This window comes from Corvus moneduloides, chromosome 20, assembly GCF_009650955.1.
Source record: "Corvus moneduloides isolate bCorMon1 chromosome 20, bCorMon1.pri, whole genome shotgun sequence".
NCBI classification, from domain to species: Eukaryota; Metazoa; Chordata; class Aves; order Passeriformes; family Corvidae; genus Corvus; species Corvus moneduloides.
In genome coordinates this window covers 5,095,474-5,649,362 of record NC_045495.1, presented here as the reverse complement: position 1 = coordinate 5,649,362, position 553,889 = coordinate 5,095,474, and the positions used below count along the sequence as shown (strand labels likewise).

The 553,889-nt window shown below is 48.9% G+C and overlaps 25 protein-coding genes, 6 long non-coding RNA genes and 5 other non-coding genes across 71 annotated transcripts; 22 read left to right on the top strand and 14 right to left on the bottom strand.

Moving 5' to 3' along the window:
- Positions 1 to 79,872: 79,872 nt before the first annotated feature.
- Positions 79,873 to 90,263, top strand: LOC116454116. 4 transcript variants are annotated; one of them, XM_032130302.1, is made up of 3 exons: positions 79,873 to 80,535; positions 81,000 to 81,077; positions 88,631 to 89,925. In XM_032130302.1, exons 1-3 carry the CDS (start codon positions 80,356 to 80,358, stop codon positions 88,997 to 88,999), a joined length of 627 nt encoding a protein of 208 aa, XP_031986193.1. In that variant the 5' UTR covers positions 79,873 to 80,355; the 3' UTR covers positions 89,000 to 89,925. The 4 variants fall into 4 exon arrangements, 3 of the variants coding, with proteins under 3 accessions (XP_031986193.1, XP_031986195.1, XP_031986196.1); XM_032130304.1 differs by lacking the exon at positions 88,631 to 89,925 and adding an exon at positions 83,773 to 84,151 and having other exon boundaries at positions 79,986 to 80,535; XR_004244010.1 differs by lacking the exon at positions 88,631 to 89,925 and adding an exon at positions 81,714 to 83,001 and having other exon boundaries at positions 80,012 to 80,535.
- A 24,991-nt stretch (positions 90,264 to 115,254) lies between these two features.
- Positions 115,255 to 138,818, bottom strand: TMEM132E (transmembrane protein 132E). 2 transcript variants are annotated; one of them, XM_032130247.1, is made up of 9 exons: positions 138,689 to 138,818; positions 126,913 to 127,813; positions 125,938 to 126,078; positions 122,626 to 122,818; positions 122,197 to 122,340; positions 118,484 to 118,689; positions 117,633 to 117,912; positions 117,362 to 117,553; positions 115,255 to 116,906 (listed from the first exon to the last, which is right to left on the bottom strand). In XM_032130247.1, the coding sequence occupies exons 1-9, from the start codon at positions 138,759 to 138,761 to the stop codon at positions 115,878 to 115,880; spliced, it is 3,159 nt and encodes a 1,052-aa protein (XP_031986138.1). In that variant the 5' UTR covers positions 138,762 to 138,818; the 3' UTR covers positions 115,255 to 115,877. The 2 variants fall into 2 exon arrangements, with proteins under 2 accessions (XP_031986138.1, XP_031986139.1); XM_032130248.1 differs by having other exon boundaries at positions 116,024 to 116,874.
- Positions 138,819 to 158,411: 19,593 nt separating this feature from the next.
- Positions 158,412 to 159,415, top strand: LOC116454122 (C-C motif chemokine 4-like). Its single transcript, XM_032130312.1, has 3 exons — positions 158,412 to 158,579; positions 158,761 to 158,875; positions 159,007 to 159,415. Exons 1-3 carry the CDS (start codon positions 158,507 to 158,509, stop codon positions 159,110 to 159,112), a joined length of 294 nt encoding a protein of 97 aa, XP_031986203.1. The 5' UTR covers positions 158,412 to 158,506; the 3' UTR covers positions 159,113 to 159,415.
- Positions 159,416 to 159,517: 102 nt separating this feature from the next.
- LOC116454123 (C-C motif chemokine 5-like) lies at positions 159,518 to 161,348 on the top strand. Its single transcript, XM_032130313.1, has 3 exons — positions 159,518 to 160,308; positions 160,649 to 160,766; positions 161,115 to 161,348. The coding sequence occupies exons 1-3, from the start codon at positions 160,239 to 160,241 to the stop codon at positions 161,212 to 161,214; spliced, it is 288 nt and encodes a 95-aa protein (XP_031986204.1). The 5' UTR covers positions 159,518 to 160,238; the 3' UTR covers positions 161,215 to 161,348.
- Positions 161,349 to 166,139: 4,791 nt separating this feature from the next.
- LOC116453925 (C-C motif chemokine 5-like) lies at positions 166,140 to 167,097 on the top strand. The gene is made up of 3 exons (XM_032129907.1): positions 166,140 to 166,289; positions 166,525 to 166,633; positions 166,783 to 167,097. Exons 1-3 carry the CDS (start codon positions 166,217 to 166,219, stop codon positions 166,874 to 166,876), a joined length of 276 nt encoding a protein of 91 aa, XP_031985798.1. The 5' UTR covers positions 166,140 to 166,216; the 3' UTR covers positions 166,877 to 167,097.
- A 5,547-nt stretch (positions 167,098 to 172,644) lies between these two features.
- On the bottom strand, positions 172,645 to 194,695 carry LOC116454007 (merlin-like). Of its 4 annotated transcripts, XM_032130082.1 has the most exons (20): positions 194,570 to 194,695; positions 194,004 to 194,053; positions 189,832 to 190,077; positions 188,560 to 188,677; positions 186,821 to 186,946; positions 186,325 to 186,447; positions 183,811 to 183,894; positions 183,076 to 183,144; positions 182,760 to 182,842; positions 182,032 to 182,107; positions 181,481 to 181,618; positions 179,747 to 179,821; positions 179,283 to 179,396; positions 178,754 to 178,876; positions 178,013 to 178,230; positions 177,067 to 177,169; positions 176,278 to 176,405; positions 175,592 to 175,742; positions 174,701 to 174,910; positions 172,645 to 173,728 (listed from the first exon to the last, which is right to left on the bottom strand). In XM_032130082.1, exons 3-20 carry the CDS (start codon positions 189,837 to 189,839, stop codon positions 173,693 to 173,695), a joined length of 1,983 nt encoding a protein of 660 aa, XP_031985973.1. In that variant the 5' UTR covers positions 189,840 to 190,077; positions 194,004 to 194,053; positions 194,570 to 194,695; the 3' UTR covers positions 172,645 to 173,692. The 4 variants fall into 4 exon arrangements, with proteins under 4 accessions (XP_031985973.1, XP_031985972.1, XP_031985974.1 ...); XM_032130081.1 differs by lacking the exons at positions 194,004 to 194,053; positions 194,570 to 194,695 and adding an exon at positions 192,948 to 193,384; XM_032130083.1 differs by lacking the exons at positions 194,004 to 194,053; positions 194,570 to 194,695 and adding an exon at positions 192,948 to 193,384 and having other exon boundaries at positions 189,832 to 190,034.
- Positions 194,696 to 194,856: 161 nt separating this feature from the next.
- Positions 194,857 to 198,108, top strand: MRPS17 (mitochondrial ribosomal protein S17). Of its 3 annotated transcripts, XM_032130355.1 has the most exons (4): positions 194,984 to 195,088; positions 195,725 to 195,865; positions 196,223 to 196,369; positions 197,372 to 198,108. In XM_032130355.1, the coding sequence occupies exons 3-4, from the start codon at positions 196,247 to 196,249 to the stop codon at positions 197,660 to 197,662; spliced, it is 414 nt and encodes a 137-aa protein (XP_031986246.1). In that variant the 5' UTR covers positions 194,984 to 195,088; positions 195,725 to 195,865; positions 196,223 to 196,246; the 3' UTR covers positions 197,663 to 198,108. The 3 variants fall into 3 exon arrangements, with proteins under 3 accessions (XP_031986245.1, XP_031986247.1, XP_031986246.1); XM_032130354.1 differs by lacking the exons at positions 194,984 to 195,088; positions 195,725 to 195,865 and adding an exon at positions 194,857 to 194,948; XM_032130356.1 differs by lacking the exon at positions 195,725 to 195,865 and having other exon boundaries at positions 194,982 to 195,088.
- Positions 198,109 to 200,318: 2,210 nt separating this feature from the next.
- NIPSNAP2 (nipsnap homolog 2) lies at positions 200,319 to 213,785 on the top strand. Its single transcript, XM_032130352.1, has 10 exons — positions 200,319 to 200,468; positions 203,992 to 204,131; positions 204,214 to 204,259; positions 206,967 to 207,061; positions 208,908 to 208,978; positions 209,316 to 209,456; positions 209,858 to 209,889; positions 210,995 to 211,089; positions 211,848 to 211,931; positions 212,636 to 213,785. The coding sequence occupies exons 1-10, from the start codon at positions 200,383 to 200,385 to the stop codon at positions 212,698 to 212,700; spliced, it is 855 nt and encodes a 284-aa protein (XP_031986243.1). The 5' UTR covers positions 200,319 to 200,382; the 3' UTR covers positions 212,701 to 213,785.
- On the bottom strand, positions 204,392 to 211,848 carry LOC116454148. The gene is made up of 3 exons (XR_004244019.1): positions 211,656 to 211,848; positions 206,783 to 206,849; positions 204,392 to 204,620 (listed from the first exon to the last, which is right to left on the bottom strand). It is a non-coding gene; the product is annotated as an uncharacterized LOC116454148 (long non-coding RNA).
- Positions 213,786 to 217,571: 3,786 nt separating the features above from the next.
- On the bottom strand, positions 217,572 to 222,147 carry PSPH (phosphoserine phosphatase). The gene is made up of 5 exons (XM_032130353.1): positions 221,819 to 222,147; positions 221,010 to 221,144; positions 219,353 to 219,498; positions 218,488 to 218,636; positions 217,572 to 217,752 (listed from the first exon to the last, which is right to left on the bottom strand). The coding sequence occupies exons 1-5, from the start codon at positions 222,037 to 222,039 to the stop codon at positions 217,642 to 217,644; spliced, it is 762 nt and encodes a 253-aa protein (XP_031986244.1). The 5' UTR covers positions 222,040 to 222,147; the 3' UTR covers positions 217,572 to 217,641.
- An 8,236-nt stretch (positions 222,148 to 230,383) lies between these two features.
- Positions 230,384 to 236,570, top strand: LOC116453865 (T-complex protein 1 subunit zeta). The gene is made up of 14 exons (XM_032129798.1): positions 230,384 to 230,583; positions 230,863 to 230,926; positions 231,526 to 231,660; positions 232,231 to 232,404; positions 232,543 to 232,646; positions 233,270 to 233,380; positions 233,847 to 234,006; positions 234,256 to 234,338; positions 234,671 to 234,767; positions 234,960 to 235,107; positions 235,372 to 235,505; positions 235,622 to 235,724; positions 236,008 to 236,080; positions 236,229 to 236,570. The coding sequence occupies exons 1-14, from the start codon at positions 230,450 to 230,452 to the stop codon at positions 236,299 to 236,301; spliced, it is 1,593 nt and encodes a 530-aa protein (XP_031985689.1). The 5' UTR covers positions 230,384 to 230,449; the 3' UTR covers positions 236,302 to 236,570.
- On the top strand, positions 231,983 to 232,114 carry LOC116454172. Its single transcript, XR_004244027.1, has one exon. It is a non-coding gene; the product is annotated as a small nucleolar RNA SNORA22 (small nucleolar RNA).
- On the top strand, positions 233,002 to 233,140 carry LOC116454171. Its single transcript, XR_004244026.1, has one exon. It is a non-coding gene; the product is annotated as a small nucleolar RNA SNORA15 (small nucleolar RNA).
- A 639-nt stretch (positions 236,571 to 237,209) lies between the features above and the next one.
- SUMF2 (sulfatase modifying factor 2) lies at positions 237,210 to 241,360 on the top strand. Of its 2 annotated transcripts, XM_032129802.1 has the most exons (9): positions 237,210 to 237,317; positions 237,527 to 237,683; positions 238,360 to 238,474; positions 238,941 to 238,985; positions 239,187 to 239,337; positions 239,640 to 239,695; positions 240,077 to 240,161; positions 240,624 to 240,783; positions 241,161 to 241,360. In XM_032129802.1, the coding sequence occupies exons 1-9, from the start codon at positions 237,260 to 237,262 to the stop codon at positions 241,264 to 241,266; spliced, it is 933 nt and encodes a 310-aa protein (XP_031985693.1). In that variant the 5' UTR covers positions 237,210 to 237,259; the 3' UTR covers positions 241,267 to 241,360. The 2 variants fall into 2 exon arrangements, with proteins under 2 accessions (XP_031985693.1, XP_031985694.1); XM_032129803.1 differs by lacking the exon at positions 238,360 to 238,474 and having other exon boundaries at positions 237,244 to 237,683.
- Positions 241,361 to 242,112: 752 nt separating this feature from the next.
- On the bottom strand, positions 242,113 to 248,733 carry PHKG1 (phosphorylase kinase catalytic subunit gamma 1). 3 transcript variants are annotated; one of them, XM_032129799.1, is made up of 10 exons: positions 248,626 to 248,733; positions 246,743 to 246,876; positions 246,285 to 246,460; positions 245,952 to 246,006; positions 245,259 to 245,324; positions 244,921 to 245,084; positions 244,293 to 244,383; positions 243,384 to 243,537; positions 243,171 to 243,296; positions 242,113 to 242,420 (listed from the first exon to the last, which is right to left on the bottom strand). In XM_032129799.1, exons 2-10 carry the CDS (start codon positions 246,823 to 246,825, stop codon positions 242,169 to 242,171), a joined length of 1,167 nt encoding a protein of 388 aa, XP_031985690.1. In that variant the 5' UTR covers positions 246,826 to 246,876; positions 248,626 to 248,733; the 3' UTR covers positions 242,113 to 242,168. The 3 variants fall into 3 exon arrangements, with proteins under 3 accessions (XP_031985690.1, XP_031985692.1, XP_031985691.1); XM_032129801.1 differs by having other exon boundaries at positions 243,171 to 243,221; XM_032129800.1 differs by having other exon boundaries at positions 242,114 to 242,420; positions 243,171 to 243,312.
- A 1,229-nt stretch (positions 248,734 to 249,962) lies between these two features.
- On the bottom strand, positions 249,963 to 252,526 carry CHCHD2 (coiled-coil-helix-coiled-coil-helix domain containing 2). Its single transcript, XM_032129804.1, has 4 exons — positions 252,320 to 252,526; positions 251,495 to 251,741; positions 250,751 to 250,901; positions 249,963 to 250,288 (listed from the first exon to the last, which is right to left on the bottom strand). Exons 1-4 carry the CDS (start codon positions 252,367 to 252,369, stop codon positions 250,278 to 250,280), a joined length of 459 nt encoding a protein of 152 aa, XP_031985695.1. The 5' UTR covers positions 252,370 to 252,526; the 3' UTR covers positions 249,963 to 250,277.
- LOC116453870 lies at positions 250,901 to 251,625 on the top strand. The gene is made up of 2 exons (XR_004243952.1): positions 250,901 to 251,276; positions 251,408 to 251,625. It is a non-coding gene; the product is annotated as an uncharacterized LOC116453870 (long non-coding RNA).
- On the top strand, positions 251,739 to 252,295 carry LOC116453871. Its single transcript, XR_004243953.1, has 2 exons — positions 251,739 to 251,971; positions 252,125 to 252,295. It is a non-coding gene; the product is annotated as an uncharacterized LOC116453871 (long non-coding RNA).
- A 3,115-nt stretch (positions 252,527 to 255,641) lies between the features above and the next one.
- VKORC1L1 (vitamin K epoxide reductase complex subunit 1 like 1) lies at positions 255,642 to 268,802 on the top strand. Its single transcript, XM_032129736.1, has 3 exons — positions 255,642 to 255,876; positions 265,756 to 265,865; positions 266,532 to 268,802. Exons 1-3 carry the CDS (start codon positions 255,683 to 255,685, stop codon positions 266,756 to 266,758), a joined length of 531 nt encoding a protein of 176 aa, XP_031985627.1. The 5' UTR covers positions 255,642 to 255,682; the 3' UTR covers positions 266,759 to 268,802.
- Positions 268,803 to 272,762: 3,960 nt separating this feature from the next.
- GUSB (glucuronidase beta) lies at positions 272,763 to 283,160 on the bottom strand. Its single transcript, XM_032129734.1, has 12 exons — positions 282,901 to 283,160; positions 281,122 to 281,310; positions 280,541 to 280,722; positions 279,953 to 280,095; positions 279,623 to 279,810; positions 278,748 to 278,900; positions 278,002 to 278,180; positions 277,478 to 277,624; positions 276,382 to 276,466; positions 274,741 to 274,917; positions 274,107 to 274,242; positions 272,763 to 272,979 (listed from the first exon to the last, which is right to left on the bottom strand). The coding sequence occupies exons 1-12, from the start codon at positions 283,126 to 283,128 to the stop codon at positions 272,822 to 272,824; spliced, it is 1,965 nt and encodes a 654-aa protein (XP_031985625.1). The 5' UTR covers positions 283,129 to 283,160; the 3' UTR covers positions 272,763 to 272,821.
- A 955-nt stretch (positions 283,161 to 284,115) lies between these two features.
- On the top strand, positions 284,116 to 298,190 carry LOC116454031. Of its 3 annotated transcripts, XR_004243995.1 has the most exons (6): positions 284,116 to 284,362; positions 285,359 to 285,561; positions 288,119 to 288,214; positions 288,549 to 288,733; positions 292,937 to 293,105; positions 296,978 to 298,190. It is a non-coding gene; the product is annotated as an uncharacterized LOC116454031 (long non-coding RNA). The 3 variants fall into 3 exon arrangements; XR_004243996.1 differs by lacking the exons at positions 292,937 to 293,105; positions 296,978 to 298,190 and adding an exon at positions 288,956 to 289,307; XR_004243997.1 differs by lacking the exons at positions 292,937 to 293,105; positions 296,978 to 298,190 and having other exon boundaries at positions 288,607 to 288,697.
- LOC116454026 (argininosuccinate lyase) lies at positions 285,013 to 291,399 on the bottom strand. Its single transcript, XM_032130119.1, has 16 exons — positions 291,385 to 291,399; positions 289,872 to 290,066; positions 289,678 to 289,761; positions 289,315 to 289,371; positions 288,648 to 288,745; positions 288,398 to 288,475; positions 288,075 to 288,152; positions 287,631 to 287,683; positions 287,346 to 287,408; positions 287,065 to 287,179; positions 286,339 to 286,423; positions 286,104 to 286,163; positions 285,885 to 285,968; positions 285,547 to 285,627; positions 285,345 to 285,451; positions 285,013 to 285,253 (listed from the first exon to the last, which is right to left on the bottom strand). Exons 1-16 carry the CDS (start codon positions 291,397 to 291,399, stop codon positions 285,103 to 285,105), a joined length of 1,404 nt encoding a protein of 467 aa, XP_031986010.1. The 3' UTR covers positions 285,013 to 285,102.
- Positions 293,627 to 301,443, bottom strand: LOC116454027 (argininosuccinate lyase). Its single transcript, XM_032130120.1, has 17 exons — positions 301,357 to 301,443; positions 301,069 to 301,131; positions 299,576 to 299,770; positions 298,889 to 298,972; positions 298,526 to 298,582; positions 298,184 to 298,281; positions 297,457 to 297,534; positions 297,141 to 297,218; positions 296,945 to 296,997; positions 296,551 to 296,613; positions 296,270 to 296,384; positions 295,562 to 295,646; positions 295,325 to 295,384; positions 294,976 to 295,059; positions 294,705 to 294,785; positions 294,249 to 294,355; positions 293,627 to 293,867 (listed from the first exon to the last, which is right to left on the bottom strand). The coding sequence occupies exons 2-17, from the start codon at positions 301,078 to 301,080 to the stop codon at positions 293,717 to 293,719; spliced, it is 1,401 nt and encodes a 466-aa protein (XP_031986011.1). The 5' UTR covers positions 301,081 to 301,131; positions 301,357 to 301,443; the 3' UTR covers positions 293,627 to 293,716.
- A 4,147-nt stretch (positions 301,444 to 305,590) lies between these two features.
- TRNAG-GCC lies at positions 305,591 to 305,661 on the top strand. Its single transcript has one exon. It is a non-coding gene; the product is annotated as a tRNA-Gly (tRNA).
- CRCP (CGRP receptor component) lies at positions 305,641 to 328,459 on the top strand. Its single transcript, XM_032130126.1, has 6 exons — positions 305,641 to 305,858; positions 308,466 to 308,502; positions 310,109 to 310,207; positions 312,380 to 312,474; positions 320,231 to 320,288; positions 327,352 to 328,459. Exons 1-6 carry the CDS (start codon positions 305,851 to 305,853, stop codon positions 327,493 to 327,495), a joined length of 441 nt encoding a protein of 146 aa, XP_031986017.1. The 5' UTR covers positions 305,641 to 305,850; the 3' UTR covers positions 327,496 to 328,459.
- A 335-nt stretch (positions 328,460 to 328,794) lies between these two features.
- TPST1 (tyrosylprotein sulfotransferase 1) lies at positions 328,795 to 362,565 on the top strand. 5 transcript variants are annotated; one of them, XR_004243993.1, is made up of 7 exons: positions 328,795 to 331,642; positions 346,222 to 347,164; positions 352,050 to 352,248; positions 359,099 to 359,149; positions 360,002 to 360,077; positions 360,969 to 361,016; positions 362,026 to 362,565. XR_004243993.1 is itself a non-coding variant. In XM_032130123.1 (6 exons), the coding sequence occupies exons 2-5, from the start codon at positions 346,317 to 346,319 to the stop codon at positions 360,984 to 360,986; spliced, it is 1,116 nt and encodes a 371-aa protein (XP_031986014.1). In that variant the 5' UTR covers positions 339,965 to 340,182; positions 346,222 to 346,316; the 3' UTR covers positions 360,987 to 361,016; positions 362,029 to 362,565. The 5 variants fall into 5 exon arrangements, 2 of the variants coding, with proteins under 2 accessions (XP_031986014.1, XP_031986013.1); XR_004243994.1 differs by lacking the exon at positions 328,795 to 331,642 and adding an exon at positions 339,965 to 340,182 and having other exon boundaries at positions 360,002 to 360,075; positions 362,029 to 362,565; XR_004243992.1 differs by lacking the exon at positions 328,795 to 331,642 and adding an exon at positions 339,965 to 340,182.
- An 829-nt stretch (positions 362,566 to 363,394) lies between these two features.
- KCTD7 (potassium channel tetramerization domain containing 7) lies at positions 363,395 to 377,676 on the top strand. Of its 2 annotated transcripts, none has more exons than XM_032130124.1 (6): positions 363,395 to 363,638; positions 365,311 to 365,420; positions 367,529 to 367,721; positions 368,384 to 368,553; positions 369,545 to 369,723; positions 371,222 to 377,676. In XM_032130124.1, the coding sequence occupies exons 3-6, from the start codon at positions 367,578 to 367,580 to the stop codon at positions 371,596 to 371,598; spliced, it is 870 nt and encodes a 289-aa protein (XP_031986015.1). In that variant the 5' UTR covers positions 363,395 to 363,638; positions 365,311 to 365,420; positions 367,529 to 367,577; the 3' UTR covers positions 371,599 to 377,676. The 2 variants fall into 2 exon arrangements, with proteins under 2 accessions (XP_031986015.1, XP_031986016.1); XM_032130125.1 differs by having other exon boundaries at positions 363,397 to 363,515.
- Positions 377,677 to 378,559: 883 nt separating this feature from the next.
- RABGEF1 (RAB guanine nucleotide exchange factor 1) lies at positions 378,560 to 399,452 on the top strand. 6 transcript variants are annotated; one of them, XM_032129727.1, is made up of 11 exons: positions 378,600 to 378,656; positions 387,477 to 387,662; positions 389,133 to 389,299; positions 390,312 to 390,431; positions 392,436 to 392,456; positions 393,034 to 393,203; positions 394,780 to 394,861; positions 395,237 to 395,369; positions 395,779 to 395,870; positions 396,180 to 396,436; positions 397,379 to 399,452. In XM_032129727.1, the coding sequence occupies exons 2-11, from the start codon at positions 387,484 to 387,486 to the stop codon at positions 397,775 to 397,777; spliced, it is 1,620 nt and encodes a 539-aa protein (XP_031985618.1). In that variant the 5' UTR covers positions 378,600 to 378,656; positions 387,477 to 387,483; the 3' UTR covers positions 397,778 to 399,452. The 6 variants fall into 6 exon arrangements, with proteins under 6 accessions (XP_031985617.1, XP_031985618.1, XP_031985619.1 ...); XM_032129723.1 differs by having other exon boundaries at positions 378,622 to 378,656; positions 393,037 to 393,203; XM_032129725.1 differs by lacking the exon at positions 390,312 to 390,431 and having other exon boundaries at positions 378,622 to 378,656; positions 393,037 to 393,203.
- A 1,090-nt stretch (positions 399,453 to 400,542) lies between these two features.
- Positions 400,543 to 416,678, top strand: TMEM248 (transmembrane protein 248). 2 transcript variants are annotated; one of them, XM_032129729.1, is made up of 7 exons: positions 400,543 to 400,743; positions 409,016 to 409,190; positions 409,734 to 410,019; positions 411,479 to 411,629; positions 412,287 to 412,470; positions 412,879 to 413,022; positions 413,895 to 416,678. In XM_032129729.1, the coding sequence occupies exons 2-7, from the start codon at positions 409,032 to 409,034 to the stop codon at positions 413,913 to 413,915; spliced, it is 945 nt and encodes a 314-aa protein (XP_031985620.1). In that variant the 5' UTR covers positions 400,543 to 400,743; positions 409,016 to 409,031; the 3' UTR covers positions 413,916 to 416,678. The 2 variants fall into 2 exon arrangements, with proteins under 2 accessions (XP_031985620.1, XP_031985621.1); XM_032129730.1 differs by lacking the exon at positions 400,543 to 400,743 and adding an exon at positions 407,254 to 407,374.
- Positions 416,679 to 434,090: 17,412 nt separating this feature from the next.
- LRRC75A (leucine rich repeat containing 75A) lies at positions 434,091 to 498,769 on the top strand. The gene is made up of 4 exons (XM_032129596.1): positions 434,091 to 434,900; positions 457,064 to 457,192; positions 481,469 to 481,581; positions 497,755 to 498,769. Exons 1-4 carry the CDS (start codon positions 434,637 to 434,639, stop codon positions 498,338 to 498,340), a joined length of 1,092 nt encoding a protein of 363 aa, XP_031985487.1. The 5' UTR covers positions 434,091 to 434,636; the 3' UTR covers positions 498,341 to 498,769.
- Positions 481,576 to 511,207, bottom strand: LOC116453789. Of its 10 annotated transcripts, none has more exons than XR_004243934.1 (10): positions 511,122 to 511,207; positions 510,789 to 510,868; positions 510,186 to 510,209; positions 509,651 to 509,722; positions 509,370 to 509,485; positions 508,896 to 508,997; positions 506,525 to 506,653; positions 504,664 to 504,786; positions 494,859 to 495,016; positions 492,614 to 493,603 (listed from the first exon to the last, which is right to left on the bottom strand). It is a non-coding gene; the product is annotated as an uncharacterized LOC116453789 (long non-coding RNA). The 10 variants fall into 10 exon arrangements; XR_004243933.1 differs by having other exon boundaries at positions 504,664 to 504,756; XR_004243932.1 differs by lacking the exons at positions 492,614 to 493,603; positions 504,664 to 504,786 and adding an exon at positions 481,576 to 487,207.
- On the bottom strand, positions 509,069 to 509,142 carry LOC116454173. Its single transcript, XR_004244028.1, has one exon. It is a non-coding gene; the product is annotated as a small nucleolar RNA SNORD65 (small nucleolar RNA).
- LOC116454169 lies at positions 509,838 to 509,911 on the bottom strand. The gene has a single exon (XR_004244024.1). It is a non-coding gene; the product is annotated as a small nucleolar RNA SNORD49 (small nucleolar RNA).
- Positions 511,208 to 511,490: 283 nt separating the features above from the next.
- On the bottom strand, positions 511,491 to 528,969 carry NCBP3 (nuclear cap binding subunit 3). The gene is made up of 13 exons (XM_032129595.1): positions 528,784 to 528,969; positions 527,139 to 527,204; positions 526,305 to 526,410; positions 525,319 to 525,444; positions 523,221 to 523,349; positions 520,911 to 520,984; positions 519,927 to 520,035; positions 519,097 to 519,196; positions 518,695 to 518,801; positions 517,379 to 517,664; positions 516,444 to 516,601; positions 515,155 to 515,319; positions 511,491 to 514,653 (listed from the first exon to the last, which is right to left on the bottom strand). Exons 1-13 carry the CDS (start codon positions 528,934 to 528,936, stop codon positions 514,418 to 514,420), a joined length of 1,815 nt encoding a protein of 604 aa, XP_031985486.1. The 5' UTR covers positions 528,937 to 528,969; the 3' UTR covers positions 511,491 to 514,417.
- A 2,982-nt stretch (positions 528,970 to 531,951) lies between these two features.
- On the bottom strand, positions 531,952 to 534,017 carry LOC116454016. Its single transcript, XR_004243988.1, has 3 exons — positions 533,854 to 534,017; positions 532,185 to 532,310; positions 531,952 to 532,072 (listed from the first exon to the last, which is right to left on the bottom strand). It is a non-coding gene; the product is annotated as an uncharacterized LOC116454016 (long non-coding RNA).
- A 100-nt stretch (positions 534,018 to 534,117) lies between these two features.
- On the top strand, positions 534,118 to 551,180 carry CRK (CRK proto-oncogene, adaptor protein). 2 transcript variants are annotated; one of them, XM_032129794.1, is made up of 3 exons: positions 534,118 to 534,447; positions 541,704 to 542,069; positions 547,875 to 551,180. In XM_032129794.1, exons 1-3 carry the CDS (start codon positions 534,204 to 534,206, stop codon positions 547,880 to 547,882), a joined length of 618 nt encoding a protein of 205 aa, XP_031985685.1. In that variant the 5' UTR covers positions 534,118 to 534,203; the 3' UTR covers positions 547,883 to 551,180. The 2 variants fall into 2 exon arrangements, with proteins under 2 accessions (XP_031985685.1, XP_031985684.1); XM_032129793.1 differs by having other exon boundaries at positions 534,124 to 534,447; positions 541,704 to 542,239.
- The last annotated feature ends 2,709 nt before the right edge of the window (positions 551,181 to 553,889 follow it).

Genomic DNA, 553,889 nt, shown 5'->3' with positions numbered 1-553,889 from the left:
GTGATTTGGGAAGTCTGTACCCCTCAAGTACCTCAGCCAGTGGGGAAAGAGAAATTAGGATAAAAAAGAGGCTGTGTCCTCCAACAACTTGAGAGACCCCAGGGGAAATGCCCCATGGCCTCTCCCTTTATTCAAATAAAGTTACAGGACTCCTCTGTCTCCTTTTTGGACAAAACCCTCTGGTGTTTGTGGATTAATTCTCCTGACATCCATGGAGGCACAGGGGGTCGAGGGAGAAGTCTGGCTGTCCCTGGTGCTCCGTGCCCAGCCTGTCCCTGTGCCCAGGCTACGCTGCCCCCGTTGCCCTCTCAGGTACAAAGCACAAACCCTTCTCCGTGAAGAGGCTTTACGAGCCCATTTCTTAGATAACAGCACTTGCCTTAACCTCTCTCCTGGCTCTTTTTGTTCTGTTATGTTGCTGTTAATTCCGGGGATATTTCTTCATCTCCTGACAGTCCAAATGCTGCAGCCAAGGTAATAAACAGCACATTAGTTGTGCTTTGTTAGAGGGAACGAGGCTTTCTTGATAAAGAGTCGCCGGGGCCGACAAGAGGAGTTGCTCTCCCGGGCAACATCTTCATCGTGTTCAGCTCCGAGTCATTTCCTCCCGCTCCAGAGCCTCCCTAACTCTGGGTGAATCCGGGATAGCCCCGTTCCCACCCGGCTGTGCAGGGGAAGAGCAGACCAGCGCTGTAGGACAGGTCACTGGGTCTGTGAAAAGAGGAGCAGGACATGGAGGAGGAAGAAGCAGAGGAGAATTTGGGTGCCCTGCGTTGCCCCAGCGAAAGCTGGGATGGCCAAACCGAGCAGAGTTGGTTCTCAGCGTGCTCAGAGGTGATGCCAGAGGCTCCACCCGTCCAATCAAGGGCTCAGCAGTGATTTGCCAACAGCCCTCAGGTCACTTTTCCATGAATGTCCCCAGGACAGTCTCCAAGGGGGCACAGGAAGTTCAGTTCCCGCTTTGATTCCTTTGACTAAAGGAAAAGGCTCCTTTAGCCAGGTCCCAAAAAGGAGCAGTTGGGTCTGTGCTGAGCTGAGACATCTCCCTGCACTCACAAACCCTCACCCAGTGAGTGCCCCCACGCTGGGGTGGGGACAGTGGGGCCCGGGGGGACAGTGGGGCATTAAGGCTTGTCTGACCAGTGGGAGAGGAAAACCTTGAAGCTCATGTTTGAGTCTTGCACAAATGCTGGGCAGACAGGGCAGCCAGGTAGGATGGCAGCTCCTCACTGTGCCCTCAGAGGCAGAAAGCGTGTGGGTGTTGCAAAAAAATACCCACATGGCATAATCCTGCTGGAGTCACCACAAGCCAGGTGCCTGCCCCCAGGCTGAGATTCATTTCCTGGCCCTTCCCAAACACCCAAACCTCCTTCCCGAGCATCCCTGCTGTCTCCCAGCCTCATTCTGCCTGCCAGCAGTGAGTGAGTGAATGCTGGAAGGGGGATGATGGAGCGTGCCTGGCACACGGGAAGGGAGAGGAGGCTGCTCCTTCATTCGGCCTCTCCATTCCCACTTGTGTTTGGATGTGTGGCAAATCTCTTCCCAAAGGGGCCTAATGTAGCAGAACCCTGGAAATACTTCCAGGCTGCCCCAGATGGCATTACCCCACCAGCTAATTAAAGTGGGGCCGTCCCAAAGCGATGAGCTTGCTGGGAGGCTGCGGGTCTGAAGGAGATTGATGTAGCATTGCTTATCAATTTTCAATCTCAACACAGCCAGATATTTACCAGGCTGCAGAGAACAAACACTTGTAATATTTAAAAGGGGAAGACTTTAATGAAATCCATTGCAGATCACCAATTTCTGTTCCCCTGGGCTCCTTCCTTTCCTCTTCTTTCAGTCATTTTTCTTTTTTTCAGCCTTATTTTAATTTTTTTTTTTTTTTAGCATACAATAGTCAATGAGGGAAGGAGAGTTTCATTTTAAATGCCGGTTCCCTTCATCTCCCCCCCACCTCCTCTTTCCCTTCCGAAAGGTTTATGCATTTATTTGGATAAAAGGTTTTAAACAATAAAGAACTGTCTGCAGTAATTTGTGAAGATAATAGATTATCCCGGGAGGAGGCCTAGGTTGAAAAATTTCCTACTGCAGAATTCAGTCCTTGTCATTTAGTTATTTTATTAGGAAAGGCAAAGAAGGAGGGCAGGAGAGTCAGAGGGAGAAGAACACAATTGCTGGGCTGAATTATTTGCCGGAGTAAATCCTCCCATTTTTATGAGCAGCACCCGAATCTGGGCTTTTCTCACACTCGCTCCCGGGTCAGGGCCACGCAATCAGCACCGAGGGCTGCCAGGTGATTTTCCCAAAGTCACCTCGATGGGAACTAGCTGCTGGCTCCAGCCCTGGGAAGGCAATTGGATACGGTCCGGGATGAAAACCACTGCCCAGCTTTCTCCAAGGAGAGACCTCGAGACAAATTGCCTGATCTCCAGAGCAGCCCCTGGCACGGGATGCTCCAGCTCAGACCCGCCAGGAGCTCCGGGCTGGTCCCGAGTCCCTGGCACGGGATGCTCCAGCTCAGACCCGCCAGGAGCTCCGGGCTGGTCCTGAGCCCCTGGCACGGGATGCTCCAGCTCAGACCCGTCAGGAGCTCCGGGCTGGTCCCGAGTCCCTGGCACGGGATGCTCCAGCTCAGACCCGTCAGGAGCTCCGGGCTGGTCCCGAGCCCCTGGCACGGGATGCTCCAGCTCAGACCCGCCAGGAGCTCCGGGCTGGTCCTGAGCCCCTGGCACGGGATGCTCCAGCTCAGACCCGCCAGGAGCTCCGGGCTGGTCCTGAGCCTGCCGTTTAAAGCTCAGCTTTAGATTACAGGTCTGGTCTTAAAGTGCTCATTAGCACGGCGGGAAGAGCGATTGTAATGAACCCGGGCTGCCTAAATCGCTAATCAATAGCGAGAGGCTTTGGCTGATTCTCCTCGGCCGCGGCTCCGGAGCAGCTCCAGCCCCTTCCCCGCCGCGTTAATAAACACACGCTGCTCCTGTCTGGGCCAGCGCCTCAGACTGACTAATCACCTCCAAACAACTTGTAAATGCATGGTTAATGAGAACTGCATGAATAATTGCTTTTTCATTTTCCTGCCTAACCAGGAAAAAAAAAAACCCAGAACGAGATTTCTTTCTCGGAGCAGCCCAAAATAGAAAGTTTCCTGTGTTTTTTTTCCTTGCTGTAAAGGAGTTCGTGTGTGTTAGCCCTCTCCACCTTCTCAAAGCCTTTGAGATGAAATGGAAGAGCCAATATAATCCAAAATAAACCAGATTCCTGTTTGTTTTAAGCTCATTTTGCTCTCTTTCGAAAATATTTTAAAAATTAGGTTGAGGCAAATGTAATCTTCGAGTGGTGTTTTGAATGGAAACGGTTTTAATTTTCCCATTCTGAGAATAAAAGATCTCTTTGAAACCCGATGTGAAAATCTCCTGGCTTAGAGGAAGGAGAAGAAAAAAAAAAAAAAAGCCTTTTCTATCATTTATTAAAGATGTCTGAAAGAATCTCAGATCGCTGCATTCTTCAAACACTGCTGTCACTCCTCCTGCAGCTCTGGCACTGGGAAGATGATGGGGTTGGGAGGTGGGCTGACCCTGGCTGGGCCCAGAGCCGCTCTTTCCTTGCCCTCCTCAGCTGGAGAGGAGAGAAAATACAAGGAAAACCTTGTGGATCGAGATAAGGGTAAGCTGGAAGCTTCTGGCAGCCCCTCCTGTGTCTCCCCTCTGCCAAACCTTGCCACCCAAACGCAGCGCAGATTGTGAGCCACAGACCTCCAAGGATATGATACCTGTGGCCAGTTTGACATTTCCAGGGGCTTTCTGGGTTTCTCAGGCTGGTTGCTGTCCCCTTCCAGAGACAGTTCCACCTCTGGAGCCTGTGAAGCAGCACGGGCTGAATGCAAATAGGATCTGGATCAGTTTATTTGCACTCGCTCAAACTTCTGCGAGGGTGTCTCATTCCTTTTTAATGGTAAATTTGGGGCTGGCTTTTAAAACCAATCCCTAATTGAGTGAAAGAAATTCAAGAAGCTACAAATACCCTAAACCAGCCTAGTTTGCAGCAGCCTGTAAGCCTGTTTTGCATTAAATCAGGTTTTCTCTGTAAATGAGACCTTCACTATAATTGCTCTGAAGCTGCTTATTCTGATTTCTTCACCTCTTTGGCTTTGGTAATTTGTCTTCAGCAAAACACTGAGGACAGACAGACCGCAGGGGAAGGCAGGGGACACTCAGTAGGACAAGCCTTGCTGGCACAAGCTGTTCCTCCCCTCCTCCCACCTGCCCAGCTCCTCACCTGTGGGAATTCTGAGCCCAGCCCAGCATCTCCCCAGTGCCCAGGTCCAGGGGCTGGCTCTTGGAATGGGGTTTTGGGGACTCGTGTGGGGTGGCTGGGAGCCTGGTGACTTCAGTGTCTGCAGCACCATCCACGGTGGGGTGATGGCAAATGGGTGAGGCTGGGAAAGTGGGGTTGGAAAACGAGTTCTTTTAATTCCAGCAGATGGCAAAGTCCTGCCCCAGACTCACCTTGGGGCTGGGTTCTCACAGCTCTGCACCCCCAGCAGCCCTGGGCATCTCTCAGGCCCATTCCAGCCCTTGTTCTGTATGTACTGAATGCATTCCCCAAGCACAGGCTGTGAACCCGGCTCTGTGCCCCCAAAACACCTGGGCATGGCACATCTGGGCAGCCAAATCCCCATCTTGCTGCCACCCCACCCCAAAGGCAGAGCTCTGCCGGGACACAGGATGTGCCCTCTCACACCCTGCAGCCCTGGCAGCCACGGGGAGAGACCAGACAGCTGCAGGAATTCCCTGGTGCAAGGATCAGAAGGAGAGCAAATGCTGGAGACAGAGAAATCCATGTGCTAAACACGACCAGACATCAGCAGGGATGGCGCTTCCATGACCAGCCTGGGGTTCTGTGTCCAGATTTGAGGTGACACCTGTGGTTCCACCTGTTTGTGCCCCTGCAGAGCCACCCAGGAGATCCAGTCCCTAAGAATCCTGGGGGGACTGGGGGGATTGCAATCCCAAAAATTCCAGGGGGGTAAACCCTTCTGGAGGCAGCTCAAGAAATAAGCAACACCCAGCACAGAGTAGCGAGCACAGCTGGGCTCTCCCAAGGAGTTCAGAGCTAATTCCACCTCTGCACTGAAGGCTTTCGATGACTGTAAATGAATTTGAACGATGGGGATTTTCTTTCCATGCTTCATTGCATATGCTCCTCACATTAAGATGCTAATTAAGAATCCATCAGCCCAAGCTGGGAATGATGTGGATGCTCAGCAAAGTGGAGCTGTGACAGTGGCTTTGGGGCTGCTCAGTGGGACCTTTTATTGAGTCTGAGAAATTATTTGTTTCCACAAGACTGCTCCGTACAGGTCCCACGGGGAGTTGAGATTTGCTGTGGCTCTCATGTCTCGGTTTGATCCCACTGGGATGTCTGAGGGATGCTTGGGCAGCCTGGGCTCTGTGTGTGAGGAAAAGAGGGGTCTTTTTAGGGCACAGAGAACAAATCCCTCAAGGGCCAATGGATATAAACTCACCATCACTGAGCAAACTGTCCCCAGCAAAGTTTGTGGGATATTCTGGGTAACAGCACCATTTTCTGCTTCTCTGGTGTGTTTTCCACATTTAGACACAGCTGCTCTGGGCAGGTGGTGCTGTTGTGGTGTTTTCAGGTGGTTCAAAGCAAGGCCTTAAATCATTCTGCTGGGTTTTGTTTGCGTTTGGTTCCAAGGATGCTTCCCAGGTGCTGACACATCCTGTTTGTGAGGAGGGTTTGGCACTGGGATGGCAGGGCTCTCCAGGTGGGGAATTCCCCCCCTCTAATCCACCAGACCCTGCCAGGATATCTCAACAGCAGTGGTTGAGAAATCACTTCTAAAACCTGGGCTGAGCCAAAGTCTGTGACTGCTTCTTAAAAGTCAAGGGGCGGGCAAGAGAGAAGAAAAGGTTTATAAATCATGAAACCTATTAATCTAATCCTAGAACAAATTTACCAATTCTAAAATGGATTTTCAGAGACGAAGGGAAAAAATGGATTTTGCAAATCTGAACAATTAGTCCTTCTTGAAGAGCTTCTTGCTTCCCAGAGCAGCTTTGTGCTCGGGACAGTTTGGGGAGAGATTGTTCCTGGCTGCCTGTGGCCTCTCATTATGAGAGGGATTGCCAATCCTAATTCTGGGGCTGGAGGTCTGCTCAGTCCTCCAAGAACTGTCAGCAGTGTGAGGAAATGAATTCTTACCTTTAACCACTTGACAGCTGCTCGGCTTTCTTAAGAAAATACCTGCAGCTGCAGATGATTTTTGAAACAGTGGTGACATGGCTGAGATCTCAGATTTGATCCTAGGAATCCCCAAACCTCAGGAAAACACCAGGAGAAAACACCTCCCTCCCCAGTTCCATCTGAATTTTGAGTAGTTAGAGTTACAGCTCCTCTTCACTCCTGGCTAAGAGAAAAGCTTTGGTGCTGGTGTGGTCACTTCAGAGCAGTTCCTTGAAGGTTTTCACAACACCATCACTCTTTTTGTGCCATCCATCCAAAAACTAGAAGAGCAGGGCCCGAGGAGTGAGGAGCTCGTTTTGCAGTGGAGTCTCTTGGCTTATTAAGCTCAGCCAAACAGGAGATGAGTGGGCACAGGATCACTCCCTCCGTGTACATCACACCACGGGGGGAGAAGGACGCGGACGCTTACAGAGAAAACCGGCATGGGGGGAAAGCAGGCAGGGATCCATTTCAGATGGCAGTTTAGAGAAGGTTCTGCTGGCAGGGGATGGGAGGTGCCTGTCGTGGCTCGTGATGGCCCATGACAGAGATGCAATATCAGTTCTGGGCTCCTGAGCAACGAGTGGCACCATGCGGTGCCAGAGGCGGCGGATGCGGATGGAGGCAAAGGCGGGACGCAATCTCAGCTGCTGCTGGGAGCTTGTTTATCTCGGTGCTGATGGAATATCCAGGGCCCAGTTGGTGGGGGAATTATGCAGAGGCTGTCCTTGTGTATGACAAATCGAAAGGGACGCGAGAAATTAGGGAAGGGAAACGTTTATTTTCTGCCTTTCGAATGCGTGTCGTACCCAGTTGAGAACAAAATTAATTCATTCATTAAAGGCACTCGCCGTGGCAGATGAAGTGGCAGAGCCAGGCTGGGGGTGGCTGCTGCCTCACCGGGGGAGGCTGAGGGCACTGATGGCACAGCAGGGACCAGAGCAGGCCCTGGTGCTGGGACAGCCGGGGATGGAAGCTCAGCCAGGAGCTGCTCCCAGCCCAGGAATCCCAAGGGGAAATTTTGTCTCAGTCAAGTTTACACAGAGGTTTTTGCTGCCTTTGCTGCACAACTGCTAGTGGTGTCTCAGATATTTGGCTCCTGGGATGGCTGCTGAAGCTCCCACTTTTTCCTTTCCTGTTTTCAGTCTTGGAGAGAGACGGTGCTGGATGCTCCTGGGGGTTATTCCCTCTTCAAGGGAGGCTCTCCTCGTGCCAGCACAGCAAAGAGAACCTTCCCAGGGCTTTAGGGACAGCAGAGGTGCAAACTGGAATTCTGCCAGCTCCCCAGGCTCAGAACAGGCCCCATCCCACCAGGAGAGCAGGGCGGGCACCGTGCCCTGCACAGCCCCTCTTCCTTCAGAGATCCCTGGTGCTCCGCAGCCCTGGTGCCTTCCGCACATCCCTCCCTGCACAGGCGGGTCCCACATCCCTGGCCAAGCCCCCAGAGCTGTGATCATGGAGCCATGCAAGCTGAGGAGTGGATGCTGACACCCTCCTGGTTTTCCCAGCTCTCTGGAGGAGGTGACGGGGATTTAGGGGTGCCCAGCTGGGGTGTGACACATCTTGCGGTCCTTTGGGAAGTCACGAATTGTGCAGAGGCCCGGAAACCAGGGTCTCAAATGTCATTCAAAGGCCAGCTACAACCTCACCTGACTGGAGCCAATGTCCCAGCCCCCTTGGCAGCTGGATCCACACCAGAGCAGGAGTGAAGCTGAGTGCCACCGGCAGATCCTCTCCCTCTGTCTGGCACTCCCTGTGTCCTTCTGGAGTGGGCAGGGTGGTGGTGCCTCCCCTGGGAGCGAGGCCAGGGCAGCACACTGGGCAGGGCCAGCTCTCTGTGGGACACAAATGTTCCCAAGTCCACCCCCAGAGCTGGGGACTGCTCTGGAGCCCCCAGGCCCAGCACTCCAGCAGCACAGCCTCGGGGTTAGGGGCATGCAGCACAGCTCCCAGGCAGCCAGAAACACCCGCTCCTGGCTGGATGACAGCTCCATGGAGCCAAGCAGGGCAGCAGAGGAGCTGGAGCTGCACAATGCAGGGAAAAGAGCATTTTGAAGAGATCGCAGCTTCCCCCGAGAGAAGCCTCTTGCGGGTCAGAAGTTCACGGCTACAAAAGACGGCCCGGTTCGCGCCGTGCTTCTGGATTCCTCTCACACAGCGAGGGCTGTGAATGATGTCTTCTGTCAGCCCCAGCTGGCAAGGAGATTCTGCCTCATCCTGGCAGACAATGACCTGGCTGAAGTTATTCATGACTTCATCAGCCCTTGGCCAGACTGCAGCCCTGCCTGAGCTGTGCCCCAGCCAGCCCCACACTGTGCCAGCGCCGAGCCTGAGCTGCTCCTGCCCTTCAGGTGTCCAGATGCACACAGGGTATCCCAGATCCACGTCCTGTATGGTGCCATGAGGGGACAGCCCCTGTGCTGGATGGGAGCTGGGCCAAGGACTGAAAAGAAAGGGTTTGTAATCACTGAGAGCAGCGTGGAGGTTCTGGTTGTGAAGCCGATCTTGAGTTTTCCCGTAAGGAGAGTCCAGGACCCACGTGTGGATGCACAAAACCTTTCTCCTCTGTGTTGTAGCCACTGCAGCCAGCCAGGACCTCCAGGACCTTCACTCCAATCCTGCTGCCACTGCTCTTTTGCGAGCCTCCCTGCTCTGCCCCCAGACATTCATCACTGCCAGCAGGCAGGGAGGTGGGAGCAGAAAGCAGGGAACGGAGCTCTCCTGCTCAGCACCACTTGTTTATTCATCGCAGCCTCTCCCTCAGCTCCACAGGACTTTTCATCTTGGAGGCAGGAGAGTCCTTGCACACTCCAGCCTCCAAAGGATCCTCAGGCACACTGGGAAGAAGCCACCTCTGGCTGTTTTGTTCCCAGCTCTGAATGTGTGCTCGGAGAGAGAGAGAATGTGTGATCTGAGATGAGAAGGGAGCTGTGATTCTCCCGCTCCTCCTTCGGCGCTCTCCACACAATGTGCAAGGGAAAAACAATTTGTGCAGAAGAAACAGGAGCAAGGAGCTCCGTGGTGCTTGCGGGAACAAAGCACACGGGGGAAAAAGGCTTTCGAGGAAGTGTCAAGTTGGGAAGAGTGGGAAGAGGGGGCAGAGCTGATAATGCAGAACTGGAGACTGCAGAAGGGAGACGGGCCCAGCTGGGAGGGCAGTTCAGGATCTGTGTTTAATCCCGTGGCTGCAGGATATTCCTTGAGCAAGGAGAGGGAAGCGTGAATGGGATGACAGCTGGGAGCAGAGAGGATTTCTCCTCTCACAGGGCAGGCTGGCACTGCTGAGGGTGGCACATGCAACTCCTTGGGTGCCAAGGGACAGCAAAAGGGGCAGCAAAAGGGGCAGTTTCCTTTCCTGCCTTGAAGGAAACCGCTCTGATCAGGGCCCTGCTGCTGCCACACGAGCAGCCATCACATTTTGGGGGACAAAAGCGGAGCCACACTTCCTTTTGTTCTCCATCGAGGTCCAGGAGCAAGGCAGGGCACACACGGGTCCCTGGGGAGGGGACAGGAGTGTCCCCTGCTGTGACTGACACCTGACCGCGCCTTATTGAGTAGCCATCGATCAGCTGGCCCTGCCCACGGTAATGAGAATGGGCTCGATGCTAATTAGTCCATTTGCATCCGGAGCTGGATGCCTGTGCGTGTGAGGTGGTGCCGAGGAGGCTCACTTGGGCTGAGAAATGGAGCTTTAATTCGGCCTCTGCATTCCCCTGCACTCCTTGGCCATCTCAGCATCACCCCCAGAGCTTCCCCTGGCCCCAGCTTCCTTGGTTAGAGGAGAAGTGAAGGCCTGGAAAAGGACAAAGATTTGAACTCCCAGATTTTGCCTCGTTTGTAGCCCAGATTTGGTGCCTTATCTCCAAGCAGTGTTTCCTGGTCCTGCAAGCAGAGAGCCCCCAGCCGTGTCTGGAGGAACACAAACAAAATCTGTGCACCTTGGCCACCGGGATTTCCATTCAGTGCTTCTCCTTCTCTGTCCCCACCCACAGTTTGGTTCAGATGCTCGCAGGGGAAGCAGCCCTTCTCCCTGCCATCCTGCAGGGATGCCTGGCCCACTCTGAGACTCTGGGATGACCTTCCTTGGGTGAGTTCTGCCTTTCTGCAGTCGTGGTGCTCACACGTGGCCCAAAGAGCTCCTCTGAGCTCCCCGCAATGGCTCTCTGTTATCAGCAGCTTCTATCTGCAAAGCAATTGATAACAACAAATAATTAAAAATGCATTTCTCTTTCAGCAGCCTCTGGGTGCTCTCTGTAGCAAAAGCAAGAGCTCGTCAGTGTGGAGGCCCATTGAAAAACGTGCTTTTCTCAGCTGTGAAGTGTTGCTCCCGAACCCTTTTATATCCTGGTCTGTGTCCATCTCATCTGTGGCTGTTCCTCAGGTCAGAGCTGCATCTTCTCTGGTTCTGCACTGTGGGATGCCAAATGCAGGCAGTTTGTTGTTATTTTTCCATGCTGTTTGCTTGCTTGCTTGATTTCGGAGCTGAAATGACATGCGGAGGGGATGGAAGAGCTCTGCTGCTGCTCTTAAATAATTCCCTGTGTAGATGGGCTTCTCCTGGAATGGGAATGGGCTTGCCTGGTTTAGCTAAATCCACTTCCAGCTCCAACCTGCTGCTTTGCCTGGAGCCAGAATGTTTGTGAAGGGAGGTACCGCAGGACAGCTCACACGGGAGCTCCATCCCAAAATTCCGGCCTCCATCTCTGCAGTGTTTGTGGTCAGAGCTGACCAGGGGCATCTGGGGAGCAGCCCCAGAACATCTCAGAGGACACTGACCCCAGTCTCTGTCCTCCTGCCACCCTCCAGCATTCCTGTGGCAGTTTAGGGCATTTATTGATTAGCTTTTAGAACAAAATAATGCCGTTTGCAGAGGCGGATGTGCTGTGCCGGGGGTGACAACATCTCCCACGCTGTCTCCCCACACCAGGCAGACCCTATTGACCTAAACACGGAGCCACCACCTTCCGGAATGTCCCTGCTCCTCCCCCGCATCCCGTTTCCCACCCTGGTGCTGCCAGGGATGTCACTGCTGGCCGTGCCACCAGCACCGTGGTGCCCACGGGGCTCCGAGCGCTCCCTCCGCAGAGGAGTCCCCAAAGGGGCCGGGGGACAGCACGGCCACGTCCCCTGGCCCAGCCCGGGGTGCAGTCCCCGTCTGCAGGATGCTGGGAGCCACTGGGTGTCAGTAGCATCCCACTTCCCGGCCGCTCGTGGAGCCGGGAGCCTGAGTTTTCCCTCATGGAGAGCAGCTCCATCCCTCGGGAGAGCAGCTCCCGCCCGGAGAGGCAGCTCCTGGCAGGGCAGCGTGGTACCGGCCCTGTCACTGGAGCTGCTGGTTGTTGGCTGGGTTTTCCCAGCCCGTGGAGCTCCAGGGAGGGATGGCACCGCTGCAGGAGCTGCAGCTGAGCAGTGGGATACCCCGTGGAGCCCCAAATTCTTGCCAAGGATTGAGTGGATTGAGTGCTTGTCCTGCCTGCTTTGGCCCAGGTGGCTCCTTCTCACAAGCGCTCCCAGAACGTGGGATTTTCTCCAAGCCACCTCTCTTCCTCCAGCCCTGGCTCGGCCCTGAGCCTGTCCCTGCACTGTCTGTGTCACCCCTGCCACCCCATGCCCTCCTCACCCGCTGCTCAGCCCGAAGGTGAGCACCCGTGAGGTGCTGCTGGCTGCCGATTTTCTGATCGTGTCATGGTTTTTTCCCCATCCTTTAAAAGTTACCAAAATGAAGATTTTTGCAGGGACGTATCACCTGCGGGGTGACATTTCTGGCTCAAACCAGACGGAATGCAAGGTCCTGTGCCCCAGGACAGCCAGTGAATCCACAATCCCAGCACCCATGAAGAGCGTGGAGCTGCCAGCCCACCCTCATTCGCAGTCCGGATCTGACCCCCTGCCTTCTGCTGTGTGCAAACCTGACTGAAGAGCTGCTCCTGTTGCAGGTAGAGTCCTTCAGTTCCTCCTGGTGAAGATTTCCACCTGCTGTTAATAATTCACCTTCCCTGGGCTGAAGTGAGGCTGTCTCCAAACCTGCAGCTCTGTCTTTCATCACCAAGATCAGATCTGCTCGTTCCTGTTCTCACTGTCTCCCCACACAGCCCCATGACTCTTGTGTCCTCCTGCATCCACCAGGCTGTCCAGGGATGAGGGATCCCTCTCCTGGGTGCACAAAATGCTTGGAGTTCATAAAACAGAGTGGGAAATGTCTGAGGTTTCCAAAATAATGCTGGTCCCTGCTCCTGGCCAAGTTCCTGGGTGCAGATTGTGCAGCCTGTGGGGTTTCTTGACTCATCTGGTCATGGATGGTGGGATTTCCCCCAGACCATTCCCTCCCTGGGATGCATTTCCTTCATCACAGCTGCACAGGCTGTACTCACCCAAAGTCAGGAGGGCAAGTGGAGTTCAAACCCAGCCCTCCACCCACTCACAGAGAGCAAGGAACCCCCATCTCCTGCTCCTGTCAGCAGGTCCCTGCTTTTCCCAGAGCTCCTCGGGATGGAAATGCCCATTTCTACACCCACTGCTTCCCAGTAATTGCTGTGTAATGCAGTTTCCAGGGCCATTATTCCTTGGCTGGCGATCCCGGCCGGGCACTCAGCTGGAGGAGTTAATGGAGCAATGGGGGCTGTGGTGTGAGGGGGACAAGCCCCATCAATCCTTTTCTGTGTCCACAGGCCCGGATTAAAGGGTATGGTGTTAACTCACTGCTGAGGAGAAGGGAAGGGCTAAAAGCCCTGCTTGGTGGAGCTGGGCTGTGGCACTCAGGCTGTTCTCCTGCAGCCAAATCCTCTTCACCAAACCAGAGCTGTTTGTGCCTCTCCATGCTGGGAGGAAAAGAGCTCAGTGAGAAGCTGGGATGGCAGAGGAGGAAGAGTCTGACTCGGCCCTCGTGATGCCATGAAGATTTTTGCCTTTTCTTTTAGACCCCTGTTATACCTTTTTACAACTTCTGTATTCCCAGTGCTTTTTGCCTACATTCTTGGCCTTGTTTGTCAAGCTCGGAGACTCAACATTTTGGAAGCTTCGTAAGTAGGGATCAGTGTGCCCCAGAGCCCAAGGTCCTCTCCAGAACACATTCTGTAAACCAAGATAGAACCATCCAGGGGAAGGTTCCTTGGGGAGGGGGGCTCACTCAAGCCTCTCATTGGGGAGTCTTTGATAGATCTGCTAATTAGTAACACCTATAATGATATACCAGATCTTTGGGGGCAGACTGGGCGGGGTGCATCTCAATGCATTTGACCTGGACGTGTGCACCTAAGGATCCTTAAAATAAATACCAAGGTAAAATCCCTTTTCCCCTTCTAACTGTGTCTGACCCTTGATTTTAAAACCAGGAAAAGGCATCATGAGCAGCTCCATCGGCAGAGCTGGGACCCATCGGCTGTGGGGGATTAACTCCCCCTGGCAGATGAGTGCCCTGCTGTGTGCCAGGGTGGAGGGAGGAAAGGCAGAGATGTGCATTGTGTGAGGGGACACTGCTGATACTGCCCTGCACGGGGCAGGCAGAGGGTGATGCCAAACCCCGGGCACACACGGAGTGATCCCAAGCTCCCGTCCCATCCGTGCCCTCCCTGATGCCTTGGGTTTTAACTCTCATATTGTTCAAATCCTGTACTGCCTGGTGTGTAACTCTGAAGTTTCGTGTGGCCCCGTTAGTTACTGCTCTCTCAGGCTGGTCAGACATAACAAACCCTCTCTAGGTTTGCTCTCCAAGGATACCTCGATTGTCTCAGGCCCCAAAATGTGTAAACTAAAGCCTTGAGAGGAGGGGCAAACTCGGGGTAATTACATCATTAACTGAAGTTATAACTGGAGAATTAACCCTGATATGCAAATGGACCAAACCTATAAAAGTGTGAAGAACCCATGACCCAGGGTCCATCTTGGGTGGAGGCTTTGGACTGCCCAGGGTGTACCTTTGAAGGCCCTTCAAATATTCTCTTTTATTCTCTTATTCTTGTTTAGTCTCTGTTTTTAGGTGGCCACCCCAAGGCATCGTCCCTCCCTTTGCTGTGTGCAGTAACAAAGCCTGGGCTGGTGGATTTGTGCCCTGCAAAGCCCAGAGGGACAAACACAAACCCTCGGGTGACCTGCCAGGCCCCAACAGCCCCAGAGTGCAGAGCAGAGCTCCCACCTCATTCAACACCAGGCAGCAATTGAGGCTTTCCCCACCCAGATGAGGAGAGATTTGCCTTCACTTAGGCTTGATTGCTGACTGTCTGCTGCAGTTATCAGCAAGGAGAGCTGGCAGCCCACCGGAGGGACACGGCTTTTGCAGCTGCAGGGCTGGATTTAGGATGGACACGGCTGAGCTGCAGCACCTCCAAGTGCTGGAGGCTGCGGGGTCAGGCAGCTCCCAGCCTGGTGCTGACACCCACACGTGGTTTCACCCTTCTTGCCCCTATCCCTCCTCATCTGGACATGAGTAATGCATTTTGCTGCTGCTCCAGGAGAACCTGGGATTGCCTGGAGCCTGGCAAATGCAATGCCCTGGCCTGCTGGGAGCTCACATCCCTGCCTGTCCCTGCCTTCCTGCCTGCCAGGGCAGTGGGGAGGAAGGAAGTGGGAGGGGAGGAACCAGCACAGTGATTTGGGTCAGAGAAAACCTTTTGCTCTTTCTCCTCAGAGACTTTCCCCTTCCCCAGGATGACAGAATTCCACACAAGTATTTTCATATTTGGGTTTATTTCGCAGCAGCAGAGTGGCTTTAAGTTTAGATAGGAATGAAACCTTCCAGTTCTGGCCAAGGGCTCATGGATCTGTGGCCTGGAGGCAATTTGGCAGCTGCTGAGACTGCACAGGGTCAGTTCCTGTGCTGAACTTGGAGTGATCTCTGTTCAGAGATGCAGAGCCGTGGTTTGATGCCCTCACCCCACACCAGCCTGGTGGAGAACAGCACAGGGCACAAGCTGTTGCTGAAGAAAGAGCTCCCTGCATCCCTCAGCTCCTCCTTTCTGGGCTTTGTACTTCCCTTTTCTGTTTGCTTCACTTAAGCAGCTCCATCAACCAGACCTGTAAACTCTTGGTGGGCTTCTTTTTTTCCTCCTGGCCCAGAATGTTTCAAACTTCATTGTTTTTCTGGAAATAACTACTTATTTTTCTGTGCTGTTGCTTTCTGCTTCCATCTCTTCCCTGTTCAAGTCAGCAGTCCCCCTTCTTGTGAATCTGGTTTCCCCTGAGACATGGCTGATTTTTGATCCCCTTTTCCACACTGTCTCCTGGCAGCTCGATAGTTTTCCAGCCTTTCTTTTCCTCCTTCCCAGCCCTTCACATTTCTTTTCAGTGGCACCTCTGGGTGAGGTGCTGCCTCCCTTAGCCCACCCTTATCTTGGCACAGAGATTGGGAACAAGGGAATTTTCATCCAGGAGTCCTCTGGGATGGAGGGATGGAGTCCCAGGCTCTCAAGGAGGATGTGCCCTCCTGGAATTAAATCCCTGGGTGGTGGAGCTGCCCCCTTGAGCCCTTTTTAAGTGTTTGCTTTCCCTTTTTCTTGTCCCTCCCTTGATTTTTATTTGTGGACCTCGTTTCTCCGATTAACCCCAGGGCCAGTGCAGCTCCTAAGAAAGATGCTCTCACTTCATTAAGAGATAATGGAAGCTGTCAGAGGTTTGAAGGATTGCACTCGTGATGGGAGCAGGAGGGGGAAGAAATATATTCACAGCAAAGTTACATTTTCATGTAAATTGTTTAAAGATTTAAATGGTTTCTATTAGGAAGGGTCACCGGGGCTGTGCAGAGGCCTAAATTAGTCCTTCTGTGCAGAACTAGAATATTGTCCATAAATGAAAAGGAATAAAGAAAGCCGTTAATTTTTTTTTTCTCATTTCAGCTCACATTTTTTCTCCCTCTGCCTTTCCAGCAGCTTTCCCCTGATTTTCTCTCGTTCTTGGCTCTTCCTGTTCTCATCTTCAGGCTGCACTCAGCAATTCTGCTGTGACCTGGTCCTGCCTAGAGCCGAGTTCTGCCCGGGCAGTCTCTGCTCCGTCTGGCGGTCCCCAAACACCTCCTCACAGACGCAAACGCGCTGCTTTGGGTTTCCAGGCACACAGCTGCCCCACGGGGAGCGGGAGGCCCGGGTGATCAGTTAATTCGTTAATGACTATCCCAAGTGGCTTGTTGGTTCGCGTGCTGACATGTTAGGTGGAGTCACCGCTCCGTTCCTTCGCTCCGGGCTGGTTGGTAATTCATCCACAAACACATCTTCATATAAATAATCACAAGACAGCAATTTGCTCGGGTACTCACAGCTGAGCATGTTTCTGCACACACCGGCGCCTGGCTAAATGTGATGGCACCCGTGAGGATAGGCCTCTCCTCCCCGTTTGGATCCTGCCTGCTTCCAAAGGGATGCTGCTGCATGGGGAGAAGGGGATTTGCCTTCCCCTGGGAGCGCTGGCTCTTAGCAATGGGCATTTGTGTGATCTCTGCTGCCTTTGCACACATGTGGGGCTGAGGTTTGGCCTCGAAACGCTCCTTCAGAGGTGGCTTCACCTGCAAACACGTGAGGCAGAAATCTGAAGGTGCCTTCCCTCAGCAGTGCCCCCGTGCTCTGTTTATTCCTGAAATTTGGTATCTCTCTGTTCCTGGCTCTCTGCGTGCTCTGGAGCAGTGATGGAAGGGTTAAACCACCTGCTCCTCGCTGCATTCCCACCAGGGCCACAGGCCAGAGGAATGAAAGAGCTTTTGGGCAATCAGTGATTTAATTTCCAAGGAGCTGGACAGACTTTTCCCCTCGGAGGGCAGGAGCAGAGCACCGAGGCAGGGAGAGGTGTGTGCCGTGTCCTACAGCAATCCCTGGGAGGGCACCCTGATCTCCAGGCTGGAAAACCTCCTCAACTCCCCAGCACGCTGCTTTCAGCAGAGTTCAGCCCTCTGGCTCATCCCTCCCATGCAGAGCAGCAGAGATCAAACTCATCCCTCGGCTCTGGAGGCTCAGCTCCAATTACGGGAGGTGAGGCGCTGATTGCTCTTCACACACGTGCAGGAGACCTCTGGAGGTGGGAGGTCTTTGGGGAATAGCAGGAGGGAGAGGGGTTTGCATACAGAGCACTGGCAAGGCAGCAAAAGCAGAGGCTAAAAAGCTGTGCCTGAGAGGAGGGAGCTCTCTCCGTGCTGGCTTCTGAAGGATTTTGGCAGAGGCAAAGCTAGGCCAGCCTGCTGGTGGAGTAACAGGTCTCCAGTTTGGATCTTGGGAAAGAAAGAAAGAAAGGGATGCCTTTTGCAGTTTGCAAGAGCTCAGTTGCAGGCCTGCCTTTCAGGAAGAGGAAATCCAGAATCCTGAGCCAATTTCAAGCTGGTCGTAGAGCACAGAGCGAGGCACACCCCAAATATCCACCTCAAATGACAGCATCACCCTCAAAAAGGCAGCTTGCAGCTGCTGTTTCTGCGGTAGAGAGACTGCTCAGGATCTGCTGGTCATCAACCTGAAACTCCCCTCAGTGAGACGAAACATCCTCCCCTTCCAGAACAGATCTGGCTTCTCGCTCAGTCCCCCCTCCCCTGCTCCTCTGAACTGCAGGGTGTCCCACCGAGTTGCTCTTTTCGTGGTGAAGGATCCTCTAATTCCAGCTGAAGGATGTCCTTGGGCTTTTTATCTCCATCCCTTCGACTGCCAGCCTCAAATAACTCTTTTCCCCGTTTCCCCAGCGTTCCTCTCTCAGCTCTCTGTTCAGGCAGCAGCTCCATCCCTTCCCTTTCCTCTCCCCCTTTGGCCAAACCCTTGCAGGTCCTCAAGGAAGGATCTTCACCCCACCATTGTCCCAGCTGTTCTGGTTCCAGTCAATCTCTGGTGAGCGTGGTTGGTCCAGGACCCCAGCCACAGCTTTTCTCTAAAGGGATCATTTCCTCTGACACCGTGTGCTCTGGAATTTGCCTTTTCCAGAGCCACATTACAGCAGGGATTTATGGGAGGCAGGTTCATCTCTGCCTTTCCCTTCCCTGCTTCCAACCTCTGAGCTCCCACCTCCAAGCAGAAGCTCCTTTCACAGGAGATTCTCTGCAACTGCTGCTCCTCAAGGTCACCCAATTTCTTCCACAGGAGGAATAGATTCCCTTCAGCTTTGGGGAATCAGCAAACTTCCTAAACCCAATCTGTCTCTCCGTGCCAAATCCATCAGCAGAGATGCCAAGGAGAGGAGTCCCTGGGCCGTTGTTTGAGGGGCTCCACTTGTTCTGGTGGAATCCATCTCCTGCACTGCAGAGCCCACATGGATTCGCTGTCCCAGGTTTTCATGCCTGGAAGGGCCGGTCCCCTTTTCCCAGAATGGTGCCAGTCAGTGCCACTGGGCTTGCTCTGATGTCCTCACGGGTGAGTTCAAGGCCTACCAGAGAAACCTCATGTCCACCCCAGGAGCAGCAGCTCTGAGTTCCTGCCACCAACTCTCCCAAGATGGTTTTTGCTCCTGGGGTTCTCAGGGGAGGAAATTTTGGTAGTTCCTTCAGGCCCTATCTCATTTTTGGCTTGTCACTGCAGAGTGTGGCCTTGTCGCCACTGGGGGATGTGTTTGAGCAGCACGTGACCCATCCTCCAGAAAAGCTTATTATTTTAGACTCTGTTCCATGCTCTCCTCCAAAAGTGGCTGGAAATGGAAGCAAACTCCTGAGGTCAGAAGAAAGGCTCTTGAGCTGTCACGATTACTCTGCCCCATTCCCCCGAGCGTGGGAGCTGTGTTTGGTAAACTTCTGGCATATGGTCCCACTCCCTGTTTGTTGCATGCAGGAAAAGTCCTTGTTGCCACCCTGGTGCTAATTTATCCCAAATAACCCCAGCCACTGACCTGCTTTAATTCCTCCTTCCATCTCACTGAAATGCCATCAGCTCCTGATCACCGGCCTCACATTTATTTTCTAGGTCAACCTCTTCCGTAATGTCTTCACATTCTCTGGAATCCTACTAAAATAGCCTTGTGTCGTCCTGGATCAGTAACCATTTGGAGACAAAGTCTGTTTATTATCGTGCTCAGGGATAAGTGGTGCCTGCAATAAGCAACATTTGCTCTGCAATCTGTGCCTCAAAAATGAAAGCCTCCATGATGACTCAGTCCCAGTCTGACTGGGGAGATCTAAACTCAGGCTCCAGCACGACCTACAAACTCCTTGCAGAGCTCTTTCCCCAGACAACTTTTATGTTCACCAGCCTCACTCATCCTTTTCCTTTGGTCTGTCCTTGCCAGAGTCTGATTCCAATAATCTGATCCCACTCCCTTTGTGTGGAGGCAGGAATGGTGATTATGGGATCTCTCCAGGTCCCTCTCAGAACTCTCCTGAGATTTGTCAGCCCTAATTTGTCAGCATTCAACACCCAAACCTAACCAGGGGGGAATTTGCTCTCTGAAAACAGCTCAGCATCCTCAAACCTTTCTCATGGGTCAGGCCTTGATGGGCCTGTAGCATTGCAGGAGCAGCCTCTGACAATCACTCAGACCTCCCTCAGAACTCCCTCCAGCCTGGGCTGGCACCTGCAATCAGTTCCTGTGGGATTCTGTCCCTGTTACTGTCCCAAAGTAAAGCACAATCAACAGCTTTTAGCTGAAATTCTTCTTTTTTCTTCTGTTTTTCCTTGCACACCCCACAGCCTTCTGCTCTTTGGTCCCAAATAAGCAGCAGGCTCAGCATTTCTTCCTCACTGATGCCTGCCTGTTCCCAAGGTTCTGCAGGACTGCTTTTCCCCCCCATCTGGTTCTCCTCCTGTTTTCTGGTTGTCCCATTTTCCCTGAGCACCATCCCACCCCTCTTTGGCTTCAAACCACTGCACTCTCCACTGTCTCTGCCTCTTTTCTGCTGAGCTGCTTTCACACTCCCATTCAGCAAATCCTGCCAGGCTGGGGCTGGGATCTTTGGATGCAAACACTTCCTTCCAGGAACACATCTAAGAGCGACACAGACACCAAGCCCCCGGAATCCTGTTTATTCCTAATTGCTTTGGAGGGCATTTCTTCTCATTGTCACCATTTTTCCAGACTTAAGTAGTGGAAAACCTCCCAGATTCCCTCCCAGGTGAGAGATCTCCTGTTTGCTTTCTCCTCCCTTTCACGTTTTTTATTTCCCCACTTGCACTCAGTGCTTTTTCCAACACATTTTCCTCCAGCTCAGCAGCTGGAGAGGATGCTCGGGGAAGGGGCTGTGGGTGGCATCCAGAGTGTGGAGGAGGAAGTTTTCCTTTATTCCTGGCCTGCTGGGGGGGCTGAGTGACAGGGATGGAGCTGGATGGACCCGCTGATTTGACTGGCGATGTGCCACAGCACCCGAGAGCGGCAGGGACATCCCAAATAGCCAACACCACCCCATTCCTTCCTCCCGATCCCCCACCCCTCAGCTGCCAGCACCTCCAAGCTCACAGCACGTCTCCACTGACCCCTGTGTCACGGAAGGACACCATCAATATTATATTTTTTGCAGACATTATCTCAGAGTCAGTTCATGCCTTGTTGCAGGTCGGGCACATGGCCGCCTGCGTGATCCTCCAGCCTTTCGCGTTCTCCAGCACCGCCGGAGCGCCAGGAAACTTCTTCAGCTCCTCCACGGCCTCTCCGCAGAGCTGGCGGAACACCGGCAGCCTTTTCTTGGAGTAGGGAGAGCCTCTCACACCCATGGCTTCCATCTCCACGCGCGTGGAGAAGGTGGGGAAGGCGGGGAGGTGCTGAGGAAGAGAGGAATCGCAGTCTTCATCGGTGCTGAGGTAGTGCTGGGCTGTAGGGCGGCAGGACGCGGGGCCTTGGGGGATGTTGCTGGCCCCATCCAGGGGGAGGGAAGCAGGGATGTTCCTGCAGCTCTCCAGGAAGATGTAGCGGATGTCCCTGGAGGTGTGGTAGGGTGTGCATTCCGGCAAGGACAGGCTCCGGGCTTGGCACTGGAAAGCTGATGCCGACATCGGTGCTGGTCTTGTGTGGGGATAAATCACACCGTTAGCAGGGGTGGGGTTAAATATCTGGGCAGGAACTCCCAAAGAAACCCCACGGGTTCTACCCCTGCAGGAAAAAGATCACATTTCCACAATCTTCTCTCCCCCTCCTTTCTCTAAACTGACCGAGTAGTCTCCAGAACAGGAACACAACTCCATCATGAACTTTCACAGCAAAACCAGGAGATATCCACCAAAATCAAGGCTTTGCTGTGTCTATGGAGAAGGGGCCTGAATCCCAAGCTCCAGTTCATAGCTGAGTACAGCTGCCAGCAGCCTGGGTGTGGGAGGGTGCTGTCAGAGGCAGACAGGTTGTCTCCAGCCTCCCTGGAGCTCCCAAGAGGAATGAGTAACCATGGAATGGATTTAGGATTTAGGATCTGAGACCCTGTGCGCTCCCAGCCAGCCTTCTGTGTTCTTCCATCACGACCCACTGAATATTTCAGCTCTTTCCCAGGTTTTGTACATTTGTGAAATGCAGATTCTTGGGAGGGGGGGGGGAAAATCCCAGCCTACTCCGTGCTTTGATACCCGGCTGGAACCTCCAGAGTTGACAAAGAGAGAAGGCGACCAACCCGGTTCATGGATAATTCATCTCATGCATAACTCATGCCCACACGTTTCATGGATAATTTAGGATAAGGGCTTGCAGGATCAGGATCTCACATGGAAGTGAAGGGTCTCTCCTGAACAAAGCTGATGGGACACAGAGTTTCTGCCGGTGGCAGCGTGCCAGTGGCTGGGAGAGCGGGAATGGTGTGGTTCCTTGGATGCTGGCATCTCCCAACCTGGCCAGACTCAAAATGTGTTTGGCAGAGTGTCCTGTCTCTGAGAATGGCCAAAATCTGCTCAGTCAGAGCAGGTTCAAGCATCCCAACTCCACCAGGAGGTGTCAAAATCCTGGGGCTTGCCCAGAAATCCACAAAAAGCACCGTCCCCTGCAGCTGTGGCAGAGGGATGGTGCTGCCAGGGGGCTGGGCCTTCTCCCAGCAGGTTGAGGCAGCAGCTGGGATGTCCCCTCAGATGGGTTCAGGACCATCCAGTGGCTGCTCAGGACTGTTGGACTGGGGGACACCGGTGCCTTGTGCCACCCCAGCGCTCTGGGACAGGGCAGTGGTCTCAGCTCCCACAGGGTCTGGCTGCTGGAACCCACCCAAGTCACCCAACGTGCTCACGTTGGTGCCTGCCTCCATCCCTTTTCCTGCAGCTCTGGCTGGTGTCTCTAACCAGGAGCAGGATGTAATTAAGCATTTCTCTCCTCATTCATTATTCCAGCTCTTTTCTTCTCTCCCAAGCACGGTCCAGAATGGGGTGGTCGATATTTTCTCGTGTGAGAGCAGCAGAATTTCATGCGGAGAAGGAAGAAATTCGTGCTCTTAGACTCGGCCACGCCACGGGAAGTTGTTTAAAGCAGCAGCAGAGAAAGCACACGATACCCAACTGGAGCCCAAACCCTGAGATTCACAGGAGGTCAGATCCTAAAGCTCAACTTCCAGGCATCAAACATTTAAAGAGACCAGTGGAAGGCTGAATTATTCAAATCACCCGACGTGAAATGTTTCCCTGCGAGGAGAGGAGCGCTCTCCTTCCCCGGTTCATTGTCTCTGTGGGGTGTCAGAAGTGCTAAGGCTCATCCTGCCTTCCCCACCCCCCTGAGATCCTTGGAACAAGTGAAGCACTCCCAGCTGCCAAGAAACATTGAATATTTATGAATTCCCTTAATCACAGAGGCAGGGACCATTCCAACCAGCCGAGTTTGGCGATGGTTTGGCCTTGCCTCCTGGAGAGGACCAGGACTTGCTCCCACAGGTCTTTGTCACCACCCTGGAGCTTCTCTGCGGTGGCCAGGGCAGGTGGCAAAGCCCAGCAGCAGCTCCAGGGATAGGGATATTTCATTCCTGCTCCTGCACTGCCTTCTGGGGTAAAAAATACAAATTGATTTGCTTTGGGAGCAGACAAGCAGCAAGTCCTGGGGGTCGTTATCCCGTTATTTCCCTGCACGTGGTGTTTGTTTCAACCTCCACAAGAAGAGCGAGCCCAACACAGACACCAAACCAGTGATTTTGCCCTCTATTTCTTCTTTTTTCCCATTTCTTCTTTTCCCTTTCCCCAGCTTACAGTAACAGAGGGAACTGGGGGAATTAATCGTGAGGAAAGGACTTGTTCTTTGGTCAAAATGAAATCCAAGTGGGAAGAGCAAGGGGTTCACTTTTATCTTCTTGTGTTCCAGCATGCACAGAAATACATTTTTTAATTCCTCATAAGCATCTGGTATGAAAGGAAAAGTTCTTGGGGGTTTTTAATTTTGGTTTTTTGGGGGTTTTTTTGGGGGGTTGTATTATTTTTTTGTTCAAGATACTTATTACCTTCTTTTAACTGACTCTATCATGGAATGTTCAGAGACTCTGGCTGAGAAGGGTTCTGAAACTGGGTGTCTTTAACACACTTCAACGTCTTTAACTTGTATAATCCATTTGTGGGTGCTCACAGCCTTCCCCAGGTAAGGGATTTGTCAAAGGCAACTTACTTCCAGTTGAGTTCACTGAGCAAACATCCGGCTTTTAAACAGATTTCCAGGGAGGAAACAAGGTGAGAAGCTGCTGCTGTGGCGGAAAGCTTGGGCTGGGAGTAAACCCAAGGTCTTCAAAGTCCCCAATTTTTTTAAGAAAAGCTGCAGCGAGGGTGGTTCCAGCCTGGAAAACTCTCCACAAGGAATGTGTGTGCAGAAACCAGGATGACTTGCATGAGTCAGCTCTCTCCCTGCTCCCACTCCCGGGGCCATATGGTTTGCTGGAGACTTCTCTGCTCTCGGCTCTGCCCTCCCTGGAGCCAGCAGGAGTGGGGAAGCTGCTCAAATATTTATTAAAAAAAACAATGTTCTTACAAGACTCACCGAAATCCTGGATACTTCTCTGTTGGGTCCTGACAGGCAATTAATGTCTTCAGAACACTTCCACAAGGAGCTGGATGGTATCCACCCTGGCTTTGGGGATTCTGGCAGGGGGTGTGCACTGATGTTGGAGCGTTCCGTTGTCACGCCGGCGGAATTCTGGGCTCGTGTCACAAAGGAGCAAGGCCTGACGTCGCATGGCACCAGTGCCAGGCTTTGTCTCTGCTGGGATCTTGGGCATGGCCAGCATGGGAGGGATCTGAGGAGCAGAGATATCCTGGGATTTCCCAGCAGCGGGCTGGAGGTGTCACTGTCCCTGATTAAGGAGTGGCAGGTCCCTCGGAGAGCAGTTGTCCCATGGGATGCTGTGGTCTCGTCACACCGAAGCGGTCACAGCTGCTGCCCACACGTGTCACAGTCCCCTCCACCCCACAGCCACCCCCAAGGGGACACCTGGGCACTGGTGACACCATCGATGTGCCCACACACCGCTGTGGGATCCTCGCAGAGGTGGGATCTGGGGACATTTTGGCCACTCCCTTCATTTCGAAGTTCCCCTGAGCAGAGGTTGCTTGTCCTGGGATAACTCAAAGATCCTTCCACATGTTGTGCTGGTGCTGCTCCCAGGCTGAGTGACAAAACCCTGGTCCCTCCTGCCAGCACAGAGCTCCAGGACTCTCTTGGCTTGGGAAGGTACAGCAGAGCCTGGAGCGCTTCCGAAGGGCTCCGGCTCCCTGTCCTGAAACATTCCCTGCAGCTGCTGAACAGCTTGCTGCATTAAAAGCCATGAATGAAGCGGAGTCGGGGTTGTAAGGAAATAGGTTGTGGAATTTTTAGCACTCTGGGAATCGGGAGCAACGCTGCTTTGTAAATTAGATCTGTTAAATACTTAGTGATATCAAAATTTCATGCGGTGCTTTCCTTCAAAGACATCCAAGCTGGCTCTACTCATCAAGCACTTCTCCCTTAGACTGACCTGGCCTTCCAGAATCGCTTGAGAGGTCCTGTTTGATCCCAAGTTAATTCCTAATGAGATTTCCTACTTCCCCAAGGCTCTCTGCTGATGTATCCAGGCCGGACCAGAGCCTTTTATGCAGGCACTTCTCAGCTTTGAAGATGTTTTTTCCAGTGCCAAGAATGGGCAGAATAGTCCTGGTGCTTGGGAAGCACAAGCCTGGATGGGAGGGAGATGGCTCCTTCCTGCAGTGGGTGATTCCCGCTGTGCCATGGATTTTAGTGATGAGGAGGAGGAGGCTGGGATGGCCCCACTGAGTTTTGGCTGTGTGAGGGTGGTGGTTGCAGCCCTCCAGCTGTGCCTGGCAGGCATTCCCCAAACAACAGCGGGAAACGGGAACGGTGCAATCAGCACGTCCCTGTCACACACAAACCGATGATCCCAGGAATGGGAGCGTTCCTGGGGTTTGCTGGGATTATCAGCTCATCCCAGGGCTGCCTGGAGCTGCAGAGCTCCTGTGGTGCAGCACGGATCACCCCAGCCCTGGAAAACTCAGCTGCTGGGGGATGGAGCCTTGGGAAGTGTTTAGAATGCACAGCAGATTTATGGAACACCAGCCCAGATTCCAGATTGGAGACTCGCTTTCGGCATCTCTCCAAACTGGGAATGGGTGAGTGGAGAGAGAGACCCTCCCACCTGGAGCTCCCCACGCCCAGAGCTGGCAAACAGAGCCCTTCTCCCGCAGCCACATCCCTCAGCGAGGTTCTCTGATCCCCCGAGTGCATCCCTTGGGTTTATCCCTGCTGCGCATTGGGACATCGGGTCAGGCGCTGGCAAGAGGCTGCCAGAGATAACACACACCCTGTCATGGTAACAAGATCATCAGAAGGGAAACTGGAGAGATAATAAACCAGGCAGGAAAGCTGCAGAGTAAGAAACAAAAGAGGAGCAGAGAAGAAGTGACAATGTTATCTTTGTTTAACGCTCCTGTGAGTCACCATTCGTTATTTAAGATACTCATCTGCCAGCTCCCAGCCCCGTCAAATTAAGAGATCCAACGGGTGCTGGGGTTGGGTTTTTTCATTGCCAAACAAGTTGCTGTGGTCCGAAGGGAGAGGGGTTTCCATGAGCCATGGATGCATTGTGGAAGCCAGGAGGAGGCGGTGCCCCATAGGAGCACACACGGGATTTCTCCTGGGCCTGATTGTTTCCCTGGTGGTTGTGACTCTGATGCCATGAAGATTTTTGCCTTTTCTTTTAGACCCCTGTTATACCTTTTTACAACTTCTGTATTCCCAGTGCTTTTTGCCTACATTCTTGGACTTGTTTGTCAAGCTCGGAGACTCAACATTTTGGAAGCTTCGTAAGTAGGGATCAGTGTGCCCCAGAGCCCAAGGTCCTCTCCAGAACACATTCTGTAAACCAAGATAGAACCATCCAGGGGAAGATTCCTTGGGGAGGGGGGCTCACTCAAGCCTCTCATTGGGGAATCTTTGATAGATCTGCTAATTAGTAAAACCTATAATGTTATACCCAATGTTGGGGGGAGAGGGGAGGGACAGAGATAGACTCGGTGGGGTGCATTTCGATGCATTTGACCTGGACGTGTGCACTAAGGATCCTTAAAATAAATACCAAGGTAAAATCCCTTTTCCCCTTCTAACTGTGTTTGACTCTTGATTTTAAGACCAGGAAAAGGCATCAACACAAGGACAGGGAGGATAAGGACAGCGTTAGGGATCAGGGCAGCAGCAACAGCCCCTTCCCTCAGCTGCAATCCAGACAAGGATTCCTGCACGGACAAGGCACAGGGCTGGGAGCATCCTGGGCATTCTGCCCTTTGGAAAGAGGGGGACAGCAGCTCAGATGTGCTGCAGCTCCCCAAGGAGAGCAGGAGTAGGTCTGTTATAGGGTAACCCGGGAGAGATGGTGCTGCGGGAACCCAGGGGGTGACCAAGATGTTGTCACAGAGAGCATCAAACCCGACCCGCAGCCCCTCACACCCCTCAGAGCCATCCTTTGTGCTGTCTCAGTTCTCCTGCACTCCCAGACAGATCTCCAAGCCAAGTGGAGGCAGCCAGGTGTGCAGGACCATGCGTGCACCCCGTGTGAGTGTTCAGAGAGGCCTCCTCCCTCTGCCTTTTGCTCCTGCCAATTAACCCGGGATCCAGGAGAGCAGCAAGAATACTAATTTAACATACGGCCTCAAAATAGTTCAGACAGCGTTTCCCTCAGGGCTTTGCAGGGAGAGAGGAGGCACCTGGCAGGGAGAAGCGGTGAAGAGGGAGGAAAGAAAGGAGTCAAGAGTGGCCAGCTTGCCTTGGTTCATGTCTGTGGCAGAGGAGGGGTAAAAAAGGGTGACAGGAGGGGCAGAGAGGTCTGGCTGGGTGAGTTTTCCCCTTGCAGAGGGACAGCACTTGGAGCAGCATCTCCCTCCTGGGGAACCAGAGGGCTGCAAACCGGCGAGGCGTGGGATTAAATAAATTAATGAGCTGAGGAAGGTGGATAGGAACAGTCATCTGGCCGGTTAAAAAACCCCAACCCACGAGAACTGAGGATTTATGGCAGGGGTCAAAGGCTCCCTGTCCTTTCTGGATCCAGGCTGAAAGCTCCACAGGGTCCCTCATTCCTGAGCGGCCGCACATCCATGGCCAGCGTGAAGGAGCAGGACACAAATGATTCCAACCAAATAATTAGCAGCTCAGCAGCCAGGAGGGCTGCACACACAGATAGCGTTGCAAAAAACGCGAAACAGCAGCTTTAGCATTGTCAGGGGCTTCTGCTGGAGCCAAAACAGAGCAGGGGAAGATCTGAAGCATCAGAAGTATCCATAAAACCCAGTTGCCAGTGGCTGATTTGGGCCCTGTGGAACTCCTGCTGGATAATCTGCTGGATGGGCCCATTTTGGCACGAGCCGTTCCAGCAGGAGCTTCCTCACCCTGATGAAGGAGGCTCAAATGCAGCCCTGTCCCCGCAGCAGCCTGGGCTGCCGGTGGGCTGAGCAGCTTCCTCGGGCAGACACCGAGCTCGAGATGTGCCCCCAAACAACGAAGCCTCAAGTGGTACCTCCTTCTTGGCTGGAAAAAGCCGTGACAGCAGAAGCAGCCCTCCAGCAGGAGGATTTCAGCACGGCCAGGACAGACCGCGCTGCTGTCCCCGCTGTGGGCTTGGAGCGGTGCCTGTGCCCGCTTGGCATTGACAGGGCCTTCCTGCTCTGCCCCGCGGCCCCCCCAGCCCATCCCACACAGGCTGCCAAACATCTGCTCAGCCCTAATGACTCTGCTCGGCCCTAATGAGTCCGTCAGGGCCACACTGGAGGCGGTGACCTCGGGCTGGAAGGCACCGGAGCCCATCGCCAATCTGCCAGCCCAGCTGTCACCCTCGGGCACAGCCAGGCCACCAAAGCCTTCCTGCCACCTCGCAGCTGCAAACACCTCCAAGAGGAGCCAACAGCTCCCTGGGGGTTGTCTTTGGAGAAGGTTTGGGAGACCTTACTTGGCAAAGCCCCAGCCTTGCGCGCGGTGGAGAGAACCAGACATAAAAATCGTGCTGCCCCCTCCTTTTATTTTATGTGTTCGTTTTATTTGGGGTGTTTATTTTCGAGGAGATTACCAGTAAATTTCATGTCAATGCAGTTAATCCCCATAGATATTTACTGAGGGCAATTAGCATGTGTTTCTATTGAATATACACAATGGAGAGGTGGCTATACAGTTTATACAGTATAATTAGATATATACACACACATAAATAGATGCATAACTCTGTCTGCAGCGTGTGTTGGTGAGGAAGGACCAGGGTAATGTGCCATGACAATATTTATCTCACACCATATTTATACCCTGAGAGCTGGAGAAGCACAGAGGGGCTCCAGGGAAACAGCCACGAGCAGAGCAGGAGATGGGGGCAGTGCCGGGGGGGTTTTGGGGGGAGAAAAGGGGTTTGGAACCTGGGGAGTCAGAGACTGAGTCCGTTAGAGGGTCCAGAGAAGAGGGAAGCAGCTGCTGGTCCAGGAGCTGCCCTGGAGCAAGGGGCATGGCAGGTGGTTTGGGTGCGTTTCCCCACTTTGCTCGTGGTGGTTCTGTGCATTTTGGTGTGGTGGATAAATTCCCGTTGCCGTGGTGGATAAATTCCTGTTGGATATCCTGTAAATCCCGAGTGTGAGCAGGCACAGAGTCGAGGAACCCTCCTGCCCTTTGCCTGCAACACCAGCCCTGTGCAATGAGCAGGAAAACCTGGTTCCCCTCAGCACAGCCCAGGCCCAGTCTGGGCCCAGGTGTGGGAGCAGATGTTGGAGGGAAAGGCAATCTCTGAAAGGCAGAAGCTGCCAATCTCCCTTGGCTTTTTCTCCGGTATTCCTTCCCGGGGTGGAACCCTGCCTTGTTCCAGCTGGAGTCTTGGTGCTTGGGGAAGTGTGGTGGGGAAGGGGTTGGATGATTTTCTCTCCCAGCCTGGCAGCTGCCCTCTGTTTGAAGGTCCACCAGGCTCTCTGCAGAGCAGAGAGGCTGAGGGAGAGTCGGCATTCCATGGTCCTGCAGCTCTCAGGTCCTCTGGAAGCACAGGACAGCAGCTGAGGGGGCAGCTGGGTTAGAGAGCTGAGGAGAATTTCCTTCATTTCCTTGAGAAGTGCCATGAGATCTGGAGTCAGCACCTCTAGACCTCATCCCACCAGGAGGAGAAGGCACTTTGGAGATGGTTTGAGACAGATTTTTAAATCCAGACAGATCTGACCCCCGTGGAAATTTTCATGCCCTTACCCCAGCTTTGGAGCAGGTGCGAGTGTTTGACCAACGTGCCCAAAAGGCCATCCCTTACCTGGGCACGGCCAAGCCTGGCACTCTGCCAGCTCACAGAAGCCTGCAGCATTTGCTAAATATGCAAATTATAGTTTATCACTAGCAGGAATAAAATCTAACACTGTCATTTCCCCTGTTCAGTCTCTCCTGCAGTCGTTCCCACTCCTGCTGGAGCTGCTCAGCTGAGCAATGGGAGCCGCTCATGCGTGAGCCTCCAACTCCATCATCCCAAACCCCTGGGAGGGCAAAGCGCCTCCTTCCCTCTGCATCCCAAACCTGTGGCCCATCCCAGAGTCAGCCCCGAGGGCCAACCCTTTCTTTGCTTTCCAAACAAAGTCAATTTATTCCTTTTTGTCCTCCTTCCACCTGTTCCTTCTGGGCTGCCACCAGCCCGGTTTTCATCACGCAGAGCTCTCGCTGTGGGTTGCACAGGCAGTGTTAAAATCCTGCCTGCAGCTACTTGTGGTGTGAAGCTGCCTCCAGAAGACTCCCAGAGTCCTCAACATTCCTCTTTCCCTGTGAGCTTCTCCAGCTTTGTCCCAAATATAAAAGACTGGCTGAATCCTGGGATCAGGTTTCTCCTGCCTCTCCTCAGCTCCATGTCCTGCTCCTCCAGGGCAAAGCGAGCCTGACACTGGTGGAATGAAACCTCCTCCTCCTCCTCCTCCCTTCAAATTCTGCTCAGGGAATTTGATTCCCAGCCACTGTTTATGGCTATTGATCCCTGCACTCCTCGCTGGGGTGGGAAGTGACCTGTAACCAGAGCAGCACTGGTGGGTTTATCAATCTCCTTAAGATAATTAGCAACACAGGAAGCTGGAGAAGGGAATGAATGGTGTGAGTGAGAAGAGTTTGTTCACCAGCCAGTGGGGAAAGCCAGAGCCAGGCAGGGCAGCCCCAGATTTCATCATGCTCAGCCTGGAGGAGCTGGCTTTGGGCACTCAGTCAGGATTTGGGAATATCTATCCTGGACTCTTATCCCGTCAGGAACAGATCCCAGCTCCTGCCTTACAGAGGTCTCCTTGCCTTGGAGAAGCAATGGGAGCCCAGCCTGGGGATGAAAGGGTTGGATAAGAATCTTCATGACCATTAATGGATCCAAACCACAATCAATCCCCTTTTCCAGGCAGATCCCATCCCTGCAGCCCAAACCAGCCCCTCTCCCAGTGCCCTGCCAAGGAAAGCACTGCTCAGCACACTCAGAAGCATCCCCAGAGGGATAATTATCATTTTGGCCTCTCTCCCATTGAAATGTCGCCTGCAATTAACTCCCACCCAGGAGGCAGATGGAGCGCGGCCCTTCCTGGGAGCAGGGCTGGCTTCACGACTGGCTGGGATCAGCCAGGAGCGAGTGCCTGGTTCGGTTCCACGGATCTCCCCCGATTCGTGGTTCAATTGCTGTGAGCAAACTCAGCCATCTGAGGGTGATTGAGCGACCCAGCGCTGCCAGAACCAACCCCGAGCCCCCATTAGCAGGCTGGGGGCAGCGGGTTATCCGCTGGCGTGCTCAAAGCCCTCGTGGTGCCCCTGCATGAACACATTTCGAGGGTGCAGGAGGTGGCTGGCAACGGAGAGTTAAAAATGAGAATTAAACCCACATCTCCTCGAGGCTGGGACAGGGCCTTACCCCCAAATAATCACTTTGCTGCTCCTCGCTGACCTCTCTGTGATGCAAATAGCTTTGCGGTGGAAGGGCTAATTCATTCTCCCAGCTCCAAACGAGCGTTGCTGCGAGGAAGTGTTCTGGGCGCGAATCCTTTGCGCAGCAAATAGCAGCATTAACGGGTTCATTTTCTCCCAGCAATGCTATCAAAACCTCTTTAAGCGGCTTCCAGCGCACGGCACAGGCGCAGCAGCCTGCAGAAGGGGTGGGAGATGGGAGTGCAGGCAGACCTCCCGCCTGAGCCTGCAAAGGCAGCTGAGAACATCCAGCCCCACGGCTGGGAGAGTCCCTGTCCCCTCCTGAGGTGCCCCTGTCCGAGGATGGCTCCACTTCTGAGCAGATATTTGGGAAGTTTCTGCTTTTCTGGAGATGGACACGCAGCGTCGGGAATGGGGTGGTTTGCCCGGACAGAACAGCTCCATGTCCTCCTCCCACGGCTGATTTTGGGATTGCTGGGCATTGTGGTTTGCCTGCACTCAGTCGTCACCTGCTGCTAATTGGTGTGGCTAATTGGTGTGGTCCCAGCTCTAAACATCACATCCCACCTCGGTGTCTCCAAGCTCTGGATGGAGGCTGGGTGTAAATCTTTATCTCCTGCACTTTTCCCGGAAAATGAAGGAATAAGTAGTTGAATCCCTGAAATTGCCAAAAACCAGGAAGGAAACACAAGCTGCTGATCCCTTGTTTATCCAGCGAGCAAAGCACAGGTACAGCTACAGGTGCTGTCACTCAGGTGTGGCCATGGTGCTCCAGCTCAGGTGGGTTTAGGAATTGTGTGATAGACTCGATTTGGGGCTAATTCCAGCTGCTTTTGACACATCATCCCAGGGACTCCATGACTTTTGTTCAAGGCCAAGCTCCTGAGCATCAGAGAAACACAGAATGTTTGGGACGGATGGGATCTTTAAAGGGGCTCAAGTCCATCCCTGCAGCACTGAGCAGGGACATCTTCACCCAAATCAGGTCACTCAGAGCCACATCCAAGGTGGCCTTGAATGTTTTCAGGAATGGAGATCCACCACCTCTCTGGGCAGCCTCATTTAAAAAAATGCCTTCCTTAGATCTAATCTCAATCTTCCCTGGTTAGTTTGAAGCCGTTCCCCCTTGGAATGGTGTATCCCACTAGAGGATGGCACGTTTGGGGTTTGAGGCGTGGAGGTGCTGCTCTGGCAGGGTTTGCAGCAGGAGGGGAGACAGGGCTGAGCAGCCTCTCCCCCTGGAGCAGTGATAGCGCCGGGCTGTGGATTCCCAGAGCCCAGGGATGTGCGGAAAGCAGCAGCCGGCTCTGAGCAGACGCTCTCCAAGGGTCAGCAGCGCTGCTCCCTTCGCGGGAAAGCCCACACGCCTTCCCCATGACAACCTGTTACACGCTCCAAGGAAAACAGCATTGCTCTTTTTCTTTATTAGCTACTGGGTTGCCTCTTGCGTTCAGCAGAGCGGCTGCTTCTGCCTCCTCAAATCCGAATCATCGGGGTGATGGGAGGCAGTCCTTCCATGGGAATTCATGTGCCGGCAAATCCTGGGGAGAGCTGGCTGAGTTTCCTGGGCATTGCTGGGCAAGAGCGGCAGTGGGGAGAATGGAAAAGCTGGGAGCAGATAAATCCTTTGCTCCGATTTCATATCCCAGTGATGCGACCCTGGAGGGACCTGGCAAGGAAACAGGAGCTGCAATTCTGTGGGAAGAAGGGTGAAAGGAGGATTACGGAGAATTACAGCACAAAGATTTGGAAGAGGAGTTGGATGGAGATGTCCCTCTGTCCTCCACAGCGACCACGTGGCACGAGGAGCTGCTCCAAGGCAGGGACTGGAGCTCCAGCACCATCCCGGTGCTTCCCATGGCACAGCCAGTGCCCAAATCCATCCCGGTGCTTCCCATGGCACAGCCAGTGCCCAAATCCATCCCGGTGCTTCCTGTGGCACAGCCAGTGCCTGAATCCATCCCGGTGCTTCCTGTGGCACAGCCAGTGCCTGAATCCATCCCGGTGCTCTCCATGGCACAGCCAGTGCCTGAATCCATCCCGGTGCTTCCTGTGGCACAGCCAGTGCCTGAATCCATCCCGGTGCTTTCCATGGCACAGCCAGTGCCCAAATCCATCCCAGTGCTCTCCATGGCACAGCCAGTGCCTGAATCCATCCCGGTACTTCCTGTGGCACAGCCAGTGCCCGAATCCATCCCGGTGCTCTCCATGGCACAGCCAGTGCCTGAATCCATCCCGGTACTTCCTGTGGCACAGCCAGTGCCTGAATCCATCCCGGTACTTCCTGTGGCACAGCCAGTGCCTGAATCCATCCCGGTGCTTCCTGTGGCACAGCCAGTGCCCGAATCCATCCCGGTGCTTCCCATGGCACAGCCAGTGCCTGAATCCATCCCGGTGCTTCCTGTGGCACAGCCAGTGCCTGAATCCATCCCGGTGCTCTCCATGGCACAGCCAGTGCCTGAATCCATCCCGGTGCTTCCTGTGGCACAGCCAGTGCCTGAATCCATCCCGGTGCTCTCCATGGCACAGCCAGTGCCTGAATCCATCCCAGTACTTCCTGTGGCACAGCCAGTGCCCAAATCCATCCCAGTGCTTCCTGTGGCACAGCCAGTGCCTGAATCCATCCCGGTGCTCTCCATGGCACAGCCAGTGCCTGAATCCATCCCGGTGCTTCCTGTGGCACAGCCAGTGCCTGAATCCATCCCGGTGCTTCCTGTGGCACAGCCAGTGCCCAAATCCATCCCGGTGCTTCCCATGGCACAGCCAGTGCCCAAATCCATCCCAGTGCTCTCCATGGCACAGCCAGTGCCCAAATCCATCCCGGTGCTTCCTGTGGCACAGCCAGTGCCTGAATCCATCCCGGTGCTTCCTGTGGCACAGCCAGTGCCTGAATCCATCCCGGTGCTTCCCATGGCACAGCCAGTGCCCAAATCCATCCCGGTGCTTCCTGTGGCACAGCCAGTGCCTGAATCCATCCCGGTGCTTCCTGTGGCACAGCCAGTGCCTGAATCCATCCCGGTGCTCTCCATGGCACAGCCAGTGCCTGAATCCATCCCGGTGCTTCCTGTGGCACAGCCAGTGCCCAAATCCATCCCGGTACTTCCTGTGGCACAGCCAGTGCCCGAATCCATCCCGGTGCTTTCCATGGCACAGCCAGTGCCCAAATCCATCCCAGTGCTCTCCATGGCACAGCCAGTGCCTGAATCCATCCCGGTACTTCCTGTGGCACAGCCAGTGCCTGAATCCATCCCGGTGCTCTCCATGGCACAGCCAGTGCCTGAATCCATCCCGGTACTTCCTGTGGCACAGCCAGTGCCTGAATCCATCCCGGTACTTCCTGTGGCACAGCCAGTGCCCAAATCCATCCCGGTGCTCTCCATGGCACAGCCAGTGCCTGAATCCATCCCAGTACTTCCTGTGGCACAGCCAGTGCCCAAATCCATCCCGGTGCTTCCTGTGGCACAGCCAGTGCCTGAATCCATCCCGGTGCTCTCCATGGCACAGCCAGTGCCCGAATCCATCCCGGTGCTTCCCATGGCACAGCCAGTGCCCAAATCCATCCCGGTGCTCTCCATGGCACAGCCAGTGCCCAAATCCATCCCGGTGCTTCCCATGGCACAGCCAGTGCCCAAATCCATCCCAGTGCTCTCCATGGCACAGCCAGTGCCCAAATCCATCCCGGTGCTTCCTGTGGCACAGCCAGTGCCTGAATCCATCCCGGTGCTTCCCATGGCACAGCCAGTGCCCAAATCCATCCCGGTGCTTCCTGTGGCACAGCCAGTGCCCGAATCCATCCCAGTGCTCTCCATGGCACAGCCAGTGCCTGAATCCATCCCGGTACTTCCTGTGGCACAGCCAGTGCCTGAATCCATCCCGGTGCTCTCCATGGCACAGCCAGTGCCTGAATCCATCCCGGTACTTCCTGTGGCACAGCCAGTGCCTGAATCCATCCCGGTGCTTCCTGTGGCACAGCCAGTGCCTGAATCCATCCCGGTACTTCCTGTGGCACAGCCAGTGCCCAAATCCATCCCGGTGCTTCCTGTGGCACAGCCAGTGCCTGAATCCATCCCGGTGCTCTCCATGGCACAGCCACTGCCCAAATCCATCCCGGTACTTCCTGTGGCACAGCCAGTGCCCAAATCCATCCCAGTGCTCTCCATGGCACAGCCAGTGCCCAAATCCATCCCAGTGCTTCCCGTGGCACAGCCAGTGCCTGAATCCAGCCAGCCCTGAACCCCTGGCTCCAGGGAACATTTAACTGCCCCTTATCTCAGGGACAGCCTGACCCCAGAGCATCCCAAGGAAGGGCTCAACTCACACCCCAGGCTCCATTCCTGGATCCATCACGCACCCCCTCAGCACCTCGGGCAAACTGCTGAGGCTCTCGAAGCACAGCAGCGTTAACAGGCCTGGCCTACTTTGCAGGGATGTTTTGAAGACAAATTTGTGTTTCCCTGGGGAAAAGGGACTCATGGAAAACCTGTTCAGCAACTGAAACAGGGCTCGGGCTCCCCGTTTGTAAATGATGTGCTAAGGAGCCATCTCCAGGGAGAAACTTGCTTTTTCTTCCTCTTTTTTTTCTTTTTTCCCTTTTTTTTTTTTTTTTCTCCCATGGAAGAAAAAAAAAAAAAACCCAAACCCCATCAGTATCAAATTCCTGGCTATCAAATCAAAAGATCTTCAGTAACCTCGTCAGCTATTAAAGTCAAATAACACTCGTAATGAGCGCTGCCGTTTCACTCATCTCAGAAGATAAAATAAAAAAAGCCAGGCCAATTTCTTTGTGCTCGCCAGCAGATAAGAGCCTGACCCAGATTGGCAGAGCTCAGCTGCCTCCACAGCTCTGATTTTTCTTGGGGGGAAGCTCAGTTCTGGCTGTGGGACCCCCCAGCCCCGAGGTTTCAAACCTGGTGGAGGCTGCCCAGGTGTGATGGCCAGCGCCAGCTTTGCTCTCCTGCTTTTGCTGCTTCCTGCACACAAAATCAGTTGAAAGACTAAAGAAAAGGGAAAAAAGAAACCCCTGCTCCATGCTGTGAGCGCTGATCCCTTGGGGATTGCAGCCTGAGGTGGAGAGAAGCAGCAATTAATGCTTTGGAGGGGACGAGGTTTGTGCTGTCCCTGCGATGCCTTTGCATTAATTGTATTTAAAAGTACTTTCTGCCAAGCCTGACACTTCAGAAGCATAAAAAGCTCCTTTTGTCACTCTTTCCCCCCTTCTTTTTGGCATCCCTGGGAACGGGCAGGAGAGATGGAATTGGCTAAAATAATGCGCTCTGATTGAGTAATGAATAAAGATTAATGAATTTTTGCGACCGTCAATGATTCTATGGTAATTGCTTTAATAATATAAAATTATTTTCTGCTCCAAACTATGATTAATGATACCAGTGGAGCATTTGAATCATGGGCCTTGTTGGGGGTTTTTTTGGTGAGTTCACTGATTAAATAACTAATACAATAGTTTACTCTTATTTTTTCTACGGGCAACAATCACCCACTAATTAGTTGGGGCACCAGGGTTGAGCGAACCTGTTGTTTCAGGTATCAAAACTCTCCCTCATCTCTTGACTCCTCACCAACACAATTTAAAGGAGCAACAGCTTCTTTCCCACTTCTTTTTTTTTTAATTTTCCACATCAGGAACATGTACATTAATTATATTTTTGGGGTAATGGGTTGTTGGTGGGATGAGAAACGGGGGACAGGTGCAGGGACTTCATTTTAGGGCCAGATGGAGACAGCGTGAGCAGGGTCCTGTCCCAAAGCCGAGGGGGGAAGAAGAATAAAAAAGCATTTTTCACCCCATTTTGGGGTGAAACCATCCTATTTTGTAAATGTTTCATATTCACTAGACCTTCCCGGACAAGAGGGTCTCATTTGCACCCCGAAATCTCCGCACCTCTGAACTCTTTTCTCCTCTTTGGCACCAGAGATAAATCAGCCTGGCCTCCCCGCCTCCGCGGGGTGTTAATGAAGCATTTAATCATTCGCTGTTTCTCTTGCTCTGCCTCCTTTTTATTTCGGTTTGCAGGAATCAGAGAAACATTGGAGCGTGGCAAAAGGCAGCTATTGAATGTCTGCATGTTATTTGCCCCCGTGATGGGGAATTAATTGCCTTTTGATTAATGAGCCCTTCAGAGCTGGGCCTGAGCCGGGACTGAGGGGAAGGAGGAGAGAGAAGGGGAAGGGAATCAGCTGCTCTGCTCCAACCTTGGTGTTTTCTGCGCTGCCAAGAAGGGGTTAAAGAGCCACAGGCTGGATTTGGAACCATGGTGGGAAGGCAGGGAAGGCAGAGGGAGAAATCTTAGTCCTGGCATGTGTCAGAGGAGACAGAGAGGGAGAGAGAAATTGAAGCAGCAGTTTAATTCTGTGAGTGCTTTCCCGCCCCTTGAATGGAGAAGGGGAAAATTATTTAATTAAAAATATATTTACTTTTAATGCAAGCATCAATATTTCCATCCGTGCTGATTGTGGAGAGGGGCTGTGTGTTTGCATCTTTAAACACGTGGGAGCTCTGCCTCTCGCTGACTCCTGCTCCGGCAACAGCCTGTGAGCACACTTGGATCCTGAGCACAACCTCCCAAATCCCTGAGCACACCCAGATCCTGAGCACACCCGGATCCTGAGCACACCCGGATCCTGAGCACAACCTCCCAAATCCCTGAGCACACCCGGATCCCTGAGCACACCCGGATCCTGAGCACAACCTCCCAAATCCCTGAGCACACCCAGATCCTGAGCACACCCGGATCCTGAGCACAACCTCCCAAATCCCTGAGCACACCCGGATCCCTGAGCACACCCGGATCCTGAGCACAACCTCCCAAATCCCTGAGCACACCCAGATCCTGAGCACACCCAGATCCTGAGCACACCCAGATCCTGAGCACACCCAGATCCCTGTGCACACCCACCCAGCTCCCCCTGACTTCCCAGCTTTGGGGCTTGGGTACTTTTTGGCAATTCCCAAAAAGGATTCCCATTAACATCCCACCCTCTGGACCCAGCTCTGGCACCTCTGGATTTCAGGTTCCCCATGGGTGTTCTGCTGTCATGACCTTGCTGGGTTTCTTTTATGGCACCAACCAACCCTGGGGGCCCAGTGCACCCCAAAATCCATCCCTGCTGTGCTGGGGTGTTTGGGTGCTGCTGACTGAAGGTGCTCCAGGTGCAAGGCTGGACCAGCAGGAGCATCCCCTAAACACAGGAGCTGCCCCTGCTGCTGTTCCCTGAACAATTTAGACAGTGGAAAATGGCAGGATTCAGGGATTCAACAACAACCCACCAAGAGTTGTACAGCAAAGCTTCTGCAGCCCTTGGGATCTGTATTCATTCCCAGTGTCCAAGCACTTCCCAGCTCCCCATTTGCTCTCTTCTTCCTACCCTACACGGATGGATTTAAAGGATTTCTCCACAATAGCCTCTAAATCCCCTGGCTGGGCGCTGGGAGTGGTGGCACACTCTGATGAGGCTCTGCTGGCGGGGCTGACCACACGAGGACAGAGGCTTTATGTGAAATACGACTTCAGAAAGGGGAAACAAAAAAGTTTGGCTTGTGCAGGAAACAAATTGCCTTTGTCTGCGTGACCTTGCAGCTCAGCCACCAGCCCAGCAGGAACGGCAGTTCCTGCTCTGATCTCATCCCTCTTCCCCTCTCCAAAGAACTCCTGTCTCCCAGGACTGGCAGCATCATTCCTTATTTCCAAGGCCTGCGCTGTGTTGGTTGGGTCGGTCTGATTTTGCTGTTTATTTGCTGATTTCCAATATTTGCGAGCCCTACTTCCCTCAGCGTTGCTCTGCTGATTCCCAGCCCCATCCTCGCCTTCCCAAGGCTCTCAGGGATGTGGATCTGGGTGGGAATCACAGCTCCTGGCGATGCCAGGAGTTCCCAACTCCCGTCCAGCAGCTCTGCCTCTCCTCGCGGATGCAGCTCACGGCTCCCTTTCCGCTTTCATATTTCAAGTGGAAAATTTGGTGAAAACAAAAAATTAGCAGGACATTCTTAGCGCAGCAGCAACAAGCAGTACAATCTATTAGCAACAGCCCTTTTTTTGGGGGGGTTTATGCTCGGCACATGTTGCCAGCAGAGCTACTGAGGGATGGAGCCGTCACTGGGAGCTGAGAGCCCCTGAATCTCCCTTCTCCTGGCAGCTCCCTCCTCTCAGCCCACCGGACTGGTCCCATCACTCCACATCTCCCTGAAGGAAAAGGTCGCTCCGGAGCCTCCGGTGAGATGCAAAAGCAATTTGCTGATTTTCCTGAAAATGCAGTGGAAATGATATTAATCCCTGGCTCCACAGGAAAGATCAAAAGAGCCAGGGAGGCAGTGTTGGACATGGAATGGAAATCGTGCTCTGCAGAGAGGAGAAAGGGAGTTGGAAACTTCCTGGTGGAAGCAGCCGGGTGTTTAAATCAACCCCGGTGGCAGCCAAAGTTGCCTTTGCTGGACCCAACCCACCGAGCAGAAGTGAGGACGGAGTGATGCCTTAGGTTTTAACTTTTATATTTTTCAAACCCTGCACTGCCCGGTGTGTAACTCTGAAGTTCCTTGTGGCCTGTTCACTTCTGCTCTCTCGTGCTGGGTAGACATAACAAAGCCTCTCCAGGCTTTGTCTTCAAGGACACCCAGACTGTCCTAGGCCCAAAAAGTATAAACCAAAAGCCTTCCAGACAGGGGCAAGCTGAGGGGAAATGACATCATTAACTGAAGCTTTAATTGGAGAATTAACCCTGCTATGCAAATGAACCAAACCTATAAAAGTGTGAAGAACCCGTGACCCAGGGTCCATCTTGGGATCCGTCTTGGCAGTGGCCTCTGGCCCCCAGGGGTACCTTTGGAGGCCCTTTGAATAAATCCCTGCCTTTATTCCCTTACTCCTGTCCAGTCTCTGTTTTTAGGTGGCCTCTTAAGGCACCAAGAGAGCCCCAGAGGGTTCCTGTATTTCACTCCCTGTCCAGAGCAGGCTCTTCCTGAGCTGTTTTTGAGACAACACAGCAACCCTTTGCCTTTTATTGCCACAGTCTGTTCCACTTCTCATCCAATCCATCCCTGGATCTTTTTCCCAGCCCGTTGAGGCCCATCTGGTGTTTGTGTCGAGCTGTGCTCTGGCCCTGCCTGAATTTCACCAGCTTTGTAGGGTATCTCAGGCCCTTTCTCCCGTTTCCCACCACTGGCTCTCAGCTCCGATTTTGGGTTTGTGTCCTCCCAAGTGCCACTGGCCTTTGCTGGGCTGAGCCCTCTGTAGATCCAATAAACATCTCCTCTCTTCCATCACTGGGGAGGTTAATTGGAATATTGAATCCCGGCAGATGAAGAGAGACTCCTGCTAGACACAGCCCTCCTCTCCGGCAGGGAGCCATTGATAATCCCTCTCTGGGAATGGCCAAATTGCCAGATAAAGCTGTGCTGAGGAGATTGTCATGGGGGGACAGCCTGGAGAGCGTCCCTGAAGTAAAGACAGATGACATCTCCCACGTCCTCCCCCAGCACTGTCCCTGCCACCCTGTCACTGCGGGAAATCAGACTGGTTTGACCCCATTTGGTCTTTACAAATTCATGCTGGCTGGGCCTGATTTTCCTCTGTTCCTCCCTGTGCTCGCCTTGTTTCAGGCAAACTCCTGCTCCTCCCTGCCCTCTCCCAAAGGCAGGTGTTGCCTCTGTCCTTTTCCATGCTTTTTTTGCACAGTTATCCTTTCAAATATCACTGTGTTGGCTCCAAAATTGTGCTCAGAGGCTCCCGACGTGCTGGGAAACACCTGTGCATGCTCCAAACTCCCCTGTTCCTTCCCAGCCTGCTCCTCCTCCGTGTTAATCGTGTCGGACACCAACTCATGGCTGATCTGTTTAGTAAAGACTAAACTGAAAGAGGCTTTAGCCATCTCAGCATCATCTGGCACAGCCTTCCCTCTTCAGCCATGCTGACATTTCCAAATGGGATTTTGATTTTTTTCTTTTTTTTTTTTGCAAATTCAAACTGACTTCTTCAGCTGTTTCAAAATGCAAATCAATTTCTGCTTTAGAAAAAAAAAAATGCAAGTGTTTCAATAGTATGACTGCAATTGTTGGAGTAAAATGCTTTGAAAGAGCAAAATGTTTCTTGCTACTCGCGATCAGTTTTCTTTGGAATGATTATTAATGGTAGGGCCAAAATTTGAGGGGTTTTTGAGAGGGGAAAAGACTCAACCCCCCCCAGATTTTTGTCATTTTGTTTCCCAGTGATCAGGAGCACCACGCTCGCCCTGCCAGGTTGTTGGCTCGACCAGAGCTGCAGCTATTTCCCTGCAAGATTTCCCTGGGCCAGGAAACTCTGGATTCGCAGGCAACTCCATCTGCATCGCCAGCAGTCCGTGCCACCAGCCTGAATCCACAGCAGGCAGAATTGGACGGGTATTGAGCAGAGATGTGTCTTGTCCCACGCACAGCGGCTGAGAGCTGGCTTTAAAAGCAAATGGGATGGGGGAAACTAAGGGAATTCAATAGGGAATGCTCTTTGGGGCTCTTTCCAGCCAGCACAGATCGTTAGGAAGAGCTCTGGCTGCCCAGAGACCTCTGGCATGAAACAGAAATGTTGAAATCAGACCTTTCTGCTTGGTTCAAGCGGAAATCAGAGGCATCATGTGCGTTGCTGTGTGAACTCACTCACCTGTTTCAGCTCTGATCCCGTGATCCCACCAGGAGATCATCCCAGGAAACCTCTGCTCCGGGTCAAACCTTCTCCCGCCTTCCAGTGGGAATTGATTTGCGGCCCAGCTCCTTTAATGCAAACATTGTCCTTTGAGTGAAGCAGCTCTGCCTTGCCTGTGCCCGGGTGATGGATGGAGCAGGAGCCTGGTTGCTGCTGCGGCTGTCTCCACAGCAGCTGCTGCTTCAGCGGGGAGAGGGATGGTGGTGATCTGGGTAAACAGCTTTCCCTAAAAAAAGGGATCATTTCCAAAAAGCAGCCATCAACTTTCGAAAATCAACACCCAAGTGCTTTTAGAGGATCGGGGATATTCAGTGGGAAACGGAGTCAGGGGGTTCCTGAGAACTAAATGGTGACTTTTTGTCCAGAAGGTAAAGTTTCCATCTTTTTCACTTTAATTTCAGCTGAGCAGCCATTTGGAATAGAAAAAAAGGAATTGTTTCAGAGGATGAATCTCCCAGCAGTGCAGCCTAGGACATTCAGGGTCCGGGATCAATTCCTGCATCCACCACTGGTGATCGATGGATGACTCCGAGCCGGTCCTTTGCTCCCTGTCCACATCCCCCCCTCTGTAAAGCGGGAAAAGGGAACTCACCCCATGCAGGGGAAAGGTGTCGGAAGTGTCTGCGGGGCTGTCTGAGCAGCACTCAGGGACACAAAGAGGCGGGGATGAGGATTTTTGTGCCGAAGAGGTGAGGGATGAAGGTGGGGCAGGGTGAAGGTGGAGCAGGGTGAAGGGGGAGCAGGGTGAAGGTGGAGAAAGATGAAGGTGGGGCAGGGTGAAGGTGGAGAAAGGTGAAGATGGAGCAGGGTAAGATGGAGAAAGATGAAGATGGAGCAGGAAAGCCCCAGTGCCGCTCAGGGCGGGGGATGGGAAGTGCAGGGACCATCCAGCGGGGGAAAGACCTGGATGTCCTGGCCTCTAACTGGTTTTGCTGGACTCCCCTTTCACTGGGTGGTTTTGGGGCCAGGTGAAGGTGGAGCTCTGCACGTTCCCGACCCTTTGGCTGTCACTGTGCCCCCCCAGCTCTGCCGTCCCCACAGCAAGGTCCCAGCACGGTCCCAGGGCGCCCCACACCCCTGCCCACTGTGCTGGGGTGCCCGGGGAGGGAAGAGCACGGCCAGGACGCGCTTGGCCTCGCCAGCCGTGGCACAGCCGCTTCCCAGGGGCACCGAGAGCGCTGAGTCTGCTCTGGAGGGTCCTTAAATCACCAATTAACGCTGTTACCCTCCGCGTGACACGGGAACAGCCTCTCCTGAGCCCGCCTGGAGGCTCAGGGGGTGGAGGAGATGGCTCAGCAGTTTGCTTCTCTGTCTCGCATCTCTCCCGTCCCCGCTTTCCCACCATCCCCGCAGCCCGCGATCCGCCCCGTTATCCTACACACGTCCCGTGGTTTGGGATGCAGATCCCATTGATCGGCAGGGGCTGCAGGGACTGCGGGTCATTTGCATTCCCCCGTCCCTTCCCATTTCTCCTGCGGAGCCCCGGCTGGGTGAAGTTTGGAGCAGAGAAGGAGCTCTGGTTGCTATGGCTACCGGCACTGCCTTCCTCCCGAGGAGGAGGAGGAGGAGACCGCAGGACTTCAGGGCAAAGCCGTTCTCCACAAACTTCTCCACCCCCGAAACTCAGCCAGGGGCTCTGGGGCACCCTTGGGAAGCCCCAGCCTCTCCCTGCAGGCAAACAGGACCTGGGGATGGGCAGCAGCTCCATAAAACCCCTGCCTGTCCCATCTCGGACCGGCCACTTGGTCCTGAGGCCACTTGTGTCCTCGTGGAGGAGAAGGACACCGGGGACAGGCAGGATTTTTGTTGGATCCCTTCCTTTCCAGGGGCTCGCTGGACTGATGGATTCCCAGGGCGGTTGTTCAACCTATCGAAGGGCTTTAAACACCCAAATCTTGGGGAATCATCCTTTTTTTCAAACATTTTTTCCTGCTGCATCCCCTAAATCAGTCCAAAGGGCTGCAGGGACCCCCTGCACCCCAAACCCCGGGGTTCCATCCCCCGTGATGAGGGAGCAGACAGAGGAGGTCCCACAAACACGGATCCCTTTGTTCCCAGGTCGCTCGGGATTGTCTGTAATTATTTCCAGGGATGCACGCCGCGGCAATTGTTGATTATTTGAGGCTCCTGTGGGAATGTTTCCCTGGGAAAAAAAAAAAAAGCAAAGAGCCTGCACGTAGCCTGGATGAGAAATTCCGATCTGGAACAGGATCAAGAAAGGAATAAATAGGTGAATAAATGAAATAAATAAAAGGTTGGGGGGGGGAGGAGTGAGGTGGCCTTGCCGTGTCAAGATAACTGTACCTTGTCCCCCTGCTCTGCAAACTCTGCCGAGCAGATTTATTAGTTTTAATTAACAGGAGGGGGAGGAAAAAAATGGAGCTGGGAATACATCCAAATTTCAACTCACAAAATCACTGCTCCTTCCTCAAGATTGAGAGAGAAAGAGGGTGAATGACCAGAATAATAATCAGGAAAGAGATCTGGGTGCCAAGGAAGCCACTTCTCTGCCCGGGCTCTGTGCTGGCTCCTGGGGTGAGCAGGAACTTGTTCAGAGCAGGATGGGAAGTCCCGGCAGGGTCAGAGTTCAGGGCTGGGCCTGTGTAAAATCCGGATAAAAGTTCTTATCCACATTTTTCCTTTGGTGGAAAACCGGGGCTGGGTTTAAGGCTGTGTCTGTAAGTACCGTTATTCACAGAAAATGGGATTTTTTTATCATTATAACCCCTCATCCCTGAGGATGAGTGGTTTGGGGACAGCCAGTTGCTGATGTGCCCTCAGTGGCCACAGGGACATGTCCCCACACCGCCCTGGGCACCGTGGGATAGGATTTTTGTGCCCAAACCACATCCAGCTGCTGCCTGTGGGGTGCACTCTGGGCTGCTGGAAGGAAGGTGTTTAACTTAAGGTATTTGCTTATTCCCAGTAGCAGAAGAGAGCTAAAAAAAAATAATAAAAACTCAATTTCCAGTCCACAAAACATTGACAATCCAAACCATCTGAAAGAAAACCAGCGCTGCCTTTTATTTATTAGCGTGTTTTTCCTGCTGGCATCCAGTCGACATTTGCTGCCAAGGATTTATAAGGATGAAATGCATTTTTTTTCCCTGTTGAAATGGCCTGGGAGGGAGCCCCTGGTCTGGGAGCATCTCCCTCCTCCTGCACAGTCCTCACCCCAGGACCAGCAGGAGTGCAGCCTCGTTAGTCCAGCTCATTAGCCTTGATTAATAACCGAGAGCTGAGGTGTTGCTGGGCTTCTCCTGCAGCCGGAGCTGTCCCACAGCACAGGAGGTGCTGGCTCAGGGAATTTGCCTCTGGTTTGATGTGGAAATTCCCTTTATGGCTCTGCACCATCAGCTGGTCCCTCTGAGGAGGCCAAACATCTTCATGAGGCCCTGGGAAGGCCCTGAGTTCTTCAGGACAGAGAAGGAAAATGGGCTTTGCTTTTCCTCCCATGTTCCCTTTCAGATTTTCCTGTGTCCCATTGAAACCATTCGAGAGGAGCTGGAAAGGCTCTGGCTGCAGCACCTCCAGGACCCAGGGGGGAACTTGGAGCCCTTGATCCCATTCCTGCCCTTTCCAGATGTTCCACGAGGAAACACAACCTCGCTCTCCAGGAAACAGCAGCTCCAGCGTTTTATCTTTGACTTCCACCACTCCAACAAGTCCCTCAGGAAAAGCACCAGAGAGTTTTATTAAAAATAAAAACTCCTCGTGGAGAGGACAAGCACTTTGTCTTCCAGAATTACCAGGAGCTGCCGGAGACAGCGGGGAGAGTTCAGAAAAGGCTCTCGGGGAAGAGCAGGACATAAATAAAGAGAAATAATAACAGCTGGGCCCAGCACAGGGGTGGGGGCACAGGGCCCTGAGGCCACAGCCAGGTTTGCGGTGAAAACACTGGGAACAGCAACATTCCCTGTGGGAAAACACAGCTCCAGGGTCCCACAGGAGGAAAAATCCAACTGAATACCCAGCAGAGAGCTGAGTTCTGGCCCTGGGATGGAGATCAATCCCCTGCTTCATCCTCATTTTGTGGAGTTTTCGAGGCTGGCCTGGCAGAGGCCCAGGGTGACTCCACGGATGAGACAAGGAGGGCACTTTGGATGAGGCAGGAGCAAAGGGTCACTTATGCTCCAATCCATTGTTGATTTGGAGGCCAGAAAGGTGCAAACTCCAATCTCCCACCAGATGGGAAATTTGAAGAAGTTTTGCACATTTGAAATTAATTTGTATCCGATAAAAGCCGAACCTCTGCCACCTTCCGCCTCCTCTGCTGTCAGAAATCCAAATATCGCCGATTCTGCGCCGCGATTTTGGAGAACCAAACCACCTGCAGGATCTCAGCCCATCTGTGCTTGAGATGTGCCCAGGTATGGCCAGGTTTGCTGGTGGAAAGGTGACAAAGAGGCACGGAGAAAGTGTGATTTTTACAGCCTCAATTCCCCAGGGAAGCGATCCAACAGGAGAGGTCAGATCCTGGCTCCCAAGGCATATGTTCCGATTACTTCATCAGCGCTCTGGTTGAAACATTTCCATGGCTGCTGCTGGCAGAAAATTGGTCCCTTTTTTTTGTTAAAAAAAAAAACAAACCTCAATTTATGTTGGGTTTTTTCCCCACTCGAGAAATGTTGACATTGTGTTAAAAAAAAAAAAAAACACAGCCAAAAAAAAAAAAAAAAAAAAAAAAAAAAAACCCCCAAAAAAAAACCCCCAGAAAAAAGCCAAGCAAAAAATCCAGGCCAAGCCCAAATGTTGAACAAATAGAGACATTTTCACTTTGGAAGCAAAAATCAAAACAGATCTGTTGAAAACAGAAATCATTTCATCCCAACAGCACCACTTACAACCCGGTCTCCCATCAATTGCTAATTCCACGCCAGGCCACTGGCATGGAAAATGAGGAGCTCTGGAGCAAACCTCAAAGGAGCAGCCAAACCTGGCTTTGGGCTCCTTCCACACATGGCACTGGGGTTTATCCCACCTAATTTCCTGCTAATTTCGGAGCAGTGATTAATCGACTGCACAAATGATGATCTTCAGAATCGAGGATGTGTCACACTGAGCCTGATGTTGGTGTCTGTCACAGGAGGAGCAAGATTCCCAGATTTTGGCTCATCTCAGCTCCATGAGGCTCTTCCCCTTTTTTTTTGGTGCATTTTCCAAGCAGGGTTTTGGGGGGAAACAGGCAAAGGATGGAAATCCCAGGATCTCCCCAGCTCCAAATCCTCGGAGCCAGGCGGGAAGAGAGCTGGAATGTTTACACATAAACATCCTGGCACAGAGCCACCTCCACAAGGGGGAAAAAAACCACATCCAAACAGAAAGAACATGAAAAATTAATAAGGGTTTTAGACTATTACATTTTCCAGGACTTGCTGGACCGTGGTTCTCAATTCTCAATCAATCACGTTTCAATTGGGCTGATTAATTTTCCGGAATGCTTTGTTGGCCGCCTCAGACGTGCTCGAGTTGCTGGGGAGACACGCCAAGGCCTGGAATTAGGGGATTCATGAGGGGGATCCAGCGCTGGAATTGGGGGATTAATGAGGAGGGTCCCAGGGCTGGAATTGGGGGATTCAGGGTGGGGATCCAGAGCTGGAATTGGGGGATTCATGAGGGAGGTCCCAGGGCTGGAATTGGGGGATTCATGAGGGGGTCCCAAGGCTGGAATTGAGGAGGGTCCCAGGGCTGGAATTGGGGGATTCATGAGGGGGATCTCAGGGCTGGAATTGGGGGACTCATGAGGGGGGTCCCAGGGCTGGAATTGGCGGATTCCTGACGGGGATCCAAGGGCTGGAATCAGGTGATTCATGAGGGAGGACACAAGGCCCAGCTGGGGTACTCATGAGGAGGGTGCCAGGGCTGGAATTGGGGGACTCATGAGGGGGATCCCAGGGCTGGAACTGGGGGACTCATGAGGGGGTTCCAGGGCTGGAATTGGGGGACTCATGGGGGAATCCAGGACTGGAATTGGGGGATTCATGAGGGGGTCCCAGGGCTGGAATTGGGGGACTTATGACGGGGTTCCAGGGCTGGAACTGGGGGACTCATGAGGGGGGACCCAGAGCTGGAATTGAGAAGGGTCCCAGATCTGGAATTGTAAGGATTCATGAGGGGTGGCCCAGGTTTGGAGCAGGATGGGGACACCTGGATGCATCCCGAGGAGCAGCAACACTGCCGGGGCGGGCTCAGCTCCTCCCGTGCTGCTCCATGCCATGCTATGCCACACTATGCCATGCCCTGCCCTGCCATGCCATGCTCTCCTCCTTCTCCTTGGCCTGGTTGCCCTGGCCTGGCCGATGGCCCGGGGTTAAGGAGAGCACTTTATTGTGCCTAACGAGGCGCTGTGCCCAGCCAGCCAGATCAGCCAGCTCAGCCCTGGATTGTCTTTCCCTTTTTATTGCCCAGCGGGAGGAGCACGGGGAAGGTCTTTATGTGATTGTAGAGAAAGACAAAATGCCTTAATAGCAGCCGGCGCTGCCTCTCCGGGACCCAGGGGACACTGCAGCAGCCCGTAATAATCATCGTAAATAAAAGGGGATGGCTCTGGTGTGCGGCATGGGCCGTTAAAACAAGCCCTAGGGTGGAAGGGATGTCTTAAAAACAAGCTGGAGAGGATGTTTCTCTCCTCATTGCCCCTCTAATTCTCCTTCCCCGCATGGCGGAGCAGGGGAAGGCTGGCACAGCTCAGCTCTCGATTAGCCTGAACAGCACTTAGAGATTTTCTATTGTATATATTTTTATATATATTTCATATATTAAAATAGTAGTAATATTTATAACAATGATATTATATTAATACTAATATACAAATATATTAATATCTGTATTATATATTAATATAACGAATATATTTATTATATAATTATATGAATAGGTATATTTATATTTTATATATTATAGATTACATATTATTATACGTTAATATATCAAATATATTCATTATATAAATACGTAAAAATATATTTTATATATAGATTATATATTATTGTATATTAATATAGCCAATATATTTATTATATAAAAATAGATATTTATATATTTATATATTTTTATATACTGTATATTATATATTATTATAGATTAATGACATATCTATTTATTATCTAAATAGATATTTATATATTTAATATATATTGTAGATTATATATTATTATGTATTATCTGTGCTTCTCTGCTCCCGCAGCCTTAGGGAGGAGACTCCCACACCCTTAGGCTCAGGCCTGACTTTCTGACCTAGCAAAACTGAGTCAAGGCTGTGCTTAATCTTCCCAGCCCTCACTCACTGAACACAACCCAAATTTCTTTCCCCATCCCCTTACCACAACTCTTTTTCCAGCTTGGTTTTCCCTCTCCCAGTGTCCTGGGGCTCTGGAGGTCTCCCTGTGTTGGGTGGGAGGAGAAATCCAGAATTCCAGCCTGGAGATGCAGAGGAAAAGGTATAAATCAACCTTCACAAGAGAGAAAAGGAGAGGTAAATGGGAAGGAACAGGGATTTTACTAACAGGGGATGCAGCCACGTCTCTCCCAGGCTCCCTGCCTGGAATATTTAATTCAAAACCAAGATTTTGCCGAGCTTTAGCAGCCCTGGGAGCAACCCGGGATGTGGCATCGGAGCAGAGCTCCTGGGGAGAGCCCCACGGGACAGAAGGGCCTCCATCCACCAGAATGAACTCCCAGGAGAGAGAGGATGGCTGAGACAACATTTCAGGGAGCCTGGGATGAGTCTGGTGTGGGCTGAAACCTCCTTCTTTAATGGCTCAGAGCATGTTGGGGACACAGGAGGTCTCGGGAGGGAAGGGACCTTGAAAGACTCCAGCACAGAGGATGCACGAACTCCTTTTCCTTTTCTATAATACATGCTCATCTCTCTCAGGGTGCTTTTCATGGCTTTGCAAGCAACAGATTGGCAGCTAAAACTGTTTCTCTCTCTCTCTCTCTCTGCTTTAGTTTCTTTCCCCCTCTGCAAATGTTTGGCAGAAAGGAGAACCTGCAATAAAAAAATGGAAAAAAAACCCAGAAAAACAACAACAACAAAAAAAAAACCAACAAAAAAAAGGGAGTTGATTAAAAGCCCTGAGCTCTAGCTGAGAAAATGTTTTGAAGCAACTGTAACTACCTTTATTTTCCACATAATTCTTGCGTGGGGTTGCATTCACACCCTTCCCAGTTCCATCTGTAATTCCAGGAAGGAGCCGCTGGCACTCGGAGGGAAGGGTTTGTCTTGCCACATGCAGGGAACCGCTGCCCCGCGCCCACCTCCAGCCCTCAGGGCTGGGAGATCTCCCAGGAGCGACTGGGAAGAGCTCATGGAGGAGGTTGGGACACAGGGAAGCGATTTGGGGTGCTCCACGTCCATTGGCCCGAGGCTGAGGCGTTCCTGCCTCTGTGCAGGGGCTGCTGAGAGGGGCTTGGGGAGAGCTGGCCCCATCCCACCATCCTGAGGGGATTCTCCATCCCTCATCCTGCTGCCTGCCCGATTTCCCTTTGCCTCTGTGCTCCATCCCAGCCTCCCCCTCCGCTTAAATTCAGCCCCTTTTACTCCCCTGCATCTCTCAGGGCATCACCCTGCCCAGAACTTCATCCAGTTCTGGCGTTATCCCCCTTATCCCACATCTGCAGCACAAAGGGAGCTCAGTCTGGGTGTCCCCACCCAGGAACTCGGGGTAATTCCCCAAACAGGAGCAAACTGGAGCTGCTCAGCTGCTGCCTGAGGGGCTGACGGGGATTTTGGTGTGCAGGTGACGTTCAGATGTGAGCAAACACATCTCCCCTGGGAGGAGGCTCCTCCCCAGCCCTGCTGCTCGACGAGAGTTCATCGAGCAATTAAAATCCTGAGCAATAAAAGCGCTTTGCTTCCTCCTGCAGCCTCTCCTGCTGAGTCCTCGCCCTCCCCTGCGAGGAACATTTTGACTTTGGAAGCACAGACTGGTCGGGAAAGCTTTAATGAGAGCTGGAGGCTGCCCGGAGCTGAGCCCTTCCCTTTTCCTGCTCTTGAGGGGGGTTTTGTGACCAAATCTCTAAATACAGCCCAGATCACCCACCAGGAATTGCATTTAGGATCTGCTTTGGTCTCAGCCCGTGTGGAGGGTGAGGAAAGGCAGGAGAGGGTTGTCGATGATTTTAGGGTAAATCAGGGGCTTTTCCAGTGCTCCTAAACAGCTCCCTGGAAGAATGAAGTGAGGAGGAGTTGGGTCTCAACTCCCTCCGCAAGAAGGATGTGTCGATGAACAGAAGGAAAGATGGATGTAAAGGAAGAAAAGGAAGAAAAAGGGAAGGAAGCAGTTAAATAAGATATGGATTCAGGAAGGCGTCAGTGGGATGAGTGAGGAGCTCAGGGCGCCAAAGGCCCTTTCCCCTCCCGGTTCCCCTCTGGATCAGTGGGGTGAGTTGTGTGTTCCCAGCTCCCAAACCCAGCTCCCGACCCCTGGCCCGGGCCTCGGGGGGAGGTGACAGCCCCAGGAGCTGGGGAGCGGACTCAGGTGATCATCCAAAGCACATCCTGTGTATGGGAACACCCTGCTGCCACCCCTAGCCTGGGAATCCCCTGGCCACTGCCCAGGATCCCGGGAAGCCACAGCCGAGGAGCTACTCCGGGGCTTTGGCACCTTCTCCCTGCTCCTGGCCAAACCCTCCATGCCCAGGCAAGGCACGGGAATAACACAGAGCAGCTGCTGCTCCTGCTGCTGCCGAACCTCCACAGCAGCACCTGAGGGAGCAGGTGGCATCCTCAGCTCGTTGTCCCTGGCCGGGTTGTCCCTGTCACCAATCATTCCAGGGCCACGTGCCAAGGAAGTGGCGGGCACGGGGAAGGGGAGGTTGAATTCCACCCGATGTAGGAACGAAGTGTACAAACACCTTGCAGAGCCCTGGCTGCTCCCTGTGCCCCTGCCCGTGGGATTTGGTGGCACAGGACAGCCACCAGCTGGGAAACAGGATGAGATTGATCCTGGGAACATCTGGCACTGAGCAGGACAAGCAGCTCCAGGTGAGCCCGGAGCCCTGGAGCTGCCATGGATGTGCCAGGGCTGGCACGCAGGCCTGGCTTTCCCTCTCCTGCAGCATCTGCCTGTTTCCAGTGTTAAACCCAACAGGAATTCCCAGTTTTGGGGCAGCACAAAAGGCTCCTTGCCGTGATCCACACGGGATGGTGCTGTTCCAAATGGCCCCCTGGAGTTCCAGCTCTGGCTGAGGACAGGGGTTGTGCCAAAGCCCCAAATCCATCCCGTGTGGTCACACCCAGCCCTGCCGTCACATCCAAACTGCCTCTGGCTTTCCTTCTCTTGGAGCTGAATTTTTTCAGGATGCAGCAAGTTGTGGGGAAGGGGAGAGAGTCCAGGAGCAGCCTCCTGCTCTGCTCCACCTGATGGGAACCAAACCATGCAGCAGCAATCCTTTGGGATATATTTATGGATATTTCTCCCCAGCAGAGCAGCCAGGGGCCAGCAGTGACTTGGTGGCTCAGCAGTCGCATCCAGAGCCGGAAGCTCATTCCCAAGATGTCCTGGTAGAGCAGTGGCATTGTCACAGCCAGGGCAAGCTGTGGCTGCTGTGCCACCAGCCCTGTGCCAGCACAGCCATGCCAGCCTGGCCAGGGAATGCTGGGCTGCTCCATGCCTGGATTCTTCCACACTCCCCATCCTACTCATCAGTGCCCTGCCACCCCCGCCACCCCTGCCTATGCAGGGAACACTTTATTTGGGAGGTCTCTCCTGTCTGGGGGCTCTGCTTTTCTCCCCTGCGAGGTTCCCTGGAAATTCACTCCATGTCCTGCAGGTAAACGGAATCATTTTAGCACCACGGGAGCTCACGTGCTCTGCCTTGGTTCCAGAGATGGGCCCTGGCTGTGCCAAGGGAGTGGGAAAAGCACTCCCAGCCATGGGAAATGATCTCCTGCTCCTGGACAGCCACTCCAGGGCCCACTGCCCATCCTGTGGGCACTGCCAAGGATGCAAAGTACCCACCCTTGGGCTGGGCCTGTCCCCATCCTGCAGGAAGAGGGGCAGAAATGGGCAGAAGATCCCTGAGCTATCCCTCAGGGGGCTGAGTTATCCCAAAGAAATGCAGCTGTGAATCCTCATGTCCCTAGAAACCCAACCTCCTTCCTCCTGCACTGCTCGGATCCTCCCTCCCTCCCTCAGTCCTGGCCCTGTTGCTGTTGGAGGTGCTGTGCTGCAGGAGAGGGCACTGCCCTGGCCATTCCTTAGGGAAAACAGAGGGAAAAGGAACACTTTGACCCCAAACTCAGCCCTGTATCCTTGGCTTTCCAGGGACTGCTCCTTGAAATACACTCAAGGTGTATCCAGGGATGGAGCAGGCTCAGGATGACCCCTGTGTGCTGCTGGAGGCCTGGGATGCTGCTGCTCCCATTCCAGAGTCCCCAGGGACACCTCACAGCTCCAAGGGGAGCTGGGAGCCCTTGGAACAGCGCTGGAGCCACAGAGGCTCAAGGCAGAGGCACGGCAGGCTTTGGGAAAGAGGCTTTTATCAGATCCAGTGGTTCCTGCTGAGGGATCAGAGCGATGCATGAAGGACCTGTGGGTCAGGGCAGAGACATTCCCGGCCTGGGAATGGGATCCACCGAGGGAAATGTGGTTCCCACTCCTCTGCGGTGCTCCAGGGTGCAGCAAAAGCAGCTTCCATTGCAGTTCTGAGTCAAATGTTTTGACTCAGGGAAGAGTTTTTGCAGCTTTCTTTTCCTCTTAATGTGTTTTGAATATTTTTTCCCCTTATCCTTTCCGTAGAAAGCAGAAATTTTTTGTAAAACACTTTCTTTGTTAAAATCTGCAATTTCCAATCCAAAAAACACCTTGGTTTTCCCCCTCTTTTTTTTTCCTGGGGTACAGCTGGAGTTTTTGATGAGGAAATGGCACTGATGCTCATCCCAGCAGAATTCCCGGGTGTTTTCCAAGCCCAGACCCACATGCTGGATGAGCCCCATTTTCCCACAGCTGCAGGTTAATGGGATTTTTCACACTCACTCCCACATCCAGAGGATTCCCTGCATTCCCCAGGAGCTGGGAAATCCCACCAGACCCCTGTGGGTCCCAGCATCCGTGGGGTTAAGCCTGCTCTTAATCCCCCGACCCAAATATCTTCTCTTTTATCAGGTGTGACCCAAAATCCATGGGATCAGCGGAGGAGGAGGCTCATGGAATGGGGTCGGGGTGCAGGGGAGAGCCCCCAGCAGCAGCCACTGGAAAGGGCAGAGCCCAACCTCATGGAGAGCGAGGAGGCTCCAAATCCTAAAATAAATCCTATTAGAGCAAGGAAAAAAAAGCTCAAATAGGATTTATTTTAGGATTTGCATCTGGAGATGCCTCCCCCTCCTCTCTGGTGGAGAGCCAGCGCTGAGGAGAGGTTTTGATGCTGAAGTTCAGCTCTGTGTACCCCCAGGGCTGTTGTAGGAAGGGATCCTGGGCTGCCTGGGCATGAGGGATGCTTTGGGGTGAGGGTGCAGATGGGGCATTGCAGGTCCCGCAGCAGCAGGAGCCTTCCCGCTGGAATCAGCTGGAATGAGCTCATTCCCAGAGCAGAAGGATTGGCAGGAGCACTGAGAGCATGGCTGGAAATGAAAAACAAACAGAGGAGAGCCAAGAATCCTTTATTTGGAGAACATTTTGCAGGTTCTGTTTCGGATCTGGTTTCAGCCTAGCACTTGTGGATTGTATTTGCACTGGGAATCAGATAAATGGGACACCTGCTCCAGTTCATCCTTCCCTCCCTCTTCCTCCCCCACCCCAAAACTCCTTTCTTGCCGGAATTTGCCAGGAGAGATTGGGAAAGAGGGAGAGATGTAGGATGATGTGATTCATGATTCTCTGAGGGGAAAAGAAACCGTTTACCCACGATGCGGAGCGCTTCTGATTGGGAAGAACTTTGAATCCCGTGCTCAAGCCAGGAGCAAAATAGCGGGATAACAAACCCAGGGAAGCTCATGTCCGTCCTGTTTGTCACCGCTGGCCCGGGGGGCTTTGCACTGCTATTAGAACAAGATAGAGGATGAGGAAATGGGAGGGAAGATGAGTAGATATCCAAACAGGATTCCCAATCCTACAGCAAACAGGGCCAGGATGGAGGGAGGATCCAAGGAGTGCAGAAGGAAGGAGGTTGGGTTTATAGGGACATGAGGATTCCTTGCTCGCTGCTGTGTTATTCTTCTTTTCAGCATGTTTTATCCAGGGAAATCCCGTTCTCTGCTGCCTGTGCAGAGCTGGGGATGCACTTCCAGCCGGGAAAGCTTTTTCTAAAGGTTTGGGAAGCAGGGCTTGGCTGGGGGGATTCAGATCAGGAAAAGTTTTGCGCTGAGCAAAGATCCCAAGCCCTGCCCTGCAGGGACAGCCCCAGTGGATTTATTCCACTCCTCCCATCACTATTAAACCCAGCCATGCAAAACTGGGGATAATTTTCCCCCGTCTTTCCACACGGATTTTTAATATCCCAGGAAACAAACCAGCAATTTGCCATTTCCTCCCAATAATCTGCGAGGAAATGAGCAGGGAAAATATTGTCCCAATCGTGTTAATTGGGCGTTAATGAGCCATTGCCCTGCTCTGGGAATTGTCTGCTCGTGTCTCCCCATCTTCCTCCTCCTCCTCCTCCTCCCAACCCCCCTGATCCCAGAGCATCGAGGACTCGGGATGAACGTGGAAGAGCAGGGAGGGAATGGTGCGCACAGAATGAGCTGTTTGCTTTCCCCTGACTGTTGCTATTAATAAAACATCGCATTAAATCAGGGCTGGAAGGATATAATTGGGATCATCCATCACATTTCCAGAGGAGAAGAGCTCCCGGTCGGCAGCCGCTGCCACCCCGGTGCTGAGCGGGGACAGGGGACAGCCCGGTGTCCCCATGGCTGGGATCCATCCCCTCCCCAAAATCGGCACCATTTTTGTCCCTCTTCTGCCTTTCTTTTCCACGGGGAAAGGCAGGAACTGGGGAAAGACGGGAATTCCAGGTGGGGACCACGTGGCCGGGCCAGAGTCTGCTGGGATTTGGGATTGAGGATTTGGGATTTGGGATGTCCCGTCCCTGAAGTTGAGCAGGACTTTGAGCAGCCTCAAAGGTGGCCCTGCCCTGGCCAAGAAGGTCTCCGAGGTTCTTCAGAACTGTTCTGGTCCATGATTTGGGGGGTTGAGGGCGATCTTTGTCCGTGGCCAGCTCCTCCTCCCTCCCCATGGAGACAGAAACTCCTCCATCCCTTTGTTGGCAAAGAAACACCCCTGGGATTCACTCCAACAAATTCCCTCGCAGCAGGGAGCAGGGCAATTGGAATTTCAGCCACTTTTCAGGGCTGCTGGAAGCGTTCTGGGAAGAGCTGACCCAACAACTGGAGATTTATTTCTCCTGATCCCAGTGATTTGTGTTGGGCTAATTCGCCTCTTCCTTGGCAGCAAACAACTCCTCCCCGTGTTCCCAGAGGGGCGCACGGATGGATTGGAGCTGCTGGGCTGGCAGGGAGGGAATTCCCTCTGCCCCAAATTCCCACCTTGGCTCTACATTGCCAATCCTGCCAGGGGCTGCAGAACCCCTGCCTCTCCCCGAATCTCCAGCCCTGGATCAGCCCTTAGTCTGAGCTCTGTTAAATCCCTGTGCTGGCAGCTCCTGACTGCCATGTCCGGACTAAATTTCCAGGTGGGACTTTGTCTGGTCCTGTTTCTCTGAAATTTAATAAATCCTTTCATATTTCTGAGCGTATTTGTCACTTTAACTTACAGCTCGATGTCTCTGAGACATCAAACAGGTCAAATCCCTTTGGTCTGGCGCTGCACAGGATTTTTCTCCTGGAACTCTTTCCTGAATCCTCAGATTTTCTTCATGTCTCCAAGATTGGCTGGACCAAACGATGCCCCAGCGAGGCAATTCATTAGGAATGTCCTTTATTGTGGAAGTAAAACCCCCAGTGATCATTTCCCCGTATTTATGCTTTATTTTCCCATTCCTCGGGCTGCTAAAACAGCAAATAAATGGGGCCATACCCATTTATCAGGCTGATAACAAGCACTAATGACCCTACAATAAAAACAGAAGGAGAACTGGAGAGGCAGAGATTAAGAAAAATAAGATAAATGCACGTGGGCTCATATTTTTAAAGCATCTCCCTAATTTCAGAGCACTGGGACATGATCACAGCTGGAAATATGGCCATCCATCAAATCCCTGTCACAGGGAGAGGCTGCCGCTCCTTTCGGCGATGAGGAGCTGAAGGAAAAGCCGGGTTTCCGTACGGAACTGAGCAATCCAAGAGGACGATATTCCATTAACGGCACGGATGGATCATAATAAAAGTCCCTTCTGACACGTCAATATTCTCGCTCCGTGCCAGGAGACAAATCCCAGATGGAAAAGGCCTTTCCATGGGGCAGCACCGGGATCCGGGGCTCTCAGGGGTTGGGGTTCAGCTCCCGGCTCTCCCTTGGGATATTTCAGCCTGAGCTCTGCCCCACTTCAGCTTCCAGGTCCAAACTGCATTTTCCTGGCCTGCTTGCCAGTGGTTTTGGGGGATGCAGGAGGAGCAGGGCATGGAGCAGGACTGTCCCCATCCCGTCCCGCTGTTGGGGACCTGCCCGGCGGCCGCTTCCCGCTGTCGTTTCCCCGAAGCAGCGCGTCGGCCGCTGCTGCCGCTGGACTCTTTGGTTATCTGAGCGCCAAGGATTCATTCCTGGCACTGCATCCCCCGCCTTCGCCTGGTTTGTGCGGGAATTCCCTGATCCACGCGCTGGGAGCTGCTGGGTTCGGGGTGTCTCAGCACTGACCCCACAGCTGCACCACCCCAGCAAAGCCCTGACCCCACAAACCCTGCCCAGAGCTCCAGATCCAGCCCAGCATCCCGATCCCGCTCCAGGCAGCAGGAATCAGCCAGGGAAGGAGGAACTGGGCTCTTCCTGCAGCTCCAGCGGCTCCCTGGTATCCCTGCCCACCCCACAATCAGTTTGGAGAACCCCAGCCTGAGCTGGGACTTCCAGGGAGAGGAGGAGATGATTTTCTGGGCTTCCTGTCCAGTATTGGGCAAAATCCGGCATTTTCGAGAGATGGGAATTTTATTTTATTTTATTTTATTCTATTTTTTTCTTTAATTTAATTTAATTTAATTTTAAAATTTTTCTTTAATTTTCTTTAATTTTCTTTAATTTCATTTTATTTTATTTTATTTTTAATTTTATTTTTTATTTTATTTTAAATTAAATTTAATTTATTTTTTAAATTTTACTTTTAATTTAATTTAATTTAATTTTAGTTTATTTTATTTTTTAAATTTTTACTTTATTTTTAAATTTTATCTTTTATTTTATTTTCTTTCTTTTCTCTTATTTTATTTTATTTTAAAATAAAATTTTATTTTATTTTTAAATTTTATTTTATTTTTAAATTTTATTTTATCTATTTTATTTCACTTCATTTATTTTATTTTATTTTGTTTTGTTTTGTTCTATCTTTATTTTATTTTATTTTATTTTTACTTTATTTTATTTTATTTTTAATTTTTTGGATGAATTGGAGGTTTGAAAATTTGGGGAATAGGAGCCAAGGGGGAATGACAAATCATGGTGTGGAGCTGATCCTGCTGCTCTGAGTTTTCAGCTCACTCCATGAATCCAACCCTAAACTGCATCTCGAGGCCTCTCCAAAGAGAAAAGCACCAATTTGCTTCCAGCTGAATGGGACTGAAGGGCTTTCCCCTCTCCCTTTAATTAAAAGGGATTCCCATTAAATGGGAAATGAAGCCAGATAGAGCAGCTCTCCCACGGAGAGCAAGAAAAAATAAAGGAATCCTTCCCAAAAGCTGGAACCAGACAGGAAATATTCATTTGGGGGAACATTTTGGTGAAGAGAATGGGGCTGTTCTCGTTTCCAGCCAGACCGAGCAGACAGAGGGAAAAGCCAAGAGGAGAAGCAAACGCTCCGGTGGATTTTCTGGGGTGAGTGAAGGTCCTGGGAGACCAGGAGGGCGCTGATGTCCTCTCCTAAATCCCTGTGGCCTCCTGGACTGGCCGGGGATTCCGAGAGGGTCCCAAGCTGTGCTGACCCTGCCTCTGTGGGGCACAAAGGACAGCGACAGTTTGGGTGCCCTCATTGTCACTTGCAGGGGAGAGACGCTCCAAAGCAGGAAGGAATTTGCAGGATGGGATGTGGGATGTGGGATGGAATTTGGGATTTGCTCAGGGCCTTGCCAGGGCTCTGCCACCCGTGGAGCAGCGAGCAGGGATCTCCTCCAACAAAACCCCGAGCTCATCCAGCCTCCCAACCTTTCTCCTCTTGGAAAAGTCACCCCGCAGCTGAAGTCAGAGCCCTGCTGGGGGCCAGCAGGGTCACACTGCAGCGTCCTGGGTCTCCTCTCCCGAAGATTCCCTGGGAATCTCCCTGTGATGGTTCCATCCCATCCCAAATACTTTTCTCTCCCATCTTTATTTCCATCCATCCAACGCTCTCAGGTGCTCTGTGCTGTCCCCACACCCAGACCTGGCCATGGCTGGGGGACTTCTGGGGCTGGGAGGGTGACAGCAGAGGGTGACAGAAACATCCTGTTGGAAACTGTTCAATAATCTGGGTTTGGGGTCTGTGGAAGGGGTTTTTCTCGTGGTGTTTTCAACCCCAAACCCAGCACAGCCCTGCCCCAGCACCACCAGCACCAAGCACAGGCTCCTTCCCAGTGCTCACACCACGGCCCTTCTCCGTTTCCCAGGAAAGCTGCCTGGAGCGTTTCTGGATCCCAGCACTTCTGGATCCCAGCACTTCTGGATCCCAGCACTTCTGGATCTCCACTTCCAGCAAGTTTCTCCTCCTGGAGGAAGGACCAGCTCAGAGGGACGCTGCCAGTTCAGGTCACTCCGTGTCTGGGTGCAGCTGCCTCTTCCTGAGCTCAGCCACTTCCCAGCACGGATGTCACCCTGCCCCGAGAAACCGTGGCTCCCAGAAGTGATGAGGCAAATTAACTCCGCTCAAGGCAAGCCCAGAGTGAGGAGATGACTCCTGAGCCAGGATTTTCTTCCTGCTGAAACAACAGGAGCACCGCTGGATGCCTCCCTATCCTTGGGATCACTCTCCAGGCTTCTGCTCCTGGCTGCTGTCCTGGGAAGGACAATGGATTGGGGTGACCCAACACAGCCCTTCCCTCACCCAGGCACTCCCTGCACTTCCCACAACGCTGAGAATTCCCTGGGTCCAGATTTCACCCTTCCTGACCTGAGCTCTTCCCAGATTTCCCTCTGTGTTTTCCGAAATGGAAACACAAATGATCTGGAGCATATTAATGCAGCCCCCAGAGTTTATGGAAGAAATTTGGAGGGAAAGAGTCCTTAAAAACACAGAGCTGAAGGAAAAAGGACATGGAATGCGGTCCGGGAGGTGCCAGGCTCGTCTCTGGATGAGGGAAATGCCAGAGACTTCTCCTCTCCACGCTCCAGTGAGGAATCTGCTCCAGTGCCTGGTGGGAAACCCTTAATGAGGACAGGGATTAATGGCAGAGTGGAAAGCGCACGAGGAGCTCACTAAAGAGGAGCTGCCAGCTCGGAGAGCTGCCCACGGGGTGTCTGGCTGGCAGGAGATCCATCCCAGGGACAGCCCAGTAATTTGGGCCCTGACCCCGGCTCCAGTGTTGGAAATGCAGGAGTGACAGCACAGCCAAGCACATCCCAGGGGAGAAGGGAGGGAAAATCGGCTGAATTCCTGGTAGGATGTGCCTGCTACGCTCCTGGGCTTCTCCTGAGGGTAAATCTGAACAGGAAAGGGGCAGGAAAGGTGTGTGCTGCTGCTGTAGGGAGTGGGGCACCCGTCTGATGAGCCAATGGATTCCTTGGGAAAAGGAGGTGAGGAATACGTCAGGGAAGGAGAAGAGCTCGTCAGTGCAGAGGAAAACTCAGCACAAATTAGGCAGGAATACAGTTAAACTCAGCTTTAGGAGCTGTGGAGGAGGTTTAGGAGTTAAGGAGGAAACCGATGCAGTTTTAAGCCAGAGTAGGAGATGAAGGGGTTGTCTCCAACAGCAGGGACCTGGATTGATCCATGGGATTGTTTCCAAGAGCTGGATGGATCTGAGCCCCTGGGGGAGTCTCAGGAGGCACCGAGCTGTTCTGCAGCTCAGGTTTGTGCTGGAGCTCCAGTGGCAGCTCTCTGGTCACTTGTCCTGGTGCCCAGCGGGGTCTCTCAGTCACCTCCCAGACCTGGAGCGGGGAACACATCCTGCTCCCAGCCAGAGTCCCCAGAAACACATCAGGATCAGGGACCTGAATAAAACACCTCCATTTTCCATTTTCTGAGGGGTTTGGTCGTGGCTGAGCCCAGCCTCTGAGAGCTGTCACCTCTGGGACACTCCCAACTCCGCGGACAGCGGGAAACACGGAGCAGATCACGGCTGAGGGACACCATCAAGGGAAGGAAGCAAAGCCAGGAGAGGGAGAAGGCTCCTGTCTCCCCCCCCCAAACTCCTCCTGCTCTGTTCACCCGGGTTTCTGTTCCTGCTGAGGAATTCCTCCTCGTGCTCCCATGCTCTGCCTTTCCAGGGAAAACAAACCTCCACATCCCGCCGGCTGCTCGGAGCTGTGCTAAACACAAACAGGGGAAGGTGGGAGCTGGGCTTGGGAGGCGAGGATTTGCTGAGGTGGGTGGGCAGAGGATGGCCCTGGAGCTGAGCTCCTGTGCAAACAGGAGCCCGATGGGCTGGGAGAAATACATGGAATGAGGGCTCCGTCTTGGATTTCGTCCCCGTGGACACCCAGAGCTGGGAAAAGCTGGGAGGGCAGCAGGGATTTCACAGGGAAACAGGGATTTTTCTGTGTGGGGAGAGGTGCCTCTGCTGTTTCCTCCACCCCAGGGATTTCACAGGGAAACAGGGATTGTTCTGGGAATGGGCAGGTGCCTCTGCCAGTTTCCTCCTCCCTTCGAGGGAGCTGTGATCCCTCAAAGCACTCTCCAGACCCTCCTGGTGTCTCTCCTGGCCAGGACTGACAGGAGCTGGAGTAAGGCTCCTGCACACGTGGAGCACAGGGATTGGGAAGGGTGGGCTCACACTGGGAGACCCCTCAGCAAGGGATGAGGGAGAGGAAACAGAAGGGAAGGATGGGGGCACTCCCAGCCTCCCACTCGGCTTTGGGTCCCCTCTCCCACATCTGGGAGAGGAACCACCCTTGGTTTCCATCCTGCTGCCTCTCTCCAGGTCTCACAGGCCGTGGGAATTCCCACCAGGGTCTGCCCCACCCTGCCGTGGGCAGGAACAGGTCTGGGGCTGTGGGAGCTGCTTCCGAGAGAGTTTGGGGCAGCTGTGCACGTCCTAAACCATCACGGCACCCTGAGAAGCTGTGAGGCAGTGCTGAGGTGAGGAATGCTCTGCCAGCTGCTGTTGTCATCCTGGGAAAGCCCAAATGTGTTAGGGCAGCCAAAAAAAGCCTTTTTCACCCAGGTGAGCAGCCCCGAGGCACGAGGGAGCAGAACAGGGGAGGTGCAGGTCCAGCAGTGGATCCGAACCTGGAGTTTGTTTAACCTGACCCCCACGGAATCCTCCAGATCCGCCCCTCTTCCCCCACAGCAGCAGGTCCAGACCCTCTCCTCCCCTGCTGCCTCCTGGATCATCTCCCGAACCCTCCAAACGCCATCCCTGGCCTCCAGCACATCCCAGCCCCAAGGAACAGCCTCCCCCAGCGTTTCCAGCAGCTCTTCCCACAGGCAGGACATTGCAGCAGCAGATACCCCACAGCAGCCCCCCACAGAAATCCCATGGACAAAATTATCCCCGAGCTGCCCCAAATCCTTCCAGGAAAGTTGCAAAACCCAAACAAAGCCCACAAAAACTTCACCAGTCTTTCCCACCCTGAAGGCCAGCAGCAGATTCACACTACCCAGGACCTCCCTGGGCCACTGCCCAGGCTTTTAAACTCGCCAAAATCTATTTTTACTTCACCAACAGCTCTTCTCCAACATCAGTGTCCAAAAAAACAACATTTGGAGGATGAGATGAGGTCTGGATTTATCCAAGCAAGAGGTCCCAGTGCTAAGTTTGCTGGTGGGTCAGTCTCGGGGACGCTGGTGAGCCTCGTGGTCATCCTCGTGGTGGTGATGGTGGTCACATTTGGAGCCACTCAACAGCTCCAAATCCTTGCCCCAGCCCCAGAGTCAGGAGTGGTTTCCGTGGCTGATCACAGCATTCCGCCTCGATCCCGTTTTCCAGCTCCTGAGGGTGTCACTCAGCGTTTGCCACATCCTCTAGCACGGAAATTCTGAGAGGAGCCAGCCCGGGGCTGGAGCTGCAGCCAGGACTGAGCTGGGCTTGCTTGGTCTCATCCTCAATCCCTTCAAAAAGCAGAACTTCAGCTGCCTGCGAAGTGGGGGCTGCCGGGAGCGAGGGGGATTGATCCTGGTGGGAGCAGGATCGCCGGCCCCATCCATCACTCTGCTGGGATAGGAGGGATGTAGGCACAGAGCAACCTTCGGAGGGGAGGCCAGCACAGGCCTTGAGGGCATCTGAGGGGGGTCCCACCGCTGGTGGCCACAGGTGGGTCCCCACAGCCGCCTTTGAAGTTGCCCCACTTAATTTGAAGTGCCAAGCTTTCGCTAAGAGTTGGGATTTTAACCCAAATTGAACCCCGGGCTGGGGAGCTCTGCTGGGCTGCTCTTCTGTTTGATCCGTGCTGTTTGTCTCCATGGATGTGTCCCTCAGGAAAGCCTGAGGTGGGGGAGGACCCCGGTGGCCCCTCAGCCTCCCCTCTCCATGGGCTGCACGAGCTCTCTCCAGAAGCTTCTCCGGGAGCTCAGCTTTCCTGGGAAGGTCCAGCTCGGGCTGAGCCAGTTCTCGATGTGCTTTTGTTTTCATCCCTGTAGGTTTGGCTCGAGCCCTGAAGAGATGTGGGGGGTTTTTGCCTTTTTTTTTGCCTATTTTTTTTTTCCTTTTTTTGCCATTTTTTTGCCTTTTTTTTTTTTGGTTTCTCTCCAGGACGCTGCCTCCCATCCCCCTGCATTTGCTGGAGCTTTTGTAACCATGAGAAATGAGGAGATAAGACCACTCCTGGATGACCACGAGGCTCACCAGCGTCCCCGAGACTGACCCACCAGCAAACTTAGCACTGGGACCTCTTGCTTGGATAAATCCAGACCTCATCTCATCCTCCAAATGTTGTTTTTTTGGACACTGATGTTGGAGAAGAGCTGTTGGTGAAGTAAAAATAGATTTTGGCGAGTTTAAAAGCCTGGGCAGCGGCCCAGGGAGGTCCTGGGTGGTGTGAATCTGCTGCTGGCCTTCAGGGTGGGAAAGACTGGTGAAGTTTTTGTGGGCTTTGTTTGGGTTTTGCAACTTTCCTGAAAGGATTTGGGGCAGCTCGGGGATAATTTTGTCCATGGGGTTTCTGTGGGGGGCTGCTGTGGGGTATCTGCTGCTGCAATGTCCTGCCTGTGGGAAGAGCTGCTGGAAACGCTGGGGGAGGCTGTTCTTTGGGGCTGGGATGTGCTGGAGGCCAGGGATGGCGTTTGGAGGGTTCGGGAGATGATCCAGGAGGCAGCAGGGGAGGAGAGGGTCTGGACCTGCTGCTGTGGGGGAAGAGGGGCGGATCTGGAGGATTCCGTGGGGGTCAGGTTAAACAAACTCCAGGTTCGGATCCGCTGCAGCTCTGGGGGGTGGTGGAGCGTTCTGGGTGGTTCTGGAGCCTGAGATCTGCTCTCCCAGGCTCTCCCAGGCTCTCCCAGGCTCTCCCAGGCTCGGGCTGGATCTGCTCTCCCTGCAGGACCGTGGGACAGTGGAAGGGCTCAGCTGCAGCGCAGACAGGGCAGCCACAACATCACCTCCAGTCTGATCTGAGGATTCAATGCCGAGGGCAGAGCTCAGCCCTGCAGCTCCTTCTGAACCCTGAAACCACCCCAGGGCGGGGGCAAAGTCAGGCTCAGCCCCCACAGAGCGCCCAGAACCGCGGGGGAGAGCAGAGCTCTCAGCTTTTCCCGTGCCGGCTGCTGTCCCAGCGTGGCCAGGGGCTGCAGAGCCGCTCGCTGCCTTCTCTGGGGTCTTTGCCTGCAGGAAAACCCTAAAAGTGATTGGAGATCCGAGCCACTTTATGCAGACGGCAATTTGCATAATCATCATGCAAATTGAGATGGATAACCAGCTCTAACCAGGCTCGAGCTGCTTTCAAGTGCCTCTTTCTCAGCTGCTGCTTCAATCACTTAAAGGACAGGAAAAAAAAACCACCCCAGAAGTTCCAACTTCTCTTGGTTAGGCACAGTCAGTGGGGCCAGGGAGGGACAGGAGCAGACAAGTGCAGTGCCCGAGCGGCCTGGAGGGGTCACTGGTGGCTTTCCCATCCAGGAGACCCCAAAGGGACTGTCCAGGAGCCCCAGTGCGTGCTCTGCTCCATCCCAGGGTTCCTGAGACCTTTGGGGCGCCTCCGGGTCTCCACCTGCCAGGACTTGGTGGGATTGCGGGGACAGAGGACACGATGGGATGTTCAGGTGGTTTGTTGGGAGCTAAGCTGCTCCTCTTGCACCTGAGGGGCCGACAATTCTGCCTGCTGCTCGACAAGGTATCCGACATTAAATGAAACTGCGTGGGGCAAAATGAAACGGGAAAATGAAACAGAAATCTTGCTCTTGTTGTTCCTCCCGTCCTGGATGTGGAAGGATCATTCCTGGAGGATCCCATCCCTCTTGTGAGGGAGCTGGACCAGGATCTGTTCATCCGCTGGCAGCACGGGCACATTTCCAGCCTCTCTCTCGGTGCTGCCAGCACAGCGATGGTTCAGTGCCTGCGCCGGCAGCTCCTTCCCGGGAGCCGGGAGCTGTTGATCCATGGCTGGCCCTGGCTGCTGGAGTGCTGTGATCCCACATCCACCCCACATCCATCCACATCCACCCCACATCCACCCCACATCCATCCACATCCACGTCACATCCACCCCACATTCACCCCACATCCATATGCATCCATCTGCATCCACCCCACATCCGCCCCACATCCACCCCACATCCATCCACATCCATCCACATCCACCCCACATCCACCCTGCATCCGCCCCACATCCACCCCACATCCACCCCACATCCACCCCACATCCACCCCACATCCACCTACATCCACCCCACATCCACCCCACATCCACCCCACACCCAGCCCACATCCATCCTCATCCATCCACATCCACCCCACATCCATCCACATCCACCCCACATCCACCCCACATCCAGCCCACATCCATCCTCATCCATCCACATCCACCCCACATCCACCCCACATCCACCCCACATCCATCCTCATCCATCCCGGGATGCTGTTACTCCCGCCACGCTTCCCTTCCCCACATCCCAGTGCCTGGCCCACATCCCTCGCCATTCCCGTTCCATTCCCTCCTGGCCCATCCCGGCTCCCTGCCTGGGATGTCCCGCTGGGGCTGTGGCTGCTCCCCAGCCCTCTGGAGCATCAGCCCTTGGAAAGAAGCTTGGAAAAGCTTCTCCTTTTGCTGTCCGAAAGGAAATTCCCGGTCGTGGTGCTCGCAGGGCAGCTCCTGTGAGCTCTGCCCGGTCTGGGCTCCTGCTTGGGTGGGTGTTGGTGATGCTCAGATCCTGCACCTCCACCCCAAACCTCAGCTCTTCTTCCTCTTCAGCCCCTGCGGGCCCTTGGGCAGCTCCTGAGGAAGCCGCTCCTCTTATCTCTGCTGATTAAGGGATATCACTGGATGTCCTCGGGGAAAACAGATTAGGGAGAGCATGGGGTGACCCAGATAAGGATTTTTATCAACAGAGAGGCGTCTGGACAGGAGGGGTGACATGAAGATGTCACCTCATTAGTGACAACTGCCCTGGGTGTGTTTCAGCATCTCCCCACCCTGCTGGCACAGCGGCTCTGGCTCCTGCCAAATCCCTGACCCCATGGCAGGGAAATGGGGTCCATGAAGGGCTGTGGGGTCGCCTGGAGCTGCGGTGGTGCAGGAATTGTCCCGTGGCCCTCAGGCTGTGGGATTTCTTGGACAAGAGCACAGAGCTGAGCAGAGTGGAGAGGGGAATTTCGGTTTAAATGAGGGTGGAGGTAAAGCAGGGCCTGTAATTCCCCGTCTGGCCAAGAGCAGAAGTGGTTGGATGTTAAAAGGCTGGACGAAAACCCCTCCTGTGGCACCAGGAGGTAAAACCCTGGGGGTGTGAGGGGCACGCACGCACCTGCAGGAGCACGGGATCCAAAGTGGCACAGAATGGGTAAAATCCAGCTGAGACGCTCGAGGGTTTAACGGCGAGCAGGAGAAATCGCTGAGCCATCTGTCTGTGAGCTCCAGGGAGATGACTCAGGGTAGGAAAAAGGGGCGGCTTTGGGAACACTTTGTGTCTTGAGGAACAAGCCGGCCCCGGAGAGAACGGAGCTAAGGGATGACTTCATCGCGCAGCCCAAACCTCATCCCCGCTGCGAGAGGAACAGCAAAAAGAAATTAACAGAAAGAAAACTCCCGATTTCCTCAAGCAGGAGCAAATCGAATTCGATCCCGGCCCTTTCCTGTTGCTGCTGCCAGCATGGCAGGACGCGGCAGTGAGCAGCGATGCTCCAAGTGTGCTGAAACTGGGCTTTTTTTACTTATTTTTCCATAGTGCACGGGTGTTGGGAGGAGGGAGAAAAGAGAGAAATAAATGGATTGGGCAAGGCCTAAACAAAAGGAATGTGTTCCCTAAAAACACAGGTAGCAGCAGTTGGGAGAAATCAGAAGAACCTAATGGACTGTGAGTGAGCAGAAGGGTCAGAGGCAATAAGAAAGCACTTAGAGGGAGCAGGGGATTTATTTCCGTGTCAGAAACAGCTCCATCGTTAGAGCCAGGTGGAGAAATTGTGAAACGGCGGAGTGGGAAAGGTGGGGGTGCTCCGCAGATATTCCAAATCCAGCGGGAAACAAAGGAGGCAGGAGGTGGTGCAACCCCGCTGCTCCCAGCGCAGGAGCGGCTGGAGGACATCCAGGCATTGTCAGCAGCTCGGAGCCCTGAAACAGTTCCCCAAATCCTTCTCCAAGCTTCTTCCAGCCGGATCTTTAAAAACTGGGAGATTCCCTGCGGGGCTGGAGGGATCCCAGCATCATCGCAGCTCGCGGGGAAGTAATTGGGTCACCCTGAGGCAAAGGGTGGGAAAATCCATTCGGGATTTAAGTAGTGAAGGAGCCGGCTCTGGGAACACCGCCGTGAGTCCGTGAGGAGTGGATTGGGTGGATTTAGGGTTTCCCCGAGACTTTTGGCCTGGCCTCATGTGGCCTCTTGTTTCCTTCAGGGGGGGAATTAAAAGGGTCCTGATTTGCTGGAGGGGTCCCTGGTGCGCTAACAGAGGGATCCGTGAGTGTTTGTTCCCACGGATCTCCCATGGATTCTTCCCGTGGTTCAGGGCCGCTTCATAACTCGCTGAGGGACAATCGGGATGAGCTGCAAACCCTGGTGAGAGGAGGAAAACCCAGCAGGGCCGTCCCCGGTGGCAGCAGTGCGGGGAAATGATCCCACTGTTCCATCAGGGCCGCACAGAAGGGGTTCCAGGTTGGCGGGAAGCAGGAAAATCCAGGATTTTTTTACAGGTACATGCACAGGGTAAAGGATCAGCCTTTAAAACAGTGACTCTGAGTCAGCAGGGATCTCTATCCCGGGGCATCCTCCAGCAAGGGGAGGATCTCGGGTGTCCCAAGTGATGCCTTTCCCAATGATCCGTGCGATCATTATCCCTAAAATCCATTGTTAGTGTGGGAATGGTCATATCCAGCAGCTCAAGGAGCTGTTAAAGGATCTGCGAGGTCAGGCCTGGCTCGAGGTGTGAAAAGCGGGAGCTGAGCTGTGTAAATGCGGGATTTAGGGCAGTTTTGGGGCGGTTTCGCAGGAAGCTGGGGACAGCTCCAGCAGCATCCCGCAGCTCACTTCGGAGAACGCTTTCTCCCGGAGGGTGGAGTGATGGAAAGGAGCTGTTCCCCCCTGGATCACCCATCCCTGATCCCAGCCGGGATCTGCTGGGGCTGGCTGGGGTGGGTACATGCATTATTCTTTTTTAAGCTGAAAGGAACAAAATAACACTCGGAGCTCCTTGCTCCCACACTGGAATCACAACCAGCCGTGAATAATTTATTTTCAAATAATTAATTATTCAGCCTATTTCTTCATTAGCTGGAGAACCTGAGCGTAATCAGCTGCTTACCTCCGCAAAAAAACCCCGACTTTTTCTGACGCAAATAAATAAAATATGAGCAGATTTTCACCCCCCAAAAAACCCCAAACAACCCAACCACCGGTGACCCTTTAGAGCAGGGTCCCTGAGGATCTTCCTGGGTGTTCCTGCGCTGCTGTTTATCCACAGAGGTGGAATTGGAGCAAGGTTTCCCAGCGTTCCCCTGGAGGGAATCCCTAAAAATCTGGTCTGGGATGGCTGGGGTGGGGTTGGCAGGTCTCTGGGGGATCTGGTGGAACTTTCCCAGCCTGGAGTCCAGAGCCACCACCTCTCCCAAGGAACAGGAGGGATGCTGCCTTCTCATCTCCTGAAAATACTGTTCTTTTGTGCTTGTGGATCCTTTCAAAATGTGTCCTTGGAGGTGAGGCTTGCCCTGTGCTGTGGGCTGTGGATCCAGCCCTGCTGGGATCCTGATCCTGCATTCCCAGAGGTGCAGGCAGAGATGAACACCAGGAAAGCTGTCCCTGTCCCTCAGCTGGCATTCCTGATCCCGCCAGGGCTTAGCAGGGTGGGTTTGGGGGGGAAAACTGGGCCTTTCCTTGTCTTGTCCTGCTTCATTCCTGTGGCAGTGGAAGGGAATCTCCAGGGTAAAGCTCCAGTTTTCCATGCAGCTGCTTGGTTGTGCAGGTGGTGACACCCTGGGCAGGGCCTCCTGGAATGGGTCTGGGGGCTTTTCCTGCCCTGCTGTGTCTTCTGCAGCCATCTCAGCCCTGTCTGGTCATGTTTTAGTTGAAGGGATGGTAATTTCTCCTCCACACCACCCTGAATGTCCCTGCTGGAGTCTGGGAACTCTGGGCACTCCGGGTTCTGTTATCCTTGGCCATGCTCCTGCTTTGCTCCTCCATTCCATGTCCCTCCAGGCTCTGGGATCAATCCTTGTCTCCCCTTTGTTCTGCTGCCTCCCACAGCTGGAGGAGGGTTGGCTGAGCAATAAATCCCAATTGCTTGGAGCATCCATCTGCCTTCCCCCTCCTCCAGTTGCTCCAAGAGCTCCTTCCCAACGCCTGTGTGTGATCCCCTTGCAGCTTTCAGGATCAGACCTGGCAGAGAAGGAGCTGGAGATGTCAGGGATGCTTCCCTGGGGCTGTGATCTCTGATTTCACATCTGTGAGCACATCCAGGGTGAGCTCCAGCCCCTGGAGGGCTCAGACAGGGCCAGGCAGCTGGATGTGCTTTGTGCTCCTGTGGGAGAAGGAGCTCGGGGCAGGGCCAGAGCTGGGACCAGCTTGGCAGCTGTCTGGACAACAATTCCTCCTCTTCACAGAGGGTTTGGAATGCTCAGCATTCCATGAGCTCCATGGCAGCCCCGGGCTGGCCCAGCAGAGCAGCTGCAGGAATCATCCCAGGCACTGGGATTTGTGGATTTGCGGCTTCTGAGGTCACAGTGGCAGCTGCAGCTCAGTGCAGGAAGTCCTGGGATGGCCTCTGGATCCTCCGCACCTGCTGGGTCCCCGTGTGGAATCCAGAATGGCTTCGGTTGGAAAGGACCCTAAAGCTCATGGAAATCCCCCCCTGCCATGGGCAGGGACACCTTCCACTGTCCCAGGCTGCTCCAAGCCCTGTCCAACCTGGCCTTGGACACTTCCAGGGATGGGGCAGCCACAGCTGCTCTGGGCACCCTGTTCCCTCAGAATTCCAGCCCACTCCAGTGATGCTGAGACTCCCCAGCCCTATTTTGGTTGCAATCCCTGTCCCAAACCTCCCAGCCCTGCTTCCCTCTCCCCCTGCACGTGATGCCAGCTCCTCTTCTCCTCCCCAACACTTCCTGCGTGCGATGCAGCTCTGCTCGAGCTGGCTCTGTCAGCTCCACGCTTTCCTGCCTTTCTGCTGAGCTCAGTTGGAGCTGTGCAGGCTTTATCCCACTCCTTTTTTATTGATTCCCATTCTTCTGCCTTGTACCAGAGCCAGGAGTGCCCGGGAGCCGGTGCTGCTCGGCTCTGCAGCTGCGTGCTCTGTACACCCCGTACCTTCCTGCGTGCTCACGCTATGTTTTCCATGCCCTAAATGTTCTTTTGGGAGATATTCCCGGCTGTCCCCTACCTCTGATGCCCACACCAATCCCACTCCTCTCCCAGAGGCTGCAGGTGGTTTTTCTGTGCCCATGTCTGATCCTCTGGCCGTATCTTTGTTTTTATCGCCCACTTTGGCAGGTTGTAATAACTGCTTTTATCTGTTCTCCTGGCAATCTGGGATGTTCTGGATCTTCAGGCAGCTTTTGCAAATGCTGCCTTCTCTTCCCTCAGTGATGTCCCTGCCTGGAATTCCGGCTGCTGGAGATTAGGCTGTGTGGATATGCATCTCAAAATTGCCTGCCTTATCAGGTTTGGTGGCTTTGCTTGCTGCTTGGCTCTTCCTGGGCTCTTCCATGGGAAACATCGCAGTTCCTGCTGCACCTGAGGACCTGGGGAGTAGGGCAGTGCTTTTGGGATGAGGGAAGGAAGAGCCAGAGGTGGGGAATGCTGGAGCCGATCCCATTGGAGCTGTCTGCAATGCAAACAGATCCTGAAGCAGCAGCGGGGTGGCTTAGGGGGATGTTGGGGTCGTTATTTGGCCCCACTGATGCAGCCACATCCTCATTGCCCATGGGAGGAGCCACTCCCAGGGCTGGGGAGGGATCAGGGCTGCTCCAGGATGGATGGGGCATCCCTGGAGAGATGGAAGCACCAGTGGAAGCACCTCATCCCATCCCATGGATCCCATCTCATCCCATCCCATCCCATCCCATCCCATCCCATCCCATGGATCCCATCCCATGGATCCCATCCCATCCCATCCCATCCCATCCCATCCTGTGGATCCCATCCTGTGGATCCCATCCCATGGATCCCATCCCATGGATCCCATCCCATCCCGTCCCATCCACCCCATCCCATCCCATCCCATCCCGTCCCATCCCATCCTGTGGATCCCATCCCATCCCATGGATCCCATCCTGTGGATCCCATCCCATCCCATCCTGTGGATCCCATCCCATCCCATCCCATGGATCCCATCCCATGGATCCCATCCCATGGATCCCCTCCCATCCCATGGATCCCATCCCATCCCATGGATCCCATCCCATGGATCCCATCCCATGGATCCCCTCCCATCCCATCCCATCCCATGGATCCCATCCCATCCCATCCCATCCCATCCCATCCCATCCTGTGGATCCCATCCTGTGGATCCCATCTCATCCCATCCCATCCCATCCCATCCCATCCCATCCCATCCCATCCCATGGATCCCATTCCAGGGATCCCATCCCATCCCATCCCATGGATCCCATCCCATCCCGCCCCATCCCAGGGCTGGCACTGCTCTCCGATGTCCCCTTCCCTCCCTCCAGCCCTTCACACCTCTTCAGGGTGCCCGTACCAGGGAAATCCAGAGGGTTTTTGCACTGCCAAGGAGCATCCCAGACCTTTCTCCTCCCAGCTGGCTGGAATTCCCATGGCATTCAAAGCCCTAAACGGGTTTGGTCTTGTGCTGTGCCTGAGGCACATCAAGGGAATTTTATTTTAACAACCAAATAAAAGGGGGATCCCGACATGGTGCCAGTGGTCCTCTGGTGCTGCTGTGGCCATGGCGTGGTTCCCACCTGGAGATGCCCTGAGGGGATCTTTGGAAGTTTTCCCTCTTTCCTCCCTCACTGTCAGCACCTCCCTGTCCCTCTGTCCCTCCAGCTCCTCTCCAGGTGGACAGGAAGAGCTGACCCCACAGCCAAAAGGGGACGAGGCAAATCCCCTTCCTCTGGGGCCATCTCCCCTCGCTAAGCCCTTGTGAGGTTGTTTGCCCACTTCCAGTGCTGGAATCTGCTGTGAGATGGGATTGATGGGTTCGTGCCGCGTGTTCAAACACAGCCTCCGCGTGTGCCGTGCTCCAGACCAGCAGTGCTTTGTCTCGACGTAATAAAAATAATCGCGGCCAGAAATGCTCTCCCTCGTGCCTGCTCCTCACCGCACCAGGGAATTGCTGACTCCTCTCTCCCGTTTCCCTGCTCCTTTTAAATCTCTTACCTCCACAGGCAGCCTCACCCTGGTTGAAATCCATAAAAAACCAGTGCTGGGGTGTGCCCCAAGTTATCCTTTCATGCTTTCCATGCTGGTGAGAGATCTGGGCTTGGATTGGAGCCCAGCACCGGCTTTTGGGGGGAAATCGAGGCTGGAGGCAGAGGTGGGATGGGGTTAGAAGAGGGCAGATCTCAGCTCTAGCCAAAACCCCCTTTTGGCATCTCCAGGACCACCCTGCCCCACCCATCTCAGCAGCTTCCCACTCCCTCATCCTCACTCAGCCCCTTCTGTCTCTGCTTCTCCTCCTCTCTGCCACTTGCAGCTCCTGGATGGGATTTTGGGACCTGCCAGGTTCCTGGGAGGGGACACCGAGGCTGTGCGGGGTCTGTTCCATGGGACACATCACCCCGCTCGTTCTGTGAGCCACAGAGGTTCTGAGGCTCTGCTTGACATCCATCACCAGCTTTTTGCTTCAGTTCCTTTTCTGCGAGGCTTAGCCCTGACTTGATGCAATTTGTTCAAAACTTGGTGCCCTCCATGACCTCCCATCCCAGGGCTCCTCTCTTCCAGCCTGTGCGGGGTCCCAGATTCTTCCCAACACCTTCCCTCTGCTGGCTGCTCAGCCCGTTACCTCACAAGCTCCTCCTCGGGAGTTTTATTTTTAGTTTCTCTCCTCCTGCTCGGTATTTCTCGCAGCTCCGACACCCTTTCACTTGGCACCGTTCCAGGTATCCTGCACATTTGTGTCCTTGACCCCTCTCCAGCTGAATTCACTAAAAATTCCTTTTGTTTCTCTCTGTCCACTCTGCTTGAAATCAAGATCCACAGCTGCAGCCGTGTTCTTTTTTGTTCCTTCCTCCAATCACGTGTGGATTTAGGTCGAAGTCTTCCATTCAGGGCTCTCCTCTGCGATCAGCCCTTCCATAGTATCTCCATTTCTCGCCAAAATAATCTAAATAATCATTGTTCCAGGTGAAATTCAACCTGCTGGCCCTCACATCCAGCTGCTCTGGGGCTCCAAGGCTTTTTCCAGACTCCCTGTGGACCAGAGCCACTGAATTGGTTTCCGAAGGGCCGATAATTGAAAGATTGGGTTTGCTGCACGATGAGGTCACAGCTTGGTCTCCACATTCCCAGTGGTTCCTACAAGGAGGATTTTCCCACCCTGGGTGTTCAAAGCACTTTTTCCTTCCTCTCACCGCTTTGGGTTTGCACTTTTTTGGAGAAGTCCCAGAGCGCCCCAGAGCAGCCAGCAGGGCCGGTCCTGGGGCCTTGCCCTGAGCTGAGCTGCCCCAAACAGAAGGGTTGGGGTTGGAAGGGACCCTAAAGCTCATCTTGTTCCACCTTCCCCTGGATCCCACAGCGCTGTCCATCCCTGCCTGATGGTACCAGAGCTGAGCCTGCCCTTGGGGAGGGAGGAAATGTTCATTCCTCACCTTCCAGGGCTGTTCCTCTCCACGAGCTGGAGGTGGGCAGGAGATCCTGGAATTTGCTGGAGCTCTTTAATCCCACAGAGGTGCTGGAGGTGGCCAGGCTGGACTCTGCACGTGGAGGACTCTGCACTCTGCTGACTCTGAGGACACTCAGTGATCTCCTGACATTGATTTTCTCTCCCCCCCCGCCTGAGGAAGCGCTGGGATAATGGAATGCACATCTCAGGGAACTCATGAGGGGGCTACCCAGATCAATTTCGCCTCCTGGGTCACTCTGACACACCAGAGAAGTGGCCAAAAGAGCACAGCCGAGCTGGGAAAGTTGTCAAGAAGACCAGGAAGGAAATCTCCTCATGCCCAGCTTTTGGGCCCTTTGGAGACAAAGCGGAATTTCCAGCAGCTCTGGGCAAAATTTAATTTTCCGGTTGGCTCTTCTTGCAGCTCACCTGGCTGCTCTTTCCCCCCTTGCTGCTCCGTGTCCAAGACACCCACACCCTCATCCAGCTGCCATCCCAGCTCCTTGGAGGATCAGACAAGCATCCCACTATCCCACTATTCCAGCTGGGACCGAGCCCCCAGAGCCTCCAGAGCTGGGGTGGGATGTGACAGAGGTGGCGGGTGAAAAGGAGGGGCTTGGAAATCAAGGCAAATAGGAGCTGACTGCCCAATAATTGTGGACAACCAGGCTCTTCAGCAGGGCCATAAATCAATGGCAAATGGAGCCATGCTGCGTGGTGCTTATTGATTTCTCTCCTTTTTATTATTTTTTGTTGGTTCTTCTTTCCCCTGTTTGCTGCCTGCCGGGGTGGAAAGGCTCCGGAGGCAGATCTGGGGAGTTTCTCCCTGCCTGGCTGCTCGCCCACCTTCCCTCTCCTCTCCATCCTGGCTGCTGGGAGAGAGGGCAGCACTCCCAGCACCCAACCATGGAGCCTGGTGCTGGATCTGGGCTTGGATTGGAGCCCAGCACCGGCTTTTGGGGGGAAATCGAGGCTGGAGGCAGAGGTGGGATGGGGTTAGAAGAGGGCAGATCTCAGCTCTGGCCAAAACCCCCTTTTGGCATCTCCAGGACCACCCTGCCCCACCCATCTCAGCAGCTTCCCACTCCCTCATCCTCACTCAGCCCCTTCTGTCCCTGCTTCTCCTCCTCTCTGCCACTTGCAGCTCCTGGATGGGATTTTGGGACCTGCCAGGTTCCTGGGAGGGGACACCGAGGCTGTGCGGGGTCTGTTCCATGGGACACCCTCCACCCTGCAGCCCCATGAGCAACAATAACGCTGCTAAAGGAAATTCAGCCACAGAAGCGAGCAAACCCACGGGGGTTTGGCTGGACCAGAGCTAAAAAATAGGATTTTTCTCCTTGCTTAAGCTTTTTTAAAGCTCTTTCCTCCACCTCCTGTGCTCTGGGGATGCTCCAGGGAAAATCTCTGTGCAGGGTTTTGGATAACGAGGGCTCCATGCCCCGGGTTCGGCTGGGCCCTGCCGTGGCACTGAGGGCATTGCTGTCCTGCTGAAGGCTCTGTTATCTACGTGGGATGCTCCTTTAGGAACGCCTTCCTTTCTGGCATGAAAAGCTCTGTTGTTAGAGCTGGGCTGGGCTGTAGGGTCGGGGGTTTTGTTTTTTCCCCTTTTTCTTTTGTTCAGGGCTGCACAGAGCACTTATGGATTCGTAAAGCAGTAATTTACTGAACAAGCCTTTGGAGAAGGGAAGGAATGAAAGCTGTCAGATAAATGACGGAAGCGTTCGGGATCCGACTGCTGGCAGGAGCTCGGCGGCTCCAGGGGCTCTCGTGGAGGAGCAGGAGCCTCACAAAGCCACACGGAAATGGGGTTGAGGCTGCCAAAATCAAACCAGGAGGCGCCTCCTTGGAGCAGGAATGCTGGGAAGAGGTGGGGGATTTGTTGTCCCTGGAGGGGCTTTGAGGGCGTTTTTGGTTGCCTGGAAATTCCATTTTTTTGGAAATTCCAGCCTGCCCAAAGAGCCCCGTGGCCGTGGACATCGAGGACATCCTCAGTGAGAGGGAACCAAAAAAACAGAGGATCCCCGGGGTTTTCCTTCTGCTGTGTGAAGGGAGACGCCAGTTTTTGGGATTGGGTAGGAATCTGGGTGGATGAGGCTTCTTCTCCACAGCTGTTGGTCAACACCGAGCCCCTCTTACATCTCCAGGTGCCTCCGGTGCTGGGAATGAGGGAGGTTTGGTCCAGCGGTTCCTGGAGAACCCTCTGGAAAACTCTTCCAGGGAAATGTGTCCCCAGCTCCACATGGAAGCTGTTTTGGGGTTAAAAACCCCGTCTGGGTGAATCCTGGCAGAGGGGAGGCGTGAGCCGCGCACCTGAGCAGCATCACCAAATGAATTAATGAACGGGTGAATGGAAATTGTGGCAGCTTTAAAACGAAAGCCGGAGTTTCCAAAAGTGCTTCTAACAGCATCTTATTCCTGCAGCAGTGGAACTGTCAGCAAGGGCTTCATTCATGAGCACCAGAACAAAATGAAGACCCTGTAAATTTGAAGTCCAATTTAATTTCTCACGGAAAGAGCCTTTCTTTCATCTCTCTCTCCCCCTTTGCTCTCTCTCCCTGCCCAGGGAAGGAGGATTTCCATCACTTCGAGCTGCTCTGGGCCTCCTGCAAATGGGATTTTCTCAGCCTGGTGGGCCGGGGAGTGGCCCTGAGAAAGGCCAGCATTGCTTTGGGGAGTTCAGGATGCAAATCCACCAGGCTCTGCTGGAATGGAGGGGACACACACCTTGTGTCACACATCCCAGGTTGTCATGAGTTCATGGCAGGGACCTGAGTGCTCAAATCCTCACCTTCTGCCCACGCCAGAGCCGTCAGTAAGGCCCCAAAACACTTTCTAGGGGCTGTTGGTCACAGCTGAGTTAAACCCCCCAGGTCTGGGGCCCTGTCGCTGGAAGGTCACAGCTTGAGGGTGAGGACCCCAGGGAAGGCAGGTCCTAGCAGGGAGATGGAGGTGGCCACATGTGGAGCTGGGGCTCCTGGGGGCCCCCACCCTGGGGGACTGTGCCTATAAACCAGCCCCTGGGTCCCCTGCCCCTCTGCCACCTCCTGCCCCTCACTTTGTCACCGAGGTCAGGGAGCAGTGGCACAGTCCTGCTGCCACCCAGGTGGCTGCACACGAGCTCGGGGCGTGTGTGTGTGAATGCGCCTCTTCCAGAGCCGCAGAAACCCAGCAACAGCATCCTCCTGCCCTAAAACGTGAGGCAGAGAAATGGGGGAAGGGGCCTGATGCAGCTGGAGAAGCTGAAACCCGTGGTCTCCATGGAGTCCTTGTTTATACTCCTCTCATTTCCCTGGCTTCACTCTTCTCCTTTTTTTTTTTTTTCCCCTATTTTATTTTTGACTTTTTGGGTTTTTGGGGGGTTTTTTGGTGATTTTTTCTGTTTTGTTTTGGGTTTTTTGGGGTTTTTTATTTGGCTTTTTTGTGGGGTTTTTGTTGTTGTTGTTTGGTTTTGGGGTTTTTTTCCTGAAAGGGAGTATTTTTAGCACAGAGGGAAGCAAGCAGTGCTGCTTCTCTGGGTGTTGGATGCTCAGGAGCAGATGGTGCACGAGCTGCTCACGCTGTGCCCCCCGGAAAAACCCCTCTGCCTGGAGTCCCCCCACTGTCCTGGGCTCTCCATCCTCCTCATCCTCCTCAACCCAGACCTTCCCTGGCTCCCCAGCCCCGTCCTGGACTCCTGGGACAGCTCTCAGGAAGGAGAGGTGGATGACGAGACCTTGTGCAGGTGGGTCAGGTGCTACAGGAGGGGCAAAGGGTGGCACTGGTGTGCAGTGGTTGTGTCCCCACCTTCCCCTGGCTCGTTATGCCCTCTCCCTGCACTCAGGAATTTCATGGGATGTGTTCACACCGGGGCACCCCGCCAATCACCTCAAAAACTCCTCACTCGCTCCCCAAAATCCTGGCAGTGAAGGGAATCCCTCCAGGGCAGCATGCCCAGCTCAGCTCCTCCTACATTTAATTAGAGACCCCACATTCCTTTCTCCTGCACGGAGTGACTCGAAGGGAGATCCCGGAGTTCATCTGGACCATGGAATTGCCAGCTCCTGCAACCTGCGGGGTAATTAACGAGAGACTCGTAATTAGCAGCAATGATTGGAGCATTGCCCATGGAGCCCCGGCAATTCCCGGCCACCACACCTGGGTGTGGACATCGTGTCGTGGAGGGGACAGCTCTGCAGGGCTGGTGGGGCAGCCTAGTGAGAGCTCCCACCTGCTTTTTTCCAGCCCTCTGCATGGAAAAGTGGGAAAAAGGAGGAAAAGGAGGAAAAGGAGGAAAAGGAAGAAGAGGAGGAAAAGGAAGAAGAGGAGGAAAAGGAGGAAGAGGAGGAAAAGGTGGTGTTGAGGGATTGCACCTTCGGGTTGCATTTGCCGGGATCTGCCCAGCCCAGCCGAAACATTCCCTTCCTCCTCCAGCTCTTCCACCCCGCGAGTCAAATATTCCGTGGAATATTTAAATGCAATTAATTCACGTAATTTCAGCTTTTATACTCCAGTAAAATATTCATTTTCAGATAGCAGTGAAGGTTGAGACTACGTTCATCAAGAATTTAGGGGGAAAAAAAAAGGATAAAGGCTGGAATAAAGCATTTCCTCCCCTGTTCGACTCTGGGTGTTGGAGACGTGAAAGGAGAGGATTTGCCACAGGGGAGGGAGGACCCTTGGGAAGCACCTGGGAATTCCCAGTGCCAGGAGAGGATGGGAACTCACTGGAGAGCTCCTTTTCCTTTGGCATGGCCAGCTGGTGGGCAGGGGGAGCCAGAACCAACGCAGCTCTTACAAAATAAAACAAGCTTCAAACAACACCCCTTGCAAACGGCCTCGAGGAGAGATTCCTCATATTCCAGGAGCCCCAGGCTGGGAATTCCTCCAGCTGGATTTTGGGGTCCTTCTGGAGGAAGCAGAGCTGTTCCAGTGGCAGAAGTTCCTCCTGTTCCCCAAGAGTCTGGGTCGGCTCGTGGAAGAGGGGTTTGGTCTCGTTCCCACCCAGCAGAGCCAGGGATGTCTGAGCCCAGGTTTCTCCCACTTCCCAGGGGCTGGATGCAGTCTGGGATACGGGATGTCCAGGAAAAGGCCACCCTGGATCTCTGCTGCCTCACCTGGGACACGCCACTGCTTCTCTTCCCCACCTCCAGCATGCCCAGTGCCACACTGGGACTTTACTGGGAGCGCCTGGCCCGTGGTCAATGCATCTCTCAGGGGCTGGACTGACCCATAGCCCTGTCCTGGAGCTGCCTTGGTGACCAGTCCCAGCTTGGACACTGCTGTGGGTGAGCTGGGGACGAGGGCCACCCTCTGTCCCCGGTGACAGAGTGCTCAGCCGGAAGATTTCCGCGGAGCAGCATTCTCCAAGCTGCCTCACAACCCAAAAATCACCCGGTGGAGAGTGGTGGAGAGGGAAGAGTGACAATTCCAACCCTTAGGGAGATCTCTGGGGTGAACCTGGGACGATGAATTCCTCCAAGATGGGCTTAATGGATTGTTGGGGATTTGGGGTTGTGGAGTAGGATCAAATCCGAGTGTTCGAGTTGTTCTAATTACAGCCAGGCTCCTTTGAAGGAGCAGAGAGGCCTCAGCCATCAATAACATCGCTGGAGGAGAAAATTGAAGGGCTATGTGCCCAATTAAATAACCCGCGGGGCTGGAATTGAGAATCAATGTGCCATGAACGATGAGGGATGGGCTGCTGGCGCCCAGCGCTCCATCCACCTCCACAGCCTCGCATCCCTGCAAGGACAGGACGGGAATTCTGCCGCTCTCACTGTCCAGCCTTGGCGGGAGAAGGGCTCGGCGTTGTCCTGTGGGCTGGGACACTCTGGATCTGCAGAGCCCTGGGCTGCTCAGGTGGGACACGGGCACAGGCGGAGCGGGGGTGGATCCGTGTTCCCGGGGTGCACCCAGGAGCTGCCTGTGGGTGCTGAACTCCTGGTGGTTTCCTGCATAAAACTCCCGGTGGTTTTCTGGATAGCTCCCTTTCTAGGGAGGCCCGGAGAAGTGGAAGGGAATTTGCTGACTGTTGGAAAGGCTGGGCTGGGCTGGGCTGGGCTGGGCTGGGATGGGATGGGATGGGATGGGGTGGGATGGGATGGGCTGGGATGGGATGGGATGGGATGGGATGGGATGGGATGGGATGGGATAGGATGGGATGGGATGGCTGCTGAGGACACGGGGCTGCAGCTGGAGAATATCAGATTTGCTATAAAAAGGTGGGGAACAGGAACAGGGTTTTGGGGAAGAGCTGTGGCTCTGGTTTGCCCTCCTTGAGGAAAACCAAGGCGTGATCCCTGGTGTCTGTGTGGCTTTTTCAGGACCAAGAGCAGAGCGGGCCCTCTGTCTCCCTGGATGTGTTTTTCCATCATCTGGGCATTTTCCAGCTGGGATTCAGGGTAAGAAACCCCTGCTCTCTGTTTCTCCTTCCTCCTCCTCCTCCTCCCACCTTCCCCAAGGCGAGCCCCACCGTGGCACGGGGGGCACAGAGCTGAGCCCACGCCGTGCTGGGGCAGCGGGAGCGGGGCACGGCCAAATGCTGCTCTGCCACTTTAATTTTTTATAAAGGAGAAATTAATTTTGTCTTTGCCTAAGTACCTGTCACGTTCAATTACTGAGGCTGATGGTGAAAATGACAAAGCAGCCAGGTCATTAGGCAAATTTTAATTAGACACTCAGCTGCCCTTTACTAATCAGATGCTACAGCTCTTTCCCGGTGTTCCCACTCTCCATCCATGGGGTCTTTCCAAGCCAACCCAAGGATGTTGCTCCTCTTCTCACAGGCTTCCCACATTGTGGTGGAGCTTGGGATGGGATGAGGGAGGCAGGGCAGGGTGGTCAGTGGGATGGTGGCCAATGGCTCAGTGTCCAGGTGGAGGTGGGTGACAATCTGGGGCTCTGGGCTGGGACCAGTGGTGCGGGATGTCCTCGCCAGTGTCACAGACTGGGATTGAGGGGACCCCCAATGAATTTGGAGGTGGCACCAGGCTGATCAGAGTGTTCCACACACCTCAGGGGTGGCATGCCATCCACAGGCACCTGGACAAGCCCAAAAAGACTTGGACGAGCCCAGAAATGGTTCCTCATGAGGCTCTGCAAGGCCAAGAGAGGAGAAATCCAGGAGCAACCTCTCCCTTGCCCAGCACACGGCCTTGGCCAGGGAGAGGAGGGAAAAAACGGATGGAGGAGGAGGAGAAGACCAGGGTCTTTCTTCCTCCCCTGGCTGGTGACAGGATCCAATCTCCTCACGGTGTCCCCAAGCCTCTGTGCCCAGCAGGGACTCGCTTTTCTGTGGGTGATCCCACCAGGAATCCATCCATGGAGCTGCCGGTCGCGGTCACTCCTCCCATGCCACAGAACCCACAAATGCCGTCCTGAGCTGCTCCTGTTCCTTTTCCCTGTCCATGGGATGCGGCTGGAGCAAGGCAGGGATGCAGGAAAGGAGTGTGCGCCTGGATCCTGCTTTTTATGGGAAGCCTGTGGTCCAGCCTGAGGATTTTCTGTGGCGCCTCTGCCACGCCGATTTTATGATTCCCAACACTTCTGCATCCCCACGGATCCCCACACCACTCAGGAATCCCCAGCAGGAGCAGCTTTATTGACAGGAAAGGCTTTTTTTCTCATCACAAAAAACTTCCTGCAGGAAAAGCGCTGTTTTCAATCAAATCCCGCTCGGGAGGGCGAAGAGAAGGGAAAATTCTGTCACGGAGCTTTTTGGCTGAGTGAAAACATCCCTATTTCCACACATCCGGAAGGGAAAGCTTCAATTTTGCACCTCGAAACGATTTTCACGCTGACATTTCTTTTATTCCACATAATCAGCCAGCTCTAAATATTAGAGTTTCGCCGCCAGAAGGAAACATTTTGAGCGGCGTTTCTCCGCCTTCCCCACCTTCCCTTCTCCTTGCTTTCCCTCCCTTCAGGTGTTTGGAGAGAGCCGAGTTTTTCTCCCAGACACTAAAATTTCCGCTGCCTCTTTCCCTGAGGGGAATTTTCAGCCTCTTTACTGACCCCAAAAAAAAGCCACAAACCCTCATCTCTTCCCCCCCTAATTTTTCCCACCTCTGCACGCCTCACAGCTGGAATTTCTCCCTGCTTGAATGTTCATCCCAAAACTCCGGGTGGTTTCGACCAGCAACCAGGCGAGAGGAGATTTAGAAAGAAGATTATGTGAAGAAGTAGTGGCCCTTTTTTTTTGCCCCTTTTTCTCCTCATCTCGTGCAAATTACCCTATTATTCTGCTCCCTTAGGATGCCTGAGTGTCCTTATTTCTTCTTTTGAGCTAAAGTCACCCATGCATTAAATTAGTTCTCTGCCTAGAAATAGCTTTGATTACTTTCTGCAAGCCGCAGCTCATGGGAGGCTCCCGGAGAGTTTGAAAAATCAAAACGGGGCAAAAAAAATTTAAAAAGGGAAAAGGAGAGGGGAAAAAATGGAGCAGGGGCAGCCTCTTGGAGCTCACTGAGGAGGGATTTGCCTTGACAAGAGGGGTCTGTCCCCGTGCCAGCGCTCATGGAATGGCTGGGGCTGGATTTGGGGCTCTGTGAAGTCCTGGCCGTCGTCCCTCCCGCAGCTCTGGGTGAATAATGGGGGTTTGGGGTTTTTCCTTGCGGTTTGCCTTGAATTTTGCCTCAGATTTCTGTTTTTTCCGTGCGATTGCTCTGCTGGAAGGGGAAGAAGGGAGACCTTGGTGGGACACCCCATGCCAGGGCTGAGCGTGGGACAACCAAAAGTTCTGCCAGAGCCTGGGAAGAGCCTGAATCCCTCAGGATCCCCGATTTTCTTCCCTACAACCAGCCTGGCCCCAGTGCCAGGCTCCCGAGGTGCAGAAAGGAACAGATTTGGGTAATAAACATCCATTCTCCCTAAGTTTTTGCTGCAGGAGCCGGCACAAATCCCACCATGGGAAGGCTGCAGGAGCCCAAAACTCCCTCCCAGCTTCCCAAATTCCTCCCCTCCTCCTGCGGCACCTCCGAGCCCGCTCCCTCCTTGCTGGGGCAGTCAAACTCCTCATCCCTGCTCCACCCACAAACCTCACACCCTTCCTTATCTCCCTTCCCCCCCTCCTTATCTCCCTCCCACCCCTCCTTTCAGCCCGGCACCAGCAGGAAAGGTGACGCTGGGCATCCCCGGAGCCTCCAGCACAATTCCTGCGGCTCTCACCCACTCCAGGCTCCCCGCTGGACATCGGGATCATGCCAGACCTTCCCTCCCCGCTGGAACTCTGCCCTCCCATTAACCGTGGCTTTTCTCCCTTCCTGGGAATCTTTTCCAAGGAGGGAGCCGGGGCCGAGCCCATCTGCTGAGAGGGGCAGTGAATGTGGGATAATGGCCTCAGAAACGTCCTGAGCCTCTCTGCAGCCTTGGCATTGCCGTGGCTTTGGGATGGGGGTTATTTTGATGCCATGAAGATTTTTGCCTTTTCTTTTATACCCCTGTTATACCTTTTTACAACTCTGTATTCCTAGGACTTTTTGCCTACATTCTTGGACTTGTTTGTCAAGCTGAGAGACTCAACATTTTAGAAGCTTCATAGCTGGGGATCAGTGTGCCCCAGAGCCCAAGGTCCTCTCCAGAACACATTCTGTAAACCAAGATAGAACCATCCAGGGGAAGGTTCCTTGGGGAGGGGGGCTCACTTGAGCCTCTCATTGGGAAATCTTTGATAGATCTGCTAATTAGTAACACCTATAATGATATACCCAATGTTGCGGAAGAGGGGGAGACACAGAGATAGACTCAGTGGGGTGCATTTCGATGCATTTGACGTCCGTGTGCACCTAAGGATCCTTAAAATAAATACCAAGGTAAAATCCCTTTTCCCCTTCTAACTGTGTATGACTCTTGATTTTAAGACCAGGAAAAGGCATCGATTTCCCCTCTTAATTCCCTGCCTGGCTGTTCCCAGCTGTTCCCAGGAGCTGTTCTCTGCTCACTCAGTGCCAATGATCCCTCCTTTCCCACCGTGTTTTGCTGCATCCTTCCCAGAGCATCATTCCTCTCCTTCCCGCCCGCTTTTCTTCCTGTTGGCTCCTCCAAAATCCCTCTCACCGGGTGCTGGAAGCAATTGGAGGAGCACCAGCAGACCCCCAGGGAATCTGTGGCTCCCACCCTCTCCCAAGGCATTCCCTGCATCCCAGTGATGCTCCTGCTCCTCCTCTCTGGGGTCAAACCAGTTCTCCCAGTAGCTGGAGCGGTCCTGCCAGTCCCACGTGCAGCTGCTGGAGGAATCATTTGTGATTTGGATCATCCAAGGGATCAATTCCTGTTCTGGAGAGTCCCGTCCCTGCTCCCGCTATGGCAAATGGAGCAAGGGATGATTTGGCAGTGCCTGAAGCTGGGAAAAGTGTCCCCAGCCAGCAGTGGGGACAAGGCAGTGGTCCAGGCAGGGGCTGTGCTCTCCCTCCACTTCCAGGAGGGAGATAATCCCACTTCCTTGGGCAGTGGGATGAGCCTCTCTGAAATCTTCCAGCTGTTTGGATGGGAGCAGCTTTTTCTCTTTTTCTGAGGCCTTTTCCATGGGCTCTGTGGGAGAAAAGCCACGTCTGGAGGGGGTTTTGCACCATCCAAACCTGCTTTTCCATGGGAATTCTCACTCCAAGCATCCCTCCCAGAGTTAAAGCTCCCCAGCTCACTTTTCCTGAGGCACAGAGGAGCTCCTGGCCGTGGATGGGGAGGTGGGAGGGTGAGATCTCCAAACTGGGAAACACCAGCACGGAAAACTCCCCCAAAGCTTTCCCAGCTCCTTCCCAGTTGCTGGAGGAGAGATAAAAATGCTCCAGGAAAATCCCGTCCGTGCTGGGAGAGACGGAACGAGGCCCCGCACGTCGCTGCAGCTTCCCTCCTCTCTTCCTTTAATTAAACAGCAAATGTCTCCCTCCAAAGTCATTAATTACTAATGACACAATTAGAGCTGGTGAAGAGGGGAAGGAGGGATGCGACGGAAAAGAAAAAAGGAAAGAGACAAAACAAACTCAACACCCCAAAAAAACCCATCAGCGATCGGAGATGTCTGGAGCTTGAGAGGACTCAAGGAAATAATTGCTAGATTTGAGGTTAATTCTCATCCCTGCTGGGCCCACACAGGATGGGATGGAAGCCACCTTCCCAGTGCTTCCCAGAGCAAGGAGAGGATCCCGTGGGATCTGATTTTCCTGCTTGGAGCAGATCCCCAGGAGTGTCAGGGTCCTTTTCCTGCGCTGTGTCCACTTGGAAGCCTGGATTTAGCTCCACAATCCCAATATTTGCCCTCCCTTGCCATCTCGCACAGCCTCACCCCTGCTTTTCTCTCCCCAGCCATCCCATATTCCCAGACAAGGAAGCAGCTGCTCCCTCCTGCCCCGTCCCGGGCTCTCTGCTGGTTCCAGGGATGGAGCAGAGCCGAGGACAAGCAGGGACAACCCAAGTTTGAAGCTCCTTGGCTTCCAAAGGCCGGCTCCAATCACTTGAGGACTTTCTGAGAAACACATTTAGGGTGTGGGAAGGAGGGAGGCCAGCAGAGCTTGGTATTCCTGCCAGCTTTAGCTCCGGAATCTCACACTGGAATGGGTTTGGGAGCAGAGGGAGTGGCAGGAGGTGAGGCTGGATCAGGCAAAAAGAGCAAATCCCAGCCTCTGTTTTGGGGGTGAAAAGCAATCCCTGAGCTGGAGGTGGGATGGGGGCAGCCCTGGGGGTGGCAGAGGAACCCTGTGCGGGATCCTGAGGTTTTCCACCTGCTTTTCCATGCTGGACATTCCATTGTGTCCCTGGAAGGGAGGAGGACCACGGCTGTGCCTGTCCTCCGGGGCCCACAGGGGACAGCGGGGTTTCTGTAGGTCCTGCTTTAAATTCCCTGGCACTGATGATTTAATCCTAAAGGCGAGGCTTTTCCACAGGGATGGATCCCACCCACAGGTGAGGTTTTTCCAGAGGTTTTTCCAGACACAAGGCCTCTGTCTCACCCCCTCTCCCACCCCAAAACTTGCCAGCCCTGAGGTCAGAAAGGAGGAAAGTCCATCCTTGCTGTTCCTGCCCTTGAGGCCACCAAACCCTGCTGGGCACCGTGCTCCTCCCGTCAGGAGGCTGCCAAGTTCTTGCTCCGGGATGCAGAATTCCCAGGGCAAATCCAAGCCCTTTTCCCTGCGCCACGGCACCCTCAGGAAGCAAAATCTGCTCAGCATCAGTCGTGGAGGTCCCAGCAAACATCTCTGTTGCCACTCATCTCCTGGAACATCCTCTCACATCAATTCCCACCGACTTTTTGTCCTGGATGCTTAAGGGATGTGCGGAAAAAAAAAGCAAGGAGAGGCGAAAAATGGGAAGGAAAATCCAAGGTTTTTTGACTGTTCAGTCCCCCCCCCCCCCAGAGGTGGGGAGGGAGAAAAGCTTCTAATCCATGGTTTTGTCTTGGAGCAATTATGTGCAAATGAGTTAATCACAGGGTCACAGGAGCCAGAGCCGTTAATTAATCCCCAGCAGGAGCTGAGAAAATGAATTCTGTCCTGCAGTAAACAAATGTCAGGAACGCTTCGAGGAAACAGCTCCTGCTGGACGATCCCACAGATCCCCGGGATGCCTGGTTTGCCCCACCAGGACCGCAGAGCAGCCCTTTGCTGGACACCAGGAGCGGCTTTCCTGGAGAATCCCTGCGTTTGGGAAAGGGGGAGCGGGGGAATGAGCGCAAATCCAGATGTCCGGGCACCCCTGGAAAGGTGGGAGGCAAAGGGTGCTGCTCCCTCCTGGTGTTCCCAGTGTTTGGAGCAGGGATAGGGCACCGGACGGGCACCATGTGGAGTGCCAGGGGGTGTCTCTTCACCAGACTCTTGGGGTGGTACCTGGAAATGCAGCCCCGATTCACCCCAGCGAAATCCCAAAAACCCCACAGAGGCTCGGGGATGGCTCTGGGGAGCAGCAGGATGGAAAAATCCTTGGACCACGGGGAGACGAGGGGGAAATCAGGTGAACGTGGTGCCCACCCTGCACTGAGCCGCAATCTCCGGCTGGGAAAAGGGGGAAAGGTTGGGATATCTGGAAAGGGAGGCCGGGCAGCTCCCTGCTGTAAAGCAGAGAGAGAAAAATGAGCCTTTTGTGGTGTCCTCACCCATTTCCACACATCAAACTTCCCAAAAGCGAAGCCAAATGAAGTCCTCTTATCGGTGCTTTGCCACTTAAGGCTCTCCCAGGCAGATTTAGGATGAATTAGGGCTTTTTTTAACCACAAAGAGGAGCAAAGTGAAATTTCTCACTCCAGCAGCCCCTGCAGCCTTAACCCTTGGAGGGGAGAGCGGGGTCAAGGCTGGGCCAAGGTCCCGCCTGGTGCCAGCTTTGCTTTGGAAGGTGCTGCTTCCCATGGAGATTCTGGGACAGGTTTGGGATTGGCTCCGGAGCACCCTGATATTCCCTTTATTGTGGTGAGTGATGCGGTTTTTGGGAGCGTGAGGAGTGCTCCGAAGTCCCACCTCAGCCCCAGCAGTGGCAAAATGCCACTGCAGCTCCTTAGGAAGGGGAATTGGCCACTTGACAGGAATGGTGGCCACATGACAGGGATGGTGGCCACTTAATGGGGAGTGTTGTGCCCATCCTGAGAGCCCCAGCCCGTGCCCAGAGACCTCTGTCAATGCCTGGAGGGGTGAGCTTGGGATCCACAGTAGATCCAGGTCTTGTCCTCCTTCCCACCCAAGCTGGATTTGGAACACAGCAGGAGGAGCTTTGGAGTTATGGAGGCAAAATCCCTGAGGAACTCAAGCTCAGAACCTCTCTCAGCTGGAAAATGGGAATGACAGAGCCTGGAAGTGCTGGGTGATGCCCTGATCACAGAGGATTATTTGCAGCCCAGGGGCACACAGGATTCACCTGATGTGCGTTCACAGGGGCCCAATCGTCCCCCCAAACGCTCCTCCACCCATCAGAGAACCTCCAATTAACCACTTGACTTAATTGCTCTCCACCCCTCCCGATTTTTCTGCTGTTCCAGGAACGCTGCTGCTTTCCAAAGCCTTTTTTCCGTGTGTGTGTTCAGCAGGGAGCAGCCGATGGAGGCTTTGTGGCTAAAATTATTCCTGGGCATGGATGGCTGTGGCTTTCGGAGCCTCCAGGAACGGAGCCACCATCTGCTCGTGCTTCTCAAGGAGACACATCCTCACCACACACCCACGCACGGCTCTGCTCCTCCTGGGCGGCCACAGAGGGCTGGGAAATGGTTCCAGAGGGGGAAAAGCTGCTCCGGAGGGGACCCCACCACTTGGGAAGCTGCCAGGAGGATAAGGGGTCTCCAAAGGATGCTCCAGCTGCTGCGGGTCCAACCTGGCCAAGGATGGTGGACCCTGCTCTGGAGGAGCTTTGAGGAGGGGTGGTTGAGTCCCTGGGGTTGGCGCAGCCCCATCCCTTCTCCAGCCCCATCCCTTCTCCAGCCCCATCCCTTCTCCACCACCATTCCTCCTCACCAGGCAGTCCTGTGAGCCTCGGGAATGTGCTCCTAACCGTGTTCCAAAAAACCCCCTCTGTATCCCCAAAATTCCAGGCTGGCAGAACTTCCAGTGCTGGAGATGCTGCACATCCCCATGCTTGGGAATAAAGCTGGGCTTTTTTAGGACTTGGCAATGCTTTTCCCTATCCTCAGCTGCTCCAGGACTGGCCCAGGACGGGAACAGGTCATTCCAGGGGGGCTTCCTACACCTCCTTCCCAAAATTCATGGGGCTGCTGTGGGCACAGCACTTTGGGCTTTTCAGTTGGGAACTTCCAGAGTCAGCCACCATCCAGAGCTTTGGGAGTGATGCTTTTGGTTGCTCTGTGGTGGTTCCTCTCTGCCCTACCCTGGACACTGCTCCCACTGGGACCCACCACCAGGAATTCCCCATCTCCCAGAAGGAGAAGCCACCGAGAAGTTCATCCACTTGGAGACCAACCTTCTGCAGGCTGCCCCAGGCTCTGTGGGGAATCGGCACCCGGGATATGGAGACCCAAAAAAGCTTGGGAATGACTCAGCCAGTGGCCACCAACCCCCACGAAGCCTCCCAGGCCTCACTGCCGGTGTGGAGCTGATCATGGGGGTGAAGATCTGGAGCCAAACCCAACCCTGGCAGGTTCACCTCCAAGAGGGGCAGCCCTGGTGCCCTTCCCGAGTCCTGCTTGGGATAAGGAGCAGCTCCAGGTGCTCCCCTTCCCTGTGGCACTCTGGAAATCGCCGTGCCCTGGGCTGGCTCTGCCACACAAGCTCTGGTGGCTCGTGGGAAGTTTGCCGTGAGATGATCCCGGGGTTTTCTGGTGGTCTCCCCCACGCTCTCCAGCACACTCCAGTTCCCAGCACTGGCTGCAGAGAGAATTTTCCGAATCGGTGAGGAATCAGCTCCTTTCTGATTCCTTTTCAGGGCCTGCCAGGATGAGAGGAAAAATCCAAATTTCCTAAAGCTCCAGCTGGGTCTGAGAGAGCCTCCTCAACCCTTCTCTGCAGTCTGGTAGCACCGACTCCACTCTCTTATTCCCTCTGATTTTTGAGAGCTCCTGGACCATCCTGCTGAATTCTGAAGCTGTCCAGGCCTCTTTTCTACAAAAATAAAAAAATAATCTTTTTTTTTAATAAAAAGAACACTTTCTTCCCAAGGCCAAAGCCAACTCTTTGTGTCCTTTTCACACCAGGCAAGTGGAGCTCACTTTGGAAGAAAACCACCCCAAAGGCAGGAGCCATCCCAAATCCCCCCATCCCGGCCTTCCTCCACTGCAGCAAAGCAAATTAAAAAGGGATTTTCGAGCCCTTGTTCACAGTGGGTTTGGATTCAGGGGGAAGGAGGTGACACCTTCATCCAGAGTCCTTTCCAGCATCATTCCCACCCGGAGGGCACGAGATATCCCCCACCCCGAGATCAGACGTGGCAAGCTGCCCCCAAAAAGCTCCGTTTTCTCCTGGTAAAAACCAACTCCAAGAGCAAATTTTAATGCAAAACCAGGATCCTTTCCCCCCCTCCCCAGCTGCAGCCACAAAATTGTGGTTTATTGGTGAGTTTAGAGAGGATTTTTGGGGAAAAGATGTGCTCGGAGACCTTTGCTTGCCTCCCGCTTCCAGCCCTGGTTTTTCTGACTTTGGAAAAGAAAAAATCCGGTCTTTGTGAAAGCCTCACGTCGCTGCTGCTGTGGGAGAATCCAGCTTGCTGTTGTTGTTGTTGTTGTTGTTGTTGTTGTTGTTGTTTTGCCCTGGGATGGATTCCTTGGACTCAGTGTGGCCCTGGGAAATGAGGGGTGGAGGATGGAAAACCGAGCCAACATCCCACTAAATCCCTCCAGTGCAGCTCGGACCTTCTGGGGGGCAGCAATCCTTCAAAGTGGGGCTGGAGCTGCCTTCCCGAGAGCTGCTGCTCCAAGGAAATGGGGTGAAACTCCTGGATTGTGCAAATTAAGGGCGCAATCAGGTGCCGCAGTCGTAATTAGTGCAGCCCACAGCGACTCAAGCCACGGCTGCTCCTTCCATGGATATTTTGTTCGTTTTCCCCCAAATTCCTGGGATCGCTGGTGGATCCAGCTCCCAGATCCCAGTTCCCTCAGAGCCACAGCTCCCAGTAAAGCTCTCAGCTGCTCCCAGTCCCCCAGGCTGGGGACACGGCGCTGCAGGGGACAATCCCCACCCAGCAGTGACCCTTTCCCCATGGATCAGCAGCACATTCCCTCTCCCCTTCTCCGCCCTGCCTGGTGCTGAGCCATCAGAGCCATTTCTCTGCACTTCCTTTGCAGACCTGGAAGGCAAAAGGAAGGACGAGCCACAGCTGCACATCCCAAATGTCTGAGGGAAAAGGGCTGGAAGCTCGGAGCTGTGAGGAGAGAGAAGCAGGGAAAGAACTGAGCGAATTATGAGGAGCAAAAGGAGGATCTGCGGGAGCTGATGGATCAAGAATTGCTCACCAACTCTCCAACATCTCCTGTGTGCCACAGGACTGCGGGAAATGTGGTTTTATTGCCCATACCTCTGGCATAGCCAGCTTTTCTTGGGAAAAAAATCCCTTTTTCGCAGCTCAGAGAAAACAGGAGGCCCGCATTGCTCTGACCTCCTGCTTTACCCCCATCTCCATTGTTATTCCTGTTTTTCCTCCTGAAAATCATCATTTTTCCACCAAGCTCTTTGGACAGGGAGATGGAACATCCGAGGCCCATTTACAACATCGCTCCTGACAGTGCTGACACCGGAGCTCCGTGTTTGGGAAGCTTTGGGAAGCTTTGGGAAGCTTTCCTGACCTAAAAGCCTCTTCCACTCGGATAACCCCTCTCAACACACACCACTTCCCTCAGTCTCTCACACTTCCAAGGCACTTCCAGCAAGTGAATAATCAAACTTTTTTCCCTGGGATGAGGCCGGGCACCTTTTTCCTTGGACAAAACCATGAACTGCCTGATCCTCTCTGCATGGGAAGGGCAGCACAGAGCTGAGTTCTCCAGCTGCGGCTGTTCAAGGCCACTCAAGGGAGTTGGACAGGCAGGATTTTGATTTTTGGCTCTGTAATCCCTGGAGTTTTCCCTCCAAGTTGCTCCAAATATCCAGGAGCTCCAAATATCCAAAAATTCCCAGCAGCCAGCCCTCTCTCTGGCCCAGGTTTAAGCAGGAAGCACTTTTGGCTCCTGTGGATGTCAAACCTTCAGCTCAGTATCTCCAAGTGATGCTAAAACAGGATAAAAACCCTCCCAGGCCAATCCTACTCTTGTGGCCCCTCAATTCCAACGTTTTACTTGCAGAGTCCCTTAATTTTTTGCTTTTTTAGCCAAATTTGGTGCTGTTCAACTCGAAGATGAAGTTTTCAGCTCCTGGAGCAGTGGCATTTGGTGCCAGACACCCATCTGACTGCATGGCTCGGGGCCAGCGGCTCCCTGCCTCACCAGGATGCCGAGGAATTTCACCCCCGGATGCCGGCTCCGGATCCTGTTTGCTTCCCAAAGCCCTGCAGAGCGCAGGGACTGGTGCTGGCATCGAGCTGGAACGGGACAGCACCCCCAGAAGTTGTTCTGGGAGATGAAAAGGGTTGGATTTGGGGTTTTTTTCTCTTTGCATTTTTGGAGCTGCAGATGGGCCCAGCTCAGAGAAGGGATGGACTCAGCTCCGTGCCAGGACTAACCCAAGCCCAGAACTTCCAGACAATCCAGGAAGCTTCCCACTCTATTTCTGGAGCTGATCCAACCCAGACTCACTTTCCTGGGTCACCGTTCAGATCTTCCCATGTCCTAATCCTGCACCCTCACGTGGTGCCCAGGTGATCCCTTCCCACGTGCAGATCGCTGAATCCCTGCGAGCCGGATCCAGGGGGAAATCAGCACATTCCTGGCCAAAAAAACCCCCACCAATCTCATCAATCCTTGCAGGAATGAGCCCAAATCCACCTCCCTGATGGATTTTCTGGGCTGCCCAGCAGCAGCCTGGAGGCTGAACTCAGAGTTCTCCTCTGCTTCCCTCCCGCACCCATCCCTGGGGAGCGACTTTGCTTTTCCCACCTTGGAACGGGACTGGCTTGGAGCAGCCTCTTGCAGGAGTCTGGGGCAAAGGAGTGAACCCACTGCAGGGCAGAAGGTGGGTGAAGGTCCCAGGGTGCCCGTCAGGAGTTTTTCCCCCTTTTCTTGCCCTAAAACCCAGGCTGGAACATTCCAGGGTTTATCAGAGATCCCGGCGATCTCCTCCGGCTTTTTGGGGCTGAGCAGGTGGGTGGGACTGGAGCAGATGCTCTGGAATTTGGGATATTTCAGTCTCATCCCAGTGGCCTGGAAAGCCCTGCAGGAGCCCTTTCCCTGGTTCATTGCCCCGCTGACACCTCCTGTCCGCACTCCTCGGGGAGGAGATCGGAGCCTGCGGCTGGAGAGCGCCAGCTCCCCTCTGAGCAGGGATTCATTTTCCCCAAACGAAGGGTGGTTTCTGCTTTCCCAAACCCAGCCCAGATCCAGGAATATACCATAATTCAGAGGAAAACCAAAACCTGTTGTTTAAATCGCTGAATTCACGAGGAAAAATTGATCTTTTAAGTCCCAGGCTGGGCTTAGCCTCACCTGTGCCCTCCCAGGGGATGGGCTGGGGCAGGATCGGGGGTGTTTGGGATTTTGGGGGAATTTTGGCTGCAGGGTGGTGGCGACTCCATTTGGCACTGCAGCAGCAGGGACCTATTTCCGTCCTCCTTCTGGCGCTGGGAGGGTCCGGGCTTTTTTCGGGGCTGCGGGTGCCGCTCGGCTCCCGTTTCCCATGGAGAGGGAGCTGCCAACCGCATGACTCAGGGAGCTCCAAGGAAAAGCAGGATGTGAACACGAGGAGGGCTGCTGGCTCCCACCTCCTGTCTCTCCCGCTGCCAGAGTTCATACAGCTGTTTCCTCCGGCTCGAAACTGCCTGCTAAAAATACTTTGGAAAACTCGAGGATGTTTCATTCCAAATCGCCTCATTCCGAGCTTTTTCCAGGCTTTTCCCCCGCCCCCTCCTCCACTCTTAGTTACTTTTCCCCTGTGCAAAGATGCTGCCCAGGTGCCTCCTGGTACCGAGCTTGGGATGGGTCATGAGCAGGAGCAAGAGGAGGAGGAGGAGGACAGGGATGAGCTGAGCCCGGCTGACTCAGAGCTGGGAATGCGACCCCTGGGAACGGCCGGATTTACACCAGCCCGGGACTGTTCTTGGTCCAGCAGGGAAATATTCCTGCTCTGCCACTCCTCACCTCCTCCCTGCTGGCTGCGGCACAGGAGCCATCCTGCTCTCCAGCCTGGAGCTGCCCCAGAGGGAAGATTCGCCCAGGGCAGCTGGGACATCCCAAATCATCCCTAAACCCCAGATCCTGGGAGCTGAGGAGAGGAGATTTGGGAGCAACAGGATGCTCCCATGCTCCATTTATCCTTTTTGCTGCTGGGCACAGTCGGATTTTGGGGAAAGGCTGGATTTGGGGCTGTCCTGGGAGGGCAGTTTTGCTTTGCCAGCCCATGCAGAGCGGCAGGAAATAGAAGTGGGAATGTGGTGGCTTTTTCTCCACATCGTCCCTGGGGGGTTGGATTCGGCAGACACTGCCCCGTGTGATCCTGTCCATCAATTCTCCTGGGATCCCAAATCATCTCCTGCTCCCAGCCTGAAAGGAGAGAGTCCAGCTGCTGTAATGCCGGAAAAACCAGGAAAATCCACTCTGCCTGGCGTTTTACTCCCGTTTTTTCCCCCCAAAACCATCCTCGGGCAGGGTGCAGCCTCAATCCCTGCCCCTCAGAGCAGCCCCATCATGGCATTGGAATTCTCCCCGGATGCCGAGATCCAGGTGCTCCCGGAGTTTCTCCGCAATCCCCCTCGGGGACGCCGATCCCCAGCTGAGCAGGGAATTACAGCGAGCGGCCTTTCCTTTCAGACACTCAATTTTATCTCCCTCTTCCTTAATTTAATTCCATCCTTCCTCCCTTCCACCCCCCGGGGGAAGCGATAGCACATCACGATATCCGGGGAGAATTCTGTCTTTAATTTGGCTCCGCCATCAAAAGGAGAAGAAGAAGAAGAAGAGGCCACAATTTGTCTGATGGGGTCTTTGATATCCTCTCATTCCGCGCTTCCATTCCCGTGCTGGCAGCACCTTTAGGAGGATGCAGCTCTGTCCCAGTCCCTCCCAGTCGCTCCCAGCCCCTCCACCAGTTAATCCCTTAACGCTCTCCCGCCACGCTCCCGTTTCCTCAGCGTTTCTCTTCCCCCCCTCCCGGAGCTATTTTTACGAGGCCTTTGTTACTTCCTAATTGTCCAAACCACTTTTCCACATTTCTCCTGATAAAGGCAGATTTCTAAAAGCAGTTCAGCGTCTCAGCCATTTCAGCCTCATCATCTGCCTCATCCCTTTTATTGTTTAGCAAATGCCCTACTTTTGCTGGAGCGTTTTTATTCCCCCCCCCTACCCCCAAGAGAGGGTTGATTCCACTCCCCTTTCCCCCTCTTTTTTAACAGCTTTTTCCACCTCTTAAATAATTCCACTTACACCGATTCCTCCTGCGTTTGTTTCCCTGTTTCATTCCTCTGCTGGGCCAGCCTCCACGGGCTCTGCCTCTCTCCCAGCGCTGAGACTTGGGTTTATTTATTTTATTCCCTTTTCCTCAGAAAAATCTTTTGGCTTTTGGGGAGGGTTTCAGTGCATTTATCAAAGGAGGGGAAGAGCTGGTGGAGGGTTCCATCCACCCATGGGGATGTGCTGGTGGATGGTTGGCATCTTGGTGGCCAAACTGAGCGGGTTATTGATGTTTTTGAATTCCCCAGCCTTTTCTCGGCCAAAAAAATTCACCCATCAACATTTCCCCAGTGCTCGCAGTTATTGGAGGAAAATCCCACCAGGCCCTTGGTCCCTCACCCCAGTAAAGAGGGAATTTGGTCCCTCAACGGAGTTTTTGGAGCTGCCTGGGGACCACTCAAGGAAATTCTTTCCTCTCGGGGGGAAGGAAAAGTGAGAGGAGACAAAACAACAAAAGGTTTTGTTTCCAAATATTGGATTAAGGGATGTGAAGGCAAACACAGCCTTTCCCTCCAGCTGAGGCAGGGCAGGAAAAAAATCCCTCTGGGAGAGGATCCTGAATCCCACCCTGGATGGTTTGCTCTGAACTCGACAGAATCAGGAGCTTTTTGCTGTTGAAGACAATTTTCTTAACGAGGGCAACAAAAGATGTCAAGAAGATTCAAGCTTGGGTTTGAAACAAACCTTTCTACGGAGCCTCCCGAGGATCCAAACTGGTGTTTCCTCGGCTCACAGTGACACCATTCCATGGGATTCTAGGGGGAACAAGTGACATTTTAAGATGAAAGGGATGTACAGCACATCCCTGTGGCTGCCCAGAGCTGAGTGGGAACGGCAGGACAAGCACGGAGACGGTGTCTGTGCCCGGGAAAATTGGGGCAGCACATCCTGAGGGGCCTTGGTGGAGGGTGGGAATGGAGGGAAGGATCCTGCCAGGGAGGATCCATGGATTCCATGGGTCTGGTGAAGCTCCTGCTTCCTTTCATGAGTGTGGGACAGGGAGGGTGAGGATGGAGGGAAGGATCCAGCCAGGGAGGATCCATGGATTCCACAGGTCTGGCTGCAGCTCCTGCTTCCTCTCATGAGTGTAGGACGGGGAGGGTGAGGATGGAGGGAAGGATCTGGCCAGGGAGGATCCATGGATTCCACAGGTCTGGCTGCACCTCCCATGAGTGTGGGACAAGGAAGGTGATGGTGGAAGGAAGGATCCAACCAGGGGGGATCCATGGGTTCCTTGGATCTGGTGAAGCTCCTGCTTCCTGCTGTGAGTGTGGGACAGGGAAGGTGAGGATGGAAGGAAGGATCCAGCCAGCTCGGATCCATGAATTCCTCGAGTCTGGCTGCAGCTCCTTCTTCCTCTTGTGCTACTGGAGAAGGTGACATGGCTGCCAAGCGAAGAGAAAGGGAACTTTCCATCCTGGAGGCAAACCAAGCCCTTCCAAGTGCACAAGCATGAAGTAGACACCGGAGAATCCACACGGGAGCGGAGTCTCAAATAGGGAACACCTCCCTGTGCCAGGATTGTCCCACAAACCCCAGAGACCCCGCAGCCAGCTGTGGTTTTCCTGCTGGTGCTGGATAACGCTCAAGGAATCTCCCCAGGGACTGCTCCTGATTGCCTGGGGCCATTCCCAGAACGGCCCTTCCCTCAGCAGGGCTGTTAATTGTTTAATTGTCCCTCTCCTCCGGCAGGCTGCGGATCCTCACCGAGCCTGGTACAAGATAATTCTCCTCTGATTCCCATCCTTGCTGTCAAATCCAGCCCCGATTGCTTCCTGAAGTCCAAAACGAGGAGGGCAGACGCTCCGGCTGTCTCAGGCACAGGAAAGGAGATTCCTCAGGTTTTCCCCAGGAATCCAGGCTTGCAGAAACCAAAATATTCCTTTTTGTTTTTTCTTTTCTCTGGAGCTCAGCACATCCATCCTGGCACTGCTCTCCAGCCCTCAGCACAATCCAGGGGTCCCTCGCTCCAGGAATCTTGGAGCACTCCTGGAAAGCTGTCCCAGCAGGAGGCCACAAGGGATGACCTGTCCTGGAGCCTCAGGAGCGAACCCAGCCCAGTGAGCACCACAGTGGGAGAAATCCCTCTGCCCTGGGGTTTCACCCTGGGAATTTACACGGGGTCCAGCTACAGGATAATTCCTTTTTAATTCCCTCTGTGGGGTGCAGAGCTTGGTGCTTCCAAGGATTGGGAGCACCCCAGGAACCAGTTAAAGGGGTGTCTCCGTCCTTTCCTTGGGATGCACCAGCACCCGTGCTCATGGGCAGTTTGGCACTTGCCCTCTGCAGGGAAAAACAGGAAAATAAAAATGTCTTTAAAAGGTGGAGTGGTGTCCGTCCTTTGTCACCCTTGCAGGTGTGTGAGTGCCAGGGAAAGCAGGAGCCAGCTGGGGCTGGATCCTGGGATCCGGATCCATCACGGCTCTGCAACAAACTAGAATAGAAATTTAAAGGTTTTCTCTCCCTTCTTCGTGTGCCCGGTGCCTTTTTTAGGATTCATGGGAGGAAGGGAGAGCGCAGGGGTGTGGGCAGGATAAAGCACTGGCTGGAGACGGGGGGGGGGGGGGGGGGGGGGACGGAATTCCAGGTGGGAATAACTCCCGGCAGCAAAGGCAGGGGGAGTGACACAGGAACAGGGCCCTGTGCTGGATGGGGACATCCGGGCTCGGAGCAAAGCACGGCTCGGGAGCTGGAATGTAGAAGGTGGGAAGAGGAAACAGGGATCCAGCAGGGGATGAGGGCTGGGAGCAGGGGACAGGGGCAGCTGAGCCAGTGTCACCTTGGCCAGGCTGTGCTGCGGACAAGGACACGGCCTGGGGAGTCCTGCGGGTACCGGGCACTCCGTGGGAATGTGAAGGATCAGGATTGACCTCTCCTGCCTGGGAGGACGATTTTTAGGGGCTGCTCTGCCCCTGTGACAAAGAGGCTGCAAGGAAAACTCTCCCTGGGTGCTCGGGGACTTTTCCTTCCTCAGCCCGTCGTTGCTGGCTGGGCTGCAAGGTGGGATTTGAGCGAGGGGAGAAGGGATCTGGCCAGGATGAAGGTGCTGAGCTCCCCTCTGCTGCCTGAGGATCCAGCCCTGAGCACAACATGCAATTCCCGGAACTCCAGGAGGAAAATCTGGGAGAATCCCTCCCTTTCCCAGCACTTCACAGCTCACAGAAGTTGTTGGTGCCGCTTCCCCCGACACAGGAAGGCAAAAAAGGAGCCCTGGTGGGAAGGAAGCCGGGAAGGGAAGGAAGGAAATGAAATCATCCTCCTCCACAAGGCAGCAGAATTCCCGAACCAGCCAGGATCCAGCTCAAAAATCTTCCCAGAGCGTTTGGGGGGGTTGGTATCGGGGTGTGACACCCCTGCTGGGATGTGTGACGCTGCTGAGTGCTGGCTGTGCCACAAACCCATGGACAGGCACCTCTCTTCCCTTTCACATTCCAAGGAGCTGGAAATTCTGGGAATGCTGGGAATGCTGGGAATGGGACTGCCAAGGCACAGCTCAGAGCTCCGAGCAGATGTTGCTCCTCCCGCTCCACCAGCGCTCGTCTGCTTCCCAGATGTCCCTGGCTAATGAGCAGCTCCTTCCCCTAATTCCAGAGGTCATCCCGGGTCTGAGGGGTTTAAAAATATCCATGGATTGTGCAGCTCAGCACAGTCCAAGTGTTTTGATGTGCATTGGGAAGTTCCAGGCTGGTGGCTGACCAGGAGGTGGATTTGGGGTGCATTTTAAACTCCTTTTTAAACCTGGAATGAAGCCGAAGTGTTGATCACGATACATCCCACATTTTTCCTCCAGCAAACTCCATGGATGCTGCAGCCACGGGATTCACCCATCCTGGTGGAGGTGGGCTGGGAGATCCCAAATCATCCCATCCAGGAGGTGGGCTGGGAGATCCCAAATCATCCCATCCAGGAGGTGGATGGAGAGATCCCAAACCATCCCATGCATGATCCCAGAGTGGGATTGCCACCATCCCACCCCACCTGGATGGACATTCCTGGCCTCTTTTCCTGCTCCCCATAAGAGCCCTGCAGTGGTTTTGAGCGAGCTCAAGGGAATTCCCATGGGATGGGAGCCGGGGGGATTTGGGAGCACGGCACCTTCATTTCCTGAGTCCTGGTGGGGTTTCCAGGCTGTGCCCCACCCCGAGTGGAGACAGTGTTGCAGCAGGGTTATCCTGACAGGAAAAGCCTCCTGCTTCCCAAATCCGGAGTTTCCCTGCTCAGTTGCCAAAGCTTGGCCATCATCCCAACATCTCCGGGTGCTGACACCCTGCTTGTCCTTCTCCTTGCACCACAAGAGGTGGTGATGAGAGGTCCTGTGGGGTCTTCATCCCCCTCCTCTGCACACCCCTGGGCAGGGAATGCCCCACTCCTGTCCCTTGGGATGCCCAGGGCCACCTCGGGGGCTGTGCCCAGCTCTCCATGCAGAGACCCGGGCTAACTCTGTCCCTGCCCCATCTCCCCTGGCAAAGGGGGAAAACACCTCTGTTCACCCCTCCTGGACGTGAATTTTGCTGTCACTGCTGCTCCAGAGGATGAAGGCAACTCCTGCCACCAGCTGGGTCATCCTCGAGCTCCAAAACAACCCGACCCGAGCACGTGGGCAGCAAAAGCCATTTCCCCACTGCCTCAACCCCAAAGGAAGAGCAGCCATGGCCCCCACGCAGCAGCACCTCGTGGGACACGCGGGTGGGACAGGGATGGGGTCACACGGCTGTCCCCAGGCTCAGCCCCACAGCACTGAGCAGAGCTGTGCTGCCCTAATTAGAAACCCCCAAATTAATCAGTGCAGTGCAGCTCTGAGGAGAGCCTGTGTTGTTCTGCACTGACCTGAAAGGATTTGTCAGCGGTCACCGCCGCCGTGCGGGGGGACGGTGTCTGCTCCCATTCCAGATTTCCCTTCTGGTCTGGGCTTGGGTTCCCTGGATTTTCTTTTTTTCCCTGAAGAAAAAGGGGGTATGTTTGTGTTTCTCCTTCGGCAGCAGGAAATTTCCGAAGGAACAGCTGTTTTCAATCAAAGTCTGTCCCCTCTGAACGGGCCAGTGAGGTATGGGGTGATTTTCCCTGTTTCTTTTTGAACTTCTTTGGGATGAGACTCAGGAAAAGTGGAAATGGGGTGTAGGGTCAGCACCCACAGCTCTGTGCCGGGACAGATGGGAGGGGACAAACTGCGGTGTGAGAACTGCCCGGCAGCCAGACCTGCCTTGTGACAGATCCAGGGAAGTGGCCTCGGGGCCTTCTTCCCTCCACTTCAGCCTGAAGCCGTGACAGCTCAGGCTGTGCTAAGAGTTCGTCACCCCAAACAGGGCAGGGAGGCTCTTCACAGGCTCAGCTGAGGCTCCGTCCTGGGTTCTGATGGGGACACTGGGAGCACAGGCGGTGATCGGTGTGTTCTCCCCAGTGACAAGAGGAAATGGCCTCGAGTTGCTCCGGGGGAGGTGTGGGTTGGATATCAGGGGAATCAATGCCTTGGCTGAAAGGGTTGTCAAGCTCTGGCAAAGCTGCCCAGAGCAGTGGTGGAGTCCCCATCCCTGCAGGGATCTGAAAGCAGCGTGGATGTGGCACTTGGGGACACGTCAGTGGTGGCCTTGGCGGTGCTAACGTTGAACTCGATGACTTTGGAGGGCTTTTCCAACCTAAATGACCCCATAATTCCATGCCCACGGTGCCAATGCTCCCACGGGGAAAAGCACCGCAACCCATCCCCGTTTCTGCATCCTGCCCTCCTCCAGACTCACCCCACAATCCCTCAGTCCATCCCTCACTCCCTGGGAACGGGGATGGTGAGCAGGGCAGGGATCAACCCCGAACAGAGGTGGGAGCTCAGCTGGAGCCTGGGGTTGCCCCCTTCCTGCCCCGCTGTCACTGTCACAGCTGAAAGGCAGCAAAAAAGGAGGGATTTACTTTGGGATGGCCATGGAAAATTCAGCCAAGGGTGAGGAGGCACTTTTTGGGAATGTGAGAGCTGCTGAGCATCGTTTCCTTGCTCAGACCGGCACAAAAGCAGCTCAGGGATGTTAACACAGTCTGGGGCGTCACACCTGAGCCCAGGTTTGCTCCGTCCCAGAGCGATGCTCATGCTCTCGAGGGCAGAGCCGCAGCTTCTCCTTCTCCTCCCTGGGCTCCCACCCTCGGGGAAGGTTCCGGCAGCAGAGAGGCAGCAGCAGCTCGAGGCTGGTGTTTGAAGAACGAGTTCGATCGGCGCTCTGCGATTTGGGGAATTGCAGGAGGGAGGCGGCGGCAGCTCGGGATATTGGGGGTAAAATAACATCAATAACGGAGAGAGCGAGGAGGGAACGAGCCAGGGCTGCCCGTCAGTTCGCTGATTTAGGATTCACTTTGAAAACCCCTTCCCCTTCAGGGGAAACACGTGCGTGCCCCGCCGGCATCCTCCCCCGCCCTCCGTGCGCTCCCGGCAGGAGGAGTTCGGGAAGGGGAGGATTGCGGGAGGAAAGCGGAGTTTTGCGGGGCCTAATCCCTTCGGGAGAGGGGCAATTCCCACTGGATAAATGGAATGTGGGTGGCTCCGGGCTTTGCCCTCGGGGTGTGGTCAGGCTTTGGTCAGCGGGGAGCGGGAGAGGCTCGCCCTCAGCGCGGGGATCCAGGCGCGTCCCTCTGGGAAGAGCTTCAAAGGCTCTCCCGCCTCAAACACCTTCCCTTGCTCATAGCCTCTGCTTTGCGCTGTCGTTTTTCAAGCACCGCCTAATCGCGCTAATTAGCACATTCTGGGATAATTCTTGCTGGCTTCCATCAAACCGAAGTCAGCTTTTATCAGCGCTTTGCCGTGGCTGCGGTGTTTGTTCGGGTCCAGCATGACCTCGGGCGTTATCCCACCCTGCTGCCAGGGCCGGGCGCTCCTTCCCCGGCCACTTTCCTCTCCGCAGAGGTGACACCACGGGGTGATGCGGTTTGGAATTGCCCTTTCCAGCCAAAATTGATCGTTCTGCCCTTTGATCCCGCTCTTTTCCTGCCTCCCCTTTCCTTGCGCCAGCAGGAGCCACAAGGGCCGCTGGGGATGGGTCAGGACAGGCACACAGGTGGCTTTTTCTCCCCAAAACCCATCTCTTGGAGCTCACACACCCTCCTGCTCCATCCTCATAGAGGCTGGGGGAGAAGGAGGCTCTCAGGTGCCTCAGACATGGAATGGGAGGCTGCATCCCCCTCCCTCCCCTCCCACCGGGGAGAAGCGGATGTTGAATCCCAGATTCCGGCAGCTGGGGAGCTGAGAAGGTTCGGGGGTTACCACTCGAATCGCTCCAAACTTTGGCCCTCGTGTTTGGGGTTCAAACCCCCCTGCCCCATCCCCTCCCACCGGCACGAGCAGGAAACTCAACAGAAAAGGCTGAAGGATGTTTTTGGCACAGTCACTGATATTTCCCGGGGGAAATTCCTGCTGGAGAGCCAAACCAGCCCTCCCTCCTCTCCCCGCAGTCCCCTCGCTGCCGCCGGCGATGGCCGTGATCGATTCCCGGTGTCACGCCGGGGCAGGTCAGGGCCCCGCGCCCCCAGCGCCGGCCGGGCTGCGGGGAAAAGTCACCCGCATCAGCGTCACGGTCATTAATCTTAATTAGAGGTGCCAGGGCGGCTCGGAGCCCATCAACCCCGGCTCGTCTCGGCTGTCAAACCCAGCTCCCGCCGGGCTGAGCCCCTCCGTGCCCAGGGAAGGAGCGGGGAGAAGGCGGAAAGGGTGGAAATTTAGGGAGAGGAGGAGAGCGGACACCTGGGGTTTTTTAAGAGCACAGATGTTGCAGCGTGCCCTTGCTGTCACCCTCTGCCTCCCCATCCCAATGTCCCCCATCCCCTTTCACAGCCCCCAAAAGGACCCCAAGGCAGCAGCACCACACCAGGATTAACCCGATCCCGAATTCCTTTTTTCCCAGCAATTATGAAAAGCTCCGAGATTTTGCCTCTGCCTGACACAGTCCCCCATCTCTGCACTCCCAAAATATTCCGGGGGGTGCTTCCCAGCTGTCTGGTCATTTAGAAGGGCAAAAAAAATGCTCCGATTCCAGCGGCTGCTCAGTGCGGGAGAGCTCGCTGCTGCATTAGCTGGATCAGCTTGGAAAACGTATCCTTCAATCGGTTTAAACCCTTAGGCTTGATGTAATTTCACTGCTGCCTTCTCTCTGAGGTGCTTTTACGGCTGCTATCTCTGAGTATTTACAGCAAAGTGAGGAGAGACTCGGCTCCGTTTGTCCCCGCCACGGGTGGCAGCTCCAGGGCTGGCACAAGAGGTTTTTCCAGGGATTCTGGCACGGGTAAGGTGCATTTTTCAGCACCAGCGAAACCTCCAGCCTGGGCAGGAGCTGGTCCTTAAATCCTCCCATCCCAGGTTTTTCCTCCTGGGAGCTGAATTTACTGCGGGTGCAGCACCTCGCGGGGGTGCTCCCTGATTTTTGCCACCCCTTCTATTCAGGTTTTCAGGAGGAAAAGCTTCCCTGAGGATGAGGAAAGCTGCAAAATCAGGTGTGTTTGCCCACGCTGAGAATTCACGCCTCGAACCGAGCTCGGGTTTAAATCAGGCGCAGGACTAGAGTTGGGCGTGCGCTTAATCCCAGCTCTGCCAGACAAAAGGGCCCTGCCTAAAGTTCAGCACGAGCTTAAATTTAAAGCGCTGGGCGAGGTGGAGCCAAGCCCGCCGAGCCCAGCCCCGCAGCGAGCTCTTGGAACGGAGCTAATTGCGCATTGTGTGCGGCAGGCGGGCCCTCGCCTCCAAAACTACCACAATTAATTCTTGGGAAGGTTCCGCGGCAGCTGCGCCATCGACACCAGCGGCGCTTCCAGCTGCATTCGCACGGGGCCGTGGGGTTTTGCTCGCTGGATATAAAAAGGGGTTTATTAGAGCGGCCCTGGGCTGTGTTTTGGGTACCTGGGGTGAGTCTGAGTGGGACCCACAGCTCAAAATGCACAGGGGAGCAGAGAAGGGAGAATAGGAATGATGGGAGCACTCCCTGTGGCCTGCACCCTGAAAATGGGGAGATTTCCGCATCATTTGTGCTTCCCTGGATCTTTCCCGACATCCAGGGCATCCCTGCTGTCCCTGCTGCTGGCGGGAGCGTCATCATCCCTCTCCTCCACCACTGCTGGGCTGCTCAGGGTGGCACTTCTGGTGCTGCCTCACATCCCAGTGCTGCAGGGTCACCCGGGGATGCTCGGGCAAGAGGGATGTGGCAGAGCCAAAGTGTCACTACAGCCAAAGTTGTGACTCCTGGGGACGTCCATCCCCATTGAACCCCGTGAAACTGCTGGTCCCAGATCTGAGGGCCTTCAACTCCATCCGTCTTCTCTTCCCAAACCCATCCCAAACCCATCCTAAACCCACCCTGTGCCCATGCAAAACCCTGTAAATGTTTTTTATCCCCTATTTTCTCTCCCACCCTGCAGCTAACTGGAGCTAATTCACCCACACGGCCCCAGAACTACCAGGACCTTCTCCAAAACCCGCTCTTGGGCTTGGTTGCAGCCAATTGTCCCTTCCAGACGTTTTCAAGCATCCTGGATGGCTGGAAATGCTCCAGGTTTGGGTGGCAGTGACAGGAAATGACCACAGCTACAGAAAACTTGTCCTGGGATTTTGCAGCTGCCCTTTCCTCCCATCCGTGGAAGGCACCACGAGGGACACCCACTGCACTGCTCTGTTTTCTGGGACAAAGTCCATTTGTCCATCCCTCCGTCCATCCCTCCGTCCATTGCATCTCAATTTAGCCATGAGCCACGGCCGTTTGCTGCCTGGACCACACAGACGAAGGGAAAGTTGTTAATGCGGCAAATGAAATTCATTAATCAAGGGATAGAGAAAACGCTGAAGGGAAGGGCTCTCGTTCATCCACTCCCTGACACCTCTAATGGGGCTTTCGTTTGCCTGCGTCTTCATCTCGCAGATGCAGAAATTCCAGGATGGAGCTGAGTTGGAAATTCCAGCAGGAGGAAGCCCAAAATCGCCGTCCCCACGCCTCTTTGCATCCTGCAGGCTGGGGAGGTTGCTAAGTGACAGTGTTTCTGCTCTCACTGCCAGAACCTGGGTGCTTAAAAGCCAGAAAATGGCGATTTAAGGACACGATAACTCCTGGGCTTTGGGAGGCTCGTTATTCCACGAGGAATGGGTGGAATTCCATGCGGGAATCTGGAGGGGATGGCCGGGAATTTGGCCTTGGCCACACCTGGCCTGCAAAGAGATTGTTGCCAGTCAGCGGTGGAAAAATCCAGTTCATTTCCAAATTCTGACCCTCAGGACACTCCTTGGGTCTTCCCCGTGCTGGCAAATCCAGAACAAATCCCAGCAAAGGGATCCAAACCCCTCACCCTGCTCCTAGACCACAACACTCAAACCCTTTCCCAGCCTTCCAGAGACGTGGAACGGAGCCAGGGATGCAGCGCGCCCAGGGATCCGCGGGCATCCCTGCCAGGGTTTCAGCCCAGTTTGAGCCTAAGGGACGCCGTGCCTCAGTTTCCCGGCCCTGGGTAGGGTGCCACACGTGCCACACCCTCATGCCCAGCCCCGTGGGTCGTGTCCCAGGTGCGATGCTGAGGAGCTGATCCCAATTTTACTGGCTGTGACGCAGGACCGAGCAGAGCCTGCTGCACCCTTTAGGGATTCCCGAGGGGATGGGGCAGATCCCGAGGCTCCGGAGCCCATGCCAGCCCAGCCCTTCCCCTCTCCCCTGCCAGGCAGCTCCGTTTAGTTTTTTCACCCCACTGCTGTTGTGCAATTCTGTTTAAAACCATTGATCGGAGCAATTGCCGCTGTTATCTCGCTGTGGGCCACACGCTGCTGGCTGTGAGGGGGTGAAAAGGGGGAAAGGAGAGGAAAAAGAAGGAAGAGAAAAGGCTGGAGCTCCCCACAGCCAGCCTGGATCCATCCCTCACCCCATTCCACATCTCTGGGAGGCTGGGAGGGGGTTTGAGTGCTGCGGTGTGGGAGCAGGGAGAGGGGTTTGGATCCCTTTGTTGAGGGTTATCCTGGATTTAGCAGCACAAAGAGCACGAGCTTGGGCTGGCACCCAGGGCAGGCATGGCCTCTGCAGGGCCTGCAGATCCAAGGAGTGTCCTGAGGGTCAGAATTGGGGAATAAATTGGGTTTTTCCACCCCTGGTTGGACACGAACACAATCAGAGCCGTAGGATCCTGTGTAACACAGCCCCTGCACCAGTGCTGGGAGTTCTTTTTCAGCGTGGGCTTCAAAAGTTTCTCCTCTCCCTGCTCAGGTTTGAGGCCTCAGATGCCACCTTTGCCTCCTGTGTCTTCTGCCATTTTCTTGGAAAAACCCCTTTTTTGGTGGGGAGGGGGGAGAGGGGAGAGGAGAAGGAAATCCCAACGTGATTCCAGGGAAATCTCTGCATCGGCGAGCTCAGAAACAGAAAGTGAGAAACAAAACCTTCCCCAGCTCCGTGGGGCAACAAACAATTGACAGGAGCTCTGAGGGGGGGAGAAAACATCCCAGCCCTGTGGTTCTCAGCAATAAATTTCCAGTACTTTCCTAGCCAGCCTGGAAAAGAGCTCAGGTCTTCAGAGCGCCCCAAAAAGCACAATAAGGGTGGATTTTAGGGGTACCTGTGTCTTTTTAACCATTAGTTCTGAATTAAATCATGAGAGCCCAGGGAAGCTGTCCCAGAGAGGCTTTGCCTCCGTGGTGATGGATGGAGAACTCTCTCCTGGCTGTAATCTCCAAGACAAACCCTAAACTCAAAATCTGGTCATGGAGAGAGTGAGAGAGAGAGGGAGAAGGAGAAGGAGAAGGAGAAGGAGAAGGAGAAGGAGAAGGAGAAGGAGAAGGAGAAGAAGGAGGAGGAGAAGGAGAAGGAGAAGGAGAAGGAGAAGGAGAAGGAGAAGGAGAAGGAGAAGAAGGAGGAGGAGAAGGAGAAGGAGAAGGAGAAGGAGAAGGAAAAGGAGAGGGAGAGGGAGAGGGAGAGGGAGAGGGAGGACCTGGCAAATGCGAGCACTGCGGGGATTTGAAAACAAATCGTGAGCATTCTTCGAGCGGAGAGAAAATAAACCATAAAGCAGCTACCTGAGAGCTTTAAAAACTCCCTCACAAAGGGATCCAGCTGCTTTCCAGAGGGTTTGGGAGCTGCTTTTTAGGGGCAGCGATGTGCAAGGGGTCGCTGTGCCCTGCTGGCATTCCCAGTGTGCAGAGGCGAAGCGATGCTCTTTGGCGGTGGGGAAACACCTCAGAAATGAGGGGGTTTTTTTTGGTGAAATGGCACTGAATTTGTTGCTGCTGCTCCCAGAAATCCCTGGATTGTGTTTCTCCTTCCTCCAATGGTTTTTGCTGGAATGGACATGACCCTCAGTGCGTTTCCTGTGTTCTCACCCTCACCAGCATGCCCGGTTTGTGGGGGTGCCACACACAGCACCTGGAACCAGCAAAACCCACCCAAGCACCCCAAAGAAACCCCTCAGCAACAAAAAAAGCTTCCAAGTTGTAAAGATCCCCAAATTCCCAGTTTTTCTGTGGGGAAGAGGAAGATTTTCACACTATGAGCCGGAGCAGGAGGCTCTTCCACAGAGCAGGACCCTGAGTTGCCTCTCCCTGAGACCAAATCCTTAAAGCTGCCCCCAAGAGGGATCATTTCTGTGCTGGAGGGCTCATCCTGCCTCTGGACATGCTGGATTCCATGCTTTTGCAGCACCCAGCTGTTTTTCTAGAGGCATTTCGGCATCTCCAGCTGTTGGCAGAGCAGGGCCAAGGCCGTTCCTGCCAGAGACCTCCCCAAACTCAGTATCTCCTTCCCAGCTATGCCAACAACAGATTTATTTGGGCTTTTTCTCCTTCCTGGTTCTGGAGTTGTTCAGAGAAAATAAAAAAAATCCCTTTCCAGAGCCATCATCTGTGCTGTGTCTCTGTTCCAGTCAAAATCGAAAGGGCTCGGGTTGATTTCCAGCTTTTTAAGGCAAAAGAAGAAATAAATGCAATCAAAGGACGTGTCGGGGGGAAGAAACTTCAGATCAAAGCATTGGGGCGGCTCGCTGTGAGCCAAGGCAATGTGTCAAGAGGAAATATTTTTATTTCTGAATGTGAGATTTTTTTCCTGCCCTTTTTCTTCTGGAGTTTTCAGCCACAAACCGTCAGGGATAAATCCAAGGGGCTTGGAGCGATCCTGGGATGGTGGAAGGGGGTGAAGGTGTCTGGGAGGGGTGGACTGAGAGGATTTTTGAAGTCCTTTTCCAACCCAAACCATTCCATGGTCCCTGTGGGCATCTGTGGTGGGGAAAGGGAGCTTGGGAGGGTGCAGGGATTCCCCCATGGAGCTGCCTCTGGCTCCAGAGGGACTGGGATGAATCTGGAGGGATTAGGATCACCAAGATGGGGGGTTAAAGGGGTGGAGAAGAGGCAAAACCCTTTTGTTGCCATTAGAGAATCAAAGATGGGACTTGGAGATGCTCATGGACTTCTCCCAGCTCTTGTCACCTCTCTCCAGCTCCCTAGGAGCCTCCAGCTCCATAAATCCCAGGCTGGGTTACACCGATCCCAAGTTTTCCTCACTCCACTGCTGATACAACTCAGAGAATGCTCCCCTTTCCCTAAGCAGCCCCAGAGCCATCCGAGCAGCAGGTATTCCTCGTTATTTTCCCACTGCTAAAACCGGGGATTTCAGCACCTCCACATCCTCCTGCAGCCCCAAACCAGGCCGCTGTTTATCAATCTGCTCGGTGGGGTCCTGGCAGATAAAATGCATTTCACTGCAAGGATGCAAAGGGATGGGCTCCCAGGAAGCAGCGGGACCATTCCCATGGCATTGATCGGGGCAGAGCTGCTGCTGGCTCAGCACTTTGGACCCCTGGATTTCATCAGTGGAGTGCTCAGCCCTCGGCTAATTGGATTTGCCATCGTTAGGGTGATCTATGGCTCCTCCAAGAATTCTGGGCATGGGCCTGGCTGGGATTTCAGCAGGGACAGCGAGCCAGGAGGGCCTGGAGCTGCAAGGTCGGGCGGGAAAAGGCATCATGAGGTGTTGGGACATCAAATATTGGGATATTTCTCCCTGGGGATGGCAGGGACAGAGCTGGAGCTGGGTGAAAATCTGGGCTGAGGGAAGATTTTGTTTTTAACTGAAACGGCGCCTTGCAAAGGGCAGAACGAGACCCTGCAAACCCAGGGTCAGGGAGGGTGTGAAAACCAGCTGGAATTAATTACTGAGCAGTGAATCCCTGCTGCATTAATTAGGATGCATCCCAAACCGCAGCCCTGAGCCTGCCACAGGCTAAGGACGTATCAGTGGCGAGGTAAACTGAGGCACGGGTGGGTGAGGCTTTGTCACAGGGCCACCCGGGGGGGGCACCTTGTCCCTGTCATGCTGGATCATGGCAGAGATGCTGTTTCCATCCCCAGTTTGGTATTTAAGCCGTTTTTATCTCAGTCTGGAAAAGAAAAAAATCTGGGAAAACAAAAATCTGGAAAAATCTGAGTTTTTTCCTCCATACTGTGGAGCAGCTCCTTCGATTTCCAATGAAGGCAAAAAGAGAGCTGCAACAACAACAACCAAAGAAGCTGTGCACCCACTGATTCACAAGGAATGAAGATCCACGACTTTTTTCTGGGCCAAAAGGCTTTTGCTTTCCCTCGGCTGGCACAAAAAAAAAAGACCCAGTTTTGGAGCCAAGCATGAGGAGAGCCCAGGAGCTCAGCTGTGCCTCAAAATTCAGATATTCAGGAGGTGTTTCATCCCACGGGAAGGAGGAAAAGCTCCAGAACCCAGAGCCTGGCTTTCCATCATGTCCAAGAGGAGCCCTTTGCCGGGAGGAGCCCGGCAGACGGATAATTGGGAGCCGTGTCAGGCGGGTCAGACGAGCTGCTCTTCCCTGACCTTTAAATCCAGCAACTCACAAAATTGGGGCTTTTCTGCAGCCAGGCCACCGGGACGGCATCTGCTGCCTGCCCTGCCCGGCTGCGCCGTGGAGCCGGGAGTGGCTGGATTTATCCCAACCATCCCAGCCATCCCTCTGGGTGCGAGCGCTCCGCGGCCGCTCCAGAGCGGGGACAGGGAATCCTTGCACCCAGGGACAGCTGGGTCACCCCTCGCGTCAGTGCCGGGATGATGCGGGATGAACTCCGGGAAATGATTCCCGGCCGTGCTGAGTCGGGGAAATGGAAACGAGTCCGGTCCTTTACGGGAAGCCGGGGGAGCTCATTGAAAATGCAGGATCTGCCTCTCCCGGAGCCATCCTGATGATGGTCCTTTCCTGAAACGCTGGGATGAAAGCCCAGAGCAGGTTTGGGGCAGCAGCTTCTGTCCCAAATTGGAGAATTCCTAAATGATTTGGGTTGGAAGGGACCTTAAAGTTAATTTAATTCCAATGATATCAGCAGGGACGTCTTGCCCCGGACCAAAGAAATCCAGAAAGGCCCTAAAATTCCTGCCAAGCCAAGGGGGAGTCCTGGAGAGCAGCAAAAGCTCCCAGCAAGCCTTGAAAAACATTCCGGAGGGGCTCCAGTCCTGCCGTCCTTGCAAAGTGCTGGGGGATGCCTAGAAAACGGAGCGGGATTCACAGCAGGATCCCGGTGCTCCTGGGGGATTTGGGGACCTGCAGCCGGGGTATTTAGGCAGCACAGAAGGATCCTCAGCTGGGAGGAGGGGAACAGCTTCCTAGAGCAGAGGAGGAGCCCCAAAATTTCGTATCTGATGGGTTTTCCTATTGCCGGTCCCTGGAGCCTCTCGGGAAGCCGGCGCTGAGCTCCAGCTGGTGTGGAGACAGGAGCATCCCATCCCTCCGCTCTCCCTGGGGAGGGATCCTCGCTGAGCCAGGCAGGAAAAGCAGCCGCGAGCCCGCAGAAATAACGGCGCAATTAGCAAAGTAATTAAACCGCGGCTGCCGCGCAAATCCCGCCCCGGGACAGAGCCCGATCCTGCTTTCATTAAACTTGCCCCGGCCAGTCGGGGATGGCTGCGGAGAGGCTCCGCTTATCCCGGGACATGGATCCCCGCGCTGCCGGGAATATCCCTCCATCCGCCGGGATGTGGGACAGCTCCGGGAGCAGCTCCGGGTGCCCTCCAGGTTTTGGGGTCGCTGTTCCTGGACAAGTCCCACCCTGGGGACACGGCTGGGAGTGGCTGGGGCATCCCAAGGGGGAGGCATCGGGGAAAAAGGGACAAACCCCAGGAAAATGGGAACTCTCTGAAGGCTCTGGTGGGGTCCGATGGTGTCTGCTCCTCTTCTCTCCCACCACTGCCAGTTTCTGTTTTTCCCCATAGGAATGATCCAGTTGGGACGTAATAATTAAATTAATAATTAAAACCTCACTCAACCCTGCGTGAGGTCCCAGGGCTGAGAGAAAACCCAAGGCACGAGGAAACGATGATGGAGGAAAAGGGCGGAGAATAATCCCTATTTTTCACTCTCCTTTGATCCCTGCTCCCTCTGTTTCATGGAGCCATGGACGCCCTCTGAGGTTTGTGGGGGTTTTTAGGAGTTTAAAGGAATTTTAAGGCACGGCCGGGGGCACCGAGCATCCCTTTGGGGACATCAGGGGACCGGTCCCCAGCTCTGCCTCCCTCCCCCTCACAGGGGTGGCTCCTGCAGCCTCACCAGGCCGAATTAAAATGCAAATATGTCCCTGCCTGCTGGGGACAGATAGGGAACCTCTAAACAGGGAAAAGGCAGCGGGAACAAGCACAGGGAGCGCCGAGGGGACCTGGGAGAGAGCGGCTTTTTCCATTATTTCCCCTTTTTTCCTCCTTTCCGTGGCACTCAGCTGTTTGGCTGGGGATTATTTAACGGGATCTGAAGCAGTCGAGGGGTTTGGGGTAGCACAGGTGGGTTTGGGGTTTGTCCCCGTGGGTGCCACCAGCCCGCAGCTGCGGCTTCCATCTCCCAATCTCCAACAGCTCTCTGGGGCCTTTTTAAAAATTATTATTATTATGTCCCAACTGGATCATTCCCATGGGAAAGAAAATGAAAAATAAACAGGCAGTGGTAGGAGTGGAGACACCATCAGGGCCTTCAGAGAGTTCCCATTTTCCTGGGGCTTGTCCCTGGGCGTTCTGCATTTGCTGACGGACTTCCAGGGCATGGGGAGCCTGGAAAAATTGGTGGGGAGCTGCTTTCCTGGTGTTCCTAATTCCCAGAGGGATTGTTTGAGGGCTGGGATGGTGGGTGGGACTCAGGGGTGTGGATTTAGGGGTGTCTGGAAGTGTACCCCTGCCCCTGAGCAAAGCCTTTATATATTATACAGCCTTTATATATATATATATTTATAGTATTTATATATATATTTATATTATATATATAAAAATAAATATATATTTATTTATTTATATATATAAAATATATCTACATATAGAAAATATATATAAAAATATAAAATATAAATATAAAAAATATATAGATATATTAATATATAAAAATATATAAATATAAAATATAAATATATATAATAGAAATTTATATAAAATATAAAGTATAAATATATATTTTTTATGTAAAATGTATACTATTTTTGGTTTTTTATTTTTATTTTTTAATTTATATAAATCTATATATTTCTATTTTTTATAGATTTCTATTTTTATAGATTTCTATTTTTATATATTTATATATATTATATTTTTTATATATTTATATGTTATATATTTCTATTTTATATATATTTATATAAAATATAAACATATAGAAATAAATAGATGTATATAAATTTTAAAATAAAAATATAAAAATATAAAAATAAATCTATCTATATATAAATAAATATACATAAAAATAAATATACACACACACACACATTATGGATGCATATATATGTATAAATTCTAAATACATCCATATGGATGAAGGATAAATATCCACGTCTAAAGGCACCAATAAATTGATGGAGCTACAGAGAAAGCTTTGCTCTCTTCATCCTGGTCCCTCACCCAGGAATTACTGGAATCAGGGATCCTGGGATGCTGGGAATTGCCTGGAGGAGGTGCCGGGGGGTGCAGGACACGGACTGGGGGCACACGGCCCTGAGAGCATCCTCAGCCCCTACAGACACCGTGGGTGCCGCCTTCCCAAGGGTTCCTGCGTGCTGGATCCATCAGCTGGGACGGGAGCTGACGGGCTGGAAAACCGCTGCTGCTGCTTGGTGTCAGACCTCGGGCTTGGCTACGGCTGGGCCAGCAGCCAGAAGGAGTGGGAAAACCTGGCAGTGGGCACAGCCCGTGCCAAGCCTGCCCGAGCTCCCTGTGGATCCGTCCCTGTCGTCCCCATCTTGCACCTCCGCAGCCCCAGGACGCGCTCATGGACCGGAGTCAGGCGCTGCCAGCTCTTATTACACTTAGAAAATTTTATTCCACCCTTTTCTGACCTTTCCCCACTTCTTTTTCTTCCCTTTTCAATCCCCCCCCTCCCGCCCCCCACGAATATTCATTTATGTTAATTTGAGCGAGGAGTTCCAGGCAGGGGAGGCAGCTGAGTTAATTTTCCTGCTCAGAGCCACTATCAGCTCCGTGGCTGGTTCAGATAAGGGGGCAGAGTAAAAACCAACCCCCTGCATGCCCTGCCTGCCCCCCGAGCACATCTCAAACCTGCATTCATATATTTATGGATATATATGGATATAGGAAACCAGCACGGAGCTCTCAGGTAAATTTTAAGGCCACCCAGGGGAGAAACTTTCCCAGCCCCAAAACTGAGCAACTCCTTAAAGAGGCTGTTGAGACACCACCCACCACCCCGAACCACGGCTCTCCTGCCAGGGAAACTGAGGCACAGGTGTGGCTACGGCATCACCTGCTCTCTGACCACCAGACTGCCCAACAGAGGAGGATTTTGGAGGGGGAACCCTCAAATCCACAGCTTTGACCCCAAAATGCTCGGTCAAAGCTGAGCCAGCCCCCAGCCGACCCCACAGCCACCAGGGCTCAACCCCAAACCCCCTGGGAGCCGCCACCCAGGGCACCACAGCAGAGACAGGGCCGTGACAGTGCTGCCATTTTGCTTTTTGTTCCATTTTTTTCCTTTTCTGGTCTTTTATTTCAGAAAAAAATTGAAAAAAAAAAATAAAACGAAAAAAAGAAAAAAAAAAAAAAAAGACACAGTGGTGGGTAACTTTTGATCCAGAAATAATCCGCTGCCAGCCTCCACCGGGTGATGCCAGGGTGTCCCTGTCCCCACATGCTCAGTGCCCGTGGGGACAAGTGCACAGCCCAGGGTCCCCAGCCTGCCAGCCCTGGTACCCCGGTGTCCCCTCCAGGCCGAGGGTGCTCTGCACCGGGCTGGGAGATGGCGTGGCCCTGGACTGGGGGGTCCCCTGGGTGAGCCAGGGGGGGCTGGGAGGTGCCACCAGCACGGGGAGGCCGGGAGGCATCGGGTTACGGCAGTCAGAAGGCACCACACAGGCTGAGCCTGGCCCCGGGCATCCCTGCTGGGCTGGCACTGGGGGAGCTGGGCTGGCACTGGGACACACAGGCCAGGTCCCATCGAGGGTGTCCCCGTGGCTCTGGGAAGCCCCTGCACCGCGTTGCCATCCCAGAGCCACATTCCAACACTGGGAGGGGGCAGAAACCCATGGCTGGCCCTGGAGGCCCCAGTGGGGCTGTGGGGCGGGGGGGCCGAGCACTGGCCCCATGGCTGGGACAGAGGGACAGGCAGGGTGGGCAGCAAACGTGCTGGTCACCCCCAAAGTGCCCCAGGCAGCCAGGGACTGGGGCTGATCACCCCCAAAGTGCTCCAGGTAGCCAGGGAGTGAGTGGGGCACACCGGGAATTTGGGGCTGGGTCACAGCAGGCGATGGGGACAGCAGTGCTCCGGGCCCGTGGCCATGGTGTCCCCAACTCTTGCCTCGCCCAGCATCACCCAGTGTGGGCCAACGTCCCAAAAGCCATCGGGGTGACCCAGCACTCACCTCCAAAACTGTGCAGCTGAGCGCAGCAAAGGCTGGGGGAGGCCCTCGGGAAGCCCTCGCCCACCACCTCCCTGCTGGGCTCCGGGGAGAAATGGGATCTCTCCCCTCTCCCAGCCCCTTCCCGGCAGCACCCACAGCCTCCTCTTGCCCGGCCACACGCACGCCCCGAGCTGGGACCCCGTCCCCTCACTGGGGGGCCACGCGTGTGCTGCTGCCTCCCCTGGGAAAACCAGTGGGGAAAGGGCGAGAACAGAAAAGAGGTGTCCCCGGGGGTGCCTTTGGACGGGGTGAGGACGTGAGATGTGCGGAACAAGGAGCCGGACGCGGGTGTCCGGCCCCGGAGAAGCGTGGTGGCGTGGCGTGGCACGGCGTGGCGTGGCGTGGCACAGCGTGGCAGCCCCTCCCTCCCGCCCCGTCCCTGCTGCCCCTGCGTTAAGCGATCTCTTTGATCCTGCAGATGTAGTTGTGAAGCTCCTCGGGGTCCTGCAGCCCCATGTCCTGGCACACCCACTCCAAGTCCTCCTCATCGGCGATGGGGATGGAGTTGTAGGCCAGCTCGTCCGAGGGCATGGTGGCGAAGGTGGTGAATTTCACCCGCTTCCGTTTGGAGGTGGGTGAGTTGAGCGGGTCCTCGCTCTGATCCCGCGTGGAGCCCCCCGAGGAGCCGTCCCCGCGCCCGTGCACCTGGCTCTGCACGCTGGTCTGCGAGCTCCCGCTGCTGTGGTGGTCCCCGTGGCAGCAAGTCTGCACGTTTTCCAGCGGGTTCCCCGGGCTCTCGGGCTGTGGGGAGAGGTCATTGTGAGCCCGCAAGGGCTGCCCGTTGCCCAGGAAGACCCAGTGGTGGGAATGGTCCATGTTGGTCTGGCCTTCCGGCGGGATGCGCTTGTGCCGGTACTTCAGCACAAAGACGATGCAGTTGATGAGGAAGACCAAGATGGCCAGACAGAAGACGCCCAGCAGGGCGTACATCCCGATCTCCAGGTCCGTCAGCCCCCGTGTCACCTGCACGAAGCCAGTGGGGATGGTGGGGAAGTCCTCGGTGGGGTGAGACGCGCTGGACATCCGGCTGTCCTCGCTCGGGTCCGCTTTCCTGTCCACCTCTGCCCGCAGGGTGGTGCTTGCCCCCGCCTCGCCCAGCCCCGGCCTGCTGGGCACGTGGTCGTAGTCGTAGGTGGGGTCCTCCTCGGACCCGAAATGGACGCGCACGGTGGCCAAGGCCGTGAAGAGGACGCTCTTGCGCTTGGTCTTCTGGCAGCTCTCGCAGATGACCAGCTCCGCCCGCAGCAGCTCCCCTGCGCCCTCGCTCTCCGCCACCACCAAGGGGAACGCCCGGTCCTGGGTCACCGACACCACCTTCTCGTCCAGGCTGCTCACCACCAGGTTGTAGTCCTTGGGGTCGTAGAGGGACAGGGGCGCCGTGGTGCCGTCGCTGTAGGAAATCCACAGGCTCAGCAGCGCTTCCTGCGGGACCAACACAGGCACCGGTTGCCCAGCAGGAGGCCAGTCCCACCTGCACCCCTTTGTCCATCCTCCCGTCCACCTCTCCATCCTTCTCTCCATCCAATTCACCCTTTATCCCTCCATTATCCGTCTTGTTCCAACCATTCCCTGATTTTTCTCCTTAGCCTACTCTTCCCTCCACGTTCCCCATGCTTGCCCAGGCTCATCCCAAATCCCAGATGTGGCTACCAAAGCTGGGCCAGGAGCTGCATAGGATTCCATCCCTCCCCCTCCATCCCCATGGTTGTCCCCAGGCTTGGATCACAGGTCTCTGTGAAGGTTTCTGGGGTGTTTTGGGGTCACCAGGGTGTCATGAGGACACCGGGTGCTGTGAGGGCCAGAGTGTGGGCAGGATTTGGGAGGAGGGGGTTGCACCCCAAAATCCCCCCCAAGCCTGGATGCCCCCCCGGCCTCACCTGCTTGAAGAAGCTCAGGGTTTGCTGCACGGATGTGCGGGCGATGATGGTGTGGCTGTTGCCAGGGCTGGGATGGAGGGACAGCGAGAGGCTGGAGACCACCTGGGCCTTCAGGTCCGTGATGCTGACCTTCTCCTCTGCCACCGTCACCAGCGTCTCACCCAGCACCGCCTCCACCAGCGGGGACACCACCTGCAGGGGTCGAGGTGCCTGTCACCGCCTGCCACCCCCAGCCAGGCTGCCAGAGGTGGGGAAAGGTGGCCAGGGGTACCTTGAAGAGGGTCGTGCCCGGCTCCCGCCCGGCCAGCGTGGAGCTGTCCACCATGTGGGCCACCCGCGGGTCGTCCACGCGCATGAAGTCGCTGACCAGGTCGGTGACCTCCACCAGCCAGTCGGGCCCCAGCATGGTGACCACCTGGCCCGTGCCCTCGGCCGCCGTGGTGTGGAACTGGGTGAAGACCTGCAGCGTGGAGTGCTGGTACTGCAGGGCACAGCCCCGGCTCTGCTTCCGCTCCTCCTCGTCCTCCTCGTGCTCGCTGTCCCGCACCGACCTGCGGGATGGATGGATGGACGGATGGATGGATGGGACAGTGGGTGGGCAGTGCTGCCAAGCTCGCCATGCCACGGCTCTTCAGCTCCCTCAGGAAAGGTGGCCAAGCAGGAAAAAATGTGATGTCACCAAAAAATGGTGGCTCCTGGGCCAGGAGGGGCTGTCCAGGAGGGTTCACGGGATTTAGCAGGATGTGGTAATGGCAGGGTCACCAGCAGCTCTGCCCACTAAACTGCTGAGAGGACAAGGTATCTCTGCTTGGGATGGACACCTGGAGGTCTCTAGACAACAAAAAAGGCACTTTGGAGCTTGGCTGTTCCCAGTTTCATCCAGGGAACTTTTGATGACTGCCAAGGAGGGATGTTCTCCACCAACCTCCCTGTGAAACTTTTCTCCTTCCCCATAACCTGTGTCCATGACCTCTCACCTTTCCACCGAGGACCCCTGAGATGCCTTTGTCTCCACCACCTTTAAAACCTCCTCATGAAGTCACTGAGCAAGGCAATCAACCCATGACCACCACCTCCACCTCGCCTTCTCTGGGCTGGCCAGCACGGCTCCGCAGCACCCACCTCCTGTCCGGCAGGATGGGCACCCTCCAGCCCTTGACTTGGCTCAGCCGGGCGTCCGAGAGCTCGATGTGCAGGGGTAGTTTGGGCACCCACACCGTCATCTCCAGCGGGGCCGACAGGTGCTCGTAGTTGAAGGTGACCCGGGCGCTCATGGAGCCCCGCGACTCCTTCCCGCTGACGAAGACGTAGTCGCAGCTGCTGGAAACCTGTGGGACAAGAGAGGATGGGAATGGTCCTGTAGACACAGCAGAGATCCCAGCAGGAGGCTGGATGTGCTGGAGGAGCAGAACTTCACCCGGCATGAATCCAGTTCATGCCTCACCTGGAGCAGGGATGCTCCCTCCTCCTGGAGATCCTGCTCAGAGGGAGATCCACACCCCGTGTCCACCATGCAAAGTGTCCCCTGACCCTGGTCCTCCTGAGGCACAGATCTGTGTCCACCACGCAAAGTGTCCCCTGACCCAGCTCCTCCTGCCAGCCCTCACTCTCTCCCACCTCCACCAAGAACCTCCACCAAGAACCTCCACGTGGCGCCTCAGTTCCCCTTTGGCCTCCACACTGGATTGTCCCTGAGCTAGAGGCACCCATGGGTGCTTCACAGAGGTTGCAAATTGCTCAACCTGGAAATTCGCCCCAAAATCCCCTCCAGAGGGCACATGCAGCAAGCACAGCCCCACCACGTGCCCATACCCACCAGTGCCTTGTCCCTGTCCCTCCTGCTCACCCCAGAGCGAGATTCCTGTGGTCTGACTGAACCCTCCTGTTCCTCTTCTCCCTCCTCCCCTTTTAATTCCCACTTACGCAAACGCCATCAGCGAAATCCGCTATAAAACAAATCCATCCTGCAGGGGGTCACTCATTAAGGAGCCAATTAAGGAGCTCAGGGGACACCAGGGCGGCATCTCCCAGGGTTTGAGCTCGGGTCACCAGTCAACAGCTCCTTCCCAGCTGGGGTGGCAGAAGACAACCAGAAAGGGACTCCAACCTCTCACCTGCAGCAGCCCTGTGGCCCAACCCTGATCTCCTGTCAGGGACTGCATCTGATTTGTTGGATGTTGGAGAAGAGAAGAACTCGTTTGCTCAGCCAGCAGCACTGAGCAGCTCACCAGTGCAGAAGAGCTGATTTCCAGCATCAGAGAATCCCTGGATTCTCTGATGGCTGATAAAGGGTTGAGGCCAGGCTGCAGGAGGCTGGCAGCATCCCTGTCTCTCTGCCAACCTATTCCTTGAGCACCTGTGGGCAACCAGATGCAGGAATTTTGCATTTCTGAGCCCACAGCAGGGTTTGACTTCTGCAACAGCTCCAGGAGCCCTCTGCAAAGGTGTTGGTGGTCCCCTGGGGCTGGTGGAGGAGTCAGAGCCCAGGATGTCTCCTTGGGATGTCCCTGCTCCCTGAGCACTGGAGGGAAGGGCGACGCAGGAGGGTTTGTTCCTCATCTTCCCATCAGAGGTACCAGCTCAGCAAGTCTGACAAGACAATCTCATCTGTGGCGAGGCAGCGCCTGAATAAAGATGAGCTCCCGGGTGAATCCTGCAGCCGAGGATCTCTGGATATTGTGCCATTTATCACAATAAACACGATGGGCTCTGCCGGTGTTACCTTGGCTAATAAACCCCCCGGCACCTCCCTCTGGGCACCACTTGCTTTGCAGCCAGGGAGGGGGGCTGAAACTATGACAACAAAAAATCCCTGCACGCCAGGCCTGTCCCGAAGATGGAGTGACTGCAGATTAGCTCGGAAATGAAGCTTGTGCGAGGAAACTTCCCGGATTTACGGCGAGGTGTCAGGAAGAGAGAGGCTGAGGGCTGCCTGGGCTCCCAGCCAAGGCACCGCTGCCTCTGCTGCTGTGGCCAGGAGTTCCTTGCTTGGCACGGGGATAAGTGTGGGATCGAGGGGGACACACGTTCTCCAAGGCCCCCGGGAGTGGGAAGAGCCACCATGGTGCTGGCGGTGGCTGTGGGTGAGCAGGGTTCCTGAGGATCAATCCCACTGAGCTCCTGGGGGGTTCTCCAGGGGATGTGCAGTGTGGGGTTCTCAGAAAGGTCACACACAGGTGAGATCGAGCATCTCCCACTGAGCGCCGCTGGCAGCAGAGGTGGCCCTTCCACTCCCTGCGTGTCCCTCGACAACCCCCAAAGTCACCACGTTTTAAAAATAGCGGGTGGTTTCTACACTCCCCTGAGTGATGATGTCCTCCTGGACACCTTTGTCAACCTGTGCCACCACAGAAGGGGACGAGGATGACAACTCCCACTCATACTCTCCCACCACATCCTTCAGAGCCATGTCCACACCAATCCCAGGACAAATTCCACATTACACAAGAGAGCAACCACCGGGGAGCCACACCAGAGCAGGGAGAGGCAGCTCGCCAGCCCGCCCTCACGTTAAATTATTTACAGTAACAGATAGCACATCCCACTCCGTAAGCTGTGATTTATGGAGCAGGTTTAGAGCTCTGACACCGCAATCATCCTCCCCGATCTCAGCAGGTAACTGAGAGGCTCCCTCGGAAATGAAGCTCCAACACAAACACCAAATAACTCAGCGAGAAATTGTGCAGGGCTCCGAGCGGGATGAGAGCCGGGGCCGGAGGGCTGCTCCCTGCATTATTCATCCCAGCTCCTGGGCATGTGCCTGCTCCCCCCAGGCCTGGGGACAGAGTGTAAATAGATTTATGAGCAGAAAGGCAGCACATTAAACAGTTTAAGTGTCTTGGAGTCCATCCTGAAGTGTATTATTGCTCCAGTGTTTTATCACGCTGGGGAGGACTGGGCTCCATAAATTAGAGCCGGTGTTGTAAATCCCATGGATCTGAGTTTCAGTCGAGAGCTTGGGTGAGCACTTTGCGGCACTGGATGTCCCCCATGGTGCGTGACACGGCCCCGTGGACAGCAAACCCCAGCAGGGACAGGGATCTGCCATCACCCCTGTGGCAAAGGGGAGAGGGGCTACAGCCCCCCAGAGAATCCAGACCCCTTCCCTGCCTCTGCCCGACCCAGCGGGATCATGGAAAGGGAGAGCTGGCTGGGTGCACGCAGGGAGAGGGGTGGGAGGTGTTCGGGAGAAGGGAATGATGTCTGGGGGCGGATGGATGGATGGAAATGGTGGCAGAGTGACATGGGCAGGTGGGCAGATGGATTTATTCAGGGATGGAGAAATCTATATGGATGAACAGGGCTGGTGATGGAAAAGTTGGAGGGTTTGAGTACCAGGGGCTGCCTCAGTGGCTGGGGCAGGGAGCCTTTGGCATTGGCCCCTTCAGCACCTCTCCCATCTGGATCTTCCCCCTCAGCTCCTCTTTCCCCTCCATCATTCCCAGCTTCCATCTCACCAGTCCCCAGCCCAGCAGCTGATCCAGTCGGGACAGAAATGTCACTCCAAGGCCGAGTGTGGGCACTGATGGGGCCATGCAGCTCAGCCCATGAGGTGACATTTCCCCTTATCAGCACCAGGTGTTGTGATAACCTGCAGTTACTGCTGCTGCCTGCTGCCAGTGTTGGAGCATCCCGTGGCCTCTCTGGGGACAGTGACAAAGTGTCTTGTCCTTCTCCTGGCAGACCCCAGGGAGAAGCTTGCATGGACTGGAGCCACCAAGGGGATGATGCTTGGTTTGGGTGGGGTTGTGAGCCACATCAGCTCGGACCCACATCGGGGTCAGGAGAACCCCAGCCCCTTGTGAGGGTCACAGAAGTCCCCTCCCCACACCCACCTTGATGATGTCCTCGTTGTTGGACTTGCACTCCACCATGGCTGAGACATCCACGATGACGCCGCTCAGCTCGATGGCAATGACTTTCACGGGAATGGCCACTGTGCGCCCCGTCAGGATGGCCGTGTTGATGATCTCTGTGTCCTGGGGGTGGCACAGAAAGGGCACCATCATGTAAGAGGGCAGCTTGTCCCATCTGGGGCAGGGAAGGACCTGGGTGTGGGTGGGATGGATGGATGGATGGATGATGGATCGATGGATGGATGGATGGATGGATGCAGAGATGGATGGGTGGATGGATGGAGAGATGGATGATGGATGATGGATGGATGATGGATGGATGGAGAGGTGCTATAGGGCAGGTGGGCAATCCCTCAGGGGTCCCAACCCCTCCGAGCAGGTAACACCTGAGGGCATGAACTTGCTCACCATGGCCAGGGGCACAATGGCCCTGATGTCCCTCTGGATGACTGTCAGCTCCGTGACCACCTTCTCCAGGTCTGGCGGGGGGTTGCGGCCGCGGTAGTCGATGTGCCACATGATGCGGCGTGTCACTGACTGGCTCGTGAAGTTCTCCATCTCGAAATCCAGCTGCATGATCTCCGACGAGGAGTCCCCATCCCTGGGCAGGGGGACAGCAGGAGGGGACACGGTGAGGTGGCTGTCCCAGGTCCCACAGACACACCAGGATAAGCACCAGGCCGTCCACAGACTCCCCAGCAGGTGCCCTTGGTGTCCCCAGGCACAAGGGGGACTGTGCAGTGGGTGCCACCCAAACCCAGCAGCCCGGACCCCCACCACCGCCAGGGGCTGCTCCGATGGGATCCTGCAGATTCCCATGGCAATCTCCCCAGTGGGAGAGAGAAATGTTTTTCACCGCCTCTGCCAGCAGGACAAGAACACCTCATCAGCTCTGCCAGGGCTGCTGGGTGACATCACAGGGTGAGCGTGTGGCCATGGCCTCGGGGGACAGTGGGTGGCTGCAGGTGCTGCAGGCCTTGTCTCCCTGACTGTCTTCCCAACTGCATGGATGGATTTATTGCTCCTGTCTGGACACTCATGTCCCACAGGTCAGATCCCACATGTCCCACACCCAGATCGCAGATGTCCCATAGATCAGATCCCAAATGTCCCACAGGTCAGATCCTATGTGTCCCATAGATCAGATCCCATGTGTCCCACAGGTCAGATCCGAAATGTCCCACATGTCAGATCCCAGAGCACTCAGGAATGACAAATAAATGTCAACACAGCAGCCCAGCCCAAGCTGTTGATTTTAAAGCCCCTTCCAAGGGGATCCCATGGGGAAACTGAGGCACAAGAGAAAGAGGTCCAAGCCCAGGCAGGAGCTGGGACAGAGCTGGGATTTGGGGCCGGGCCGTCCCCCAGGCTGTGAGGAAGGAGGGGCAGGGGACAGGGGAGGTGGACAGAGCCAGCAGGGGAGAACAGCCCCGGAACCGTCAGCTCAGCAAACACACCCAAATTAATGCCAGGGCTGGGGACAGCAGGACAGGGAGTGACCTCTGGGATGTCCCCGGGGCTGGACAGGGTGTAGAGGATGCCAAACCCAGGATATGGTGCCAGGCTGAGGGGACAAGTTGGTGACCGTCTGCATCACGGCTTGGACACAACCTTACAGCAGCACCACCAATTACTCGCATGCCCCATCCCTACAACCAAATCTCCCCGGATCTGATCCTGCCCTCACAGCTCTGCCCACCAGCAAATCCTTGGAGAAGCTCAGGGTTCAACCCTGCCCCGAGCCGGACTTCACTGCTCCAAAAAACTGAACACCCCTGGCAGAAACCCCAGAGCCCCCCCAAACCACAGCACTGCTAAAAGCCCCCGCAGAGCCAGCGGGGCGGGGAGGGAAAGTGGAATTGCAGTGGAAGGGAAGCCAGGACTGGCTCCGCTTTCATCTCGGTGCAGCAGCAATTGAGAAGGTCCCATCGATCTGGGGTACAGGACACAGCCAGGTTTCTCTCTGATCAATATCTAATGAGTGAGAGGGAGCAGGGAGAGAGGAGAGCGAGAAGCTGGAGCTGCTCCAGACCACGGCAAGCCCCGATCCCTGATCCCTGCTCCCCGATCCCACAGCAGCTGTGATGGGCTTAGCAGTGGAGCTGATCCACAAGGGCTGGTGGGGTCTTGCTGTGCCCCCAAGGCAGGTTTGGGGGTTCAAGGCAGTTCACCAAAGGCCACGGGGTGTGAAAAGCAGATTTGGCTGCTCTCCCAGTGCCAGGAGTACCCAACCCAGCTGGGAAGGGGCAGGTCCAAAGGCAAAGCAGAGCCAGGGGTGCTGTGGCAAAGGGACTTCTCGCCGTGGGGTGCCCCGAGGTGTCCCAGGAGCGCTGCCAGGCCCAGCCGCCACCCTCTGCCCTGCCCCAGCACCGTCTGCTCTGAACAGAGGCAACAGCCAGGCTGCTCACATGGGGGGAACCACTCAGGATGCAGCTTCTGGGGTGCAAAACACCCCAAAATGGCCCTTCTGACCCCAACGCTCAGGGCTCTCAGCCCCTCCCTGCACAGCCAGCGCTGCCAAAAGCCCCCAGAGCCCCAGCACAGCAACTCCTCTGTTTGCACAGCCCCGAGGGCAGCACGGCGCGGAGTCATTCATCCTCTCCGTTCCGTTAATATTTGATGGAGTTGTTTGTCTAAAAGGTGATTGTAATCGCTTTAAATTCCTCCCCCGTCTCTAACCTTTGCAGGCTGATTGGAAGCAGCGCTGGCAGCGGCAGAGGGGGAAGGGGGAGAGGATCCGGCTGCTGCCAGCTCTGCTCTCCTGGGCTGCGGGGTGGGCGTGCAGGGGACAGGGGGCTGGTGGCCCTGGGGACACGCCAGGATCAGCCAGGCTGCGGCTTTGGACGCTGTGGGTGCATTTGCAGGGTGGGGGTGAAGGAAAATCCGCCCTCCTGGTAAGAAAAGGGTTCTGCAGAGCTTTGGGGGTCACACCAGAGCAGGCAGAGCTGAGGATCTCCTTTTTCCAGGAGTCTGGCCCCAGCTTCGCTCAGTTTTGGGGTGGGGGGACAGAGGTGTGGGGAGATTTCCATCGCAGAGGGCAGGAATGACCACATCGAGGGGCTTTAACCCAGCTCCTGGAGACACTCGTGTCCCTTTTCCCAGTGACAGAAATGTCACTCTTGTGTTCCAGCACTTCAGAACCTTTCCTGCTGCTGGTTTTGACCCCGTGCCCATCCCAGCCCTCGCCTGCCATGTCCTGCCAGTCTCACATCTCCCCTTCTTCAGGCTGAGCACCCTCTGGGGTCTCAGCTTGGCTTTGTGGGTCTTTTCTCCTGCAGATCGTTCTCATTTCCATCTCCAGGGCTCTCCTCAATGGACCTGAGCCTTTCCCAGAGCCCCAGGAATGTGTGAGCAGGGTAGAACTGCCCAGCTCAGGTGCTGGCATGGATCCTGCTCCCCATCCAATGCTCATCCATCATTTTAGGGTTCAGGTGGGACCTTGCCTTGCTCCGCTGCCTTCCCGGAGGAGACACCAGGATGGACAGCAAAGAGCTGCTGCCTCTCACGGGGCAGAAATTCAATTTCTTAATTAAAAAATTAAAATTCCTCCACCCCAGACTACGGAATCCTCCATGGCTTCACAATTCACCTTAAAACCCTCCATTTCCCCTGCCAGCAGCCACGTGGCACCGCAGCCCCCCAGGGCAGGGGGTAAAGGGAGAACTGCTCCAGGCCAAATCCCAGCAACTTCCCTGGCATTCCCAGAGGTGCAGCCCTTACCTGGGCCCGGCCCCGTCTGCCCTGGACACGTCCACGGTGGCCGTGGAGTGTTTGCCACCCGTCAGCAGCTCCGAGCTCACCAGCCACTGCCCGCTCCTGGACTTGGTGCTCAGCAGGTTCACCCCTTTCTTGGCCTTCACCCTGTGGAGAGCGACAGTCAGGGATGGAGCCTCCCCCTGCGGCAGCCCTGGATCCCCTTGGATCCCCTGCCGTGGCACGGGAGGAGTTTTACCCCTGATCCCTTCAGGCTGTGGGAAGCATCATCCAGGCTGGCAGCAGCAGCCCGCTCCACCTGCTCTTTTTCACGGCATTTTGTCTCTCCAATGACCCCTCCAGCAGGATTTTGACCTCCCAGCCCCAGTGCTGACCCAAGTGAGACTGGGCACCCCTGGGGCACAGGACACAAGAGCCTGGAGCACCACATCCCCCATCGTGGGGGCTCCCTGCTGCTCCAGAGGCCACAGGGACGTTTGTGAGTGCCCTTTGAAGAGATGTGGCCAGCCCTTGTGTCCCCATCTTTAGGGACACGCAGCGATGGGGGTCCCCCCTGCTCACCGGCCCACACTGGGGTGCCCAGCACCTCCTGCCCACCGCCCCATTCGGCTCCCGCGTGGCAGGAGGAGGGGACATGGGGCACAGCAGCCCCATGGCCATGCCACACCTTGTCCCCAGAGTGGCTGGCAATAAACCCAGAGCTGCCGGCAGAATCCCAGTGCGACTGGGAACACTGGGAGAGGACAGGCAGCAGCGCTAGTGCAGAGATGTCCTGCATGGACAGCCCTCCCCTTTTCTCCAGGAAGCTCCCACTGCAAAACCGCATTCCAGATATTCCTCCAGCCCTGCTTCCAGATCTGCTCCAGCCTCCAGCAGACCCCACAAACACCACTCCCTCCCAAGCCACGCCCCCATGCCCACAGCTGCCTTTTCCCAACCATCCCCTGGAGAAGGGAAGCGGGAACATCCCCAGGCCCTCACCTGAGGGTGAAGTGCTCCACCGTGGAGTTGGACATCAGGTAGAGGAGGATGCTCAGCACCTCTCCAGGCTTCAGGGGCTTGTCGGGCAGGCGGATGAAGACGTTGCCGTCCAGGTGATGCTCCTGCAGGGCGGGCGCGGGCGGGGGCTGCAGGAGGCTGACGCTGCCGATGCGCAGCAGCGGGTGCTGCGTGGGACCCTCGGTGCGCGCCCCGCCGGCCCCGCGGCGAGCACCCGCGTCCCCAAGGCACTGTCCGGCACCGTCGGGTGCGTGCAGGGTGTAGTACAGCTCGGCCTGCTGGCTCTCCCCCGGCACCACCTCCAGGCTCTCGGGGCTCTTCCTCCTGCCCAGCGGCACGGCCGAGGGGCCGAACCAGGCGTGGGGCAGCTCGGCCTGCACCAGGCACATGGCCAGGCTGCCCCGCAGCCGGCACGAGCTCTTGAGCTCGCGGGCGTCGCGGAAGGCGTGGAGCCGCACGCAGGGCAGCCGGTCAGTCACGTCGAAGTCGTCCCAGTCCCGGCCGGCCACGTAGAAGAGCACTTGGACCACGGGCTGGCTGGCCACCAGCCGCGGCTGGACGATGAAGGCGCGCACCTTCCAGTTGACGGTGAGGCGGTCGGGCACCTCCAGGGTGCTGGAGGGCTGCAGGTGCTCCTTGGGCAGCACCAGCCCCGTGCTGAAGGGCCCCAGGGTGACGTTGAGGACAGGCAGCTCCTTGGTCTGGAAGACGACGAAGGGCTCGGAGCGCTGCAGAGGGGTGCTGCCGTTGCCCGCCGGGCTGGCTCCCAGCTCCTTGAGGAAGAAGGCCAGGCGGGTGTTGGACAGGCGGTAGCTGACGGGCAGCAGGATGGCACCAGGGGGCTCGGCGGGCTCGGGGCTGGGGGCTGGGCTCTTGGCGTGGGCTGAAAAGGGGGTGCAGAGTGGGGGTTAGCGTGGGGCATCCCCCTCTGGAACAGCTCCCGAGCAAGGAACACAGATCCAGGCCGGAGTGGCACAAGGAGGAGCTGAAGCTTCAGCCCCCAGACCTCTCAGAAGGGCAGCAAGAGCCTGGCTGGGTTTGTGTCCCACAAACCAAAAATGCGGGAGACCCCGGGACCCCGAGCAGGATTGTGCCTCCTGACGGGTGGCACCAACCTCACCCAACACCCTCGGCGTGGCACGGGGTGTCCAGGGTGTGTTGAAGCCACACCCAGCCTCATATTGTCCCTGGGGAGCCCGAAGCTCTGGTCACCCACCCCAGCACTGCCTGAACCAGCAAAGACCCTTTAACAGGAACAGGGATAACTGGCTTTATCCCAGCTTCATCCCAGCTTCATCCCAGCTTCATCCCAGCTTCCCAAGACACGGATGCTGACTTTCTCCATGGGCTCGTTACCGGAAGTTGGATCCAGGCTGACTTTTGGCTGGCAGATCCCACCACGTATTTATCATCATCAAGCCTTTCCTTCTGCATTCAGCCCCCAGATCACCCAGGGAAGGTGGCTAAAGCAGCCCCCAGACCCGCTCTGTCCCCACAGACTGCCTTAAGGGTGGTGTCACAGCCGGTCTGTCACCCGTCACCCACCCCGGGGTGCCACCCGCATTGTGCGTGTCCCCAAAGCTGGCCCAGACCAAATTTTTCCAGACCTGGTGGAGAGGTGACGTGGATGATGTTGGTGGCACCCTGTGCAAACCCCAGCAGCGCCCAGGGCCCTCTGGAAATCCCACTTTGTCCTTCATTTTGATCACTTTTGCCTTAAAAAAAATTACTCCAGGACTGAGCAGAGCAGGGAGCCCCAACCAGTCGAGGGGCAGAGCTGCCCGAGCCCCTTGGAGGGATCCCGTTATCCCACTGCAAGCGAAGAGAAAACCCACGGAAATCTTCCTGGGAAAGGCGGCCGGCGCGGAGCCGGCGCCCGGCACGGGCTGTGCTGGCAGCTGCGGGATCCTGGAAGACATCTCAAGGTCTTTCCCTTCTCCAGCGGCTGCCAGGAATTCCCGGGAGGGCTGGATCCCGCCCGCTCCCCTCGGCTCCCCGCATCCGCCGTTCCCGGCGCTGATTGCAGCCGCTCCCAAGCGGCTCCCGAGCAGCGGAGTCCAAATTACGGGTGTCAGACGGCGAGGAAAGGTGTGGATGTGCCGGCTCCGCTCCCGGGAATGACTCAGCCCCCTTCCCCACGGGGGCTTTGGAGCGTGCCAGGACCCGGAGGCTTTTTCCAGCCGGGAAAGTGGCCCCAGACACTTTCGCCGGGGTTCAAGGGACGCAGGAACCCCCGGGCGAGCCTGGAAGTCTCTGCTGCGGGGCACAGGGGAGTTAAGCAGCTTAGAGGGCTCATTAAAGGATTAGCGCTGGGGACGGGACAGGCAGAATCCCCATCCCGAGATGGGAGCTGTCCAGGAGCCAGGTAGAGAATTCCCCGGGGCTGTGGGAATGCTGGGCCCAGCTCCAGCCCCTGCCACCCCATCCAGCTTGTCCTGCTTGTTTTCCCATCTCCCAGAGAGCCAGGAGCTGCAGGAGAGGTGCCAAACCCTGGAAAGCACCCATGGGTGCCCCTCTGCTCGGCAGTACCAGCGCTGAGGGGCTTTCTGCTCCTGCGACTCGTGGAAGTTGTTTTCTGTTGGGAAAGGTGAAGGTTGGCATGCTCCTGCCATGCCCGACAAGTGGAAAAGGGGAACTTTTTCCAAGGCGTGAGATTATTTGAGGAAAAGGATCCAGCAGCTGGAGCGACACGAGCTGGGCTGTTTGGGTGAAGGTCAGGGGAAGGGGCTTTGCTCAACTTAAAACATCATCAGGCTTTATCCCTTCAAAATCTCCGGGGTTCGGAGCAGGATCAGGACATTTCACAGGGAAAACCCACCCCAAAGCCACCCAACTCAATGCCCAGCACAGCCCCGAGCAAAACCCATCCTGGAGGAGGTGCAAAATGCCCGGTGTCACCCTCGAGCGGGGGACAGGAGAAGCTCAGTGCCACCCCAGCGAGCACCCAGGGCCGGGCTGGCACGCACTGGGAGGGCTGAGGCAGCTGGGTTTGGGTGCAGTTTGGCCCCTTCAGCGCCCAGCTCCTTCCTCCTCCCGTGGGGATTCTCTGATGGGTAATGAGGGTTGTGCGCTGCAGGAAAGCCCCTCTCAGACTCGGTTTGGTGCTGCAGTGGGGACACCCAGGGTGGCCCTGTCGCCGAGCCGAGCTGCGGGGAGAGCCAGGGCCAGGCTGGGCTGGAGATTAATGGGATGGCCGTGATGAGTTGAGTGCCGGCGGATTGGCGGCACACAGGGAAGCGATTTCCTTCGCAGACAAAATGCATTTAAATGATGCTCTAATCTGTAGCCGGGAGGGGACGGGAGCGGCGCCGCCCTTGCCTGGCCGGGAACTAATCCTGCTAGGAGAGGGTCCAACCCAGCCACATCCAGCCTGGAGTGCGGGGAATCACAGCCACGGGGGCAGGAGGGAAGGAGAAGGGAGGTGGGAGGTGCGTGGAGCTGGGGATGCAGGTGCTGGGTGGGGAAAAGGGATAAATAAAGTGTCAGGGAGAGTAAAGGATGGATGGATGGATGGATGGATGGATGGATGGATGGATGGATGGATGGATGTCAAAAATGGCTGGACAGCAGGAGAATAGCTTCAGGATGAGGGAGGAGAGGGGATGGGAGGGAAGGGAAGGGAAGGGAAGGGAAGGGAAGGGAAGGGAAGGGAAGGGAAGGGAAGGGAAGGGAAGGGAAGGGAAGGGAAGGGAAGGGAAGGGAAGGGAAGGGAAGGGAAGGGAAGGGAAGGGAAGGGAAGGGAAGGGAAGGGAAGGGAAGGGAAGGGAAGGGAAGGGAAGGGAAGGGAAGGGAAGGGAAGGGAAGGGAAGGGAAGGCCCAACAGCTCAAGAGATGGAAGGAAGGTGCCCCGAAGAAAACCGTGAGGATGGACAGACACAGCTCAGGACACTCCAGTCCCCACGCCGCTGTCCCCAGTTCCTGCCCTGGTTTCTTGTCACCCCCGGGAGAGGGGGTGGCCTCATGTCCCGCTCTGGCCAGGTTTGGGGGGCCAGAAGGGTTAAGCCCTGCCGGCTGGCTCTGCTCCGCAGCGCTGCTGCCGCTGTGGTTAACGGGATTTGCAGCACCTGACCTGCGTTCCGGATTCATCAGGCCGGCACTGAGGGGCCCATATGGCCCTTCCACCCCGGCAGCCAAAACACAGCTCCCCGTGCCTGGCCAGATCCCACCGGCCTGGGGGCTTCCCAAACCCCCCGGGCTGAGGATCCAGCCCAGCCCTACAGCGGGACCCCCGTGTGTCCCCTCGGGGGGACCGGCAGCGCTGACAGGGAGATGTAAACACACAAGTGGTGACCCCTTTGTGCAGCCCCACATCTGCCCCGCCAGATGTGCCCCACGCCGGCCGCAGACACGGGGCCAGATGGGCCGAGCTGCTCTGGAGGGCACGTGGGGACGGGGGCAGCGCCCTCCAGCCCTGCCTTAAACCCCAGACCGGGGCCAAGGGGTCTCACTCTCTGCTGGAAAAAACAGCACCGAAAGTCCCTGAACAACCCTCCTCAGCCCTGCTGTGGGGTTTAGGTCACCATCATCATCATCATCATCATCATCCGTGCTCCTGGTTCAGGGGGTGCTGGGCTCGGACAGGCTGCTGGACACATGGGAAAGGAGGCTGCTGGACAGCCTGGATTGAGGCACCAGCTCCATCACCTTCCCCTCTTGCCCTGAATCCCCAGGAAATGGGGCACAGGCGGAGCCTTTCCACCCTGCTCCCACCACCCCTGCTCCCACCTGTTATCCCGAGGTTTGAGACCCTCCTCCTCCTCCTCTTCCCCTGATCCAGAACCAATGGCAGAGCTGAGCTCCAGCTTAGCCCAGCCCCAGCTGTCGGCCATGGGGATCACTTCAGGCTCGCTCCAGGGGGGATCTTTATCCCAGCTTATCCCGTGGGACACAGCGGGGGCTCCGGGGCTATATCCCCACTTATGGGGGGAAGAACACACGGGGAAAGCTCTGGAGAGCAGGGATGGGAGGTTTGGGGTCAGCCCAGGAGGGTTAAAACCTCTCTGGGTGTTCATGGATGGCACTGGGGGCTCGCTGGATCAGTGGATTGAGCGCTGCTCCAAGGAATGTGGGACACCAGCCACTGCTCTCCCAGCCAAGCTTCCCTGGGGATCCCACCTTGGAGCAAGGCAGGACAGTTGTCCCTAAAGCCGTGACTTGAGCTGCCATGGGGATAAACCCGCCCCAAATACCTGGGGAAGGATTCGGGGGTGTCACCATCCCTCCCAGAGGGCCCCACCCTGGCTCCCAGCCCAGCTCGGGGCTCCTGGGGAGGGGTTTTGGTGCACACCAGTCCCCAGGACCACCAGTGATCTCTTATTCCCAGATCCAGTCCCGTTCCAGGGTGATGATCCTACTCCTGAATAGGGTGTCCCAGAGGAGTCAGTGGGGTGATGGATCCCCCCCCAAAATCCCGAGAAGCAGGAGCCCCCGAGGAGGATGTCCAGCCTGGCTATTCCCTGCTGGACACCAGCATGGATCTCTGACTTCTCTTTGCTTCCACCCCATTCCCCTGAGCATCCTGCACATCCCAGGCTGAGCCCCAAAATCTGCTGGGTCAGGCTTTGCCACCCCATCTGTCAGGACCGAGCACAAAGGGGAAACAGGGGTGGCAGGGGCCCCAAATACCGGGGATGCGCCACATCTGGAGCTTCTAGAGATGCCCCCCACCTGCAGCTCCCACAGCTGGATGTTCCCACAGCTGGAGGTGGCCCCAGCTCCCAGGGAAGGGTCAGGCTCGGACATCTGCCCACCTGTCCTGGGAATCCTTTCCCTCGTCATCCCACAGCACCAATCCCTGCCACCCTACACTCCCACCCCAGTGGGGCCAGCACCTCCAAACACCCTAAAAACCAACAAAAAGGGAGAAAAGAAACCTCCAGGCCTCGCCCTAAAACTCAGCCAGCCCCAACACGTGCTCCTCTCCACTCCACGCTCCCAGGGGGGGAGGAAAATAAAAGCCAGGAATTAAATACAAACGAAGAACAGAAAATACAGGGAGACCCCTCATGGAAACCTCCAGAATGTTCCCTGCAGCCAGAGCCATGGGAATTGCTTTTGGTGACACAAATGACAACAAGCTCCCCCTTCCCTGTGATGCATCTGGAGCCTCCATCTCCAGTCCCAGCTAATTGGAAGTCAATTAAGTGAATAATTGTTACAAACGTGGAATCACCTTCCCCTGGCAGGGAGAGCGTGGGATGCAGGGATGCTCCCGGATCTGGCCATGGCCAGGGTGGGGATGAGCTGGGAATTCCCATGGCACCGAGGTTCAGCTGGTCCAGGCTTCCCAAAGATCAGCCTGGGGTGGGAATTGAGCAGGAGCTGGCCGGGATATGGAGTCTGGGATTGGATTCCTGGGAGCAGCAGGAGTGGATTCTTTGGTGTCTAACTTGTTTCTTGAAGATCCCTGAGATTTCTCCCTCTCCCAAAAAGTCCAGCCTGGCTTCTCCAGGATCGGGAGCAATAAAATCCAACAAGGCTGGTGGGACACATCCCGGGATTTTTTTTTTTAGCACCGAGGAAAAGGGAACTGCCGGAGCACTGCTGAGGGCTGTGCTTCCCCCAGGAAATTAATAAGAGGGAATAAACAAAACAGGGAAAAATAAATTAAAAAAAAAAAAAAAAGGCAGGGACCTAAAGGAATAAATAAATATGGCCTAAATGGGATGTGCCATGCAGAGGCACAGCCTGCCATAAATTCCTGGAGCCAGCAAGGCTTTTACACAGCAGCTACTTTGGAGCAATTTCCACAAATCACAGCGAGGGATAGGCCGGGGGACAGGGAGGAGAAGACCTTTCCAGAGGAGGGAGAAAAACGAAGGAATTAATTAAAAAGGGGGATAAAAAAAAAACCACGGGAGAAGTGGCTGATTGTGAATGGCCGGAAAGCAACGGGAGGGGAGAGAATTTGGGATAAACAGGGCAGCCCCCAAAATGTTCCCTGGTGGGTGCTGGGCTGGGGGAGCTCCACGCTGGGAGCAGCCCAGGTGGGCACAGGTGGATCCCCCAAAAACCCACGCTGGGGAGCCAGAACTGGGAATTGGGGATGGCAAATCCCGAGGGAGAAGCCCCCAGCACCCCGGTGTGGGGACGGCGGCAATGCAGGGACACCCCCAAAGCCACATGTCCTGCTCGGATCACCCCATCCCCTCGCCATCCCTTCCCACCACGGCCAGGAGCAGGAATACGCTCCCAGCACCCTCTGAACACCGAATTTGCCCCCCAGGCTGCCCTCCCAGCAGCTCCAGGCTGTGCCCAGCGACACCTCCCGCACTGATTCGATGCCAATTAATTCATTCCCCTCCTGCGATGTGGGGCTGGATTCGATTCCAGAGGCACCCAAGGAGCCACAGGGAAAGCCAGCCCTGGGTTTAAAGCCCCAGCATCAGCCTCAGAGCTCCAAAAGCAGGGCTGGGAAGTGGTAGCAGCTCCAACAGGGCTGGAATTTGTCCCCTTCCTTTGCTGATCCCACAGCCGCACCGAGCTGGCAGCAGCAGCAGGGAGGGATTGCATTTCCAACCTGATTTATCTTCCAGAGGAGAAACACAGCTTTTCCTTGAAGGAAAATAAATGGAAAATGAATGAATTCTCAAGTTTTGCCAGTTCTGGGGCGAACCCAGACTCCTGCAGGGGACAGGAGGTGACAAAGCCACCCCGGCAGCATCCGCTTGGGCTTTTAGGGAAAATCCAGGCTGGCAAATATTATCCAGGTGGTGGAAAATGCTTGCCAGAAGGTGACAGTGGCTCCACCAGAAGATTGAATTGGCCTTGCTGGTGGTGTCCTCCCCAAGGCCAGGGCAGAGGTGAGGGAGGACGAGGGACATGGGCCGGGCCAGGAGCAGCTCAAGGAAAGGAAGGGAGAGCCACACCCTGAGGAACAACCCCTGCATGCCAACCCTGGGGTGCCTGTGGCACAGGTGACAGCCCAGAAATCCCCCAGCCCAGCTGGGCCACCACCAAAGGTGGCTGGAGGACCCTGGACCTCCCAATTTCCCCGCTGGGTGAGCCCCAGCCTCATTTTCCCTGGGAAACAGGCAGCAGGACCTGCCTCACTCCACCCCCCTGAACCATTTCTCCCTCTGCCACAGCAACTTCCAGAGCAGACCCCGTCCCCACAGCCACCGCTGGGGTCCCCAACCCCATCCCAGCGTGTCCCACCCCACCGCCTCCCTCCCTGCCCGCCCGGGGGGCTGCTCGTTAGCAGAGCCGTGTATTTAATAACAAAAGATCCTGATTAGATTAGCAGCAGCGACCTTTTCCAGACGGACGGGACGCTCCCGCGGCGGCAGTGACAGGCGCCACGCGGGAGGGGACACCCGGCAGCTCCCAGTCCCCCCACACACCCAACACTGTTGTGGGCAGGCAGTGCAGGAGCCAAAAATAATCAGGCTGTGCTGTCCAAGCAGCCCTTCCCTCGGCCGTCATCCCCCAGGATGGTGCCACATCCCGCTGGTTCCCTCCGTAAGATGGGATGGAGCCGGGATGAGCCGGTGGAATGCTCTGCAGGCATCTTCAGCTGGGCTGGTTTTGCCTTTTTTTCCCCCTCTTTTCTAGGATGCAGGCGAGCTGGGAGAGGGACCTTTACGATTTAAATCGTGGCACTTCAAAAACAAAATTCCCGAGGAAATAGCCAGGGTTCCAAAAATTCCTGAGCAATCCCCAGCCAGGGGGCTGCTGCCACTTCATTCCCTGCCTCAGTTTCCCCGCGGCGTGCTCGCCCAAAAGGATGAGGACCAAAGCCCGTGGCTGCTGCTCCCCAAAATCATCGCGCAGAGGATCTCCCTCATCCTCTTCCCTCCCCTCAAAAGCACCAAGAGGGCAAAAAGGGGTAGAAGAAAAGATGATTTCTCAGTGGGGTGGAACTTCACACCCCTAAATTGGGCTGGGATTTAAGGTATTGGGGTTTGGGGGAGGTGGAGCGAGCCTTGGGGTCACGCAAGGACACTCCAGAGCCAAAATCCATTGGAATATCCCCTTTTCCGTGGCACCAAAGGTAAAACTGGTGCCAGGCCGGGTCCTCTCCCCTCAATTGCCTGCCACGGATCCTATTGCCCCTTCCCTGCTCCTGGGAATGCTCAGCTGCCCTGCGCCCATCCCAATAACCGCGGTGGCGGCTGTCAAACCAGCAAACGGCGGGGTTGTGTTCCCGGCGAGCATTCCCAGTGTTCCATGAGCGAAGCCGGGTGTCGGTTCCCAGCTCCCAGCGAGTTATGGCACATCTCCACCTGCTGGTCTGAAAACCCCGGAGCCGGGAGACGCTGAGCCCAGACGGGCTTGGGGTTTGGGGTTGGGCTGTGTCCCCCCCACTGGGTTTGGGGTGTCCGGGCCGGAGACCCCACAGGGATGAAGCCGTGGATCATCATCCTTCATCCCCAGCCCCATTTTCCTGGCGTGTGGTGGAAGGCAGGACTGGGAAACACACAGCAAGCCCCGTTCCCTCCAGCAGTGGGATGGGCTGTGAGATCCGGCGCAGCACACCCCAAACCTGCCCGGAGTGCAGGGCCAGGATAACCACCCCAACCCCAGCAGCTCTGGAGCACTGCAGAGCCTCCAGGCTCCTCTGGGAGCGGGGAAACTGAGGCACGCCGCAGGCACGGGGTTCGGTGCGGAGCTGAGGGAAGATGCAGAGTCCGAGTTCAGCCCTACAGACAGCACAAATCATCCCATAAACCCATAAATCCTGACACATCCCTACACAACCACGCCGGGCAGACACCACCAGCGTCCCCCCATTACACCGCGGCCTCCACGTGTCCATCTGTCCATCCTTGGGGCCACCCTGGGGCCATCCCAGCCCGGGAGATGCCAAAATAAAAACCCCCTTTTTGGGCAGCAGCTGATGTGGGGCCTCGGCCAAGCAGCTCCCGGGGAGTGCAGCGGGAGCCAGGCTGGCACAGAGGGCTGCTCCTAAATAAAAAAAACCCCAACAAAACAAGGAAAAAGGGGGAAAGGAATGAAATCTTCCAAGCAGGAGAGCAGCACACGGCTTCACCACGGGCTGACCCTGCTGAAAGCCCCAACAGTTTGTAGGGAACGCTGGAGAATCGGGAGCTCTCCTGTGGGTTTTTTTTTCCCAGCTCCCCCTTTTATTTGTCCACCAAAGGCCAGCGAAGGGCAGCTGTGCATCCTGAAAGGAGCTGGCCAACTCCTGGCAGAGGTTTCCCTTTTCCCTGGGCACCGGCAGCACGGCGAGCCCTGGCACAGGCCACCCTCGCCCACCTCACACCGGCAGCGCTGCTGCAGCGACCCCCACAAGCCCCACAGGGAGCCCCACAACCGTTGTATCCCCCAAAATCTAAACCCCACTGCATTTGTGGGGTCCCAGCAGCAATGGGGGCTCAGAAACCCCCTCCTGGGGGTTTCTGAGTCCCCATTGCTGCTGGGACCCCCCTTCCCCCCAAGGAGGGGATGGGGAGCAGCACATCTCCCACGGGGATGCTTCCCGCAGCCGACCCAGACAGTTGGATCTTATCCAGGGAATTCGGGCAGCAGGAGCTCCCTGCTTGCCTCCAAGCTGGCCAGACTGCTGAGCTGATGGTCCCAAAGAGCTCTGCCAGCCAACCCTGCCCGTGAAGGAGCCCAAAAAACCCCTCAGTGTCACGGTACAGGGGTCCACCTGCCAGCCCTAAGGGTTCGACGGGAAGTTGCAGCTCCACAGCCCGGAGCATCCTTGCTCCTCCACTGGGCTCCGAATTTCCAGGCTGGAAAACCCCTTCAATGCTCTCAATATCCCCTCTCCTCCTTATTTCACCACTCCCCAAGCTCCTCCAAGACCCTGGAGTGCTGCAGATGCTGAGAGAGCCCCCAAAGCGCCTCGGCCATGGGCTGTTGGGGTGACATAGAGCCAGGCACGCTCCAGGGATCCCCTCCGGCTCCAGGAGGCATCACTGGAACCGGGCAGTGTCCCCAGGACACCCCGAGGCCGAGGCCAGAGCCAGGTGGCCACCCCCAGACTGCAAACAGCCCCCGCTTTCTGCTCGGCCCGGCTGGGGAAAGCGGCTTCGGTAGGGGCTTGGTTTTAAATGGGAAACACCCACAAAAATCCTTCGTGGGAACAGCCTGGCACCCCTCAGGGTGCGTGACCCCTCTCTGGCCTGGCTGGCCAATGAGAGCCCCCAGCAGCAGGTGCTGGCATCCCCAGGGCTGGCACCGGGGAGGCCGGGATGGCACCGCAGCCCGATCGGGATGCGACTCAGGGCAAAGGGGGGGGTGCAGGCCCCCCAAACCGCGCGGAGGGGGGGGATCAGAAGGAGGGAGAGGGATGGCAGGGGCTGCACCCCCACCCCAAAACGCTGCCACCCGCGCAGAGCTTGCCCAGCAACTCGGCGCAGCCCGGGAAAGTGTCTGGGTGCGGGTCTGGGGATCAGCGAGTGGATAATAGCGGATCAACCCCTGATCCTGCCGCTAAAGCAGCTCTGCATTAAGGAGACAAGAGTCGGGGGGGGGGCCGGGGGACACCCCCTCGTTCCTTGTGTCCCCCTGCCACCCTGCTGGCAGCCCAGGCTCAGCCCAGCCCGCCGCCAGCGCTCGCAAGCACAAGCTGTCATTTTATTAAGCCAGGAATAAACTCTAATCTTCACCCATTTCGCTTTGGGGAGGGGGGGCACGGAGAGAGCCAGGGAGGGGGGCGCAGAGGGGCAGGGGGTGCCCCTGGAGGGGGAGGAAGATGGTGCAAAGCCCGGTATTGAAGACAGAGATGTAATATAGAGATATATTTATAAATATTTATATCCCCCCCCCCCCCCTTGCCAGCACTTACCGGGGAGCAGCAGGGAGCAGAGGCAGCAGAGCAGCGCGGCCGGTCCGGGCAGCATCTTCTCCGGAGAGGCCATTGCAAGGTGGGGGAACAGCCAGAAAAAACGGGGTGGGGGGGTGGGATGGGGGGGGCGGGAAAAAAACCCGAAAAAAAAAGAAATAATAATAAAAAAAAATAATAAAAAAAAAATAATAACAACAAAAGGAATCCAAACCAAGCACCGGAAAAAAAAACCCCGCAGAAATCCCCCTAAATCCAACCACGTGCGAGCCCGGAGCAGCAGCCAACGGCGGAATTTGGGGAGGGGGGGGGGGAACCGGCTCAGGTTAGGGGGGGCTCGGCTTTGCCCCCCCCAGCTCAGCGAGCACAGCACCCCATCTCCGGTCCCCCGCCCCTCCCCACCCCGCACCCCAAAGCTGCCGCAACCTCCCCCCCAACCAGTGCCTGCAGGGCGGCCGGGGGAGCGCCCAGCCGGCGGGGGCGGGTCCCCCTCCTCTTCCTCCTCCTCCTCTTCCTCCTCGGGAGCCGCGAGCGGGGGGAGCAGAGCACGTGGAACCCCCTCCCGGAGGCGAAAAAAGCCCCGATGTGCCGATGGAGGATGATGCTGCAGGGTGCGGGTCTCCAGCCCCCCCCCCCCCCTTCCCTGCACGAGAAGAGAAATCAGAATTCCAAGAGCTCTTCTATCAAAGGGGGGGAAAAAAAAATTGGGGGGGCGGGGGAGGGGGGGGAGCCAAAAAAAAAAAATCTGAATTAACGCGCTGCCCCCGAGGAAAAAGACAAACAGGGGGGGAAAAAAAAAAAGAAGAAGAAGAAAACAAGAACGTAACAAAAAAACCACAACCCGGAGCCGGGTGAATAATTAATCCCAGGCAGATGCGATCAATCGGCGGCAGGAGCGGCTCGGCGGTGGAGTCCCCGCATCCGAAGGCAAACTTTGGGGGGGGGGACACCCCGGGGCTCAGCGCTGGCAGCGGGGGGACCCCGCCAGGAGCGTTGCAAGGAGGGGGGGTCCCCGCCTCCTCCGCGTTAAAGAGGGGGTGCCCTCCCTTGGATGAGCAGCGGGGATGCCGGAGGCTCGGGCAGGTGCGGGGGGCTCTGCCGAGGGCCCCCCCCCGCCTGTGCCGGGCCGGGCTGGGCGCTCCGGTGCCCGCTCGCCCGGCCCGAGCCGCATCGGGCTCCGCTGGGTGCCAGCGAGAGGAGGGCGGCAGGGGGAGGCGCCTTCCTCCTCCTCCTCCTCCTCCTCCTTCTCCTCCTCCTCCTTCTCCTCGCAGCCCCCACCTCCCGCTTCCCGAGCCCCCCAGCGAATTCCCCAAACACCCCCGGGTGCGGCGGGGGGGGCCCGGCCTTGCCCTGCCCTGGGGCGATGCAAAGGGGTCGTGAAAATTGGGGGGGTTAAGACCCTTCCTGGGCAAGGGGAAGCGCGGAGAGGAGCAGCCGGGTTTGGTCACTCCTCGCCACCCTGAGGGTGCCTGTGCCACCCGGGGGCATCGGCCTTGTCACCCCCTCCCTGCAGGGCCCCACACAGGCTGGGGGTGTTGGGGATCCAAGGGGATCAGTCACCCCTTCCCTGCTCCCCTACACACTCCACACATCCCGGGATCATCTCCTGCAGGGCCCGGAGATGCTTCCAGCATGGCTAGGGAGGGATTCCCTTATCCCGGCTTGCTGGAGCCATGGGAGAGTTGGGATTTTGGGGAGCAGCACTCCTGGGAATGCCACCCTCCCCTCAGCTCCCCTTGTGCGAGCTTTTGGGGACCGAGACCCCATTCCCAGCCATTCCCTACATTCCCACCTGGGTTTTCCTGCCCACGCCAACCCCGCGGGTGCCTTCCCTCTCCCTGCTCCGCTCCCGTCCATTCCCGCATCTCCTTTCCCCAGGAAAGCTCGGCCAGCACGCTCCTCCCGGCAGCCTCATTGGCAGTGGAAGTGCGGGAGACATCTCCATTAACGCCCAAATAATTCACGGCAATTAATGGGATTGACCTTGATCGGCGACAGGAGCTGGAGCTGCCCCCAGGAAGAGGCAGCCCCACAGCGCCCAGGAGGAGGATGGATGTCCCCGAGGATCCCCAGCACCTCTGGGTGCTGCTGGGAGGGCTTGGAAACAACGCCGGGAATGGCGGGACCGGGGTGAGGAAGAGGAGGGAGATGGGATGTGCCCCAAACACCTGGAATTCTGCAGGAATGGCTGAGTGCTGTTTTGGAGCGGCCCCGCCACCTCCCAGGCGCTCGCTGCTTGTTTCCATAAAAACCCCATGATTTATAAGGCAATCTCCCAAATGCTTCAGGAGGGGAGGGCTGATCCCGGGCTGAATCCCCAGGGATGGCACGGCATTAGATGGAGCGAGGCAGTGCCCAGCCCGTGATTTCCCCCTCCCCAGATGGGGCAGAGCCTCAATTTCCCCACCCCAGAACCATCCCTGGCACCGGGAAACTGCGGGATGAAGGCACGGCCACGCCCCATCCTTCCCCGTCTTGGGATCCTTTTCCCGGTGATGGATGAGGGCTTTTAGAGAGGGATGTTTGGGTGCCATCCCTCCTGAGCTCCTGGCAGGTTCTTGGCACCGCTGCCGGGAGATTTTTCAGCTGTTCCAGAAAGGAGCATTTTTACCCCAGCTGGGTTTTATTTACGACTCCGCGGAGGGGGCTGGGGTGGGCCGGAGCCTGGGTTGTGATCTCTCATTCCCGAGTGAGGATCCAAGCCAGGGCGAGAGGCCGGAGATAATTCCCGTTATTCTGGCAGGAATTGAGGCAGGGAAAGGCAAAACGTGGCCTCAGCACAGGGACCCACCTGAGCAACTCCTGCTCTTCTGCGCTGGATGGATTTCCCAAGGAGTTATCCCAAAAAAAACACTGAGGGATGTCCAAGCAGGATGGGGTCTGACTTCCCAAATCCCACTGGGCATCTCGGGGATGGCAGCTCTGTCCCACTCACCCCATCGGCTTTAATCCCAAAACACCACATCCACCCCATCGGCTTCAATCCCAAAACGCCACATCCACCCCATCGGCTTCAATACCAAAACGCCACATCCACCCCATCGGCTTCAATCCCAAAACGCCACATCCCCCCCATCGGCTTCAATCCCAAAACACCACATCCACCCCATCGGCTTCAATACCAAAACGCCACATCCACCCCATCGGCTTCAATCCCAAAACGCCACATCCACCCCATCGGCTTCAATCCCAAAACGCCACATCCACCCCATCGGCTTCAATCCCAAAACGCCACATCCACCCCATCGGCTTCAATCCCAAAACGCCACATCCACCCCATCGGCTTCAATACCAAAACGCCACATCCACCCCATCAGCATCAATCCCAAAACGCCACATCCCCCCCATCGGCTTCAATCCCAAAACGCCACATCCACCCCATCGGCTTCAATCCCAAAACGCCACATCCACCCCATCGGCTTCAATCCCAAAACACCACATCCACCCCAGCGGCCTCAATCCCAAAACACCACATCCACCCCATCAGCATCAATCCCAAAACGCCACATCCACCCCAGCGGCTTCAATCCCAAAACGCCACATCCACCCCATCGGCTTCAATCCCAAAACACCACATCCACCCCATCGGCTTCAATCCCAAAACACCACATCCACCCCATCGGCTTCAATCCCAAAACACCACGTCCACCCCATCGGCTTCAATCCCAAAACGCCACATCCACCCCATCGGCTTCAATCCCAAAACGCCACATCCACCCCATCGGCTTCAATCCCAAAACGCCACATCCACCCCAGCGGCCTCAATCCCAAAACACCACATCCACCCCATCGCACCAGGCCCTGTGCAGAGCAGGATTTTATGGCCTCTGGGCATTTCCCACGTGGATAAATCCCGGTTTTGGGAGCCAATCCCACAGATCCAGCGCCAGGTCGGGCAGAGAGCATCGCGGCCTCTCCCGGTAATCCCTGGCCGGCGTTTCACCTGCCGCTGATCCCGGGGCAGCACTGATCGCTGGGATAACAGGGCGCTAATCACCCGATCCAGCCCTAATCCCTGTGGGAGCCGCTCTGGAGGTGGCGCGGCCGCCCAGGGCCGGGGATGGCTCCGAGAGGGAGCCGCTTTCCTTTTTCCTGGGGAAACTGAGGCACGGCGGAGCTTTCTCCAGCTCCGCTGTCTCCAAGGTTTGCTGGGATGATCAGATGGATCCATGAAGAGCAGGGAGAGCTCCTGGTGTGCAGACCCCTCCTCTGGACTCATTAAACACCAAACCCCGTTTTTGGAGGGCTTTACCAAAAAGCCGAGATTTTTGCACCTGGAATTGTTGTTTTTCAACCCCAGGGCCCTCCAAAGAAGACAAATCCCCTGCAAACCAGAAAGAATTCATCCAAACCAGCCAGCAGAGTGAAAGCCTCACTCCAAGCATCCCATTTTCCCATCATTTCCCAATAAAGCAGGCAGGGAAGTTCCTTGCTGGTGGCTGGAGCATCCCACAGCTCATCCTGGCTGGGAGCTGAGTGCCTGATCCTGGAACGTGATTAAAAATATCTCTCAATTCCCTCCCTCGCAGAGCAGTGCCCGAAATCCATTTGTATCCTCTGCTTTTTCCCTCTATAGTTCTGATAATGACGGAAATAGAGGAATCCCGTAATTGCCATAAATTCATTTTATGTGCTTATTTCTTGAAAAAAAAAAAAAAAAGCCTTTTATTGGAATTAATTTTCCAGCTGCATTCACGGTTCGTTATGTGGATCCACAGCTCGGTCCCTGCTCCCAAAGTCCACCCCAAGGTTCTCCTTCCTCCCAGAAAAAATTGCAAAACCACCCCCCGCCCCCAGCGAATCCTGCCTGACTTTTGGGTGCCCCGAAGAGTGCGAAGGCACATTAGGTACGGAATGCAATATTTATAATATTTAAATGAATATTTTAATAGCCCCATAAAAGGAGCGGAAGGGAGAAGCGAAGCAGTGGCGCCAAAGCCGCTCCTTCCTGCGAGATAAAAACGTTTCATTTCGGTTTTACTGTTCGGATCCGTCCCTGCCTCGGCTTTTACGCGCTGCTAAAATATTCATTTCGGGTCTTAACGTGGAAATTTAATGTTTTAGCGGATTTAACAAGTCAATATTATCAAAACTGGGGGGTTGGGGGCGTCAGAAGGGAACATCTCAACAGAGCAGCAGTGATATTATTTCCCCTTTTCTTCCAAAAATTGTTATCCCGTGGGGAAATTTCTCCATTTCTGCTTTTATTTCTATTTTTGAGGGGGGGAAATGCCAAGGGTGGGTTCCCCGATGTTTAAATCGCTGTGTCCCGTGTTTTGTGTGCATCCAGAATTCCCTGATGGAAACGGAGCATCCCAACATCCTGGAAATCCAGGGAACTGATGAACACCGGGGATTCAAAGCACCTAATTACTGCAGCTCGTTAGGAGGGTTGGTTATCTTGGCAGCCAGAGAGGCCAACAAGAGAGTTCCTTTCCTTGGCTTGCTGTTTGTTTTGGGGCATTTTAAAAAATGTGGATGTTTGGAGTTGGATTTAAGCTCTGGATGAGTTCAAAAGCAGCTCCTCTGAAATCAGGGCCGGGCTGGCCGTGGGCATTTGGGGTTGGGAGCAGTGGGGTGAGGAGCAGCACCTCATTTTATCCTCATTTTGGAGGGGCTGAGGGGGGATTCGCAGCACCTAAATCAGGCTCTTGAAGAGAGCAAGGCACAGCAGATGCTGATAAAACCCAAAAGCAGCAGGTCCTGCCTTAAACAAAGCCCGTTTTGCCCCCTGACCCCGGGGTTTTTCATGAGGGCTGGATCCCAAATATAAAAATATATAAAAATGGAAGAATCCCTTCTTTTTTCCAGCCCTGCTCCACAGCCTGTGAGGGTTGGGAGCTTGCAGGGGGACAGGAGGGCACTTGGAGGTGTCCCCAGCTGTCCCCACTCCCCTTCCCACTCCATTCCCATGTGGGAACACAGAGAGGGAAAAGCACTTTAGGAGGAGCAAGAGCAGCCCCCATTTGCTCTGGTTTCCCGGTTGTCCCCTCACTTGGCTTTTCCAAGCAGATTTTCCAGAGGTTTTTGGGATCAGGGGCCCTTAATGGTGCTGTGGGGACGAGGTCACCACTGGGCACAGCCCTGGTGGCCCCCCAGGACACCAAAGAGCTCCTGGCCAGTCCCACTCACTCCAGTGAGAGCTCTGAGCCACTTTCTGCACCCCTCTCCAACTCCCCGGCTGGGATTGCTCTGGGCTTGAGCAGATTCCAGGGAATTCTGGGCAATGGAGAGGCCGAGCTGGAGATTTGCAGGGAGAGGGGAAGGGCACAGGGATGTCCTGGGTGGCCTCAAGTCAGGCAAGGCGTGCTCAGGGGTTTGCTGCAACCTCAGCATCCTGGGATCCCTTCCCAGGGAAGGGCTGGGCATCTCCAGGATGGATTCACCTGGGAATTGCATCCAAACTTCTGTTTGGCTGCTGGGATGCTCAGCCCTGTGCTCACTGCATCCCAATCCATCCATCCATCCATCCCAATCCATCCCAATCCATCCCTCTTCCCCCTCCTCTCCTGTCCCCTCTCTCCCCATGGCCACTGTCACCTTTCCAGCTGGGAACCCCCATTCCAGGGGTTCCAGAGCCCCTTTTCCCCCTTCCCTGGCACCTCCTGGCTGGGGCTGAGTCCACCCCCGAGGGCCTCCTTTTCCCCTTCCCTGGGCCTGTCCCAACAGTGCTTTTCCATCTGGGACAGAGCCAGCTGAGCATCCCACAGCCCGATGTGGTTTTGGGGTGCCTTGGGATCAGTTTGCTCCTGGCCACGGGCCGGTGGCAGCTCTGGGTTGCCACCACCACCCTACAGGAGTGTCACCTACAGGACACCCCCTGGGCACTCTGCTGCACCCCAAACCCACCCGAGCGCCCCCAAAACCCCAAACCCCAACAGCAGCAGCAGCAGAGTTGTTCCCATTCTCCCTCCGTGCATCTTCCCATGGGATTTTAACACTGAACCATGGGATTTTAACAGGCTTCCCGAGGGAATCTCCCTCCAGGGCTGGCAGAGCGAGCAAGGAGGGATCAAACCCGTCCCAAATTCCCTCCGGAGGCTCTGCCCACCCCGGCAGGCGGAAGCCTCCCCTGCCCACCAGCCCCGAGAGGCGAAACCCGAGCCTGGCCTTTATCCCGGAGCTCGGAGCTCCATCCCAGCGCCTTCCCGGCTGCCGTGTCCAGCGGGATAACAATGGAGCAGCTGCTGAATCAGCTGGGTCAGCCTAAAGGGCATCCCACTAATGGCCAGGGGGTCCCGGGGCTGCGGGATCCCAGCTGGAGCAGGATCCAGTAAAACCCTTCCCTTGCTGCCATTAGCAGCTCCCAGCTGGGATTTGGGATGCTCCCATCCCTCCTCGAGGGGCGGAACCCCCCTGGAAAGGCCATTTAGGACCATGAATTTTTCAGGAGCTCGTTTAGCATCTTCCCAGCTGGTCCTGGGCCGAGCGGATTAACCCCTTCGGGGTGGGCATGGAGGAGGCAGACCCCGAGTGGGAGCGGGGCTCGCTGAGATCTGGGGGTGGAAAAGGCGGAATTAGGAGCAGGGGATGGGTTTGGTTCCCTGTTTTCCTCTCCAGGACCGACAGCCACGGGGCAGGAGCCGGCAGGGAACCTCTGGAGCAGCAGGAATTTGGTCTCACCCGAAATATCTCTGAAGCGAGCAGGAGAACCACGCATGGGGCAGCCGGGAGGGAAATGCTGCCGGGAAATCCATGGAAAAGGTTTTGCCTGCATCTCCCAGCACCTGCTCGGAGCCTTTGGGATCAGAGGCAATACCGGATCCGACGGGAAGGAGCCGCCAGCAGGACTGGGAGGCGTCGGGGAAAATTGCATTTGAAGCACAGCCAGGGCTGGAGTCTGGGATAATCCCAGCAGCGGGGCCAGCGGAGCCTCCTGCGACAGCATCTCCCAGCTCGAGAGGCGGCAGCCGCTTAAAAAGAAATGAAATTAAATAAAATAATTAAAAAATAATAAATTAAGGTAATATAAAATAAAAATAAAATAATAAAAAATTAAAAATATAAATATAAAATTAAATTTAATATAAATTAAACTAAATTAAAATGAAATTAAACCAAAATAAAATAAAAATAAAATGAAATTAAAAGGAAATGAAGTTAAAATGAAATTAAATTAAAAGGAAATGACATTAAAATAAAATTAAAATAAAATTAAATTTAAATTAACATTAGATGTAAACAAAATAAAATAAAAATTAAAATGAAATGAAATAAAAATAAAAATAAAATAAATTAGAATTTAAAAAATAAATAAAAATGAAATAAGATAAAAATAAAATAAAATAATAAAAAATAATAAATTAATGTAAGGTAAGATAAAATAAAATAAAAATAAAATCAAAAAATAAAAAATAAAATAAAATAATAAAAAAAATAAAATAAAATAAAATAAAATAAAAGCCCCTAGAAAGTCCACACGAGGAAAGGGTGGGGAATGGCTGGGAGAGAGGGAGGATTCTCCAGTGGGATAACAGCTGGGCTGTTTTGGGGGAAGAATCGGGATTTTCTGGAAAACTCTGCCATTTAAGGTTTCCAGCAATGACTCCCCTCAGAGCTCAGATGTTTTTTTCAATAAAATTCCATTTCCCTTGAGGGTGTCTGGCCAAAGATAACTCAGGGTTTGGCTACAGGTGGGCACAGCTCAGTTAAAGCCCCCAAAAGCTGTGGGAGCACCTGGCAGGGAATTCTGCTATTAATGAAATTTCCATATTTAATGTGGGGGTTTTTTTGGGGGGGAAGGTCCCAACTCACACCTTTGACCCCACACCCAGGTGTCCCCTCCTGTCCCCTGCTCCATCTGGGTTCTTTCCATCCCAGTGGGATCCAACCCAGCACAGCGAGACCAAAATCCCACAAATTCAAAGTTAAACTCCCTGGAACTGACCAAAATCCCACCAATTCCAAGTCAAACTCCCTGGAACTGACCAAAATCCCACCAATTCCAAGTCAAACTCCCTGGAACTGACCAAAATCCCACCAATTCCAAGTCAAACTCCCTGGAACTGACCAAAATCCCACCAATTCCAAGCCAAAACCCCTGGAATTGATTAAAATCCCACAAATTCAAAGTCAAACCCCTGGAATTGACCAAAATCCCACCATTTCAAAGTCAAACACCCTGGAATTGACCAAAATCCCACCAATTCCAAGCCAAAACCCCTGGAATTGATTAAAATCCCACCAATTCCAAGCCAAACCCACTGGAATTGACCAAAATCCCACCAATTCCAAGCCAAAACCCCTGGAATTGACCAAAATCCCACCAATTCCAAGCCAAAACCCCTGGAATTGACCAAAATCCCACCAATTCCAAGCCAAAACCCCTGGAATTGATTAAAATCCCACCATTTCAAAGTCAAACACCCTGGAATTGACCAAAATCCCACCAATTCCAAGCCAAACCCCCTGGAATTGACCAAAATCCCACCAATTCCAAGCCAAAACCCCTGGAATTGACCAAAATCCCACCAATTCCAAGCCAAAACCCCTGGAATTGATTAAAATCCCACCATTTCAAAGTCAAACACCCTGGAATTGACCAAAATCCCACCAATTCCAAGCCAAACCCCCTGGAATTGACCAAAATCCCACCAATTCCAAGCCAAACCCCCTGGAATTGACCAAAATCCCACCAATTCCAAGCCAAAACCCCTGGAATTGATTAAAATCCCACAAATTCAAAGTCAAACACCCTGGAACTGACCAAAATCCCACAAATTCAAGATGAACCCCCTGGAATTGATCAAAATCCCACCCTGGAAATGGCCAAAACATTGGGGAAAAGGATCAGAAAATCCAGGAGAGGGAGTCAGGGGTGGCAGCTCCTCGTGGCTGCAGCTGGATCCTGGCTCTGGCTTTGGGCAAGGACAGGAAAGAAAATCTCCCGCTGGGACTGCGGGGTCAGATGCTTGGATCACCCAAATGGGGTTATTTTCCTGCTTTTTGGCCAAAGCTGCCGGAGTTTGACCTTGAAGCCGTGTCGGGTTCCCTCCTGCCAACCCCAAACTTCCAGGTTTTCAGCAAAATAAAACCAGGAGCTGGCTGAGCGCTGTTCTTCTCCAAAACGGGATCCCAAGGCAGCTTGGCTGGCACTCCAAACATCCCAAATCCCCTCCGGGTGCCAGGCGGGCTTGAGGGGGGGAATTTGGGGGGCACCCAGCAGCAGTGGGAAGTCAGGGAAGCAAACAACCCCTTCCCATCCCCGCTGCTCCCCCAAATCTCCCAATTAATGCTCCTAATTCCCTGTTTGTGGTGCTGATGGGATCAGGGATCCCTCTGGAGGCTCCTTGCCCCATCAGGGAGCCACGGCCCGAGCCTGACTCCGACACGGCGGCATCACATGAAGGATATTGAATTATTTCCCTGCCTTTTTCTGGGAATTGCTGGTTAAAGCTCTCGGGCAGTGCTCATTCCCTGCTCCTAATCTCATTCCCGCACCATTTACCCCGGGAGCAGAGCAGGAGGCAGCCTCAGCTTCCCAGGATGCAGAGAAATGGGGGATCACGTCACTGATCGGAGGGAATAATCAATATTCACCAGTGGGATCGCATTGATTATAACATTATAATATATATATATGACATTTTAATATATATATAACATTATAATATATATATAACATTATTATATATATATATAACATTATAATATAATATAACATTAATATTATATCAATATTTACCAGGGGAGCAGGGCAATTCCAAAAAATGGGTCCTGGCACTCCAAAATCCCTCACAAGGGAGGAAAAGGGAAGGGAAAAGCAGAAATTGGGGTTTCTTGGGAGGGGAGGGGAGGATTAATCACATGAATAAAAACTTAAAATCATTCCCCAGTTACCCAGCTAAGCTGCCAAACACCCGGGAGTCTCCCGGGAATGTTGTCCCCATCCCCAGGGTTTCTGGGCCCTAAAACCACAGCTGGGCCCCGAACTCGATGGAACGTGGTCCTCAGGAAATAAGGAGAGAGGAAATCCGACAGCTCGGGTTTCACGCTGGCAGAGGGAGAGGCTTTGTCCTGCAACCCCTTCCCCGCTTCCAAGTCGCCTTCAGGGATGCTGGAAACGCCCTGAAATCCAAGCAGCCCCCACCAAAATCCTTCCTTTCCGCCCTCAAAGTTTCATGAAGAACAACCCAAACCGCTTTGATTCGGGCCCAAGACAGAAGCGTCGCTTTTTTCAAACCTATAAACGAAATAAAAACCCCCAAAAAGCCGTGGGGGTGGAAATTCCCGTCAGCTTTGAGGCAGAAAAAGGAGGAAGCAGCATCAGGGATGGACGTGGTGCCGCGCAGGCAGACGGGGGAGAGCTCTGCATGAGAAATCCTCTTCACCTCATTTCTATTTTGCTGCATTTTGATTCTTTTTCGGCTGGAAAGTTTAAAAAAAAAAACAAACCACCCTCTTTTTAACACATTCCCAGAGGGCTGCAGCTCCCTGCCGGAAACGGGGAGGGTGCTGACACCCACTCCACCACTCCTCCCGTCCTCACCTCCTTATTTTGGGGTTTTTTTTGGTGTTACTGATATGATTTCTCTTTTTTTTTTTCCCCCCCCCGGCTCATTTCAAGCCGGAGCTCCCCAGACTCTCGCTGACATCTGTTAAAATCCCCGAAACCTGAGCCTGAAGGGGCTGCGAGGCTGTGAAACCTCGGCTGCTGCTATTTTTGGGCCGTGCCAGGATCAGGAAGGGTTTTTCCCCACCTCGCTGGCGATCCAGGGCATCATCCCAGTGTGTTTTCTGCTGGATTTGTTTTCCAGGCTCCAAACCACGACCCAGGGAAGCCGGAGAAGCTGCTGGAAGGGGCCGAAACCCAAATTGTCCCCAAAAACGGGGACAGAGGGGACCAGCAGTGACGCAGACACCGGGAAAGACAAAGCATCCCGCACATCCCGCCGTGCCCAGCCCGCCTTCCACGCTTTCCTCCTCATGCTGCTAATTCCAAACAAGGAAAACTCCATGTGGAGAAAAGAGAAAAACTGGTAATTTAATTTTTTAAATTTTTAAATTTTTTTTTAACATTTTTTTAAATTTTTCCCCCTTTTTTTTCTTCGGTGCGTATCGAGCGCGCCGCGTTCTCGCCGCCCGAGCCCAGCCCGCGTTTTACCCTACTAATGACTTTTTACACTCCAGGTAAAATCGGAACAAGACGGGAAAGCTTTCGAGAGCTCGTTCTGACAAATTCCTCGCTGTAATTACTGGAGCAGAAAGAACTCATCAGCAGAACACGCCGCTGCTCGGGGCGATAAAAGTCTCGAGTGGTGGGGAATGGCCCAGATCTGGGAGCCGCAGCACCAAGCAGGTCCCCAACCCCAGCCTGGCTCCCCCTCCCAGAACCAGGAGAGATTTTATACCCGAGTGATGCCGAGAAATCCCCGCCCTGCCGGGGCTGAGCTGCGTTTTACGGTTAAAGGGGTTTGGGGCTGGTTTGATTCACTGTTTTGCTGGCGAGGTGAAAGGTGGGGGTCCCCCAGGCTTGTTCCCACTGCTCGCCCAGGTCTGGTTCTGCCCTGGATGCTGTGGTGGGGGAAAAAATCCATTTACATCAGAATCAGAATCAGAATCATCAAAATCAGAATCAGAATCAAAATCAGAATCAGAATCAAAATCAGAATCAGACTCAGAATCATCAAAATCAGAATCAGAATCAGAATCATCAAAATCTAAATCTAAATCAGAATCAAAATCTAAATCAGAATCCATTTACATCAGAATCAGAATCAGAATCAGAATCATCAAAATCAAAATCAAATCCATCAAAAGCCAGAGGGGGAAATAAACCCCAGCATCCGGTGCAGTGGTTTGAGCAGCCAGCAGCAGGTCTGAAAAATCCCCTTTTTGGCTGCATCCACAGCTCAGGAGATGCTGGAGAAGCAGGTCAGGAGGAGAAGGCCACCGGGGTGTCCCCAGATGCCAGAGGAGGTGGCACCATGGCTCAGCAGCTGGCGGGCACTGGGACAGTGCAGGCGTCCCCAGGACCATCCCAACCCCACATTCTCATCCCCAGACACCCTCATGGCTGCACCCACGGAATGTTTCTCTCCCACAGTGAGATGGGAAGGGGGTTGGGAAAGGTTTTTGAGGGATTTTGAGGGAGCTGCAGAGGAGTTGTGCCGTTCCTGTCCCTCATCCCTCATGTCCCGCCTGCTCCTGGCCCCAGCACAGGGAAAACCCATCCGGGCTCAGCTTTCACTGCCCTCTCCAGTCCCCTCCAGCCAAGGCATCTCCCGAAGAGAGAAATCCCTTAAAAAGATGGGACAGGGAGGGCTCTAAACCCTCGGACCCCCAGCTCTACCCCCAGCCCAGGCATCCCTGGGTGAGCAATGAAGGAGAGGAGAAATCCCTCCATCCTCGAGGTGTTCCAGGACGAGTTTCCATCCTCGATCCTCCACCCCGGGATGAGCTCCCAGCACAGGGGGCTGGGGGCTGCAGAGATGTCCCCCCGCCACAGAGGACACGAGGACACACAGCCCAGGAGGCCCCACAGCGGCACACGGAGTGTCCATCCCCTCCCCTGCCGCCACCCCCCGGCCACCGCTGTCACCTAAAAGGATCGGTCATTAGGGATTGATGGTGGATTAGACACTCGGCCCCATGTGGCTGAAACACCGCGGGCGAAGCATTAGCGGGGAGCTCAGCGGGGGAGGGACAGGCTGGGGGCAGCTGTGGGGACAGCTGGGGACAGGCAGGCACCTCCCTGCCCCGCCGGCTGTGGCCCAGAGCCGCAGGGGCTCCCAGCCACCGGGGCAGGAGGGGGATGTCAAAGCCAAAAAGGGACAAACGTGGACCTGGATGGATCAAGAGCAGGATGGATCCAGCATGGATCTAGAGCAGGATGGACCCAGGAGGGACCTGGATGGATCCAGAGCAGGATGGACCCAGGATGGACCTGGATGGATCTAGAGCAGGATGGACCCAGGATGGACCTGGATGGATCCAGAGCAGGATGGACCCAGGATGGACCTGGATGGATCAAGAGCAGGATGGATCCTGGATGGATCTAGAGCAGGATGGACCCAGGATGGACCTGGATGGATCCAGAGCAGGATGGACCCAGGATGGATCCTGGATGGATCCAGAGCAGGATGGACCCAGGATGGACCTGGATGGATCCAGAGCAGGATAGATCCAGCAGGGACCTGGATGGATCCAAAGCAGGATAGATCCAGCAGGGACCTGGATGGATCCAAAGCAGGATAGATCCAGCAGGGACCTGGATGGATCCAGAGCAGGATGGATCCATGGATGTGGATGGATCCAGAGCAAAGGGAAAAGTCACCCCCAGGCCCCCCCACTGAGCTCAGCCCCACAGAGCAGCCCAGGCTGAGCACTTCCAGCAGCCCCACGATCCCACAAAACTTTCCCTGCCCCTCGGAAAAGCCTGAGCCTGGATCCTGACCCACCCTCTGCACTAGCCAGCTCCCTTTGCTGCCCTCGGTGGCCGGTTCAGTGAAACGTGGGCAACGCCGTGGTGATGATGAGCAAAGATGCTTTTTTTGGAGCACCCTGAATCTCCGAAAACACTTTCAGCTGAAGTTTCCTTGGATGGCTGGTTTGGATTTGCAACACCCAGCTCGTGCCAGAGCTCTCTCTGCCCTCTTGAGCGGAGCTTGGAAAACAAAACCTTCCCTTTTTGGGGGTTCCTTCCCTTCCTTTGGGGTGCCTCCACCCCGATTCGGGCACTGAGTGTGGCTCCAGGTCCCCCACCAGCACCGCGGGCCCCCAGCACCCAGAGAGGAGCTGGAGCAAACACAGAGAACGGATCCCTCTGCTCTTAATCTCCCTCTATCTGCTAATTAAATATTGATGGGAGTTAAATATTCATAGAACATTTGGCTCGGGGTTTTTATCTGTCTTCAGGCCGACGTGGGGTCTTTGATGTGTTATTTTCCTGGTCACCCAAGAACCCAGAAGCCTCCAGACTTGTCAACATTCTTTTGAGGTTTGGGGCTTTTTTCCCCCTCTTTGCCACGTGTTGCTGGGAGAGAGTTTGGGTTCTTTCATCCCTTCTGTATCTGCTTTCCTCCTGGATCTCTCCCTGGATGATTCCCGGAGTCCTGGAGGTGTCTGGGAGCCTCGTGGTGCCTCCAAAAAGGGAGGTTGGGCATCACCCGCTGCTCTCGGTGCATCTCCATCAGCGCGGAGAAGCCCCGGTGGGTCCCTGCGGGCACAGGGGGCACGTCCGGACCCCGGGGTGCTGCACCCCGCTTTGGGGACCCCCAAGGAGCACCGTGGCCAGGCCAGGGCCGGGCGGTGGAACAGCGCCGAGAGCCGTTCCTGGGGCAGCACTGACATCTTGTGCCAAACGCAGGGAAAACAGCACCCAAGGATTGTTGGGATGCGGGGACTCCTCCGCTGCTGCTACGCCCCGAACCCTGCTCGTGCCCCCGCCTGGGCTGGCACCGCACTCAGCTCGTGGTTTGGCTGCTGCCGGGAGCCCTGAGCAAGCCCTGGGGTCCCAAAAATGACAAGGGGAGCCAGCCCTCGGCCCAGCCCTGCACAGCTGGTGCTCATCCCCATCATCACCCCCATCATCATCCCCATCTTCATCCCCATCTTCATCCCCATCTTCATCCCCTTCATCATCCCCATCATCATCCCCATCATCATCATTCCCATCATCATCCCCATCTTCATCCCCTTCATCATCCCCATCTTCATTCCCTTCATCATTCCCAGCTCCATCCTCATCATCTTCCCCATCTTCACCCCCATCATCTCCCCCCCAAATCCCCTTTGAGGTGTCCCATCCAGTGCTTCCCACCTGGAATTTTTCCTGCAGGAGGACGGTCCTCCCCACAGCCAGCCCAGGAAATATCTGTAAAAGGATTTTAGGGGAATTCCCAAAATGGAATTCCCAAAATGGGGGCAATCCCAGTCCGCACCGGGGCTGCTGCACCACCCATCCCACCTGCCCGGAGTGATTCCAGGGGAGGGATTCTCCAGGAAAACATCCCGGGCTGGGCCTGGAGGAAATGAATTCATCTCCCCTGGGGTGTCTTTTCCTCCCTGGTCAGGCGGTGGCACAAAATACGTGTGACAAATGTCACCGAGGCCACAAAGGCAGATCGGAGCTGCTGATAGCTGGGAAAACACCACGGCCAGCTCAGGGAGGGGGATTCAGGTAGGGTGCAACAGAATTCCCCAAATCCTGGTGATGCTGATCCGCGTTATCCATCAGCACCTCCCTGCACCGCATGGGCGCTGTCCAGCCTTGGATCTGGAGCCTGGAGAAAATCCAGAGACCCAGCAAGTCCCCAGTGTGGAGGGGTTTTTTTTGGATTAGTTTTGACCCCAGCTCCTGGGTTTTAGGATAGAGGATTTCAGGAGCATCTTGCTTGCCCTTTTGGGATTTATCCTTTTTTTGTTTTTTTTTTTTTTCCTAATTTTGTGCCTTTCAGGTTGCTGGGAAATCATGAGGCTGCAGGAATCAGGATGCAGATCAGGAATCGGGGCGCAGATCAGGAATTGGGGTGCAGATCAAGAGTCAGAGGAGGCTTTGGGTTTATTTGAGTTCTAAACTCGGGGTTTTCAAAGGCCAGGCTTGGGAAGAGCTCGCTCAGCTCGAGCAGCCCAGCCCTGATCGCAATCTCAGGCAGAGGAGTCTGGTGTGAAATCAGCGTTGGAGCCGGGGCCGTCCCCGTGCGGGGGCAGCCAGGATGCCGGGGGCCAAAGGACACGGGAAATGAGTCAGGGAGCGCTCGGAGAAATGTCGAGGAAGGGGGAGAGTTCAGCTCGGGACAGCTGAGAGAGGATGAAATGCCCAGGGACAACGGGACAGCCACAAAACACCTGCCCTCAGGAGATGGGGACAGCGCTGGTCATCCCAAATGGGAGCTTTTCACCGCTGGCATCAGCTCTCTGAGCTCCCCACCACTGCTTTGGGCTCAAAGCCCTTCCCTTTGGGGCTGCTCGCCCTTTGGGAAATGGGGACACAGCTCCAAAATCAAGAGAGGAGCCCAAACTCGCGGAGATCTACACCAAAGCCACACAATGCCAGGTTTTTCATGCTGTTCCCACTTCCCACAGGTGGGAACATCGCTCCCAGCCTCTCCCTGAACCTGAATTTGTTGGGGGAGGGTGACATGGGCTGGTCCAAGTTTTTTCCAGCGGCTCCTGTGGCATGCCCAGCATTCCTCCCAGAGGATGGACATGTCCGAAATTGGATTTAGCCGTGATTTTCCTGGTGAAATCTCCTCTGGAGAAAGACGGCAGCGCTCATTCCATCTTATTTCCATAGGAGGAGGAGTCTCGGGGCAGCTGGGTGCCCTCAGGGGCTGCACACTCCACTTAGGGGAGCACTTTTGGGGATGAGATGCAGGCACCCACTGGGTTTTATAGCCTTGGACAGAAAAAAAACCCCAAACCACCTCCACTGCTTTTTGGAGCAGAATCCAGTTGGGCTCTGGAGGGACGTGGGTGGCGGAGGGGACACTCTGAGCCACCTTATTTTGGGGACAGGAGGGGGTGACCCATCCTGATAGAAATCATCTCTGCAGCAGCAGGGGAAGTCCTGGGTGGCTGGGGCTGGACAAGGAGCTTGAAAAAGGAAACGACACGAAGGGGGTGTGAATTCAGTGGTTACCTCAGCGTCAGCCTCGGCGAGGCGGTGGAAAAGCTGATCCCGAGGAAAAAAAAAAAAGCTCAGCCCGAAAAGGGAGAAAAAGAAATTAAGAAGATAAATAAAAGAAATTAAATAAAAGAAATTAAATAAAAGGAGGACGAGGAGAATAAATCAAACAAATCCTTGCTAGAAACAGCCCTGCCCTGGCAAAGCTGCTTCGCTCCCCGGGCGTGACTTCGGCTGCAGCCGCCCCCGGGGGTATCGATCGGCTGGGAGGGAAATGCCGCAGCATCGATAAAGCATCAGCTGGAAAAGCAGCTGTGCCCCGGGGGCGAGCGGCATTCCCGGTGTGTCCCGGTGTGTCCCGGTGTGTCCCGCACAGACCAGGCTGGGGCTGGTTGGGAGCGCGGAGGGGGATTCAGCACCAGCACTCCCAGGAATGCTCCGCTTTCCTCAGCAGCGTCCACCGGGATACTCCAATCCCACCCAGAAGTGGGAGGTTTGGAGCGCCTGCAAATGTTTTGGAGGGGGCAATGAAAGCTCAGCCCCCCGGTGGGGTCCCAAATTTTGCCACCTCCCCCTGTGCAGGAGCGGGGTCTGTCCCGTTTGTCCAAGCCTGGAGCCAGAGCTGGGAGTGCAGGCACGGAGCCCCCCCCGTGAAACAAGGCAAAAAAGGAGGAAAAAGGTGTTTTCCTGCCTAGATCATCTGTGGGATCAGAGGATTTGTGGGGCCACCCCAGAGCAGAGACTCTGCCCATGTCTTGTGCCCTTCCCTGCCCCAAACACGATGGGTTGATGAGCTGGGAATGTCATTGCCATTCTTTGCCTGCCGCATCCCAGAATTTTACCTTGGAGTCTTTAAAAGGGCTTTTCCCAGCCCGACAAACCCTGTTTTGTTTTCCTCGTGTTTCGTTCTCTTCCAGGGAATATTTTCTACCCTCAGAGGGCCGTGTTTGCCCCGGCTGCGCCAGGAGCGTTGTGGTGCGTGGGGGTAGGAAGAGGGATGAGGGAAAAGATGGATCCGGTCAGGGAAAGGCGAGCCAGGCAGCTGAGCCAGAGCAGAGCCGGAGTCATCCTCTCTCCTCCGCTCCCTGAGGAGGGATTAACCGGGAATTTGGGTGATGACAGAACGTGGCAGACAAACACAGACCCCCTCCTCATTATCCCCGGGGCATCAGCCGTCACCTCACTGTCATCCCGCACGCTCATCCCAAAGCAAATTTGGGCTGATTTCTGGGAAATGGCTTTGAAGAAGAGCGAGTGGAGGCTGTCCCCATTCGTGGCAGGGCAGGTGCCTTTCCCGGAACAGCATCCCCGTGGCAGGGCTGTGCCCGAAATGCCCCAGGGTGCCCTCGGCATTCCCAGCCCCGTGGTGGGATGAGATTCCAGCACAGCCTCTGCCTCTCCCCGCTGCTTCCCACCACCCGCCAGCTGCCGGCAGCTGGGAAGCGCCCTGGGATTTGCAGGGGCTGGGGGGAGAGGGGGATTTTGGACAGCTGCAGCCAGGCAGAACCCTCGAGGGAAGCCCCTCGCTGGCCTCTGCCTTTCCCAGCCCAGCCCGGCCAAGAACACGAGCTGCTGCTTTGGCACCGAGCGCGGGGAAGTGCAGCCACCTGCTCGTCCTCCCCCCGGCCCCAAACACCCCCAAACACCCCCAAAGGCAGCGCAGAGGAGTTTAAGTGCCTGATGCAGAAGATGTTGCTCTGTGTTTTGGGGTTTTTCTCTATGGTTTGATTTTCTTTATGGTTTTTTTTTTTTTTTTTTGGGGGGGGGGGGGAAAGGGGTTTTTGGCTGGTGGTCCCCAGGATACAAAACTGCAGGGTCGGGGAGGGGGGGGGGGACATGGAGCATGGGAGACCCTGCAGAATGCTGTGCCTGTCCCTTGTCCCATCCAAAGGACATCCCCAAACCCTCTCACCCACCCTGGGGCTCCTTCCACGTGGCCTGGACACAGCCTGCCCAGGCAATCAGGGTGCAGAGCCAAACTTTGGGAACAGCCTGTCCATCAGCCCTAACGCTGGAAGCCGGAGCTCAGGAAAAAATCCCAAGCCCATCGGTGCCAGAAGCACAGCCTGGGAGCACATTTTTTTCTTTCCCAGGGCTGGGAAGGGGATGAGGTGATGAGTATCACTTACCCTCTGTGCTTTGGGACGTGGCAGGGGACCAGGCCCTCCCCCTGGCCCTGCGGGAAGCTCCCCCATAAAAGCAGCCGGGACAGCCTGGCCCCGGCACAGGCGGCTCTGCCACTGCCACAGCCCAGCATGAGGACAGCGCCCAGGGTGGTCTGTGCCCTCCTCATCCTCTCCATGCTGTGCTGGCACAGCCTGGCTCAGAGTAAGCACTGTCCCAGCCCCAGGGGCTGGGGGACGGGGACAAAACCCAGGGCTGCGGGGTCGGGTTCGCTTCATCCACAGCACGCAGGGGGGTCCCCCCAAAGAGCTGCCATTGCCATGGCAGGAGGGCTGAGGAGGGAGTGGGGGTGTCCAGGCTAAGCCAGGCTTGTGCTGTCCCCCAGGAGCTCCAGCCATGCCGGACAAGTGCTGCTTCAACTTCCAGATGAGAAGGATCAAGAGGGACAACGTGGTGGCCTGTTACCCCACCAGCCCCGAGTGCCCGCACCAGGCTGTGATGTGAGTACCCCAAATCCACCCCTGCGTCCTGCCAGGCCCCTTGCCTTGCTTTGGGTCCAACCCTGATTCCCTGAGCCCCTCAGAAACTCAGTGTTGGGGTCCCCACTGATCCCAGCTTCTCTGTGTCCCAGCTTCAGGGTGAGGAACGGGAAGGAGATCTGCACCCAGGCCAGCAGGCCGTGGGTCAAGAGGTACCAGCAGAGCTTCCAAGTCAGCTCCTTCTCCATCCCCAGCTAGCGGGGTGGCCGGGGACAGCGGGGACTCCTCCCCATGGGGGACACCGCCGAGGCAACCCCTTTGCATGGGGGACACTGCTGGATGGAGCAGCTCACAAGGAACATCCTCCCCCTCACAATGACCTTCACCACCTCCCTGAAGGCGCCAAGGGCCTCTCCCAACCCCTCATCCCACCAGGATGGAGTGTCCAGACTCTCTGTGGCCCACAGAGAGGCTGCAGCAGCCGGGGGGTGCAGGGGGAGCAGCCCCACAGCTGTTATTTGTAGACACTGAGCAGAATAAAAGGTGATTCCCACATGCAAACATCTGTCTGTGCGAGTCTCTCGGGAGTGGGCACATCCTGCTGTCGGCTTTCCTGCCCACCTGCTGGGATCAGCAAGGAGCCAGGAAGAGCTGGAGCCTCAGCCAGGTCTCTGTGAGGACATCCAGGGGTGAACGGGGCCAAACCATGTCCATGAGGGCTTTGGGGAAGCACCAGAAGGACAACACTCCCGGCAGGAGGGGCCTTCCTGTGCTCCTCACCCCCCATCCTAATTAACGGCCCAAATTCTATCAGAGGGCGATCTCGGGGATGCCTGAGACAGCCCAAAACCCCAGGGTGCCACCAGGAAATGTGATGGGCGCTGTGACAGCAGCAGAGCCACCACAATGAGCAGCCAGCAATGGGTGATGGAGAAACACCCAGGGATGAGCCCGGCCACCACCCAGCCACCCCACCCCAGAGCAAAACGGCGAGAAGAGGCCTCGCAGCCAATGGCAAAGGGGTGATTCTTGCACAGAAACTCGCACAGGACTTTGGTAAGTGTGAGCATCATCCTGTGTGGTTTGCTGGTGGCCACAACCCAACCCAAAATAGACTCAGCCCCAGCATCACTAGTGCTCCCACACTTTCCAGCAGCCCTCGGGTGTCACAGTGGCCAAAGGGGCTGTGAGGAGGAATTTCCCTTCACCACTTGCCCTTCATGGAGAGATCCCAGCGGTTCTTTCCACGGGGAAGGCCCGGAGCTGTCATGGAAAGCCTGGCAGGAGTTATATATTACCCAGGGGTGCGGGCAGGAGGGCAGCGAGCTCTTGGTGGCTGGAGCAGAGTCAGAGCTGCTGGTGCTGACAGAGCCTCAGGTGGGACATGAAGATCTCCTTGGCCCTGCTTGTCCTGCTGCTGGCAGCTGCCTGGGCTGGGAGGCCAGGGATGTCCTGTAAGTATCAACACGGAGATTTTCCTCTCTGAGCTGTCCCAGCTCCTCCTCTGATGGGATTTGGGGCTGGGGAGGACAGTTCAGCTCCTGATGGGGTTGTGGGGTGTCACCAGCTGCCCCAGCATGGGGCTGTCTTGGATTTGTTGAAAATGAGCAAAAATAGGGTTGGGTTCAGCCCTAGAAAAGCCCAGCTGGGGAGATCTACGGGCAGGGAAACGGGGGGCTCCTACCCCGGGGCAGAACATCCCCACCAGGGCTGCAAGATGTGGGATCAGGGAGCAGGAGCAGCACCCCTCGTGCCAGGAGTGGGAGAGCACTACATCCTCTCTCCTGCTCTCAGTCCGCAGCTCCAAAGTCATGTGCTGCCGCAAGGAAAAGTTCTCCCGTGGGAGGATCCCTGAGGACAAAATCCTGGAATACCACTACACGTCTCCCACCTGCACCCACAAAGCTGTTCTGTGAGTAACCTCAGTCCCACCCAGCCTTCCTCCCTGCCACCCCACTCCTCACCTCGCTCACCCAGCTTCCCTGCAGCTGCTCTGCTTTTGGGGAGTCCCCCAAACCCCTTGGGAAGGGAGCTGAGGGTGGGGCTGCCCTAACCTGGCTCTTCACACTCACCTGCTTAACCCAAACAGCCCCAACCCCCCCCTGTTTCTGCTGTCAGTGGGGAAATGGGGAGGAAGCCAAAACTGCAGAGGTGGCCAAGAGTCAGCACTTCCAGGAAAAGAGGGGGGCAGGATGCTGCAGGAATCCCTGGTGGGATGCTCCACTCCCAGGCTGACTCTGGATATTCTTTCCCCCCAAAGCGTGACGATGCCGAGGGGGATGGTCTGTGTGGACCCAGAGGAGAAATGGTTCCAGAAGTACCTGAGGAAGCAGAAGAAGCCAAACAGCACCTCCAAGTGAAGCTGCCTTCCCCAAAAGCTCTATTTATTTGTACCCCATAATTCTCTGTGCCTTCTTGTGTCACTCATTAATTTATGGAGCTGGCTCCGTCCCCTCCCTTGTGGACTCAATAAACCCTCTCGTGCTGACCTGCAGCTGCAGTGAGATGTCAATCCTGGGGGAGAAAACGGGTCACATCCAGGCTCAGCATTCCCAGGAACAGCCCAGGAGCCCCTGGCAGGACAGGGAAACCCAAAGGGCTCAGCTGCCCTCCAAGGTGGAGCAGCCCCCGCCCAGCTGTGGGGTTGAGGATGCCCTGGGCAGCTGCCCATGGGATGGGGATGGAGCTGAGGCTCCCTTTGGGGGTGTTTGAGGGTGTTTAGGGGTTGGACTGGCTCTGTCCCTGGGGAACACCACTGGTGACAGCCCCAGCCTGGTGTCCCTCTGTTCCCCACCACTCCCTGGGCCCGGGTTTGTCACCCAAACAGGGCACCCATCCAAGCCACGGGCAGCCAGTTTCTCCCGAGAAATGCTGAATTATCCACTTCCCTGTTTGTTTGTGACTCACTTGAATCATCTTTTTGATGAGCTGGGACTCTTTTTTGACGGCCTCACTCCTACAGATACCTTTATTCACACTGCCAGACTTGCTGCCATTTATCTGCTCCCATTTAGGGCATTTTTTGTACAAATCGATGACCTTGGGCCAATTGATCTGCCACGATCCCCACAGGATTCTTCAGCAGCTGGAATTGGTCTGGAATTGGAAAGAATGGTCTTGCCTAGAGCTGTGTGACTGCAATTCTCAGCCAAAATGAGAGTTAACAAGACTTTTCTTGTTGCTCTTTGGTGCTGGAAATCCAAGGATCCAGCAGAATATTGGGATGTGTGAAGGACAGGGCAGGAACTGGTTCTCCAAATCATAGAAGCATTAAAGAAAAGACCTTTAAGGTCAAGTCCACCCATTAACCCAGCACCAAATTGTGTCCCCAGGTGACACATCTTGGGATGGGATCTCACTCCAAATGCCACGTTCACCCCGAGCACTGTGACTCAGAGCCGGAGCCCACACAGAGGTGCAGGATGATGACAGCAGGGCACGACCTGGAGAGGGAAGATTGCCAAGAGTGGGGCTGAGGGCCACCAGCTCAGTGTCCCTGTGGCTTTGGCAGTGCTGCATGGCAGGAGGGTGGCTGCAGTGCCAAATCACTGCCCTTTTCCCGGGCATAATCCCCCACTAATCCCTTTGGGATTTACTGGAATGCCAGGTGTGCTGCAGCCTCCTGCCTGGGAGAGGTTGGTCTTTTCCTGGCCATTCTTCCTCTCAGTCTGGCACAAAACTCACTCTGTCTTTGATGCAGGACCACAGGAAACCTGTCCTGGGTTGTGGGCCTTCCCTCAGGATCCTCGGAGAGGGAAAGAACATTTGGGAACTGGAATTACAAACCCATCTCCGCTTTGAAGGCAGAATTACTGCCATAAAGCCACACACACGAGGGTCAGAGGCAGCTCATGAGGCTGTGCCTTCTTCAGAACCTCGAGCCACGGGACCCCTTTGCATAATTTTTATCAATGAGTGTCACTTCCCAGAGGGAGGTTGCATAACCCCAGTGGTTTTCTCTGCACTTGCACGGGATCAAAGTGCTGCCAGTGCCTTTCATTTCTTCCTGCTGTGGGCTCCTGTTTTGGGGAAGGCAGAGGTTGCTGTGATCCCTTTGGTGCTGCAAAATGTGGGGTCCCTCTCCTCAAGAGGTGCCCAGAGCATCCCCCTGCCTCACGGGCAGCAGTTGGACTTGATGATCCTCGTGGATGCCTTGCAACTCAGAATATTCTGTGATTCTCCTCTTATTTATTTTTGGGAATGTGCAGCCCTAAAGGGCAGGTTTCTCACCCCAGGACTGAGCAAATTTGGGGTCTGCTCTAGCCCCACACTGTCTCAGCTGCTCCCCCTCAGTCAGGGTTGGTCCCTCTGCACAGCCCCAGAGGGTGAGGGGGGTTTTAGACTTAATTCCATCCTTTTCTTTGGGTTTCTCATGCAAGGCAGTGCCACAATCATCAGATTATGCAAGACCAGGGCCACATTTGCTCAGCAGCGGAACCTCTCCCAGTCCATGTGAGTCTGTCCTGGTGGTGAGGTGGCCACAGCCTGGCTCAGGAGGAATTTATGGGAACCTTTGGGGCCTTTTTGTTTGACTGCACCTGCCCCACCTCCCTCTTCCTTCCTCATTTGTTCCCTTTTCCCTTTTCTCTCCTTGGTGCACGAAATTTTGATGGTGTTGAGAACTTGCCTGTAACCAGACAAGCTAAAAACAAGTGGCAGCTTTGGCTCTTTACTCCCCTCCCTAACAAAAATGGGCTTTTTCTCTCTTTAGTTCTTCAAATTTGCATTTGTAAAGCCGAAGTTTCTCTTTCCCTGCCTTTCCTCCTCCCCAAATTCGTGTTTGTCTGCTGGATCCAAACATCATCTGCTCACAGACGAGGCCTTCCACGGCAGGAGAAATAAAACCACCCAGCCATTTCTTTACTCTCACTTTAGATCAGTTCCCTGTATCTAATTCCTCAAACAGAATTAAACACAAACTCCCTGCCTTTGTGCTTTTGTGCAATTCACCGTAATACCCTCGATTCCAGTTATAATGGAAAATATTTCATCAGCATCCAGTAAGAAGTCCCATCCGGTCCTCGGCTGAATGGAGAACCGAAAGCTTGGCCAGTCACTTCTGCAGCAAAGAGGAAATGGTTTTGCCTTTTCCACCAGAAAGCATCTATTAATTGTGAGATTCTCTGGGCTTCCTGCCGGATGATAAGTCACCCTCTGTCATCCTCTGGAAACTGCAGTTCTCACAGTGCCCCGATCTCAGTTTCCAAGGTTTTCTGGCTGTGGGATGTTCCCCACCACTCTCCTGGCATTTGTTGTCCCCCCGTGCTGCTCTCTTGTCCATCCTCCCCTTCTCCCTCTGTTTGAGCTCCCACCAAGGCAATAGCACCCAAGTCCAGCTCATCTCTGGCTCAGGGCTGTCCTCTCCATAAAAAAACCCATCCCAGGGTTTGGATAGCTCAGGATCTTGTTCCTGTGGTTGAGCCAGACAGCAATTCCTGGTTTCCTTCACCCTAACAGCCTGTCTGTCCGCACTCCCACTTCTCCCCCATGCACAGAGCAAAGCTGGCCCTGGTAAGGGCAGGAGAGGTGCCAGAATTCCAGGGGTGGCTGGAGGGCAGAGGTGTGGGAATGTCTCTGTGGGACATGTGGGGTTTACAGGCAGAGAGGTTCATGAAAGCACAAAAAACTTCTGCTGGCTCATCCTGAACTTGGGATTCCCCTGCACAAAGGGGGTGCTTTGAGTTTTAGAGAAACCTCTGAGTGCCTCTGCAATGAGCAGAGCAGAAAACCAGAATAAACTCGTGCTGATCTGCATTCCCCCGAGGAGCCAAGTCCCTTCCTTCTGCCTTTGTGTTCCCAGGGACATGGCACAAGCAGCAGGTGAATTCTCCAAGCCTTTCTGATGGAGAGCCTGGCTATCGTTAAATCCAAAGGACTCATTGATTCCTTTGCAGCCCCGTGCACAGAGTGGCTGGAACAGAAATAGCTGAAAATTGGGAGTTGGAGAAAGAGCTGGAACAGCTGGACCTGTTCCTTCACCACCCCAAGACCAGCTTAGCACTGCCCAGCTCCTCCTGACCAACTCCAGGAGATGATTTGCAGCCATTCCCACCTCAGAGAATGGCAGGACCTGGTGGCTGGGGAAGGTTTGCTGGCCAAGAGGCAGCTGCTGTGAGCGGGGAAGGGAGCAAAGGCACTGCCATGGCTCAGCACTTTGGGCAGTTGGACTTTTCCCTCGAATCAGTCAGGAATTAGTCATGCCCGAGGCAGGGTCAGCAGGAAGGCCAGGGGAAGCTGGGGGTTTGCATGGTGACTGCAAACCCTCTGTGGCAGCATCAGGGAAAGGCTGGAAAAAGAAAAAAAAAAAAGGAGTGTGGAGTGATTTTGGCAGCTCACTCTGTCTGGGTGTGCAGCAGAGGGGGGTGTTTGGGAATTACCCTCTAGCATTGCAAATGCTGCCCTTTTTCACTCACTCTCCATTTTCCTGGAGGTTTCATCTGCAGTGAGCTGATCGCAGTGGGCACCAGCAGGATCCTCTCCTCTCTCTGGCTTCTGCCCTTAATGCTGTCCCTGACAGAGGGAGCTTTGCTTTTTGGGGCTAAATCAGGAGAGATTAAATTGGATTAAATGACCCTGCTTGGGAAGAAGTGGGCAAGCAGTTAATTGCAACAATTTGAGCGTTGAGAGGCTGCAGCCAAAACTGAAAGCCTTAAAGAGGTATAAACTCAGCCAGGGACAGGGAAGGTAGCAGGGCAGGCTGCAGGCCTGGATCAGAGCACAGACCCCGTGTCTCTGCAACCTTTCCAGTGAGGAAATTGATCTTTTGACCACATCACAGCAAAAAGGGACAAATGTGAGCCCCATGGTGACTTCCAGCTCAACACAACCCTGTCCCTTCACGATCTCTGCTGTCCAAGCAGGAGTTGGGGTTACCAGTGCAGAGGAATGTGTGTGCAGTGGTTCCTCGCTCCGGATCCCTGTGGTGGAGCAGGGTGAAGAAGTGGCATTTGTGGCAAACCCGGGGAGAAGTTGGGATCTGACTCCTGGCAGTGGTGTCCTGCCAGCAGCAGCGGCTGGGGGTGTCCATGCCAGGGCACCTGAGCTGGGCTATTCCACCCCCAGAGCTGCTCCAGAGCCCTGCCATGGTTTGGGACCACCAGGCACCCAAAGAGCACCCTGAAAGCTGCAGCCTCGTGGCCGGCGCTTCCCCTTCTGCGGTTTCCTCGCCTTCTCCAGCTCAGCGAAACTGGGTGATCCTGACACAATTTCCCTGGTATGATGCCATCACTTTCTTTCCTTGAAGCCCTGCACCCGCCCTCCGAGGAGGATAAAAGGGGAGCACGGCCCCAGGGGCCACAGAGTCCTGCAGCCTCCCCAGCTCCAGCTCCAGCTTCGCTCGCAGAGCCCTCAGCCCACAGCACCATGAAAGTCCTGGCAGCCACCCTGGCCACTCTGCTCCTCCTGGCCACCTGCTCTCCATCTGAGGGCCACCTCGGTGAGTCCAGCATCACTGCATCCTCCCTGGGAGCTGCCAGAGAGTCCCAGCTCTGGCAGGGCGGCGCTGGTGGCTGTGGGGAGGGTTGGGGGCTCTGTATGCAGGTTTGGAGCTGGGGGGCTCCTGGAGGGGGTTCTGCCAGGGATGGTGGCACGAGATGGCAAATCCCTGGTGGGGGGCAGAGGCTGTGCTGCAGCTGAGGCGTCACCAGGGCCGTGTGTCTGTCCCCTCACAGATGGTGTCCCCAGCACCTGCTGCTTCAAATACCATAGAACGCCCATCCCTCGGCGCCTCGTCAGCTCCGTCTTCATCACCAGCAGCTCCTGCACCAAGCCAGGCGTGATGTGAGTACCCAGCACTGCCAGCGCTCGGGGCAGTGCCCAGGGGTGCCAGGGGGCACTTGGGGACGTTCATGGGACACTCGAGGTGCTGCTGGTGGGACTCAGATGCCACTGCCTCAGCCCAGCACCTAAGGCAGGTTTTGTTCCGGCAGTGTGGTCACCAAGAAGGAGAAGATGCTGTGTGCAGATCCACAGGCACCATGGGTGAAGGAGCTCCAGAAGCACTTCCAGAGCCTGGAAAACTGAGCCTTCCCTGCTGACATCCACAATCCCACCCCTGCATGGCTTCCAGCCTCGGGCACACCAGAGAGGATTTGACATCCCCTTCTTCGACGGGGAAAATTATTTTATTTAACTTATTTAAGTTAAACTAAATATTCTTTTTCTAAGCACAAAAATTATTTAAACTGTGTCAGAATAATAAACTGAAATAAAGTTCATTTCAATCACATCAATGTGTCTGGTCATGAAGAGTCAGCTTTGATGTCTCCTTGCACCAAGGTGGGAGAAGAGACCCACAGGGACCCCCTTGCCCTCCCTTCACCCTGGGTTTGCTGTTCCCCAGCCTGGGTCCAGCTCTGGTGCCACCCAGCCTGTCCCCACAGGTAACACCAGTGGTGGCTTTTGTTTAGGGAATGTCCTGGAAGCACCATGGTGCCACAGGAGAGTCAGGGCATGATGTTCCATGGGATGGAATATCCTTTGCCCATCTGGGATCAGACTCTGCCCCCCCACAGCAGCTCCTCAAGTCCTTGATGAAGGAAAACAACACATCAGAACAATTAAAACATCAGCGTATTATCAACATTATTCTCATGCTGGATTCATCAGCAAATATCTAAAAAATGATAATAAAATTGAGCAGCAGGTCCTTCCCCAGCTCCATTGCCCCACACCACTGGTGACACCACCAGCCAGGACATGGGCAGCTCCATCCCCAGACACAAGACATGAGGACACTGCGCCCCAACCCAAATTTCTGTGCCACCCAACTCTTCGTTAACAGGCACATTGCTAAAGTGGAAACTGTTTGGGTTTGAACATCCTGACATATTTTAAATACCACACCTCATAGCTGCCTCTTGTAAGCTCAGAGATATTTGTGGTGAAGGAAATGCAGTGGATCTCACTCATCTGGGCTTCAGGAAGGCACTTGAATTAAGGCCAAAGAGTAAATTTTGAGCAAAGGCAGAGAAGATGTGACCAGCATATGAAAAGTGAATTTGGTCAAGAGCTGCCTGAAAGGGGCACGGTAATTGCTTCAGCTGTAAGGGGCTGTGTCACACTGAGAGGGGGTTACCCACACAGTTCCTTGGGTTTCTGCCTCAAAAAATATCCTGCTTGACATTTGCATTAATGACCTTGGCACACAAAGCAGGGGAAGGCAGAGGAAATGTGCTGATGAGGCAAAACGAGATGGGATCATCAATCTGGAGCAGGCCAGGAAATCACACAAAAGGATTCTACTGACCTTGAGGGATGGAGAAAGGATCCGAGGCAGCGGTACAGAGTAGGATCCCGCTGGTGGGGACTGGGATAACAGGAATAGCCACTCCAGTCTGGGATCCTGTGAGCTGGGAATGTCTGGGGCAGGGAAAGACCCATGGCACACATCACAAGGCTGATGTTAAACAGCATGAAAAGGGTTCGATGCAAAAAGCTTGGGTTGAAAAATGAGGGACTGATCCATGTGAAGGCATCAGAGGTTGGAAGGAGGTGCAGGGGGCACTGCTGGTGTGAGGACAGGCTGGAAACTGCCTGGGAATACCAACAAAGGGGAAATCAGCTTTCCACAGGGGAGCTGTGAGGATCTCATGCAGGTTTCTGACCCAAGATAAAAACCAAGCACTGCTCCCACAGACACCAGTCCTACCAGCAAATTCCACGAGCCATCCAGACTGGAGCTGAGATTTCCTTCCCAGTGTGAACTGGCTTGTCTTTACAAGGGTCACGTAGGCCTGTGAGAGCCCTGTTTTCCAAGGTGTCCCTAAAAGCAGCGCTGCTGTGGAATCCAGCACTCTCCAAGGCTGTCCAGCCACCAGCAGCCTGCTCTCATTCCCAGGAAAAGCACCAGATTCACTCGTTCCCCTGGAGGTGGTTTTGGTGGTTGTGGGGTTTTGGTGTGAGCTGCCTCACTCTGAAACCAGCTCAGCTCAAGCCTTCAGTCTGGAACCAGGGAATAACAGCACTTCTGCCCAATTTCCTCCAGAATATCTTTTTTGGGCACTCCCATCTCTACCAGCCCCTCTTCCTGGGCCCTGAAGGAGCAGAGCTGAGTCTGGTTGTGCATGCCCCATTTCCTAAGCTGACCTCTTGCTGTTTCAGCTCCCCAGGGCTGAATTAATTTTGTAATTCCAACCTTTTACTCTCCACCTTCCCCGTGTGTGCCCATCCCAGCAGGAATGTGCCACTATCCCTGCAGTACTCAAGCACATCAAATCACCTCTGGGATCATCAGGGGTTTCTATTTCTTTATTTCCCTCCTTTCGGTTTCTTCCACATCCTCATCTTTGATTAAGTCCCTCAGAGCTTCCTGGGCCACCTCACTGCTGAGCTGAAAGGTTTTTATAGCACTACTTTAAATTTTCAGGCTCTGTCTATGGACTTCCTCTTTCTCTGGAATTTCTCTTTCGAATTCACTGGGACAAGACTAATTCTGGGGTCTGCTTGGATCCCTTTCCTGTTCAACCACAGGATGTGGCACTGACTCACGTTGTAGGGAGAATTACATAATGGTCCCTCACTTCTGTCCCCCCCAGTCTGTGAATCCCGGCACCCACAGCATCCCTCCACTCCCAAATCCCAGCCAAAGCTGTCTCTCTGGACCCTCTCTCCTGCTTTTCTCCTGATTTTTCCTCCTGTGAACTCCCCAGCATGGGAGGCCCCAGCAGGACACGCTGTCAAACCTTTGCTTTGCTTTTAGGACCAAGCCAGGAGTAATGACAACCATCAACCCTTTCCCATCCTTTTAAGAGCCAGTTTTTTTCCCCTGCTGGGTGTAATTCAGCATGACAAAGCCTCCTCCTCTCAGGAGAGGCATCACTCCTGATTCAGAGTGCTTTTTGGTGTGAAAGCTGCTTTTTACCCTGGGCTAAACTCCTCAGTGCAGCCCCAGGGTGGGCTCTCCTGTGTGCCCAGGGCCTCTCCAAAGAGCTGACCCTGCTACCCCCCAAAAACGTCTTGCAGGAAGGTGGGAAAGAGTGCAGACAGTGCAGAGAACCAGAAGTAACAAAATATAACCAGGTTTTGCATCCGAGCCTGGCTTTTGCCCATCGAGCTGAGTGAAGAAACAGTGACTTTGCAACCAAGGGCTCACAACAGCTGTCCCCACACCAGGACTGTGCCCCCATCACCAGGAGCAGCAGGCTGGGAGCTCAGGTGACAATGACAAATTACAGGTGCCAGGCTAGAGCTCCATGCACACTCCTGAGGTTGTGCCACAAGTGCCAGGGATGCTCTGGGAGGGACACAGGCTCCAGCAAACACCTTGGGCACAAGAGGCAGCAGACCTTGGGGACAAGCAGAGGAAAAACACAGACACGGGGATGTCTGCAAGGAGGAAGAGGAAGGAGTTTGCTCTGTGTGTGATTCTGCAAGATGTGAACTCATCCTGCTGCTGGTAAATGGGCTCCAGAGCAGCAGCACGGGCAGGACAAGATCTGGATGACTCAGGGGTCAGCCACATGTGTGGTGGTGCCCAAATTCCAGGGTCAGGTCAACCCTGGATCATGCAGGAGAGGTGAAAATGAACGGGGTTTTGAGAGATAGGTCCCAGCAGATGATGTGCTGTCTCCAAGGATTGAAGAGCATTTGCTGCCCCTTCCATGGCTCAGGAGCATCCTGAGGAGCTTCCCATCTACACAGTTCCCCATCCAAGGGTTTCATGAGGGAAGGGAGAGGCCCTTGGGGTTAGAGCAAGTGGTTTTTCAGAGAAAAGGAGAAAACAGGGCTTCGGAGAGTCAACTTCCACTCACTGAAATCTAGGAACAGATTTCCCCTCTCTCTCCTGGTGATCTCCCAGCACACTTTTCCTCACTGCTGCAGGATTCTTTCTCCCATGTTTTTGCTGTTTGAGATCAGAACATCATCTCCTTTCCAGCAGGAAAACAAAGGATGAAATTGTGCGGTGACCCCTGCGGACCGTTCTCAGGCCTCTCTCACCCTGTTTGCACTGCACACCACGATTCTTCCACGCTCTGCAAATTTAACAAATCCGTGCTTGTTTCGAGCAGCATTAATAAAAATATCACATAGCACCAGAGCTGTGGGGTCCCACATGCTCCTGGCAGCCAGGGGTGAAATGCACCCAGGCCATTTCCACAGGCTGACAATGCCAATGAGGTGTCAGAAGCATTAGGGGATTTTTTTGCCATTTGGGGAGCTGGCTCATCCCCACGGGACTGAGCTGCTCATGCAATAATCACTTCCCAGAGCACACTGCTCGCAGATTTTGAATCCCTGTCAAAAATGATGTCAGGTTAAACTCCAGGAAAAGAAAAGGAGCGAGTCCCTGCTAGTGTGGGAACACAGGACTTGGCAGAGATTCCCAAGGAGGGTTTCCCAGCCAGGTCTTCCCGGGCTGTTGCAGAGCAGCATTGCAGCACCATCTGCTGCCTGCTGCTCCCCAGCTCCTCAGCACGCAGGCAGCTGATAAATACCTCACTCCTCAGGGCGACAAATCCTGCAGTCACTGATTAGACAATGGATCTGTCTTCTCTTCTGGGGAGGAACCAGGGCTCAGGCTCCTCAGGCTTTCCTCAGCTGAAGGGCAGTCTCAGATGCTGAGGTCAGTACCGCAGGTGAGTGTGAGCAGCAGAAGCACCAACTCACAAAGTTTGATTGCTGCAAATATTTACTCAGGGTTTAAGCAAATTAACACTTCTCTTTGCAGTGGCCTCCCAGCAGGGGCACAGCACATCTGACTCCATGTGTGGCTGTGCATTTCTCGAGTTGATCCCAGCTCCTCCTGCCCCATCTGAAAGGCTCACAGGAGATTCCAGCTCCTCTTGCCCCATCTCAATGGTTCACAGGAGATCCCAGATCCTCCTGCTCCATCTAGAAGATTCACAGCAGATCCCAGCTCCTCTTTCCCCACCTCAGTGGTTCACAGCAGATCTCACCTCCTTTTTCCCCCATCTAAAAGGCTCACAGGAGATTCCAGCTCCTCCTGCCCCATCTCAAAGGTTCAAACACCCACCCCAGGCTGCAGGATCGTGGTGCTGCACAGGAACAATGCACAGCCAGGACACAGCAGGCTGAGAACAGCTTGTAAAGGCTGTTTTTCTGTATTTGAGCTGGCAGGAGTGTGATCTTGTCCTTTTCTTCACTGGAATTTACAGGACTAAGTCCAAAGACATGAACCAATGGTGCACATGGAGCAGTTGTCCTCCTCTGGGCCCTACTCCATGGTGCAGCTCAGACACAAGAGCAGAAGGAAGCCCCAGCACGTGTGAAGGATGAGGGCACAATCTCAGTTAGCTGTGGCAAGACACATGCCAAGAAAAAAGAGGGAACAGGAAAAGAAGAACCAGGGGAATCCCAGTATTTCTCCTCACCCTCAAATCCGAGAATGCTATATTCAAAGTTGTGCTGGAGCATTTTCCAGCTAATACAGGAGCTGGTTCACTGTCCCAAGTCCTGGCCAATGCTCCCTCTCCAGCCTTGACCATGACAGCAGCTGCCTCATCATTCTGGCATCTCCAACAGCTTCTCCCTCTCAGACACCAGGCTTCTGCAGACAGCTCAGAAATTGTGTGTAACAGCCAATATTCTGCAAACATCTCGTGCCAGATTGAGCTGGGAGACAATTAACACAGCCCAACCCATCCAGCCAAGTGCTCCCAGGGCTGGGAGCACAGTCAGGGCAGCCCTGCAGAGCACTGCTGTCCCTCTCCACAGGCAGCTGCCATCCCACTCTGTGCTCAGCCTGCTGCACATGTGTACAGAGGAGATTTGGGTGTTTGTTCTCCAAACCTGCCTTGTTAATGCTGGAGGAATATTGACACAGCATTCCCTTCAAAGCAAATGGAAATTGAAGCTTTCTATTGAACCTATTTTTTTTAAACTTAGCTTTTAGAACAAGATATTTAACAACATTACCATTCATTTCTACATCACATGTCTCAAGTTCAGCTGGGTTCCTGCTTTAGCTGCAGCTGAATGTTGTCTGCTTCCCCAGAAGTCCTCAGAGTGAAGATTTAGGGAGAAGCAGACACTTAAACACATACAAACCAGGGAAATGCAAGTGGGTTTTACTAATGAGGCAGGCACTTTGCTGCATGCACCTCTCCACCAGAAACAAGTCCCACTTTAGCAGGCACCAACAGCATCTTTTGTCTTTGTCTAATGTGGGAGCTGTGTTGCACAGAAGTGGGAAGCCAGTTAATGTATGCAAAGTTTGCTGGAGCAGAAAGTGCTTGATCTAGTCAGGGACTTGAAGAACAGAAGCTTTGCATTCCAAACAAAGGATTCCCCCAGGAATGGGAGGTATTTGAAGATGTCCACTTCTGCATCTGGAATTAAAAAGCTGAGATTTCTCACAGAGAAATGCAAATCAATTAAGTGAACCAAGAAATGTTTGGGGAGGAGAAGGAAAATATTTGGCAGGCAAACACTAAAACGTCGAGCAGCTCTGTGGGAGTCATGTCCCAGGGACTGGACCAAAAACATAATTAGTCTGTTGTGGAGATAAACACCAAGCTTATGTTCTGTTTTCTCATCCCAAACACCTCCTGGGCACTTGCTGCCTCATATCCTTCCTCCAGCAGCAGAGCTGTGAGTGTGTGAAACACCTGGGAGAGGAAGGGTTAGCAAAGCGTGAAGAGTTCCTTCCAAAGTGCACAAGTAGTAAACAACATTTCCTCTGGGTTTGCACTGCTCCCAGACACACCGGGGACCACTTGTGGCATTCCCAGCTGATGTCACCGGCCTGGGAGCTGGATGGCAGCTCTGGATCCACAGTGCCTTGTCTCTCACACCTGGCAGCAGCCAGAGCTGCTCACGTGTCCCCACAGAGGTAAAAAAGCCACCAGTCCCACCAGGCTGGCAAGGAAAGGAGGGGCTTCAAATGTAGATCACATCTGAGTCATGCTGCTGAACCTGCAGGCAAATCAAAGAGGGAGAATTAGTGCTGGCTTAAAGTAACTCCCTTTGCTCTGGGTCTTCCTTTGCCTCCAACTCTGGAGCCTTTTGCAAGATGCTCTGCAAGAGCTTTTTCTTCTTTCTTTAAACAAATTCTTCGCCTCAGCCCTGAGTTTAGTCTTAAAAGTTGCTTCTGTAACTTGCCTCAGAAAGAGCTGATCCCTCAGCTGTTGCTGCACTCAGCTGTGTCCTTTAGTTCTAAGCACCCAAACCCTGAAGGAGGTGTTGGATGTTATATTCTGGAGCTTTTAATTGATCCTACCCCCCCTCCTCCTGTTTTGTTCAGATAAACCACAGTAAATCCATCAGGCTTTCTTCATTCCCAACACCTTGCCCAATTAGCATTGCCACAGACAGCTGATTTCCTTCCCACTGTTCCAGACCACATTTCCTCACAGCTCTTCCTGATTTCTCCAGTCCAGTGACATTTCAAAGCAGGTTGTTCTTTCCTGACACCCAGCTCGTTGCTCTTCAGGCCTCTTTGACAGGGAGCACATGGAAGAGAACTGAACTGTTGGGAGCCTGGGTATTTATTGGTCTCTTCCTGCCTGCCTTTTAAAACCACAAGACAGGCACAGTATGTTTTAAGCTCTCTGTACCTGGGAGCACATTTCTCATTTCCAAGTCTGGCTGGTACAAATAAAATTTAACGCAGATCCTCCTACTGTGTACAGACATCTCTGCTTCATTTACCCAGGCTTACAGCTTTGCACTCCAGCTTAGATCAGAAGTGAGAAAAAAACAGGCAGCCTCGAGTTATAAACATTCCCAAATGATGTGCCAGCACCAGGGGCTCCAAAATCCTGCAAAAGCCTTGTCATCTGTGAGGCTGGGACAGAGCAGGACAAACCAGGTCCCTACAGGCAGCCACCATCTCTGAACTCTAAACTTTTAGTCAACATTTAGTAATTTACTCACAAATCTGATTACCTTTATCATCTGTTTTCTGGCTCCCGTGCCCACACTGTTGGCAGCCAAGGAATTTCCTTGGGAAGATGACTTTTCCACTGGCACCGTGTGTTGAATTTTGTTGGTACAGGGCCAGCTGCTTGCAGTGTTTAACAAGTAAGCAGGGAAAGGTCTTGGAAGATTTACATCCAACGAATCCCCAGTTTCAAAGGTTTTCATCCAAGATGGGGCCTTTAAAAGAAAAGAGCACATGGAAATTGAATGCCCTCTCTGTAGCAACACTCAGCAAGCCAAAAAGAACATCAGATGAGTAGTCAGAAAATAAAGGCCATCTTTCCTCATCATTTCTCAAGCCTCCCCCTTCTGTCTCTAAAATCCATTGACTCAGAGCCATTTTTGCTGCATGAGCAACAACCTGCAGACAAAGCCAGCCCTACTCTTGCCCTGCTTCGGGAAGAAGTTGAAGAATTTATCTAAAACAAGCAACTTATGACAAAAATCTGGGTCTAGTTCCTCATTTCCTTCAAAAAAAAAAAAATACACCAAGGCTTTTATGACTTTCAGCAGCCACAAAGCACATGAATGAGAATGTGATGCAAACTGTAAGAAACCACATTTAAACGAGTCAGTCACAACATTTTCGTTTGCTCCAAGACCTTAAACCCCTGATTGTGATTTCATAATCATAAAATGATTCTTTTTTTGCTTATGGGCCTGCTATTCAGCCCAGGAAAAAGGCCTTAAGATTTTGTTTTGACATGAATTTTCCTCCTCTGCATTCATGCTTCTAATGTTTTATCATCAAGGGTAGTGAAGGCTTGGACTGAAATACAGCAGCTCCCTCTGGCACACCCACACTGTTCCATTTTAGGGTTCATGCTGCAGAAAGGGGCAGGGATTTAGGGTACTTACAGCTCCTAAGGAGCGATCCAAGGAGCCCAGGACTTCATTCCAGTGACAGTAAAGCCCACCCTGTTTTTCCTCCAGTTTCAGAGCATGAATTTCAGACTTCAGTTCTTTCAGTCGATCTTCGAATTTCCTGCTCTTTTCTAAGTAGTCCAGCCTGGGTCCACGCATCAGAGACAAAAAGCTTAGAGTGGCACAATTTAACTCCACAACAGGTGTTTGTGGAAGGAGGAGAGTTGGTTTTCGTTTCATTTTATGTTTTATAGGTAGAATGAATTCTGCCAGTGCCAGCCTGGCTCCCCTGACCCAGTGACAAGGGGGTTCACGTCTTTCTTTTTAATTCCTAACTTTTTACCAAGCATTTCCTTCCAGACTAAGGGATGCCCGATGGATTGGCTCCCAGCAATTCCACACTTTAGCACTAGAGGGAAACTTCTGTCCTCTCACACGCTGTTAGTTCAGCAAAGTGCTTTGTCCCTCCCCAAGACAGAAGGTTCTGGATTTATCACGGCTTGATGCCACCAAAAAAACCTTTCCTCTGTGTGAACAGCCAGTCTGACACAGAATCACCCACACCAGCTCAGTAAAAGGCCTCCAGCCACATGCATATCCCAAGTTAATAAAAGATGAACTGTGATTCCCAAAGATTTCAATTCCTCTCTCCTTCATTTGCACCCCAAGCATACTGATACCTCTCTCTCTCTATCTCAAAGGAGAGTCTCTTGAGGTCAATGTCCTTCAAATCCAGCTTTATGGATCCTTTGTCAAAGTTGGCATCTCTGCTGTCACCTGGAGAGTACTGGGGGTACTTGGCCATGTGCTGGAAGAGGCAACACAGCACTGTCAGTCACATCTGAGGGACTGACCCGGGGTTTATCTCCCCAGCTCTGCAAGAATGCCATGCTGAGCCATTTTCTGAGACACACAGATGCTCCTGCAGCCCTTCCCCTGCACCCAGCTGGAATCCACAACCCACAGATCCAAGAGCAGAGATTTATCCTGGCTGCAGCGTTTCTATTTCAGCAGAGAATAGAAATCCATCCTCAGCAGGGCTGGAGCAGAGGAGGGAGTTGGGGCACAGAACTTCAGCAGTGCTTTCGTGCTGGGGACAACTTCACTCCTTTGCCTGAAGGCACTCAAGGATGTGCCAGGATGACAGAGCTGGCTCAGCACAACCAGCTCCACAAAAAAACTGCCTGGCTGCAATGCCCCCACGAGTTAGTCAAGACCAAAGTTAAAACAAGAACTGGTGATGGACTTAGGGAGCAGAGGCTGTCTTGCCTTCATGCCTTTCTTATCATCCTGAGCAAACACAACTCCCATCCTCACTACACTGTTTTTACACACCAGTTTGTCCCACAGGTCTTTGTCCCCAGCTGGATGCAGCCGTGCCACTACTCAGCTTGCTGGGGGCTACAGAAATGTCATCAACACCTGACTATCCCTGAAGATGGAGTGGTTCCCAGTGGAGCAGAACTTACAGGATAATTAAGCCTGGTTATGTCTAAGAGCTTCTGCTTCGCTTTGCGTTCGGCCTCTCGGGCTTCGTGCAGGTCTTGTTTCAGGTGCTCTGCTTCCTTGGCTCTGGAAAATAAACATCCTGAGGGGAACGGCTGATGGTTTCCAACCAGCACATGGATTTCAGAGCTCACTAACTTCCAGAGAACAAGTCCACTACTGTGCTGTCTTTACACCAAGACACTCGTGGAAGGATGCTCACATGGAGAGCTCACAGGACACAGCAGGGCAGAGACACCCCTGCACAAAGTGGCTGAATTAATGTGATTTTCCTACTCCTAACTTCCATGGGCTCAGTTACAACCTGCTGATACAGACTGTGTCTCCAGACCATCAGAGATCCTCCCTGAGGTGGGGAGAGGCTGCTCTTTATTTTGGCAAGTTTTTGGCAGTATCCTAAAACAAGTAGAAGGATTTTTTAATAATAGGGTTAAAAATCCTCTGTCAACACCGGCCTGCTCTGCATCTTCAGGGAACATGCAAACATTCCGAGTGGCTTATATTTCACATGAATTTACCTGGTTTTACACTGCTGGAAGATCTGAAAGGGAAAAAAGAGGCCATTCACTTGGTACTAACGAATGAAAACAGCTTCATATCTCACAGGGGATAAAGACTGGTAAATTCAGTTAGGTAGCCAGTGCTCATTTGATAACACTAAATAGAAAATGCCTCTGCATTCTGGATCTTTCTTGCTAAACATCTCCACAGCTTTGCATCCGATCCTCTGTAAACCTGACCTGCAATACAACAACAGCTTCCAGGTGGAACAAACAAAGCACAAGGAGGCCTCGTCACTCTGAAGTGTCACTTCAGGAGCAGTTCCCCCCTGCTGGGCTCGGCTCTGAGGAAAGCAGCACTCTCTGCAGCCCAGCTGAGAGCACGCAGTGCCAGGGAAGCAAACCCCACCTCCTGTCAGACTCCTTCACCAGCTTCACCGCGATCAGCTCCGTCTCCCGCATCTTCTGCTCCATCAGCCGCTTCTCCTCCTTGCTTTTCAGAGCTGTGATCTCCAGCCTCTGGCGCTCCTGCTCAGCTTCTGCAGCGTTCTGGGCCAGCAGTTTGGCCTCTTCTTCTGCAATCTGAGCCTTCTCAGCCAGCAGCTCTGCTGCTTCCTGGGATCGGAGCTGAAGAGAAAGAATTTTTCTTAGTTCCTTGTTTAGAGCCAGCAAAATCCCCCCTGCAGGCAGGCAAGCAGGCAGAAGACATCTTTTACCAAGAGATCAAGTGATAAAATATTGTTTCTTAAATAAAAACCAGACACAATTTCAGGGTCTAATGCTCCTCCTCTGCTCCAGAATTTCCTGTGTCTCACCTCTATAAAGCAAGGAGAAAAATTTTAGAGCTGGACAAAGTTGAAGCCAGCCCCTTTCTCCCCATTTCAGCTCCAAGGTTGCTTCCTTTCCCCTGCTCTTTGCCTGAAGAGAGCCCTGTGAGCCAAATCCAGGGAGAGAATGGTTCACAGATTATGGCAGATCAGGGTTTTCCCGGGTATTCCTGGGAAAATGGGAAATGCCTTTTCCACCAGTGATTGGAAACTCTCCAGCCTTGCCTGAGCTACAATGTCTGGTTGTCTCCTGGTGTCAAAAAAGCATCCTACTTCCAAACCAAGAAAGCCCATCAAGCACAAGAATATTCAGCCTAACTCACCAGGGCCTCGTTGGCCTGCCTGGCTTCATCTTCCAGCTGGAAGAGGCGCCTTTCCAGCTCTTCTTTGGCTCTCTCAGCTTCTTCTCGGAGCTGCTTCTCCCTGGCCAGCCTCTGGTTCTCCATCTGGAAGTAGGATGAGCAAGAGTTTGTGGGGTTGCAGCAGAATCTCACCTGGGCCTGAGTGAAATGCATCAAATGAAGAAGGGGCTGCTCTCCAGCTGGGATGGTCACCACAGATGCTGGAGCTGCCTGAACTTTGCAGCATGGACCTCCTCAGGCAGGCACTCCTGGTTATTTCAGACTGCTGGGAGAGCCCTTGGATTGATCTGTTGTGTGGCCCAAATCTTTGGGATCACCTCTCCACACAAACACCTCTGATATCCTCAGATGCCTCAGAGCTGTTCCCACATCCAATCCTGCCGCACTTCCTCACCTCCCACACCCATATTGATGGAATACAGGGGCAGCAAGGGCACCAACTGGAATAATAATCAGTGTTTTCAACAACACAGGAGCAGGAAGAATCTACCTTTTTCCTAGCTTTTTCTTCCCTGGCTTGTGCTTTCATTTGCTGGATCTCTATGGAGTCCACTTTTCTCCTCCTCATAAATAGGTCGTGGTTTCCAATGCACAGCTGGAAAATCTGGAGAGGAAAGGCAAAGCAGATGTGATTTTGATGGACTTGTGCCCCTGCCAGAGGGGCAAAGAGGCCCACACTGGCCTCAGAGGACAACTCTGACTTCAGCACAAGTACTGGCAGCTGCTTCCCTTCCAAGCAAATCAGCACCCAGGGCAGGCACACAACAGTTTAGGTAAGTTTGTAACAGGACGAGAGATTCCTTCTGTCCCTCATCTCCCTCTGATCCCATTTTCCTGAATTACACAGGCAACACATCTAGGCTGAGATGTCAAGATCATGATTTTGTTTACAAACAATATTTCTCAGTCAGTATCACCAGGTTCAGCTTCACAGAAGGAAAGCAGGGCACTTACCAGTTTATTCACTTTGAGCTGAGAGGAAAAGAACTTGAAGACTTCTGCTTTTTTGTCAAGGGGTTTAATAGTTAACTACACAGGCAAAAGAAAAAAAAAGAAAGGAAGCACAGTGAGGAGGAAAATAAGTTGAAACTATTAAAACCAATGCAAACTTTAGCCCATCTCCACGTCTCTCTGGGGAAGCAGTGATTCATGCCACAAAGAGGGGGACAGTGATATAAAACTGTTTTTCTCCATAGAATCAGCCTGTGTGGGAGGATAAACCCCCAGGCCCACCCCAGTGCCAGTCTGGGTGGTTTTCCTGATGCCACCTGTGCACTGCACGCTGTCCCCAGAGCGCTGGAACAAGCACTGGTTATCAGGAGAACAGGACACATCAGCAATCCCAAGGAGCAGGCATAGCCCTAAAGTCAGGGAAATGTCAAACACCTCTCAGGACAGCAACCATTGCAGGGATAAATAAATGGATCAAGGGCCTAAGGGCTTGCTCTTCAGAGCAGCAGGTAAAAGTCCTGGAGACTTCCTCACTTTTTCCTTTTTCAGTCCACTTCCCAAGCTGTTCCCAGAGGCCAGGAAGGGTCTTCCTGCTCCACTCCCCACTTTGTGCTCTGTTTGGCTGCAGAACAAAATATGGCCCCCTTTTTTTTTTTTTTCTTTTTAATAATTTAAGACCCTGTTTTCTGTGCCTCAGGGGTTCCTTGGTACTCAATTCCTCTAATCCCTTTGCAAGGTAATTCCTATATGATTCCAGGGCATCTGGATCACCAGGATCATGATGTCCTATAGCTTCTTTCACCCTATACGTAATGCCTGGCTGCCTTTTGAGGAGCCAGGCTGTGCTGTGGCACTGAATAAAGTGAAGTTTAAACACAGGGCTGCCCAATTTCCCCACAACAGGGAGTTAAAGCAGTTTATTCCCACATCTCAGGGGAAGTTTGATGTTATCAGGTACCAAAAATGTTTTGGAGGCAGCAAATCCTGTAGGTTTGCCTTACTGAATGGGCATGAATCTAAAATCTCACCTTCATGTTTTCCAAAAAGCCCACAGAAAATGGAACAGGCTGTGCTGCCCTTTGGCTGAAAAATCCCAGGGATTCCAGTACCAATGGAGTTTTCCTGGGTTTGATTTTTCTGCTTAGAGCCTTCCATGCAGCCCGTGATTTGCACTGAGAGTAAGTTTTCCCTGCTCCTTCACTTTCCAGAAGCAAAAGCTGGGCTTCCCAGTGAAATTGCAGCGGTGGGGTGGTGCTGAGGAGTGAAATCATGTCCCAGCAAACTGGCAGAGCTGAGGCAGAAAACCATTAATATCTCCCTGCATGTGTCCTCTTGCCACTGGGCTCCAAGCCTCAGCTACAAGGACGGCTCCTGCATGTGCAAACAGCATTAAGGTTTTATGGATTGTGGAATTCCTGCTGGGATAACTGAGGAAGCCAGGCACGGTGGCATTCATAATATCTGTCTTTTTCAGAGATCAACACACTTGTTTTGCAAAGGCCAAGCAGCAGGGAAGGAGCCAGAATGGAGTCAGAGCTCAGAGCAGCCTCGGGGAACCAAGGTTTCGAGCTCATCTGCAAGGCAGGGCTGTTATTTTTAGTTTTGTAACAAAGCTCCCCAGGATTTCCCCCTTCTCCCCCAAAATTATTTCAACAGAGGAAGCTTTCAGCCTGTTCCAAGAATCCCAGTCCACACCCATGCCCACGTAAAAAGAATAATACATCAAAGCCAGCATACCTCTTTCTCACTACAGGAAATGTTTCTGATAGAGCTCCACTCAAAGGACTTACTTGGAGAGAACCTGTTATTAATGCTGTAGATATGAATACCTTTGGCATCAACTCCAAGCAGGAGATCTGTGTGGTTTTTATTTTGCTAAAAAACAAGAGAGATCAGTAAATGGCATTTTTTTGGTGACATTAAACAACCACAGACAAGAAGTCCATATTTTAATATATTGATATTTACCTGTATTTTAGGAATTTGGTGTTTATATAAAATACTATGAATGCTGTCGCTGTTACTAATAAATTCAGTCCTCTAGGTTGTTTATAGCACCTCAAACTATTTCTCCTTCCTATTCCAAGGAAGCTGTCAAGTTGTAAAAATATTAATCTTAATTGTTTGATTCACCTGCTCATTTAGAGGGCAAGAAAACCAAGTCAGAACAAAACCAGCAGCAGGGAAAAGCAGGAGTCAGGAGTCCCAGTTCCAAACTCCCTGGAGGATTTTAAAAGGACAGCACCATCATCTGCAGCAACTGCAAACTGCTAAAATAAGGCACTTACAGCAATTGGGAAATAATTGACACCATACATTTCCAAGTCTTGGGCAATTTTCAGGTAGTTCATCTCAGCTTCATCCCTGGAGAATAAAGCCATGATTATGAAACTCCTTTCCAGCCTTTCTCTCCTGGCTGACTCTCCATTTCCCACTTAGAAAAGAACAGGTAATCTGGTCCTTTGTACAAACTTACTTTAATTTTGTCATCTTGCTCTCAATAATAGAAAAAAGGATAATAAAAACAGCATCTGGACAGAATAAAGGCAGTAAAGTCGCACCTATTTGAAAAGATGACTCATGGATAGCGTAATCTTCTTTAAAATGCATGAAAAGTCTCATCCTTGTGTTAGTTTTGCCACTCCATGTCTTGGAAACCCAACCTCCCATTGTTTTCCATGAATATATCTCCTTCAGGAAACAGAGTTCATTGAGAAATGAGTCTTGAACAGAGCTTTTGGCCAAGGCCAAAGAAGGGCGAGAATCTCTCCGCCCACTTTTCTCCTCCCTTCAAGGTAAATCAGTACATCTTTAAGAAAATATTCAATAAAAATAATGCTAAGAAGCCTCTAGAACAGAGAGAAATGGAACCCAAATATTAGGAAAAGCTGCCTCTGGGTGCTAACACATCCTATTTATTGCTTAATTGCATTTCCAGATAGGCTGAATCACACTGAAGACAACAAATCCCATAAAGAAACGTCTGGGATTTCTAAGAAATGCAAAGGTTTCCTACCTGGCAATCCCCCTGTGCTCAGCATACCAAGCAGTGATCTTCTCTTCCCACATCTCTGCTGTCAGCTGGTACTGCCTGAGAACCTGCAGGGGGGAAAGGAAGGAGGTTGAGTCCCTTTGAAGATCCAAATCCAAGTGCTGCCTCTCCCAAGCAAAGCGAATGCTCAGAGGTGCAGTTCACATCTTGGTCATTTTGCAGAGTTTTTAATGCTCTGGTTAATCCCCAGCAATATCTGCACTGCAAAGGGGAGATTCAAAGATTCTGCACTGCAAAGAGCAGATTCAGAGATTTGGATTTGTATAAAATTAAGACTCACCCTTTTGGGTAACAGCTCGTCATGGGCTAGAAAGCCTGGCTCATGGAAATTTGGGTCATAGTCACCATACTGTCCCAAAAAAGAAAAGTTATATCAGTTTGTTAGAGGCAGAATGCTGAGGGAGTTGTTCCTTGCAAATTTTGACGCGAAAACTTGAGGCAGATTTTATTTTGGTTTTGTTTTGGAAGGAACTTCCAGCCCTTGTGCCATGCAGGTGGCTCCAACACAGCCACTGAGTCACTTAGACTTCAATCCTAACCTGGAAACTGAAGGAATCTCCCAGGAATTCACCCTCTGGACTAGAGGAATGTCAGCTTTTGAGAAGTTGTGTTCACCTCCTGCCATTGTGTAAGCTGGGCTCTTGGTGGCAAGAAGGGAACAGAGCTCTAAGAGACACTAAAAAACTTCGTGTCCTCCCATTCTGAGCTCTGTTTTGAGCACCTCCTGCATCCACGATCATTTTTTAAGACAACACGAAATCATTCTAGCCTGGACAAAGATTATACTAAAATGTTAGGCCCAAATAAATCCCCTAAATTGCAGAAGCACAGTATAGAAAAAAAATCCTTGTAGTAGCATTTGATGCTTCTTTTTCTAGCTGTGCCTTTACATCCCAGGATGATCAACTTCTTTAACAGCAAATTTTAACCCTGCTGTGTTTACACACCACCAGGTAGATGTGTTGGTTAAACCAGAAAAAAAGTCAATGAAAAAAGAGACTTTCTATGCACAAACCTTGGCCTGAACAGCATAAGAAGCCAGTAAAACTGTAGCTTCTGGTGAGCAATAGATCTCCTCATCCAGGATTTGTTTCTTAACCTAAACCAACAGAAAAAGGGAGCAAGTGAAAGAAGCTCAAAGTCAGGATTTCTGTCAGGCTTGAAATGAAAGCAGACATGCCCAGACTATAACTTGGCACCAAATATCACCTTTATGAGTTAATAACAGCAACAAGAAATTGGCATTCAGGAACACAGGAAGCCTTTAGTTAGCATTGCATTTAATGAGACCAAAAATGCCAGTCAGCTCTCTCCACACAGTTACATAAGGAGCCCTACGAAAGAATATCTTATAAAACATCAGTTTTATTGTCTGCGCTTCATTTCTTTTAACAATCCTCCTTTTTTTCTGCCTGCTGTGTATCACATCAGACATCAAATTTTAGGTTGGAAGGGAGCTCTGGAGGTCAGGCTCAACCAGAGCACACTCAGGGTTGTGCAGCTGCTTGGTGCTGCCATATTAAAAACCCTAAGAGGTGTTCTCCAGCTTTCCAAAATGAGAGAATAAAGGAGAGCCCCAAAAGAGAAGCTGAATAATAGAGCACTTAATTTCTTCAGTTGCAATGGTCTAAGCACAATCACACAATGGGAAAGAGTCTTTCAACATTCGTCTCATTTTAATAACCTGTGGTGCTACCAAGACCAGAGGTGTAATGGTTTGGAATGTGTTGTATGATTTTAAATCAGTTGTGCAATTTCTGTTTGAAAACCTAAAGAGGGAAGGGGAAATCAATCTTCCCAAATCCTCCTCTCAGGTGGATTTAGCCCAGGAACAAACACAAGACAACAAAATTTTGCATAGCTCACAGTCTTAAACATTTCCAAAGAGAAAAAATGACTTGAGCAAGCACAAGTTCTGTTTACAAACACACCTCTGTAGGTGCTGGGAACTGAAATGAACCACCAAGAAAGTTTTTTCTTTTAAATTTAGTCCCTGGTGAGCACAATCTCTGAACCTGAGTTCCAGCGCAGGGAACATTCTTTCTAGGCTGTTAAAATGGAAAGAATGAAAAGATTTTTCTTCCAATTTGGAAAGTTCCAGCTTTCATTCTCCACGGTGTAAATCATGCTCCAGAATTCAGAACAATGTGGATAAATCCCCTTTAAGTGTCTAGGCTGTTTTGGGGTTTTTTTCCTAATCAGTTTTTACAAGGACTTTTTGTTAAACTTCATGAAGAAGCAATAAATGACCTCATCTTTCAGCAGACAATATTTAGCTTTAGTAATTGACATTTATTCAGGCATTTTGGAAAAAGCTGTTATGCCACATTAATTTGCAAAGTTCTGAAGAGTCAGGAGAGCTGAAATCTTCAAGCATCCAGATGTCTGTACATGTTTTTCCTATTAGCATCCAGGTGTGAGCTGAAGTTCTTAACAGTCGGGAAACTTTGCAAGTTCCAATTTGTTTCAGCCTTGTTTTCCTACGTTGGAATGAGAAGTATTTGCTAATTGCCTGTCTGCTAGTTAAGGCAGGTTCAAGCAGAAAAGAAAAAGAAGTGGAAAAATCAGGATTAAAAGAGTAGGAAAAGAGTTCTGCTGCTCTCATTCCTTTCCAAAATTAGCTGAAGAAATAAACTGCCAAAGTGGTTAAAGGTTCTGGATGAAGTTCTGGTGGGTTTCTTAACCATTTCCCCATTATTTCATTAGCACACCCTCCTCAGGGCACAGGGGAATTTACTGGGTTCATTTCCAGCTGCAGACTGAATTTCTCTCATACACCCCAGCTACCTGCACAGACACATCCTGCTGGAATAAAGCAACACTCCAGAGGCTGAAACTTTCAGAGGGACTCCACAACAACTCAGCAGAGAAGCTGGATGTCCCAGACATTGGAAGTGACCATCCCAAATTCAGTGCTTGTATCCTTTGCTGCAGCTATGGGGCTTTTCCTGCTTGATCCATCTTTTTTTTTTGATAAGGCTCTAAGAATTTGCTCCTTCATCCACTTTTTGATGGAGCTCAAATGGTGTTTGCTGCTCTGCTCCTTTTAAACCTTGCCAGGTGAACAAACCTGGATTTCAGAATGCCTGTCAAATTCCAGGATCTTTTACCCCTACAATCCAAAATGAAGGTTTAGGGAGTCCTTGTTTTCTAGAGGTTTTGCCCTCCAGCACAAGATCTCCCCAAAAGCCTCACAGTTCTTCCAACAGTTCTAGCTTTGCATGAAATTTTTATTTTTTTTAACACACATTAAGGAGCAAAACAAGTCTGGAATATCCAGATTTGGAATCATCAGCCAAACTGCTGGGTGTTGTCACAAAAACCTGCAGAAGATGGAACATTCCAGCTTACCTGGACACAAACCCACAGCAGGCAGGAGAGATGTTTGTATTTCATAAAAGTAATATCTGTAAAGTTCTTGATAAGCTGAAGCAAGCAAAATTATCCTGAGCTGCCAACAAGATCAAAGACAATGCAAAAGGACTGGGGGAAATACAGAAGGAATTCATGGTTAAAAACTGTTCCTGACCTGAAGGAAGAATAAATGCTGGGTAATTTCCTGTAAAAGTTCCTCTTCTACCTTCTCTGGATAGAATTTAGCCAAAAAATGAAAGCTAATGGGATCTTCTTTGGGGATTTCTTGATCTAAAACCTGTTTAGAGATAAAATCAGCAGCAAAAAGGATACATGAGTGTCTCAAGATAATATTCCCGAGGAAAAGCAGAAAGCAGCAAATAATCCCCTTAAAGTAGCCTTCCCATATTTTAGAGGGAAGGATAATTCTGAGCTTTAATCTATAAGCAATTAGTGGTGATTAGTGTGGGATGTTCCAGGTCAAATGGGCTAGAAGCAATCAGAGCAAAGAATCCAATTTTAGCCTTAAAAAAAAAGCTATCATGTAAAATTCTGAGTTGTCATGGAACACACCCCTTTAGCTCCTGTGCTCCAGAAAGTCAATACTTACAGAAATAAATAATTGCCACACAATAGAAGTAAATAATTGCCACACATTTTGTTCCCTGTACCTTTTTGTCCATCTTTAACCAGGTGCACATTCCTTTAATCGTGTACTGCAAGCCAAAGAACCAAGTCTCCCTTAAACCAAGGGCTCGGCACACCAGGTCAAACAAATCCTTTCCCTTCCACTTCATCTAAAAGAGAGAAAAATCAAGAAAAACATGGCTGTCCTAAATGAATTTGCTCCATTTTAGCCCTTTCTCCTATGAAATCTTATTTCACTTTTAGGTTTTTAATGAAATAGTCTAAGAGTTGCTGTGTTCCACCTCCTCTCCTTCTCCAGACACATCCAGAGAGCAGCTGGAGTCATTTAATCACCAAGCAATTGAGGAGCACTGGGAATGAGGATTGTACTATTGATTTCCTGGGATGTGGCTTTATAATAAGTCTTTATTAATATTTGTCCAAAATTTTGACTCAATAGTTTATACAAATTGGAGAGACTGAGAGGAAAGCCTTGGGAAATCAAATCAGGACACGGGGTAGGAATGCTGAACAATGAGAGCAGATCCACCTTTCACACCCCTCAGGTATTTCTGTGGCACCAGGCCAAGCCTTTATCCTACTCTGATTTAAACGAGTCTTCTTAAATGTTTTCATTTCAACTCAGCAGCCAGAGAGAGCAAACTTTGATTAAAGGTCCCAAATTCACACACATCTGATGCTTTTTTTCACCAAAGAGGCTGCTCATCTCTTTCTTCTATTTGACCACATTTTAGAACGATGATTTTATCTAATTGCTAAAACTAAAAACTGAATGGCAAAAAAACCAAAAATAAAGTGAACTTTTAGGCAGTATTTGAGTGGAAAGCTGGAAATCATCCCAGCAAAAGAGCAGTGTCTGGGGAGAAAGGAGAGGTAGCAAAGGAAGGAATACATGATTTGTTAACAAGGACTCTGACCTCCAAATCGAATTTTCCAAATCCTTTATTTTCACAACTCTGCCTGCAAGTACTCCAGAGCAGTAAGTCACACAAGACTAAACTATTCTGTTTCTGCAGGACCTAATAAATGACATTAAATGTCTCACTAAAATTGCCAGTCCCATTGGAACTGAGTTTTCTAACTCCTCAGAATAACTGTGTCTTGCTGTGCTTTTGCTGGATGATTAGGAATTAATTAATCAGGGACAGTTCTGTCCCTTCAATTGTGCAGCCCAATTTATTTAGCAATTGATCATTTATTTTTCTCCAGCCATGATTTCCCTAATCATTTTATCAGATAGCCATAATTAATGGAAGAACTGTCAGCTTTTTCATCAACCCTTTTTTTCTCTTCTGCCCAGAGATCCTAACACACATTGCAGTTAAAGAACTGGAGTTTATAAATGGCAAATTTAAACAGAATGTCCCAGATCAACAAAAGCACCAGTTTATAAATTATTTTAAAAGCAACATTTTAGCACCAGCTCTGACCAGTTTATCCAATCTGGAAGTGTCTTAAAGAGTTGTGGCAGTTCCAAAAAAAAGAATTTCATGGAGAAGTAGGAATGCTTACAAACAATTGGAATGCTTATGAAGAAAGCAGGTTTAGTGTTAATTTAGCTATGCCAGCCAAATGGATTTCATGCAAACAGCTTTAAATTCTGAACAGAGCTAAGAATGCACCTGAGATGAAATAATTCATTCTTTATAAAAATAACAGATCAGTTTGAAGACTCTCCACGAGCTGATAACCTGATTTTTCCTAATTTCTTGCTAATACAAAGGTCAGTCCCCAAGTCCCCAGAATTTGCTGACACTCTCACCTCACAGCTGAACTCCATCTCAGCATCCACTGTTATAATTTTAACTTTAAAAGTCTTTGGTTGTTTCTTCTTCAGGCCTCGGATGGACATATTTTTCAGTTGATGAGGGCAGCCACACCTGAAATCACACATTGAGGGATGGAAATTCGGCAGCATTTTCTTGGTTAGATTCCAAAGTAGGATGAGTCCAAACATGCAGAATAAAGTCACCTTTAGAGATGCATTTTTTGTGTCTAAGACAATAAGGACGTTGAAAGAAAAACCTTGAAAATGAGCTTGCTTCTTAAAATAAGTTGCTCAGAAAATGTTATTGCTGTCTTTTCTCAGGTTTTGGCTATCACAAACTAAATTCTCTTTCTCAAGGGTCTCTGCAGCATCTCCACACAGTAGAACAGCAGAAAGTGCAGCTAAATTTTATGATGTCAAATCCAACACAATCCTTTTCCACCAGTTATGGCTCCTTCAGCAACTGAACTATTGGATTTCTTTATAACATGAGATCTTAACTCCCTGAAATTATACAAAAGCCAAGGAATATATGCAGTGAAATTAAGCTGAATTTACCACATTCTCTTGTGCTACTCATTCACGATGACAAAAGTTATTTAGAACAGAAATTTTCCCAGTGAAGTTTTTCTGAAATGAGTTTAATTTTGCAGAAGCCAACAGAAAATTCCTTCAGAAATCTTCTCTTCTAAATGTAATCACCTGCACACCATCCACAAAATTGAGGAGATGCTGCTTCCACAAGGGCTTTGTGGAAAGCAAATATTGAAAGCTGGGGTTAAATGATGGTGTGGATCTGCTCCAGGCAGTTCTCAGGCATTTCTTTCTGAGCACAGGAAATCAGCCCGTAAAGGTTTTTGCTTCTTTTTACTTTATAAAATTAACAGGTCAAACTTGTATAATGCAGTGAGTAACTGTGAACTATACAGGGCAAGAGCTGAGGCATTCCTGGTTTCCTACAACCTAAGACTATTTACAGTGTGGCAGAATTCCAATCTGTCCTTGAGGAATTCCAAAGTAAAGCTCGAGTTTAAACTGAAAATTTCCATTTGCCTGCACCTTCCAGGATTTTATAAAGTATCTTGCTCCCTTTTTTTGCTTCTGCTGAGCTCTAAATTGGCTTGGGAATGTATTGATTTTCCACTTACTTTGTTTGTGCCCCCCACCCACAGATTCTGAGCAGTTAAATAGGAGGTGAAATAGATAGGGAAGTTTTTCTTTTCAGATTATAGGGAAGCTGAGGCAGGGAAGAGATAAAATAGTTACCAAATCATAGAGATATCAGAGGCACAGTTGAGAACAAGTCATTGAGGCAACTCAGAGTAGGGAAAACAAGCTCAGGAGGAAATTCATCCTTCTGATACCACTGGGACCAGTTGGGGAGGCCTCTCCCTCCAGTTGGCTCTGGTGAATCTTCTGCTGAAGTGTTTTTTGGGTTTGGGGCACCACTTCTGGAGCTGGGAAGGCAACTGGAGAGAGTCAAAAGGAGAGGTCCAAGGGCTAGAAAATCATCTGCGGTAAGATGAAAGCACTGGTTAGGACAGAGAAAGGCCGAGTGGTGACACATTGTAATGGCTGCTCTTCGTGACAAGGAATAGTGGGCTTAATTAAGCTGCAGGCAGGATGCAGACGGAGGGAAATTCAAGAATAATCAGGATGTTCTGGTGCTGGAAAAGCACAGGGTGGCATTTCTCTTTCTGAACTTCCCCACAAAACAATGTGACTGCATATCCTCGAGACTGGAGGGGCCTAAACCCTCAAAGGACTCCTCCCAAGCTGGTCCCTTCTGCCAGTGCCCACCACCAGCCCAGGAGAGGCCACACCACCAAAAACCAGTGAAATCCAAGGAACAGCATATCCAGAGCCCAAATCCCATCACCCCCAGGGCGCCCCTTTCTCCTCAGGGATTATTTTTTAAAGGAGTGAAAACCAGATCTGTCACAAACTTTCCTCTCAAGTTTAGGCAGCTCAGTGCACCCAACTGAGCAGAGCTCAGGTCCTTTCTGCTTAGCACAGCAAAGTGTTTTCAATTAATGAAAAAGGGAATATTGAAAACCCCCAAAATGACCACAGCAATACTGACAGGGAGAGCATCATGTGAGGGCATCCAAACCAGCAGTGATTACCCCAGACATTTTTTGATCTCTAGTCTGCAAGCTGCAAAATTAAATTTTAACCTGTTGCATTCCAAAGCTCTTCTCCACCTGGCTTTCTTCCCAACTGTAAATAACTGTACCATTAGACACACCATTTATAGCCTGAGAATTACAGGTTTCTATACAATCCTGGAAATAGTTTTATTCGTTTCTAGAAGAAACATCAATGGCTGAAAACTAAGGAGAAAAAAAACTTCATAATTCATTTTTAATATGTAACCTGAAACAGCCAATTGAGTTAAACAGGAACTTGGAGTTAGGGCCAGTACAGAACATTCTCAGAGTTTCATATGGAAAATTCTGAACAGATAAAATTGAGCAGCTAGAGAAAAATGTACTAATTATCTCAAAATATGAGAAAAATGCCAGAGCTTTTCATTTGGACTTTGAAGTTATTTCTTTTTTCTTATATAACCAGGTTGAAATGACAATATAATTTGTTCAACATTTCCAATAGCATATTTTTTTTGTTCTTTCCAGAACTTTTATTCCATGGAAAAGCACATTCTGACTCACAGTGAAAAGACATTTTTGAATATCAAATTTTCCCCAGAAAAGTAAACTGCATTTTAATCAATAGCACTGGTAAAGAAATTGGAAAGGGTTTTCACACTGAATAGCTGAAATGAATGTCAGATCCCAACAACAGAAGCAAAAGCACTTAGCAGACGAGATTTTAGAAAAAGAACTCTTTCAAATAAGAGAAATCTTGCTGAAAAAAAAAAAAAAAACCAATCTGGGTTTGCCATCTCTTGTATAAATGCAAAAGCAATCCCTGCTAACAACAGCGTTTAACTGGGAATCAAGTGCTCCAAGGCAGAGTTCCTGACACCCAGCTCCAGTGATTTATTCCTGCAGGGATCCAGAAGCAGCAGAATGTGAACCCTACCAAAGAACTCATGAATGCAAAAGAGGGCACGGTGATCAAAGATTCCTGCCCAGCCAGAACCTGGGAACAGAGAGTTCAGGAGCTGGGAACAAGCGCAGGGAGATGATAAAAGCTTGGTGTGGTGAGGGGAACAGAAAGGCAGCGATGGGGAATAAAATGTGAAGGAACAAAACAGCCCCAACTCTCTTTTCACACCCAGGATGAAAGGAGGGACATCCAGCAGCTCTGGATTAGAGTGTTCTCCCTCGTGGACAATGAGAAACCAGGAGCAAAGCGTGGGGATGCAGTAGAAACCGGGAACGGGGAAGAGCAGGAAGAACTGGCCAGGTGACTCTGGCAGCAGCGATGCTTATCTGTGTCACAGCAGCGGGTGGGCAGCGTGTTACAGCACAGCTCTGCCCTTTGATCCACGCGGGGAGTACGCCACGCATCAGATCCCACTCACTCACAGCATCCACCGGCAACCAGAGAGAAAAATGTGAAAGCAGCATCACCGCACGCACACAAAGCTCAGTAAATCCACCAGAATTCAGCACCTTGTAGACAAATATCTCCAGGAACAAGCTGCCCAAGAGTGAGGGTGCAATTTATTCCCAGCTTAGCATTTCCAAGGTGGATGGATGGGGTTTTGCAGGGTATAAAAACTTCCCTTCACGCGGCACTGGCTCTCAGTGACACCTGGGTGGGAGCTGTCACCATCCATCACACTTGGGGCAGCCACACTGGGGTGAAAAATCATCTGTTTTCACACTCACACAGAAACCAGCAGCACTTCTTAAGCTGAGAACTTAGGTGCAGACAGGCAAAGAACTAATAGCAATTGAGACCCCTTTCTAACACCCCCAATATGAATCTGCCCCACAGCAGCAAAGTCTTGACAGGAGCTGGAAATAGAAAACCTTTGGGAGAGCAGTGAGGATTCAAGAGACAAGGCTTGGGAATTACTTTTAAGAGCCACCAACAGAAGATGCTTGGAGCATCCACTGCAAAAGCACATTAACATAGACACTACCACAATATGAAAGACTGTCATCGCTGAAATATTTACTGCAACTCGGAGTGGCAAATTCCCCTGACTCATTATGTTTCTCCCAGTTCCTGAATTTCCATACTCCAGCTCAGGAATTAATGCAAGCAATCTGAATGCAGACGACACAGGCGAGCGTCGTGGGCTTTGAACAGTTGTTGACTCACACTCCTGTCTGTGCTCCCTGCCCGAGGAACAATTTAAGCAAAGAATTCACTGTTTTAAAATGGGTCAGCAAGATAAAGGATTTTCTCTACCCCTCACTCTGAAAAGAAGTTATCTAAAGTCACCAGTTGGAATCAAGACTTACCTCACAGATCCTTTTTTTGAATGACGATAAGAAGAAAAATAAAAAATCCCTTTTCATCCAAAAACTCCGTATTTTCCCCACAGACATCAATATCCAGCCCTCACAAGTTCTGCCACTGAGAATAAAATCCAAGAACAACTTTTCTACTTGATCCCCCTTCCCTTTGTTTCCATGAACTGCAGCATGTTAGCGCCCTCTGAAAAATCAAAGGATTGCTTTCCCAGGTGATAGGAACGGCTCTTAACCATTTCCTGCCTGCACCAGGGCTCCTCCCAACTTCTCTGCTCTGTAACTCACGTAACCAGGCACTAAGATAAGAGAAGTCCACGAGTTTTGGCTTGGATATTCGTAAGGATTGATAATGAACTTCCAAATAACTCCTTGGATGTGTATCTGATCAAACTATTTCAACAGTGTCTCCTGTTCTCCACGTATCAGCCACCTGAAGAAGGGAAACTGCCCAGAGTTGTGCTGTTAATTAAATATGATTCCCTACCTGTCCTCTTCCTGTGGTGAGAGATGATGAGACACTAACACCAAAGAGAGAACAAGCCTCAAAAATGGGCAGCAGCCAAAATACCAGCAGAAAGTGATTAAGTGAGCACATTTAAATAAAAAAAAAAAAAAAAAGGATGGCCTCAGTCTCCAGTCACGGGGAAAAACCAGGAGCACCTTACCTCAAAGCCAAATAATTTTGCCAATATTTAGTTTGTAAGTGGTCTGGGAGTTTTTTGCTAAACCTCCATTTTATAGACAGATTTACAGAAACTGAGTATCTGCCAGGTTATGGAGAGCAAGGACAACAGGCCAGCTCTCACTCCGTATCTCCTCTAACTATTCCAGATTTACACAGAAAACCTTCAAGAGTTGTTTCACATCCATCACTTAACAGCAGGGGGAAGAGCACAACACTTGTTGCTGTGCAGAAACCTCAGTGCCACACGAAGAGGCTGCACTGAGAGTCACCTCCAAAATTCCACGTAATTCAGCACTTACACCCTGCATTTGTTCAGAAGAGGAGGCTCAGAGAGGAACCTCATCACTCCCCACAATTACCCGAAAGCAGGCTGTGGTGAGAGGACAAGAGAAAGTCTTTTCTGCTGTGCCTGTAGGGAGAGGACAAGAAAAAAATAGCCTTAAACTGAGATGGGAGATTCAGATTAGATATAAGAAAAAATGTTTTCACTGTTTGGGTGGTCAGGCACAGGAGTAAGTTGGCCAGGGAGATGGTGGGGTCACCACCCCGGAGGTGTTCAAGAGCATCTGGGTCTGGTGCTGGGTGATGTGGCTGAGGGGTCGCAGTGGCAGTGCCGGGTGCACAGCTGGACTTAACATTCCAAGAATCACAGAATATCCTGAGTGGAAAGAGACCCCCTCAGGATTATAGAGTCCAACTCCTGACAGCGCACACAACACTCCAAGAATCCCACCATGTGCCTGAGTACTTGAGCTCTGCCAGATTTGGTGTTATGACCACTGCCCCAAAGAGCTTATTCCAGCACTTAACCGCTCTGGGTGAAAAAATTTTTTCCTGATTTCCTTATATCCAATATAAACCTCCCCTGGCTCAGCTCCAGCCATTCCTCGAGCCTTGTCACACACGACACAGAAGAGATCGGTACCTGCCCCTCCTCTTTCCCTCATGAGGATGTTGCAGACCCTCAGTCTCTTCCAGGCTGAACAAATCAAGTTACTTCAGCCACTCATCTTAAGATTTCCCCTACAGGCCCTTCGCCATCCTTAAAAGACCTTTAAGGAGACCTTAGAGCGCTCTTCCCACTTTAAGGATGCTTTATCCCCACCACCCACACCCATTTTACCCGCGCTGCCTCTGAGGGGGCGGCCGCCGCCTGCGCCTTTAAATACCCCGGGAAGCCCCGCCCCCGCCCCCGGCCCCGCCCCCGGCCCCGCCCCTTCCCGCGCGCGGCGCTTCCGTGCTCGGCGCCGCCTGTTCCGGGCCCGTCCCTTTAAGGCCCCCGAGGCGCGGTGGCGGCAGCGGTGGTGAGAGGGACTGGGGCTCCTTGGGGCTGGGGGCTTGGCCGTGAGGGTTTCCCCGTGCTGGGGCTGCGCCCTGGGTGCTGCATGAAGCGCCCGGCTGAACCCCGCCGCCTGCGCGGCCCTGCTGGCGCGGAGGCTCCGGGGTAGGGCCTGACGTGGAGCGCTGTGGGGAGCTGCGGTGGTGGGGGGGGGGGGCTGAGGGCTCCCTCTCTGCTTTAATTTTCTTTTTTTATCCGTGTCTGCTAGTAGCCGCTGGTGCTCGGTGGGTGTTGCCTGTGCTGCACGCGCCTGTCTGTGTGGGGTGTTTAGCCCTGGGGTACAGGAGGTTTCCCCACACTGACCTCTTCCAGCCCTGAGCGCCCACAGCTGAGTCAGGGGTGGGAAAAACAGCCCCTGAGTATTTGCTGAAGCGTTTCATCCAATGGCTGTGTCCCTGTATCCCTAAACTCTTCTTTTGATGTGTTGCAACATCAAAGCAAGTCTGTCAAATTGGGTAGATGGAGAATTCACAGGTGTTGGTAGTGCTTAACAATATATCAGAGTGGGAGAGAAAATGGTCGTTAATCTCTTATCAGTCTTAATATTGATTCAAGTTTTCTATTGATTTTGCCCCTGATTCTTGCAAGAGTGGTGCAGAAAGCTGTCCCTAATTAAACCAAATAAGGTGATGGGATATAATTACTTGCAGGGAAGGACTCAAAAGCAAATAGATGTACTATAGATCAGACAGCTCTTTGATGTGTCATTTATGGCTTGAGAAGCTCATTACCTTTTTTTAGGTTTCATCAGCTCAGCTGATAATGAGAGGCACAGAAGCAAATGACTTTGAACAAAAGCTGCAGGCTGCTCCCTTGTTTGGGAGCACTCTGGTCATACACGGACCTGATGAACAGGTTTCCAGCCAAAACAGCTGCTGGAGCGTGAGTTAAATGAGTAATTTCCATAGCTACACTTTTCTCTATTGTGTTTGTGGCAGTTGGGGTGATTCAAAGGAGTTTTGTGGGATAAATCTCATCCTCATGCTGTTGTGTCCGGTTTTACTGCTGTGCTGAGGTAACTTTTACTGATAGCAAGGACATGGTGACATCCCTTCTATATTGTCAAACAAGGCTGAGGTAGTGCAGTAAATGGAGTTTTGAACTGTTCTTCCCCATTTTTCCAACAAAATGACCTAATGCAGCTCTTAGTCTAAAATAAGGAAAACTTTGGTATTGATCAGAAAGCCCTTATATTTTTTTGCTCTGTTACAATAACACATCTGCTTTTCTTGCTGCCAGGCACTGCATGACCATAACTAAACAATGTCTGTCCCACGTGGAGCTGTCCATGCAAAATGGATAGTAGGGAAAGTAATTGGGACCAAAATGCAGAAAACTGCCAAAGTGAGAGTGACAAGGCTTGTGCTGGATCCCTACTTGCTAAAGGTAACACCAGTTAACAACTTGTCTTGCATGGTGGGTTTTGTATTGTGTGGAGAAATGTTCTGCTCATTCGACTCTTAGAAGTTTTGATGAGTCCTTACAAGTCAAACTCCTTAAGGAACTTAAGGTTTTAGCTGTGGGGATGACTGCAAAGGATGAAAAGCAGTGAGTCGTGAGGACTTACAAATTACCTACTAAATGTATTTCTTTGAAGTGCCTTGTTAATGCACTTCATTTGATCTTTTTGAGAAGGTAAGTTTTTGTTGTTTCACACTTAGATTTAACTTTTCATGTTGATGTGGAGCATGCTTTGGAGCCTTGAATGTGTATAAGTCACTTGTATGACAAATTTTACAGCTGTTTTTTTCTGTATGCATAATTGTAATGTTACTGTGATCTTGGATTTATTCCTTGTCAATGCACTTCAAACGGGAAGGTTAAAAATTGTATTTTCTCCATTTTAAATAGGGAAACAGTGGTACATGGAGTTAGAATAAGTTGCCTTTGGTGACCAGAACGTTAAGGATAGAGTCAGGATGTGGAGCCCCTTTCAATATTTTATCCGGTAGAAGAATCTTTATTTATTTCTTAACCTAATATATTTCTTAAAGGATTCTGAATTCTGCTGTTCCAACAAGAAAAAAAAAATACTGACTTTTTCTATGAAAGAAAATTATTTCAGCAAGAAAACCCTCACATAAAAAACTTCAAAATACAGATTTCAGAGCTTTTTCTTCCCCATCTCCTTTCCTGTGGGCTCAGTTGGCAAAACTATCCTGACAAGAGATTGGGAAGGGCAGTGCTGTGCTTTCTGTGGAGAGCCTGTAGAGTGCACAGTTGCATTTCTCTTCATGATCCCAACTGAATCTCACTTTAAAAGATACATGAGACTTGACTTAGTGAAATTTATTTATTTATTTGATACTAACTATATATTTACCCATTGAAATATAATGCCAAGGTTTCTCTTTTTTTTTTTTTTTTTTCTTTTTGTTCCTTTTACAGTTCTTTAACAAAAGAAAAACCTATTTTGCCCATGACCCACTGCAGCAGTGTGTTGTTGGAGACATTGTTCTTCTGAAAGCTCTGCCCGAGCGAAGGAGCAAACACGTGAAACACGAACTGGCTGAAATTGTGTTCAAGGTTGGCAATGTCATAGATCCAATCACAGGAAAGCCCTGTGCAGGAACCAGATTCCTGGAAAACCTGTCAGATTCAGAAAATCTGACAGAGGCAGATACTACCTATCTAAGTGAGAAACTTCAGGAACTTAAAGTTTGTTCAACAGACAAATAGCAGGGGAAATACTTTAAGCAGAGGGCTTCCAGCTTTTGTCTCTCTCTGCCAGGGATGTTTGAGGCCCTGCTGTGACATGTTAAATGTTTCAGTGAAATCTGTAGTCAAAATAAATAGTAAATGTAGTTGCTTATGCAAAGAGATGTTGCAGAGTGATGGGCACCTGGAGCTTTGAATGAAAACACAGAGAAAAATGCAAGTTTAGTGTTGCCACTTCATTTTGTTGCCTGTAGTTTGGCCCAGTGACAGTTCCCAAAGCCAGCTGCCCTCCTGGAATGACTCCTCTGTGTTAAGACAAGACTACAACTGTGTGATGTTTAATTTTGGTGGGAGGGTCATTACATTATTTGGTTGTTCTGTATTTCAGGCAGTCCTTTGTGGTTTGTAGGGTTACTGGAGATGATGCTATTAAAGCTTTTGAAAGGAAGTGTAGAATTTTAAAAGCAGCTGCATGCTTGTGTCCTTATTTCCTCTTGCAGGAACCTCCTGACTTCCAAACTCTCTAACAAAACACAGCCCTTTGCCTTTATAGTGACAGAAAGGTGAGAATCAAAGCTTTGGGCAGCTTAGTGTGGTTGGCTTTGTAACCTGTCCAAAGGCAGGATTTAATTCTGGGAGAGCTCAATCTCTTTGAGCTGCCAGCAACACAGGGGAGCTGATGAGCGTACAAAGCCAAAAAGTAAAAGCAAAGGTGATTAGATTTAGTCTCATCAGAAAAGCTACTTAAAATAACACATTTTGGGGAGATGGAGGTGCTGCTTTGCTGCATGCTTTAATGTGGAGCTGAAGTTCAGAGCAGCTAATGATGAAAGATGACTTTATCCTGGTCCAGCTCTGGGGATCTCATGTCCTCTCTTCCAGGACATAAAGCAAGCTGAGAGCCTGCAGCTGTTGCAGCAGCCTCATGTTCCTGACTTTAGATCTAAAAGGGCATCTGCCTCAAAATTTAGCAGTGTGGGAGGGGGGAGTAGGATATGAGAGCTGTGAGAAATCCTTTCCAAAGTGTCTGCTGGGCTTTAAGATCAGAAGCAAAACAAGGTGTGTCAGACCTAAAATACCTTCCTTTAAGCAACTTGAGCTGTCTTGCACTGGTAGCTTCCAGTTGTGTTCTCTGCTGTTGTCAGAGTATTAAAGATCATTTGCCCTTTAACTTCCTGCACAAAATCAGTTCTGGCTGCCTAAAAAGCCTGACTGAACTCAGCAAATTATTTGGGACAGCAGGAATGAGAAACTTAAAATTCCTTCAGTGCTTCAAAGCAAAAAACGCTGCTCTTTGAATGCCAGTATTCACGTGGGGTGTCAAGAAGCCTTCACTGTGTATAAAATAATGTGGGCATGGGCTCTGAGTTTGAGGAAGTGCCTTAAGTATGTGGCTGTAGGGTTTTTCTTGTTTGTGGCAGGGGTTTAGGTTTATATAAATTCCTCAGATCAAAGCAAAGGGAAGGAAAAACCTGAGCTCGGACTCCTCCCCAGGTGAATGTAAAACGTGAAACTTCATCCAAGCAAAGATTGGGAGAATTTGGGTGTGGGGTAGAATTTGGCCCTGGGCTGTAGGAAATGCACTGAAGTTGTATCCAAGCAGAACTTGACCCTCAATATATGGGATATGAGTGGTCTAGTAACTAGATAAATGTAAGAAATAGAAAAGGTTTCCTATTTGCTTAATAGGTTGCGTCTACATCTAATTAGGAAAGTAAATATTTTCTTGTATTTCTTGTGATTTCCTTTGAGTAGCAGTGAAAATGCCATATTTTTTTTCCTCTAAGATTGAGTCATCACAGAAGGTTATCATTTTTCCAGTGTAGGCTCTGGGAGGGTTGCTGAAGAATTTGCCATGCTGTCAGATCGAAATGTGACTAAAAACAAATTACACATCAGACTGTGCTATTTAATAGAGTGATGGCAATTGTAGATTGTACTTTTCTGATGTTAAAGCACATCATATGTGTTATCTTTGGGATTAGTCTCAGAGAGTGCTGATAGAAAAATCCTAAAATGGGAAGGGAAAGTTTATAGGGCCAAGATAGAATCATTATAGGTGTTAATGTGAAATGATAAGGATTAGTCATTGACTGCTTTCTGTGTTTATTGGCTTGTTGCTTTTAGAACTACCCTTTAATTATTACCCTAATTATCACTTTATCCTTAATTTGAAGTTATTTAAGGATTCAATGCCAGCACACACCTCCTCCTCAGCCAAAATACCTCTGAGTATAGCGGAGCGGTGTGAGGAAAACCCTTCAGCTGCCAGCGAGTGAAAAATGTACTCAGAGAACAACAAACCAGGGCTGGGGGTCCCCTAAATCCAACTGTGTCCCCCAGAACCAGGGCTGGGATCCCCAAAACCGGGGCTGGGATTCCCCTAAATCTGACCAGAGGCCTCCAAACTGGGGCTGGAATCCCTCAAAACCGGGGCTTGGGGGGATCCCCCTAAATCCAAGTGTGTCCCTCCCCAAAACTATGGCTGGGGTCCCCCCAAATGCAGCTGGGTCCCCAAAACCGGGGCTGGGGCCCCCCTTTGTCTGAGTAGCGGTCCCCAAAGCGGTCTGGGTCCCCCTAAACCTGGCTTGGTCCCCCAAAGCCGGGGCCGGGGGTCTCCCCTCAGCTGAGGGGCCCTGAAGGGGTCCCGGGGCCGCCTCAGCCGCGCATGCGCAGGCGGCGCTGCCCGCCAGGGGGCGTGGCCGCAGCCCCCGGCCCAGGAGGGAGGCGGCGGGAGCAAGATGGCGGCGCGAGTGCTGCTGCGGCGGAGCCTGGCGGGAGCGCCCGCCGTGCCGCGCCTGCCGCCCGGCGCCGGGCTGGCCCTCAGGTGAGCCCTGAGGGGGCGAGGCGGGCGGGACGGGGCCGCCGGGGGAGGCTGCCCGCGGAGCCGGCGCCGCCCGAGCCACCCGGCGCCCCGCCGCGCAGAGCGTCCCCTTCCCAGGCTGGAAATGGCGCCCCGCTGGCGGGGCAGCGGCCGGGCCTGGGGCGGGGAGTGCGAGGCGGCGGGGTGTCCCTCAAGGTCACGGGCCGCAAGGCCGGCCCCTTCCTTCCCGAGTCCGAGTCCGCCCCTGGGTGGGAGGATGGCCGCGCCGCTGACCTGCCAGGACGAACCGGCCGCCGGGCTCAGGGGGCAGCGACACCTCATCCCCGCACGCACCCCCCGCCCCTGCATGGACACCCCGGCATGTAACAGGGCACCCCACAGCCACGGCTTTCGGGGTGCCCAGCCGCCCTGCTCACATGTATTCCTGGGATTTAAGTACCTGGATGCTCCGCACCGCGCTATCCCTCCAGGATCAGGGCGTGCAACAGCTCTCTATCCCAACTCCTCCAAGCAACAGGGTGCACAGCCCAAAAATCCATGTTTCCTCAGGGTCGGGGTGCGTGACTGCACACCCCGGCATCTTCCTGCCTTCACCATGCACAGCCACACATAGAAACCCCCTTGGGAGTCAGGGCTGGTGTATCTGTGCTTCCCATGGGAGCTGGGATGTGCACGCACCCCTGTCCTGGTGCCAGGGCACAGAGAGAGGCACATCCATCAAGTTTTGGGGTGTAGAGATTTGCATTTCTGTGTGAACGGCTGCCCGAGGTGCAGACACACACACAGCTCCTGGGGTACCTTCCAGCTGTAGGAAGCTGGCACAGGGTGCTGGAAACACAGGAATTCCCAAGCTGGGATGGATTTACACGGTTTTTCCTCCCTTTCTTTGAAACGGGGAAAGCTGCTGCCTCAAGCCTCAGAATAGGCAAGACTAAAAGCATCCCTGCAAGCAGCTGTTCAAGGATGATGTTGAGAGGTGCATGTTTTGGGGTTATTTTAGTTTCAAATAAACTTTGTTCAGGCCACAGATCAAACACTGTCAAACGATAGACAAGTTGTTTTTCTTTCTCTTCCAGGCAGACATGGGTTATTAAAAAATCTAAATACTTCACCTGGTGTCTCCTACCCAGTTTATATTTTGTGCTAAAGTAGGAGCTAAGTGAAAAGAAGTATTTTCCCTGACATTTTTAATCTAATCTAAGCAAGCTATTCAGTGTTAGCCTTTTGCATTCACAGCCCAACCTTTGTAGCAAGAAAGCAAAGCTCACAGTTAATATTTGCAGGATGAGAACTTGCTACCAAAGACAAGTTGATGCTCACAGCTGTTTAAAGACATGAATTGGCTCCCTGCTCCTCCAGAGCTAATTTTGGGTACACACTGCCCACAAAATTGAACCAGTCATCAGTTCAGGGCTTCTTGGTTTGTGGGAGTCTGGGATGACAGTGGTATTTTAGGATATGGATTAAAAACCAGGCCCTTGCATCTCAGTTTGGGTGCAGTGAACATCTGCTTTAATAAACTTAGCCTGTTACCTTTATTGTAAGTGAGGTGAATATTTAGTTGTGATTTGTTAGTCAGTGCTCATGAGGAGCTTTCCAGCTGCTGGGGAAAAGATTTTCCATAACTGTGTAAAGTATTACTCCTGTCACTGTTTTGAAAATTAGCCATACCTCCACTTTTAGGTGCAGTTTAACATTCAAGTCATGAGATTCTCCTAATAGCAAAGAAATTTGCTTTTCAGAGTTGTCCCTGTAGCTCCAGCTTATTCCCGCTGCTGCTGAAGTTCACAAAAATGATGATTAGGAAATTAATCATGATTATTTCTCTCTTTCATCTTCAAAGTTTGCTGCAAACAATGATCCTTGAAGAGTAGTTTTCTAAATACTGCTTTGCTAACTTTGTTTAATAAAGGGCAGGGGATGGTGAGAGTTTACAGGTCTGAGTATTGCAGGGCTGGGGTTGAGTTCTGCCTCCTGGAGCCCAGTGAGGGTTTAATTTGAGGGAACTTTTTAAAACAAAACTTGGATTTCTGAGGTGGGGTTTAGCCCTGTGCTCTGAGCTCGGAGAAAGCTCCGCTCCAGGCCATTCCAGCAGCAGCCTTATCATGGAATGCCCTTCAAATGCCTGCACTCAGGAATAGCTGCTTGGCTTCCAGCACAGCCACATGTTTGTGTGTGTGCTCAGGGCCAGGGAGGGCACCATTTTCAATAAACTCACCAGTATTTACAAATTATTTCTTCATGCTTAAGGTCATCTCAGCTGCAGTTGTTGTTTCTCTGCTGTGAAGTACTTTCCCGCTCCTCCATCCTGCTCCCATGGGCAGAACCAGGTCATTATGTTCTTTTCAGACTAAAAGGTGGATTGTTGTAAAAAACTGCTTTTGTGTAATACAGGTGTGTCCAGTGGGATATTTTTCTCCAATGAAATTGAGATTTTCTTTCCCTGTTTTTTTTTTTTTTTCCCCTGAAAGAAAGCTTTAGGCTGGAGATCCAGCTGTCTTCTGCATCTCCAAGTCAGTAATTAAGGGTGAAAAGTTGACATCTGAGGCAGGAAAAGGCTGAAATTTCCAGCTTACAAGTAAATATATGTGGTATAAATACCACATTTGATACTTTAGAATTTCACTAGAAGCTTGTGACAGAATTAATTTTCTTCACAGTGGCTACTATGGGGCTGTCAAAAAAAGGCAAATTGAAGGAAGTGATCTTAGGAGAAAGAAGCAAAAACATTTGAGCTTGTCAGACATTGTAGAGAATCAGTTAAATGCATCAGATTCCCTGTCCTGGTCATCTGGAAAAGAAGAATAATTCTTTTAACACATCACTTAAAAAAAAAATCACAGTTATCACTTGGTTTGTGTGCTCTGATGTAAAGGGAGCTGGTATTATTTGGAAAGTGTACTTGGAGAAGCTGAATAAAGATGAGATAAGAAAAGACAATGAAATTCGTGTGTTTCGAGGCAAGGGAAACGTGGATGTTGTACAAAGAGCCTGGATCTGTGTCCCTACATGATGCAGTTGCCAGAATCTGGAATTGAAATATTTCTTGGCTGGTTGTTTCCTACCACTCATCTTTTTTCCCAAATTAGTCTTTCATGCTGTTTTTCCTCTTGAAAGACATTTCATTTTTCTGCACAGGAACACAGGGTAGTTCCTTTCCCTTTTACACTGTATGCAGTTTTCCTTCTGCACGGTTTTCTTTCCTCTTTTTCACTCCTGACTGTTCACACAAGGGCAGACCCAGCCCTGGGCAAAGACAATGGGCTAAAAAGAGGATAAATAGGCAGCAAAAGTATCCATTGCACAGGGAATAACCATGGATAATGTGTGGTTAACTGTATCTAGTGAAATGATAAATCTCCCTGGGGAATGAGCCCCTTTTGCCTTGCTGGGAAAAGACTCAGTGGGAAGTTTTAGCAATATGTAACTGTATGTTGTGATACTATAATTTGCATTAAACTCATGGCTGCCTTCCCTGCCTGGTGGGAATTCCAGAGGCTCAGTGCCCTGTCCTTGTTCCCTGCAGGGGGCTGGGCTCCTCGGCCCACAGAGCCCGTGAGGAGAGCTGGTTAAAATCCCTCTTCGTGCGCAAAGTCGATCCCAGGAAAGACGCCCACTCCAACCTCCTGGCCAAAAGAGAGACCAGCAGTCTGTACAAACTCCAGTGTGAGTGATGGCTTTGTGCTCAGCAGCACCATTCCTCCCCTCTGTCCCTGCCTGTCTCACGTCCCTGTTGTTGTTGTTGCAGTTCACAATGTCAAACCTGAATGTCTAGAGGCCTACAACAAGCTCTGGTAAGTGTGTGAGTTCTCTTTTCACCTTTTAGGCATGTTGAGTTGATGTGTAAATTGGCAAATACCGTAATTGTGTAGAGGGGAGGTGACAAAATTCTGCTTTTTTAGGATTTGGTATTAAATAGATGCTAATGAAAGAGCAAAAAAATCCTCTACTCAGTTCGCCCCACTTTCCTCTTGGAGGTGTCATTTTCTAAGCTGCAGTTGAGGAGGATTCCTGTTGTGAGAGCTTTGGGATATTTATTGGAACAGCTTTCCCCCTTCCCTTAGTGGTCTTAAAGTTGCTGATGCATGCAGGGAAAGGTGGAATGTTGGCATTCCCTCTGGAGCTGCCAGGTTGAGGATGGGTTTTGTCTCTGCACTGAAAGGAAAGAGAGATCACTGGTAAATAAAACTACACCAGTGTTAAACTCAAGTAGAACTTTGAGATGTTAAAAACCCAGGGGGTGATTTCCTCTCAGCTTTTTTATGTCCCTTTCACAACTCCTGTTGCTGAGCTGCTCCTAAGGAGTTACACAAACCCTTGGATATGGTCTCTGCTTTGGGGTGATTCCCTCCAATGAGAGCAGCACTGTGACAGCTTTCCCAAAAAGTTCCAGCTTTAGAACATGTAGGAGTTAATCCCATTTGAAATGGACTGCTTTAAGGGTGAAAGTGCAGAAATGCTACTCCTTTTCTGCCTGCACAATCCCCCCTCTGGAGCCCTGGAAGAGCTGTGTGGTTAAATTTGGGGATGGAGTGAGCCTCGCACCCAGCAGTGCTTTTCTCACTGACAGTGCCCAACTTGCCAGTGAAATAAAACATTCTCAGGATAACGACAACCAGCTTTGAAGTGTGAGCACAGCAGCTGGGCTGGAGGGAGGGGAAGAAGTCCCAGCTCCCAGTTCATGTCCTCAGCTGTTACTGGGTGGCTGCACAGCTCATCTGTCACCTTTGTGCCTTCTTGTGTTGGGCTGGATAACCCAGTTTTCCCTGCTGTACAAGCATAAAAAGCCACTAGAATAACATTCAATCAAGGTATTTTTAGCTTTTTTGTTGTTTAAAAAATAGATACACAGTAAAGGACAATTAGCATTCAGCCAGCTTGCTGTTTAAAAGCTGAATATAAACATGTCCAATTACTCAAGGCAGGGAACCACTTCTGTGCAGTATTTCATGAGCTGCCTAAACATTGAGTGAGAGCAGAGATTTCTATTTTCAAGGAAAGAGACAAACAGCAAAGAAAGAAACTGCTGACAGCAGTCAGATGAAATATGTGTGGTTGGATTGATTCTTTCCAAAGCAAATTGAAGTATTTCAGGGAAGGAGACAACTTGAGTAAAGTAATAAACAAAATTAAGCCTCTCTGAACATTCCTCCTGCCTCTTCCTAAATAAAAAACAAAAAAAAGAACAGGTTAATTCTATATCAAATCAGAATGAGGATTAGTCATTAGTTATTAATAAATAATGTAATGAAGACAATTACAAGAGTATTTCAGAAATTACTGTGGTTAAGGAGCCCTTCTGAAGAATTAGGGACAGGTGTTTTTAAAAAGGTGTTCTGTGGGCATTTTTTCTCTTAATTTGCAACAATATATGGTAGAATTATGCTATAATCTACCATTCCTCTTCAAAGCTGCCTTTCCAGGACCTCATTCTGCTCTGCAGAAATGAACTGATGGTGAAACATCCTTGAGAATGTCCTTGGAGAGTCATTTATCATATTATTTACACTGGCTAGTGAGAAAACGTCGAGGTACAAATTGGTAATGAGATTTGCTCAAGGTTGTGTGGAAAGTCAGTGGCAGAATCGAGAGGAAAACTCATCTCTAATGACTCCCAACCCCAGCCCAGCCTACTTTTTATTACTTGATACTGTGCAGAGACTCGTTGCCTGTGAGCCAAACTGAGGAAGAAGGATAATTACTCAGGGAAAAACAGAAAAGGCAGAGTTCAACCAGACTAATTGACTTATTCATCAAGGCACAGTGCAGGGAAAGCTGTCTTGGCCAAGTCAGCAATCAGCAAAACCTAATTTCCTCCTGCTAATGTGGGCCACTTGTAAAGTTGGAAAGAGTGTTAGAAATCCTGGGAGCAGTCAGCCAGAAATCGTGTGTTGGAGGTATTTTTAAGGCAGTTTCACTGTTGGTTAGTGGGTAAGTTGCCTCAAAGTAAGAGTGCTTTTTGAAATTAAAAAGCAATACTCTGAGGTACAGCCATTATTTCATTTATCACATTATTTTTATTCATTCAGCTCAGCAAGTGTAACTGGTTTAGAAGACTGTGCTTTCTTATTTCTGTGCATTCTCCCCCCCGTGAGGGGAGCTTTTCCTCAAGCAAAGAAAAGCTTTTCCTCAAGCAAAGAAAAGCTTTTCCTCAAGCAAATCACCCCTTTAAGCTGAATTTTCTGTGAGATATCCTGATATTTGTTTTCCTGATATGCTGGATAACCTTTTAGATAGACATAATTATTTAGATAAACCTAATTTCCTTCATCCAAAGAATCCTTTGTTAAAGATTCTAAGAAAATGGTAACACTCACCTTAATTCTCCACGAGGGTGTAGCCACCTTCCTCCTGTGTAGCAGAATTTGATATTTCAGCTTTCTCCTGTGCAAAATAAATCTTGTGAATGTTCCTAGCATGATGCTGTGTTATTCATATATCGACTGTGGCCTCCCTTCATGAAGGCAATGCAACCCAGTGTCTGTGTTCCTTGTTTTCAAGTCAAGAGGTGCTGCCAAAGATTCATGAAGAAAAACACTACCCTTGTGCTCTGGTGGGGACTTGGAACACGTGGTACGGAGAGCAAGATCAGGCTGGTAGGAGATAGAAGTACAACCCAATGTAAACCCATGTGCTTGGCAGGTTTCTTCTTTTAAATCATCTCTGTTGACACTCAAAGCCTGTTGGCAGTGTGTCCACTGAGGGGGTGTGTGCATCACTTCTCAGCTGTTTGTCTTGCTTTTGTCGTGCTGGGTTGGACAGCAAAGTGTTCATTCCTTCAATTTTGTCTCATTTTTAATATATTTTCTTGTTTTCCAGGTGGTGATGGTTGTTAAAATTAACAGGTTTTGGGGAAATGCTTGTAAAATATAGTCCTGTGGGCACAGTTCCTGAATATTTTAGGGTAACTCTTGCAAAGCCAGAGTTTATCCCTCCTTGGGCAGTATAAAAGCTTTGCTCAGGCTTTCAGACTGTAATTGCTGTATGGTAATGAAATGCAAATCATTCCAACCCATCTGCATTGTAAACTTAACATTAAACTTTACTGGGGGAAAGTAAAAATACTTCTGTTTATGTTCATACGAGGATACTGCCTAACTATGAAAACAAACTGGAACTAGGCATGACTGAAGAGCTGCTACAGAGGTAACTCCAAAGAGTCCAATGTAGAGAGAAAACCTGGAAAACACCCTGGGAATTGGAAGGAATGGGAAGCCACAGATCCAAATCCATAGAGGTTCTGTTACAGTTGTGCCAGGATCGGTGCTGTTGCTTCCTACTTAAAAAATAAACTCCTGCACACATTAATTCTCCTTGCACTGCCAGCATATTGCAATATTGACACTGAACAAATGCAGAGAATTAACAGCAGATAAACCAAACAGTGTCTGAGAGCCAACCCTGCAAGCTGAAGGGGAATTGGGGAACGAGGACAATTGAAATGGGAATTCCTTAGGCGAGTCTCAGTGGCTGCTTTTGTAACAGATGAACACAGGCTGGATCTGTCACTGCATCCCCAGCCTGCCTTGGAAGTGTTCTTGCAGCACTGGAATAAAGCAGATTATGGGGTTTGACTTGTTCAGTGCTGGGTTAATATCAGATGGCTCCATCAAATCTGCGCTGGGGCTGAGGCAGCAGAAGCAGGAGGATAAATCTGCTCTCACGGGGAAGTGCCTCCCATCAGCCTTGTTTGCTCTCTTGGAAAAGGCACAGAGCTGCTTAAGAGGGGAGAAAATAGTTTTTTATGATTCTGTGAAGTGAAATTATTGCCTTGCTACACTAAATGCTTGTAAATACATCTTTCTGTGATTTATTAAAGGGGTTGGTTCTGATTTTTTACAGAGGGAATGCTTTGTAAAAAATTTAGATACAAACATAAATACATGTCCTGAAGTTGTTTTTGTGGGGGAAATCCTGGCTAATGTTCAGTTATCTTCTGCTTTTATTAATGTTGAGCTCACAAATAACATTTGCATCGTTTTTCATGTCCTACAGAAAGTGTCTTGCTTTTGTGCTGGAGTAATTTACTGAACTGAAAATCTGCCCCTCCACTGCTCTTAGATGAAATTGGTATAAAGCACGTTTTTGGAACTAAGTCATCCTCTTCAACTGAACCTTAATTTCAATAACAGTCATGTCAAGTCATCACATCTTACTAGCATGGCAACAAAAAGTCCTTTCAGAAATTTCCCTGTTACCCTCAGAGTAAATTGCAAAATTTTCCAAGAGAACCCCTTTCAAAAAGCAGATGATGCCATTATCCTTAAATTATCCCAATGTGTAGTGCTTTCATGAATGAAAATCTTGTTTTCAAACCTGCTGCCTGGTTTCTGTTTTTGTATAATTCTGTAATGTGAAGAGCATTTTATAGCGTGATTTTTCCAGAAGATTTACCACTGGTCTGGGACATCCCTCGAAAAAGTTTAATTTTCTCTGTTTCAGTTCATTTGTGGAGATATGAGGGAGGTTACCCAGCTCTCAATGAGGTCATGAGCAAACTTCGTCAAAATAAGGTAAAAACCACTGATTTTCTTACTCAGGAGAGAGCAAAGAACAGGCAGAGCAAAAAAAAAATGCAGATTTAGATATTAAAGTGTCTCATCCCTTCCTGTACAAGCCCAGAAACCTCTTTGAGAAAGGATTTATTGTCACATTCAGGTTTAATTCCTGAACACGTCACGTGTAAATCCTTGGAATTCTCAGATTCACCAAGGAGAATCCAGATTCCTTTAAGGATTTCACTGTCCCACAAGCCTGATAGCATTAAAAAACCAAAAATCCAAGCCACCATATGGTGTCCTGCTGTTTGTTGTTGAAGAATTTGACCCAATTCCCACATTATTTTTTTAGGAATTCATAGAATTCCGTAAGGAAAGGGGTAACATGCTCCTCTCCCGTAAGAACCAGCTGCTGCTGGAGTTCAGCTTCTGGAATGAACCTGTTCCCAGAGATGGCCCTAATATTTATGAACTGAGATCTTATCAACTCAGAGTAAGTTTAAATTTTATTTCTTCTATTATTTTTGAAGCTCTGTGCTGTCCTAAAACCTTCTAAGGGTGTTTATGGCCAACTGAGCTTGTGTGAAAAATCTGCTTCTTATCAAAGCTGATTTCTGAGTCAGTGCTGCTCTCAAAGTGTGGGGTCTGAAGTGAAGGCAGGCTCCAGCAAGATCCTGATGTCTGCAGGGCTGAAACCCTGTGGTTGCTTTGAGGGATGCTTCAGAGATGACTAAGAGGTGGTAAACAGAACAATTAGAGATTATTTTTATATTCTTACCACTCAAAAGGAAGGCACTGTGTTAATGCAGAGTGGTTTCCATACAGAATCGGTGTGAAAATTGTATTTTGGGGGTTTTTTAACTGCAGTTTTAACAGTGTCTGTTGTTCTTGCAGCCTGGAACAATGATTGAGTGGGGCAATTACTGGTAAGTGTTGCCTTCAGCCCTGGTGTGCTCCAGGTTGAGAGGTGCAGGTGTAGAAAAAGCACCAAAGCCACCAAATCCCCCAGTTCAGGGGCTGCTGCTGCACTTGCACCACTGGTCAGACAGTCCTGTGACCCTTTGAGGAAAGGAAAAGGAATTTTGTGCACAAACAACGCTCTGGTTTGGTTTTGCTTCCCAGAACTGTTTTAGTTTGCTGCAAAAACCATGGATTTTCAGCAGAAAGCTGCTTGGAAAGGGTAGCAGTTCCTCTGGGAGACTTGGGTCATCTTTCACAAGACCACTTTTAGCTTAAATCTTGGCTCTTCAGGCTTTTAAAGTCAAGTTGCTGCTTGAAAAGCTGCTGAGCAGCACATTTGTTATTTTAATATATAGGTTAGAAGTATTTGAGACAGTTTTCTATTGATTATATGCTTCTGATTTTGTCTTATTTTTAACCTTATTTCAATTTACACTCACTGTGCCTGCAATTCTGCTGGTTGATAGTTAAACAATTTGGAGCATTTTCAATTATTTGGACAAAGGTGAGGACTTAGATTTTCAGATTTGTCATTGATATAATTTTTTCAATTACAATCATTTGAACAAATCGAATTTAGAATTTTTTTATAAAATAGGCACATCTCTACTGGTAAGAAATCTGTTTTATAAGATCCAACAAGAGAAATATTTATCTTATTTATGCAAAGATCCACATGAATAAAAAGTCAGAATCTGTAGAAAATTAATGTGGCAAAGCTGATATGACTAAAACTTGAGGATTTAGTTATAAAACCTGCTATGAAAAGGCCACTTGACACTGTTCCAGCAATTTTCTTGATCCTGAATCTGGTTGAAAAATGATTCATGCCAAGTTTAGTGTAAATGTAGCCTCCAATTTTAATGCATGCCTAACAAGACAAGAGGTAAATCTTAATTACTTAGCGCTGAAAACAAGGGTGCTGCAGATTTTTTTCTTACCTTTAATTGCTGAAGTGTGCAGCAAATGCAATTTAACATTCCAGCCTCCCTTCCACTCTGTTTCCCTTCCAGTTTTCCCTGATTTCCTCCCCAGACCTGCAGGTTCTGATGTCTCTTTGCTCCTCTGCAGGGCTCGTGCAATTCGCTTCCGACAGGACAGTAATGAAGCAGTTGGGGGATTTTTCTCCCAGATTGGACAGCTCTACATGGTCCATCACCTTTGGGGTAAATTCCTGTTCTTTTCTGCTTTTTTCCTGCTTTTTTCTTTCACTGCTTCAGCCCAGGAGGAAACATTTTTACACAAGGCAAAGGGAGCGTCTTACAAATTGGGTTTTAATATTTTTTTTTCTTTTCCTAATTTGTTGATTTTTTAATTTGTTGATTTTTTAAAAAATTTTTGTGTAGGCAAATTTATTCTTCACCAAACAAGAAATAAACATTTCATATTTTCTTCTGTTTCTGCCACAGTTTCTCCTGTCCCCTTCTGTTTGCTCTCAGTCCCACAGCCCTGACCCTGCCATCCCAATTCATGCTGAAATCAGGTTTTTACAGTTCCATTTCAAGCCTCACATTTACCACAGCTGCAGAAAGGAAAGTCAGAAAAGTCAGGCATTTATTTCCATACCTGCCTGGAGGTGTTCTGGCTTTCTGTGTGCATTCATGTTTATAAACACCTTAGGATTGTTTCAGCTTGAAAAATGATAATTTGTTAGAAATCACTCCGTTTTTTCTAAATATCCCAGCAATTCAGAATATTATGTACAGCTGTACCCCTGCTCTTATTATCTTACCTGTGTCCAGGAATTCTATCTCTTCCCCAGCTCCTTCTGTTTGTCCTGCTCTGGGAGCTTTTCCTTCTGGCAGAGAACTCCTGCCTTTCTTCTTCCCGCTGTTCCCAGCCTCCTGATTCCTCCTTGGAATGCTTTTACGGGATCTGTTCCTGTTCAGAAGGAAAAGGAGTCACTTTGTGCTTGTTTTCCCAGCTTACAAAGACCTGCAAACCAGGGAAGATATAAGGAATGCAGCGTGGCATAAACCGGGCTGGGATGAACTGGTCTATTACACAGGTAACCCATTAACTCCTCTGGAATGCTGGGGGCAGACTTTGGGCTGTGCCATCCTCTCTGCTCCTCAGCACATCCCACTGGGAGAAAAAGTTCTTTATCTCAGGGGGAATCGTGTTTGTGTGTCAGTTTTAATTCTGTGAAGGCACAGAGGGACATTGCACTGAGCTGTAAAGTGAATTTTGCAGCTGGTTGTAGTTGGAGAAGTTGCCCAAGTGCTAAGAAGTTGCTGCATTAATATTAGATTTTTATACCAGCGCTTCTGTGGAAGAACAGATTTATGTAAATGCTTGTCCAAAGATTTAGGGAGCCAAGAGTGAAATTTACCTTTATATTAAATGATTATTTCGAATATTTCATTAAATACAGGAGCCTTGTTAAATGCATTGCTGGGAAAAGGGAATTTAGACTTTGGAACTAAAAGCCAGGAGATGTTTGAGATCAAAGAAAACTGTCATAACAAAACTCCCAGAAGTGTGCCAAGAATGTCAGCTTTGGGTTCCACGGGGCACATTTCAAAGGAAGTTACACCAGAAAAATGTAGGATCACTTCCATTTTGGTTAAAAGAATGGAAATATTTGTCTTTAAACGAGCAGAGAGATGATATTAAAGTCATTTATTCCCAAAACTACCGTGCTACAGGGATGATTACTGAACGTGCTGAACTCTGTCAGTGAAATAAAACCCTCTCTCCATTTTTTTTCAGTGCCCCTTATTCAGGAGATGGAGTCCAGAATCATGATACCCTTGAAGATTTCTCCACTTCAGTAAAGTCACTGATTTTCTTGTGCCTACATAGATAAAGTGACAAGTATTTGTCTTAATTTATGGTATACACTGTATATCATAGTCTGAAATATAAAAGTACTGTATTGAGCTTATAAAAGAGACCTCTTTTCTTCAGAACCCAGAACCCATGACCTTCTGCTCTGAGGGGGGGGGGAAAAACAATACAAGACTGTGATTAAAAGGTTGGTGAATTGAAAACAACTCCAGATCTGTGGGACAGCTCCCCAGGTAATGTGTGGCTTGCAGGATTTCAAATCTCCTGCCACACAGGCACTGCCCAGAGCTCAGTAACAGCATTGCTGTGAGGCATTTAATGACTGCAGCTTTGAAAAACAAACAAAAAAATGGGAGTGAAATGAGAAGCTCTGGAGAAAAGAGAATTTCATTTCAAATTACGAAACGAGAAGCTCTGGGGTTGCTGTGAAATAACCCCTGGCTGGTGGAGCAGGCCTGAAATCAGCAAGTCTCTGTCTCCAGTCATTAATTGGGGATAATCCTGTGTGGCAGGAGATGGGTTATGGCCAGAAAGGGGCATTTGTAGGATTTCTGAGCACACATTTGCTTGGTACCTCCCCCTGGAATTAATCCCACGCAGGGTGACCCACGCTTTCCCCACAGACACTGCCAAGACGTGGTTGGCTGAACACCCTGCAGGGAATCGATTCACTCCAAAGCATTTCCCTCCCCAAACAGCTCTGAAATCTGGGAAAAGGGGTTGAATTTAATAAGCAGTGCTGATTCAGACTTGGAGGAGGGGGTGGCACTCCCTGTGGCTGGGTTGGTGTGTGAAGCTGGCGCATGTGGGGTCAGTGGGATTGGCATTTCCGTGTACCATGGTGTCCAGTTCTGTTTTGGTTTCACTTCTAGACTAGAATGTATCCACACTTTTTGGTGTCTGCAACGATGTGAACATCCTGTAAGTGACAGTAATATTCTCTCTCTCTCTCGTGGCTCCAAGAATCAGTGTAACATACTGAATGTACAAATCAGTTCTGAATGTCCAGTTTGTACATTTCAAGAAGTTTTCAGGAAGAACATATCAGTCAATAAAATCCTTTTAATTTTCACTTTTTGCTGGCACCTCCTATGTATTGCACCACCTGTGTTTTCTCTCCTCTTGCAATGTTTAGTATGGAAAATTTAGAATATTTCAGCAATATCTCTGGTTCAGGGACAGCATTTCCCATGTTCTGCTCTCCTTCTCCAAAGGGAATTTACAATCTTTCCATCGCATCCCATTTTGCTGAGTGTTCCAGAGGTCCTGAGTGCTGTGGTGATAAATAACAAAACACTTTTCCTTCTCATTTTTCTCCACAAATTATGCTGCATTTTTCAGGTGTGGTTTCTGCTTTCATGAAATACACCGCACTCGTGCCTCCCCTCGAATTTCCTCTTGAACAAAGTCAATAGTTGATCTGGTTCTTGTCTGGGTTTATATTTTCCTCCTGTTGTCAAGTGATGATGGGATTTTACTGAGTCAAATTCTGTGCTGTATCAGCTTAAAGTTGCTCAGTGAGCCAAGGAAATCATTTGAGCTGATCCTTCTCACAAATGAGCCCTGAGCAGTGAGATCACCTGGGGCTGCCATTTTTCCAGACTTTTGGGGCTACTTTTCAGCTCCAGAAGGAAAAAAGAGATGTCAATATCAGCTTCCAGTCCTTGTTACCTCTCCCAGCATCCTCCCAGATTTCTTTTCCCTGGAGAATTGTCCTTGCAACTTACACCCAGCGATCTCAGCCAGAGGCAAACACCAAAAAGCATTTTTGGAGCTGCAGGATTTTGTGTGTTCTGATGCAATCCATGGTTTTTACCTTCACCAGAAATTACATTCTGCCTGGCACGGCTCTTGCTGTTCAAGGGCCACAAAGTTTTGTGGGAGACATCACAGAGTTGCAGGTCCCTCACCCACTCCCAGGCTCTGAACTCCCCCTGGAGCTGCCCTGATGTGTTCTGGATGTGCCTCCCCTCATTTTGAGCTTCCTGCTTGTGCTCTGGCTGCCTTCAGGGTTAATTCCTGGTATTTTACCTGCAGATTAAATAGTTCCTGTTATTTTCCTTACAGATAGCAATGTAAACTCAAATGGAAATGGGTAATGCCAAGCTTTCCTTGCTTCCCTTTGCCTGAGCTTGGTTTTGCCTGGTTCTGTGAACACTGTTGGGATTTTCCCTCTTAATTCCATGGCTGAGTCTAAGTTTTCCTTGGACAAGCAATCCCTCAGCATTTCTTACAGCAGAACTGCTGGAGTTCAGAACTGAAGGGTTGAAAAGTGGGGGACAAGGCCTGGAAGGGTCTCTGGCAACTCTCAACTCTTGTCCCACTGCAACAACACAATTAAAACTTGGGTTTAGTTGTCCTGGAGAAGGCTGCAAACTGTCCCTCATGCAAATCTATAGTTTAAAGCAATTCTGCCTCATTGAATAACCACATTAAGAGGCTTTATATGAAGGCAGGTGGTCAGGAGACCCACCTGGAGACCAGCTCCTCCCTGTGTGACCTGTGCTGCTCCCCAGACTTTGCCCTGCTGGGCTGGGATGTGTCCAGGCAAATCTGTAACACTGAAACTTTCCTCACCCTGCTTTATTCCCTGCTGGGTTTTTTCCACTATTTCACAGACAAAACAGCTGAGCCTCTCACTGAGCTCAGCAATCCTCCTGCTACCTCTTGGGCTAGAGGTCAGCCTTAGTATTTGCCCAGTGGAAGGGGAGGGGGGGATTTTTTTCTAAGCCAGTCTGACCTAAAGAGCTGTTGTGAAATCCCTGGCACGGCCCCACAGTTTCCATAGTGCCCCGACTGGCAGAAGCTCCTGCTGTGAATGTTAACATCCCTTCCAGAGCTCCTGGCTGGGGCACTGGGGGAATTTCAGAGCCCTGAGCCGTGTCCCAGTGCCTGGAGCTCCAGCTGATCAGCTCCATGTCAGATTTATTTCCTTTGTGGCCTTTGAATTCCATAAAAAACAGCAAACAAACTCCTTCACTTCCTAACTGGGGGATTGCACAGAGATATGGTGGGAGCAGAAGGACTTCAGACTTGCCCTGCTCATGCAGCCTTGCCTGAACAAAAGCAGGATTGTCCAGGAGCTGCCCTGGGAGCTGGCTGGGACTTTTCTCAGGAAGAATTTCAAAGAGCCCATCTTTAACACTCCCAGAAGTTCTGGGGAGTGCTGCCAGCCATTGTCTGCCTTGGCTTTTGTGGGGTTTGCCAAACTCTGACAGATCCTCTGTGGCTCTTGCATGTCTGCCTTGCTCCAAAAAGCATCACAAGTTTGGTTCTGGATTTGTTTTCTGGTTCTGGATTTGTTTTCTTTTAACCCTTCTTCTCTACTATTAAATGCTGTTGTAACTGCAAGCCAAAACCTTTTGAGAGCATCACTGAGAGCTGCACCCCTCATTCTGGGCTGTGTTAACTCTTCTTTCCCCCATATCCTCCCCAACGATGTCACAGAATGAACAAATCCAGTATTTGCTTTAATTGTTGGTGATGCTTTAACAATAGGGCAGCAGCTGTCTCGTGGCGCCTTGATGTAATCATAATAAATTAAGCAAATTCAGTGCTAATTGTGAAAAGCAGTGATTATTATGAGACAATGTGACATTTGGGAAGGTAAGGGCATCACTTGTTTCTGTTCCACCCAGAAATATGTGGTGGGGTTAAAGAGAATTGCCAGACTTCAGTTTATGGAAAAATACTGGGACTCTTTGTAAGCACTTAGAAGATAAAAACCTCTGCAGAGATTTTTTTTCCAGCACAAATCATGTCACGTTTACCCATCTTTCTCCTGTGTGTTGTGGGGATGGAAGGAAGTGGAAGGTGGGGTGTATTTTAACACTGGTAAAGATTTTCACATCCTCACAGGTGAGATTCTCACAAGTCAGGAAAATGAAAGTCCCACAATGTGAAAAACACACTCAGGAGAGTTGTCAGCATTTACCAGGTGTGTTCTCTTGGATCAGACACTAAAGAGACTCCGTAAGAAACCAGGACCCATCGGCAGGAGCTCAGAGGAATTCTCAGAACAGGTCAGGCTTAACTCTAGCAGAGTTTAAGGGTGGTTAATCCACGTTGGAGGCAGAGGAAGGGACTGAAGTTTCCCAGAATTTCCTTGACAGGTTGATGAATTCACTCCCTTCCATTTACAGCTGATGGGGGTGGGTTGGTAAATAAACAAAACAGTTCCACAAACAGTGGGACCACTTCACAAAATCACCAGTTTGGAGTTTGGTTGGAATGTTTTAATGAAGGATGGGAACCACTCTGTCCCTCACCTGAAGATGTTTCTTGGACAGGGATGAACGTTGGATCTGTCTCAGATTTCCATGCAACTCCTGTCCCAGACAGGTTGAGCAACTGAGGCAGCTCAGGTTCTCTGTAGCCATAATTTAATGAAATCAGAGATATTTAGTGATGTTTTCCACCTGTTCACTGATTAACCTGCTCCTGAGATTCTGTGCAGTGAAAGGTACTTGCCAATCTGTTCAGCTTTTAGCCTGAATTATTTGTTGTTATTATTATTATTATTATTATTATTATTATTTAGGTAAAGTTTTTGTTTGTGGCCCTGTTCTTTTTTTGCCACCCAAAATAAGTAAAGGCATTACAGATGAAACAACAGATGTGCAATATTGACCAGGAGATAATCCATTAAGGTATTCTTAATTTATTATTTTCTATGTCTGGACTTCACTTGGAAGTAAATAATCAATTTCCTTCTTCCACCATGGCAAAGCTGTATAAAAAAATCTTAACCATTTTCATTACAACATATTTGAGTAGAACGGCGCCATTTGCCACACGAGCCAGAGTGGAAGGTGCCCAACTGCCAGAATCATCAAAAACTCCAGCCCACAAGTTTGCAAACAAATAAATGTTTAATGGCATTGAATAATGGATTTACAGGTGTTAAATAGATTATTTTACACGAGGATTTATCGCTCTTCCAGTTCCTTTAGCAATTCGTCGAAGTGGGTGATGTACCACTTTGCTTTCTCCTTTACTTGCTTTCTGACTACATTGCCTCCAAATCCAATGAAGCAATCCTGGAGAAACACAAGGAATGGCCACATTGATTAGTGCAGGCCCATGGAGCTTCTCAGTAATTAAAAGTTTGCTTTTAAGATTGGATTTTAAAATCACGGCATTCCTCCCTGCCCTGTTTTCCTTTGCACGTTCACTTTTCAGATTTATTGACCATTAATTCTGCAGCACTTTGGTTACTGGAGTTTTTCTCAGTTCCTTATAGCTTCCAGATTGTTCAGAGGTGAGATTTTACTGAGAATCTGATGCAAATGTGATGCAATACCATCCAAGAGCAAGTAAACATTGGATCATGCACGAGCATCCCACAATTACCCCTCTGCTGTTTATCTTACCTCTGTTTACCTCATCTGAGAGATACCAAAAGCAAACATTAACCCTGTCCTCAATCATTAACCAGAGCAATCATCATTTCTACATCTCACCAAACCCCCTGCAGTGAAAGTGCAGGGTTTAAAATTTCCACTGCCAGCTTTTTTTTTTTTTTTTGCCTTTTTTTTTTTTTTTTTGCCTTGAGGTGGAAAGCATTCAACAAATCCTGAGCTGCTTTGGGGTATTTGGGGGACTTTTGTGTGGGGAAAGGAGCTGAAGGGGAAGATGGAATTAAAATCTCTCCCCTGGAACATCTATAAAAGTTGTCTTTCTGTTATTTTTTTTAATTAAAGAATCCAAACCTCACTCTTGTTTTTCCCCAAAGGATTTGCTCAGAAGGAATTCAGGATTTCTGCAATACTCACTCCAGGGGGGCAGGCTTCCATGTCTGTAGCTCCATCTCCAATCATAACCACTTTCTTGAAATGGAACTGTTCTTTCAGATGACTGATAACCTTTCCTTTCCCCCCTGATTCAGCTGTTGGTTGTGTTTCATCAAATCCTGCATATTCTCCTAGAAAACAATGGAAGGACAAGCTGGAAATACAGATATTTTCTTGGAAATGAAGAAATATCTCTGCCTGTGGTCTTCACTTCATTGCATGCAGTCCTGTAAACCTCACAGTAGCAGCATCCCAAATAAATAATTCCAAGGTAAGTTTAAGACTGGGATTTCACCCAAGTCTTCAGTGGAGGGATTTTCAAAGAAAAATAGAGACATTTTCAGAGAAAAACAGAAACCTGTCAGGGCAGTGGTACAGATCCATTCCCAGCCACTCTGGTGTGAACATCCCAAAAGCAGTATCCAGGATGATGCAGACACAGTGTAGGGAGCCCTGAGTAAGGAACAACCTCACTAACTACAGCTCTGCTTGGGCACTCCAGCTTAAAATCCAGAGCAGCTCTGCTACAAAAAGCCACTGAAAGGGAGGTTTGTGAGAGCAGCTCAGTGTAAGGAACTCTTTTAACTTGAAGGAGCAGGAGAAAATGAAACTCTGCTCTCAGCAGCTGTAACAAGTTTTACCTTTGGCACAACAATTAAAAAGTAACTGCAGCTCTATTTTTTACATTGAAAATTACCTGAGCTGCTTTTTCGTAAGGTTTTGTAATTTTCCTGCTTGCAATTAGCTGCATTAATAACAGCACAGTGCCTGCTACCCAATATCTGACAGTGGGAACCAAAAAAGTGCCATTAATTAGCAGAGAAAGGAGATTTGAGGGGACTCTCACCGTTGAAGTAGAACTTGAGCCTGTTGGCAAAGACGTTTGCTGTGGGAATGTTCAGCTGCAAGGCCACGTGTTCCACAATGCTCTGAAACCCCCCAGAGACCAAGAACACCTGAACCCCTCGTTGGTGGAGTCTGCTCACCAGCTCCCTGAGAAGAGAGAGCACAAAGGTCAAATAAATCCTTCCTAAACCAGGCTTTGTGCTAGTCCAGCTTAGTTTGGGTGTGTGCTGCTTTCCAGCTCCATCCATCTCTGCTGCCCAAAGCTTTTCCTTCTTTCCCTCTGTTTGTGCACACACCTGGCTGCAAAGAACTGGACAAAGCCATCATTTAATTCCTCAAAAACAAGCACTCCCTAAAAATGTTTTCTTTCCACTTTCACATTAGTTCCCTTGAACAAGCGAGAGCAGATCCAGTTCAGACTTTTTTTCTGAAGTAAAACAACAGCAAGAAAATGAATCTGGAATGCAGCAAAAAGCAGGGAATGTGAGATAAAGCCACTGCTCCAAAATGCAAAAAGTTGGCTGAAAAGTGCAAAGTGCAAATGTTTTCTAGCTCAGGGCTGGTTCACCAGATGCTGGACATCGATGCCATCTTTAGAAGAGGGCACCAGCTACAGAAAAGGAATCAAAAAGAGAAGTTTGTGGCCCCAGTTCATGTCAGCAGGACTTGAAGGCAGTGAAAAGTTTGGGGGATTTGGCTCTGGAGGCAGGACGATCAGCCTGCAGCAAGGGGAGCAAGGAAGTGGTAGCAGCAAGAGCAGAAACACTAAAGACTGACAAGCAAAGCAGAGGCTCAAAGCAGGACACACAGAAAAGGAGGAAGAAAGGGAAGGCCTGAAAAGGAGGAAGAAAAGGGAAGGACTGAAAAGGAGGAAGAAAAGGGAAGGACTGAAAAGGAAAATCACATGATCCTGAACAAGGAAACAATGTTCTCTTTGTCATTACCTCTTGCTCTGTCTTCTACAGAAAAAAGACAAAATACAAGCACAGTATCATCTTCAATTCCTGTTATATACTAAAAATATTTTAGACTTGAAGCTATGGTCAGATTTTGTAGTAAAGAAATTATTTTCAATTGTTGGAAACAATTTGAATAGGGGGAAAAAAATCCCCAGAGCTTTTCAGTTTAAATAGTTAATGGTCATTCCAAACCTCAGGATGAATGAATACATGTATTTATGTGTGTTTGCTTAATACAAGAGGTTTTTAGTGTTTTTAGAGAGTTCAGAATGAGTAGCTCTGAGCAAAGGATGCCCTAAACTGAGCCAGGAGTGTGATTGCACTGAGGGGAGTCAGAGAGAGGTAAAACAGCTGCAGACTAGACCAAATTTAAGGAGGTATTAAATCTCCTCCCAGTCCCATCACCCCTGCAAAACCAGTGATTGAACAGATTCTTTCCCATGCCCATTTAATCCTCAAGCCAGGATCTGAGCTTGCCAGCCAAGGTGCCAGGTGATATCTAAGACTTTTCTTTTTCCATGGGTTGTTAACCACTTGCCATTAAGTCAGGCTCCTGATCCAAGCTTGGTACACATCCAGCATGGAGATGGAGCAGGAAACCAGCTCTGTGATCTTACAGCATCACTGATGACACAGAATTTGGTTTATTTATTCTATCTGCTTCCTGAATACTTAAAAAAAAAAAAATTAAATTCTTACCTTATTCCTGGAGTTAGCTGAGGTGGGTTGTCAGATATTAATTTCTGCACTTGTTCATAGGAGGGCCGGATGAGACCTAATCGTGCTGTTAGAGCTGCCTTGAATGTCACAGTGCCACCCATGGCTCTGCGGGTCCTGAGGGGACAGCCAAAACACCAAATCAGTGACACTTCACAAGCTGAGGCTTCTCCCAGCAACAGAGCAATAACAAAGAATGACAAGGAACCAGGTAAGAGAGCAGAGGTTGGAGATTATACTCAGCTAAAAGATTGGTGGCATCCACTGGAAGGAGATCTCCATGGATGGGAGAACCAGGGAGGCAAAGGAAAATGGCTCCATTCTTTCTGGGATGCCATACTGGGACCATATTCCTGAGCTGCAGCTCAGGTGCCCTTCTCTGAATTTAACAGAGCTTTTGCTACAAGCTTCAACTTGTGCTGTTTCCCAGCCTCAGCCTCAGAGATGGGTTGGGAGAGCTGTCCCCTCTCCTCCATCTCATGGTAAGGTTTGCTGGTCCATAACAGTGTTTGGTAGTGCTTAGCCGAGTTTAATGATGAGGGCTGCTCTCAGTCTATCAAAACTATCACTGGAGAATTTATGCCAGTACAGTTTTGTTGGGTGGCCTCACAATTCCCAAACAAGTTACTTCATCACGCATCAACTCCACTTATTACCCCAACCCCTTTTTCAACTGCAGTAACCTACGATTGAATCAAATGACCGGGAATGATAAATTCATTATCACAGATTAATCTTATCCGTGGCTATTTTTGCCTGCCCCTGTCCGAGCTCCCCCCAGCCATACGTACATCTCTGCCACGGCATCCCCGACCCCACAGAACTTGGCGAGCTCATCGATGCCCTCCTCCCTGATGACGGTGCTGTCCACGTCGAAGCACACGGCATCGGCGCTGCGGAAGATCTCCTTCAGCTCCATGAGGGATGCCATCCTTTTGGTAGCCTTCTTACTGTGAGGAGACAAGATGAAGTCTTTCTCTGAGTGGGAGTAGTGCACTGTTTCCTGAGCCATTGGTGCTGCTGCTCTGATGCGTGCGAGAAGGGACGAGCACAGCCTGGTCGCCAGCTTTTATCCCAGGGGGAATGGCGGTGGAGGTCTGGCTCAGCTGCTGATTTGCTCCCAGCTGTTGCTGCCTACTGATGGTCACCCTGTGCTCCAGGTGGGCCGTGGAGGCCTGGGCAGCTGCTGATTTGCTCCCTGCTGCCTCAGCCCATTGATGTTCATGGGTTCAAGGTTGTAATCCTTGGCATTGGCTGAGGCACCGGGCTGCCAAGTGCTGTGTGGGATTGCAGGGTTCTGTTTCATCTCAGGTGGGTCTTGATTTCTCATCTGTCCCAGGCTGGGCTGTCACAATGGTTGCTGCAGGACACCCAGGCCCTAAGGACTGATTGCAAACTATCCTAAACCTATCAATGAGTGGTTGTCCCTAAAGCATAAAGGGTTAGATCCTCTCCTACATCCTCATTAATAAAAGATCAGGCTATTAGCATTGGGGATTAGCCTTTCATAAAATCCATCAAACCCTTGGCCTTTGAGAACTTCACTCAACCCATCAAGACATCACATTTTCCGTAACAGTCCCTCTCAAAAGTTTATTTTCTTCCCTTTTAGATCTGTCCACTTCAATATGTTGAGCACTTGAGGAGTTAAGTATCTTCTTATTCACCCCTACTCACCTTGTGCTTCATCCTCTCATAGGGGAACTAATTCAGTGTGGATTTTACTATTTACTAATCTACATTTAGACACAAACAACAGCTTCATTTTTATCTCACTTCCCAGATTTTTCTAAAAGTTTTTGTTTCTTCTAATCTCTCAGACATCTCTCAGAACATGTCCTGTATGATTGATCTGGGTTTCAGGTTCTTTTTCTGGGATGGGGGAAAAACACCATCAAACAGCACATTCTTAAGAATTATGGATGTCTTTATATCCTTTCATTTTTTGTTTTCCTCTTACTAATGGTCAAAGCAGGAACAAGAACCTTTGGGTTCTGTCCCAGGATGTGGTGAATATTGGGATACAAAAGGCTTTATGAGAAATTACCATCAGCACTACAAACGTAGAACACACACCTCTCTCATCTGCTCTTGTGCGTGGAATAAAAGACAATGCTCCAGAAAGGTGGAAATCTGTCTAAACAAAACCACCCAGCCTGAGTGGTGAAACCTGTTGTGATAGCCAGGAGCTGTGTCTGTAGGAGAGATTCTGTCTGACAAACAGGGAGATGTGAATGAGCAAGGAACAGAGACACAAAGCGACGTGAAAGGTACAGGCAGCCATCAGACAGGACTTTTTTGTGGGGGCTTTTCTGCTACCCTTGAGGGGAGTGTGTGGCAATAGAGGAGCTATCCCAGAAAAGGGCTTTTACAGAGCACCTCTGGACTGCAGTTTGGCAGAACTCTGCCACCGGTGCATGGACACACCATTAAACTCCAGTCTAGCCTTAGGATCACGACTAAAGGATTATTTGCTGCAGGCCATGTGGGGTTTTATTTTTTTCTACAAAGACTGCACTGGACATGTAAGAAAAATAGTCATAAGCCATCAGCACAGCACATAAAAGAAAAGTGGCCATGGACATCAAAACTTCCCTGTGCCAGAGCCCAGTTCTGAGGTAAGGCTTGGTGGACCGAGGCCAGTCCTGAGGTAAGGCTTGGCAGTGGCTGGGCAGGTGACACATGAATTCCACGTTTGCTTTAGCCTTGACTTGCCATGGACTGCAGAGGGCTGTGTTTGTGTTTGCAGTGAAATATCCTGGTTTTCCAAGCAGCAGGGCTGTGATTCCAGGGCAGGCATCCCTGGGGCGTGACATTGGCGTCATGGTGTTCCAGCACCGAGCCCTTCTTATGCAAAGCCATCGTTGCCTCACCTGGGGCTGCACTGCAACACTGCCACACCATGAGGCAATGTCACCATGTGGGGACACTGCTCTGTGACGTGATTGCTCGGTGACAACCTGGAATTTAGGTCTGGATACAGGTCTTTAATCTCTCCCAGAGAAACGTTATCGCTCCAAACGCGCGTTGGGAGCAGGAATGATGAAATGTTAACATTTCCTTCTCTCTGATATCCACACTTCCCATGCTCCTTTCCTGCTGGATGGTCCTAACAATGATGACATGAAAGCTGTGGGGGACTTTGCACTCTGATGGACAAATAAAGAAGTTAGAGGAAGAATTATTGTGGAGTCATAGTTGGAATTAACCCAGTCCTCTCCTTATTCTGCGCAATAACTCTTTGAAAATAGCGTCAGGTTGTGGCTTATGTTGTCTAAAAATGACAGGTTGGAAGGGAAGAATTGCAGAAATCATCAGTAGCTCATCAGAGCAAAAAAGAATTGAATTTGTGTAAAACCCTTCTATGGACAAATCTCAGCTGCAGTCAGGGAAGAGCAGTTTTTTATTCCAGAGTGGTCCAGGCCTGTGCAGTTGGCAGAGATTAATTACTCCAAAATACAGGGCATCTGATTACTTAAAAGTGTAAATGATTTAATGAGATGGGAAGAAAAAAGAAATTCCCACAAATAATGGGTTCTGTCTCCATAGGAAAAACACTGATAGGGAATCTCTGATCTTGCTGCCACCGAATTTCAGGTAGGTAATCAATTCCTACCCTGTTATTTGCATGCTGGAAAAGCATCCAAGCAGCAAACATTTCAACAGGTCTGATAATAAAATATCATGGGGAAAAGCTGGAAAGAAGAATATGGGGAAGAGAAGAACAATGGGCAAGGAAGTGGCTGAAGAAGATAAAGAGTGACAGAGAGAGGTAGGGTGAAACTTGAGATAAAGATGGAGAAAAAAGGAAATCACAAGGGAAAAGTGGAATTCCCATGAGATCTCCTTGCCTCCAGACTATGAAGTATTTCATTAGGCTGTTCTGAAAAAAAAAAAATAAAGACGATATTTTCACAAGAAATAATTCTCTTTCATAATAGACAGGGTGGAGTCACAGCAGCAAACACGGGAATTATGTAAGAGCACATGGGAAAGGAAAACAACTGAAACCCTCTCTGCTGTCCCTTCAAAGAAGGGCACTTGCCTCACAGAAAAACTGAACCATCCTCTGTAGCCACATGTAATGCAAATGGAAGCAGTAAGTGGTGCTCAGAACTGCAGGTGTTCTGGGGCTGCAAGGTTTTGATGAGATCTCAAACCCCTCATTGTGACTAGACCTCCCTCGTTGTCATATTTCAGCTTTCAGAAGTGCTGCCACGCTGCTACTTTGCATGATGTTCACATTAATTGCTGTTAAAAATGAAGATTAAGTGCATCTTAATGAAGTATTACCCAGCACTCAGGAATACCCTTGTTTGCAAACAATTTCTGATTCACTTCCCCATTTAACATTGTATTGAACACTAACAGAAGTTCAACCACATTAAACTGTTTCTGTTGCCTTGAAGGGAAACTGCTGCTCAGAGCAAAGGATTTGGAGAAAATAGTTCTTGAAACTTTTTTCAGGACCTTTTCCTCCTACAGCTTCTAAGAACATTCCCAGGAGTGTTTCCATGGTATGAGTTTAAACAAACCACTTAATCCTCATTGTTTCTAGCCCTGTGTCTGTGAAATGGGAATAATACAGTGCCACAGCTTTTCTGTGCTGAGCTTTCATCCTCAGAATTAGCAATATTTTGAAAGCTTTAGAGGAAAGCTGATACATTTAAGCAGATTAGTTATATTTAAGCAAATTGTGTTTGTGTTTTATATAAGTTTTAGAAGTTCAACCCATCCACCCATAGCTTTTTGTGGTTTGCAGGGTGAGAATAGGAAGATTCAGTCCTTAATCTCCTGGCTTTTCTTCCTTTTTTTAGGTTTTTCGTCAACCTCCTGGGTTTTCTATTTCATTTCTGGTTTTTCTTTAGCCTTCTGTCCAGTTTGTAAAGGCAGAGGCACAAAGCTGTCTGCAAGTCAAGAGATGAACTGCTTGCAGCTCCACACGATTATCTGCACAGCAGTGCCTCACAGTGAACTCATTTAAGCACCTCGTGAAAAGCAGGTGAAAAGGAGCAGAAGGAACCTGTTGGATGTTGACATCCACCTCCCAACTCTCCAATCTCCTCTCGCCTGTCCTGCCAAAATGCTGCTGCTCCCCCCGTGCCCGATTGCATCATTCATTCACGTTGCTGTTATAAAACAGGTACCACACTGGTGCCGGGCAGCACAGGCACAAGTTCCTCCTTATTTTCTGTGCTGGAAAAAACCCACGGTGTTATGGATCTGCGAGCCGAACGCCAACCCCTTCCGACCTGCGAGAAAAGCACGATCCCGGTGACTTACAGAACTGAACTGGCCGTGGCTGCTGCTGCCGCTGGGAACCTCTTGGCTGCGCCAGACAGGGAGGGATCAGCTGAGCCCTTCAGTCACACAAACCCCACACACGGGCTGCGCTGGACGAGAGCCGCATTTTGCCGCTCAGCCCCTGATAAAGCGCTGAGTAAGCCAGCCCGGGGGGTTTGTTTGAGGTGGTTGGACACATGGAGCAGAGCAGGGCAGCTGTTCGCTGCCAGGGAAGGCAGCAGAGGTGTGACCGCCCCACGTCAGGGGAGGAGCCGGCGGCCCGGCTCGGGGCGCTCCGGGCTGCGCGGGGAGCAGCGGGCGCGGGGAGCTCGCCCACCCCGCCGTGGGCACGGGGAACGCGGGGCCGAGCACGGGGATGAGCCCGGGGAAAGCTCCGGCAGGCAGCAGTCGGGAGTTTGTCCTCTCAGAAATCAGAGGCGAGGCAGGGACGCTGTTTTCGGGAGAGAAGGGAGGGTCTGTGAGTTGAGATTGCAATATCGCCTGTTGGCTCAAGCTGTTAATGCATCCCTGAGCAAAGTTACACAGGCAAATCACATCCAAAGCCGGCAAAAGCTCGGAAGCAAAGGGAAAACGGCGTGGGAAAAGGCTCTGTGTTGTTTCCCCAAAAGCAGTGTTGTCAAAAGCTATGGAAAAATTGCCAAACCTGCCCGTGCTTGTGTTTTGGCATCCCACGGAAGAGCTTCCCTCGCACACTGCTGTGGGTTAGAAAATGGAAGAGTGCCAGCCCAGAAGTTGTTTGGTTCAAGGTCAAGAAAACCTGATTTAGCTGATTTAGCTACTTCTGTTCACTTGTGCCAGGAGTCCTGTGACTGCTGCCCGTCTGTTCTGCATCGCTGGATGCTCCAGTCACATTCTGTGCATGACCTCTTTTGCCATCCTGGCAGTGTCACCCCTCAAAATTCCATTTATTAATTAAAACTGATCACCTTTTGTGCCCCTCCTCCCTTTATGTTTTTTCAGAATTTCTTAGTACACGACCAAATGTTCACAGGATCATCTCTCAGTAACTTCTTGAGTCAGGAAAAGATGGGACCAAGTCCCTCTGCTGCCAAACTGGTGCCAGGGATCAGCAGCCTGGTGCTGTTTGTCAGCTTTATCGTGGCAGGACAGGATGTTGGTTAAAGCAGATTTAGAAATCATTTCTGTGAATAAGGTTAAAGGAAAACCCATCTTGATAAAGATGAAAGAAAATGGCTTTTACTGAGAATCTCAGAGGGGTTTTTGCCAAGATAAGCAGTGCCTGGCTTGACTAAGAGAATTGCTGCTGAATATTTCATGAAGGATATTGCCTTTATTTGGCTTAGTTTAATGGACATGTTGGCTTTAATTTAGTTAAATATTTTGATTCTAACCTGGTGTAATCCATTGAATTCATAGGGCAATTTAAATCTGGTAAGGATTCGCCCTTTATTTTTATTACACATAAAAAACAAATACACAGAACAATTCAACAGCTAAGACTGAAAAAGGAAGAAAAGCTTGTCTTGATGGCTGAAAAATGCTGCAAAACGGGAATTTAATGGGAAGATGCTCGTGAGAAATGTTCCTACAGCACAAAATAACTATCCTGAGGAATGTGAGCCAGCAAAGAAACACAGAGAGCTCTGCCTGGGGGCTGTAAGAGGATGCTCAGCAGTGAAAATACAAACTTGTTGATGCAAACGCAGCGCCCAACTCTTGTACGTCACTACAGAACCTCTCCATTTGTACAAAAAAAAAAAAAAAAAAAGCAGAGACCACCTGCATGGGAGATTAGGATGTCTTTGAAAACAGCTTTTCCCTTATTTTTTTGTTTCCCTCCTAAAAAAAAAATCTAAAATTCAGACTAAATTTCCCCTGTATTTTCCTGCAGCAATAATTCCCCTCACAAACCCAAACCTGAACCACATCGCTGCCAGCCCCACACAACACAGGTGTTTGAGGATGGATAATTCCTGCCTTTCCATAGGCATCATCAAGGGAAACATAAAATATAACAAGCCTGCTGGTATGGGTTTGACAAGGCTGCCCTCTACTGAGAACAACCCTGAGAGGAACAGGCAAAAAAACAACAAATCAGAGAATCAAGAGCAACCAAATATTTGTTTGTGAGCTGGGAGTTACAGAATCCAGGGCAGAGCTGGGGATCCAGATGTTTTAACTGGACATTGCCTCTCAGATATTTGCACTGCAACCTCTAGGCCCAGGTTGGGTGTTTTGTTTTGTTATGGTTTCAGCATCCCAACAAAGTGAAGACAACATTTTAACAGAGTTCCAGAGCCAATATTGAAAGGCCAAGTGTGATTCCCTGCATTTCGCAATGTTTAGTATTTATTCCTAATGACTGCAATAACAAAGGAGAAAGCCCAGCCACTCCACTGGAGTCAGCATCAAAATACTTCACAAGACACTGCTCAGCTAAACAAAAGGGCTCCAAACTTGGGTTGTTATGGCCAAACACCAACTCCATCTAAAAGTTTAAAAACCAGAATCCCAAGGATAGCAGCAGCTGTCCCTTCCAGGGACAGGGAGTCCTCTTCTCATGCGCAGCGTGGCATTTTGCCCAGGAACATGAGATCCTCACCCAAAGCAGGTGCCACAGCCTGCAGCCAAACCCAGCCAGGCTGCCCTGACACCTGACACTGACTTTTTCCAGCAAGCTCCCCCAAAACTCCTGTGCAGCAAAACTGGACCCAACAGCAGGCTCAGACTTTACTCCCGGAGGTGGTGTGGAAACATGTCCAGCTCATTGCATTGCTGAAGCAATCCAGGGCTGCATCCAGAGCTCCCTGCTACAAAAAGCGGGATGGAGAGGGAGAGATTTTAAAAAATTCACAGGTTTGAGTTGGAAAGGAACTTAAAGATCATCTTGTTCCAGCCCCCTGCCATGGGGGGCACCTTCCACTATCCCAGGTTGCTCCAAGCCCCGTCCAACCTGACCTTGGACACTTTCGGCTTCTCTGGGCATCCTCATGCCTGGCGAGCGAGTGCTGAAGTCTTTGTCTTCCCTGGAAGGGTCTCTGCCTTCCCTGTACCAAATACTGACAAAATCCTGGCCTCAGTGCCAGCTGTCCCTGTGGTCAGCACCCTCTGGAGCAGCTGGGCTGCAGAACCCCAGGAACTGCCTGGGGATTATTCTGGGGCTGGGCCCCTTCCTCATGCAATACTTGAAAGAAGAAGAGGGTTGTGTCACACCGGGTGTTGCCATGTGCTCCAATGGGTGTTTGAGGGTACAAGCCCAGATGGAGCAATTTGGGATTCAAACCTGGTGCAATCAGTGCCCACAGGGATGTGAGGGACCATGGCAGGAGCTTCTTCTCAAGCTCCTCTCCAGGGAAACTCACTTGTTCTCTGTCTCAGAGTCCAAAGACACAAATATTCCAGTGTCTCCAAGAGTGAGCCCTGACAGGCCACACGTTTCAGCACCCATCAAGCTTGCCTTGACAATATTTCTGGTTTTATTCCACAGGGAAACCTCTGCGCAGCCTTGGGAGGGATCATCCCCATCCTTAGAACCCCTGGGAGGGATTTAGTCCAGGAAAGCCCCAGGCAGAGGGTGTGCACTGGGGGCTATGGAGGCCCCAGTGTCCACACATCAGCTTGTATGTTATAAGAAGACGAGTTTTGATTAACCTCAACCCCGAATTTAACCAAGAACCATTGATTATTAATCCAGTCCACTTAACTATTAATTCTATCGGTCTAATGTGAAATCACCGGGTTTAATTATTATTCTCGCGGTTCTGCGAAGCTGCTGGGGGTGTCCATGACACGAGAGAGCGGGTTAAGCACCCATCACCCCTGGCCGTTCAGGGACCTCCGCACCCGCGCCGCGCTCCCCTCACAGCCCGCTCTGGGACGGGCGCCGCGCACACGCCTTAGCGGCGGGGCGGGGGCGGGACTAGGCGGAGGGACAGGCGCTGCAGCCAATGGGAACGCGGCTGGGCGCCGGTGAGCCAATGAGAAGACAAGGCGCCTCAGCGGCTGGAGCATCCCGGTGAGTGACAGGCATAGTAGCCAATAGAAATGAGGCACCGCGCCGGAGGGCCAATGGGCGGGCCCGGAGCGTTCTAGAAGGGGCGGGCGGGAGGCGGGGCCGCAGTGCCCCCGCTCGGCGCGGCCCAGAGCGGAGCGCAGTCATGGCGGTCAAGGCGCTCAACCCCAAGGCCGAGGTGGCCCGTGCCCAGGCCGCGCTGGCCGTCAACATCAGCGCGGCCCGCGGGCTGCAGGACGTGCTAAGGACCAATCTGGGGCCTAAAGGCACCATGAAGATGTGAGGGAGCCCCCGCGCCTCTCGCCGCGGGTGGGGTTGGGAGGGGAGCACGGCCTGAGGGGCGGCGGGGGGTGCCGGGACATGCGGAGGGAACAAAGGCGGAGGCGTCAGGGGTGAGTGGGTGAGGGATGGAGGGGTGGGGAGGGAGGGGTCCGGGCCCGCGGCCGCGCACGTGTTTTGGGGCCGGGGATGGATGGGTGGATGGATGAATGGGCAAGGAGCGGGCCCCACACGTGTGTTGGGCCGGGGCGCTGCTCACCCGCCCGGTGCCGCCCGCAGGCTCGTGTCGGGGTCCGGAGACATCAAGCTGACCAAAGATGGCAACGTGCTGCTGCAGGAAATGGTGAGCTGGGGCTGATCCTCGCAGGGGGGATTTAGGGAGGGACGAGCGCCTTCGAGTGAGGGAGGATCGCGTCCCCCCACTGCGCCACCTTTATCCATTGAAAGCAAAATGTCTCTTGGGAGGAGGATAAAGAAGTAAGCGCAGCTTAAGGCAATACTGTAAAGAAAATAATGGTAAAAATATAAATGGCACCATAAAATGAGTAAAATAACCATCCAGAGGAGTAGCAAACCAGCTAGGGTATGTACAGCACTGATCATGCAGAGATAAATAAATTCACTCCAGACACAATGGATTTAGTGCCAGCCTGGTTGTGATGGTGCATCCCTTCTCTGTCAAGCTCACAGTGAGCTGAAGACTGGTTTGGCTTTGAGCGCTCAATATTTTTGTGTATAGATGCATAATCTGAGGGGAAAACTGTCATATGGATTAATTCAATCACTTTACTGTCAGAGTGATTGTTGGTTTTTGTTCAAACCTGTTGAATTGCCATAAACCATTAAAACATCACCTCCAGTTTTTTCTTAGCTGATCTCGGATTTTTGTTTGCTGTACACTGCAGTGAAACTTAACTGCTCAGCTTCTTATTTTTTGTCTAGCAAATCCAACACCCCACGGCCTCCTTGATAGCAAAAGTAGCAACAGCACAGGATGACATCACTGGAGATGGCACCACCTCAAATGTCCTCATCATTGGAGAGCTCCTAAAGCAGGCAGATCTTTACATTTCTGAGGTGTGTATGCAGTGTTCTTTTGTAGGTGTGCAAGTTAAAAGCTTCACTGAGACCCTTCAGCTTTTGTTTGTTTGTTTGTTTGTTTAATGTTTAGTAGGAGTGAAACATACATATATTGTTCTGCTTAAAATGAGAAGATGTAAAAAGGGGGAAAAGCTGGAGGAGAGGACTTAAAACTTGTTCAAAATCAACCCCACTTATTGTGGCTACTGTAGCTTTCAAGGTTTTGTGTGATAGCTGCTCTTACTTTGTTTTGTGTGAGTCAAAACACTTCTTGTGTGTTAAAAAGGAGCTCCTCCCTGAGGGCAGGTGCACATTGATACTGCACAGCGAACACCCAAGTGTGCTTTGTAGTTCCCTTGGTTTCAGTTCTGTGCTAAATTAATCTGTACTTTTCCTCTGCATTGGAAGGATTTGCATTCCTTTTATATGTATTCAGAAGGACAGAACACCTTGCCTGTGTAGCACATTCCCTGTGCTTTGCCATTACGTGGAATCTTGCAACCATGGGTGTGGAAAAAGGACTATTTTGTCTCCCACTGTCCAATAATTTCTCTTTCCTTGCCTTAGGGTTTGCACCCTAGAATAGTTGCAGAAGGGTTTGAGATTGCCAAGGAAAAAGCACTTGAGGTTTTGGAGCAGGTCAAAGTGTCCAAGGAGATGGACAGGGAGACCCTCATAGATGTTGCCAGGACATCCCTCCGGACTAAAGTCCATGCTGAGCTTGCTGACATCCTGACAGAGGTGAGTGTCCCTGTCACCTCTGCCTCTTTGTGTGAAGAGATCCAGCTTTTAAAGTGCTGGGATGATGATTTGAAGCGTGAAAGATGTGAACTTGCACTAATGGTCATTTTGGGACATTTCCCCTCCCCTGTGTTGCAGGCTGTGGTAGATTCTGTTCTGACAGTCAGAAAACCAGGTGAGCCCGTTGACCTGTACATGGTGGAAATCATGGAGATGAAGCACAAATCAGAAACAGACACAACGTAAGTCAGGAGGATCCTTGAGCTGAGGTTTGAGCAGCCTGGGGAGTTCTGGTTTCTCTTTAGGGTATCCTAAAGCTGCCACTGGAGGAGTTGCTGAAAAGAAAGGCAGAAATACAGATTTCAGCCTTAAATATCTTGGCAGAAGTTGCTCAGTCACTGAACTTGATTCCTTGATGAAATTATTGAATAGCAAAAAGCAACACTGGCCTAACAATGTTGGAGAAATGCTCTTTTTTCTTAGTGTCTGGGGCTTGATGATGCTTTAGGTTGGCATCTGTTAAATACAAAGCAGCATTTACTAAATGGAAACTGAATTGTGGATTGGATATTCTATAGGCTTTCCATTTCCCTCAGTGCATGGGTGAATTCTGCACTAGCTTTCCTCAGTAGCTGATGCAGTCAGACACCATGCCAGAGCAAATTCCTTTTTTTCCACTGTGCCTGGTGTGCTTTTTTTATGGGAATGGGCATGCCCTTGGAAGGGGAATACATAATCCTTGTTCACTGCCAGCACAGGCAGTGCCCAGGCAGTTTGACCAGGTCCATTCTTTGACCAGCCTGCACTCCATGAAATTATATATTTACATACATTCATTGACACAAAAATGGTTTTAATCTCACAGGCTGATCAGAGGGCTGGTTCTGGATCATGGAGCTCGCCACCCTGACATGAAGAAAAGAGTGGAAGATGCTTTTGTTCTTACCTGCAATGTGTCTCTGGAGTATGAGAAAACGTGAGTACACAGCAAATGCTCATGTCCTAAGGATTTTTATTTGAGTTGTGCTTAAATACCAACCAAAAGGTCTGTGAAGGTGAAAGGTGAAGCTCCTTCTGCAGCCCTCTTGGGAAAGGCGATGGGTGAAAAAATGGCTCTGAGAGGCAGAGCTTCACAGTGGTTTTTATTTTGTTGTGTGATCACAGAAAGGCTGAAAATCCCTGTTTTCTTGGGCATAATTTTATATTCTACAACAAACACATAAATACACTTCAGAGTCCTCTCAGTTTCAAGTGTCTGCCTTATTTTTTGAAGTGGAAAAGCTCTGAACTAGAGAGCAGCAACAGCAGTGTGGGTTGGGGGGACTGGTTTGTTTTGGGTTGGTTTCTTTAGAATGTTGCTGAAAGGCTCATTCCTTAAGTTTATTTCTACAGCAGAGAGGAAGTTTTCTCACTGCTTTTTTGTGGGTTTTTTCCCCCTTCAGAGAGGTGAGCTCTGGATTCTTCTACAAAAGTGCTGAAGAGAGGGAGAAGTTGGTGAAAGCAGAAAGAAAGTTCATTGAAGACAGAGTCAACAAAATCATAGAGTTGAAAAGAAAAGTCTGTGGTGACTCAGACAAAGGATTTGTTGTGATCAACCAGAAGGTGAGACGAAGAGAATAACTAAAATTCAATTTGGAAACTAATTTCCTTGGCAAACCAAGTGCTGTGTGACTCACCTGGTACAGTTATCGAGACAGAATTAGCTAAATTTAGGCTGGTATTTCTGAATGTAATGTACAGTTCCTACTTGAGATCTTCTTTAAGCCTCGAGGAAGAACTTATTGGTGTCACACTGAGAGAAGGTGTTTTTAGCTTTGTCCTTATGCTGATGGTCACTTTCTTTGTTTCCAGGGAATTGACCCATTTTCCTTGGATGCACTTGCCAAAGAAGGAATTGTAGCTTTGAGGAGAGCTAAAAGGAGGAACATGGAAAGGTCAGTTTTGGGGAGAGGAGAGGGTACAATAACTGAGACAGTGAGTCAAGCCTGGCTTAAATCCACCTTTGAGGGCTTGGACTAAGAATTCCACTTCAGTCTGGGCAGCTCTTCCTGGTGTAACTCAGGGCATTTTGAGCTCTCAGGATGCTTTCAATGCAGACACCTACAGAGGAGACTTAATCCTACCAGCTTATTTTTTAAAGAGCTCTTCCATGAACAAAACCAAACTGTTCCAAGCCTGGGATCTGCATGCTGAAATACTGCACTTATTGTCAGTGACTTTGGGTTTTATTGAACATAAAACTGAGCTTGTACCTGTTCTCTGTCAGATTGACCCTGGCCTGTGGTGGCACTGCCATGAATTCTGTGGAGGATCTCACTCCTGACTGCCTGGGACACGCAGGGCTTGTCTATGAGTACACCCTGGTGAGTGACCAAGTGTTTGGAGAGAGTGAATTTAAAAGAGTATTGAATTAAAACCTCATGGAAATAAAGTTCTGCTGCTTTTCCTAAGTGCTGTCAGTGCAAAACCGAGCCTGGAAGCATCCAGTTTATTGATTTGTGTCCACATTGCTGAAGCAAGTGGCTGACAGGTGAACATAACCCTGTTTTCCACAGGGAGAGGAGAAATACACCTTCATTGAGAAGTGTGAGAACCCCCGCTCCGTGACCCTGCTCATCAGGGGCCCCAACAAGCACACGCTCACCCAGATCAAGGATGCAGTGAGGGATGGGCTGCGGGCTGTGAAAAATGCCATCGAGGATGGTGAGTCCCCTCCCTGTTAATCATGTTAAGGACCTGTAGAAATCATCCCAAAATTAGGGAATTATCTATCAGCTTCCTTGGTTCCTGCTCCAATCCAAGCCCAAGCTGAATGTGAAGTGATTTTACAGTTCTGCAACCCTGTGTTTGCAAGTGGTTGATACCTGTGTAAGTACTCACCTGTTGAAGTGTAAGATGTGGAGGGAAGAGATCAAACTGCACTAAAAATGAGCTGTTTGAACTGAAATAGGTGCTTTTCCTTTGCAGGATGTGTGGTGCCAGGAGCAGGGGCACTGGAGGTGGCAGTAGCCAATGCTCTTGTGAAACACAAACCCAGCGTGAAAGGAAGAGCCCAGCTCGGAGTTCAGGCTTTTGCTGATGCTCTGCTCATCATTCCTAAGGTATAAGGAGTTCCTGGGTGATGAAGTGGCTTTAAAGCACACACAGACTCACTGCTTTTTCTGCTGGAGAGCTCTGTAATTAGCAAAATGAAGCCAATCTCTCTGTTCTGCGTCAGGTGCTTGCTCAGAACTCGGGATATGATCCCCAGGAGACGCTGGTGAAGGTCCAGGCTGAACACGTGGAGTCGGGGCAGCTCACTGGGGTTGATCTCAACACTGGTAAGGACTCCCTCAGCCACAGGGTGATGCTCCAGGTAGAACCTGGCTCAGCTCTGTGAAGAACAAAGTGCTCTGAATGCAGAAAGTTTGACCTTTATTCACAAAAAGCTGCCCAGAAGCCTTGGCAGTCAGGCTGTTGTAGTTCAGTGCATTGTGGTTTGGGGTTTTTAGAGGATAAAGCACATGGTAACACTGTTGGATACAGTGGCTGATGTCAGATGTCAGCCAGCAGAAAGTCTCTGTGTGAGCTGGTTATTTAAAGGCTAATTCACTTGTGTTGCAGGGGAGCCAATGGTGGCTGCAGCAGCTGGAATCTGGGATAATTACAATGTCAAAAAGCAGCTGCTTCATTCATGGTAAGGCTGAGAGTATTTCACTTCAAACATTACTCTGTGTGTATTTAAGTGATGTAAAACTGGGGATACCACGTACAAGAAGATATCTTGAAACACGAAAATGAAGCTGAGTTTGGCAATTGTAACAATATTTCTTTCCTGTTTCTAGCACGGTGATTGCCAGCAACATTCTCTTGGTGGATGAAATCATGCGAGCTGGGATGTCCTCTCTGAAAGGCTGAGCTGGAGCTGCTCTTGGGCCAGAGGCAGCTCCAGCAGTGCCCTGTGGAATTTCTCCAAGGAATCCACCCCAGGGCGCTGACCTTGGCTGTGGTGGATGTCCCAGCACCAGAAGTCGCTCTGCCATGAGGGGCAGCCCCTTTGGTAACACGGCCACTCAAAATCTTAGCAACTCAATCAAAGATTTGGCTCTAAAAAGGAGTTACTTATTTTTATTTCACTGAACTGTGTGGCTTTCCATTTTTACCCAATAAACTGTTCTGTTCTGTGCTTTGGGTGTCTGTTCTTTAACCTTCACCCCCTCCTGAACATTCTGCAGTGGGGGGCTGCATTCCTGCTCTTGGGCATTTTGTGAAACCACTGCTCAAAAGTCTGCTGTGGGAACAGGGTGGCATCAGGCCTAGAATCTGTTCAGTAAATAAACTTTTAAAAGATGGATTAAGGCAGTAAATTAATAGTTTTGTTCTTGTGGATAAAACTGAGTTCACTGACTGCAGAATGGTTTGAAGTGGGTTGAAGGACCCGTTCAAGATTGTCACCCTTGTCTTGAGGACTTTTAAGATGGATTTTTAACAGTGGTGTTTCTGCATTGAAGTATTCATGGACAACGAGTGCCAGAGCAGGTCTAGACCCAGCTTTCAGTGGGTTTATGGGAGGGGAACAGGCACCTGCCAACTGGAATGATTTTCCTAATCCCAGCGGTGCTTTGTGTTAAAAGGAGTCTCCTTCGTCTGTCACACGCGACTGTGGAATGACCATAAACGAAACCTTAAAAAAACCCCACAAACACCAAAAAAAGCCCCCGTTGTGGGGAAGGGTTGGTGCCAGGCAGTTTTCACCCCCGTGTGCAGCCGGGGTGTGACAGAAATCCGCTTTCCCTGCAGCGCGGATGTCCCGGAAGCGCTTCCCGAGCCCGCAGCACCTCCGGGTCGGGCCCCGCGGTTCCTCCGCGGCTCCGGGATGGGGACGGCGGCGGGGCTGCTCCTGCTGTGCTGCGGGGTGCTGGGGGCTCAGCGCGGTGAGAGCCCCCAAAATCCCCGCGGTATCCCCCTGCACCGAGCATCCTGATCATCCCTTCCCAGGGAACCCGCTCCCTTCCCGAAAATGGGACTTTAGATGCTTTGACCAGTCGCTGTCACCCCCTCCAGCACACGCAGGGACATCCCGGCAGTAGCTGCGCCTCACTCGTGTAAAAATGAAACTTGTACTGAATCTCTCCCTTTTTAGCGCTCGGAGAGGATGGGAGCATGGTGCAGCTGCCCGGAGGGACGTTCCAGATGGGATCCAGCTCCCTGGAGAGGAGGAGCGAGGAGGGGCCCGTCAGGGAGGTGACAGTGAAGCCGTTTGCTCTCGACAAACACCCGGTCACCAACAGGGATTTCAGGTGAGCCCGCGGTGCCTCGGGTGGCTGTGGGGAGGCGGCAGGGGTAGGTGTGGGTGCCAGGTGTTCCTGGGCTCTGAAAGCCAATGCTTGGGTGCTTATTAGAGAAAAAAACCGTGTCTGTCAATAGTAAATCATCCCTACAGGTGCAAGCTGAGCCATCTTAGCAGTGTAGCTTGCAAGTATCCTTCATTTTATTTCCTTTTTTCTTCTTCTCTTTTTCATCTCCTCCTCCTTTTTCTTTTTCTCCTCCTCTTCCCCTCCTCCTCTCTTCTTCTTCTCTTTTTCTTCTCCTCCTCCTTTCCCTCTCCTCTCCCTATTTTTTGCCTCTCTTCTTCCACTTTTCTTCCTCTCTTCTTCCACTTTCTTCCTCTCTTCTCCTCTTCCACTAACAGCAGCCACAGGTTTTATTGACTTTTAAAGCGTTTTTTTAATCTCTGCAATTATGGAAGATGTGAGTGCAGGCTGAGTTTAGATGCACAGGTAACATAAAAATATCAAATCTTTGCAAAGATGCACACTGGACTGTTTTATCTGTTAAATCTAAATCAAACCATCTGGAGCTGGGGGGGTCTGTAAGTTTTGTGCCTTTTGCCTTGCTCTGAACTTGTTGCACGTGCAGATTTGTGGGGCAAAGAGTTGAAGAACTCTTACCCAGAGCATGTTGTATTTATACCAGGGAGTTTGTTAGAGAAAAGAAATACAAAACAGAAGCAGAAGCATTTGGCTGGAGCTTTGTCTTTGAGGATTTCGTATCTGAAGAGCTGAAAAAAAAAGTCACCCAAAAACTGGAGGTAAATCAGAATCCTGTGATGAGTTTGGTATTGCTTTTCCACTGAGGAGCAGCTGCCTCTTTGCAGAGCCTGGCTGTTCTCAGAGGTTTTTCTCTAGTCTGGGGTTGTTTTGCTTTTGAACCTCAGCAGGATTGAGCTGGGGTTGATTCATGTGCTCCTCTGTGAGCACTGTCAGCCCCTGGTTTGTCAGTCTGGACTCCGAGGAGCTGGGAGGAAGTAAAATGTCTTTCAAAGTACTTCAGTAATCCAACTTTAAAATAGAAAAACTGAACAGCATGAGCCTCTTGATCTATTTTCACTTCTAAAAGCAGATGCCTCTGCTCTGTGGGAAAGCACCATCCAAATGTCTGTGATAACCCAGCTCAAGCTGCAGCATTTCCCAGACTAACACACCCTGCTGTGGGACGGTGTCACCAGGCCAGGTGTCACCAGCTCACCTTTAATCTGGTGTCATTTCTTTCCCCAGTCAGCCCCATGGTGGCTGCCCATCGAGAAGGCTTTTTGGAGACAGGTGAGTAAATCCTGATGTGGTAAAATCCTGGTGTGGTGACTCCTCCCCATGCTGGGAGCTTGTGTGTGTGGCGTGTGCTGAATCTTAATGACCAGAAATGGGTGAAAAAACATCTTCCATCCCCTCATCTCTTTTACCCCTTATTCCCTTTGTAAGGAAAATTTTATCAAATTAATTCAAATCTGCTTAAATCCCTCCCAGCCCTCAGGCCCTGGCTCCAGCATAAAAGACAGGCTGGATTACCCAGTGCTGCACGTGAGCTGGAACGATGCTCAGGCCTTCTGTGCCTGGAAAGGGAAGAGGCTCCCGTCGGAGGAGGAGTGGGAATTTGCTGCCAGGGGAGGACTGGAGCGTATGTACCACAAGCCCTGAGCTTTTCCCAAACCAGGCATGGAGTGGTGTTAGTTCCACCAGATCCAAACTTCCATCCAGGCTTTCAGAGGTTAATTTAGGGGGGTTTGAACCACCTGTTTTGGCCTGAGAATATAATAATATTAATAATTAATAAACCTAATTATAATAAAATAAATATGATAATAAAATATATAATTATAATAAAATAAATCTCAAGCTGAGCAGAAAAGGACAATCATAAAAGCCTGGTTACAGATTGGAGTGACCCAGAGCTGACAGGTGTCTTTTCCTCCCTGGCAGAAAGGATGTATCCTTGGGGAAACAAGTTCCAGCCAAACCGTACAAACCTGTGGCAGGTAAGATCCTAAAAATCATCCCATCCACACTGGGCTCTCCTCAGCGTGGGGTTTCACTCAGCCACTGAGTGAGGGTGCCCTGGGAAACGCTGTGGGTACTGAAGCTGAGCTCCTGGTGGGTTGTAAAAATACCTTCAGAGGGAGCAGGCTCAGCCCATCTTCCCTGGGAAAGCAGGATTTTACTGCTTCTAAAAATTCATGCATAAATTTGTTTGAAAAGGGAACTTGGGACAACTTCAAGTAGTTGATCTCTCTTGACCAGCATCAATTTACACCAGAGAGTTATTTGCCTAATTTTAGTGCAGCACAGCCCTGTGAGGAGCCGGACTGGGTGTTGCTTGTGGGGTGGTTCTTTGCTGTGAGTGATCTCTGTTCCCCCAGGGTGACTTCCCTCGGGGCGACACGGCTGAGGACGGCTACCACGGCGTCTCCCCGGTGACAGCCTTCCCTGCCCAGAACAGCTACGGTACAGCAGCACCCTCCTCCTGCCTTGGGGATGGCATCTGCTTCCTAAAGTAACGTTAATTATCAAATCCTGGAGCTGGGGCAGAGTTTCAGATGTGTGGGATTGTGTCAGCATTTGGGTAGAGTGAGCCCAGGAGAAGCATTGATGGTTGGTGCTGGAGTTGGCTGAGGTGCAGCTGCTGCACTTCAGGGACCAAAACACCTCCTTTTAATTACAACTCAGCTGTTTTGCAACTCAGTGGGATGTAACAAAAATCCCAGGGACTTTGTTTGGCTGCTATGCCCTCATGCACATGCAAAATGATGAGACACACTGAAGTTTGAAACACAGTGAGGAATTTCCTCAGCCTCACCATTAAACCACGCTCTTGAACAATGCTTTGAATGCTGTGGCCCCTCCCATGCACCAAATCGGCAGCCTTTGCAAACCTGCTCTCCTAATTCTGACACAAAACCATCTCAGGGCTCTATGACCTGCTGGGAAACACCTGGGAATGGACGGCGTCGGAATTCCCAGCTCCGGGACGGGCATCCAGGGCTCAGAACATGCAGGTGCTGAGAGGGGCCTCGTGGATTGACACTGCAGATGGCTCTGCAAACCACAGAGCTCGTGTCACCACCAGGTAGGTCTGGCCAAAGCCCAGATGTCGCTGCACAAGGATTTTCTCTGGGTTGGTTTTATTTTAAAAGATATTTGTTTGTTCCTACACAACTTTTTTGAGAAGCAGTTGGCAGAGCACACTACAAATATGGCTAAAAACTCCTCTGCTGTAAATCCATTCCTAATTGCTTCTCAAATCATGTGTGTTTTACAGCAGATATCTATAATTATATGCTTTTCTCTAAGTTATTCAGGGGAAGTGGAAGATGTTTCTAGGCTGTTCTACCAGGTCACATTAGGGTTGTAAGCAACACATTAGGGTTGCGAGGGTTGTAATGTATTGGGGATATGTGTTAACTAGGAAAGATCCCTAATTTTGGGTCTCTTTTTCCCTGTGAGGATGGGGAACACACCAGACTCAGCCTCTGACAACCTCAGCTTCCGCTGCGCTGCCAACGTCCCGCCCGTCACAGCCTGGAAAAGCCACACCAAACCCGAGCTCTGAGGGCTCACTGTGAACACCTGAGGCATTTTCTCCTGTGGAGATGAACAGTAACCCCCAGCTGTCACTTCCATTAAACCCTGATTGTTTTTAAAATTCACAATAACTTTGAACCTTTTCAGTGCTGGGATGTCTGGGTGGGACCAGCGACTGGGTTGGCAGGAAGTGAGGTTTGTCTCCTTTTGGTGTGGGAGATATTCCAGCTCTCCTTTTGTTGTCCATGTAAAGTAAGCAGAGGTGTGCATGTGTGGGACTGGGCCAGAGCTGCTCTGATCTCCAGCCCCAGTGAAGGGACACCCACAGGCCCCCATGACCACCAGTGCAGGGCTGCTAGGGGGGAGATTATGAGGGCACATCCCTGGAAGGGGGATTCATAATCAATCCCCATTCCCTCAGGAAGTTCCAGCTTCGTAGCACCTGCTGAGCCTTCCCAGAAGTAAAACAAAGCACCTTCACTGGCCTTTGAGCAGTGACAAAATGATGTGTGTGACAGATGACACAAACCAGTGCCCCACCTCTCCCAGGACTTAAAACCAGCACAAACTCTCTGTGCACGAGCTCTGCACCAAACCTGATGGGATCAGGAGCCCTGAGGACAAGGGTGGGCAAGGACACTGCTCAGGGCACTCATGTCCACCTCTGACTGTCCCAAAACAGGCACTGGAGGTGCCTGAGGGCTGAGCCTTCCCCGTCGGGAGCTGCAGCTGGTTATGGCTCTGTTAAAAGGTGGCTTCTCCAAACCCATTCTTCCAGTGGGACATACCCCAGGAGCAAATTATTTGCTGGGTTTGCATTTGCACCAGTCCTGAGCCCGGTGAAAGAAAATTTAAAAACCCCAGAAATCACCAGTTTGTTTTCAAAGATTTTACTCGCCTACTGTGAGCCAGGGGCTGGGGTAGTGGTGATCAGAACAGCCCCTCATCGGCTGCCAGGGTGAGCAGGATGGCCTTGCAGGTGTTCTCAAAGAGGGCAGCTCTGTTCTGGGCCTCCCCCTTCTTCACCCAGTGGCGGTAGGTGCGGAAGGCACAGGCGTCGATGAGCTTGCGGACGGGCTTGAGGGCGTAGGGGTCCCTGACCACCAGCTCCCTGGTCACTGACTTCACCAGCCGGTACTGGTAGTAGATCCTCACCGAGGCCAGGACTGTCAGGCAGATCACCTGTGGCACAGGGAACAGCCTGGCATTCAGGGGGATTCCCACAACGGGGCCGGAGCACCCCCAGCACATCCCCACTGCCCCACTCCCATGTGGGGGAGTCAGGCAGGAGCTCAGTGCCCGGCACAGTTTAGTTCCTGTGGGGCTGGCAAAGGGCAGGGGTTCATGCCAGGGAATCACAGAATCAAAGCATGGTTTGGGTTAGAAGGGAACTTAAAGCCCATTTTACTCCACCCCCTGCCATGGGCAGGGACGCCTTCCCCTATCCCAGGTTGCTCCAAGCCCCATCCAACCTGGCCTTGAATACTTCCAGGAATGGGGCAGCCACAACTTCTCTGGGCACCCTGTGCCAGGGCCTCTCCACCCTCACAGCCAAGAATTTCTTCCCAATATCCCATCTAACCCTGCCCTCTGGCACTGTGAAGCTGTTCCCCCTTGCCCTGTCACTCCATCCCTTGTCCAAAGTCCCTCTCCAGCTGTCTTGGAGCCTCTTTAGGCACTGGAAGGGGCTCTGAGGTCTCCCTGGAGCCTTCTCTTCTCCAGGCTAAACACTCCAGCTCTTTGAATGTTTTTTTTGGAGGTGAGAGGCAGTTTCTCCCTTCTCCCTTAAATCCTTCCTGTGAGCCTGCACCCAGGCTGCCACACCCTCCCAAACCCCAGCCCCATCAGCCTTGCCCAGCTCCCAGTTTCTCCCAGCTCAGCTGGAAAACCCATCCCACTGCTGGTTCCTGAAGCTCCCAGCCTCATCCCCACCTTGAATTTCCGGAAGGGGCTGAAGTGCCGGACCTCCTCCACGTCGTACTGCTGGAAGAAGGGGTGTGCCAGCGCCTGGCCCGCCGTGTACCGCTGCCGCGGATCCACCACCAGGAACCGCGAGATCTGCACAGGCCACCGGCTCAATTTGGGGTATCCCAGGGATCTGCAACACCCCCTCCACTCCCAAGTTTTCCCAACCCAAGCACCTACCAGGTCCTTGACGGTGTCAGAGCGGTCGTCCCACTCTGGGGAGCCGAACTGGTAATCGCCGTTCATGATCATGCGCAGCATCAGCATCTGCTTGCGGTGCCAGAAGGGCGGCGAGCCGGCCAGCAGGGTGTACATGATCACCCCGGTGCTCCACCTGTGGGCAGCCCACACAGACCCTCCAGCACCCCTGCGCCAGCCCAGGGGCACCCAGCTGCATCTGCACCCCAGGGGTGGCCACACCTGCCTTTGCACCCCTGGAAAACCAGCAGAGAACTGTCCTGCATGTGCCTGGGGACAGGGGCTGAGCTCGCTGCTGGAGGGGGGGATTGAGCTGAACTGGTGGGGAGTTGCTCCCTGGATGCTGTAGGAGGATGCCTTGAGATGGAGTATTTGACCCTTGCAGAGTTTTTTTAGGGAAGGGAGTGGGGCTTGGTGATGGCAGCCAGGCTGGATGCCCTAGGGCATAATTCAGGCCATGCAGGTGCCAGGTGTCCTGGCTCAAACTGAAAAGGGGATGTAATGCCCCAGTGTGTTTTGAGTGGTCGGTCACAGCTCTGACCACTGCAGACCCCTGAGCCTGAAGCCACCAGAGGTGGTGGCAAAAGCCCTGCAGAGCTCTGGTGGGCTGCCCTGAGCTGGCTGCTCTCTCAGGGGCTGCACAAGGTGTGTTTAAAAGCCCCACGTCTCGGAGCCCAGCCCAAGCTGACTTCTATAAACAGAAAGTGTTGCCTTCCCTCCCACAATGGGGCAAAGTGGGGAGATGGGCTTGTCCCCAGGCTGCTTCTCCCCCTGCTCTGTGCCAGAGCCCCCTGGTGACCCTGACAGCCCCTCACAGCCACCAGTGAGGGGTATCCACCAAGCTTTTGGTGCATCATTTCATTCTTTCCAAACACTCAGCTTCTCACTCACATATCGACCTCCTTCCCGTAGCCTTGGTGCTCATCATCCATGGAGCACTGCAGGATCTCAGGGGCCAGGTAGCCAGGAGTGCCACAGATCTCTGTGGGGACAGGGACACAGGGCAGAGCATCCCCTGAGCCATGCAGGTGCCATCCCTACCCGCCCCCAGGTGGGATCTTTGCAGGGATGGTGTCACAGGGAGGAATTGCAACTTGTGTGCATCTCAGTGGTGACTTTGGTGAATTATAGTGGCTAAAAAGTGAGTAAAGAAAATTATATGGATGCTTGTGGGAGGGGATATCTGTTGTTGGATGTGTGGCTCTTTGCATGTAGGAGTTGGGGGAAATAATGCTGGGCTGTAAGTGGATGGGGTAATGGGGATCAACTGGAGGAAAAAAGAAGTGGAATGACTAGGATGGTTTTCCTAAAGAGCAGCAGCTTTTTCATGGCAAGGAGAGAGGAGGCTGTGTGCAGGCAGAACTTGTCTGTGAGGACAGCAAAATCAGCCAAACAGCACTGATTTGTACCCACAGGTAAGACAGGGAGAGAGTGGGGCTGGAAGAACTCGCCAGGGGCACTGCAACAGTGGGGTGACCAGGGGCCAGCCCAGCATCCCCCCACCTCGCCAGCCCCCTACCTTTGAGCTTCTCATTCTCGTGCAGCTGGCAGGAGAAGCCAAAATCTGTCAGCTTGATGTTCATGTCATCATCCAGCAGGATGTTCTCTGGCTTCAGGTCCCGATGGACAATGTTGATGGAGTGCAGGTACTGGATCACTTCCAGCAGCGCTCGCATGATCTTCCTGAGGATGGGGGACAGCTCATTCCCTCTCCCAAATATCCACTGGCACCACAGTCCCAGGGATGGGGACAGGGACAGTGCTCTCAGCCCTGAGCATAGGGACACAGCCCAGGGTGTCTCAAACACACGCTCTGCTCTTGCAAGGTGATCTTCACTCCTCTGCATCCGGCCTTACCTGGTTTCTTTCTCGCTCAAGGTGACTTTCTCAGTGAGGTAGTCAAAGAGCTCCCCTCTCTTCATCCTGCACGAGGGAGGGGAAACAGTGAGGCAGAGGCTGAGCTGAAACAGCAAACCAGCTCTGAGTCCCTGGGGAGGATCACCCAGCGGTCTGTGCCCCTTAAAGGCCCAAAATAACTTTCAGAAAAAGGGGTAAAAATGCCTTTATATATTTCAGTAAAGTATCAGGCAGGAGGAGAAAAGGCTGTGCCTGGAGAGGGCAAGTTTTGGATAGAAACACAGAATTGTTAAGGTTGGAAAAGATCTTTAAGATCAGCAAGTCCAACCATCAAAGATGGGGCAGGGATGGGGGTCAGCCAGTGCCATCCCACTGCTCTGACATCCATTGCACTGCCCTGGCATTAGGAATTGTGGCTTTGCAGACAGCCTGGTCCCACTGAGCATATAAATAACCCTCAGGGATGCATGACAGCTCCCACCAAAGGTTATAGGGAAACCCGAGCAGCACTGAGCCGCTGACAGAGGGGAAACAGTGCTGGCAGCAGGACTGCAATGAGCTTGCAGTAGTTGAGGCTTGATTCTACCTTAAGAACTAGTTGTCCCCCCACTTTGCCATTTTTGGGCCATAAAAAGCTGGGACCAATCTGCAGAGAGGGAGTGGGCCCGGAGTGCTGAGCCAGCTGGTACTTACAGGTCAAACACCAAGAAGAAGAAGGTGCTGGATTCATAGCTGTCCTTCAGCTGGACTGGAATAAAGCACAGGGGATGTGAGCACAGCAATGGACCAAAAACCACTGATTAAACTGCTAATTGAGTTAATGAGGAGTTGATCTTCACTAGTGTTGTGGTTGGGAGACAACATGGGGGGCACTGCTGGGGTGCGTGTGGAGGGAGAGCAAACAACGCTCTGAACAGGTGCCCTACATCACCCAGGGATTTCACCCCAAAAACCCTTCCTGGGGACACCCTGAGGAACAAACTGGGCAGAAACTCCCCTTGACTGGATGCTCAGGGCCTGACTTACTGACGTTGGGGTGGCCCGAGACCTTGCGGAGGATGTCGATCTCCTTGGTGGTGGCTTCCCGCAGCTCCTGCACCTCCTTGGGGGAGATGTTCCCTGCCGTGATGTCGATGATCTTCACGGCGTATTCCTGCCTCGTGGTTTTGTGGATGCACCGCCGGACCACGCTGCTCACCCCCCTGCCAGGGACAACAGGGAGAAAAGGGGGGTTCCATCCCTGCCTGCCCAGCCACCGGCACCTGGGCAGCCTGGGATTTTCATGCACGAGCGGGTCTCGCTCTGTCACCCTGTCTCGGTGGGACAGAAGGTTTTGAGCTGATGGAAAGTGCTGTTCCATGCTATTTTTAGCCCCATGCTGCTGTGGGCCCTGTTTGTATCAGATTCCCAGGGAACACTGTTCCTATCTGGCACTGGAGGACGTGGAACCAAAACAAGCTGCTTGCCAAAAATAAAAGCTTTACCTGCCCAAAATCTCCTTCGGCTCATATTTTTCATAAAACTCCTTGGATGAGTTCCAGTCTGGTAGATCTTCTTCCTTGGTCATCTCTGGCTCCTGTCAGGCAGCACCCTGGGCTTGTCTGAAGGCAGAAAGGAGCTGCAAGGAAAAAAGAGTGAGGATGAGCTCTCACTGCTCCCAGGGCTGGGATACTTGATCCCTTACAGAAGAAAGAACATTGAGGAGGAAGGAGGAGGATGATCCTGGACCAAAAACCAAAGTGGGTATTTTGCTGCTTGGAAAAGCCATGCTCTGTCCTTGGCACGCTGTGGAGATCCCACTGGGAACAGGAGAAATCCCACTGGATTTCCCCATAGCCTCACTGTCCCCAGGGGCAGAACCAGCCTGGCTGGGGCCAAGGCTTTGGGGAAAAAATGCTGCAGCACCTCAAAACCTCATCCCTTCCCTGCACCCAGCTCACAGCAGCAGCCTCCAGAAACACCACCCCACACCAACACCACCTCGAGGGCTAGAACCTGCCTTTTTTTTTTCTTTTTTTTTTCCTTGTTATTTTTAACATGACAAAGTTGTCTTTGGCTGAGAATAAGGAGGGGAAAATCGTGTTTCAAGGGAATGGAAAGGGACTGAAGAGGAAAAAGAGGTGGTGAGGGTCAGTGAAGCAGCAAGAGGGGCTGGGTGGGTCAGGGTGCAGGTGGGGACAGAGGGACTGGGAACAGTGAGAGCTGAGCCAGCATGAGGACAGCAGCTGAAAGAGCTCCCTCAGCCACTCCTGTGCAGCTGCCAGCAGCCTCCACAACTCCTGAAAGGCTCTCATCCCATTTCTTTATCCTATTTCAGGCTTGGGGGGGGGGGGGGGGGGTTTATACACAGCTTGGTTTGTGCCCATACACAGAGTCCAAGCACTTAGGGTGGAAAGCAGCTCTTACAAGCCCACGCAGCAAAATTGTCCCTTTGGAGTGACAGTTTGTTGCTGAAGGAAGGAACAGAGGTGGCCAGGAGATCCCCGGTTCTGTGGGCTTTCCTTTGCCCTCCTCTCAGTAACTCTGCCAGGGCACTGGCAGCTCTAAGTACACTTAAATCTCATTAGCAATGTGTATCTGTCCTGACCTGGCTTTAAGGACCAATGCGGTGTTTTGGCTGCTGCTGCCAGGGATGTTTAACACGGGCTGGAGCGTTTCTAAACAGCCATGAGTTTGCTTTAATTTACAAAATTTTAGCTGCTGGAAATACTGTGAGTAATGCCAAACCAAGCCGAAATAAACGAGAGGCAGGATCAGGAAGTGGGGAAAATAAAGTATCTTTGAGATGGGGGGGTAACGAAAACCTTTGATTATTTTTGAAGCTGAAAATCCAGGTCCTGGGGGTTGGTGTTGTGGGGAAGGGCTGGAGACTGGGGAGCATCCACGGAGCACTGCCGGGAGAAGCCTGGAATCTGCGTGCTGCCTTCTCCCGGCAGGGAAGAGCCCGGGAGTTTGTTTAAAACACCCTGAATTATATAAGCAGCCGGTGCAGGGCTCTAAGGGGATACCCTGGGTTTATTATCAGTGTGCAAGGGGGGCACAGAGCGTCGTGAGGGGATTTTCTGCCTTGAGGAACGCTGAGGGAGAGGCGCTGGGCATCGCCCCCCGCCCGCAGCTGCCAAGCGGGGGGATCTTTGAGGAGGACGAAGGGTATTCCAATATCCATTGGGATAAACCCACAAAGCTCAAGCAAAAGTCAGCTTTTAGGCCGGCAGGGGAATGCGGCCCCTCTGCCTCTGCCCCGGGGTGCTCCTGCCCCGACCCTCCCGCCGCTGACCCGGAGACAAAGAACGCTGAGCACGGGAGTTTTCCGGGGCAGGACCCCCCCCCCTCACACACCCTCCCCTCACCGCCGCCGGCTCCTCACCTCGCTGAGGGCAGCGCCGGGCTGGGCCCAGGCCTGGTGCCGGGAGCCGCCGGGAGCCGCCGGGAGCCGCCGGGAGCCGCCGGGAGCCGCCGGGAGCCGCCGGGAGCCGCCGGGAGCCGAGTGCTCAGGGCCGGCCGCCGCCGCCCGGCCCCGCAGAAAGCGCAGCGCGAGTTGGCAGCGGCGGGCGCCGGGCGGGCATGGCCGGGCAAGGGGCAAGGGGGGGCCGGGGGCCGCCCCGGAGCTGCGGGACTTCCCCGGTTTAACCCTTCCGCCGCCGAGCCCCGGCGCGGCCCCGGGCCCTCCTCCCCGGGGTGTCGCTGTGGGGCCGCCCGGAGCTGCGGCCGCCCGCCCGGCCGGGGCTGCCCCCGAGCACGGGACGGCTCGGCGGGGATGGGCCGCGGGACGGGCTGGGAGCAGAGAATCGTGGAATCGGGAAAGGTGGGAGAGAGCTTTAAGAGCAGCCGGTCCTAGCCACTGCCACCACTGAGCCGCTCGGTCATCACCCAGCGCCAGGTCCGGACGCCTCTTGGACACCTCCAGGGATGGTGACTCCACAACTTCTCCGGGAAACCTGTTCCAGTGCCTGACCATCCAAACAGTGAATTCGTTTTTTCTAGTATCTAACCGAATCTTAAGGCCATTTCCTCTTGTCCCAGATTGGCCCAAACCCCGCACTGGTTTTATTTCAGTTTCACCAGGACGTTGAAACACCGCAGAAATGAGACGGGAGTTTCATCAGCAGAAGCGAAGCTGCTCATGTCACCAGGACAGGCAGTTCTGCCCTCATCCCCCCTGTGTGAGGTGACTCTTCTCCATTTTGAACACTGATCTAATACTTTCATTTCTAGGAACTGCAGGCACGAGATGAAGGGCTTTAGGAACAGGCAGAACATCCAACAGCAGAACAGCACTTCAGGAAAAACAGGTCAAGCTAGGAAAGCATTTTTAACAGGAATTGCGCTTTTCAGAGCAGGGTTATTCCCCACCACACTTCCTGGTGGGGGCACAGCTTATCCAGGCTTTTCCAGTGATGTCCAGGAGGGTGTTTACTCTATCAGCCCCAAGGATTTCAGCAAGGCACGATGTGGCTGCTCCCTCCGATGGAAAAAGGAGGGTTTGCACTTTGCATCAGTAAATACTTTTTAAATAGTGATTATTATTTTCATGTAGCAGCAGTGGCTTTGTCACCTGCCTGAGCCAGGAAGGAGGGAAAGGCCACAGGACCATCCTCTCAGGGTTCAGCCCCATCACAGGATGAAAGAGCTGCAAAACACCCTGCCAAAATCAATTCTCACCTCCTCACCCTTTAAGCTCAACTCCAGCACTCAACTAAAGCAAGGGACTTCTAGAGAGAGAAGTTTATTTATAGACCACATTACACACATTCAACACAACAATCAGCAAAATCAGTTAAACCCTCGTTCGCTCATTCTGCTTTATTATTCACTCTTCCATTTTGTGCTAAATTAAATTGCGGCTGTGAAGTTGTATCACATCAGAGGCAGCTATGGCAGAAGTCAAGCCACAGGGATGAGAGTGTGAATATATGGACTAACAAGATACCAGACAGCTTTAAATTTTATTACTGAAGCTTTTTGTTTTCATTCGTAGGTCAGTTCTTGCAAGATGATCTTCAGCAGCCTCAAGCAGGCTTAGGCCAAACCTGAAAGGAAAGGAGTTCTCAGTAAGTTCTGGATCCTTGAATGGAAAGGTGGTTTTCCTTGCCATAAGACAGATTTGTCAGGGTGTTCCCCCCTTCCCTCATACATTTTCTGGGATATGCTGAGCTGCAGACATCAGCACTGGTGCACAGCCACCTCCTTCCTTCCAGGACAGGATGGTTCTGTTGTCCTTAGAGCTCTGCTAATTCCCCAAATGTGCTGCTGCCACTTTTCCAGTCATCTTCAATCCATGCACCAGCACAAAAGCATCAGGAGTTCACCCTCTCTCCACCCCATCACCTCCAGCATGAAGCCCAACAGAACAGCAGCTGCTTTACCTGACTTCAGAGCACCTTCACCACTCCCCACCCTTCACCAGATGGATCAAAACCCCAGGACATCATTCCATGACAATTTTACCAATTATCCCATGTAACAGTTGCCTGTCAGCACTGTGTACTTACCATTGGCAACCCTGCACTGCTTGAGCACCTCACTGAAGCCCTCGCACAGCTTGAGGTCAGTCTGGTTCTGAGCACACTCCAGGAATTGTTTAATCTCGTACTGGCAAGGAGCATACTGCTGCTGCTGGGCAGCCTGAGCAGCCTGGGGCTCCTGAAAAACCAAACAGCTCTGTAAGGACCCTTCCAATGAAGCCAAACCACCCCCACACTGCTTGCCGAGATGTCTTTCCTGCATTTTAGTCAAAATCTTCATGATTTTTAAATGACAAACAAGTAAAGGGCTGAAAAAGTAACTTTCCAGGAGTGGAATGCCACATTCCGAGCAGTTTTTGAAGTTACAAACACTTGAGTGTTTTGATACACTCAGGTAACTCTGAGTGTATCAAAGGTCTCACCAACCTCAGACCTGGAACATGGAAGTCTTGCCTGAATCAGAGGAATAGTACAGTAGAAAATAACACTGATATCCTGCCACCAGCACGCATCACTCTTGAATCCCTCTGAACTCTTTTTAAGATTACTCATGGTGAGTTACCTTGGAGATTCAGTCTGTAGCTACAGACTATATATGGTTTTATTTTTATATATATATATATATAGTCTATAGACTATATAAAGACTTTAAGTACCCCAGCTATGATTCATGTGGTGTTTAAGGCTCTAGCAACTCCCTCAGCCCACGTGGAACTGATCTTCCAAATCAACTGTGCCCATCAGTCGGTGTCCAGCTGTGCTTCCCCTCACCTGGTAAGTGATATCAGGCCTGGCAGCTTCGGAGCTGCCCCCTCCACTAAATCCTCCGGTGATGGCGTGCCCGATGGTGTGTCCCACGGCCGAGCCCACGGCCACCCCGGCAGCAGTGGTGGCCATCTGGGCCATCAGTCCCGGCTGCCTCGGCGCTGGGGCCGCCACGGCAGAAGGCGGAGCCGCTGCGGGGACAGAGGCCCGAGGAGCCGGCGATGGAGACGCGGCTCTCATCGGGGGTGCCCGGCTGCAATGACACAAAGAAAAACCTCACTTCATCATCATCATCATTGTCAATCCAAACCACGCCGGGCAGGAGCCACGTGGCTGCAGGGCCAGGAGTTCACCGTTCCAGCACAGAAGGTCCCGAGCTGGGAGGGACACACAGGGACCGCCAGTGCAACTCGTGGCCCCAAGGATCACGCTGGGATTACACACACCCCTGCTACACTCTGAATGCATGAACTCCGTGTTCTGGTGAGCGGCTTATGCAAGACAGGGTCAGGATTACACGCTTCTTTCCGCCTGTTTTAAAGCCTGGCCATTCCCCAGCTCGCATAGGGCTGTACTATTTGGGGAAAAATAAAATACGACCCAAAAGCGGTTGATTAACAAGGCGTTGATGTCCAGGCCCTGCAGCCGAGCAGCCACACTTCCGTCCCCCCCCAGCCGTCCAACTAACCCAAAGCCACCTCAGTTCAAACCAGCCGGGCACTGCCACCACCCCAGTGCGTCACCCGCCCGCACAATGGCGGCCAGGCCACCGCGGCCTGCGCGGGGGCGAGAGGAAGGAGAGGAAAGCAAGGGGGCTCCGGCGGCCCTCACCTGGCGGGGGGCGCCACGCGGGACGTGCGGCTGCGGCTGCCCCTGGGCATGGCGGCGGGGAGCGGAGCGGCGCAGAGGGGAGCGGGAGGAATCAGCGAGCGGCGCGGACAGAAGCGGAGGAAGCGCCGAGAGGCACGGCCCGACCCGACACCCGCCCGCCGCCTCTGAAGGTCACCGCGCGCTGCGTCACTTCCGGGACGCCGCGCGCGGGGCGGGGCTTGTGCGGAGGCCCCGCCCCCTCCGCCCGCCTGAGGCGCCGCGGTGTGAATAAATAAACACAATAAATAAACTGTAAATAAATAAACACCTACAATAAATAAACTGTAAATAAATAAGCACCTACAATAAATAAACTGTAAGTAAATAAGCACCTAAACTGCGGTTAAGCCCGCGCCTGGGGAACCATCGGTCACAATAAATAGCGATCAACCTGCGTCTGCGGCACCTTCAGCCACAATAAACCCCTAAATTGGGATAAATACGCACGTGCAGGGTTCTCGGTCGCAATAAACACTTAAATCGCGATAAACCGACTCCTTGTAGGATCCTCAGTCACAATAAACACCCAAATCGCGATAGACCCCAGTCTGTGTGGGACTTTTAGTCAAAATAAACACCTAAATCGCAATGAAAGTGTTCCAGCCTTCAGAGAAATGTTCTCTGTGGAGAAGGAGCCTCCAGAAGGCCTTCGGAATTGAGCCTTTCAGCGGAGTTTCACATTTTAGATTTCAGTCTGGGGCAGAGAGGGCTGAGGGGGGATCCCATCAGTCCATAGAAATATCTCCAAGGGGTGCCAGAGGACCATCCCAGATTCTTTTTGGTGATGCCCAGCAACAGGACGAGGAGTAATGGCCGTAAACTAAAACACGACAAGTTTCACCTCAACATGAGAAAGAACTTTACGTTGAGGAGAAAGAGCTCTGGAACCTGCAGTATCCCTCTCTGGAGACCTTCCAAACCCACCTGGATGTGTTCCTGTGCCACCTGCTCCAGGTGACCCTGCCTTGGATGATCTCCAGAAGTCCCTTCCAACCCCAACCATTCTGTGATTCTGCGATTTTCACCCCAAAAAAGAAGCAAGGGTCCCTCCTGCCCCCTCATCCCCACCCAGGGGCTGAGTCTCCTTGCTTTAGAGACACGGTCTACTTGGAGAAATGAATTTTTTAATGAATTTATTAACTCTTGTATTAATCAAGCTGTTTCTATACACAGCAGCAATAATATGGGATACCACAGTCAACAGTTGGGATAATTCATGACAAAAAAATTGCTTGTTCACAGTTTCTTCACTTACAAAGGAGGTGAAAGACCAGGCATTTCAACATCTTTTACATCAGGGGATGTAACTGTTGTGAAAGAAGTGCTAATATTGTGAGTTTATAGAGCAGAAGTACAGCTCAGAAAAGCAGTTGCTGATGTGAGAGTTATTAGGAGAGAAATATAAATGATAAATCACGTTCAGAACAGGGACATCTGCATCAGCTCACACTGCTGGTCTTGCTGCAGGAGCTCGTCTCTCAGAGCTTCTTCTCCCTGGTTCTTGGCCTCTCTCCATCTTGGCCGCTCCCCCGGTTTGGGTTTGGGGTTTTTGCGAAGCTTTATGAGTGGAGCACTCCAGACAGGCAGTAATTCACTGCAGAGCTGGCACCTTCTCCCCTGCGGTTGGCCCGGAATGCCCACAGATGGCTCCGGAGTTTGGCAGGGCAGAGCTCAGCCCCGCTCCTCCACCGCTGCTGCTTCCAGGGACACACATCGCACGTGTCCATTCGCTTTATCAAAAAGAAAAGCTGTGACTAAACCTCATCTTATTTAAGGGCCGGGCTATAAATGTGTGGGAGAGAGTGCTTTCTTTTCCTCGTGCTTTAGTACATCTGTTATTTCTTTTTTGGTCACCCTCTTCCATCTCGGTCATCTCCGCTCCTTTCCCATTGTCCCTTGTTCCCACTGAAAGCAAATCACGGCATAGAAAGCAGGAGTTATAATTTCGCTTTTCTAGAGTTCAAGCAACTCGTTTCTTAATGAGTGCTTTTCTCAATGCTTTTTAATTAATAGTTTTCAATTTTCCCTTTTCTCTTTTTTCTTTTTTTTTTTTTTCTTTTGCTGGCAGAGGGATTCTTGACGCTTGAAGTCATTTTGCCGCCGCGTCCCTCTTGGATTTGTTTTGTTTTGCAGAACAATGAGGGCAGGATGGCACTGCCGGCGGGATGAATGCTGCCATTGTGCTTTGTTCTCCTGCTTTCCTTGGGAAGACTCCAGAGCTCCCTTTTGTACCGGCTCACCCTCGCATCTGCTGATGCCCACAACGCACAAGGATTTTGGGAAGGGCAAGAGAACGAGTAGCCGGTGGCCATCCCGAAAATCAGCAATAACGGTGGTTGTGGTGATGTTTACAGCGAACAAAGATTGTTTTTTTTCCAGCTGCCATGACTTTTGTGTGGGTACACCACAGGGATTAAGTGATTCTTTAAGCACCAGGCAGGTGTCGATGCTTCTTCTGTGAAAGAGAGAAGATCCAGCCCTGATTTTGGGTTGTGTCCATTTTTATTGTGACCCAGAGTGACGGAATGCGATCTCAAATCTGGGAAACAAGCAATGAAATCCCATTGCTCAAGTGCAAGGCGTAATCTCCCGAGCCCTGGGGGAATCCATCAGCAGCTGTTCCCGAGCCAAGTGGAGCACCAGGCTGTGGTGTGCGCTAGGAAAAACAAACTTCTGATACGCGTCTTGTATCGTTTATCCAAATTGCACACCCCAGGAAATCTCGTGCTGGACTTTGGGGAGTGTAACAGGCCCTCTGCACACCAGATGGGCTCTCTGTGTCTGCAGGATGCGGGAGTTCGGCTCATTCTGTCCAAAAATCACGGAAAAACACCTGGAGAACGGGGCTGAGGCTCACATCACCTTAGCTCCGGTGAAGTGACACATCATCCCCGAGGCTCAGGTCAGCCGCTAAGATTCTTTTTTTTTTTTTTTTTCGCATTTTCCGGAACTGCCCAGTTTCTCCCGCGTCCCAGATCTGAGGGGAAAAAAAACGTGAGGAAAAGCCCATTTTCCGGCTGGAATCAGGCGGGGCGGGGGCGTGAGGGGACTCTGCCGGGCCTCCCGGCGGCCGCCAGGGGGCGCTACGCCACGCCCCTCCCCCGCCCAGGCCTGACGTGACGTTGTCGCGAGGCGCCACGTCCGGCGCGAGCGGCCGGGGGGGCGGGGCCACGGCGGGGGGGAGGGGGCTGCGGCGCGCCCGCCCGCCCGGCCAATGAGGGGCGCGCGCGCGTGCGCGGCGGGCCAATGAGGGGAGCGTGCGCGTGCGCGGGGCGGGCCGGCGCTGGGCGCGCGTCGCGGGCTGAGGCGGAGGGACGGGGCAAGATGGCGGCGCCCGTCCTGCTGCGGGTGTCGGTGCCGCGCTGGGAGCGGGTGGCGCGGTCCGCCGTGTGCGCCGCCGGCATCCTGCTCTCCCTGTACGCCTGCCACCTGGAGCGCGAAAAGGGCCGCGACAGCCACTACCAGGCCCTGTGCGACCTCAGCGAGCGGGTGCGCTGCTCCGCCGCCATCACCTCCAGGTGAGGCGCGGGTGGGAGCCGCCGCCGCCCCCGCGGGGGGAAGGGGCTGAGGGCTGCGGGAGTGGTGGGGACGGGAGCCGGAGCGCTGCCTCCGGTTCTCGGGGTGCTGGGGGCCCGGGGCGGTGCTCGAAGGGGCTGCGGGCCGGGCGGGGGCACGGAGGGGTCGGGGCAGTCTGGGGCGGGGGTCAGCGCTCCCGGTTTGGGGCAGCCCCATCGCTGCAGGGCCGCTGTGGGAGCGGGGTTTTTCGGGATCACTGCGGGCTGGAGGGTGAGGCACCCGCAATTGCTGTGTTGTAATCAATGGTAATTAGGTGGAGTGACAGGCGTTTTAGTGGTAAAGGCTCCTTAGAGTGAAGTGCTGTCGCTGTGAGAAGTGGTTATGGATAACATAAACAAGTCCAGTTGCAGGTGGTGTGCTTTGTTAGTTTTAATTGCAGTATTTGTATTGCATTTTCACTGGGATGTCTCCTGGCAGCACAGGAGATGCTTTTGTGATACAGAGGAAGTGCTTCATTCAAGGGAGGCTTGGATGCCTCTGCAGCAAAAGCCCAGTCCAAATCCTGACTTACTTTGCAGACATCCAGCCAGTTTAGCAGTTGTTTTCTAAAGGCCAAGGGCTCTTATTTCTGTTAGGAGAGTCAGTGTATAAATTTGGTTATTGAGCAAGTCTATGTATTGAATGCTTTCTTTTTTTTTTTTAAGGAGAATTTTGTTATTATCATGTTAGTGTCTTCAGCTGAATGAGTACTTGAGATTTACTTTTTCCCCCTCTCACTGCAACCTGTGCAAAAGCTGTAACAGTTTTTATAGAGGTACTTGCTGTATCATCATAACAAGGCAGTTTGAGAGAATGTTCCCATACTCTGGCTGTAAAATTGTTGAGGCAAAACATCCAGGGAACTCTTATTCTTAAAACCTCTTCTGTGCTGATAGAAGTGGGATTATGTGACAGAGATCTGTATCTCTGGCCACCTGATATTGTGATTGAGTGAAGGCTTTAACTCTGCTTTTCTGTCTGTCTCAGGTCATCTTTAGTTTGTGAAGGTGCTTGTTCATATCTCTGGTTGGGGAGTGTCCTGAAATGCAAAGTTTGGATCTAACTAGGGAGGAGACTTCAATAAACTCACCAGATAAATTAAAATGATATAAATTAAATTGTGCTTAGACTATTGAGATTAAACCACGTGAGTCTTATGAGTAATTTAACTTTGATTACACATACAGGGGTAAAAAGAGAATAACAGAGATTTAAGTATTGAGTAGCCTGGTTTTGTATAGAATTGGTCCTCCAACAGCTTTTTGATGTTGCACAGATGCTGCTGTTGTGACAGGGAACTTGATGTCACAGTTTCGACCTGTGTTTACTGAAGGCTGGGGAGAAGGAAATCACCTAAAGATATAATTGGAATTATTTCTAATTATGGAATCATGCTCAGTAATTGCAGCATTCATTAGCAATGCTGCAGCTGACACGTTGAGTAAGACCTGGAAATCCTTTACTGTAGGAATTCTATATGATAATGTGAAGAGTTAGGGATAAAATGCACTAAAATCTCCCAGCAGTTGCTAGGAGAATCATGCCTGGAGTGAAGCATTGCAAATGCCAGGAGAGCTCGTGATCATTGGAGCAGGTGGTAAAAGGAGTTTGTGGAAAAGGAACGTGCAAGTTCTGTTCAGTGAAGCCATATTTGGAGAAGAATTTGCTTTCCAGGCTGTGCAGGACACAGAGGGGGAGTTTTGCTTTAAAAGTAAGGCCGGAGGGCAAGGCATTGAACTTGGAAATAAATTAATCTTATTTTCCATGTTGCCACAGCTCCCCATCCATCATTCTCTCTCACTTTCTCCAAGTGAATGTTCTTTGTTCCCACATCTCCAAAGTTTCTCAGGAACTTGATTTCTGAAAGGAACTTTTAACCACACTTTAGATTCCACTGGGGTAGTAGAGTTTCAATCTTGTGTTCCAGCTTTTTCAGATTTAACTTTCACTTTTCTTTGCTCATTAAGCTGTCACACTGACAATCAGAAATTAATTGATTAGCTAATTATTACAGTTAACTCTGCAGAGTTAACTGGGTGAGAAACTTCTGTTTCTACCTTGGCTTTTAGATGGTTCATTGGATTGTGTGACTTTTTATTTAAGCTGGATTTGCTGATGGAATTGGAATGTTACAATCTTCACATCTTGAGTTTTGACTCCAAGAGTGGGCTGAACTTTAAAAAGCACTTAATGCTGGTAGGATTAATTTTAAATGCATAGAATAATTAGAATAAATCCATTTATTCCTTCCTGAGCTGACTTTCTGGTATTTTGGGTGGAGTTTTTTTCACCAGCTGTTGGTATTTCCAAGTCTTGCTTTTAAGCCAGATCTGGGATTGGCACAAAAAGAAGAACAGAAATGTAAAGACTGCCAGCATGCAGAGGGAGGAGCACAGAAAATCTCCTATCAGAGCCTGACTCATGCAGAAGATTATGTTGGAGAGATACCTTCCCAGTATCCCTTACCCAAAACATGAATGGTCAGCATATTTCAAGTTTTTATCAAGGAGAAAGTTCATGAAATAGTTTAAAAATAAAAACTGTTAAGGAGTGGCTAATAAGGGCAGGTGTTAGGGCAATACCTAACATTTCCTTTGGCAGTGGCTGCATTTATTTGAAATTAATTGCTGTCTTATATTTGAGAATAATTAAGTGGCAAGAATGGCTTTATTTATAATGAAACAGACTAATAGCAGTTCCTGAAAAATATTTTTGGTCTTGCTGTAGTTTCACAGAGGGAATTAAAGTAATAAAACACATTTCAAGTCATACAGGTCATGCTACAGCTTGAAATAAAATGTGACCTTTAAGTAGTAATGCAGAGACCCAGAGCCTTTGGCTTTGGTCTTTTGCATGCTCTGAGAGCTTTTGGGGTCTTCTAGTACATTTCTGCTTTCTGTCTTGGTGAATTGGAGGTTCCTGCAGGGCAAATTAGTGGTTTTGAAGGAGGTTTTGTAGCCTGGCATGCATTAATTGATGCTGTACCCACTGTGACAGAGCCTCAAGACAGCAGCACAGACGAGCAAAGGGCACGTGTCGTGTATATCTGTAGCAATATTTGCAGCTGCGTCAGTGAAGAGGTTTGGCAATAGTCAATATTGATCTTTAGCTGATTGTTGAAGTAGTTCTAGAGTCAAAATAGCATTTTGAGAATCTGGATGGAATTGATATTTTAGGAATTCCCTGTTGTGAACTTTATGCTCATGGGCAAGGTCTTGGATTGGTGTCTTGTGTTTGAGGCACTCTGAAAAGTTCTGAAGAAGTCTGATGTGACAGAATGGTTTGGGTTGGAAGGGACCTTCAAGTTCATCTTGTTCCAGCTCCCGTGCCATGGGCAGGGACACCTTCCTAAAGACCAAGCTGCCTGTCCACCTTGTGTTTTCTAGTGGATGCACCAAAATACTCACCTGGTAGTTCCTGAAAATGCCTGTTACATTTGGTGTGTGTTGTGGGCAGGTCTGAAAGGGTGGCCTGTGACAGGTGTAGCATTATTGTGTGGTTCTGCTCACATTCAGAAATCACTTTAAACAGTGAATTTACACCTCTCGTGTTCTGTTTGCTTGCTTTGCCGTCAGAGCTGTGGAGATTGTGCTGGTGTAGAGCTCATTCCTCTGCAGAGTGAGTGTGAATTGCTCTAAGTACTGCGGGTAAAACTGCCCCGTGCTGGTTTTTCACAGAGCACACCTTGCTAGAACTGTTCTGGTGCATCTTTATCAAGTTGACAAGAACAACCCCATTGTCCAAGGAAATGGCACATGGAGAAAACTTCCCAGACCTCCCTAACCTGATGTTTAACCAGGTTCCCACTGAGCTCTGTTGTGGAGCAGTTCTGTAAACTTGTCTGTCAAGTTTGCTTAATTCCAGGTGAAGAACACTATGTAGCAGTTATCATTTATATTAATAATAATAAATTCCTGATATCCCAGGATTTTTTTTATTGCTGTACCTGCAGATAAATATTCAGATATGTTTGAGGTTTTCAGCTGCCAGTGTTAGTGACTGATACAAGGTGTTAGGAGGTGTAACAGGGCTTCTTCAGTGATTCCGGATTCACTGGGTTTGCTGTCTGAGGGAAGCTTGGAAGATCTCTGGTTTGGAATTGGGCAGGGAGAAATTGGAGGAGACAAATTCAGCGCCACAGGGGAAGGGAGGGAGACCCACAGTCACTCCTCTGCTGAAGGGAAACCCTGCCCTGGGAACCAAGGTTCTCTGTCCCTTGTCCCCAGCTGGGCTGGCACTGTGCAAACAGGAGCCAGGACTGGCACAGCATGGGGAGGCAGGGAGCAGAGGCTTAGGGTGTGGGCAGGGAGGATTCAGAGCTTATTCCATGTGCAGCAGAGGGAAGGTGTTTCAGGAATGCTGGTAGAAACCAGCTTTGAGTTTTAAAGTTGCTCTTAAAGCGGCAGAAGCTGATAACTCAAGTGGGTTTTTTTTCCCCATCTTTCTAGTAGAAATTGGATGATTTAATACTGGTACAACCCTTAGTGACTGAGGCACATCTTTTACAATACACAGCAGTGCCCTTGCTATGGGAATCTTATTTTCCATCCTTACAGTGCTCACACAAACATGTTTATTTTTGCTTTTCATATATATATAATTTCCAGCTTGTCTGGAATTTTTAATAGGGCTAAGAATTCTTTTGCCTGGTGCAAAGTAAATTTAACAAAGTGCCTTTAATTCAAACTTGGGCTTCCTTTATGGTAGCTTAATAGAAAAGATTATGTAGAAGGAATCAGTGCTGTTGGCTTGTAGCTTGAATAGCCAGTGCCTCTGTAAATGCTGCTATGAAATAATTATCCACTGTCTGCTTAAGATTTTGCTGATCTAGACACAGATTTTTCACAGACTGTTTCTGAAGTAGAGCTGGAGGATATATAGAACAAAATCTCATTTGGTTATGCTAAATACTGCTGATAGATTTCAACGTGAAATTAAGTGTATCAACATTTTGGAGCACTCCTGGCAGATTTACAAATGGCAATTTTTAATCTTCTTTCTTGTGGCTTCTAATTGAAGGCTTTTACTTCATTTATTAAAACTGTTTGAATGGCCTTGAAACCATCAATTAGGTTTAATCCAAAATCCTCTATTGAAGCTGGAAAGAAGTTGCAACCAAAGTTTCTTAACATGCTCCAGACCCTTTGACCTTTATATGAGCTTTTCACTGAAAGCAGGGTGTGAGCTCTGCTCCCCTCTGAGAACTTTCACTCTGGTCCAGAACTTATCTCAGGAGTCCAGTGGTGCTTAAGGAAATGTGCACATCACTTGTCAAGTGAAGCCTTTTTTTTCTTTTTAGAAAATCAGATTTATTGTTTCCTTGGGGTTACAAAGTGGTAAGGGGTTCTTGCTGTTGATAACAAAATAATGCTCATGGGATGATAAATAATCCTGAAATGAGAGGCTTTTAGTAACCTCCTGCTACCCAAAAAAACCCCTTAACTTGAGTTCTTTTCTTGCAGTTTTCTGAGTACAGAATTTTTAAAATTGTTTGCCCTTTTCATTGCACCAAACCCAACACCTGAGAGAGAGAATTGTGTTGGCAAAGCTGCTGCTGCACAAATGCAGAGATGTTGGATCAGACATGCCTTGGAATAATCTGGTTCCCTGAAGGATTTGATTGAATTTTCTAACATTCCTTAAGGACACTGGAATGTGACCTGGGAATTGTGTGCTTTGTTCAAGGCATCTGCTGCTGGGCCTGCCCTCATCCAGTACAGTTCTTTCCATGTTCAAATGAATTTCCAGGTGTTAGTTCAGTTCTGGGCATAAAAACTAAGGGGGTTACCAGGTGAAATTGAGGGGATGTGGTTCTGGTCATCACCAGGGGTGGTTGTTGAGGTCAAAAGTGCTCACAAAGCATCTGGTCCATCCTGGAAGGCTTCAGGAGTGGCTGCCAAGTGTTGGTGCAGGTGAAACCCCAGTTCAGAAGTTTAAGCTGATCCTTAGTGGGAGGCCAAGGAAAGCATCTCGGGGAATGATGTCTATGGCAAAACTGTTTAAAACATCTGCAGGTAACTGTCAGAGCTGGGGCTTGGCTACAAAACACTCCAGCATTTCTTACCGGGACTGCATGGGACACTAATCCAGCTCCTGGCTAAATAGACACTTTTTGTTTTGTTTGTTTGACTTGGTGTGTTTGGCAGGCTTGGAATTCTGCTGCTTTTTGAGCCAATGCTGATAACTCATAGCTTTTAACTTGTTAAACTGGAAGGTTGTTTGCTTGTCTTCTAAAATACCTGAGATGCTGGGGGACTAAATGAGGTTCTTGGGTTCCCTTTTAGTATTTTCTCTGCTAAATTATGCTAAAATGTTTCAAGTGTGTCCCCTAATATGCTGCTCTGGAACACAGAGGATGTTCATAATTGTGCAAAAGAGTTTTAAATTATTTAAAAGTGCAAGATTTTATTGAAGGTCTGTCACTTGTGGATTACAGTGACCTCAGTTCTTTTATTCTTCCTGTTAAGAAGTAGCAATTGCACACAAATACTGCTTTAAACTTCTAAAAATGCAACAGTGCTGAGCTTTGAGAAGTACCTCAAACCAAAAGGGGCATTGTTTAGAGGGTGGATAATAACTTAAAATAAGATAGTGCACATTGGACTGAAAGTCACTGTAGTGCTCCATTTTAGATGTTGGGAAAGTAGATGAAACACTTTATTTCTTGAATCATTATTTAACTTTTTAAAGAACATTCAGAGTTGTACATGCAGATAGGGAGGGAAATTAAGTTACAAAGATGTCTTAAAGGTCTGTTCCTTGTAGTTAGTTCAGATTGCTTTTTATTTTTTAATAGGAGTGAAACTTGGGTGTGGTGAAAGTGGGTTTGGCTCGTATGTTTGTCAGAGTGCTCTGAGTCACCTCGAGTGACTTCGACCTGGATCTCAGCGCGGAACTCCTGATCCTCAGGGATGGGAGCCACCAGTCAGTACCGGGAAAAACTTGGTGAAATTGGGCTGTGCTTTTATCTTGCTGTGCAAGCAGCTCTGTAATTACTGCAGGTCGTTTTGTTTAGCATTCTGTATCCAAAAAAAAATTGATGCGAGTTAATAACACTTCTTGTAAATTAGGTTTTTTTGTAAAAGGCAGATTACATGAAAGACTTCTGTGTTTATTTTTTGAAGCTTATCGTGCTGTTGGGACTTTATTCTTGCTATTTGTTTGCCATATTATTTTAGACTTTCAAAGTTCTCATAAATCAGGCAATTCACACCTGAGTTGGGTGTGAAAAGGAACATTATCTACTCACTGTTTATCCTTCCTCCACTTGCAAAAGTTCCTGGTTCATTGTGGGTTTTACAACCTTAATAAAATTAGGACACGATTTAGACTTTTCAGTAGGGAAATGAGATGGGAAAGGGAGTATACAAAGTAAATATATCAAGTTTAAATACTTTGCTTTTCAGTTTGATGCAGAACACTTGCTCCCACTCCAAACCTTATAAGGCTGGGGAAAAGTGCTCCATGTTAAACCCCAAGCTGCTTAGCTGTCTCCAAGTGTGTGGAATAAGATGTGAGATTAGACCTGGACTGCATGGGCTGAAATTTAATACTTGATGTCCTCAAAGCTGCTACAAGGCCAACAAGACACTTAATGAACTCTTGCATGTGGAAAAAGCTTTCCCTGTGCTCTGACCTTGCAGCTCTGCACAGATCACTCCGGGACTCTGACTCTCAGGAAGGGCTGGAACTCATTATCCTTCCACCAGCAACATTTTATTCTCTTGCAGAATAACTGCAGGGTCAGCTTCTGTAAAAGGAAATTTCTGATATTTTAAGCTCGAGTTTGCTCTCAGACACCACAGGATGTGCTGAGCATCAGAGGTGAGAGCACTCACACAGGGGAGGGATTCAGCATCCCGCAGTTATTTGGAGTTAGGATGATGCTGAACCTTTGCACAGTTTGGGTTGTGCAGGAAAGCCTGAGTGTGTTCAAATCACTTTAATGTCACCCTGCAAAGAATTCTCACTTGGAGACCAGAACAAGAAACTGAACCTGTGGATGGCAAGCTGAAGCATCTGTAAATGTAGTAATACAGAAAAATAAATATAGACTATTAAATGTAAAAATGATAATTCCTTTAATATATCTGTGTGGCTCTTTAATTTGGCCTTTGCAAATTGGACAGCACAAGACAATTGTTGCATGTGCTGTGACCATCTTATCAAACGAAGGCTAAAAAATTAACAGTTCTCACTTAAAATCCAGATAGCATTCAAGGTGTGGGAGGAAAATTTGTCATAACTGAGATTCTTTGTAATTCTTTGTAATCCCATAGCCTCAGAGATGTCCTGGGATGAGAGCAGGGAGCCAGGCAGTTCTGCACTGCTCTTCCCTGCAACTCCATGTCTGGCAGCTCTGGGATGCTGAGACTCTGTCCCTCGGAAAAGCACTGTCTGTGCTGCCTTGAAGCTTAATTTTGTCACAGAAGTTCCACTTTTAAAAGATTTGAGACCAAACTAGCTGAAAGTATGTTTAATTTTTGACTGTTTATACAGTAAATCTGCTTTCTAGGAATTGGGACCTGCTGGGTTTCTTGGGGAGAAGAGCACAAGAGTATTAATAGTGAATTCAGACTTAGTCTGCAATTAAAATTATGAGTTTAAATGCGTTTAGCACAGATGGCTGTGAGACTAGAAAGTATTTTGGAGATGATATTAAATTGTCCTTATTGCAGTACCTCTTTCTGTGAGAAGACTGCTTGTGATGTGGTGGTGGCAGGTCCCAGGTGTAGTGAGTTACATCAGCAACCTTCCTGCCACGTGCAGGGACAAACCTGAGCAGTATCTTGGTCCAGCAGGGCCACTGCCTCTAGGACAAGAAACTTCCTGAAAACTGCATTTTCCTTGGAGTTTTCTGCTGCAGCAGAATGAGGAATGGCACCTTTTTTACCTTGCTCAGTTAACCTGGTTAATGTGAAGCAATTGTGTGGTGCTTGGCTTGGTGCTCCAAAAATCTGCTGGCAGATATTCCAATGTGCTCTTGTGAGTTAAATTACCTGTTAATTGGAGTAGTAAAATAACTTCATCTTTTCAAGTAACACTAATAAATAGGGTCGTCACTTTGCTTTTACAAATAATGGCATGATCTGCCTTGGGGCATCGAATTAATGGTTTCTGGCACAAATACATTTGCTAATTTAATCTTTCATCCTCCGTCCTGCAGCAGCAGTTTTGTAGGGCTTGTGCTGCTTTCTGCCTTATCACTAGAAAGTTGAAAGTCACTTTGTGGTGGATTCAGGTGTTGGTTCAAAGTGTCACAGTGTGCAAGAGCTCCAACAAACGAGGGCTGGGGATCTTGTGATGGTGCCATCCTCAGCTTGTGTGCTTGACAGATTTGGGTTCCTCCTGACCTGTTAGACTGAGGAGCAGCTGAGATACAAATTTATGTCCTGATTCTCCTGCTCTGATCCAGCGAGGTGAGCTCTGGCAGAGCTGGAACAAATCCTTACCACTTGTACCATCTTCCCTTGGCTTTGTAGTGACCTTGTGTCCAATTTACTGTGATGCAGAGAGCTGCTAAAGCTGTCAGTGGGGGAAGGAGGTGTTGATTTGACAAAACAGCTCCAAACTACAGCCCTGGGAAGCAGAGGTGCTGTTCAGTGAAATTGCAGCTGTGTGAACTCGGTAGTTCTTGGTGCGTCAAACAGCTTTATTCAGCAAGGTGTGGGATAAAGCTGTGCCCAGTGCTCCCCCTGTTGCAAGCTGCTTGGTTTTCCAGAATTCCACACAGCTCATGGCAGGATGCGTGTCCTTTGCTTTTCCCAGCAGCTCTGAACTGAAAATCTTGAGTAAAACAATAGGTGCCCAAATAAGAGTTAATGAGTTTCCCTGTTTTACAGATGGGGTCGAGGATTCGGTCTCTTGGGTTCCATCTTTGGAAAGGACAGTGCAATAAATCAGTCAAACAGTGTTTTTGGCCTCGTGTTTTATATACTACAAATGCTACTTGGTAAGTATTCTTTCACTTCAGAGCCTAAAGTATAAAGCAGGGCTGTGGTGATGAAGGAGGAGAGCAATATGCATTGCACAATCTGCAAGAAAGCAGATAAATGCTTCCAATTTTATATCTTGGGGTTTTTTAGCACCACTCTAATGATACATGAGTCCAAAGGGCTTAAAAACCCAACTGATATCAAGAGTAATTGCATTTTCTCCTGATATGCTATTAATAATACCAGTGTGAAGACAGTTTCTGTGCTGGTATTTTCACTCCAGTATATTTGGCATTGGATTGCATGGTGGAAAAGAGAGGGAATAAAAATGGAATGAGCAGGTTTTGCAGGAGTAATGGAGAGAGCAGGCAAAAAAGTGCATGAAATGTAATGTATATCTATTTATTGGTAACTCTCTGGTTTGCTATAAAGTTGTTAATCTCGACAGAAATAACTTGACCAATAATTTTCCTATAACTCAGGAATATGAGGATGGTTCATACTACACACACTCCTTATCACAGGGCTGTCAGACAGAGCTTTAGATGCTCCCCTCCAAATATCCACTTCTCAACTGTGGTGTTTTAAACAGAGTTCTGTGTAACTGTTGCTGAGTGGCTGAGTTTGAATTCAGTTTTGCTCTGTGTGGAGAGGCATGAGTAACTTTCTCTCTCTTGTTGCAGGTATGACAGCAAGTGCAGTAGCAGCTCTAATCCTCATGACATCCTCCATAGTGTCTGTAGTAGGGTCACTGTACTTGGCATACATTCTGTACTTCGTGCTGAAGGAATTTTGCATTGTCTGCGTGCTCACATATTTGCTGAACTTCATTCTCTTTATCATCAACTACAAACGACTAGTTTATTTGAACGAGGCCTGGAAGAGGCAACTCCAACCCAAACAGGAATAACCCCTGTTGGAACTTTTGACTGACAGTCTGAAGACCCAACTTCCATTAAGTTTATTTTGCAGTAATTTTTTTATTCTCCATATCAGACACTTCCACCTCCCCCCCACCCCCCCCCGAGAATCATAACGGAAATTTTGAATTATAAATTTCAAGGGGCCCCCAGATAATTTCTCTGTGCTAATCTTCAGTTTAAATGTGGTTATGAAAGAAAGCTCTATAACAATCAAAGACAAGCTTTAACTTTACTTTGAAGGAGTTTTAGCCACAGCAAAACCTAGACTCTCTCTCTCTCTCTCTTCCCCTTCCACTTGTGAAGTGGGTAACACTTGCTATAAAATATCCTGTATATAAATTCAGGTATAACAAGATGTGATCATGAAATGAAATACTCTAGACTAGCATCACCATATTTAATGTTGCCATGTTTACAGTATGTGTATTTTTTTTTTCTTTTTTTCTTTTTTTTCTTTTTTCTTTTTTTTTAGCTGATGGACTTAGATTTGACTAGGACTTATGCTGTAAATAAAATTAGAACTCTTGGTTTCATCCCTGGAGAACTCACTGTCCCATGGGTTTGGTTAGGAGCTGTCAGAGGGTTCAGCTCGGAGTCGACTGACACGAGGGAAGAAGTGACCTCTAAAGAACATGGAGTTGCTGCTCTCACTGTTGTGCTTTCACAAGAATGATGCTTGGGGTTGGTTCCATTTTTTCTTGGTTTTTTTTTTCCTTTTTTTTTTTTTTTTTTTTTTTTTTTTTTTTTTGTCTCCAGTAACAAAAATGGAATTAAAGCTGAAACCTGAAGTATGTTGATTAAACGACAACCTCATTAATTTCTGTACAGAACGAAAATAGCTTCATGTGGTCAATGAAAAGCTGATTTGCAGGTTGGGGGTTGGTGTATTAAGTGTTCTTTGAAAGGACTCCATTTCCATGCAGAGCTGTTTCATTTTAAGCTGTGGTCAGCCAGCCAGTGTTACTAATGTTTGATGTTCTATGAATGCTGCAGTAATTGCAATTTGCAGTGGAAACCACTGAGTGAGCAGGATAACCAAGCAGTGCACTGAAAAAGCAGTTCCTTAATTGATCTTGGTCAGGATCTTTGGTTTGTGCTATATTGGGAAATGAACTTTAGGCCTGACACACACACATAAGATCTCTTGGAAGGGCAACCTGTTTAATGGGATAAGTAAGTCAATGTGCTCCTGAAAATGAAATGTGATATAGTGCTATCATTGCTCTTTCTAAGAACTAATTGGGGGGGGAAAAAATTAAATTGCAGATTTAAACAAAAGGAACAAAATTGTACATGTTGTTTCTGCACTCAGTATTCTAAGGCTGAATGTTAAAAGTGCCTTCTGTCTTCAAATCTTAAACCAAATACTTTGTGTTGAACTTGGCAGGCAGAAGTGTCCTTGCTTTAAAAATGAACAAACAAAATTCCCAGCAAACTTGCTGGGGATAGAAGAGTATTAAGAGATCTGGTTTTAGTTTTTAGACTGAGGAGTGGTAGCAGTATTGTTTTCAGTTTAATTTAAAAGGTCGATGTGATTTGGAAAATGAAATACTTGTGTTTCAGACTGTGTGACACTGAGATGTGTGGGTTCAGCTACTTTCTGTAATTGGTGCTGTGCTGCTTCTTGCCCTTGTCAGTTCGAAATATGAAGAATTCCAACTGCATACCCATTTATTTAAAGAACTAATTTAACTACTTTTAGCATTTTCTTTCTCAAACATGAATGTCAGAGAGACACTTCCATTGTAAGTGGATTTTAAACACTAAGGAGAAACTCGACTGTGAAACGAGCAGTGTTTCTGTTGAGCAAAGCGAGTTTTGAGATTGAATTCACAAAAACAATATTTCAATTACTACTGAAGCAATTCTCTGGTTTGTACCAAGGATGTAGGTGGAAACTGCTTTTCTGTATAGAGTTCTGTGGTATGAGTAACATCTGTTGCATGTAACACTAAATGATTTGTCCCTCGTCTGACAGTTTTAGCCAACAATTCATTAAATGAGTTTTGTATTGACGAGAGTATAGTTAAAGCTTGTCTTGCTGTTTAGTTCTGTCTCTCAAATGCCTTCTGCTTTGATATCAAGGGGAATGAATGATGTTGAATTGGTCCCTCGAGGCTTGGCTTTGTTCTCTCCCAAGCCTTGAGGCAGTATCAGTGTTTAATGTGTTGTATAGATTTTATTTTGATGCATTCCTGTGATCTACACTAAAGGCATCTTTTTTTTCATCTGAGGAAGAGGTGAACATGTGCTGCCTGAAAGTTGCTCCTATCTCAGAGCAAGCAGCCATGGAGACAAGTCTAATCCGTGAGTACTTGGTCCAATTTTTGGGAAAAAAAGAGGAAAAAAAGCCCCATCAGCTGAAAGTATTGGTGTTGACTTAACTTCACTGTGTTTTGTGCTTGTTTGTGTGGGCATAGTCTGTTCATTCAGTTTTAGTAAAAATGTTTAGGGCCAGATTTTCAGCAGTGGTGTCTGCAGTCCTTGTTTGTGTGCACGTAGGGATCAAATGGAGCTGGAGCTCGGGCTCTGGGAGAATTTGCAGCTACACTTGTGCACGAACTTGCAAATCTGATCCTTAATTGCAAACTCTCTTGTCTCGTGTGCTTTCCTTGCAGTTACTTTTTACTGGAAGTGATTTGCTAGAAATGGCCCTGATTTCTTCTATTTCTCTCTTGTGCTTCAGAAATGCAGTTGGCCTGAATAAAGGGCAGAATAATCTTAGCAGGAGAAATTTGGACCTTTCTGCTTCCAGTTCTTTGGACTCTTTCCTTGTTGCTCTCAATGATAGAAACAGCATCTTTCTTCCAGTAAAATGGGTTGTGATGTAAATCAGGAGTGCAGCTGTGCCCCCCTGCCTACCCCAGCCAAAACGTGGTGGCAAATGTGTGCTTGATCCTGGTTTCACCCTTACAAATCCAAAGGCAAATCCTAAAAATTCTCAAGGATGCAGGAGTTTGGGTAAAGGCAGGTAAATGGTACTTGGGCTGGCAGTGGACAGGGGGGTGTTACAGAGATCCTCCTTGTGGTTTCAACACTCACTAGAATGGAGGGGATAAAATTCACAGTATCCAAACAGTGGTTCTGAATTTGGGCTCTTCCTGCCCCTCTTTGGCTCTCTCAGAATCCCAGAATTCCTTTGGGATCACAGAATATTCTGAGTTGAAAGTTCCATGGCGAGGGGCAGATTGGAAAGGCAAAAAAACCCTCATCCCAAAACCTGCTTAGGAATTAAACATTCCTGAAATCCTCTTACTGTAAGGTACTTGCTACTCTTTAAGGCCAACAAAGCATTTGAGTCTCATGGAGGAAATGAATATTCTTGGAAGTTTCTTCCTGTAAAACATTAGTGACACTGAGGCCAATGAAACATTCCTGACCACCTTCGAGATCTGAAGTGACAACAAATCTCTGGTGAGGAGGTTTCTCAATGCTGTAGTTTGCTTTTATCTGCTGCTGTACAGAGTCTCTCAGTTGTTCCAGGAGGTTGGTGAGGTGCTTCAGGCAGCACTCTGCTCCTAATTTATGTGGGCTAAAGTCAGAGATTGGCTGGCTTTGGTTCTGCCAATGTTGTTTAAACTGGTCTAGAAAAGATGAAGTATTCTGTTACCATACAACTGTATTAAGCATGGCCTAAGTATTAGGTGTTTGTTCTGTATAGTATGTTCCATCAACTATTTATTCCCAGTGCTTTAAACTCCAAACACCCATTTAAAATGCAGTCATTGGGCAGATGCTCCTTTTCTCAATACAGGCTGAGAGATTCTCTATTGGAGGTTTAGGATACAATTTTGCTAACAGGTAAAAAAAACATGTAAATATGTACGAATTCTATTTGTTGCACATAACTTTTTTGGTATAAAAAACAAAACAAAACAACAAAAATAAATGTAGGAATTACCTGTGGATGTCTTGCTGCAATCATTCTTATGCTGCATTCATGCAGTCCAAACATAAGAGCTTGAATGAACCCAACCAGAGGCCTTTTTGGACTCAGTCTGAGCCTTAGAAACTGTTTTTAATGTCAGTACTGTAATTCTGTTTCTAGAAATCGTACTAAGTCGTGTGGTTTTTTTCCCCAAGACATTGTGTGTGCTTAGCAGTAGAACAGTTAAAGCACTTGATCCCCCCCAGATCCCAGTTTTCCCAGTAGAATTCCTGCAGCTTTGTGTCTGGCTGAGCGTTGTGTGTAAAGGCTGAGCAGCATTGACTTGAGGCTTTCACTGTTTACAGTTCTTTAAGCAAAAAAGATCCCCCAGCATTGTGATTTTTATCACTTTCTGCTTTATTGGGTCTGTGGGGCCACTCAAAGCCAGTCCCACAGACCACAAAATACCTGGGAACTGCTGGATGTGTCCCTGGATTTGGGGAGGGAGCTGCTGTGCAGGGTTCGTTTGTGATTGCACTGAGCTGTTGAGAACAAGCAGGAATTAACCCTCCAATGTGTGCTCAGATTTTGGGGGGCTGAGCTGAGCCCTGGTTTGTAAGGAGTGAACAATGTCAAATCCTCATCTGCGTTTTGGTCAGGTCTGTTGAAATTGGGGAAGAAAATGAGTTTTTAAAGGATGATGTCTAGAGATGGAGAAGTTGAAATGACTTTCAAACACTGCTAGTGGGCTTAAAGATGGTAATTGTTTACACCATGGTGTGTTTGAACAAGTGTCTTTTTACTGTGCATAGAGTTTTATATTCTGGGGGTTTAGTTCTAGAGAAAATCTAGGCCTAGCACGGTGTGAGGAATGCTGTAGTGTGTTCTTTCTTTTCCCTTCAAAAGACAAGAAAAATTGTTGTGGAGTCTGCAGTGAACATCTGTATCCTTATTCTGCTGGGGCAGGGTGGAAGGTGGTGTTGGTTCCTTGGTCTACCACCTCTAAAGGGAACAGAATTTGGCCACCACACAACAGAAAAGCAAATATTTTCTTTATATGGTCAGATTTTGGTCACTTCCCTGAGACACTCACACCAGAGCCAGCTGCACAACAGGGAGTCATGGCAACAGTTTCACCCAGAATCTGTGAATTCCAGTAATCAAACTCCATGATTTTAACTTGCCAAATGCATTGGGCAGCCTCTGATTTTGTTGCTCTGCTCCTCGAGATGGCTGCTTTTGGGACATCACTGGCAAGTTTGCAGACTAAATATTCTGAGTTTTTCTATGTGGTGGTGTGATCCCTGACAGTCTAAAGCCTGTTTTTTAGCCTGGCCTGAGGCTGGTGTGCAGCCCTAAAGGGACATCACTGAAGCAGCACCTGAATCTACACCTGGCCCTACCCCAGAGGGCTTCAGGCCACTCTCTGAAAGGTTCAGAGCAGAATTTCCCTCTGGGCTGCTCTTCCTGTGGTGACATTTAATATGAAGGAAGCCCTTCCACGCTGGAAGGGCTCTGACAGTGGCACTGTTAGGCACAGTTCATGTCTAATAGTGGCAGTTTTGGTACTGTAAAATAAATAGATTTAAAGCTGAGTTGATGTAGTCCCTCCCTCTCTAACATATCCCACCTTGCTGCTAGAATAGGAATTCCAAACTGTGTGTTGGAGTATGTTGGGTGGTTCATGCCCTTCCTGCCTGCTGGGAATGCTCAGGATTTCTCACACACCCATCCTGTCAGGCCAGAGCAGCTGCACAAACTGTGCTCCTCTGCAATCCTGTGCACAGTTTGCTGTGATCTCAGTAGTGTTAACTGTTAGGGGAGTTTAACTGGAAAACCTCATCTGCATTAGTGGGATGTGATGTTCATTTAGAGTAACTTAGATTTTTAAGTTCAGTATTGATTTGTATCATGTAATATTTGTAATTTTTTTGCCATAAACAGATACCTCAGTCAGGATCTCTTAACTTCAGCTCCTTGAAAGTGAGTATTTGTTTTCCTACCTGGAAACAGGAAGCCTACAGACGTGGCTGAGCAGAGGGAACAAAAGTTTCTGATCTGCTTTGCATCACAGTAACTTCTTCAGGTGGACTAGAAATCGCATTGGACTTGCAAGACTTGAGTCAGGCATAAAACTTATTTAAACAGAAATTTAATAACAAGTTCAACATAATCCTTGTTTTCATTTTAGAAAGAGGGAATGTGATGTTATTACAGGAGGAAGACAGCTTGATTCATTTGCAATCTTCCAGTATCTGTCTCTAAGAACAAATGCAGCTGCTTTGGGCTGGCGTTGGCGGGTGAAGATTCCTTTCTTGTTCCCCAAAACTCGTGTGGTCCCTGCAGAGAGGTTATAAAATAAAGCAAATACATAAAATGAGCTCTTTCAGGCCCTGCTCTGTTACAATGTAGGTACTAAATCAGGCCAGGTGGGAGAGACCTATGCACTTTCTTTCCACACAGTCAGGTACAACAGGGAGCCTTGGCAGGATTCATGGATGTGACAGAGCAATCCAGCTGCAATTCCTTGTATTTACAGCTGGTGAGCTGTGACACTTAACTGGGGTGTGCCCATTGATCAGTACTGTATCTACAACAGATTGGCTCCACCTTCAGATTGGATGGAGGAAATGGTGATGACTATTTACTGTCCTTTGTCGTGTCTAGATCCTTTTCCTGCCTGTTTTAATTTTCATAGGAGAGTAGAAAAAAGGATTGAAACAAGTAGAGAGACTGGAACTGCATCTGTGTGTAACCTTGTCTACATTTTCTCAGTCCTGTTTGAAGCTGATGCTGCTTTTCTGACCACTGCCATCACTGAGCTTTCTAATACCTGTCCTGGTGCTCTGCAGAGTATTTTAGTGGTGTTGCTTCCTAACACTGCTCACCACCCCAACTCACTGCAGGTGGCACAAACAGAACAGGTTCCTTCCCAGATCTGAGTTGGGATTGTTGAATTTCTGTGTGACTGCACTGTAAATTAAGGAATTTCCCTTCCCTTGTGACTGCACTTAGCTATTAATAATGGGTGGAGTGTCATGGTAAGACAGCTGTGTGCCGGTGTGGCATCTGCTCCTCTACCAAGTTAATTTAGGTTATTTAAGGTGCTCTGTTCCCAGGGCAGTTGTAGGTGACACAAGAAGCAAGTGAGATGTCCCTAACCACTGACTGAAGCTCTGAATTGAGGGTGGCAATCTGGGTCTCTCACAAGCTTCCCATGTGCATTGTCTCATGTTCCTGGGAGCATCTCTGAGGTGGGACAGGCAGGAGAAAAGGATGAACTCAGTACAGACAGGACCTTCTCTCTTGGCTCTGGTCATGCTGGATTTTGTGACAAAACCAGCTGTGCTCTGTCCTGGTAAACAGAGGGCCTTTTATCCTACCCTCCAGCACAATATTTGTGTGGCATAAACCACTAAACTCCCAGGGAGGATGGAGAGTTGTGTAGAATATAAATAAAAGCTTACCTTGACTGGTCATGAAATCAGCAAAATTCCAGATGAGCTCCCCAATCACGTACTCCTTCCTCTTCTTGTCAAACACTGCGTGGTACTCCCTGAGCATGGCCTTCTGGTACTCCTCAGTGAACATCAGGGGGGGATCCTACAGCCAGGGACAACAGGATGAGGGGACAGTTAATCCCAGCAAAGGCATTCCCACTTACTGAGAAACTATTCCTGAAGAGAAACTCTCTGGTTGTTTGGTCTTCTGATTGCTGCTGCATTAACAGTGGCTGTTGTGACAATTAGCAAACACAAAATTCCAGGTATTCCCAGGGGGAATTCCTGTGGTGGCCTTTGCCACAAAGGGACAGGAGTGCCACCCCCTCCTGCACGGGACAGCACCACAAACATCCATTCTCCAGGGTTTGCTTTCATTGAAGCATCTCCTACCACTGCCAAAGGACAGATTTTGGAGTCCTCTTTAGGTAGACAAAGCTCACTGATTTTGGTGGAGCAGGGTCACAATCCTGGAGCCTTTTGGACACTCCCAGCTGAAGCATCTCACAACAAAGCCAGGCCCAGTGGTGCCACCCTCTCTCAGTTAAATTTTGTTGCCCTCTAAGAGCTTTTTCCATCTGGGGAACACCACAACACTCACGCTATGAAGTCCAGGCACTGAGTCTGCTCCATATTCACTCTGGATAATGGGTTTTTGGTAGGTTTTATACCAGTTCTCAAACTGGGCTGTGAGTTGGAGTGGAATCACTTCCAGGTGGCCTGGGTCGTGATACCAGGAGAAGTAGCTGTTCACACAAATCACATCCACGTAGGGAGCCTGCAGGACACAAGGTGAGAGTGTTTTGGCATAGACTTCAACCTTCTCTTGCAAACTTAAGTCCTCCTTTGGGTTCATTTAATGGAATCCAGATTTATTACACGTAGAATGAAGTGTTTCCCCCATCACTCAGACCCTCCAAACATCATATCTTCCCCAGAAAAAAAAAAGCAGGATAAATTTAATAAGCTAACAACATTAAGTTGGCATTTTCCTTACAGATTAGAAGTCACAGCAAAGAGTTAGACAAGATCAACACATTTCATTCTCAGGTTTGTTAGAAGTTTTTTTGTTTCCAAGATGTCTCTGGCTTGCTGGTACATTTAGATGTACTTTTTTTTTTTTTTTTTAAGTATTGGAATGTGATTATCAAGTGAGTGGTCAAATATTTTGACTAGCAACTAAATTTTGTGCATCAATGGTGCAATACTAAGACTAAAGCATTCTGCAAGTTATTTGCCATTTCTACCACATGGACAGTGTGATAAAAGGGCACAAAGCCCCCTCAAGATAAAGTGATGTTGTATGTAACTTGTTCAATGTTCTCTTAACATGTTTTGTAATAAAAAGAAAAAAAAAAAGTTCTAATATCACATCAGTGTATGAGACATCTGTTCTTTGGGTTGGTTTGCCTGTGCTGCTCGAGTTGGGCAGAGTGGGAATGGGGTATCCAAAAGCAGATTCCTGCTGGGCTCCTTCAAATTTAAGGCCATCAGAGGTTTTGGGGGAGGAAAAACCTCAAGAGTTGCAGCCATTCCTGCTAATTAGAGGACAGTTTAGAAGAAATCCAAAGTATAACCTGGAGCAGGGATGTGTGGTAGCACCAACTCACCTCCTAGAAGTGATTATTGTACAGTAGTGCCCAGGATCTACCCTGGAAACAAATACAGGTGTTAAAAATCCTTGGTCCAGGCTATGAAAGGCCCAGAAATCCAAGGAAAGTGCCTTTTGGTTATTTAGACAGCTCTAAGGCTTTTAATTATGGAGCTGGAGGAGCTTTTAGATTATTGGACACAAACAGACATCTGCCAAAGAAGATCTACAGCAGTTTAAGGCAGGAATTAAAGCAAAGCTTCCTTCCTTTAGACTTCCACAAGGGTTGTGAGCATTTTAAAGAGGTTTAAGCTTTGGCTTAATTGCAAGTGAAAATTCTGAGCATTAGTAAACACAATCAATGGCATAACAAAGCATGGCAATATTAATGGAATCCAGGGGCATAATCCTGCACACAAAGAATTGTTCTCTCTTACAGACCCTTTTTGTTTTTTCAGCTGGACTACAACTACAGGATAAGGTGATTTTTACTAGAAACAAAAATGTAACTTTTCTTTTGTCTTTTCCTGCTAAATATCTCCATTAAATTTAGGGAGGTGCAGGGAAAGGAATATAAAACAAGTGACAAGAGGAGGAAATTTAATGTATGAGTTTTAAAAAAGAAAAAGCTAGAAAATAAAGCAAACTTACACCATGATCAAGAGCGTAATTAGCATCTGTCACAAAGGTGACTGGTCTGGAGGGGTCGAGAGCTTTAGTGTGAGCTATCACTGTCCTGTTTGCAAACAGTAAAGCAAGAGTTCAACAACAGCATGGAGAAGCACAGCCCCCTCTCCCCAGGCTCTCTATCCTTCCACCCCCCCAGACAGAGCTGATTTTGATTTAGCAGACAGTGTTTGAATTAAAGAGAGTATCTGTCACCAAGTGGTTGCTATGCCACCTGATAAAAGAGCAGAGTGGAAGCACACCAAGCACAGGCACATCCGTTTGTTGGTGGTGCCAGCAGCTTAGACGTTGAAGGGACAGCTGAGTTTGAGGACAAAACTGTGAAAGGGACAATAGGAAGTTTCTGAACAACTCCTGGGATGCATTCCTGAGGCCCTGTGGCACAGCAGGCAGAGGATGGATGGTTTTGAGGAAGCCCTGAGTGAGAGAGATGGGACAGAATGGGAGAGTCAAGCTCTTGACATTACAGGAGGGTGCTGGAACATTCTGAAGAATGAAACTTCACAGTTGTCAATGCACCTACAGCTCCCAGGGACAGCCTGCTGCCCGTTACAGAGCTGCCTCTGGGCTATCCAAAGCTTAAATCTCTTGAGAAACAAAACCAAGGGGTCTGCAGGGACTCAAAGCAGTAGCTTTGAAGTGAGGAGCCACAGAACAAATAAGCAGCTTTAACTGCAGAACCTTGTCTTCAGAATGAAAGGCCAGTTATTTTACAGCTTTGCTGTGATTCTCAAAGGATTCAGCACTCATCTTCCAGTGGTAACAAGGAATATCCTGTTCCCACCAGGTCTGATTTTGCTTAGCTCAAGAAGAGCTGCTCAAACCAAGTGGACTCCTGGTGATTTTGTGGAGTCTTAGTGTTCAAAACCAACAGGTCTGAGACAGTTGAGCAGTTCTGAGCATCAGTTCGACACATGCAGGAGTTACATTTCAGTTTGCATCTGCAGGTACAGTGCCAGGGTTCCCAAAAAATGCCTTCCCCCCCTTTATTACTTCTCTGTGCCATCCCAAAGGAAGAAGAGGAATCATGTGCCACGAGATGACGAGCAGATGCCCTTACTTGAAATAGTGAGCAGCTGGGGGCAGCTCCGACGCCGGCTCATTGGCCACTGACCACATCACCACTGAGGGCCTGTTCTTATCCCTGCGGATCAGCTCCTCCATCACAGCCAGGTGATGCTGCAGGGACTTGTTCCCAAAGCTCTCACTGGAAGACAGAAGGAGGTGAGGGTGTAAAATCCATCCCATCTGCCTTGCCCTGTGCAAACTCAGCCTCTGGGCAGAGCAGAGCCTTGATGCTGAAGATGGCTTCTGCCCTATTTCCCCAAAGTTTGCTGCACAGTTCAGGGCTGTGGTTTGGGCTCGTTAATGGAGCCATGTGGCAAAATGCCCTCTGGTTGCCCAACATCACAAGGCACTGGTGGCGCAACTGGGAGATTTCCAAACAGAGCAAAGTACTCTCATTATCGGGACAACGGGTGGGACACTCTGGGGACAAAAGTGTAAAAAGGGTAATGGGACACTTGGAAACAGCTCAGAGAGGAGCAGATGAGCGAGGGGCAGGGTGTGCTGGGCAGTTCTTACAGCAGTTTGATGCCCACCCCCGGGCTCTCGTCGATGACCACGATGCCGTAGGCGTCGCACAGGTCCATGATCTCCTCGGCGTAGGGGTAGTGGCTGGTGCGGAATGAGTTGGCCCCCAGCCAGCGCAGCAAGTTGAAGTCCTTTACAATCAGGGGCCAGTCAAGGCCTTTGCCACGGATCTGGGGGGAGAGAGGAATCACCCTTTGTGAACACGGCTTCCCTGCTTGATCCAGCCCCAGCCCCAGCCCCGGAGCTGCCTGAGGCCGGTGCTGCCCAGGGTGGGGAACCCAACAGCCACTGTCACAGTCAGAGGGGTTTGGGTTGGAGGGGACCTTAAAGCTCATCTCATTCCACCCCCTGGCATGGGCAAGGACACCTTCCACTGTCCCAGGTTGCTCCAAGCCCCGTCCAACCTGGCCTTGGACACTTCCAGGGATGGGGCAGCCACAGCTTCTTTGGGTGACCTGTGCCAGGGCCACCCCACCCTCACAGCAGACTGACTGTCAGCATGTCTGGCTGGAAGCTGTGGCTGGGAGATGCTTCAGTGTCTCCACCAGCACACCCATGTACCCTGAGGGATGTCAGGACCATGGCAGCACTGGGCATGGTGTCCCCTTAGTGCTTAGCCTGGGAGGAGAGTGTGAGGAACAACCCCTTGGAGAGGGGAGGGGAGGCAGCGCAGGTGCCACCTCAGCAGTGTGAGCTGAGGTGTCACTGGGTGTCCCTGCCATGGGTGCCACACTTACATCTGCATCCTCGTGCTTGTTGACCCCATGGAAGTAGAAGGGCCTGCCATTGATGAGGAACTGGGTGCTGGTGACGTGGACGGTGCGGATGCCGACCGGGAGCGTGTACACGTCCTCCAGCAGTGCCTCACCCACTTGTGCCTGCATCTTCACCTGCATGTCCAGGGAGGAATGGAAGGGATCCTCATGAGGATGCCCAGTGCTCCCTCCCCTATCTGTGAGGGAGATTTTGGCCCCACATCCCCTTCCTAGCCCTGCCTCAGCGCACAGCCTGTCCCTCATTGCTGCTGCTCGGCAGGGAGACAGGTATGACTAAACAAAAAATAGAAATCCAAGCTGTGGAAGTTGAAGGATAAAGAATGGGCCCCTGCATGACCCTTTTGGCACTTGCTCATCCCAGGAGTTTCAGTGTCTTTTCCCCATGGCATCACCACAGACCATTTCTGTGCCCTGCACCTTGATGCCAGGCAATGACTGACATGTCACCTGCCCCCAGGTGTGAACCTGAGCCCCTGGAAACTCCGAGCAGCTCATCCTCCCTGATTCCTGCACCTGAACATCGTTACTGATCCTTAACTCTCAAAGAATCTCCCAGGCTCCAGCTGTTGAACTCATCATCTCCTCAGAGGGGATGGACTGGACAGTGTGAAGGGCCAGCACCTCAGAGCACACTCCAGGAATGCCCTTCTCTCTGCCAGACCCTTCAGTTCAGCAGCCAGGAAGCTGCCAAAGCTTGATTTGATTACTGCCTAATTAGCGGTGCCACTCTGGTCACACGCACAGGACCCGTGAGAGGAGAGGACAGAGGATGGGCCATATGGCAGTGCCTTAACCCTATTAAACACACACCCACAGAGGAGGAAATGGCACTTTACCTCTAAGGAGTACAGGTATCCAGGGTTCTCGTGCATCAGGTAGGGCCACCAGAGGTTTGGGTTGAGGACTTTGAGCTCTCCCACTGGGCCATCACCTGTAGCAACCACTTTCCCCTCTTGGTCACGCAAACTCAGCGACAAGGAATTGGCTGTGCTGCCAACCACTGACACCTGATACTGCACCATGGCTGGCTCAGAGGAAACCAAAGACAATCAGGCTCAAGAAGAAGCCACTAGAAAACAAACTCAATCAAACTTGTGCAGGATTTTTCCCCCCTTGTCACCTCCATCTGGAGTCTGAGGGAGCTGCTGTAATTGCTCTGGACCTACCAACACTGTCTGATGAAGTGGTTGTCACAGTGATATCATCTATGTAGGCAGCAGGAGTGGTGTAAAGCACAACTGGGCGGTGGATTCCGGCATAATTAAAGAAATCAAACCTGATGTTCTGCACAAAATAGTTCTTGGGGTACCTGAGTGAGTGAGACAGGAGAAATGGCTGCATTACACTTCATTGCACAGCTGAAGGCAGCATGTGGATGCTGGCAGTGCAAAATAATCATGTAAAATAGTCTTTACAACAGGCTGGATCTGTATCTCAGCTGCTACACTGAAGGGTTCTGCAGCTGACAAACATCTGATGCCCCAAGATTTTGATCCTTCAGGAGAGCTGGTGCTTGCAGCTTCCAGCTGAATCCAAGTTCCTCAAACCTGCCCTTCATTCAACTTGACAGATCATCCAACCTGAGCTCCCTGTGCACAGAACAGATGCAATTCCTCACCACACCAAAGCTTAAACTCCTCGTTGCTCTTTTCACCATAAAGTCAACCCCATGAAGAGTTTTATGAACCAGCAGCTGAATAAACTCCTCTCCCACCCCTGGGATCAGCCCAGCAGTAAAACACCCAGCAGCTCACCTTGTTTTGTCAGTCATGTACTGGATGGAGCCTGGGGGCAGCGTGTGGGGGGTCAGGGTGTTGTTGAGAGCGACAGTGATGCGGCAGAGGGTTCCTGGGCTGCCCTGCACCACGCTGCTGATGTCAGCCTCAAAGGGCAGGTGCCCCCCTTCGTGCTCCACCACCTGCACCCCATTCACCCACTGCAAGGAAAGACCCCAAAAAATGGTTTATTGGGATTTGTGGCAAGCAGAGCACAGAGAAGGGAAGCCCAGTTACAAGGAACATCCGGGCTCTTGATCCTCGAAGGGTCTTTGAGGGATCTCCCTTTGCTGGGAGCTAGGTCTGGCTCACATAAAGTGTCACAGAGGGACACAGTTTGGGGCAGATCCATTAATCGGGAAATGTTCAGTTACTAATCCCGAAATTGCAGGATCAGAGAAGAGAAATTGGAATTCATTCTTGCTGGGGGAAAACAGGTTAAGAAAACAGCAAAGAGCTGCAAAATCGAGGCAGGGACGCATTTGCTGAACAAACCATAAAACTGACTTTAGTCCAGCCTAATTTTGGAAGCACGGGGCCAATCCCCCCCAGGCACCTACCACGATGGAGTAGTAATGGGCACTTCCAAAGCGCAGCACCACCCTGGGGGCGGGATCGCCCTGCAGCCAGCGCAGGGGGAGCAGCACCTCCTTCTCGTACCACACCCAGCCGATGTAATTCTCCAGGCTGGGGTCCTGGGTGATGTCGTTGAAGCTGGCAGGCACTGGCATGTCAATCACAGGGCCGCTCTGGCAGGAGTTGCATGGAAAAGGAAGGAACAGAGCGTTTAAAAAGAAGATTTTTACTGCTGGAGGTGTCCCCTTCCAGTGACAGCTTTACAATCCCTTTGCCAAGGGGAAATACGTGGGAAAAGCTGTTTAAAAACTGGTGGCATCTCCCAGAGCTCCTATACAAGCCCTAATTAGCACCAGGCACAGGAACCTGCCTGCTCCTACAGGAGGGAGCTGCTCCTTTCTTTTCCTCTCCTGCTGTGCAATGAAATGCTTTCATTAACGGCTCTGGCATCATGGAATCAGAGAAGTGAGGGGGAAAAAACCCAAGCCCAGGTTGTTGTTTCAGCCTGGGGCTTCCCAAAGCTGGGAATTTTCTCCTGAGCAATGTGGGGTTTGTGGTGCTGTTTGCTAAGAGCTGTAGTAAAAGGGTAGCAACAGTAGTGGATATTTTGGGCAGGAATGGGTATTTTAGGGTATTTTTCTCCCTGTGGAGACTGTTTAGGATGAGTTCAGCCTTTCTCAACATCTGAAAGCAAGAAATTCCTTGGGATTACAACAGAATCCATTCAGTTGCTTATTCCAATATAAAGATTAGAGGGAGGTAGTGTCACAGGACATTGAATATTGAGGAATCCAGATGCTGTTGCCAAACAGAGCTGTTCATTTTCAGCACTTTCTGCACTCGGGATGTTGCACAAAGGAGTTCTGCAGCTTCTCCTTTCCTGAGGAAGCCTCAGGAAACAGAATGAGGAAGGTCTGGGCACCCAGGGTGGGCATCATGTGCATGGCTGACTCAGCACTGGCACTGCAGAGAGCTCAGTGCCCTCGTCACAAGATCCTAGTGGGGAAATCCTTGGATTGGGAAAAGGATTTTCTAGTATCTGATGCAGGACAACCCTTGCCTAGGCTGGCCAGGAGCTGGGTCCCCTTCAGGGAGATTCTCTGAGGTCTAAAGCAGGTTGAGCACACTCATCTAAGTTTCCCTTTGGTATTTCAGGATTTCTCTCCTCTGGCAAAACTTCCAGCAGCACAGTGACCTTCAGCTCTTCTCTCCTTCCACAGTTCAGCAACAAAATCGGCCAAAAGGCTAAAAATAGAAATAATGAACGACTTATCCATTTTATGCATAAAATTCATAACTCTTTTCTCTCAGGTAACGTAGCTAATTTCCACGCAGCTCTCAGTCACACCAAAACTTTTCAGCCAGCACTCTGAAACTTTGGAATAAACAGTTCCCAGTGCCTTTTCCAGGCACGTTTTTGCTGATTCTGTGCTGCTGGAAGCTCCCCGCTGTGCAAGGCTCCGGCAGCACCTGGAGGTGAATGGGGTTCACTCAAACGCTGTCTGCCTTTGGAGCAGCACCGGGGGGATCATCAGGAGCTGCTAATTAGGAACTGCCTCAAGAATAACCTGGGCACAGCCATCACCATGGGGCAAAGGGCAGCGGCCCCGCCAGCCCGGTGGGGAAGGGAGGCAGGGACAGAGGAAGGGAGGGAGAGAGGAAGAAAGGAGCGGTGCCCCCGCAGCGGGCCGGAGCCCGGTTCGGAGGGGGAAAAGCGCACCCTGCGCCCGGCGATGGGCAGCGCCCGCCCCGCTCCCCGCTACCTGCCGGAGCGGCCGCCGGTACCAGCGCTGCGCGAAGCCGGCGTCCCTGCCCGGAGACAGATCGGCGCGGAAGCTCCAGAGGCCGCCGAGCTCCCTGCGCTCGCGGGAGGGGGTGTCCCGGGGCTGCAGCATCCCGGCGGGACCCGCCGCCAGCCCCGGGAGGAACAGCAGCGGCAGCAGCAGCGGGCACAGCCCGGCCCCGCGGCCCCCACACGCCGCCACCGCCATCTTGGCTGTGGGCAGGGCCCGCTGAGGGCGGGGAGGGGCCGGGGCCGCGGCTGAGGGGCGGGACCGGAGCTGAGGGGCGGGACCGGAGCTGAGGGGCGGGACCGGGGCTGAGGGGCGGGACCGGAGCTGAGGGGCGGGACCGGGGCTGAGGGGCGGGACCGGGGCTGAGGGGCGGGACCGGAGCTGAGGGACGGGACCGGAGCTGAGGGGCGGGACCGGAGCTGAGGAGGGGGAACCGGGGCTGAGGGGCGGGACCGGAGCTGAGGAGGGGGACCGGAGCTGAGGGGCGGGACCGGAGCTGAGGGACGGGACCGGAGCTGAGGAGGGGGAACCGGGGCTGAGGGGCGGGACCGGAGCTGAGGGGCGGGACCGGAGCTGAGGGGCGGGACCGGAGCTGAGGGACGGGACCGGAGCTGAGGAGGGGGAACCGGGGCTGAGGGGCGGGACCGGAGCTGAGGGGCGGGACCGGAGCTGAGGGGCGGGACCGGAGCTGAGGAGGGGGAACCGGGGCTGAGGGACGGGACCGGAGCGAGGGGCGGGACCGGAGCTGAGGAGGGGGAACGGAGCTGAGGAGCGGGACCGGAGCTGAGGGGCGGGACCGGAGCTGAGGAGCGGGACCGGAGCTGAGGGGCGGGACCGGAGCTGAGGAGGGGGAACCGGGGCTGAGGGACGGAACCGGAGCTGAGGGGCGGGACCGGAGCTGAGGGACGGGACCGGAGCTGAGGAGGGGGAACCGGGGCTGAGGGGCGGGACCGGAGCTGAGGGGCGGGACCGGAGCTGAGGGGCGGGACCGGAGCTGAGGAGGGGGAACCGGGGCTGAGGGACGGGACCGGAGCGAGGGGCGGGACCGGAGCTGAGGAGGGGGAACGGAGCTGAGGAGCGGGACCGGAGCTGAGGGGCGGGACCGGAGCTGAGGAGCGGGACCGGAGCTGAGGGGCGGGACCGGAGCTGAGGAGGGGGAACCGGGGCTGAGGGACGGAACCGGAGCTGAGGGGCGGGACCGGAGCTGAGGAGCGGGACCGGAGCTGAGGAGCGGGGTCAGAGGTAGAGCCCGATCCCGGTGCAGGTCCCGATCCCTGTCACGGTCCCGGTCCCCGTCCTGCCCGGGCGGGATGAGCTGCCGCAGAGGGTGTCAGGGATCAGGTTCTGTCCCACGGTCACCTCCGGACAAAGCTACGATTGTCCTGCCGTAAAGGCGCCTCCACGAGTCAGGAGGACTGGTGAATTTACTCAGGTGGCGAGTGATTTCTCCTTTCGTTTTTCCTTTCCTTTCCTTTTCCCTTTCCTTTTCCCTTTCCCTTTCCCTTTCCTTTTCCCTTCTCTCTCCTCTCCTCTCCTCTCCACTCCTCTCTCCTCCGTATTTATTACTTAGGGGTTTTAATATATTTATTGCCTACTTTTACTTATTTCTCATTTACTGACTTGCTTGTTTACATATTTATTTATTTATTTATTTTGTCAATCAATCACAGAATCATTTAGGTTGTAAAAGACCTACGAGGTCACCGAGTCCAACCTGTGACCCAATGCCACTCTTATCACCCAGACCAGGGCACTGAGTGCCACATCCACTCTTCCCTTAAACACGTCCAGGGACAGTGATTCCACCTCCCTGCACAGCCTGTTCTGATGTTTATCGCCTTTTCTGTGGGGGAATTCCTCCTGATGTCCAACCTAAACCTCCCCTGGCACAGCTTATTATTATTGCTTACTTAATTCTGGTTATTTATTTGTTGCCTGCTTACTTACTTCTATTTATTTTCAGAGTCACTCTTTGAAGTGTGAGGGTAAAAAGTTACTGGAAATGGCAAAAAGGTGGCCAAGTGCCTTCTTGGAGATAGGAAGGAGGATGAGCTGTTGAAGTATCAAGACACAAGAGAGGAATTTCAGTGAACTACAGACACCCCAGTGTTTATTAACTCCAGACCAGTGGCACAGGCACAACGCTGCAGGCACGGGATCTCTCCCCACACTCTAAGCCTGTTCCTTGAGCCTCTTGAGCAGCTCCCGCAGCTGCTCGATCTGGGCGGACACGCTGCTCTTGGCGGTGCCGCCCGCGGCCGTGTACTGCTCCACGCTGCTCACCACGCTGAACACCTGCGCCACGTCGCTGCCAAACAGGGGGCTGGGGGCACAGGGAGGGCTGTCAGGGGGCTCTGGGCTGCTGCAGAGGGTTTTGGGACACTTTGGGGAGCTGAAGTAACAGAGATACAAACCTGATGTTCTGCAGGTCCTCCAGGCTGAGGTGGTTGATGGTGATGCCTTTGGTCTCAGACAGCTGGATGGCTTTGCCAGAGGCCACGTGGGCTTGTCTGAAGGGAATCTGCAGTGGGAAGGGGACAGAGCAGAGGGGACTCAGCTCAGTTCCTCCTCTGCATCCAAAGAAATCCCAGCTCCAGGTCTCCCTCTGGCACTTACTCCCTTCCGAACCAGGTAAAGAGCCAGGTCAGTAGCCAACATCTCCGGGCTCAGCGCCCTCTCCATGTTCTCCTTGTTGATCTGCAGGAGGAGGATCCCAGGGACATGTTACCATCAGCTCCTCCTTGGGGCATGTTAGTGCTCAGAGTGAGGGGAATTCATCTGGAGCTCTAAAAGGATGCTCTGAGCAGCTGACAGAGGGGACCAAAATGAGCAATGTGGGTGAGGCACTGAAGTGATTTTATTTGGGAACAGTCTGGAGCTCTGCTCCCTGAGTTACTCACAGAATGTGCACCACAATCATGTTCAATACTGAGAGGATGAAGAAAAAGCCTTACCTGGAGGGTGGAAATCACTCCAGTGGCAACCTGGAGCACAGCATTCAGGGTGTCTACGACATCAAAGACGGCCTCCTTGTCCTCCTGTGTTGGAACAGCGATGGAAATGGCTCTGAGTCAAGCTGGTACAGCACAAAAACCCACCAGGCTCAGCAGCCCAGCTCTCCTGACTCTTGCAGCCAGCAGGAGAGATGGTGTGGAAAGGAACAAAGGCTTTACCTGCAGGTCCTTGTTGTAGGTGCTTGGGAGTCCTTTGAGGACCATGAGCATTGCAGCCAGCTGCAGAGGGGAACAGGAGAGGCAGGGAGTGAGGAACAGAGCAAAGCACCGCCCCAGCACAGGCTCAGAGCACACAGCTCTTTACAAAAAAAAAAAAAAAAGGCAAGAAAAAGGAGGATTCTCCAGCCCCAATATGAGCAATTTTCCCTCCCTCTTCCTCCTTTTTGGGGCTCACCCGTCCGAACACTCGGCCAGCTTTGCTGCGGATCAGCTCCAGACTGTCAGGATTCTTCTTCTGAGGCATCAGGCTGCTGCCAGTGCTGGATGGGAGATGAGTGGAGTGCACTGGTAAGCAAAACTCCCATCCATACACACAAATCATCACTGACCCAGCCCTCCAAAAGCAACACGTAGGTCCCCCTTCATCATAGTCCTGTTTCAGGTGTACGAAATCAGTGAACTGCTGAGTTTCTCTTTGCTTTTGCAACTTGTCTGGAGCTGCCACACAGTCCCACCCCTCAAAGAGAGAGCTAAAAGGAGGCTCTCCCTCCAAGCCCCTCCAGGGTGGTATCAGCAGGCCAGACTAAGCATTGATGTGACTTCACGGAGGGAGGGCTGTGGTTGTGCCACCCTGCAGACAAGGAGTCTGTTGGGATTGCAATCCCAGCCAGGCAAGGAAGGGCTTTGGCAGCATTCCCAGCACAGCAGGAAGTTCTCTCTGCCAGCAGTTGCTGGACAGGAGTTGCTGATGAATGCAAATGTGGTTAAGTTACCAGAATGACAAATAAATGAGCATTTCTGAGGAATATTCACCCTGAGGATGAATAGGCACCTGAGGGTGCCTTTGTGCAAAGCTCTTGATGCTGGGTCAGCCTCATGCACAGAGAGACCCCAACCACTGCCTCACCCTCCCAGGGTGGGAGAGCAGAGGAGAATCCCCCAGCAGAGACCAAAAACCTACCTGTAGGCATCAGAGAGGGTCAGGAAGCCAAACTCGCTGGTGCTGTAGATGATGAGATCCTCGGCCATCTTGCTGAGGTGGATCATCAGCAGGGTGGCAACTGAGAGGAATTCCACTGCACGGAAGGCAGGAAATGAGATGGGGGAAAAGGTGCTTGGAAAACTCAGAGAGCCCTGACTGGGCCTTTGCTCCTAGTGCTGGATTTCAGCCCCTTGTTAAGTTAACTGGAAAGGTGTCAGGAGCTGCTTCCCACAGTGCTGGGAAGATTTGCCTGTGCTTACCCACAAAGTCCCTCTCGCTGACGGCATCCATGCTGTTCAGGCTGATGGAAGCAAATTCCAGCTCTGCAAGGAAGGGGATGGACACAGGAGGTCACACTGGCCCTGACAGGAGCCTGAATGCACCAGGCTGCCTCAGTGCAAGTGACTTTTTATATTCATTACCCTCCACCCCCTTGTTAAAGTGCTGCAACACATCCAAAATAACATCAGGACAATGTGCTGATGCGTCCCAGAGGCCCAGATATTTTGAGTATTCCTGTTCCTCAACACCAGGATAACATTTACCACTGCAGAGCAGCTCTCTGTCGATTCCCAGGGGGTTCCCAGCCAGAGCTCCACTGCCAGGGAAGAAAGAACCAGAAGTCACCCATGATATCCAAACTGCTATCCAACCAAAGCTGAGCTCTAGTGGTGACACCTCTCTGAAGATTTCCCTCCCCCAGTTCACTTTGGTGTCACAGTGTGCTCTGAGGCTCATCAAATTCTGAACTCTGGAGTAAACCAGAATTTCTCTTCAAGGAGGAAGGTTTGCTTGATGGAAGCCTTGTAATCCTTGATTTCCAAGGGATAGAACAATATATTTATGGTGAGAACCTTTGGACAGGGAAGCTGGGCTGCAGTGTCTATGGAATAGAAACCCCAGTGTTTCAGGGGATGGACAGATCTGCCTCTTGGCCTTATCTCAGAGCAAAATGAGGACTGAGGATCACAATAAAAAATAAATTTTACCTTCCCAAAGGCAAGACATTGATCCTCCTCTTCACCTCTCCCAGGCGCTCGGAATCCCGGGTCAGAGCAACAGCATGGCTGGGGAAGGACAGGAGAGATGAAACTGGGAGATGAAGCTGGACAATGTCGCACCTCAGGAGGTGAGAATGGCCAAAGGATGGAGAACGGGGAGTTGCCCAATCCATGCTTAGATTCCCAGCTGGTCAGAGCCACACAGGGAATTCCTGTTCCAGTTTGTGAGGTTCCCTCTGGTTTGTCACCACTCCTGGCTGTCCCCTCAGCAGAGCAGGGCCCCGAGGGTGGAAAGGGTGGGAAGTGCTCACCTGAGCAAGAACTGGCTCCATCGGATGGGCTGAGCTTTCTGCAGGTGGGTGTAGCCAGGCAGGATCACATCGATTTCTCTGGGAGGGAAGGGAGGGAGAGGTGAGCAGCAGGGACAGGAGGGCAGAGACAGGTCTGTAACTCCCTGCACAGGAGACCCTGCTGCTGCACTGTCAAAGGACAAGCCTAAAAATCTCCTGCTCCCAAAAAGGCCAAAGTTATGGAAAACAGGGACTGTGGAAAAGGACTCACGTGGCAGCGCGTTCCACCAGCGTCTCAGTGAGCCGCAGGAGGTGCGTGGAGATGACGGAGAGGGAATTCTTCATGAACAGCTTCAGGTCAGTCACAACCTGTGGGAGATTGGCCACAGCCAGGCCAAGCACAATGGGACAGATTTAGTGACCAAATAATGCTCAGCAGAACTCCCTGGCACTGTTATCCCCTCCTAGTTCTGGGTGATGGGAAGGGAAATCCTCCTCATATGGAATGCATCCCTGGTCACTGATTTGTGAAAGCTGCTGTTGCTTTCCACAGACAAAACCAAAATCCATTTTTTTCAGTGGACTTCTCAGGTATTGTCAAGTTTGAAGCAGAAAATTCCCAACCAACAAAAGTTGATCATCCTGAGGAGGACTGATCCTGAATGATGTGTGGCTCCCAGCGAGCAGAATCAGTGGTTCTGGAGCTTTTCAGAGACGTCAGTGGAATTTTGTGGCCTTTTACCACCAGGAAGCAGCCCTGCACATCCCACTCCCCTGGATGGATGAGCCACTGCAGCATCATTAATTTAAAGCCATCATTAATTTAAAGGGAATACAGGCTAGAGTGTGCCAGGCCATGAGAAGGATTGCATAAAAATATTCAATTAAAGAACTGAGGAGGAGGAATACAGAGGAAGAAATAAAGGTTCTGTCTGTACCTGATCATTCCTGCTTCTGCCAGTGTGCAACTTCCCAGCTACGTCTCCAATCAGCTCCTGAGGACAAGAGCAGGATTGCTGTCACGATCTCTGTGCTCTAAGCAGGACAATCCACATGAGCAGATCTCCCTGCCTGGGAGGGACTCAGCTCCAGGATCCAGGGAGTAGCCATGGGATGTGTTCTGGGGAGGGCAGGTTTGGGTTCTGGGCTTGTACAGTGCCACAAAAAGGGGCTTGGGGACCCTTGGCTGTGCCCCAGGGGGTTCAGTGCCACGAGCTCTAAAGGAATTTCACAGAGGGACAGAGGCACAAGCCCTCAATGTCAGGCAGAGGATCAGGACCAAGAGGTTAGAGGAGCCAAACCTTTAGTCTGCGCTCGTTGGCAGTGTGGATATCCTCATCAGTTTGTTTCAGCACAAACACTCCTTTGGACCATTCCTCAGAGATCTGCAAACACCAGAAGAACCAGTCAGCCACGATGGTGATTAAATCCAAGGAGGCTGCTCTCAGGTCAGGAGAGAATCATTCACCTGACAGTTTGAAAAGGAAAGAAATACCTTTTCCAGGCCACTCAGGATCTTCTCCAGCTCAGTTTTAGACAGGATCCCAGACTTCTCCAAGGCTTTGGCATAAGCCATGCTCCCCTGGATGTCGACTTCAGACAGTCTCTGGTCATAGCTAATGGAAGCATTGAGCATCTCCATGATTGGATCTGTGCTTCCACTGAATCTTCCACCCCAAAGTTTATTCCCCTGAGAGAGAAAACAGTGAATTAAAGTGGCCTAATAACTTCAGATAAATCCTATGCAGGATATAACATCCAGTGATGCATTTATGGGGGCCAGCACAGAAACAAAAGTGGGGTTTTCCCACCCAAACCAGGATTCCTGTGGTGACCTCACCCCCTGGAATGTGTCACCCATTTCAGTGGGTGACCAAAGGCTTGTGCAGGGCTCCAGCTGTGCCCCACAGCAGGGCGTGTGTCGTGTGGGAGCTTCTCCAGCAGTGACTCAGAGCCTGGGTGGCCTCACCTGAGCTGTGTCACCTGCTCAGGAGCTTTTTGCTTGCCCAGGTAAGACAACCCCTGAAGTTTTAATTCTGCCAGACTTACACTGAAACCCAAGATTTCAAAAGCAACTCTCCAGTGCTACCAGGCACAGAAAGGAATTGGAGGACTCCTGAAGGAAGGGACAAAATAGAGCAGCACTGCAGAGTGGATAATAATTACTAATCTACTTTTTAAACACCCCAACAAGTTTCTTCTCATGCTGGTCACTATAACTACCATGGACAGCAAGAGCTGGCAGGACAGCTGGAAGCTGATCTGTGCCAGGGCTTTACCAGTCAGACAAAACACTGTTGAGTAACCTTAAAGATGTTTTCCCTGGTGACTGTCTCCATGTCCCTGAGCCTGAAAGGACAACAGGAGAGTGCCTGCAGAGATAAGGGTGCAGCCATGTGTGGAAGGCAGCTTTGTTAGAAAGCTGAAGGAAGGCAGAGAGAGGAATCAGAATCTAAAAAGAAGTGTTAGAGCTCCTCAGCACTCATTTGGTGCCCCCAGGAGCAAAATTAATGCTAAATTAAAGGCTATTCCAGAGGCTCAGCACTTGAGTGGGGAACAGGAATATCCAGGTACAACTTCAGTACTTAAAGCTTTCCATCAAAGCAAGAAGTGTGTCAGCAAAAACACTGCAAATACACATTTACAATCGGGAAATCAAAGCTGCAAGATTAATTTTAGGATGCTCCAGGACTGTTTGGAGCAGTGGCTTCCAGCCTGGGAGTGATGGGCACTGCCTGGAACGTGGAGCACCGACTTGGAAAGCAGAAAGTGAGACTCGCCAGGATGCCTGGTCACGTCTCGGCAGGGAAGGAAACTGAAAACGCAGCTTTTGTGCCGAGCAGTGTTTACACAAGCTGCTGGGAGGTGCCTGTGCCTGAGCCCGAGTCCCAGGCACGGGGCATCGGCCTTTCCCAGGGAGCCAGAGGCAAGAACGCGGAGGCTCCGAGACAGCTCCGCTCGGCTGAGCACCCCCGGACATCCCCCGGGGAAGCAAAGTCCGCGCTCACCTCGGCTGCTGCCATCGCGGCCGCTGCCGGCTCCGTGTGCGCAGCGGGGCCACCGGCGGGGCAGCTCTAGTCCCGGTCCCGATCCCGGTCACAGTCCCGGTCCCGATCCCAATTCCAGCTCCGGTCTCGATCCCCGCTCCACTCCCGGTGCCGGTCCCAGCTCCGGTTCCGATCCCAGCTGTGTTCCGATCCTGATCCCAGCTCCAATCCCTATCCCAGCTCCGGTCCCGATTCCAGCTCCAAACCCGGTCCCAATTCCAGCTCCAATCGCTGTCCCGATCTCAGCTCCAATCCCTATCCCAGCTCCGCTGCCGATCCGAGCTCCAGTCCCGGTCCTGATTCCAGCTCCGATCCCGGTGCCGATCCCGGCCCGCTCCCGGCGCACCCCGGCCGCGCTCCCGCAGCTCGTCCCGCCCGCCGGGGCGGGGAGTGCCCGGCCCGGCCCCGCTCCCGGTCCTGCTGTGCAGTGGCACGGCTTGTCCCTGCGCTTTACAGGACGCTCAGGAGTGGCATCCCCGTTTTCTTGTCCCCTTCGGGGTTTTCTGTCCTTTAACCAGCCCCGTTGTCATAATTCAGGCAGGAAGGAGCCTAATCCAGGTCCTTGGGATTGCACGGCTGTGCATGGGGATGCTCCAGGACGCTGCCAGTGACATCCAGCTGCCTCTGGCTGCCCCGCAAGGTCCTTTTGCAGCTGGATTTCCAGGGTAGTGCCTTCAGTATCCATCCGGAGCAAGGCTCAGACTCTGTAGGTAGCCAACAATTAATTCACCGCTTCTCAAACATTTCCAATTATGATTATTTCTTTTTCAGGCTTTCAGGTTTGAGGATGCACAGAGCATCACCCTATCTACCCTGAGAAAACCTCTTTGAACCGTTTTGTTGCCAGATTCCTTCCTCTTCTGAAGTCCCTCACTTTTAATGCTTTTTTTTTCACGTTCATCCTTTATGGATGTCCATACTCCAGGCTTTGACAGGAGGTTTCTGAGGGTTTGGAAGAATGGTGAGCACTAGATTTACATCCAGAGAGACCCAGCTGATAATCAGCCTGAGTGAATTCCTGGCTCAGGTGCCTTCCTGTGGCCTGTAATGAGCTGGGGTTTGAGACCAAAACCTAAATCCCAACGAGTCAGAGAAGGGTGATGGTGAAAGTCTGGAGACACCATGGACCACACTCTGAAATGTCTGTGGAGCTCCAGACACCTCCACGGGCCCCTCTAATCTCAATTATTTCACAATTCTAAGAAAAGGGGTGGATGGGTGGAAAGTACCAGTGACTGTAAACTACTTATTTAAGTAAGAGACTAAAATGTGGTAATCTGCTACTTCCCTTTTCCTTTCATTTTGGCCACGTGTCACCCAGCACTAGCCGTGAGGGACAATGCCAGACATTTGCTGCTGGGAGCAAGAAAAAATCTGTTCAGCTGAGGCTCTGAAGGGAGAGGAAGATACAAATAGGAAAAATAAGGGGAGTGGCACAGATCAGGAAAGTTTATGGGAGAAAAAACAACTGTGAGGTGGAGATGAGGAAATTTCTGTTCTTCTGACTCTGCAGGTGTTGACTGTTGGTGTTACCTGTGGCTTTCCTGTTCCTTTAGCCTGGCAGCTGAGTGTGCGTAAGTGATTTCCTGGCTACAGGTGACCAGTCTGGAGAGCGAGACATGAGCCAAAACAGGAACACAGCAGGAAGGAAAGGAGCAAACACAAAGGAGGTTTGTGGAAAGGTAACTGAAATGTGCTGTTTAAATGCCAGGAAAACGGATTTGGTTTAGGGCCAGAATAAGGAGAGACTGAGAGCAGTGAGAAGTGTTGAAAAAAGGGAATTTTGCTGTTGCTGATCCTTCTTCCACGTGTTAAAAGCACAAATGCTCCAGAGGTGCAAGAACTCTGTGTCTCCTGGGGTACTTTGGCTGGAGATTTAGCTGCTGGCAGTGTGTCCTGTCTGTGCTGCAGCCCTTGCCCTAAACTTGGTAAGGCAACACCTTTGTTACTTCTACTCCCTGTGTGTGTTCCAGACCTGCAGCTCTGAGTCAACAACGTGCTGCTGCCTCAGCACGGGGAGAAGGGGCTGAGCAAAACTCCAGCTTCACAAGGCTGGGCTGGAAAAGGAGCTTTGCTGAGTGAAAAGGGACAATCCCAGTCTGCCAGCCTCCCCTCCAAGAGACACATACCCAGAAGGAAGGAAGAGCCCACATTCTGAGCTCAGCCCAACCGTGCCCCAAAGAATCAAGACACAAGAGAGGAATTTCAGTGAACTACAGACACCCCAGTGTTTATTAACTCCAGACCAGTGGCACAGGCACAACGCTGCAGGCACGGGATCTCTCCCCACACTCTAAGCCTGTTCCTTGAGCCTCTTGAGCAGCTCCCGCAGCTGCTCGATCTGGGCGGACACGCTGCTCTTGGCGGTGCCGCCCGCGGCCGTGTACTGCTCCACGCTGCTCACCACGCTGAACACCTGCGCCACGTCGCTGCCAAACAGGGGGCTGGGGGCACAGGGAGGGCTGTCAGGGGGCTCTGGGCTGTTCCATATGCCCAGTGTCTGTGGAGAGGCTGAGGGAGTGAGGACAGGGCATCCTCCTGCCCTTCTGCTGACAGTCCAAGGGGACTCCAAGGAACTTCAGAGCCAACCCCCTCTGGGGGCTTCCTGCTTAGGGCAGGAGTGTCTCCCAGCCCCTCCCAATAACTCTTGCCCATGCACTGATGGAGTGGAATGGAGCTGATATTGTCCCCCTCCAGTGTTTTCAGCCCCAGGAGGAGCAGCCCTTGATATTCAGGACAGGAGGATTTTGAGGCACTTTTGGGAAGGCTGCTCAGGGAGGCTGCTCCCTGCCTGTGCAGGGAAGTGAAATAACAGAGATCCAAACCTGATGCTCTTCAGGTCCTCCAGGCTGAGATTGTTGATGGTGATGCCTTTGGTCTCGGCGAGGTGGACGGCCTTGCCAGCAGCGATGTGGGCTTGTCTGAAGGGCATCTGCCGGGGGAAGCAGAGGTGGCAGTCAGTGACCAGGCAGCTGGGCTGCTTTTCCATTAGAAAAATGGATGTGCTGCGTTTTTTGGCTGGCCTGTTTTCCCTTTAGGGCAATGCAAGCTGAATCTGGGGTTGCTTGGGTGGATTTAGGAATAAATTATGATCAAGTAATTTGGGGGTAAATTACTATGAAGTCCCTTGAGATGCATGTAAAGGATGTGTTTTCAGCTTTCGTGGTTGTTGACTGCTCATCACCCTGGGACAGAACAGAGGGGCCTCATCCCAGCTCCTCACTGAGCAGCTCCTCTGTATCCAAAGAAATCCCAGCTCCAGCTCTCCCTCTGGTACTTACTCCTTTATGAACCAAGTAGAGAGCCAGGTCAGATGACAGGATCTCAGGGCTCAGTGCCTTCTCCATGTTCTCCTTGTTGATCTGCAGAAAGGACAGACAGAGGGAGATGTTATCTATAATCAGCTCTTCCTTGGAGCACTTCAGCTCTAAGAGGGACCAAAATGAGCAGTGTGGGTGAGGTACTGAAGAGTTTTCACTTTAGAACCAGCCTGGAGCTCTGTCCCCCGTGTTACTCACAGAATGTGCTCCATGTTCCATAGTGAATCCTTACCTGGAGGGTGGAAATCACTCCAGTGGCAACCTGGAGCACAGCATTCAGGGTGTCTACAACATCAAAGACGGCCTCCTTGTCCTCCTGTGTTGGAACAGCGATGGAAATGGCTCTGAGCCAGCCTGGTGCAGCACAAGAGGCTCAGCAGCCCAGGCAGCAGAGCAGGGATGTGATCCCAGAGGCTCCTGCCATGGCATTCAGGGTGTCTCCTGCAGCATCCCCTGCCTCAGCCCCTTTCCCAGCACCCAGCCAGGGGCTGTGCAGAGAAATGGAGTGGTGGGACAGCTCAAGAGTAGGAGACAGCTGTGTCTGCTCAGAGAGATGGTGTGGAAAGGAACAAAGGCTTTACCTGCAGGTCCTTGTTGTAGGTGCTCGGGAGTCCTTTGAGGACCATGAGCATTGCAGCCAGCTGCAGAGGGGAACAGGAGAGGCAGGGAGTGAGGAACAGAGCAAAGCACAGCCTCAGGGCAGGTCCAGAACCCACACTGGGCACAGCTCTTTAGGAAAGAAAAGGCAAGAAAAAGGAGGATTCTCCAGCCCCAATATGAGCAATTTTCCCTCCCTCTTCCTCCTTTTTGGGGCTCACCCGTCCGAACACTCGGCCGGCTTTGCTGCGGATCAGCTCCAGACTGTCAGGATTCTTCTTCTGAGGCATCACACTACTGCCAGAGCTGAAGGGAAAGTGTGTGGAGTGCAATGGTGAGCAAGACCCTCTGGCTGAAATCCCTGATCCAGCCCTCCAAAATAAACCTCTAAATCCCCTTTCCTTGTACTCCTGTTTAGGGTGTAGGAAATCTATGAATGAAGTGTGCCAAGATTCTCGTATTTCCCACAGCAAAGCCTTTGCTTTTGCAACTTGTCTAAAGCTGCCACACAGTCCCACCCCTCAAAGAGAGAGTTAAAAGGAGGCTCTCCCTCCAAGCCCCTCCAGGGTGGTATCAGCAGGCCAGACTAAGCATTGATGTGACTTCACGGAGGGAGGGCTGTGGTTGTGCCACCCTGCAGACAAGGAGTCTGTTGGGATTGCAATCCCAGCCAGGCAAGGAAGGGCTTTGGCAGCATTCCCAGCACAGCAGGAAGTTCTCTCTGCCAGCAGTTGCTGAACACAGACCTGGTTGACTTATGGGAATCAGGAATAAGTGAGCATTTCTGAGGAATATTCACCCTGAGGGTGCCTTTGTGCCAAGGTCTTGATGCTGGGTCAGCCTCATGCACAGAGAGACCCCAACCACTGCCTCACCCTCCCAGGGTGGGAGAGCAGAGGAGAATCCCCCAGCAGAGACCAAAAACCTACCAGTAGGTATCAGAGAGGGTCAGGAAGCCAAACTCGCTGGTGCTGTAGATGATGAGATCCTCGGCCATCTTGCTGAGGTGGATCATCAGCAGGGTGGCAACTGAGAGGAATTCCACTGCACGGAAGGCAGGAAATGAGGAGGGGGAAAAGGTGCTTGGAAAACTCAGAGAGCCCTGACTGGGCCTTTGCTCCTAGTGCTGGATTTCAGCCCCTTGTTAAGTTAACTGGAAAGGTGTCAGGAGCTGCTTCCCACAGTGCTGGGAAGATTTGCCTGTGCTTACCCACAAAGTCCCTCTCGCTGACGGCATCCATGCTGTTCAGGCTGATGGAAGCAAATTCCAGCTCTGCAAGGAAGGGGATGGACACAGGAGGTCACACCGGCCCTGACAGGAGCCTGAATGCACCAGGCTGCCCCAGAGGAGGTGACTGAGAGCCCTTGAGCAGTCCCAGGAACACAAACATGTTTAGTGGGGTTTTTCTTATGAACCCAGACAGCCAGAGTGCAGCAGGTGTGGCTCTTCCTCCTCCCACCTCACAGGCACTGCCTGTCTCTCTGCAGCAAAAATCCTGGAAAATTAAAGGCTCTGGCTCCAGGATGGGGTATTATGGTGCCATTCCCTCCCTCCCAGGTGTGACAGGTACTCCCATGCCCCTCAGTCCCAGGATAACATTTACCACTGCGCAGCATCTCTCTATCGATTTCCACAGGGTTTCCAGCCAGAGCTCCACTGCCAGGGAAGAAAGAAACAGAAATCATGCAATAAGCCTTTCCTGTCCATCCAAAGCTGAGCTCTGGGAAGCAGGGAAGGCACCCCTGAAGACTTTGCAGAGCAAAGCAAGGCCCAGTGATCACCAAAAGGGTAGATCTTACCTTCCCAAAGGCAAGACATTGATCCTCTTCTTTATCTCTCCCAGGCGTTCAGAATCCCGGGTCAGAGCAACAGCATGGCTGGGGAAGGACAACAGGGAGAAAGCCATGAAATTAGGGAATGTCTCTTTTTTTTTTTTCCAATCCCTGTGCTGCCATGCCTGGAGCCTGGGATCTACCCTTAAACATGAGGTTGGAGTGGAAGGGACACAGGGAATTCCTGTTCCAGTTTGTGAGGTTCCCTCTGGTTTGTCACCACCCCTGGCTGCCCCCTCAGCAGAGCAGGGCCCCGAGGGTGGAGAGGGTGGGAGGTGCTCACCTGAGCAAGAACTGGCTCCATCGGATGGGCTGAGCTTTCTGCAGGTGGGTGTAGCCAGGCAGGATCACATCGATTTCTCTGGGAGGGAAGGGAGGGAGAGGTGAGCAGCAGGGACAGGAGGGCAGGGACAGGAACACACCAGGGCTCCTGGCAGGGTCACAAACTGAGCGTTTTCAGCCTATGAGATGCTGAAGGAAGGGTCGACCTCTTCTTCTCCCTGTCATCTTTCAAGCCAAGCACACTGGGTTTAGCTATTCCAGTGTGGTGAATCTGCCCTGGGCTGCCTGGAAAATTGCCTGGAGCAGCAATCCCTCTGTGGCAGGCAAGGATTCCCCAGTCCACCACAGGTTTGGAGTGCCAGGAGCAGAGCTAAACAGGGAGGTAACACAGCTGAGCTTTTTCTCAGCCAAAAAAACCTGAAACGTGTTCCCCACTCCTTCAGATGGGTTTGGTGCCTTCTAAAACCTTGTGTGGACCTCCCACCTCAACTCCTTTGCCAGGGATGAAGGAAGGTTTCTCTGAGGGATGAGGAGAGTTTCTGTGAAGTGAATTCTGGAGAAAAAGGGGCTGTTGTGCTCCCTGGGCTACCCCAAACTGCCTGGCTGTAACTCCCTGCACAGGAGACCTTGCTGCTGCCCAGTGGGGTCAGACAAAGGACAAACCCAGGAGTCTCCTGCCCCAAAAAGGCCAAAGTTATGGAAAACAGGGACTGTGGAAAAGGACTCACATGGCAGCGCGTTCCACCAGCGTCTTAATGAGCTGCAGGAGGTGCGTGGAGATGATGGAAAGGGAATTCTTCATGAACAGCTTCAGGTCAGTCACAACCTGTGGGAGATTGGCCACAGTCAGGCCACACAGAATGTGACAAATGCAGTGACTGCAAGGTAAACCCCTCCTTGTCCTGTGTGATGGGAAGGGAAATCATCTTCTCATCATTTGGTTGTATTTATGTGGCAATGTCACCATTTCTTGCCCTCCAGGAAGAGTTCCAGAGGCCACTCTGGTCTGAGGTCTCCTGAAGTGAAGTGGGGGAGGAATACAGAGGAAGAAAAAAAGGTTCTGTCTGTACCTGATCATTCCTGCTTCTGCCAGTGTGCAACTTCCCAGCTACGTCTCCAATCAGCTCCTGAGGACAAGAGCAGGATTGCTGTCACGATCTCTGTGCTCTAAGCAGGACAATCCACATGAGCAGATCTCCCTGCCTGGGAGGGACTCAGCTCCAGGATCCAGGGAGTAGCCATGGGATGTGTTCTGGGGAGGGCAGGTTTGGGTTCTGGGCTTGTACAGTGCCACAAAAAGGGGCTTGGGGACCCTTGGCTGTGCCCCAGGGGGTTCAGTGCCACGAGCTCTAAAGGAATTTCACAGAGGGACAGAGGCACAAGCCCTCAGTGTCAGGCAGAGGATCAGGACCAAGAGGTTAGAGGAGCCAAACCTTTAGTCTGCGCTCGTTGGCAGTGTGGATATCCTCATCAGTCTGGATCACACCAAAGACTCCTTTGGACCATTCCTCAGAGATCTGCAAACACCAGAAACACCAGTCAGCCACCACAGCTACCCTGCTGTGTGGGGGCTGTGAGTGCCCCCAGCAAATCCCAGCTCCTGCCATTCCCACAAGTGTTAAGTCTCTGGCATTCAGGCTGCTTGTGTATCCTGGTATTCCATATTGTTGCTGGGATTCATCTCTCTATCCATGATAATCCTGCAGTGTTATGGAGGATTTAAGCATTGCAAGGAAAAAATTGAGCCTAAATGTCAGTGATTTCTTCAGCATCATCCACAAAGGTTTTCCTATAAAACATTGCACAGACCCACTGTTGTCCAGGGTGGGTGAGCAACAACAATGGATAATTCATAAAAGCCCTTCTCTGCTGACTCTTCTTCCCCCCCTACACCTGCTATGCATTGTCTCCCACCAAGCTGGGCAGCCAGACTCAAAATTCCACGTGCCAGCAGGAAAAGGATGTTCTTACTTCCCACTGAAATGATTCCTAATGACTGCTCAGTCTGAAGAGGATGGGACACAAGGACATTTAAAGATGCTTTTTAAAACAGCAAGATGCTGTCAGGTAAGGAAAGATTCATTCCAGCACATATGGGAGATTGTGAAGGGAAGAAATACCTTTTCCAGGCCACTCAGGATCTTCTCCAGCTCAGTTTTAGACAAGATTCCAGCCTTCTCCAAGGCTTTGGCATAAGCCATGCTCCCCTGGATGTCGACTTCAGACAGTCTCTGATCAACAGTAATGGAAGCGCTGAGCATCTCCATGATTGGATCTGTGCTCCCCACAAACCTTCCTGCCATCATTTTGTCCCCCTGCAAGTAAAGAAGGTAAGAGACACAGATTTATGGATATATCCCCTAAAAATCAGTTTGTGTCCATCTCCATCCTTATCAAACTAAAACTGAGGACAACCTCAGGAATGGTTTTACTCAGTCTATACCAGCAAAACCCTGGACTTTAGGGCATGTCACTGTCACTAGAATTTAGCCCTTGAGGTTACAGGTCTGGCTTGGGGATCCTCCAAGATATCTGACTCCTGCAGGACTCTCTGAAAATGAATATCAGGGCACGTGGTGCATGATCAGCATGGAACTCTCTTTTAAGGCAGTTGCTGATCTCTGACCCTTTGATGGACTCCTGACAAAAAAAAAAAAAAAAAAAAAAAAGGTAAAGGAGTCAGGGATATAGTGAGAGCTGGTTGAAATATTAAATAATCCCACTCTTTTAGGGAGACTAGAAGAAAACGTTCCTCTGACAAAGAGCTGTGGGCCAGCACAAGCCACATGCTCTAAACCACTCCTGCGACTATAAAGTGTCTGCAGTTACCGTTTGAAGCAGCTCCAGATTCCATGTTCTCGCAAGCTTTGGTGTAAAATTAGGATAAAACCGGCAAAGGCGCAGGTTGCAGAAAGAGAGGCCTGGGTGCCTTTTCGTGTTACAAATGTTCCCGTGAGATGAAAAGGAAAGAGAAAACCCCAAAACACCCCCAGAAGGGCTCGACAAGTACGCGGCGCCGGGCGGCCGGCGGAGCTACCATGGACAGCGGGCAGGGACCGGGACATCAGCAGCCCTTTTCCCAAAGGATTGGCGGAGGGAAGAGCAGGAGGGAGCCTGCGGAGGCAGGATGCAGGCTCGGGGTGCGGGAGCTCTGCGTTTGAAGCGGGTTTGTCCGCAGGAGATGCCGCGGGGAGGGGGGGAAATAGGGGAAAACCCCAAAGTTTTGCAGCTCCTCGCTGGGCACCCCGTGATGGGCAGAGGGGACAGGGAATGAATGGTGCTGCTGGGATGGGGAAGAGGTGTCCAGGTACGTTTTTGCTGCCAGGATCCGAGGTGGGACGGTTGATTATTGCAGCAAAGTTGTTCGCTATCCCCTTCTCCATTTAAAACCCGGGAAAACCAATCCCAGAATCATTAAAGTTGGAAAAGACCTCCAAGATCAGCGAGTCCAACACTGCCAGGAGCACCCCTAACCCACATCCCTACGGACCACACGGACACCTTTCCTGAACCCTTCCAGGGATGCTGATCCCACCACGTCCCTGCACAACCCGTTCCAAACAGAGCAGAGCAGGACCCGGAGCAGCACCCCACCAGCAAAGCTCCCCCTCACCTCGGCTGCCATTTCAGACGACGTTTTGCTCGTTTGTGCAGCGATCCTGGCACCTGGTGCAACCTGCGGGACAGCGCGGAGATGCTCAGCTGCGCCGGTGCCCGCTCCCTGCCCCATTCCCTGGGCGCTCCCGGTGCCCGGTGCGCTCCCAGTTCCCCGGGCGCCGCTCCCGATGCGCTCCCAGTGCGCTCCCAGTTCCCCGGGCGCCGCTCCCGATGCGCTCCCAGTGCGCTCCCGGTTCCCCGGGCGCCGCTCCCGATGCGCTCCCGGTTCCCCGGCGCCGCTCACCTGCTCCGCACGCAGCCCCGGCCGCTCTGTGGCTCGCTGCTCCCCGGCCCCGCTGCCCCGCTTTTACAGCCCTCGGCTCGGGGCTGGCGGCTCGTCCCGCCCCGCCGGGGCGGGGTGTGCCCGGGGCCGGCCCCGCTCGGGTCCCCCCCGTATCCCCCTTGTCGCTTCTCAGCCCTGCGCTGCGGCTCGGGGCCAGGGGGTGCTTTGGAGAGGAGGAGGCTTAGGAGGGATGCTCGAGTATTGCTTCTTACCTGGCGTAGCTCCTGCGCTGTGGGCAGGTCAGGAATATCCTTGGAATGCTCCCCTGGGAATATCGCTGGGTTGAAGGAGTCGCATCGCTCTGTGTCACACCCCTCTAATGAGCAAGCTTTAATATAAATATAACTGATACGCTGCTCTGTCCCCATTGCCACCCCAATAAACACAAAAAATAGATGGGAGCTTCTTGTTCTTTCCCATCTCTGCATGGGTGAGACTTTTCATCCCACCTGTAAGGATGCTACAGCCCCAGATTTGGGGGTTCCCTGCTGTCCCAAGGTTGTGGGGGCACCTGAGAGCCTCAGGCAGTGGCTGTGGGGCTTGAAGTTATACTTATGGCAATAACGTGTATCTTAAACTCATCACACCCTAAATATCTTGGAATTAAGTAACTGATTTAAAGCACAAGAGAGCTTTTAGAGCAGCGAAGCTGTGGCTCAGCACGGATTTCTCATTAACTCCTCAGACAGAGTATTTTCTGCAGCCCCTCTACAGAAAGCTGAATATTTGCTGCTTTCTCTTACCAAGTGAGCTCCTGCAGTGTAATATTTTTCCATCTGCATTGTCCAAACCTCTCACAGAGCTCAGGAAACATATTCCAACTTTCTCATCCACGTTTCTGTTGGATTTTCCTCCCTTTAACTGACCCTCTCGTTCTTTTCTGCTGTTCTCTCAGTTCTACAACTCATCCCCTTCCCCTTTTTCCACTAGGACACCGAAACAGCACTCGATCCTTTTGCAGTCCTGTTCCTTCCTACTGTGAAATCCCTCATTTTTACCACTTTTCTTGTCTTCTTCACCTTTTCAAAGCGTCCTTGTCCTTACTTGGGGCTTTGACAGGAGATTGCCAACGTGTTGTGAAAACATTAAGCACTGAATTTATAACTGGAGTGAATCTTATAGATAAGATTTTGCTAACCCATGTCTGATATTACATGTGACAGGGGATATTAAACCCACATGGGACCTGTCAGCAGTGCCACTGTGTATTTAGCAAACTTCACAGGGATTAATTGGCTTGGAGTGCACTGCTCAGCTCCTGCCCTAGTTTGTATCTAGGAAATGATGAATTCTCTCTTTATTTTTAGACCAAGCAGTCAATAACCATCTTTATAATAAGCAATGTAGAATGTAGACTAATATTTTTATAATAAAACTGGAAGTGAAACTAAATGCAAGCAGAATTCCTCAACTTAAACATTGAAGAAAGAAGATTTCATAAAGATGCTTGGAGCTGGAGAGTTGAACTTTTTTGAGGGGAAAGCAGTGAAATAGCAATGCAAAATATACTTTTTAATGCAAACTGAAGTGCATTCTCATTGCTATCTTCTCCATTTGTTCTGGTTTGGATGTCTCTCCACTGCCCATCATCTCCTTTCAGTATTTTATCTGAAATAGAAAGATTAACCTCAAAATTCTTACCCCACAGTTAAAACTGAGGAAATTCTGAGGCAAAAGCCTCCCACTTATTTTCCTTTCTGGCAGAGAGAATGGCAAATCATTCCTACATTAATACTCCCAGCTACACCCTTTTCGAGGTGACAATGAGTACTAGAGAGTAAATTGCCAATTCTGCAGTACAGAGAAGTTTAATTAAATATATTTTAATGTTCTCAAAGAATCTGAACTTTATTTGTACTTTTGTAATCCATCAGAGTCCTTCTCTACGATTTCATTTTTTTGCTGGAAGGGTGCAATGCTGAGGGAGTGCAGCACCGAAGGAGCTTTGGTGGCTCTGGAAGTTCACTTTTCACAATAGGACTGCGAAGGAAAAGGATGGCAGAAACTGCTACAGTGCACCTTCTTTTAAAAACATCCTTTTTTTTAGCTGTCTTTTTGCTTTGGAGAAAGAAAACAGCTCCGTGGGCTGAACGTGCCGGGCAAACGCACCGTCAGCTCGGTTGATGCAGAACCGTGCTGACATTTTTTGTTCAAAAAACCCCCCAACTTTGTTTTTAATGAATTTTTGAATGTAAAAGGCAAAAAAAAAAAAAAAAGAAAGAAAGAAAAGAAAAGAAATAGACACCATAGGGTGCTGAGCGAAATGCTGAACACAGTAAACATCTTTCATGACAAAGAACACAAATACCCCGCAGATCTGCTGTCAATAGCAAGTCCTAGGCCCCCTGCTTTCAATAGTTAATACCGAGGCCCCTCTCTCCCCAAGCCTTAGTGGTAACAATCACAAGCCAATGCTTAAAATGTTGACATGCTAAGCACATTTGGAAAAACCCATGTCTGCATTCCCTATGGATGGTGTAGCATAACTGTCTAACACCTAAAGAGCAGCAGTTAAAGCTGAAGTGACCTCCTCACCTCACCTCCTGCCCAGCTGGTTCTCTCTTGATATTCCCTCTCTGCCTTGCATGATGTCAGTGGACGTGGAGCTGACCCATATTTGTATTTACAGCCTTACCAGGCTTCCTGTCTCCACTGGGAAATGTTTAGGAGGAGTATCTCTATTAGGAAAAAAAGCTGTTGAAAGAGGTGTCTGTGTTATGTTCATTCATCCCCAGCTGTGTCTTCATTGTGGATTGGAAAAAGCAGCATTGATTGGAAAAACGCATCAGGAAAGTGAAATTTTGGGGAAAGGGTGAAAATAATTATAATAATTTGCTGCTGGGGGAGAGGTACAAAGAGATATAAAGGAGAAATAAAATTATTGTGCTGAAGGTTCTGAACCCTTATCTGAAGAGAATGATGAGAGGCAGACAAGGGTTAGCAGATTTCTGTAACAAAACTCTAAAATTTGGTTGTCTGGAAATACCCTGTTTTCCCATGAAAACCGACATCCTTTCCCTTCTTTCAGGCAGTATCATGTGCAGGGTTTGGGATATGGCAGAGCAGTCACAGAGCTTTTGCTGTGCCAGTTTTGGCCAACTTACAAGGCCAGTTAATCCTGACATGAAAAAGGGCAGCATCCATTGCATCCTGTGCACTGAGTCACACCAGCTGCTCTCAGTCTGCCTTTGAAGACCTCTCTCCTGGCTTTTTTTTATTCCACAGGACTCCACAATAAATGATTCTGAAGTATAAATGAAATCCTATCTTTACTACAATCCGTGTGTGATGGGGTACACGTGTCCACTGAAACTTTTTTAGGGGTTTTCAAATTAAAAGGGCTGAAAAGCTTTTGCAGTTGGCTTTTAAAATTTGCCCAGCACTTTTATATCTGGTGGTGAAAGCTCCTGGAAAACTGGGGGCTGCTCCTTGCCCACTGCCCTGGCACTGAAGACTGTTCCTAAAGCATTGAAGTTTGCTTATGTTACTCTGAATTGATTTAGGATTTGCAACACCCCAAGGAGAAGAAAAGGCTTAAAAGTGGGAGTGGAATTTTGTCTGGTTTGATTCTGGAGAAAAAAGTGGCTGGTGAGGTTTGTGCTGGAATTGCAAGGCAGAGGTTGGGGGGTACAAGTGACCCATTCAGTTCCCTAAATCCCTAAAAGGCTCTTAAATCCCTGCTGCAAGCAAGCAAATATATCTGTATGACACTCCTTAGGGAGTCAGTGGTGTTGTATTTGCATACAAAAATTTCCCCAATAAATTATGTCAAAATTAAGGAATTAATGCTTCCCTGGCCAGATAATTTTCCTTGCTGTTGCCACTAGGATTTTCAGCTGTTTGCACTCTTTGAAGTGTCACTGGTTTTACTGAGGATGAAAAGGGCTCTTGGTAAATTTAATAGCACATGGTTTAGCTGGGAAAGAGTCACGGTGACGGCTGGAAAAGACACAGACGAGTTTGATGGATCCATATTCGAGCGCTTTGAAAGACTGTTGGAGCATTACACAAGTACCTCAGCCTCGCAGTACTCCGCACAAGGTTAAAGATTTGATTTGAAAGAACTTCCGCGATACTGTTTTGCCTTTGTCACACTTAACAGGGGCTAATTGCCAATCTGTCAGACAAAAATTGATACCATTTTCTGTCTAATATACACACAAAGAGAGCCACGGGAAAAACCTTCACATCGCCGGCATTGGTGGTTCAGTGGTAGAATTCTCGCCTGCCACGCGGGAGGCCCGGGTTCGATTCCCGGCCAATGCAGCTGATACTTTTCCTTTTTTTTTCTCAGTTCCTTATTTCTCCTTCCTTTTCCGCTTCCGTTCCGGCCGCCAAATCCTCCTTCAGCTCCACCGGGTCTCGCCCCGCTGTTCCTCCGCCGTGTCCCGCTGGGCTGCGGGTGCCCGGGGGTAGCGGGAGGATCCTCGGGGAGGCCGCGCCGGGGAGGACAAGATGGAGGTGTAAGGAAGGGCCTGAGGGGGGAACGCAGGGCACGGGCGGGCCTCGGAGCCACCCTGCGTGGGCACAGCGGGCCTGCAGGGCCGGGGGTGCATCTCTGTGGGGTTTGTGTGGGGTATATCTCCATGAGGCGTGGGGGTACATCTATATGGGCCTGGGGTTTGTATAGGTATATCTATGTGTGGTGTGAGGGGGGACACATCCATGTGGGCCTGTGCGTGAGGGGTGTGAGGGTGCAATAAATCCATGAGGGGTTCATTGCCCCCAGCAGTGAGTTCAGGCATTCTGGTCAGTATCTGAGGGGTTTATTTTCTTTAAAACTCCAGCTGAAGCAGCTGTTGGGGCGAAAGGCGGCGTGGCTCGGCATGAATCCTGCTCTCATCCCCTCCTGTCCCCTCCTGCTCCCTCTGCCCTGGGAGAGGCAAAATGGGAATTTTTCTTTTCGGGGAGAGTTATTCCCGTGAGCTCTGTGCAGGAGCTGGAAATGCTGGAGAAGGAAAAACCTGAGGGGTTTGTGCCAGCGATTGCAAACACAGTAAGAGAGTCGGAATTTTGGCTGGTCGATATTTTAGAGCTGTTACACCAGGCAGCGGTTTGTGCTTTCCTACCACGTGTTTCAGGCACAAAATTATAGGATTTGACCTGTTTTGAAGCGTTAAAATCTCACGAGTTCTGTGGAGCTGGTTAAATTTCTAATTTTCATTTAATTTTCATTTATCTAATGAATGGGGCACTCATGAGCTGTATCCTCCAAAGTCACGGAGCTCCTGCAGCCATGTAACCCAGGGATGCTTTGTTATCATTAAATCTTCTCTACTATAAGATCTTCTCATATTAATTTATTAGCTCTAAAAAGTATTCATACTTTTGGCATTACCATGATTTTTTTTTTTTTCCTTTCTGGTGAAGTCTTACTCTCATAAAAATTAAGTGAACTGTATAGCGGACTGCTTAAAATATACATTACAATTCATTGTTCAGAATTTCTTGTTTCCTGACTGTAAAATTGGTAGCTGTGAGTCAGGACCGAAGGAAATTTTATTTCTACTGATACACAGAACTCCTTTAAACACAGGACTGCTTGAACATACCTTACAGTACCTTGCTGTGGATTCCTTTGAATCACTACTGCAAAAGTTTATCAGTTTATAGTTTTGGTATTTCAGCACAACAGAATTGTTGAAGATTTGAGACTGACTCATTGGCAGGAGTGAAAAAAAAAAGGTATTTTTCTGAATGGCAAAGCGGTTTGGAATGAAAAAAGGAAAGCAGTTGTCTTAAATAATTTCATTCTTACCCTCAGCTTGATTCCGCAGCCTCATTTGCATGGCGATGTATTTATTCCATACGAGCCTTTCAGCCGAACAATTCCATATGTAATTCTCCCTATAGAATGTCTTTGATCCGTGGGGATTTCTGTAGGGCCCGGCTGAATGCAAACATTCTGAAGACTTGCATTTACCTAACAACAAAAGCTATATATGGTTTGTAAAACATGAATGAAAAACTAATGCGTGCCTGAGCTCACTTGCTGAAGTTTCACTCGGGTCAGCGAAATGGAAGTTGAAGTTCATCTCAGCGTATTTTAGAAGGTCCCTTTTCATTTAAAAACAATGATAGAACCTGTGGAAGTTTGTGGATGCATTTACCATTTGAAAGTGATGAACGTGACAGTTCTATTCAGACGATTCACGGTGCTTAACAACACATTGTACCTTTTTTGTTCTTTTTTTTCTTTTTCCTAAGCTGCTGCACAGACCTGAGAAAGGCCTTTTTTTTCCTTTTGTATGGAAACTTTCTGTTGTTGTGGCTACTGACTGCTCAGCAGAATGTGTTGTTCAGGGAATATAGGATGTTCTGTGGCAGTTTTTCTCCCTGTTTTTACTTTAAATATATAAATTTACAATATCCAGGAGGAATAAAGTCATGATGTGCTTGGATCTGCAGTCACCCTGCCAGCCTTGGATAAGGATTCTTGCTTAATTGCGACTGAGAAAGTGAAAAATGAGAAACTCAGCCTTGCCCTTCTAATACAGGAATAGGCACAAGATGGAAAGAATAAATACAGAGAAAATGCAATAAATTGGGGTTTTTTTACTCAGTACAACACATATGAATTAAAGCCCTGTTTGTGTCTATACACACACATATGTCCATGGTACTAAAATACGGTGTGCTCTTGACTAACAAAGAAAATAGTGTGTATAATCTGAATTATTTCCCATCAGTCTTTATTTGAATAAAATCAGAGGCTTTTTTTCTAAGGAAGAAGCAAAGCAATTTGGTTTGAGTGTGTGAAATTGGGTGAGTGAGTAAAATAGGGTGGCTGAGTGGAAGGAGTGTGTTGTACAAGTGTCTTATGATTTATGGGGCAAACTGTAAATATTTATGTCATAATTCAATATTTATGTCATAATTCTACTGACAGTATGGAAAAAAATATTTTCCAGATATGGCAATTGTAGAGTCACTAAAATAAGATGCCTTGGCGCTTTTACTTATTTTTTTTAAAAAAACTCTGTGTTCTTTTAGTGTCTGTGACTCAGCAAAGAAAAACTTCAAACTGTTTCATTTGGGACATAATTAACTCTTTTCATTTTTCCTTTTAGAAAAGATGCAAATGCTGCATTGCTGAGTAACTTTGAGGTAAGTTTGTCTTCATTCTGGTTTTAAAGCAGCAATTAAAAGCTGTCATCAGTCCCTTGTATAATCTTTGGAAGCTGAAAACTGGCAGTGGCAATCAGCAAAACCTGCAGGGGATTTACTCCTCCTTGCATTTGGTTGGTTTTCAAGGAAAAAAAAAAAAAAGCTTTTTAAAGAAGATTTGGAAATGGTTTTGCTAGTAATGGGTACTGTGTTCCTGTATTGTGAGATTATTCCAAAGCAGGTGTTTTTCTCTCTCATTTTAAGGGAGGAAATGTTGTTTTAACTTGAGCCAGGTAATGGAAATATTTTGCTTTGCTGATTAATGTAATTTTTGGAGCAATTTTAATAACTCACATGGTTTTGTCTGTGTTATTGTATTGCTGAAGCTGGTTTTTATTGCAGCTGTTTCATTCTATTCTGCAATAAACCTCGAGGTGTTTTATCCTGAGCTGCATCTGTCTGCAAACAGCAGAGCAGGCGTCTGGTGGCTGTTAAATGGGCTTTAATGAGGACTTGGAGAGAACTCTCTTAAATTTCCTCTAAGATATAGATGATATCATGTCAGCCAAACTGGTGTTCAGTGCCTGGCTGTTAAAAACGTGTGAAAAACGTAGCAAATACGGCTTTTCAGAGCACTGATTCCCTCAAACTACTGATACCTTTCCGTTTACTCCACTTCCCTGTTGCAATTTCACTGGCAAAGTCAATATTCTGTAAATCAAGGGAATGCTTTGCCCAGAGAGTTCTTTCCCTGCAGTTCTTGTGGGAGCTTGGAGTTGTCTTTTTGTGTTTGTTGTCCAAGCTCACGGCCTGAGTTTGGGATTTCAGCACTGGCAGGTGTTCCTTTCTCATAGGAAGTGCAGTGTGAAGCAATTGCAGGATCTGCAGCTGATTGTAGTCGTATTTCTCACTGTCTCGAAATGTTTGGTTTCTTATTTCTCTGCACTTGTCAGTTTATAATTCCCTTGGGGCTGGATCTTGAGTGCAGCCAGGTAAACGTGAGGGGATTAACAGTGAGAAGTGCTCTGTTGCTTTGCTCTGGGTTTTGACTCTGGATATACTGCAAAGCCTGAAGCAAAACATCTGAAAAAGTTTCATTCATCTGTGTAAAACAGTCACACTTTTAAAAAAACATTTTACATCCTTATTCATCATTCTGGGACCAAAACATTTTTCATTTCAGTTGCTGGTCCATCCACCAAAACAGACACACATTTTTTGTTGGTTGGCTGATAGGATTTTTCCTGTTCTTTTTTGTTTTTTTTCATTTTTAATTGTATATAAAATATACAATTTTATATAATTATAATAATTATAATAATTATATAAAAATTGATGTTTTATTATATTTTATGTATAAATTTTATATTCTATATTTTATACTATGTTGTATATAACATTGTATATTATATAGTATAAAATCTAAATTATAAATATTTTATATTTATATAAAATATAAATATATAATATATATAATATATAACTTTTTATATATTTATTTTCTAGAAAATATAAAATGTTTATTTTTTATTTTCATTTTCCTGTTGTCATATTTTTAGGTTAAATACTCTCAGATGCTCTAAACCACTTTATTTTTTCTCTTTAGGTGTACCAGTTACTTACTGATCTCAAGCAGCAGCGTAAAGAGAGTGGCAAAACCAAGCAGAGCTCTGGGCAGCAGAATCTGAACACAATCATGTATGAGGTGAGTAGCACTGGGAAAGTCCTTTTACCCATTAGCTCAAGCTGCAATAATTCACATCCTCAGGGTTGTATATTTAATAATTTCGAATCAAATTTCCCCCAAATTTCAAATGTTTTATCTGCCACTTTTCTGTGCTCACTTTGTTGAAGTTGTAGGGTAACTGTGCTGTCAGGGAAGAGTTAGCTGCTGTTATTAAAACCTATAAAAGAGTTTCAAATCCCCTGGTTTGCAACTGTTTGGTTTTGTTGGGATTTTTTCAATTCTAAATATTCCATCCTTTTAAGGCACAGGGCAGAACTCGCTGTCATCTGGTGAATTTATGGTATCACCTGATCTGATAATTAAGCTGATGATTTCAAAGCTGAGGCACAGATCACATGGTATTTTTTTATTAACAGAATTAATAATCCTGTCAATAGAAACAAATTAATTCCCAGCTAAAACAGATCATTTAAATTTTTTTTTTGATCCGAAGAAACGCAAAACCACGCATACAAATAACATCACTTGGATGCCAGGTTGGTAATAAACATCTCATCCCTTGCTAGGAAGGAATTCTACAATTCTGTAATACAAATACCAACATTTAAAATATCCCAAATTAGCAACTTCCCAGAGCCTTGCAGTGAGACCCATTGTGTGTGTGCTGGAGAATTGCGTGAGCAGCACCATGACTGACAGGCAGCTGAAAGCACTTTGCCTTTGCTTGCATGAGTAATTCTGTTGAGCACTGAAACTACTCATGTGGATAAGATCTGGCCTAGGCTTTGGTTTTGTTTTAGTTCTGGTTTTGTTTGAAAAAGGTACAGAGTTGTAATTCCTAAGCCTTGCATTCAACAAAATAGGGGCTTACCAAAAATCTGAATTAAATCTTCATGGAGACTGACAGTCTCTTCCTGTACCTCTGGAAAAGGGGCTGAGGAAGATCCTGTAAGTAAAATTTATCAGGATGTACCTGAAATCTTTAATTGCTTTGTTATTCTATGTGTTAAATACCTATAGGAGGCTTGGGTGTGCAGCTGGTGTAAACTCTGGGTGTATTTTCTATGTTTGACTGAAAGAAAAGCAGAATTTCATCTTGCAGGATTGTCTCTGTATTTCTTCACAAGCTCCCTGCAGACTTGGATCTGTTGGCACTGAAGTAACTCCAAAGGAGCTTTGTTCTTCTGTATATTTGGCATTTTCATCGATTTGAAATTGCCAAGAAAAGATGAACCTGGAAGAGAAATTACTCCTGTGAAATAATTATATTACATGACAATATAATAATTTCATTTCAGTCATTGCTGGTGAATGACAACTTCATTTTATCTGAAAAGGTCAGGCAGGGCTTATAGAAAGTAATAATAAATTATAATTATTTACAGCTCTTCATTTTGGGGTTTTATTCAAGCAACAATAAATACTCAGGAAGATTTTAAGCCACTTCCAGTGAAAAGTCAGCTGTGAACTGGAATTTTTGTGCATTTTTTCAATCAACAGATTGATTTTTTTACTCAGGTCAGATTACATTGTGTCATGTAATTCCATTATCCACCTGCTCAATGTTGTTATTTTAAAGAAAGCAAATAAATGGAACATCTGCTGTCAAAGGCAGTTGAGGTTGGTGGGTGTTACATTTAAAAAGTGGATCAAAGTTTAATTGTCTCAAGTCAGATAAACATTTTTTAATAGCACAATATCCTTGCAGATTTCATAACAAGCCAATCTGCTTCTATGAACTTTAAATTGCCAAAAATACAGGTAAAGGATAAAAACAACCATAGATTAGAGAACTTAAAGAGAGATTTCTGGGCTGGCAGTGAGAATATCCCTGGCACTGAGCACATGAAAAGTTGGCAGAAGGGAATGTGGGTTTCAGGATGAATTGTGTTCAACTTTCCTGTGTGCTTTTAAAAGACAAAAGCCAAACAAGGAGCAAAACAAGGAAGCAAATGTCTGTCACAAACAGCAAGAGGATGTTTTTAGCAGACAAACCTAAAACCCACTCCTTCCCTGTCCTCTTCAACTTGCAATTTTGGGCTTTGAACAGCTCAAATAAAGTTGATTTCCAAACCTGAATTGATTTTCCAATTTTTCTCAATGCTTAGGAGACTTTTCCCAGTACTTGTTCCATACACAACTGGTAAAACAAGTGTGAAATAATACATATTTCCTTTCTGTCCCTTGCAGACACTGAAGTACATTTCAAAAACACCCTGCAGGTACCAGAGTCCTGAGACTGTCAGAGAGTTCCTGGTAGCAATGAAAGACCATAAATTAACCAAGTAAGTGGAGCTGTGCCTTTGAACAGAAGTAAAAACTCAATTAATGCTGAAAAACTGATCCCTGTGGACAGTGTGATCATCTGATTAATGGATTTTAGGTATTTTCTGGCATTATTTAAATGCTTAGCCAAACATCTTTTCCTTTGCTCATGGATGAGTACTTCCATCTTTTCTTTATGTTCTGTTTGTCCAGGATCTCTGAGATCTACATTTCAATTATTTAAATATTGTATCAACCAACCTTCCCTCCTCCCCCAGCAGTTTCTAATGAAGCTGAACATCCACTTCTTATTTTAGGAAGTTCTGCCTGGAAAAGAAAATATTTCCTTTGCAATTACAAGATTCCAAGGGCTTCTTTCCTCTTTGGCAGTGGTGTGAGTGCCTGTTCTTGAAGCACATAATCCTCTTGAAGCTCTGCAGAGTGGGTCTGAAGCCTGATAGAAACAGAAATGGAATCAGCTGGCCGCTTGTTTGGATAGCTCTCATCACTCCTCTGGCTTTTAAAGCAGAAAAAACCCAATATTTAGCTGCTTCTAAATGACTCCTCCTTCACTTCAAAGGAGGAGTTTATGCTGGAGAGACAACTGAGAGTGGTTTTATTCCCTGCTGGGAGGACTCCCAAGGAGTTCATCCTCTAGGAAAGAGGCTTTTCATTCATTTGGCTCTGGCACAAAATGCACAGTGAGAGCATCTGGAGTGCTGCAGGGCAAGTTTTTACCCTGTGCAGAGCAGAGAAAGCAGATTGTCAGCTCTTTGTTAGACTTTCAGTGCCCCCTCTCTACAGACAGTCACATCCAGCACAGCTCTGGTGCTGCTGGCATTGCACACACAGGGATGCTGCTCCTTGGGAATTTTGTCCTGGCTGTTGGAATTGTGCTTGGAGTACTTTCTTTGCCAGGTCAGTTAAGTCAGTGTTTAATCCTCCTGTAGCTCATTTTATACAGCAGGATACTCGTTTCTGTAGTGGGCAAAGTATCCTAATTATTTTCTGGAGGTATTGGAGCATGGAGAAAAGAAAATTCTCTGCAATAAAAATACTAGAGGTGTAAGGAGGTGGTAATATGGCACTGAAAGTGTCTTAAAATTGGCAGCAAACTATTTCTTGAGTAGTAGTGAGCATCCTTCCCTTCTGACAATGTAAACCAGCCCTTTTTGAAGAGAAGTAAGCAGTTTAGGAGGAACCAGCGGAAGGATGTAGCACAGCAAAAAGGCAGAGTAGGATTTTTCAGAGGAGAGGGAACTGAATGAGGTAGGTGTAAAACTCACATTAAAAATCAAAGGGTTTATTTTTGTTTAAAGCTCATTTCTAAACTTCTTTCAGGTAGAATTTGACCAGGACCTGAGGGTTAATTCTTAGTGTTACCACTTGAGGTACCTTGACTGCAACTGCTCCCCTGGATGGGATCTCCAAGAGTGAAATACTAAAAAATTTCAGTCATAACAGAGAAACTTCCAGCTACAAATTCTCTGTCTCCCACAGTGCTGAGCACTTTTGTAGAAGATCTACCCAAATATTCACCTTTCCACACCTGCTTGTTCAGGGAGCTGCAAAGGTTGGAATAGTTATAAGCTTTTAAATTAGCTTTTTGACTGCTTAATTTTTTATGGGTGCTCTGAGGTGCCTTTGGGTTTAGGTATCATCCTGTCTGTCCTTTTCCTGAGGCACTGAAGCAAGGGAATTATTCCCAAATCATTTCTTGTGCATAGCAGGATGAGAGTGAAGAGCCAGCCCCTGCTGTAGGTGACAAGTGTACTCTACTTATGACCTGGCAGAATTCAGATTTGTTCTGTGAGCATCCTGTACAACTTCTACTCTGTTAATCTCGCATCTGGTAAAGAACTTCCCAACTCTGCCACGTGCTTTGCAAAATAAAACCTACAATTGTTTCGTGTGATCCAGGCACTTCTTTTTCCTGATCTTTTCCATGCAGCCCCTTGAAGCCAGAAGTGCCAGGGCCCATCTGGCAGCCCCTTCACCCAAAACCAGAGAGCACGTGGGGTGCAATTACTCTTTAAAGCACTTCATGTTAAACCACTTAAAACAGTGATGCCTCCAAGGCAATTTGGAACTACCCTTGGGTTCCTAAGCAAGGTCATTTCAACACTGCTGCTCTTGTTAAATAAATGAGACACTAAAGGCTTTGATGGTTTCCATTCTGTGGGATGGAGGTGGTGTTTAGGGATTTCATTCCAGCTATCTGCCAGAGAGCTTTCTTCCCTTTGAGAGGAAGGATCTGCAGTGTTTGCTTTTCCAGGACCTTGCTTGCATGATCCCTGTAATGACCTTTCCTCCCACTAAGAGTAATGAACTCCAGTCTCTCTTTGCTGCTTCCTTTCTGGGTAAGGCACCCCAAACCGTGCTCTCTGAGCTGGTCAGACACTGTCTCTGCAGGTAGCTGATTAGATTTAAGATGTATTTGTGTTAATTGGGGTCTGTCCTCAGACAAAGCAATCTGGTTAAAGGGTCAGAAACGCCCCATCACCCCCTGCTGTTTCCCTGCCCTTTAAATTCCTTGTCATGAGTCCACCTCTAGTCAGAGGGGAAACAAATTAAGCAGCGTGTTGGTGTTCTTAATTAGGCTCAGCCTATTTCCTACGACGGGGGCTTTGGAGATCAGAAGGATTTGCAGCTCCGCCTGTGGGCTGTGACATTCCCTGCTCAGCCTGTGATTGCTGCCCTCAGCACTAGGTTGTGCTCGTGGATGGGAGAATCCCCAGCTGGGAAGAGAGAGCAGCCAGGGAAACAGCGGGAATTGAGGCACAGCAGAGCTTTGAATCAAGGGAATTCTTATTTTTCCTTCCACAACCCTGCAGGATGTCAGGCTGCAAATGGTGTCCCTGCTCCAGTGAGAGGACTGATAATAAAATGCTGGGAAATCCTGCAGTTCCTGGAAAATCACCTCAAATCCTTCTGTTCTCACTGATATTTGCCACTCAAAATAACAGGTTAACAGAGCAGCATCCATTTAGTGATGGATTTGTCTCATTAGTGTTCCAGACAAAAAAAAAAAAAGCTTCCTAAAAAGCAGATTTCAAAAATAAACACCAATGTGTGCAAACAAATCTTCCAGAGTCATTTCAGAGAGCTGCCTGCTAAATGGAGCAAATTCAAAGCCATCTAAACAGATATTTCACTGATACAATTAAGGTGTGGTAAAAGAGCTTTTCCCATAACTTTTCATCATTATTTTGGTAAAATTGAAACTGTAGAACTGAGAAATTTTTAGAGCTAAAGCTCTGAACCCACATAATGAATTTTATTATTACCTTGTTGAGGCCTCAAGCTTTGGCTAAAGCTCCAGTTCAGTGAGCCATGTTGTACTTGGAAATAGAGTTTGCCACTAGCAGCTAATTTTCCAGTTTTAGTGCCTGGAATGGCTTCATATTTTGTAAGATATAGTGAATTGCATTGCATGAAAAGAACATTTATTAAGCTGGAGCTCTGTAATTATGGTTAAGTAAAAAAAATAAAATACTTGTTCTCCTTCCTGTTACTGATAGCCTATCTTGGATCTAATTTTGGAATGACTAAATTTCCAATCACTGCATATTATTATAAATTTTTAAAAACTGGACAAGAACATTGCCCTTTTTGTCTTGAAATCAACACAGTCGAGGAAGTGTTGAGCTGAAAATCTTCAGTGCTTTTAGAAAGTATTTTCCCTCATGACTGCCAAGAACTACAGCAGATACAAACCTCTGCAATATGAAAGGCTGAAGGATTTGCTTTGTAATTTTTGTCTCCTCCAGAGCTTTCAAAATGAATATTCGACAGCAAGTCAGGATGGTGCTCATTGAACAACAGCATCATTTAAGAGATTTTAAAAAGATTATTCCAGCTTTTCCAGTGGGAATCCCTGTGGAGAATCACAGCACCCACTGTGATTTCCCACTTTGGGAAAATCCTCCCTCAGCCAGACCCCGTGCTCAGGATTCAGACATCAAACACGAGTTGCCATGGTTGATTCAGGACTATGGGATTTATATTTCCAGCAGGAATAAAACCCCTGCTTATGTGTCCAGCTGTTACTTCATGGTTTTCCTAGCAACTCTCAAACACCCATTCCTGAGGATAAATTTGCCTCTGCACAGATGTTTGAAGGGTTTTTTTAGCTCTCAGTGCTGGATCTTGGCACTGTTCTCTCCTTACCCAGACCTCTTGCTGGAAAAACACTCTGGGAGTTCAGTAGATTAAAAAATGGGCAATACCAACACACCTATGAGATTTTGGTTAAAATATAAACTGCCAAAATTTGCTCAGTGATAATAGAAAATAGTGCATTTTGTCTGAATTTCCACAAGAGCATGGAACTATTTGTGTTATTTTTAAGAATGGATGTATCAATGTAGGAATGTGCTGTCTGTTCTGTCTGCTCTGGTGTGATCTTGAACACAACCCACTGGTGGTTTTTGTCTTGCGGATCTGTTCTTTAGGATTTTTAGGATGTAACTCAACATCTTCACCTCCTCCAACACTTTCCCCTCGTACAGACCTCAGACTCATTTTCCTCCCCTGTAACAGCACACATTTTTGTCCCCAGGAGCCTGAGCTTTGTGTGTGTCCCCAAACGTATCCAGAGTGTTTTTCCCTCCGCTGGAAAAGCTGCTCTTGGCTCCAGCTGAGTCTCAGAGCTGCAGGATGTGGGCTGCAGGCTCAGCCCCACAGCATTAATTACCATTTTGGGATTTCTCACCAGGCAGGTCCTGTACAAGTCTGCAGCACGGACCATTAACTCTGATTAGTGGAATCTTGTTTTTATGTGAGAAAATTGCTTTCAACTGTCACTCATCTTTTGGATGGATTCTTCTCTTGAATGAGCAGCTTTCGTGTTCCAAACTGTTACCAAAATTCAGGCAGAGCAGGGAAAATTCAGATGCTGAAGTTTGGGGGCAATGAAGCTGAAAATGTTCTTCACCTTCAGTTTGGATGAATGGGACAGTTCCCCTTTTTATTTAACAAGCATCAGTGTGCCATGCATGCTGTAGAAAGTGTCAAGATGAATTCATGGGAGCTGGAAAAAGTTAATTTTACTTTTTAGATTTAATGGAGCATGAACTAAATTCAGGCTTATGTGTGTGCCCATGCCAAACACTGCAGTCAGGGCTGATCCTAATGCATGGTTGCCTTGCTTAAAGCTAATCTCTGATGAAATTGTGGTTATTCAGGTTTTAATTTGTGTATGTGCTGTCAGGAAATTCCAGGTACACAGAGAGCTTGGTCCTAGCAGTCCATTTTTGGGATCAGACACAGAGAGCCTGGTCCTAGCTATTAATTTTTGGGATCACTATTAAAAAGGTGCAGTGGGTACAGAGCTCCAACTCAAACCACTACCTTCTGCTGAGGGCTGAGCAATGCAGTTTGCTATTAAATGAAATTTAGAGACATTTTGTGAGTGTTTGTTTCAAGGGGATGCATTGCTTACCTCATAATTCCATATTAACATCTCTAAAGATCGTTATGTTGGAGTGTTAATTAGTGCTCGCACTGCACAAGCAGCTCTAGATGAAATATGGCATTTATGCAGCTTCTGGGGATTTTCTTTTTGCACCCTGCTGCTTGTTCTTTTGTGATGTTCTGCATCATTTTCCAGTAGGGAGCTTTGCTGATCAAAACCAGGCATGAAATCCTTCAGCTGACACGTTTGAACATGTTAATCACTTGTAAGTTGTCTCTCATTCTTCTGTACACATTTTTAAAAACTTCAAATACCCTGAAATGATGTTTTTAGGATCTGTTTGGCCTGATGTAAAATTTCTGTCTATTCCCTAATGAGTTAGAGTGATGTTAATGGCTTATAAGCAAAAAGTCTTGGAGAGGTGACCTTTTTTTTACTGTGCCCTCTATTTCTTCAGGAAACAGGAGCAGTTTCACTAATTGATTGTTTTAGTCACAGTGTGTAATTGTTGATAATTTACTTCTGCTTGCTGCTGGGCCAGTAATCTTCCTGTGATAAACACAGCTCTACCTGCTTTAAAATAGCTCTGGATAAATCAGGTTTGCATTCTTTAGCTCAGCAACAAAATGGCTTTGCTGTTTGATCCTCTTTATTTGGCTCTGGAGTTTTGCTGGCAGGGAATTTCAAGGATATTACTTTGAAAAGAAGAAGATGAGGAAATTTATTTAGTAAAAGTCAAATTTGCTTTATCTGGAGGAGCAGTGGAGCTGTAGGGTTGGGATGTGTCTGCTACAAAAGAGAAGAAGGAGTTGTTTGAGAAGGCTCTGATCTCAGAAGTGGCAGTGCAAGAGAAATTTGGGTAAAATATGAATTCATCACACAGTCTGGCTTTGTAAGAAGGGCTGGGCGAAGAGGAGGAGGGAGGTTTTTACAAGGAGGATCCTCAGAGAAGCTGTTTGAGAGCTCTGGAAAATGAGGCACCAATACTTGCTTGGCCAGGGAGCAAAGCAAAGAACACTGAAAGTAGCATTGCTGTGCCTCCAGCAGGCACCAAAGCAGGGAATTTCCCAGCTCTGGAGGAGAAACCATTAAATCTGTCACACATCCAGCTGAATTGGCCAGATTTTTGTACAGTAAAGAGATAATTTAATATTCTTTACTCAGCTTGCATGGCAGTGCTGCCTTTAGCTTCACTTTGACACGAGTGAGTTTTCTGTGTTATTGATTCCTTAAATCACCTGCTTTCCACGTAAAGGATTTGAATGCTCATCTCCTGTCATTGTTGAGGTTATTTTCCTGTTTTTTATGACAATGGGAGATGGCAGCAGTTAGAAACACCTCATCTTTCTGCCAGTAAAGCAGCCAGCAGTGCTCTGAGTTCAGAGCTCAATCCAGCCGTGCTCTCCAGAGCCTCATGTTGTAAACAGCAAATAGATCCGAGTGATTAACTTGGGAAAACAGAGGAGGTGTGTTCCCTGCTTCCCTTCACCAGTGGAAACATATTTTGGCTCTCCAAAAGCAGAGAAATCGAATAATAAATAAACAAATAGGAGCATTTCTTGGAGCTTTCTGTTAGGAATTGTTAGTATCTCACAAATGCTGTGTTGAAAATTGACAAGCTTTTCTTCTGAAGCTGAAAGTCACGATTAAAATGGACATTTTAGCTGGACCATCCAGCAGGCAGCGGCAGAGGCCATTTGAAATGAAATTATATCTCTGAGGTATCTCCAGACGCACAGAAATCGTTGGTTGTAAACATGGAGTGATCTGTGTTCTCTTAAAAGCTGTGAGGTTGCCTTTTTAAACAACCCCCAGGGGAAAACCCATCAGAATCAGCTTAAATACACTTTAAAGATGCCCTATAAACAGTAATAAATTCCAAGCTTTGATTTTGCACGTTGCAGTTCCCTGCTGTAGCTTTGTATTTGCAGTGGGCTAAAAGGATGAACAAGTGGCTGCCATTGGATGGGGTTGTAACTCCTTAGGTATGAAAATTGTTCTTGTGGCTGTGTGTTCATAGCAGAAGTTTTTGATCTCTCCTAAGTTGTTCAACATTTCTGCACAGCATTAACAAAGCAGCAGTTAATTAATGCTTGCACAGTAACGATCTAAGAGTCTCTGCTTGCCACCTTGGGCTGGAGGTGGCAACAGCAGCGTGGCTAAACACAGGAAAGTACCCAGAATATTAAAATATGCAAATCATGGCCATTGAGCCACACTGCAAACCCAGTCAGGGTTATTCCTGGCGGTGACATTTCATCCCTAAGTTATCAGGAATGTGTTTGCATCACTCCAGGCATTTGAGGGGATCCTCAAACCACTCACTAATGTGGATTGTCTTACCCTGTGCTTTTACCCAGGGCAGAAAAGCTGCAGCTGCTGAACCACAGGCCTGTGACTGCAGTGGAAATCCAGCTGGTGAGTAACAATGCCTGGGCCTGTTCAAAGCTTAACTGGAAGCAGCTTTAACCTTGGAGATCAATTGAATAATTGCTTTCTCATGGCCAGTGATTGAATGTATCCCTTTATGCACATTTTACATCCACGGTTTCAAATCCATTCAGTTTCCTGTCAGAGCCCTCCTCAGAGTCCTCTCAGACACATTCTCCCCCTCTGATTGCTTCAGTGTCACATTTAGTGTCACATTTAAACTGCTGTCAAATTTAAATTGCTTCAGTGTCACATTTAAACTGCCCAAAGCAGTCATTAAAGGTGATTTATTAAAGTATTGCAAATAAGAATGTATTTAATCTTTTTGCTGCTGCAGCTCTGTGATGGAATACTTCATTTTTTGACATTTTCCCCGATTGTTGTGATGGCAGGGTTACATGAAAGTCAAAAATTCTAAAAAGAAGTGAGCAGTGATGCAGAATGAAAAATGGCTATAAAGAGACTTTTTGATGGAAAGTAGCCATTGTCAATCTAAGAATAATTCAGTTATAAAGAGGGATTGTCACTACATAGAAATAGGTGCTTACATTCTCTCAAATATCTCCTCAGGAATACAAACCCCTGTGGTAATAAAGAGATTGTTATAATCAGGATATTATTTCAAGAAAGATCTCTTGCATTAAGAACATCTGGTTGCAATCTTCCCCTGAAGTCAAGCTGAGGAGGAACAGGATCATATTTGGCTGCAAAAAAAGGGAAGGATTAAAGAGGGACCAGTAGGACAATTTTTCTTCTGTCACCCAGGAGCAGAGATTAAAATGCTGAAGGCATCTCAGAAGAATGATTCCAGCTGAGGAATTAATGCTGTGTTTTGTGGCTGAGGAGATCAATGTCCATCAGCAGCCCAAGCAGGAGCTTTAAGGCTTTAAGTTAGAAGCCATGATTTGGAGCCTGTCTCACACCTTTGTTAGCTTTATGTGCTCAGACAGATTTATTTTATTGCCATCTGCAGGGTTTTCTTCCCTTCTTTAAATGCAATCATCTCTTGGGCTCTCAGGTGACTGCATGGCTTTGTCTTGTCTCTTCCCTCCTGTCCTACCTGGTTCATTGTTACCCTACCTACCCATAAAATATTGAAAATAGTTTGCTCCCATGTCATGTTTGAAGAAAATTGAGAATTTGGGGCCTTTCTATCAGGTGTCTGTAGAGTGTCATACTTTAGATATTCCAAGTTCTATAGCATCAAAGTTAAATAAAACTAATTGCTGAATCTTAGAGAACACAGACACAAGATTTGAGTTCAGTGTCAATTCATTATTGATCCAAACCCTTCTCTGATGATCTAAAACAACTTGTGAAAAATGTAATATTTGTACCTTGGGGGCTTAGCCTGAATTTGTATCTTCATGGAAATACTGGGGATGCAGCTGCTCCTGTTCCACTGTGATTCCCCTGTAATTCCCAGGGCAAGTTTCCCCCAGATCAGTATCCAGTGGTGTGAGTTGCCTGGATTGTTAACACTGGGTCAGATGAACCCTCCCCAAAATCGCAGCACATCTGAAAGTGCTTCCATCAAAGCCTTTGGAGCTCAGGGGCTGCTGGGGAACTGCAGGTTGGTGTTGTTACTGAAATCCAGAGCCTGGGAGAAGCAAGGTAATAATTCTGCTGTTCAATTGCTGGCTTGGATCCTTCTTTTGATGAGGACAGAGGTTGTAGCAATCACTGAACACACAAAATCTGCCTTCTCTGGGTATAAAATAACACAGAGGTCACCCACACACATTTCCTGCAGGAGAGTCCATTCCCTGCAGCTGATGGATGAGACACAACCTGCTGAGAAGTGAATTTTGGCTCTAAAATGGCCTTGATTCTCTTCTCACTGAACTTGCCCCTGCCTCTCCAAAGCTTTGAGTGGCTGCTGGACCTGAATCAGAAATAAATGATGGGGGAAACTTCTGAGCAGTTTCTGGAATGGGGCACATCAATCTTCTTTTTCAGAAAGCTTTAAACAAAATGCCAGACGAGTCAAAGCTGTCTCTCACTTGCTCAGTTTTGATGTCTCAAACTTTAACTCAGTGCAGCCTGACCACAGAATGGAGTCTGATTTACCTGACAGGCTCATGGGAGAGGATAATTATAATTATTGCTGCTTTTTGCCTTTCCAGCTTTTTAGTTTTTTTACTCTGCCTCTACTAAAATTCTGTATTTTTTTTTATTCCCTATTTTTAGCTGTATGCAAACAATAAATCCATTTTGATAACGTTATTTTGCAGCTAAAAAAGCAAATTTCTGTTGTGATCTTTTGATATCAAGGTCTTTTGTAAGCCTTAATGCATAAATTGCTGCCATTGTCCATCTTTGTCTTTTCCAGCCTCTGTGCCAGGATTTATTTTCCAACAACAATAGCAACAAAAGGAGCATGAAATTCAAATTCCTACCCCACAGGGTAAATCACTGTACACATTGCAGCTATCTTGACCTCCTGTTTTAATCTTTAACGTATGTTGGGCCTGGCTCAGTGATTCCCAAAAGGAGGAAATAAAAAGTGAGGGATTTTCATGTCTCCATGAGAGTGGTTCAGCTTTACTTGATGCTGGTGGGCTTTAAGATGAAGCATCATCTTTTTTAAGGAACAAATTACTCCACGTTTTTCTCTCTGAGTGGAAAAGCAGATTTGAATTTTGTGCTTTTTAAAGCTGTATTTCCACCTTGGAGAGTTTCATTCCTGTGTGCATAACCAGGCTGGCACGTTGGCTTTTATTGGAAAATAATAACGGGAAGTATTTTGGAAAACAGAAGATCTTAAGAGGCTTTAAACATTTTATTTTCTCAACAATGTATTTTGCCTTCCCCTTGGTTAATTATCTCTGAGGGACATGAATCCAATCATTCAGTCTTTTATTTCTTTTTTTTTAATGTGCTTTTTTCCTATTAGTGTGGTGGGGCTGAGCAATTTCAAATCACTGCTTAAAAGAGGAAATAACAGTGATTTTCTTACCAAACATCTCCCTCTTACACTGGAGTTAAATTATGTGCTTGATTGCTTTGGAGATGATCAGAGCCCCCATTTCCTTTATTACTGATTATTTTTAAATGGAATTCTTAGCTTATTATTCAAATAAACAACAGCTTTTAACCCACAGGTTCTTCTGTGATGCTGAGGTTTGTTCCCCACCAAATATTGAGAGAATTTCTCAATTCTTTCAGGACTTTTGGGGGTTCTTCAATGCGGCTTTATTTATTCTTCATTCTTTATTTATTGTTCTGTCTCTGGAGACTAAACCAAATAAACATTAGCATGAAAGCAGCACAGAGAGGAGGATGAGGTCTCTTAAATTCTGCTTTTATTTGGGTAAGCACTAAAGACACGGTATGGCTTGAATTAAGGATGTTTGTCCTTGTTTCACTGGGTAAAAAAAGGAATTTAGACAATCCTGAGTGTCTGTGGGGACAGATTTGGTGCTCACATTTGTCCATGGCACTACGAACATAGAATTGCACCTCAATTTATGAATAACCACTTTGATCCCCAGGATTATCTTCACAGGCTGGCTGTTAATTTCTGAAAATTAAATTTGAGCTGCGGGGGGAACATGCTGCTTTTAGTTTGAGCTGGGAGAATTTGATGCCAATTAATTGATAAAGTTTTGCTGATTCTTTCTTTGATTAGATATAGAGCATTGTGGCAACGAAATGGGAGCATTTATGAATCTGTTGCAATGGAAATGGAGTAACAAACTGCTCTAATTTGGGTGAAATACAAATGATTAGAGAGGCCTGAGCTGAGGGAATTATCCTGCCCACATTTCACAGATAACACACACTCTTTGTGTTTATGAAGGACACTGATGTGCTGCAGCAATTTTTCCTAAACCCCTGGAGTTATTTTGGGATAGCACAGCCTTGAATGCTGAAAAGCAGCCGTGACTTGGGAATTATTTAGGACATCAGGGGGCTTTTAATGCATAAATGATATTTCTGTCACACTGCCCTCACCCAAATCTCCAGATACTGAGGGCCAGCAGCACTTTGCTCAGAAATACCCCAAACTTTTCACATGGCACCATCTGTGAGGGGAAATTATTCCCATTTGGGCTGTGTGGCACTGCCAGCATCAACATCTGAGCTCATCCACTCCGCTCAAATATTTGCATTTTTGTTTTCTTTACTATAAACTTTGCATTCCTGGCTGCTTATGGGCTGAGTCTGGCTCTTGAGCAGTTTCAGCCGAGTGCAAGGCTTTTTGCTGGAGATTTTCTCCAAGATTGGTGAAATTGCTGCTGGAAAAGGAGGTACTTGGAATACAATTGGGGGGGTTTTGCCTCGTAGGCTTCTTCTTGCACCTCCTTTCTCTTCTCAGCACCATATTTCTTAGTGCTATCAGCATCAGAAGTATTTTGTCTCACAGTTATAAATCAGGAGGCTGTGAGAACAGCTGTTGAATGTAGAATGAGCCTCTGAGTGACCTGCTCTTCCCCCCGAGATCTGTTTTCTTTTAGGACAGTTTCATTTGCCTCTTTATCTGCATGCTGTCTGTGCCTCATTCTTGAATTTTCCCTTTTGGCTCGTTGCTTTGCTGCTTCCTCACTGCTTATGTTTTCATAAATCAGGCTCAGGCTGGTTTTCACTTCCTGGAAGAGTGAAAAAAATTGATTTTCACAGTTTGTGCTTTTGATCCTTTAAAATCTTGAATAACATCACAACAAAATAAGGCTGAAGCATCAACTTGACTAAGAAGCTGTCTGTCCATCCTGCTAAATGTTGATTTGTGTCTGTTGGTGTGTGAGCTGCTGGAGAGGCACCAAGACGTGGATTTGCTGGAGCGGTTGAAGGAATTCCCATGTCCCTCTGGATCTGTCAGCAGAAGGGAATTTGGAGCTCCACCCCCTCCTCAGTGCAGGCATCTCCCTTTAAAGACGCTTTTCACAACGTTTTAATGAGACAGCACTTACAGCACCAGAGTATCTGAAACACCAGAGATGATTTCCTTTCATCAGCTTTGTGCTCAAGTGGAATTTCTGGGGCTGCCAGAGCAACCCCCGGAGCTGCAGTGTCTGTCCCTGCAGTTTGTCAGCCTCGTGCTCTGCCAGAAAAATTGACATCAGTGAGGTTGTTCATACTGGGAGTTGGGGCATTACTCATTGGGAGTCACTGGGGAGCAGCGAAGAAAACAGGGATTAGACTTGTTCTGCCTTAAATTCAGAAGTTGCTAAGAGCTGGTGCTGATCTAGAACTCCCTGGTTTTTATTTGCCAGCACCTAAGGGAGAAGGTGGAGGGGAAAAAAGGGAGAGGAGATACAGATATAGATAAAATGGGAAGAGGGTTGGACTTTATGTCATGCCATAAATCAAATCTAAACAAGGCCAAGTGCCATTTTTCTGAGGGATGGTAACAAATGTGGTTCAGTCATCCTACCTGGAGGCATATTCCCTGTCCAAAGCACCTGGGTTGGTTCTTTGTACAGCTCCTGCTCCTACAGCACCCACCCCACCTTTAAAACCCAGTATAACAAGAATGAATAACCTCATAATCCAGTCTGAAAGCCAGGCTGATAATCCTCTCTGAAATTTAATAGCAAAGGTCATCTGGAGAGGAGTGATTTGTCAGCAGCGATGGCACCAAGGAGTGGGTGGAACAGATTTTATCATGGAATCACACAATCCCAAAATAGTTTGGGCTGGGAGAGACCTGAAAGAACATTTAGTTCCATCCCCCCTGCCAGGGACAGGGACGACTTCCACACTTCGTGGTGTGATGCTGATGCTCCAAGGTGTGCTGAGATGATTCCCTGTGGGAATTGCCTGGCAGGAGTCAGCTGCCAGCCCTGCAGGGGTTCTTCCACCCAGGGCAGGAGGATTTTGACTGTGTTTGAGCACAGGGTGTGCAGAGGAGCAGCTGCTGGGAACCAGAGCCAGGGCTGCTGTTCAAGCCAGTATCCTACAGTAGTTGTTGAGCTAACAGTGCTTGGAAAGCCACTCCACAGGGAACTTCATCCTTTGATGGGAATAGTCCCCAGAAAGTCGTTTGCAAATGGAAATTCACTGTCTGCCTTTTGCCGAGGAGTGGATTCTCTCTGTGTGTGCTTCCACGCCAGGATCTGTGGATGACTCTGATGAAAGATGATCAGATTGTGCAAAGAGGGCTCAGAGGACTCCAATGAAAAACAGAAATTAACTGAATGTCCCACTCTGCTTTTCAGAAGGCAAGAGGCATCTGAAGAGCTGGCAATTCACAGCTAGAGCTGATTAAACCTGCACTGACTTGGAACCAGCATTAATATAAATCACTGCTCTTCAAAGGCCATTTTCAAGGACTTGGTATAAAAAAAGAAAACTCCAACCCCACAATCCTAATTGGTTTCATTTCTGTTTGAAGAGTTCTTCTGACTTGCTTTTCCAGTCCTCTGACAAGCTTTTTTTCCTTTTAACAGCTGCCTATAAATTAGGGCAGTTGTTTCACTGGTAGCAGTGATGTAAAAGTTGCCACAGCTCCACAGTGGGAGTACATCCCTAATTAATCTTCTGGAATCATGGAGCTGATTCATGACAGTGTTTTTTGTTTTGTTCAGAGCTTTTAAATGTCTTTATATCCTGGAATCTCCCAATCCAAGCAGATTCGAGTGGAGTACAGCTGCTGTAGGATGAGGTGGTTTCTTTTATGAGCTGATTATTTCCAGTGTAGGTGCTGGATGAGATGCCAAGATTCCGGGAACCTCTCTCAGGGTATCCCATGAAAACACAGAAACTTGGGGAAAGAAGGTCTGGAAGGCGGGGCTGCATCTGAGCTGTAGGAAAAGCCAGGCTCAGGACATGGTTGAGAGAGGCTTTAGGATAAGGCAGGCTGTTCCCAGTGTGATGTTTTCCTTGCTGTAAAGAAAGCAGGATCTCATTACAGAGTGCCAATTGTCGTGGTTAACAATGGAGTTCTTTCTTTTTTTCAAAATACTGCAAGAGCTCTGCTTTGTAAAATGCTTTTGTGATGAGCTCAGGCTGTGTCTTGACAAAGTCTTCCCCACTGAGTTGAGTCCTTCTCTCTGAGGGAGCAAGTGTGGATTTAATGATGCCAATGGGGGTTGTTTTTGACCTGCAGATGGTGGAAGAAAGCGAGGAGAGGCTGACAGAGGAGCAGATCGAGTCACTCCTCCAGACAGTCACCAGCATCCTGCCAGGGGATCCAGAGGAACAGCAGAGAGACTCAGCAATGGCAACAGAAGACAAAGGTGACCAGGCATAGGAGGCACCTGGCAGCAGTTTCAGAAGAGAACCAGCTGATACCAGTCTGGGTTTGATACCTGTTCAATCCTGTGTTGGACATAACTGTAAAATATATTCAAATTTTTATGACTTGGAGGTGATGAGGGAACCAACTGTTCACAAGCAAGCAGGGAAAAAAGGACATTATTGTTTGGGTGTTTTGTCATAAACAGGGGTGACAGTGCCAGAGTTTGCAGTGGAGCAGCCTGAGGAGTGCTGGGGCTCAGCATCTTTTGGGATTTTTCCATTTCCCATGGAAGGACAGCTGGACATTTGAATAGGCAGTGTTTGAATCAGCATAGCAGTGCTGCAGTGGGAATTCCTTTCAGAAGCTTTGCAATTGCCCAAGTGCCTTCCAGAGCAGGAGCTGCCATGCAAAGCAAATTTTTGGGGCCCTTTGCAGAGCTGAGCACAGGCAGGGATGTACAGGAGCTGCTTAGGGTCTGGCCAGGCACTCCCAAATCGTGGCATCCTGGAATTGAGAGGATCTGAGGGAGGGCAATTTAAGGATGTCTGACAGTCCCTCCTCAAGAAAAGAAATCCAGATCACCCAGCAAATTGCACTGAATTCAGAGGGGTTGAAGCTGTGAAATCAAAGCTCAGCAGAATATTGAGGTGTCTCTTTTCCCTCTGAACATTTATTCCAATATTTACACACAGACAAGGCACTCCTGTGATGGAGGAATAAATGAGCCAACACTGAGCCCCTAATCTGGTTTGGAAAAACAAGAGTCAGTCCTGGATGAAGCAGAATTTCCTGAGCTTTTTTGTCTGATTAAGGATTTCAGGATCAAGTATTTCATGTTGAAAGCCTTGGTGATTATAATAAATCATTTGTGTGTGAGTATCCACACACAGTCAGCCACTGGTTTCTGTTGTGGCTGCAGACCATTCTTTTATAATTATGATGATGTACTGGAAATAGAAATAAAATTTTAAGTACATCCTGGGAGTTTCGTGACTTACAGGCAAGATGAAGTCAGAATATCTGACTTTTCCCTCCCTCCTCAGCTCTGTCATGGGTTTATTTTATGTTTTTATGCAAAGAGTTTATGCTTTCTGAGCTTTAGTTGTGTGGTGTATGAAAGGGACTGATAAATTCCAGTGTCTGGGGGATTTGTCACACTCATTTTCATGGTGTTTAAGCTTCTTTGATGCGTGGAAAGAAAACTATTGGAAAAATATATTTAAAGATCATTTATCTTACATTAAATGCCTTCCAAGGCTGGAGACTAAAAGTACATTTAGACTGGGTTTGTTTAGTGTTGGAGGGGGAAGTCCTTGATGGTTTTGTGATACATCAATATATATATTTTTCTCTGTGAATGGGAAAGGAAACAAGAGAGATCAGTGGATCATAGCATGGAAAGACATGCAATTAATTTGAAAATTAGCATTTTTATTCACAGCAGCCACTGATGTTGTTTGCCAGGCTGCAGCCTTGGGCTGCAAGTGTTTCCATTTTGATCTGCCCTTTCCTGAAATGAAGTTATTGAAATTTGTTCTGAGCATATAAAAAGCAGATGGAACCAGACTGTAAATATCTGTAGCCAACAAGAACAACTCAACAGCGCCCTGAAGTTGGATGTTCCATCTTGGGAATTGGTTTGTTGCTGGGATGGATTTTTGCCAGCATCTCTGTTGTTGTGGGGGTATTGTGGATGCAAGAACTCCCTCACTTGCTGGATTGAACCTTTTTATCAGTATCAGTTCCAGATGTTAACAGCTGTTAGCCCTGTGCAACGGCATGGATGGCTTGTAAACAATAATTCCCCTAAAAATCCAATGCTGAACAACATTTTGACAACAATTTGAAAGGCTCTGGGCTTGTGGCATGTGCACCACATCAAGAAATGAATTGTAAACCTGCTGCCTGTAAATTCAGGTGAGGATTTGCTCTGAGGACAGGTTTGAGTTGTGTTGTTTGATCTTTTCTATGTCAGAACCCCCAGATCAGAAATGATTTATGGAGTGCAAATATCACCTTGCCGATGTGACACCATTTCCCAGGGTCCTGAGTATCATACCGACGATCTGCCAGTCTCCCAGGGCTGCTTTTTGTATCCTTAATTAACAATTAACAGGAGATTAACAGGAGATGGACCCTCCTAATTATTCTTGTGGAACAGAGAAGGTGGCACCGAGTGGCTCTTTGGGTGCAAGAAAGGTAAATGTGTGCTCTGAGAAGAAACTGAATATTTAAGAAGTGGATATTACTTTTAATTTTCTCATTCCTTATCTCTCCCTCATTTTTTTTCTCTGTTGTCTGTGTTTGGCTCTGCTTTTGTGCTGAGAAAGGGGAAGGAGCTGCCAGAATTCCTGATCTGATGCTTCAAAACACCTGGACTTTCTCTTCCCATAAATCCAAATTTTTTGAGTTTAGCAGACCCTGCTGGGGGAGTTTTATTAGAAGAAGCTTTGTTTTATGGGAGGAGAAGGAGCTGCTGCTCCTACCTGGCTGTGCTCTGGTGCTGGGCAAGGGGCATGGAACCAGATAACACAGGGAATTTTGGGGAAGATCCAGGAGCAGCTTTGGTGGAGCTCAGGGCTGTGTGTGAGCCTGTGCCCACCACTGAGTGCAGAATGGGATGAGCAGGGAGCAAAATTAATGAGGTTTGTGTTTGTGTGGGTGTTCCTTAGCTAAAGGTGAGCAGGCTGAGGGAGGAAAAGCAAACGCACAGAATTTAGAGCTTTGGGGTCTTTTTAGAAGCAGATTGTCTTCAAACAGCACCGAAGTTAGACGTGGAAATTGCTCACACCATTCACTGGGCACCTGGTATCCCTTATCCCATGGGAAAAGTGGGATAGCACTCACCTTCCTGGCGTTTATTCCCCATCCCAGGCAGCTCCACACCAGCCTCACCAGCTGCAGTGTTAAATTTCCATCCCCTCTATGATTTGCTGGTTTTTTAATACTCTTCAAACCCATCTGCATTTTCCCTTTTGTGCTGTTCCTGGATTTCCTTACACAAAGCCCTGGCTCGGGGGTGCAGCAGCCGGGAGGGAGGGAAAAGGAAGGACTGGAAACACCCACACAAAACCTGATGGGATCCAGCTCTTCCTCCCAGCAGGTTTGCTCCTTCATCACCCAGAAACCTCCCCAAAAGCTGCTGCTTCCCACTGCCCACGCTGGGGATGGAAATGGGCTAATCCAGGCCAATTTAAACATTGTCCCTTTTCCTCTGCAGCACCCTGGCCCCAGGCGTGGCCTCAGCAGGAATTTGCCTCTTTCCCATCCCCGTGGGCTGCTCCAAGTGGGACAGGACCCCTTGGCCTGTGTCACCACCTCAGGTGAGACCCCAGCAGCTGAAGCCACGGTGGCTTAAGCCACTGGAAGTGGCCCCAAATCCTCCTCATGCTCCCAAAAGCTGCTGGAGGGTGTCCATGTGTAACCCATCCCTGTTTGCTGGGATTGTCACCCTTGGAAACCACCAGGTTTGGTGGGATGAGATGGAATGTGCAGGTTTTCACCCCAAAACCTGTGACTGACTCTCCAAATGCTGCTTCTTCAGCATTCAACCTCCAAAGGCTGCTTCTTCCTCTTTGGGTTTTGAGCTTTTCCCAGCCTTTTCCACTGCTCTGGAGCTGAAATCTTCCCTCCAGTGCCAGCTGAGCTGGTTGGAGCAGGCCAGGAGCAGAGGCTCCAAGGAAAACCATAATATTTTGGGAGCAGTGGTGAGGCAGGGAGAGTCGGAAGGAGCCTTTTGAAAAAAATTCGAAGGTTTTTTTTTTTGCCAGGGCCTCAGCAGAGCCCAGGAGTTAATCATTCAAATATGCTTATGTGTAACTAATCTCTGCAGGACAATGAGCTGAGGAATTATTTAATGCAATTGAAATGGAGCAGAGTGGTTGCTATAAAAAGGGTGTCCCGAGCCAATGGGAGCCAGCAGGATCCTATAAAAGCGGGTGGGGAAGAAAAAGCAGCTGGTGGGAAGAGATCACCAAAGTCCCCATGCGTGTCCTGAGCTGCCTCTGCTTGGGCAGAGATCCTCCTGAGCTGCTGGAAATCAGGCTGAGCCCTTCTCCAAGCACTGCTGATCCCTGTGGGGTCAGTGCATGCCGTGGCAAGGGCGGCATCTGCCCGGAATTGCCTGGTGGAGCCTAAAACGATGAAATCCAGCAGAGCTGTGAGTTGGGGTCGGATTTTGGGGGGACTGGGGTGCTCTTCCAGGAGCTGGGTGGGATTCATGGAAGTGGAAGCCCACGTGGGGCTGCATTTTGGGAGCTGTGAGGGTGTTCAGCAACGTTATCCCGTGGGGTTTCCATGGAGCAGGCGCTGCTGCTGGGGCCTTGCAGTGGGAGTAGAAAGGTGGGGAAAGGGATGGCGATGGATTTTAGTGGATTTAGGGATTATATCAGCTGAGCTGACCCCAATGACTATCTCAGGTCCTGTCCTTGGCTCCCAGCCTTCTCCCCAGCAGGTTTTGGCTTTATCCCTGATGTTTGGAGCCTCACAGGATCCATGTTCCGGGTGCTCAGCACTGGCCATGGTTGGGAGGAGAAAATTCCTCCAGGAGCTTTCTGCCAGCCTTCAAATCCCCCAAAGAGGTGTTAAGTGCAGCTATTTCCAGCTCCAGGGCACAGACATTTATTCCTGCCCTGATGCCACTGCCAATCCTTAGAAAAGCAGGAAATCCCAACATCTCCTGGCATCACATTCCCCCTGGTACTCTTTTTTTCTCCAGGCTTTCAGTTTAATAATATTTTCTCTGTCTCTTTTTGTGACTTTTCTGCCTTTTGTCTCATTTGAAGCCACAAACAGATGATTTGCACCAACTCCCCCATGAAATCAGCTTTCAGCCCCCTTTTTTTTCCTCCTTGCATATCAGCAGATGGGTGTGAGGAGTTTTGGATGGGATCATCCCTGCCTCGGCCAGCTGCTCTCCCATCCACAAAACGACGAGCACAGCCTGTTTCCTGTTAAGTCCTGCTGGTTGCATTGGTTTACATTGTTTGTCTCGTGTTTTACAGCTTCCAGGCTGATGTTGCATTAAAGCTGGCTGGAGTCGAGGCAAGAAATCAGATGCAGGCACTGGCAGGGTTCCCCAAATGCATTCGTGAGGGTTGATCCCACACTCACATTTCCTTACTCACTGCAGGAGCTGGGTCCTGGCCGAGGTTCCAAAAGGTGCTTTTGGGACAATTTGGGAGTTTTAATTGCAGGGCAGGGGGTGGAGGGGCTGTGCCTGCTCCTCCTCCAGCCACAGTTTGGTGGCTCCTGAGTTTTTCTCTTGACCCCTGAGCTTTGTTTTCAGTTTCTCTTCTTTCGTGTCCTGTTGAGGAAGGGAGTGAGGGAGGCTGAGTGGGCCCCAACCACAGGCTGGGGCAGAAATTTCTATTTTTATTTTTATATCCGTATCTATTTTTATGTGTGTGAGTGCTTATAGAATAGGATATAGAATCATGGAATAGATCAAGTTTAAAGGGGTCCCTAAGGATCATCAAGTCCTATTCCCTGCTCCTCACCCCCACCTAAAGCTAAACCATGTCACTAAGAGCATCAGCCACATGCTCCTTGAACTCTGAGGAGCTCCCTTCCCCGAGGAGCCTCTTCCAGAGCATTTTATCTGGATATTATGGATATGAAAATGTATTTTAGGCAAAGCAGGATGAGTCTCTCACGTCCTTGCACAGATAAAGAGGACAGGGCTGATTTGGGGTGGCACGCCCAGATCCCCCGTGGTTTGGTGGTGTTGTCCTTGCTGGATGCATCCACAAAAAAAACCCCCAAAACACTAAATCCAACTGATTTCCATCCATCCCAGGTTAGCCAGAGGCAGCCTGAAGGGCAAGGCAGGGATTTGTGCCCAAAGGAACCAAAACTAGTTGGAATCCAAAGCTCTGATCTAAGGGCAAAAGCTCCTTGCTGGCTACAGGAGTGCAGAAAGGTTTTTATGTGCCTTTATGAGCATCAGCAGTTGTTGGCTGGGGAGTTCTGCCCTTTCTGGGCCAATTCTGGCAGGGAAAGTCTGATTTTCTTCCTTAGGAAAACAAGAAATTGAATATTCCTGTAAAGACTGAATGCAAGGGAATGGGCAGAATTTAATAACGGGGGATTCAGCAACCAAATCCAGCAGGTTCCCATGGGAATAGGTCAAAGGGAATGAACTGTAAATATCTGCTTGTGTGGGGATATTTGGAAATGCTGGAGAAGGTGTTAGAACTGGGATGGGCTGAGCAATTCCTGATTTTGCCATTTCTGTGCTTTTTCCCTCCTCTGGAGAATTGCTGCTCTCGTGTTTTGATTTAAAAGTGCTCTTTCAGGAGGGTAAATTCATTATTTACCTCTGCTGGGGCAATTTTGGGTTTCTTAAGGAAAAAAAGGGATTTCTTTCTTTGCATAAAGGGGCAGAGCTTCAACAGATTATTTCTTTGGTGCATTTTATCCTTCTCTGTGGTGCTTTTTTAATTTGACATCTGTTTTTTGGTTGAGGGAGACGTTATCCAGTGGTTGGGGATGGGGAGGAAAGAGGTCTGGATTTGTATTTTATCTTCAATGAATTAATACGAATTACTTAGAGGTTTTTGTTGGTTTGGTTTTTTTTGGGTTTTTTTTTTTTTTTTTTTTGGGAGTGAAGGTTTCTCCCCTTGAATCTCACCATTCCCAAACTGAGGTGCTTCCTGAGGTTTCAGTGAGGGTGAGGGCTGTCCCTCCCTGGAGCAAACCCAGCAGCAGCTCAGGGGAAGCATTAAATGCTCGGGTCATGTTCCAAAAGGCCACAAAGGGAATTTTCCCCCCAAATTTTCCCCCAAAAGGGAAAATAAATGATCAGTGGAATCCAAACAAGAGCTCTGGAAAAGGCACCACTCTCCAGCTTCTCCCAGATTTTGGCCTGGGGGCTTCACCCCTTTCACTCGAAACCTGAAGGTACCAACTTGGGAATTACAAAAATGCATCCAAACCAGAGTTTTCCAAGCAGCATCCTGGGCTGAGCTGTTCATCCACTGCAAACTGGGAAAACCCTGCCAGGATGGGGTCTTGGATCCACCAAATGAGCCTGTCCCCAAAAGCTGTGGGATTTTGTTATTTTTTTAGGGAATCACAGCACCCTCCTCATCTGCCCCCAAACTCCAGTGCCTGAACTGAGGCTTTGTGACAGGTCCCTGGCAGCCCCTGTGGAGGGAGAATTTGAGTTTAATTCAGTTCCTTGTAGCTGGCAAATCGAGCTCAGCCCTGCAGGAGGCACGGATTGATGAAAATCCATCTGGAACAAGGAACCACAGTGGAGATAGGATTGAAATTCTGCCTTGTCTCATCTTTAATTGTGCGAATTTTAACTCCCCTCAGAAGAACCTCACAGAAAAGGGCTGCACCACCCCATCAGCAGCATTGATGGTCTCCCTTCAGAGCTTTGATCCTGTGTCTTTGGCAGTGGGGGTTTTTTATTTTATTTTTTAGGTGCTGGGAGTTGTGAGGTGCTGTCACTTCCTTGTGCCGTTTTCCAGGCACAGGCGAGATCATTCCTTGGTGATCTCTTTATAAACGAGCTCATGGATGTTTACCTCATTAAGAGGCCAATGTGCTAAAGCTTTACAAACTCAGGCCTTGATCCTGCCAATCACTGGGAATTTTCAGCCATTTTAACCTCAAGAAATAAGAAATAAGACAAGAAATAAGAAGTATCTTATCCCTCTTCTCTTAAAGGTCAGCCGAGAGCATCGCTCACCACTCAAAGCCTTCAGCAGGAGACTTCATAAAAACTCCAGCTTAGCCAGTCTCTCTGATACTGATCTGGGGCTTTTTTAGGTTGGTTTTTTTTTCAGGAAAACGTAAAGAAGGGGAAGGAATTAGGCAATGGGCTGTTCTGGGATGTCCCCGTGCTGGAGATGAGCTCCGCTCCTGCACACGTCCTCGTGCCACATCAGCAGCTGTCTGCAAGCCAAGGACATGGGGAGATGCCTATGGCTGGAAAAACAGCTCCTTCTGTGTTTTTTGGACTGCCAACCAGCTGGAAAAACCCAGCGATCTGCACCTCCAGGGGCTCCTGCAGCTGGGGGGAAAAGTCCTCCTGTGAAATAAATCCGTGTGATGCCTAAAACACCTCGCCTGCAAGAGCAGGGCTGCGTGGAGATGTTCCTACTCCCATAATTATTTCTCCAGACATGTGGCAAGGTCAATTCTCAGCTGTTCCATCTACAAAACCAGCAGGGATCAGGCAGAGGTGGGGAATACGGAGCTGTTTATCAGAAAATGGTGCTTTTTGGGGTCGGAGTAAAAATCACCTTGATCCTCTCTGAGCCGCAAGCAGGCAAAGGTCAGGTTGTAAAAATAAAGTCCATGTTCTCCTGACTTGGATAACCTCAGTTGAAATCCTCCTGAAATGGTGCTTGCAGCAGGAAAACCCTGCTTGGTGATATGGAGCAGGATGAGTCCAAACCCTGCAGGAGCCAGGGATCCCTGCCAGGAAATCCAGGGAAAAGCTGGAGGTGGAGATGCTGTCAGGTTTGCACGAGGGTGATGCTGTGCCTGCAGTTCTGGGGGATCTCTGCGCTGGCAGCTGAGGGATTTTGCAGGAAAACTCTGGGAATGGCAGTTCTGCTCCCACAGGGATTCCCATGGCTCGCTTTGGGTGGCTTTGAACAAACCTTGCCCTTCCAAGGGCAGGCTCTGCACGGGCACTGCCATCAGTGCACGAGGGCCAGAAAAATATCAGTAGCAGGGAAAAGCAATAAAAATGAGTGTTCCTCTGGGAAAAGCTGAGCCAGACGTGAACGTCCTTCCAAGTTAACTAATGTCCTGGCTGGGTTTGTGGCTGACAGGTTTGCTCTGCTCCTAAAATCATCTGGGTGAGGCTCAGGGCGTGATGTGGGTGCAGGAACATCTGATTCTCCTGCTGCGAGGGGATGCAGCAAAATATCATCAGCTGAATGTCTTGTGGGGTTGTTTTCCCTAAACCCTAAAGCTTGTGGACACAGTCCTTGGATTTTCTCCTCCTCTGGGAATTGTTAAATCTTCCCTGAATGCCCAGGCTGGGTTTTTTTGGCTCAGCCTGCCCTTGCAGGCACTGCTAGGATCCATCTGTGCTGCTGGGTGCTGGCTGCCCTGTCGTTCCCCATCCTGCAGCCAGGAGTGGGTTATTCCCATTCCCTGTCCGTGCTTCGGGGGTCTGGGATCACCCTCAGCCCAAGGGCATCTCAAGATGCTGGGATGTGGAAAGGGATGCTGCCCTGGGATCCACCAAGGCACCACTGAGGGCTTGAAGGCTGTGCTGATGGAATAATTGGCAGTTTCCTTTGGCAGGAAGGTGCCAAGCTCATCCTTCTTCCCGAGGTTTTGTTGCCATCCATAAATGCTCAGATAACAGGATTGACTCACACATCCCTGACACAGAGCCAGGGAAGCTCTTAGGGCTGCAGGGAGAGGGAAGGATGCCCAGCACAGGGCACACGGGGCTTGGGATTTTGGAATTCTACCCAAAGGCCAAATGAATTTCCACAGGATGAGCTGAAATCCTACCGTGCTGCTTTGGGTGTGCTTTATCATATCAGCATCCTCCAAATCCCTTCATCCCTTCAATTCCTTCTGTGAAAGCTCCAGACTTCTACAACCGAGGTAACAGGGAAATTTTTTGAGCCCCCCACCCTTCCCTGCCTTTCCAAACTCCCTTTAGTGACTTTAGGTGTGAAAACCACAAGCACCAAACCTCCTCCAGCTGCTTCTCCATGAGGGAGAGATGAGATCCTTCCCGTGTGAGACAGAAAATGGAGTTGTGCAATTGCTGCTGAGGCATTCGAGGAAAAAGAATCTTATTTAACAGTTCTGGCAAGAACTTGCCTCAGCCGGCAAGCGCAGCTCCCCCTGTTCCGGGCTGCTGGAACGAGCTGGACAGAGCCAGGGGGAAATTCTTTGCATTCTTAGGATTGGGAGGTGGAATGAAGGTAAATCGCTCCTGGATAAGGGCCAGGCTATCTGGAGCAGCAAGCTTTTCAATATCACACCGGACTTGAATTCAAGAATACTCTTGGAGTGGAGCTGGTGGCAGGAAAAGCGTTGGATTGGGAAGTCCAGGGAAGGAAAAAAAGCCTCCTTTTGGCCTGTGAATGTGCCAGAGTCCAGCTAGCAGAGGTCAGGGCAGCAGTGCTGGGGCCTTTGCTGGCTCCCACGCTGGCTCAGCAGCTCGTGGGATGTGGCAGCAGAGATGCTGCTCCCCGGGAGGGCCCTGGGTGGGTGCCAGGCAGCAAAATCTGTCCGTGCTGCTGGAGCTGGGACAGTCTGAGCTGCCCGAGGCTGTGCAGGGTGTGCCTGGCTCCTGCACTGCCCTGCACCAGGCAGTGATGGCCAGCTGCTCTCTGCCATGTGGAGGAAAAGTCTGGGTGATGTTGTGGCTGACACAGCTGGAACTGAGAGCATGGGAACAACCATAAGCCATGACAGTGATCAGGGAAAAACAGGGAAAAACAGCCACCAGCAACTACTCCTGCTCCTCTTAGAGCTCAGCAAACCCCAGATTGTGACCCTGCAGCACTGTCCCGCTCCCCCTGAGCTGCACCTTTGCTCCCGGGCTCATCCTTCATCCCGTGCTTCGAGGGGGAATCATTCCCAACTTCCTGGAACAAAACAGGGACAGGCCAATGCAAATGTCACAGCTGAGCCGTTCATGCTGCCCCTTCTCGGGGTGTTTATCCTCCAGCTGAGCTCTGTCTGCACCCAGCCATCCCTTGGTGCAATATTTGTGCAATATTTGCTGGGTTATTTGATCTGTGGCTGCCGGGTGAGCATTGATTAAAGCAGAGCTCAGCGTGGGGCACCCTCTGCATCCAGCATTTCCATCTGCTCCATCCAGCAGCGCTGGTTTCCCCCTTTTCCCTTGGAGAACAAGCATTTCCCCCTCCCGGAGGCACTGTTTGATTGGAAGGCTTTAAAAGGGGCAATCTGTGTGAGTCACAGTGAAAGCCATAAAAGAAAAACCAATAAAGCCATCTGAAAAGTGCTGCTTAATGGATTGAGGCAAACTTACTGGAAACGGGAGAGGGATTGTTTCATCTTGAAATCGTTGCTTCAAATCCGTCTGCATTTGGGAGCAAAGGACGTTTATTCCTCATCAATAGCTGTCAGGGAAAAGGAATTTGAAAGGGATTTTGCCACCTTTGAAAGGAGTTGTGGGTTTCTCTGTGCTCCCAGCAGCTCTCTGAGCACATTTAAAGGCGTTACAGGTGTTGGGTACTCTGGAAATTCAGTCCTTCCAGGGCAGAGGTTTTCAGAGAATGAAAATAATTATCCCTGTCATCAAGACAGGTATCTGCTTGCATGGCAGATACTGATTTTCTTAGCCACATTCACCTCTGGACAGAGATGCTTCTCCACTCTCACTGTGGCTTTTCCCAGATGGAATTTTGGGGTGTTAAATCCCTTTGGCTGATTCCTGCCCCTCCCGCCCCCCCCCCCCCCCATTTGGCAGGCAACACAAATCGAGGGAATGTCCCACGGGATTGTTCCCTTTGATATGACCCTGCAGCAGCACTGACATTTCTGCAGGCTGTTCATCTGCATCTGGGCTTCTGTTTGTGAAGAAGAAATGTGTTTTCAGTTGGATTTAGCTTTAGCCCAGCCTGTCACTCTGTTAACGTTACCAAGTCCAACTCAACCTGTTTTCCTGCTCTTGAGGAACTAAACCTGGCTTTCCACAGGAGCACTGGGAATGAAGGGGTCAGGATGGCCTTAGGCCACGCTTTTTAAGAGGTGAGTTCATCTAAAGATGTGGATTTCCTTATAAAGCTGCACCTCCAGGGGCACAGAGCTGATGCAAGTCACCCTCACTCCTTTCCTGGCTGCTCCACCCAGCTGTGGGTCAGAGAGTTGGGATTTGTGCCAGCAGCTGGCGCAGGCTCCAGCTCGTGCTCCAGCCTGACGCTGCTCCAGATGTTTTCCCAGTTGCACACGTGGTGGGCACATGGCTGGCGCTTCCCGTCTGCTGCAGAACAGGTGTGTGACCCCAGGGGACACCTGAGCCCTGAGCCAGGCTGTCAGCACCTCGTGCCTCTGAAAGTATTCCGAGTTTCTCTCAATTTATGGGGCAGCTGGAGCGCTGCACTTCAGCTGCTCGCCCAGTTCAGCGGGGCTGTGCGTTTTGGGTGGTTTCACCTCCGAAAGCCGAGCCGGGGGGCAGAATTCGGGACAGAGCTTTCTCTGTAAAATATTCAAGAATAAGAATCATTTTCGGTTAACAAAGCGGGCGATATCGCGGCGTGAGCTCCCGGCCGCCACCATCTGCCTGGCACATCTGGCCAGACGCTGGCGCACGTGGGGTCCCCCCTCCAGACGCTCGCGCGGCGCCGCCGCCCAGATGTGCGCGCGCGCGCGCCCCGCCCGCCGCCAGCTGTGCGCGCCAGATGTGCGGGGCGGGGCCACGGCCCCGGCCGCGCCCCCTCCGGCTGTCAATCATCGGCGGCGGCCCAACCGCGGCCCGCGACACATCGAGGCCCGCGACCAATCAGGGCGTGGTTGTGATTTCCATGGCAGCCGCAGCCGCGCGGCTGAGGGGAGGTGGCGGCAGCGGCGCGGCCGCTCCCGGTGCCGTTCCCGGTGCCGTTCCCATTCCCGTTCCTTATCCCGCTCCCTATCCACTGCGATGGTGCCCGAGCGGAGCCGCGGCGGCGGAGGGGCGGCGGTGCCGCTGCTGCGCGGCTCCAGCCCGGCGCGGCGGCAGCAGCAGCAGCAGCAGCGCAGGTGAGGGGCCGCGCCCGCCGCGCACCTGAGGCGGGCCCGGGGCGGGCTCCGGCGGCCGCCGCTCTCCGTGCCCGCCGCTCTCCGTGCCCGCCGCTCTCCGTGCCCGCCGCGCTCCGCCCTGCCCCGCCCGGGGCCGCCGCCGCGGTCAGGTTGGGGGGGCCGCGGCCTGAGGCGGCGGCAGGAGCGGGTCGGTCCCCGCGGTGCCGGCCCCGCTGCCCGCGGGGGATCCGGGCAGGGCAGTCCCGCAGTGCAGCCGGGGATGCGCGGAGGGGCGGGCGCGCTGCTCCCCGCGGCCGATCCCAGCCGGGTAATTCCCAAAGTTTCCCTGCGGGCGGGAGAAGTCGCGGCAGGGGCTCCCGGCGCTCCGGGTGCCTTTGTTCGGTGTCGGGGAGGGCAGGCGGGCCCCGGAGATGGTGCTGGAGCGCTGGGTTTGTACCTGTGAACACAGCGTGGCACAGCCACAGAGGCGGGGAACGGCTTGGCTGGGCAGCGACCCTAAAAATCATCTCCTTCCACGGGCAGGGACACCCTCCCTAGACCAGGGTGCTCCAAGCCCCATCAGCTTTATAGTTTTACAGCCTTACAGTTTTATAGTTTTATAGCAGTAGATTTAATCTGTCCCTTAGCTGGAAGTGGGTTTGCTGCCGCCGTTGCCATTTGCGATTGTTATTGTGAATGTGCCGTGCGAATTTTTGTAGATCTGGATGTTTTTACTGTTATTAAGTAGTTCGATTCTCCGCAGTACCTCGGTGTATAACGGAGTGCTGAAATCCCTCTGAGGAGCACACAGAGAAAGGCACAGAACAGGAGCTCATCTGCTCTCAGTGTGACATTTTTCCTCTCTTTTTCCCTTTTTTCTTCTCTTAACCATAACTTTAGAGAGCTCGAAGCCTCTGTGTGTCGCCAGTAAAATTCCTTTTGTTGAATTGTTCTCTAGCAGGAACTGTAGAACTTCACAAATACTGTGTATTCTTGCATAACCAGGAGCATGTTGGTAACTCTTTTTTGACCATTCTCTATGCAAATCCAGATAATTTGCTGTATATATTATAGATGTAAGTAGAGTAGATTGGATAAAGATATTTCCTTTAATTTGAAGCAGAGCTTTTTAATTATCTGGGGTTTTAAAGTCACTTTAGAGGCCTTAAATGTTGAAAAACCTAAAGGTGTTGAATTTTGAGTGCTTTGATGACAAAATGGAAATGAATATGTATGAGCACATCTTTTTATACTCTTTATAATGCGGTTGTAATAGAAATCATGAAATTATTACATAGTTGTATGTTGTATTCCCTGATATGGAAACTCCAGATTCAGCAGTCATGAAGGTTAATTTGGTGTTTTAAATTTTTCAGGGCTTCAGATTAAAAAAAAAAAAAACCAGCCAAAAAAAGTAGGTTCAAGGAATGCAAATGTGTGACCAACATTACTACAGTTCCTGCAGTGTGTGAGCTATAAGGGAGAGTTGTTCTCACATCTGCATTCCCTGATATTAATCTTGTCCAACTTTGTTCTATCATTCTAGGAGTTGGCTGTCTTTCATTCCAGATGTTTTCATGCCAGGTGATTTACTCCTTATTTATTTGTGGAGTCTTTGTTTCTTTGTGGAGGTGAATAAAAATTATTCCTTCTATTTTATCATCCTTTTTTTTTTACTCTAGGATTAATGGGAGGAGAAATCTGGGGCAAACAGCTGCAGGGCTTGAAGGCCATGAGGGCTTCAATAGCTAAAGATGGACTTGCAACTCAAGGCTTCTTGATTTTTATTTTTAGCTTTGAGTTTTTCGCTTGGGATTTGCTTCCTTGTGCAGATTCTGATCTGTGACTGGTGGTAACAGATCCAGTTTTGGGGGAATCATTAAGGTGATTGTGGAGAGGGATAAAACTGCTTCCTGAATACTCCAGTTATTTTGGGAACTGTCTGCTAAATGAGGCTGTGATGGTTTGGATGGCTCTGGAAGTGGTGTTGTGTGGCTATTTCAGTGCTGTTCCCTGGTGTTGTGCTCTACCATTATCATGTGCTGCTGGCTTTCCTTTGCAGTCTTCTGTGGTGAACACACACAGACAACCACAATCAAAGCAGCTCATTGAAGGGAAGCTTTCATGGGATTCCTTCCTTAAACTTTCCTTTAGGGATGCTGAAAGAGCTTAGTATAGAAGTTCCTCTAAGAAATATCTCTTCAGTTTCTAAATGTATCTTGTTTTGAGGATGATTCTTGAGAATTCCCAGTATCTGCTGCCTTTCCAGTATTTCTTTTAAGAGAGAAGAAGTGAAAGGTGCAGGAAAGGGCAGGGAAGAAACTGATAGAGTTGACATTTACTTTTTAAAGTCCTAACAACATTTTCATTTCTCCTTCTCCAAGAGAGTGACAATGGGTTTGAGGATGCCTGTGGAGCCTCGTGGCTTGTTGACACAGAGCTGAGTGTGATCTTTCCTCCCAGCAAAGTTCTCCAGAAGAGTAGAGCTCAAACTCTGGCCTCTTACATTTTTCAGAGCTTTACATTTAAACCAACCCATCAGAAAAGCCTAAGTTCAAGGGAATGCAAATGTGTGAAAACATTTCTGTAGTTCCTACAGCGGGAACTACAAGGGAAAGTTGTTCACTGCACTTGGGTGGATCAGGAACAAAACATATCCCATAAAATCTAAGTTGGGCTCTTCCCAGAAGGAGATCTCATGGCCAGAATCTGAGCCAGGAGTTCAAGCCATGGAAGCAGAGGACAAGCTAATCACTGAGAAATGCTTTATATGTGTGTGTGGGGGGTTAGGGTTTTTCTTGAGATGGGTGATGCCACTGTCACCGCCCTCTCGGCTTAGCCCTGGAAAAGCTCTGGTTGAACAGAAGGGAGGTGCTCCCTTTCCAGCCTCCCAAGTGGAAGGCTGAGCTCTGGAGCTCCAGAGGATTCATTGTTACTGCTTGGTGATGGAGCATCTTTTTTTTTTGCCTCTGGCAGGGAATGTTTTAAACACCAACAGCCCCCATACTGTTCTAGCATAAAATACAAATGAATGACTTGCCTCTTGACTAAGCTAAAAATTTTCAACATTTTTTGGATGAACTTGAGGAAAAAGGTCTTGACTTGCTGCGTGGAGGCAGAGGGCAGGAGAATTGAGTATGTGCAGGAGAAGGAAACAAAGCAAAGCACTCAGTTTTGCTGTGCTAACATCATCTCAGGGCTGACTCATAGGCCTGACTTTTCTGGGCAGAAAATTCACTTACAAACAATTCTGCTTGGCTGCACTGTCTTGTGATGAAACTTGTAGATTCTTTTTTTTTTTTTTGAGTTCTACATACATTTTTCTGGGAATTCTTTTTATTCTGACACTTCAAACTTGCTGCCAAAGGCCTCTCTACCATTGCAGTCTTCTACAACTTCCTCAGCTCGTTTTGTGTGAGTGGGTTGTGTTTGTTTGGGTGATTGTGGGGTTTGTTCTGGGATATTTTTAGTAAAAGTTGACTGTGCTTGTGAGGTGAGTGGCACTTGGCTCTTCTCAGGTAGAAAAACCCCACAACATTTCAAAGCTCACCTTAAAAGCTGCCAAGGGATTGCTGATTGCCGTGTTGTGATTTTGAACCGCTGTCAATTTAATTCCTGTTAACAGCAGAGCAATAATAACTTTTATAATCCTTCAGGCTGACAGATGTGCTCCAGAGCACTTACTCATGGGGAGGAGGGGAAGGTGGGGTTTGTTTGCAGAAGGGCAGCAATTTCCATATGTCATCCTTATCCCAAAGATCTTTCCTTGTAACTTCAGGCGCAGAAGGGAGTTTGCTGCCTTGGAGAATAAATTAATTTTGTGAGAGGAGCTGTTTGTGACTACTCCTCTCTTGCTTTCCTGACATTCAAAGCCTTGGTCTTGCCACAGTTTATGGCAGTGCATGTTCCAGGTAAAAAGCCAGGACAGAAGGTTGTAGGAGAGTTTAATCCTGGTTCTTTATGGTCTTGCAGCCTTTGGCAGCTTTGAACTTTCCAAAACAAGTTACTGCATCAAATGAAAGTATTTGTGGGTGATTTAGGCAAGGTTTTTTGTCACATGGGTGGGTTTTTGGTGGTGTAGGTCAGTCAATACTCACAGAAATTTAGGAAACCTCCTCACAGACTGCAGTATTTATTGGATTCACACCTGGAATTGTGCCCAGTCATCACTTGCTTTACCCAGCCTGTGAATTGAGGATTTCAGCCTTCAGTCAGCTTTCCCCCAATACTGAGAGTCCTTCAGCTTTGTTGTTCAAGCTGGGTTTATTTTATTTTGGTTTAAGTAATATTCTAATATAAATCTCTGCTGGAGTTAAACAGCTTAAATTTGATCTTGATATGCTTTTCTCTAGTGATCAGTTACCTAACCTTTGCCTTTGCATTTGGGGAACGTTGGTGTCTTCAAGGAGTAGGTTTTAGTTTGGAAGATGAAGGTTTTTGGGGAGGATTTTTTTTCTTCCTGAGGAAATTAGTTTTGTGGAATTTACTCAGACTGAGTAATGGTAGGGATTGTAGGAAGTGTAAATATTTGTAGGGCTTGTGTGCTCTGTGCTAAAATGCTGTTTCACTTGTGTTAACTCTTTGCATACTGAGAACAAAATCTTTACTCTATGTAAAGAATTTTTAAAAGATTCTGTACTATTTGTTAGTTTTAAGCAGAACAATTTCCCTAATTTCAAGTCAGGTCTGCATGCTGAATCTTTCAGAAGGGAAACTTTGACTTTTGGTGCTATGGAAATAGGAACTGCATGATTTATTTTCTTTTCTTTTTGAGCACTGTTCAGATGACCTCCACTTAAATTTCTGTGAATTTGGGGTTTTTTTTTTAATGTTCAGATATTTAAGGTCCAGTTAAAGCAGAGGTACGTGAGTAGAATGAAACTTGTGACAGAGGATGAATTGTTTCTGTGAGTGGTGTTCTGGCCAGAGAGTGTTGGCCACTTCACAGGAAAAGAAGGGGATTAATCTTTGAGTTATATTTGAGTTTAATTTGGTAAAAGAGACTGAAAGCTGAACTTTGAGTGGAGTATTGTGACAACTGTTGATTGGAATAAGCTTTGTTAGTGTGAAGGGCAAAACATTCTGTTGGATGCACTGCCGGAGAAAAATACTGTGACAGATTCCTGCGTGAGGAATTCCCTTCTTTTCCCCACTGCTAAGTGGGAATTCTGTCCTCTGGCTGCTGGCTGGCTGCACATTCCCATAAAACAGGGACAGGGCTGGAGAACCTTGCTCAAATCAGGAATTTTCCAGCTAACAACTGGATCTTAGGAGGAAAAGGTTAAGTGGATAATGCTTTGGGGAGAGAGCAGGGAGCAGGCAGAAGGATCTTCTCCGTTCAGGGATGTGTCCTGCAGTGCTGACAGAGATGGAAAAGCTTGGAGGAAGCCAATCATTTAAAATGTTGGCGGTACCTCCGTGCTTGGAGCTCCTCCCAATTAAAAGCATCTGTGATTCAGAGTGCTTAGTGAACTATTTCAGCCCTGAGCAGCCAGCTCTTCCTTAAAAATTCCATTAGAGTACTTATTTCATTGGAATTTTGGGAAGAAGAGTCAGTTTTCAGCCTACCTGATCTGAAAATCCAAAGCAGGTGAGCTACAGAACACAGATAAAATTATTGTCTATATATGAACTGTTAGAAATGGGAAAAATAAAGATACAGTCACCCAGCAGCAGAATAAAGATTTATCTAAGCCATTATTGGATATAATCCTCTGATACTCACTATAAAAATGGCATGTTCTTAGTCCTTCTTGGAAATGGAATTCAACAGACAGATTTTGACTTTTTTTTTCTATCTACAAGTTTTGTTCAGACTCTTAATGCATGTCTAGAAATCATCTCTAATAGTGTTTTTTGTCTCATCTGTAGAAATAAAAAATGACTTTTGAATAACACAGTTTTATGAAGCCAAACTGAAAAAAAAATAAGAAGAAACCTTGCTTGTATTTTGGGGTTTCAGACTTAATCTTGTCTCATTTCTTGGAAAAGTAATTTCTGTGTTGATTTATTGTAAAAAAATTCTAATTGTTTTTTTAAATTTCCTTCTCCGCTTGCCAGACCTTAATTTATTTTGGATTAGGATTCCCATGGCACGTGAACTAGAGGATAATTTGGAGTAGGAGGTCTCTTTATTGAGGTGACTCTCTCCCAAGATGGTTGGGAAGCTGAAGCAGAACCTGCTGCTGGCCTGCCTGGTGATCAGCTCGGTGACCGTGTTCTACCTGGGCCAGCACGCCATGGAGTGCCACCACCGCATGGAGGAGCGCAGCCAGCCCCTGAGGGGGGGGGACAGTGCCAGGGGCACGCTGAGGACAGCCCCCAGTGCCAGTGCCAACAGAAGCCTGCCCTACAGCAAGGACATGCCCCTGATCTTCATCGGCGGCGTCCCCCGCAGCGGCACCACGCTGATGCGCGCCATGCTGGACGCGCACCCCGACATCCGCTGCGGGGAGGAGACCAGGGTGATCCCCAGGATCCTGGCGGTCAAGCAGATGTGGGCCAGGTCCAGCAAGGAAAAAATCCGCCTGGATGAGGCTGGAGTCACGGATGAGGTGCTGGATTCAGCCATGCAGGCGTTTTTGTTGGAGATCATCGTGAAACACGGCGAGCCCGCTCCGTACTTGTGTAACAAAGATCCTTTTGCTTTAAAATCCTTAACTTATCTTGCCAGAATTTTCCCTAATGCCAAATTCCTCCTGATGGTCCGAGATGGCCGCGCATCTGTGCATTCCATGATCTCCAGGAAAGTCACAATAGCTGGCTTTGACCTGAACAGCTACAGGGACTGCCTGACCAAGTGGAACCGTGCCATAGAAACCATGTACAACCAGTGCATGGAGGTGGGCTTTGAGAGGTGCATGCTGGTGCACTATGAACAGCTGGTGCTGCATCCTGAGAGGTGGATGAGGACTCTGCTCAAGTTCCTGCACATCCCATGGAACCAGGCAGTGCTGCACCATGAGGAGATGATTGGAAAAGCAGGGGGGGTTTCTCTTTCCAAGTAAGTATAAGCCTTCATCCTTCACCTTGTGTTGTTCTAAAATAGCACATTTTGCATGTAAAAGTCATAACTTGATTGCGGTTTCTCCCTTGGGCAGCTGATTTATGATGAATCTGGAAAAGGATTCTGCTAAAAGTCACTGCTAATTAACAAATTGCAGTCTCAGATTGGTTCTGCTGAACAATTGTCCCACTAATGTGTGTGTGGGTGTATAACAAAAGAACAAACTTCTAATGGTCAAGGCTAACTTGAATTTGAACATCTGATATCAGCTTTGCTTTTCTCTGTCCCCCAAAATAAACCTGAGCTGTTTTATCTAGACTGGTGTTACCCATCCTAGCAAGATCACCCATTTGATTTCAGCAACAATATTGTTGTCAGTGCAGGAATGGCCTCGGAGTTGTATTTGCCAAGAACATCCTCTTCCAGGAAACTCGAGAAACGGCTCCAAGAGAATAGAAAGCAGAGTTGGCAGCTTTTCTCCTGGCATGTGCTCCTAAAAGGACAAGCATTTTGATGAAAATTAACCTTGTTGTAAGCAAATCTCTCATGATTCTGTTGGGCCATCTGTGCACCTGATCTAGCTACTTTCAGAAACCCAAATCCAGCTCTGCTTAGAAAACCAAGATGGGTGTTGTTAAAAGAAAATCTGATTAATTCTCTAGTTAAACTCCTCTGGTTTCCTTGCCACTGTTCACAGCTGAACAACTGAAATACAGAAGCTGTTTCATCTTTACATTGAGAGAGAAAAATGTCAATTTTTGACACTTCTCCTATTTTTGAATCCACCAGATTAAGTTTTAAAATATTGAATAAGAATATTCCAGCAGCAAGGCCTGCCCAGTTAAATTACTCAACTTCTGGATTTTGAATAATCAGCTCTGGCCAAGTGCTTCTGAGTAAGAGGCAACTTGCACAGCAAGCACACACAGACTGTTACAGAGTGATTCTATTTATTTAAACTCCAGTTTTGAGAAATAAAAATGGGGAGATTTTCTTTATTTAATGCCTAGGAGCATGGCTGTGGATTTTCTAATATATTGTAAGGGCATTTGATTGAAAGCAAATATGAAATTATTATCAGTGATTACAAAGAGAACTTAAAACTCAAGTAACAATTGTATATTTACAATCTGGAGGTTTCACATCACCATTCCCACTGAAGAAACAGCCTCCACTGTGTTCCCAGAGTTATCAGGAAGGGATCTCATCCCTTTTTTTTTGCCAGTGTTGTTTGATGACAGATTGAGGCCTTGTGGAAACATTAACCTGGAGCAGGGCACTGTGATACCTCTCTGGAAGCTGATCCACATGGGAACTTTTCTCTAATTCCTGGAGTTCATTGCTGCTTCAGCAGCAGCTGAGTGGGGGTAACTTATTTTTACTGAGATAAATGAGTGGTTGCCAAGCTTTGTTAAGTGTCCTGTAAAAAATAACCGTGTATAATCCCATTTCTAGTAAAATATTACTGCCTTACAGCTTCCAGATTGGCGTTTTTAAAAATTAATGGACCTTCATACTCTAAAACTCAATAGCCTTGCTGAATTCTTACCGATACTTCTTATTAGATCTGGTGGAATGGGGTGTTAGGAGTTGAGAATATTTGTTTCTAAAAATTAAGAAAATGGATTGTTCAAAGTAAAATGTGGCCTCGTGTTTATTTTTCTTTTCACATTTAAGAGTATGGACATGTTCTTGTGACCCTCAATTCAGTCTGGTCACAGAGCTCTTTATGCTTCTATTATCTCTCAGGAGATGATCTGTGGAAGCAAGTTCTGATTTCAGGAGGCTCTGGCAATGGTGGAAAAAGACTGAGTAATGGGTGTTATGTCTGGGGTGGGGTTTATCTAATCAAATACCCTTGCAGTGGGTGGTGAAATTTGGTTTTCAGTTGCAGGATTTGATAATGATTTCAGTGACTCAGGCTTTCAAGGGCTGCAGAAAACCCAGTGCATATGAAAACCTTCAACATAAATGCCTGTGTTGTGTACTTATATGATTCCAGTTGAAATTGTGCAGGGGGGAAATTGAGATTTCCGAGTTTGATGTCTCTGTACCAGTTAAAACCTGCTGGGTTTGGCATCCCCAGCTGTGATACTGTGTAAAAACTCATGAAAACAAGCAGAGCCCCCTGCTTTAATCATCTTTCACTCACCTGTAAGACCTCCAGATCTTCCAGACAGGCTCAGCATCCGCTTCAGATCCATACTGCTGGCTCAGGTCCAACCTAAGATGCCTGGAGGTATTTTTTGAAGAGAAATCTGACAAGTTTTTGTCATTTTGAGATACTTAAAAACATTTTGAGAAGGAGATCACAGTGTCACTAAAAGACCTTTATAACAATACTATTACCTGCTAACAAAAAATAAATGTTTCAGCATTTATTTCTCACCCCTTAGTTTGATTTTTATCCAGAATCACTGCAAGGGCTAGAGGGATGTGCAGTGCAGGATTTGTAGGAGTGTGAAATTTTCTGTGGTTTGAAATCCCTGCCAACGTGGCTGTTGAAGGAATGCATTACGGACTCTGTGCTCTAACCAGGATTGTTAATTGAGCTCTGGCATTTTCCTAAGTGAAAGCAGCTGTGCTGACCACTGATGTAAAGAAATGTCAACCCCTCTAGAGCAATTTTTATTAGGTTTATTATGGAAATAGCTGTCTAGGCAGAATTACTTCAGAATTTACTATATTTAGTACATAGCTCTCGTTTGATTCTGGTACAGATGCAGAATTATTTGGGGTTAGTCCTGTGTGCTGTGCTTCCAGCTGCTTCCAAAGCTGGAACTTCCTGGGGTTTTGCAGGGAGCTGGAATCACTGCCATAGGCACATATCATCAATTTTCTCAAGAATTGGGGTTTTCTTGTTTTTCTGTTTGAATTTTTAGGTGTTTCTTTCCTCCTGTCCCCAATCTGTCTTCCCCCACAGTCCTCAGAAGTTCTTTATCTGAGGAATCTTTCCCACAAATGGTTTTATTTTCCTTCCCACCTTAACTGAAGGGACAGAAGGGGATTTAAGCAGGCCAAGTGTGGAGCAGGGTATTTTTTATGAGTGCTTGGGAGCAGCTAAATGTAGTCCCTGCTATCAATCACCAGGAAGTGTTTCATGCTGAGGGTATTGTTACCAAAGACTAAAATTCCAGAGGGACAAAACACACATTTAAAATTTGACATCAGGATGAGGAATCCATATGTGTACAAATTTAGGCTCAAATTGATCTATAACACCCTTTTTTTTCTTTTTTTCTTTTTTTTTTTTTTTTTTTTTTTTGAGGGTCCAGCAAGCTTTTAGCCAGGCCCATTACCTGCTTCTCCCAGTATCATCATCCTGATTTTAAATCAATTTGCAGTTTTGGTGAAGGGGTTTTGGCCTTGGCTGGCTCTGTCTGAGAACCCTAAATCTTCCATTTTTCAAACATCTCGTGGTAATTTTTTCCTGAGTGTCCCAATCCACCTCTGGACTCCTGACTCTTGTGGTGCTTTGGCCTCTGCCTTGCTGCTTTGAACTTCTGAATCTCAATTCTTAGCAGCTCTTTTCTTGCTAATTCAGTGTGGAGTCAGATGTTCATCTTCTAATTAGAAAGATCAAAAAAAAAAAAAAAAAAAACTGCCTAAATTTTTAGTTTTCCATCCAAACTTGTGAGCTCAGGCCAACAACCCTCAGGAAGGTTGACTTTAGTCACAACTCCCTGGTCCCAAAATCCCCTTCTGAGATCCTGCTTTTGGTTTTGAGTCCCTGGTAATGCTTGAAGAGGATAAAGCTGAAAATTCCGGGGTTGTTTTAGAGGTTTTTTTGTTGTCAGATCCTTTTCAGCTTCCATGAAACACCAGTCTGAAGGCCCTGCTTGCCAAGACAGTTTCCTTATGATCATGTCCCTGTCTGGTTTGTTCTTTGTTGACTGTACTTAAATTATTTCACTTTCCTGACCTTCCAGCACTGAATGACTGATTTCCTGCCTCTGTCCTGGAAGGATTTTAGCTCTGATGAGGAGTGAAAAAGAGGAACAAGGTGGCAGCTGTGTGCTCAGCATCAGCTTTGAGGCTGATAGAAATACTCCTTTTATATATCCAATAATGTCCAAACTCTTTCTGAGGTCTGGAAAAAACAATTAAATTATTTAGAGTAAAAAAATCAGAGAGTTTTCAATTACTCAGCCTGAAATAAGCACAGTCAAGAAGTTGTGTGTAAAGAAGGCAGGAATGTGGCAGAACAAAGCAGTGCCAGATTTTTAACCTGGAAAAAGAAAACACAACGAAAACACTCCACAAAAGTAGAGCAAAAATGAAAATTACATTAGGACTGTTGCTTAAATGAACAAGAAATCAACTCTTTTCTCAATATTTTTAAGAACTGTGTAAAGACCAAACAATCAAAGGAATGATTATAAAAAATATTTCTGTAGTTTGTAGCTTTCTGTCAATCTCAGGTCTCTCTTTTATTAAACAAGTTAAAAAAGTAAAAGATGAATCACAGAATGGGTGTGAGAAGAAATATCACATGGATTTGAATTTAGAATACTTCTAATACATCTAAGATAATTAAACAGGAAATGTGGGAATATGCCAGTGGGAAAACAGCTTTATGTGTAGGTGTGTGCTTACTTTTCACTTAACAGCTCTTGGGCTTTCTCTGCTGCCTTTATGCTATAAAAAAGTTGCTCCAGCACAGCGTGAGAGCCTAAACCCGGCAGCATCTGCAAATATTGTGCAAATACTTCTTATTAAAACTTCACTTCCCATCAGCTCTGTAGAAACATGAAATTTTGAGAGGGAAAGAAGAAGAATGGGGATAGAAAAAAACCCCAAACAAAACAAGTTAAAGATCTGAATGCAATTGAAGAAGTATTGGTTGGAATGGAAAATAGAAATTTCTTTTCTCCTTCCTCAGGGTTGAAAGATCCACTGACCAAGTCATCAAGCCAGTGAATGTGGAAGCACTGTCCAAATGGGTTGGGAAGATCCCTGCTGATGTCCTGCAGGACATGCCAGTGATTGCCCCCATGCTGGCCAAACTGGGCTATGATCCCTATGCCAACCCACCCAATTATGGGAAACCAGATCAAAAAGTGGTGGAAAACACAAGGAGGGTAAGGCTTTTTTGTGTTTAATTACTGCCTAAATGGGTATGAGCTATAGAGCAGGAGCCTTGGGTTTGGTCTGGGGTTTTAAAGTCTGCTTCTGATACTTTTTTGATACTTTACAATGTGTTTTCCTTGGGGGAAAATGAAAGAATTCTTCAGGACCTTGAGCTGTGCTTCTTGGTGTGTGCAGCTGAGAACTGCCCAGATAGTTGGGAACTGGTTAGCAGTGGAAAAAGCTTTCTTGTCTGGACCTCAGACTTGATGGATGAGCTCAGCTTTTTATACATGAGAGCTGGCAGAAGCTCTGTCACAAAATTACACCCCAAATAATTCGTAGAAGTTTGAAAAATGACCCATAGAAAACAGCCCATGATGATCAAAATGTCTGATTTTCCAATTCTTGGTAGAACAACCCAAAGATGGAGGAAGGTCTGGTGCTGATTAACCTAAACTTAAGGGTTTTAAGTCTGAATTTAATGTTGTTGGAATGTGAGTAGTTAGGCTATAGAGCTGTTTATCCCTGGAGGTATCAGTTGAAAAGCTCATTACCATTGTTGGGAATAGAATTAATAACTCTGCTTCTGTTCTTTTGGGCATGTATAGTTTATTAAAAGAAGGTGACTTTTGCTGCTGCAGCAGAGTAATCAGGGAAAAAAATTGAATTAACTATTTAAAAGGACTGTCTTCCACCAGCCTTCTGATCCTGAAAAAACTGGTTGGAATACTGATGGGGTACATAGGAATGAGAAAGGAATTTGGGTTTGTGAAGCCTCTAAACACTTTCGTATTATTTCTTTTTAGAAAAAAATGTCATCAAAAACATTGATCAGTGTATTAAAGGCTGGCAGGTTGATTGTTTTAATTAACAGCTGATAGCTCAGCACGGAAAAGGTAACCCACCTTTTTTTGGTTACAATTTATAGGTTCCCTGCTTTGAAAGGCTCACAAAGAAATTAACTTTTCTGCACTCAGTTAAAAATAGTGTTCAATACTAGAAATTGCAAATTGTATTGGTTGTGTCTCACTGATAAAATTTACACAGATTTTTACAGCCTGCTGACCTTTCTAAGGCTTCCACCTGTGTGTTGCAAGCTCAGTCCAAGCTGTAAAAATTGTCTGGATTTCTGTGTCTTCTTGAAATGTATTTGATTTCAAAATACAAGAGAGAAATTCAGGTAATAAACAAAGCCAGGAGCATCTCTCTAAAGAAATTAAAGCCTGATTTCAAAGGCTGAGGGTTTACTGAGGCTTTTTCCAAGTTTGTTTTGAAGGATAATTTGTTTGTTTATTGCTAAGAGCAGCTGTTAAAAACTGAAGCTGCTCTAAATATTGCAAACATATGGAAGACTCATTAATATTTTGGCTGCTATTTTAATTTAATAGGTTTACTTACAGCCCCAGACAGCATTTTAATTTTGTTGCTTATTGTAGTACCCAGTCTATATTTTTCTAGTCACTTGTTCTTTGACAAAATTACATTTCCATGTGTGGTTTGTACAGATAAAATGAGGGTGATGTTCTGAATGAATGCTAAGAGCAAGAGAGTTAAAGATGGTTCATCTTCAAAATTTAGATTATTTCTTTAAAAATGGAGCAACAGAAAGATTTCAAAATGCTTCAGACTGTGGTGTGTGAGTTTGACCCATCAGGGACAGCTTTTGTGGGTTTCCCTTGCTCCTCCAGGAACCTGTGCTAGTTTATTCCTTGCAGCCTGGAGAAGAAAGCATTTAGTTAAATGGATAAATAAATAAATCTGGGCTTTTCCAGCCTTTTGGAAGTGGCACTTGGCAAGTTAAGTGTGTTCCTGTGTACTCTGGGCTGGTGAATTTGTAAATCACTGTGGTGCTTCTTTCGCTCTTGCTTTCTTTAAATTTCTTCACCTGGGATAGCCTTTCCCAGAGTTTTGTACTGCATATCTTGAATATGGAATGTGGATGAAGCTGTCCAAAGAAAGTCTTTCCAGAGTTGCTTTTCAGTACATAGTAAGAATATCTGTGTCTTGTTTATATCCATTTATCGGCTCATTCTGTGTCTGGAAGCAGCTCATTTATGCTTATATTTATGTTTATTTATAGATTTAGATTTGTGGTCTCCAAGACTTTAAAGTGAACACAGAACTTGAATTGTATTCATTGAAAACAGATAAAGTTTAGGGTTCTAAAGCTGAGCAAAATCTGTCACTTCTTGGAAAAGACCACAAATTGAACTTAACAGTGAAAATAACACTCAGCAATTTAAAGCTGCTGCTCTTAATCATGAAAGTGAGAACCAGCAGTGTAAAAATGCCTAAAACAAGGGCTGGTACTGGAGAAAAATGGAGAGAGATGGCTGGTGTGGTGTAAAATATTAGTTTCCCTAAGCTTTCTGAACACCCAAGTCCTGTTCTTTATTCCTCTTTTCTCCTTTTCTGTCCCCTGCTGGTGACTTCCATATGTACAGCTTAAATATCTTTTTCCTCTTCAGTCTGGAGACAAAATGATGATTTTCTCCAGCTAAAGGACAGTGCTTAAATTAGAAATGCTATCTCCTCGTAGGTAATGCAAAGGAAGCAATGCTCTCTGCTAAATTTGGATTTTTCACCTGACTGTTACTAAAATGCTGAGGTTGGTTTTCTATGCTCCTGCAGCACAGCATAAAAATAACAAGATGCAACCTGTGTTTGTACTTTGACATCTCTGCTTTTGTTTCAGGAACTAACAGAGCATGAAGGGAACTTCATCTCTTCTTGTGTTGCTCTCCCAGTGCTGTGGGATGTTAGGAGATAAAACATCTCTGACAGGATCTGCACTGAGGAAGTCACGAGTTCAACAGATTTTTCTGATGTTTTCAATAACAAAGCCATTAACTTTCTGTTTATCTGTTTTCTGTTAAGCCTGACAATATTATCTTTTCTGACAGTTTCTCTTGTCTCAGTTAAGGAATGCAGAGCAGAGAGAGCAAGGTCTGGCCAGGGTTGTGCTGTTCAGCAGATCGCTGCATGTGGCCTCTTCAAGGCAGGATGATTTTGCCATCACTGAATATGTTGTGGTTTTCTTGTAGTTCTGTTGCTGATCTGTTCATTTTATGACTGCAAGGGTTCCTTCCTTAGAGATACATAGCTGGCTACTTGTTGTTCCCCCCTAGAGTTTTAACAGATTTTACATCCTGAACAGAAAGGAAATCAACATCCTGAAGTAAATGAAGTTTTCATCTGCAAATAATGCAGCAAATGCAAATATTTAAGCTGTGTGAGCTGGTAGCCCAGTCTCTATAGGGTGAAATACAAAAGTGCTTCACTCCTTGTTAGAACAGTGTCTGATATGTCCTTATCACTATTATGAGATTGTGTAAAAGTGAGTGTCAGCAGTTTGCCAGAACCCAGCAGAAGAAGAGAGCAGCTCCCAGCTGCAGAGCTCTGCCCAGGAGAAACTGTATTGTTGTGTTATGGTTGGCAGAGTGGTTTCCTCTCACATCTGCAATGAATTACATCAGATTTTCTTTGGCACGTCCTTCCCACTAAATAAATTTGTATGCTTGGAATACACACTCCAGTAAGTTCTTTTAACTTCTTCATGGAGTTGTGCTCCTTGCCCTGGAGAGATCCAGAGGTGGAAGTTACAGAACTCCAGAGAAAGAGCCGTGGTTTTCAGCAGGACTGTTCAAATACACGTGGTTCTTCTAATGACAGCCCAAAGCTGTTATCCGGCTCTGGTTTCTGTTCAGCTGCTGCTAACATCTACAGATAAAAACAGAGTTTACTCGCTCCAGTTTCATGCCTGGTTTGAATTGTGAGGAACCATCTCCTGTTTAGAGTCCAAACATCCATGACAACCAGGACTTCAGCAGTTTGTCTTTGAGATTTTAAAGGCAGGAGCAATCTTTGATAAAGGTAAAAAGTATACTTATACTAGAGCATGAGGATAAGTGTGCTGTCAGAGATGTGTGAATGCCCAGCTGCTCAGGGCCCTGCATCTCCATTTTCACTGATTAACCTGATCATAAAGGCATTTGGCTTTGTAGGCATTTTCTCTCATATTGAAAACAAAATTTAGGAGGTTATTCCATCTGTCTTGTGACCCTGACAGCACAGACTTTTTCAGTGTCCTCTAAATTTGTTTAATATTCCCTTTAGTGGGTGTTTCTTCTACTATGTGGATTCCCATCTGCGTAGTTTCTCTCCAGAGGTGCTGCTATCTCCTTTTTACAACAAAACCAAACCTCCAAACCCCTTAACTCTACATAAATATGATTAATAATCCATAAAGAGAGTTATTACCAACCAAAATGCAAACTGAGGTGTGGTTGCAAGCTGCCTTTTGGCAGACATCGCTGGGCCTGTGTAAAATCCTGCTCTCTGTGTTGTCTCTCGTGGGTAAACATTTACATCTCACATAGCCCTTCCTTGGCAGGTCCAGCAGAGGTGAAGAATTGTGTAAACCTTTAAAGCTGCCTTAAAAGTTCAGGAAAATCTGAAAGATGAGGGTACCTCCACGTGTTGTGGAGTGGTTCTAGAAAGGAGCTCAGGTCTGGTTTTGCCAGTGTTCTTTATTTACTTTCTTTTTCTCTTTTACAATTAAACATCAACAGCCTTGTACTCTGCAACCTGGATGTTTTAAAGCTTACCAAGCCCAAGTACACTTGGTTGCAGGGTGACTTCTACACAAAAAACCCCATTATTTTTGTGTACTGGAACTGACCAAATATAATGGGACTCTTTCCAAAGCAGGCAGGATAGTGGGTGAAAAGAAATCCTTTAATCTTCTGTAAAAAAGAATTAGAAGTTACACTTCTGTTCTGAGGTTCTCCCTGTGCATTTAAAAGGGTTTTCTCAGGCAACTGGATGTGAAACTTGTTTTCTGATCTCTTTTTGAGAATGACATGCATTCAGTTTGGCTATAAGAATGTGTTTTGGTTTTTTAATAGAACAGCTTGAATACTGCCAACACTGAACAACAAACTGACACAGGCTCCAGATCCCCCTCTTTTGGAATTCCATTTGGACTTGCAAAATAATTCCCTTAGAAATGGTAAACACCATTTCTTCTCAATTTTACTGAATTCTTGCTTAGACTGGAAATAATTCCAATATCCTGCTTCTGTCTCTCTAATGCCACTGTGAGTGATGTGTTTTAGACTTACAAATTGGTCAGAAAAGAATTTGGAATCTGAAGCCTCTTTAATTTCTTTGGCTGCAGATGGAGTCATTGTTTTTAGAATTTCTGGTTTGCTATTGATCCCTGGGTTTTGATTCAAAAGGGACCACTCAGTGTTTTTGGAACTACTTTAAACCAGTTTCACTGCAGTCTCCATCCTGACAAAACCAGCCTTTAGGTAGTGTCAGTTCTGAACCAAAATTTGTGTATTAAACCTAATCTTGGGCCGGCCACTGCTTAGATTTGCCTTGGTAAATTGTGCTGTGTAAATGATGACATTTTCATGTGAATATTATATGAAATATCCTCAAAACATTTGCTTTCCAGTGACATTATTTTTCTTGATATTGCTGATGGGTGAATGCCCTTGGCTATCTGCTATTAGATGCTTATTAGGGGTAAATGCTGTTCTTACAAAGGTGAAGTTTTTAGAGCAGACACAAATATAGGTGTGTAATATAAAAATTAGACTGAGTGATAATTGCAGGAGAAGGAAAGGAGAAGGATTCTGGAGACACAGCTTTGGGTTTGGTCCTTGTGGTTCTAAATCAGTCACAAAGTGCTGTCACCATCAGGACTAGATGTTTTTAAGAATTCCCAGAAAAGGTGAAGGTTCCTGTCCCTTCCAACATCACCATCTAACAGAAAATACTGTTCTTCCTTGTGACCCTTGCTTAGGTTATTCTGTAACATTTTTGTTGTGGTAATGTTGTTTTGTAACTTCCATTCCTGTTCTCCAGGACACAGCCTGCATTTTAATGGCTTGGATAAAAGCTCAAAATGAGAAATACTCTCCTTCATTTATAAATATTTACAGTGTAACAAGGCTCCAACAGCCACACACTGAATTTCTGCCCAGGGTGGCTTTCCTTAATGTTCCCATGGGAATGACAGTGGCCCCTGGCTGAACACAGATGAGAGCTGTTCCTGTTTTATCTAAACCATGGAATATCAGAAGGCACAGAGTGCCACAATGTGTATGTGTAGGAATTCCTGCTATCTCAGTGAAGCCTGCTGGTTTGGATCCCAGGGATGGATTGGGATGGCAGTTGCCAATCCCAAGTCCATCTCCTGTGAGTCACAGGATCTGCTGGGCAGGAAATTCAGAGCTGACTCAGTCCCAGGCCACTGCAGAATATTGACAAGCTGGGGAAGGCTTTGTACTCTGGTCATCTGCTCATAGGAGAGCAGAGAAAATTGTTCATAAACATTCCCTGACTTCCTGGATCTCCTTCCTTTGACGCAAGCCAGGGAGTGTAGCTTGGAGCGAGGCTTTGGAGGAGCCCCATTTCCATTTCATGACTTTATTGAATTTTTCTAAGTAGGTTTGTACCCCTTTTTCATTTTTATTTTGAAATGATTACGCAAGACCACAAAAGTCATGACATTGGGATGAGCAGTCTTTATGGTTCAGTAGTCAGGATGGTAAAACTCTTCAAGCATACTTCTTTTTGGGGAAAAAAAAGAACAGAATACTTTTTTTTTTTTTCCCCTTTGGAATGTTTAATCTCAGGAGGAAAGAGCTTTTAAAAATTATCCTCCAGAGAGAAGACAATATATTGCCAAAATATGTAATGTATTTAATGTCATAGAATTAGTGGATGCTAATAACACAAAAGAATCTTTTTTCCTTTTGGTTTTCCTTCCCTTAAGAAGCTCTTCAGCATTTCAAACAATAGTGAATGAGGGCTTTGAGTAGTATAATTTTTTGTCTGTTTTTCCAGGTCTATAAAGGTGAATTTCAGCTTCCTGACTTCCTTAAAGAAGTGCCACAGGTACAGTATTGAATTAATTTCCTTTTTGTGGGTGTAGCAGCAAATGATATCAAACAGCCTTTTATAAACCACTTCTTCATGAGCTTGATTTTCTGGTTGATGGCAAGATTTTCTGATTATCCGTGAGGTGGAATCTTGAACTCAGCATCCCAAACTTCTCCTGAATCCATCTGTAACTCCAGAGTTAAGAGTGCTGTTTGTCATCCTGAGCCGCTTGAATATTGCTGTGAAATGGAAGGAAAATTTGAGCCTCTTTTCCAGACCAAACTGCAAAGTTTGTTACTTGTAGACGAGCTTTATCTTTTGTTATCTTGGTTTAAAGCAAGTCTAGTTCACAGGGCAGAATTATAAGTACTGAGAGGTTTTAAAAAGAAATAGAAATGTTATCAAAGTCAGCAAACCCAGCCATGGATAAGGGGTGGTGTTGATTTAATAGTCACGTGAGCTACTGAACTTGAGATTTTACTGAAAATTCATAACTTGGTACCTTTCAAATGCTGTTAAGTGTCATCAGCTCCTTAAGGGACCTGCAAAAAAACAAAAAGGAAAATCCTTATTGTGGAGCTCTCAAACTGTAGGATCTTGTGGATGTCATAGAAATGTAAAATCCCAGAATGGTTTGCATTGAAGAGACCTTAAAGACCATATTTTCCCACCCCCTGCCATGGGCAAGGACATCTTCCAGTATCCCAGGTTGCTCCAAGCCCCGTCCAACCTGGCCTGGGACACTTCCAGGGATGGGACAGGTTAAAAATACACAGGAATCTACCACAGACAAAGCATTTTGACTTAGCCATTCGTTCAAATGAAAATGATTTGATTAAAAAGGAAAACTGATTTCTTTTGTTCCAGCCAAAGAAGACAGTAGAAAGGAAGTCTCGTGGCAAGATAAAATGAACATGGATCAGTGAAGTGGAATAGCTGTAGTGTGTGTTTCATGTTTTCAGAATATAACCCTGCTGTGGCCACCAATTCTTTCTGAGCAGCCTTTGTGTGATCTCTAACGTGGGCTTGGCTTTTTTCTGAGTGTTTGCCTGCTTGGATCACTCAGTGCTCCTGCTTTGCTCAGCTGCTGGAAAACCATTCCAGCCCTGTTGCTCCCAGCATTGTCCCCTGTCACTGAGTGTCTGTTCCATGTGTGCTGCTGAATTCACAGTGTCCTGGCAGGGGTCACTCCTGGGGCTTCCACATGGGATTACTGGTGGGATTGCAGGATTATCCACAGATAAAACTGCAGGAATAGGGTGTGATTTAACAGGAGGGGAAATATTGCTGAGAAGGATTTATGGAAAATGCAGGGAGATCCTTCAGAGTTGAGCACACTGTGTATAGATGGTGTGCTAGCAAAAAAACCCTTGATGTTGCATAAATCCTGGGTTAAATCCTTTAAATCCTTGTTCTGCATACAGTATCTGTCAGTTAAATTATGCTGTTTGTGGTTTCCAATTATCTTGTGATAATACCCAAAAGAACCTGGGCTACTCTGAATAATAAATATCTTCTTCACTCCATATGATAGGGAGGTTCCTCCTAAATTCCAGGAGGTAGATTTATACAATTCGCTTCATTTAAATACAGTATTTACCAAACTCTGAGCAGATTTGTCCAGAGCAAAGAAAGACCATCAAAAAGACAAAAATAAGCATTGTGAAATAGTAAAATATTCCTTAAACCAGAAAAACTTGATCAAATTGATGCTGATAGTATTAACATACTGTAACTACTGAACAGCTCAAAGGTTTGGAGTACAGACATTGGCACTGATAATATTTTTGTCCTCTAATATAAATTGAGTGACAATTTAATATTTTTTTGACAGACTGAACCTATGGAATAGAAGATAAAATGGACATTTCTTGCGCAGAAGGTAATAAAAGGGCATTGCAGTCCTGCTCATTTGTTGCTCTTAATTTAGTTAAGATAATTTCTGTTTAACTTCTGTAACTCCATGGGTAAGCAAAATATGAAGATATGTTTTTTAAAGAAAACTGCTAAAGATGAGCTGATTTGTAATATTTGATTTAACATCTCATAGCCAGTATTTTCAAAAAGCTGCATTTTAGTCACTGAATAAACAATGGCAAGATTTTGCAGGGAGCTCAGTAAATTCCAGACCAATTAAGGAATGAATGATGCAAGATTTCCTGTGTTAATGCAGGATTTTTACTTGTCAGCCCTGCTATCAGATCTTCTGGCCTGACAACAAAAGATGGCAAAATGGGTTTAAAAATAGCCCAAGGCAACGTGCCCTACAAATATCCCCAAAATAGATCCTTACGTGGCCATAAATATAAACACCCTAAATATAGCCAAAAGCACTGCTCAGTGTAGAAATAATGGATCTAAAAGCTTCCCAGAGATTAATTGCAGGCCTTTGGTGTGAAATCCATAGAGAAACCATAATCTTTGCACACAGTCAATGCTCAAATGACTAAAGCATCAACCTCATTTTGCCACTTAGCTCTGGAAGTTGTATTTCAAACTGCAATATTTCTGTCTAAAGCTGCTGCCCAGTTTCTGAGAAACCAAACTGGGAACTTCCCAGCAGTAACTTCCCACTGTAGGGAGGGACACTTCCAGCATGGCACTGCAGCCCAGGAGCACAAGGGTTTCGGATAGAAGTGGAAAATCAATATATTATTTTTTGCATGATGCTCCAAGCAGTCTCTCTAATGATAAAGGATGGACAAAGCAGCCACATTCCTTACAGGAATGTTTGAGTGGCTAGGATTTGTCTTGGCAGTGATTTTCCACCTACTGAGACAACAGTGGCTATTCTTAATTCTGCATTATTTGTAATTCCAAAATGCTGTCCAGGATAAAAAGCTGAATATTACCAGGAAAGCTCAAACATAACTTTATTTCTTTTTCCTTAGAAGATCAACTGCTGCCTTTTCCATGGGAATGATCCCTCAGGCCTGTCCCCCTGGGATCAGAGGTGTGCTGCTCATGGCCTGCTCTCTTCAGAATGCTCTCTCCTGTTCCTTTCATCCTGTTTTTGTTCCAAATTTTGCTGTTGTGAGCGCATGTAAATCTGTTAAAAAACAAAAAAAAAATCACTGTTGTTAATGTAGAACTGCATTACATTCGCACAACTATTTTTTTTAAGGTTTTAAAAAATGCAAAAGCAATGCCTGTCTCTGAAATTGCTCCTCTGTTTTAATTACAGAGCTCCATCTTCACAGATTTTTTTTGTTTCTTGTAGCAGTTTGGTTTTAAATGTACGAAGCTTTCACAAGTGGTCTGTGCTTGTCCTAAAAGATTTTTGGTGGAACAGTTGTTTGTTTCATTCATATGTGGAAAATGTTAAATATCTTTTATTTAAAAAAAGAAAAAAAAGTTGATAAATTACATGTACAATTACAATTCAATGATCTTTTGTATTTTATTTTTCAAAATAAATGCTTTAAATGTGATTTTTGTTTATTTCTTTATTAATTAATGGTTCTGCTTCCAACTTAAGATTTAAATAATTCAAGATATTGATGTGTTAATTATAATTCAAGATATTGATGTGAGGGAAGATATGATCTCATGTCCTAGGTTTGGATCTTATTTTAAGGTTTGCAATTTAATGCTTTTCGTTTGCTTTTAATAGCTGGGTGATGAAGAAATAGTAAATTGGAGTGTCCCACTGAGGGGTATAAGGAAAGTAACGTGAGATTTGTTTACTGCAGGAAGAAGTAGGTAATTTTTAGCCTCTTGAAATTGTTCCTCAAAAGCAATTGTGTTCAGAGATGCTCTGCTGGGGGGAAGCTGCTGCTGGGAGTTGTATCCTGAAGTTTCGATCTTTAGGATACAGTGTGGAACACGATTATTTCTATGAGGTGTTTTTGGGGTGGTTATTGTGTCTCAGTTTTTGCTCTCCTCGGTGGTTCAAGGTGCTGATGGTGGTTTCAACCTTCCTCACCGGTTTTGAGAGGAGTTTTTTCCAAAATATTTGTATTTCCATAAATTCTCCTCTTAGGATCTGACACAGTTTTGCTTTTCCTGCGTTTCTTTGTTGCTCCCTTTGGGATGATTACCGATAAACCCCGCGTCCCCGAACGACTCTTGGGTGCCTTGAGGGACGAAGATTTCCCCGCTCCTTCCCACACGCGATCCCGGGGCCTCCCCTGGTGCCGGCTGAGGGCAGCGCGGCCCCGGTGCTCCCGAGGCCGCCAATTAACCCCGGCTAATTAACGCCGGGCGTTTCCCTCGGAGCTGCGCGGAACTGAGGGATAATCCCCGGTCCCGATGCCGCTCCCGGTGCCGCCTCAGCGGCTCCGCCCGCCGGGACCCGGATGGGCCCGTACGTGACGCGGGGGCGCGGCCGCTCCCCCCGGGCCGGAGCGGAGCCGCAGCCGCAGCCGCGGGCAGGCACCAGGTGAGCGCGGGCGGGGACAGCCGGCCCCGCTGCCCTCATCCCTCCCCTCATCCCTCCCCTCATCCCCTCCATCCCCGGCGGGGCTTTCCCCGCGGCCGGGGCTCCGGTACCGACCCGCGGCAGGTGAGCGAACGGCGGGGAGGCCGCGGGGTTGGAGGGGGTCGGGGAGCGGAGGAACCGCGGCCGGGGCCACCCCGCTGCCCGGTCAGGCTGTCACCCCGGCAAGGCGCGAAGTGAGAGTTAAGAGTTAATTGTTAATTAGTTATTAATGAATTATTGATTAAATTGACGGACACCTGGTGTATCCAACAGCCGGCTCAGTCCTGAGCTCACCTGGGGCTGTGCTGCCCCATCCACCTGCTGTGGCGATGTCTGTGTTCGACGCCTGTGCTCCTCACAGCTGTCAGATGGCTCCAAGCTCTAAAAGCTGGGGAATTCTGTGTGAGGGGCAGTGCCAGGCACCAGTGTGAGTGCAGCCCACTGGTCCCCACTGGTCACTCCCAGCCCCCAGCCAGGTGTCCCTGCTGTCCTGCTCCTGCCCTGGAAGGTCACTGTGATGGAGAGTCCCATTCCACCCACCCATACACCCTGTTTCTGCTCGCAGCTGCAAAAGTTTGATTACATTGTCCTTTCATCATACTCTGTGTTGTTGTTCATGAGTAGAGATGCTGGGATTTTACAGTCCAGGATTTTCCAGTCCAATGTATAACACAGTTTATTGCAGCTCAGAGATCCCAGCCCCTCTTCCAAGATGTTTCTTTGCTATTCTGACGCAGATTTGTTGGAATTTACTGGATGTTGTGTCTTTTCCCTCTGTGTTCACACATACCTTTCATCGTCTGAGTCTCTTGAAGTTGGTGGTGCAGAGACTGCTAAATCAGGTGTCATTCTACCCCAGTTTCTCTTAAAAAAGGGGGAGCCTTCCTAACAATCCAGCTGGTATCTCCCCCAAAAAAGCACATCCCAAAGAGTTACCTTTGATCAGAAGTTTGTGTGGGTCTCTTGTAATGGGTTCATACATCAGTACCTTAATGAAAAAGACTCTGTATAACCCTTATGTCATTTTTCGTTGGTATGTAACTTTTTTTAGGTTTGTAACTTTGCCAACACTGGTGCAACCTCAGAAGGTATTTAAGAAAAAGTTGTTTAAAACAATATAGAGGTGCTGAGGGAACAGCAGAGCCTTGAAAAGCTTTTTTAAATCTTAGCATCAAGCCCAGCTCAAGGGTTGCTGTCATTCCCTGGGGAATGAAGCCAAACTGGCAGGGCCAGTTCATTTACTGAGCTTTCCTTGCTGTGTGTGGGACAACATCTGAGCTGTCCCCAGCAAAGCTCCAGGAAGCAATCCCTGCTTTTAAATGACAGGTGGAAGGACTGGAAGGAGGCATTTCTGGTAGAGTTGGGTGCTGCTGATGTGTGGTTCAGTCAAATATTTGATTTAATGATAATTTTGTTTATAGGTGGTTTTCCCATTAACTATCTGTGGATCTAGATCTAGATGTATTTGAAAGTGAAATGGAGGCATTTTATTTATTAAATAAATAAATTCTGTAAATTTAATGAGAGATTTAACAAAGGAGTATTTCTGCACATAGTTAAAAATAATTATTACTTTAAGTGGCAGGAAGAGGATCAGCCCAGGCTGGATGGGGCTTGGAGCAGCCTGGTCTGTGGACATGGCAGGGGGGTGGAACTGGGTGATCTTTAAGGTCCAGTTCAACCCAAACCATTCTGGGATTCAGCTGGATGTGTTTTCTTCATGAAATGCAGTGATTAACTTCTGTTTTTATTTTAGGAGGACTCTGCTCCTGCCAGCACAGCTCTGTTTTGCTGCTCCGTGGGTGAACAGGTGAAGCCAGCCTAGAGAGGGACTTCACTCACCTTTTAATGAACATCAAAAAACAGGTTCAACTTGTCAGTCGTTAATCTTTTTATTGCCACTGAGCTTATTCTTGAAATCCTGCTCTGCTAAACCTCATTATTGAGGGTTGGTTTTGTGTGGATGTTCCAATGGTAGAGAAGGTTGTTACTCCTGAGCAGAACATAATTAATGCTGTCTCATGGCTTTTTTTCTTGGTGTCATATTGAAGGAGGATTATGAAAGAGGTAGAAAAATTCCTTTTTCTCAGGCTTCCAGTTCTGTTAGGAAAGAGGCCCTTTTAGGTGCAGTGCCAAATGGATGAACTTACCCCAAAACCCCATTCTGTGGTCAATAATGCTGGTGTATTTAATGGAGTGAATGTTGTTTATTCACAGTCCACTCCATTTAAGGGAAATCTATGGGACATCCTTGAAAAATGCAGACAAAGAACACATCTTTGGTCAATCTTGAGTTCTTTTGGATAGTCTTAAGAGAACTGGAAATAGCAGCTAAAGCACTGGCAGCATTATAAATAATGCATTCACAGTAAATACGGGCTCACCCTCAATTTTTGACTGTGCCTCTTATAAATGTTTTTCTGCAAGCTGTTTCTGGGTGATAATTTGTTTACCTCCTTAAAGGAATCCCTAGCAAAATAATATTTCATTTATATTGTGTGTATTCTTTATCTGTGAGGCATAGTTGAGTTGTTTGGATAACTGATGATGTCAGAAGAAATGTTGTTTTAGGACAAATATTAGAGTTGTTAATAGGATGTGACCCTCCAGAAGCACTTCTGTCCTTATTTATCTGCCTGTGCGTTGGACTGTGGTGAGAAAATGATTATGAACTGTAGAGAACAGAAATTAAATCCCTCTGCTGAGCTAAGCCAAACCTCTTAAGGAGCTGCAGCTCAAACAGAAATGTTTGAAGCTTCAGAGTAGCTACTTATCTGTGTTTATTAGGGTGTTAAACAGGATCTAGAATTCACTTCCAAATTTTGGGGAAAGAAGGCTGAGTTTTTGTCTGATCAGGTCTCTAAAAATACCTGTTTTGCCCAGGAGCATCCCAGGTCTGTTTGGGTTCACTCTGAACTCAGTATTTCCTTTAAGAGCTGAGATCTGACGGTGTGCACAATGACTGTTAGCAGAATAATTAATAAAGTATTTAAAATTTATATGTCATTTTTTCTTGCTGATTTAGAGAGGAAGCATCCTTTAGTTAATAAATAAATGTGCCAGACGTGCTTGTGCAAGTAATCCTCCTCTTTCTATATCTTATAGTGATTTGAGAGAAGGTTTAGAGGTAGATAAAGCCTCTGGCAGTGGAATGTCTTTGTTAGGGAGTTGTGATGCTGCTGGAGACATCCTGGGAGCAGGGATTTTACATAATGCAGTGTAAGGAGAGCAGCGGCGTTTCTCTTTGCTACTCTGCTCTCTCAATTATTATTTTTATCATGCCGTTTGTCAGTGCATCCCATTCTCCCGTTGAGCTTGGACTGAGAAGCCTTGTAGCTGTTAAATTAAATTGATAATTAGCAGCTTGATAAGGAGAGTTAAATATTTGTGTCTCATGCGCGCGTCCGTGTGTGGTGCGATGTGATGCAGTGGGCAGGCAAACGTCTGCGTTCCCTGGCTGGTTAGAAATCCCGATTTTCCCATTTCCCAGGGAATTCCAGAGCCCAGCCGAGCCCGTCCGCACTCCCGTGAAGGTGACAGACGAAGCCGGGTGTCGCCAATGGCAGGGACGCGTCCCCGCATCCCGCCCCTGGCAGGGCTTTTTCCTGCATCCCGCCCCTGGCGAGGGACAGGCTGGGCCAGCGGCCACCCAAATTCTCCCAGCAAATGACATTTTCCTGCAAAGCCACGCCGGAGCCAATCGCTCCCTGCACCGCGCAGCCAATGGATGCCGGGCTCTTCCCCAGCCCCTGCCGGCGGCTCCGGGGCTGGAGGGCCTTGGAACAGCTGTGCCAGCGGCATTGCTGCCCCCAGCCCTCCGCCGCGGTGCTCGGCATCCCTGCACCATCCTTCTCCCGGGAGTAACGCTGCCGCTGGGAACGCTCGGGGGGACGCGGCCGCTGCGGGCTCCTGGGCTGCGGAGAGCGCCCCGGTGATTCGGGTCATTTGGGTAATTAATTTGGGTCTCCCTTCAGCACTGCCACGGCCTCCTACCCAGCAGAGCTGCTCCCCAGAGCCAGAGGGATGGTGGTAGTCACGGGGCAGAACAAAGTGAGTGCGAACCCGGATGATGCCATGTCGAGCTCGGATGCAGAGGATGATTTCCAAGAGCCGGCCACTCCCACCGCCACCCAGGCAGGACAAGCGCTACCTCTGCTGCCTCAGCAGGTAAGGGCTCACCTGAGGATGGGGATGATCAGCACACGCTGCTCAGGATTTCGTTGTGGATATCCGGCTCACTTTCCACGTTTGAATAAAACAAAGTCTCTTGAATTTATCTGAGTAGCTGGGCAGCTTTATTTACAAGTTCCATCCAGGTTTGGACTTGAGACATGCAGTTAAGTGTTTATTCTGGTACTGATGGCATCCTGGCGTGTGATAGTAAGATTTTAGGCCTGATGTAAATAAATACAGATTTTTTTTTCAGTGTATTGTATAGTCTGGTTGTTTAAAGGAACCAGCAGAGTGCAAGTCCCAAGGGTGACCTGAGATTTCCTTCCTTTTGATTCTGTGTAAGGGGTTTTGTTTTGTTTTTTCCTTTCTCCAAAAGATCCAAGAGGAGGCATTAAATGCCACCTCAAATATCTGCTATTCCAGCTGAGTGATTTCTGCTGTTTCAGATTCCCAGCTACAATTAAACCACTCCCTGGTTCCTCCCAGAAGCCAAAGCATCCAAGTTTTTACCCCTCAAAGCTCCCTGGTTTGTGGCAGTGGGGCAGGAACCACACATTTGTCCTGGTGGCAAACTGCAAGTGTCTTTTGGAAGCTGTGCCCTTTGTCACCTGCAGAGGACTCGAGGCTCCTTTCTGATGTCCTGGTTGCTTTTGCAGTTCCCAGAAGTTGTCCCACTGAACGTGGGAGGGATGTTTTTCACCACCAGACTGTCCACGCTGCGGAGGTACGAGGACACCATGCTGGCAGCAATGTTCAGTGGCAGGCACTACATCCCCACAGATGCTGAGGGCAGGTACTTCATCGACAGGGATGGCACCTACTTTGGGTATGTACAGAGTCCTCAGGACAACCTTGGAAAGTTCTTACCGAAAACTTATTTTTAAACTAATTTTTAACAGGTTTTTTCCTCAGAGTTAAATCATATTTGTGCAGCATTTAATGTTACACGCCTTCAAAGTATCACAGGAGTAATTGCAGTTCAAAACTCTTTGGTGGTTGTGCAATGGGAAAGGCAAAACAAGAAATGCTTTGAATTTGTGCAGTGTCTCCCCTAGAGTACCACCTTTCAAGGTATCAAGTTGTTTTGATGGTTTAAAGAAGTGTTTGGTGTTGCTTTGCGTAGGAAACTCCTTTGCACAACACTGGGTTTTTATTGATATTCAGTGTTTATAATGAAGAGGGAATGGGAGGAAGGAATCTAGGATTCTTACAAAGTTAAAAGAATGATGTTTTCAGTCTTTAAACAGGATATAAATGCTAAAAAAAAGCACAAGCCTTAAAGAATTTCTTTTTCTAAATTATTTTTGCTGGTAGCGCCGTACTCCATCACCTCCAGGATTTCTTCCTAAGTGCTGAGCTTTTATTTCATTTTTAATTAAACTAACCATGATTACTAATGCTCTGTTTGAATTGGGGTGAGATTGCTAATAAAGGCAATCAGTGTTCATGGGTTTGGGTCTTTGCCCACAGCACACCTTGCATTTGAAATGCAGTGACTACAATCTCTTTCCCATGAAACACTGTGGCCTCTTCTGTGTTATAAATGGTTTCCTCCACATTGAATGTTTTGTTTAAAATACACTGATATTTTTTCAAATGAGTTTTGACATCAACAGAGAGGCAAAATGTGAAATGATGGCTTGGAAACCTGAACATGGCAAACGGTTTTACAAACAAATGTTGGGAATATGGATCATTTATTTCAGTTACTGTCTCAACAGAGCAAACAATGAATATCCAGCATTTCCTCTCCTTTCCCATCTGCAAGAGTTTTGGCAGAAATGTGTTTGTTAATGATATTTTTGCCCTTTTTTCAGAGACATACTAAACTTCCTACGATCTGGTGACCTGCCCCCACGAGAACGAGTGAGGTCAGTGTACAAGGAAGCTCAGTATTATTCCATAGGACCATTGCTAGACAATCTAGAGGATATCCAGCCTCTTAAAGGAGAAAAAGTTAGACAAGCTTTCCTGGGCCTAATGCCATATTACAAAGGTAAATAAACAAAGTAGCACTGACTGTTTCTTCTAGTGGGATTCCAGTGTTATACCTCGTGCTTTCCATCTGCTTTCAGCTCCCAAACTAATCCCATTGCAGCTGGGAAGTTTATTTTGTATTTTTCATGCTGTTTGGATCTTTGAGGTCTCCACATCCTGCTGCATCCCAGGGTGTGGATTTCTGTGCTTAAAAGGGAGCAAGATTAGGCCATAATATTATTAAATGAGAGGGTTTGTCTGTATTTGTTTTGTCAGGACTTGTGTACTAGTTTGAAAACAAACTAGTGGGAGGCACCAAGTCAGAATAACAATTTAATGGGGAAATTAAAGAAAAGGAAAAAAAACTAAAAGAAAACACTGGTTCAAACTGACAGAGTCAAGATACAACTTGAGTCCCTGTTAGGCAGGGTGGTGGTAGCAGTCTGGTAGAATGGTGGCTGCAGTCCTCTGAAGCGGTGATCCTGTAGGAAAAAAGGGTCTGCTCTTCCTCAGAAAGTCCAGTGGTGGCTGTGTGGCTCCTGTACTCTTGAAATCCAGTGGAAGGGTTGTCTCTGGTGTTCAGAATCTCAGATTATATCCACAATGGGATGCTTGGTTCCTCCCTCTGGGTGGAGCATCTCACAATGGGGTAATGAGTCATGAGGCCAAGTGTTGATTAGGCTCATTAACAGAAGATAGTCCGGAGGGAGTTATCTCTGAGTCAGGCGGCAGGACAATGATGGGCAATTAACAGGAAGATAGTCTGGGGGGAGGAGGCAAGGAAACACTGCCCCTCCTGATTTCAACAGCTCATGAGGATGGGAATAGAATACACTGCAACCCAGGACAACTTGCAGCTGAATAAACTTAAGGCCACCAAGTTCACCAGATAACTGAGATTGATTTGAATTTTCTATGTTTTGCTACATGCTGCTAATGCTGATACCTTTTCCTGGTGTTAAAATCAAGAGTCAAACACAGTTAGAAGGGGAAAAGGGATTTTACCTTGGTATTTATTTTAAGGATCCTTAGGTGCACACGTCCAGGTCATGTGCACCGAGATGCACCCCGCCGAGTGTGTGTGTCCTCCCAACATCGTGTATAACCTTATAGGTGTTACTAATCAGCAGATCTATCAAAGATTTCCCAATGAGAGGCTCAAGTGAGCCCCCCATCCCAAGGAACCTTCCCCTGGATGGTTCTATCTTGGTTTACAGAATGTGTTCTGGAGAGGACCTTGGGCTCTGGGGCACACTGATCCCCAGCTATGAAGCTTCTAAAATGTTGAGTCTCTCAGCTTGACAAACAAGTCCAAGAATGTAGGCAAAAAGTACTAGGAATACAGAGTTGTAAAAAGGTATAACAGGGGTATAAAAGAAAAGGCAAAAATCTTCATGGCATCAATACCACGCTGAGAACAACTGCAGTGAAATGTTTCACGTGAAACAATTGCTTTTGATCTCTTTTCCTTGGTGCTTTGTTGTAATTCTCAAGTCTTTGCCCTTTTCTTTTTTCAGACCATCTGGAGCGAATCATCGAGATAGCCAAGCTGCGAGCCATGCAGAGGAAAGCCAGGTTTGCCAAGCTGAAGGTGTGTGTGTTCAAAGAGGAGATGCCCATCACTCCCTACGAGTGCCCCCACTTCAACTCGCTGCGCTTCGAGCGGAGCGAGAGCGAGACGAAGCTCTTCGAGCACCACTGCGAGGTGGACGTGTCCTTCGGGCCCTGGGAGGCCGTGGCCGATGTCTACGACCTCCTGCACTGCATTGTCACCGACCTGGCCGCGCGCGGCATCACCGTGGACCACCAGTGCATCGGCGTGTGCGACAAGCACCTCATCAACCACTACTACTGCAAGCGCCCCATCTACGAGTTCAAGATCACCTGGTGGTGAGTTGTGGTGGCAGAGCAAAGGGATGCAAGGACTTCCAGAGGACACAAAGATTCTTGGCAGTGGCGTTGCTGCTCACATTCCTTGGGATCAGCCTGCTTGGCAGCAAAGGGAACCTGGTGCAGGGGTTGGGAAAACCTCTTGAAACTTGAAAAACCAGCCCGAAATCAGACTGTTGGCTCAGGTACCTTAACGAGGCACAAAACAAAATCACCTCATGGGAAGGATGGAGGGCAGTGTCTGAACATCTGCTCAAAGGTGCCACCAACTACGTGGCTTCAGGATGGAATTGCAGATTTTTTTCCTGCATTGGTGGGAATCTGGGGTGCTACTAAAGCTGACGTTTCAGTTTTACCCTCCTAGAAATGTTTTAGTTCCTCCTTCAACTTTACCACTTTATAAAATTTGAGTCGTACCCAGCACAAAGATTCTGGAAATGTCATTCTGATGTACTAGATAATTAAAAAAACAACAACAAAAAAAGGAGTATTCCCTATATATTATTAATTGTTTGTCAGGGTTAAGCTGTATTTCTTTTTAATTAAGAATCTACATTGTGAATTATAATGTTACACTTCAATTATTTCCATTGTTATCAAAAGGAGTAGCAGATTTGGAATATATTCCTTAATGCTTTTAGGAATAATAACTGTTCATGGAAGACTTGTGCCTGTTTTTAGCCTTAGAAATTCTAAATGTTTACAATATCTACAAAAAAAAAGCTCTTTAGAATCAGGTCATTTACAAAGGCTTTTGGTAAATGAGAAAACCCTGTATGTATGTTCCTATTAGCAGTAGTGAGAGGAATATTTAATGTATATTATTTTATTACTGACTCTTTTTACATTCTGTGATATTAAACTTTATTTTAGACTTAAAGTCAGATGATATTAGACAAGTGCTTCCTTCACTTCACCTTCTTTGGACAATTAAATCTTAATTTTATCATTCTTGTTGACCCCTCCTGGTGTCATAGTGGAAAAAGAAAATTCAACCTTGATATTCAAATATTTCTCCACTCTAAAGCAGTAGGAAACTTCTTTCCATGCTGGAAGAGGCAGCCACTGCAGAATTATATTTTCTTCAGAAGGTAATTTTTGTACTTCTGACATGAGCAACCACATCCCAAATTTTAATTCCTGAATTCAGCCCAAAACTGAAATGGAGAAAAGTCTGAAAATCTTATTGTTTTGTGAGGTACAGAAAACTCAACCCACTTGAAGGGGCTTCAAGATAACCTTAAAGAGAGAGGAAAAGGAAATATTTGCATATTACATTCCATTGGATTAATTAATCCAAGAATACTGCTTAATTCAACTTTTGACCAAAATCCTTAAGAAACATTAATGACAGAGATCAAAATTCTCAGTTAGCTGAGGTAATTTTTAGAATAACTCTAAGAACTTTAGGATCAAATTGTCTTGCAAAAGAAGAGACCCTTTTTTTGCCTCGTCACCCTTTGAGGTATTGAATTTAGGAATGAAATTGTCTCTCTAAGGTGAGCGTTTCCCTGCTGATCTCTGCAGTGTTTCCTTTCACAGGGATCACTGTGCTGAGTTTCAAGGCCAGAGATAAATCTGAACAGAGGGAGTTCTGCACATTTGGATCTAAATTTAAGTTTGTTTCAATTGTTGCCTGAATTAATGGCCTTGGTTTTACAAGTTCTTGCAGTTGTGTTTGGCAACCCAAAATTAAAAGTTAAGCTGAGACTAAAGTTTCTCTACAATGAGAGGAAGCTTTGCTTGGTTTCTTTGCTGCTTTGCTGCCTACATTTTTTCTTTTTTCCCAAGGAATCTCAAACTGCAAACCACAATTTCTTATAAAATTAAATAACATCTTAAATCTGAGCCTCACAAAGTTCTGGCTGCTTGTGCACTTCAGATATTTAAGTTCCGGATTTTCAGATTTACAGATTTAAAATTTCAGATTTTCAGATTACAATGAGAATTGCAGTTTTACTGGGATTTTCAGTGGGGTTTTTTTTACCACTTCCCATAAATGTATTTACAGAACTCTGGTTTGGATTCCAGCACTCCTCGCAGAAATGGATCACAATTTGTTTTTCACAGTGTGTTTTTTTGGTTTGGCTTTAGGAATTTTCCTGCTGTTGTTCAGGAGAAGCTGTGATGACAAAATTCCTGTTTCAGTCAATTTTGTTACTTCTTTATATGCACACGTTGGGATTTTGTAACTTTTTCCTGTTCATTGCTTCAATAATTAAGGAAGGTGACCCAACCAAAAAGAGAAAATGAAAATCTTGGTCTGTATCAGCTGTGTCTTAATCGAAGTTCTCATCCTCCTGAAGACATTAAGTGCAATACTGGAAAGGAAAACATGGATTTAAGCCCACATGCTTTAATTAGTGCTGGAATTTGGGATTTGTGCAGGTTAACAACATTTTAATGGTTCCAAGCAGTCTTTGTTTACAAGGATTGAGCTGCTCTTGCCTAACCTGTGCTCATTTTTTGGCAGAAGCAGAAGAATTGTGCAGGTGGATGGCAGGGGAGTGTCATCTAAAAACTGGGTTATGTAACATGATTGATTTCTCTTTTCTGGGCCTGTAGCGTTTGAAATTCTACATTTGCAACAAAAAAATGTGAGTAGCTGATCTACTAAATCCATGTTTGAGAGGACTGATGGGTTTTGTATAGAATTGGCTCATTAAACTATGGAATACTGCTTTTTTTTTTTTCCTTTTTTCTTCTCCTTTTTTTTTATTTAGGACTTTTCTTTATATCTGGGCAGGCCAGAGTTTTGCTAAAACATTTTTCTGTGCTCCCTTAGCTTTTTTTGCCACTTTTCCACCCCCACACTCCCAAATCCCTGTGTGTGTGAGCAGTAAATGGTCTCCTGTCATCAATATTGAATATTGGGGGAATGGTGGAACAGTTGATATTTATTTAAAATGAGAATTATTAACTATTTTTTACATTGCTCCGTGTGTGTGAACAAAAACATGACAAGACCAATGTTTTTAACATTTCCTTTATATCCCCTGTGGAGTGGTTTTTAACAGGGAACAAAGGGGGGTCTCACATGAAGTGAGTTGGCCGATTCCACAGCACGTGAAATGTTTCTGCATCTGTTTTATGCTTGTGAAATAGGAAGAGGGAGAAAAAAGGAAAATAAAGAATAGGAAAATAAAAAAAAGGAAAATTACCCTTCTTTATGAAGCACTCAAAAATGACATGAAAAGGTGTTTATGCACAGCAGCCGCTTCATGGCTGTTGATCTCAAGAGTTTAAAAAAAAATCTAAAATTAACTTTTGGACTTGGTATAGACTTTTAACTTGAATACCCAATATTCTGCACAGGAATCTGAAATACTCCTTGCTGAACTTCCATCCTCCTCAGAGGAAAGTGAAGGTGCCTCCAGCTTTGATCTGGGAAGCCTTTGAGCCATGAACAGATCCTTATGGTGCATATGCTGGATTTTTAACTACAGTTTAATTTTTATTTTAACCTATAATGAGGGATCAGCTTCTGCATTGATGAGGATGTGAGTTCTTTTTTTTTTGGAAGCACTTCAGGTTTAGTTACCTTAATAACAAAAGCAGTCAATTATTGCAGCAGGAATTTCTGCATCACCCCCTCTTGAGGGATTTTTTAAGTTTTAGGGAGTCTGCTTGGGAGACACCTCATGATGTAATATATGCAAATACCTGGATTTGTTAACGTGAATATTTCTGAGATTTTGTTGTTAGTTGTGTAATAATCTCTCCTGAATCTAACAAGAGTGATAAGGGTTGAGTTAAACACTGGTTTTGTGATAAGCCAGCTCATGCCTTAGGTATCTCCTGCCCTCATTTGTAAAATCACCCATCCCAAAGGCTGTTAAGGTTACAGGAAAACCAGGAATCTTTCTTGGCTGTCCACAGTGAGTGATGAGGAGAATCAGGGCTCCTTAATCCACTCCAGGCTCCATTCTTGGAGTCAAAGTGGTCACAGGGTCTGGCTCTCGAGTCCTTGAAGGCAAAACTCAAACCCTCCTGTCATGAGGAATGAGCTGATTTGCAGATCAGCTAAACCTGGCCTTGCTGAGGGATTGTTAAAATTCCAGCAAACTGAAGGATGTGGATAGTTTAAACTGCTCTGATGGCTTTGTTAAGCCCTGATCTCCTCTGAGTTGGTGCAGTGGATGTTTTCTGATACAGAGGTTGGGCAGTCCTTTTATTTGAGCTTTTTGGTGTATCTGAGTTTTCCCAGTGAAACCTGAAGCCCAGTGAGCTGATTTCCAGTGAGTCCTGTGCACTGAGCACTGGTTTTTGGAAATAGGGAAGTGGGAGGGAATTCCTTCTGCAGTGTGATTCCCAGGGACAATCCTCACTACCTCTAAAGGAAAACTTTGAGATCCTGATCCCCACTCCCCCACACCCCCTCTGTTGGATGAGTGTAGGAGGAGATGAGGTGTCTGGGCTGAACATTCCCAGTTAATGACTCCAACTGGATCCCCCGTGGTCCTCACCCCCTTCTCTAACCTTTCACGGCTGCAATTCCATGTGCAGGAAATTTATCTCTTCTCTGCTGCACCCTCAGATTTGTTTGCCAGCTTATTTTAAACTCATTATTAAACTGATATTTTAATATTGCAGTATGGTGACTGTTAGTGTCTAAAGAATCTTATTTATTAAATTCTACTACTCTCAAAAATACCTGAATAAATGGATTAAACTAACATAGAGCACAATCACTTTAATTTCACCCTTCTGCTTTATTTTTTCTTCCTAATGACTGTTAAGAAGTGCAAACTCTTACTTCTTTTAAGCACTTACATAGGATATATGTATTCAGCCTAAGCAGTATTTTGGGGGCTGAGGGCCTTGCTGTGAGCTGAAGGATAGCTGCATGATCCCTCATCTGGTTTTTTCCCTAAAAAGCTAATCACTGATATAATTAAAGGTCATGGTTTTCTAGCTTCATTTGGCATTTGCAAGCTCTGGGAGCCCTCGTTGCCAGGTTTATCCTCACTGCTCGTTGTTTAGAGATGACAGGGAACATGATGAGGGAGATGATGGAAGTGGCAGCAGGGAAAAATTCCTGTCAGAGCTGGTTGTTCCCATTGCAAAGTTGTTCTTTGTGTTTGGTTTCAGCTCTTGTGTTGGGAGGCACAGGAACATCCACCCCGTTTGTGTGAGCCCTCCACCACTCACCCGTTTCTGTGTAAGTTCATCGTGCAGTGGTTCTGGGAGAGGAAAGGAAAATCCAGTGGCTGTGGATTGCACGGGGAATGCAGCAGTGATGGGTGAGGTGGCTGCAGGGTCACACTGCTTGAATCTGGTTTAGAGGACCTTTATGTCACAGCTGGATCTTTCTTTTCTGCATGGCAAAGCAGAGCAATCACTTGGGACACAACTGCCTGGCAGGTAAGGGAAGATTTCAGAGCAGACAGCACAGAAAAAATGATCTCTTAACTCATTATAAACTCTGGGATATATTTCTTTTGCTTCTTTTAATGACTGCTTTACTTTGGACAATTTACAGACCCCGCTGGCTTTAGGTTGTGGTTGGCATTACTGAGCCCTGAAGATGTTTTCAGGTTTTTCACACACAGCACAGAGGACCCAGGATACTTCTAAATTTTGGGCTATGAAAAAAACCAACCCGGTCTTTCATTACCTTTCTGCAAATAAGCTGATTTCAGAGGATAACTCTGTTCTGTTATTATCTCCTGTATATAATTCTCTAACTGGAAATCACTTTCCAGAACAGCAGTTCGTAGTTATTTTACTTACACAAGCTTAGTATAAGTTTACCTCCACTCTCACTGTGACTTTTATAAATGGATTTTGTTTTGCTGAATTATAAATTATATGTGTCTATGCATTGTAACCCGTAATGCCTTTGAAAATCCAGCCTGGATGCTAACGATCAGGGTTTGGAATTATCTCCAAATGTGTTTCGTTAATAATTATGTTGACGTGTGATGTTCAATACTGTGAGTACTGCAGTGTATTATTTCTTAATACTTTTGACTTTTCAGTTCAGGTAATATATAGTCTATATGTTTTTTATTTAAAACACATAGAAGAAAATGTGAATATAAAAGTTGTGTTGTGCAATAAAAAATTATGATACTGAAAACTGTTGGAATTCTGGCTCATCTGGTCTGCAGCCACTGCAGTGCCTTTCCTCACCTTCCCTGGCATTTCAGTGTGCTTTGCCTGACTGCAAATGAAAAGTAAGACACGAATCTCTGTCCCAGGCTGTTTTAATGGCATTTAGTCGTTTATCATCACTTCCCGAGCAGATGCCACTTGTGCAGTGTGTGCTGTCTCCGGCATCAGATCATTCCAGTGCTTTCAATTCCATCCTTCTTCCCCTGCCCACCCATTCCTGTGACAGAGCACAGGGACGGTCCCAGTAGCTGCTGGGATTGTGCAACGCTCAAAAAGAACCTGCCCGTGTTCAGAAGAAGAATTTCCCCCTTGTTTCTTAAGTAATTTCCTTTCTATCCGTCTGTCTCATAGGGGAATGTCCGTGCTGAGGGGGAAAAAAAAAAGGGGGAGGTGTGGGTGGGTAGAAGAGATGGAAACCAGCACCCAGCACTGTGTAACTGAGCGTGGAAACAGGAGTTTGAAATAGCAGCGGATATTCAGCTCCCTACTGCAGAGAGCCCAAAGGCAGCTCTGGGGTGCTCGTGTGGGGCCAGGGCCCGGCTTTTGGAGCCCTGAGGAGCTGCAGCGGGCTGTGGAGAAGGAAGGGAGGCTGCAGCGTGGGAATTCGCTACGCTGGGAGGGACAGACAACAAGAAGCTGAGGAAAAGGACTGTGGATGCGTTCACACGAGCAGCACGGGCGTGTGACAGCCCCGCTGACCCTCACAGCGGCCGCTCAGCCCCGAACCCGGCCGCTGCCCCTCCAAGGAGCGGCCGCCGCTCCGCCCAGCGCGGCGGGGCCCCGCTTCCTTCCGGGCTCGGTCCCGCCCCGGAGGTGCCGCCCGCCCTTCCGCCGGAGCCGAGGGAGGGACCGAGGGAGGGCCCGGGCAGCGCCGGGGCCGTCAGGGGCCGCGGCGGCAGCAGCGCAGCGGAGCGGCCGGATCGGCCCCGCCGCCCGGGGCAGCCGGTGAGGACCGCGGGGTGAAGGGCTGGAGGGGCCGCCTGGGGTCGGGGACAGGCGGGGGTGGCCGTGTCCCCCCGGTTATAGGTCGTGCTGAGGGTCGGGGGTCGGTGTCCGCCCCGCCGAGGGGCTTCACACCGGCCCCGCTGCCACCTTGGGCGTGGGGTCCCTGGGCCCCGCGGGGCGGCAGCGATCGGGATAAACACCGGGATATACCGAGACTTGCCAAACCCTCTTCCTCCTCCTTGTGCAGCTCCTAAAACTAATTTTTATTAGCTGTATATATGTATTTTAATTCGATGGGTCTGTGCCGGTGGTTAACAGGCTGCAGGTGTCACTGACAGCTTTGCCAATATGCCCCCCCAGCCTGTTTTCCTCCTGAGTTCCTTGTGGATCAAGGAGTTCTGGGCTTGTTTTTTGTAAGTATTGCCGCTGCCCGGCTGAGGATTAAAGTCCTTTAAACTCAAGCCGGGTGAAGTTTGGAGAATTTTTAAGATGCCGAGCAGTGCTTTTGGGATACTTTCGTGGGTGTTTGCCCTCCTCCATGTGCAGCTCCTAAAGCTGATTTTTATTATCTATGTATTTGAATTAATTCCATGGGCCTGTGCTGGTAGTTAACAGGGTGCAGGTGTCACTGATAGCTTTACCCATATGCCCACCTTAGCCTGTTTTCCTGATGAGTTCCTTGCGGATGAGTGAGGTTTTGGCTTTTTTCCTGTAAGTATTGTCCCTGTGTGGCTTCTCACTGCACAGCTGAGGATCAAAGTCCTTTAAAGTCAAGCTAGGTGAAGTTTGGAGAATACTTAAGATGCTGAGCAGTGCATTTTGGATGCTTTTGTGGGTGTTCGTCACTGCTTGTAGCACTTTGTGTAGGGTTCAGGTTGTTCCTTTGAAGCAGGGAGTGGCTCAGCGAGGGTGTGAGATACTGAGAGATGAATGATGTGCTTGAATTACCAAAGAAATTCTCTGAGGGGGTGGCTCGGTGCTGTCTGAAATCCTCCTGCTCTGTGGCCGGGGCTGTGATGGGGTGCTGGGTTCACTTGAGAGGGTTTTACAGGCAAAATTTAACTGGGTTTTTTTGGCTGAGTGGGGGCCCAGTGCTGGGAATTAGCAGCACTGCATGTTTTGGGGGGGGAAGGGTAGCATTGTGGGGGTTGTGCTTTAGATCCATTATTGACTTGCCATACTTTTATTGTTTGGTCTCATTTGAAACTACTTTTGAAGCAATGAAGTTCCTAACACCGGGACTTTGGGAACGGCACTGAGCTGCTCTTGGTTTTCCAGTTACCCAACACTTTTTTGAGACCAATGACCAAACCAGGTCAGCAGAGAAGGACGTGGTGTTTTCCAGGAACAGTGCTTTACTCAGGAATTGGATGTGCTGGCCTTCTGGACACTGTTACAAAAGTGATTTTTGCAGCAGGGAGGATTAGGAAGAGAATTGTAGCTCAGTGGAATGTTTTGCTGACCGAGAAAAAGCCCAAAACAACGCACAGTAGAAGGGGAGAATAGGCTATAAGGCCAATTATACCAATTCCTAAGACTGCTTTACCCAACAAACTGATTATAAGCTTGAAGATAGTCCATGATTCTGGTATTTAATTTTGTTCTGTGGTGTTATTTAGGCTAGAACAATCTTTCTCAGCTCCTTCTTTTTTTTTTTTGCTGTGTAATCCCCAGTTATGCTTGGGGCTTTTTTTTCTGATGATTAACTACTTGTGATCTAAAACTAGACCTAGAAACCTTGCTTGTGAAGTGCTGTTAAAATGCCACTTGTAACAAGTCCAGGTACAAAGTGTATAAAACGTTTTGAAGTTTTTCTCTGAGGTTCTAGGCAACTTAATTTCTGCGTCCAGGTGAGTGCAGTTGGCAAGAAATAGCGTGTAGAAGCTATTTCTGAGGAGATTTTAGCAGTTTTAGCTAATCTTCTTTTTATTCTGAATTCCCAACCAAGGGGCTCAAAGAGTTTTTAGATGTTTCCTGTGGTTTCGTTTAAAAGCAGAGTTGTGAATCACATGGAGATGGTGAGACACAGCCTGGTCATTCATGCCACGGTAATTTAGTGGGGACAAACCAAACCTGTAGCTCCAGGCCTGTGCTGACATTTGAGGAGGAAAACACAACTCCAAGCTGAGCAAATTGAGAGCTGGAGCCTTGTGGCCGTCAGGATTTTGGAGGTTTGAAGCAGTGGCTGCAATTTCCCCTCCAAATGACAGGACCCAGCGCTGTGGTTTGTTTGAGGTGGCTGCTCACCAAAGCAGCGACTCTTTCTTTTCTTGGGACTGTTTTTTAGCAGCCTGCACTGCTTGTCCTACAACTGCTGTAGCTGAAATCCCATAATTGCAAGAAAGATGCACACTAAAAGTGTGAGCACTGCGAAGATAACACGCGGGTTTCTTGCCTAATTCCCGAGTTGTCTAATGGCTTTTGTGTTTTCTGTTCATGAGCCTGAGATCATCTTGCCCCACCCTTCCTTGGGAGGAAATTAGCTCATGGTTAATTACTCTATTGCTAATTACATGCCTGAGTGCTTGGGGTTACACCTGAATCACGACTCTTTCAGCACGTAGGTTGGTGCTCTTCAGAATTTTGGGGCATTTGCGTCAGTGCTTCTTTGGAATAAATAAATTTTCAGGGCACTTTTCCACTGGCAAAATACAAAATACACCTTAACTCCATCCTTGCACCCCTCAGTTTTTGATGCACTTTCTAACCTACCTTATAAATCTATTTTTAGTAATTAAAGCTGTTGGCTGCTGTCTTGATCTGAGCTATGATGGAATATTCAGGCACCAGTAAAATGTGAAACAACAGCAGTAAATGTAAGAATTGTGTGTGTGGAGACTTCCCTGGTTTTCTTTTTTCTGCTTTAAAATTCCATTTTTGGGGATGGCCATCGATGACCAGAGAGCTGCAGAGAGTGATCCTTCATTGTGAACACTTCACACTTTGATGGTTTTGAATTGGGAGAATTCAAGTTGTTCATTAGGTGCTGCAATGACTTTTGAAGAGCTGAATCACATTTGCTTCAGCCCAGTGAAAGACTGCTGTAGGTTGTTGTTAATGGTTGTGTCAAGTTGGTTTTTTTTGAGAAAACTTAATTTTAGGGAGGGAAGAAAAAACTCAAACCAACAGCAACAAAAAGAAACCAAAACATACCCAAAAACCAAACCTGCCTGTTCCCAGTCTGTGTTTTCCTGGTTTTAGATACATTTAATTAAGTCATTAGCAATACTGAAACTCATTTATAGCACTTCAATTGTAGAATTAAAGCTACTGCTTTAATTTCCAGCGTTAGTTTGTGGAGTTACTGAAAAACTGTTCTTCACAGCTTGTAATAATTACGAATTGATTGCACTTAGCTCTTACTGGAGGTGTTTGATTGATTAAGCAAGACCCTTTCTATTCAGCTTTGAATATGAGCTTTTCCAGCCAGCTCTTGTCTCAAAGGTGACCTCAGCATTCCAGGACTAATAAATAGTTTATGACCCAGCTGATATCTCCTCAAAATCTGCACTGATAACAAAGGTGCCTGCCTGCTCCATCCCTGGCAAGGAAGGGAAGTGGAAAAGAACCAGAAAAACACGCTGGTGGTGTTGGAGCCCGTGGTAACCGTGCTGCTCCTAAACCATCTTTCACCCAGTGCTTTTCCCCAAGCCAAAGCTGTGTCTGCAGTCTTTGTGCTGTGAAAATTGTCGTGTTTCTTGCTGAAAAGAGGGTGTTATGCAAGTTTAGCCTTTCATGTGTTCATTAACTCAGCCCTGGGTGACGGATCCAGTTTGGATTGAAGGATCCTCTTTTTTCCTACCACATAAAAGCTAAGCATGAATCTGCTCCTTGCTGTGACTGATAACTGATTTAGTAGGTTTAATATGAATTTTTCTGGTTATTTTGTAAGTTGGTTTTTGTGAAAATTAGAACTTAGTATTTTGCTGTTATGAAGCTACAAAAGGTCCAAAGTCCTGGAGGAATGGTTGCTTCTCCTTCAGTCCCCTTTGTGGGATACTGACAGAAATGGCCTGGGGATTTATGGGCTTGGAGCAAAATTCATGTTTCCCGTGTCTTAACTCTCTGTGTTGCCTTAGTAAGTGTTAAAAGGCAGATCAGAGTAAGTGACAGGGAAAGTGAATTGGCTTTCAGCCAGAATATTTTGCAGAAAAGTTGGTTTTATGGGTTTGGGTTCCTGGTGTGCTTCCCTGGTGGTGGTAACTGAAACCCTGCAGTGTTTGCACCCATGGTCTCAGTTTCAGCCCTGACAGAGCCACAGAGGGCAGGCAGCTGCTTTGTCCTTCCTGAAAAATATTCTGTGACTTCCCATTTTCTGAAGGGAGAGCTGTAATTTATTGGAGGTTCTTGGATGACAAACTTGACGGGAAAAATCAAGGGGTGTGAGCAAGGATGAGAAGTCTCTGAGTTGGTGTTGCCCTTCCTAAAAGGTGTTTGCTCTAAACAAGTGAATAAAAAGAAAAAACATTATCGAAGTGTGGGTACAGCAAGAAAAATATGTTGATAGGAAGATGTATTTGAGAGCTTCAGAATAAATTGCATTAAAGCAAGTAGAAAGCTAATTTTGAATTAAACCACAGTGATTTGGTGGGGATTTTTTCATCATTTCAAAGCTACTGTGAGATGCTTCTGAAAAAGCTGGAGCAGATCTGATCTGTCATTAGAGACCTTTGGTGTGCAGCCCTGCAGATAGATCTGACTTAATATGAATCTCATGCCTCACTTCCTCTTGATTTTAGTAAAATTGGGAAAAATAAAGCTGGATATGCAGAACATGGAGCTTCAGCCTGGGAATTCTTGTGGCAGGAAGACAAGGAGCATTTTGGTGGCCACAGCCAGCAGTGGGACACCTTCCCAGGCTGTGATTATCCCAAATAAATCCCTCAGGAGCTGCACATGATGTGTGAGGTGCACTTTAAAGGTCATAGAAAAGAGTTGGGTGATTTCCACATTTCCATTTCGGTGGAGAATGGGAGACCAGAAGCTTTTGCTTGCAAATAACATTCAGTGAAGGGATTTCATAAATTAATAACTGAGAGCACATTCTTTTTCTAAACTCTTCAAAGGGGTGTTGCTAATTAACAATTAGATATTAAGGTGTGATGAGGTCTAGTCCTGGCACAGAAATGCTCAAAAGAAGATTCTTTTGGTGTTTGTAAGGTGTCATTTCTGCCTTCCCTGATGATATTCACAGCACATTTGAAGCACTCACTAAGCAGAGCAGTGGATGAATATCTTTTAAATGACATTACATTTTTGCTCCTGGCAGGGAGATGTGGGGCTTCTTGAAGTACTTTAACTGGGATCCAGGAGATGCAAGAAGGATGTTTGGTGCAAAGCACCTCTCCGAATTGTACTGGTTAATGTTATTTATAATCTTCTGGTACTTTGTTGTATTTCTGGATTAGATTTTTTTTTTTTTTTTTAATGTGGAGGTTTCTTACCTTCCTTGTGTTTTCCTGACTTCTCAGGTGGGCAGGTGGTATAAAGGTGATCGGAGTTGCCTGCTCTCCAACTCCAGACAAACAACAAATTTGTTTTATTTCTTGGAATTATGTCAGAAGTGAGCTTTGAACACATCATGCATTCAGGGCAGGAGTGAAAATAAGAGGTCTGACCATGCAAAATGTGTGGTGTGACTGTGCACATGCATTGAGGAGGTGATTGTTGGATAAGGAATGGGAGTGAGAGAAGGGACTAGAGAAAGGGGAAAAAAAAGGCATTTTGGACACACAAAACTTCCAACAAAACATTTTTAGGTGTGTAAGATCATAAAACACACAGGGATTTAGTTGCCAAAAATCAATTTGAGAGGGTTTTTTCACATTCAGTTTATCACAACTGGAGTTGTTCTGTTCATTACAATATTAATGCTGACCTGCAGAAATCGGCTGGGCAACTTTTTTTTTTTTTTACAACAGCCTTTTCTGGTTGAAGGGAGCCGAAAGTCTGTGCTTTGTGTGCAGCATGTGACTCCTTCCTGTGGGTTCAGGGTGACCTCCTTTGTCCCTGCATCTGAGCTGATGTCACTGCAAACACTCGAGGGAGGGGAGGGCACTTGACTTTGCAGCTCCTTGCAGCCCTGCTTTGCTTACTCTGAGCTTGGACACTGAGCAGAGCTTTATTTTTAGTTCTAGTGTGTACACACAGGATGCCAGAGGGAACGGTGGCACTGTGGGGGCAAAGATCTGTGGGCACAGAGGTGATTTTTGTGCCTCTCTGGAGGGGGTGAAAGTGCACAGCCGGCAGAGAAACTCTGCTGTGGCTTTCAGGTGTTGGGCAGGGAGAGAAACAGGGTCAGGTTTCATTCTACTCCTTTAATTCTCAAACTAGAGTCTGGAACGTGGTGATGCTGAATGAGAGCAGACACCTGAATTCTTGGAATTATTGCAGTTGCAAAGCTGTTGTAACTCTGCTGTGGTGGGTGACAGGATTTTATAGGGTTTTATTTCCTTGGGTGACAGAGATCCCTGTAAAATTTCTGTGAAGTTTCTGTTATGAAAATGGTTTTATTTATTGTTTCTTCATGGTTTACAGGGAAAACATTGACGGAACAGCTTCACATGAATGGCAATTAAACATTTTATGCATATTTATTGCATTTTTTTCTAGGACAGGCACCTGCAATAGAGGTCTCTGACCAAAATGCTGCTGCAGCTTCTGCTTTGTAGGAAGTGGTCTTGAAACTGAATCAGTGAAGAGTTTCATGCTCTTGCTTCCCCTTTCTTTTCAGAATTGTTGCTCAAGGACATGAGTGATGCTCTGGGAATGGCCTGAGTGTGCAAATCTTGCCACTGTGCAATTCCTCCCCAGGCTGTGCAGCTGACACACACTGACAGTTGAATTTCTGGGCTCTGAGATGTTGGCAGCCAGGAGCTCACACACAGGCCTTCCTTGAGAAGTCAGGAAATGAAACCAAAAGATTTTTGTGAAATCTTTGTTTCTCAGTTATTTCTGCATATGGGAATGAAGTAAAGCTCTCAAATATTTAAAATATAGGGTTGGGTTTATTTTCATTTTGCTTTGCAGCAGCACAATATTGTCTGTCAGACTTTTCAGTGGGAAAGAAAAGAAAGTATTCAGCCACTCTCCCATCTATAAAAATGAGAACACGTGGCTATAAATGATGTCATTAAGAAATTGATGCCCTTAATATGCATGTCTCTACAATTAAACTATTTTTTGGTTATTTTTAGAAACTCATTATTTCTTTCAAAAATTGAAAAGTGGAAGAAATCTTAATACTTATGTAGATAAGATGGAATATTTAATTTGTTCCCCCCTCAGAGAAAATCGTGTGTTTCCTGTTACTTTGCTTAAAATAACTTGATTAGATTAATGGGAAATGTTAAACATTATCAGTCTTTTAAAATGGATAATTGAGCTTGGAACAAAAGAGCTGGTACTTCCTGTAGTAGAAAACTCTCAGTGGCAGTGACATTTGTGCATATTCCATCTGTTATGCTGGATGATCCAGAGAAGAGTTTGGGGTGGAATTTCAGGGGAAAGGAAGATAACTCTCACTCAGTTGCTGATGTTCTTCAGTTTGAGAAAATCCCTTTTCCTCTTGCATTCCATACGTGGCATCTCTGGAATGGCAGAAAGGGAAAGGAACTGAATTTACTGGACAAAACTTTGCTGTGCTATTTCTGCTCTCTGTGTCTGTCAATATTGCAATCCAAATGTTAACATTTTAATATGCACACCTTAACCTTGCTGATGCAGATAATCCTGTGCTGCTTTTCTCCTAAAATGACTCCAGCATTCCCCATCAGAACCAAGTAGCTGGGATGCCTTTGGGAGGGAGTTGGCATGTGGGATGGTTTCTGTCAGGCAGGCAAGGAAAGGGGAGGCTGGATGCTTGCTGGATGCTCCAAGACAGGCTTGGCACAGTGCTGGTGTAGGCAGGAGAATCTTTTTGTTGCAGTCACTAAATATAAATCCCACAGAGCTGTGCTGTGTGCAGGCAGCCAGTTTAACCCTGCCATAACTTGGAGGAAGTGGTGATGCACCTTGTCCATGTGTTGATGTGCCCAGCTGGGTCAGCTGTGATTCCTCACTGTGCCCTGAAGACACTTTTGGAGGCCAGAGATCCCTTTCCTAAAGCCTCACCAGTGTGGTTCTTTGCAGGCACAGTCTTAGAATACAGTGTATTCTATATGCTCCCTTCATTGGTGTTTGGAACTTTCTTACATTTTTCCCCCATTGCTTTGTGTCTCTGGCTGTCAGAACAAGGTGCTGGTGAGAGCAGAGCCTTGACCCTTTGTCCCCTGGCTGTGGGGCTGTCACTGGTGCCCTGGGCCACTGCCTGGAGCTGTGTGCAGGTCTCAGCCCTGCAGAGATGTGCCTTGGCCCTTTGTCCCCCAGCTGTGGGGCTGTCACTGGTGCCGTGGGCCACTGCCTGGAGCTGTGTGCAGGTCTCAGCCCTGCAGAGATGTGCCTTGGCCCTTTGTCCTGGCTGTGGGGCTGTCACTGGTGCCCTGGGCCACTGCCTGGAGCTGTGTGCAGGTCACAGCCCTGCAGAGATGTGCCTTGGCCCTTTGTCCCCTGGCTGTGGGGCTGTCACTGGTGCCCTGGGCCACTGCCTGGAGCTGTGTGCAGGTCACAGCCCTGCAGAGATGTGGTCATGCTGCCCCTGGCTGTGGGGCTCGTGGTTATGTAACTGTGCCCTTCCTCCCGTGGCATTCATTTTGTTGCTATGGAGCTGTTAAATAATTCAAGCAGGTGACTCCTTTCTAAAGGCAAACCTTCAGAAGACATGGTATCTGGGATGCGGCTGGTGCTACATTTCTGTTTTTAACCCTTCTCCTCTTCCACCAGGAGGAAAATGAACCTGAAATCGGAGCGCAGAGGAATCCACGTGGATCAGTCGGAGCTGCTGTGCAAGAAGGGCTGTGGTTACTATGGCAATCCTGCTTGGCAGGGGTTTTGCTCCAAGTGCTGGAGGGAGGAATACCACAAGGCCAGGCAGAAGCAGATTCAAGAGGACTGGGAGCTGGCAGAGCGGTAAAGAACCTTCTTTCTTCCTTCAGGGTGACTCCACCAAATACTATTCCTGCCTCCCATTTCCCAGTCCTGTTTGCTCTGGCTCAGGCTCATCACAAGTTCTCCAATTTGACCTTTCCAGCAGGAATTAAAACGTTCCTTTTGATGCAAAGATGGATATTTGTGACATTCTAATACAAGAGGTTTGAAAAGAAAATCTGGGAAGTAACAAATGTAAACAAAGCCCAACCTCCCAATGAATACTTTAGCCTCATTTGCATATGCAAATCTATATTTCTATCTAGCAGTTAGAAGGGTTAAAGGGACAATTTTGATTAAAATATCCTCTGGAGCTTCTGGAGATGGCTTGGGTGTAGCCAACACCCTGGTTTTACATTCCAGTTGCTGATTTTAGTCTTGTATGTGGTCATTCTTTCAAACTGCAGGGTTAAGCCCAAGAACATCAAAGCTTTAGCTTTACTAACTTAGGTAATTGTCTAATCACTTATTTTCTGCAAACCAATCTAGTTTTCCTCATGTGATAAATGCTTGACACTGAAAATGGAAGATGTGTTTTCAGAGGTGATAAGCAGTTGGCAGCACAGAGGTCATGACATTGTTTTCCTCTGCCATAAATATCTTAAACAGTTAATAAAAACTTTATTATTAGGGCAGATAGTTTTGCTGCCAGTCTTGGATCATCCCTAAAATAAAGTGGGGTATTTAAGGAATTCTTTAATAAGTAGCTGGGAGATGCTAAAGGCACAGATAAGCTGTGATTGTTTGCTGCAGTGAATAGACAGGCTTGTCAACACTGGTGTAAGATACAATTCCTGCCTCAAGAGATTGTAGATCCAACACTATTTATGGTCCATCCTGAGCTGGATGGTTTGCTAAAGACAATTGCTCAGCCTTCCAGCATCTTGAAGGGTGATATAGGGTAACCTATTTTAATCCTTCTGCATAAGGGGAAAAAAGTTTCAGGATTGGTGAGTTTGCCCTCCTCTAATTTAGATTAAAAACTGGGTTTGGTCTCATTCATTCAAGCAGATATTTATTACCAAACCAGATTAGGACTACAATGATCTATTTCCCAAAATATTTCTGAGGTTGGGACAGGGTATTTTGCTTTTTTAAGATGGTGAAGCCTGTGGTAAGAGGTTGGGGAACTCCCTGTGAGGCAGGAAGGAAGGCAAGGAATCTACTGCTGGAAATCCTTCCCTGACCCTAGAGAATTCAGGGTGTGCCATGAGGGGAAGGTGACCATGGTTAAACCTCATTTTTCCCCCTTTTGGCCTCACAGTTTAACCCTCCCTCACCACCCTGAGCTTTCTGTCACTTTTACTGCTGCAGCCTGGAAAGTGTGGGTGTCATGTAGTGTAGGGAATGAAGATGGGCAAAGAATTAACATGTCAAATGAGTAATTAATGATTGCACAGGAAATCAGCTTATTTAAGCACTTAAATCAGACCTGTGTTCTTCTAATTCCAGGCTCCAGCGTGAGGAGGAAGAAGCCTATGCCAGCAGCCAGAGCACCCAAGGGGCACAGTCCCTGACCTTTTCAAAGTTTGAGGAGAAGAAAACCAATGAGAAAACAAGAAAGGTCACAACTGTGAAGAAGTTTTTCACGGCTTCTTCCAGAGCAGGAGCTAAGAAGGGTAACTCTCCTTTGCTTTTCATGCTTCTGTACATTTTAAAATTATAAGTGTTTTTGACAGATGTGTTGTTCTAAAAGGCAGATTAATGCTCTGTGCTTTGACTTTCAAAAGTTGGAGTAGTGATGCTTCTGGAGAGTGATTGTTTCTGAAAATGCAGAAAAATGTGAGCTTTTGGGTGATGCCAATCTTTTAAATAGAACAGTGAACTGCTAAACCTGTGTTTCTGTGTTATTATACAGGAGTTCTTCCACTAAACAGCATAGATGTGTTCCTGGTGGTGGTCTGGCACTGCACTGCTGAGGGGAAGTTCCTTGTTCCTCTGGCACACATTCCAGCTAAATTCCTGAGTCAGCCATGGTGTCATCCCAGGATTTAGGGCTGGGAGGGGAATTCTCCTGGAGAGAGCAGCAGAGAAGGTGCTGGCTGTCAGTCACCTCAACAGACTGCTGTGTCTGAGTGTGATAGAAACCCTGAGATAAAATATCAGCTGATGCTGCCAGAGTGCCTCACTCTGACACCTCACCAGGAAAAAATGGGATGTGTAAGCAGGGTGCCATGAACTGCACATAAATGTGAGGCTGACAGTGTTTGTGTGTGGGCTGGGAAGATCAAGTTTGTGGTTGGCTGAGTGTTTGTTCTCCAGAATGTGTTACAAGCAGCAATGATGAATGGCACTGCTGGCTTTGCATAGCAATAGCTTCCACAGGCGAAAACTGGGAAATGCTGGGCTGTGGAGGAGGAATTCCAGAAGGAAAACCAACATTAATCTGTCTTAACCTTAGGGGATAATGCATTTCCTTCATTTGAAATTCAGCATATTTCCTATTAGAGTTGACCTGGTGCATGGCAGCAGCTGGCTACATGAGGCATTCATTCACCTGTGTGTTAAACCTTTTTTTTTTTTTTTGAATGTTCATTCTCACTTTCCATCTTTTCTTTTTTTATCCCTTCACCACCTGTCCTGCCACGCTCCTGCTCTCGGTGCCCTGCTTGCTTTGGCCTTTTATTTCAGCAGCTCAAGAGAAAACCCCTAAGCAAGGACAGCTTGGGAGGGAGAGAAATGCTGATAACATTCTCAGGGATTTGAAGGAGATTTTTACTCCCTCCTGGGAACTGGCTTCCCCTTCTGAAGGTAATGCAGCACAGCCTGGGCAAGCTGTCTGCCTGGTTTTAGTAAGCTTAGCTCTTAGCTGGGCTTTGCAAAACACAAACTAGGGTTGTGCCAGTTGTAACTCATGCTCTTCAACATGAAGGTGGCAAAAAAAGCAAGTCCAGCATCCTGAGGTGATGTTGAATCTCTAAACCAATGGTTTGCTTCTCAGTAGGGAGTCACAGGAGTAAAGCTGAAGCTTCTTTGAGCTCCGCTTTAGGATTAGAATTAAAAAAATAAGAATTTTGTAAGAATTAGTTGGATTTTGTGCTGCTTTATGTTTTTATCAAAAAAAGCATTCCTGGTTGCTGTTACAAATCTGATTATTATGAGTTGAAACTACTGAAGTTGGCACTTCAAGAACTTTTGCATTCTCAAAACATCTCCAGATGTTTGTTATATAAACCAAGATGAAAATTTCCTATCAAGAGGAGACGCTGGTTTCATTTAAACCAAAAGGACACCAAACCCCATGATGCAAACAGCTTTAAGAGCTCATCCTACTTTATTTGTTTGCAATCCTGACTTGTTCTGCTGGCTAAAGAAATTGGAAGATGTTTATTAAATTACAGGAAGATGATGAAGGGCCATGTGTAACAGAGCTGATGGCAAAAGCTTTTTCACATTCCATGCTTGGACTGGGCTCCGTGGCCGTGGCACAACCATAGTGAATCCCTGGAGTGCTCCTGCTCTGCTGTGACAAGTGGCTTTCCTGTAGAAAGATTGAAGTATTAATAATGTTTATTCTTTGTGAAGCTGATCCTTCCTTAACTCTTCCCGTGCTCGCTCCTGGCGTTTTGGCATTTTCCTCTGCTGGGTTCTCTTTAACTTGTTGGAATTTCTTGGCTGTAATCAGCTTCTTTTTAGTTGGACTGAATTCCCTGAGAACACAGGACAAACCTCAGAGTATTTTGTTGCTGGAAGTACATTTGTTCCTGCAGTCCTTGGTAATCAGTGCAGATTAATTCTCCTTATATCAGGATTTCAGCTCAGAGATTAATGAAGCTGCAACTACAAGTAGTTCTTGGTGTAACTCATTAAAAGACAGTTCATTCTAACTAACATTCACTTTTTAATACTTAATATTAATCTGCCTCAGTTGACTACATCTCTCTAGTAACTAAAACCAATCTATTTTGAATTAGTGAGTGAAAAAATTATATTCATATTCCTTAAGGTCAAATAGTGAAATAAGGCTCATTCTTTTTATAAGAGAGTGAACACATTGTTGAAATAAGTAAATAAACCTTCAGCTGTACTGCAAAATGAGATCAGTGATTAATCATGGAAGAAATATCTCATAATTCTGCCCTTTTCTTTATTATTTCAAAGTAAGCTTTCTGCTTCTCTACTGTTAAATGTGACAAATTTAATTAATGCCCACCCTTCAGCTGGAATCCTGTGTAAGGTTTGGGATTCACTGCAGTGAATTTAGATATAAAGGCAATGGAAGGAAATCCCCTCTGGAAAAGTGTCCCTGAGTAACTAGAAAGGAGCTGGATTTGCGCTATCTCAATTGCTGCAGTTGGAATTTAAATATTTGCAAAACCTTTTCTGTTCTCAGCAGTTAAATACCAGAAGTGTTCTGATGGTGCCTGACCAAGTTATTCCCCAGAGAAGGTTGTGCTGAAGTGTGGAGCTTTGGTCAGAGGAGAAGTGTTTGTTACTCACTGGGTGACACAGCTTTGGATTTTCTGTAGTGCTGGATCTCTTTAAAAACAAATAACAACCAAAAAAACCCCAATAAACTCCCTCAAATTCAAATTAAACCAACTTAAACATATTAATCCCACTTAGTTCTTTTTCTTCTGGAGTTCTGCATGCTTGTTGAAAGCAGGATTTCTGTGCATGTGAAGTGTTTGCAGATTGAAAGCTGTGTTTGTCTCGTGCTGACCATGAATATTTTCATGTTTTCTGTCTCTCTTCTGCTTGCTTCTCACCACGTTCATTTCCACCACCTCTATTCAATCCCTCCATTTCCAACAGCGTTGGCTGGCAAGCTGAAAGGTGGGTGAAGGTTTTGGAGCAGGACAATTAACTTGGAACTTGGAAAATCAGATGTTTTTGTGGGAAAAAGCCCCGTGGGTGCAGCTCTGTCAGCTTGCTGTGTGTGTTCCTTGAGCAGAACTGCCCTGAGCTGCTTGGGAGCCACGTGTGCTGGTACAAGCAAAGGAGCAGGAGTGTAGAGGTCAGGGAAAGTGGGAAAACCACCCTGTTATCTTTAGGAATCTACAGAATCCCATCTGGAAACCTTAAATGGAGATATCTGACCTGGGAATGACAGTGTAAGAGAGCCAAAAGCAACCCCATGTTGCAGTCACTTCTAATAGAAAAAGGCCATTAGTGTCACTGGGGGTGTGGCTCTAAATGTTCCACTTCAGTGGAATACTCCGTTTTCCTGGAGTTGTGTGTACTAATAATTGCTGTGTTTAATAATATCCAGCATTTTCCTGGCAAAGCTGGAGAAATAAGTGACCATAAGTTGTCTGCACAGCTGAAAAAAACTGACTTGAAGTGATAAAACCTTTATGAATTCATCCAGCAGTGTAAAAAAACTGATCTGTTGTGCCCTGAATTTTCCCAGCAGAGATCCAGGAGGCCAAGGCTCCCAGCCCTTCCATCCACAGGCAGGCCAGCATCGAGACAGATCGAGTGTCCAAGGAGTTCATAGAATTCATCAGGACATACCAGAAGCCTGGCCAGGACATCTACAAGCAATGCAAACTCTTTTTGGACACCATGAGCCATAAAAGGGTAAGCTCTGCATGCCTCTTGCCTGAATAAAATGGGGGAATTGGGAAGAGAGGGAGGAGATGCTGCTTTTGTTCCAGCAGTTTGGATTTTATGGAGTGTAATGAGCCTTCAGGTGATGGAATTCATCAAATTAAGATCTGGGTGCTTTATTTTTTGGTGGTGTTGGACCAAACCATCCTTCCAACCCCAAAGCTCTCCTTTGCATCCCAGATAAATTAGTCCTGACTAAATCCCACATAAATGAGTCTGTTCAGCAATATTCTACATAAATAGGACTTGTGGAAATGATAAGATATCACAGAGTGGTTTGGGTTGGAAAGGACTTAGAGATCATCTGGTTCCATGGGCAGTTCCACAGTCCCAGGTTGCTCCAAACACTGTCCAACCTAGCCTTGGATGCTTCCAGGGATGAGGCAGCTTATGCCTAAAAACTTCTAAAGATAATTCAGCATCAACCCATCCCTCTCCTTTTATTTGGGGAAGGGGAATTCGACCGTGCTGCTTTTTTTAATATGAAATAAGGGTTACATCTTCATTTTCCATTAAAAAAAAAACAAACCACAAACCAATGTTCTTGAAATATTAATCAGTCTGTGGTGCCACCTATGGTTGGAATGAGTCAGAACTCAGCATAACTTCTTTTTCACCCCCTTCTTGTCTCTTTCCTATTTAGTTCCTCAGATTATCTCCTCATGAGTTCTCATGGAAGCTTACATTCCCTCTGCTTTGAAATCTTCTTGAACTTTGATTTCTTTTCTTTTAGATCTGTTCGTTCTGCGCACAGTTAGTGAGAATAATGTGGGTTTATTTTGGGCTTCAAGCACTGAAGGTTTTCTCATTTCCTACTTCAGTCTTCTGAAAACACGGATTTTTTACTACACATAAACCAGGCCTAAAAGCCAGTCTCAGCAAGAACTGAGACTTTTGTGTTCAGGGCAGTGTCCAGTTTTTGCCCTTAGATAATTCAGCAATCAAATTCTCCTCCCCCCTTTTTTAATGTATGATTTTATTCAGCCATTTAATGATGAAAATTGCCTTAATTAAGTTAATTTCGAACCTCTGTTATGTTCTTCAGGAGGTCAGTTAGCAAAAGCCAGTGTTGTTTCACAAATAACACTGTCAATATATTTCACAGCAACTTTCTCACCAGAAATGTCTGCTGTATAGATATCCCTTCAAATAATTTATAATCTTGGGGATTTTCTAGACTATAAATTGTCTTTTAAAAATCAGAGGTTAAATAGGGACAAGCCTTCTGCCTAGTCTGAGGTTAAATAGGGACAAATGTCCTGCCTAGTCTGAGTTTTGTCAGCGCTCCTCGGGGATGTGCCTGGCAAAAATGGCATTGCACCTGTGCTAATAACCTTTGTTCAGCAAATAAATGCAAGTCTTTCACCTATTAAAGAGCCAGTGTTGGCTTCTCCTATTTTTAAATAAAATGGAGCCACTATAAACACCTCTGACGACACCTTTGCATTCTCAGACTGTTACTGCAGCTGGACACTTGCCTTAAACCAAAACAAAACATGAGGTGTTGCTGCCAGGTCTTCCACACTTAATCTTTGTTCTCTTGCAGGATTTAAGCATTGAGGAACAGTCTGAATGTGCCCAGGACTTCTACCAAAATGTAGCAGACAGGTTGCAGACACGTTGGAAAGGTACCAAGTTCTTCTTCCTCATCTTCCTGTTCCAAAAGCAACGATGTAAAACTAAAGCCTCTTGAATTTTCAGTTAAAGCAAAGCATCCTCAGCTTTCAGAAATGCTGGGAACAGGTTCTGGTAGCAGAGTTAGAATTGTTCCTAGCAGCATCAATTTTAGGAAGTTTTGCTGTCCTAAATATTTGTTTTTACAGCTTTCTCTTAAACTCTCTGTGGAGTTCTACCCATTATATTTTTACTTCTTAAATTATATCCATTTATCAACTCAGGTTGGCTCGAATGAGTAGCACTGATTTGGTGATACTAAGATTAAACTGGATTAAACCTTCCAAAGAGCCCAGGAATACTTCATTTGTGGGATTTGTCCCTTTCAGTGCCCCCTGAAAAAGTGGAAAAGGCAATGGATGAGGTTGAGAAATACATCATGACTCGACAGTATAAATATGTTTTTTGCCCTGAGACAACTGATGATGAGAAGAAAGACCTTGCTGTCCAAAAAAGGATCAGGTAAGGCTTGAAAGGAAAAATAATTGAGCAATCCTTAATTGTGTAAATGAGCTCTGAATCAACCATGTTAAAAAAACCTCATGCTATGCACAGAAAAATGCCTTGTTAACCAGCAAGGGTTAAAAGCATTTTATTTAAAATACGGGAGGAATGAATAGGTGGGATAATGACAACCACTACACTGGGAAAATTGGTTTGCTTGTGTTAAATTACAGCCAAAACAAACTTTTAAAAAAGGAAGTATTTTCTCTGAAAATAAATTACTTCAGTGGAATAAGCTGGTTTATGGCTGGAATAATGCCTCATTCACACAAAGCATTCCTTGTGCCTTGAGTTCAGGAAGCAGCTGGTTTCAAACACCTGGCTGTCACTGGCACTGAGGAGTTTAACCCTTTTTTTCCTGTCACAGGGCTTTGCACTGGGTAACTCCCCAGATGCTGTGTGTTCCTGTCAGTGAGGAAATCCCAGAAGTCTCTGACATGGTTGTAAAGGCAATTACAGGTTTGTGAATGATGAAGTTTTTATTTACAGCTTTAAATTTCATCTCTCTTGCTTACTGAGATTATTTTTGCTGTCATCAAAGGGGGGGTCCAGGCTGTTAAATCTGCAGGAATCTTTGTGGGTTTGGACTGGAATTTCATCTGTGGAACAGGGATAATTTTCCATACTGAAGTGTTTAGGCTTAGCTGATCTTGAAACACTTCCCTGCAGACAGAAATGATACAATATTAATATTACCCAGCAAATCCTGCTTATTCAGTGTCTGATTAATACAACTTGAATGATTTCAGGACTTTCCTTCCCTCACAGATATCATCGAGATGGACTCCAAGCGTGTCCCTCGGGATAAACTGGCCTGCATCACCAAGTGCAGCAAGCACATCTTTAATGCCATCAAAATCACCAAAAACGAGCCAGCTTCTGCTGATGATTTCCTGCCCACACTGATTTACATCGTTCTCAAGGGGAACCCCCCACGCCTGCAGTCCAACATCCAGTACATCACTCGCTTCTGCAACCCCAGCAGGCTGATGACTGGAGAGGATGGATATTATTTCACTAACCTGGTGAGTGCTGCAAGAAGGGTGGGTTTTGGACAGCAAGATTTGTCTTTGATTTGGAGGTAGGAATTGCCAGCAAAGGGAAATGTAAATTTAAATTAATCTTCAAATGTAAATTAAAATGAATCTTCAAACAGTGGTTGGGATTACTTAGAGCACAGCCAGTTTTATCTCCTCTCTCTTCCTTCTCTGCTGTCCAAACCACAGCTTTGCTTTATTTTTTTATAACTTTAAACCCTTTATTTGAAAAGTCTGATGTTAAGACTTGGGTGTATTTTTATCCTGCAAGGAGATCAGGACTTTCTGTTCCTCAAACCCTGAGTTTGGGCTGTGCAGATGTTCCAGATGCAAAGTTCCCTCTTTGAGCCCAGGAGAGTTTCTTGAAGGCACTGCAGAATTAGGCCATTGGTGTGTGGAGGCAAACAGGTTTTTTACAGCTTCTCCAAGAGGCATTTATCAGTGTGCTCTGCATTTTATCATAAAGAATCCTTGAGGGAAATTACAGAGTTGAATGAAACAACTTGGAACGTTAAAAGTTTATTTCAGAAGGAGCAGAGCATCCACAAAGTGAGCTGGGCTTTGACACTCCTTCCTTCAGGAAATTAATGAATTAATCTGCATAGCAGATCTCTGCTGATCAGATAATTAAATATTAATACACTGCTCCTGTCTCCTTGTCATGTTCCTGCTGTTCCCTCACCTCCCAAACACAGGGACCCTGAGGTTTGGAATGTACTTTGTCAGCTCAGTTTTTGATTTCTTCAAACTTTGGGGGAGAGGAAAGAGTTGTATGAACTGCCTGATCCAGGAAAAGCTCATTTAGGGCACAAAAAAAGTATTTAAAAATCATTTACTGATGTAAGAAGAGGGTAAGGAATAGTAAAGAGGTACATTCCAGTCTGTGGTGATTCCAACCTTGCAGTGATGCTCTCTCTGTTTTATTTGCAGTGCTGTGCTGTGGCCTTCATTGAAAAACTGGATGCTCAGTCTTTAAATCTGAGCCAGGAAGATTTTGATCGTTTCATGACGGGCCAGACCTCCCCAAAAAAGCAGGAATCTGACAGTTTTTCCCCTGATGTGTGCCTGGGGGTGAAGCAAATGTGCAAAAGCTTAGACCTCCTCTCTCAGTTGAATGAGAGACAGGAAAGAATTGTCAGTGAAGCCAAGAAGCTGGAGAAAGACCTCATAGATTGGACTGATGGGATCACCAAGGAAGTGGAAGATATTGTGGAGAAATATCCCTTAGAAATAAAACCAAAAAGTCAAGCCTTAGCAGCCATTGACTCTGAAAATGTGGAGAATGACAAGCTGCCCCCACCACTGCAGCCTCAGGTTTATGCAGGATAATTCCCAGTGGCAGCTTGGAAAAGCAGCATTATCCTCACCTAGCTGGGAAGGGAAGGAAATTAAGGCTTAAAAAAAAAAAAAAAAAAATCAGACGAGCTTAAATCAGTACATTTTTAAAGGTACTTTTCTTTTTGGTTAAGTGTAATGAATTGTATTTATTTTAGTCCAGTAGATTTCTATTTAGGCTTTTGTGGGTTTTTTGAACTGAATTTCAATTTTCTACACAAACTGGTGTCATTTTTAAGCAACACTAGTCCATTGACATCTCTTCTGAAAGCTTCCTTCTAAGCATGCACTTAATTGTTTTTAATAATTAGTTTAACTCAAAGCCAAGTTCCAGCAGCAGCTCCACAAGGTACCAGTGTTAGTCTGAACTTACTCTGTAGCTGTAAAGACGAACTATATATTGTAAAATATGTAAAATTGTAAATAGATTTCCAATCTAATGTCTCAGCTGTGCATGAGCTTGTGTGTGAGTGAAAATGATCTCGAAATGTTCATTTTAGCACCTTTCAGCTCCATCATGTTGCAGTAGAAAGGCAAAAACGAGTTAATCTGGAGGGGAGAAGTGATGAATTACAGAGGATGTTGTTGTAGTGATTTGCAAACTTGAAAATCATCTTAATCTGCTTTGTTAAAAAAAAAGAATTATTTAAAAGATGACATTTCTTCGTTTAAATGCTCTGTCAGAACACCTGGTAGCCTTGAGTGGTGCACAAAAATGCTGATTTTACTGCTTTGGAAGGGAATGTGGGGCCAGAAATAGAAAATATTTCAGGAATAGGAAGAAGTATTTGTAGTAAAAATTACATAATGTGGAACAAAAAAGGGGGAGGGGAAAGAGACCATGAAAGAGTTGCTCCAAAAGTGGCTCTCTCGTCTGGTCATTTCCATCAGTGGGATAAATTTTGGTTGCTTTTTTGACAATCCTGGGAAATAAATAAGTTCATATAATTCGAGGTTGCTTTTTAGAAGGAGCAGGAGCAGAAAAATGCACTTTATTTCCATGAAACATCAACGTTCTGCTCTTCAGTGACCCCTTTAGCACCTTGAACACCGAGCTAAAAATGGCTTCGTGCCACTAAAATTCAGATTGGGGTGAAAGAAGAGCTCACCCCACAAAAAGTAACCTCTTGCAACAGAACTTTGAAACATTTTCTGTGTCATTTGAAATCTCTTCCAGCTCAATCCAGCCCTGACTCCTTTGTGTACCCGAGATCTCAAACACGAAGCTCAGCTGGAATTCCTTTTAAGCAATGTTAAATTCTTGCCATCAAGGAGGAAAGCACCTACCTCTTGATTAATTTCCACTTAATTAAAGCACTGCTCCTATTAAATTTGCACTGCAATAACTTCAGACCACGACTGTGATTTGTCCCTTTTCTGGCAGTTTTTAGCCTTACATGAGCTATGCACCACCCCCGGTGTTCCAGAGAGGCAGCCGCAGCAATGGGCTGCTCACAAAAATAGAAAAAATCAGATTATTCCCTGTGTCACCACGCCCAAATCGCTTCGGTAAATAACCCTGGGATTTATTTAGTTGGGGTTCTAAACACCGGGTGCTAATTCCGATACCCGGGTTTGTCCCGAGGAGAGGGGTGGGGGAAGCCAACTTTCAGCTATTGTGTAAAATGATCGTGTTTAAATAAAAGTGTGCCCATTCTGCCCTCGTTAATGAGTCCCTAAAACCCTCCTCACCTTTTGTTACGCTGTTAATGATTAAGGGCGAGGTAATCGCGGCTGCTTCTGCATTCTCTGCTTCGGGACACAACAGTTCTTGGCCCTTCAAGTGCTGGGCTGGGTAACAATGTATGTTTTTATTTTCTTTCCAGAAAGGTCATTGGAGTGATTAAGCACTTTAAAATTTGCTGGTGCATTTGCAACTAAAGTATCTCTTTTTCATGTGATCAAGCCGCTGAAGTGGGCTGTTGAAATAAATCAGGTGAGGTGGATTTCCATGCCCCAGCTGGAGTGATTTCCTTCCCGGAGTGAATTCCTCCTACCCGGAGTTATCCCTGAGCAGAGCTGGAGCACAGAGGTGCTCGCAAAGTGCTGCAAAAAATAGCGAACCAGAGAGTTTAATTGAAATCTCATCCCTTAAAGTGGCTTAAAATACAGATGTTGTGCTGTGCTGACAGTCACAGTATCAGAAATTTGCTTTATTTTTCCCACTCTTAGTTCAGTATCGCTCTGTGATGCTCCAGACTTTACGTTATCCTCGTGGAAACATCATCATCCTCATCATATTACCATTAATAACACTAATTATTAATAATGTACAGTAATAGATAATAACGCAATCTAAACAATGATATTGTTTATCACGAAAAATATCAATGAAGATAATGATGGTTTGTTTGCATTAAGGATTTCACCCTGAACACTCCTAGGTATTGGACACCTTTAGGAAACATAACAAAAAGTGTTTGGGGACAGTTTTTAGAGGAAAAGGGGAGGGAAAAGGCGGGGACCATCCTGAGGGCTGCGAGGGAGGCCGGAGCGGGGATCGCGGGGCTGCAGCACTCGGGCCCGAGGAGAGAACGCGCTGAGCGCCCAGGCCCGTTCCCGGTCCGTTCCCGGTATCTCTCCCGGTACCTCTCCCGGTCCGTTCCCGGTATCTCTCCCCGCCCGTTCCCGGTGCTGCTGCCGGGCCCCGCCCGCCGCCGGCCCCTCTGGCGCTGCCGGCCCCGCCTCAATCTTGTCCCCCCCGCGCCACCGTCGGCGCGCGCGGCGGGTGAGGGGTCAGGGCTGCGGCCCGGAAGCGGCGGCGGAGGCGGGGCCCGGTGCCGGGGCCTGTCCGTGTGTCCGGCCCGGGGGCTGCCCGCGGAGCGGCTTCTCCCCTGCCCGTCCGCCCGCGCCCGCAGCCCCGGCAGGGCAGGACGATGGTGCAGAGCCCGCCCGCACGGCAGCGCCGCCGCCTCTGAGCCCCGCCCGGCCCGGGGGCCTGAGCCCCGCCGCGGACGCCGGTAAGAAGGGGACGGGGGCGGCTGTGCGGCCCGGCCCGGCGGGGGATGGGGTCGCCTTGGGGCCGCTCCGGGGTTGGGGGGAGCGGGGGAAGCACCGGGAGAGCCCCCGGGGAGCCTCGGGCCGTGGCCGGGGCATCGCTGCGCTGCCCCCCGAGCCTCGAGTCCCGGTTGGGCTCGGGGTGGTTTTACTCGGCCGGGGGGTTGTAGCCTTGGTTTGTCTTTAGTATTTACATTAAAAAAAAAAAAAAATTTTGGGAAAGGTCGTCAGCTTGAAGTTTGTACGCGTGGCGTTGTACCAGAAAAAAAAAAACAGTGAAAAATAATAATTTCTGTAGCACTAAAAATAGTTATGTTTCAATATAGCTTCTGAGCGGTGATTCCTGCGTTGGGCTTTTTTAATGTGGTTGGTTGGGGATTTTTTTCCCCAGTTTTCTGTATATCCGTATTTCATCCTCTTTCACTTTTTTGGGGGGTTTAACTTGACTAATGATCTCATGATGGTTTTAATAATAAGATTCCCGGAGCATCATGCCTAGAACATGGCTGCTCCATCCCTGCTGTTACATCCAAACCGTGGATCAGAATCACCCTGGGAAAGAATATATTACAGCACAGCTGGGATTTTCCCCCCCCCCCCCCTTTTCCCTTTATTTGCTCTTTAAGGATTTGTGTTTGGGAAAATTTATTTGCAGGATTAGCTGTGGAGGTGGAATTGTCTGGGTAAATTTGCCCTGGTAGACAAACCCGGATCTTAGATAAGGATTCATTAAGGTTTGCTCTCCACATCCTCACTGAACTTCCCCAAAGTTTGGCTGCTGGAAGAACGTGGTGGAGGAAAAATACCTGGGCCTGGCTGTTGTGGTAAATGATTGTTGCGTTTTTCTGAAGGCTGAGTTACAGGAAATACTCCCCAGTCCTGGTGCCTCTGGGCAGGACACAACGGTTCGAGTTTCACCGGGTGAGTTGCTGCCGCTTCCCCGCACCTGCCTTTCCCCAGGTCGCTGGGAATCAGCTGATGGCTGCAGTCCAATTCCTGCTCAGCAGGTGTGCACGGCCCAGAGATAACTTTGGTGGCAGCCTGAGCATAGATAACATTGAATTGTAGCTGAAAAATGCTGCCTGATCCCGGCCCGAGTCTCATCAAAGAGGATTAAGCCCTGGGTAGCTTTGTTACCTGCCGTGATTTGAGGAGTGGCTCCGGCGCTGGTGGAATGTGATTCTTCATTTCCGCTTGAAAGACAAGAACCTGAAAGGCCACCTGATAAGACAGAACAGTCACTGTGCTCGGAGAAGTGCCCAGGAGCAGCTGAGGGCAGGGGACAAACAGAGCTCGGTGTCCTTTGGGAGCCGGAGGACAGGAGGGACAGAGCCTGGCACATCCAGCACCCCGGGGTGGGCCCCTCCTGGGACACCCCCTGAGCTGATCCTGCAGCTCTGGTTGCTGTGGTCGTCTTCTTTTTTTATTAAATAACATCACAGGTTTGGTAGAAATGAAGCTGTTTCATTAATTGAGCCCTAAACTATTAATGGAACTCACTGGTGTCAGAATTGTGTTACTTTTCCTAAACCTCCCCTTGCCCAAAGCATGGCTGGGTGGGAGTTTATTTTCTTTTTAAGACTGTGCTGACCTGTGATTAAAACTGGTTCTCAGGACTCAGAACTCCCAGGTTCTGATTTGGAGCAAAACTTGTGAATGTCTTGGCATTTTGGGTTTTGTTAATCTGTAAAATGGAGAGTGAACTCACAGGAGTTTGGGCTGAGCAAGTTCAGGTCCTGTTTCCTTTGAGCAGTGGGGGTGAAGCACACAGTCATGATAATATTCCAGCCATAGCCTTGATAGCTCAGCTGTTGTCCAGGTCCCTTATTTCAGTTGCTTTTGCTGCTGTTTATATTTTCGTTAGTGGCCACTGGCTGTTTTGCTGCTTCTCTCCCTTCTTTCCACACCCAAACTCTGATTTTGCCATTCCCCAAAGCTGCCATTTCCTCAGCTTGTCAGTCATTTCTCTGCTTGTGATTCAAGCTGTGTTTCTGTCTGCATCCCTGTCTCCTCACAGTTCTCATCATAGAGACTGAGGAGCCTTTTCCTGGCATTTCTCTGCACTTTCATTGCTGAATTAGGTCCCACATTCCTTAATGAGTGGGCTTTAATGAAGTCAACAATTAACCTTGAACTGGTCACTCAACCAGTTTCTGATTATTGAACGTTTACTGAGAATTTTCACACCTTGATTAAAGCCTTCCCGGATTTTTGGCTGCTGTTAGTTCAGTGTACACAGAATTTGATTTCTCATGGATCTTTAAAAATCCTGTAAAATTGAATTATTTTACTTTTCCTTTCCTCTCACAGGTTCTCATGCTAAGCAGCAGTAAGCAGAATAGCATTTTTAATACAACTTCAAAAGTCCTTCATCTATTCTTGTGTGTTTTATTGCAGTCTGGGTGATTTGAATTATGGTAACTCACATTGTAAGTCATGACTTGGACTTGGAAAAGCTGGAAGGTTTAAAAATGCCCATGAGCTCTTTTATATGGAAATGGATTCATTCCCATGGCACAGGCTCTTGGCAAACAGGGCTGCCTGCCTCAAGTTTGGCACCAAAATGTCTGATTTTCAACCAGAGCTTGGGTTCATTTTGATTTTACAGCTGGCTATGTTTTAAATTATGTTTTTCACTTCTAACAAAAGTCAGAATTCAGGGTTCATTGAACCAGGGAAAAAAAGGCGTCCTCACTCTATTTCTGCTGCCTGACTTTAAACTTTCCTTCCCTTTTCTCATTCATCATTTTTAAGAACTTGTAGCATATTAAAAAATACTTGGAACTGGTTTGGATTTGTCTGTTTCTGCACGAATTTTTCTTCCAGTGGGAAATGAAAATCAACTTTGCTGTCCCAAGAGTATCAGCTGGCACAAAGCTCAGGTGCTTGTGGTAAATCCAGCAGACTTTTTGAACAACACAAGTCTGTTGGGAAGGGCTGTCATACACAGATTGAGTAATGTTTGTTTTCCTTTTTATTTTTTACATCATCGACTTTGTATTTAAAGTTTTCTGTCTTTATAGGGAGTTGAAGTCAGGAATTTGGGTGTCTAAAATTCAGTATCAATTTGATCTTTAAAATTCTCTATCACTGACCAAATTGCTTCCTTTCCTTGGCTTTGTTCCATGGGCAGGCCTGAAATGTTTGCTGTTCAGGCCACTCTTGGGGATGCTGAAATGATTAATTAAGCTTTGAACAGTGTTTTGAGAGGTGAAAATAAACATTTCATGCAACTATGAACCACTTTGCTGCTTTCTATCCATGCAAGTCCCCAGTTTTTGTTAATATTCTGCATCCTGATCCTTTATCAGGATGCCAGGAGGAAGGAATGTTCTTTTCCACATTTCCAGGTGCTGCTCTCCTCCTGCCCTGTGCAGTGTCCTCTCTGCATATGCAAAGCCATTTTCCTGCCATTTTCAGCTTCCAGGCTCCAGGAAAAGGGGCGGGGGGGGGTTCTTATCAGTAAAATATTTGTGGATGAAATAGCTCAGCAAACTGATAAGCCACTGTCTGGCTTGAGCCAATTCCCCGTTATCTCGCACTGTAGCAAATGTGTTTGTGCACATCTGGCTGCTGATCTTTGGGCTCTCTTTGGTTGGATTCAAGGATCCAAGGTGATGTTTTCATAAAGTTTCCTCCTCCACATGCCCTGATTGCTTCTCTCCCTCTGTGCTGGGGAGAAATCTGCTGGCATTTCCTAGGAGGTTGTTGATTCTGGTTTATTTTTTTCACGCCGAAGGCTGGGCGGAGGGGAAGAGGCTCAGCTGGACAGAGGTAGAGCTGTGCTCTGGAGGATTCCTCTAGGATGAATTCCTCCTTCCTGCCTGCCCTACTGCTGCTGGGGAAGGTTTTAGGCTGTGGAATTCCATCCCACAGGGATCCACACTTCCTAAAAAGATGATCTGAAGCTGCTGCAGATACTAACACCTCTATTTTCCCCAGATATCAGGGTGGTAAAGTCTTCCTGCACTTCCAAGTGCAGATCCTTGCACTTGTCTCGTTGAACCTCATCAGGTTGTCCCAGGGCCACCTCTGCAGCCTGTCCAGATCCCTCTGGATGGGATCCCTTCCCACAGAGCTTGGTGTCATTGCCAAGCTTGACCCCATGTCCTTGTCACCCTCAAAAATGTTAAGCAGCACCAGCCCCAGCTCACCCAACTCTGATTTTTATTTAGCTTCAGTATTTCAGTATTTTCACTCTTAGACATCAAATTTGGTGTGAAGAGAAGAAAACCAAATGAAAGAGAATTTTGGTACCTGCTGCTGTTTATTGTTGTTAAACGAGAGGCACTTTGGGATGAACACCACTGCCTTGTTTGCATTTATTTATGGATGGTTTCCCATGGTTTGCTTGATTTATGTTTATAAATATTCCTCTGGCACACAACATTATTTTCATTCTAAGTGGTTAACCCTGAGCTGACCCATTTCCTAACCCCCTTGCACGCTTGGTAGTGGGGCATCTTTGAAAACATCATCCATTTATTTTTTTGAGCTGCACAGCTCAATTTAAACACTGTTCTGTGAAATAAGATGTTGAGGCTTGAAAAACTTGTGAGATCCTAAAGGAGCAGTGCTGCCTCCTGTCCTTCTCCTCCACCCAATTTTCCACTTTTGGATATTTCAGTGGTGTTTTTATATTCAAACCCCTCCTCTAGAGTGATTACCTTACCTGCACAACAAGAAGGGGAAATATTTGTGAGGAAATGCCATCATTTTAAGCTTTCTAATGGCAGGGATGGTAGTTGACATTATTGACAAAAATGTCAAATGACTTTGATCCCTTTAAAATTCATGGTTGGGGGTTTTTTTTTTCACTTTGGCAACTGCAATTTTGCTTTTAATACCTGCTTTAGTGCAGCATATGGGTTTTTTATTGTTAGGAATTCAGCTCCTTTGATATTAAGGCTCAAAATGGGAATTTAATACTTCAGCTGTGACTCATTGCATTGACTTTTTGGTCTTTGCAATAGGCTTCAAGATTTTCCTTGTTTGTAATTTAAAAACTCATCAGTCTGTTTCAGCAGCTTCCTTCTCCACACTCTTTCCTATACAAATAAAGAGGAATTCACAATGTTACTCCTTTGAAGTTGCTGTCTGGAGCTGTTTTGGAGGAAAATCCCCCCAGTTGTACAATATTTTCTTGCTTTTTAGTTGACTGCCCAATTCTGTGTTTCCCTGGGACTCTGACAGATTAAACTGTTGTATTTCCACCCTTTACCACTTTAATCTTTTTACCTGCCTGGGTTTGTAGATGTTGATTTAAGAGCACAACATCTCCAGGGTTTCCTGGTGAATTCCATCAGCTGTAACTCTGGCATTTGCTCCTGCTGAACATCCCTCACTACCCAGCAATTACCTTGGAGCTGGTGGCCAATGTTCCAGCCTGGCAGTTTTCATTCTTCCCCTTGCACTTGAGCTCCTTATTTAGGCTGACTGGGGAGATTTTTATTGCACCAAGTATTAAAAGGCTTTGCTGGAGTGGAGAGAGGCAGCAGCAGTCATTAGAGCCGCTCACTAAATTATTTATTTGGCTAAAAAGTGAAATCTGATCTTGCTTGCCTGACCTGCCAGGAGGTAAAAGCATTGGTTGGTTTGTTTGTTTTAACTCTGTGAACAAGAAATAAAAGTTTAAGTGATATTCTTTAAGTTATTCAGTTACACAGAGGAGGAAGTTAGTTACAAGAGCTGGCAGAAGAATTGTGATGCATTGTGATTCTAACAGAGAGGAGTTTAAGGAACCCTGAAAATCCGTGGACATTTTGATGTAATGCACTGATCTGAATCACAAGTTCTGTGATAATTAAAGTTATTTAAGCACTTTGGTAAAAAAATTAGTAATTCTTCAGGCAGCAGCATGGAAACATTCATTCTTCCTTGCACTGCTATTTTCATGTCAGCTCCAGTGTTGAAATCCACAGTTGTTCCCTTTTCCCTCACAAATGCTCCGAAGGCACATTATTCCTCAGAAATTGCAGCTTATAGCATTTTCTAATTGCTTTCAAAGCCACTGAGTTATGGCAGCATATTAAACAACTGGCACTTAAAAGCTGGTGATCTCTTACATAAAAATATTAGCCCAAATATTTCTCTGGGAAGGCTTTTCAGCACATCCCGGTTTTTTTAAAGCTGGTTTTAGACCCTGTGGTAAACAAACATTCTAATGGAGGTGTTGGAAACCCCTTTAAAAAAGGAATCCCAGCCCTGGATGTGCTGTGGGTGACACTCAGCCCTGATTAAAAGCTGCAATAAACCCTGCATCTGTGTTCTTTCCACAAGGAAACTCAGGAGGGGACACTGCCTACAACTCTGCTTTAGTTTAGGTTTTGATCTCCTTCCATCTCCACGCATCTCCCATGTTTCTAGAAGGAGTGTTTGGGATTTTGCTTGTGGATGGAACGTTTGGGATTTTTAGCTCGGGCTCATTTAAGGAATTTGCTGCCAGGGACAAGATAGGCAGAACGAGCAGAAGGGCGGATTATTCCCAGCATGATCCCTGCCAGCCCCAGCTCTCCCTTCCCCTGTCCCTCCTGTCTCCTGACACCTGCACTGGCCTGGCTGGCTGTGCCACAGCTGCTCTGGGACAAACTTCTGGTAAGGTGCACATTTCTCATCATCTTTGCCTTTCTTCCCTCTTCTTTCCCTGCTTTTCGCTCTGGGTTTGCAGAGATGTTTGCAGCACCCACTTCTCACTGAGGAAAACTTCCTGGGCTTTGCAGGGTGTATAGAAAGGGGTTGATGGTGCAAAATAATAAACCCAGGATGTGATCTTGAGCTCTGGAGAGCTCTGTCTCAGCAGGTTTCAGCCAGGAGAGCGAGTGGGGAGTCAGCAGGCACAGCCCAGGGTTGTGTTGTTGGCACTGCACCTCTGTCTCTTCTCCCTGAGTTGGATTTTCCCCTCTTTGCAGGTTCTGTCAATATTTCTTCTGTTAACAGGAACTGAAGCGTTTCTGCCAGTAAAATCCTGAGTATACACAAGGAAGTTGGGATCATTGTACCCTGTGGGCTCTGAAAAAGGCTTTGTCTGAGTGCTCCTCCTTTACCCTTCTCTTGTTTTCTCTGAAATCAATAGCTCACATCAAAGATCCCTCTCTTGCCTTGCCCTGTCCCTCTCTCATCCTCAGAGCTGCCACTTTTCAGCCCTGCTACACCTGGATTGTAAATGACAATAATGGGAGTCATCGGGGATCATCCAGACCTGCAGGGAGCCTTAATTAAATGTTACCAGATCCATATGGATGCTCCAGCTTTAACCCTTGCAGTGCAGAATTCTTTCTGCCTTTCCCTGGGAATTTTGGAGATCAGCAGCACATTGCTAGGAACAGCTCCTGCCTTAGTGGTTTAGTTGGGGTTAAAAGCCTCTTCAGCCAGGATTTTAGGTAAGACAAAAATAAGAGGTTGGCTGGGAGTTCCTCCTTGCAGAGCTTCTGAAGGAGATGACACAAGGCTGCCCTTTAACACTGGACTGTTTGCTTTTCCCTGTGAATGGAGGTGGGGAAGCTGATACAATAATTTGGGTCTTTTTACTCTGCAGATGAACATTCAGGAAGGGAATCAGACAAAATACTATATTTGGGGCAAAAATTAATGACTGAGGACATTTCCTCAGCATGTAAGGTCCTGGCTTTGCTTACAGACAAAACAAAAAGTTCTAGATCCTGCAAGAATTAAATAAAGACTAGGAATCTTCCAGCCTCCACCCTAATGCAGTTTTTAGGGTTTTCTGCCCACAGGATTCTTGATGCAAAAGCCTAAAGTGATGTAGGGCTGCTTCTCAGATCCTGTTTTGAAAGTAGAGGCGTTTGGGATGGGGTGAAGAGGGATCCTTAAGGCTCCAGCTTCAGTTTCCAAAGGATGTGCAAAGTTTGATTTGTAACTTGGTGCATTCAGACACTACTGGCATTAAAATGTAGCAGTGATACCCTGCCTGGGGAAAGGCAAGAACTGGGTTTATTACTTATCAGCGATGCTGGGCTGTGCTGGAAGCCCTCATTTCTTCAAATCCATTCCCAGCTGGCAGTTTGAGGCCCTGAGAAGGTGATGTGGAGCCTGTTTTGATTGCTGCTGCATTTCAGGCACACACTCCATGCTCAGTGAACAGCACAGCCACGTAATTGAATCTCATTTTGTGTAAGATCCTATTTCTTGCTGTCAAACTTTTGTCTTACGTGATCCACCAACCCCCTCCTGTAACACACACTCCAGTGACTCTGTTGGAACATCTTTTGCCCTCAGGTGAACAATCAGAATAATGTTCTACATAAACCTGTTGGAGAACCTGAAGGTTTATATCAGCAGCCGCCCTCCGCTCGTGGTCTTTATGATCAGTGTGAGCGCCATGGCCATCGCCTTCCTGACACTGGGCTACTTCTTCAAAATCAAGGAGATCAAATCACCAGAAATGACAGAGGTATGTGCAAAAAGCAGGGATATTAATTTGGAAAACATGCCTGAAGTTAATGATGGGGGTTTTTTTCCCTCATAGAGAGCACAGAGTTGTGTGGGGGATTGTCTTCATTTTACTTTCAGAAGGGCTGTTGGAGTGAATGTTTGTTAGTTTTGTTTTATATCAAGGATGAGGCCAAATCATCTGTCATGGTTCTTCCCTGCTGTGGCTAGGAACCTTTCTGTTTGTTATTTAGGGTCACTTAGCTGGTTTGGGGAACTTCTTACCTCAGCACTGTCCTGTAACGAGGGAAACCTCGTCAGAAACGGCTCACCCTGGAGTGTGGTGAGAACAGACCAAGTTTCCTTATTAGTTCAGGGGAGGGAGCTGGGATTGAACCCATCTGACTTCTCCAAACAACTTTCCTGTTGTTGAGCCAGCCCTGGTGGTGTTTGTGTTGCTTTGTGAGCCGTGTGATTTTTGTTAAATGGCCTGGAACCGAGCGGGATGGGACCGAGAGAGGCGTGAGCTCCCTCATCTGCTTGAAATTTCCCCCTTTGTTTTAAGGACTGGAATACTTTCCTCCTGAGGTTTAATGATTTGGACTTCTGTATATCTGAGAATGAAACCCTAAAGCACCTCCTCAACGACACCACAACTCCAGAAAGCACCGTGACCAGCGGGCAGGCCAGGTCTTCCACCCAGTCCCCACAGGCCCTCGAGGACTCCGGTCCCATCAACATCTCTGTCACCATCACGCTGACCCTGGACCCTCTGAGACCTTTTGGGGGATACTCTCGCAATGTCACACACCTAAGCTCCACAATTTTTGGGCACCAGATTGGACTTTCAGGTAGGCAAGGATGGACCTTTTTAAAATTTAGGTTACAGTTGGCTTTTAGAGGTTTTTTTTCTAACCTTTCACAGGGGGATTGGCTTCAAACTGAAACTAAGTAGGTTTAGATTAAATATTAGGAAGAAATTCTTTATTGTGAAGCTGTGGCTGCCCCATCCCTGGCAGTGTCCAAGGCCAGGTTGGACAGGGCTTGGAGAAACCTGGGATAGTGGAAGGTGTTCCTGCCCATAGCAGAGGGTGAAACAAGACAGTTTTTAAAGTCCCCTCCAACCCAAACCATTCTATGGTTCTAAATAATTCTGTGATTTAAATAACTATATGATCAAATAAAAATTCACCAGCTTCTTATGGGTGAGATGAATCTTATGCACAGAACACAGATGTGTTCCCAGATTTATTGTGAGTTCATTCCTGTATGGAGCCCTTCACTTGTTTGTTAGAGGAACTTTTCCCTGCATTCAGAATGGAAAAGAACCTGCAGGTGTGCCAAGATCAGGCTTGGCAGTTTGAAATGATTAACCTAATGACAATGGAAGGTCATTTTTAAGCCAGCAAAATTCCAAACAGTGACTCTCTTCAGTTTTGCCTTGATCCATCAGGTCCTCAACTGACATTTCAAATGTGACGTAGATGCAGTAGAGAGTATTATGTTGTCTAAAAAATTCTAGTTTATCTAAAATGCATAAGTGAATCAGCTTTAATATCACAAAGAGCACCAGATAAGATGATTATGGTTTCTGTGGTGCGCAGAGACCAATCTGCTCTCTGGCTGCCTGCCAGGAAGTTTTGACAGGAGTTCATAGAGAATTAATAGAAATTGATACTAGAACCTCACTTTTATTTTAGCTTTCAGCCAGAATTGCGTTTTATAATAATGTTGGATGTCTTGAACCTTTGGAGAGCTGCAAATGTGCATTGCTGTATTTTCTGTTGTTATTTTGTTACTGCTTTAAGAGCTACCAAATACAAGTTCCATTTGCAGCAGCCTGGATTTGTTTTCAGCCTGAAATTCTCCACATGGAGTTATCATACATGACTTAGTGTGCAGTTCAGTATCTGCTCACACCTTTTTCTCTACACAAATATCTCCAGTTTGAAAAGGGAGCATCAGAAAAAACAAATGCAGAACAAAGTTCTTAGGAGGAGAAAGACTTTTCTAATAAATATCTCTGAACACACATGAATTCACTTATAAACAGTTTTTAATTTCTGAAAGCAGCCTGATGACACCAGTTCTGGGCTGGGAGAGATTAGAAAGAGCAGCAGCTGGGGGATTTTGTAGTTTGTTTTGGGTTTTATCTTTCTTTTTGCTTGCTCTGTTGCCTATAAAGATCCTGGATGATTCAAAGGGTGATACTTCCTGCCTTAGTCATTTGTGTGTTCTCCTTATCCCAGTGATCGTTGCTCAGATACTTTTGTGAAGCAAAACCCAGCTTTCCTTTTCTCTTTCTCAAAGGCAGAGAATCCCACGAGGAAATAAACATCACCTTCACCCTGCCAGCTGCCTGGAACTCCGATGACTGTGTCCTGCACGGCCACTGCGAGCAGGTTGTGTTCACCACCTGCATGACTGTGACAGCAGCCAGCAATGTATTCCCAGTCACAGTGTAAGTGCATTGGGAACTCTGCTCCATGGGCTGCTTCCTGGCTCATTAATTCCTCTGAGTTGTTAGTTCCCTGTGAAAATTCCTGTCGATCGTGGAAATTGTGTCCTTGCGCTCCTTCCCCCATGGTAAAACGTTTGTCTCGAAACCTCTGCTGTCTTTGAGATCTTTCTGAGGGTGTTTTAAACTCCTGCCTTTCAACTGTGATTTAAAATTCACTGGGAGCAAGAGAATCCATGGAAATTTAAGGAATTTACCCCATAACTGAGTTTCAGAGATGAGATTTGACACTAAGGTTCTTACCCCCTTCCCTGCTGAGAGATCAGCACAAGGCAAATGCTGCTTTGCCTTCACCAGAATATCTTCCCTTTGTCTTCTCTGGATTCCCTGACACTGTTCCATCCAACCTGTGAAGCCTTAGGAAAACCAGTGTTTTTCCAGTTAAGCTGTGGGATGTTGGCTCAGTGCAACAACATGCAGTTAAATTCTAATTTTAGTGTAGCAATCATGTGGCTTTTAATAGACCCTTTTGGTTAAACTTTGGGGTTTTGTTGTTGCTTTGGAAGACCCAAACTAAACCCATGTTTTGAGATGAAGAGTTGTCCTGGTTGAACGTGGCAAATGCAATTCAGGGTACTGATGATTTCTGTTTTGTTGCAGTCAGCCACCACATTGTGTTCCTGAAACCTACAGCAACGCTACTCTGTGGTACAAGATCTTCACCACGGCGAGGGACTCGAACACGAAATACGCCCAGGATTACAACCCCTTCTGGTGTTACAAAGGAGCAATTGGGAAAGTCTACCATGCTTTAAATCCCAAACTAACTGTTATCGTTCCAGATGTAAGTGCTGGGCTGTTCCTCTGGTATTTTCAGTAAATGCTCTGCTTTCATTCAGTATGGTTCCTGAAATTGTCATTTTTGCTGCTGGTTTATTGTGTGGTGCAAGGGCTGAGAATGCTCCACCCCAGTGGGTTTGATGATCTTCATCCATGTGCCTCACAGCTCTTAATAACCACCATTTATACTTTGAAATCATTTCTCAAAAGCCTCTGCCAGTATTTGGAAAAATATCTATAACAGATTTTTAAGACCAGAAACATTTTGTGCCACAATTAGGAATCACTTCCATTGCTGTGTAAAGGGGAGGAAGTTGATTCCTGAAGTAATTTCTGGGTTGAACTGGTAATTACTGCTTTGATATCACGTGCCAAGTCAATAAATGGTTTTAATTTGCTTTTCTGTGTGCAGGATGATCGCTCCCTAATAAACCTGCATCTCATGCACACCAGTTACTTCCTCTTCGTGATGGTGATTACAATGTTCTGCTATGCAGTCATTAAAGGCAGACCAAGCAAGCTGAGGCAAAGCAACACAGAGTTCTGCTCTGAAAAGGTGAGTGTGTGGTAACAAAATATTGACTCTGATAAGAAAACAGAGCAAAGCTCCTTTTGGACACAGGACAGACTGGTTTTTCTTGTCTCTGGAGATGGGGATTGAATTGCCTTTCAAAGACACATGGGTGCTTCATTATGGACAGTGCAGGTGGGGGCTACAAAATCCACACAAGTGCTTTGGAGATCCTCCAAATGAGATTTCTCTCCTCCAGAAGTGAATTATTGCAGCTCAGGAAGTGCTGGGCTGGGACTCTTCTGCCATAATTCTGGCACTACTTGAACTGTTTTGTGTGAAGCAGTGAATAGGTGGCATCAAATAGTTTTATTTCTCTTTTATTACAACAGACTGAAAACTTTGAGTAAAACATGATACATAATTCTAAGGGTTGTTCATCAGAATTAAGTTAAAAACAAAGCTGTTGAAAGAGTTATTGGTTGTTAATCAGAACTAAGTTAATAACAAAGCTGTTCAAAGAGTCATTGTTCAATACTGCCTTGGGGACCTGCAGTTTGCCTGAAGGATTAAATATGAATATATTAAATTGAGAAGTAGGAAGCCAGTGTTGACACCTTTTGATCTTGATGATATTTTGTGGTGTAAGCTGGTTTGGGATGGTTTTTGTAGGTGTTTTTTGTTTGGTTTTTTTTTTTGGTTTTGAGTGGTTTGGGACTTTTATTCTATTGATTTTTGCCAAGTACAAAAGACCTTCAGACTTGCTTTGATTTCCTTTCCAAGTCAGACTTTCCAAGCTGCTTTGAAAAGTCAAGGACAGCTCTGCCAGCTGCACAGAGATAAGTCATATCACTGTTACAGGATTAAGAATTTGCCTTTAATTAAATATTTTCTCTCTGGTTTTTTTTTTTTTCCAGGTTGCTTTGTCAGAAGCATAAAAATCCCCCCTCTCCTTCTCCCAAGAGCAACCAAAACCATTGCCTGCTGAACCCAGCCTGGGTCTTAACACTCTGTGAATCCATTACCTTGCAATGTTGGTTTATTCCAACCAAAGACATTTCAAAGTGCCTGTAATTGATTTGTACATATTTATAAAAGCAGAATATCCAGAGCAGGTCTGAGGAGATGCGCTCGTCCCGCGGCGCGGCCGGAACGCTCCGGCCCTTCCCTGGGGACACCCCCAATGTTGGTGTAGATAACTCCAGTGAAAAGGCTCCACAGAGGCAGAGCCAGAGATTTTTGTCTCGCTGCACCTGGGCAGGTGAAGATGCCTTTGCAAGTGTCTCAAAGCAACCAAGAGATGTTTGGTTTTTTGCCCAGTCTGTACAGTGTGTTTGAACCAAGTATGCACCTTTGATATAATCCTGCATTTCCAAAGCCACCAATCTACGACATAAATTCAATGTGTGTTTGTGTGGCCTCATACTTTATTCCATTTGCTCCTTGCTTGCAAGAAAAGATATCAACATTTTAGATTATTTTTTTTTTCTTTTGGAAGAAAAAAAAAAAAATACATATTCACATTTTAATAGTGCTGTATTTAGGACAAACTTGTGCTTTTATTCGTAGTAAAAAAATTAAGACGTGAAGTCCCATTTTAAACTCTTACTTACTGAAAAGAACTGTTTGATTTTTTTTTTGTTTTGTTTTGGTTGGTTTTTTTGGTTTTTCATTTGGCTTGCTGAATGCCAGAGAACCAGTCAGCACAGAGACTTATCTGGAAGACTTTTCCACTTGGCCTCCCACCCCCAGCCCTCCAGCCAGGACTGTGTGTCTCTGCTGCAGAGCAGCTTTCTGTAAACTTTTTTTTCTTCTTTTTTCTTTCTAGAAAGTGAAAATTAATAAAAAGCTGTATTGTGTTAACAGCCTGCTGGGGCTCTGCACAGCCTTGGGCAAGTGCAAATAGTGAAAGGAAAAGAAATCCCAGAGTTTGTTGCAGAGCTTCACTCTGGGACTGTGCATGCAGCTCTGAGGGCAGCTGACAATGGCACTGCTGAGCTCTGTCCCACTAAGTTGCCATTTAATGCTGTGCACTCAGGGGAGAATGGCCACAAGAGTGGGGCTGTTGTGAGGAAGGTCAAAGAAAACGACCCAGTGAAACCCTTTCTGTTCTCTGTGTCCATTCTTCAGTCAGAGATTTTATTCTGTGCATTTCTCCCTTCCCCATTCTGCCTTTTGCTGGTTTTTCTTCCTGGCTCCTTGTTGAGCAGCCTCCTTAATTTCAGGGGTCAGGCTCTTCCTGCAGACATTTCCACCACTGCTTTTAAAATCTCACTGGTTGCCTTAATTGACTTTTCATCTTTTCTCCCAGATTTCTCACCAGGTGGTGTGACAGCTCTGCATCCATCCATTCATTTATTCACACAGGCTTTTTTTTTTTTTTCTTCCTCCTTTTTGCTCCAAACTCCACAGAAGAAGAAAGCCAAGTGAGAATCTCATAGTCTCAGTGATGCTGGCATACAATTCCCAGTTTATTCCCTCCAGACACCGCTCCTGGTCTGTGTGTGTTGGGACTTCAGTAAGTTCACAAGTCTTAAGAGTGTTTGAACAGTCACAGTTTCCTTCAGAACACGTTTCCTCCTAGAATTTCAGTTCCTTAAGTGGGATTAACTGACATGTTTTCCTCCAGGGAATGTTAAGGCAAAGCTTTAGAGGTGGCCTGGTTTGAAGTTTAGGGATAAAAAGAAGCTTCCAGTTTTCTCCTGATGCTGCTGTGGGCTGATGCTGCTTCCCCTGGGGTGAGGCAGGGAAGTGAAACAGGCCGAGAGCTTCTTCTGAGCTGGTCCTAAACCCCAGCCTGAGCTGGTCCTAAATCACACAAGCCCAGCCTTCTGTGTTAATCCTCACTCCAAGAGTTGCCTCTGAGGGTGGCTTGATCTGGGGACCACAGGCAGGAACAGGAGATGGATTGGGAGAGAGGTGGTGCAAATCCTGGAAATACCCAAAAACCACCCAACAACACCTGACTCCTTCAGCAAAGCAGAGCAAATCCTTTCTCCTTCAACAAATTCCAGCTCCAAATATCCCAACTGGAACTTGGGCTGTTGGGGAAAACTTTTGGGAATGAAAGGAGTCTGCTTGAAAACTTCTCCCCCACTTTCTGCACCCCCCCCCCCCCCCCCAGGAATATTAAAGATTGTGACCCACAAATGCAAAAGGGAAAACGTTGGAGAGTTGGATTTTTTGGCCTCAGTCCATCTTTGCCCCCCCTGGATTGCAGCAGGGAGGTGCAGGGTGTCCCAGCAGGCCAACATGCTGGAATACTGAGGAATATTGGATTGTTCCCAGGCAATGTACAAAGTTAAATGCAGCCAAACAGAAGAGTTAAAACTTAATATTAAAGTTCAGATCATATTGATCTTTCCTTTTTTTGTTTTCTTTTTTCTTTTTAACTATGACTTGAATCAGTTTTGATTCTATTTGTACGTGTTTTCTTGTTCTTAGAAAGCTGCCATTTTCTTTTTTTTTTTTTTTTTGCATTTCCTTTGGCATTACATAGAAAATCTGAGCCTTGGTTTCAACCCTCTGCAGGTGATTGTAGGGTTCAAGATGGTTTTTTGGTTTTGTTTTGTTCTTACATTTCACTTGTCTTGTTGCATGATGGTTAATAGCTGATTTGGAAATGACATTTCTCTCCTAGATTAATTTTTGTGTTTGTAAGATGTGCATATTGCTTTGCAGAATAAAAACTATGAAGTTTATCCTTGTCTTTATTTTCACAGCCCCCTGGTTGCAGAGCTTCTTAAAACATCCAAACTTATGAGGAAATCAGGGAAAAATCTGCAGTAAAATGAAATTTCAACCTTTTTGTGTGCCCAGGGCGTAGTGAGCACTTTACGTAGATTTTTTCTTCCTTTGGTTTGGGGTGTAGGGAACGAGAAACGGAAAAATTGTGATCCAAACCCACCTCTCCTGTTGCCTTTCCTTGTTAACAGAACACTTCAAAGCATGCAAATGGTGCCTGTTCAAACCTGGTGGGAATGAGAGCATCCCTTAAAAGCAAATCTGTGACATCATTTTATTGTTTTTACTGAGAGTTAGGAGACAAAAGTGAGTTTAATCCAAATTTTTTTTTTACCCATCCCTTTGGTATGGCTCTGAAATGCCTGCCTGGAATGGGGAGTGAGGCTGCTGCTACTCCAGGTTGCAAAGAAATCGTTTATGGCCTGAATTCTGTCCCTCAGCCAGCAGAGAGGGAGAGAAAGGCAGCAGAACATATCCTTTTATTAAACCATCTCCCTTCCATAACCAGCAGCAGTTGTTTGACAAGGCTTTGTTCAAAGAGTTTCACAGGAAATTCCTTGGAGAAAATCCTGGTTTCAGGGAGTTACACTTGAATAAACTGGGGAGAAAACCCTGAGCAAATCTATCTGTGCTTGAATTTGGTTGGTTATTAATAAAAGGTGAACAATCCTGCCTGGACCCCTTCCCAAGCCTTTTCCACAGGGAAAGTTGCTGTAATTTCATGCCACAGCCTTGAGTGAGGTTTTTCCAAAGCTTCCTCCTGGGTCTGGCTGTAAAAGCAGCTGAAAGTTGGTGTTTTAAGGGGGGTTTGTTAACAAACTGCAAATAAGGGCAAGGAAAAATGAAATAAAGGTTGCTCATCCGGCAAAAACCCACACGTGCCGTGTTGGAAATCAGATTCCAGCCAACCTCAGCAGCCTGCTGCAGATTGGGATGGGAGCTGCCATCTGCCAGCAAGGAAGGGAATTCCTTTCATCAGCTGCTTTGTGCCAAATATTTGGGTTTTACAGCAAAGCAGCACTGAAAATCAGCACCAGCAGGGAAATTGCTGCAGCTTCTCTGTGGGAAATAAAAGAGTTTCCATGAAATGTTGCTCTCCAAAGTTTCCTCTGAATGAGTGTGACAGCAGCTGCTGGAATTTGGGTTGTAAATTCTCCTTTTCCCTCCAGCACTCATCAAAACTTTGCCGGTGATGAATTGCCTGGCAGGGAGAAAATCAATCTGGAGGTGGAACCTCATGTTTCTGTTTAACTCCTGTGACTCGTTTGTCTGCTGACACCAAAATTTGGATTCCAGCACTGTCCTGGAAGATCCTCAGGAGCTGCACACACAAAGGATCCACTGTGGATCCTTTCTGGAAGATTTTCCAACTTTTTGGGCGCAGTCTGTGGCCTGACCTTGAGGTGTCTGTGACCCCTGGGCTGGAAACAGCTCAGCTCCCAAAACAAGGAGCCAGCTGGGAGCTGGCTGGGTTTGGATCTTCCTTCAGCACCATTCCTGAGTTATCCCTGTCCCTCAGAGCCCTGCAGAGGCTCTCTGCGATCCAGCTCCTTTGCTGTGCCTTTTCCTGGGTTACTGGGACAGCTTGGTTTGTGTTTCTCCTTTTTGAAGAGCTTTTACAGCTCTGCTGTCACCTTCAAACTGCATCCCATGGGCCATCCCAGCTGCTCCAGGCTCTGTCCTGCCCTGCAAGGCTTCCTGGCAGAACCAATATTCCCTTCTGAAGGTGCTTCTTTACAGGATGTTAAAGAAACTGTTGGCGTCTAAGCACGGATTTCCCTGGGCTGCCTCTTTTTTAGCTCCTTGCAACAGGATTCGTGCACCTCGATGGGATAAATAATAAGATTCAATCTGTAGTGATAAAAAGGAAAGGCAGAGAGCAGCTTTTTTTAATGTTTGTGAATAAAAAATGTCACAATTCCGTGGCATTTGTCCTTTGAAAGGATCCCTGCTGGCAATATTCCAGAAAGAAGGGGTTTTATAGTGAGGAGTGGGGCAAAATATTCCCTTTGGTCATGGAATAATCACACCACAGAGTTGTTTTGTCTGTGGGGAAAGGATGAGAGCCCAGGAGCAGCTCAGGTGAGGTGAGGGACTGAAAAACAGGGGTGTCCTTGGCCAAAATTGTCACCTAAAAGGCACAAATGGCAAAAAAAAAAGGTGATTATGGGGGGTGAGGGCTCGCTGTGGCTCAGAGCAATGGATGTGCCCCTAAATTTGATCTTCACCCTCCTGAAATCATGGATTTGTTCCTTAAGGCTCAGGGAATGGGGAAAAACAGCTTAAAAATGCACATTTCCAAAAGGAAACCCTCCGTGAGATCCCAGGAAATGCAGATGACCTGAAAGTGCCTGGATACGAGGAGACACCGAACGAGGATCTGGGTCAGGGAGAGAAGCCTGGAATTCCAGCAGGGAAAGGATTTGTAGCGCTGGGGCAAACTGAGGAAGGAGCTGTGCCCTGAGGGGGCTCGGGGCGGCTGGAGGGGGATCCCAAGGGATGGAGGGGGATCCCAAGGGATGGAGGGGGATGGAGGAGAAGCCCAGAGGGGCTTCAGAGGGTGTGGAGCGGGGAGGGTGGAGCGGCTGGAGTGGGAATCCCTGAGTGGGGATCCTTGAGGACAATGGAGGAGCAGGAGAGGGGGATCCCTGAGGAGGACAGAAGGGCATGGAGCAGGAATCCCTGAGTGGGGATCCCTGAGGACAGAGGGGCTGGAAGGAGGATCTCTGAGCGGGGATTCCTGCCGAGGGAGAGGCTCGAGGAGGATTTCTGAGCAGGGATCCTTGCGGACAGAGAGTCTGCGGGAGAATTCCTGCGGGTAGAGGGTTTGGAGTGGGGAATCCCCGCAGACAGAGAGGCTGTGGGAAGATCCTGGAGCGGGGATCCCTGAGGATGGAGGGGCTGGAAAGGGAATCCCTGGGGGCAGAGGGTCCGGAGGGGGATCCCTGAGAGGGGATCTCTAAGGACTGAGGGTCTGGAGGGGAAATCCCGGGGCGGGGATTCCTGAGAATGGAGGGGCTTCCCTGGGGACGGAGGGGCTGGAGGGGATCTCGGAGCAGGGATTCCTGAGGGGGGATCCCTGCGGACTGACAGGGGTCCCTAATCGGGTGTTCCTGTGCAGGTGCCCCTGTCCGGGGTGTCCCCGGTGTCCCCTCCCGGGTGTCCCCGCCCGGGGTGTCCCCGTGTCCCCTATCCCTGTCCGGGGTGTCCCCGTGTCCCCTCCCGGGTGTCCCCGCCCGGGGTGTCCCCGTGTCCCCTGTCCCCGCCCGGGGTGTCCCCGTGTCCCCTATCCCTGTCCGGGGTGTCCCCGGTGTCCCCTCCCGGGTGTCCCCGCCCGGGGTGTCCCCGTGTCCCCTGTCCCTGTCCGGGGTGTCCCCGCCGGGCACCGCTGGATGGCGGCACGAGCCCGTCCTTTGCCCCGAGCGGGTCCGGATTCGCTGTGGAAGGGATGAAAAATTCCTTGAACGGCAGCGGTTTCCATCCCGGTGTTCCCGAGGGGTCTCTCACTTCGGGTGATGTTCGGGTTTGGCAGCGCCCCGGTTCTGTGCACTGAGGGCAGGTGTGGGATGAAAACGGGGATTTTTCAGCGAGCTTGGCTTTACCCACAGCTTCCTCTTGAGGTGCCCATGGGGCTGGGAGAGCCGGGAGGTCTCCCAGTGGGAGAGGCACTCCCAGCACACAGAGACCTGCGGGTTCAGGGGTTCAGGAGCGTGGCCGTGCTGCTCCCCCTGCATTCCTGCTCCCCACCATGTCCCCACAGCCTCCGAGCACCAAAACACCTCCCTGACAAAATTCCTTGTCCTTTCATCCCCATCTGTATTCCCAAAAAACAGCAAACCCAGCTCAGCACTCCACAGCAGGCACGAGGTGTCCCCTAAGCAGCATCCCAGGCCATGGATGAACTCTGAATTACAAACATCCCACATCAGCAGCTGCTTGGGGAAAGTCTGGCGAGTGAGTTTGGTTTTCCCAGGTCTTCCCTCCAGGCAGGGAAAGGGAAGAGCAGGAGATTTGTAAGGAATAAATTTGGTTTGTGGGTCCCCCCCCGCCCCCCATTGAAGCCCAGCCTGGTGAGCACAAGGCTGAGTGAGCAAAGGTCGGAGCAATCAGACAAACCTTTTCCTGCTATCGATTAGAGGAGGAATTCCAGAGGATTTGCTTCTCTCTGTTGTGACAACCGTAAAGCTCAGCCCCGCCCCGGGTCTGATGCTGGTTCTGTACCAAGCACAGGGTCTGCCTTAATTCAGAATTAATATCAACAGCGATATTTGGGGTAGAAAGGTGCTCTTTCCAGAATAATGCCTCAGATCCACTTCACCATTTCCTGCCCAGGACCCAGCTCCTGAGCCTAACTTTGCCCTGAAGGCAACGGGAATTAGGCAGCCAATTGTTCTTTGGAAGATTTGAGCTTCCCCACGCCTCCTCCTTTATTTAAAGCCACAATCCCCGAGTTTCCCTGCCATGATGGGTGCGGGAGCTCCTCTCCTTCCACCCTTGGCTTTGAACGAAGCTGCTGCTGTCGGGCAGCGAGGCGAGCTCCTGGCTCCTGTAATGATTCATGGCACTCCATCGTGCATGGATAAAATGGTTTGGAGGAAACCTTCCTGGATCACGGGAGAGCTCCCGGCAGCGCCTGGCCCGGGAATGCCTCTCCCACAAGGATGCTCTGCCATCACCAGGGTGACACCACCCGCATTCTGTGTGCAGGACGGATGCAGACTGTCACAGAGCGGTTTTCCAGAGGAAAACCCCTCCCCTCAGGCATTTCCCGGGAGGGACTGGAGGCGTGTGGAGCAAACAAGAGGCTGTGGGGTGAGGAGAGCCCACACGCGGTGCCCGGCATCTCCTCACAGCCTGGCACAGGCTGGCAGGGACCCTGGTGACAGTGAGCTGAAAGGCGCTGTGCTGCAGCTGAGTGGCAGCAGGAAAGAGCCCCCGGCATCCAGGGATGGCAGCAGGAAGGAGCCCCTGGCATCCAGGGATGGCAGCAGGAAGGAGCCCCTGGCATCCAGGGATGGCAGCAGGAAGGAGCCCCCGGCATCCAGGGATGGCAGCAGGAAGGAGCCCCTGGCATCCAGGGATGGCAGCAGGAAGGAGCCCCCGGCATCCAGGGATGGCAGCAGGAAGGAGCCCCCGGCATCCAGGGATTGCCGGAGCTCAGCCCGCCGGGACTCGCCTGCTTTTGTTTGCCTGGGCTCGCTGAAAGCTCAGGGGGAACACAATGGACCCCTTGGAATGGTTGCCCTGACAAAGCCGCGATCCTTTGGGAAGCACTTCCACGTGGCTGAGAACCGGGATCTGGGCAAATCAGTGGAAAAGGGGAGGGCTGGGAGTGCATAAAAAACACAGCCTGGGGTGGAGGTGCTGCTGCTGCTGCAGCAACAGCCTCGAATCGTTTGTGGCATTGCGGCTGCAGAAAGAGAGAAATTTGAGCTGACCTTTAGAGCTACCCCAAACATGAAGTCCAGGCCACCATTCCTGGTGGGATGGGATGGAGAGGACGTGGCAGGAGCTCCCTGGTGCAGGGTGCTGGCACCGAGAGGCTGCTCCCCTTCCCTGCCATCTGCTGCTGGCACCTCCCCTGAGTCCCTCGAGTCCTGTTGGTGCTGTGCTGATCTGGGAATATTTCAATCATCAGATCAGAGCTCCCAGGCGAGGGGAGCATTGTCCTTTGGGGGCTGACAGGGATGGGGACAGGCTGGGTGAGGCTCTGCTGAGTAGGGTGAGCTGCTGCCTCTGAACAGGATCAGGGCTTGAGATCAAAATCTCACTGAAACCAACATTTCTGGAGGGGTTGAATCTCTCTTTTTGTGGTTTATACCCTCCTTTGAGCAGGAGGTGTGTGATGCTCCCAGTGCTCTCCGTGCGAGTCCCACGGTGTGACCTCGGTGGGGTCAGAAGTTCGTGGCCCTTGAGGACAGCACATCTCTGCTATTTTTGGCCAGATTGTCCTGAGAGCAGCTTGCAGATGTTGATGTTGTTGGAAGCACAGGGTTTCCAGGAGCTGGCTGGGACAGCCCAGGAGAGGCAGCAGGGTCCTGCTGGAGAGATTTCTCTGCTAGGGGCTGTGTCCTCTGGGGCTTTAATAATGCTGCCTCCTCCTCCTCCTCTTTCTTCTCCTCTCTTTCTCCTTCTCCTTCTCTTTCTCCTTCTCCTTCTCCTTCTCCTTCTTCCTCCTTCTCCTTCTCCTTCTCCTTCTCCTTCTCCTCCTCCTCCTCCTCCTCCCCCTCCCAGCCTCCTTTCCTGTGACACAGCCTTGCTGATAATTTTGCCATTGATTGCAAATCCAGATGTGACCTTGCTGCCAAGAGATTTTTGGGAATCATCCCTCCCTGCTGCTCTCTCTGCAGGGGGAGGCTGCTCTGGGCCTCATCCTGCTCATTTCCCCAAAATCAGCCACTTCCAGCCACGAGCCTGGGGAGTTTCAGCTGTTGCACAGAGCTGCCAGGAAAGCTGCAACCTTCGGCATTCCTGGAAATGGGAAATCTTCCCGTGTCCAGGCAGCTCCTCATCCAAACTTCTCCGTGCCATTAGGAGGGGTTGCTTTTCCTCCTGGCAAGGGGAAGGGTTGGGATTTGTTTGGTTGAACCTCCTGGGAGATACCAAGAACGCGTTAGAGGAGTTTAATTTAATTTCTTGGGCTTTCAGAGGTGCTGGAAGCAGAGGGTGACTCATTAATCTGTCCCATGTGGGAATGCTGGAATCTGCATCGTGCCAGGGGGGAGGTCTGGAAGTGGCAGGGGGGCATTTCTGAGGCTGATGTAAAGCAATTTATTTGTTTTATTTGTAAAGAAAAAATAAAAACTACTTGTAAAATCAAAAACAAAAACAAAAACAGGTTTGATTTATTTGTAAAGAGATGTAAAGGGAAGGCAAAGTGATTGATTTGCTTCCAAAGCCACAACAGAGAAGAACCCTCTCAGCAGAGCCAGAAAAATCATTTAAACCAGAAGCTCCATGGATTTCATGGACATGGACACCAGCTCTACCAGCCAGAGAAGGGGCTGGAGGTGCCTGAGAGAGGAGATCTCCTGGTGCTTCCAGGAGTTCTCCCTCCTTTTTATGGCCAGGGCATTCCCACATGGCAGCACAGTTGTGGCTGTGACCTTCCAGTGCCAGGTGTGCAGCTGGGCTGACGTGTCCAAGGACAAATTCCCACCTGGTTTCCTGTGATCTGGAAATGATGCCAAATCCCTGCAAATCATGGAATGTTTTGGGTTGGAAGAGGCCTTAAAGCTCCTCTCATCCCACTGCCTGCCACAGGCAGGGATATTTTCAACCAAACCAACCCATCCAACCTGGCCTCGGACACTTCCAGGGATGAGGAATCCACACATTCTCTGGGCAGAGTGAGAAATCACCCTCAGGGTGATCCAAAGGGACAATTCCCCATGGATTTATTACTCCAGCACTTGGCTCTGGTGTAACCCCACAAACCTGGCTCTAAAACGCCTGAAAACGTGAACTCACCTTGGCAAAACTATTTTGGGGGCCACAACCAACTGAAATTACTTGAAGGAGCTTTGGCTTTTCCTTCCTGAGGGGCCCATAGGTTATCCCAGGAGAAAAGAAGGGAGAAATTGGGAATATTCTGGGCAATAAATGAACCAGTTGGGTCTTGGGAATCCTCATCCCCTTCTCAAAATAGCAACGCTCCCCCTGCTCTCCACATTTTAACACCCTCATCTTCTTACTGTGCAAAATAAGCTCTTAGCCCAAGAGGAGAGGGCTTTTATCTAGATTAAGGCTAAGACCAAGCAGGGGAGAGGCCTCTGAGTTGCTCAGGACTGTCACCATCTGCTGCTTGATGAGCTTTCTCTTCTCTTTGCTGAACCTTTTTGTGGCTTTGGGTTAATTTGTGCTGGGGAATAAAAACCAATCCCAGAGTGCCTGGCTGTGCCAGGGTGAGGTTCTGCTGGTAAAAGAGGCTGTGGGGCGTGGAAAAGCTGTGAAAGGATCATTGTGATGATGAGGGAGACCCCAAAACGCTGCTCTGAAAAAGCGTTTTGCAAAGCCAAAGACCTGAGGCGTGGCTGGATGCTTGCTGGGTTTTTAATGTCAATTTTGCTAAGTGCTGGTGGCTGTTGCTTTTAATGCCTCAAAATTGAAGTGCAGTGACTGCATTTTAAACGGTGGTGCCTCCAATTCCGGGATATTTTCGTGTCCTGAGTGTCCCTGAGGTGCTGAGCAACTCCATGAAAGGGAAAGGGGAAGTAGAGCCACACTTCTCAGCACTGGTTTTATGTTTCCCTCTGATTTTAGGTCTCAGTTCTGGGTTGTGGCTCACCTGCACTACTCATCTTTTCTTTCTGAATTTTGGATGCTCCAAATTCCATTTGGATGCTCTCCACCTACATCCTCTCCCTCCTAATCCCATTTTTCTTCTTCCTTAAACTGAATTTTTCCCTCCTATTTCCCTCCTCTGCGTTTGTGCTGTTATTTTCTTGTGCCTCTGCCTGTCATGACAAGAGAAAAACAATCCTGGCTGTGCTGAAAAAATTCAATAACTCAATTGTGAGGAGCAGATTTTGGCTTTTATGGGATCACCTGCACTTGTGTTGTCCTGGTTTCCCTCCCATTCCTGCCTGTCTGCATCTCCTCACTTTTTATTCCACATCCTCCTTTTAGGAGCACATTTTCCATCTGGGCTGGATTATTTAGGAAGGTTTGGAGATGCCTCCTTCCCTCTTTTGCCAAGGAAGGATGATTTGATGCAAAAGGCTTCGCCTACCCCTCGTTTGGGGCAGGTTAATTAATTTTCTCCTAGGGAATGGGGCTCTTGGATGTGGAAAAGCCACAAAGCTGGAGCTGAACAAATTCCAGTGATGGAGAACTCGGCTCTGGGCTGGAAAAGGGAACAAAATCCTTGATTCCATCAACTTTCTGCCCAGAGGAAGAAGAGGAGAACTTGCCAGGAGGTTAAAGTGAGCCGTCTGATGAATTTGGGAATTGGGGCTGCTCACCTGGGGATCTGCTGAGGAATTAGGGAACATCAGGATCTTCAAGCCTGATAAAATCCCTTTGATTAAACCCCAAATCAGGCTCAGTTTTGGGCTGTGGTGGGAGGGGATGGGCAGCCCTGACCCTGCCAGTACTTGGGATTGCGAGGCAAACTCCCTGGAAAATTCTCTGCCAGGGAAATGCTGAGTGAGCTGTCCCTGTGTTTGATTATTCCAATGAAATTAATTTGGATTCATTAATTTGACACAGGTTTGGGGTTTTTTTCCTGCTGATTTTATCCCCTGGATGAGGCTTCCTGGAAAACTCTACCCCAGAACCAGCAGGTGCCTTGTTAGGTCTGCCTGGAGAGAGGGATCAACCTGGGATACTCCTGAAGGAGAGGAAAAAGGCAGGGAAAAAATGGATTATTAAAGAAAAATGTTGATTCCAGCTGCCTCCATCCACTCATTTCATCCCAGAAAACTGATAAGGAATTTGGTGCTTCCAAAATCTGAAAATTTCCCTTGCAAACTTTGATTTATAATGATTATTTTGAAATGCCGACTTTTTTTTTGTTGTTAACTCCAGGTTGGAAAGAAATGGGATTTAAGCCTCTCGGTGGACAGGAAGTTTTGGATTTTGGTCGGTTTTACCCCATGCTTGAGAGACTTGAAGTGAAAACACAAAAGATTTTACTGATTTCTTCTCAGAATAAGGGTTTTTAAGCTTTATGAATGAAGTGCCTGGACTGGGTCAAAGCATCACTTTGGGATAGTCCAGATTTTGCTGTAGCAGGGATTTTATTCCTGCTTGGAAAATCCTGCCATGCCACTCTTCCCTCTAAGATATTTTATTCTCTTAATGAATGAATTCATCTTTAACAAAATTAAAATGAGGAGGGTAAAAATTCTGTCCTTAAACCAAGACTAGGTTGTTAGGCTGGACATGGTGGAGTTAGTTTAAGCCTAAACCTTGTGCTTTTTGGAATGCCCTGAAAACATCCCCTGGATAAATCCAGTCCGTGAACATCCCCAATCCAAACTCCACCATCCAAAATCCAGCTGGAACAACAAGGATTTATCTGCTGCCCTCCCCCCTCCCACCTTTATTTCCCTTTTCCAGTGAGCAGCAGGTGACAGGGTGTAAAATTTATTATTTATTATGATTTATTTCTTATTTTACTCCTGGGGAGCTGCACCTTCCCCTCCAGCTGGGAATTCAGCTTCCAGGTGCAGAGGACGAAGGAAAACCCAGGTTTTAAACTCCTTTTTTTCCCTCCCCAGCCTCGTCAGCAAACAAGGAAAAGGCTGAACAGGAGGGTTTAAGCAGCTTTGCACAAATAGGACTTGGAGCAGTTCCTGACGAATAATCCCAAAGTTCAGCTTCTCCTGCTCAGCCCCGGGGTGGGGAGAGGTGATTTGGGGATTTTGTTCCCCCTCTGACATTTTTTTGTCGTTTGGGCTGTGCCTCCTTGGAATGGGATCCGGGCTGGCACGGCTCTTCCCGGGATTTGCTGGCTCGGGAGCTGCCGAGGAGCTGCGATTTGATCCCCGGGGCTGGATTAGGAGCAGGAACGGGACTGGGATGGAGGAGCCGCAGGGTTGGAGTTGCTGGAGCTGCTTTTGAAGGCGCCCATTCCAACCGGCAATGGCTGGAAAGGCGGGGAATGGAGCGGCGAGCTTGGCTCGTGTCCTTTTGTCCCCAAAAGCCACCTCGGGCTGAGCTGGCAACAGCACATCCATCCCCAGAGGGGCGGGAATCCCAAAGGGAAATTAGGGAGCACAAACCCGGAGTGTGCAATGCCAGGAAACGCGGAAAACGGGCTGGATAAACCCCCCCCACCAGGAACAGATCCATCCTCTTCCCAAGGGAAAACACGCTGGGATGTGGGATGAGGAGCGATGGATGGGGCCAGCCCATGGAAGGGATCCTGGGAAAGGGATCTTGGGAAAGGGATCATGGAAAGGGATCCTGGGAAAGAGGTCCTGGAAAAGGGATCCTGGGAAAGGGATCTTGGGGAAGGGTCCTGGGAAAGAGATCCTGGGAAAGGGACCACGGAAAAGGGATCCTGGAGAAGCGATTCTGGAAAGGGATCCTGGGAAAGAGGTCTTGGGAAGGGGATCTTGGAGAAGGGATCCTGGAAAGGGATCCTGGGAAAGAGGTCCTGGGAAAGGGACCTTGGGAAAGGGATCTTGGGGAAGGGTCCTGGAAAAGGGATCCTGGAAAAGGGATCTTGGAGAAGGGATCCTGGGAAAGAGGTCCTGGGAAAGGGATCTTGGGAAAGGGTCCTGGAAAAGGGATCCCGGGAAAGTGACCATGGCAAATGGATCCTGGCAAAGAGATTGTGGCAAAAGGACCCTGGAAAAGGGATCCTGGGAAAGGGGTCCTGGAAAAGAGATCCTGGGAAAGGGACCCTGGGAAAGCACTTCCCAAGAGCAGGGTTGGTCCTTCCCAGTGATCCTGAGCTGCAGGGTGCTCACATCCCATTATGGATCTGGTGCTGGATCCCAGCAGTGGATGCACAAAAATCCAGGAAAAATCCAAGAACGCGCTTCCCAAAGTTTTGATTCCCAACTCCACGCTGCGCAAAGCCACAATTCCCCACACCAGCGCTCCCTGCCCTTTTTCCCTGCAATGCCGTTCCCTGCAGCCGAAGGGCAAGAAAATTCCCCAAGGAATTTCCAATCCTGCTGGAAGGGAAGCAAAGGGTGGCTTTTTCAGACGACTCCAGAAAATGCCTGACAGCTTTAACCTTGTGCTAAACAACTTTTGGCCAGCGTGTAAACAGAGTTTGGGTTTTATAAACATGGGATCCAGGCCTTGGAGTGGGAAAAAAGCCGGAGCCGTCGCGTGAGGGAGGAGGGAATCGCTTCCGGCAGCCTGAGGGATTTTATTTTTCCTCAGGGTTCAGGGTTTGAGTTCGACTGGGAATATTTTGCACGGGAAGTCTGGTAGAGAGAGACGGGGAAAGCACCTGGATTTGGGAAAAGCTGAGGTTGGAGAAGTGTTTCTGGTGGATTTGGTACCGGAGGGTGGGGAGGCCACGGTGCTGAGGGATCAGCTGGGATGCACGTTCTGGGATCCATCCTCCCATGGGAATCCTTTTCCAGGGTCCCTTTTCCAGGATCCCTTTGGCACGATCCCTTTCCTGGCATCCCTTTCCCAGGATCACAGGCAAACCCCTCCCCAGCCCATCCCTTTGGACTGAGGGAATCCTTTTGGAATCTAACAAATACTTTTCCACTCTTCTGATTGGATTAAACAATTAAACACTCGTCAGAGGGGGAAAAAAAACCCAAACAAACAAACTACCACCACTCCAAATCCTAAACCAAGAAATCCCCCAATGTTCCCCTCAGGAATTCTCTGGGAAATCAGTAAAACTTTTGCTGGAATTTCAGTTTTTAAGGTTAAAAGCTTCATGAGGGGGCATTGGGGGGATCTGGAGCAGAGGAGAAGCAGGAGCTGCTGGTGGGATAAGGGGATGGTGGCACTTTTTGGGAATTAAAATGGTTTTATTTTAAAATCCCAGTTTCTGTTTGTGGCAGCAAAATTGCTCGGAAGGGGACTTGGAATGATAATTATTTTCTTCTGAAAATGCTTGTGCTGGTAGAGTTATTTTAGTGCCATGAAAGGTGCAGCAAATTAATAATTAAGAAGGAAATTTTCCTTGCTGTGGTTTGGGGATTTTGGCAGCTCTGTCCCCTTGCTTGTGGTCACTTTTTCCCCCCATGGGCAGCAGTTTATTTTCCTCCTCCCTGGCCCCTCTGTGACCCCAGGCCGTGCTGAAATCAGATGCCAGAGCTCAGGGCAGATTTCAGGACTCTGTTGCAGCAATATTTGCCTGGCTGCTCAGGTTGCCCCTTGCTTTGGGGGATAAAACCAGGGATATTTTTCCAATTCTTTTCCCTTTGTGCAGCTGAATTAATTCAAAGGTAAATACAGGAAGATTTCATCCACTGCCAGGAGGAAACCTTAATGCTTCTACCCGAGATTCTTTCAGTTCTCCTCTGAAACCCCTCTCATGTGATGTTTCTCATCATTTTATTGCCCCCTTCAACCTGGAGTTGGGTTCATCTGCAATTCCATCTCGCAGCATTTCAACCCTGTCTCACTGCCAGAGCCCAATTGAATCAAGCTTAGGATGAGGATGGCTTTTTGTCCTTTTAAAATCACATTTTCCAATCTGGCCTCCTTCCCCAGGGATTGTTTGCTGAGGCTCACTGCTCTCCCCTTGCTGCGTTTGGTGGGGTCTTACAGTAAAGCTGATTTTTAAAAATTTCTTTTTGAAGGAAGAGCCAAAAATCCCATTAACTCCAGTGATGCCTTAGGTTTTAACTTCTATATTTTTCAAACCCTGCACTGCCCGGTGTGTAACTCTGAAGTTCCTTGTGGCCTGTTCACTTCTGCTCTCTCATGCTGGGTAGACATAACAAAGCCTCTCCAGGCTTTGTCTTCAAGGACACCCAGACTGTCCTAGGCCCAAAAAGTATAAACCAAAAGCCTTCCAGACAGGGGCAAGCTGAGGGGAAATGACATCATTAACTGAAGCTTTAATTGGAGAATTAACCCTGCTATGCAAATGAACCAAACCTATAAAAGTGTGAAGAACCCGTGACCCAGGGTCCATCTTGGGATCCGTCTTGGCAGTGGCCTCTGGCCCCCAGGGGTACCTTTGGAGGCCCTTTGAATAAATCCCTGCCTTTATTCCCTTACTCCTGTCCAGTCTCTGTTTTTAGGTGGCCTCTCAAGGCATCACCAGGATTCCTTTAAATGCCATACTGAAAGCAATATTTCCCTTAGTCTTTTTCATACCAGCCTGAATCTGATGCTGGTATTTAGAATTAATTCTAATTATTCCACCCCTATCAAGGGAATATTGGGAAATCCTGTGCTGCCCTTCCAGGTTTGATAAGGAGCAGGGCTTGGGCCCAGCTCAGTGTGTGGTTTGAATGACTGAGCTGCCAGAAACATCCCTCAAAACCTGTCAGGTGAGGAAGAATCCCTGAATTCCAAGGGGGTTTTGTGCTTGGGTGTCTCAGGTGCAGCGTGAGAGCTCCCAAATACAGGAGTGATGGTGGGGACCTCATAAAATTCCCCCTTAGGGAGGGCTCCAAGGGTAGCTTCTCTTTGGAATATCCCACCTCGGATCATCCAAAGTGGATTTTCCAGTTCAGGATGGGAGTCCTGGGCAAAACCTGGGATCAGGAAGGGGTTTTCTATCTCAGGAAAATGATGGAATTAATCTTTCTGGGAGTACCTGGATAAAGGGGTGAGCTGCAGGACTTCCAAAACACAGGTGGGCTGGAAAGAGATTGGGATCTTCCAGCAAAACCAGTCAGTCCTTCCTGGAAGTGGGAATGGGTTTCATCTGAAAAATATATTTTTTACAGGTGTGCCAAGAGCTTTGGAGGGTACCCCCAGCAGGGACTGAGGGCAAAGGTCTCTGTTTCCAGAGATTTGCTGTTGAAATTCCAGCAGGTTATCTGGGATGGTCCCTGGCTTCTGCATAATGCACTGAAGAGCTTTAATTTCTTTTTGATGGAGAAGTGAGGACATCCTTAAATCTGAGTTTTGTGGGAGAGGAGAAGCTGTTGTCTTTCATGACCTCATGATCTGAATTTATTTCCCTTCAAGGACTTTTCTAACTCAATATCAGATACCATAAAGAGCACGAAAGGAGTGGATAAAAAAGAAGAAACCCCCTCAGACAAACACCCATTAATTTGCAGTTTGCACCCATCTCCACCAAGGGGAAAATTTAGTTTAGCAGAATATTTCAGTGCTCAGAGCTGCTGAGTGAGCCCAGCCCTGCAGCTCTGTGGGACAGCCCTAATTCCCAGCACACCAGGGCTGGGGTCAGATTTTCCAGCACTGGATGGACTTGGTTTGGATGTCCTGAGCATGGAAAACCGTGTGTGTGCAGGGAAGTTTGGGTCTGCAGCTGGAGGAGACCCTTGCGAGGGTGTAGAAGGAAATAATGGTCCAGGATGGAGATTCCTGAGGGATCTGCACATCTTCCATCACCAGTGCTGAGCCTGGGACTCACTCTCCTGCTGCCCTGGATGGTCCTGGTGCCTTTGGATCCCTCAGGGAGTGTAAATCCAGCTCCTCCAACCCGGTGTTTGCTTTGCACTGGGAACAAGAGCACTCCCCACACTCCTGCCTTCTTATTTTTTAATTTCTTTTTCCCCTGGCTTTGTCCTGTGTGCACTAAATAAGCTCAAGAGCAGTGGGTGAACTCGGTGCCCTGCTGCCAGCAGTGTCAGGAGGACAAAGGTTGGGGTTTATTTATTTACTCAGGGCCGTGGCTGCCGTGCAGAGCCCCCTCCTCAGCCAGGGCTGAGCTCCCCCTGCTCTGGGGAAGAGATTTGTGGCTTTAGGAAGGTGTGGCCGTTCTATTGGGATCCCGAGGGGATGGGAATGGTGTATCCCACAATGGATGGGCCTGGAGAGGTTCCTGCAGCCTGTGCTGACCAAGCTGCCCCATCCCACAGGGCTGGGCACGAACAGCCTGTTTGAAAGTAGTTAAAAATGCACAAACAGCCTTTTTTAAAGTGGTGGCAAGTCAGAGATGGGCTGGATTTGGTTCCCCACATGCCTCAGGACCTGAGGGCCCTTCTCCCTCCATCCTGGATGGGATGCTCTGTTTTTATGGCCATGTCACTCTGGAGGAGTGAGGGGAGTGGAGGATCTGAGCCCTGGCAGGGAGTTCCCTTTCTGCTCCTTTTCCATTCTTTAGTATTTTTGTTGGAGGGGTAAGCTGACCTTGCTGGCTTCTTGCTGTACCACAGACTCACAGATGTGAGGAAAGAACAGGCTCTGGGATGAAAGTCGGGGACAGGCAGAGGATTTTAGGGCTGGGAGCACCTTCCCCGCCAGCTCCTGTGAGGCAGGAGGGTTGTGTGTATCAGCAGCACTAAGGGTGTGGTTGCTGCTCAGGATCCCAAGGGTTTTGGGGCACAGTGTCAGGCTCCAGGTCTGAAATGTTGCTCCATCCGTTGGATTTTTGGACACAGAGGGTCCCAGCAGCTCTTTCTTGCCATCCTGTGTCAGATCCTCGCTGCCAGCAGAGAGGAGTGGTCCTTCCAAAGGGAAGGGCTGATGTCTGCAGGGGGAAATGCTGCTGGAGGGGTGTCACCACCACTTCCCAGTGCCTCTTGTTGACATTGGCTGCCTCTCCCTGCCTCCTCCGGGAGATTTACTGCCAGGTGAGGCCTCTGGTGAGCACACTCGTGGTTTCTGCAAACCCTTTGGCTGCCTGTTTCCTCATCTGACTTGATTTGATATGGCTGAGGCACTGAAATGGAGTTTTTAGCCCACGAGCTGTCTTTTTGGGGGAAGACACCGGGGTCTGGTGGTGTTTTGGCTCATGTGCAGCACAGCAGAGCCAAACCCTGGTGAAGTCACTGGGGCTCTGTGCTGTTCTCGTGGTCTGTGGGTAAGAATGAGTTGAGTTTTAGGAACAATTGCAGGGGCCTCCAGCTCGTTGGTGATGGAGCAGAGCTGCCTTTTATCCATCAACATAACATGGAATTTGTGTGTTTGTGGATGTCCAGCTACACGGGATGCAGAGGAGGCAAAAACATCTCCCTGGTTGCTTTGGGATTCTTTTTAAAACAGTTGCAAAGCCTTTCTGTGTTGAAAAACATCCTCTCATCACATCAGGAGAGGGTCTGAGGCCACTGCTGGGGCCTCATCACTGCAAAGCTGATCCCTCCCAGGTTCTTCTGGAGCAATCTGCGTCCTGCAGCAGGTGAGCGGAGCCTGGCTGGAGGAGTTGTTCCCCGTGACCTTTATCCAAGAGCTTTAATCCGTGCCCTGAGCCCTGCAAGATAAGGAGAGATGGAATATTGGCTGGGGAGCTGCTGGAAGGAGCAGCACGTGCAAGGGAGGGTTGGAAGCGCTGGATGTGGATGGGGACGGGGAGGGGGCTTTGGGCTCGGCACAGCTGGTGACTTCCAGCTGGGCACAGGGCTGGAGGTGAGGGAGCTGAGCAGGTGCACGAGCAGCCAGGCTCGGGGTGGCAGGATGGAGCGCCAGCATCACCCGCAGGGGACAGCGGGGGGACCCCCCCTGCTCAAAACACACCCCCGAGGGACGCGGGCACAGCCAAACGCCTGCAAATCCCCCGGGGCGATGAGGCTCCAGCGGGAATCCCTCCGTGCTCCTCCCCGGGAACCCCCGGCGGGGATGCCCCCGGCCGCCTCGGGGGAGCCGCCGCAGCCCGGCCCCGCTCCCTGCCCGGTCCCATCCCCGCTCCCCCCGCCCGGAGCATCCCCTGCGGGGCGTGCAGAGCCCCCAGCCCGCGGGGAAGGAAGGACGAGCCCCGTCCGGCTGCGGCTTCCTCCGCAAGCCCTGCCTCGGTGCACGGTGCCCGCCCCCGGCCCTCCCCCGGCTCTCCCCGCTCTGAGCACCCCGAGCCGGCCGGGCCGAGCCGAGCAGCGCCGCGCCGCCTCCGGGGGAGCCCCCTGAGCGCAACAGTTGCCCCCAAGCCGCGGCCACCGCCCCCCGCACCCGGGGGAGCCCCCGGGGGACCCTTCGGCACCGGGAGGAGGCTGCGCGGAAGAGCCGCCGCCGCTTCGCCGAGGCACCGCCGCTCGCAGCGCCCGGAGCTGCCCGGATCCGGCGGTTCTGCCTCTCCCGGCGATGGAGCGGAGCCGAGGGGCCGAGCCGCGGCTCCTCCCGGCCGGGCGCAGCCGCCCCATCCTCCGCCTGCGGGAGCGGAGCCGCCCCGCCGCCTGGCAGCGACCCCTCTGCTGAACCCCCCCCGGCCCCATCCCGCACCCCGCCCGGAGCTCCCGGGCATCCTCGGGACCTCCCGCGCATCCCAACCCTTTGTGCATCCCCCAAACCCCTTTGTGCGCTCCTAACCCCTCGTGCGTCCCCTCCACCCCCCTGTGCCCCCCTTGTGCCCCCCCAGCCTCGCCACCCTCCCTTTGCATGCAGCCGCCGGGCTGCGGGAGCCGCTGGCCATGGGCACGAAGCAGACCAAGGGCTGCCAGCCGGGCAGCGCCGGGGAGAGCCCCCCGGGCCACCACCGCAAGAAGGCGGCCCCCAGGGAAAGGGGCGATTTCCTCGCTTCCCTCGTGGTGAAGTCCGGCGAGAAGTTCGGGAAGGGGGCTGGCGGCAGCTTGCCCCCGTACCACCGGCGGATCTGCATGATCCAGGACATGCTGCTGCTGGTCAAGCAGGGCAAGCAGGAGGAGGCCACCGAGCTGCTGAAGAACCTGCGGCAGGTGAGGATGGGCGGGTTCTTCCAGAGGGAGGGCGGCTGCGGTGAGGGGGAAAAGTGTGGGAGCGACCTATCCTGCTTTGTGGGAAGCCCAAGCAGCCGCCACGCTCCGCTTTTGCGGGTCTGACTCTCGTGGCGTCATTTTGGGGAAGTGGCAGAGGAGCTGCGGGGTGGTCACGGTGTCAGAGAGGGGGAAATACCCCCGGGGAGGTGCTGCGTGTTGTCTGCAGCGAGGAAACCCTGCCGGGTGCATTTTTCCCTCCTTGCCTTCCTCGCTGGCGCCGACAGCTCTGGGATTTCTAGCTTACTCGAGGTGGTTCCCACTCAACTTTCCAAAAGTTTGGTGTTTCGAGCAGCTCCGTAAAAGCGCCGAGGCAGTTTGGAGCAGGCAGCTTTTGAGAATCAGCTCTTTTCCTCCTGGCTCAGAAGCAGCCAGAGTTGGCAGCGTTGCTTTTTTATCTCGTTCTTTTTGACGCCAACAATCGCGTGGTGGAGTTTTGCTGGTGTTGACTGGGAGAAACGAGACGCTCTGGGGGAGTGGGGAATTAATTGTAGGGTGCCCGAGACCTTTTGCCTTGAGAAATCTGTTTGAGCTGGGCATTAGCTGGGAAGCAACAGGACGGAAAGTTGCTGTGAGCAAACAGAAAAGGCAAATTAGCATTTAATCTTTTCTGCTGATAAAAACCACCCGAGTGCTGGGCGTTTTCAAGGCTCTGGGGTGCGCAGGGCTTTGGGGAACAGCGAGTTTTCCATGCAAACCCAAAGCAGATCCATCTTCCAGCTCGGTGTAACCAGTTCTGCCAGCTGGGGAAAAGTTGCTCAGGTCTCTGCTGGGCTTCGGGAGCTGCTTTCTTGCCCTATGGTCTGGCCATGGAAAAGCACAGCTGGTCCAGTCTGGTTTTCTTTTGGGATTTTGTGTTTGGGATTTGCTGTTAGCATTTTTTCCTCCCCCATCTTTTGGCCCAGGTAACTTTTTAGTGAGTGGATGTGTAGTTTGGGGCATGTCCCTGATCCATTCAGCCCACTTCCATTTATCCCTATGCCCAGCAGGTTTAGGATGATCTTTGGAGCAACCCAGCTGAGAAATCTGAACTGTTTCACATGATTTGTGGTGGGTTTTTTATGGAAAACTCTCACCACTTTCAACTTTGGGATAAAATACTTTTCCTGAGGTGAACGTGCCGCCTCTCTGGGAATTGGGGGCACAATTCCTTGGGACAAAGACTTCTCCATTTGGGATCTGTGTGGCCGTGGGGGTAGAGTTGGGCAGCAGATCAGAGCCCAAATGTTGCACCCTCTCAGCCACGCCAAATCTTTACCGCTGCCGCAGCCCATTGGAGCTGGCAGAAGGACCCGTGCTAATTTTAGAGGGTGTTTATCTCAAACACCTCCCCAAAAAATAAACCTTGGGGCCTGGGAAATGCCACAAATCACTCCCAAGTTCTCCCTGGCTCCAGACTGGTTTTTCTCAGGTCTGTCCTCACCCTCTGATAGTGCAGAGTGAGGGAGCTGGGCTGGGTCACCGTGGATGCCCTAATGACAAACCTGACCACGGGGGAGCCCTGGTTGCTGGAGAGGGGAAGAAAAAGCTAAAAATTCATCTTAAACTGCTGGGGGAAGCAAGGAACCTGTTAGAGTCAGGTACATCTCTGGCAGTGAGTGTCTCTGAAGAGCTTGCTCTGATAAAATAAATCTTAGAGTGTCAAAATAGAGAACGCTTTGTCCCAGATACTATAATAGACTCCAGGCAGGTTTTTAATGAGGTGGTTTTATTCCCTGCCTCCAGGGAGGGAATGTGGGATGCCCCACTGAACAAATCCTGCCTGCTGGGTGGTTTTCCAGCTGCTGGATTTGGGGAGGAGATGTTTTAGAGGGGCATTGGTGGCTCCAAGGGGCCACTTGGGTTGTTCCCACTCTGGCAGGAGCTTTCCAGAGCTGAGCTCTTGGAGTATCTCAGCCTGAAAGTGAGGATTTGGGGGGAAGGATGAGCTTCCCCCTTTGGAAAGGGGTGGATGGATGAGCCTGGTGGGGCAGAGATTTTTTTTCCCTGAGCCATTTTTAGGGTGTCTGTGGCTGCTCTGTGTAGTTGCTACTGTAAAACCAAGGGTTTTCCAGCAAAACTGGGGTATTCCTGGCAAACCCAGTGACCTGGTGCCCAGCTCTCAGCTGAGAATTTTTTTAATCCCAGGCATTTAGGTCACTGGGAGCCTTTCCACTGACTTCAGCAGGCTTTGAGGCCAGCCCAGCGTGCTGCTGAGGGGTGGGGGACAGCATCCCTGCCTGTGGAGGGGCTCCATCATTTTTTTTGGAGCAGGATGAGCACATGGCCAGAGGTGAAAATCTCTGTCTTTTCAGGTCTCCATGCCATGACATCCTGCAAGACAAGGTTGGGGGGGCTTTTTCCTGCCTGCTCCCACAAAAGCTGTGTGTGATAATCAGGGCAAGGCTGCAATCCCGAATTTTAAACCCTAACCCAGCCCCTCCACTGACACCAATGTCCACTGTGGCCTTTAGGATTTCTCCAAATTTATCCATCCTTCTCCCTCCCCTGAGGTTGGAGCGATGCTGTTTTCCTTCTAGGCTCTTGTAAGGATTAATTTGTGTTCCTGGGAACGCCTGAGGGTTGCAAACAACTGTAAAATACTGAGATACAAAGTGATTTTTTTTTGTTTAAAACGATAAAAAGCACGAACAGCAGACAGACTTTGCTTCTCACAGAGGTCAGCAGTGGTCTCTGGTGTGGAGGCAATTTGATCCCACTGCCTGCCCTCAAAATAACACTCCTGTTATTCCTGCTGCCAGCAGCCATTCCAAAGGGTTTGTGCTCCTCTGGCACAGCCAGGCTGACTTAACATCGAGCTCCTGGGACACAGATCCTCATTTCTTTTTCCTTCTTTCTGCTCTGGAGTCCAAACCCCACACTGCAAAATCCAAATCCCCCAAATCCCAACAAGTGCCCGCTGCTCTCCTTGGCTGAGGTGTTTTCCCCTGAGCCATCCCCACGGTGCTGCAGAGGGAGGATGCTTTTGGCACTTAAATGCAGTGGAAAGACACTGAAAGAATTAAAATTTGGTTGAGGCTGGAGTTCAGGCTTGCTGGTCACCTGGAGGGAGCCGCTGGCCTTCCATGGAAGTAATTCCTGCATGGAATAACTTGGAATTTATCTGTATGAAGTGACTTCCTAGGTTTACCTGGCAGCATCTTCTCTGCTTTCCAACAAGGAGCTGCTGCAGGGAGAGGCTACAAAACGAATTCATTCAGCATGTCCAGCACTTGAGCCATGGGAATCCATTCCAGACCCTTCACTCGATCCAGGTGGGAGAATTCCAGCCCCACTATTCCCAGTACCACCAGCTGCAGAGCAGGATAGGTTTTAACGTTACAGAGCGTGGCACTTTTATTTTTACTCTTCTTTTTTTCCCCCTCCATACTCTTGAGTTTCAGTGCTTGAGGCAGCCAAGCAGTGTCAGTATATTAAATTCTGGGAGTGTCTCTCCTGCTGGGGAGAGGATTTGTAAAACAAAGCGTGTTTTCCTCCTCCCTGCTGCCAAACGGGATCGCTTTTCCCAAGTGAAATGGGGAAGCGCTTCCCAGCACATTACGTTGCGCTCCAGGAATTTGCCATTGGTTATGGCTCGACGTGGAGCTTTTGCTGCTGCTCTGGGGGCTGGTGGGAGAGGGGAGGAGGAGGAATCCAGCAAATCTGAGCATCCTCTGCACAGGGCAGGTGAGCAGCAGTTCCAGGGATTAAATGGGGAAAAGGAAGCAAAGTGTGGCAATAAATCCCTGGGTGCTGAGGCCAAATGAGAAGGTCCAAGGTGTGGCAGAGCTGCAGCACTTGGAACGTGGATTCTCTGCTGTGCCAGCCTGAGGTGGGCACTGCTGGGGTGTGGAGGGCAGGGGAGAGGGGTCAGGGCCCCAAATGGGCAAAAACACCACCAAAAAATCCCATTTGCAGGAAAGGGCTGGGAGCAAATGAGCTCTGTGCCCACCAAGCCGTGCAGAGCCTGTGGCAGCCCCCTCCTGGCTGTGATCCAGCCCGTGATCCCTGTGGTTTATCCCACAAACATCCCACAAACTGCTGTGGGTGCAGGTGTCCCCCTGCCCCACCTGAGGCTGAGCCCTGGATTCTCCAGCCAGAAGCTGTGGGGAACAAGGCACAGCCTGAGCAGGGCCTGGGAACTGTGTGGCACAGGGATGTTTAATTAATTAATGATGGATATCTTTGTTGTAAGAGGGGGCTTGGCCAGTGGGAATGGTAAAACACCAAAAAAAATTAAAAATACTGATGGAGACAGCTCACTTGGGGCTCCTGTGACTCCTTTGAGACACAAGAGCTGCGTGGAAACATTAAAAAGACTCGTGGCTGGACTCTGCCACCACTGTGTGCTTGCTCCTGGCCCTGGAGCAGCATTCCCATGGAACCCATCCTGTGTTCCAGGAATGCTGGAGGAGCTCAGCACTGTTGTGTTTGCCCCACAAGTGAATTCCTGGTCCCTTCTCCTGCCTGCTCAGACCAGCTGATGCACCAGAGGTGATCCAGCCTGGGGTCTCTGGGCTCCTCCCAGCCAGCAGAAGACAGGGATGAGGAGTTTTGCAGGATTGGGATTGTTTTTCCTCAAGTGGGGCTGGGCAGAGGGAGGGAGCTGCCCTGGCTGCAGCGCCGGGCACCGCAGGGAAGTTGGGTAAGAGGGGAGGGAGCTGCCCTGCTGCAGCGCCGGGCACCGCAGGTGGAAGTTGGGTAACCCTGCTCTGAGAGGGGTGGCTTTGGGGTGAACACTCATTTCCTCTGCTTCAAGCTGCTGATGAAACCCCACCAGCGCTCCCCACAATTCTTTTTAACCCTTAGGCTGCTGGACGTATTAACAACAAACGCTCCTGGCAGTGGTGGGGCGTCTCCTGCTCCAAACAGGGTCTCTGCTGTTCCCTCCATGCTCCCAAACCCTGCCCTGCTGCTCCCTTGCAGCATCTTTGCCTTCTTCCCATCCTGCTGCTCCCTTCCCATCCCCAGTGGGATGTGTCCTGTGCCTGCTTGTCCAGGCAGCCTTGGATGTCATGAACCCCCGGGAAGGTGGTGGCTGCTGCTGCTGCTCCTGGGGGAAATGTGTCTTGGCGGGGAGAGGGGGGATAATCATAAAGTGGGGGCTGGGTTAGGCTGGGCTGGGTTGGGCTGGGTTAGGCTGGGCTGTGTGCTGTGGGCATCTGGAAGAGAGAATGAGCTCCTGCCTGTGCCCTCACTGCAGGCAGAAATCTCAGAGCTGGCAGAAGTTCATGGTTGTTGTTACACTCAGCCCCTGCTCAGCACTTTCTCTGTTTGTATAATTGCAGGAATGTGTCTTTTTTCCCCCCCAGGCTCTGCTGTTTTCACACCTGAAGTGAAATGCAGCAGCTTGGGGCTCCAGCCCTGCAGCCAGCCTGGCATGCACCTTTTTTTAATTTTATTTTTCCTCTTTTCCTTTTTATCTTGCTTCAGACTGTGAAAGCCCAGAGTGTGAGGATGTCTCCTCTCCCTGCCAGCGCGTGGGTGTGACGGCTGTGTGGGCAGAGCCCTCCCTGCACATCCCAGCGCTGGCATCTGGGCTGTGCTGCTGTGCAGGGGGCTTGGGGGGCAGGAGTGGGGGATGATGCACCTGAAATTCAGAGTATTGGAGCTTTAGGGTTTGATGTGTTGGGGGATTTGTGGCTCTGGCCTGCTCTTAGCTAAGGGAGGTGGTTCTATATTAATATTCATTTCGTTCTCCTACAAGGGATGTGGAATTTCTTTAGTATTCAACATCTTCAGGTCCTGGCCAAAAGCCTAATATGATTTAATGCCTGATTCCATTTCTCTTTCTGCGTGTGTGTCTCAGCCTCCTTCTCTTTCAAATTTTGGAGGAAAGATCACTGCATGGTGAATTTCATCTTGCCTCTAAAAGGAAAAGCAAATTGTCCTTTCCATTCCTCTCCAAGCCGAAGGTTTTAGCTCCAATTATTCCCAGCTCTGACCTTGCTGCTTGGAGAGCAGGAACTGCTTAGAGCTTTCCAGAGTTCTCAGATCTTTTCAAGACTCTTTATCTTTCAGACTTCGTGTCTTTCAAAGTCAGAGGCACTTCCTTTGTGCGAGGAGGCTTTGAGCTTCGCCAGCTCCGGAGAGAGCCAAGGGGTGGGAGCTGCCTTCCTCCTCGTGCCTTTGGGTATCTCAGTGGATATCTCATTCCTTAGGGCCTCTTTATATCCCAATAATCTTCCCAGAGTTCTGGCTGTCCTGCTTTGCAGAGCAGGGCTCAGGTTTGATATTGCTGGGGGAATTTCTTTATGAGATATTTCTGTGTTTTCCAATGGTTCCAAAATCCTTGTTGGCCCATGGAGGTTTTCCTCGAGGTCTGCTCCTCCCCAGCACTGGATCCTGCTGCTGGCTGCTGATCTCAGTCCCTTAACGTCCCCTCTGCCTGTGGGATTTGTTTCTGAGCAGCTTTCCAGGCCTTTCCCTGCTCCTGCTGGCGCTGCCCATTCCAGTGCAGCATCCATGAGTGCTCAGGGATTGCATTTGGAGGAGATTTCAGTGGGGCACTGGAATATTAATTCCAATTCTAACAGCACTTGTGTTGGAATGAAGGTTGGTTAATGAGAGGCCAGCCTGGAGCAGGAGCCTGGAGCAAGAGCCTGGAGCGTGTGGGTTTTTTTGGAGGATGGGGATTTGTGTCCTGGGTTTTTCAGCTCCTTGCTTTCTGTTTAGCCACAGAAAATGAGGAAATGGATGTGAGGGACAGGACCTGCAGCTCTGTGGGAGGCGAAGTTCTGTTTTCTAACTCCCAGCATGCAAAACACACCGAGGTGAGCGAGCTCTGCCTGTCTCTTCCTCCCACTCCAAGGACGAGCTTGGAAAACACGATACTGAAACCTCCTTGAGTGGTTCCTGTGCCACCTTCTCTCTTAGTGCAGAGATTCCCTGGATTTTCCTGATGGAAAGGCACAAGGCTTTGAGCCAATCTGTGCCTGGGAGCCCCAATCCCATGGCTGGGAAATTCCCAGAGCTGCCTCTTCCCCTGTCCCAGGAGATGCTTAAACTGAGCCCACTCTGGAGCTGGGAATATTTAATTCCCGCCTTGTTCTGCAGGGCTGTTCCTTCACCCCCACCCTCCCCAAGGCCGGGATCTTGGCACAGGAATGAAATCCCAGCAGGGGAAAGCGAAGGCTGCTGAGGAAGGAGAGCAGCCTGCAGTGGGAAATGGTTGTTTTGGCCGGGGATGTGCTGAGGGCTTTTCCTGGGACACCTCTGTCCCCGTTCCCACGGAGCACAGAGCTCCTTCTGGGGACAGCTTTGGGATTTGGGGCATCCCCACCTCCAGAGGGAATTGGAATACAGGAGGTGTGGGGGTTTGGACCTCGATAAAAGAGCCCCAATTCCCTGCACGAGGGATGAATCGAAGCTGCTGCAGCGTCTAGCCCAGGTTTGGTTGGTGTTGAACAAACCCCAAGCCCTGGTTCAGCCTGAGCTCCCCAAAATCAGGGCAGTGGAGCCCAGATCTCTGCAGAAACAGGACTGGAACCTGCCCAAAGAGCCCCAAAGCCTTGGTTCATCCTGGAATCCTGCCATGTATTTCCATTTATCCATCAATTTGGATACAGTTCTCTCTGTTCCAGCACTGGAAGAAGAAGGGATTTGGGGGAAATCTTGCTCCCAAATGTCTCTGTGGCCTTGCTGGGCTTGCAGAGAAGCAATTTGGGATGAGAGTGTGAATGACCTACACCCATTATTTACATCCAGCCAAAATCATCCAGGATTGGATTAAATCTCCATTTAAGCAGCCGTTTTTTTTGTGGTTTAAATCTTGATTTAAGCAGCCAGTTTTTTGTGGGTAGGATTTTTTGGGGGGGGGTTATTCTGTAAGAAAGAGGATGTTTTCCTGTTTGGTTGTAAAAAGCTGCTCCTGCTCGGTGTAATTGGATACTTCCTTTCCTGAGGAGGGAGCCTGGTGTATCTGGGGACATTTATTTAGGCAGCTGTGTGGCTGGGTGAGAAAATTTGTGTGTTTTTATTCTGGTGGGAAATGGTGAATTTGGGGTTTACAGGAATAATTGATCCTTTTGTATCTCTGGCTCGAGTTACACAGAAATGAAAGAAACTGAAAGAGCAGAAAAGTGGTTTTGAATGGTCTTTAATCAGTTAATAAACTCAAAATATGCTGGATAAGACAGCAGACAAAGCAAATGTCTCAAAACACATTTGGCATTTAAAACTGGTTGATTCATTAAGTGGAGAATTAATTGTGCATCATGAATTACACTTCTGGTCACCATAATTACAGATCTTGCTCTCTCAGGTTGCAGTTTTACTTGCAGATTGGAAAATGTGCATTTCTCCTTTGTACTCCTGATTTTTTTCATTGCTGGAATTCAGTGTTAAACTGGACTAAGTGAATTAGAATCATTCAGGTTGGAAAAGATCATGGAGTGCAACCTTTGAATTACTGAAATTAAGATGTTTTCTTTGTCCCACGTGAGAGAACCAGACCCTCCCAAAAGCTGTGTTTGCACTTCATTCTTTTCTGGTTGTGTTTTTAGCAGTGACTTCCCTAAAATCATGGCAGCTGTGTCCTGCCTACCTGGGCTAACAGGAGCTCTTTAAAATGAAATAAATCATAAAATTTTAGTATTAAAGCCTGACCAGAGGTTGGCGTCACCCTAAATTGTTGGTTTGAAATCTGGGTGGTTTAAAGTGAGTGTATTTTAATGTTTAAAGCTATTTTATAGAGCAGCATGAATTGAATTTTAATGTCACTGAATTGAATCCTTGGACAGCCCATTCCTTAATTCTTCCTCAGCAAGTTTGGGCATTTCCTGGTCACTTTGATGAGCCCAAACCTTTTACTTTTGGGTTGCTCTGGAGAGACCGAGCCAGCTGGGAGGATCCCACCTCACATCCCTCCAGTTTGGAGGCACATGCCAAGGTGGATCCTCAAAGGAGCATCCAAATCCCCTGGGGCCAGACAGGGAAGTCACTATGAAAACTTTCTACAAAGATTTTATTTTCCAACCAAAATACCGAATACCAGATCTAAAAATCTGATGCTGCAAATCAAAACACACAAGCATGGCATAAAACATGGGAAAGGCTTCATTTCTTCCTTTAATCCCCAAAACTGACTTTCCTTTGTTGATATAAATCAGGGACAAGGTTCCCAGTTCCCTCTGATGTAGAGCACAGCACTGACTGAGTCTCAGGATGGGAAATGGGAGGCTTTTGAGCCACCCTGAAAAATTTGGGATAATTTCCCCAGGCTGATGGTCTCATCCATTCCCTTCCCCATTTTTCTGTGGGTGTTTTGAGAGGAAAACCTCATCCCAGCAGTTCCCTTCCTCAGGCCACCTGGCAGCCTCTCCTCCAGAGGCCGAAGTCGAGGTTTTATTGCGTGTGTGCCATTCCCAAGCTGTCAGGCTGTTTAATGGGATTACAGAGTGCCTGCCCAGGGAGCAGGGATGGGATGGATACAGCTGGACTGCATGGGGTGCCTTTGGAGGGGAATTCAGAGCATTCAGCAGGACCCTGGTGGTTGCAGGTGTGGAGCTGTTCCTGCTGTCCCCGCTGAGTTTGAGACTCTGCTTTTCATCCTCTCTTTGGGTTAGAGGTGGAACTCTTCACCAGGTACCCCAAAACCACAAAGTATCACCAGGCTGGTTGATGCAAACAGGCTGCCATGGCTTCAGGCTGACAGAGGGGAGATTTAAATGGTATATTGGGAAGGAATTCCTCCCTGTGAGGGTGGGGAGGCCCTGGCACAGGGTGCCCAGAGAAGCTGTGGCTGCCCCATCCCTGGAAGTGTCCAAGGCCACGTTGGAGCATCCTGGTCTGTGGAAGGTGTCCCTGCCCATGGCAGGGGGTGGAATGAGATGAATTTTTAGGTCCCTTCCAAGCCAAGCCAGTCTTTGCAAGATTTGTGGATTTGGGAAGGGATAAAGGTGTCTCAGCTGGACGTGCACAACATCTGCTCTCCCACATCTCCTTTTCAGTATAAAAATCCAGTCCTTTCCATGGCATTCTTCTCTCTTGCCTCATTGCTGTAGAACAAAGGTGTCAGCAGCTCCAAGAGCTGCCAGGCCTCCAGGTTTTCCTGGATTTTAGGATGTCTGCATCCCTGTAAAGGCCCTGAGTGCCTTGTAAACAACACGGGCGCGGGTGTGCGGCATCCAGCACATCCCGGCCCTGCTCCCACGTGGGGACCAGCTGCTGGAACTGTACCACTTCCAGGCAGGAATTCCTGGCATTTCTTGGCAGGGGAGGAACGTCCCAAAGCTGCCTTTCCAATCCATGGCACTGGTCATCCAGTGGGAAGGCTGAACTGCAATACAGGAGCAGCTTCGGTGCTTTTCCTGAACTCCTGCTTGGTTTTCCCTCTGTTTTCCTTCCCACCCTGATGCTGTCCAGAGGAGGAGGAGGAGGATGGAGAAGCTGGCACAGTGCAGTGTGAGTTTTGGCTCTGAGAAACTCCTCCATCCTTTTTTAGATGTGGAGCAGTTCTCGGATGAGATGAACTTCCTGAAATTCTCAGGAATCTCTGCTTGGGGTGCTTTCATCTCTTGCCTGTCAGCTGTTGTTCTCCACCAACACAATGAAAATAAATCAGCCAAACTCCTCTCCTGAAAGAAAATAAATCAGCCAAACTCCTCTCCTGAAAGGTCTTTTTAAAAAAAAGACCTCTTGCTGTTGCCACATCGTGTAAATCAAACTTTATTTTCCTCAAGGACTCGTGTTTGCTTGTGTGCCCTCCCTTTGGAGGAGGGCAAAAATACAGGAGTCTGGAATATTCCCAAAGGCAGGAATACAGTGCCATTCCCACAGGCTGAGATCATTCCATTGATTGCAGGAGGATGGGAATGACGCATGCGAAATCCTGGTGGGACCCAGCGCTGACCGAGCTCCATCTCTGGATGTTTCAGCTCTGACTGACCCATCCCAGAGCCAGCAGGATGCTGGTTATCCCACCAGAGAAATGCTGGAATCCCCATCCCTGGAGGGATTTAAGGGATGTGTGGATGTGGGGTTTAGAGGTGAGATAGTGGTTGGACTCGAGCTTTTCCACCCTAAATGATTCCAAGATTCTTTACCGGGAAAAGCTTCTGTACTGCTCGTTTTGCAGAGGGAATGGAGGAGCAGAAAGGCTGAGCATCCCCTTGGCAAAGGGGAAGAGAAGCAGGGAATTCCCAGGAACAGGAATGAAGTGCACAGAAGTGGCAAAACCATAAGCAGGGCTCCGAGCAGCTGCTCCTTATCTCTTCCTGAGCAGGCACATCAGGGAAGATAAAGTAAAAAGGGAAAAGATAACACAGATTGAGTCTGCCTGGCAGCCTGGCTCTGAGAGAGAGCTTTTCCCAACCTATTTACTTGTCAGAGGTGATTTTGGATGAGCCTGTGGGATCTTCAGAGAAAATCAAGGTTTTTTCTTCCTGTTTCGTGCCTTGCAAAAAGGGAATCTTCCTTCCTGGCATGAATTTTTGGCATTTCTTGGCTCGGGGTTGGTCCCGAGGCTGGATTGGTGCCACTGAGTGCTAAATGCCACCCCGTGGCTCACCCACATCTCTGATTCCCCACACACCAGTGGCTCCTCCACTTTAAAACCAGCTCAAAACCAGTCATGTTTTAATGATATTGAAATCAGCTGCTCGTGGCCATTTGAGGAATTCCAGCCCGGGGTTGTGGATGTCTCAGTGGGACTGGAGCAGGGAAGGGAAGGCTCAGCACAATGAGGTCATCCTGGCTTTTCTTCTTGCTCAGCTCATCATCCCGCATCAGCTTTCAGGGATTATTCAGCCCCGTGGTTGGATCTGAGCAATGAGATTAAGGAGTTTCTGGGTCCTGAAAGCTTCTGGGGTTCTCCTTCCTCTGCTGTTCACTTCTGGAGGAGCTGCTGGTGTAAAAAATATCAGTGGTGGCTATTTTGGAGTTGGAAAAGAAATATTCTGGGCTTGCAGTGCCAGAGCTGGGAGTAGGAGCTGCAGGCCACAAGGCTTTGTTCCGGCACCTGTGGGAATATCCTGTGGCCACAGCATTCCATGGGACCCAGATTGGTGCTCCCAGGAAGGCTCAGCCACCCACGGGGAAGCAGGAGGGATTAGCAGGGTGCTCTGTTACCGGTGGCATTCCAGGCTTCTCTCTGGGGACACTTCCTAGGGTGGTGTCACATTGTGAGGAATTAAGGAATAGCCCAGGCATGGAGACATGGATGCTCTGCTGATATTCCCACTCTGGAGCTGCTCTCTGCCTTGTTCTTGGGTGTCTTTTGGTCCTCACCCCGACAGTGAGGGCTGGGTGGAAGCCACTGGGGGCAGGAAACTCCTACTCCAGGCTGGGAGCGGTGAGAAGGAAAAGCCTGCACTGAACTCTGCGCAGCAGCTGTGACTCAGCAGCGGGAGCAGCAGGTTTTCCATGGAGCCCTCTCCTGCAAAGTGAGCTCCAGGCGTGGTTTTCATCGCCCAGAGTGGCAGCTCACGGCTCCTTCTCATCCCTCGGGCCACAGATCCATCACAGGCTGGATTTCCCTGGCACAGCTCCCCTGGGCCAAGGTGTGTTTTGTGTCTCATCCTCCCGAGATCCTCTGGCATCCCCGCTGGGAAATGGGATATCAACAACAGCAATTTAATGGCCCTGGCTGCCAAACAAAGCAGAAATACTCGATTTTAGTTGGGGGGTGGGTGGTGGGTTGACACCTTTTATTGCTGAAAACTGGATGTGATCCTGGCTGTCCCAGCAGGAGGGATGCTCCTGCTTCTCCTTGCCTGGCGTGGGGGTCCTGTGGGTTTGGGGGTGCTGAAAGCACCCCTTCCCCTCGGAGAGGACCCAGATCCTACAAACAGGGCAGGAGGGACAGGGCACAGCAGCAAAGCTGTTTATTGCCTGTGTCTGTTCAGCACCCCCGGGGAAACCTGGGGTGGATTTCTCTTGTCAGCCAAGCACGGGGGCTCTCAGGCCATTTTTGGGTTAATCTGTCCCATCACTGAGGCTCAGCCACCACCCTCTGGCCTTTCTGGAGCCTGGAGTGTGGTGAAATGAAGAGGAGGATCTTAATGGCACTTACTGGAAAGGTTGGCTGGCTCTGGGCTAGCTCTCGAGGGCACAGCTTGTGTTCCCTGGGATCTCATTCCCTGATTTTGTGCAAAATGCTTCTTCCAGTGCTCACTTGAGCTGCATCTCGCTCTGGGGTGTCCCAGTCCTTCCCTGTGCCGCTGTGAAGGGAATTGGGTGGAGGAAAAAGAAGTTTTGCTTAACAAATTCTGTCTTAAGTGCTCTGCTAATCCAACCCCCTTGGCCCCAGCAGGATTTAAACATGTGCTTGTAGTTAATCAGGTATTTAAGTGGTTTTCTGACTTGGCAAGCCTGAGAGGAGATATCCCAGAGGAGAAGGAGGAGAGCAGAGTTGTGGCCTCCCGGCTGAAGGTGTTTGGAAATGGGGATGGTGAGGGCAGCAGTGTGAGTTTGGGGATGGGGGTTTAACTTGCTGTGACTCAGTTTCTCCTTTTGTTCAAGGGGGAGACATCAGAGATTACAAGAAAGGCAGTGGTTTGGTGAAACAGGGCGAGCTGGGATCAGTGTTTGTCAATAAACACATCCCAGCTGGCAGTGGAGGGCACAGCAAAGGTCCTGCCAGGGGCTGCTGAATTCCAGGACTGGCATCTCCTGGAGAGGAGGGCCCTGCCAGGCACCCAGGGTGAGACCAGAGGGGTTGAGAAAGGATTTTGAGGGAGATCACCTCCCCTCACCCTTTGAACAGCTACTTGGGGAACTCCCAGCTGTTTGTGGGGCTGCCCAGCAGAGGTTCCATGGAGTGTGAGGAAGATTTTCCCTTGGCTCATGGATTCCACCCCAGAGCCCCTGAGCAGGGTGGTTTTCCCACCTCAGTCTGATTTTCTCGCTGGGTATTTCTGCTGGGATTGCTCAGGAGGGGCTGCTCTGGGATTTGTCTCCACATAACCAGGCAGCATCACACAGCACTGGTGTTATTATGCAAAGTGTGGATTATTTAATCACACTAGTTTTTTTCTGCATTGATTTGCCATTGCTTTGAATCCCATTACAGGAATCTGCTTCATTAATGGACTTTGTCCATGCTCGAGATTAACTGGAGATGCTGGATTTGCAAATGAAAGAATTGAAATTCATGTTGTCCATGTTAATTACTTGAGTGATGCTGGCTTCCTTGGGGAAACCTTTATTTTTATTCCACTCCTGCTGCTTTGTCTTAATTCAGAAAACGAGTTTGGTGCTGTGGGATTGGGTTGATTTTTCTCCTTTGCTGGAATTCCCTTTTAACCGTTGGGAAGGTACAAAGTGGTTTCATGGAATAGGCTGTTCCTGAGGATAAATTTTAATGCAAAAAAGGGTCAGGGAGCTTTTATTTCAATGTTTAGTTCAGCCCTACTTCCTCCTCTTTTGCTTTGAGCTAAAATCTCTCTGTAACTTGTTCCCTCTACATTTTTACCTTGCAAAATCTCTTAATTCCTGCTGTCATACTCAGCCAGATTCTTGTGCTGAGTGAAGCAAGGCAGCTGTAAGGAGTAATTCCACTATTTTTGCTGATGAAAAAACAGGGATATACCTGGATTTTGATATATCCAGGTATTGCTATTGATCCAAACCCATTTTTTCCCTCTGCTCCTGCAATGGTGTAAATGGCCCAAAGAAAGGAAAAAAAAAAAAGGCTTGGCATGATTTTATGGGAGTCAGCTGCAATTTGTTCACTTAAATTATCTTTTTGTCATGCTCACATTATTCCACAGCAGCCAGCTTGGAGAGTTAATTGAATATTTGTGCCTCTCATAGATGCCTTCAATTACTTCCCTTGAATAACTCTGGCAGAGGGCTGTGATGAGGAATCACTGATGCTCATTTTCCGTATCAGAAATATCTGAGGTTTTATTCCAGCACCTATTAAAGGATCCCAAAGCATTCCTCCAGTCTCCCACCCCGAAATTCCATTCCTTTCAAGCAAAGTTTAGCATCCATTGAGTGTTAACAATGCATCTCTTCGTGGCTAATGCAATAATAATCAGCTCAGGGCTTGGAAATGGAAGCAGGTTTTGGACAGCAGTTCTTGGGTTGCAGCCTCTCATTGTGTGTGCAGGAATGGATTGATTTCTTCTGGCTGCTGTGGGCATGCCAGGAGGCTTCCAGGTGAGACAGGAACATCATTATTGATGCTGCAGGTTCTCTGGGAATTTCACTGCCTTGGGATGGTGTGGGAATGTTTCCCAGGGCTGGGCAGAGCTGTGCCTCAAAACAACCCCCCCCCGATAAGTGTGGGCAATCCCCACCTCAGAATTTTTGGCTGCACCTATCAATCCCCTGAAATTATCAAGTTTCTTTCTCCATCGTTGGATTGCAACAGCTCTGCTGGCTGAGGAGGGCAAAGGGGGGCCATCAAAAGCAGCGTTTTTGAGTGGTTAAAAAAGCAAATGTGTTGTTTCACTTGGCTGTTCTGGGATTGCCTGCTCCTGGGAGCAGCAGATCAGGATGGGCTCAGAGAGGGCTTTTCACCCTTTGTACATCAGGAGACCCACGCTGGCCTCCTCCTGAAGTCTCTTGTGGTCACAGCTGCTGGGCCAGGACAACAAGTCCTGATTCCCTCCTAAGCAGAGCCTGGCAGCTCATGCAGTGTTGTGTTAATTGTGAAGGGAGGGTGATTTGGAGAAGGTGGCTGGGTTAGAGCAGGGAGGAGTGAGAAGTGAGGACTCCCAGTCTCTCATTTGCTCTGTTAGACCAGAGCCAGGTGAGGCTGATCTTTCCTGCATCCTCCATCCCATCAGCCAGACCTCAGCTCTGGGAGGATCCCATGTCCTCTTGCTGTCCCAAGGCAGAGGCTGCCTGACAGCAGCTGGGGACCATCTGGCCCAGCTCAGAGCATCTGTTCTGCTGCCATGCAGGGCTTTCCACAGCCAAATCCTGCTCCTTCCCTTGCCTCTTCCTTCTTCCCTTCCAATTCCCTGAACTTCCAGAACCCGAATTACCCGTGAGACTCGTGCCCCTTTCCCACGGCTTAACGAGAGTGGCTGGCACACGGAGTCACCCGGGGGAGGACAGAGGGGTGGGAGGATGGACTGGCAGCACCAGCCTTGCTGCCTGTTTGATTCATTGCTGAGGCTGGGCCATCCGAGGGAGGGGTTTTGGACTCTTCCCAGCAGAAAAGGGGTGTCTGGCTCGTGGAATGCTGTAGGTGCAGGTGGGGATGAGGTGCAGATTGCACCAAGTGCTTGTGGGCTCAGTGTTGATCCAACAGCTCCCATCAGCTGGAGTGGGTGTGGGGAGCCTGGTCTGGGATTCCAAGCAGGGAATTGTGTGATTGGAATGCTGCTCTTGTACCAGGAGCCGTTCACTTGCTGCAAGCCCAGACACCGAGGCGGTCTCTCACAGGCAGTGGAAATTATGAGGGCGAGTGATTCCTCCCCGTCTGACAGTGCCATCCTCTACTTGGGAATCTCTTCCCCTTTCCTGCAAGGACCCCAGTTCTGCTTCTCTCTTTTGTTCCTGTAAATACTTATTTCAGAGATCTGTGTGTGTTTACTGCTTGTGAGCACAAGAGCTGCATGCACAAATAAAAGTCTTTAGTGGCCATCGGGCATCTCCTGTCACCTTCCAAGGACAAGAGTTGTCTGAGCCCTGGGTTACCTCCAAAAAAACCACGGGGGCCTGAAGCAAATCATAAAAATCTGACTGATATTGATGGGTGATCAGCTGCACAACAGATGGGGCTGGTTTTGGCTGGGAGAGCGGGCACAGAAACCACGCAGAGCTCTGCGCTTGCCGTGCTGGAAAACAAAGGTGAGAGCAGCACGAGTGGGATTCTCCTGCTCCAGTTGCCTCAACATTGAATGTCTAGGATCAGCTAATTGGAGGGGCTTTTCTTGGCAGGTAACTGAGAGAGACAACCTCATCCAGGGACTGAGTCAGCCCAGCTATCTTAGGGTAGGATGAATCACTATCATCATATGAATGACAGTAGACTGAGCTTAGGTGACAGCTCTGGCTCCTTCCCTGACAGGAGATAATAGGCAGCCTGTCCTCCAAGTCAATTTTCCAGCAGAGGTCTAGAAGGCTTTTGCAAGTGAAAATAAGTTGGGGTTTTTTTTGCAGTTGAGAGCTGGCAGCACAGTGTGGTCGAGGCTGGGACTGATCCTGGGAATCAGCCCCGTGCTGGGGCAGGAGTTCCCTCTGCAGCCCTGAGAGCTACAGGTCACAGGGCAAAAGGGATGATAAATTTGAAGTTCTGCTCCTGAGCTGTGGTTTGGATACTCCAGGCAGCATCTGGGATGCTCTAGGAAGTTCTTTGGGCAGACACAGGAGGATGGAAATGGCAGATTTGCTTCAATTGGTTATATTTTCTTTTAATGCTTCACTGCAGAGCTGTGAATGGGAGGCCCAGCAGCCAGACTGGAGTTAACGGGGTGGGTGTCGTGCAGGGGTGATGCATGAACCTTTTTCTTTGGGTTTTAGCCAGGGAATGTGGGGGGCTCTGGGTGGAACTGGCTCCTGGGAACTGAGGGGATGCAAGAGTGACCCCTCAGTTGTGCTTTGCTCAAACCCTCCTTAGACCTGCAGCTTTTTCTGCCTCTTCCCTTTGCAGGAGGAAAACTTGGTGGGATCACTCTCCTTGGGAGGGTTCTAAGGAGCCTCTGGTGCCTCTGGGCTGAGCCTGCTGGCGGGCTGGGCTGTCACCCATCCGTCTGGGAGCAGCAGGAGGAAGTGACAAGTCCCACCAGGAGCCATCTGGTGCAGCCTCTGTGTGGCCAGCAGGATCCTGGCTTGGGGCTGGAGCCCCAGCTGGAGCCACAGCCCCTGGCTTGGATGGAAAACCAGGATGTGGGCAGCTCCTGCTGCTTGAGGAGGGATGAGTGGATAATATTTGGTGAGCTCAATGCAAAGAGTTGTGTTAAAGGCAGTGGTGGATAGGAATTGTTTGAGTTATTCACAGCAAATCCTGGAGTCACCTTACCCAAACAGCATTTCCAGGCTTTTCCTGGGATCCCACTGGCTCTGTAAACCAGGAAAGCTGAGGCTACATCCACTCTGTTGAAGAAGTTTTAACTGTGGTCTGGCCAAGCTCCAGTTGGAGTCCCTGCCTTTGCCTGGCAGCGTGAAATAAAAGAGCATTTTTCTGCAATTCTCCTCGGTTGTTTATTATCTGGATGGCGGCGTCACATCTCTGCCCATTAATCCAGCTCTCCAAGTCCCTCCAATTCCAGCCTCCTGGAGGGAGTTCAAGCTGCCACCATTTATTATTTGAGTCAGTCTGCCAGGGAAGTGTTTGCTCCTTCCCTGAAGCATCGACTCCCTGCTCTCACTGCACCCTCGCTCAGGGCTGGAATGAGCAATTTGTGGCTCCCAAACCGATCTTAACTCTGTGAAACAGAAAATACCCCACATATTTAAACTCTGGTTTTACTCCAGCCTGGTGGGTTGGACACCAGGAGCGGTTGCTGGTTTGTGTGGAGGCTCCCAGGGTGGTTTTGTGATGCTCCATCCAGATGTGCTGGTCCCATCACAGCTGCCCAGTTGCAGCTGAGCTCCCAAATGCTTCCTGCCCTCCTCAAAGGTGCAAATTCGGGCATCTTTGTGTGCCTGAGGTCTGCTTTTTCCCAAAATGTGTTGGAACATCATTACCTTTGGGGTGCTTTGCTCTTCTCTCAACCAGAAATTGATTCCTGCCTCAAAAATCTTTTTGGGGAAGAGTAGAAGGAAGTGGTGAGACTTTTCCTCATAAAGGGTCGAGCAGAAGGATGTGTCCTCCATCCAGAAAAATGGGATTGAGTGGGGTTGAGTCACATCCCACCCCTCTCTCCGAGCTGACCTCCCTCCCCACATTGATCTCACCTCATGGAATCATTTTTCCCAGATAACTTGGAGCATGTGATGGATGCAACACTGCATTAATCCTTCCCTTCTTTACAACACCGACCTCCCTGCTTGGAAATTCAGGATGCTGCCCTGAATTTAGTGGAGATAAAGGAGTTTGAGAAGAGGTGCTAGCCAAAACAGCAGCTCTTGGGATATTTGGGAGCAGCTGTGATGAGGTGTTTTGCACAGGAACCTCATTTGGGCAGCAATAACTCCGTGTTGGTGAAAACAACAACAGCAGAGGCTGCTTTCTCAATGACTCCTCACATGGACCTGCTGCATTTTCCCCTAATTACAGCTCCATTTGCAGTGATAAATGGTTTAATAAGCAAAAATGGGCTTGGCTGGGGTTGGTTATGGCTCTGTGTGGCTTGGGGGATGTTGGTCTCATGGAAACACAACTTGGAGCTTCCAAAGCCTGGGAGCTGCAGTTTTTGACAGTAGAAAGGAATAAAAGTTGTTTTACCTGACATGAGGGAAATGTAAGCTGGGGGTGCAGCTTTCAGATGTTTTGCTTGGGTGGTGTTGGTCTGGATCTGTTGGAGAGTGGATGGTGAGCTCTGAATTTTGGGGGAAAAGGGCTGTTTTGGTGGTTGTGCTGCAAACAACAGGTTGGGCACAGCATCCCTTCTGCAGAGTAGCAGGGCTGACCCGGCCTCTCACTTGGCTTGGGGTTTTCTTTTCAAGAATAGTTGGGTTTTCTTACACCTCTCATGGCTGTGGCTGGGGAATTTCTGTTGTTGGCTGCTGGAGGAAGACTTTACATTTTTGTGCTGGATTTTTTGATATGAAGTTCAAATTCAGGGTGGGGTAGGTGGTTGGATTTTTTTGTGGTTTTTTTGGTTTTTTGTTTTTTTTTTTTTTTAATCTAATAGCTTTACACTGCTTGATTTGCAGAAGACTCCTCCTGTGGGAGCTCAGCTGGTTGGTGGCAGGAAGCTCTCCTTGCAGTGGATAAGGATGGATGAATGGTTTGGCTTCCAGCTTCCTAAAGCTGGAAACAAGTGGGATAAACTGCAGAGAACTTGTGGGTGATTCCTGTTCGAAAATTCCCCTTTTTCCTGTCACCACCTGCAGAGACATTCCCATTTTCCTGTCACACGTGGACAAAACACCCCAGCAGAGTGCAGGGGTTTGGATCCACTCCTGAACACCCCTCTGATCTATCCTGAGACAGCCATGCCTGGCTCATAAATCCTATCACTTTAAACCCTTATTCATTTGAAATTTGCACTTGCTATCCAGGTAAAACCCCCTGGGAAAAGGGAATATGCTGAAAAAAAGTGACTGGAGCCAGATGCTGGGCGTTTTCTGCAAAGCCAGTGATTGGTGATTTGCTGCTGACAGCATGAACTGGTGTTATTAAATTGCAGATGAGCTCATCACTTGGCCTCGAACAAGTTTCAGCCTTGAGAGGCTTTAAAATACTGCATGTGGTGGAAAAGAGACAATGCTGGTGTGGCAGAGAGGTTGGGGGAGCAGCTGAGAGAGGCATCTGTGCATAAAAAATGTGGTACCAGCAGGGAGGAAGGAAGGCGCCATGTGAAAAAAGTAATGTTCTCCCAGGAGAGAGGAGGAGAAATTCTCTGATTTATGAGCTGGACGTTTTAATTTTAGCTGAGGAGAAAATGGTGAAGAGTTTTGAGATGCTTGCAGAGAAGGGGTGAGATGCTGAGCCTGGTTCGATCCTGAGAGGTCCCAGTGTGAGCGGAATTAGTTGTCCCAAATCCCCAGCCTGGCCCTTCGGTAGTGCCTGGTGTTTGCCATAATGACCATGCACCAAATCCAGCTTTTATCTGATGTTTGCTTAATCCTAAAGCTGAGCTTTACCAAACTGGGAAGGTGACATCCACGCTGCTGTTTGGAAGAGTAGGAGTTTCCTTCGGGCACTTCCCTGCCCAATTTTTATTTCTTACTCTCTTGCAAAGGAGCCCAAGCTCTCTCCACGCTGAGATTAATTCATTTTCTTTTTGAAGTACAGCTTGGCAGAGGCCATAAATCCATTTGGCCGCTTGATTTTTCCAACTGGGCAACTCAGTGGCTGGGTTGAGTTTTGGGCCGCTTGGATTTGTCATTCTGAGGCTTTTTTTGGTGCTCCCAAGGCAGAGCAGCCTCACAAATGTGTGTTTTTTAACTGCCTCGGCTCTTTTTTGACTAAAAAACCAGTTTGCAGTCAAAGAGTTGGGGTTAACTCAGGCAGTGCTGCGGGGCTGATCCTAAAAATACCAAGGAAACCAGTGGGATAAACACTTGTCACCTCGTTTGCGGCCTGAGCTGTAATTGCTGTAATGTGAGATCCCTCGGGCAGCTGTGTCAGAAGGCACAATGGAATTTTTTTAAGTGTAGATGTTTGTTTTCAGCCTGTCTGAAATCACAGAGCATCAACACCTACAAGCAATGCGCTTTCCCGTGGGTTTTTTGGGGCTGGAGTATCTCTGAGCTCAGCACAAGCTTTAATTTATTGCAATTGATTTAATTTATTTATTGGCTTGTGTTTGCCACAAGGAAAATCTTTGAGCCGGGTGCCACCAGCTCCACGGGAAGTAAAAAGAGTTCAAAAAGAAAGAAAAAGAGTGTTTGGGTATTCTAGACACAAATTTGGATTTATTTGAGGTAAAAGGAGTACACTGAATATAACCCTTCCCCTCTCTATTCATACAGTGATGAGTTTGCTGCCAAAATCCCTCAAATTATTATGTCTAAGAATTACAAAGCATAGAAAGCAGCTTTGGAGGGGACCTCGGGACGTCTGGCCCATCCCTAGGGCAGGATCAGCTCCATCTGAACTGCTCCTGACACCACCTTGTCCAGTCCCCACTGGCAGAGCTTCCACCCCTTCCCAGTCAGTCTAATCCAGCATTTTGCTTTTCCCCCCACTCCAATCCATCCTCCTGCTGCAGTTTTAGGCTCGTTCTTCCCTCCCTGTGCCCCAGAGCACACCCATGCTGCACTTATTCTCCAGTTGCAGTTTTATGTGGTGTTCCCTGGGGTCATCTTGGATTTTATCCTGTTGCAAGGGTGTCGTGAACTCAGTGGGTTGATGAGGGTGATCCTGCAGCCCTGAAGCCTCTTTGCTGGGCAGCTGAAGGCCAGGAGTGCAACTTCCCTCAAGGTGACCCAAGGTGTCCCTTCCTTCTCTCTATCACCAAAACTGAGGGAAAAACAAAAACTCTCCAACACCATTTTTAGTGGGAGCTGCTGGGGATCGTTTTTCCCCTTGGCTCCTCCGCCAGTGAGAGCTGATTTTAAGATCTGCTGGCTTTTACATCCCAGCTAACCTTGCTCCTTTGTCCTGTTCCCTGCAGGATTTAGGGATGGAGTCGACCTCTCTGGATGATGTCCTCTATCGATACGCCAGCTTCCGAAACCTGGTGGATCCCATCACTCACGACCTGATCATCAGCCTGGCAAGATACATCCACTGCCCCAAACCAGTAGGTGCCACGGTCTCCTCACGCTCTGGGATTGAGCTGGCTTGGGAAACTGGGAATGTGGAGCTTCTCCTTGAGTGCCAGGCAAAATTCCTCCCAGTTTTTGGTGGGTTTGGACCAAGAGGATTTTGCAGCTGAACAAGTGATATTTGCTAATATTGGTACTCCTTTTGGCTTGTGTGTGGCATTTTTAAGCTCTTCCTGGCAAGGGATCATCCATGGGTGGATGCCTGGACCCGCAGGCATCACTCTCCTGTATTTGCTGCTCATATCAGGTCTTTAATTTCCTGTGAGAGTGTCTGAAGGGATGGAGTCATTCACTGCTGCTTCTTGTGGATGTTTTACTCAGTTATAGCCTCCACCAGTGTTTAAAAAAGAAGGAAATTGCTTTTTTTTTGGAAGCATTTACAGATTTCTTTCATGTCACGAGGCGAAGCCCCAAAGGTGCTGCTCGGGCTGTGTGTCTTCCTGGGCTGTGGTGTGAGTCTGACTCTGAAGGGCCTCATAAAACTCTGTGCACTCAGTAAAATGTGGTGGGAAGGGTGGAGTGGCTGCAGCAGCGTGCAGGGGACAGCAGGGGCCCACATCTCATCTCCAGACACCAAGGATGGCTGTCCCATGTCCTACAGTGTGACATCAAGATGGAGACACCCCCCTGTGCTGTGCAGGGATAGCCATAGATCCCATTTCCTGTGGAGAGTAAGATCTTTTCCTTCCTCCTCCCCCATGAGCTGGGAAAGTGGAGAAACCTCTCGTGCCGGGCGCATTTCCAGGCGGAGAGGCCCCGTTCCCCTGCTGAGGTTGCCCTTTGCCAGAGCACTGTGACTAAGCTGGTTTCTCCTCCTGAGGGTGAGCCATGGCCAAGGAGAGCTCTGTATTCCCTATAAAAACACCCCGAGGCCACTCCTGAGTGTGGAGCTGCTCCACTGCCAAGCTCTGTCTCTCCCTTGTCCCCCTGCAGGTTTCTTTTGCCACCAAAGGCTGTGGAGGAGGCAGAGCCAGGGTAAGCAGAGAGATGCAAAGTCCTCATTCCTCTGCTCAGCCCTGGCAGGCACATCTGGTGACAGTTCTGGGCTCCTCAGGACAAGAAGAGCTCCTGGAATGGGGCCAGAGTGGGGGGGACACAGAGGATGAAGGGCCTTGAGCATCTCTGACAAGGAAAGGCTGAGGGAGCTGGGGCTGTTCAGCCTGGAGAGGAGATGCTGAGAGGGGACCTCATCCCTGCCTGTCCCTGTCTGCAGGGACACAGCAATGGGACAAGAGGGATAGGCAGGAACTGATGCCCAGGAAGCTCCACCTGAAATTGAGGAAGAATTTCTTCCCTGGGCAGGTGAGAGCTGGAACAGAGACCAGAGAGGGTGTGGAGCCTCCTTTCCCTGGAGATACCCCAGAGCTGTCTGGACACAATCCTGAGCCATGTGCTGTGGGATGACCCTGCTGGAGCAGGAAATTTGGGCCTTCCAGCCTGACCATTGTGGGATTCTGTGGTGGCAAAACCCCAAATAAATCAGCCTGTGCAGCACTGAGGCTCTTACTCTGCATGAGATGATTTTTGGATGTCCTTGGTGCTCCCCCCATCCTTTGCACAGCTCAAAGCACCACACCAGGCATGGATGGATGGATGGATGGATGGATGGGTGTTGCCTTGGAGAGGGAAGCAGGATTGTGCAGGTGACAGAGAACAACTCCAGCAGCAGCAGCAGGGTTGTGCTGCAGCTCCTCATTGGTGGCTTTGCCTTGCTCAGGTTTGGGTGCCACCGGCTGTGCTTTAAACCCTTATTTTTTTTGGCAGCTGAGTGAAAATTAATTTCATCCCAGTGTTTCGTGGTGGTTTCCTGAGATACTGATGTTCTCTAAGTCCCCAGAAACTTTCATGCTTTAGTCACCAGTGGTATTTTCCAGTTTCCAGCCCTCTCTTCCCCCAGACCTATTTCACTTTGACAGAGCCTTGGCACGATGTGTGAGAACAGGAGAATGCTCAGGGCCAGGAGTGCTGCAGAAATGTTGGCTTTTGCTCTGCATCCTGTGGCACAAATATACATAAATACATAGGCTGAGGCAGCTGGGAGCTTGTCCTTATCCATCCAGAGGTGGATGGGCCTGACCTGGACCCTGGTCCCTGTTAACCTTCTCTTTTAAATATATCCCTGCTCAGGGTTATGGGGTCTTGCTTCCCTCCTCCCTCCTGGAGAGGCTTTCCTGACTCTCTGTACATTGCTTTTTTCACTCAGCTTCTATTTATACCACCCTCAGCTTAAAGGTGACCCCTTGGTCTCTCCTCTGAGCTAAAATAAAAATTGAATCGTTTTTCCAAGCCCTGGGTAAACACGGCCTGATCTGTATGGCCAGGAAAGAGTTGGCCTGGGCTCTCCAGTGTGGCTGGGGCATTCAGGGGATGCTTATTCCAGCCAGCAAATCCAAACCAGCAGCAAGGCAAGAACTGTAACTTGTGCTGGAGGAGGCTGGAGTGCTGTGAAAGAGGAATTTGGGATGTGGAAATCATTGGGGGTGAGTTTTGTTTGGTGGTGTATGGCTGGATTGCATCTCCCAGGCCCTGCTGAGATCCCAGCCTGTCCCAAGTGCTGGGGTGCAAAAGGAGCCAAGGAAAAGCTCTTTCCCAGATAATTTGAAGTCAGGGGTTGGATTTGGTCCCATCCCTGCTTATGAATGTGTGTGATGCAGTTCAAGCAAACCTTGGTGCTTGAGTGCAACTCTTGTCAACCTTTGGCCTCCTGAGGCCTCGGGAGGGGCAGATTTGCTGTTCAGGAAACTCAGATTGTGCAGGAAGTTTTCCAGCAAGGAAAGGGGGTGATCAAAGACATCTGAACAGGTGTTTTCTCTCCCATGGCCAGTCTTTTATCCTTCTGCCTCTCTTCAGTGCCAGCCTCATGGAAAAGGTTCCTTAGAGAGCAGCTCAGCTCCAAAGCCACTTCCCAAAACCCAGTGCCAGGGTAAGGAATCAGTGGGTGCTGCTGGTGCCCTCAGCCCTCAGGATGACGTCTGCCTGTCCCCATGGCCAGGAAAAGGGGACAAAATACCCCAGCAGAGCCACGTGGTGTGGGATGGAGCAGCCAGGACACCCCAAATCTCCTGCAGCTTCTCCGGTTTCCAGCAGGAAGGAGCTGAAAACACAAACTCTGCGTAAGAAGCAAAGGGCCCCCGTGAAAAATTCACAGCTCTCTGTGCCAGAAGGGATATCTGGCCTTGAACTCTTGGAAAATTAAAGCAATTCCCTTTTTTCCACAGAGCAAAGCCACGTGTGTGGATGACTGATGGCTGTGATAGGGAGTGAGTCAGGCTTCCCTCCAGCATGAGGACTCCTTGGGTTTGGGATAAGCTCTGGGGGAATGGGGAGCCTTGGGCAAGGCTGGTTTGGGGCTCATGACCTTGTGCTGTTTCACTGCATCCCCTAGGATGTACCTGGAAGCTCCTCCAAGCCCTGAAGGCTGCCCAGAGTGAGATTTTGGCTTTGCTGATCCCCATCCTGCTGCTTTCTGCCAAGGAAGGCTTTCCTGCCAGGGAAAGGCTGGCACAGCAACTTAGCAAAGCCCCATCCCAAAATCCAGCTTGGCCTGGCCATTCTCCTCCTGGTGCCTGCACCTCTTGGGCAGCAGCTCCTCCAGGACATCAGGTGGAAGATGTGATCCTGTTTTAACACAGGAGGGTGGATTTGGGTAAATAGCTCAGCTTGGAAGCTGTGTGCAACAGGGAACATCATCCTCACCTTCCCCACTGAAATTCAAGATACAGGGGGGCAGGGAGAGTTTTTAAAAGCTCTTTTAAGCAGCTGGAGAGTGGAAGCAAAGTGGATTTTGCCCTGGGTGGATGGAAGGTCTGTTTTCCTGTGTTATTTGAGCAATTTTTGTCTTTTCCTGCCTGAGCTCTAAATTGATCAAGTTTGCAGGATGGCTTTGATGCCATGAATTGTCACCCATGAAAACAAGAAAGCATGGAAAGGAAAAGTGGGTATTGTGACCTGGATTGAATAATCCATTTCTAACCCTCCTTCAGCCCTGTGGGATGAGGACTTAACTTGCAAATGATACTGAGATTTTTATGCCCTGCATTTTGAAAATGTGTTATTTCTGTCGGAGCTAAAATGAGCATTTTTCTTCTTATTTACTATCCCTCTGTGCTGTGCCATGTGGCTAAAACTGTATTAATAGCCTCAGTTTGTGCAGGATGAAGATAATCAGGGCACCACAACCACCATCTCAGGGCCTTCATCCCCAAACCAAACCCATAATACAGCTCCTCTGCCACATGTGTTATTATTTGAGCTGGAATTCAAATTATCATTCCACATTCCTGACATCAAATTTGTTTTTCATCAATATGAGCTGAAATGATGGGTATGAAGTGGTGACAGTTTGAGGGACGCTCCAGCACAGGGTGATCTTGTCAACCCCAGTGAGATTTTTACCTCTCCCTTTTCCTCTGAGGTGTGCAAGGAAAATCCCACCCAGCTCTCAGATTCCAAAGTGCTCCGAGAACACTGAGTATTATTTGCTTTCTGCTTTAAGAAACATCATAAAAGGAGCTGATGTATGACCAAAACCCCTCTGAACCCCCAAATATATGATATAAAAGCAAAGGGGACGATGAGGATTCAACTTAATTCTGTATTAATGGCTCGCTCTGGTTTTGCTGGTCTTGCTCCAAGTGTGACAATCCCTCTTTGTGGGTATTAAGGACATCTGCAATATGTGGAGATGTCCTGGAGTAGGGAAAAAGGCTGGAAAGCTCAGACCCCACAGAGGGCAGTGAGTTCTTTGCAGATTTGATGTTGTGCTCTCTGCTCTGCAAAAAACAGTGATGTTCCTTCCCTGAAGCTTTTGTGTGAGAGCTGAAGCTGAGCTGAGTGCCTGGGAAATGGGGGCAAATTGCACTTTGCAGGGGTTTTAAGCATTAAATCTAAAAAGGAATAATGGCAAGGTCTGGATGGGCTGTGATGGTTCCACGACTGGGAACTCGCTGTTTTTTTGTGTGAAATGGGACCTGAGCCCTGCCTGATCCAAGCCCTGTGGGATGCAAGGAGGCCCCTGGATCCTTGTCCCTCCCAGCCTGAGGAATGTGCTCCCAGCATCCCAATTTCCACATGAAATTGGAAATGTGACCAGTTAATCACACTCTGATTATAAAATCCTTTCGGTTGGAAAAGTCTGAAGCTCATCAAGTCCAACCCTTAACAAGCCCAGCATGGCCAAGGTGACTTTTATCAAACTTTTCATCATTTTGGGTTGCTTAAGCCCAAAATCTCACTGCCAGCTGGCAGAATTGCCAGGCCCCTTTTTTTCTCAGCTCCCATAATACCAGGACGACCTTTCCCAACCATCTGCAAAGCCCTGGAAATGCCACAGGGTGGATTTTTATCGGCTTGGAGATGGATTTTTGCAGTGCCTCCCAAATGTCAGGTGCGAGGGATGTGCTCAGCTGCCCATCTTTCTTCCCCCAGAGCATCCTGGTGACAGCAGTTGTAGGTGATGGGTATCATCACATGGGTTGGATGATGAAATGATTAAAAAGAGGATTTAAAAAAAGTGGAAAAGATATTTCAGTTACCTGTGGGTGAGGCTATAGTTCCCCAGTTTAACTTTGAGTCTTTCCTCAGGACCTTTTCACTTTTCCATCTCCGAGTGTCCCCAAGGGAAGTGACAGATGAAGAACCAGCCACCTCATTAAACAGTACCAACACATTTTATTGATGTTTTCTGCTGGTAATTGGCGCTTGAGTTCAGCTCATTTAGGTTTTAATCAGAACATCATTTCCCTCCGAGGAAGGGAGGGGATTGAGTCCCTGCCCCTGGCAGGAGGGTGATTTATTTACATGGTGGGGAGCTGTCCTGGGGGGTGGCTGGAGGGGAGAGCTGGCACTTGGAGGGGGGTTTTGAGATCTATTTCTAGCCCAGCTCACAGCTGTGGGAACACCGAGCAGGAAAATGTTCTGCTGGCAGTGTGGATTGGCAGAAATAAGCAGCTTAATAAGGAAACTTTGAGGGGTTTCATGGTGTCCTCTCTGTTGCTAAACCTCTGCTGGTGGGTGAGGAATTGATTGTGGCCACATCTGAACTGGTTCAGGCAGCAAAGGCTGCTCACTATCTGCCCAGGAGGGTGAGAGAAGCTTTAATAAATATTATGACCCAATCTGAGCACTTTTGGGGCTACAGTCAACTGGTTTTTCAACCCTGACCACTGAAAGCTGGCAGTGCTCAGGGTACATTTTGATTCTGCTGCTCTCCTGCAGCATTTGGGGAAGGGATGGAGCTGGTGCCATGTTCCAGAGGCTCTGCCCCAAATCCTGCCTTTGCCCCATGCCATGGGCTTGAAGAAAAATCCAAAACCCCCCCAAATTTCAGCTTCTTTGCTGGGTCAGGCTTTGCAGGAGGGTTCCTGGTGCTGCAGGATAAGCTGAAAGCAGCGAGGATAAACCACTGGGACTTCCAGCAGCCCTTTCCTGGCTGCTCCCTGCAGCCCTGAGTGAGGAATGAAGAGCACTGTCAGCATTTCCCAGCCGGGAGAAGCAAAGCCTGGATTTGGGAAGGGCTGTGCACAACGCTGCACTCCAAACACCTCTGGAGCTTGGAAGCACTCCCATTTTTAGGGCTAATCCTGGAACTGGAAGAGCTCCTGGCATTTACCCTGTCTGCAGCATCACAGCTGCCTTGCCAGGTTATTTCTTGGAGCAAGGAAAAGTTTGTCCCTTTGCTGCTGAGCTCCAAGCTTTCCTTGGCTGCTCCCAGCACAGTCACCTTGCTGGGACAGCTCTGCAGCCCTTGGTTTGGCTGTGCCACAGGTCTGAGGTGCTTTCACCCAGATTTGGGGTGGCTCGGGACCCTGTGGGGCGCTGATGAAGCCAGAGGAACCCCTCTGGTTCACCCCACGGGTGCCCTCCTTTCCCTGGGGATCACCAGGGGAGTGCTCCTTCCAGAGGAAGGAAGGATTTGAAGAAAAATAAGAAATAAATAAAAGCCAAGAGCTGAGTTTTTGTAAATAGGGAAGGTGCCAGGAGGTTTTCCAGCGATTGCTCTTCCTCGGTGGCAGGGACTGTGATTCCTGGCCAAAGCCCAGCAAGTGATTATCTCGAGTTTGGGGTATTTGGGGATTTGGGTAAGAGCTTTATCCCACCCTTCCCATCTTCAAAGAGTTTTGCAGTCATTGGGTAATTTGCTAAATCCTGCTGCTTTCTCTGTCACTTTCCTTTTTCTCCTTGCCATCCGTCTTTCCAGGAAATCCCCAGCACTGCTCAGGGGTCTGCATCCCTAGTTTCCCATCTGCTTGGAGCACTTGGAAGTGACCCCACTCCCTCCAGCCTCATCTCATCCCGGAGCTGCTGCTGGGAGAGCTTGGATACACTCGACTGCTGCTTCCTTAGCTCTTTTTTCCTTAAAAACATTAGGAAAATCCCCAGTTCTGCTGTGCCTGCGAGGGCCCCGCGGTGGTTAACGAGCTGGAGATGAGCGCTGTGCCCTTTCCCTGGGATTCACATTTGCAGGGAACAACAGGGACTGGATGTGAGGGGGTTCTGCCACCCCTCCCCAGGCTCCCAGGGCTGAGAACACCCAGGGAATGATAAAAATATCCCAGGGATGCTCCAGCAGCGATGAGGGACTGGACTGGCCTGTGCTTCCCGTGGGATCCGATGTGCTGCGGCTGATCCAGGCTGGGAAAGTCTCTCCATGATGTCCCAAATGTGGGACATAAATAACCCAATAATCCACATCTGGTTTCACCCTGGGAGCAGAGAGGGGACAGAGGAGGGTGAGTGGTGCCTGCATTCAGCAGCAGAGGCAGGTGCTGGGCTCACACCTGCGCTTCCAAGGGGGATTTTCCTGGAGAAATGTCAGTTTTCCTCTGAAATTCATCCTCCCTGTGCCATCCATCGAGTGGCTTTGAGCACTCTGATTCCAGCAGCAGCACCTCGGGGGTTTTTCTCTTGGCTGTAATGATTAACCTGTTGTTTGCTGAGATGTTTCCAGAGCGATGAGGGGCCCTCCTGGATTTTTAGCTGCTCCCTTTGTTTTCTGGCAGCTCTATCAGCAGGATACCGATGGATTTGGCATTAAAATGCTGCTCCAGTGACCTTTCCAGTGGCATCTGAGTGGCCTTCCCATAATGGCTTTGTTTGTAGCACTCAGGTGGCTCCAATTTCTCAGGAGTGGGGATGCTCCATGGCCTCCTCCCCACATCTCAGTCAGGATTTTGAGGCCTCACAGCGCCAGGAAATGCAGCACACACCTCCCTGCCATTCCCCACACTGCTCCCATTCCTCCTTTTCTGTGGAAGCTGAGCTGGGTACCCTCCAACAGCTCTTAGGGAAGATTTTTTTTTTTTTTTTTCAATTTCCCTTTATCTTCCACGTTCCCCTCTGGGCTGTCCATCACCTCGGATTTTATTGCCTGCTCTAATTGCTTCTCTGAAGTCCAAGTGCAATATTACTCCGGGATCCGTTGGAATAACTTCCTGAGCTGCTGCAATCCCGTTCATCTCCTATTTCTGCCTCTCTTGATAAGCCCTATTGTACATTGCTTTTCATTTTGGTGTGTCAACACCAAGGTTGAGGCTCTGCACTTTGGCCTTTCAGCAAAGCAGGTTGGGGAGTGCTGCCTGCAGCGGGAAAAATGTGCAAAAATTGGGTTTTATTCCATTCCTTTGTTTCTACAGATTTTGCCTTTCAGTGTTCTGCCACTGCTGCAGCTCCATCAGCTCCTAATTTGGGCTAATTCAGGGTTTAATTGTCTTTGGTGCTTTGTGGTTGTCCTAAGTGAGCACTCAGTGCTGGTGGGATGCCCATGGGTTTGTGGGGTCAGAGCTGGACCAGTCTGGCTGGAATTTTTAAGAGTTGAAGAGCAACAAATCCTTTCCTGAGGGCAAAAGAATGACCCTGGCTGGTGCTCAGTCCATCTTGGGGAGGTGACCACCCACTCCCATCTCTGCAGCCAGGGTGAGCTGTGACAATCCCACTCATTTGGGGTTTCCAGCTTTGGTAGATTTGCCTGGAATCAGAGGATTTGGGGTTATTTTGAATCACGAAGTTAAAACATGCTCAGTGTTGGGTTAATTGGATGAAAGCCAAGGACCAAGGAGTTAACGGGACCTTCTGGAGATGGGCCAGGCAGGTCCCCTCAACCAGGTCCTCCCTGGTTGTCCCTGCAGGCCCCTCCTGCCCACAAGTGGAGCCCACTCCCATTTTGCACCAGTTGCTGCCTTTCCCCCTCATTGAGTTTTATGCTGCTGTCAAGCAGGACTCCACAAAATGTTCATTTTCCCCTGGCACGGAGCCCCTGCCATCTGCTCCAGGCCACCTTCAGCTGCCAGCGTGTCAGGCTGCTCCAAAAAGGTGGTGAAGGGCCAGAAGTGCTGCTCAAGGTCTGTATTCTCACCCTGGTTTGCAGCTAATTACAGCCACAACCTTTAATTATTCTTAGGCAAAAGCATTTTCAGTGTGGGGGCACCGACCTGATCTCTGTCAGTGTGGGCACAGGGTTTGGAATCTGGAATTCCACGGGATGGTTTTGTAGCTGGCTTTGGGGTTTGCCAGCTGATGGGGTAAGTTTTCTGATCAGCACCTCCCAAATGCTCCTTCCTGTGCTAAAAGGTTGCTGCTGGATGGGAAATTTTGTGGGATTTCTAATAAGGTATTATCAAACTCTGATTTTTCCTTGGTAGAAGATTGGTTTAAAAAGCCTTAAAAAAACCCCCTTTTTCTTTAGCTTTTATTTATGTTACTTCAGACTTTTACCTCTTTTTCCTCTTCTACCTTCTTGAAGAAGGAATTTTTGGTGGTAAAACCTCTATCCAAGCAACACAGAAGGAAAAGAGTGAGGTTTCCACTATGAACAACATTCCCTATCCAAACATCTGGAGCTGTTTGCTGGCTTTGCATTGTTTCTGTGCAGCTTTTCTGTCTTTTATTTTTGTTTCTGTGCATCTTTTCACATTCTCTCAGCAGGACATCCCACAAACCACTAGCATTTCCTAATATTTAGAGTAGTTTGATAGGAAAACCCCCCTGCATTCAGGGATGTAGGACCTGATTTGATGCTGGGCTCTGACTGTGTGGAAGCCCTGTGGATCCACAGAGATCATTGCAAAATACAACAAAAAAACCCCCTCATTCTTATTAAAAGGGTTTTCATTAACGTGGTTCCATTCCTCCTCTAATTGGAATTAAACCAGACAGGATTTATTTTCAAAAGGATTTCTGCTCTGTGCTACGGGGCGGTCAAATTGATCAGCCTAAAGCCACGTTGGCACTTGATTTGGGATTTATTTTTGGGATCTGTCGCTCCACTGTGCCAACATCTGCTTCCCTTTGGGCATCACCCCACCTCCTCTCTTCCCAGAGGAGCCTGAAAGGAGGGAAGGGGAATTGCAACACCCTCGTGGGGATATTTTAAGGACGCCTCCCTGGAGAGCTCTTCCAGGGGCATTTTTCATGCCTTGCCCAAGGAACTCAGCCATGCAGGAGGAGGGATTTGGGATTTGGGGTGCACACCTCGCTGCGGCTGCAGGTAGGAAGAGTCACCAATCCCTGCATTCACCTCCTGGCTGATGGGATGTTTTGACCTTTGGGGAATGGTGGATTGAAATCTTTTCCTACCTCCTGATCTCCCAGGATTTGCTGGAGAAAACTCCATTGGGGCTTCCAAAGGCAAATCTGGGACTGGCTGCAGCACAGATGTCTGCAAGCAACAATAGGCTGAGCTGAGCCCCACGCTGTGAAAGCAAAGGGGGGAGGGAGGAAGAAGAAGAAAGGGAAGGGAAAAAGCAAAGCAGAAAATCATTAGAGATGACTTCAGCCCCTCGTGGCAACATCAAAAGGGAAGAGTCGTAAATTCGGATCCCATTAAACACCGGGGGGAGCAGGAAAAGCTGTTTTGGGGCCACAGCTGCAGGTTTGGGGTGGGCAGAGCTCTGTCCTGGGTTTGTGGCGTACACTGGGGGTGGCTGACATGGCTTTGACTCCCTGATTCCCTGAGATCAGGGGATCCCAGGAGTGTTTGGAGTCTCCATTGCCACTTTAAGGATCTCACAGGGTGTGAATCCCTCTCACATGGGTTCATTTTCACGTTTCCTCTCCGTTTTGCTGTCATCCTTTCCAAAGCCCAAGGTCTGTCCCTACTCCAGCACGAGTCCCTGGGGATTTGCTCTCTTTGCCTCCCACTAATTTGGGATAACTGATTGGATACACATTAAAGCCATTGAGGATTTTCTCTCCTGGGGCTTCCCAGGGCATGTCTCACTGGTTTATGCATTTGTTTAACTGGATAATAATTCCATTTATCATTGTGAACATGGGGGTTTTTTTTGTCTTTCAGCTGTTTGAGGTTTTTTGCTTAATAACGCAAACTATTATCCCATTGTCCTAGCTGATCATCCGAGACAAAAAAAAACCCCAAGGATGAGGATTTGGAAGGAAATCTCTCATTGTCTTTATTTTTCAGGTGTGAAATAGGTCCTGTTTTAAGGTTCATTGTCTGCTGAACTGTATGGAAAGCAAAAAATCTTGGCTGAGGGGTGCAGGGAATGGTGTTCCCAGGATGAGTGTGCTTTGTGCCTGGACAGAGCTTCTCGTGCCTCACAGCTGCAAATCCTGCGGCATGCAGAAAGGGATGTTGCAAGTTTGGAAAGTCTTCTAAAAGAACCACAAAAAGGGGGGGGGGGGGGGGGGGGGGGGGGGGTGTTTGAAAAAACCAACTCAATTTTTAATTTTCTCGTGTGTTAAGACTTGCAGGACAGCACTTTTTTTTTTTTTTAAAGATCGATTGTGAGTGACAGAAAAGTGGGAACTGTGTTACAACACCAAGAAAAATGCTGTTGCTTCCTCGCAGCCTCCAGACAATGGTTAATTGTTCTAATTTGGGTCGCTCCCCTGCTGGGCTGCGGCAGGAATTCTTCACACGGGCTCTTTAATCATTAACGTTGGCCTCTTTTCCACGGGGTTTGGCCCCGGTGCAGCCCCCCAGGGCTCTGCCCATCCCCAGGGGTTCTGCTGCCGGAGGAGAAGCGGGGGAGATGAATTTTTTAATGAACAAATTAATTTGCTGTAACATCTTTATCACCAGGTTTTGTGTCCTGCTCTGAGCTCTCTCCTTTTGGAGAAATCGAGTTGGGGGACCCAAATCTTGCCCATGTGGTGATGCGAGGAGGGCAGGCAGTGACTCCAGGGTTATTTATGCCCGGTGGAGCCACGGCCCTGCTTATCCCGAGCTTGTTTTTCCGTGGTGAAATCGCTCCGCTTCCAGTTATCCCGACACAGAGAAACGAGGAAAACACCCAGGTGTCCTGGGGTGATGTTGTGAAGCCGCTTTAGTCCTTAACCATCCGCTCAGTGCCCAAGGACGCCGTGCCTTTAACACGGACCCGGGCGGGAGTTGAACGGTTCAGCCCAAGGGGCTCTGGGGGGATCGGGGGGGAATGCGCCGGGAGCACCCTGCTGCTTTTCTGGGTTTCCTTTGTGTCCCAGCTAGCTGGGAAAAGGTTCTGTTGGTTTTTTTTTTTTCTTGTTCTTTTTTCCTTTCTTTTTTCCCCTTGCCTCACTGCCTCCCTTCCCTCCTCGCCAGTCCGGGGAGCCCGCGGGGTGGCCCCAGCTGGTCCAAGCCCAGGTGTCTGTTCTCTCTCCGGGAATTTGCTGTATTTTGAGGGTTTTTTTAAATCTTGTTCTACCCTGTTTTGTTGGTGTGTTAATAAACAGTTTGGTTTCTTTTTCCCACTTTCACTCCTCGTGACCCGTTTGTCTCACTGACGGAGGAAAAGGGGAGGAACACTCATTCCAGAGTGTTTCCTCCTGAAGTTTTGTCTCAAAAACCGAGACACCAGGGATAGCTCATTTGGGGTTAAAGGTGTTGTGCGCATGCTGGGTGATGCCTCACCCACGGGATCAGGGCTCCCTGCAGCTGTGGCAGGACACAGATCCCGACTCCCAGCCTCTTCCTGCTCCCATTTCTCCCTGGGGTTTGACCAATTCCCATTCCTTCATCCAGAGCAGCAGGATCCTGGTGGTCCCCAGCACATGCCGGGGGCACCCCATCCTTTATGGGACAGACAGGGCTCTGCTGGTGCCTCTTTCCTTGTTTTCCAGCTGAACAAATCCCGATGGAGCAGGGCTGGCTGTGGATTGCACAGTGCCACGAATCCCATTCCCAGCTGAAATCTGTTAAAGGATTAAATCCCGTCAATCTCCAGGCTCCTCCCAGCAGCCCTCTCCTTCTCCAGAGGGCTGGAGCAGAGCAGGAACGATGAGGAAGGAGGCCCTTTTCAGGGAAATCCTCTGCTCCCAGCTCTCCCTGCATCCCTCCTGCGCTCCACACCATGTCTGAAGGCCGGGAATTGTGCTGGGGCTCTGCCAGCTTGGAGAGGACACGATCCTGTGGAAGCCAAGGCATTGCCCAAAACCTGCTCCCAAAAACTGCTCCCCGGAGCTGAGCCTTGCAGCAGCTGGGCTTTGCATGCTCCCTGAGTCATCCTGGAATTGCTCTGCAGGGCACAACTTCTCCTCAGAGCTTTCCAGCCAGCATGGATGGAAGGGGAAGAGAGAGCTGTGCAGCATTCCTGCTCTTTCCAGGAGCTGATTCAGGTGCTGCCCACAGCAGTTTTGCAGTGTGTGACCCAGGATTCTGTCCCAGATGCAAGATCACGGCACTGGGAGCAAATTCATGGATATTTCCAGCTGTGTGGCTGATGGATCTCTAGGAGCTCAGCATTTGTCAGCTGGTTGGGAGCACAGTGCTCAAGAAAAGGGCACATCCCAGCCTTTTTCCTGTCAGCAGCATCAGCTGGGAAAGCCGAGCTCTGTGTGTGGTCTGTCCCATCTCCCCAGCCCTGGGATGGATGCAGTTTTCCTCCCAGAGTCTGGGAACCAGATAACAAATGCACATTCCCACTCCCTGCGTGATGTTGGAGGGGCCACATCTTCTGTGCTGCCTTTCCTGTGTGTTATTTCAGGAGCATGTGCTGCTGGAATTGGGCTCTGGTGGGGAGAAAATGCAATTCTTGTGCTTGGTGATTGTCCTTTTCATGGAAAGGGCACTCAGGGTTTCCCAAACTGCAGTGCTGTGGGATTCAGGCTCTGCAGGTTGAGGTTTCTCTGCCCTCTGACCGCAAAAAATCAGCTTTATATCGACCTTCCATGAGTGATGTGATGCAGACTGATGGAGATGTGGCAGGAAAAACCTTTTGGCCATCGGTTTGGATGTTGTGGGATGCGGTTCATCCCTGGAAGCAGCAGGGGAGGACAGCAGGATCTGCCCAGAGGGGTTTGTGGCTTCTTTCCCATCATTCCTGAGGATGCTGATGGTGCAGAGCAGAGGGGAGAGGGCTGGATGGGGAGCAGGGATGTTATCCCAAGCCAGAGGGAGCATTCCACAGGAACAGTGCTTGGCATCATCCCTCCTCCAGGCTAATCCACTCATCCCGGGGCTCTCCCCGTTCCCCAGCGAGGATCAAACCTTGCCAACACGAGCTGGGCTGGTTTTTAAGCCGATTTTTAAGCTGATTTTCAAGCTGATTCCCTTTCTGAACGAGCTCTTGGGCTCAGTCCCACCAGGGTGTGCGTCAGCTCCAATTATTGCCTGATAGACTTGGATGAGGAACAGGGAAAGCTTTTGTTTGGGCTGTGAGAGGAGTCCTTGGCATGGCACCAGCAAAGTCCCTCCTCTTGCACACGAGTTTTGGGGCTGCTCTGGGGAGGAATTGCAGAGGTTTGGGTAAAACCCTCAAAAATGGGGGTTCTTGAAGCACAGAGTTTGTGTCTCACCCATGGGAATGAGATGTGCAAAAGGAAGGAGCCCATCCTATGCCTTAGGAGGGCTCTGAAATGGGAATTTTATTTATCCCAGTGCTAAACTGGGGGTTTTATCTACAGAGTTGATGTGTGCAGGAATCACTTGCTCTAAATCATCTTTGAAACCCCCCAAAAATCAAAGTATCCCAGGACCTGCAGGGCTCGGGAGTTGAGCTGGTGTGGAAAAAGGGCTGAAAGAGTCAGGATGGGCATGGAAGGTGTCTTGGGGTGACCTTATGATGTGTATCCCATATCGCTGCCTATGCCCAGAAATTAATTTTTGTGCCTTTCTATGCCTCTAAACTAAGCCTGAAAGGAGGAAGGAAAAAACTGAGCAAAACTTTCTCAAAGCAGTTTGCAGCTCGTTCAAGGTTACAAAAAGATAGCAGGTTTTTTTTTTTTTTCCCTAGCTGGGGCAGGGGAGGGAGGAAGCACCCGGCTTGTTTTTTTTCCAGTCAGTTTTTGGCCAGTTTTTTCTTCTTCTTGTTCTCTGGAGAGAGACTGAGAGTTGGACTTTGGATTTCCTTCTCTGGAATTCCGGATTTTTCCCCTTTTCTACTGGACTGCTTGATTGCTGTAACATCAGAACACATCGGGAGGACTTTCCACCGGGCACAGAGGGCCTGGCCCCGGCCCAAGCCCCAGCTCCGAGGAGACCAAAGGGAGGACTCGAACACTTTCCCAGGTTTTTTCCTCTACCGCGAAAGATTTTACCATCTAACATTGTTTTCCTTCCCATGTGTTTGTTAAATAAATAGTTTTATCTTCTTCACTTTCCTTCGAGGAAAATTTATTTTTTCCCGAACCTGGTGAGGGAGGGGTGGTTGTGCCTTCTCTCAGAGGATATATTTCTAAATTTGCCCAAACTAGAACAAATTTAGTGGCGCCCAACGTGGGGCTCGAAGGAAAGTGAAAAAACTTGTGCTAATTACATTTTGGGTTGAATTTACTTATTCTGTGTTGGAGTAAAGTAGTCACCATGCTGGTTGAGTTCATAATGTCTCTCTGGCTCGATGTACTCATGTCTTTCTGGTCCTTAGGCTTCATTGAGGTACTAGTGCTTTTTTGGTCCCTAGGGTTGTTTACCTATCCACAACTTGCTCCAATCTTGTCCCTGGTATGTAAATTTTACAGAGAAGGGAGACGAACCAGGATTTCTATTTTGCTGTGCTCGGTGATAATGATTTATAAGAAGTTGATAGAGGTACAAGCAGCTGTTCGAGGTGTGTATGATAAGTGGTTTCTCCGTCCTAACCCCAGTCCTAGCTTCAGTAGCCTGTTTTGGGAATTTATTAGTAATTGTACCCAGATTGTTAGAGGAGGAGGAGATGGGGTTTCCCTTCCCTTTAAATTTGATAGGTTATCTTTTGAGAATGTTCAGTATCCCCTTGATGTTAAAGAGACCACCCTCCTGGTATTTAATCTGGTAATCTTCCTCCATGTAATTCATAGCTTGTCTAGAATGAGAGCTCAGATTTCCAGGGTGACTGCTGAGACACCTGACCCAGAGGTGGAACATCTTGAGTGGTGTGGGGAATGGGAGGACATCGGCCAAACCCTAAAGAAATTCTCTGACCCGATAGTTTGGGATTTCCCATCTGAACAAATTCAGAAACCAGCTGAGGTGGGAAAATATCTGAAAGAGAAATACAATGACAATTCTAATGAGAACAAGCTCCTTGCAATATGTTGGGCTTTGGCATATGCCTATCGCACACTGCAGCAGCAAGTAAAGGTAGAGAGGCAGGAAGATAAATCAGCAAAGCCTGCAGATACCCCAGTCACTCAGGCTGCAGATAAACCAGACAGCAAGCCCAAACCAGATGGAGAGTCTAAGCCACTGACAGTGGCTCCTGTCACGAGGAAAAAGCACACAACCAAAACTGATCGCCCAGTGAAAGATGATGATGATGCAGGGGAAGGAACCTCAAAACCACCAACGGACTCAGGCACAGAAACCATTACTGAGTCCATGTCCATAAAGGACCTTCACAGCCTAAGAAAGGATTACACCCGACGGTCCGATGAATCCATAATAAGTTGGATGGTCCGTATTTGGGATGCTGCAGGTGATGATGTGATGCTGGACGGTGCTGAAGCGAGGCATTTGGGATCCCTGTCACATGATCCAGTGATCGACCAAGAGATGAAAAGGGAGGCTAACTCTACCAGTCTCTGGAGACGGATTTTGACAGGCGTGGCTGAAAGATATATGTGCGGAGATGATCTCTACATGCAGCAAACCCAGTGGAAGACCATAGAACAAGAGATCCAGCGCCTGAGAGAACTAGGGGTGGTAGAGGTTGTCTTCACAAATGACCCAGGATTGAGAAGTCCAGACCGGGCCAGAGTTATTCCATACATGTGGCGAAAACTCATACATCTTGGGCCACCAGAATATGCTTCTGCTTTAGCAATAATGAAACCGGACTACGGTGCGAATGAGACCGTGCGGGATATGGCAGTGAAGCTCAGAGCATATGCAGACTCTGTGCATGGCCCAACACATGCAAGAATTGCAGCTGTGGAAACACGTATGCAGAAAATTGAAGATGAAATGAAGAAGAATCACCAGGAGATTAAAGAGTGCCTTCTCCGCGGACGTTCCCCAGAGAGAAGGTACATCCCACGAAGTGAGCTGTGGAATTTCCTGTGTGACAGTGGGGAAAACATGAGGAAGTGGGGTGGACAACCCACGTCTGCTCTGGCAGCACGAGTGAGTGAATTGAAGGAGCGCAAGTCTCAGAAAGGAGGATCTACCAAAAAGGAAGTAGCTCCAGTTGCCTGTAGCCAAACTGCTGGAAATGATGGAAAAGACGATGGCATGTCCAATTCCCATGAAGGAACCTCTAAGGTGCAGGCCCAGGGAAAGAAGGATAACCAGGCATAGAGGGGCCCTGCCTCTAGCCAGGTAGAGGCCAGGGAAAACCGTGTTTTTTGGACTGTGTGGATTCGTTGGCCTGGTACATCAGAACCACAAAAATATGATGCCTTGGTTGACACTGGTGCGCAGTGTACAATAATTCCATCGCAGCATGTGGGGGTAGAATCTGTTTCTATCTCTGGTGTAACAGGTGGATCACAAGATTTGACCTTGGTGGAAGCCGAGGTGAGCCTGACTGGAAATGAGTGGAAGAGACATCTCATTGTGACTGGCCCAGAGGCCCCGTGCATTTTGGGCATAGACTTCCTCCGGAACGGGTATTTTAGAGACCCAAAGGGACTCAGGTGGGCTTTTGGAATAGCTGCTGTGGAGACAGAGGGCATTAAGCAATTGAACGCTTTGCCTGGGCTATCAGAGAACCCGTCTGCAGTCGGCCTTCTGAAAGTGGAAGAACAAAGAGTACCAATTGCTACCTCGACAGTGCATCGCCGACAGTACCGGACAACTCGAGATGCTGTGATTCCCATCCACAAGATGATCCGTGAGCTGGAGAGTCAAGGGGTGGTCAGCAAGACCCACTCACCCTTCAACAGCCCCATTTGGCCTGTGCGCAAGTCTGACGGGGAATGGAGATTGACTGTGGACTATCGTGCCCTGAATGAAGTGACTCCACCGCTGAGCGCTGCCGTGCCAGACATGTTGGAGCTCCAGTACGAGCTGGAGTCCAAAGCAGCGAAGTGGTATGCCACTATTGACATTGCTAATGCATTTTTCTCCATTCCTCTGGCAGCAGAGTGCAGGCCTCAGTTTGCCTTCACCTGGAGGGGCGTGCAGTACACCTGGAACCGACTGCCCCAGGGGTGGAAGCACAGTCCCACCATCTGTCATGGACTGATCCAGACTGCACTAGAAAAAGGTGAGGCTCCAGAACATTTGCAGTACATTGATGACATCATTGTGTGGGGGAACACCGCAACAGAAGTGTTTGAGAAAGGAGAGAAAGTTATCAGGATTCTCCTGGAAGCTGGTTTCGCCATCAAGAAGAGCAAAGTCAAGGGACCTGCCCGAGAGATCCAGTTCCTGGGAGTGAAATGGCAAGATGGACGGCGTCAGATTCCCACTGAGGTCATCAATAAGATCACAGCAATGTCTCCACCAACCAACAAGAAGGAAACACAAGCTTTCCTAGGCGCTATAGGTTTCTGGAGGATGCACATTCCTGAGTACAGCCAGATTGTGAGTCCTCTTTACCTGGTTACCCGCAAGAAGAACGATTTCCATTGGGGCCCTGAACAGCAACAAGCTTTTGCCCAGATCAAGCAGGAAATCGCTCATGCGGTAGCCCTTGGCCCCGTTAGGACAGGACCCAAAGTGAAGAACGTGCTCTACTCTGCAGCCGGGAGCCATAGCCTGTCCTGGAGCCTTTGGCAGAAGGTGTCCGGTGAGACTCGAGGTCGACCACTGGGATTTTGGAGCCGAAGCTACAGAGGGTCTGAGGCCAACTACACCCCAACAGAGAAGGAAATCTTGGCAGCCTATGAAGGAATCCAAGCCGTCTCAGAGGTAATTGGCACTGAGGCACAACTCCTCCTGGCACCCCGACTACCAGTGCTAGGGTGGATGTTCAAAGCAGAGGTTCCCTCTACCCACCATGCCACCAATGCCACATGGAGCAAATGGATTGCTCTCATCACACAGCGCGCCCGTATCGGAAAACTGAATCGCCCTGGGATTTTGGAAATAATTACAAACTGGCCTGAAGGTGAAAACTTTGGTCTCACTGATGAAGAAGAACAAGTGACACGTGCTGAAGAAGCTCCACCGTACAACCAACTGCCATCAGAAGACACACGCTACGCTCTTTTCACCGACGGTTCTTGTCGCATCGTAGGGATGAAACGAAAGTGGAAAGCAGCCGTATGGAGTCCCACACGACGGGTTGCAGAAGCTACTGAAAGAGAAGGGGGATCAAGCCAACTCGCTGAACTCAAAGCTGTTCAACTAGCCCTGGACATTGCTGAAAGAGAGAAGTGGCCAAAGCTCTACCTCTACACTGATTCATGGATGGTAGCCAATGCTCTGTGGGGATGGTTAGAAAAGTGGGAAAAAGCTAATTGGCAGCGTAGGGGAAAACCAATCTGGGCTGCTGAAGAGTGGAAAGACATCGCTGCCCGAGTAAGAAAGCTGGTTATGAAAGTCCGCCACGTAGATGCCCATGTCCCCAAGAGTAGGGCTAATGAAGAACACCAAAACAACAAGCAGGTAGATCAGGCTGCAAAGATAGAAGTGTCACAGGTAGACTTGGACTGGAAACACAAGGGAGAGTTGTTTCTAGCTCGATGGGCCCATGATGCCTCAGGCCATCAGGGCAGAGATGCCACCTATAAGTGGGCACGAGACCGAGGGGTGGATCTAACCATGGACAGTATCTCCCAGGTTATCCATGATTGTGAGACATGCGCTGCGATCAAGCAGGCCAAGCGGGTGAAGCCCCTGTGGTACGGTGGGCGATGGTCCAAATACAAGTACGGGGAGGCCTGGCAGATTGATTACATCACACTGCCTCAAACCCGCCAAGGCAAGCGCTATGTGCTCACAATGGTAGAAGCCACCACTGGATGGCTGGAGACCTACCCTGTGCCTCATGCTACTGCCCGGAACACCATCCTGGGCCTGGAAAAGCAAGTCCTTTGGAGGCATGGCACCCCTGAGAGAATCGAGTCTGACAATGGGACTCATTTTAAGAATAGCCTTATTAACACCTGGGCTAGAGAACATGGCATTGAGTGGGTGTACCACATCCCTTACCATGCACCAGCTGCAGGCAAAGTGGAACGGTGCAATGGATTGTTGAAAACCACTTTGAAGGCACTGGGTGGGGGAACTTTCAAAAATTGGGAACAGAATGTAGCAAAAGCCACCTGGTTAGTTAACACCCGAGGTTCCACCAATAGAGCTGGTCCAGCCCAATCTGAATCCCTGCATACAACAGATGGAGATAAGGTCCCAGTAGTGCATGTCAGAGGTCTATTAGGAAAGACTGTGTGGATAAATTCTGCCTCGAGTACAGACAAACCCATCCGTGGGGTTGTCTTTGCTCAGGGACCTGGTTGCACATGGTGGGTAATGCAGAAAGATAGAACAACACGTTGTGTACCACAGGGAAATCTGATTGTTATGTGAAAACCACCTGTAGTGTGAAATGCCAGTATACCCCTGCTTGCTGATTATCACTGTCACTGTTCATATATAGCTGTGTATATATATATATATATATATGTATTAATGTGTGTATAAAATTGGAATATCTTAGTTTGGGCATTGAGCCAACAATATGGGATAAGGGGTGGAATGTCTTGGGGTGACCTTATGATGTGTATCCCATATCGCTGCCTATGCCCAGAAATTAATTTTTGTGCCTTTCTATGCCTCTAAACTAAGCCTGAAAGGAGGAAGGAAAAAACTGAGCAAAACTTTCTCAAAGCAGTTTGCAGCTCGTTCAAGGTTACAAAAAGATAGCAGGTTTTTTTTTTTTTTTCCCTAGCTGGGGCAGGGGAGGGAGGAAGCACCCGGCTTGTTTTTTTTCCAGTCAGTTTTTGGCCAGTTTTTTCTTCTTCTTGTTCTCTGGAGAGAGACTGAGAGTTGGACTTTGGATTTCCTTCTCTGGAATTCCGGATTTTTCCCCTTTTCTACTGGACTGCTTGATTGCTGTAACATCAGAACACATCGGGAGGACTTTCCACCGGGCACAGAGGGCCTGGCCCCGGCCCAAGCCCCAGCTCCGAGGAGACCAAAGGGAGGACTCGAACACTTTCCCAGGTTTTTTCCTCTACCGCGAAAGATTTTACCATCTAACATTGTTTTCCTTCCCATGTGTTTGTTAAATAAATAGTTTTATCTTCTTCACTTTCCTTCGAGGAAAATTTATTTTTTCCCGAACCTGGTGAGGGAGGGGTGGTTGTGCCTTCTCTCAGAGGATATATTTCTAAATTTGCCCAAACTAGAACAAAGGAGGAGCTGGATGTGGAGAGAGGATTAAAATATTCCTTGTCCTGCTCCTGCCTCTTTCCTCGGAGCCCTCAGCGTGCTCTGTCAGCAGGGCTGGGCTGGGTTCTGCTCAGCTGAGCTCCTTTAGGCTGAATTACCCAGGAATTGGTTTGATGGGAGGTTCAGGCTTGAGCTTCCCTCAGCCATCTGGAGCTCTGGGAACTGCTTGAGGATAGAAACCTCCTATTGGAGAGGCAAGATGACCATGGCACATCTGAACCAGCAAAACTTCGGGTGTTTTTTTTACTTTCTCAGCTTCTCCTCCACGTTCCTCTTGTGAATCATTTCACTTCCCCAACAGTTTAGCTGGAATAACACTGGAGACAGCTTTCATTGTCTCTTCCAGGGTTGTATTAGAGGCAATTTGCAGCACAAAATGCCGGCCCCGTGCCCTTCCCCCTCACGATTTTAGCACATTGTTTCCTTTTCAACACCGCTTTTTCCAGGGAGCCCTCAGAGCTGGAAACCCCCACTCATCACCGAGGATGGATTCTGCTCTTTCAGGGACTGCTTAAAAATAAAAAAAAGCGGATGAAATGAAAGCTGCTGGCACCTGGCAGCTTGCTGTGGGTAAAAAAAAAATATATAGGGAGGTGTTAAAATCCGTGGTGTTTTCTTCTCACACCTTGGAGCTGGTGCTTCCACAGCCAGGAAGGTGTTGTTGGCAGTGCTGCCTTCCCAAAATGTTCTGAGGCTCTAATTAAGGAATTGCCTGAGTTTCCAGGCCTTCCAGTGGGAAATATGAAATAAAACCTTGTCTTTCTTAATTTTCTCAGTGTTAATTCCGCAGGCTGAGCCTTCCAGTGTTCATCCACCCCCAGGGCCGGGGCTGGTTTCTTGCCTCAGGGCCTCCAGTGGGAGAGGAGCTGTGGGAATGAAATTTGTGGGATTAAAACCCTGATTTTGAGTTCAGCATGATGGTGAATGAGGTGTTGAAAAGTAAGGGTTTAAATGTGTTTAAAAGTAAGGGTTTTATCTGTGGTATAAACCCAGATTTCCTGGGAATCAAAGGCTCAGGTGGGAAATGGCTCCTGGCTCACGCTGTTCCCAGGGTTTTCCATACCCAGGGTTTTCCATACCCCGTGTCCTGCTGGGATCCCTGGATCTGGGGTTTCTACCTGAAATCCCCTGGCACTGCCTGCCTTCAGTGCAGATGGAGCTGGGCAAGCATCACCCTGCAAGTATCAGGGGAAAATCAGCTGGAAAATCAGCTTGTGATTAATGAGGTACCTGGATATGTCTGGGAATAAACCCCTCCAATTTATGTCAAGGCTTTGTTCTTAGAGTGCAGTCAAATCCCACAAATCCTGAGGTGATATTTCTGCTCCAGCCATCTGCAGAGATGTCCTGGTTCTGTGGTTGTTGTGGGGTTTTTTTTTTACCCTGCTGTAATTGTTTCCCTGTATACCCCCAAGTGATTTGTCAAAATCCCAGTTGCTCCCTGGTAATTCAATATTTATGATGTCTTTATAGGGGCGGTCCCGCTCCACTGACTCGGAGGTGAGGGGGGGAGAAAATTGCATAAATTGCATAAATGAGGCTGCAAAACCTGAGCTCTCAGGGAGGATGTGAAGGCAGCAATAATTGGCTGTCCAGGCAGAGGAGATGCAGCATTCCTTCCTCAGCATTCCTGCCTGGATTTTCCCAGAAAATCCTTGTGGATGAACAGCCCAGGGTGACTGTTTATTGTAGGGTTTTCTATTTAATTCCTGTGTCTTCCCTAATGATGCAGCAGTTTGATAAAACCAGGCAGGCAGCACAAATTGTCACATCTGGGATCTTCTTTTTGTCAGCATTGATCTTTCAGTCAGGTTCATCTCTGCTTGTGACCTTTCAGAGAGCAGGAGAAGCACAGCAGGATGGGTGGTTTGAATTATTGGATGTCATATTATGTGTATGAAAATCCTGAAATGAAACATGATTGAACGGTCTGGATACTGAGGATTATGTTTCATTTTATTTTGATTTTAAAATAATTAAATTAAACTTATACATTCTTAAAAAATAGATATATCATAATATATAAAATTAGAAATTAAATATAAAATATTTCTGGTTTAGGACCCAAACTCTGTACACCCAAATCCTTAGAAACTTGCAGAGTTCAAGTTTTCCAAGCCAGTATCCCTTGGGCTGGAAATTTGAGTCAAAATTGAGCAGACAGTTTTTCTTCAAGCTTTTATTTTTCCTAACAATTAAATATTGTGAGATTTTCTCTTCCCAAGACTCCACCAGCTCACTATACCTCTGGGAAGCAGTTTTTGGTGGTAATGGATGGGTATTTAATCAAATTTAATCAATCTCTGTCGAATTTTAGTGCTGGAAGCTGTTGCATGGTGTCAAATGATAATGGAGGAATAAAAAAAAAAAATTAAAAAAAAAATTCATATACCTGCAGTATCTGAGCAATCAGAGGGGTTTTTTTTCCCCTTCCTAGACAGTTTTGAGGGTGCTCCTTTCAGGCTTCCCAGCTCCCAGCTGGAGCCACTCCATGGTTGGAGCATCTCCTGGGTGTGGTGGCAATGCTGCAGAGCCCTCACCCGGTGTCCATTCCATGTTTTTTCAGGAAGGGGACTCCCTGGGAGCCATGGAGAAGCTCTGCAGGCAGCTCACCTACCACCTGAGCCCCCACTCGCAGTGGAGACGCCAGGGCATCATGAAGAGGAAGCCGCAGTCCTGGTGAGTCCCCGCTCAGTCACTGTCCCCAAGCTGCCCTTGCCACCTCTCAGGGGCAACAAGGGCTGGGGACAGTGGGAAGAGGGGTTTTCCATGATGGTTTTGGCAAATGTGGGAGCTGCCTGCTGCTCCCTGCACGACAGGAGGAACAAATCCAGTGGGATGAAGGGAAGTGCTCAAAGCTGGGAGGGAGATGGGGTGTCACAACCTCTCAGCTTGGCATGACCTCCAAAATCCTCCTTCCTCTCCAATCTCACCAGCATTTTCCCCACTTCTGGTTCCTTCATGCCCCTCCAGAGGTGTTTTCCTCTATTCCCATCTTCTTTTCCCTGTTGCAGAGGAGAGCAGCACTTCAGTGCCCGGGGAGGAGGAATGGTCTGGAAAACCTTGAGCCATCCATCCTCCAAACATCCCTTGTCTCCCAAACTGCTCCAAGAGCTCCTAATTAACTGGTAATTAATGTCCAGGCACGTGTCACCAGGCATACCGTGGCTTGCAGTTTGCACAGAAGGAATTTTGTTGTTAAAAATAGGGGGAAAAGAACCCCAAATCCCCTCCTCATCCAGCTCCTCAGCAAAGCATTCCCAGCTGGTGTCATCCTGGATCCACAGAGCTGAGAAACCTGTGGATGAGGCTGATGGGAATGGAAAGGACTGCTTGTTTTCCTGATGTTAGGCATTATATATTTATTATTTTTGCTTAAGGAAGTGAGAAATAAAAAGGGAGCTGCAGTCTGGGAGAGTCAGGATTTGGATCCAGATGCTGGCTCGTGGTCCCAGGAGAGTTTTGGTTGTAATGGAGTTGTAGTGGGAATTAATCCATTGAAAAAAAACTGGAATAGAGAAGGAGAGGGGAGGAACGTGGTCACAGGAGGGGAAAAGACACAAGGAAATAAAGGATTGCGTGGCCAAACAGGATTAGGAGCATATTTTCCAGGGCTCTGGCTCAGCAGCCTTACAAAGTGCTGTCCTGAGAGACCAAAACATGGAGAAATGTCTTTCATTATCAATGATAACCACATTTTGGGTGGTTTTTAAGGTGGATTATGGCTAAAATTTGCAGTTTCCAATAAAGCAGCAGAAACTGGGGGAGTGTTGGAGCTCCCGGGCTGTGTCCCAGGGCACACGGAGCTGGTAATGACCCAGCAGCTCATTACCCTCCAGGGGTTTCCTCTTAACTAGAACAGGAAATGCTCATCCCTTATCACCCCATCAGGGCATTGTTAAAGTCACACTGCTGCTGCATCGGGGAGCTCTCTTCAGCCCCGAAAACCGCACGAAATCCTTGAAAATGGAAAAAATTCCGTGCCCTGCTTCGTGTCCCTCTGTCTTTAGTTACCAATCGCTGTCCTTAATCCCCGGCCTGGGATGAGCAGCGGTGTGAGCACAGCCTCATGCCCGAGATTTGCAAGGCTTTATCTGCAGCCTTTCCTTGGAGCAGCCGGGAAATAGCTGAGGTTTTCCAAGGCTTTAAGAGCAGGGATGAGGTTTCGGGATGAGGTTTCGGCTGTCAACGAGCCCTGACCACATGGAAGTGACCTCAGGGCTGCCAACGTGGGATGCTGGCTGCTGGTTCTGCCCCAGCCAGGCTTTGGAGGGTGGGATTTTCCTGGATTTCTGGTTTGGATGCTCTTTTAGGAGGTGGCCGTGAGCTGAACCCTTTGCTGGAAGTTGAAGTCAGCCTTTTGCTAAGGTCTAAATGCCTCAATACAGGGATTTTATAGTTGGGGTTGGGGTTTTCAAGTGCCCTGTGCTGGTCCCAAGGGAATCATGAGCTCCCATTCCCATGTGTTGGCATTGCCCTGACTCGGCCCTGCTGCCAGATGTTGCAGGAACTCCCCAATATTGGGGATCCACCCTTTTTTGTGTATCTCCTCCAGGGAAAATCGCTTCCCTTCATCCCACACCCACCATATCCATTGCAGGGGATAATGGGAAGCAGAGCAGCAGCAGGAGGAGGAGGAGGATGGGGACAGAGGACGGAGCTGATTTTTTGGCTGGACAATCCCAATCCCATCTCCTCCCAGGAATCCCGTCCAGCCTGGGTGTGCTAAATCCAGGCAGACACTCCTAGGGCTCTGCTCTGCTGCCTGGCATCAGAGCCCCCAAACCTCTGCCAAATGACCTTATTTTTTTGGCACATTATAAATCTGTCTGGCTCTCCCTCACTGTCTCCGCGCCTCCCTCGGAATACATTAAACATCCAGGGATGAAAATCAGGGAAAGCCAGCAGCAGCAGGATGAAGCCAGCCTGCTAAAGTCATTTCCCTGCGCCTGGCTCTGCCTAGGGACACGATTCCAGGGTGGAATTAGCTCCTGGAATCTCTCCGCTCCTGGAATCTCCCTGCTCCTGCTGCCGTCAGCTTCACAAGAACGAAGCCGGGAATCAAAGCTCCCGGAATTGCTGAGAGCACGGGCTGGGAGGGAGGAGGTGTTTCCCTGGGGAAACGCCCTCCGTGGCTTTCCCACCCTGCGGGGATATTCCTTTCCCGGCTGCGGTAGGAATGAGCCAGGAATGCAGCAGGGAGGATGGAGCAGCGGGTACCAGCTGAAGGAATATCAAATATTCACGTTGTAATTCCAAATTTACATCAGATAAGCCCCTTTTTTTTCTTTTTTGCACACAATTCCTGGCCGTGCCCCTGCACGAAGCGGGGAAGGATTTAAGGTGAAGCAGCTCAGTTTAAATGGAATTAAATGGGGTCAATCTGGACTAAATTCGTGGATTTTTGAACTCTGTTGCTGCTGTGCAATAAGCAGAGAAACCCCCAAATGTCCGCACCAGGGTGAGCCAACGTGGCACTTTCTAACCCCATTTTTTGTTTCACAGCTCCCAGCCCTCACTCATGCAAACCCCCCAGTGCTGGCACATGGGAAGATCCTTTTCCCACTTCTCATGGGTTTCCCAGGTGGTTTTCCTTAGCTCCAGCCCACTCTCTTTTCTTTGCCACTTGTCCTCTCTGCTGGTGACACCTGGGACTCAGCCTGAACTCCCTGTGGCTCTCTCAGCACTCTCTGATGTGAAATCATTAGAAATCACCTCAAAAATAGCAGGAAAATTAATAATTTGGGACAGCTTCTGGAAATGTTGAGGCTCCATGAGGCTGTGGCAGATTTAACCCCTGGTTGGGGTTAACCCCAGATTTAACTCTGGTGGATTTAACCCTGGCAGGTTTAACCCTGGGGTTTAACCCCAGATTTAACCTGAGGGTTGGATGTTCTCCATGGCATTTGGCATCCAGGTACAAAGACCTGTTAGAGCAGAAGTTGTTTGGATTTAGTGATGAATTTAGAGGCAGAACCGCGTCGTTTTGATCGCAGGAATGATCTTTTACCATCCCACTCCTGATTTCATCGGGGGCACAAAATATTGAAGGAATGCTGGGTGCTGGGTTTTCACGTTGGCAGTGCCTGCTTGCATTGCTTTACAAAGGAAAAAATCTTTTTTTAAAAGAGTTTTCATGGTGGGAGAAGCCCTTTGGAAAACAGAAAGGGAATGTTTGTGGCTAGGGATCCTCCTCTGCTGTGGCAGCTGGTGGGCGAGCAAGAGGAGAAGTCGGAGCTCCTGCAACAAATGGTTCCTTCAGAGCATCCAGCACAAATCCAGGCGGTGGGAGGAGGCTGGAGCAGGGTCTCCTGGTCATTAAAATCCCATTTCTGTGTGTGCTGGGAGCTGCTGCAGGAGAGCAGGGAATGTGGGAGCTGGAGCCTTTGGGATGAGTGTGTGGGTGATCCCTTCTCCCTGTGTCCATGGAATGTCATTGTCCCCACGTTCCATGGAGCAGAGGGGACAGAGGATGCTACAAATGCTGCAGAACTCAGGCTGGCTGCTGTGATCTGGGGTGCTGGTGCAGCTTTCCACCTTTTGCAATGGAAAACGGGCGATTCCCAAACTTCCCTGCTCTTTCCAGCGTGGCCTGAAACTCTGGGCATGGAAAAGAGCAAAGCTCTGGCTCCTGGTGGTTTTTCAGGTTGGGAAGCGAGGTTGGGAAGCAGTGGGATGCTCAGCCCTGGCTTAGAGGTGGGTCCTGCATCCCACAGGAGGAGGTGGGTGAGGGTCAAGAGCTGCTCCTGGCCAGGATGGACCAGCTGATTTTGGCTGGGTCACATCACCACGGCTGAGGGCTGCAGCCTGTGTGGTCACTGAGCCCATAAATCCTTGTCCTCAGAAGATAAATTCCTGGTTTGGTGGCTCAATTCATTCCCAGGATGGACACTAAATTCCAGCCCCTGTCTGCCCGTGCCGGGGTGGAGCAGAGCTTTCCCCTCGGTGTTCCTGCAGCACAGAAAGATTTGTGCTTAACAGGTTATTCCTGTTAATTGCCCTGACAAGCACATGAGAGGCCACCTCTGAGCATGTCCTACCCTCCTTTTGGGATTGAGGGCTGGAAATTAGGATTTAATCTGTTTACTCTTGAAATTCAGCATTTAAATCCCAGTGATAACTGGGAATGGGGAGGGTTAACCACAGGCACTGAGTAATCCTCTCTAATAAATGACTTAATGCGATGGGAAGACCTGGAGTGACCCAGAAGGGAGCTAAGATTTTTGGGAGAGAGAGAGAATGGAAAACCTTTGGGAGACATCTTTGGTTTGGGCTGCTTCACACAGGGCTCAGCCAGTTTAATAAATTGGGAATATTTTCTCTGCTTTGGCAGAAACATTTGGAAATTTGTGGTGCTGAACAGCAGGAGGGGGCTGGTCTCAGCAGGGCTGTGGGGTTTAGCTCTTCCCCACACACCCCACACAGTAAATGAGGAGCTTTGATGGGGTTCAGGGCACACAAAGAGGGGGGAAAAAGGAACTTTTTGAGGTATCAACAAGGAGAAATAGTTGGACATGGGTAATTTTATCCCAGGAATGCCCTTTTCATCACCTCTGTCCTCCTCACCTCACTCTCCTCCATGGCCGTGGGGCACTTCCTCCATCTGCCAGTCCGGGAGTCTCTGGACTTTTTATAGCTACTCAAGATGTGACTTTTCTCTTTCTCTTATGGCTGGGATGGGAACAGACCCTAATTTGCCCTGTCAGTTGTTCTCTTCCCAGTGCTCCTCCACATGATGCTGCTCCTTGGATTTATTCCCTTTGGCACGTGCCTGGCAGGGAGCACAGTGCCTGCTGTGTTTGTGCTCTGATGGTCTGTGGGACTCCCAAACTGCTCCTTTGCTTTGTGGAAAATCCATTTTCCAACATATCTGAACGGGAGCAACATTTTGGGCTGGTCTTTTGCATGCACCAAGGTGCCTGGCTGGGATTTGGGATTTTTTGTGGAACCCCAGCAGATGGGTTTGAGTGGGGTGGGCAGGTTGCTTCCCAGAAAAAAGGGAAAATCCCAACCATCTGAAGCTGGGATGCAGCTGCCTGGAGCCAGGCATGCATCACCACACTCGCTCCTCCTTGCTGTGTAGAAATCCCAATGCATCTCTTCTCCAAAAATGCTGTTTAATGTGTAAACATCCCCTCTGGCAGCTCCAGGGGTTTGTGACCATTCAAAAACCACGGTGAAATGTTTCATCCTGGTGGGAATGGGGTGTGGTGTTGGAGGGGAGAGGGGGAACAGGCCAGCAATCAGCCAGGACAGGCTGAGTGGGAAGAAGGGAAGGATTTCATCCAGCTGGAGATGGATGCTCCTGAATGAGAGAGGAATCAAAAAAAAAAAAAAAAAGATATCTCTGTCATGTTAAAGTCAATGTACAGCACTAAGAGGCTTTAGAGTTAAATAATTCTCTTTTCAGGCTCGTGGGGTATAAATCCAGGGTGTCAGGGTGCCCCTGGTTTGCACTTTATCCCTGGACTGGGGAGGGGGTGTCAGGCAGGGAGGGATGGACCTGGCAGTGCATGGGGATGTCCTGAGCTGCTCCCAGTGTGCTGATGTTACAGCAAAATAGAGGCTGGAAACAAACCCAAGGAATTCCTTTTCCACCCGGTTCTCCCTCCTGGGTGATGCTGAAGGGTCCAAAAGCAGGGAGAATTCAGGACAGGCCATGAAACAGCACAGTTCAGGCTCCAGAGGCTGGGAAGGAAAACGCTTCTTGTTGAATTTAGAGAGTCAGAGACCTTTGGCACGAGGAAAACAAGGCTAAGCTGTGAACAAATGAAATGCCTGGTGTGGAGGGAAAGGTGGAATGCTGCAAATCCAGGGGAGGAAAGATTTGTGAGGGCTGTGGTTGAGAAATAGTCCTGCAACGTGTGGCTGGTGGCAATGAAAGGAGCTGCCACTATAGTGGGATCATTAAGGTTGGAAAAACCTTCTGACATCAAGTCCACCACTAAGCCTAGTGCACATCTCCACATCTTTTAAATGCCTCCAGGTATCCTTTAAATCATTCCAGTGTCAGGAGAATTAATCCACCAACACCAGAGGTTTATGTCCAAAAAGGAGACAGAGGAGTGCTGTTACTTTATTCAAATAAAGGGAGAGGCCATGGGGTGTTTCCCCTGGGTTCTCTCAGATTTTTGGAGGGTGCAGCCTCCTTTTTATCCCAATTTCCCAGCTGCATTTCCCTCTCTTTCCCCATTGGCTGAGGTACTCCAGAGGTACAGGCTTCCCAGAACACCTAATACCTAAGGTTCCCTTCTCATGTATAACCCCCCCTTTATTGTTAGCTCTTACTGAATTTTATGGTTTTCCCATTGTTTCTTTCATCTCTCAATATCCCATTTCATTTATCAGCAGACCTACAGTCCATTTGTAGAGACAAATCCCCTTCCATTCATCAGTCAGTGGAACCCTTCTCATTGTTTATCTCTCAGTGCTAATTTCATCAACCAGCAGGCCCAGAGCTTGTTTGTAAAGACAAGTCTCTCATTCCTTTCACCAGGGAGTTATTGTTGATGATATTCTGGCAAAATCTGATTTTTCCTGTGCCTGTTGGAGCAGGAACTCTGGGATCTGCCCCCTGTTTCCTGGAAAACCTGAGCAAACCACACCAAGCAGGGAGGGTGAGCAGGTGCTGAAATCTCTCCTTGCCACTGAGAGCTATTTGGCCACCGGACCAGCAGGTTTGGGGTGGAAATGAGTTCTTTTTCCAGCTGAGTTTGGCTGGAGAGGTTATCCCTGAGCATGGAGAGGCTGCAGCTCCTGGCACACCTTGCCCAGCCAGGAGCTGGCATTAACCAAGACCTACTTCTGAAGCTGAACTGTAAATAATTCATGGGCACGGAAATGCCACCCGGGTAGTGGCACAGGGCTGTCACATCGAAGGGACTCAACGTGTAAAACGAGCCCTTCCCCTGCTTCTTGTCTGGGTTTGCCCCAGAACTGAAAACAATTGACCTAAACTGCAAAGCCCCATTTCCCCCCACACTGATGAACATTGACCCTGACAAAGGCTTGGATTGCTTTTGCTGTTCCTGACAGCCAGAAATGCTGGAAAATAAAGCAGGAAGGACCTGAGGGTGGGATGAGGTGATTTGGAGCAGCAGGACACCCCTCCCCACTGACTTGTCCCTCACACTTTTGCTGCAGCCTTAAAAGCTTCGGATGGTCACAGGCACTACCTGGGATTTAAAACCTCGTTTTCAGGCCACCCTTCTTCTCCTCTTTCCTCTCCCGTCCTGCAGCTGAACCAAGGGATAATGTGGTGGTTTTCCTCCCCTCAGAGGGAACATCCATCCTGCTGCCATTGCTCCCCTCCCACCTCCTTGCACTTGGGTGCTGGTGCTCCCTTAAATGTGTTTTTTGGTCTTGTGCCTGATCAGAAAAGGCCTTTGAGTGTGAAGAGTGTGGACTTTTAAATTTCTTTTTTTGCAATAATTACTCCTCTGCTTCTGGGCAGAGTGGAAATGAGATTTTCTATTGACACATGGCGGGGATTATTTAAATCCATCCCTGCTACTCGGGCTGCGGAGCGGGGAATCAACCCGTAGAAATTGTTATTAAACGAGGGAATCAGCTGCTAAAAGAATTCATCTCCCCACCTTGGAAGTCGTCCAGACACTCTGTGATGATTTGTCTTGTCTCAAACAGCCACTGACTCCTTTTTTTAAGGTGGTGAGGGGCAATTTGGTGCCTTGCCTGGGGCCTGGATGCTGCTCCATGGGGGAAAGGCATCGCTCCCCCAGCAGCGGTGCCCATTTAATCCCAGCCAGCCCAGCCTGGCTGTCACCCCGGGCTATATTTCCCAATTAAGACAATCAAGCTCGATGATGAAGCTTTGAACGGCGCTCTTTACATTTATTTTCTTTTCCAAGCCCTTTCAGGCTGCCAGGGCTGGTGAATGAAGGTGTTTAGTGAGCTCATCCATCACTTGGACTCGGGGGTGAATTCCCACCTCCCACTGCTGCTGCTGCTGCTCTCTTGGAATGGAAATAACGCTTTAAAACAACAAATTTTATTTTTGCTGCAAATGGGGACAGCGACAGCGGCGGGGGAGGGGGGGTTGTGGCATAACCAGGGATTTCTGTGTGTCCCCTCAGAGTCCCCATGGGTGACACGGACTGGGCTCATCCCCTTCCACTCCGACCCTTCATCCTCACACACCCCTTGGCTCCTGGGAGGTGGAGTGGAGAAAAAATACCCCTCTAGAGCATTTGAAGCACAGAAGGTTCTTTTGCATCTCAAAAGGGGCTCCAGGAAAAAGTGCAAAGCCCCTGCCCAGCTCCCAGTTTTTCCAGGCCTTGCCAGCCTGTGTTTTGACACATCCCAGTGCCTGACAAACGAGTCATTCAGCCCCAAGGCTGATGCCTTTTGTCCAGCAATATGTTCTTCCAGGTGTTTTACTCTCCCTTTGTCCAGGATTAAGGCCAGACTGGGGAGCTGGGGGAGTGGTTTTTTGGGATGAATCCACCCTCCTGTGCTGAAGGTCACTCCTCTCAGTGCTCTAGGGAATGAGGATTATTCCTTGGCAGCTCCTGGCCTGGCAGAAATGCCCATCTGGAGCCACTTCTCCTGCATTCCCTTCTTTAATTAGCTGCTGGGTCACCCTGAGTGCTCAAATGGGGCTCCTTATCCCAAAGACGATGAGCTGGAGACTTGAGGGGGGGAAAAATGTGTGTGTTGACATAATACGGACAAATAACTCGGGAAGATTTGTTGTTGGGCTGATCTTTCTGAACAGCTGAAGAGCCAGCTCGGAGCACAGTGACACAAACCCTCATCGCTGATAGGTGCAGAGAGCAGAGAAAAAGGCAAAATATTTGCATTTGGAGGGCCTGTGTTGGAGCAGAGGAGGCAAACAGGGAAAATCCAGGGAAGGTTTTTGTGGTTTTCCTGCTTGTCCAGCAGAATTTGCCGTGCCGTGGGGACTGGGGGTGCTGGGCAGGGTTCGGCTGTGAGGAGCAGAGGATCACATTCCTGCTCTGTTATACCCACTTGGCAGCTCTGCTCTCAGCTCTGTTTTCATCTTTGGGGGGAGCTGGAGGCTGAAATCCCCCCCATTAGCAGGGAATAACCTGCCAAGAGCAATGGAGTGCTGGGGGAAGAGGGAGTTTGCTTTGGGCAGCTCAAGCTGTTCCTTGTTCCCTGTTTTTTTTCCCTTTGTTTGCCTTTGCAAGAATGGCTGCTGCCTCTTTCTGCTGCCCCTGAGCTCAGGGAAGGGGCTCTCAAAATGAAATAACTGCCCCAAAAACTCTGCCTAACAGGAAAAGGAACCCACAGGATGCCAAAAAATCAGGTTCAACCGCTGCTGCAGCGACAGAGGAGGAGAGGGGCACTGAGAAATCCTCTAGTTGGGACAGAATATGAAAAAGCCACCCAAAAATCCCTTTTTCTTTTGGAGACAGGAGCAGGGAAGTGACAGTGGGTCAGGTTGGATCCTGTTATTCCTCACTGGAGGAGAGCTGAGGGTACAATGGTGGCTCTGTTCTGGGCTGAGGGGGACCCAATTTTGTGTTAATGTGAAGCAGATGCATCCCAGGGTTGGAATTCCCAACACCAGGGCGGGGAGGGTGTGAGGGAGCTGCCCCACACTGCTCAGGGCTGGTTATCCCAAGGCTGCCTGATCCCAAGGATCCCATCCTTCCCTCTGGGAGCACCGTGGGGCCCTGCAGGGAGGCAGGATGGCTGCAGGAGCAGGATTTTCCTGGCCAACATTACATCTGTGCATCGAAAACCAGGCGAAACAGGGCTTTTTTGGCTTGATAGATGTGGAAACTGTGATTAAAAACTGGCCAAACATCAGGTGAGAGACTCTTGGCTGCCTCATTGTGTCCATCTCCTCTTCCTTTGGCTGCTGCAGCCCAGACCTTCTGGCTGTGCAGGTCCTCCAGCACAAATCCCTGGATGTTCTTTGGGATGTTCTGTGCTCTGGGGGGGCTTCCTGGCCCCCTGGATGTGGTTGGAGGCCACCAGCCCCACATGGGACATCACAAATCCATCCCATGGGTCCCTGTCCCCCACAAAACCAGCTGTGCCCACACTCAGGCTGGAGCAGGAGCTGGAGTTTTCCCTCTGATCCATCCCTGAGCGTGGCAGGATCCATGCTGGGCTTCACTTTGGACACCAGAGCTGTTGGGATTTTGGTGGGAATTGCAGGATTTGGCTTGGAATAGGGACCTGCCAAGGATCAGAGGGGGAAAAGGGAAAAATTGGGGGCGATGGCAGCTCCTGGCTCTGGAAAAAAATCCCTTCCCAAGGAGTGAGAGGGACAAGCAGGACCCTGGGAGCTGGGCTGGCGGCTGCCTCTGTGCTCTGGCCCTCATCAGAGCAGGAGGGGACCTCAGCCTGCCTAAACTCTTCCAAATGTGATCTGTGCTCCAATAAAATAAACAGTTTAGGGAAAGCCGAACCTCAGGCACACATTTTGGCAGCTGATCACTCTCTAATTGCAGGAAGAGCAGTTGGGAGAGGGTTTTTTTGGTTTTTTTTTTCATTTCTTCGGGCTGCTTTCTGATGAGAAAACTGGGCTGGAGGATCAGGGTTGAAGCTTCTCTCCTAACACGTCCCCACCCCCAAAAATCCTGGGGTTTTCCCCTTTGTATTAATGGAATTCAAGTTATTTCAAGGAGCAGGAAACACAGACAGCCTCTGCTAAGTGTGAACCTCAAACCTTCACCGAGGGCCTGGAGCTCTCCACAATTTTTCCCTGATTTTTTTGTTGTTGTTGTTGTTGTTTGACGACACCAGGGGCAGACTTGAGGGCTGGGAGAGGATTTTGGTGGGCAGAGGTGAATCAGAGGCGTTGCCTCTCAAGCCTGGCTGTTGTCTGGGTGTTTCCCCCATCCCAAAACTCCCCGGGCTCTGGAATGGGATGGAGATAATTAACACCAGCCCCATTCATCTGCAAATAGACACGACAAAACTCATTTTTCTCTGCAATTTGTGGTGAGGAGACAGAGCAGGAGCAGCCACACTCTCCCCCTCACTTTTGGGGTCACATTCACCCCCATTAACGAGGTCATTCCTTCCAAAAATCAAACAAAGCAGCAACAAAACCAAAGGGAGAGGCTGGAATGAAGGATTTTAGAGAAAACTCCATCCTGCTTTTCCAGAAAAAGGCTGGAGCCCTGGCCAGCACTGCTGTTCTCCATCCCATCCCTCTCCCTTTTCCTTTTCCTCCTCTTCTTCTGCTTTTTTAAACATACTGGCAGCCTGTTGTGTGTTTTTAAGAGCAAATTATTAGGAATTTCTTTTCCTGTGGCCTCTTCCCTTTGGACAGTGAGGGCTGCAAATGGATTTAAAGGTCCTTTTCCCAACCAGCCCAGCTTCCTCTCTCCCTAGTGGCAAGTTGCTCATCTAAATCCAATATGATTTGGGTATTTTTGTACCTATCCAGTCATAAAAATCCCTTTCCAAGAGTCTTTCCAGCTTTTTTTCCTTCCCTCCTGTGTTAGAATTTGAGGAAAATGCTGCTTGTTTTATGGAAAACATTTATTACAACACAAATCCTTTTTTTGGGCCAACTCTTTTCCAGGGAGTCATTTCCAGAAGAAATAAGCCCAGCACTGTTTGCCTTTAAATTCCTGATTGTTTTTCTCTGGGCATTTGTGCAAATTGCCTCTCCTGCAAATGCAGGTTCCTAACAGGGTGTCAGCTGCAGCTTCTTATTCCACTGGAGTAGAGTTTGTTGGAAAAATTCCAGCAGTTTCTATATAAAAACAGATGTTTGGGAGCAAATTGTATGGTAGGGAGGATGACATAAATACATTTTATTTTGGGGGTATGGGATAGGAAAATGGAGTTCTCCAGCAGCAAGATATTTACTTTTCTTTTGCACTAAATGAAATAGAATTACAATTATAGCAGAGCATTTTGACGGCTCCCAGGTACTTATTTTTAGCATTTTGTTTAGCAGGAAATTAAAAACAAGTTGTGGGGGAGGTGGGAAATGACGGTTCTAAAACAGAGCAAGAACCTTTCCCTTCCCTGCACATCCCAATCCAGGCTCCTGGAGCTGGATGTGCTGCATGCAAATGAGCTGCTTAATTGGCCCTGCTGGAGATATTGATCAAGGGGATAACAGAAATCCATTTAATCCATTTCCTGAGGAGCTCGTGGTGTTTAAAGGTTTAATTGGGTCCTTTCACTGAATGCCACGGGGACACTGAGGGGCTGTGGCACAGCTGGGGATGGGGGGTGCAGGGGACAGTGGGATGGGGATGGAGCAGTGGGGTGGGGATGGAGCAGTGGGATGGGGATGGGGATGGAGCAGTGGGATGGGGATGGAGCAGTGGGGTGGGGATGGAGCAGTGGGATGGGGATGGGATGGAGCAGTGGGATGGAGATGGAGCAGTGGGATGGGGATGGGGATGGAGCAGTGGGATGAGGATGGAGCAGTGGGATGGGGATGGGGATGGAGCAGTGGGATGAGGATGGAGCAGTGGGATGGGGATGGAGCAGTGGGATGAGGATGGAGCAGTGGGATGGGGATGGGGATGGAGCAGTGGGTTGAGGATGGAGCAGTGGGATGGGGATGGGGATGGAGCAGTGGGATGGGGATGGGATGGAGCAGTGGGATGAGGATGGAGCAGTGGGATGGGGATGGAGCAGTGGGATGGGGATGGGGATGGAGCAGTGGGATGGGGATGGAGCAGTGGGATGAGGATGGAGCAGTGGGATGGGGATGGGTGGCATTTCTTTGGGATCATCCAAGCAGCACAGATGGAAAACCCTCTCAGGTCAGTGAGTCCAGCCATGAAGCCAGCACGGGGGTGACAGGGTGGCTTCAGGCAGCAAGGGCTGGGTGACACTGTGTGTTGGGGTGACACTGCTCTTGGGTGACATTGTTGGGTGACTCTGCTCTGTGGGGTGACACTCCATTTGGGTGAACTGCAGAATTCTGATTGCTCCTCACATTCAGTTACTCCCCAGCCAATTTAAAATTATTTTAAAAAAAATCTTACCATGACTTCAGATGTTCTCAACCACAGCAGTGCCCTGTCCACTTGGGACCTCCCACAAAGCCCTTGATCTCAGGGATATCCCATGGCTGGAGGTTAATTTGAGCTCCTTTTATCCCCTGGGAATTCAGTCTTTCAGCATCAGGAGGTGTCCTCAGATCCTGCATTAAGAGGGATGAAAAAAGAGCATTTCATTCTCATCTCCTCTGTTTTATTCATCCTCATTATATGGATATATTTCATATATGTATAAAATAATACAGGATATTCAATATACAGTATATTCTTATCTATCTCAGTCACAGTCCCTCTTTAAGCTAAATAATTGTAATTTTTTCTCTTGATTCCTCCTCTGAGGGTGGGGATTCTCAACCCTTTACTCACCACTATTACTGAATTCACATTTGTTTGTATTCCTTCCTTTCCTAAATCTCTATTCCAGTGTTTGACTGCCATCATTTGGAGCAGGGATTTTGAAAAAGCTCTTTAACACTTACCCTTGCTACCACCATTATTTCAGAACAAATCTTTTATCTCAGGATTTTACCTTTTTTTTGGTTTTTTTGGGTGACTCATTATATCCAACAATGTTTCGTTGACATTTTCGTAAATAGTTTTCTCACCAGGTGTCTTCATAAATTTCTGGCTGTAATTCCTCACTCTCTGGGGCTGCCTCTTCATTGTCCCTGAGCTATTCCCTGCAAGAAATTGGGCTGAACATCCCAATTTCCCTTCAGTACACGACACATCAGTGCCTCCTGTCATGATTTGTGCAGTGCTTGAGAGCAGTGCCATGAACTGAAACCAGGAGGAAACCCCTTTCTTTTCATTCCCTTTGATCTAAACATCAATATTCCTGTTTATGACATTTTCTGATCTGATTCCACAGGAGAGAGCTTTTAGCTCAGCGTGAGCGTGGATAAATCAGCATCCTGCCAATGTGTGAGCAGGAGCTTAGTGAAGGGCTCTATTCCCAATCCTGGTGTTACATTGGGCAAAATCCCAGCTGGGGGGGGAAAAAAATCAGTGTTTTCCCCTACGGAACAGCCTTGTAAAATGTGAGGATGAAACCCAGTGGGTGTAACTGATCCCCCACTAAAGCCCAGAGGGATTTGTGTAATGGTTAAAATTTTCCTCCTGAGATTTGGGGCCGTTCTGTTGCCAACTTTTATGGCAGGGCTCAGAGTTTTTCCAGCTGTTTGTTAACATAAATCCCCCCCTTATTTCCACGAGCTGGCTCAGAATAGCCACAGGAATATTTGGATGAAATCCTCTTTGGGGTTTGTTTGCTTGGTTCCCCAGGGACAGGAGAGCAAAGCCTCCCCCAGAACAAGCCCAGGGCCACTCTGACCCGGGGATTCAGGAGATTTTTTGGCTCATCAGCAGGGTGAAAAGGCACTTTGTACAAGAGAATCAATCTGTTCCAGTGGGTACCAGCTAAATCCCTCTCAGGGGGGAAAGGATAGAACCCCAGTGAGAAATTCCCTTTTCCTGGCTGGCAGAAATCCTGTGCACGCTCCAAGGGAATAAAACTAATGTGGAGCAATACTGAAAGCAGCTCAAAATTAGAAAAACCCAGCTGTCCTGAAGTTGTCCCCATTCCCCCTTTATCTCCTTAACTTTGCTTATTTAAAGCCACAGCAGAAATCCCACAAGAAGTTACAGGAATAAATGGATGAAGTCAGGATGAACCCCTGGCTCTTTTTAGCCATGCTGTTAAATGGTTGTCACTCATTCACAGGGGTACTCTGGGCTTTATTTGACACTGAGATGCTGCTTTGGTGCTCAAAGGCTGCAAGACAGGAGTAATTTGGGGTTTTTTAGGTGGGTAAAGCTTGTTACTGAGGCATCACCTTGGTCCCAGACAGGGCTGCTTCCAAAAAATGCTGTGGCTGTACAAACGCAAGAGAAGCAGCTGCCAACACCAAATGACAGCTCTGGATTTGGGGTAGCTCTGGATTTAACTGGCACACAACTCACAGGCATGGATTTTTGGAGGAAAGCTCCCATTTCCCCCCTTCTTTGGAATCTCTGGGCAGTCATTCCTCATGGGCAGCTTGGAATAAACACTCCCAGAGGAGACAGAGCAGCAGCTTGGCCGTGAATCCTCCAGAGCATCACATTCCTTGGGCAACTTAGGAGACACCTGAGGCCACCAAGCTGACACAGCAATCACAGGGCTCCTTCTACCTCCTCAGGTATCCAGGATAATTCATTAACAAAACACCCTCAGCACCCAGTTTGCTGTCAGGGCCTTGCTGAAGATAAATTGAGCTGTGAAACTCCAGCCTAGCTCGTGCTAATAAACCTCTGTAGGGCCATTGTGGGAATTAATGTATTTATCTGAGGGTTTCTTGTAGGGCTCATCTCCTCTGTGGTGAGACTGAAGAGACAATAGGTCTAACGCCCTGACAGTGAGATCAAACCACCCTGGAGGTGTCTGTCCTTCATTTGCTACGCTTGGGGTCTCAGTTTCCCTCCTGTGCAGCTGAGAGGACAAAAAATGTGTCCTTCCCCTCAAAGAGCTTCCTAATGAGCAGTGTGAGCAATGTCCCACCAGCAATCCTTGTCTATCTAATCAGGGGCTTCCTCACCCTTCTTTTGCACCTTTAAAAGCAGCAGGATAGGCTCTGAAGAGCCAGGATAACCTCTTTATTCCAGGGGTTGCAAAAATGAACTCTGCACTCCTGAATGATGGCGTTTGAACGTGGGCTCTTGGGTGAAACAGCCTTGAAATGTCCCTGTGACCCCCAGCAGCACAGACACCCTCTAGAGAAGAGCTGCTCAGTCCCAGTTGGAATCCTCCATGAAATCTCTCCATAATTCCTGTTCTTCCCCTCTCAGGAGCGCTGCCCCCAAACAGAGACATTAACCCCCCTGTCCTTGCCTCCTCCCACAGCCTGAAGGCCGTGCTGATGGGGAAGCCCCAGGACAACACCGTGGACTTGTCGGGGATCCCTCTGACCCTGAAGGACCTGGAGAGGGTCACGTCCTACCTGGAGCACAGCTCGGAGCACATCGACACGGTGGAGCTGTGCTTCACCGAGCTGACGGACGAGATGCTGCTGCAGCTGCTGCCCGCGCTCTGCGGCCTCCCCCGCCTCACCACCCTGGCCCTCAACGGCAACCGCCTCACCAAGGCCATCCTGAGGGACCTCACCGAGACCCTCAAGGACCCCAAGAAGTTCCCCAGCGTCACCTGGATCGACCTGGGCAACAACGTGGACATCTTCTCCCTGCCCCAGCCCTTCCTGGTCAGCCTGAAGAGGCGCTGCCCCAAGCAGGGCAATTTGCCGACCATCCTGGAGTTTGGGGAGGGCCAGGTCAGCGATTTGGAGGGGCAGGAGGGCCTGGGGGACAGCCAGGAGGAGCTGAGGGCTGGGCCAGGCCAGGCTGGCAGCACGGACTCGGAGCAGACGGACAGAACAGACGAGGCTGGGGAGCTCCCTGGCTCAGCCCAAGGTGCTGCCACACCACAGACATGATGTCCAGCCCTTGGGTGGGCACCTTGAGCAAGGATGACTTAAAACCTCACTGTTGGGGGGGGTCTGTTCCCACTCCTGGATGCTCCAGGAGTCCCAACTGCTGCCTTCCCCCTGTGCCATGAATGTCAGTGATTTTCTTCTCGAAGAACACGTGAAAGTGATCTCGTGGAGTATTTGTATTTTCTAAAAGCTGGCCAGGTGTTTTGAAGCATTAGTGGTGTGCTGTGCTTTTGGCTCTCTCCGAAATCGGTCCCCAAGGGGCTGCAAAACCTTAGAAGGGCAGGAAAAGGGAGCGGGGAGGTGCCCAGGCTGTGCAGGGCAGGGCTCCCTTCCCTCAGTGCTGGATCTCAGCTGCTCTCCACGTGTGATGGACAGACAGCAAACCCCAAAGGGACCTGCCTGGGATAAACCTTCAATCCTTCCCACTCCTGATGAGAGGCGTGGCTGCTAAGACAGAACAAAAACCTGCTCACACACTAACCAGGCGTGTTCCTGTCAATATTGTGAGCCCAGTGTGGAGGCAGGGCTTTGCTTTCTTGGGGCAGGGCTAAATCCCAGCCTGCAGCGTGCCTGGACACCACCCTCACCCTCCAGCCTTACCAAAAGCAGGCTGGCACCTGTGCCTGCCCAGGATTTATTCAGTAAAACCCAGTTTCCCACCAGCTGTAAAAACTCCTGAGGTTTTAATGGGAGCATCTGATCCATTCTGGGAGGGACACACAAATGTTGGAGTCAGGGCTCAGGAGCATTGCTGACAAAAAGAAACAATGATACTGAAGGGTTATAAAAGGAAAGACAACCCTGGGGTTCATCCCTCTCTCACTGCCACCACGGGCTGGACTCAGCTAGCTGGGATTTAAAGCCTCAGAAAGCCTTTGGGTCACTTGGCTGTGGCTGTTGCCCCCTGGACCAGAAGTGCTTTGTTTCCATTCTTTTTCTAAGGCAGGGGTTTGGTTTTATTGTCTTTTCGATGGGAAATGGATCCCCCCAGAGCAGCAGCACTGGAATGTGCACTTTGGCTTTTTGGAACCAGAATTTCATTGGATCCCAAACCTGGGGGAGGGCAGGAAAGTGGGAAAAACTTCCTTTCCTTTGTGTTCCAAGGACCAGACCAGACTCATTTTGCAGGGAGTTCCAAGCCCTTCCCCTGACCAGCTCCCACCAGTGACTCCAGCTTGGCTTTTTTTGGGTGCAAACAGACTTTTGGCTCTGTCCATTTTTCCAGAGGGGCTTTCAGGCTGCCAGTGGTTGTTTGTCCTCCATCTGCAAGAAGGTAACTTAGAAAAAACTCTGCTACTTTTAATCCATTTGGCAACACTCAGTATGATTTGCATGTATCCAAGCCTTTTTTCCTTATTGTTTTTTTTTTTTTTTTAATTCTAACTCTTTCCAGCAGGCATGAAAAAAAAAAAAAAAACTTTCCAGTGAATATGGAATATTTCTGTTTGAAATAAAGGAGCTATCCATAAACAAAATAAATGATAATGTTTAGTAAAGGTCCAGCTTTGAATTTTTTCTCTGTCCTGGTTGAATGCCCAGGAAAAAACAGAGGACAAAGCAGTGCTAAAAGCTGCTGGGCTGGGTTCTTCAGGGGGCTGGAGAAATAAAGAGCTCAGTTTATGGGCTGGATTCTTCAGGGTGGACACAAGGTAGACACAGAAGCACCATAAAAGAATCTGTTAAATTTTAAATATTGCCAGTGTGTAAAATAATGTGGGAGAAAGGAATGCTGAGAGTGGGGTAGTGCTCCACGGGGTGTTTCTCTCCAACATCAGTGCACTGAAGGGAAAAAGGCTGTTTATCTGCAACAAAGGCTCTGTCTCAGCAACAAACCACGGCAGGGGACAGCACATGGGAGCCAAGGAGCTGGGGGGAACATGGGGGGATTTAATCAAGAACAGGATTTATCTTTGCAGAAAAAAAGAAACTGCCGCAATTTATTTCTTCTACCCAGGTACCTCAGCACTGGGCTCCCCTCCTCCTCAAGCACAGCTCAAGCCCCTCTGTCTGTTTCAATTATTTAAATCACAAGCTCCTTGCTGCAAGTTTTTTATTCCCTGCTAAGTGTTTGCACAGGACCCAGGGCCTGAGGAGCTGCCTGGACCCCCCCAGTTCACAAATTCACAAACCAGAGGCGCTTTGCATTTAGAGTGAGCTCTGCATCCTCCATTCCTGCTTTGCTCCATCCCCTCACGGACAAAAACCACCCAGGAGGCTGCTCCTGCCACATTTTCCCTCCAGCTCAGTTTCCACCTGCTGGGAAACACATCAGGCAACTGGGAGATCATTTAAATATCTCCAGAGGGAGATCCCCCAGCCTTTGCCCTGTGCAGGTGTTGCACCACTCGAGCCACCTCTGCTCCACTGGTATTGACAATATCCCTGTGCCCAGTGAGGATTTAGCCCTTCTGAGACAGAGAAAGAGCTAGAAAGGGCTTTTTATCAATATATGTGTGCATGCTGGAGGATGCACCAAATTACTTTCATGGCAAAAGGTAAAAAAAAAAAGCAGAGCTGTAGTAGAGAGAGTTGGTTATAAAAGCTTTGGCTCATCAGTGCCTTCCTCAGAGCGTGGATTAGTTCAATTATCCACTTAGTGCACTTCAGGATAATGATGATCCTGTGGGCTCAGTAAAGAGTGGGGTTTGGTTGGTTTTTTTTTTTTTTAAGAAAGCAGAGTGAGACACTTCCATTCCCAGCTCATCAACATTAAAACAAGCTCAGGGCTCACTCCACATATAATCAACGTTCCCTGGGCTACACTGGGCTGCTGCTTCGGGTCCAAAGCTTTCAACTGGCCCTAGATGGAGGATTCAAGGACTGAAAATCGCTGCTGTTAGAATATTAAAGCAGAATGAGGTCATTTCTTGTCAAGGAGGGGAGGAAAGGGCCACCATAAAATAAATAAAGCATAAAATGCCTCAGCCTGGCTTGGTTGGTTCTCTCTCCACCAGCACCACAGCTCTGCCTGGGCACGAAGCAAACCAGTCCAGGGAGGAGATTTATGCCCTCAGCAACAAAAATGTAATTGGAAATCATTCTGTGCAGATTGAGGAGCCCACAGCAAGGGGAATGGAAACAGCAGGCAGGGAATGAGAGAAGGATGAGAGAGGAATGAGAGGAATGAGAGAGGGGTGAGAGAGGCATGAAAGGGCTGGTGCCACGCTCCAGAGAGCTCCTTCCAGCTGCGTTATCTGTGAGGAGTTTGCACAAAGCCTGTTTGTGTTTTGAAGGTGGTTATTCATTTAAAATGAGGGTTACATTCCCAGAGGATGGTTGGGAACAGGAAAGAGGGCTGGGAAGGGTCACCCCCAAGCACAGAGTGTGTGGGAGAGCAAAGGGAGCCACAAAAATGCTGCTGGGGATGTCCAGAAGCTCCAACATACTTGGACCAAAAGCATTGATGCTGCTCAGGGGCAGAAGACAGAAAATGTCAACCCAGAATTGCCCAAACACCAACCTTTCCCAGAGAAAAAGCCAAAAAGTGACCTAAAGGATTAAGGGGACACCGTGGGAGGCAGCAGTGGCCAGGGGCTGCCCCAGGCAGTGCCACCATGCTGGGTTATCCCACTAAAACTGCCTTTGGAGAGGGCCAAAATCCTTTCAGGGCTCTCCTGTGGTTCATCACCCCTCGTTTCAGCAGGAGGAGGTTTGCGAGCTCATGCTCAGGAGCCCTCATGTCCTGGAAACACAAAGACTCCCCTGCTCCATCAGCTGGGATCTGCTATTGCCAAGGAAACGAATTGACCTTATTAGCAGAATTCACGTATCAAAGCTTAGGAGAAAGGGGTAAAAACAACTGACCCAGCCTCTGCAGTGAAATATTCCTTGGTGAGCAACAGATGAAATCTCCTCCTGACCTCTCTGGTACAGGGATGTCATCCTGTGGTCCCACTTTTCCTGCCCTCCAGGGGCAGTGGAGTTTTTCTCTGCCCGGGGGATGATTTCCACCAGCAGGGTGTGCAGAGCAAGAGGAGAGGAGCTTTCCAGCTCTATGAAATGTCTTTAACTTGAAATTCTGAAGGGCAGATCCATCCCTCACAGTGCTCTGACTGCCTCCAGCCATGCTCCTCTTCCTAGGGTGGGCCCCAGCTCCAGGAACATTATCATTAATAAATGGATGGATTTAAGCTGGACGGGGCTTGGAACATCCTGGACTAGTGGGAGAATGTTGGAATGAAATGGGCTTGAAGGTCTCCTCCAACCCAAACCATTCTGGGATCTGTGTTTCCACAAAATGTTAGCACAGGGCTTGTTCACAAGGATGAACACAAGAGCTGTGCTCACTGGAAAGGCCAGGAGGAATCCTGCATCCCAAGCTGGCACTGCAGGAAAGGCATTTAGGAATTAGGTGTCATCTTTTTCCGTGACAGCTCCGTAAGCCCGTGGCTCAATCACCCCTGATGGATGGGGAAGTGGAGGTGCTTTGTTTTCAGTCCCTTCTGGCAATTCTGGGTGTGCATTTTTTTATCTCCCCCTCTGTAAATATGCACAGACACAGCTGGTTTTATCTTCAGCTCAGTTTATGATTTTACATAAAACTGAAGACCTGATTTAACAGAGACAGAAAAGATGCAACCTGTTCACCACAGCCTTTAATTATGTGTGCAGTTTGTTGAGTTTTCTTGTCTCCTAATAGGTTATTGATCCTGTGGCTTCTGGGCCATCTTTCTTCTTTGCTGTTTTATTAACTCACTCTGAGGAGAAAATAAACCTGTGGGGCCTCCTTCAGGGAAGGGTGGTTTGCATCCAGCAGGTTGGGATGAGCAATTCCAGCCTTCAGTGAGCCTGGTGCACGTGGCAGCTCTCAGGGAGCTGTTATTGGAAGGACAAATAGATTTGAGGTTTACAAAAGAGGAGAGAAATATCAATATATAACACACTGAAGGTTTGGCCTGGGTATTTATCACTGGATTTTCAAGGTGTGTGCTGTAAAACACTTTATTCCTGGCTCTCCCTGGGCTACCTGTCAGCTCTGTCCTTCCCCAGGGAAAAGCAGGGTTCCTCTGGGTCTGGGCAAGGCTTTGGGGAGGTGCTTTGTGATTAGGATTTTGCAAGCAGCAGTCACAGCCAGCCTAAACACAATCTATGTAATTAAAACCTCAAAGCATCTTTTTACAGGCCCAAATTCCTGGAATAGACATACAGAGACTCAGGGATGTATGGAAAACTGTGGGATATTGGGCTACGACAGATGTGGAAAATCCAGGTGCAACACCACAGGAATGAGCTTCCCTTTGGCAGCTGCTCCTTGTCTTGTAACTCACTCCAGGTAAGACCTGCAATGCCAGCTTTTCTATAAATGAAAAATTAGGCAGTAAAGAATCAATCTCTGTGCATCATGCTCTGCTACCTGCTGCCCCAGGGCTCTGACTGCTGATCCTACAGGATTCCACTCCTGGGGAATTCTGCATGTGGAGAAACAGGCAAAAAATCCCAGAGGTGGACAGGCTTCAAACATACAAAATAAAAGGCCTCTGGCTTGGGGTTGTGTGCCTTTCCCCATCACTTTCCAAGAGGAGAATGTCACCATTCCTTCCTTTGTGTCGTTTCATCTTCACTGTGCCCACCTGCTTGGGAAATTATGAATTCCAAGGCTCAGTATTTTCCCTAAGACTCTGGGGGAAGCTGAGCTTTCCTGCAGGCTCAGAGCTCCCCTCCACCACAGGCTCTGAAACAGCAGAGCTGGGGGCTGAAATACAAATATTATCCTTTTTCTGTGCCAACCCCCAAAATGGGCTGACTTCACCAAGAGCCACCAAAGGCTGGGGCAGCCATCAGATCAGAGCTGTCCTCTCACCCTGGTATCACATCCATTCTTCAAACAATTTTGGTGTTGGTGATTCCTCAGCCCTGTTCTCCTCCCTGAAACCCTTCTTTTTCCTCAGCTTTAGCCCCTCACCTGTTACCAAGTGACACCACATTGTTGCTGTCATCTCCAAAGACCTTTTTGAAGCATGAAAGCAGCACCTTTGAAATCCCTCGCCCTTGATGCAGCTCCTGTTTTGCATTTCCAAACAGCCTGGCCTTGACACTGGAGCTTAATTTCACCTCCTGCAAGCACAGAGCATCATCCTCCAAAGCACAGCAGCAAACAGGCTGGTGGGGAGGTGCCTGGATGCAGATTAAATTAAATTAAATCAAATTCAATTCAAAGTGCAGGTACCTTGGTGCAGGGGCTTCCCATCACTGTGCATTTCAAAGCTCCCACCTCACTCCCTGCTTTGAAACAATTCCCATCATCTTGCCAGCAGGTATCCCCTGGATTTCACTCAGCACAAAGAGTTTGTTATTTACTGCCATGGTTGAAAGGAATAAAATACCTGATTTGACACAGTTCAGGAAAATTGCTTTCTCCAATGGCTGACCAAATCCTCTCCCTGCTCCCAGCACGGCTCCAAGCTCCAGTTTCTTACCTGTAATGAGGTGATGTGGAACACTGCAGGCTGCTCCAGGATTATCAGATGGAGGCACAGATGTAAAACATTTATAGTGGATATTTCAGCTGCTGCTGTTGTTGTGAGCTGCATTAAACAGCTCACAGATCACCACTGAGCACCAGCACTGCACTTGCTGTCTGATAAGGGCTCTGATAATCAAAATACCATTGGTACCACTATTATCTTGACTCAGGTGTTTATTAATAAAGTTTAAGCTGTCCAGGAAAATTTATTATTTTTTATTATGGCTGATAACCTCAGGCTTAGCTGGAGGTTTGTCTTTAATGTGCTGTTAAACCTCAAACCTATCCCTCTGTTCAGTGATAACAGCACCCAACAAACCCACAGCCAACACTAACAAATCATCAGGTGCAGTTTGCAGGTGCACAGAATACAAGAAAACCTAAGAAAATCAAACCTAGAGTAACTAGCCAACAGGATCTGGGAAAGCACAAGCAGGAAAGCAATTAAAAAATCTGGGAAATAAATCGAATTGATAAAGAAAACCAAGGAGAGTCCAGCAGAAAGCCATAGGCAGCTTCAGAAATCTCAATCATTATTTGTTTGGAGCTCATGTTACAGCTGTGCTGTGCAATTATTTTACCACAATCCATTAGAAACAAACAACAAAAAAGACAACATTATGAAAATAGAAGTCTAAGTATTGACTTGCAAAAAGTAACAGGAGTCTAACAAACAAAAGTCTTTATTATTGGAGATAAAATTTTTAACATCTCTGATTAAAACAGCAGGGATTTTAAATCAGTCTCCACTAAGTGATTTTCCATTTGCATTTTGTTCAGGTTTCAGTTCCCCACAGGTGCTGGGCTGGGGGGTGTTTATTGACTCAAAACCCACCTGGAGGAGGCACAGCCTGGCAGGTCCTGAGCTGCATGGGAGGGAAAGGTAATGAAGGGCAAATCATCCTTCATGTGGCACTCCTATTTTTATTACATAAAAATAAGTTTTAACTCCTTTGGCTCCTCATCACACTCAGACCAGGAACACTTTAGGGCTGCAGAGTTTGTACAGCATCAAAAACGGAGCCTTTGCTGGTCCAACACTAAGAAACATTAATTAGCAGCTAATTAAAGAGTGGCATTTTCACTGTGTGGGGGATTCTCTACATCGTAATGGAAGTTGCAAATCTTATTACACAGCAGGGAGGGAACCAACAGTAAAACCAAGTTTCCCCAAAGAAGCATCCTCAAGGCTGCAAAAATCTCTTTATGATGAATGCTCTGAGCTTGGTCACTGCCCCATCTTGTGGGCTCAAGTGTCAGGAGGTAAAGCAGGCCCAGATGTTACTCTTTGAATTAGAGCACAGGAGCATAAAATGCTTAAATAAGTCCTCCTTGCATGCCCTAAATCAAATCCCAGCTGTTCAATCCTTACTACATTAAGCAGTTTTAGGATCGGTTCATAAAGGCTGGGCTGAAACTGATTTCAAGCGTAAAATGAAGGCACTAAATTACATGAAGTGACAAAGAAGGGGAATGTTTGTCCTAGCAGACCATTAAATGACGCATTAACCTTGTCCTTCTTTACAGGAACACGTGAAATGTGCTCAGGCTCTGGCAGCACAAGGTCAATGGGGCGCCAGAAACATCCTGAGCCTGAGAAAGGCCAAAGACCCCCCTGGCTATTTTGAGATTTTGCTCTGAGCAGCTCAAGAGTTACGGCCTGGGGCCTCTGAGCAATTATGACAAAGCATTTGCCATTCTTTAGCTGGGAGAAAACCAACCTGTGACACTTTGCTTGCATGACACCAATGCCATCTCTTGTTATTCCTTGCTGGAAAACAGCAGCTCCTTTGTGCCTCGCTTCTCTGAAATGAAGGAGAGTTGGAAAGTTCACTGCTCTTCCTCCTGCTCTGAGGGGAAAAGGAGGGAAGTGTCAATATTTAGGATTTACTGCATTCTGAAAAGCTCAGATTCACAGGATATCCCTTCCTCCCTTCTAATTAAGCAGATACAGCTCAAACTGAAGCAGCAGCCACAAGCCAAGACAGAGCTCCTCTTCACGTTTCCACTAATAGCTACGATGTATTAATTATAGTAATTTATGGCTCTGCATGAGTGATTATTCTAATGCTGATGCAGATATGATTGCTTTACAATACTAATCAAGAAATAAGGGTGATAACCAGCATTTATGTGAAATGTGAAGCTTGTGATTTACAGTGAGGGAGCAGCAAGGCAGCTCTGCCCCTGTCGATCCCTCTCCTCCTCCTCCTCCTCCTCCACAATTCCAGCTCCTCTCTCTCAGCTTCACGGCCATAGCAGATATTTTGGGGATAATCTCCATGTTTTCTCTCAAATCACTACATGGCACTGCCATTTCTCTTATTGCTCAAAGCTGGCACTCGGCCATTCTTTGCTGCAAATTTTCTTTCTGCTTTAATCTTTTCATCTATTTTAGATTTATCCGTGGTTGTTGGCTGCTGCTGAGTGCCAAGGGATTCCTGCCAACTGTTCTTTATAAACCTTTCAAAAATCCAAAATAATTGTGTTTTGAAACCAGATTTTTGTCTGTTGTTTATTCCCCAACACTAAGTTTAAAGTGCTCCAAATGTAATCAAAACAGAACGGTTTTATTTCCCTCCCCTCAAGCACCATGAAATTATCTGTGCTCCCCTGTAAGATTACAGTAAAACATTGAGGACGCTTGTTTTGTTTGAAAGGCACCATTTTCTACCAGAAATAACACTTTTCCATTCATTAATCTTAACAAAAATCCAACCTGTTAAGAGGATCCCTGCCGAGGAACTTTGGTTTTGATTAGAACAGTCAACAAGTGATGCTAAAATGAAACTCATCAATGGTTAACTCCAACAGATACCACAAAATGTACCCTCACATAAACTCTGCTTGTTTTCCCAGATCAACTTTGCTGTTTAATTCTAACACTAGAAAGCAAGAATTATAAAACAAGTTGCAGCAAACCTTCCTGGAGCAAATAAAACAGCTCATTAAACAATTTGCTGATTACTTCTGTTTGCTGAGGGCATGTGGCTGCTTTTACCTCCATGGTCTGCGGAGTCACATTTAATAAAAGGTGGATTCCATGTGCTGAGAGCTTTAAAACCATTTTTATTCCCAGTGCATGTTATAAGAAATGTCAACATTTTCTAATAACAAGCTCTTAAAACCAGGCAAAAGGAGTTTTATTTCATTAAACACTGGGAACAGAATGTAAATTTTTAATTAAACAGTGGAGTAACCTGTTCTTCATACTGCTCAAATCCTTTCAGATAAAAAGCAACTAATTCATTTCAAACATGTTTTACCTACTCCATTGCCCAGGCTGAATGTTTTTATTAAACCCTGGATGTATTACAATAATGATTCCGGGAAAAAAAAAATCCAGATTAGTTTACCTGCACATTTTAGCACCAGGACATCTCTGAAAAACACCAAGCCTGCTTTTCTGAATGCTAACTACCAGAGAAATTCCTGAAATTCTACATTTCATGCAATTTATACCTCAAATCTAAATCCGAGCACAGCCACCTTTTGGAGGGACAGGGACACTGCCCTGTGGTGCCACATAAGCAGCACCAAGTGACAGCATCTTCTTTCAGTCAGGAAATAACGTTTAGGAGCACTGAAGTGTTATAACCTGCAGTTATACTGACATAATTAAACTAATTGGGCTTTTTGGCCTCAAAATGCTGGTTTTTAACTCATTTAAGCATCTCTAAGTTGCCCAGATCCCCCCCAAACTCCTCAACTTTGACTCTGCAGCAGACTTTAAATTCAAGTTTGAGATCAAAATGACAAATCTCAAGCCTGGGAACAAGCTACAGGTGCAGTTGCATTTGCTGCTGTGGCTGTCAGAATATTTAAGGGCTCATCTCTGCAGTAATTGCACTCTTAGTGTCTTGTTTAAACTGTAATTACCACACTAAACCCCACTGACATTATCTGCAGTAAACACACTGCAATCTGTGTACATCTTCTTCACCATTTTACAGCAAATTATAGGAGTGCCCAGTGTGTTTATTAAACTGTTGCAGGATGCAAAGTCATTCCTTAATGCAGTAAAGTGACACAACACAGCATTTAAAAAAAAATTGTTTTAATGTCCATGTAATAAAACACTTTAACTGTTACCATTTTGTAACAAGCAGAAAAATGTTGTGTCTACACAAAATCCTCAAGCTCTGGTGTTTTGTTGGATTCCTTCTGCCTCAGAGATGTTTCCAGCAGCGCCACCTGGAACACAGGAGCAGGGTAAGGTAACCAGCCTTAATCATCATTAATGGATTTGTTAATGAGTGAGATATCATCAGAAAACCTTTTGCTCACCACCAGTCAATCTGCCGGTAATTCCAGCAAATTTGGGTTAGTTTCATCACATGATATCACAGGGAAATTGATAGATTTGTGGCAGAAGCAAGACCTTTATCTCTTTGTCCACAGTGCAGAAACAGCTGCTCTTACACATTTACTAGCTGTATTTTAATCTAAGTGGGGTTTTTTTGGCCTAGAACTTCATTAATTATATATTTAGAGCAGAAACACTCTTGAGACTGCAGCCAAAAACCAGCACGTTCAGCTAAGAGCACAATAAATATTAAAACTCACCCAGCACTCTCCTGCTCTGCTGTCTCAGTGCCTTCCACAGGACTTGGAAAGAGCTGTCACATCAATGGGTGGACATCAACAACCAGCACGTGGCAGCACAGACCTGCAGCCTCTACCTAAATATATCAGGAAATAAGTATCAGGCTTAAAATTCTAAGGAAAACAGATTAAGTGAAAGCACAGATCTCAAGCACCTTATATCCTATAAGGATATCCTCATTCTAAATTTACATTTCACCTGGTATAAAATTCTGTACAGTGCACTGAAACCCATCACTTACCTTTCACATAAGGGCCACCTCCCCACCTGCTCCCAATCCAGTTGTGTCACATCCATCTGGAAAGCCCAGGCTCTGCAGAGGAAGTGGAACAGATGGACACAAAGGTTAGATGTTTTCATGGAGAGCAAGCTGCCTGGTGAGTTCTAGGGGATGAATTCCTAGGTTTAAGCTCATGTGTGTAGCTGCATTTCAGACCAGAACCAGGGTATCGTCAGTTCTCGCATCTGACGGCACTTCCTATTCAGGGTTATCATCATCAACAGCCATTAATTAACTCCTCTAAGTAATCACTTAAAACACTGTAGCTTTTATCTCAAACAGTTGTACAATCTCCCCTTTATGTACGAGGCATGAACTCAACTTTTGTGTACACAAAATCAGTTTTAGAGAGTTTTTATTCAACTTAAGATGTAACTTTTACAGGTTATTTTTGACTCATCAGTCCTGCATTACGTCATCAGCATAAAGTAAAGGCCTGGAACCTTTTTAACAACTTTGCACACCTTAGCACATAGAAAAAAAAACTTTAACTTACTCTTTACTTCAAGACGTCTTTCTGCTGTGGGAATAAAAGCAAGAGAAGTGTTACTAGAATACTCTTCAGCAGTATAAAGTAGGCTTATACAGGGAAAAACATGAACAAAACCAGACCCGCATGACCCACTCTCTGCTTGTAGTTCCACCCTGTTTATGGTGACATGAATCACTGAAATACTAATATCATACAGCTTATACTAGTCCACCATCTTCTCCAGATAATTTTTAACCAGAACATTTAGAACTATCTAAATTTAGAGTAGTGTAAGAAGCTTGTAAGACTGCATTTACCAACAGGGCAATTTTCAAATTGAAATCGCAAACACTCCAATGCTGTGGCTGTAATTTTTATTACACGGAAAGGGTCTGGCCCATCGAAAAATCAAAAAAAAGAGAGACCTAGTTACTGAAACAGCGCTATAAAAATCGATGGACGGCGCTGGATGCCGAGCACTCCACACAGCAGCGTTACATGCACGGCCCTCACGGAGCCCCGCGCAGGGCTGTGCCCCAGCCGCGTGTGATCCCCCACCCACAGCAGCGATGCCCGGCGGTGCCTCACACACACAGCCCCGGCCCGGCCGAGCCCCTCCCGACTTACCGGAGAGGCGTCTCCGCAGCCCGGGCGGGGTCCCGGCGCTGCCGGCGGGGTCGCGGTGCCGCTGCCGCCTCCATGGCCGCCTGAGGGACAAGGGCCGTCAGCCGCCACACGCCGCGAGGTCGCGCCTCCCCCGCCCCCCCAATGGTACGGCCCAGCCCGCGCGGCCCAGGCAGGCCCGGCGGCCTCTACCATTGCCGAGCTGGGGGAGTGAGCCCTCGCTTCAGCCCCCTCAATGGTAGGGGCACCTCGAAGGACAAGCCGGGCCTGAGCCCTCTCGCTGTCCGCCCTGCAGGCCCCGATCCCAGCCCTGAGCCCGGCTCCGCCCACCCTCACCTGAACACCTCCAAGGGCACAAAACGAAAGGGCGCGGGGAATTTCGGCGGCCGCTTATAAAGGCTCGGGTCGTACCACCCCGCGGCGGGGGTGGGTTGTGCCATTGCTCCACAGGCGGGGGTGCGCCGAGGCTTCCATTTCCTCCCGCGTGGGCCAGGACGGAGCGTGGCCGGCGGAGCCTCGGGGGTCCCTCAAACCCCGGCCCCAAAAGCCCGACCTGAAACCCCGGGTTTAGGCACCACCTCAGGGCAGGGACAGGCGACAGCCCGGGGCAGGGACCCTCGTGTCGTACCCGGCCGGGTACAGCCCCAGGGAGCACCGGCCCTGCCCTGGGTTCTGCGTTTTCCAGGAAAACTGGAGAGGTCGGAGTGATTTCAGGCCACTTTTATTTAGAACAGAACAGGTGTTTTTAAATAAAAGTTCCATTCTTTTCACATTGTGTCATCTTGAACTGAAAATAGGGGTGTTTTGGTTTCCTTTTCTCTGTTAAATGCACCAGCCGTTGTTTTCAAAAGAAACACAAAGCCACCTCTGCTTTAAAATCGCCCCCTCAACACCACGTGTTTAGTCAGCCTGACGAACTATTTATCAAAAATACACCTTTTCCAAACAGCAAAAACTTCCTACAAGAAGGACTAGTGTGGTCCTTCAACAAGTCACCTAAAATTCAGTTTTTCCTCCGAGGCACATATCCTCCAGCAAGAGCCAAAGCCAACATTCTCCTTGCAATTTTTAACATAAACACATTTCAGTGAAATACACGGGTCCTGTGTCTCCCTATCAAACATTAATTTCTGCATCAAATTCTTGTAGGTGATGGTATCTGGGAGGTCAGTAAAAAAATCAAGAACACACAAGCTAAGGACTAAACAGCTGAGCACAAAGAGATGGGGACTTGGAACAAAATTCTCTTTGCAATCTCTCTCTCCATCAAATAGATGGGAGTTAAAATGCTGAGGAAAAAGCATTCACTTAAAATTCAGTGCTCATTTTTAACTACCAAATCCCAGCAGTTCTTGCTCAGGTAACTACAGAAGCCCAAAGCTGGAAAGAATTCCTGACACCAGCACTCTTCAAGGCTTCTCTGTGCATAAAAAAGCAACACCAGACAAACACTCAATTACAAAACCCTCTCCCCAAAGGTCCCTTCAACAATAAACCTCTATTTTTCTTGCAGCTAAGATACTGTGGGCTCACTATCACACATAATGCCCCCCAAATCCACAAAAACCACAGCCCTGACCAGTGTGGGGGCATTTTTAAGGCGTATTCATGACAACCTGGAAGGCAGAACCAGAGTTACGGGTGCCTTTTCCTGAAACACAGGATTGATTTCACACATCCATCAGCTCAGATCTTTTAGATCAGTTGAAGAGATCCTCTATTCCCATTAGTTTATCCTTCACCAGGCTTAAATTAGGAATATTGACATGGAAACACCATGCAAGGGTCCCCAATAATCCAGGAGCTTTTGTGGATGAGGTGATTGATTCCCATCTACCAAATCCTTTCAGGAAAAGGAAAGGTCACAATGGATTCAAAGCAGTAACACAACACAAAGGTTTACTGGCAAAAAGACACTGGTTAAATAAATTTTATCAGGATCTGGAGAGATGGGTGTGGTATGGGTGTGATTCTCTGGGAAAGCTTGGGGAGGGGATATTAATGAAAGCACACGTTTAAAATGAGTTATTACAGTGATCAGACATTGCAGTCGTTTCTCTCAACAGTACTTTTATGAGACATTTATATATTCAATAATTAAATAGAAAATCAAGGATGAATGTCACAAAACAAGGAAATAGTAAGGCTTGAAGCCTGGTCAGCCCCCAGATTGCCCCTCCAGTCACTGTGCCTGTCATTTGACCTTTCATTTTACATGCTGCTATTCTCACACATCATAAAGCAGTAAGAAAAGTTAAGTGCAGATTCCTTGCTGAAACCTCAAACCTATTTCAACTTAGTACAAAAATTGGGGGGGGGCAAAAAAAAAAGGAAACATTTGCTTGTTAAAAAGCAGAAATGGAAAGAGAGGTTCATAAACATTTTGGACTGACAGAACCAAGGAACAGGGACAATGCAAACAAATTTCAGACTGTTAAAATGGTTTTGCTACCTGTTGTTTACCTGAATGTAATGTGCTGCAATATTCCTCACTCAGAATTACTGGCAACCAAAAGAAATGCCACAGGCAACATGAAAAAAAAATAGCAGCTGCACACTGATCAAACCCTTTTGCTACCTAGGGAGGGGTGAAAATGTGCAGGTAAAAAAGCTGAATGTAACAAGTCACCCATGTCCACATCCACTACACAGGAAGAACATCCAAAATATTGACAGGAGACAGTGATCCTAAAGTTTTCCTTTTCTCTTTCACTTATATATAGATAGGTAACAACAGCACAGAGGAGAACACCACTAGAGCTTTCACCGTGGCCAACAGGAAGATTCTCACAAATATAAAAATGCTTTCCAGCTGTTGGATTGCTTCGGAACATAATCCAGGTGGAATGAAAGGAATATAATCTCTCCTCATGGAACAACAGCAAAAAAAACCCGCAAACCCTCAGGGATTTACAGAGTTCTCAAATATCCAACTTGGCAGTCTTGAACATCTCAATCCCTGCTACAGCAGAATGTGACATCACCAAAATAAATGAGTGGATTCCTTGGATTCTGGTGGTGCCACTGGGGTAACTATATGGAATTGAACTGTATTAAAATGTGTAACTTGGATTTACATTCAGTGTATTGGAGGAAGGGAATGTGGTAATCAGTCCCTTCATGCTTTATCCTTGCTGGCTGCCCACCCAGGAAGCTTTATTGTTATTACTTCAAGAGGAAAGGAAAAGTGCTGGTAAGAGCCAGAAGGGCAAGGCAATGATCCGGATCATGAAATGCCCTGTTCTTTGGATGAAGTGTGTAAAACATTTTGTTAAAAGCCTCCATGATGAAAATACTAAGAACAGAAAAGGTCTCCTTAAAAATACAGAGCATTTCTGCCTCATCTTTTAAGTTCAAAGCTCGGGGGTGAAAATGTTTTGCTACAATTCACTACAGGTTTGCTGTCATAAACATAGATGACAATGCCCTGCACAGCACAGGGCCAGCCACAGACTCCAGACAAATGTCATTGCTTTATGTTTCAAGTGGTTTATGCCTCTCTTTTTGTAGAAAAGGAACAGAGACACTTCTGGAACTTTCACTGCAGAGTCTTTGCCAGTGTCCAGCTTTTGGGCAAAGGGAATCCTGCCACGCTGCAGAGTCACCCCTTGAGCATCAGGCTGTGAAACCAGTCATGATTCAGAGTCTGAGCCAGAGCTGCTTTCCCGGCTGATCTCGATTTGTAGGGAGGGTAAATGATCCAAGCGACTCTTTTTTTGCCTGGACTGTTCTTTTTCCTTAATGAGAGCCCCCCAAACCCTCTGCAGCTCTGAGTCATCTTCCTCTGGAGATGCCACAGAGTTTTCAGGTTTCTCTGGAGTCTTTTCCTGTGTCTTTGGAGCTGATCCCAATCTGGTCCATAAATTACCTAAGCAAATGAAAAACAAACATCTGTTTTTAATAAACCAGACAGGACTGAGAGGAAGAAGTCAAGGAACCAGTTCTTAAATTCACTGCATCTCTTCAAACCCTTCATATTCCTCCCACCTTAATATTTGGCATGGAACTGATGATGCTTTGAAGAGCAGTTGAAATTAAGCTACAGGAGGCTCAGGGAAATCTGGTTCACTGTTCCTCCTTTCCAGAGGATGCTTAATTCACACCTGAAGTGCCCCAGCATTCCTGACAGTTGTTTTGGTGCCCACAGTTTTGAAGCAGTCCTTGATTTTCAACACACCTCCATAAAAATACTGCTCACAAAACCCCCCAGCTTCTCCCTACATGTATTTAGATTTCAAAGCTCTGAACAAACATTTGCTAATTTATCCTGAATTTCATTCAGCTTCACTCCCCTCATGGCTTTCTGCTGGAATTTCTCTTAGGCTCCAAAACCAAAGGAATTGCAGAACATTTTCTGCACAGAACTAACCTGATTTCTTCTCTCTGGTGTCAGAGTAGAGGCCTTTTACATCTTGCTTGGGGATTCCCAGCCTGCTGTGCACATCTGAGATTGGTTCGCGACGAGAAGCACAGGTACTGCTTGGAGGTTTGATTTCTGGAGAGTGTGGCCTTTTTCCCAGTCTTTGCCTCACATCTGAGGATATTTTCAATGATTAAAATGACAAAAAAAAAATAATGTTGCATTTACTCTACCTCTGCCAGCTCAGTTTATGCTCATTCACTATTAAAATTAGAGAGATTCTCTCTTTTTATCTTTTTAGTCTTTTCATTTAAGTCTTTCAAATTCAGATTTCCTGGCAATTTCTGCAATACAATTTATCCAGATTTCATTTCATTTTTGGCAATAAATCTGACACTTAACTTTTTCAAGTTGTATTCTTTCCAAAAGATAAAAACCTAAGTTATCCCATGGCTTGCTGCATTTCTGGTGTAGCAGCTCAGTGCGTAAATATCCAGCAGGAGGTAAAATTCCATGAAAATTGGTCTGCCTTAAACAATGCCTTTCAGATAACAGATACCTTGATTTAGAATTCTAACACTGCTTGGTATTTGGCAGAATAAAATAGAAATAATCTTAAACATATTGATACTTAACCCTTGATGTGAATTTTGTATTCTGAAGTTTGCCTGGCTTAGCTGGATGTTCCCAATCTTACAGGGGGGGTCCAGAAAAAATGTGAAGGCAAAGGGAATTTTAGGACCATGTGTCAACTTGTCAGAGGTCCAAAATGTAAAATATACAAACATAATTGATATTTCATTGATACAAAAAGGTATTTTTCACTTATCAGTCAGGTAATATTACCTATGTCAGAAGCAGCTGAAATTATACACATTTAAGTCAAAGAAAAAAGTAACTTCAGCTCAGAAATAAACCCTGCCAATTGCAAAAACATCTATATTCATTTAATACATTCTTTTATGGAAGTGTAGTCAGTGTTTCACATTTGATTTTGTGCATGACCTTCCCTGTGTGCTGTTTTGGAGTTGTAGAGAATCTCTGCCTCAAGGAGGGAGCAAATCAAAAAGGACAAAGGGGGGGTGGAAATAGGCACAGGCAAAGAAAATGGATAGAAATAAACATCACTAAAAAAGCTTTTGCTAAAATGTGCTTGATTTTTTCCCCAAAGCAATTCCCAACTCAATCTCTTCCTGTGGAAAAGCTGTGTGAATGCAGAGTTTATCTGCAGTGGAGCACAGATGTGAAAGGAATGTATTTTAGTGACAATTCTGCCCAACAATGAGTGATGAAATTACCTGATTTGACAGTGCTGTTTGGCTGCCGTGGCCCAGTGCTATTCTGACGTTTCTCTTCCAACAAAAGCCTCACATCTGCAACTTTCTCCAAGGATCCTTTGCTGCCAATCCTGTTTTTGATGTTGCTGGTGGCTATGCTATCTGCCCGCATGGAATTCCTAAAAGAAATCATAGATTTGATGTCTCCTAAATAAAATTAAATCTAGTATAGCTCTTAAGCCTTCTTGTCTAGAAAATTACATGCCAGAAAATAATAGCAGGATTTCTCTCCTGAGAAACAGAGGTAAAAATATTGCTTAGAAGCTGTTCAAGCCAGAATCTTAAATTTAATAATAATCCCATTAATACTTCAGTATCCATTTCAAGGCAAGTTTGCCTCCCTTAAGGCTGTGCCCTCTGGGTCAAAACTCAAAGCAGGTAAGTAGCCTCAAAACTGGTGACATTATAATGAGTATAACCACCCTACTGAAGGCACACATGGTGAAGTTATTGTATTAATCTCCAATATATATAATTTTGGTTAGTAAGCCCATAATGAACATAAATTCCTTTTTGTCATCAACACTTAAGGGTTATTTTTCTTTCTGAGAAAAAGAGCAAAGGGCAAAGAGGAAACAGGAGAAGCTATTTCTCCCTGACCTAGCTATGAAATGCAAGAAGTTAATTGTGGTTGTTTGCATAAATTTCTATTGATTCTACTTCAAGTTTCATTATTATTAATAAGCAAGGATAGAGAGATCTGCATAAAGGCTGTATTTAAAAAATGTTAATTCTATTAAAAGCCTGGTTTCTGTATTTATTTTTAGACTATCTACTACAAAATTATATTAAGAAGTGAAAAACAGTTTCAAGTTTGTCTTCAAGCTTTGACAGCTCTGTCACTAAAACCAGGAATGCCTTTTCACCGCTACTTTTAAAGACTAAGAAACTTTTACCTAATATTTTTCAGCTGTGACTCCACCTCATCTGCATACATGGTCATCTTCATGCTTTTTTTGGGCGAGGGGGTGGATATCATTTTCAGTTCCAGGTCATAGTCCATCTCATCAGAGTCAGAGGTGCTGGCACTGGATCTCCTTGCGGCGCTGCGCTCCCGGGACTGCTTGAAAGCCTGCAGCTCATCCCGGTACTCCACCACCACTCGGTCATCTTCATCCATATCCTGATCTTCCTCCTCCTCCTCTTCCTCCTCAATGGGCTCTTCAGGAACATTTACCAAGCCTGCAGCAAAACAAACTCATTCTGATCAACTGAATTCTAGCTTGAAAACCAAGACAAATACCCCCCCACCTCGCTGTAATTAATGATCTCAGTCTGTAGTTCTTTAAGTAGTTCTCTCTTCTTAGAGAGAATATTTTGCCAGATATTTTAAGTGGAATCAATAAGTGTAATAAAACTGGCACAGGACAAAGCATCCCTGGTGTTCACTACCTCAGAGGCCTGGCCAAGCACAAAGCTGGACAGTCACTGAAGTACAACTGCCTCTTGTAGAAGGTGCAGTTCTTCCTTCCTGAGCTAAGCACAATTCCTAGGATGGATCTTATAGGGCTTAATGTGCCAGCTGCTGGCTCTGCAAAAATCCTTTCAAGTGCTGCAAGCAGCAATGCCAAAAAGGACACAGGTGTCATTATTATGAATTCATCACAGACACTGATTTAAATAGAAACAACTTCAATTTAGTCATCACCAGCACTCAGACATCTCTGCAGACAGCACTACATGACCAACATGGAAAATTTTCCATGAGATTTGAAACATCCAGGCTGTATTTTTAACAGGCCAATCACACTTTACTTATGTCAGATTTTTACAGCCATTATTTTTCTACTTTAGGCAGTAGATGAAGATATTCGAGCCTAATTAATAGAATTTTCTAATCTCTGTTGTTCTACATCTAGGGATCGCTTTCCATAGACTGCAAGAATTGACTTAGCAAGTATGACAAATTGCCAAGAAGTCTGAAGAAGTCATTCAGCCCTTCTTTTGGCCTTTGATGCTACAGTCCCCATGCCCTAAATTTGTACAAGAAAAATGTCACATAAAATGCAGCAGCTATTTTGGGAAGCAAGGAGCAGCATGGAGTTTCTGCCTCAGGAACTTCCTGTAAACTTTCAAAATGGATTCAGATTTATTGATTTTTTTTAAGAAAACTTCCACACATCCCAGGGGATTGGTGAAGCACTGCTGAAACTCCTGCCCAGCCCTCCATGTCCCAGTGTCCCCACAGGGCTGTCCCAGTGCCACCAGTTACCTGAATGCCGATGTTTATAGGGAGGAGTCAGGCCAACATCGTCCCCAATCAGTGTCCTCTTCTTGATCACATCCCGATGGATTCGACGGGAATGGTACCTTCTTTTCCTGGAAGACCAGAGGGGATGACATTCCTGTCATGGGAATTCTGGTTCATTTATTAAGCCCTAAATCCTGGATTAAGGAAATGCAATTATCACCTGCTTTAACAGCAGACAAACATTTATGTCAGAGATCTGGTCTGAATGTTTTGAAACTTTATTTTACACTCACACTGCAAAAACATTATTTACACTGAAGCATCTACACAAACCAAATAGAAAGAAAATCCACAAATTAGAACAGTTTCAGATTAGCTTGTCCAATTACCTGCAGTGTTCCAATTCCTCTGTCCAACACTCACCAAGAATTGCTAAGAATTCCTTTCATGCCTCCATAATTTGGATTGCCATATTTCATGTAATACTGGCTTCTCCTTGCAGCTCCCAGCTCCTTTTTGTCATCTGCAAAAAACAGAAATTATAGGAATTTTTCCCTCTCAGAATATAACTTACATCACAGCATAAAAATAAATAACCAAAGACACAGAGAGTGAGACTGAGTATGCCTTAAAATAAGCATTAATTCACCCTCCTCCACAAAGGATTCAATTTTGCTGACACCTCTGGAATTTCTCCTACCACCACAGTTTTATTTGTGTCTAGAAACTGAATTCCAGGAGACTGGGTTTCTACAGATAAGCTTAACAGAGCATTACATCCCCCTGTCACTGCTGGAGGCTCCACTCACCTTCCTCATCACCTTTCTTCTCTTTATGAATATGCCATTTCCTGCATGGTCCACAAATTATATGGATTTTCATTTTACTCATAAATAAAACGAGTATTTAGCAACAATTTCCACTAATCCCTCGTCGGCATCTCAAGTTACATCCATATTTATAAAATGTGGAATTTACTTCTGGAAAAAGGCATCATAAAACCTATTCCATGGAATTGGGAGGAATGCCCTGAGCCCAAGATACAATTCTCAGGTACAGTAACTGTCATACAACTCCAAGTGGATTTAACTGACACACAAAATGTGGATTTATGGCAAAATCTTAACACCTAACAATTAGCAAAAAAAAAAACTCTTTTAAATAAGAAGTAGGTACTTTGAGTCATTAATTAATCAACAGATAAAACTACAACAAGCAATTAATTCAGTGTGCTTGTTAAGGTGGTCATTTACCTTTGGTAGCAAACCTCATGAATAGCTTGTTTCCTTTAGCCAGTTTATTGGCAGGGCGAAGGTCATTACGCAGGAGAGAATCCTCTTCTACTTGGGAGAGGGCATCCAACTTTGGGGGCAAAAAAGGTATTTTGGACTCAAAAATAAAATGACTGTTGAACAAAAATGGATTGCTTACAGAGAAGCAATCAAGTGGTTATTAAGAAAGTCACTTTTCAAATGATGTTCAAATGAGCTCTGGTTTTTTTTCTTGACAAGCCAAAGTTAATTTTTAATGTAAATTGTCCTGAAAATTTAAACTATTTCCTTCTCTTGCTCTATAACATTAACTCAGATTATTAAATCCAGTAGTTGTCAAATGACTCTATATTACTGACTGAAATGCAGAAAATAAATAGCACAACTTGGACACAGAAAAAAATTTTTTTTTTTCCGTTTCATATCTAAATGATTTTATTAACAGGTTCTCATGCCCTCACACAATGATTAAAAACCTTTCTTTTTCATTTATAGCTGCTTTATAGAAACTAAAATTCAGACTCTCATGATGTAGGAGTGTTCACTGAGCCATTCCTAAAGGAAATCCTAATCACACCTATTATACACTCAGCCAGTGAAGATTAAATTGCTCCCAGGACATCAATGTGTGTGCTGATTCCCACAGATCCATGGGCAGCCTAAATCCCATTGGTCTCTAAGCACTTTCCCTGCTGAAAGGTCGCTGCTTTCCGTTTTTGTTCTTTCACTGCCTCCTCTCAGCAGAAAAAGAGAAGCCAGGCTCACTCTTAAAACTCCCCAAAATCTATTTTCACAAAGCACTTTACATTGGGATTATCACCACCAGCACACCCTCTCACTCCCCACCTAATTTATTTTGATAATTAAATCGTGAATTGCAAGTATCAACCTAAAATGCTGTGAAAACTTCACACCAGCCAGAGCAAAACTTCCATAGCAGAGTTTCCATTTTCCCTCTGTACTGACCTCCACATCACTGGGATTGTCATCCTCAACCTCGCCTTCTTCTGTCTCATCATCAGAGCTTTCCTCCTGTTTTTCTAAGGAAAATAATTGGGGAACAAAAAAAACCAAAAACAAGCTCCATTTTAGTGTGTCAGTCTCATTTGATTTATGATTACCTACATTGTCTGAGATCAGCCTGAAGGTGTTTTCCTTTCTCCTGTGCAGCCTAGGAATTAATCAAAGCAGTGAATGCCTATGGAAAAGTGGAGCACACAGAGCACAGCAAAATTCAGAGCCCTGTGCCTGCAGCAGCACGTGTGCATCATTAACTGAATTCTTTGAAAGCAAATGCAACTGCACTGCCTGTCAGAGATCAGCAAGGCCAAGACACTGAAGGCACATAAAAGCCTTCCCTTTTAAAGTGCCTACAAATATCCAATACTAACAGTGCAAAACAGGTTATTAATCAAAAGCTTAGAGAGAGCAGTAGAAAGGAAAAGAAACAACCTTAGTGACTTAATTTTACTGTGAAATAACTAATAAAGAAGTGAATGCTTCCAGAACTGCTAAAATTGTGAGCTGCTTTGATTTTTCAGCTTCTGATTTGATTTTTCAGAGTTCTTTTTAGCTCAGTGTAAGAAAATTCATGCTGATTTTTTTTCTGAAGTCCCCAGGAAATAAAATATTGTAAAAAAGTAATGACTGTGGACAGCTATAAAGTGTGATACGCCAATTTCATTTGCAAAGATCTCAAAGTATTTCATAGGCCTGAGATTAAAAAACCCTCTTTTATATTTCAGAGTTCTTTATCTTAGATCTCATCCAACAATAAATTTAAAAACTTAAAATAAAGAGTGGCAGCTGTTCAAAAGATCCTGAAAATATTCCTAAGTGAAAACAATACAGCACAATTAACCAAACTGAAACCAAAGAGAGAATTTAAGTAAACAAATTACGCAGGTTCAAACCTGAATAATTAAGTTCTATCAGGGAGAGTATTCATGCATTTTTCTCCCTCACAAATTGGAAGCTTCTCATAGCAAAGACCAATCTTTTGCATCCCTAAATGTCTAAATAGCCCTGAAATTCCTGTCTAAAAAAAGGAATGTAACCAAGCCAGATGACTCCAGGGTATCTGTATGCATCTCACACCTTAAGATGTAATTGAACAGTCTGTACTTTCTCTACTATCCCACTTTTCCAGACGAACAGGAGTAATTCAGATGACAGTTCTTATTTTCAGATGTGGTGTAATGATAATATAAGATGCAATTCATAGCAAGCAGGATTAAATACATATATTTATGCTCCATTTAAGCAATGTCCCTAATCTACAAAAACTTCATAACAAGTCTTACTTGAAGCTTTATCAACATTTGGCAAAAACTAAAGTCATGTGGATGGTTGAGGAGTCACTGCCTTGTGGAGAAAAGCAACTTGAAAAGGGGGTGAATTAGAAGACTCCGTAAGTTTAACAAACCCTTAAACACCAAATTTCCCAGAAAGGCTTTTGGAAGCACTGCAGATATCTAACAGAGAGATTAACAAGAATGCTACTTGCATTTAGGTCATAAATAGCATTTTTAGGGAAAATCTATGGAAAAGCTAATAAATGTAACATCTTTTTGTGTATCATGTGATAGAGCACCTGCAACCACAGCACTCACAGCAGCCTAAGAGCAAAACAGTCCTCAGGTAGCAAACTGCAGTTTTAAACTTCCACACAAAAAAGGAAAATAAATTTACAATCAAGGCAGTCAGGTACCAGACTTATCACGACACTGAGATGTACTTTTGCTGCTCTGCTCTTTTATACCCAACCTTTTAATAACTTCTTTCTTAAAAGGGTAACAGCCAAATTTAGAGCTGATACACACCCTGGTGAAGTGATGCACTGTCACGCTGGTGTGAGGGATGTACTTGAAGGATGGTGGTGCATCAGAAAGGGAATTAGCTGTGGCATTTCAAAAATAGGCCGTTTTCTCACACCTGCTTTTTGCCCACTTTGCCTGCCTTTGTAGGCACATCACACAGAGCTATTTCTGTGCACCGTGTCCCACTATAAATACCAGCTCTCAGTATCACCCTCATCTAACACGTTTAGTATCGACTGAATTACTGCTTTTGGTCTAGCTCCAACCCACCTTTTAAGAAGCAGCTTCTTCAAAAGGTTTCCAAGATGAAAGCCTTTTTTAAAGTGGCAGAATACATTTACCTGAAACTATATGATAGAAGCTCCTTCAGTAATTTAGGTTATGCAATACCCCAGCACAAGTTTAAAGTTTCATTGATTTAATGAGATGATGTCTGTATTTGTGTATCTCAATCTACCTTTCTTGGTTTTTTCAGCTGTCTTCTCTTCATTGTTTTCTCTGCTCTTTGCTTTCTCCTGATCAGGCAGGGAGCTCATATTTATTAGAGCCCGTGTTGCTGTCACTTCATCAAGCCAGACCACATTACCTGTGACAGACAGAAACACACACAAAACCCAAATGTAGTTTGTGTCATTGAGCAGTCACATCTCCCCTGCCTTGCTGGAGGGAAATGAGTGGCAAAAATTCAGGAATGACAGAAAAGCCATTAGATCTCTTGCAGGGAAAGTTATATTCTTCAACACACCTGATAAGCTGGAGGACACGCCATTTTCAGCTTGTTAAAAAACACAAGAGCTGATCAAAACCCCAAAAATCACTAAAATGCACAACTGTAGATTTTAGAGGCTTCCTAAGCACAGCAAAGCAGGGCATTGGATTGGGGTCAGTGTATCCATGTGTTCCCACACAAATGTGATTATGGGAGCAGCAGGGGGCAGGAATGAAGCCTGGATTTTTTTTCCCCTTTGGCAACTTAACAGAACCTTGGACTTCACTGCAGAGTTCTGTTCATCTTTTCCAAAAAGTGGGAAAATACGGGGAAATAGGAGACTGCTCAAGCCCTTTGCACAGATTATAGAGTACACAGGTTAGCAATATCATTCAGGATGTGCCTCAAGTATCAGCAGATGGTACTAAAACATAACTTATTAGGCCAATTAAAAGCGTTTCATAGATGTTGAAAGAGCTAAAACTGCTTAGAAACAAGATTTGAACAAAAGCTTTCTGCACTTAGTGCAAATACAGCAGCAAATGTGTCTGTTCTGCTGGTAAGCAGAGTGGATTCAGATATCAAGAAAACTGTACAGTGACCCAAAGTAAGAGATTCTCTCTTAAATTACTCAGACAAGAATGACAAGGTGAAGAACACCCAGATATTAACTTCAATGACTGGTTAATAAATTTACTTCATTTTCCAGTCTACCATCTCAAAATTTTCAAAACTTTTATCATTTCATGTTCATCAGTTTGAAGCACAGAACACTAAATTCACCTTTGCACTAAGTCACCTTAAGATGTCATTCAGTTGGGATCACTGAAGTTTTTGCCATGGTGCAAAGCTGTGCTGAAAAGAAAAAGCTTTTTCTTGCTATTTTCACCAAGTGTAGCTGACATGGTAACTCAGACACAGCATGAAAATTCACCATTAAAAAATATGTGTAATAACTATAACTGGGTATTATTACAACCCTGAAGCCTTAATTTTCACATTAATTTACTCGTGTAGCATATAAGAAAAAACAAACAGACAATCTTAGAAATGAAGCCTCAGATACAGAGTTAAGCTGTGCATTTCCAAGCTCATGCATCAGCACAGGTCCATCCAGCAGCTCTGTATTGCAATTACCCACCCAGGGCTCATTGGGTTTCAAATTTTCTATCAGCTTGTGCCAGTACTTCAAGCTGTCACACACAGTGACTTCAAGGTTACCAGTATTTTGTAGAACACCATCTATCTTGTCTTGCATAATTTCTTCAGGGTCACTCCAGAGAATGAAGCTACTGATTCTCAGCTTTTAGCCATGCTTGTCACTAAGTTTCCAGCAATTTGGAAAACCTGCACTGGCTCCTATTTCTTTTTCTATTATTTCAGGCACAAGGTTTGTAACCACGTGACAATCTCAGAGTATTCCAGTTCCATGATCCATCACCCAGCTGGAGCAAAAAGCTCTTCTACAGCCTTCAGTATCAGTGAGGAAACTCTCAATCACCTTTGATCTTGCTGGCAATCTCACTCCCCAAAACAGCCCTTGCCATGTGCACCTACATTCCTTTTCCAATCTCTGGAAATCACATCCCGCTGCCACCTCCTTCCGCCCACCCATTTCTCCTGGAGCATGCACTACACAAATATGGCAACAGGTCTCCTCCTCCTCCACCACATAAAACCATCCCAACCTGCCCAACTGCAGGGCTCAATCACCTTCTCTCAGATAAACTATGTCAAGGTGGAAGCAGCACATAATTTTAGACTTTTTTCTTTTTCCACTTAGAGGTACAGCTATGACCAGTATTTTAAAAATAGAATAAGAATTACAAACACTCTGTTTACTTACATGAGGTGTCATCCAGCCACTCAATATGAGCAGGAGGATACTCTTTGAAATAGGCAAAGATGTCCTGGGTACTCATCTCATCCACTCCACAAATGTAAATGGTGTCGAGTCTTACTTTAGGAATTGCTATAAAGAGGAAAAGACACAAAACTGGTACTTATTCCAAGCTTTCAGATTAGTAACATATGGGTTTATAACCTTTAAATAAACTAAAGAGGAACTAATTGAAGTGAAGCATGACACAGACCATAATTTATTCTTCCACAATGCAAAACTTCAATAAATTGAGAATTAAAAGAGGATACAAGCACTGGTAGATACAGAGACTGCACAGCAACCAAACAGCTTGAAAAACACTCTTTTTCTCTTTGAACACTGCCAAAGTGCTATCATTAAGTACTAAAGAGCCAGAACAAAACAAGGTCCTGTACAAAGCACTTCCACTTCTATCACCTGATGGGGAGCTGTTACAAGCCACAGCTTAGCAGGTCCAAGCTGCCAGTTGGAAAAAAAAGCCTTGAGAACTAACTGGGTGCCAAAAGCACCAATCTGTTGTGCACACATCTCCTGGCTTCTGTTCCAGCTTGCCATCAGTGCAGCTTCACTGTGTGTACAGCACAGAGTCTGATCTCCCTGTGCACAGGACACAGAGTCCTCCACGTGTACCCACACAGTGCTCCAGGGCTTTTACAAAGCATTTAAGGATTCTTAAGGCAGCACTGATCCACAAGATGAATCTTGGGCATGTAGCACTAGTAAATAAGGCACACAGAAAGTGTTTTCTTTATCCTGGGGTTGGTAGAACAAGGAGCGAACTGGTAAGTGTCAAATAGGTAAAAAAGCAATGACGAACAAATGAAAAGGTGGAAAAACCCCAAAGTGATTCCTTTTGGCAGTAATCTGGAAAAACCTCTGGGAATGCAGAACATATTGCAAGATAAATCAAGTCAAGACACTGTGAGGAAGTAAACAAAGGGATCTTTTACCTTTCTTCATCATGTCCCGATCCAGGGCCACATTCCTCTGGGCGAGATTCACCTCGGCCCGAAAATGAAAGCGTTTGGCTCTTTGTTCCTTCTTCTCAATTGCTTCCTGCAAAATAATCCAAAACAGGAATCAGGAGCACCCTCAACAAGCTGCACTGAGGATACTTAAAATCTACCAGACAGCAACAATTTATATTAATAATTTTATTAATTCTGAAGAGACCTGTAGGTTTCAGAATGTAGAAGTAGTTCACCAAAATATTTCTGTGCCACAGAACAGTTTTTGTGCAGGTCCAGGAATAGGAATCAGGATGCATGGAGAACAAGGTGTCTTGGACAACACAGACTCCATGATGGAATGGGAACACTATCTATTCCTTACTAACAATTAAAAAAAAAAAACTCTTTTAAAAGAAGTATTTCTACCACAGGCAAAATTCATTTTTTAATATTATAGAGATTTTCCCCTATGTGTTTTTTAAATATATACAAAAGTGTGAATTTGTTTCTCTGAGCAGGAATTTAACACTGGAGAGCTGGCTCTAGAGAACTTTTTTGGACTGGCAATTCAGGCTCCTCTTATACAGCTCATGAGCAACAGCCTGCCTGGAACTTGTGCAATTTTGGAAACTGACTGCGAAGCTCCTTGTTCTCCAGATTTTATTAGGAAGCGTTATAGGTTTTTGGATCTTTGGAACACACACTGTGATTCATGCCAGCTGCCTGAACAGCAGGCTCAGCCTTTGTGCATGTTGGGGAAAAAAGAAATGAAATGGTTCCACCTCTCAGTGGTAAAAATGACAAAATGTTGAAGAGCCATAGCACAAAAATTACCTTGGAGGTTACATCTATTCCAGTAATGAAACTTCCAGCTTTGTTCTCATATCTCCTACTGGTGTCCTGAAACAAAGCAAAATGGGGATGAAATCTCAATGAGCACTGAAAGCAACACATTTGTTACACTGAAAAAGACACCTGATCATTTCTATAAGAAACAGATCTCCTTTTCCTTGATTCCTACATCCCCAGACTGACAAGCACACAAGCAATAACTTTCTCTGATGTCAGTGAAAATAAAAGCACATGAACTGAACCAAACTTCCCTTACTGTAGGGATTCTTTCCTTTGACAGAATTTAGTTTCCATGTCAGCTGCTGCCAAGCTTTTTACTCTCTCAGCAATACAGGGAAAGTCATCAGGTATTTTACCCAAGTAAGACTTCCACAATTCTGGGTTTGGGTATGATTTCCTTGTAAAACATGAGCAGATTTAACAGTGATTACCTGACTGCTGGAATGTCAGTTTGCAGCTTTTAATATCAAAAAGTGAGAACACCAAGCCACATCCACAATGAAACAAGTAACTTTTTATTCCTTTCATTATTTCAACCCCAAATTCCAAATACCAAGGTGAAACACTACTATTTTCATACTGATAGAGGGCAAAAATGGAGAATGATGGGGGGAAAAAATCACAAGTTTCCTGTCCATCAACCAGGACTGCTGAATTCAGAGAGGGACTAAACACCACAGCCCCTGGACCAATTCTGTGCCCTCTATTGTTTGCATCTGTAAAATGGCACCTCTTCATTCTGACACCCTCAGCTGGCAAAAGCTTGGAGCTGGAAAAACACCTCTTGCTTTCTTTAGGAGTAAACGTGTTCTTTACACTTGGGCTGCAATAATTACTTTGGCTAAAGGACCATTTCTAGAAGTAGGTTAGTCTCAGTTTAGAAAGACGGAGGAACACACACAATCCAACCGCTTTTCTTAGTAACAGCATCAAAGTTCCTCTAATGCTGCCAAATGTTCTGAGTTACTAGAAAAAGAAAAGCAAAATAAACATGATTTTTAAAGTTGAAAACCCCCACTGTCTGAGGTTGACTCACGGAGCACAAGGAAGTACAGCACGGTGCTGTCTCTCAGGCCACATGTTGGGTAGAAGCACAAGCACTTTGGGAGACCAGCTAATTAAAGATTAGCTTCCAAAGCAATTTTCACCCAAGTTTTGAGAGCAAAAGATTACTTAGGATTTTAGAACTCTGACCCATTTTTAGTTGTTAAATCTAATCCTACTAAAACTTGTACAGAAACAATCAGCGAGAGTGAAAAAGGGCAGAAAAACACCGGGAAGAAAACCCTCAAACCCTGCTCATGAGAGCCCACACTCCCAGTTCTGCTATCCCGCTGTCAGCCCCTGTTCCCTGCTCCCACAGGTATTCCCTGTACACTCTCCTACCCACAACCTCCTCTACACCCCAACACCGCACCCCAAATCCTGTTCTCCACCGCCTCCTTTATTCATTTCCTTCGCAAGCACATCCTGCCCGCTTCCTTAGGACTCGCCCCCGAGTCCCCTCTTGTCCCCGCTCCCACATCCCCGCTTTTCCCAAGAATCCCCCCCAAAAGCCCTCACACAGCGCTCGGACACCTCCAACCGCCGGACCCAGCCCTCCTAGCCCACACCTCTCGGCCCTCACCGGGATGAGCTCCCGCAGCGAGCGCCTCACAGGGACGGTCTCCAGCTCGCCCTCTTCCACCTCCATGGGCTCGGGCTCGGGGCCGCGCGGCTCCGCCGTGGTCGCGGTCGCCTCCGCCTTCACCGAGATCCGCAGGCCCCGCACGGCCGCCATGGCTCCGCCAGGCCCGCCCAGCGCGGCCAGCGAGACGAGCGCGGCGCGGCACAGAGCGGTGGGGCGGCACCGAGCGCGGAGAGCGGCCAGGAGCGCCGGGCGGGCGGAGCGCAGTGGCCCCGAGCGCCGCCCGCAGCTGCGCCCAGCCCGGGGCAGCCCGAATCCAACGCACCCCCGAGACCGAGCGAACCCGCTGAGCCCGGCACACCCTGCATCAAACGCACCCCGAGCCCAGTGCACCCCCTGAGCCCAACGCATCTCGAGCGCGGTGAACCCCGGGAGCCCAGCGCAACGCGAATCCAACGCACCCCGAATCTAATGCACCCCCAAGACCCAGCGCACCCTGAGCCCAGCATCCCCGAGACCCAGCGCACCCCAAATCGGACGTCCACCGAGCCCAGGACACCCCCAAGCCCAACACACCCGAGCCCGGTGCACCCCCGAACCTCCCCGAGCCTCTGCACACCCCTGCGCCCGCTGTTCACCGAGCCCAGCGCACCCCCGAGCCCGGCACATCCCGGGCCGGACGGAGCCGATTGAGGGCCCGGGGGCTCAGGGTGGAGAGCGGCCACAGGGACGGGGCCGAGCGCGGCTACAGCGGGCGGGAGGGCGGCCCCGCCGTGTCCCCGCGTACCCCCACCCGGGGGAAGGCACACGGTGAGCGGCAAACACAGAACCTAAGTCGCTAGAAAGAGGTTTTTTTAAAAAAACTATCTGAACGCTAATGTTCCATTTCCCCCTCCCCTCCTTACGAGCGGAACGTTACACCTTTGATAAAATCAAATTAATTCTCAGCTCGAAGTTCTCTGCAGTGTTGTGTCCCATTGTTCCGTGGCTCAGTTATTCTCTTTGTTGCCCTGTCCCAAGATGTTCAGGCTGTTCCAGGAGAGCAGCCCTGGCTCCTCTTGGCCTAAATAAACCACATGGTTTTACCCGTTCCCATGAGACAAGTTCTTCATTCCCCTAATTACACTAATCAGTTCCATTCCTGCACACAGAGCAGACCAGAGCCCTGTGGTAGCTGAGGAGTTGCTTCTGTTTTGGCATCATTATTTCACACCACAACTGCCAGGCTACACAGCCATATCCCATTGTCATTGGGTGTTATCATCACACCATTAAGAATTCCTACTATTTCTCCAGCTGCAGGACCCTTCCCTCCAGCTCAGGCTACTCCACGCCTTATTTCTGCACATTTTACAAATAAACCCCCTCGAGTCCATCCCCTGTGGTATGTCACTTTCCCTCTGAGTTGATGGTACTTCCCAGGAAAATTCAAATTTAGACTTTGTCACAAAGACATTTCTCAGCTGGCAGCGTAAAGGCTCCTCCTCTTACACAAAATCCAGCGGGATCAAATGATCATTCTACCCATCACTCACTCCAAGATTATTTATTGTCAAGTGTTCACACAGAGCTCATTACACAATAGCTCATGTCACCTTGCTTCACCGAAAGTGCTGCATTTGGTGCTGACATCCCACAGCAGCACCTGGCAGGAACTTCAGACACATGTGACACTTCCAAGCCAGGTGTGGACAGTTCTGGCAGAAGCCACGCACGAGGTGAAGAAAAGGAATAAACAGGACACAGGCACCTCCTGCGAGCAGCAGAGTCTGAACTAATTGCAAGAGGAAACATTTCTGTGGCAGAAATGCTGTTTCTTCAGGTCACAGGGAAAAGAAAGCAAGAGATGGAACTTCTCCTCCTTTAGTTTTAATTTTCTAAGTAGGACACAGAGTATTGCCATGTGATCTAGACCAGCCTGACAAAGCCAAACCCTTCAAGGAACCGCTGGGACAGGGTTATGTGACACCAGGTCACCTTGCACTGCTGTCAGCAGAGAGCAGATGAACCTTTGGCTAACCCAGGTGTTTCCTTATTTTGTTTTAACATCCCTGAATGTCACCTTGGACAGAACATTGCTGTACTACAGCCCTCCATGCCTGGCACCTTTTCAAGACTCACTCATTGAACTCAGCAAGAAACTTTCTACTGATTAATAACTGTGGTTTTAGACTCGTTGCCAAAATTTTAGAGCTTCTTAAGAAAAAACAATCTCTGGCCAGCTGGTAGGGACAATAAAATCAGGAGAGGGAAACCAAACCTGGGTACCAGTGGGGCTTTTACTGCCAGGTGGGTGAATAGAATGTTTTCACAGTATTTTACTACTTTCAGAATCTTGTTATTAACAGTGAATTCTTCAGCATTACAAGCTGATTTAGTTTTGTTTTTCTGAGACTTTGTCCCAGAGCTTTGGTTTTCTTTCACATTCCTCTCTGCAACCCCTCTGCCTGTGAAAGATCACCTGAACTCTTAAAATGTTAATTGTTTCCAAACCTGTAGGAAGCAGGTTTGGGCAGAAGGACTCTGCCTTGTTGTAGTCTTTGTGCAGCAATGATGGGTCAAGGGTAATAAACTACTGAGGGGTTCAGTGTTTAAATAGGGGAGGAAAAAGAAATTTGGGAAAATCTACCAGTTATTATCAGAAACACTAAGTAAGGAAAGGCTTTTACAAGTAATGAAGGTGAGAAGGTCACTGTAGAAGAGAAGCTGTGGATAACCCATCTCTGGAAGTGATCAAGGCCAGGTTGGGTGGAGCTCTCAGCAACCTGGTCTAGTGGAAGGTGTCCCTGTCCATGGCTGGGGGTTGGAACTGGATGATTTACGAGGTCCGTTCCAACCCAAACCATTCCATGATCCTATGAAATCATTCCAGCATAAAAACACCCACAGGAGCGATTTAGGGCAGGAGCGTTATTCGTTTCCCGGTTTTGACCACCAGAGGGAGCTCGTGCAACAGAATTCCCAACGTGAGCGAAAACCAAAACCAAAACCTGATGGAAAACACCAATTCCTGCAGTTTTGGGTTCGGCTGAAAACGGGAGATGCCGTCTGGGAAGGGAGGGGAAAAAAGAACAGTCTGTGGGCTCTCAGTGAAATGGAGAATTTTTTGCAGTGGTCTGGCAGGAGTCAGAAAAATGGTGAATTTTGCCCTAATAAAGCCTTGGTTGATTTGTTTGTTTGTTTATTTGTGGTCTGTGAACACTGAACAGAACGGACACGTGTTCCTGTGGATATGGTTTAACTCTCCTGCCGTCCTGGGCTCTCAGCAAGGATCTGCAGCTTTTCAAACCTGTGAAAAACCCATGGCAGTGTGTGTGCTATTCCTGCAGCTGGCCAGCAAACCCCACACATCACCACGGAAACTGGGACTGGCTTCCAAATGGATTATGGCTCGCTCCTACCTCCAGTCCATCTGGAGAGAGAACGGGATCAGCAGAGGAAGGATGTTAATTTGTGAAGCCATTGGATGAGCTGAAATCAAGCACCTGGTGTTTTCTGATGGATTTGATGAACCACAGGCTCTCCACCTGTAAGACAGAACATTTTCTCACTGGGATATTGTGAAGGTTAATACAACCCTAGTTATCTGACACAATGCCAGAGTTCCATCCAGGAGACAGCTACAGGGCCCTACAAAAAAGCAGGATATTGGGAGGCAGGGAAGAGCACAGCACCCTCACAGTCAGGGACAGCTGTGCTCTAACATTGTTTATGCAAGTGCTGCCACAGGGAGACCACACAGTTGAAAAAGCACATTCCTTTCTGGAAGAAAGCTCACAGAACTGAGCAGAGCTGGAGCAGAATTCTATACACACTGACATATTACTCTGGGATTTGAGAGATCTTGGAGAACAATCTAAAAGTGGTAAATATTGCTTTGTTCTCACAAATATAATTCTTAATTTGTGCATGCCCCCACATGGTTCCTCTGTGGCACCAGTGAAACTTAAGCTGTTCCCTGTTGCAGACCTCTGCGGTAATGCAGTCAGTGAACTGCCCTGAATAAAATGAAACTTTTTCTTTTGCAGGGCTATTTTTAACCCAGAACAGCTCGTTGGCCCAATTCAGTGTGTAGTCCCATGAAAAGCAGCGTGCTTTCATTCCCACAGTGGGGTGGGAATATGTGGCTGGCAGGGAGGATGAGGACAGAAACAGCTGGCACAGCCCTGAAGGAAAACACACAGTGAGCTGCAGCCTTTAATGTGCAGAATCACAGAATATCCTGAGTGGAAGGGATTCACAAGGATCATCCATTCCAAATCCTGGCCTTTCACAGAACACCCCAATAATCCCACCTCTGTGCATCCCTGGGAGGGTTGTCCAAACACTTCTGGAGCTCTGCAGCCTCGGGGCTGTGCCCATTCCCTGGGGAGCCTGGGCAGTGCCCCAGCACCCTCTGGGGGAAGAACCTTTTCCTAATATCCAACCTAAACCTCCCCTGGCACAGCTCCAGCTGCTCCCTCAGGTCCTGTCCCTGGTCACAGAGAGCAGAGGTTGGTGCTGCCCCTCAGGAGGATGTTGACGACCACAATGAGGTCTGACCGCAGTCTCTCTTCTACAGGCTGAACAAACCAAGTGACCTCAGTCCCTTCTTATAAGACTCTCTCTAGATCATTCAGCATCTTTGTAGCCTCCTCAGACAAGGAATGGTGTGGCAGCAGGGCCAGGGAAGGGATTGTCCCCCTATGCTGGGCACTGGTTAGGAGCACTGTGTCCAGTTCTGGGTCCCTCAATTCAGGAAGGACATCGAGGGGCCGGAGCATGTCCAGAGAAAAGAACAGAGCTGGGGAAGGGTCAGGAGCACCAGGAGCGCATGAGAGAGCTGAGGGGGGGCACTGAATCTGTAGAAAAGAAGGCTCAGGGGGAACCTTCTCACTCTCTACAACTGCTGGACAGGAGGTTGGAGCCAGGTGGGGGTCGGGCTCTGCTCCCAGAGAACAAGGGACAGGACAAGGGGAAACGGCCTCAAGCTGTGCCAGGGGAGGTTTAGGTTGGACATCAGGAGAAATTTCTTCACAGTAAAGGTCATTAGACATTGGAACGGGCTGCCCAGGGATGTGGCAGAGTCACCGGGCTTGGAGGTGTCCAAGAAACGACCGGACGCGAAATTCTGATCTGGTTAACGAGGCGATATTCGGTTACGGGTCGGACTCGATGATCTCAGCGGTGTTTTCCAGCCCGATCGATCCCGGGATTCGCTCGCCGTTTCCGCCGTTCCGAATTCCCAGAACGCGTTCCCGCCTCCCCCTCACAGCCCTCCCTCACACCACCCCCCCCCCCCGCCCCGCCCGCGCGGGGAGATGACGTCACGCCTCCCGCGTGCGGTCACGTCCGGTAGGTGAGGTCAGGGCCGGGCCGCCATTTTGAGCGGCTCCGCGGGCGGCGGCGGCGGCCGCGGGCGGGGGAGGAGCGCGGCCCCCATGGCCGGGCAGTTCGACTCCGAGGACCGGGCGAGCTGGTACTGGGGGCGGCTGAGCCGCGCCGAGGCCGTGTCGCTGCTGCAGGGGCAGCGCCACGGTACCTTCCTGGTGCGCGACTCGGGCACCATCCCCGGCGACTTCGTGCTGTCGGTGTCCGAGAGCTCCCGCGTCTCGCACTACATCGTCAACAGCCTGGGGCCGGCGGGAGCCCGGCGGGCCGGCGGCGAGGGCCCCGGGGCCCCGGGTGAGTGACCCCCAGGGCTGGCGGTGCCCGCAGCCCCGGGCAGGGCAGCCGGGGCGGCTCCGCTCGGCGCCCGGGCGGTGTTTGCAGGCGTGGAGCGCTTTGTGGTGGAATTAAGCCGTGTTTCGGAGCTGGGGCCGCTGCCCGCGCCGAGCTGTCTGTCCGCACCTGCCGTCCTGTGCCACATGAAATTCAACATCCTGGAGCTGGGCAGCCCGCAGCTCCAGCCTCGCACCTCTTTGTTTTCCTAAACCCCTTAGCGATAATTCATAGATTTTTCGTGTCGTCTCAGCCGGGAGGTGGTTCTGTGGAAGTGTCATCCCCGAAGTCTGACTTCTGACAAGGCAGCTTTGCATTATCAGGGAGACTGAGTTCGAGTGGGGAGTTTGAGTAGTGGGAACTCTTCAGGATGTAAAGGCAATGGTTTCTTTAAATCAGTTGTTAAGTTCAGTTTCCTTCCCCTTGAAAGGAGAAGTTTGATATTATTTCTCATTGACTGAACGTGTAATATGACAACAACACGTTTAAGTGTAACACTTCAAGAGCAGAAGGTGCTGACTGTGCCAGAGAGAAAAGCACTGTGAGAAGCAGCAGTTTTGCTGTTCAGTCCAACTAAACCCCAGCAGTGCAGAACCCTTGGATGTGTCAGAAAGTACAATCCAAAGGCAGTGGTGTCCCTCCTCTGGGAATTAGTGGAGTTGGTGCTGGAACTGCTTAAGTTTGGATATTAATCCTTGCAAAATGATGTGGATGTGTGGTTGGCATCCCAGCAAGGAGCTACTAGATAATTTTAAAGTAAAATAGTAAGCCTGTGTAGTAAGAGATTTGATGAATTTATTTGGCAGAAAGTAAACTGTGAATTGCTACAGAGACACTCTGGTGTAGGTCTATGGGTGGAATAACACCAGGATTGGAAAGATGTAACAAGAGTTGTTTTATTTTTCAGTCTCTGCACAGAATAGTTGACTAAGAAGGAGGTAATCTGAGGGAAGCCAAAATTGCTGCCAGTAGGTTTGCACTGTAATACAGGGGAAGCATTTCAGATTGAAAAAACTGGGAAAGTCTTAACTCATCCTGTTTATCCCAGAAACCTCCTAGAGCTGCAGAGTGCACTCAAGTCACAAAGCTCCACAGGTAGAAGTTACAGGTGGCTGAATTCAGCTGGAACTGGAAGTCATTGCTGCTGTGGGGAGTCAGAATGTGGCAGGTGCCCTGTTGCTTCATGTGTGTGCAGACAGGTTTGGTGCAGTAACTGCTGACAAGGATGGCTGGTGTGTAGAGCAGAGTCAGTCACCAGGATAGTTTGTTGTGGAATCTAATCTAATAGGATTTTAAAGACAGTAAAAAACACTGGGTCATGAGTGTCTGTCACTTCTGGGCAGTTGCTTTGGGGAGCAACTTGTCTCTGCAAAAACATCACTTCAGTACAGCCATCCTGATTTTTTTCTTGTGTTACATCCTTAAGCTCAGTAACATTTTGTGGCATTCTGTGGGCTGGCTTAGGTTAAAATCACGAAGTACCTTGTAATTCTCTTCTGTTTTAAATGATTATCGTGTTTTAAAAGAGTAGCTGTGTAAGCTGGTGGCACAGTAGGCTTAATATAGCTGAAAAAGTATAATTATGTTTTGGTTGGTCTCCTTTTTATTTGTCCTCTGGATGCTCTAGGGAGGGGTGATGCATCACTCCTGCACTACAGACACTCCCACGCTGATTTTAGTAATTTTAATTAAATCATGCCTCTGTGCTGATACTGCTGTCTTCATGCTCCAGCCAAAGAAGGTGCTGGGGAGGTGTATATTAAATTGCACTTCAAGTGTAATTAAGGTGCTCTTTCAGAAAAAAATAGGTGGGAGGTTGTTCTGCAGTGGAAGGGAGGTGAAAACGTTGGTAGAAGATTGAAGATGATTTCGTGTTTGGGTAGGGAAGGTAATGCAGTAAAAAAGAGTTAAGTGTTTGTAAATTGTCCTGCTTGTTCATTGTGGCCAAGTTAAAACTTTAGGAAAAACAAAATCACTGTTTTAGTATGGTACAGTTTTTTTAGCAATTTATTATTGGCAAATGCACAGGTCTCGCTGGGAAATCTGAATATTCCAGGTGGGGTTCTTGGGTTGGGTTTTGTTGGTCTCAGTGTTTGTGAAATTCCTGACTGGTCTAACACTGCTCTCAGGGATAGGGAAGCCTCAGCATAGTATGAATGAAATGAGGAGCTTTGGCTTCCCTAAAAATCAGAATGTCACAAAACCATGATACTTTATTTGATTTCTAAAGTAAACTTGCAGACTCTTTGTTAAATTGGTCTTTTGTCTGATGCTGCCCTCTCTAACTTCTTGCAGGTGATTTTTCAGCATAACAAAGAAAAAAGAATTGAACAGAACTTTTTATGTCTTCCTGGAATGTTTTAAGGAAGTTTAAAAAGTAGGATAAATCACTGAATTATGGGAAAGAAAAACATTATGTTTTCAGTGTAAATGGATCAGAATTAGGGTATCATTTGTGATGAAGTATCACAGTTATGGCTAAAGAAATCCCAAACAAGACAAAGTGCTCCATGCATGGTGATGGACAGCAGAGGAAATAGTAAATAAATCATGTGTTTGCAATTTGACATGGGGGGTTGGGGTAAAAATGTGTGATATGCACTAAAAAATGCCTGAAATACCTAAAGATAGAAATGCTCTCTGTTGAGAGTGCAGCATTACAAAACCAGAAACCTTATAGTGTTACTAAATTTGTCTGTCTGAAGTAGGGAAATGTGACAGATAAAATGCAGAAATTGATGTTTTCACCATTGATGAGTTTTAGGAACATGATTCTGAATTTAATGCTTCTAAATCGCTTCCATTGTGACTGAACTTCCTGGAATCATGGAATCCTTACAGAATGATATCCACACTCAGCTCTGGATGAAGTGGCTTTAGGGATGTGTGAGCAGTGTGGTTTAACTCTGTTGCTTGGGGGTTTGGTTTGAGTTTTGTTGGGTTTTTTTCATTTTTATATTGAGATCAAAATATATTTAAATGCAAACTAACTGCAACTTTAGAAGGTGCCTGTATTAGACATCTGCTCTTCTTGTCCTCTGATTATCTGGAGAAATGACAGTGTGTAACTCCTGAGTGAATGTTTTCCTGATGTGCTCAGAGCTCTTCCAGTCAATGGAGTTTTATGTTTTTATAGGGCGTTTATGGGACTTACTTGTTCTTCTCAGAATGAGTAGGAAGGGCCTGAGAACAAGGAAAAAAGGTGTCTCTGTGGGGGTGGGGGAAGCACAGGGCTGGAATGTGATGCCTTCAGAGCCCAGCTCCCATATGCTCCAGGAGGAACTGGCTTACATCACTGGAATATCTTACTGTGCCCTGTGTGATAAGAACAGCTTTTCTGGCCCTAAACACACTCTAAACTGGGAAAGGGAACCACCCTTACAGACTAAAACTAGATGCAAAATTTAAAACCTGTATTCCTATGAAAGAAAAGCTTTCCAAAGCTTGGAAATAAAGAGAAAACTCCCAAGTGACACTAACAGTTGGAGTGAAGAGAGAAATGCAAACCCCTTGAGATGTCTGAGGGAGTGAGAAGTTGCTCTGTGGTTTCACCACCTGCCCAGTCAGTAGAATATTGGGTGGTTTATAGCCCTAATTCCCCAGTATCTGTACAATATTTAAAACATACATAAGCAATCTTTCCCAGACTGACACAAAGCCAACAGAGTGTCAGGGGGTTGTGTCAGGAGGGAATGTTCATCATAAACAGAGAGCTGACATGAGCCAGGTTTGAAACTTTTCTTCAATTCTGGGACCCTTTGGATTTTAACTCTTTCCTTACCTTTCTGAGAGCAGGGGTTTTGTGGCATCCTGAGATGGCTGGAGTCAGGTTAGTGGAGATGGAGTAAGGAAGAAGGATGATACTCAGCCCTTCGTGCTTCTCATTCAAAGAGTAACCTGACTCAGCTGAGCAGTGCTGGTGGTGGAGGTACTCCCTGAGCAGCTCTTCTGCTTCAGCTATGCCAGGCTGCAGAGGAGGGAAGATAATTTCCAGTACTCAAGTGTCCAACTTTCATAGGGAGTAACTAAAGTTCCTCCAGGAGCTGGACTCACCTTTACATTCTTCTCTTCCTGGGAGCCCTCAGAAGATGTGCACGCTGTGCTGCTCAGACTTGTGCCTTCAAGAAAAATCCCAGGATCGTGAAGGAAAACTGCTCTTACTCTCAAAAAAACCCCACTCACCTTGTTGCTGTAACTTTTTGTTGTGTTAGATCTTGCCTGAATTATTCCATTGGTCTGAAGGTATGCGCAGTGTTGCACTTCAAACAAGAGGCTGAAGAATTCCACTGAGCTGGAAATCTGTTAGTCTTTGAATTCCATTATACCAGGGAATGACAAAACTTGGGAGCCTGTAGTGAGTGGAGTAATTTCCCCACTACGTGTGAGCATCATTTAGCTCATTGTAGCTGAACAAGAGGAGCTGCAAAAGACTTAAACTGATGGAAAGTTTTCCACTTGCTTGGGAAGGTGGAGTTGTATTTTATTTCCAACCTGCATTTCACCAACTGTGACTTTGAACTATACTGTCCTTTTAATGCCTATTTTAGCTAAATTTTAGGAGTCTTCTAGTCTGCAGACAATGATGAGGTCACTGCTTTTATATTGGTGATTAATTTGGATTAGGCTTGTAGATTTTTTTATTCTAGGTCTTCTCAGATTTCTGTAGCTGCCTTTCTTTTTCTAAAGAAAAGCATCCGAAGTGCATGTGGTTTTCTTGCAGTGTGGTCTTTGTGAGGGTAACATCTCTCCTTTCTGATGCTTTTCTCTCTGTCCCTTCAAGGAGTGCATGGATCTTTCTGATCCCAGAATTTGGAGGGTCTGTGTCCTCTGGCTGTTGTTTAGCCTTGCAAAATGCGTTTTAGGATCTGATTATCCAGGATACAGTACAGTGATTTCTGTCACTCCTTCCCTGTACATAATGTTCCAGAGGGCTTTCTTCTTAAAGTCCAACTTGTATTCAGGTACACTTGACAGCTCTCTCAGGCTGTTGTGCATTAATTCAAGAAGGTGAACCTGTTCCAAAGGAAAAATAAAAGAATGCCTTGTTCATCCTGGTGGAGATTGAAGATTGACCAGGCTGACGAATGTTACTGAAGAACTGTTCATTCCCTGTGACCTGTTAAATTTTTTCTGTGAATCCTTACATTGCTGGGACAGAGCTCAGCCTTCTGGCTGAGTCAGCTTGTAGCAGGTTCTACTGAGGTAAATTGGCGTTTCAGCCTCTATATTTCTGTGATGTGAAATAAGTTCCATGTCAGTGAACTTTCCTGAGACTGTCTTCTCCATATGGCTGCAAAGAGCTTTGCTGCCCTGCTCTTGAAGTTCCTGTGACTTTTTCTTTTGACTCAAGTTTCAAGCCTTGATCCTTAAAGGTTCACAACTAAAATAGTGGTAGATATTTGCTCGTGTTTCTGTCACCAGGTTGGTCTGAAACCTGGTGTCTTTCCCACTTCCCGTGGTAGTGGAAGTGCGGCATTCCCAGATCCCATTATGCACCGAGTAGCGAACGTCAGCTGTTCTGATGCGGTGTAGGGATGCTGCCTGTCCAGGCAGAATTCATCTCCTGTGAGCCCACAGAGCTGACAGTGCCACTGGGGTGAAATTCCAGGGTTCTGGCCAAGCCTAGAGCTGTAAGTTACATCTCAGCAACAAAAGTTGAGGGGGTTTTGCATCTTCTGAGCACTAGACTTTGGAAGAATAAGATGGAATCTTAATTGTCTTCCTGTGCTGGGCTCGTCTTTCTTACTGATAATTACATTAACTTCCTTATCTCTTGGTGATGCCAGTTTGTGTTTTGGTTTTTGCAGTTTTTTGAAGGTATTTGGTTTGGGTTTTGGCTCACTGTGTTTGTATTCATTTCTTTTGAGAGCCTTTCAATGCTGTTAATGCATGCAAACGTGCATTTTCCAATGACTTAGTTCTGCTTCTTTGAATTTCCTTTAACCAGCCCCACTAATGCTCATGTTCCTTCAGGATACTTCAGAACTCATTTCTCGGGTGTTTGTCTGTTTTGATCTTATTGAATCTGCCCTTTTCTCTGTTAGAACCCCTTTTTGCTCTCCTGAAAGAACTTGTTGTAACATTAGCTTTCCATGCTGACAGTGCTACTTTGCAGGGAGTTTTGGATCAGTGACAGCTTGAAGAATTCTGCTAGCTTTGTACTCCAGAGCTAAGTCTTGGGACTGTTAGATATTCCCTGCAGAGAAAACAGACTTGCAAAGTAAGCATCTCTTTCTTGCTAAAAGAGTTACTCATTAAAGCATAAATCTTTTCATCTGCACTCCCTTCCCCCAGTCTTCCCCAGTTCTTCCCATAACTGATTGCAGGGGGCATGGTGGAAATAGAACATCATGTGTGTTTTTTTCCCCAGCTGAGCCTGAAGAACATAAAATGGAAAAAAAAAGCACAGCACACAGATTGGAAATGGATATTCTGCACTTTGATGCTTGTAATGGCTTGAACGTGAACATCATCTGTATTCCAATGTATTTGAGGTTTGGATTTATAGCTTGGGCTCCATCTGACAAACGTGGCAAAGAAGCGACAAGACTTGAGATTAAAAGGCTGAGTCATACCTGCTATGAAAATATACATTGTTGCTTTGCATTGCATAGAATGTAGATAATTTTCTTTAGTGGTACCTTTTATCAAAATGAAAAATAACTATTTGTTCTTTGACATCGCTTGTTTGCTGCCATACAAAGCAGTTTTCTGTAGTGTCCGTGCTTTTAACCCAAGATGTTACAACAGGTAAATAACCATTATTGCAGCGTTGTTCTTGGGAAATAGATCCAGACAGCAGAAGAGAATTAAAAAAAATAATTTCCTTGAAATGGTACCAAAATTTAATTTGCTTCCTATATTTAGAGTATAAAGCAGGAAAATGGTACAGGCTCCTGAGAAACCCTGATGTACTGAACATTTTCATCTGTTGAATCCATATAACATTGAAAGAAACAAAGATATTTTTATCCTAATTCGGGAAGTTTGGCAGTGCCAAAGAATTTCTCTTTTCCTTTCTTGACAAAATCTTTTTAGAAAAACCTGTATTTATGATCATGATAGTGCTGTCTTTGACAGAAAATACTCAGAAAAGCTGAATATGACGTAAAGATGATCAAATTTGGTGTTGAAATACTTCTCTGTAAGTGTATTTGTCTTCTCAGATGCATTATTTACAGTTTTAATGCTCTCTTTGACATGTTGCCTTCTCTTTTCAGGGTCGAATCCCACCAGATTTCGAATAGGTGACCAAGAGTTTGATTCTTTGCCATCTTTACTGGAATTCTACAAAATACACTATTTGGACACTACAACCTTGATAGAACCCGTTTCCCGCTCGAGGCAGAATAGCGGGGTTATCCTCAGGCAGGAGGAGGCAGAGTATGTGCGAGCTCTCTTTGACTTTAATGGCAATGATGAGGAAGACCTTCCCTTTAAGAAAGGAGACATACTGAGAATCCGGGATAAACCTGAAGAGCAGTGGTGGAACGCAGAAGACAGCGCAGGGAAGAGGGGAATGATTCCCGTTCCTTACGTCGAGAAGTATAGACCTTCCTCTGCTTCAGTCCCTACTCTGATTGGAGGTAACCAGGATAGTTCCCACCCACAACCACTGGGTGGGCCGGAGCCAGGGCCCTATGCCCAGCCCAGCATCAACACTCCGCTCCCTAACCTTCAGAATGGCCCTATTTATGCCCGGGTTGTCCAGAAGCGAGTCCCTAATGCCTACGACAAGACAGCCTTGGCTTTGGAGGTACATAATGGGCAAAACTTAGAAGGAAGAGATCTGTTCAAGGGATTTCCCTTTCAATCACGTGGTAGTTTTGGAGGAATGAGAAAGGGAAAAACTTTATAATACTGGTTTTACGTTGTGATTAATAAGTTATGGATAAAACGAGTGACTTGAGTCACTTGTACATTAGATTATTGTTGATTATTATTAGGTTACTGAACCAGTATCATGTCTGTTGTCAACCATCACTAACATAAGTGTTTCCCCATCCATGTTTTCTGTTCCTGAAGTGTTTATTTTGTGGGGGAGGGAGAGGGAACAGTTCATAAATTGTGTGTCTGAACATGTGTTTGCTGTTGTGTGCCTCACCACAATCTGTATAAGGTGTACTGGGTTGTTTGTTGGTTTGTGTTGGGGTTTTTTTTCTCCCCAGTCTGTCAGCAGTTTTAAAGCAATCAGTGGAAACATTGGTACACTTTGAAATTACCTGGACTGAGATGATGATGATGGTCACACATAGAATTTAATTGTAGCAACATCAACTCAAGCAGATTACTTTGGGCTTAGGTTTGGAGCAGGAGCATTTTATAATTTACACTACAATTTGTTAGGGAGGTCTGGTATAAAGCAGTGATTGATGGAGTAGGGTTTGTAGTAAGGCACTGAGCTTCCCTCAGGTTGATTCACTTCCTGACAGGATTAAGTACTTGTACAGGGCCTTTTTGATTTGTCTTTTTTCCCCCTTAAAAAGGTGAGTGGAGTGCTCTATCCGCATCACATAATTCTCCCCCAAATTGCATTTGAGGAAATTGAGACTAAGGTATTCCCTGTGGCAGACCTTTGCCTTAGGATATGTAAATTGTATCCTTTAATCTAGGCTTTCTTTGAGCTAGAGGCTCTGGAATTTCCTGATACCTAATTGGCTTCCTGTTTATATAACATGTTAAGCACTTGGGAAAAAACAGTTTCTGTGCTGAGTCAGAGCATCTCCTTTCCACTCTGAAATACTTTGTGAAATTGTGCATAGCACAAAAGGCACTCCAGGACTTCAGTGATCTGGCAGCTGTAGGTGTGTGTCTGGTGCAGAACTGGGAAATGCAGATGCACAGCCTGGCAGATGTGAAATCTTTTCCCACGCAGGTAGTAAATATACTCTGAGTTGCTACATGTTCTGTTATATATCTGAATATTTTTGGGTTGAGAAGCAGGAATAGAAATTTATGCAAACTTATCAGATTTTGGGGAAATGTGAGGATTTTTACCCTTCAAACTTTTATAAAGGCTAAAATGCTGTCTCTTTCTTCTTCTCACTCTTTCCACCCAGTTAGCTCCTGGAGCTTGGGAATATTCCTGAATGCAGACTCTTGTAATTACCAGATGTTAGATTGGTTTTGAGCCTCTGGATATTTTGTGGCGTATTTAGCAAGATCTTTTGGTTTTATTTCTGAATTTTGCATTCTCTTAAGCCTTAACTTTACACTTCATTTCACTAAAGAACCTCACATTGCTGCCCAGTGCAGGATTTGGGAGCATGGAGTGAAATAGGGAGAGTGAGGAAATGCTGCTAATCCAGGCCATAAGCAACTTAGAGTGAAAGGAAATGCTTTCCACGCTGGAGAACAGCTTGTGAGTGCCAGGGCTGATCTTAGGTTAGTTCAATCCTCTTCACCAAAACTCACATGATCTGTCAAGAGTGCTATGCTGAGGGAGGAGCAGTTTTGTGGGTAACACCTCTCTTTTCTGAGCTACCTTACACCTCTGGTGTCTTTTACTAACTGATGGTAAAGGCTGAGTAGCTGAAGTGTTTGGGAGGGGCAGCTGAGAAGTGTCAGCTCAGCTCGGCTGTGTGACCACGTGAGATTTCTGGTGTCCAGAAATGGCCTTTGTGGGCCTCTTAAAACTGCTTAAATATTTATCAGTTGACATCTTGGCCCTCTTGGTTAGGGTGTTATATTCCTGTCTTTCTCTCCATTTAAGAAATGCAATAGCAGTGGTGGTTCTTTATTCTGTATGTAATATTGCACAAATGTAATTTTAAAAAGTGAGCCATTTATCACTGCTTCTAGTGGCCCTCAAAGCTTTGCAGCTTTTATCACTTCCAATCACAATGTTACTGAGTTGCTTTCAATGTCTGTACAGGAAAAAAAAGCAATATGCACTTCATTTTCTCCCAAGTTTTTCTCCATCCTGTCTATCAAAGTGCTGTTTCTTGTTGTCTCCTTTTTCCACGTTCCCTTTCACTTCATGGTGTTCCTTCTCTGTTTATTTAGAGATCTCTTTCTTAGATAACTTAGTAGAGAGCATTATGTAAATCTTATCAGCCCATTTTTGCCCAGACCTCTTTATAAATACAGAAAGTGGGATTCTTTCCAAATGAAAACTCTTATCCTTAAATCTGGCAATATTCATGGGAGGGGGTGGATCCCACTGTTTCTCTTAGAAAAATAGATTCTTAACATCAAACAGTTTTTGCCCAAACTGCAAACAGAGTATCTGTGCTGTTCTGTTATTTTAAGCCTGACATGCTTTTGAAGAGCTCAAGGAAGGAGGATCAGAGCAGGCGATGTTCTAATAAAGTCTGTGCTCTGTTATGGAAAAAAAGATTCAGCAGGAGAAGTTAACATTTATTTTGCATGTAACTGGATCTATGCAAGGAGTTTTCAGTCTATTTTATGAGAAAATAGAGGAGAAAAAAGGAAGATCTGTGTGGTGAATGACTCTGAGATCGATCGATTTATTTTTTTTCTTTGTAACAGTAGCAGAGCTCTGCCACCTTGACCTCACCAAAGAGGAGTACTTGGAATAAAACCACAGCATACAGAAGTCTTCACTTGAACCTTCAGTTTTGCTTTGAAGCATATGGGGTATATTTAGTTTTAAAACTTCTGATGAAGACTGAGACAAACCTGGCTTTCTAGCAGGGTACAGTGTTGTTCCTGAGGTGCTGTGCTTCGTGGGATGATGCACTATGGACTAATGTTGCCATAAGTCAATGCTAAAAGTGAGGAGAATTCAGAGAAAACATCCACTCCTAGCCTAAAGGTTTTAAAACTTCAGCACTTGTAATAATAAGTAACTTTTGGAAAAGTTCTCTGTATTGTCTTCAGGAGAGTGGTTGAACTATAGATTAGTAGGCAGAGGTTTGAATCAGATCTAGAAAGATCTGTCAGTTATTCAGGATCAAGTGGAGCCATTTTATTAAGCCATCATTTGTAAAATGGTCCATGCTTGCTTAAAGTTAGTCCTGCTTTGGCAGGTGTAAAGATATAGATATATAAATACAAATATATATATATATATATATGAATGAAATGAGAAGGTTTATATATATAAATGAAATGGGAATGAAAAAATGTATCAGTGTGCCTGCTAAATGAAATTAGTGTACTGGTAAAAAGGAGTATTTAATCTCAGAGGTCTCTCCTCATTTAACAATTACTGAAATGCAGCTTTCAAGTGTAGCTCCTTCTAGTAAGGGGATTTCATAAATGAGTGTCCCTTGGCTGCAATGGCCCTGAAACCCAAAAACCAACTACAGGGTGCTCTGGGAGTGAGGGAGTGTCACAAATATCCCATATTGTAACTCACTGTAATTGCTCTGTTAAACCCACCTTTTTCAGGTGAGTTTATTGTAAGGCATCCAAGATAAACCCTAATGAACACTAATTAGTGTGTGAGGAGCAGAGCAGAGGCCAACAGTCGAAGAAAAATCTCTTGCAGACAGCAAACTTCAGTGCAAGTCACGCTTTCCCTTCCCAGTGGGTTGGAGGTTAAACACTGTTCTCTTGAAGGCTGATATGTAGATTCTATCCAGGTCTGAAGCAGTTTAAATTTATCTGGGACATTGTTCTGGTAATGGCTGTGATTAGGAAATCGGATTTTCCACTTCTAGTATTGTCACATTGAATCTTATCCTTGTTAAATTATAGCTGATGTATTGTTTTGGTCAGCAGAGTATTTTTGTTGGTACAACCCCCCAGTGGTTATTAGCAGTAGCAAAATTATACAAACTGCATGATTAAATTCCTGAAGAGCTGAAGCTTGCATTCAGTACTGGAAGAAGGCTTCCTTTTTGCCTCTAGCAAATACATAAAGAGGATTTTCTTCAAAATATGATTCATTAAAATGTCTATACTAATGACTACAAAAGGGAAAAATAAAGCTACAACAAGAGTCCCAATGGGCCTCTCATTACCAGATAAGTAATCATGAGAGGTATGGGAAGCTTAATTAAATGTCCATGAAAGGGGTTGAATTTATGAACTGTTAAAAGCTGTTCTGGCAAAAGATTGGAAGTGATTAAAACCTGTAAAGTTATGGAGATTGGTAACATCTGAAATTGTTTTCCTTGTTCTTCCTTGGCTGCCCGGACAGTGCAAATAATGAGGTTGTGTTCTGGATGGATTTGGAACACAGTGATGAGCATCTGTGTAAACTTTATATTCAGTGAATTTCTGGATGAAATGCAGTGAGGTCTTTGGCCATACCTTCAGAGTTTATTTACAGTATTAGTGAAAGAAAATAGAGCGTATCTGTCCCAAAAGCATCCTCCATCTGTGATGTGGGAAGAGTTTAAAAACTGTTGTACGTTACTTGTAAATCAGATTATTGATAAAATTCTACAGAGGGGTAGAAATGGGTAGACAGCTTTTCAGTGGTGCATTCATTAACTCTCCAGTGTCTTTACAATGTAAATTGTGCTTCCTCAGGTCGTGTAAGTGCCACTTAATTAAAGTACCCTTCAATATGAAACAGAGTTGGGGACTGATCTGACCTAACTTGTGTCCTGATTTGAACTACCTGCACAGCCCTGGGGACGTGCCTGCTGTGCAGTTTGTGCCTTTGTCACAGGGAGATGATGCCTTTGGAATTGGTGCTGGGAATATTAGGGTGGAGATTAGAATTGGAGATGTATTCCTGGGCAAGAGGGAGAGGGCATCAGTTGTCTTTACTATTCCCATGAGTGCTGGACTTGGCGGTGCTGAGTTAATGGTTGGACTCGATTACCCTAAAGATCTTTTCCAACCTAAACAATTCTGTGATTCAATGGGATTTATTTCTGGAAGAAATCCATGCTGGGCAAGACTGAAATGCCATCTGGCTTTGCCTTTGGTAGTGGCTGGTTGTGGGTGCCCAAAGTAAGAACAGAGCAGCCTTATGGCACTTTTTACCCACCTGTTATAATCTGTAGAGAGAGAGAGATCCTCTACTTTCCAGACCTTGAAAAGTGGAATTTCAAAACTAAGGAGCAGTTGAGCTTGCAGATTAGTGTCCACTTGGTACAGGTACAAGCCTTCCTTGCTTTATGAGGCTCCTGATGGAGTTCCAGCAGTGTGCAGGCCTCTGTCAGCCCAACAAGGCACATTTATCACGATAGCACCTGATGGCAGGTCCCAAGAGCACTTGGAAAGATAGGTATTGGATTGCTGGCTCTTCAGTTCATGTAGTTGTCACCTGATCTAGGCACATTTCTTCATATACTTTCTTGGAGTGAATGCCATTGGGGACAGGCTGGTGTCTCAGAAACTGTCAGGACGAAAGCTGCTTTTTATAGATGTGTATCTGGTGCACTTGGGTGGCAGCACACCGAGGGAGGGGTGGCAGCTCATCCTGCCTGTGTTTCTGGATTGTAACGTGTGTATTTCTTACCCCACAGGTCGGTGAGCTGGTAAAGGTCACAAAGATTAACGTGAGTGGTCAGTGGGAAGGAGAATGTAACGGCAGACGTGGTCACTTTCCATTCACACACGTCCGTCTGCTGGATCAACAGAATCCTGACGAGGACTTCAGCTGAGTGTGGCTCAACAGTTGCTCTTACAGATGGGAACAATCTCAACTTGTTTTTATTGCAGATGCCATCAAGACTATGCTTGGACCGATGCTGAAAGCGGTATTGCTTGGATAAGCGTTCTGATAACCTGCAAACCCCTGGGACTCAACACCACCATTCCTTAAGCAAGGGTCATGTAATTCAGGGTACGACAGCAGATAACTCGTGTGTCAAGTGGCAGAACTAGGCCATGATTATAGGTTGTAATGCCTGCTTATGTCCACGTGCACGGCAGCCTGGACCTTGCCAGCAGCAGCAGCTGGAGGAAGCAGTGCTGTAGATGTTCAGATAACATTTGTAGCTCTCTCCAGGCCCATTGCTTATGTTGCTTCTTCCTCAGGCAATGAACATCAACCGTAGACAATTCAATACCTAGATAGAAATTTCACAGATTTATCCTGGAGCTCTCTCCCATGTTTTTTTCCATCCTGGATTCTCTGTCCTAGAAAGGCTACACAGTGCATGGTCAGTTAACTGTGCACAGCACAGACTGATGTAGGGCCCGTTGGGGACAGCCTTATGATTTACAGATCCTTACCATTTTCATGGTAAATGACAGATCCAATCAACCTCAGAATTCTAGAAGCTTGTGGACACTAGATTGATTTCTTCAGTACTGTTGATGCTTCAAACATAGCAGCTGATTTTAATTTAAGATTTTTATTAACACACAGTATCTCTTTTTATCCACAAATACAAGGCTTATGGAAGTGTAAACCTCCATATCAGAGCTGAAAAATACGTGCATAGCACTTTAATACGTAGCTTTAAAGCAGTGTTTGATTCACTAAATATACTAAAATATTGACACTGCTTTCCAATAAAATTAAATTGTGTAGGGCTAGTTTAATTTTCCTAGAATTCTTCAATATTTGTACAATACTGTTACAGTACAAATCAGTGTCAAACACAGTGAACTGACAAACCAAATATTACTTCTATTTTAAAGACACTCTGGGGACTCTTCTGGTTTAATTCCCATCTGTAAAATATTTGATAGTGAATTCATGAGGATTTTATTTTTAATAAACTAATGGAAAATAATTGTGTGCTTCTGGATTGATTCTCAAAAGGCATAATAGAGTAAATATGGCTTCCTAGCTCATGATGAAAATCAGTGCATTGAGTAGGCAGTATTATGCACTGCCTTGATGGTTGTTTTTTAGTCTGTTCTTCTAATGATCTAATATAAATCAGAATGGATTTAGTAAGTTTTGTAAACTGAAATTAAACACTGAAGTAACTCTCCCTTGCCTGTACCCTGGGTTGTTTTCCAAGCACAGCACTCTGGTGACCAAACTAAATTTTGTAACTTGACTACAGTATAATCCATGCAGAAGGGTTTTTCTAAATAGTATCAAACTGAAACTGTTGGGTTTGGTTGCTTCAAACCTGTGTGACTCCAGTGGCTCATGGGTTGCCTGTGCTGCAAAGGCCTTTGCTGCAAGGCACCAACCCTACAACAATACTGGTAACACTTTACCTCAGAACTCTGTAACATGCTGGAAATTATAATATTTCTGTTCTATTTAAGTACTAGTTGTTCTACTTCAAAACTAATCCATCAACAAGTCTGAGTAATGTTCAGGTTATGGGCACTCATTAATTTCTGTGGACTAATGTTAATCACACCTGTCCATCACCAGTCTCATGAGCACTACTGAGGATTATTATCAGAAAACTGACAGCAGGGACAGTGGTGTAAGAACGGAAACAAGGAATTGCAGCTCTGTTCTACCTTGGATTGCTATTCTGGTTGGGGTGACGTGCCAGTGATTGTGGGAGCTCTTCTAGCTTAGTACAAAATTTACTTGGAGGGGAAGAAAAATTGAGAAACTAACTCTAGATTCTGTAACTCATCAGGTTCTTTAAGGCTAATTTGTATTTTTTCTCTGATCTTGATATTTACTGTAGCTGTTTGGGGGGGTTTTTGTTCAATAGCTGCACTCTAAATAAACAGACTTAATACTGAGTTTTTCAGTTGCCCATATATGCTTATATATTTCTTCAGATATTGCAAAAGAAACCTAATAAACAGTGTGTCTTTAGAGTAACACTGTTCTGAAGTATTTTTGCCAACTGCAGTTAATGAAAGCCCATATATTTGTACCTTTCCAATCAGGAATTAAGATACCAAAATAACATTTTTCTGGGAGTTTTATTATGCAAACCTTGCCTTTTTAATACGAAAGACATGAATTGAATTAACTAGCAAATACCCTGCGAACTTTGTAGATGTGGTTTTGTTAAGACTGTATAAATTGTGAATATTTGTACACTTTGAAAGAGCAAAATAAAGAAACTAGAGGAGTCTTAATAGCTGCTGTTACACTAGAATCCCAAGTTCTTGTCGAGCAGTTTTTTTAGCTGGCTGATACATTAATGCAACTGTTTTCCACTCTTCGGTTCTAAGCTGAAATGTGATTTTGTTTCATAGGTGATAGAAAGGAGTATCTTTGCATTTGGACAAAATAGACATTTCAATTTGTCAGGCTCTTAAAGGCAAATAGATAGAAACTATGTTCCTGAACATGTAGATGAAATCCTTTTGTGGCCTTTGTTTATCCTCTTCTCTTTGTTCCCTCCCTTCTCCCTGATGCGTGAAAAAAAATCATTGCTCAGAATGTTGGTCACAATCTTTTGTCTCTCCTTGGCTGTGGTTTTGATCTCTTGTGCATAGGCAGGTGTTAGAACTAGAATAATCATTTCTAGAAATACACCATGAAAGCAGAACGCTCAATTACACTGTGTTCTTCTGGTGCATTTACACGTTATATCACACTAAAAAAGTACAACTGGCTGCTATGGTTTTTTAATATATATTTCATTTTGGTAAGCCCCAGCCTTTTTACTAATATATGACCTGGTTAAATCTTGTTAATCTGTTTGAATTGTATTTGTTAATAATGCAAATATTTCTAATCATCTTTGAGAGTAAAACACTTCCTTTTCGTTAATGGTTTTGGGCAAGGATTCTAACCAAACCTGTTTGAAGAAAAATATGAACATGTGCCATTGTATTATAACACTATCCACTTTCTTGACAGTTAAAGTCCTTTTTTATTTTTTTGTAGCATGTAATGTATATGTTCATAGTACGTGAAGTAAATAAAAGTATAGCCTAAACTTTGACTCAGAGTCATTCTCAATCAGTTCTTGGAGTACTTGGATTTAATAATTAAAAATAGAGGGGTTATGGCCATTTTTAATTTGCCATATTTGTATGAAAACAGTTAAACAGTACTTAGAGAAGTAAGACAAACCAAGGCAACTAAGTTAACTTAGTCAACCAATAAAATATGGCTTATTTATATAAGGTGACTTTCTGTAATTAAATGAGTCAAGGGGTTGGGGAAAAAGTATATTCTCCTTTAAAAAAAAAACAAAACAAACTTGTGAGGAATGTTAAGATGAGATTTTGTAGCTCTTTGTCTCAATTCTACCTGCACAAGTGTGTGAGGGAGTAGTCTTGGGATTCTTTGGATGGGGTGTGTATGTTTGGGAAGATAAAAAGCTGTTTCTATGTTCTTAGAAATATCAGTGAAAACAAAGTTACACAAATGAATACCAGCAAGAATCTCCTGCAGGAGGCTACAAATGTGTGGCGGTGTGAGGGCACTATTGCAGTGAAAGGCCAAGGTGTGCAGGTGCTGTCAAGGGCTGAAGGACAGAAAATCAGGACCAGAATCCCATGGGGGGCAATGTTTGTAAAATCAATCTGCATTAATCCTACTTTTGCCACTGTACTCCTTAAAAACTGCAAGGGGACAGCAGCCTCTAGGCCCCAAGGATAAGAATCTTGATTTGTCTCCACACAGTAAAGATTATTCTATCAGCTCTGGATGGCAAAAAAACTTAAATTTTCATAGGTAGAAGCCCCCAGCTTTGCTCCAGTGCTCACCCACTGCAGAGCTGCAATCCAAGAGTGCCTTTTAATGAGATTAGCTGAGATAATTTCAGAGCTCCCTGCAGCCAAAAGGAAGAGGCTGGGTCTGCCCTTCTTCAGGGCCCTGCCAGCCATCCCCTCATGCTTCACCTCGCCCTGGTGTTTGCAGAGCTCCCCTGAGCTGATGGAACACAGGACTCATGGAGAAGCCTGGAGAATTCCTTTTCCATTCCTTCTCCTTCCACGTGTGGGGTTTGGCTGCAGCAGTGGTTGAATCGATTCATGTGAAAGTTAAGGGGGCAAGGGGCAAGCAAGGATTGCATCAGCAAATTGTGCTGTATTTCCCTGGATTAGGCTGTTTATTCTTCATGCTTTGCCAAATCTCTGACCAATTTCCAAATATCTGAATGCCATCTGTAATGAGTGCATTCAAAAGAATTTAAAGTATTTAGACAATATGCTATTATTCAGCAAGGGTACCAAGAATGCACCTCATTTCTGGCAATTGAATCTGCCTGAAGTGTCCTGATTTATTTATATTATTGGACTCTCTGCAAGCTGAGTGGCTGCTAAACATGAGGATCACAGAAGAATTCCTAAATTGATCCAAATCTAATTTATTGTGCACAGCTCCCTAAGTCTCTGCTGAAAAATAGACTTTTGTGGTCAATAAAGTGCAGAAGTGATTTGCAAGTCTTAAAAATTTACACAGAGATAGTAACTGTGCATTGCTGCTTTTGAGTGCCTAATTCGGTATCATGTATTTACCAACAATTCAGAAGGTTTGCAATGATTCCCAATTTCAGCAAAATCATCATTTTCTAATCATATTTCAAATAAACTGAAAAAAGCAAATTTTTTTGTGGACTTGACACCTAATATTCACCTTCATCAAGACATGCTGTTGTCTTTGTGTTTATGAAATCCTGATTAGATGATCGGGATCTGTGAAAAAGAGGGCCTAAATGTCCCATGAAAACAGACCACTGATTTTCTGAGCAGGCAAACAGTGATATAAAAATAATTCTGTCAAATTTTTAGATTTATTTGTAAGAAACCCGTAAGGTTATGTTAATTTTGCAGACCCTAAAACTCTTGTTCATCAACTGAAAAAAAAAAATAGGTCGGGCCAACAATAAACTATGGAAAAAATGTGCTTTAAATGGTGTTTAAGGTGTGTGCCCTCAGTCACCCCCATCAGGAGCCCATTTCACTGGGCACAATACAGTAAATGGGGATACCTGATGTCGTGTCCAGGAGGTGCCAGGGCCAAATCTATCTCTGCTGACAAAACCTGCAAAGGTCTCTGCATTTCTCCCATCAGGAGGGCTGAGCGTCCTTATCCTGCACTTCCAAGGAGACACTGGGAAAAGAGACAAGACTTCATTCACAGCCACCCTGAGCAAATCAGAGAATCGTGGAATGGTTTGGGTTGGAAGGGATCTTAAAGCTCATCTCATTCCAATTCTGCCATGGGCGGGGACACCTTCCACTGGACCAGGCTGCTCCAAGCCCCTTCCAACCTGGCCTTGGACACTTCCAGGGATGGGGATCTTTGGAGATCATGCCAGCCGTGCATAATCCCTTTTAGTTTTCCAAACCCATTCTGATTTCGGAAATCAAGGCATTATCTCAGTTATTTAAGTGTATGCTCCTTTTGTTTTTCAGAAGTACTCTGTGAGGAACTCGTGAAACATTCAATTTTAATTTCTAGTTTTTCTAGCCTCTTGAAACTGTGAAATTACCACGTGCTACCCGCTGGAGGTGATACTTTGAGCAAACACCCTGGAGAGGCTGCAGAAACCGGTATCTGACCGTGTGCCTTTCGGTCACAGATCCACCCTTCTGTGTGGAGCACACCCGGTGATTTGTACCAAAATACAGAGAGGGTAATTCAAACAGTGCTGTCAGCGTTTGAAAGCATCACAAACACGGAGAGAACGAGCCGCACCGAG

Bases quoted from the DNA above. Each gene is read 5' to 3' on its own strand.
- PSPH (XM_032130353.1), bottom strand. From the start codon at position 222,039: ATGGCTCAGGAAACAGTGCACTACTCCCACTCAGAGAAAGACTTCATC. The intron at 218,637-219,352 runs GTGAGAGTCCCC...ATTGTTTTCTAG, and splicing joins GCTCAAGTTCTACTTCAACG to GAGAATATGCAGGATTTGAT. The intron at 217,753-218,487 runs GTGAGTATTGCA...GTGTTTCTCCAG, and splicing joins TGGAAGCCTGCCCCCCTGGA to GATTGCTTCATTGGATTTGG.
- LOC116454122 (XM_032130312.1), top strand. From the start codon at position 158,507: ATGAGGACAGCGCCCAGGGTGGTCTGTGCCCTCCTCATCCTCTCCATG. The intron at 158,580-158,760 runs GTAAGCACTGTC...GCTGTCCCCCAG, and splicing joins CTGGCACAGCCTGGCTCAGA to GAGCTCCAGCCATGCCGGAC. The intron at 158,876-159,006 runs GTGAGTACCCCA...TCTGTGTCCCAG, and splicing joins TGCCCGCACCAGGCTGTGAT to CTTCAGGGTGAGGAACGGGA.
- LOC116454027 (XM_032130120.1), bottom strand. The intron at 298,583-298,888 runs GTTTGGCTCCTC...TCTTGTCCTCAG, and splicing joins CCAACGAGCGCAGACTAAAG to GAGCTGATTGGAGACGTAGC. The intron at 294,786-294,975 runs GTAAGGATTCAC...TCCTTTCTGCAG, and splicing joins GAGTGATTTCCACCCTCCAG to ATCAACAAGGAGAACATGGA.
- MRPS17 (XM_032130354.1), top strand. From the start codon at position 196,247: ATGTCTGTCCCACGTGGAGCTGTCCATGCAAAATGGATAGTAGGGAAA. The intron at 196,370-197,371 runs GTAACACCAGTT...TTCCTTTTACAG, and splicing joins TGGATCCCTACTTGCTAAAG to TTCTTTAACAAAAGAAAAAC.
- CRCP (XM_032130126.1), top strand. The intron at 312,475-320,230 runs GTAAGTGGAGCT...GCTTTTACCCAG, and splicing joins AAAGACCATAAATTAACCAA to GGCAGAAAAGCTGCAGCTGC. The intron at 320,289-327,351 runs GTGAGTAACAAT...TTTGACCTGCAG, and splicing joins CTGCAGTGGAAATCCAGCTG to ATGGTGGAAGAAAGCGAGGA.
- PHKG1 (XM_032129799.1), bottom strand. From the start codon at position 246,825: ATGACCAAGGAAGAAGATCTACCAGACTGGAACTCATCCAAGGAGTTT. The intron at 245,325-245,951 runs GTAAGTACCAGC...TCCCTCGTGCAG, and splicing joins TTCTTCTTGGTGTTTGACCT to GATGAAGAGAGGGGAGCTCT. The intron at 244,384-244,920 runs GTAGGGGGCTGG...CTGTCCCCACAG, and splicing joins CGAGAATGAGAAGCTCAAAG to AGATCTGTGGCACTCCTGGC.
- RABGEF1 (XM_032129727.1), top strand. From the start codon at position 387,484: ATGAACCTGAAATCGGAGCGCAGAGGAATCCACGTGGATCAGTCGGAG. The intron at 395,370-395,778 runs GTAAGGCTTGAA...TTCCTGTCACAG, and splicing joins GCTGTCCAAAAAAGGATCAG to GGCTTTGCACTGGGTAACTC. The intron at 395,871-396,179 runs GTTTGTGAATGA...CTTCCCTCACAG, and splicing joins GGTTGTAAAGGCAATTACAG to ATATCATCGAGATGGACTCC.
- LOC116453925 (XM_032129907.1), top strand. From the start codon at position 166,217: ATGAAAGTCCTGGCAGCCACCCTGGCCACTCTGCTCCTCCTGGCCACC. The intron at 166,290-166,524 runs GTGAGTCCAGCA...GTCCCCTCACAG, and splicing joins TCCATCTGAGGGCCACCTCG to ATGGTGTCCCCAGCACCTGC. The intron at 166,634-166,782 runs GTGAGTACCCAG...TTGTTCCGGCAG, and splicing joins TGCACCAAGCCAGGCGTGAT to TGTGGTCACCAAGAAGGAGA.
- NIPSNAP2 (XM_032130352.1), top strand. From the start codon at position 200,383: ATGGCGGCGCGAGTGCTGCTGCGGCGGAGCCTGGCGGGAGCGCCCGCC. The intron at 204,132-204,213 runs GTGAGTGATGGC...TTGTTGTTGCAG, and splicing joins CAGTCTGTACAAACTCCAGT to TTCACAATGTCAAACCTGAA. The intron at 209,890-210,994 runs GTAAGTGTTGCC...GCTCCTCTGCAG, and splicing joins ATTGAGTGGGGCAATTACTG to GGCTCGTGCAATTCGCTTCC.
- LOC116454123 (XM_032130313.1), top strand. From the start codon at position 160,239: ATGAAGATCTCCTTGGCCCTGCTTGTCCTGCTGCTGGCAGCTGCCTGG. The intron at 160,309-160,648 runs GTAAGTATCAAC...TCCTGCTCTCAG, and splicing joins TGGGAGGCCAGGGATGTCCT to TCCGCAGCTCCAAAGTCATG. The intron at 160,767-161,114 runs GTGAGTAACCTC...TTCCCCCCAAAG, and splicing joins TGCACCCACAAAGCTGTTCT to CGTGACGATGCCGAGGGGGA.
- LRRC75A (XM_032129596.1), top strand. From the start codon at position 434,637: ATGGGCACGAAGCAGACCAAGGGCTGCCAGCCGGGCAGCGCCGGGGAG. The intron at 434,901-457,063 runs GTGAGGATGGGC...TGTTCCCTGCAG, and splicing joins TGCTGAAGAACCTGCGGCAG to GATTTAGGGATGGAGTCGAC. The intron at 481,582-497,754 runs GTGAGTCCCCGC...CTCCTCCCACAG, and splicing joins AAGAGGAAGCCGCAGTCCTG to CCTGAAGGCCGTGCTGATGG.
- KCTD7 (XM_032130124.1), top strand. From the start codon at position 367,578: ATGGTGGTAGTCACGGGGCAGAACAAAGTGAGTGCGAACCCGGATGAT. The intron at 367,722-368,383 runs GTAAGGGCTCAC...TTGCTTTTGCAG, and splicing joins TACCTCTGCTGCCTCAGCAG to TTCCCAGAAGTTGTCCCACT. The intron at 369,724-371,221 runs GTAAATAAACAA...TTCTTTTTTCAG, and splicing joins CCTAATGCCATATTACAAAG to ACCATCTGGAGCGAATCATC.
- TMEM132E (XM_032130247.1), bottom strand. From the start codon at position 138,761: ATGGCCTCTCCGGAGAAGATGCTGCCCGGACCGGCCGCGCTGCTCTGC. The intron at 118,690-122,196 runs GTGGGTGTGGGG...CTTGTCCCACAG, and splicing joins ACAACGAGGACATCATCAAG to GTTTCCAGCAGCTGCGACTA. The intron at 116,907-117,361 runs GTGAGGCCGGGG...TTGGTCCCGCAG, and splicing joins CCCTGAGCTTCTTCAAGCAG to GAAGCGCTGCTGAGCCTGTG.
- TPST1 (XM_032130123.1), top strand. From the start codon at position 346,317: ATGGTTGGGAAGCTGAAGCAGAACCTGCTGCTGGCCTGCCTGGTGATC. The intron at 347,165-352,049 runs GTAAGTATAAGC...CTCCTTCCTCAG, and splicing joins GGGGGGGTTTCTCTTTCCAA to GGTTGAAAGATCCACTGACC. The intron at 352,249-359,098 runs GTAAGGCTTTTT...CTGTTTTTCCAG, and splicing joins TGGTGGAAAACACAAGGAGG to GTCTATAAAGGTGAATTTCA.
- VKORC1L1 (XM_032129736.1), top strand. From the start codon at position 255,683: ATGGCGGCGCCCGTCCTGCTGCGGGTGTCGGTGCCGCGCTGGGAGCGG. The intron at 255,877-265,755 runs GTGAGGCGCGGG...CCTGTTTTACAG, and splicing joins TCCGCCGCCATCACCTCCAG to ATGGGGTCGAGGATTCGGTC. The intron at 265,866-266,531 runs GTAAGTATTCTT...CTCTTGTTGCAG, and splicing joins TATACTACAAATGCTACTTG to GTATGACAGCAAGTGCAGTA.
- LOC116453865 (XM_032129798.1), top strand. From the start codon at position 230,450: ATGGCGGTCAAGGCGCTCAACCCCAAGGCCGAGGTGGCCCGTGCCCAG. The intron at 230,927-231,525 runs GTGAGCTGGGGC...TTTTTTGTCTAG, and splicing joins ACGTGCTGCTGCAGGAAATG to CAAATCCAACACCCCACGGC. The intron at 234,339-234,670 runs GTCAGTTTTGGG...GTTCTCTGTCAG, and splicing joins AAAAGGAGGAACATGGAAAG to ATTGACCCTGGCCTGTGGTG.
- CHCHD2 (XM_032129804.1), bottom strand. From the start codon at position 252,369: ATGCCCAGGGGCAGCCGCAGCCGCACGTCCCGCGTGGCGCCCCCCGCC. The intron at 251,742-252,319 runs GTGAGGGCCGCC...GTGTCATTGCAG, and splicing joins CGCGTGGCGCCCCCCGCCAG to CCGGGCACCCCCGATGAGAG. The intron at 250,902-251,494 runs GTGAGGGGAAGC...TTGGTTTTTCAG, and splicing joins GGCCTGATATCACTTACCAG to GAGCCCCAGGCTGCTCAGGC.
- GUSB (XM_032129734.1), bottom strand. From the start codon at position 283,128: ATGGCGGTGGCGGCGTGTGGGGGCCGCGGGGCCGGGCTGTGCCCGCTG. The intron at 279,811-279,952 runs GTAGGTCCAGAG...CCTCTGAGCCAG, and splicing joins CACTTCATCAGACAGTGTTG to CCATGGTGCAGTATCAGGTG. The intron at 274,243-274,740 runs GTGAGTGTTGTG...CCCTGGCTGTAG, and splicing joins CAGTGCCTGGACTTCATAGC to GATCCCCCCCTGATGTTCAC.
- NCBP3 (XM_032129595.1), bottom strand. From the start codon at position 528,936: ATGGCGGCCGTGCGGGGCCTGCGGATCTCGGTGAAGGCGGAGGCGACC. The intron at 518,802-519,096 runs GTGAGTGTTGGA...CTGGTCTTCCAG, and splicing joins GGAATTCTTAGCAATTCTTG to GAAAAGAAGGTACCATTCCC. The intron at 516,602-517,378 runs GTAAAAGTTTCT...GATTTCTTTTAG, and splicing joins TCACAGCTGAAAAATATTAG to GAATTCCATGCGGGCAGATA.
- CRK (XM_032129793.1), top strand. From the start codon at position 534,204: ATGGCCGGGCAGTTCGACTCCGAGGACCGGGCGAGCTGGTACTGGGGG. The intron at 534,448-541,703 runs GTGAGTGACCCC...TTCTCTTTTCAG, and splicing joins CGAGGGCCCCGGGGCCCCGG to GGTCGAATCCCACCAGATTT. The intron at 542,240-547,874 runs GTACATAATGGG...CTTACCCCACAG, and splicing joins AGACAGCCTTGGCTTTGGAG to GTCGGTGAGCTGGTAAAGGT.
- LOC116454007 (XM_032130082.1), bottom strand. The intron at 183,145-183,810 runs GTTTGTGCATAG...TTTTTGGGACAG, and splicing joins CTTATGCTGTTCAGGCCAAG to TATGGTGACTATGACCCAAA. The intron at 179,397-179,746 runs GTAAGTGCCCTG...TTTCCTCTCCAG, and splicing joins AGCTCAAAGTGAATAAACTG to ATTTTCCAGCTGTGCATTGG.
- TMEM248 (XM_032129729.1), top strand. From the start codon at position 409,032: ATGTTCTACATAAACCTGTTGGAGAACCTGAAGGTTTATATCAGCAGC. The intron at 409,191-409,733 runs GTATGTGCAAAA...CTTTGTTTTAAG, and splicing joins AATCACCAGAAATGACAGAG to GACTGGAATACTTTCCTCCT. The intron at 413,023-413,894 runs GTGAGTGTGTGG...TTTTTTTTCCAG, and splicing joins CAGAGTTCTGCTCTGAAAAG to GTTGCTTTGTCAGAAGCATA.
- LOC116454116 (XM_032130302.1), top strand. From the start codon at position 80,356: ATGAACGATGAGGGATGGGCTGCTGGCGCCCAGCGCTCCATCCACCTC. The intron at 80,536-80,999 runs GTGGGACACGGG...TGGCTTTTTCAG, and splicing joins CAGAGCCCTGGGCTGCTCAG to GACCAAGAGCAGAGCGGGCC. The intron at 81,078-88,630 runs GTAAGAAACCCC...CTGCTGTTCCAG, and splicing joins TTTTCCAGCTGGGATTCAGG to GAACGCTGCTGCTTTCCAAA.
- SUMF2 (XM_032129802.1), top strand. From the start codon at position 237,260: ATGGGGACGGCGGCGGGGCTGCTCCTGCTGTGCTGCGGGGTGCTGGGG. The intron at 237,318-237,526 runs GTGAGAGCCCCC...CTCCCTTTTTAG, and splicing joins GGTGCTGGGGGCTCAGCGCG to CGCTCGGAGAGGATGGGAGC. The intron at 237,684-238,359 runs GTGAGCCCGCGG...TATTTATACCAG, and splicing joins GTCACCAACAGGGATTTCAG to GGAGTTTGTTAGAGAAAAGA.
- LOC116454026 (XM_032130119.1), bottom strand. The intron at 287,409-287,630 runs GTAAATGTTATC...CCTTCCTTGCAG, and splicing joins CAGAGAGCTGCTCTGCAGTG to AGCTGGAATTTGCTTCCATC. The intron at 285,452-285,546 runs GTAAGTGCCAGA...TTCCCACTGCAG, and splicing joins TTTACCTGGTTCGGAAGGGA to ATTCCCTTCAGACAAGCCCA.